Raw genomic sequence first — 576,716 nt, forward strand, 5'->3', positions numbered from 1 at the left:
CCTCACAGAAGTATTGCGAGCTCAGCTATTAAGCTAATGTAAAGCCATCAAAAACAAAGTGCTACAGAAGCATTAATGGCACTGACTCAGTGAGGAAAGGGAGCATATTGTACATTAAATCATCATCATTTCCTTCTTTCAGTCTTTTGAGGTCATTTCTAATGGAAAAGTGCTATTCTAGAACAGTGAGATCTCTGCCTACTCCTGGAAGGTAACCAGGGGGACTGATTTTAGAAACCAATAAAACTGTAAGCCATATTGAATTCTTAATTTGGGGAAATAGATTTTTTTTAATGAGTCAAAATTTTCAGGGAAGTTTTATGTTTACAGAAAAGTTATCAGAAATTAGAGGGTTCCTACATGAGTGTGCACTTGCATGCACGTGCGCGCGTGCACACACACACACACACACACAGAACTTCATCTATTATTTATATCTTGTGTTACTGTGGTACATTTGTTACACTTAATGAACCAATATTGATCCATTACTATTAACTAAAGTCCATAGTTCCCTCATGGCTCAGATGGTAAAGAATCTGCCTGCACTGTAGGAGACCTGGGTTGGATCCCTGGGTTGGGAAGATCCTCTGGATAAGGGAATGGCTACCCTCTCCAGTATTCTTGCCTGGAGAATTCCATGGACCGAGGAACCTGGTGGCCTACAATCCATGGGGTCACAAAGAGTCTAACATAACTGAGCAATTAACACTTTCACTGTCTTAGTTTAATTAGGATTCACTCTTTGTACGTCTGCTTCAAAATCATAGAATGGACTTGAAAAATAAATTTTTTCAATGAGTAAAAGAGTTGTAATTGAAAACACACACACATAATATATGAGGAAACAATGACAAAAGAGACCAGTTAGTTCTCAGAATATAGGATGCTTTACATCATTCACCTACACTGAACATCATTGAACATTGAACATTATGTTAGAGAAGAGGGGAAGAGGCTGGAGTAAGAATGAAGACCAATTACACAAATAAGAAAAAAAAAAAACACTGATAGAAATTTAAAGTGAAAGGATATTTTTTTGGGAAACCAGGAGTTATGCAAAGTTTATTTCAAGCAAATGAGATAGGGGAGGTCCTTAAAACTCTCACCTGCAAAAGGTGGGTAAAAACCTAAAATTACACTTTGAATGGGAATTGGAAAAGTGTTAGGATCACAGAAAAAGAAACTTAGAGACTGTATAGTAGGGGAATTTTGAGAGTATTTAGTATCTTTCAAAAGTGAGAACTTGAAAATGTTTAAACTCTGACTTCATGAAGTCAAAGGAAATTTTTGAGAAGAGAAAAGAAGCATTCAACCAGTATGCTGATCTTCTTATTTGGTTACCATTTTTCTCGTATAGATGAGCCTAAATTAGTCCAGAGAATACCCTTCACTTATTCCCCTCTTTGTAGTATCAGTTCATGATTTATTATAACTTCCAATGAAATATGGAGCATGGAGAATTAAAAGGTGATTTTGTGGGAGTTCTCATTCCTTATTAAAACCCAAGTAAGGAGCTTGCTTGCTATTAAATAAAAAACACTCTTGAAGGATATAATAATGAGGTCACACAGTAGAGAACAAACACAAAATACCAGGATCTAATGACTCTTAAGAAGTCACAAACTGTAAGTAGCTCTATTATCTTATATATCATGAAAGAAAACTTTTCCAATGATTATTTTAGTAAGGATCTTAATTTAGATGTTCAAATGTGGGGAAAAAATGTGCCTTAGAGTTGATGAAATACAGCTTATGGAGTAATCTAGAAGATGAAATACTTGATTCTTTCTGCCTCCATGTAGAAAGGTAGCCTATTAAAAAGATCCTTAAATTGTTTCACATTTAATCCTCCATTAGAGAGTTTCTTTCTTCTTCCTGCCATATTAGTTAATTGCCAAAAGCATTAATGAGTCGGCTCAATTTCAAAATTCTAAGTTTGAGATCCTTTTCTTATCAGAAAAAAAAATTATATTTTGAATCAGTACCAGTTTGATTTAATTCCAAGTGAGTTCTTATAACTCACTAAGCCTCAATTTTGCGAACTATAAAATGAGTATAATAATAATGCTGATTTTAAGGGTTATGAGCGACTTCCCTTTCACTTTTCACTTTCATGCATTGGAGAAGGAAATGGCAACCCACTCCAGTGTTCTTGCCTGGAGAATCCCAGGGACAGGGGAGCCTGGTGGGCTTCCGTCTATGGGGTCGCACAAAGTCGGACACAACTGAAGCGACTTAGCAGCAGCAGCATGAGAGATAAAGGAGAATCATACCTGGTGCATTGAATTAATATCAGCTACTCAGGGCTTCCCTGGTGGCTCAGATGGTAAAGAATCCACCTGTAATGCAGGAGACCTGGGGTCAATCCCTGAGTTAGGAAGATCCCCTGGAGAAGGATATGGCAACCCACTCCAGTATTCTTGCCTGGAGAATGCCCCTGGACAAAGGAGCCTGGTGGGCTATAGTCCATGGGCTCACAAAGAGTCAGACATGACTGAGCAACTAAGCACATTCAGCTATTATTATGATTTGGCATGCAGGAATTATACTGATTTAGGTTTACTTTCTTTTACTATAATTTTCTACTCATATTAACTTGAACAAATTGATTAGCCTCTGTGCCTCAATTTCTTCATTATAAATGAGGCTAGTGACACTGGTCTTTCAGGTTCTCAGGAGGATTCAATGAACTAACTGAAACATATCACCTTTCTTACAGCCAGTCACATTCTGCCAATTAACTGAAAATATACTAGTATATAAACAGTAGTATGTGTTTGCAGAGAAGGCAGTGGCACCCCACTCCAGTACTCTTGCCTGGAAAATCCCATGGACGGAGGAGCCTGGTAGGCTGCAGTCCATGGGGTCGAGAAGAGTCGGACACGATTGAGCGACTTCACTTTCACTTTTCACTTTCGTGCATTGGAGGAGGAAATGGCAACCCACTCCAGTGTTCTTGCCTGGAGAATCCCAGGGATGGTGGAGCCTGGTGGGCTGCCGTCTATGGGGTCACACAGAGTCGGACACGACTGAAGCGACTTAGCAGCAGCAGCAGCAGCAGTATGTGTTTGTGTTCACACACCTTATACTCATTGACCCATTTAATCCTCACAATAATCCTAGGAGGAAGCTAGAGTTATTATCCTCATTTTATGAACAAGAAAACAGGCACAGCTGAACACTGAGCCTGGGCAGCACGGCCCCACACCTTGCATACTGCTTAAGCTACTTCTTCACTTGCCCCAACATTAGCCTTAGAAACAACACAAGGCAGCCTTCCAGAATGGACATGGCCTTCTGCTAGACCACAACACCAGGGAAAGAGCAATCATCCAAGTGGTGCTCTTTGGTGGAAGGCAAAGGCAGGCCAAGGGACATGCCTTTAAAGAGAAGGATTGCTCACAGCTACAGTATTTGGCACACAGCTAGAGTTGAGTCATTGAGAAGTCTACATAGCCACATAAGCTGGGGAATAACATGGAAGGTATTTAACAATCTGTATGAACACGTAAACCCAGTGTAATAATGAGTAATCTGTCTCCCCAGTTAATGAAAAGAGAAACCGTTCTAGGCAAATTTAAACATTTATGAGGACAACCATATTTAAGGATGAAAGGAATGTAATACTTGTGCTTGGAAATATTTAATAGACAGGTCAAATGAAGTTCAAGGGGAAGGAGTCAGATTGACTAAAATGGTAGAGGGCAATGGAAAGATTTAACTACACAGGGCACAGAAAATGACGATAGAGCAGGTAAGGATGGAGGTGAGATGGAAACCAATTTGAAAAACAGCTCATGAACTCTGAGCTCCCATTGTACTGATAAGTAGTAGTGTAGAGTTTTAAGATTTAATTTTCCTTTGTTTCCTGTGTGTTTATGTGGGTTCCTAAGTAAGACCAGTTACTGCAATGATGCAGTGAAAAACACACTAAAATTGGGATCAGAGGAGAGTTGTCTAAGGCCTGGCCTGCCTCCTCAGCCAGATGTCTGCAGACAAATGTTTCTTCTATGTCCCAGTTTCCTCATCTGTGAAATAAAGATAAGAATATATACTTAAAGTAAGAATGCATGTGGAAGGATTTTACAAAATGTATACTGTTATATAAATGTGAGGTTTTCAGAAGAAAGGAAAAATCTTGAGATTAGAATACCTGAGATCAAGACTTTGTCACTTACTAGTTTTGTGACTGGCATAGAATAATTCACTGATGTCAGTTAACCTCTCTGAACTTTAGTTTCTTTTATCTGTGGAATAAACTGGTGGTAATCAACCATTTCACTGGGCCTCTGTGCAGGACACATCATCCCTGCAGGGTGGGTAGCATCACCCCCAATTTTATAGATAAGGAAACTGTGGAATGATGTTTTCTCCTGTCATTGTCATAAGGATTCTCTTAAGGTCTGCAACAGTTGTAGATATGAAATAAAAACAGATATTTATTGGTAGATGAATTCAAGTACATAGTTTCTTAATGGAGGAAAACCGTATGCCAAATAGAGGATCTCTTATCAATTCATGAAGGACACGGTATAAAATGCCTTCCTGGGATGGCTGGTCCAGATGATCTCCCAGTGGTCCTTTCAGTTATATCGTTCTGGGAAGTCAAGGAGAAACTGAACAAAGAACATAATTGGCAGAAATGAAATTACTGCTTTCCTGGAGACAGTGCTATTTGTCTGAAAATTGTAAAATGTAGATGGGAAGGAGGAAATAATAGGTCTGTGATTCATGATACTAGAAGCTAAGAAAAGGTGGGTTTTCTTTGTGGCTATAAAACAAACAGAAAAAGTACATAAACCCAGTATTTAAATGTTAATTTGCTACAGCCCATCATATGTTTATAGCAAGAATTTGATGGAAGCATCAGATTAAAAAAACCAAATCTTTCCCATTGCTTCATTCTTATAAGGAAGATACCCAACTGTCTTTAGCAATGCATATTTACATTTCTGCAGGGAATATCCTGACCTTCTTTGCTGCCATGACCATGAAACAATGCTTCTATGATGGGTAGTATGAGATATTTCAGAACACAGAAAACCTTGTGGTTTCTTAGATAAAGAAAAGGCTATCCCTATCTTGCATTTCTTGGAGTTACTGCTCTGTATTTGATTTATCTATCAGCCAGTGTGCCCTGAGTGCTTTGTAACTGCCCTTCAGATTTGCTCAACTCTCCACATTTTAAAGCAGACATTTGAAAATCTAAAATGGTTAACATGGTATCTAACATGTTACAGATTTTAGAGGCTTTTGGCAAACAAATGAACAAGGAATTGCTTATTCATCTGAAACAGTATCCAGGCACAGGACATGTTTCCCCCAACTTTCTTTGTTTAAACACACTTTTATCTACTTTGAGTTCATCTTATACTGAGGCTTAAATCAAAGAGGAAAAAAGAACTCATGAAATTCCATAGCATTCCATTTAACAAACTTTAATAAGTAGGCTGTTCTGTAAAATGTCTGGTCAGGGAAATGGCTGAGACTACTGACTAAAACGAGGTCTGAGTTTCTTCTGAGAATTAGAATTCCTTGTGCTCTTCCAAGTCCTAGATGACATAGATAATGGAAAATTAATTTTAATGCTAATGATATGCTTAAATTGGCAAAGATCAGTAGTCATTATAGACTGGTTTTTGTTCATGTCTTAATTTTGCCATTCTAAACCTTTGAGCAGGTTTTAAAAACTTACTACAGTACTCCTCAGACTCCAGTGTTTACCTTCCTCCCAAATCCATCTTTATTATTTTACTTTCCTTCCACATAGAGAATTATGAAGGTTTTGGAGCAAGACTGTGACTAGATTAAATCCAAAGGTTTCTGCTAAATTGTGTGACTGTGGGCAAAGTTTTTGATCCCTTTGTAAAATGAGGATAATATCCTAGAAGACACTCCTCTTAGAAGTGAGTGAGGATTAAATGAGATACTATGCAGAAAGTGCTCTGCACAATGACTGGATCAACTTAAGTCTTCTCATAAATGTTAGTTATCATTACTCCATCTAGTAAATCAAAGTATGTGAATATTTAAAATGTTTCCGACTCAATGTCCAAAGTGCTTTGGAATTTGGGATTATAATCAAAGTTGGCCCTTTACATCTCTGTGACATTGATAGACTCTACCCAAAGGAAATAGGTTACATATGCAAACTAAAAATTTTTAATGAAACACAAGTCTGAAAAATTTTAGTAAATTGTTGGGTTTTTAAATTCTTTTATATCTCTATAAAGCTCTTAGAGCTATATGACTTTAGAATTGAAACCTTGAGCAAGTTGCTTAATCCCTTTGTCTTTTGTTTTCTTAGTTGCAAAATGAGTATATTATAGTACCAATTTCACAGTGTTACTATGAAGATAAAGTGAGTCAATACATTTGAGAGTAAAATAGTGCCTGACATCTCCAGTGAATTCTCAGTTAAGTATTAGCTATTATCATTAATTTATTATCATTTTACAAATGAGGAAATCAAAGTCAAGAAAGGAAGTGAATTTCCCAATTTAAGTTAATGACAAGCAGTAAGGTCTAGTATTTCTGATTTTAAGTCTGCAGTTCTTTCCACTCTGACGCCAATTTACTCTTAATCTTGGCCTTGCCCCTAGATATGCTTCAATTCTTCCTCTGTGGACAAGAATTTTGCCTTGTTCATCTACAGCTTAGACAGTGAAGATGGGAATTCTGATCATTGATGTTTATTGCTGATATTGCAGAAAGATTGACCTCAGACAGTGAAAGAGTTAAGTTCTACACTTGGATGGCACTTGAAGTTTCTGCTCAGGTTCTATCTTTAGCTTTTCCCTTGATTAATCACGAAATATCCTACACCAACTAACACAACAACTACAACAGCAAAAAAAAAAAAAGAACTACAGTAAAGCAAAAGATAAAAAATTTCTAGAAGAAATAAAAATTGTAGCAACTCCTTAAAGAATCCATGATGTAATTTAGCAGATTACTTATCAGCTCTCCCAAACCTGCAAAGCATGGGCACACAGTAAGAGTATTTTTAGTGCATCTGAACTGGAGAAGAGGCCTTTTCACAGTGTCTCCCCTGAGGAATCTTTCCCTGCAGGAAGTAAGCAGCAAAGAGAAAAGGAGGCAGACTTGTGGGGGGAATAAGTTAAACCTCATTTTCTTTTTAGCTCTTTGCATATCCTGACTCCAATATCCATTGTAGCCCCTACCTCTTCATTCTCTTGTGTCATAATCCCAGGTGCACTCAGCAGCATGCAAAACAAACATATATGAAGGTGGATATATTTGCATGTCAAGATGGAATAACCAAATCTGGGCAAATGGATAAAAACAAGCACAAGTCATCAGTTTATGCTTGCAAACAACTTTTCAGTTATACCTTGGGAACAAGGAATATGAGAGTCTTTCTACAAACTAGTGTGCTTTCTTACTGGAAGTAAGTTTTTGGGGTTTGTTTGAAGGAAATGTTCTGAGTCCATTTTAAATGTTTGAAATTGGTTATCGGCTAATAGGGAGTTGCTAGAGCTTGGATGTTCATGCTTTGATGTCTTTAGGCATAATTTTTCCAATTTTTCTACCAAAGTAAATTAATCACAGTCAAGAGCAAAGACCAAAGGTTAGAGAAAACCTGAACAGGTTAGCCAGAGGTAACTTTTTCAAGTTTTCCATATGTGGGGCATAGAGGTTAATAATGTAGATTCTTAAAGTCAAATGGTCTAATCTTGAATCCCTGAGCCAACACTGACTAGCTGAGTGACATTGAACAAGCAACCTATCCTTCTTCTGCTGCAGTTACTTCAGTCTGTTCAGTGGGGATAATAATGGTGTCTCTTTCTGGAGCTGTTGTGAGGATGGAATGAGTTAATTCAAGTGAAGTACTCACAAGAAGGCCTGGCATACACTGAGGGCTCAGTAAATGAGTTTTGATTATTTTGAACATAATCCTTTGCATTCTATGCTATGATATACCCTTGTTTACTTAAAAATAATTGATCCCTACCCCCAAAAAAATTATCAGGGAATTTATCCATTTCTTTAGGAAGAATGTATTGAGGGCATATTGAAGACCTATGTTGAGCTTGCCTGCTAAGTCACTTCAGTTGTATCCAACTCTTTGCAATCCTATAGACTGTAGCTGTCCAGGCTCCACTCTCCATGGGATTCTCCAGGCAAAAATACTGGAGTGGGTGGTCATGCTCTTTTCCAGGGGATCTTCCAGACCCAGGGATCGAACCCATGTCCTGCACTGGCTGACGGGTTCTTTACTACTAGTGCCACCTGGGAGACATGGTGAAAGATACAAAGATAAAGCACACAGTTGGCTCTTAAGACACTTAGTCTTCTAGAGGAAATGAATGAAATAGAGACTGGCCCATTAATAAAAACAAGCATTTATTGACAAAGTACTATGTACCAAGTTTTATGTAAACTAGCTAGGTTCCACGGATAAGGCAATGGCACCCCACTCCAGTACTCTTGCCTGGAGAATCCCCTGGATGGGGGAGCCTGGTGGGCTGCTGTCTATGGGGTCTCACAGAGACAGACATGACTTAGCAGCAGCTAGATTCCAAACAATCCTGCAGGGTGGATACTAGTTTTACCATTTTATAGCTGTGGAAACAGAGGCTCAGGGAGGTCAGGTAACATGCCCAAATCATAGGGTTTGCATGTGATAGAGCAAGGACCTGAATCTATGTCTGTTTGAGTCCACAACCCATGACTTCTCTGCTCCACCTCCATCATTCTAGTTTGTTGACTCAGTGGTCTTGGTTTGGAAATTGGAAACCCCAGATAAGGACTGGTAACCAAAGAAGGGCAGAACCATCAAAAATTGTGTAAGGATGTTTAGAAAATGAGAGAAGAAAGAGATCTCAAAAAAACAACCCCACAAATAATTGGTTCCACATTGGAGAGCCTAAGTCTGGGCAAGGACAAAGGAGAGTAGTGGGTTTCATCTCTTGTGCTGGTTCTGCTTGGAGGGTGCTGTTGAGAACACCAGGTTGGGAAGCATTGTTGATCACCTGAACTTAGCGCTGAGAGCTCTTGTCCAATCAGCAATGTCTTCTGTGAGCAATAGGAGTGGGGGTGGAAGCGTGGTATCTGTAAGCCCCAGCCTGGGGTAAACAGAAAAGCAATGAAAGCAGAAACAGATGAGGATAATTAGTAGGGATCGCTCTGAAGGGTAGAAGGAGGCAGTGAAACTAAAACAGAGGATTGAGCTATTTCTGTTCAACCCTTGATGTCTGGAAAAACAATCTTTTGAGTTCAGACTATGGTACCACACCCTGAGAAAGACTTAAACTGTTCTAAGCTCTGTTCCCCTAATTTGGATTCCAGTGGCATCTCCTGAATTTTGCTACCAAATTGCCTTGGATAATACGAAGTCCTACTGAATATCTCCATTTGGATGTTCTGGAGGTGCCTAACTCCATTTCACCAAAAACAAACAAACAAACAAAAAACAAACTCATCTTCCTTCGAAAACCAATTCCTTTCACAGTGTTCAACGTTATAGTTTACCAGTATCAAATCTATCCACTCATGCCAAATTAGAAGCTAGTCCTAAATTTTAGTCTCTCAGTCCGACTCTTTGTGACCCCATGGACTGTAGCCTACCAGGCTCCTCTGTTCATGGACTTCTCCAGGAAACAATGCTGAAGTGGAGAGGTGTTCTCTTTTCTAGGGGACCTTTCCAAACCAGGGATTGAACCCAGGTCTCCTGCATTGCATGCAGATTCTTTATGATAAAATTCTTCCTTCAGAGTTTCTATTTCTACTTATGTACTACCACCTTTCTTCTCTATTCAAAGTGTCAAATGAATCAATTCTTTGAATAAAGACACATCATTGTCATTGTGGGAAGTGTGCTGTTATTGGCTTACAATTCCCAGAAAAGTCCTATTCAAAGCCAAAGTCATGGGATCACCAGGGCTAGTGTCCTATAACCTCATAAAACTCTAGGCAGAAACACTGAAAAGGGACACTTTTGTGAGAGAAAAGAGGGTGAGAAATATTGAGAACATATGAAACTTTCCAAAAGGAGGAATGGAAAACAAATAAGCAAATTAACATTCCCACTTCATTATTCTGCTCAGAGAAGTCAGTTGTAAGAAAATGGGTTTAGAGCTTTTCAGTATTGGTTGGGGAAAGGTGAAGAATGAAAAAGCAAATTGGATAGTCCAACTTCTTCTTTCATCTCCTATATCCACTACTCCTTTGGCCTCCTAGATGTGTATTTTCATCAGACATGACAGAGAGGTGGTGATTACATCATTTGACATTTCACTAAAGCCCTTATAAACGTAAACTTTTATTGAGGGAGCCCTAAGGTTTCGGTGCAGTAATTATATTTTGAAAATACTGACATCATTTCATATAATTTAGTGTTCTTAGCATACTCAATTCAGAAGAGCCTAAAACCTTGGGTGCTAAAGGTCAGGGCCTGAGGTACATTGGCAGGGCTGTCTATGGGAAACTTCTTGGGTGTCTGATCAAGTATTGACTAAAGGTACTGCTGCTGCTGCTGCTGCTGCGTTGCTTCAGTCGTGTCTGACTCTGTGCCACCCCAGAGATGGCAGCCCACCAGGCTCCCCCGTCCCTGGGATTCTCCAGGCAAGAACACTGGAGTGGGTTGCCATTTCCTTCTCCAATGCATGAAAGTGAAAAGTGAAAGTGAAGTCACTCAGTCGTGTCCAACTCCTAGAGACCCCATGGACTCCAGCCTACCAGGCTCCTCCATCCATGGGATTTTCCAGGCAAGAGTACTGGAGTGGGGTGCCATTGCCTTCTCCGGATTAAAGGTACAACAAATGTCTGAATTGCATTTACCTTAAGTTTGCTGGAGTTTCTGAAGGATAAATCCTATTCACAGGTCAGAAGGACACTTGTGATGTAAGTCAATTAGTGAGTTGCTCTTTTGAACTGTGTTGCTTTACAGAATTGATTTTCACTTGTTATGCTATCTTGAGCTAATTAAGTAAGTTGTCCCAAGCTTTAGATTCTCCGTCTGTGCCGTACGGGTAATAATACAACCTAATTCATTGGACCGTTGGAGTAATAAATTAAGCAATCCTGGCACACAGTGCATGCTCAAATAATGCTATTTGTCTAATAATAATAATAATTCTACCAAAGGACTATTAATTTTGAAAACTCTTTAAAGCCTTCTCCACTTCTACTATTACAGTCAGGGATAGGGAAAGAATACCTGCAAAGTACCCTTAATAGAACAAGTTTGGATTTAATTTTTGTCTTTCTTAGCCATCTCCTCTTCTATTGCTTTTAAATCAAAGTACTGTAGGAACATTACCTAAAAAGTGAAGCAGTGCTAGAGGAACAATGATGAAAAATAATGACTACTATACCATTTCCTCTCCAACTCAAATCCTGCCTTCTGGAAGTAATCCTTTAACTCTTCTAGCTACTTCTGGTATTTCTAAATAACATGCTTATGGTGATTTTTTTTTTCCTTTCCTTGTATTTCAATATTAGAATGTATTCACTGACTTCCAAATTTGGGAGGTAAGATTGCTGTTTTTCTATTTCATACACACACACATGCACATACACACACACATGCACATACACACACACACACTTCACCATTTTCTTCCTCTTCTTCCAGAAAAGTTCCTTTACATTCAGTGTCTAGCTTATCTATTTTGTTCACCAGCGAGTCATGATGGGTGTGATTACATTTCCTTTACTGCCTGACTTTTTGGTTTTCCTTAGAGTTGACGTATACCATGTTTCTTTGTTTGTCTCAGTTTCTTTGTTTTCTAGGTACCTGTTGTTAATGTACACTCAAATTTTCTACCCGATCTAACTGTAAAACTGTTGTGAATACAATCTCAGACAGATTAGGTAATTTATTGTTTAGTTTTTTTGCTTTGAATCATGTCTCTATCACTCTCTGCTCCAGTCTAAACAGGTTGCTCTTTGGGTGTACTATGTAGCTTCTCTCTTGGGATTTCCTTGGTCATTATCCTGGGAATTTCTGTCTTCTATTGGAGTTTCTTGTTGTGGACCCCACTTCTTCCTCTTTATGTATTTTTCTGTTTTAATGGCATATCTACTCCAGTAGCTGCCTGAAAAAGATGCAGGCAAGGTATACTGCGTGCTTGCCTGTTGGAAGCTGCTGGTTGTTACCAATACTTCTATTCCTCTTCTCTCACTGTTATAGATATTTTAGCTGAGCCCATAGCTACCTTCCAAGATTGAAGACCACATTTTCCATTGTCTTGAGCAGCTATATGAGGTTAGTATGTCTAAATTCTGGAGCAAAAGCATCAAATGTTAATCTTCCAGGGATCTTCCATGAGATAGAGATGAAACAAAACCTTTTTCATGCCTAGAATACAGATGCCAACTTGGACTATGAGAACCTGGGTCAAATCTAAGGATGATAGAGCAAAGGATTATAAGGGGTCTGGGTCCCTGAGGGCATCATGGAACAAATCCCACCCTGACTGCATAACCCTGTGCTTTTACTTAAGAGGGAAATGATGTCTATTCCAAGGACTACATAATCTCATCCTTCCTATTACACCTTTCATGTAAGAAAATTTCTTTACCTTCAGACTTGAGTGAAAATTTGGTTCAGTTTAGAAATCTAAGTTGGAAAGTATTTAGGCTCTCAGAAATATTGAAATCTAGCTGCCTTCTAGCTTCTAGTAATGTTGAGAAATCTGTTGCTATTTTGATTCCTAATACTTTAGATATGAGCTTCTTATTTTTAATGTCTCTCTCTGAAAGCTTTTATGGTTAGTCTGATTTTTAATGACCTGTTTTGATGTGGATCCTTTTTCATTCCTTGTGGAAACAATTTGAGGAGCCTCTTCAAAATGGAAATTTATATATTTCAGTACTAGGAAACATTCTTAATTTATTTCTTGAAGAATTTTGTCTCCTTTCTGTATCTATTTCTATCCTATTACCTGGATTTTTTAGATCATTATTTTAAGTTTATTCTATATTCTTTGATATTTTTCATATTTTTATCTATCTTTTGCAAATCTGTATTCTCACATGCAACTCCTATCAAAGTTTTATTTCTTCTATAACACTTTTCATCACAAGACATTTTTGTTATCTCTAAGTGTATCCTTTTAAAATAGCAAGCTATTTTGTCTCATATTTCTCTATTCATATTAATAATTTTAAGTGCATTTTTCCTTCTTTCTGAAATACTCATTCCCTCTGAATTTCTTTTTATTAAAATTATAATTTATTTACAACATTGTGTTAGTTTCAGGTATACAACAAAGTGATTCAGCTGTATATATATTTTTTTGAGATTGTTTTCTATCACAGGTTATTAGAGATGCCCGGTTGCTCAAACTGTAAAGAATCTGCCTACAGTGCAGGAGGCCCAGGTTTGATCCCTGGATCAGGAAGATTCCCTAGAGAAGGGAAGGCTACCCACTCCAGTATTCTTGCTTGGAGAATTCTATAACAGAGGAGTCTGGCAGGCTACAGTCCATGGGGTCACAAAGAGTCGGACACGACTGAGCATGCACACACACCTATAGGGAGAGCCCTCCTGTTCAATATGCACACTTGGTCCCACGCTCAGAGCCCAGGATACTTTGGGGCTTCCCTTGTAGCTCAGCTGGTAAAGAATCCGTCTGCAACGCAGGAGACCTGGGTTCTATACCTGGGTTGGGAAGATCCCATGGAGAAGGGAAATGCTACCCACTCCAGTATTCTGGTGTGGAGAATTCCATGGACTGTATAGTCCACAGGGTCACAAACAGTTGGACCCGACTGAGCAACTTTCACTTTCACAGCTTAGGATATTAGGTACAATTCCTTGTGCTATACAGGGTTGCAAAGAGTCAGACACCACTGATGCGACTTAGCACAAACACATACAGTAAGTCCTTGCAGCTTGTCTATTTTATATATAGTAGTTTGTATCTGCTGTTGGGGACTTGTGTTGTTTCCATGTCTTGGCTACTGTAAATAGTGCTATTATGAACATTGGGATGCACATATCTTTTCTAGCTAGAGTTTTCATTTTTTCTGGATATTTTCCCAGAAGTGGGATTGCAGAGTCATGTGTGCATGCTAAGTCGCTTAGTCATATCTGACTCTGAAATCCTATAGACTGTAGACTGCCAGTCTCCTCTGTCCATGGGATTCTCCAGGCATGAATACTGGAGTGGGTTGCCATGCCCTCTTCCAGGGGATCTTCCTGACCCAGGGATCAAACTCACTTCTTTTATGTCTCCTGCATTGGCAGGCTAGTTCTTTATGACTAGTGAAACAGGGGTAGATCTGCAGAGTTATCTGGTTTTTTAAGGAACTTTTATACTGTCTTGATATCCTGGAGGAGGAAATGGCAACCCACTCCATTATTCTTACCTGGAAAATCCCACTGACAGAGGAGTGCTACACTTCATGGGGTTGCAGAAAAGTTGGAGGTGACTTAGCTACTGAACATGCATAGTGTCTCCCATAGTGGCTGCACCAAATTACATTCGTACCAATAAGGTAGGAGGGTTCCCTTTTCTTCACACGCTCTCTGGCATTAATTATCTGTAAACTTTTTGATGACCAATGTGAAGTGATATCTCATTGCAGTTTTGATTTGCATTTCTCTGATAATTAATAATGTCGAGCATCTCTTCATGTGCCTGTTGGCCATCTATATGTCTTCTTTGGAGAAACGTCTATTTAGGTTTCCTGCCTATTTTTTAATTGGGTTTTTTTTTCTTTTGGTATTGAGTTATATGAGCTGTCTCTATATTTTGGATATTTACTTCTTTTTGGTCACATTGTTTGGAAATATTTTCTCTCTTTCTGTAGGTTTTTTCATTGTATTGATGGTTTCCTTTGTTATGTGAAAAGCTTTTCAGTTTGATTAGCTCTCACCTCCTGAAATTCTTTTTATTTTTGTTTTGGTCTTTCATGCTGGAACTTTCTTCCAATATATATTGTATTTTGCCATATGTTCATATTTAAGAATGATGTACAAAAAGTCAGATTGGAAAGCCTGCATGTGTGTAAGAGGGAGAAGGGGTTCTCGTACTCGTAATGTGGATCTGTGCTTACATCTCCTACTTTAGGTGGGATGCCTCATCCCTGACCACCACCTGGCCTCATCTCATCCCGAGCTTCTGTTCAGTTTCTAGTCTTTTGTCAGTCTTGAAGAGAGCATATTGCCTGGTTATATGAAGTTGGAAAGTGGACCAGGGATCTAATTTCTTTTATAAGAATTTCACCTCATCATCTTATTTTTTCAAATCTACTATACAGTCTCTTCTTCTGGGCTCTCTGGTGCCTCCAATTTCTGAGACTTTTCAAGGCTCTCCAGTATGACTTTTTCTATTCCTGCAGCTGTTCTATCTATGGATACTTAGGTTTCAGCTTGATTGTGTCAGTTATGTCTCATCTATGTGTTTTCCATTTTTGAAAAAAAAATTTTTTGGTGTTCCTCGACCCACCAATTGATAGTTCATTGACATCATTTTGCCCCTGCCCTTCTAGAGCTTATGTTTTAGGGGAAGATACAGATAATAAGCAAAACCTAAAAGGTACAATGGCAATAAATGACAATAAATGCTGTAAAGAAAAGTAAATTAGGATGAGAGCGATCAGAGCGACAGGAGTGCTAGTCCACAGGCCTCTTCCAAAAAGTAGCGTTTGGATAGAAGCCTGAAGAAAGTTAGAGAAGGAGACGTGCAGATATGGAGAAGTTCAAATGCAAAGGACTTGAAGCAGTAGAACCAGCTCATAAGGAACAGCAAGGAGGCCAGTGCGGGGAAAGGAGGAGGTGACGTCAGAGAATAGAGGTAGTGTAGTGTTTGTGCAGCGGCTTTGTAGCTTGGCAAGGACCATGGACTTTGAGCAAGATGGGAAGATGCCGATGAGTTTCGAGTTAGTAGTGATAGGATCAGGTTTGACTTTACACCTGGTGTTGTCCCCTCTCCGGTTTTAGTGGTCCTTGTGAGTTTTTTTTCATCTGTTTATTGTGTTTTGTGTAAGGTTTGGTTACAGTGTGTAAGAGTTCAATCCGTGTGTTGGACCAGAAGTCATAGCTTCCTTATTGTAAGAAATTTTCTAACAGTTGGAGTTGTCTCAAAAAATGGAACGACCTGCTGTGAAGGCAAGAAATACAGATGGATAATCACAGTCACTCTCAATCAAATAAAATTTTGCTTTCTCCCTGTGGATTTTCACAACTAAAATGAGCTTTAAGATTGGGATGAATCAGGAGACGGGGATTAAAATACATACATTATTGATACTATGTGTAAAATAGATAAGGCTTCCCTGGTGGCTCAGATGGTAAAGAATCTGCCCGCAATGTGAGAGACCCAGGTTCGATCCCCAGGTCAGGAAGATCCCCTGGAGAAGAGAATGGCTACCCACTCCAATATTCTTGCCTGGCAAATTCCATGGACAGAGGAGCCTGGCAGGTTATATTCCACAGAGTCGCAACAAGTCATGCATGACTGAGCTACTAACTTTCAGTTTCATCTTTATTTTCATTAAATAGGTAATTAATGAGAACTTATTGTGCTCTACTCAATTCTCTGTGGTGACATAAAAGGGAAGGAAATCCAAAAAAGAAAGACTATATGTATGCAAACATCTGATTCACTTTGCTATACAGTAGAAACTAACACAGCATTGTAAAAAATTGATTTAAAAATTACTTTAAAGTAAAATGAGCTAATGAGACAAGGTACACTCTTGGAATATCCCACAGTCCAGCAGTTCTCACCTAGGGTGGAACTCACCCCTAAAGGGGGAATTTGGAAATGTACCCACTCAGCCCAAAGGGGCATTGAGAAGGTATGGGGATGCTATAGTTTCATGCTGAGGATTCCCCCTTCTCTCTGCTACTGTTGTGCCATAAAGAATTATCCTATCCAGTAATCCAATAGCATGCCCATTGAGAAACAGCTTTAAGTCTCTCCTGAAAAGGGAATCCAAGAATCCCGTCTCTCCATCATGTGAGGATGAGAGTGAGTCTGGGATGCCTGAGTTTGGCTCTAAGTATCAGGTTCCTCAGGCCTACTGATTTACACATGAGGGTACCCACAACACTTGAGGTGTACTGGGTAGTTAAATTATACCTGTCTATGAGTATTATCTTTACCCTGAATCAGATTACAAGCTTCTTAAGGAAAAACATGTGGCTCTTACTTTCCTCACAGTTGTGGACACATAGTAATTTCCAAATAAATACTTGTAGGTAAATCTGTGTCCTGATATTGATTTTGTCATATGAGGTGGTGCTTGTGGAGCATACATCTTTACTTTGATCAAATCAATCTTCTGTGAATTAGCTTTTTAAATAAAATATTAGTATGGCACATATTACTGTAACTCACATATAGTAGTGGGACTTGCCTTCTTCCTTGAAACTCTGTGATGAATAATTGCCATATGATTACAAAGCCCCATGAGAGTATGAAATATTATGCAAGAAGGAGGTGAGGTAAGTCATTATTACATAAAATGCAATTCTTCCTATCATGGCTTGTCTGTGGTGTGGAGGGCCTTGGAGGCGAGCCACAGAGGGCAGACCTTGTCATCAACACACATCAACTCTGAAGAATGAACACTCACTGCTTGTGATCACAGATACAGCTGAGCCCACAGGAAATACCTAACTCACAATCAATCTCCTCTTCACTGTGGTCTGGCAGGACAGGTGATACCTGTCTTCATGAATTTTTGTGTGGGGAATTCATTTTTATTTCAGAATGAAAATCACAAACTCTTATTGACCAGTGGGAAACATGCTGATAGTCTATGATGCTTTTATTTGTTTTTATAGCAACAACAGGCCATCCATGGCCATTCCTATTTGTTTATATGACAGCATTTTTTCATGTGAAAGTTTTCTTTCAAAACATTTTCAGAATTATATCTTTTTATTCTTCCAACAATCTTGTGAAGAAATGAGTAAAAATGACTTCCACGACAAATGGAGATCAGAAAGTCCACGATGTTAAATAAATTGCTTATCAATATTGATTTCTTTATTCAACAATGTGAATAAATGAACAGTTAAAAAAGCTTGTGCTGAACATCAGTACAAATATCACATTATTTGTGAGATTTTAGTGCCATTTATTGACTATGATTAAATATTTTGTTTGATTTGTAAATCTAGCCTTTCCAAAACCCTTGTCAAAAATCTGCAATGTGTCACAGTATGGGAAACCAAGAGGTGGCTCATGCCATGTATTAAATCACTTTTGAAAAAACCATTAACCCCTACATTTCATATGTGGAATACAGGGAAACAGAATAATTTAATAACTGTATTTTTAAAAAATACTTTAAAAAATAACTGTATGTATAATTAATAGAACTTACTTAAAACTGACAAGAAGAAGAAAAGGAAAGGAGTGTGAGAAAGAATGAGGTAGAAAACTATATTTTAATAGCATTAAACAAATAAGAATAAATGCAAAACAGCTTATTACAGTATTAATGTAATGCCATTTGGACTTTGTTGAATACTCAGATATTAAGGTCAAACTATTGCAGAATAATGTTTGCCTTAAATGGGAGCAAGAAAATCTAAATATAGTCCAGATAGGTTAAAGATTTCAATGTATATAAGAAATCATAATACTAATAAAAATAAATTGTCTTATAATTTTACATACAGAAAGGCAAACATAAAGGAAAGAGTAAATAAATGGATAAGCATTATAAATTTGTATAATCAAAATAAAATATATACAAACTATGGCAAACTGCACACAAGTTTCATGTTGGCATAATATATGGCAATTATTAATATATGGAAGACATGAGAAGCATTTGTTGTTATTTAGTTGCTAAGTTATGTCTGACCATCTGCAACCCCATGGACTGTAGCCCATCAGGCTCCACTGTCCATGGGATTTCCCGGACAAGAATAATGGAGTGAGTTTCTATTTTCTTCTCCAGGGGATCTTCTTGAGCCAGGGATCACACCTATGTCTCCTTCATTGGAGAGTAAATTCTTTACCACTGAGTCACCAGAGAAGACCCTGAGAAGTATTTACAAATTAATAAAAAAATAATATACACCAATAGCAAGGGGAGTAAAGACCCTAAACAGGCAACTTACCAAAGAAGAAATGTGTATGATCAATAAATGTATGAATGGATATTCTCCCTCATTTGTAATCAAATAAATGCAAACTCCAGTGACATTTTTTACACACATATTAGATTTCCAAAGATGAAAAGAATTGAAAATACCCAATATTGATAACATTACATAATTTACAAACAGCTATGAAAAGAAGAGAAGGGAAAGGCGAAAGAGAAAAAGAAAGATATGCCCATTTGAATGCCGAGTTCCAAAGAACAGCAAGGAGAGAGAAGAAAGCCTTCCTCAGCGATCAATGCAAAGAAATAGAGGAAAACAATAGAATGGGAAAGATTAGAGATCTCTTCAAGAAAATTAGAGATACCAAGGGAACTTTTCATGCAAAGATGGGCACAAGAAATTACAGAAATGGTATGGGCCTAACAGAAGCAGAAGATATTAAGAAGAGGTGGCAAGAATACACAGAAGAACTATACAAAAATGATCTACACAACCCAGTTAATCATGATGGTGTGATCACTCACCTAGAGCCCAACATCCTTGAAGGCGAAGTCAAGTGGGCCTTAGGAAGCATCACTACAAACAAAGCTAGTGGAGGTGATGGAATTCCAGTTGAGCTATTTCAAATCCTAAAAGATGATGCTGTGAAAGTGCTGCATTCAATAAGCCAGCAAATTTGGAAAACTCAGCAGTGGCCACAGGACTAGGAAAAGTCAGTTTTCATTCCAATCCCAAAGAAAGGCAATGCCAAAGAACTCTCAAACTACCACACAATTGCACTCATCTCAGATGCTAGCAAAGGAATGCTCAAAATTAACCAAGCCAGGCTTCAGCAGTATTTGAACCGTGAACTTCCAGATGTCCAAGCTGGATTTAGAAGTGGCAGAGGAACCAGAGGTCAAATTGCCAACATCCTTTGGATAAATGAAAAAGCAAGACAGTTCCAGAAAAACATCTGCTTTATTGACTATGCCAAAGCTTTTGACTGTGTGGATCACAACTAACTGTGGAAAATTCTGAAAAAGATGGGAATACCAGACCACCTGACCTGCCTCTTGAGAAATCTGTATGCAGGACAAGAAGCAACAGTGAGAACTGGACATGGAAGAAGAGACTAGTTCCAAATTGAGGAAGGAGTATGTCAAGGCTGTATGTTGTCACCCTGCTTATTTAACTTATATGCAGAATACACCATGAGAGATGCTGGGCTGGATGAAGCACAAGCCGGAATCAAGATTGCTGGGAGAATTATCAATAACCTCAGATATGCAGATTGCACCACCTTTGTGGCAGAAAGGGAAGAAATAAAGAGCCTCTTGATGAAAGTGAAAGAGGAGAGTGAAAAGTTGGCTTAAAACTCAACACTCAGCAAACTAAGATTATGGCATCTGGTCCCATCACTTCATGGGAAATAGATGGGGAAACAGTGGAAACAGTGGCTGACTTTATTTTGGGGGGCTCCAAAATCATTGCAGATGGTGACTGCAGCCATAAAGTTAAAAGATGCTTGCTCTTTGGAATAAAAATTATGACCAACCTAGACAGCATATTAAAAAGCAGAGACATTACTTTGTCAACAAAGATCTGTCTGGTCAAAGCTATGGTTTTTCCAGTGGTTATGTACGGATATGAGAGTTGGACTATAAGGAAAGCTGAGCAGTGAAGAATTGACGCTTTTGAAATGTGGTGTTGGAGAAGACTCTTGAGAGTCCCTTGGACTGCAAGGAGATCCAACCAGTCCATCCTAAAGGAAGTCAGTCCTGAATATTCATTTGAAGGAATGATGCTGCAGCTGAAACTCCAATAGTTTGGCCACCTGATGTGAAGAACTGACATATGGAAAAGACTCTGATGATGGGAAAGATTGAAGGTGGGAGGAGAAGGGGACGACAGAGGATGAGATGGTTGGATGGCATCACTGACTCAATGGACATGAGTTTGAGTAAACTCTGGGAGTTGGTGATGGACAGGGAGGCCTGCCATGCTGCAGTCCATTGTGTTGCAGAATCGGACATTACTAAGTGACTGAACTGAACTGATCTGAATCTTGATAAAGTTGTGAGAAAGTGGGCACATTTACCGAAGGAAACAAATTAGTGATTTTTTTCAGATAGTAATCTGAAATACAGTTTTCAACAGATTTCAAATATTCTACATACCGTACATTCCCCTATTCAGTTCAGTTCAGTCACTCAGTCATATCCAACTCTTTGTGACCCCATAGACTGCAGCACGCCAGGTTTCCCTCTCCATTACCAACTTCTGGAGCTTGCTGAAACTCATGTCCATTGAGTCGGTGATGCCTTCCAACCATCTAACCCTCTGTGGTCCCCTTCTCCTCCTGCCGTCAATCTTTCCCAGCATCAGGGTCTTTTCCAGTGAGTCAGTTCTTTGCATCAGGTGCCAAAGTATTGGAGCTTCAGCTTTAGCATCAGTCCATCCAATGAACAATCAGAACTTATTTCCTTTAGGATTGACTGGTTTGGTCTCTTTGCAGTCTAAGGGATTCTCAAGGGTCTTCTCTAACACCACTGTTCAAAAGCATTAATAGGGTTCTGTTTAAGAACAAAGATGTGTACTGAGATAGATACATCAATATTCAAATCAGCATTATTTACAATGTTTAATATTTTTCAAAGAGCAAAATGAGACTACTTTAAAAATTATAGTTGATCCATATAGTATTAAGTAGACATTAAAACGATTTCTGTATCTACATTCATCTTGTCCAAAATAGCGTATTTTTTGCTGCTCCACATTCTCAAATAACACAAGAGTAAAATTCTACCAACACTCCAGTACTTCAAAGATCCAGGGATAAATCATGTTAACAGACAGACACACACTCCTTCAAAAGGTTTTGTGTATATATAGGTATAGCATGAACGTTAATGATAACATATTGAACACAGAACTCTGTTCTGTAATTTCTTTTAAAAGATTTTTACTTAAGTACAGTTAATTTACAGTTTTGTGCCGAACTCTAGTTCCTTTTCTTTTTTAATTTAAAATATGTTATAGATATCTTTCTTTGGCTGAGTAGTTGATACTTGGCCATTGGTACAGAAAAATGTTTACGACATAGAGTAAATGAGCAAAATAAATAAATGGCATTAAAACAATGATTCTCAAATGGAGAGGTGGGAAAAAAGGAGACTGAATCATTCGCTCTTCTCTCCTCTCTCTCATTTTGTCTTTGCAGGAGCCGTGTTTGAGTAAGGTGGCAAACCACGCATACACTTAGAAAGAGCCCCGCATGGTTCCAAATCACCAGCCACACCGTCTTTTTCCTCCCATACTTTTCCCAAGTCAAGAATCATGGCTGTTGTTTTTTCTTTTAGGAAAATAATATATATGAATATGAGTAGAGAAAAAGTATCTGGAAGTATGTTAACTGCAATGATCTTTGTAAGGAAGATAGGTAATTCTTATTTTCATTTTTATATTTTTTTGGAATTTTTCATTTGTTGAATTTTAAATAGTATTAACATTACTTGCATTAAAAAATAAAATAAGAAACTTGAAATCCTTGAAAACCACTGCTGGAGAAATCAAGTGATAGCAGCGCAACACGTAACCGCAATCATAACAAGCTGAAAAGTACATAACAATAGATAGCTTTTGTACTAAACCATAGTTACGTGTTTTAACCCAAGAAGCTAGATAAAGTCAAGTGTACAACATAAATGACTTGGAGAGCAACAAAAGTTTAAGAATTTGCAACTTTGGGAAAGGATGGTGTCAAAAAAAAAAAAGACCATCTAAGTTTCTAAAATTGTGAAGTACACTGATAATCCTATTAAAGTGAGGAAAGTCCCCATAAACTTTGTTAAACACAAATTTAGAAGAAAATGTACATTTTATATAATGGACAGAAAACTTGAAATGTATTACCTCTAGAAATGAATGAGAACAACATACATAAATGGGCTGAAGAGATAATTACTGAATAATAAAATTAACATTAGTTTAAGGAAAGAAAACAGAGAATTGGGGAGTGTAATTATAAACACTCTAGTTTGACATTAGAAAAGCCCACTAGTTTCCCCACAAATCATCTCTGTAATCAGAGACAGAGACCAGAATTGCATGAATCTGGGTCTGAGCGCAACAATTTTTTTTTCCATTATAAATTCCAATTAATGGAATAAAAACAATGATAAGCTTACCATCTATCACTTGTGTTCAGAATTGGCAGTTTAAAGATTTAAGTGAAAGTATTAATGAAATGGATTTTTATAGCTTCACTGAGAAGATTCAAAACAACAGAGGGGATGCTGCTCTGCTTTTTGTTTTCTATGCACTTGTCAGTTCATGGTGGACTCGTGGTCAAGCAGAATTTGTCTATGCTTGTCCTGAGACTTCTGGGTTCTAGAAGTAGTAAATTCATCCCTTATCCAAATTAAAAGAGAAAAAGCAATTAGTACAGATGTAGACAGGGAAAGATATAGGTTTTGCCAAGGTGTGCCAAAGCAGGAAGAGGAAACAGTGCAAAAATTGAGATAAAGATTCCAGCCAGGTGTGTGGTTCATGGAAGTTCCTTTATTTCTATTTCCTATTCAGAGAAATATGCTTTTGGCTTATCACTGTGTTTTTAATCTGACATCACCTACCAACCAAAGAAAGCAATTTCTTAATTTAAATGGAAAAGTCTTTTGCAAACTAATCTTAATCTATACTCTTGATTGCTATTCTTCGCCCTCTCCTCACCCAAGAGTTAGTAGAAATCTTCTTCCTGAAAAGCTCTGTTCGTCATTACAATTATCCAAGTATTGGGTTAAGTTTGTAATTCTTTACTCCAATAGTTCCCAGAATTACCACAAGTCATTCTTTTGTTATCATTCTTCTTTCCTTGTTTCCTTTTCACATGAATACACAAATACCTTTTCTGTTTCAAAGTTCACCTGATCTAGACTCTGTCCAGAGAAGGCAATGGCAACCCACTCCAGTACTCTTGCCTGGAAAATCCCATGGATGGAGGAGCCTGGTAGGCTGCAGTCCATGGGGTCACTAAGGGTCGGACATGACTGAGCGACTTCACTTTCACTTTTCACTTTCAGGCATTGGAGAAGGAAATGGCAACCCACTCCAGTGTTCTTGCCTGGAGAATCCCAGGGACGGGGGAGCCTGGTGGGCTGCCATCTATGGGGTCGCACAGAGTCAGACATGACTGAAGTGACTTAGCAGCAGCATACTCTGTCCCCCACAATCTCCACCCCTGTTGAAGTCATAAGTTTCTGTATATGATCATGTAGTCTAGACACACTGTTGATGTGCTAATTGTCACGTACAAAATCTTATAAAATCAGAGACGTGCATGTAGGTGCAGGTCTGTGAGAGGATTTTGCAAGGTAGATGGTGACGCACTTGTCCAGGTTTTGTTCCCTGGGTGGAATTGACCCCACAGGCTGTAAGATTGGTTTTTCTTCTTCAAATATTTCTGTTAGAAGTATTAACAGTGAGAAATAATGAGACCTCATTTCTTTTATCTTATCAGTTAGTAACAATAGGCAGAAGTCCCTCCCTTCAATTCAGTTCAGTCACTCAGTCGTGTCCGACTCTTTGTGACCCCATGAATCGCAGCACGCCAGGCCTCCCTGTCCATCACCAACTCCCGGAGTTTACCCAACTCAGGTCCTTCGAGTTGGTGATGCCATCCAGCCATCTCATCCTCTGTCGTCCCCTTCTCCTCCTGCCTCCAATCCCTCCCAGCGTCAGAGTCTTTTCCAATGAGTCAACTCTTCACATGAGGTGGCCAAAATATTGGAGTTTCAGCTTTAGCATCAGTCCCTCCCTTAAATTAGTCCAGATACTTTGCTTTAAGAAAGTACTTCTTTTGTTACAAAGGAGCTTCATTTTCAAACTTTTGCTTTATTTTGCAGTTCTCTGCTTCTCTGAAACTTAGATTTTAAGAGATTTAAGACAATTTTTGCTTAGCATTATATATAGTCCAAATACATACAGGAAAGGAATGCCAAACACCTTCAACAAGTTACTCTCTCTCAGGTTTTTTTTTTTTTTTTTTATATTTAGCGCCTTGTCATTCATTCAACCAACATACATTGAGCACATATTTTGCACCAAGCATCCTTAAAACACTGAAATAAAGATGACTAAGACATCTCTCAGAGAACCAGAGGATTGATGGGGCCCCCTTGTTGCAAACTACTGCACGAAGAGGAAAAGGTTAAGGCAGGCATGTATGGTACCTCTGTTCTTTGGGTGGGAATGGCTGTAGGAAGATACATATGGAGGGTGATGTTTATGGAATTTTCAGATACTGAGCAGAAATTTGTTAGGGGCCTAAGAATGAAAGACAATTCCAGGGAAATGCACCAATCTGTCCAAAAACTTGGAGATGTGAAATAGATGGGCATGTCTGTGAAGTTTTGAGACAGTTAAGGCTGAACCATAAGGAGTGAATAGAGGAAAGCAGGGAGATACAACAACAAGGAGGAAGGAGTCAGATCATGAAGGGCCCTTAATGTTCATCAAGGAAAGGAGATGATTTTTTAAAAATAGGTGATGAAAATTCATTGAAAGGTATTAAGCTGAGAAGTGTCATGACTAGTTTTGTGCTTTAGATACCAGCAGCAACAATGTAGAACCCAGATTCAGGAGCAAGGAAGCATAGGAAAGCCTTCAGGCAAGGAGATCTGGTCAGAGGCTGCTGCAGCAGAACAGGCAAGAAGTGCTGAGTCTGAAGTCAGACAGAAGCGGTGGGCATGGAGTGGATCCCAGAAATGTCCTTAGACTCAAGCAGACGTAATGAACTTTTATACACAGGAGTAATGAGGAGGAAGTGATTCTGAAGTTTCTGACTTGGATACTAAGATCTAATGAAATGAAGTGGAGCAAAATCAGAAAGAGGAAGTAAGACGGTTTAATTTTGGATTTGCTAAGTTTAAGATGTGTGTGATATATCTAGTAGAGAGGTCTATTGCTGAGTTGCTTCGGCCTTTGTGACCGAAGAGTCACAAAGAGTCTGGCTCTTTGTGACCCTATGGACTGTAGCCCGCCAAGCTCACCTGTCCAAGGGATTTCTCAGGCAAGAATACTGGAGTGGGTTGCCATGTCCTCCTCCAGGGGATCTTCATGACCCAGGAATCGAACCCACTGTCTCTTATGTCTCCTGCATTGGCAGGCGTGTTCTTTACCACTAGTGACAACTGGGAAGCACACAAGCCTAGAAATACAAAACTGAGGTTCAACAGAAGGGTCTGTACTAAAGATAAAAATCAAGAGTCATAAATATCTGGCACCTGAGAGTACAGGATTGGCCAAGACTGTCATGGAGAGTGTGTAGAGAATAGACAAATGCAAGGACAGAATCTTGGAAGTAAACCAGAGTGTAAACAGGGCCAATTGTACAAAAAAGAAACCAAGGAAGAAGGAGATAGAACAAATAGAGGTAGAAGAGGATCAAGTAATTGCCACATAAAGTAAGAAAGGCAAACATTTCAAAGGGAGTTGGTAAATATTTTAAACTCTGTTAAAAATCTATTGCAATAATAATTAAGTTCCCATCAAATTTTGCAACTATAAGGCTTTTGGAGACTATCACTAAAATAATTTTCTGAGTGTGAAGGAGGAAAAAGCCAGATTGCAAGAGATTCAAGAGAGAAGAGGAGGGGAAGCAGCAAAAATATCAGAAGGATGACTCTTGCCAGCGGTCTGAGTGTGAACAGAGGTGGAAGAAAGCCAGCTTTCTCTCTCTCCTCCTCTCTTTCTCTTCTCTTTTTCTTTCTTTCTCTTCTGGTCTCTTTTTTCTTCTTTGTTCTCTCCCTCTCCTCCTCTTTCTCCTCTTTGTTCTTCTCTTTCTCTCTCTAAGAAAAGAAAGATTTTTTTTATGCTAAAATAAAGAGGCACTATTTCAAAGAGATGCCCTGATTTTGGAGGGTACTATTAATACAAACATCTGCTTTTGGGGACAAGTCTTCATATCCTTTAATTTTATTCTTCTATAGTTAGGTTTCTAGGAACACCATCCGATCTGTGACTGACCAACTTTTACATTTATAGCCCTTTGTCCTGAAGCAAGATTCAACTGCACTCACACGGAAGAGCACGTGGAGTGAAGCCACCAGCCAGAAATTCCAAGAACACTGAGAATCACTCAGCAAAATGAAGTCCTTTCAGCCCAGTGTGTAAGGGTGTAATACCATGCACAGTATTTTGAATTATTTCCTCTTTATTAAGTCCATTAGATAGATCAATTTAAAAAGCTACTCAGTAAGCATTTATTTTGTACAAAATTAAAAGTATTATAGATCATCTTATGACCATTGTGTACTAATATTCTTGAATTTCTCTCCTTGGGTTCCTTCAGTTCAGTTCAGACACTCAGTTGTCTCCAACTCTTTGCAACCCCATAGACTGCAGCACGTCAGGCTTCCCTGTCCATCACCAACTCCAGGAGTTTGCTCAAACTCATGTCCATCGAGTCGGTGATGCCAACCAGCCATCTTATCCTCAGTTATCACCTTCTCCTCCTGCCTTCAATCTTTCCTAGTATTAGAGTCTTTTCCAATGAGTTAGTTCTTCGCATCAGGTTGCCAAATTATTGGAGCTTCAGCATCAGTCCTTCCAGTGAATATTCAGGGTTGATTTCCTTTAAGATTCACTGTTTTGATGTCCTCACAGTCCAAAGGACTCTCAAGAGTCTTCTCCAACACCACAGTTCAAAAGCATCAATTCTTCAGCATTCAGCTTTCTTTACACATATAAAAAGAAATAAAGTTCTTAGAATCCATATGGTTCTTATATTTGGGAAACTTAAAACCCCTTTCAGATATTACCTTAGTAATCCTCACAGCTTTTTATGCTATGTTTTCCCTAAACTCCACATAATTGCCTTGGGTAGAAAGTAAGAGATGTGTCATTATGACAAACTCTGTCTTCTATCCCAGGAAATACAGCTTGTACAGACAGTTTTGGCTGACTAAAAGGCTTTTGAGTCTCAATAAAATGAACTATCCTGTTAACTGTTTTTCCACTCATAGCCTCTATTTTACAGATGAGAAAACTTAAATGTATAGAATTAAAGGGTAGAGAGGGATCTCTAGACTGTTGGTTGTTAATAACCACAAACAGGATGACTGGAACAGGTAACAGGAAGGATGTCTCGAACCCAGGCAGATTCTATCACTTACCTCTTGTCTCTGCCTTTTGTTTCTGTATTTCTCGGTCTTCTAGTTGGTTAGGTAGAAAATGGCTCAAGTTTATACACCTCAACATGAAATACGCTCAGCAATATTAAATACTGAATCTCCTTCTCTCCACCACAGTTCCATACCCTGAGGGAGAAACACTGATTGGTGCTATCATGGTCCAATCAACTGTGGTTGTACCTCATCAAGCTATAGTAATATATCCCTGAGTTTGGGGTGGAGAAAGGAGGTAGTTAAGGGGATCATTGTAGGCTAAACAGATATTCCAAAATTTGTCCCTCAGAAAGGTTACTCCCACCTTGCACCCACTATCCCTACCCCAAACCCATCATTTTAATGGAAGGAAACATTCCCTCAAATAGTGAATTACTTGGCCAAGGTCATAAAGTAAAAGTCTCCCATCTAGTTGTAATTTTTACATATGCTTTAGCTTTCCAGTTGGCATTTGTGGTAAAGAATCCACCCGCCAATGTAGGAGAGGTAAAAGATGGGAGTTTGACCTCTGGGTGGGGAAGATCCCCTGGAGGAGGGCATGGCAACTCACTTCAGAATTCTTGCCTGGAGAATCCCATGGACAGAGAAGCCTGGCAGCACAGGACTGAAACAACTTAGCACGCTCAAACTGCTTTAAAACACTGGTTTGCTTCTCTTTATTTAACTCTGAATCCCACAGTCCTTTCCCCCTACTTTTCTATTTGTTTCTTTTTAAGAAGTTAGAGAAAATGCTGTTAGATGATTTTTTTCAGAAACTCTTACCCTGGTAATATATTGACTTGTCAGTTATTCTTTATGCTCAATGAGCATGTTTTATGCTTATAAGTTGAGGGAAGTTAACTCTAGGGTATGAGAACAAAAGAATCAAAACTCAAGACCTCTTTTTTTTCCCCAAGTAACTTTCCTAAATAATTGAGAGAATAATGTAGCCATAAATGATAGCAAAAGTAAATGTATAGCAATGTAAGCCAAAGTACCTAGAAATCACTGAAGGAATAGAAAATAAAGACTACAAATGGAAATATGCAGAGAAACTTTTAAGGAAATTTGTAATACCTCTTAGAGAATATAATGGTAATTATACCTCTGCTGCTGCTGCTGCTAAGTCGCTTCAGTCATGTCCGACTCTGTGCAACCCCAGAGACGGCAGCCCACCAGGCTCCCCCGTCCCTGGGATTCTCCAGGCAAGAACACTGGAGTGGGTTGCCATTTTCTTCTCCAACGCATGAAAGTGAAAAGTGAAAGTGAAGTTGCTCAGTCGTGTCCGACTCTTAGTGACTCCATGGATGGCAGCCCACCAGGCTCCTCCGTCCATGGGATTTTCCAGGCAAGAGTACTGGAGTGGGGTGCCATTGCCTTCTCCGAATTATACCTCAGAGGTTGCAAATTTGTGGCCCTCAGACGAATTAGCTTTCCTTGTGTTTTGTTGGGACAGCGTGGTGTTTTGAAAACCAACGTAAATTTGAATGTTTTTACATGAGACCTGCTCCTTCCAATTTAGCCATACTCTGAACTACCCCTTCATGTTTTGTTCCGTCATTTACTGTATCATGACTATGCTGCCTGCCCTGGCTCTGACGACATGTGAGTCTGTACTCCCTAGATGCTGACTGTCATGATGAAAGAAGGGGGCACTCATTCATTCTTGGCAGATCAGCTCATACAAAGGCCAAGAGCTGTGAACTATGGATGTGTGTAAGTGAAACAGGGATGCCATAGAATCTGGTCTGAATGAAATTAGGAGACTCTATTGGTAGAATTCTAATAGATGAAAAGGGAGAGTTTCAGAAGGCATTGGTGACAGAGGCCATAAGTAATGAGCTCAAAAATTTTAGATTTTCTCCATTAAGCAGTTGTCTGTCACTTAAATTCTTGTTTGAGAGTTTTTGGAGTTACTTGAGACCAGGCACTTAACTTCTGTATAATGGTTAAAGTTTCATGAAAAGAAAGATATGAGCTCAAAACTTTTTCATTTATCCAAGTAGGAGATTACAGTTTTAATAAGGTGGTGGTGCTGATGATGAAAAGACATAGAAAAGAGGGTAACAGAAAATGGGATTAGACAAGAATGACAAAAGAATTTATGAGACTGCTCTTTGCACAGAGACAAAGAGAAGCAGAGAGAAATGGCAGAATGTGGCATTCTGTTACAAAGGTGATGAAATCAGACAATGCTGGTTTTCATGTGAGCACAGAGCAGCTCTCCATCCTGCTGGTCGGTGTATTTTCTGCCCACATAGTTACTCATGGCTCTAGCTACTTAACCATGCAGCTTGTCAAGAAAAGAACAGGCAGCTTCAAGGGGTCTTCTGTATTTTATTCATTACAGCTCCTTTTATTTGTTGTTTTAATGTATTTAATTTACTAAATTATTACAGATGTTTTGTATTACAATTCTAACAAGAAAAATGTGAAAAGATGCCCAACTTCTTTTAAGTCTGGTAGAAGTGGAAACATTTTTCCTTCTGCCCGTTCAAATTTCAGTTGATTCTTTTTGAAAATGCTGACTTAAAATGGATGGGTCCTACTCATTTTAAATAGAGAGAAGGGGGAACAAATTTTAAGTGACATTTTGAAGAAAGCATTATATCTTCTGCTTTGAGAATGTTTGTGACATTGAGAATTTGGAAGTCTAATAAAGATCATTACAAAGTACACTGCTACTCTTTTCTAGTACCTTTATTATTATTTGAAAATATTATATACATACATGTATTTGTATAGGAAATGCTGATAGCATGCCAGCATATTTGGTGTTAGTATTTGTTGGGGTGTGTGACAACCTTAGATCCAGATTTTGTGGATGGCTTTTGTGGGAAATATACTTCATGTGGAACAAAGGAAAACCATCTCCCAAGAACTGTATTTATGTGTGATTCATATATGTGGATTAGACCACTTAGGAAAAAACTCAACAAAGAAAAGGAACTTTCCCTCCGGGCTTCATGATTTATCCAAGTTAAATTTGTCACTGTTCAGACAGTTATAGAAGGCTCACCTAAGGTTGTATTCTCCAAACCCTGGACTGCATTAAAGCTTAGGATACAGCCACAGGTAACTAACTTTCTTTGAACTCTCCCCTAATTGGTGCCTTGTCACTGCAGAAAGAAGTTGAAATTTAATTAAGGGGCAGGAAACTCCCATCTAATTTTGTCCCCAAGCTCTCTGTGGGTTGTCTCGCAGAACTTCAACAGCTGGTGAGTGAAGGTTTTTGGCGCAGATGCTAAATAATGCCTACCTTGGTGAGGCACTTCTCAATCACGATACAGCACAATGGCTTCTTTTAGGCAGCTAACTCTCCATCTATGGGACACATTGTGTTTGGCTGTCAGACTCCTATTTGCATTGATGCAATTTTTTTTTAATTTTTGAAAAAATTTTATGAAAGGATAGTTGACTTGCAATGTTGTATTAATTTCTTCTATACAGCAAAGTGACATACATACACACATATATTCTTTTTCATATTCTTTTCCATTCTGGTTTATTACAGGGCATTGAATACAGTTTCCTGTGTTGTACAGTAAGACTTTGTTGTTTATCCATCCTATATACACTATTTTGTTGATGCAGTTTTTAAGGGCACCTTCAAATAAGGGCCAAATGTAATCATGATAAAAGTATTTCAACAAAAAACTCAATTTTTCTTTCTTCTATTCCAGTTATAAATTTCCTGTTGTTTTTGATACAAAATACCCCCCAAATAATCAGCTCATCTGAATCTAGTGGGGAAAACCAAAAGGCAATTAAGCAAATACATGTAAAAGAAGATCTCTACAAAGAAGAAAAATTAAGATATTATCAAATGCTGTTTCAACAAAAACAACCTTCCCAAAGACACAGTATAAATTTCTGTAAGATTCATGCCAAGAGCACAGCAGAGCTCTGCTTCCTACATTAGCTCCTTGGAGTAGGCCCAAGGAGCCTACTCAGGCTCCTTGAGTAGTAGGCTGTCTTAGACAGGAGCATATCCTTCCCACCAGAGTGGATTTCTTCAACCACTTTCCAGTGCGTGACAAGGATTCTTAACTACCTGATTGGCTTACATTATATAGAACATACTGGATATTTAGCAATCCAATATGTGCATCTGCTGAGCAATTTAAACATAACTACTGTGTAATGCCTCTAGTAATAATAAAAATATGGTGTTCATCTTTTCATTATGTGAGTAACTTAATTACCAATGAGTAATTTCTACTTTATGGTGCAAAGACTTGACTCATTTGGAAAAGACTCTGATGCTGGGAAAGATTGAGGGCAGGAGCAAAGTGGGGGACAGAGGATAAGATGGTTGGATGGCATCATTGACTCAATGGACATGAGTTTGAGCCAACTCCAAAAGGTAGCAATGGACAGGGAAACCTGGTATTCTGCAGTCCATGGGGTCGCAAAGAGTTGGACATGACTGAGCAACTGGATAACAATAATTTCTACTTTTGGGCTTCCCTGGTGGGTCAGTGATAAAGAATCTGTCTGCCAGTGCAGGAGATGCAAGTTAAGTCCCTAGGATGGGAAGATCCCCTAGAGAAGGACATGGCTACCCACTTTAGTATTCTTGCCTGGAAAATCCCATGAACAGAGGAGCCTGGCGGGCTACAATCCATGGGGTTGCAAAAGAGGCAAACAAGACCTGGTGACTAAACAACAATGAATTTCTACTTTATCATATGGTCTAATATATATAATATATTATATATTTAATATCTATATCTAATTTAATTCTATATCTAATGTAATTCTATATCTTATATATATATATATATATATATATATATATATATACATACACATATAGAACTATCTACAAGTTCAACTAGACTAAATTTTTGGAATGGCTAGAATCCCAAAGGTTCAATTTGAAGTGATAAAGTCATACAGTGGGCAAAGCCTAGGTCTCAGACCAAGCAATGTCAGGATGAACCTTTAGGGATAAAGCAAAGATTCTGAGTATTGCACTTATTTGCTTGCTTTCATTCGTATACAGGCTTATGGATATCAAACGAAGCAGAGGGTAAATGTGGTATATTACCTCTAACATTCAAAGAGAAGTCAGACTACTGAAAGGCATTTGGGTACTAATGCTGAATTCCTTTACCTGCTTCAATCTTTGGGGAATACAGGGCTAGGAGAGTTGGACTGAGAATCATTTTGACCGGATTGCCCATGGAGACTCGAGTTTCATGGTCTGCTGACATGGGTGACTTGTACTACCCATGAATGTTCAGCTGTTTTACTGGAAATTATATTTGCATATGGGGAAAACATAAGTAGTAAACATTCCCAAATCATCAGTTTTGATCTTTCCAATACAATCGATACTTATAAAAACTAGAAGTTTTACTTTAAGTGTATAAATATTGGAATAATTCAGTGAATTTTTCATTCTTCTTATAAATATGTTGTTTTGAGTAAATACAGCTTATGAATCTTTTTGACATATTGTTGCCATGTTACCACGTGCTGTAAATTCAACAGACCAGTTAAAGACCAAGTACTAACCACAGTCATGTATTTCCTTTGTTTTATATATTTAGGTCAGACGCTAAACATGGGTTTAACATATTTTCTTTGTGGTTTAATTTCCTTTGTGATTATTTCTTTTATTTAATGGGAGTGTAAAAATGTCCCAAGGACTAAAAACAAATTGCAGCTTATTTTTAACACAGGCATTAAGAAGTTCTCTGTTATTTTGCCTATGGGTCAAGATTAAACTTTCAGGATCATTTCGGGTTAAAAACGCAACAGTGAGACATTTACATTTTCTTAACAAAACATAGGGGACTATATTCACGTGGCATTCTTGCACACCCCCTTGGGCCCAAGTCTTACAACAAACAAGGAATGAGAAAACGTGGGCTCCACAGTGACTTTCACTGTATCTCTGGTCTGCGCCTCCCTAGAGATGCCCGGAAGGCGCCTGCTTGCAGTACCACCCCGCAGCTCATAATGACTCCCGGGAGATGGGGAGGGATTCCTGGACATACAAGAAGGAAAGGCAAACGAAGTCATCAGGGCAGCACCCCAGGACCACCGTGAACTTCACAGCAGTGCACAGAGTGATGTGTATTCATCTCCTAAGTGTTAAAGCTGCAAATGGGTTTTTTCATTTCAAATTTACTATCCAGCCTATTAATGTATGTTTGCTTCTGGCACTTCATCCAGTTTATACCCTGGTAGTGAACAGGTCTGTTTTAATGGTATGTGTAATTCTCCTTTCTCAGTAATTTGTTGAAATGTTTTCTTCTTAAACAAGACAGGAGCTTTTTCTGTTGTTGTTGTTGTTTTTGTTTTTGACATTCACTTACCTGCCTGTTTAGTAAGTAGCAGAAATGTATTTTGTTTTACTTTGGCCTTTCTAGACACAATGTATTCATCAAATCTTGAAATGCATGCCTAATAGAATGTCCTTTGATTTTATCCAGGACTTACTGTATTTAACACCTGGATAAATTTAGAGGTCTTTTGAACTAAATGAAATCACTGAGAATCTAACAGTTACCAGACAGCTGTTAATAGTTTTAACAACTTCTTGCAGTTGCCCAGAGGGAGGAAAATGTGCTCTATTTCAGATCTTTATATAAAATAGTGAATTACTATGGGAACAATAATTTAGCTTTAATAAAGGGGAGACCTGTTGATTTTAATAGGACTAGTATTTCAGTTAAAACATTAAATATCTTTACTTTCTTTGCATTAAAAATGAGAATCCTCTAATAAATATACCCATAAAAATTAGTAATGATTTTCTATTCTTATTCTCATTATGGGTGGAAAATATATCTTGAAATGACACAGAAAAGTTTTTCTAAGAATATATATTATTTGAATAGCAAAGCCCAATTTTCCTAAAATGCACTGAAAGTTAATATTATCTTAAATTAGTGGCAAAAGTAAACAAAACACAGAAAAATTTAAGCAGTCTCTATCTTTTTCTAGGAAGGCATAGGATATTTAAGAAAAGGAGGGCAATTATTAAATGGATAGTGTTCTAAAAATACAAAAATATTAAAATCAGACATAAATTTATGATTTTTATTTAAATATTAATGAAATTTTCCTAAATTCTTTTTGCTTTGCCAAAGGACAATATAATCCACTAACCACGTACCTAATTTGTAAAGGTATGTTTTATTATGTAAACAAATAATTGGATACACACATGGTTATGCAGATTCAATTCAGAGTGTTTCAGACTAACCATGCTGATTTTAATGAAAATATTTCCCTAAAAAATTGTTATTGGTTAACTTTGTTTTTTCATGAAACGTGTTCTACTGCTTCCAAAGATCTGGTAACCGTTCATACAAATGAAAAAAAAAGTGTATGTTTTCCATACATGCATAAGTTGTTCCACAAACATCTGGTAATGAAATTTTGAAAGTTGCTAGATTCTGAGCCAGCCCAGGTGTTCTCTACAGCATCTCTAGAACTCAGCAATTGCCTGCGGTAATTTGTTGCAACTCGTATTGGCATTTTTACGGTTATGATGAGGCAAAAGGTGATGACATCATGTACTAATGTTTCGAAGGTGCTGTGAATTCAGTGTGAAAATTCCATCAATGAGTGATTGTTCCTGAAGTTGACTACATTGGTGGCCATCACATTTTGCCAACTGAAACATCTGGGCACAAGTTAGTCGTGGCACACCTTGTAAATAACTTAATTGAAATTAATTGCCAGGAGTTTGCAGTACCCTAGGTAGTTTATAAGTACCACTTCTGATTCTACTGCAATGTTTTCGGGCTTAAGGATCTTGTGTTGTCAGATTCCGTGGCAGCAGCTTGTGATAAAATTGAAAAGTGTAGAAAACTTATAAGTAAATTACCGGACCGCAAGGAAATGAAAATGCTATTTATATATAAAGAAGAAAACATTATATCTCGTATATCTACTTTAATGTATAAAATATTTATCTCACAGAAATAATTTTTAAATTATTGTATCTAAAGCAGTTTAACAAAAGAAGATAGTTGAATAATTAGAGTTGGGTCTCTATTTCTCCAAAAAGAAATATTTAGTATTCAGTTCATGTTATAAATATCAAATGCTTACTGTGTTGATAAAAATACTTGAATTTATTGTAGACTAGGAAACCACGTATTTGAAAAGATTAAGGGGTTGTTCTATGTAAAAACGGGGAGACCGAATAGAAAATCTGGGTCTTATTTTTGCTGTATAGATTCTAAAGCACAAGTTCAAATAATTTTCTGATCTAGTCACAGTTTCATGCACAGTTGAGTTCAGTCACTCATCATGTCCAACTCTTTGCAACCCCGTGGACTGCAACACACCAGGCTTCCCAATCCATCATCAACTCCAAGAGCTTGCTCAGCCCCTTCCCATCGAGTCAGTGATGCCATCCAACCATCTCATCCTCTGTCATTCCCTTCTTCTCCTGCCTTCAATCTTTCTCAGCATCAGGGTCTTTTCAAATGAGTCAGTTCTTCGCATCAGGTAGCCAAAGTATTGCAACTTCAGCTTCAACATCAGTCCTTCCAATGAATATTCAGGACTGATTTCCTTTAGGATTGACTGGTTGGATCTCCTCGGAGTCCAAGGGGTTCTCAAGAGTCTTATCCAACACCGCAGTTCAAAAGCATCAATTCTTTGGAACTCAGCTATCTTTATAGTCCAACTCTCATATCCATACATGACTACTGGAAAACCATAGCTTTGAATAGATGGACCTTTGTTGGCAAAGTAATGTCTCTGCTTTTTAATATGTTGTCTAGGTTGGTCACAGCTTCATGCATCATAATTAGGTAAACGTAGAGCCAGACATCCTAGAATGTGAAGTCAAGTGGACTTTAGGAAGCATCACTACAAACAAAGCTAGTTAGTGGAGGTGATGGAATTCCAGTTGAGCTGTTACAAATCCTGAAAGATGATGCTGTGAAAGTGCTGCATTCAATATGCCAGCAAATTTGGAAAACTCAGAAGTGGCCAGGGGACTGGAAAAGGTCTGTTTTCATTCCAATCCCAAAGAAAGGCAATGTCAAAGAATGCTCAAACTATCACACAATTGCACTCATCTCACATGTTAGTGAAGTAATGCTCAAAATTCTCCAAGCCAGGCTTCAATGATATGTGAACCATGAACTTCCAGATGTTCAAGCTGGATTTAGAAAAGGCAGAGGAACCAGAGATCAGATTGCCAACATCCACTGGATCATTGAAAAAGCAAGGGTTCCAGAAAAACATCATTTTCTGCGTTATTGACTATGCGAAGCCTTTGACTGTGTGGATCACAACAAACTGTGGAAAATTCTTCAAGAGATGGGAATACCAGACCACCTGACCTGCCTCTTGAGAAATCTACATGCAGGTCAGGAAGCAACAGTTAGAACTGGACATGGAACAGTAGACTGGTTCCAAATTGGGGAAGGACCTGCTTATTTAATTTATATGCAGAGTACATCATGAGAAACTCTGGGCTGGATGAACCACAAGCTGGAATCAAGATTGCTGGAGGAAATATCAATAACCTCAGACAAGCAGATGACACCTCATTTATGGCAGAAAGTGAAGAAGAACTAAAGAGCCTCTTGGTGAAAATGAAAGAGGAGAGTGAAAAAGTTGGCTTAAAACTCAACATTCAGAAAACAAAGATCATGGCATCTGGTCCCACCACTTCATGGCAAATAGATGGGGAAACAGTGGAAATAGTGACTGGTTTTATTTTTGGGGGCTCCAAAATCACTGCAGATGGTGACTGCAGCCATGAAATTAAAAGATGCTTACTCCTTGGAAGGAAAGTTATGACCAACCTAGACGGCATATTAGAAAGTAGAGTCATTACTTTGCCAACAAAGGTCCATCTATTCAAGGCAAATAGGCGGGGAAACAATGTAAACAGTGGTTGACTTTATTTTTCTGGGCTCCAAAATCACTGCAGATGGTGACTGCAGCCATGAAATTAAAAGACGCTTTCTTCTTGGAAGGAAAGTTATGACCAACCTAGACAGCATATTAAAAAGCAGAGACATTATTTTGCCAACAAAGGCCCATCTAGTCAAGGCTATGGTTTTTCCAGGAGTCACGTATGGATGTGAGAGTTGGACTATAAAGAAAGCCGAGCACAGAAGAATTGATGCTTTTGAACTGTGGTGTCGGAGAAGACTGTTGAGAGTCCCTTGGACTCTGAGGAGATCCGACCAGTCCAACCTAAAGGAGATCAGTCCTAGATGTTCATTGGAGGAACTGATATTGAAGCTGAAACTGCAATACTTTGGCCACCTGATGTGAAGAGCTGACTCATTGGAAAAGACTCTGATGCTAGGTAAGATTGATGGGCCGGAGGAGAAGGGGACGACAGAGGATGAGATGGTTGGATAGCATCACCGACTCAGTGGACATGGGTTTGGGTGGACAGTGGGAGTTGGTGATAGACAGGGAGGCCTGGCATGCTGTGCTTCATGGGGTCGCAAAGAGTTGGACATGACTGAGAGACTGGACTGAACTGATTCAAGGATATGATTTTTCCAGTAGTCATGTATGGATGTGAGAGTTGGACTATACGAAAGCTGAGCGCTGAAGAATTGATGCTTTTGAACTGTGGTGTTGGAGAAGACTCTTGAGAGTCCCTTGGACTGCAAGGAGATCCAACCAGTCCATCCTAAAGGAGATCAGTCCTGAGTGCTCATTGGAAGAACTGATGTTGAAGCTGAAACTCCAATACCTTGGCCACCTGATGCGAAGAACTGACTCATTGGAAGAAACCCTGATGCTGGCAAAGATTGAAGGCAGGAGAAGAAGGGGACCACAGAGGATGAGATGGTTGGATGGCATCACAGACTCAGTGGACATGAGTTTGGGTAAACTCTTGGAGTTGGTAATACACATAGAGGCCTGGCACGCTACAGTCCATAGGGTTGCAAAAAATTGGACATGACTGACCGACTGAACTGAACTCAACTGAACCAAAAAATTACAAGGATGTTTTAGTCAACAAATTTTAATGTCAACTCTTGGCTTCTTTCCTTCTTGAATACCCTTACCTTTGAATTTTTCTCTTTTAAGAAAGGTTTTGCAAATATAGCAGTTTAAAAATATTCTGTTGATTGTTTAAAACTAACTGGAAAATCCAGTTAATAAACTAAAGTTTATACTTTCCTTGAATGTGTCACAACTTGTTTTTACACAGTGCAATATAAACTTCTATAATGAACTCAATATTTCAAAACTTTTGTGAAATGTCTATTTAAAAAATAACTGTGTTGTGACTTCCCTGGCTGTCCAGTGGTTAAAACTTTGCCTTCTAATGCAGGGGGTGTGGGTTCAATCCCTGTTTAGGGAACTAAGATCCCACATGCTTTGTGGCCAAAAAAAAAACAAACAAAAAAAAATACAGAAACAGAAAACAGAAGCAATACTGTTACAAATTCAGGAAAGATTTTTAAAATGGTTCATATCAAAAAATCTTAAAAATATAACTGTGAAGTATGAAGATTTATCCGTATACCAGGTTTTTTTAAAGTTTAATGCAGGGAAGAAGTTTTTCTGACTAGTATAATTCTTTTTAGTATATTCAGAAACCTGTGCAATATATATATATATATATATATATATATATATGTATATATATGTATATGGCTTGACTATCAAGGAGGTTAAAGATAATTTTTTGGTTGAATCAGTAGTTATCCTGAGTTCAGGCTTTCTGGTACAACCAAATTGCTTCTCCTCTCTTTCCCCTTTTACATTTCTTGGATTCTGTGCTTTTATACTTGCTTCAATAATCAATTGTATCTGTGTTTTCTGTGCAGACTAGAGTAGGTGGGATTTAAATAACAAATGCTTTAGAATATCTACAGCCATCATTTGGTATTCTTTCATATAAAATATTTGCAAGTCTATTATTCTTCCTAGAGCTATGGGTATCTTATATCTGAATTTTTTTTCTCCTTATAGCCCATTATAGTTAGATAATACTTTATAACAATAGTGTTCTGCATCGTTTTTGAGAACAGAAGCCCTTATGTCCACAAATGAGCTTTTGATATAGCAATACAACCTAGCTATTACAATAAAGGATTTGAATTCTTTTCCTGAACTGAAAAAAAAAAAAAAGAATGTATCTCTATACTCATTCATAAAAGTAATCCTGGTGCTTTGTATAACAGACATATAGTTCAGGCAAAGTGAGTTAAATGTACTACCCAAATGTAGGAAAGGAATCCATTTAATCTTTGCTTTTGTTAGAAACAAGCGTGGAGAGTTTGGGCAAAGAAGCAGCTTTAACTTATGGTTTTAATCTTATATGTTTGAATCCCTGTAAGTTTCCCTGAGGTTAATATTTTAATGGTATCAGATCAAATTAAGTAAAAAATACATAAAAGGAATGGCAGGCAATTAACAGAGCCATACAAAATCAATGATAGTTGCTTTTTAATCAGATTTCCACTCAGCTGTTTTTCACTACAAATAAATGTATTTTATAATACAAATACATAAGTGTTTGGAGTTATAGGTAGAGCTATATGATTTTAGGATATAGCTTTATAATTTAAGGAATTTTAAAAGTTTTTTTCTCTTAAGGGTCTTGCTCTTAATAACAGCTACATTTAGTAAAGCTATAAAAGAGTCAGAAGTAGAAAAATGAGCCTGGGGTTTTGCTAAGGTGTTGCAGAATTGAGAGACATTGAAAGGTTGTTAGAATGCAGTACTGAACAGCACAAGAAATACAGCAAGTCTCCTACATGAGAACCTTTTATTTGCCAACTTTTGAAGATGTGAACGTACATGTGAATGTCCAATCAGGTAAGTTAGTTCACATGTCTGGCCTACATTGTCACATATGTGCAAGTGGTTGTTCTTTTGCATACTTTACTATACAGTACTGTAGAGAGTACCTTAGTATCGTATCTTTATTTCAAGCCCAGGATGTCTGAAAGCAAGCTTACAGCAGCAGTGATGTAGCTGGTACTGCTAAGAAGCACCCAGCGATAATGATGGAAACAAAAGTGAAAATAAGTGGGAATGTGGAGCAAAGTGAAAAGATGGTAAACATCACTCAGTCTTATAACATTGAACTCCTTGCTGTGCAACAAGAGGAGCTTTATAATGAAGACCTGTTAGAATTGGAGGCTCACAGAAAGGATGAAGAGACACTAGAGGAAGAAGAAGTAATTGAAGGACCAAGAGATTCATGACACAGGAAATGGCAAGGGGATTTTCTTTATTTGAGGGGGCACTGTTAACTTTTGAGACAAAGGACCCAAACATAGAACTGTACATGAAGGTTACAGCAGCCATTCAGAATGCAATCTAGTTGGAAGAATCAATATTGTGAAAAAGACTATATTACCAAAAGTAATCTATAGATTCAAAGCAATCCTTATCAAATTACCAATGGCATTTTCCACAGAACTAGAACAAAAATTTTCACAATTCGGATGGGACCACAAAAAAACCTGAATGGCCAAAGCAATCTTGGCTGAAGGAATCAACTTTCTTGACTTCATTCTATATTACAATGATATAGTCATTAAGACAGTATGCCACTGGCCAAACACAGAAATATAGGCCAATGGAATAAGCTAGAAAGCCCAGAGATAAAACCATAAGCCCATCAGCACCTTATCTTTGACAGAGGAGTCAAGAATATACAATGGAGAAAAGATAGTCTCTTCAATAAGTGGTGCTGGGGAAACTGGACAGCTATGTATAAAAGAATGAAATTAGAACACTTACTAACACCATACAAAAAGATAAACTCTCAAAATGGATTAAAGACCTAAATATAAGACCAGAAACTATAAAATTCTTAGAGAAAAACATAGGCAGAACACTCTTTGACATAAATCACAGCAAAGTCCTCTATGATCTACCTTCTAGAGTAACAGAAATAAAAACAAAAACAAACAAGTGGCATCTCATTAAACTTAAAAGCTTTCGCATAACAAAGGAAACCATAAATAAGGTGAAAAGACAACCCGCAGAATGGGAGAAAATAATAGCAAATGAAAAACTGGCAAAGATTAATCTCCAAAATATACAAGCAGCTTAATCAACTCAATACCAGAAAAACAACCTAGTCAAAAAGTGAGCAGAAGACCTAAACAGACATTTCTCCAAAGAGGACATACAGATGGCTAATAAACACATGGAAATATATTCAACATTGCTTATTATTAGAGAAATGCAAATTATAACTACAATCATATCATCTCATACCAGTTAAACGGCCATGATCAAAAAAAATCTACAAACGATAAATGCTGGAGAGAGTGTGGAGAAAAAGGAAATCGTCTTTCACTACTGGAGAGAGTGTAAACTGATACAGCCACTATGGAGAACAGTATGGAGAGTCTTTAAAAAATTGTGAACAAAACTATAATATGACTCAGCAGTCCCATTTCTGGGCAGATACTAGAGAAAACCATTATTGAAAAAGAAACAGGTAACCCAGTGTTCACTGCAACACTATAATAGCTAGGACATGGAAGCAACCTAGATATCCATCAACAGATGAAAGGATAAAGATGTGGTACATATATACAATGAAATATTACTTTGCCATATAAAGAAATGCATTTGAGACCGTTCTAATGAGGTGAATGAACCTAGAACCTATTATACAGAGTGAAATAAGTCAGAAAAACAAATATACTATATTAATGCATATATGAAATCTAGAAAGGTGGTATGATGAACCTACTTGCAGGGCAGCAATAGAGACACAGACATAAAGAACAGACTTGTGGACACAGTCGGGGAAGAAGAGGGTGGGACGAATTGAGAGAGTAGTATGGAATTAATTATATTACTGTGTGTAAAATAGGTAGCCAGTGGTAATTTGCTGTATGACTCAAGGACCTCAAACTAGTACTCTGTGACAACCTAGAGGGGTGGGATGGGGTGGGAGGTGGGACGACAATTCAGGAGAGAAGGGAAATATGTATACCTATGGCTGATTCATGTTGATGTATGGCAGAAACCAACACAATAGTGTAAAGCAATTATTCTCCAATTAAAAGTAAATATGTTTAAAAAAAAAAAAAGAATGCAATCCAGGCTACTATGTCATTTATGATGAGAAGGAAAAGAGCTACTAACCAGACATCACTGGTTTGTTTTTTCAAGAGTGTACAAAGATTTTAATCCAACCAGGAATGAGAACCTGTGCCATTAACGTCAGGCATAGGCGAAATTGCAGTTTGCCCTCCATCTCCTATTGCTGACAACCTTTCAGTTCTACCATTTCTCACCTTCTTCCCCTGCTCCAGTCAGTAACTCTTCTTACCTGTTGCCTGGATGTCAGCCCCTGTATGCTATCTGTTGGATTGTGCTACTGTCCTTTTCAAGGTACTGTGCTGTAAGATTATATATGTTTTCTTTATTTTTTTTGTGTTTGTATTTTATGTATCATTTGTGTGAAAAGCATAATAAACCAATTATAGTGCAGTACTATATAGCCAGCCTTGTTAGTTTGGTATCTAGGCTAACTTTGTTGGATTTAAGGACACATCAGACTTAAGAACGCACTCTCAGAATGGTACTTGTTCATATGCAGGGGACTTATTGTAATGAACATGATGTGATACAGATACTGAAAGAAGGGACAAGCTAAAAATATCTGTCAACTCCATTCTAAAGGAGATTGGTCCTGGGTGTTCTTTGGAAGGAATGATGCTAAAGCTGAAACTCCAGTACTTTGGCCACCTCATGCGATGAGTTGACTCATTGGAAAAGACTCTGAAGCTGGGAGGGGTTGGGGGCAAGAGGAGAAAGGGACAACAGAGGATGAGATGGCTGGATGGCATCACCGACTCGATGGATGTGAGTTTGAGTGAACTCCGGGAGTTGGTGATGGACAGGGAGGCCTGGCGTGCTGCAATTCATGGGGTCACAAAGAGTCGGACACGATTGAGCGACTGAACTGAACTGAACTGAGACATTACTTTTTACTTTACATAAAGTCACATTTTACTTTAAAAGACAGGGAAGCACAGAGACAACATATCTGAATTATGATGTGTTAGAGATCAAGATAACGCTAAGCTTGGAAATGAAGGATGGGTGGAAAAAAGGAGGGAACACAAAAGACACCTTGAGCTTCTGCTAGGTTGTTTCTTGGTCTGCATGTTGCTTACATGCATGTATTCACTTTGTGAATATTCACTGAGCTATACTCATGATTTGTGCACTGTCCTGAATTTAAAACTTAGTAAAAATTTACATAAAATTGAAGAGAAAAAAAGATAGGGAACTGTTGAATAAATACTTAAAAGCTACGTCTTCCTTTGCTTTTTCAAAAAAGCTGCCTCAGCTTTTTGTTACTACTCAATCTGTTACAACATCTAGTACCCTTCACACAACATTTCCAAGGTTCAGCTCTGTAAAATTGTCAAAGACAGGATCACCGTCTTTCAGGTCCTTTTTCAATCTTTATCTCCTATAGTGGCTCTGGCCCCTTGATTCTTTGACTGTTTTTTACCTTAAATTCTTTCTGTAAATTAGGATATCTTGAAAATTTTTCCCCCTAATTTGTCTTTTGTGACACCACTCTCTCCTGGTTTGTATTCAATTATTGACTTTTTTTTTCTCAGCCCATTTCACTAGATTTTCTTCTAACAGTTCCTTAAATATTTATGCTCCTCTATTTTCTATTTTCAATGTTTTCTCTTTGCTATACTTTTTTTTTGGGGGGGGGTGTTAGTTCTAGAAGGTCTTGTAGGTCTTCATTAGAACCATTCAGCTTCAGCTTCTTCAGCATTACTGGTGGGGCATAGGCTTGGATTACTGTGATATTGAATGGTTTGCCTTGGAAATGAACAGAGATCATTCTGTGGTTTTTGACATTGCATCCAAGTACTGCATTTCAGACTCTTTTGTTGACCATGATGGCTATTCCATTTCTTCTAAGGGATTCTTGCCCACAGTAGTAGATATAATGGTCATCTGAGTTAAATTCACCCATTCCAGTCTATTTTAGTTTGCTGATTCCTAAAATGTTGATGTTCACTCTTGCCATCTCCTGTTTGACCACTTTCAATTTGCCTTGATTCATGGACCTAACATTCCAGGTTCCTATGCAATATTGCTCTTTATAGCATCGGACTTTACTTCCATCACCAGTCACATCCACAACTGGGTGTTGTTTTTGCTTTGGCTCCATCCCTTCATTCTTTCTGGAGTTATTTCTCCATTGATCTCCCATAGCACATTGGGCACCTACTGACTTGGGGAGTTCATCTTTCAGTGTCTTATTTTTTTGCCTTTTCATACTGTTCATGCAGTTCTCAAGGCAAGAATAGTAAAGTGGTTTGACATTCCCCTCTCCAGTGGACCATATTTTGTCAGAACTCTCCATCATGACCTGTCTGTCTTAGGTGACCCTACACAGCATGGCTCATAGTTTCATTGAGTTAGACAAGGCTATGGCCCATTTGATCAGATTGGTTAGTTTCCCATGATTGTGGTTTTCAGTCTGTCTTCCCTGTGATGAAGAAGGATAAGAGGCTTATGGAAGCTTCCTGATGGGAGAGACTGACTGAGGGGGAAACAGGGTCTTGTTCTGATGAACGGGGGGCCATGCTCAGTAAATCTTTGATCCAGTTTTCTGTTAATGAGTGGTGCTGTGTTCCCTCCCTGTCATTTCCTTGGGGCCAAACTATGGTGCAGGTAATTAAGATAATGGTGACTTCCTTCAAAAGGTCCCATGCATGCCCTGCTACACTCAATGCCTCCAGCACTGCAGCAGGCCACCACCAACCCATGCCTCTGCCGCAGTCTCCTGGACACTTACTGGCAAGTCTGGGTCAGTTTCTTGTGGAGTCACTGCTCCTTTCTGCTGGGTCCTGGTGCACACAAGGTTCTGTTTGTGCCCACCAAGAGTCTGTTTCTCCAGTCCTGTGTAAGTTCTGGTGGCTCTATGGTGGGGTTAATGGTGACCTCCTCCAAGAGGGCTTATGCCATGCCCAAGTCTGCTGTACCCAGAGCCCCTGCCCCTGCAGCAGGCCACTGCTGACCCATACCTCCACAGGAGACATGGAAACACAGTTCTATCTCAGTCTCTTTGGGGTCCCTGGGTCCTGGTGTGCACAAGGTTTGTTTGAGCCCTCTGAGCGTTTCTGGCAGGTATGGGGTTTGATTCTAAACATGATTTCACCCCTCCTACCATCTTGCTGGGGCTTCTTCTTTGCTCTGGGACGCAGGTTATCTCCTCACAGTCTCTCCAGCACCGTGCAGCCACCACTTCAGCACCTAATGTCTGGCTGGGGCTTCTCTGCCCTTGAATGTATGTTATCTCCTTCGAGCCCCTCCAGTGCTGCGCAGCTGTCACTGTAGTGTCTACCATCTTGTACTGAACATTAGCACAGAAAACAAGGCTCAAAATTGTCATTTCAAAAGCCCACTCACAATGCAAAAATGGCAAAACCAAAAAAAAAGATAACCTTTTAATTATAGGGGACTGGAATACAAAAGTAGAAAGTCAAGAAATACCTGGAGTAACAGGCAAATTTGGCCTTGGAGTACAGAGTGAAGCAGGGCAAAGGCTAATAGAATTTGCCAAGAGAATGCACTGTTCATAGCAAACACACTCTTCCAACAATACAAGAAAAGACTCTACACATGGATATCACCAGATGGTCAATACTGAAATCAGATTGATTATATTCTTTGCAGCCAAAGATGGAGAAGCACTCACTACACAGTCAGAAAAAAACAAGACTGGGAGCTGACTGTGGCTTAGAGCATGAACTCCTTATTGTCAAATTCAGAAATTTGAATTTGGATTCAAATTCAATTCTTAAATTGAAGAAAGTAGGGAAAACCATTAGACCATACAGATATGATCTAAATTAAATCCCTTTATGATTATACAGTGGAAGTGACAAATAGATACGAGGGATTAGATCTGATAGACCGAGTGCCTGAAGAACTATGGACGGAGGTTCATGACATTGTATAGGAGACAGTGATCAAGACCATCCCCAAGAAAAACAAATGCAAGAAGGCAAAATGGTTGTCTGAGGAGGCCTTACAAATAGCTGTGAAAAGAAGACAAGTGAAAGGCAAAGGAGAAAAGTAAAGATATATCCATTTGAATGCAGAGTTCCAAAGAATAGCAAGGAGAGATAAGAAAGCCTTCCTAAGTGATCAGTGCAATGAAATAGAGGAAAACAATAGAATGGGAAAGACTAGAGATCTCTTCAAGAAAATTAGAGATACCAAGGGAACATTTCATGCAAAGATGGGCTCAATAAAGGACAGAAATGGTACGGACCTAATAGAAGCAGAAGATATTAAGAAGAGGTGCCAAGAATACACAGAAGAACTGTACAAAAAAGATCTTCATGACTCAGATAATCATGATGGTGTGATCACTCACCTAGAGCCAGACAACCTGGAAGGCAAAGTCAAGTGGGCCTTAGGAAGCATTGCTACGAACAACGCTAGAGGAGGTGACGGATTTCTAGTTGAGCTATTTCAAATTCTAAAAGATGATGCTGTGAAAGTGCTGAACTCAATAAGCCAGCAAATTTGGAAAACTCAGAAGTGGCCACAGGACTGAAAAGGTCCATTTTCATTCTAATCCCAAAGAAAGGCAATGCCAAAGAATGCTCAAACTACCACACAATTGCACTCATCTCACATGCTAGCAAAGGAATGCTCAAAATTCTCCAAGCCAGGCTTAAGCAATATGTGAACCATGAACTTCCAGATGTTCAAACTAGATTTAGAAAAGGCAGAGGAACCAGAGATCAAATTGCCAACATTTGTTGGATCATTGAAAAAGCAAGCGTGTTCCAGAAAAAATTCTACTTCTGCTTTATTGACTATATATTTATTGTCATTTATTGACAAATGCCAAAGCCTTTGACTGTGTGGACCACAACAAACTCTGGAAAATTCTGAAAGAGATGGGATACCAGACCACCTGACCTGCCTCTTGAGAAATCTGTATGCAGGTCAGGAAGCAACAGTCAGAACTGGACATGGAACAAAAGACTGGTTCCAAATAGGAAAAGGAATATGTCAAGGCTGTATATTGTCACCCTGCTTATTTAACTTATATGCAGGATACATCATGAGAAATGCTGGGCTGGATGAAGCACAAGCTGGAATCAAGATTGCCGGGAGAAATATCAATAACCTCAGATATACAGATGACACTACCCTTATGGCAGAAAGTGAAGAAGAACTAAAGAGCCACCTGGTCTGGTCCCATGATCAGGGACCAGATTATTAAAAAGCAGAGACATTCCTTTGCTAACAAAAGTCCATCTAGTCAAAGCCAAGTGTTTTATTTAATTCAATTTTGAACTGCCTTTGATGCTTCTCTTGATTCTTCTATATTATCATTTTTCCTCTCTTTTGTGATGTTATCTCTCTTATTGTTTATTTGAGACATTTCCCATTGGCTAGAGACTTATATTTGAAAACATTTTAATTAAGACTATTTGGGTCATATACCTTCTGACTGGAGAAGGAAATGACAACCCACTCCAGTGTTCTTGCCTGGAGAATCCCAGGGATGGGGGAGCCTTGTGGGCTGCCGTCTCTGGGGTCGCACAGAATCGGACACGACTGAAGCGACTTGGCAGCAGCAGCAGCAGCATACCTTCTGAGTCTCTGCACATATAAGAATGTCTTTCTGTTGATTTCTTATGTAAAGAACAATTTAGTTGCACTTTTGGGGGTTAAAAAACTTTATTTCAAAAGGATACAGTCTTTTCTTTCCTTTAAATTTATATTCAGGCCCAAGGCTGATCTGAGTTTTACCGCTTTAAAGGCAATCTGTGTTAACTGGCTGCCATGGTGTAGAATATTCTTTTCCTTTGAAATTAAAAATTTCATCCTAATGTATCTAAGTATTAGTACTTTTATATTAATTTAGCCCAATTCGGTTATTGAACTATTTTCATTACAAGTGAACATGTTTCTTCAGCTTTAGAAAGCTTATTTTTCCTATTATAATATTGTTTAAATTGAAAAGAGCACAGATCTATATTTACTCATAAAATTAGGGGAAAATGGGGAGAGGTAAAAAGGGTATTGGATCCAGAACTGTTTGTAGGTTATTTCTAATTATCTAGTAACAGATAATTACAAATGATAAATTTAAATTCTTTTAGAATACAGAAAAAGATGACAGCCTTCATTTTATAAAGCAAGTATAATCTTTGTTCAGTAGCAAAATTGGATAAAGATACCACAGTACAGCTGCAGAACTCTTTCATAAATACAATGCAAAAAAAAAAAAAACAGCTAAATAAAATAGAGTTTTAAACTAAATTTGATGATATATTAAAAAAAATAGGTACGTTTTATTTCAAACCAATGAGTTGGACACAATTTAGTGATAACAAGTGATACAATTCATCACATTAAAAGAAACTTATATGCTCTTTGTAGTAATGATCATCTTCATAAATTGGAGTGGATAGTCATTCACTTGGCATCACTTCTTCACCCTTTCATTGTAGAGAAGAAGTCACAGGCTGCAACTCCTAGTCAGAAGTTGCCAATAAGATGCACTGACATGAGATTTTTAGGATTCAAGAGAAGGAGAGACCATTATCTCTGAGGTGGTTGCAAATATGGGATTTGTGAACCACCTACTCTGAGTTCAGACTGAGATCTTCAGGTTTTAACTCCCTGACCTTTGTTTCTGTAGTTCTTCCACAAGATATGTAATTCCATAATTTCCACATTAAACTTAGTACATGGATTACTTGAAATGCCAAGCTCAGACTGATACAATACAGAAATTATATTCGATAAGCTTCAAAATCCAATCCTTAATAAAAAATAAATCCATACCTTTAAATCATGATAATTTCTTGTGTTCTAGAATGTTTAATGGTAAAACATTAGAGGTATTCTAGTAAAAATGAAAAACAGTGCATGATGCATGCTTACACCACTCTTCTTTACTGACATATGTCCATGTACAGCCAAGTGCAATTACAGATAGGAGAACAAAATATTCATTATTGCTGAATGTGACTCTCTTTACTCTGCAAAACTCAGATGAATTAATGCTAAAATCATAGAAATTTGTGGGTTTATTTTCCATGCCAGCAATAACAATTATTATTCACTTAGGAAAGATGGTGATGAAATTTTACAATCATTATATATATCAAACTTAACAATAGTAGAAAATGCTTAAAGAAGTCAATAGGACTTTTCTTAAACAAATTTTGAATAAATGAAAAGACATACCTCATTCTTGGATGTTGAAGTTTCAATATTATGAAAATATCCAGTCCCTTCAAATTAATTTATACACTTACTGTGATTTAAATAGGATTTTAATGAAAATGTTTTTAAAATTTGGTAAAATTCTTATGAAGTTTTCTCAAAAAGAATCATGAGCAAGATTAATTTATTAATGAGAGAACAATATACAGATATTCCACCCACTAAACATTAGAGCAAATTATAAAATTATAATAATTAAAACTGTGATATGGTGACATATCACCATAGATATAGATCAGTAAGAATATAATAAAAATATATAAACAAAGTCTAATATACATGGGAATAACAACAAAGCTGTGTTTTTAAATTTTTCTGCTGCCTCCTCCTCTGGTTGTGTTTTAATTTTTTATTAGATAACTCCAATCCTCAATCTCTTACCAACTGCTTGGAATTTGACATCATGAGAGCCTTGAATAAAATGTTTCAAGTGCTTTTCATCCAATAAATGGTCTTTTTAAAATAGCGCTTGTTTTCAGCCTTATAGAAATATTGGAGATTGGAAGACTTATCTTCCAATATGTTATTGGACTTATCTTCCAACATATGTTACCAGGACTTCCCTGGTGGCTGAGACGGTAAAGCGTCTGTCTACGATGCGGGAGACCCGGGTTCAATCCCTGGGTCGTGAAGATTCTCTGGAGAAGGAAATGACAATCCATTCCAGTACTATTGCCTGGAAAATCCCATGGACAGAGGAGCCTGGTAGGCTACAGTCCATGGGGTCACAAAGAGTCGGACACGACTGAGTGACTTCACCTCACTTCCAACTTAAGTTAAGATATCAATGCTACACAAAGGGATCAATAATTGATCCAAAGCAATCAAGATCCTATCAAAAAATCCCAAAGACTTTTTCTGGTAGAATTAGAAAAACCCATCTTGAAATTCATATAAAATCTCAAGGGACCCTGAGTATCCAAAACAATTTTGAAAAAGAAGATCAAAGTTAAATGTCTCATACTTCTCGATTCCAAAGCTTACTATAAAGTTATAGTAATTAAAACTGCATGGTGCTTCCTCAAAAAATTAAAAATAGAATTGTCATATGATCCAGTAATTCTGCTTCTGAATATACACCCAAAAGAATGAAAAGAGCTACCTGAAGAGAGATTTATACATCCATGTTCACGGCAGCTTATTCACAATAGCTAAATTATGGAAACAACCCAAAAGCCAAAGACAGATCGCGCATGCGAGCGCGCACACACACACACACACACACACACACACACACACACAGGTATTTTTCAGACTTAAAAAAGAAGAAAATTCTGACACATGCTAAGGCATGTAAGTGAAGTAGAACCAGTCACAAAGAAACAAATAGCTAATTTCACACATGAGTTACCTTAAGTAATCGAATTCATAGAGAGAGAAAGTAGAGTGGTGGTTTCTAGGTGCTGTGGGGAGGAGGGAATGAAGATTTTATGGCACCCGACTCCAGTACTCTTGCCTGGAAAATCCCATGGATGGAGGAGCCTAGTAGGCTGCAGTCCATGGGGTCGCTAGAGTCGGACAGGAGTGAGCGACTTCACTTTCACTTTTCACTTTCATGCACTGGAGAAGGAAATGGCAACCCTCTCCAGTGTTCTTGCCTGGAGAATCCCAGGGACGGGGGAACCTGGTGGGCTGCCGTCTATGGGGTCACACAAAGTCAGACACGACTGAAGTGACTTAGCATGGGGTAGCAAGATGAAGGGTTCTGGAGACAGGTGGTGCTGATGGGCGCACAACAACGTGAGTGTATATAATGTCACTGAATACACTTGGAAGTGGGTAAGACGGTAAATCTTATGTGTATTTTACTGTAAATAATTAACTGATTACTTACACAAATAAAGGTATATTGGAGACATTATCTCTGAAAGGGAAGAACAGAGATTTTTTTTCTGTTTTCTGATCTTTGGATAATAATTATAATCTCATTTTCTGGTACCACCTTTTTTTCCTTTAGTGGAATACCAGCCAAAATCACAACCTTCTCCACTTCCAGAAATCTTGTCACTATTTGACATCTCCACTCCTTTCTTGCTTTCTAGCAAGTTGAACTCAGAGAACTTCTTAAATTAGAAACCATCCTTCCCCTTAGAGGGTTCACATTCCTGTATTGATACATAAACAAGAGAAGGGGTGATCACAGAACAATGTGGTGGTGTCAGTTTCTGAAGTTCACCTAAAGTCCTGATGGTGTTGACTCAAGAGGGCTTCCTATAGTACTTCAGACCATCTTGGGGACCAAGAGGAGTGGTATTAATAGTAGCATAAAGCATAAAAGTTCTAATTTGATAAGACATTCACTAAGAAATATCACTCATAATAGCCTACTAAGATGAAAGGCTTATTTTGTTCTAAATAAATTATATGAGTATGAGGGCAGAGTGGAGAGAAAATGATTAAAATGTGGAAGACTAAGTGGTTTACACATAAAAAAATTCAAGCTCTAAGTCCACAGGGATGGACAAAAGTTATCTGATAAACAAGTATTTAAAGGGTCGAGATGAAAGGTAGGATGATAAAAATTCAGTTTAGTGAGAAAATTTAGTAATGGATTCTTTTTTTTTTTTTAGTGGCCAAGAAAAGAGTCTATTTTACTTATGATGTCATTTATTTAATTTGAGTAGAAAAACTAACAGATGAACTCAAGGCAACTCCAAAACTTCCTATATGATTGATTGAAAAACTTGCCACAAAAGCAGATGCTTTAACTGGAAAAGTTTCTTTCATAGCTTTGTCTCTGGGTTTTGTAACTGTCAACCAAATTAGGGAAAAATATTACAATGTGTTTGAGCAACTGTGCCTCCATCACAGCCTTTTAGGTTAATATAAGAAACATGTTTGAAAATATTAAAGGAAGTTATATATGTTTTTGTTTTTTTCAATAATATCATTATTGATTCATTTAAATGTTCTATCATATATTTTTTTATTAGAAAAGAAAAAAATACAGAGTATGGTTCTTGCATGGGTGAAAAATTCCAGCTCTTTTCTTTTCATTAAGCAGAAATTCACTACCTGGTAAAATTAGGATATTTTTAATTTTTTAAATAATAATAAATTTTTATGAATCTTATTTTCCTTAGTGGTGAGAGAACACCTTGCATTTCCTTCCATTTGACATGATGATATAATTCAAGCCTGTTAACCAGAGTGTAAAATAAACTCCTCTTAGACTTTCACATTTTAAAATTTCAAAACATTTCAATAAACAAGTTTGTTGTTGGAGAAGACTTTTGAGGGTATCAAAAATAATGAGTTCTTCATCTGAATTAATTTGGAAAAAAAGAGAAAGATTTCACTTCATAGAGATTTGACGAAGATTTTCTATTGAAGATTTTTGGTGGATGTATCCATTTCTTCCCCAAACCTACCTCTTCTGGGACCTATCTTTCAATGTCATCATCCTTCTGCTTGGGCTCACAACCTCAAACTATGCTCTCTTTTCACTTCACCCACATCCACTTAGTTTTGACTTTTATGTACCTTTGTTGGCCTTCTTTTCAATCTCAAAATCCACATGATACTGAAATAACCTTTTGACTCAACTCCCAACCTTTCAGTTCAGTTCAGTTCAGTCACTCAGTTGTGTCTGACTCTTTATGACCCCATGGACAGCAGCACACCAGGCCTCCTTGTCCATCACCAGCTCCCAGAGTTTACTCAAACTCACGTGCATTGAGTTAATGATGCCATCCAACCAGCTCATCCACTGTTGTCCCCTTCTCCTCCTGCCTTCAATCTTTCCCAGCATCAGGGTCTCTTCCAATGAGGTGGTTCTTGGCATCAGGTGGCCAAAGTATTGGAGTTTCAGCTTCAGCATCAGTCTTTCCAATGAATATTTCAGGACTAATTTCCTATAGAATGGACTGGTTGGATCTCCTTGCAGTCCAAGGGACTCTCAAGAGTCTTCTCCAACATGATAGTTCAAAAGCATCAATTCTTTGGCACTCAGCTTTCTTTATAGTCGAAGTCTCACATCCATACAAGACTACTGGAAAAACCATAGCTTTGACTAAATGGCCATTTGTTGGGAAAGTAATGTCTCTGCTTTTTAATATGCTGTCTAGGTTGGTCATAACCTTCCTTCTAAGGAATAAGTGTCTTTTAATTTCATGGCTGCAGTCACCATCTGCAGTGATTTTGGACCCCCCCCCCCCAAAATAAAGTCTGTCACTGTTTCCATTGCTTTCCTATCTATTTGCCATGAAGTGATGGGACGATCTAAGATGCCATGATCTTCGTTTTCTGAATGTTGAGTTTTAAGCCAACTTTTTCATTCTCGTCTTTCACTTTCATCAGGAGGCTCTTTAGTTCTTCTTTGCTTTCTGGCATAAGAGTGGTGTCATCTGCATACCTGAGGTTATTGATATTTCTCCTGGCAATCTTGATTCCAGCTTGTGCTTCATCCAGCCCAGCATTTCTCATGATTTACTCTGCATAGAAGTTAAGTAAGCAGGGTGACAATATATAGCCTTGATGTACTCCTTTCCCTATTTGGAACCACTTTGATGTTTCATGTCCAGTTCTAACTGTTGCTTCCTGACCTGCATGTAGATTTCTCAAGAGGCAGGTCAGGTGGTCTGGTATTCCCATCTTTTTAAGAATTTCCCACAGTTTGTTGTGATCCACACAGTCAAAGGCTTTGGCATAGTCAATAAAGCAGAAGTAGATGTTTTTTCTGGAATATTCTTGTTTTTTCAATGATCCAATGGATGTTGGCAATGTGATCTCTGGCTCTGCTGCCTTTTCTAAATCTAGCTTTAACATCTGGAAGTTCACAGTTCACGTACTGTTGAAGCCTGGCTTGGAGAATTTTGAGCATTCCTTTGCTAGCATGTGAGATGAGTGCAACTGTGTGGTAGTTTGAGTATTCTTTGGCATTGCCTTTCTTTGGGATTGGAATGAAAACGGACCTTTTCCAGTCCTGTGGCCACTTCTGAGTTTTCCAAATTTGCTGGCTTATTGAGTTCAGCACTTTCACAGCATCATCTTTTAGGATTTGAAATAGCTCAACTGGAATTCCATCACCTCCACTAGCTTTGTTTGTAGTGATGCTTCCTAAGGCCCACTTAACTTCGCCTTCAAGGATGTTGGGCTCTAGGTGAGTGATCACACCATTGTGGTTATCTGGGTTCCCTTGGTATCTCTAATTTTCTTGAAGAGATCTCTAGTCTTTCCCATTCTATTGTTTTCCTCTGTTTCATTGCATTGATCACTTAGGAAGACTTTCTTATATCTCCTTGCTATTCTTTGGAACTCTGCATTCAAATGGATATATCTTTCCTTTTCTCCTTTGCCTTTCACTTGTCTTCTTTTCACAGCTATTTGTAAGGCCTCTGCAGACAACCATTTTGCCTTTTTGCATTTGTTTTTCTTGGGTATGGTCTTGATCACTGCCTCCTGTACAATGTCATGAACCTATGTCCATAGTTCTTCAGGTACTTGGTCTATCAGATCTAATCCCTTGAATTTATTTGTCACTTCCACTGTATAATCATAAGGGATTTGATTTAGGTCATACCTGAATGGTTTAGTGGTTTTCCCTACTTTCTTCAGTTTAAGTCTGAATTTGGCAATAAGGAGTTCATGATCTGAGCCACAGTCAGCTTCTGGTCTTGTTTTTTCTGACCTGTATAGTGCTTCTCTATCTTTGGCTGCAAAGAATATAATCAATCTGATTTCAGTATTGACCATCTGGTGATGTTCATGTGTTAGATTCTCACTTATCCAGTCCACTCCTGCACCATACTACACAATTTTCTTGGTAAACAATACTAATGCTGACTTTATGCTCCTATAAATTTCCATTGTCAGTTCAGTTTTGGGAACATGGCTGATATGCAATGCTCTCAAGGACCTATTTACAATGCAGCCCTCTAGCATTATTTCCCACAACTACCTTTTATATACCCTAAAATCCTAGTATCCATGATGTTACTTTCATAGAAGATGTGTTTTTATCACTCTCAATACATCTAAATGAATTTTGACTCATTTCTAAGACTAAATTTTGACTCTGAACTCTCCCCCAAAGCCTTGATCTTTCCATTCTCCAAAGTCTCATAGAAGTTTATATAAATCACCTACTTTGTATAATTTTGATCATGTATTCAAATTTTCATTTGCACTTTAATGCATTGATATATTTCAAGTTCCTTTTGAGCAAGGTTAATAGGTGCTTTATCTTGTTATACCCTACATTCCAATGTTCAATTAATATTCTCTTAATTATTTAATCTGTGTGTAGAATTAAAAACCCTTGAGAATTCAAGTGTGAGATAGATAAAGGAAGGGAATTTACTTACCTCTGGATAGTATTATGCATCTGTAAATCTAAAGAGGAGAATTGAGTTTAGTGATCCCAAAGCTTTTGTCATAAATTTGAAACTGTTACACAGAATTTATGAAAAACTCATAAAAATTCATCACACCTAGTATGATTGGTTAATTTCTAAGCATTAAAAATTCCTTGTAGGGGGAATGGAAACATAACAAAACAACTTCCATATGCTATTGTCTTTCCTGTTGTCTGGCTCTGATGATTTGACCTTGGCTTTTTCACAGGAGACATCCATTGCAGGACACAGTAGAACTGATTACTGCACACTGCCCTCTGGTGAGCCACAAGGGGAAAATTTGTGGTTGAGAGTATGTTACTCTCCATGCACAAGATGCCAGCTGGTGCCAAAGAATGATGTCACATTTTATGATGTGATCACTTCTCTCAATTGTGCTCTCTTGAGTCTACCAATTCTTTCCATGCAGGTCATCAAACGGCCATCAGTTGGTAAAACTTTCCTCTTCACTAAGCCAAAAATGGATCCAGAATAGATGTAATGAGTTTTACTAACCCAAGCTTTAAAATAAATATTACTATTACTCCCACCACGACATTTCCCTGTATCTTCCAATATCCCCAAAGCATTGCCTGAAAATAATGATAAAAAATATTCTCAGTTTGCAAGGAAAATAGACTCTTAGTAAATGACACATGGAACGTTCATATCCACATAAATAAATTGTATTTCATATATAAAAATATAGCGCTTTCTCATTCTTCAAGAGAAGGCCAAAGCCCAAATAACCAAACCAATAACATTAGAAGCAGTGTTTGACTTGGAAAGACCACAAGTATATCTGGCTTTTGACCATATTAAAACAGTCGTATTTCTGGGTGATGTTATTCATCTACTCATTTACCACCTGACCAAATACCATCCATGACTAAATCAATAATTAAAAGTTTCAGAATAGACATGGAACTACTCAAAACTATTCTTCTAGGAAGGATACATATAACCCCACATCCAAAGAGGTGTTTCATTGGCTTCTGTAGTAGCAGTGTAGCACTGTTAGTCACTCAGTTCTGTCCAACTGTTTGGGACCCCACAACTGTAGCCCACCAGGCTCCTCTGTCCATAGGATTCTCCAGGAAAGAATGCTGGAGTGGATTGCCATTCCCTCTCCAGAGGATCTTCCTGACCCAGGGATCGAACCTAGGTCTCCTGCATTGCAGGCAGATTCTTTACCATCTGAGCTACAGGGAAGATACATTTACTGTTCATACACAAGGACATTTGTTGTTTTCTTATTCTATTCCCAACTTTGGGAAACTACATGCTATGAGCGATACCAATAATGCTGCTGCTGCTGCTAAATCGCATCAGTCATGTCTGACTCTGTGCGACCCCATAGACGGCAGCCCACCAGGCTTCCCCATCCCCGGGATTCTCCAGGCAAGAACACTGGAGTGGGTTGCCATTTCCTTCTCCATTGCATGAAAGTGAAAAGTGAAAGTGAAGTTGCTCAGTCGTGTCCGACTCTAGCGACCCCATGGACTGCAGCCTACCAGGCTCCTCCGTCCATGGGATTCTCCAGGCAAGAGTACTGGAGTGGGGTGCCACTGCCTTCGCCATATCAATAATGGATGACCAATAATGGATGACCTTCAAATAAGGTCATTTGGAAATTTCCTTTCCAAAGTAAAGAAAGATTTGTAGAAGTATCAGAGAAGTGTCTTCTTATTATTTAATGGAGTGCTAATTTTTTTAAGTTCTCTTTTATCAACACTTTGACTTTCCTCAAACTCTAAGGAACTGATACTGCTTTAAAAGGTTCTAACCTTCTAATACAGAAATGTAAATTTTCATTATGTAGTAGCTGCAAATGTTTTCTTGGCTCTCAATCTCAGAAAACTAGTTTTTACTTATGGTTAATTTATTTTACTTTCAAGTAAGAAAACGTTCTGCGGAAGATTTAATACTGATTTCTGTTGAATTGTTACTTAAATGTGGGTATTTTTCAAATTATTGAAAAAATAGTTTCTCCTTATATAGTGAAATCTTTGGTGTGTCCATCTGAATTAATCATCCCAGGGTCTTCCTACTCTGCCATCTTGGCCACACCTCTAAATAGCTTGTTTAAAAATGACTCTGGGAGCTTTCCTACCTGAGAGAGTCTCATTAGTGGAAGTCTAGCTGACAGTGCAGGGGACACATGTTTGATTCCTTGTCTGGGAGGATGCTACATGCAGCAGGGCAGCTGGGCCTGTTCACCACAACTACTAAGCTTTGCTCTAGAGCCCAAGAACTGCAGCTAGTGAGCCCATGTGCCACAACTACTGAAGACCAAACACTCTAGAGCACGTGCTTCAAAAGAGAGAGGCCACTGCGATAAGAAGCTTGTGTAGTACAACTAGAGAGTAGCCTCTATTTTTCACAACTAGAGAAAAGCCTAGTGAATTTGCCAAAGAATTCAGATATTTGAGATATATGGAGAATATAGTAGCTCTAAAGATAGTGGTAAGAGGTGGCAAGAATATGCAGAAGAACTGTACAAAAAAGATCTTCATGACCCAGATAATCAAGATGGTGTGATCACTCACCTAGAGCTAGACATCCTGGAATGTGAAGTCAAGTGGGCCTTAGAAAGCATCACTATGATCAAAGCTAGTGGAGGTGATGGAACTCCAGTTGAGCTATTTCAAATCTTAAAAGATGATACTGTGAAAGTGATGCACTCAATATTCCAGCAAATTTGGAAAACTCAGCAGTGGCCACAGAACTGGAAAAGTTCTGTTTTCATTCCAATCCCAAAGAAAAGCAATGCCAAAGAATGCTCAAACCACTGCACAATTGCACTCATCTCACACGCTAGCAAAGTAATGTTCAAAATCCTTCAAGCCAGGCTTCAGCAATACGTAATCCATGAACTTTCAGATGTTCAAGCTGGATTCAGAAAGGCAGAGGAACCAGACATCTAATTACCAACATCCATTGGATCATCCAAAAAGCAAGAGAGTTCCAAAAAAACATCTATTTCTGCTTTATTGACTATGCCAAAGCCTTTGACTATGTGGATCACAATAAACTGTGGAAAATTCTTAAAGAGTTGGGAATACCAGACCACCTGACCTGCCTCTTGAGAAATCTGTATGCAGGTCAGGAAGCAACAGTTAGAACTGGACATGGAACAACAGACTGGTTCCAAATAGGAAAAGGAGTACATCAAAGCTTTAGACTGTCACCCTGCTTATTTAACTTATATGCAGAGTACATCATGAGAAACGCTGGGTTGGAGGAAGCACAAACTGCAATCAAGATTTCTGGGAGAAACATCAATAACCTCAGATATGCAGATGATACCATTCTTATGGCAGAAGAACTAAAGAGTCTCTTGATGAAAGTGAAAGAGGAGAGTGAAAAAGTTGGCTTAAAGCTCAGCATTCAGAAAACTAAGATCATGGCAGCCAGACCCATCACTTCATGGCAAATAGATGGGGAAACAGTGAACACAGGGGCTGACTTTAGTTTTTTGGGCTCCAAAATCACTTCAGATGGTGATTGTAGCCATGAAATTAAAAAATGCTTACTCTTAGAAGGAAAATTATGACAACCTAGACAGCATATTCAAAAGCAGAGACATTACTTTGCCAACAGAGGTCCATCTAGTCCAGGCTATGGTTTTTCCAGTAGTCATGTATGGATGTGAGAGTTGGACTGTAAAGAAAGCTGAGCACTGAAGAATTGATGCTTTTGAACTGTGGTGTTGGAGAAGACTCTTGAGAGTCCCTTGGACTGCAAGGAGATCCAACCAGTCCATTCTAAAGGAGATCAGTCCTGGGTGTTCATTGGAAGGACTGATGTTGAAGCTGAAACTTCAATACTTTGCCCACCTGATACGAAGAACTGACTCTTTGGAAAAGACCCCAATGCTGGGAAAGATTGAAGGCAGGAGGAGAAGGGGACGAGAGAGGATGAGATGGTTGGATGGCATCACTGACTCAATGGACATGAGTTTGAGTCAACCCTGGGAGTTGGTGATGGACAGGGAGGCCTGGTGTGCTGCAGTCCATGGGGTCGCAAAGAGTTGGACATGACTGAGCAACTGAACTGAACTGAACTGAACTGAAAGATAGTGGGACAGGATTGTTGTTGCTAAGTAGCACGGATGTTCTACAGTAGGATAATGAACGACTGAGAGAGAATAACAGGAAACTGAAAGTCACGTGGGAAGTTGAATGGACGTCTTTTTTGCATACAAGCATGGTCTCATTTCCTGCAAGGGGAGACTAGAGAAAGCTGAGGGCCAAGACAAGACTTTATGGTCAGAAAGGCTGAATTTTAAAGACGACTAAATTTCAACCAAGATACATGGTCAATGGTATGTAAAGGTGATATGGTAGGATTGCCATGGTAAAATGTTGGCGTGCGTGTGTGCCTGCGTGCTCAGTTGCTCAGTCATGTTTGGGTCTTTGTGAGCCCATGGACTGTAGCCTGCCAGGTTCCTCTGTCCATGGGACTTCCCAGGCAGGAATACTGGAGTGAGTTGTCATTTCCTCCTCCAGGGGATCTTTCCTATTAAGGGGCCAAACACACAAAAGTTCAGGGAAGGGAGTAAAAGCTTAAGAAAATAGGCATGCTACACACACACACACACACACACACAAGTATGGCTGCCAGACGGTGAGATCAATATGTTCCATGGGCAGGCCAAGAGGATTCACAGTTTACCAAGACCATAAGGAAGTGCTGGTGAAATAAGCACAGCCACTGGACAGTAGCTTGGTAGTGCTCCTCTTTAGGGTGAAATTATAGTAAGAGAGATCTTTATAGGCCTCATCTCATTGTTAGCAAAGGAGATGATAGGACCCTGAAACACTAGTGGTTGGGTGGAGGCACTTAATTACCAGAAGACAAGGGTTCATTTTTATATAGTTCACAATTATTATAATGACTGACAAGTTTGGTATGAATGCCAAGACTTACTGTGTTACCAAAATAAGTTAGGAGAATGTGATAGCCTTATGGGCAAAATCAATGGGCAGTGATAAATGTAATCACTCAGCATCTACCAGCAGAAAATGCAAGGATGGATAACTGGGAGGCTGAGTGTGGCTGCCATAATAAATGTGCCATTATCTTTGTCCAATTTATAGATCTAAGCCAATTTTCAGACCACAGAACCCATTCATTGTAGTTGTAGGTCCCCATGGGGATTGACCCTGTTATGACCATGGCATGCATATGTGTGTGACTCCCACAGTCTTTCTCAAAAGAGACCAAAGGCCATGCACATTTTAAAAACAGTTGGCACTAAGCTTTAGTTAACATTGAAACCAGGAAACCTAACATATATATCATTAGGACCTCAGTTAGAGTGAGAGAATATTTAGGGTAGTTGAAAAATGGAGTTCTGTCCAAGGTTTACAATGGGTCCACTGATTGGAACAGAAACTACCTGGCCTGCACAGCCAGAAATATTATCTAGCCCTTTATAAAGTTTGCTGGCTTCAGATCTAAAGGACGCCAGAGTAGTTATCCCTATCATACTATCATATCTCCATTTGATTCACTCATCTGGCTCCTGAAGAAACTGGATGGATCCTGGGAGACGACTATAGACTGTCTCAAGCTCAACCAAGGTATCCCTGATCATAGCTACTGTGCCAGATGTGATATCTTTGTTAATTTAAGTTTGTTGTTGCTGTTCAGTCGCTAAGTCATGTCCAACTCTTACAGTGAATTAATTTAGCCTTAAGAACAAGATATGTAGCAACTGGTTTGATGAATGCATTCTTTTCCATCCAACTCAGATAATGGGATCAAAAACCTTTCAGTGTACATCCACATGAAAAGAATATATATTTAACAAGGCAGTAACAGGAGTGAAATATCAGATAGTGGATGTGAGAGGGACAACACTTGTTCTCCAGTGTATATCATCTCCTTCCTTCTTTGTGGTGGAATCTCTGAGTCTCAGCGGCCTCAGAACTGCAGCTGAAGAGGCCATTTCCCAGCTTCTCTTGTAGCTAGGCACGGCTGGCCAGTGGGATGTGAAATGAAATGATATATGTACCTTCTGTGCCCTAACCTTAAAAAGAGGCATTTCCTTTCCTTCCCCCTTTCCCTTGTTCTGCCAGTTAGAATGTGGATGTGATGGCTGGAGTTGGAGCAGGTATCTTGTTGTTGTTCAGTCACCCAGTTGTGTCTGCCTCTTTGCGACCCCATGGACTGCAGCATGTCAGGCCTCCCTGTTCCTCACCACCTCCCAGAGTTTGCCCAAGTTCGTGTCCATTGCATCGGTGATGCCATCCAGCCATCTCATTGTCTGACACCCTTTTCTCCTCCTTCATGGGGTTCTCATGGCTGGCCACTCCCTCCTCCTGTGGATCATGTTTTGTCAGAACTCTCCACTGTGACCTGTCCATCTTGGGTGGCCCTACACAGCATGGCTCATAGCTTCACTGAGTTACACGAGCAACTTCACCACAACAAGACTGTGGTTCCACGAAGGGGCCATGTATCTTAATGTGGGTTAAGAGAGAAGATTTTGTATGGAAGACTCCTGTAGGTTCCAGAGTCATCTGTAGAAAGGGGATAAATTTCTCCTGTGGCAAGAAGAAAAAAGTACCCACAGAGAATGGCTAAACCTGAGCAAGAAGAAAACAAAGAATGAACATTCACAGATCAGCTACATTGAAGTAGAGGGACTTTTTGAATTGGATGAAGAATAATCTGGAAAGTCAGAGAGTTGAGATAGAATTTTGTTAAGGCTGATGGGGGAGTGAATTTCTGTAAAGAGACAGACTCAGTCTCAGATGTTTGTATATTTTAGGGAGTAAATCTAATTGGGAGATAATAAACATACACACATATGTCTTAGATACAGTGATTGTAAAACATATTCAGGTCACTACAGAGTGTTAACAAAGAGATTTTATGCTATTATTATAAAGTTGGGCGAAATGTTGCCTATGCACCTCAGTCACGTGGTGATCAAGGATTCATAGCAAAGTACCAGAAAACAAAGAGCACAGAATTATTCATACTCCTCACAACAGGACTCATATAATCCATTTTTAATTCAGAAGTCTTGCTATCAAATATTTCTATAAAATCCTACATTTGGGGTATCTCATAAATCTATATAGATACGCTATATATAACTCTAACTTTACTTAAAAGTAACTTCCTTAATGTAAAAGCTAATTTCATTGTCACTTAATCTCTAATTATTATCTAAAGGTATGATTGGCATTTGTTAAATTGGTAGAGAAATTAGGTGAAGTAGTATATGATGTTGGGGTTTAAGATACACATCCAGCAAAGATTCTGATAAGTGTATTAAAATAATGTAAAAACTTATAACATGAATAATAGTTAAAACAATGCTTTAGCTGTTTGTTAGTATACTCCCCCATCCTCCCCAAAAAGCTTTTTTTTTTGTTTGTCGCTTATTGCCAGAAATAGACTTAGACACTGCAGGTTTGATACACTTTGTGCCTTTATATCCTTGTAACTATGCTTTCAAACTTAGAAATTGTCATCAAATAAAAAAATTAATTAGTGTTTTATTTATAATTTAAATTGTAAGCCAGGTATTCCTGGATAACAGCTTAACAAATATGCAGGTAGAATTGTCTCTAACAGTAGTAATTCTCAGATATTTGGGTGATTTTTTCCTATGTGAGGTGTCTTTTGACATAAAGACAAAGAATTCTTTTTATCATTAGAATCACTTAATATCCAAACTGAAAGAAATAAATGGAAGGCCCTTCCACCGTTCATATGTCATACTTTGCTTTTTCTGGTCAACTTAAAAAAGTGATCAGACTCTCAGGAGAATGCTGCTTGGGGTTCCACCATGATCTTTCAAATCCCATTTTTCAAACTTCAGAGTTTTCTCATGATATGTTAATTCTGTGGTGGACCAAAATTTTTGAAAAAGTTTAATTCAACTCAATTTATCTTAGTTGTAGCAGCTCTGGCATGGCTTTCTTCCCAGAGTATTGCCTGTTCCATATGCAAAAGTGGTAGAGTAAGTTCTAAGGAAGCAATGTGATAGTTTAATATAGATGTAAAACCTAGGTCATGTTTGGATTTTTCAATATGCATCACATAAAGTAGTGTTAGCAGCCACAGATACAACATTTAATTAAGGATTTGGAATTATGTGAATAATTTTGGAGTTATAATTAACTCAGAATATTACAAAATTCAACATTTTTAACATTTTTATAAAGTTTAATGACCTAATCCTGAGATTTCAGTTTAAAGACCACTGCATTATTGAGGATATTTCGAAGATGAACAGGGGGAGAGAAGGGCAAGGCCTGATTATTTATTCTTTGTCTCCATAATAAGTATCATGTATGCAGTCATCTCTGTAATGAGAATGATTCTTCCTTTAGTTAAATTGAAATTAAACTGTTCCACCTTTGACATGCTTAAGATTGTTAGGATTTCAGACATTTAAGTTGGAGGTCTGAAGGCTGTTTTTCCTACAGAGCTGTGACTACCGTGTTTCTTATTGTCTTGGTCATGAAAGGTATGGACTCTCTCTGAAATATTTTAACCAATCTACATATTATAAACCCAACTGGCTCATCTATGAGAGTCAGTTTATAATATCCATCATACTAATCAAAAAAATTAATTTTAGACATGAAAACCCACTTATAGCATTCATTTTATTGATTAGCGAAGTCTGAAGTGTTAATGGAAGACAGTGATAGCTGAAGCACTTATTCTTGCTGTGTTTGGAAAACAGTCTTTCTGATTAAACACCATCTGAATACTTCTAGTGTGAACTGTAGATTATGGCAACTGATGATCATTAGATGATAAAGTAAATTAAGTAACATATATGAATGCATATCATATGATCTACACTAAAGTATTTTGAGGTAAGGTATAACAAACTAGTGGTAAAGAGCCTGCTTGCCAATGTAGGAGACACAAGAGCCGCAGGTTCGATCCCTGGATCGGGAAGATCCCCTGGAGGAGGGTATGGCAACCCATTCCAGTATTCTTGTCTGGAGAACTCCATGGATAGAGGAGCCTGGCACACTACAGTCCATAACATGCATGCACACACATAACAAGCAAATTCAAACTGACTTAACATTCCACACAATATTCAACACTGAAAATTGAGGATGAGTAGCAGAAAAGTCAAACTATGTTGATTTGATTTGAAGGCTCATATAAATGAACAATGAATATGGGAAAAGCAAGGGGCCAGAAGAGTGCCTGTTTGAAACTTTTACAGCTTGTACTTTTGCAGCTTGTTCCTTATATTTTTTTGTCTATTTGCAATGCTACAGATCTTTGTTTATTTGATCAGCGTTCCAGCTCCATGTCTCCTTCAATTTTTGGTCACAAGATGACTACCTTCAACAACAAGGACCACATGCTTTCTCATTCAAATCGAGGGTGGAGTAGGAGGGGAGAGGGTGCCACGTCTCACAGCCTTGGGCAAGTCCTGTATTTGGTGCCCACTCTCAAACCATTTGTTATGGCCAAGGGAACACCATAGGTCAGGACTGATCCAAATTGGATTTATTTTTTGGGATAAGGGTTAGGGTTAGGGTTAGGGTTAGTTCCATCTAAATTTCTGAGGTATGTGCTACACAATGTAGGAAGAGTAAAATAAATGTCAGGCAAGCGTTCACTACACTTTTAAAGCATGTAAATATATAACAATGATATAATTTTCTCTGTTGAAATGAAAAAAAAAAAAAACAAAAAACACCTTACTCTAAGCATATGTAATAAAGATCCTGACTCTATTTTTGATGTTTGACCACTGACAACTTTCAAGCCTCACCAGTTCTCTCTTGATCCGCATCTGGGAAGGTTGATATGAAAGCCCCGATGCTCCTTCTCTGGTGCCATAGAGAAATTCAAGCTGTAGAAGCCCTGGTGGCCAATGAGAATTTTCATCTTAGAGCTACAGCCTAGCCACCATAAAATGCCCAAGGCTAGTCTTCTCCAACTCCACTACAAAGACATTTTGGATTTGCTCAGAAGGCTTGCCCTGCTCTTTCTAGAAAGTCTCATTGTGTGAGCAATAACTTTCATATACCCCTTGATATATGTGTGGTTGAAATCTGAACCAAATTTCAGGTGTGTGTCCATTTCACTTCTGTGGGTGATTGCAATAGCATATAAGCTATAAGAGCAATAAGTTGTAGTGTTTCATTATTCTTATCAACAAGGGTATCATCTTCTTTCTGAATCCCCTACTTCTTTGAAAATTACCAGAAACTTGGGATATATCTTTTGTTCTTTCTTAATTTTTCTTTTTTCTTTATTTTTTTGCTGCCCACCATGCCTTTAAAATCCTGCCAGCCCGAGCGAGCGGCCCGGGGCGCCGAGGGGGCCCGTGCCCCACCGGGCGTGAATAAAAAAAAAAAAATCCTTTTTGCCAACTTCATGGCTACTACCTCAACTCAGACTTTCAAAATTTCTCATTCTTATTATTTCATCAGTCTTCTATTATAATAATTGGTTTGTTTTCCCAGTCTTGGCCATTTATTCTCTAATGCCTCCACCTTACACATTGCTCCTGAAGTAATTCTCCCCCAAACTTGCCTAAACAATCCATTAGATTTCCATTAGATTTCAAACTCCTTCAGTTCAGTTCAGTTCAGTTCAGTCACTCAGTCGTGTCTGACTCTTTGCGACCCCATGAATCGCAGCACGCCAGGCCTCCCTGTCCATCACCAAATCCTGGAGTTCACTCAAACTCACGTCCGTCGACTCGGTGATGCCATCCAGACATCTTATCCTCTGTCGTCCCCTTCTCCTCCTGCCCCCAAACCCTCCCAGCATCAGAGTCTTTTCCAATGAGTCAACTCTTCGCATCAGGTAGCCAAAGTACTGGAGTTTCAGCTTTAGCATCATTCCTTCCAAAGAAATCCCAGGGCTGATCTCCTTCAGAATGGACTGGTTGGATCTCCTTGCAGTCCAAGGGACTCTCAAGAGTCTTCTCCAACACCACCGTTCAAAAGCATCAGTTCTTCGGCTTTCAGCTTTCTTCACAGTCCAACTCTCACATCCATACACGACCACTGGAAAAACCATAGCCTTGACTAGATGAACCTTTGTTGGCAAAGTAATGTCTCTGCTTTTCAATATGCTATCTAGGTTGGTCATAACTTTCCTTCCAAGGAGTAAGTGTCTTTTAATTTCATGGCTGCAATCACCATCTGCAGTGATTTTGGAGCTCCCAAAAATAAAGTCTGACACTGTTTGCACTGTTTCCCTATCTATTTGCCATGAAGCGATGGGACCAGATGCCATAATCTTCGTCTTCTGAATGTTGAGCTTTAAGCCAACTTTTGACTCTCCTCTTTCACTTTCATCAAGAGGCTTTTGAGTTCCTCTTCACTTTCTGCCATAAGGGTGCTGTCATCTGCATATCCGAGGTTACTGATATTTCTCCCAGCAATCTTGATGCCAGCTTGTGCTTCCTGCAGCCCAGCGTTTCTCATGATGTACTCTGCATACAAGTTAAATAAGCAGGGTGACAATATACAGCCTTGATATACTACTTTTCCTATTTGGAACCAGTTTGTTGTTCCATGTCCAGTTCTAACTGTTGTTTCATGACCTGCATATAGGTTTCTCAAGAGGCAGGTCAGGTGGTCTGGTATTCCCATCTCTTTCATAATTTCCCACAGTTTATTGTGATCCACACAGTCAAAGGTTTTGGCATAGTCAATAAAGCAGAAGTAGATGTTTTTCTGGACCTCTCTTTCTTCCTCAGTGATCTAGTGGATGTTGGCGATTTGATCTTTGGTTGCCCTGCCTTTTCTAAATTCACCTTGAACATTTGGAAGTTCACCAATCATGTACCGTTGAAGCCTGCCTTGGAGAATTTTGAGTATTATTTTACTAGTGTGTGAGATGAGTGCAATTGTGTGGTAGTTTGAGCATTATTTGGCATTGCCTTTTTGGGGAATTGGAATGAAAGCTGACCTTTTCCAGTCCTGTGGCCACTGCTGAGTTTTCCAAATTTGCTGGCATATTGAGTGCAGCACTTTCACAGCATCATCTTTCAGGATCTGAAATAGCTCAACTGGAATTTCATTACCTCCATTAACTTTGTTCATACTGATGCTTTCTAAGGCCCACTTGACTTCACATTCCAGGATGTCTGGCTCTAGGTGAGTAATCACACCATTGTGGTTATCTGGGTTGGGGAAGCAAAACTATTCATCTTGCCCTATTTACATTTTTCCATTTCCTCTGCCACATTTCCCCTCATCATCACCTTCGCTTCCATGATATCTACATACACACTGCTGCTGCTGCTAAGTCGCTTCAGTCGTGTCCAACTCTGTGCGACCCCACAGACGACATACACACTACACAACACTTAAGTCAACAGTTCATATGCAAGGAAATACATATAAAGGTGCATGCTTCTTTGTCTGGAGCACATTTTCATCTCTTCTTAGCTTGGCCAATTCTAATTGATTCTTCAAAATTCATCTTGTGCTTTACATTTTATGAGAAGTACTTCCTGTTTAATGCAGAGTGAGTGAGATGCTCCTCCACATTTCAACAACAAACTTGATTTCAGTGCTTACTATCATCATAGTTGATTTGATCCTCTACATCTTTCTCCAAATTTAATCTTCTTGAGGGCAGGAACTATGTTTCTCGTCTCAGAATGTCACAATCTATTAGGGTGGTAAGTCTGTAGATACATAAATAACAAAGGTAACTAACAATAAAAAAGATGACTTATGGAAAGTCAGCAATAGAGTCATAAGTTCTAGAGGAGATAAAAAGGCTCACTGTGGAGATATTAGGGCCTTGCTGCTGCTAAGTCACTTCAGTTGTGTCCAACTCTACGTGATCCCATGGACGGCAGCCCACCAGGCTCCCCCGTCCCTGGGATTCTCCAGGCAAGAACACTGGAGTGGGTTGCCATTTCCTTCTCCAATGCATGAACGTGAAAAGTGAAAGTGAAGTCGCTCGGTTGTGTCCAACTCTTAGTGACCCCATGGACTGCAGCCCACCAGGCTCCTCTGTCCATGCGATTTTCCAGGCAAGAGTACTGGAGTGGGGTGCCATTGCCTTCTCCAGATTAGGGCCTTAGTACATTGCAAATGGGAATGAAAAAATAGTAGCCACTTTGGAAAACAGTTCAACTGTTCCTCAAAAGATTAAACATAGAGTTACCACATGACCCAGCAATTCCACTGCTATATATATATATATATACACTCAAGAGAAATGAAAACATATGTTGATACAAAAACTTGTATATCAATGTTTATAGAAGCATTACTCATAATAGCCTAAAAGTGGAAACAATCCAAATGTCTACCAATTGAAGAATGGATAAACAAAGTTTGTCAACATGGCTTGAAGTGAAAGAAGCCAGTCACAAAAAACCACATATTGCATGATTCTGTTCACAGGCCATGTCCTGAATAGACAAACCTAAAGAGACAAAAAAAGTAGATTAGTGCCTGTCTAGGGCATCAGGGAGAAGGGAACAAGAGGAATAGGAAGTGACTATGAAGTTTCTTTTGGGGGGTGATGAAAATGTTCTGAAGTTGATTGTTGTGATCGTTGCACAACTTTGTGATTATACCAACAACCACTGAACTATACTTAATAAAAGGAGAGAAAGACTTCCTGGTGCTGGAGAAATCTGGATACATAAATGAATGATGTGAAAAGCAGAGATAGCACATTGTAGTGAATTAACAAATCTTTCTGTTCAGCAGACTTGATCTGAATCTGCTCTGCCACTTGGTCAAGTTACCTTTCCTAAGCCTGTATCCTCATCTAAAAAGTGAATATATCAGTATAATTATTTCAGAGGATTAGTGTGATGACAAATTATATAACAGATGAAAATATTTAGCCGGGAACAAAGTGAATGTTCAATAAATATTAGTTTCTATTATTATTATAAATCAGCTCAATATTGAATATTGAATTAGGTGGGACAGAAGGAGCATGTTATATCAGTGAAAACTCTCAGAAACTTATTTGATGTTTGTAGCAGAAAGAAATTTGAGGCACAAAATAATACAAAGATAATTGTATATATTCAGCTTAAGAAACATATATTAAATTCTTTCTTCTAATCACTAGACACTGTGCTAGATTGCAGAATATAAAGATAAAGGAGAAGTAGACTAAAAGATGTGCAAATGAGAAGTGGTCCTTGACTTGGTGGTCCAGTACACAGGTAAACAAATAATGTGTAGGAAAGTATCCTATAATACAAATGTTGGCTTTGCACACACCTAAGATGGTGGACAGGAAAAAAAGGGTACATAAGAGGTGATATCCATGCTCAATATTGAAACTGTTTGTTAATCCCTTGAGCCTGCAATTACTGGAAAACTTGTTAGGATTCTTTGCTGACATTTTCCACCTCCAATACAGAGCAGAGATGATTACAGGCTTGATCCACTTTTGTTCAATGGAAAGATGAGAAAAATAATGTCCAAAATGTTAAAGTTCAAAATGTTAAAGAATGCCTGTTCTACAATGATCATCAATATTCCAGAGACTAATGATTAAATTCCCAGGCTACTTGTCTTTCTTATTTGGCTGTTGACTCCTTGAAGGTAAAATCTTGAGTGTATCTTGTGCTCTTTTTGGATTGTCCCAACTTGGCTTAGTAGTTACATTAACAAATTGGTAAATGTTCCCAAATCCCTCTTTGCTTTCCCCGTGGCTCGGTGGTAAAGAATTCACCTGCCAATGCAAGAGTCACAGGTTTGATCTCTGGGTGGGGAAGATCCACTGGAGAAAGTAATGGAGCCTGGGAAATCCCATGGACAGAGGTACCTGGTGGGCTACAGTCCATGGGGTTGCAAAGAGTCAAACATGACTCAGTGACTAAACAACAACAAATCCCTATTATGTCAAAATTGGAAGAATCTTTATTTTAAAAAAATCTATATATGGGTGTCTTCTCTAGCGGCTCAGATGGTAAAGAATCTGTTGGCAATATGGGAGACCTAGGTTAGATCTGAAATGGAACAATAGCAACAAAACAACTTTATATAACCATGCTTGTTTTCAAATAAAATAGTCATTTTATCATTCTCTCTTTTCTTTAGGCAGAGAAGGCAATGGCACCCCACTCCAATACTTTTGCCTGGAAAATCCCATGGATGGAGGAGCCTGGTAGGCTGCAGTCCATGGGGTCGCGAAGAGTCGGACACGATTGAGCGACTCCACTTTCACTTTTCACGTTCATGCATTGGAGAAGGAAATGGCAACCCACTCCAGTGTTCTTGCCTGGAGAATCCCAGGGACGGGGGAGCCTGGTGGGTTGCCGTCTATGGGGTCGCACAGAGTTGGACACGATTGAAGTGACTTAGCAGCTTTTCTTTAGGAGAAACTATTTGAAGGTTTGGTAAACAGGGAGTACCTTGGCAGCTGAAAACAGATTTTCCTTTGAACAGAGATGGCATGTACAGATCACTGTGATGTGGAGATAAAGCCAAGAACAAACGTAATTCTAGAGCAGAGCTCTTTGGCTGGAGTCATGCATCAGTGGTCTGGAGAGGCTCTGAACTTGACCCGGTGCTGTGAGAGTTCTGATGGTCAAGAGGAGACGTTGTCTAGTCCACTCTTTTCTTAAGCACTTAACTCAGTTACAGTATTTAGGGTAGTCTGTTTGGAAGTGGTTAAGAAATCAGGGCCCGTTCTTCTCAGGACCAGTCCTACCAAGTCCTAGACAGGAGTGCCATTATGGGGATGGTTTGACTTGAATGGGTTAGTCACATAAACAGGGTCTGTCATTCAAGTGAACAAGAAGCTGTAACCAACAGGAGGTAGCGCCCGAGTCAACCTGTTTCACAGGGAAGCGCTCTGAAGACCACAGGAGCCAAAACTGGCGGGTCTCAGAAGATTGGGCCTGGGGCTCGCGCTTGGCCTGGGCATACGTGACGCGCCTGTGGGCGTTGAGTGACAGGCGCGGTGTTGGGCGGGCCTTGGCGGAAATCAACTTCCGGGGGCAGAGGCTCTGGAAGCCGGGTGGTGAGTGCGCTGTCCCAACGCCTGTTCCTGGGCCGCATTCCCCTAGGTCTGGGTCGCGCCCGGGGGTGCGCGCGTGCCTGTGTGCTGGGGGTGGCTCACCTGGCGCTGTGGGGGAGCAGCGCAGCTGTGGTGGCAGTGACGGCAGGCGGCAGCGGCGAGAGCCGGGGCGCAGGTAAACGGACGCTCGCCTTCTGGGCCTGGGTCTGGGGCCCGGGCCGCACGAGGCCGGCGGCGCGCCGTGAGGCGGCCTGGGCACGGGCTGGGAGCGCGGACGGGCTTCTGCCACCGGCAGGTACGACCCCGGCCCAGGGAGGTCTCGGGCCGGGGAGTCACGGGGCGTGACCCGCCGCGGGCGGGAGCCGAGCCTCGCTCCCCAGCGGGCGGTGTCTACCCGTGCTTTCCCTCGCCGGCACATTTCTGCCCCTGCATGTTCCAGAACCGAATGTTTTCGAAAGTCTACGCACAAGTACACGTGATTACTGTGTCACCAAAGCTCCCATGAACGGTGACTTTGATCCTTGCCGAGTTTTCACCGATCGCGTCTTGTTTAAGTTTTCCCTTTGACTTAAGTACAACAGGGTCCGTCAGACAGTCATATTTCCTTGTCTTTACTTTGGGCCACAGACTGCAATAAAAGTAGCATTTCAGAGTGAAGGCAGTGGCCGGTAACTTTCCAAGTGGTGAGGCATCTTTCATCCCCTTAAGTGCGCCCCCTCTCCTACAATAAAGATGATTCTTCCATCTGCCCTTGTTGCATACTGCGGAGCAAAGCTTTGGACGTAAAACCTATGTTTGGCTTCACTTGAAGGAGTGGGAACCCTATTAAAAGCAGCTCTGAGTGGGGTTTGTTTTTTTTTGGTAGGATGATGTTGCTGCTGCTACTCTCACTTGCTTCCCTGATGAGAGTTGGGGCACAGCCTGATTACCTGGAGGGTCAAGTTCTGACCACAGCTGTAGGTGATTTAGAGGCGCCTTAGGAATTAGGACTCTCTTTCTCCTATCTCCCCTTCTGAACTGTACAGGAACTGATGCCCACCTTACTCGTTAAATATTTATCTGGGTGGTAGTTGGACGAAGGCTTTTGGACGGCATTTTGAATGTTGCATTAGTGCTGGTGATGGGGGTGGGCTGATTTTTCATCTTGTCACGGGGGGATGGGCTAACATTTCACCCTACAGTTTAAGACCGAGTTCCCAGAATATTTAGCTGGATGGGATGACAGGGACTGGCAATAAATTCACGTTGTTCTCTGCCATCGGAGACCTGTATCCTTTATCTCATTTGCTTTCTGCTGCAGTTTCTGTTCCATTGAGGGGATTAGCGCTACTGTACCTGTAAGGTTGATGGAGCTGGAGGACGCCAGAGAGAGTGCACCTGTGTGGTGCTGGCTACTGGGTAAATTGTGTGGTAGAGAATTGCCCTGGTTACGAAGTTTGGTAGACTGTAGGCTGGCTAGGAAGTTGTTCTGTGAGTTGGGAAATCTTATTATTAACTGGTTTCCCAGCAACAGTACACGCCAAATGGAATAAACATAAAACAAAGTGGTGAAAGTTACAATTTACCTAACTTTTATTAAATGGAAAAATGTATCTTCTTATTGGAGTGATCAGCTCAAAGCTCCTATTTTATTTTAATCATCTTGATATCAAACAGAAACTGCAGAAAGTCATCATAGAGAGACAGCATTTTTTTTTTTTTTTGGAGTGGCAGTGGGGAAAAAAAAGAAGATAGATGGTTACCAAGTAGCTAGTCTGAAGCTTAAATGGACAAATAGGAATTTGCCTAGTTAGAGGCACTTTATCTTATATTCCTAGCTATATATATATATGGTTGTAAAGTATATAGGATTGTTATGAATAAAGAAAACTATGTTTATTGTCTTGTATTTCATAGCAGAAATTGGGGTGGAAGTGCATTTAGTTGGCTGAGGTCATTTTTATTAGTAACTTGGAAAGGGCATGTTTAGGTGAGTGTTTCCAAATTTTAGCTTGTAATCACTGTGCCTCCTTTATCAATCTGTTACTTGTGACTTTTGGTCTTTCTTGAAACTCATCAAATTTTGTTATTTTCTGTCTAAACAATGAGAACAATAAAAAGGACACACTGGAGTAACTTTTTATATCAGTGTGTTTCTTCTTACTAATGATAAATCAGTATTTTGATTTGTAATATTTCTAAAAAATTTTTGTTTCCCCCACTGTTTCTCTTCCACCCCAATACCCATTTATTGGGTTGTCATTTAATTTGAAACATATTTTTCAAAGCTTCCCTGGTGGCTCAGTGGTAAAGAACCCACCTGCTAATGTAGGAGACTGGGACTTGATCCCTGGGTGGGGAATATTCCCTGGAGAAGTAAATGGCATCCCATCCCTGTATTCTTGCCTAAAAAATTCCTTGGACAGAGGAGTCCAGTTGGCTACAGTCCACAGTGTTGCAGAGAGTCAGACATGACTGAAAAATTAAATAACAACAACATATTTTTCAAAAGAGCATGTCTTGTGTCTTTTAAAATGTGGGCTTATTGAGGTATAGTTTATAAGTAAAAACACTCTAGTATCTTGTTCTTTAAACTGACACATGCACAATATTCGTATAACTACCACCACAATCCAGACACAGAACATTTCAATCATTCCAAAAAGTTCCCTCATGCGACTTTGTAGTTGGTTTCCTCCCCTCAGTGGTTGATCAGGCAACCACTGATCTGTTCCCTATCCATATAGCTTTGTCTTTTCTGGAATGTCATATAAACAGACTCCTACAACAAATAGAATTTTTTTCTGGTTTCTTTCACTTAATGCTTTTGTGATTCACCCATTTTGGTGCATGTATCAGTGCTTTGTCCTTTTTTGCTTTATTGCCAAGTACTATTTCATTTCTTTGCATTAATCACTGAGGAAGGCTTTCTTACCTCTCCTTGCTATTCTTTGGAACTCTGCATTCAAATGGGTATATCTTTCCTTTTCTCCTTTGCTTTTAGCTTCTCTTCTTTTCTCAGCTATTTGTAAGGCCTCCTCAGACAACCATTTTGTCTTTTTGCATTTGTTTTTCTTGGGGATGGTTTTGATCACTGCTGCTGTACAATGTCACGAACCTTCGTCCATAGTTCTTTGGGCACTGTGTCTATCAGATCTAATCCCTTGAATCTATTGGTCACTTCCACTATATGATCATAAGGGATTTAAGTCAAACCTGAATGGTCTAGTGGCTTTCCCTACTTTCTTCAATCTAAGTCTGAATTTGGCAATAAGAAGTTCATGATCTGAGCCACAGTCAGCTCCCGGTCTTGTTTTTGCTGACTGTATAGAGCTTCTCCAGCTTTGGCTGCAAAGAATATAATCAGTGTGATTTTGGTATTGACCATCTGGTGATATCCAGTGTAGAGTCTTCTCTTGTGTTGTTGGAAGAGTGTGTTTCCTATGACCAGTGCATTCTCTTGGCAAAACTGTTAGCCTTTGGCTTGCTTCATTTTGTACTCCAAGGCCAAATTTGCCTGTTATTCCAGGTATCTCTTGACTTCCTACTTTTGCTTTCCAGTCACCTATGATGAAAGGGATATATGTTTTGGCTGTTAGTGCTAGAAGGTCTTACAGGTCTTCATAGAACTGTTTAACTTCAGCTTCTTCAGCATAACTAGTTGGGGCATAAACTTGGATTATTGTGATATTGAATGGTAGAATAGGAAAGACTAGAGATCTCCTCAAGAAAATTAGTGATACCAAGGGAACATTTCATGCAAAGATGGGCACAATAAAGGACAAAAATGGTATGGAACTAATAGAAGCAGAAGATACAAAGAAGAGGTGGCAAGAATACAAAGAAGAACTGTACAAAAAAGATCTTCATGACCCAGATAACCATGATGTGTGATCACTCATTTAGAGCCAGACATCCTGGGATGCGAAGTCAAGTGGGCCTTAGGAAACATCCCTACAAACAAAGCTAGTGGAGGTGATGGAGTTCCAGTTGAACTATTTCAAATCCTAAAAGATTTGAAAGTGTGAAATCCTAGAAGCTGTGAAAGTGCTGCACTCAATATGCCAGCAAGTTTGGTCAGCAGTGGCCACAGGACTGGAAAAGGTCAGTTTTCATTCCAATCCCAAAGAAAGGCAATGCCAAAGAATACTCAAAACTACTGCACAATTGCACTCATCTCACATGCTAGTAAAGTAATGCTCAAAATTCTCCAAGCCAGGCTTCAACAGTACGTGAACCGTGAACTTCCAGATGTTCAAGCTGGTTTTAGAAAAGGCAGAGGAACCAGAGATCTAACTGCCAACATCCATTGAATCATCAAAAAAGCAAGAGAGTTTCACAAAAACATATACTTGTGCTTTATTGATTATGCCAAAGCCTTTGACTGTGTGGATCACAACAAACTGGAAAAATTTTCAGGAGATGGGAGTATCAGACCACCTGACCTACCTCCCGAGAAATCTGTATGCAGGTCAAGAAGCAACAGTTAGAACCAGACATGGAACAATGGACTGGTTCCAAATCAGGAAAGGAGTACTTCAAGGCTGTATATTGTCACCCTGATTATTTAACTTATATGCAGAGTATATCATGAGAAACGCTGGGCTGGATGAAGCACAAGCTGGAATCAAGATCGCAGGGAGAAATATCAATAACCTCAGATATGCAGATGATACTCCTATTTTGGCAGAAAGTGAAGGAGAACTGAAGAGCCTCTTGAAGAAAGTGAAAGAGGAGAATGAAAAAGCGGGTTTAAAACTCAACATTCAGAAAACGAAGTTTGTGGCATCTCGTCCCATCACTTCATGGCACATAGATGGGGAAACAATGGAAACAGTGACAGACTTTATTTTCCTGAGCTCCAAAATCACTGCAGATGGTGACTGCAGCCATGTATTTAAAAGATACTCCTTGGAAGAAAAGCTATGACTTAGCATATTAAAAAACAGAGACATTACTTTGCTGACAAAGGTCTGTCTAGTCAAAGCTGTGGTCTTTCCAATAGTCATGTGTGGATGTGAGAGTTGGACTGTAAAGAAGGCTGAGCACAGAAGAATTGATGCTTTTGAACTGTGGTGTTGGAGAAGACTCTTGAGAATCCCTTGGACTGCAAGGAGATCCAGTCAATCCTAAAGGAAATCTGGCCTGAATATTCATTGGAAGGACTGATGCTGAACTTGAAACTCCAGTACTTTGGCCACTGAAGTGAAAGAACTGACTCATTTAAAAAAACCCTGATGCTGGGAAAGATTGAAGGCAGGAGGAGAAGGAGATGACAGAGGATGAGATGGTTGGGTGGCATCACCTACTTTATGGACATAAGCTTGAGCAAGCTCTGGGAGTTGGTGATGGACAGGGAAGCCTGGCATGTTGTAGTCCTTAGGATCGCAAAGTGTTAGACATGACTGACAGATCTGACTGCCTATTTCATTTTATGGCTATATCACAGTCTTATTTATTCACCAGTTGATGGACATTTAGGTTGTTTCCAGTGTTTCTCATTTAGGAATGAAGGTGCTGTAAACATTCACATACATTTCTTTGTACATTCTTCTGTGGGTCTTTGTGTAGATAAATGCTTTCATATCTTTTGGTTAAATTTCTAGGAGTATGAATCTCTGATCATGTGGCAAATGTTCACTTAACTTTATAACATTACCGAAGATAAGAAATTACCAGCATTGTTTGATGGTTCCATTTTCTCCACATGCTGGTCAGCATTTGTCATTTTGCTTTTAATTTCAGCTATTCTAATAGATATTTAGGGCTATCTCAACGATGTTTTAGTTTGAATTTTCCTATCAGCTAATATGTTGAGCTTCCCTGGTGGCTCAGATGGTAAAGAATCTGCCTACAACGTGGGAGACCTGGGTTTGATCTCTGAGTTGGGAAGATCCCCTGGAGGAGGGCATGATAACCCACTCCAATATGCTTACCTGGAGAATCCCCATGGACAGAGGAGCCTGGTGGGCTACAGTCCATGGGGTCACAAACAGTTGGAAACGACTGAGTGACTAAGCACAGCAATACTTTGAGCATCTTTTCATGTGCTCATTTGCTGTCATTTGCTATCTTGTGTGTTTTCTTTTGTGAAGTATCTGTTAAAACCTTTGGTCTGTTTTATTACTGAGTTGTAAGAAGTCTGGATACAATTACTTTATCATATATAGGTTGACAGATATTTTCTTTCAGTCTGTGGTTTGTCTTTTTATTTTCTTAATTGTATCTTTCAAAGAGTTGAAGTTGTACATTTTGAAGAAGTCCACATTATCATTTTTTTTTCTTTTGTAATTTGTGCTTTTGTGACCTATCTAGAAAATTTTGACTAACCCAGAGATACAATGATTTTTTTTTTCTGTGTTTTCTGTTAGAACTTTTATAGTTTTAGATTTTACCTTTAGTTCTGTGATCTGTTTTGATCAGCCTTTTATTCATTTCTGTTTGTAGTACAAGATATGTGTCAAAGTTCTTTTTCTCTCTTTCTTTCTTTTTTTTGGTATATGGACACCTAATTTGTCCAGTAACACTTGTTGAAGAGACTATCCTTACTATCCTTTCTTCAGTAAAATTTCTTAGCATTTTTGTCAGAAATCAATTGACTCTATGTGTAGATACGTTCCTGGACTCTCAGTTCGGTTCTGTCATTCCATGTGTCTTTCTTTTGGCCAAAACTACACTGTCTTCATTAATGTAACTTCGTAGTTTTGTTTTGAAATTAGGAAGTCTGAGTCTTCCAATTTTTTTTTTTTCTTTTTAATTGTTTTAGTTATCCTAGCTCTTTCTTTCCATATATGTTTGTAGAATCAGCCTATTTCTATAGAAAAGCATCCTGGAATTTTGATTCTGGATGCATTGAAGTTATAATTTTGCTTGAAGAGAATTAACATCTGAATGGTTTCTAATCCATTTTAATAAAGCCTTGATTTTCCTCATTAGCATTTTAAGCTTTTAGCAAAGAACTTTAACACACATTTAAAAAGTGTCTGTTTTATGTTATTTGGTGCTATTGTAAATGGTATTCTTTTTAAAAATTTCAATTTACAATTATTTATATAAATAAATTGATACTTTATTTTGACCCTGAATTCTCAGTCTTGTTAATAAATTCACTTACACTAATAGGTTTTCTAGACTGTTTGGAATTTTCTATGTAAACAATCTTGTCTGCCAGTAGAGACAGTTTTAGTTAGTTCATATTTTCCTATTTGCCTTTTATTTATTTTATTTTATTTTCTCATTATACTGGCTAGGACCTTCATGATGAGGTTAAACAGAACAAGTAAGAGCTGACATCCTTGTCTTAATTCTCATCTTAGTGGGGAGAGTATGTTATCTTTTACCACAAAGTAGTTAGCTATTGGTTTTTTGTAAATACAATTCTCATCAAATTGAGGAAATTTTCTTTAACTTCTAGTGAAATTTTTTTAAAAATCAAAATGAATTTTGTATTTTTTTGATTGTGGAAATTGTAGTTGATTAGAATGGAAAGTTGAAAAATAAACCAGTAAAGAAAAGAATTAATCCATTTCTATTAGTATGAAATAATTCCTGCATTATTATTCCTGCATAAAAATTCCGGCATTTTTTTGTTTGTTTTTATTTTGAAAACATTTAAAAAACAAAGTTGTAAATATTGTCATATTTTTTCCTTTTCACTAAACATTACACACATTGCTTACTGCATCATGAATTTCTTGAAAATTTGACTTGTATGTTCTTGATTTGTCATTCGGATGGTTGTTTTCCCCATTAGAATTAATATTAAGTCTATGTGCATAATTCTGATAAAATTCTTTTAGTTGATTTTTTAAAAAGTGATTATTACTCAAAATGCATGAACTTTTTCCAAATTCTTAATATACACTGCTGCCTTGTTTAATTTAATATTCCTAGAATTTATCTGCCTGGGCCTTTATTTGCAACAAATTTTGGAGCAAAAGGTGGCAGTTAATATCATTGATTTTTTTGGAGCAGTGTTGCAAGATAGACTCCTAGGATTTCAGAAACTCAGTTTATTAGATTTATCTAGTTTATATCATTTATTTTATAGGTTTAGCATGTGCAATAAGTAAATGACTTTTCCTTCCACATTATTATTTTTCTGCCAGTGATCTAGATAAAATTCCTGATGCATTTTGTGTAATGTAAAATGCTCAAGTTCTTTTTATAAGGATTGTAGAAATCTTTGTGTTCAGTATCATGCAGAAACCCTTTATGCATGTTATTTTATTGAATTCCAACCAGACTCTTTGGTTGTAGCCAAGTAGTATTTTCCCCATTTAATAGGTGAGGAAACTGAGTCTCAGACAAGTGAACAATGTTATTCAAGGTTGTATCAACAGTGAGTGGTACAGTTGGATTGATCACAAGTGTTTTTTTTTTATACTGCTTTTATTTGTAGACTACAATACCAATATTTGTATTTGTAAGGCCTCCTCAGACAGCCATTGCTTTTTTGCATTTCTTTTTCTTGGAGATAGTCTTGATTCCTGTCTCCTGTACAATGTCACAAACCTCCGTCCATAGTTCATCAGGCACTCTATCAGATCTAGTTCCTTAAATCTATTTCTCACTTCCAGTGTATAGTCATAAGGGATTTGACTTAGGTCGTACCTGAATGGTCTAGTGGGTTTCTCCACTTTCTTCAATTTCAGTCTGAATTTGGCAATAAGGAGTTCATGATCTGAGCCACAGTCAGCTCCCGGTCTTGTTTTTGCTGACTGTATAGAGTGTCTCCATCTTTGGCTGCAAAGAATATAAGCAATCTGATTTCAGTGTTGACCATCCGGTGATGTCCATGTGTAGAGTCTTCTCTTGTGTTGTTGGAAGAGGGTGTTTGCTATGCCCAGTGCGTTCCCTTGGCAGAACTCTATTAGTCTTTGCCCTACTTCATTCTGTACTCCAAGGCCAAATTTGCCTGTTTTTTTTTTTTTTTCATTCAAATTTGCCTGTTATTCCAGGTGTTTTTTGACTTCCTACTCAGGCCGTCTGAGGAAGCCTTACAAATAGCTGTGAAAAGAAGGGAAGTGAAAAGCAAAGGAGAAAAGGAAAGATATATCATTTGAATGCAGAGGTCCAAAGAATAGCAAGGAGAGATAAGAAAGCCTTCCTCAGTGATCAGTGCAAAGAAATAGAGGAAAGCAATAGAATGGGAAAGACTAGAGATCTCTTCAAGAAAATTAGAGATACAAAGGGAACATTTCATGCAAAGATGGGCACAATAAAAGACAGAAATGGTATGGACCTAACAGAAGCAGAAGATATTAAGAAGAGGTGGCAAGAATACACAGAAGAACTGGACAAAAAAGATCTTCACCACCCAGATAATCACGATGGTGTGATCACTCACCTAGAGCCGAACATCCTGGAATGTGAAGTCAAGTGGGCCTTAGGAAGCATCCCTACAAACAAAGGTAGTGGAGGTGATGGAATCCCAGTTGAGCTATTCCAAATCCTGAAAGATGATGCTGTGCAAGTGCTGCACTCAACATGTCAGCAAATTTGGAAAACTCAGAAGTGGCCACAGGACTGGAAAAGGCCCATTTTCATTCCAATCCCAAAGAAAGGCAATGCCAAAGAATACTCTAAATACCATACAATTGCACTCATCTCACATGCTAGCAAAGGAATGCTCAAAATTCTCCAAGCCAGGCTTCAACAGTACGTGAACTGTGAACTTCCAGATGTTCAAGCTGGTTTTAGAAAAGGTAGAGGAACAGAGATCAAATTGCCAACATCCGCTGGATCATCGAAAAAGCAAGAGAGTTCCAGAAAAACATCTATTTCTGCTTTATTGATTATGCCAAAGCCTTTGACTGTGTAGATCACAATAAACTGTGGAAAATTCTGAAAGAGATGGGAATACCAGACCACCTGACCTGCCTCTTGAGACACCTGTATGCAGGTCAGGAAGCAACAGTTAGAACTGGATATGGAACAACAGACTGGTTCCAAATAGGAAAACGAGTACGTCAAGGCTCTATACTGTCACCCTGCTTATGTAACATCTATGCCAAGTACATCATGAGAAATGCTGGGCTGGAAGAAGCACAAGCTGGAGTCAATAATGCCGGGAGAAATATCAGTAACCTCAGATATGCAGATGATACCACCCTTATGGCAGAAAGTAACGAAGAACTAAAGAGCGTCTTGATGAAAGTGAAAGAGGAGAGTGAAGAAGCTGGCTTAAAGCTCAACATTCAGAAAACGATGGTGGCATCTGGTCCCATCACATCATGGCAAGTAGATGGGGAAACAGTGGCTGACTTTATTTTTTTGAGCTCCAAAATCACTGCAGATGGTGATTGTAGCCATGCAATTAAAAGACGCTTACTCTTTTGAAGGAAAGTTATGACCAACCTAGACAGCATATTAAAAAGCAGAGATGATACTTTGCCAACAAAGGTCCGTCTAGTCAAGGCTATGGTTTTTCCAGTGGTCATGTATGGATGTGAGAGTTGGAGTATAAAGAAAGCTGAGCAGTGAAGAATTGATGCTTTTGAACTGTGGTGTTGGAGAAGACTCTTGAGAGTCCCTTGGACTGCAAGGAGATGCAGCCAGTCCATTCTAAAGGAGATCAGTCCTGGGTGTTCATTGGAAGGACTGATGTTGAAGCTGAAACTCCAATACTTTGGCCACCTCATGCAAAGAGTTGACTCATTGGAAAAGACTCTGATGCTGGGAAGGATTGGGGGCAGGAGGAGAAGGGGACAACAGTGGATTAGATGGTTGGGTGGCATCACTGACTCAATGGACATGGGTTTGGGTGGACTCCAGGAGTTGGTGATGGACAGAGAGGCCTGGTGTCCTGTGGTTAATGGGGTTGCAAATAATTGGACATGACTGAGCGACTGAACTGAACTGACAATACCAATATGGAGTTCATGTAAGCATTTTATATATATTCTGCTTGTTCTGGATTGGTCTTCTTATTTTAATTTTTAAAATAAGCTCATTAAGCTATTTAATAAATCAAAACGAGTCAGTTTCAGTTAAATATAAAATGCCCAAATAGAAATTTATATTTTATTTATATTTTTTTATATTGTCTAATTTTAAATTATTTTAGATATTTCTTGCCCTGTATCCTCTTCCCTTCCCTGTCAAGTCTCAAATAAGGAGTAGAAAGACTGTTATTAGCTATTGCTGTAGTTTTACTTAAAGAATTAGGGATATATTTATTGTCACTAGTAGAGAAGACAATAATTTTAAAATTTTGAAATGAGAAGATTATTTTTAAGTTACAGGTTTATTAGATGAAGATTAGAAGTAATGTTAGGTGCTTTAAAATGCAGCATGTTATAATTCTAGTAAACCTTTTATCTTTAGACGAGTATGAACATTTTGGCATTTACATAATGCTATTGAACACATATATTCATATAGACTAATTATATCAATGAAAAAAACACTGTTTTGTAAAGTGTGAAATCACTTTTTCCATTAAGTGGTATTCAGGAAAGATTGTCTTTATCTCCTTTTGCCAGCCTTGCTAACATAGACCATGTGCATCTCCTACCAAAAGCAGGCATAGATAGTGAAGAAGCCAGCCAAATTGCCTTTTATGTTGTGTCCAATTTTGTGGTAAAAGAGGGTCTACATGAACATTTCAAGATGTTTTACTTTTGTATTATAATAATTCAAAACTTCTGCAATTGTAGTAAAGATAATGCTATATTATGCAAGATCCATTAATATGTGTGTGCTTCTCTGATAGACTTAGGAGTTTACATGAATATTACTAAAAAACTACATGTTGGATGAATGAAAATCAGATTTTTGGTTGACTTACAGACTTTTAAGAAATGGATGCTCCAAACCTTGGGTTGTTTATAGTATACCATCTGCATATTGATTATGAAGTATTCAGTTATACTTCATGTGTTACTGGTGTATAATATTGTACTTGTGTCTTTGAATCTAAGGTGTTGTAGTCAGTATGTAGTTGGATCATGCTTTTTCTTCATTCTGTAAATTTCTGCCTTTTGATCAGGTTGTTTAACACACGTGTATTTAAGATAATTACTGATAAGATAGGGATTATACTTGCCATTTTACTGTTAAGTTGGTGCATACGTAATTGCAGTTTCGAATCATGATTTTTAAATCATTATAACTAGGCTTAGTTACATCTGTATTAATCAAAATAGGAACCATTACAACAAACACATTTTTGCCAGTGAGAAATAGGTTTGTTTATTCCTGTAGCATAAAAATCTGTACTTTGGGATTTGATGAACTCTTGGAAAGAATTTTCTGCCTCCTGCTGGTCGTGGAAGCATTTTCCCTGCAAAAAGTTGTTCAGATGCTTGAAGAAGTGGTAGTTGGTTAATGACAGGTCAGGTGAATATGGTGGATGAGGCAAAATTTTGTAGCCCAGTTCATTCAACTTGTGAATCGTTGGTTGTGTGATGTGTGGTCAGGTGTTGTCATGGATAAGAATTGGGCCCTTTTTGTTGACCATTGTGTGCTGCAGACATTGCAGTTTTTGGTGCATCTCATCGATTTGCTGAGCATACTTTTCATATGTAATGGTTTCTCTGGGATTCAAAAAGCTATAGTTGTTCAGATCACCGAAGAGTGACCATGACCTTTTTTTTTTGGTGCAAGTTTGGCTTTGGGAAGTGCTTTGGAGCTTCTTCTCAGTCCAGCCACTGAGCTAATTGTTGCTGGTTGTCATATAAAATCCACTTTTCTTTGCATGCCACAGTCCAGTCGAGGAATGGTTAATTGGTGTTGCATGGAATAAGAGAAGAAGACTCTTCAGAACAATGATTTTTTTGATTTGCAGTCAGTTCACAAGGCACCCATTTACCGAGCCTTTTCACCTTTCAAATTTGCTTCAAATTCCAAAGAACTCAACTCCGTGGCTGACATTGTGTTCTTGGGCAACTTCTCCTGTAGTTGTAAGAGAATTAGCTTCAATGATGTCTCTAAATTGGTCGTTGTCAACTTCTAGTGGCTGGCCACTATACTCTTCATCTTCAAGGCTGTCATCTCCTCTGCAAAACTCCTTGAACCAACACTGCACCGTATGTTTGTTAGAAGTTCCTGGGCCAAATGTGTTGTTGATGTTGTGAGTTGTCTCTGCTGTTTTACCTCCCATTTTGAACTCAGATAAGAAAATTGCTTGAATTTACTTTTTGTCTAACATCAGTTCCCTAGTCTAAAGTAAATATAAAATAAACTGCAAGTAATAAGTCAGTAGAAAAAAAATAAATGCACATTAAAATGATGTTTAACATAACCACATTTATTTAAGAATGTATTCCAATATCAAATGGCAAATTTCTACAAGCAAAAACTGCAGTTACATTTGCATCAACCTACTATTTGTTTTCTGTATCTTTTTAAGTGTTTTTGTTGTTGCTGTTCCTTAATCCCATTACTGCTTTGTGTTGTATTAAGTAGATATTTTCTAGTGTTCCATTTTAATTCTTTTATTGTTTCTTTCACTATGTTTAAGTTACTTTTTTAGTGATTGCCCTGGGGATTACAACTACTGACTTTATAACAGTCTGTTTGGTGTCTATTGTGAATTAGCACCAACAATCTCACATTTATAAAAAGTTTGCCCCTATGTAGTTCCATTTCTTCTCCTTTGTTGTGCAGCTATCGCATAAATTACATCTTTCTATGTTGATGCCCATCAACACAGATTTGCAGTCTTTCTTTGTGCAGTTGTGTTGTAAATTGTATAGGTGAAAAAAGAATTACGAATATACCTTTTGTGAAAGTCAGGTGTCTCTGACTCTTTGTGACCCCATGGACTGTAGCCTGCCAGGCTCCTCTGCCCTTGGAATTCTCTAGGTCAGAATACTGGAGTGAGTAGCCATTCTCTTCTCCAGGGGATCTTCCCAACCCAGGGATCGAACCCAGGTCTTCCACATTGCAGGCGGATTCTTTACTGTCTGAGCCACCAGGAAAGCCCAAAATATATCTATATTTATATCAGATCAGATCAGTCGCTCAGTCGTGTCCGACTCTTTGCGACCCCATGAATCGCAGCACGCCAGGCCTCCCTGTCCATCACCAACTCCCGGAGTTCACTGAGACTCACGTCCATCGAGTCAGTGATGCCATCCAGCCATCTCATCCTCTGTCGTCCCCTTCTCCTCTTGCCCCCAATCCCTCCCAGCATCAGAGTCTTTTCCAGTGAGTCAACTCTTTGCATGAGGTGGCCAAAGTACAGGAGCTTCAGCTTTAGCATCATTCCTTCCAAAGAAATCCCAGGGCTGATCTCCTTCAGAACGGACTGGTTGGATCTCCTTGCAGTCCAAGGGACTCTCAAGAGTCTTGTCCAACACCACAGTTCAAAAGCATCAATTCTCTGGCGCTCAGCCTTCTTCACAGTCGAACTCTCACAGTTGTACATGACCAGAGGAAAAACCATAGCCTTGACTAGACGAACCTTTGTTGGCAAAGTAATGTCTCTGCTTTTGAATATGCTATCTAGGTTGGTCATAACTTTCCTTCCAAGGAGTAAGCGTCTTTTAATTTCATGGCTGCAGTCACCATCTGTAGTGATTTTGGAGCCCAGAAAAATAGTCTGACACTGTTTCTACTGTTTGCCCATCTGTTTCCCATGAAGTGGTAGGACCATATGCCATGATCTTCGTTTTCTGAATGTTGAGCTTTAAGCCAACTTTTTCACTCTCCACTTTCACTTTCATCAAGAGGCTTTTGAGTTCCTCTTCACTTTCTGCCATAAGGGTGGTGTCATCTGCATATCTGAGGTGATTGATATTTCTCCTGGCAATCTTGATTCCAGCTTGTGCTTCTTCCAGTCCAGCGTTTCTCATGATGTACTCTGCATCTAAGTTAAATAAGCAGGGTGACAATATACAGCCTTGACGAACTCCTTTTCCTATTTGGAACCAGTCTGTTGTTCCATGTCCAGTTCTAACTGTTGCTTCCTGACCTGCATACAAATTTCTCAAGAGGCAGATCAGGTGGTCTGGTATTCCCATCTCTTTCAGAATTTTCCACAGTTTATTGTGATCCACACAGTCCAAGGCTTTGGCATAGTCAGTAAAGCAGAAATAGATGTTTTTTTGGAACTCTCTTGCTTTTTCGATGATCCAGTGGATGTTGGCAATTTGATCTCTGGTTCCTCTGCCTTTTCTAAAACCAGCTCGAACATCAGGAAGTTCACGGTTCACATATTGCTGAAGCCTGGCTTGGAGAATTTTGAGCATTACTTTACACTAGCATGTGAGATGAGTGCAATTGTGCTGTAGTTTGAGCATTCTTTAGCATTGCCTTTCTTTGGGATTGGAATGAAAACGGACCTTTTCCAGTCCTGTGGCCACTGCTGAGTTTTCCAAATTTGCTGGCATATTGAGTGCAGCACTTTCACAGCATCATCTTTCAGAATTTGAAATAGCACAACTGGAATTTCACCACCTCCACTAGCCTTGTTCATAGTGATGCTTTCTAAGGCCCCCTTGACTTCACATTCCAGGATGTCTGGCTCTAGGTCAGTGATCACACTCATGATTATAAAAGACAATTTTTATATTTACCTGTGTCTTTTATATTTGCCTGTGTAGTTATCTTTACTGGTGCTCTTTATTTCTTTGTGAGAATTCAGTTGCTTTGTGTGGTTCTTTCATTTCAGCCTGATTGCTCCTTTTAGAATTCCTCATAGATAAGACTTCCTGGTGATAAATTCTCTTTGTTTTTGCTTCGAGTAAGTCTTAATTTCACCTTCATTTTTTTTTTTTTTTAGTATTAGTTTTGTTGGGTATAGAATTCTTGGTTGAAAGTCTCTCTTTCAGCACTTTGGGCCATTCCATTGCCTTCTGCCTCCATGGTTGTTTATGAAAAGTCAGATTAAAAATCTTATCACTGATTGCTTGTACCTGATGAGTTGCTTCTGTTTTGCTGATTACAAGATTCTCTCTTTGTCCTTGGCATTTGAAAGTTTGATTATGACACCTTAAAGTGGGGTCTCTTAATTTTATCCTACTTGGAATTTGTTGAACTTCTTGGATGTGTAGGTTAATGTTTTTCATCAAATTTGTGAAATTTTCTAGCATTATTTCCTTAAGTAGTTTTTCTGCCCCTTTCTTTGTCTCCTTGTTTTCTGGAACTCTGATTATGCTTATGCATATGTTAGTATTCTTGGTGGTTATCCACAGGTCTTTGATACTTTGTTAATTTTTTTTTTTTAATCCTTTTTCCTTTTGCTCAGACTGGTTAATCTCAATTGACCTATCTTCACATTCACTGATTCTTCCTTCTATCATTTCATAAATTTGGTGTTGAGGTCTTCTAGTGGATGTTTTAAAATTTCAGTCAATGTACTTTCAACTCTAGATTTTTTTTTTAATTAATTTTTTTTTTTTGGAGGATAATTGCTTTACAGAATTTTGTTGTTTTCTGTCAAACCTCATTATGAATCAGTCATAGATATACATATATCCCCTCCCTTTTGAACCTCCCTCCCATCTCCTGCCCCATCTCACCCCTCTAGATTGATACAGAGCCCCTGTTTGAGTTTCCTGAGCCATCCAGCAAATTCCCCTTTGCAGTCTATTTTACATATGGTATTGTAAGTTTCCATGTTACTCTTCCCATACTCCCCTCTCCCATGTCCATAAGTCTGTTCTCTATGTCTGTTTCTCCATTGCTGACCTGTAAATAAACTCCATATTTTATGTTTTATTTTTATAACTCCTGTCTTTTCATTAATATTCTTTATTTTGTGAGACTTTGTTATTATTTTTCCTTTATTTAGGCACAGTTTCCTTTAGTAATTTGAGACATGATATTTGAACATGTTAGAGTTGTGAATTTTAATATCTTTGTCTAATAAGTCTAATGTCTGAGTTTCCTCACAAGTAAATTTCTGTTGACTGTATTTTTTTCCTTTGTGTAGGGGCTCTATGTTTTTGTTTCTTGGCATGTATCAATTTTTGTTGAAACTAGATATTTATAAATATATGTTTGTTGTGTATATATACTTTAAAATACATTATATATATATATATGTAATGTGGCAACTTGGGATATCAAATTTTTTTCTCTCCTCTCCAGGTTTTTAATATTTTTATTGTTACTATTTTTCTTGCTATTTTTCTGTCTTGGTGAACTCTTTATGTAAACTCTGTGTTCTTTGTCTTGTGTGGCCACTTGGAATTATGCCATTCTGTCTTATATTTTTGAGTCAATTTAAATAGGGGAAATATTTAGTTAGGGCTTGTGAATTATGCTTAAACATTAATAGAAATATTAAAATGATTATAAAAAGAAAACATTATTGAATGCTTATAGTATGCTATGCCTGAACATAGTACTTGGTTAATGGGATTTTCTAGTAAAGAAAGGTAAGTAGAAGCTCAGTTTTTTTTTTGTTTTTTGTTTTTTTCAATTTGGTGAAAAATCTCTAGACTTGTACTTGTGGAGTTTTAATGCCTTAGTAATTAAAGGTAACTGAACTTATTATTTTTTCCCTAGCATTTAACTCACTGACTTAGCATCTTGTCATCTTGTATTACCCGAGAGTCATAATTGAGAATGTTATTTTCACTACTTCAGAAGAGATTTGGATGATTGTTGCTTTCAAACAGTTGATAAGAACATGGGGTTAAAGTGTAGAAATACTTATACACAATGAATGGAACTTAAGTGAATAAAACTTACTGTTGTCAGTGCCATCACCCAATAGCTAGCATTTTTTGGATTTGGTTATATATTTACTCAGTAGAGAGAGAGTGTCAGTTGACATTTCTGTTGGATCTTGACACTATTGCATATAAAAAAAGAACCATTGGGATTGCCTAGATTGCCTTGTGAGAAAACTTTGGATTTTTAGCTAATGGCTCAGTTAATCTTCATAATGGTACAGAGGAAAAGTTGTTCAAACATTGCTCAGAAGATGTCAGATTTGTCAGGAATATACCCAATTATAGAGGCTTTGTGTGTTTCAGACATTTTTGTTTCCACATGCATATTTAATTCTGTTTTTGATGAGCTAGAGTATATATATTTTAGAAGTCTTTAAGATACATTTGGTACTCAATTACTTATTATATATGAAAGTGAAAAACATAAATTACAAGTTGAAATCAGATGAAAAAAATGATCCTGCCAAAGATACTGGTACCTTGATTCAGGAAGAAATGAAAATCCGTGATTAGGACAGTTTTATATTATCTTAGAAAAATGTGAGCAAGCAAGTCCTTTATGTGTTTTTTTTTGGTAAACAGCTCTGTTTTCTGTTAAAGGACACTACTAGCAGATGAGACCTTTGATAGGTTCATGAACAAGGATTTAATGACTGTCAAACTGAGTTTATGAAAGTGAAATAATGGACTACTGAGCTATGGTGAGAAGCAAAATTCAACTCAACAGAAGTCTTTATTGAGCCCTGACTATAATTTCAGGGTTCTGTACTAGGCAGTGGAAGATACAGAAATAAATGTCACTTGATTTTCAAGGACCTCCCAGTCAAGTAGATGAGAGTAATGTAAATGATACATTATAGGGAGAGCATTGATTGAAAAGTAATGGGGTCCTGAAAGTTAGACTAGGAATGCAAGGGAAGACCCTGATGAAGCTGGACACATTGAGCCCCTCAATGCTGATGAGTATTTTTGCCAGTGGAAGCATCCTTCCCATGCTCAGTGATGGTGGCTTTCTCATCCTCACTGGGGGCTCTGCCTCACTCCTGTGGTAGTAGCTCTCCACAACTGTCTGAGATCTGAGGGGATTAATTTTGCATTAATGGCTACTCCAGAGGCAGTTGCCAAAAAAGGCAGTGCTGATCTCCTTAAGACCTGCCCCTACACTCTTCTAGATCTATGACTAGACTCAAATCCCAGCAGGTTTCTAAAGATGAGGTACAAAGTGTGACTTATGGGGAAATATTCTACACTCCAAAAGAACTACTTGAGCTTTCTAATTTATACAGACAGAAATCCAGGGAACATGTGTGAGAATGATACTAGAGGTACGGCATAATCATGAAAAGAACATAAAACCGAACCAGACAGAATTTATGTATATGGGCTCACTAAGCAGAGCTTCTGCATTTAGTGTGGCTGTTTGACTGAAATATGCACCAAAAGGTGGCACACAGTGAGTGAGTTGGAAATGCAGTTCAGTTCAGTTCAGTTCAGTCGTTCAGTCGTGTCCGACTCTTTGCGACCCCATGAATTGCAGCTCGCCAGGCCTCCCTGTCCATCACCAACTCCCGGAGTTCACCCAGACTCACGTCCATTGAGTCAGTGATGCCATCCAGCCATCTCATCCTCTGTCGTCCCCTTCTCCTCCTGCCCCCAATTCGCCCCAGCATCAGAGTCTTTTTCCAATGAGTCAACTCTTCACATGAGGTGGCCAGAGTACTGGAGTTTCAGCTTTAGCATCATTCCTTCCAAACACAGGACCTACCTATTTTGGTTCAGGGATTTAAAGGCTTTGAAGGGATTCAGAGGCTTAGGGAGATAGGCATATTAGAGTGGATTTGTCATTTAAGAAGTGCTCACCCCAACTGGGAGGGTCCAGAGGACATACCTTTTACTAATATTATGAGAGATAAATTGTGAGGTGAGTCCTGGCATCCTTGAAGAGTTCTGTGATTGATTCAGTGGGAATGCAGTCACTGAATCGGGAAAACTAAATGTAAATGAGAGGAAATGAATTCCAGGGTGACAGGACCCAGTCGTGACATCTGAATGTCAAAGGCAAGGTGAACCAGGTTTGGACAGCAGAATCAAAGTGTCAGTTATAATAGTCTGACTCATGCAGAACAGTGGTGTTGGCTAGTTGATTATGGTGGTTCTAGAAGTGAAAAGACAGGAAGCCTACTAAATTCTTACTTGATCTGTATAAGAAGAAAAGTTCTAGGTCAGGTGAACAGAAGTCTAGCCTGAATCATAAAAACAGAGTCATGACCCATCAGTCAATTCTAAGACTTGAATTTTTGCTGACTTAGAATCTTTTGAGTGAAGACGAGGCAAGGTCCCCTTGCAGAAGGACTCTGGTACACTGCCAAAGGGTATACCGGTAATCTTTCTCCCAGCCCTCCCCAAAGGGATCTACAGCCTTTTACTAGGGTAATTGTGCATTGGGGAAAAGGAAATAATCAGACCTTCCAAAGACTACTGGATATTGGCTTTGGACTGATGCTAATTCCAAGAGATCCAAATTGTCCCTTTGGTCTATCAGTCAGCATAGTGGCCTATGGAGATCAAGTAATCACTGAAGTTTTAGTTCAAGTCTGTCTCACAGTGGGCTCAGTGGGTCCCCAAGTCCATCCTGTGGTGTTTTGTCCAGTTCCAGAATGCATAATTGGAATAGATATATTCAGCAGCTGTTGCAGTCTCCACATTGGTTCCCTGACCAGTGGAATGAAGGTGATTATGGTGAGAAAGGCTAAATGGAAGACAGTATAATTGCCTCATCTAACAACATAGTAAACCGAAAGCAGTTTCTCATTTCTGGAAGAATTGCAGATATTAGTGCCATCATCAAGGACATGAAACATGCAGGGATGGTGATTCCCACCACTTCCCCATTCATCTGATCTGTTTGGCCTGTGCATAAACAGATGGATCTTGGAGAATGACAGTGAATTATTATAAGCTTAGCTGTGTGGTGATTGCAGTTGCAGCTGCTATACCAGATATGGTTTTATTGCTGGAGCAGTTTACTACATCCCCAGGTGACTGTGTACAGCTCTTGATCTGGTAAATATCTTTTCTCCATCTCTGTCAATAAGGTCTAACTGAAAAAGTTTGCTGCCAGCTGGCAAGGCCAGCAATACACCTTCACTGTCCTACCTCAGGGGTATATCGGCTCTCCTGCCCTACATCATAATTTAGTTTGTGTGGCTCTGAATCACCTGGTTCACACTAGTCCATTAAATTGAGGACATTATGTTGACTGGACCTCGTGAATAAGAAGCACCAACTACATTAGACTTGTTAGTAAAACATTTTAGTGTCAGAGTGTAAGAAACAAATCTGATAAAAGTTCGGGGACCTCCTACCTCAGAGAAATTTCTAGGGGTCCAGTGGTGTGACGTATCTTGAGATATCACATCTAAGGTTAAGACAAGGATAAGTTTTTGCATCTGGGCCCTCCTACAATCAAGAAAGAGGCACAACATTCAGTGGCTCTCTGGACGTTAAAGACAACATAGTCCTCATTTGGGGTATTTTGCTCTGGCCTGTTTCCTGACTCAAAATGCTGCTAATTTTGAGTGGGACCCAGAACAAGACCAAGATTTTGCCAAAGGTCCAGGATGCTGTGCAAGCTGCTCTGTCACCTGGGCCATGGGATCCAGGAGATCTGGTGGTCCTTCAAGTGTAAATGGCAGATAGTGATACTGTTTGGTACTGCCAGGGAATCACAGGGCAGGCCCTTCGGATTTTGGACCAACGCCTTGCCATCCTCTATGGGTAACTGTGCTTCTTGAGAAATAGCTGTTGTTCTACATTTGGGCCTTAGACACTGATTGCATAACCATGGGACACCAAGTTACCATGTCACCTTAGCTGCTTATCATAAAATGAGTGCTATCTGACCTGCCAACCCATAAAATTGGGCATGTACAGCAGTACTTCATTATCAAATGGAAGCGGTATATATCTGATCAGGCCTGAGCAGGCCTTCAAGGCACAGACAAGTGGAAGAAGTGGCCCAAATGTCCTGGTCCCTACTCTGCTACAGTGTCTTCTTTTTCCAGAGTACACCTGTGGCCTTGTGAAAAGTTTGCTAAGATCAGACCACAGAAGAGAAGACTAAAGCCTGGTGTATAGATGGTTTTGCATAATACACAGGCAGCCCAGAAAAGTGGTTGACTGCAGTAGTGCAGCCCATTTCTGGGACACCCCTGTAGGATAGTAGTGGAGGGAAATCCTCCCTGTGGGCAGAACTTCAGGCATTGCACCTGGTTATTCACTTTGCTTGAAAGGATAAATGACCAGACGTGCAGATGTGCACTGATTCATGGCCTCTGGCCAGTGGTTTGGCTGGAGGTCAGGATCTTGGGAGAAACATGATTGGAATGTTGGTGACAAGGAAATTTGGGTGACAAGGAAATTTGGATAGACTTCTTTGAATGGGGGAAAAAAAGTGAAGATATTTGAATTTCATGTGAATACTGACCAAAGAGTGATCTCAGCAGAGGAGGATTTTAATAATCAGGTGGATAGGATGACTCTCTCATTCTCTGGATACCAGTCAGCCTCTTTTCCCTGTCATCTGTGTCATTGTTTAGTGGGCTTATAAGCAAAGTGGCCATGCTGGCAGGGGTGGAGGTTACATATAGACATAGCAACATAGACTTCCCCTCATCAAGGCCAACCTGGCTATGGCAACTGCTGAATGGCCCAATCTGTCATCAGCAGAGACTAACCCTAAATCCTTGATATAGCACCATTCTTAGTGGGTGATTAGCCAGCCAAATGGAGGCAGGTTGGTTATACTGAACTGCTCCCATCATGGAAGTGGCAGTGATTTGTTCTTACTGGAATAGATGCTTAGTTTGTATATGGATTTGCCTTCCCTGCATGCAGTGCTTCTGGCAAAACTGTCATCTCTAGAATTATAGAATGCTTCATTCACTACATGGTATTCCACACAGCATTTCTTCTGTTAAGGAACTCACTTCACAGCAAAAGAAGTGTAGCAGTGGGCCCATGGTCATGGAATTCACTGGTCTTACCTTATTTCCTGGGCTTTCCAGGTAGTACTAGTGGGAAAGAACTTGCCTGCCAGTGCAGGAGACATAAGAGACACTGGTTTGATCCCTGGGTCAGGAAGATCCTTTGGAGGAGGGCACGGCAACCCACTCCAGTATTCTTGCCTGGAGAATCCCCTGGACAGAGGAGCCCTGTGGGCTGTGGTCATAGGGTCGCAAAGAGTCTGACGCAACTGAAGTGACTTGGCACAGCACACAGCACAGCGCAGCACACCTTGTGCTGCCATTCTGAAGCAGCTGGCTTGACAAAATGGTGGAACGGTCTTCTGAAGACCAAGTTACAGTGCCAGAAGGCTTATTATTAATTTATTATGGTGTCAGTACTCTGTAGGACTGGGACAAGGTTCTCCAGAAGTTGTATATACTTTGAATTAGCATACAGTATATGTTGCTGTTTTTCCCATAGCCAGGGTCACAGGTCCAGGAATCAAGGGGTGGAAATGGGAGCAGTACTATCCTCTATTACACCTAGTGACCCTTTAGCAAAATTTTTGGTTTCTGTTTCTATGACTTTATGCTCTGCCAGTTTATAGGTCCTAGTTCCAAAAGGAGGAGTGCTTTCACTTGAAGTGATTCCATTGAATTGGAAATTAAGACTACTGCCTAGCTACTTTGGGTTTCTCATGCCTCTGAATCAACAGGCAAAGAAGGAGTTATTGTGTTGGCTAGGGTGATTGATCCTGACTACCAACGGGATATTAGACTTATATTCCACAGTGGAGGGAAGGACGTCTATGGCTGAAATACAGGAGATTTTTTAAGGCATCTCTTAGTATTATCATGCCTTGTGATTAAAGTCAATGGAAAACTAAAACAACCCAATTTAAGGAGGTCTTCTAATGGCCCAGACCTCTCAGGAATGAGGGTTTGGATCACCCCACCATGTAAAGAACCATGAGCAGCTGAGTGCTTGCTGAAGATATTTGATCAAACTTTATTCTGAGTGTGTTTGTGAGATTAGCATTAGAATTACTAGACAGAATAAAGCCGACTGCCCAATAGAACAAAAAGCTGAGTAAGATAAAACTTCTGCCTAGTTGCCTGAACTGGGAAATTGGTCTTCTCTTACTCTTGGACACTTTGGATGCAGACTGGAACTGCACCATCCATTCTCCTGGGTTTCCAGCTTGTCACCTGTGGATCTTGGGACTTCTTAGCTTCCGTAATCTTATGAGCCAGTTCCTCTTAATCTAGTTCTCTCTCTGTGTCTCTTTTATGTGTGTGTGTGTACATGTATAAAATGTATATATAAAATATAAAATTATATTAAAATTATATATTATTATAAAAATAATAATTACAAAGCTGCAGTAACCAAATAGTATGGTACTGGCATAAAGACAGAAATATAAATCAGTGGAATAGGATAGAAAGTCCAGAAATAAACTCATGTACCAGTGGTCAGTTAATCTGTGACAAAGGAGGCAAGAATATACAATGGAGAAAAGACAGTCTCTTTGACAAATGGTGCTGGCAAAATTATACAAGTGCATGGAAAAGAATGAAATTAGAACATTCTCTAACACCATATACAAAGATAAACTCAAATTGGATTAAAGACCTAAATGTAAGACTGGATACTATAAAAGTCTTAGAGGAAAACATAGGCAGAACACTCTTTGTCATAAATCTCAGTAATGTCTTTTTGGATTCGCCTCTCAAAGTAATGAAAATAAACAAACTTACTTAAAAGCTTTTGCATAATAAAGCAAACCATAAACAAAAAGACAACCCATATCATGGGAAAAAACTGTTGTAAACCATGTGACCAACAAGGGATTAATCTTCAAAATATACAAACAGCTTATGTAGCTTAATATCAAAAAAATAAACAACCCAATCTAAAAGTGGGCAGAAGATCTGAATAAACATTTCTCTGAAGTAGACATACAGGTGGCCAAAAAACACATGAAAAGATGCTCAATTTCACTAGTTGAGAAGTTGAAATCAAAACTACAATGAAGTATTATCTCACATGGTTCAGAATGGCCATCATCAAGAAGTCTACAAATGGTAAATTCTGGAGAGAGTGTGGAGAAAGAGAACCCTCCTACACTGTTGGTGGGAATGTATATTGGTACAACCACTATGGAGAATGGTATGGAGATTCCTTAAAAAACTAAAAATAGAACTACCATATGATCTAGCAATCCTATTCCTGGGCACATATCTGGAGAAAACCATAATTTGAAAAGATACATGCACCCCAGTGTACATTGCAGCACTATTTACAATAGCTAGGACATGGAAGCAACCTCAATGCCCATCAATAGTGGAATTGATACAGGTGTGGTACACACACACAATGGAATATTACTCAGCCTTACAGAAGAATGAAATAATGTCGTTTGCAGCAACATGGATGGCCTAGAGATTATCATACTAAGTGAAGTACGTCAAAGACAAATATCATATGATAATCACTTATATGTGGAATCTAAAAAATATGATACAAATGAATTTATTTATAAAACAGAAACAGACTCATAGATGTTGAAAACAAACTTATGGTTAACAAAGGGGAAAGGTGGTAGGAGGAGGGAAAAATTACAAGTTTGGGATTAACATATGCACATTACTAATATAAAATAGATAATCAATAAGGAGCTACTGTGTAGCACAGGAAACTACTCAATCTTCTATAATACTTATATGGGAAAAGAATCTGCAAATAATGTATGGATGTATATGTGTAACTGAATCATTTTGCCATACATCTGAAACTAACACCACATTGTATATTAACTATAGTTCAATATAAAATAAAATTAAAAATAAATATCTAAATATTACAAATAAAATTATATATTATTATATACAAATAACATTTTTTTGTTGTTGTTTTTGCTAAGTCATGTCTGACTCTTTGGTACCCCTTGGACTGTAGCCTGCAGGGCTCCTCTGTCCATGAAATTTCCCAGCAAGAATACTGGAGTGGGCTGCCATAACAGTTATATATAGTTATTTTTTGTACAGCTGATCCTGAACAATGTAAGGGTTGGATGCTGAACCTCATGTAGTCTAATATCTGAGTATAACTTTCTAATTGGCTTGCTGTATCTGTGATTCTGCATCCATTGCTTCTACCAACCATAAATCATGTCGTATTGCAGTATGTATTTATTTGAAAAAAATTTGCATATAAGTGGGCCCATGCAGTTCAGTCCCATTGTTGTTCAAGGGTCAGCTGCAATAATCTGGAGGATCCTGACTAATACACTTACCATGGACAGAAAATAATTGACTATTTTGGCAAAGTGGAATGTCAAATATGGAGCTAATAAAAGTTTTAAAAGAGTGACCTTGCAGTTTACTTTATAAATTGCTTTCATTCCTTCAGTTCAGTTCATTTGCTCAGTTGTGTCCAACTGTATGACCCCGTGGACTGTAGCATGCCAGGCTTCCCTGTCCATCACCCAACTCCTGGAGCTTGTTCAGACTCATGTCCATCAAGTCGATAATGGCATCCAGCCATCTCATCCTCTGTCATCCCCTTCTCCTCCTGCCTTCAATCTTTCCCAGCATCAGGGTGTCTTCCAGTGAGGCAGTTCTTCACATCAGGCGGCCAAAGTACTGGAGCTTCAGCTTCAGCATCACTCCTTCCAATGAATATTCAGGACTGATTTCCTTTAGGATAGACTAGTTTGATCTTGCAGTCCAACAGACTCTTAAGAGTCTTCTCCGACACCGCAGTTCAAGAACATCAGGTCTTTGGTGCTAAGCTTTCTTTATAGTCCAACTCTTACATCCATACATGACTACTGGAAAAACATAGCTTTGACTAGACAGGCCTTTGTTGGCAAAGTGATGTCTCTGCTTTTTAATATGCTGTCTAGATTGGTCACAGCTTTTCTTCCAATGAGCAAGCATCTTTTAATTTCATGGCTGTAGTCACCATCTGCAGTGATTTTGGAGCCCAAGAAAAACAGTCCCTCACTGTTTCTACTGTCTCCCCATCTATTTGCCATGAAGTGATGGGACCGGATGCCATGATCTTAGTTTTTTGAATGTTGAGTTTTATGCCAGCTTTTTCACTCTCCTCTTTCACTTTCATCAAGAGTTTTCTTCATTTCCTCTTTGCTTTCTGTCGTAAGGCATATGTAGATATGCTATCTGCATGTCTGAGGTTATTGGTATTTCTCCCAGCAATCTTGATTCCATCTTGTGCTTCATCCAGCCTGGCATTTTGCATGATGTACTCTGCACATAAGTAAGTAAGCAGGGTGACAATATGCAGCCTTGATGTACTCCTTTCCCAATTCATTCCTTTCTGTATTCCAAATCTCACATGATAAATTACTATAAGATGCTGAGTCCTACTACTATAAGGATAATTTATAATAAAACTCTTAGAAACCATGACTAAGTTCTCAGAATTAAGTAGCTTCAGACACAGTCAGTGTATTGACATTTAACAGCTGTCTGTAATGATTACTGACAGATGTCTACTTTTGTTTTAAATGTATCTAGTAAAACTCAGTTACTGTTACTGCTATTGTTCTTTGAGCTTTTATTTTTATCATAGTCTCATTAGATTATGGAAACTAGTCATTATGCTAAGAAGTTAATCACATATACTGTAGAGAGATTTAGTGAATATAAAAAAAAGAAATCGTATCTCTGATAAGATACTACTTAAAAAGAGAGAAAAAAATCCATGAATAGCAGTACTCAGTACTTAGTTTGTTTTCATTTTTCAAAAGTAAATGAAAGAGCAGTCATGAAGTCTATAGGATTTTCCCCTTTCAGAAAAGTTTTTAGGGAAAAAATATTTGGATATTTTCAGCATTTCAGTTCAGTTCAGTTCAGTCGCTCAGTCGTGTCCGACTCTTTGCGACCCCATGAATCGCAGCATGCCAAGCCTCCCTGTCCATCACCAACTCCCAGAGTTCACCCAAACCCATGTTCATGGAGTCGGTGATGCCATCCAGCCATCTCATCCTCTGTCGTCCCCTTCTCCTCCTGCCCCCAGTCCCTCCCAGCATCAGGGTCTTTTCTTTCTTTCTTTCTTTTTTTTTTAATTTAAATTTACTTATTTTAAATAGAGGCTGATTACTTTACAATATTGTATTGGTTTTGCCATACATCAACAACACAATAGAGTAACTCAGCCATTAAAAAGAATATATTTGAATCAGTTCTAATGAGGTGGATGAAACTGGAGCCGATTATACAGAGTGAAGTAAACCAGAAAGAAAAACACCAATACAGTATACTAACACATATATATGGAATTTAGAAAGATGGTAATGATAACCCTGTATGTGAGACAGCAAAAGGGTCTTTTCCAGTGAGTCAACTCTTTGCATGAGGTGGCCAAAGCATTGGAGTTTCAACTTCAACATCAGTCCTTCCAATGAACACCCAGGACTGATCTTTAGGATGGACTGGTTGGATCTCCTTGCAGTCCAAGGGGCTCTCAAGAGCCTTCTCCAACACCACAGTTTAAAAGCGTCAATTCTTGGACGCTCAGTTTTCTTTACCGTCCAACTCTCACATCCATACATGACCACTGGAAAAACCATAGCCTTGACTAGACGGACCTTAGTTGGCAAAGTAATGTCTCTGCTTTTGAATATGCTATCTAGGTTGGTCATAACTTTCCTTCCAAGGAGTAAGTGTCTCTTAATTTCATTGCTGTAGTCACCATCTACAGTGATTTTGGAGCCCCCAAAAATAAAAGTCTGAAACTGTTTCCACTGTTTCCCCATCTATTTGCCATGAAGTGATAGGACCAGATGCCATGGTCTTAGTTTTCTGAATGCTGAGCTTTAAGCCAACTTTTTCACTCTCTTCCCTCACATTCATCAAGAGGCATTGAAAGCTGATTAATTACCACACATTCTTTCCATTGTGATTATGTAGCGGAGCTGAGGTCCAGAAGCAGGCAAAAAACATGTTTGTTTTTTCTTTTTTAATTTGACTCTCAGTAGACTTGTTCTCGGAGAAGGCAGTGGCACCCCACTCCAGTACTCTTGCCTGGAAAATCCCATGGACGGAGGAGCCTGGTAGGCCACAGACCATGGGGTTGCTAAGAGTCGGACACGACTGAGCGACTTCACTTTCACTTTTCTCTTTCATGCATCGGAGAGGGAAATGGCAACCCACTCCAGTGTTCTTGCCCGGAGAATCCCGGGGAGGGGGTAGCCTGGTGGGCTTCCGTCTGTGGGCTTCCGTCTATGGGATCTCACAGAGTCGGACATGACTGGAGCGACGTAGCAGCAGCAGCAGCAGCAGCAGCAGCAGCAGACTCATTCTCTTGTGTCTCTGATGTTGGATTTCATAGCAAACTTTTGTTGGTTCTCAGGCTTGGAAAATGTATAGTGATTTTCTAGGCAAATCTTCAGTCACTTTGTGTCATTACTTTGTGCAATTCAGTTACTTTGTGTCATTAATTAAAAGAAAAAATATATATTGTGCCTCAAAAATATTCTAATCGAGAAATGAGTACATCTTTTTGGGAGTTTCTGTGTAATGATTTATGGACATTGTCAACCTTCGGGGAGGAAGGAAACCATAATGATTGAATAAAACACCACTAATTGGTTTTATATGTGAAAGCTGGGGCATATGTTTCTATGTGTAGGAACTGTAACATTCTTTCATGTAATTATCTGCTCTTATCTATTCTTAAAATAACATTATAAGAATTGTTCAGAGTAATCTTGTTAAAATAAGCAGGATTCGGGATGGGGAGCACATGTATACCTGTGGTGGATTCATTTCGATATTTGGCAAAACTAATACAATTATGTAAAGTTTGGAAATAAAATAAAAAAAAACAAACAGGAAATGCTGTTTCTTCATCTTTGAAATTGAAACTGAAATTTGTTGATGATGAAGTTGTATGTGTCTATGTTGAGAAAGAAAGTTATTGTGAGGCATATAAATAATATTGCTTTCATTTTAAGATATTCTTTGTTTTGGCCTTTCAGAATATCATAAAGATATCAGGGAATACCATAAGCATCAGGGAGTCAGTTGTAATGACAGTGAAGGAGTCAGGGCTTAGGAAAATTGCACTTCTGTTCACATCACTGCCATTGCTTTTATGTTACCATAGTGCATGTGTACGTGTCTCCCATAAGAAAATTTTGGCCTAGTGTAAGCTCTTAGCTTATTTTCAGGGACTATGGAAAAATGAACTAGATGGTTGTATTATGGTGCTGACAACAGAGATGCTAGCACAGACTAGGACACATAATTGAATATATGTGTATATTAACACACATGTATATGTTTCACCTTAAGTTGCCTGGGAATATTGAAATCCCTCAACTCATTGTATTCTTTAAATATTCCAGTAGAGTTGTTTACACATATGTCAAGTTTGTGCATGTTTGAGTTGTATAGAGCTCTTGGACAATTTTTAAGGAAATTTCTGAAATAACAATTTTGAATTGACTACTTAGTTTTATATTAATAGCTACAGACATGCTTTGGATTTTTTCTCATTTGAGAAGTAGAAGTCAGTAAAGTCAATTAAAAATAATGTGTTAATGAACTGTTGTTCTGTGCAGGAAAAAAAAAATTGCAAACTTCAGAATGGCTGAAAGAGGCAGAAGATGAGACTAGAAGTGTAAATTTGAGCCAGATCATTAAGGGACTCTAGGATCTATAAGGATAGATTACCAGTAGCAGTATAGTGGAATGTATAAGCTTCATCATGGGCATGATGAAGTCCAACCTGGGCAGGCTGGGATAATGCTCTCACTTGTTGATTGCTTGGGGGAAAAAACAAACAAACAAACATGTAATCACTGTTATTTAGCAATCTTAAAAAATAAGGCTTTTCTGGGGACAAAGGGTGGTGATATGACAGAAAGTTTAAAAGCAAGACAGAGTATCAGAAAACTGATTACAATTTGAGTATGCCTGGTAGCTTCTCCAGTCTCAGGCAGGCTAGCTTACAGTTGTTTAGTCGCTAAGTCATGTCTGACTCTTTTGTAATCCCATGAACTATAGGACCTAGCCCACCGAGGACCTCTGTCCATGAGACTTTCTAGCAAGGAATACTGGAATGGGTATCATTTCCTTCTCCAGGATATCTTCCCAAGCTAGGGATTGTATCTGTGTCTCCTGCTTTGGCAGGTGGATTTCTTACCGCTGAGCCACCAGGGAAGCCTAGCTTACTGTAGAAAGATTTAAAAACACCCCATATTTCACTTAACATCTGAGGCTATCTTCCTGTGTTCCTAATACATCTATCCCCTTCTACTCTAGTCTCCTTGGTTTTCTAGTTTGGTGACCCCATGATCTGTTCTCACTTTCTCTGTCCTTGGATACTCTATTTCAAGCTTACCCATATTACACACCCTGAGGTACTTTACACACTGCATATCTTTTTTCTCTAAGTGTCACTCCCTCCTCTCTTTGAGTTTGCTAGCAACTATAGTTCTGCCTAAGAGATAATCTTTTCTCTGACCTTAATTTCAAGAAATGACCATTAGCTGGACTGTTTCCATTGTGCTCTTTCTATTCCTACCCCTGCTTTAGGAAGGGACTTAGCAATAGTGATAAGCAGTGGGATTGTGATAAAAGTCTCAGAGTATTCTTTTCCACTATTCTATATTCTGTGGTGATTTAAAAACTCAGTTTTACTGAGATGTAACATTTATACAATTAAAATAACCAATAATATAATAATGTTAAAATCTTAAAAAATAAACTAAAATGACACAGTGGTGGCGGTGGTTTAGTCACTAAGCTGTGTCCCACTCTTGCGACCCCATGGACTGTAGCCCACCAGGCTCCTCTGTCCATGGGATTTCTCAGGCAAGAATACTGGAATGGGTTGCCATTTCTTTCTCCAGGGGATATTCCTGACCCAGGGATTGAACCTGGTCTCTTGCATTGCAGGCAGTTTCTTTACCACCTGAGCCACCAGCGAAACACCAAATCACATGACTTCTGACAAATATTCCTGTATTTGTGAATATTACATTCATGATCCAGAACATTCCATCACTCTGAAATACTCCGTGAGTCTCTTTACAGTTGATCCTGTGTTACCACTCTTGGTCCCTGACAACTATTGACTTGCTTTTGGTTACTAAGGTTTTGTCTTCTTAGGAATTTAATATAAAAGGAACATTATAAATGTCTTTTTTTTTTTGGATTTGTGTGTGATCAGCTTCTTTCACTTGATATAATAAAGATTCATCCGTGTTGTACATATGTTACTCATTTTTATTGCTGAGTAGTAGCCCACTGTATGGATGCACCACAATTCTTTTATCCATTTACTAGCTGATAGGCATTTTAGTTGTGTCTGTTTTAAGTCTTTTTAATTTTAGCCACTTTAGTAGATGTGATCAGTACCTGCATTTTGGATTTAATTTTCATTTTCCTGAAGGCTAATGATGGTTAAACATCTTTTCATGTGCTATTCTTATACTTTATGAAATGTGTATTCATTTTTTTTGTCATTTAAAACATAGAATTGTTCATCTTATTTAGTTGTAAGGGTTATGTTTATATTCTGGATCTAAGACCTTTACCAGATGTATTTTTCAAATATTTTGTCCCAATCAGTGGCTTGCCTTTTCATATTCATAACAATACATACATTTAAAAACATTTAAAATTGTGGTAAAATATGTATAACATAAAGTTTATCATTCTCATGTTCAGTGGTATTAAGTACATTGATATTGTTATGTAACCATCACCACTGTCTATCACCACTTTTTTGTCATCCTTAATTGCAACTCTGTACCTATTAAACAGTAATTCCCCACAATCTCCCATCCTGGTCCTTGGTAACCACCATTCTACTTTCTCTAAGAATTTGATATATCAGTGCCTTATATAAGTGGAATCGTATAATATTTGCTCTTTTGTTTTTGTCTTATATCACTTGATATAATGTCTTTTGGTTCATCTATATTGTGTCATGTATCAGAATTTCATTCCTTTTTAAGGCTGAGTTGTATTTTATTCTATGTATATACTACATTTTGTTTATCTGTTCATCTACAGATAGACATTTGGGTTGTTTTCACTTTTTGGGTATTGTGAATAATACTGCTATAAAGTTGGGCATATGATTATCTGCTTTCAGATAATTGTGAGTATATTAGTGTGTGAGGAGTCTCTGCTTTAAGTTCTTTTGTGTATATACACACAAATGGCATGCTGGATCATATGGTAATTCAATGCTTAATCTTTTGAGGAACTACCATTCTCGTTTCCGAGACACGCTGCATTTTTAAAGTCTATTTCCTTTCTGCCTTGGTTCAGTGAGTGTGCTTCGTCATTATAGACAATGAACCATTGGGAAACAGCCACTAGTACAGGAAGAATAGTAGCCAAAAAAGCTGCAGGTTTGCGTGCTTTCTCCCTTATTTCCATAAAAGCCGTTACTTGTGTCAATGGATTGATCTGAAAGTTAAATGTTTCTCTGAAGGTGGTTCAGCAACCACTGGCATCAAAAATAACTTTTTATATATTCAGATTCTTGAATGTCACTCTGATTCAGACTCTCTGGAAGTAAGAGCAGACAAACATGTGTTTTGAACAGACGTGTTTAATTTTGATAGTCTCTTTTGTTTCTTCTGTGGTTTGTACTTTTTGTTTTATTTAAGAAATCTCTACCTAACCTGTGGTTTGAAAGATTCTCTTCAGTGTTTTCCTGTAGAAGTTACATAGTTTCAGGTTTACGTTTATTATCAGTTTCAAGTTAGTATTTTCTTTGCATGATACACTGTAAATGTCAAGGTTCATTATTTTGCATATGGATATCCACCTTGTCAAAAGACTGTTCTTTCCCTATTGTATTACCGTGGGAACTTTGTGGCATACATGTGTATCTGTTTCTGAACTCTATGCTTATCACACTATGTTGACTTACTGTAGCTTTCAGGTAAAAATCATAATCTTGAGTCTTTCACATTTGTTCTTCATTTTCAAACTATTGGTTATTTAGGTTCTTTACATTTTCATGCATATCTTGGAAATAGCTTGACAGTTTTTAAAGTAAAGCCTACTGGGCTTTTGATTAGGAAAATATTAAATTTATATCTCAATTTGAAGAGAAGTAGTAGCAATGCTGAATTAATCTGGTTCATATATATGTTTTGTACACATTTTGTTAAATTTATCATTGTTTCAGATGTTTGATGATACTGTTGGTATTGTTTATTTAATTTTCAATTATTAGTTTCTAGACTATAAAATTGGAGAAGGAAATGGCAACGCACTCCAGTGTTCTTGCCTGGGGAATCCCAGGGACGGGGGAGCCTGGTGGGCTGCCGTCTATGGGGTTGCACAGAGTCGGACATGACTGAAGTGACTTAGCAGCAGCAGCAGCAGCAGCAGCAGCAGCAGACTATAAAATACAGTTGATTTTTTTATATTGACTTTGTGTTTTCCAGTTTTTGACCTTTAACACAAAGTCAATATAAAATTTTTAGTAAATTCCTTAGGATTTTCTTTATAGACAAGAGTGTTTTCCTGTGAATGAAGATAGTTTTACATCTTTTCCAGTCTATATGTTTTTAATTTCAGTTTATTGTCTTATTATACTAGCTACGACCTCCAGTGAGATCATGCATCTTTGAGCTCTTTGGGATCTTAAGATGAAGGCATTCAATCTTTGACCTTTATGTTAGCTGTGAGTTTCTTGTTTTTGTAAATAGCCTTCATCAAGCTGAATACATTTTCTTCTGTTTTTTGTATATTGAATGGGTTTTGAGTTCTGTCAAAATGTTTTCTGCATTTATTGACATGATCATATGATTTGCCTTCATGTGAATTAAGTTTATTTAGTTCTGGATATTCAAACTAACTTGTATTCCTGCTGCTGCTGTTCAGTTGCTCAGTCATGTCCAAGTCTTTGCGACCCCGTGGACTGCAGCATGCCAGGCTTCCCTGTCCTTCACTGTCTTCTGGAGCTTGCTTAGATTCATGCCCATTGAGTCAGTGATGCTATCTAACCATCTTATTTGCCTTATTTTTCATGTTATATTATCTTCATATATTGCTAGAAAGTTGTTTAAACTTTCTTAAAGTTTTTTTATTCATCTATATTGATATTGGATGTTATATAATCTTTTATTCTCTGATCTTTGTCTGGTTTTGGTATTGGAGTGATACCAAATACAGTTTACTTCTGTATTTTGTTAGAGTTTGTGAAAAATTTGATTTGTTTCTTGAATTTCATAGACTTCTCCAGTAAAGCCGCCTGCACCTAAAAGTTTCTTTGTGGAAGGATTTTAACTATGAAATCAACTTCTTTAATAGATCCAGCTGTAGTAAGTTTAATCTATTTATCTGGAGTGACTTTTGGAAGTTTTTCATATTTTAATGAATTTGTCCATTTTATGTAAATATTTGAAATTATTGGCAAGAAATGCTTTTTTTAAAAAATATAACTTCCCCATGTTATTCTTTTAATATCTGTATGTTTCTACAGATGTCCTAATATTGAAATTCTTTCATTCCTGATATTGGTAATTTGTGTCATTTCTTTGTTTTTATTATCAATTTTATGATATTTGGGAAGAATGATCTTTTGTTTTTTGTAATTTTGTCTGTTTTTATATTTTGTTTTATTAATTGCTGTTCTTTCTTTTGCATTTAATATATTTTAATACATTTTGAGATGCTTAAGGAGATAGCCTTAGATCAATTATTTGACTGCTTTTTTGTTCTGTAAATATAAGTATATAATGTTTATAAATTTCCCTTAAAGCACTGTTCTAACTGTATCCCACAAACTTTGATATGTATTATTTTTGATTATATTTACTTCAAAATATTCCTCATGGATTATTTAGAATTGTGTTGTTTAATTTTCAGTTATTTGGGAGAATTTCCAGATTTCTTTCATACATTGGTTTTTAATATATTTCTTCTGCACCTAGAGAAGATACTTTGAATGATTTCTCTATTTTTGAATCAGTTGAGACTTATCTTGATATTGTTTTCTATAACGTTTAATCTGTTGTTAATCTCATCCTCTGTATTTTTTTTGTTTTAGAAGTTCTCTGGAAGGTCCATTTGAGTCTTTTTTACATCTTCCATGTTTCTTATCACCATGATTGTTTTTTCTTCTACTTTCTTAAACATGAAACGTTTATAGTAGCTGTTTTCATGCCTTTGCTTATTCTCTCATCTTGCTAATTTCTGTCGGGTGATTTTTCTCCTAGTTATAAGTCATATTTTTCTGATTTTTTTATATTCCTGTTAATTTTTTATTGGATTAAGACATTTTGAATTTTATCTCATTTACTGCTGAATTTTGTTGTATTTCAAATAGTGCTGCATTTTGTTCTGGCTCTAAGTTATATTATGTGAATTCAGTTGAATTATTTTGAGGGACATTTCAAGATTTTTAGTTATTGTCCAGAAAATCTTTTTGTTGTGGGTCTAATTTAACCTCACTGCTAAGGAGATGCCCTTTTGAGGATTTGCTGAATACTCTATGCATTAAGAGGTTTATCTAATCTGATAGGAATACAAACTATTGCCAGCTTGTAGAAGCTTCAGATGTTGTTCTGCTTACTTTTATTTTACTTTTCCTATTCTTGTGGAGTTTTCTCATGTGTATAGAGGTTATTACTTAGCCCAAGATTTGAACAGATCTTTCTAACTCTTAGGGTTCTTATCTGGTGTAGTTCTGTCTTCTCAAGTACCTGGCCCTGGAAATTCTACCTATCTTGTAAACTTTTAACTCTGTCCCCTTAATTCAGTGAGAGGCTTGGGTTTCCCTACCATTTAACCAGCCTTTAAACTGACTTCAGGTTGCAAACCTTGTTTGTTTCCTTTCTCTCAGGAGTTATAATTCGATGTTGTCTGTTGTCTCTTATACAATTGTTTCATGTATCTTGTTCAGTTTTCTAGTTCTTTTAGTTGGGACATGGTCTGTGTGTCTCCATTTTGATTTGAAGTAGAATGCTGTCTGTATATTGTAGTTTAAACTTTTCTCCAACCTTTATCATCGTTTTATTTTGAAGCATCCGTAGTACAGAAATAATAGACACTCCGGTGGTGTGTAGTAGTAAAGATGTTTACGAATTAGCTACTGGTAATATTTAGAAAATATGTTTTAAAAAATTTATTTCTATTATCTTATACTCTGTGTTATATTTTATGAAGTATACTTTGTAAATTACTGAGAAAAGTAAAATTTCTCCTCTTAACATGTTACTAAGTCTTTGTATAAAATTTATCCACTAGGAAAGTATACTATATTTTTTGGTACTTTGCTGTATCTTAAAACATCACTTTCCACTTTTAGTAAACCTTAAGGAACCAGACATTTTCTCATTCCTGCGTCCATAAAAGATCATTTTACTCAGCAGCTATTTAGAAAATATCAAGTTACTTTACTACAATGTGAAGAATTTTGGTGTATAAATTTTATTTTGTTTATGTAGAGATCCTCAATATAGTTATAGGAGTTCCCTGTTTATTTTCTGAAATGAGTCTAATCTAATCTCTCTTCCAATCTGTATTCTTTCTGACTAGGTGACAATCCCAGGGCTTTCCATCTTTGACATTATTATATTTTCATTATTTTCAAACTATATTAAGATACCTACAGTTGCACTTGAACGGATTCAGTGCTTTGGATTTTTTTAGGACTCATGCATGTGGTAACAAATACTACCAGTGACATCTTTCCCAAGGCATAAAGACTATAGATATATGCAATTTAAAATTATTTCTTTTGGAAACTCATCTATTTTTCCATTCTTTCTTTGTTTCTTCTGGGAATTATATTTGTACTTCAAGGTTATGCAAGCTTTGACAAACTGAGTTTTGCCAGCCTATCCAAGGGAAAAGTCAGCAACTTACATAGTGCCAAAGTAGCGGGAAAAAAATCCCCAATTTTTATGGCATTGTATCAGGAAATTGAAAACTTGGTGAAAAGTATATGTGCATATGTATGTAAACTTGTAGCTCTTGCATTGCTTCTTGCTTTTTGTTGTGTTCTTTTTATGTTCTATGCAGGCTATATAATAGAGCCCTGAAAACGCCCCCACCCCCTTTTTTTTCCTACTTATTTAAAGGGATGTGTGAATTTTTAGTGATGTTGAGGGTCAAGGTTAACTTTCTGCTTTCTGTTGATGTATCTAGTACTTATCTGATACTTCTGTACATAAGTGGAATTTTTTGTATTCTTTGCATTTTACCCCAGGCAGTGCTGTGTGCTAGACTGTGTTTGACTCTGGTTTCATTTGGCTTCATTTTCTGTACTTTTACCCATTGAATGTACCCAACCTAGCTTCTAGTGTCCAGTGCAACTATATGCCACCCCTATAGTTTGCCTGTATCCTGAGCAACATCCCTTCCTTTATATTTATTCCTTCTGCTTTTGAAACTTATCTTTCTAGTATACTGTTTAACTAGGATATTACATAATTGATAAATTGAGTAATTATCACATATTAATGATATTTTTACTGATAGAGAATGGTAATTCCAGGAGATTTTTAATTAATGTGTCTTTAATATTATAATTAAGTACTCTGAGATTTATTTTATTTTGAGGTATTTTTAAGCTTTGTATAAATTCTTAACGTGGAAAAAAAAATGTCTTCTTAAAAAAGGAAGTGGTCTTTGAAAACTGTTATGCTCTCGTTGGGGAAAGTTTTTCCTCTTGAAACTCAGGCTGGTGCAGGTATGTTTGCACTGTTTTCTTGTTAGGTCCAGTCAGGTATTTTCATGGATGATCTGCTTGTCCCAGAAAGAAAAACAAAAGTGAATCTTTCATTTGGGGAGTGCTTAAGTGCTCTTCTACAAATCAGTGACCAGAATCATTTCATTTTGTGCCCATGTGGTTTCTGTGGGTGGTTTGTTGTTTTAAAAACTGTTTCAAAGAAGTATATTTTTTTTCCCTTGGCAAACATGTATATCCTGTGTAAGTATTTTTCATTATTAACAATTTTGAGAAGAACCATCTCCAAGTCATAATGCAGTTGGCTTAAATCATGAGGTTTTATTGAGTCATCCCATATGATTTTTATCTGGTTTGCCAAGATTGGTTAATTTGAAGTTCCCAAAGGATAAGATAATGGTTTCCTTTCCTGTGTCTCACTGTCACCAACCTGTTTTTGGAAATTACTTCTATCAATTTTATGTAAATAATAATCTTTAAGAGAAATTCATGAGAATTAAGTTTCTTCCATATTTTTATATTGGTTTACTTTTGGAGGTTCAGTTCAGTTCAGTTCAGTCGCTCAGTTGTGTCCAGCTCTTTGCGACCCCATGGAGTGCCTCATGCCAGTTTCCCTGTTCATCACCAACTCCCGAGGTTTGCTCAAACTTGTCCATTGGGTCGGTGATGCCATCCAACCATCTCATCCTCTATCATCCCCTTGTCCTCCTGCCTTCAATCTTTCCCAGCATCAGGGTCTTATCTAATGAATCAGTTCTTCACATCAGGTAGCCAGAGTATTGGAGCTTCAGCTTCAGCATCAGTATTTCCAATGAATGTTCAGGACTGATTTGCTTTATCATTGACTGGGTGGATCTCCTTGCAGTCCCAGGGACTCTCCAGAGTCTTTTCCAGTACCATGGTTCCAAACCATCAATTCTTTGGTGCTCAGCTTTCTTAATGGTCCAACTCTCACATCCATACGTGACTTCTAGAAAAAGCTTTGACTAGATGGACCTTTGTTGGCAAAGTAACGTCTCTGCTTTTTAATATGCTGTTTAGATTTGTCATAGCTTTTCTTCCAAGGAGCAAGGGTCTTTCAGTTTCATGGCTACTGTCACCATCTGCAATGATTTTGGAGTCCAAGAAAATAAATCTGTCACTGTTTCCATTGTTTCTCCATTTATTTGCCATGAAGTGATGGGACTGGATGCCATAATCTTAGTTTTCTGAATATTGAGTTTTAAGCCTGTTTTTTCCACTCTCCTCTTTCACTTTCATCAAGAGGCTCTTTAGTTCTTCACTTTCTGCCATAAGGGTGGTGTCATCTGCATATTTCAGGTTATTGATATTTCTCCCAGCAATGTTGATGCCAGCTTGTGCTTCATCCAGCCCAGCATTTTGCATGATGTACTCTGCATATAAGTTAAATAAGCAGGGTGACAATATATAGTTTTGATGTACTCCTTTCCCTATTTGGAGCCAGTCTGTTGTTCCATGTCCAGTTCTAACTGCTGCTTTTGACCTGCATACAATTTCTCAAGAGGTAGGTCAGGAAGTCTGGTATTCCCATCTCTTGAAGAATTTTCCACAGTTTGTTGTGATCCACACAGTGAAAGGCTTTGGTGCAGTCAATAAAGTAGAGGTAGATTTTTTTTCTCGAACTCTCTTGCTTTTTCGATGATCCAGTGGATGTTGGCCGTTTTGTCCCTGGTCCCTCTACCTTTTCTAAATCCAGCTTGAACATCTGGAAATTCTCGATTCACATACTGTTGAAGCCTTGCCTGGTTAATTTTGAGCATTACTTTGCTAGCATGTGAGATGAGTGCAATTGTGCGGTAGTTTGAACATTCTTTGGCATTGCCTTTCTTTGTGATTGTAATGAAAAATGACCTTTTCCTGTCCTGTGGCCACTTCTGAGTTTTCCAAATTTTCTGACATATTGAGTGTAGCACTTTCACAGCATCAGCTTTTAAGATTTGAAATAGCTCAACTGGAATTCCACCACCTCCACTAGCTTTGTTTATAGTGATGCTTCCTAAGGCCCACTTGACTTCGCATTCCAGAATGTCTGGCTCTAGGTGATTGATTATACCATCGTGGTTATCTGGGTCATGAAGATCTTTTTTGTATAGTTCTTCTGTGTATTCTTGCCACCTTTTCTTAATATTTTCTGCTTCTCTTAGGTCTGTACCATTTCTGTCCTGTATTGAGCCACTCTTTGCTTGAAATATTCCTTTATGTCTCTAATTTTCTTAAAGATATCACTAGTCTTTTCCATTCTGTTCTTTTCCTATATTTCTTTGCATTGATCACTGAGGAAGACTTTCTTATCTCTCCTTGCTCTTCTCTAGAATTCTGTATTATGATGGGTATGTCTTTCCTTATCTCCTTTGTCTTTAGCTTCTCTTCTTTTCTTGGGGATGGTTTTGATCACTGCCTCCTGGACAACGTCAGGAACCTCTGGCCATAGTTCTTCAGGCACTCTATCAGATCTAATCCCTTGAATCTATTTCTCACTTCCACTGTATAATCGTAAGGGATTTTATTTAGGTTGTACCTGAATGGTCTAGTGGTTTTCCCTACTTTCTTCAAGCCCAGCAAGAAGATGGCAGAGTAGCAGGACATGCACTCATCTTCTCCTGTGAGAACTCCAAAATTGCATCTTGCTGCTGAACAACCATCAACAGGAGAAAGTTCAGTTCAGTTGCTAAGTCGTGTCTGACTCTTTGCGACCCCATGGACTGCAGCATGCCAGGCCTCCCTATATATCACCAACTCCTGGAGATTACTCAAACTCATGTCCATTGAGTCGGTGATGCCATCCAACCATCTCATCCTCTGTCTTCCCCTTCTCCTTTCGCCTTCAGTGTTTGAGTGTCTCCTGCAGAAGCACAGGTCAGCAGTGGGCTGCCACAGCATCAGGGTCTTTTCCAATGAGTCAGTTCTTCTCATCAGGTGGCCAAAGTATTGGAGCTTCAGCTTCAGCATCAGTCCTTCCAATGAATATTCAGGACTGATTTCTTTTAGGATTGACTGGTTGGATCTCCTTGCAGTCCAAGGGACTCTCAAGAGTCTTCTCCAACACCACAGCTCAAAAGCATCAATTCTTTGGCACTCAGCTTTCTTAATGGTCCAACTGTCACATCTATATGTGACTACTGGAAAAACCATAGCCTTGACTTGACAGACTTTTGTTGGCAAAATAATGTGTCTACTTTTTAATATGCTGTCTAGGTTCGTCATAACCTAGAGGAATGTTGGATCGCACCAAAAAAAATACCTTATGTCCAAGGGCAAAGAAGAAGCCCCAGCAAGACGTCAGGAGGGGCAAATTGAGTTTAGAGTCCAACCGCATACTTGCCAGAGATGCTCGGAGGGCTGAAACAAAACCTTTTGTGCATCAAGACCCAGTGGCCCCACAGAGATTGAGCCTGACGTGCCTTTGAGTGTTTGAGTGTCTCCTGAAGAAGCACAGGTCAGCAGTGGGCTGCCACAGTGACAGCGCCTCTGACTTCAGCAGCCCTGGATCACGTAGTATTACCCACCATAGAGCCACTAAGCAGACGACCCACAAACTGCAGAAGTATTATACCAAAGAAGTTTGTGCACTGCTAAGAAAGTTCTAGGACACACAACAGATTTTCTAACCTGGAGATCTGGCGAAGGGACTGAGAACCCCCAGGGAATTTGACTTTGGAGGCCAGTGGGATTTGCTTACAGAACTTCCACAGGACTGGGGAAACAGACTCTTGGAGGGCATAGACAAAACCTTGTGCACACCAGGAGCCAGGAGAAAGGAGCCATGTCCCCACAGGAGACCGAGTTAGACTTGCTTATGAGCGTCCAGGACTTTCTGGTGGAGATGTGGGTGGACAGTTTGGCCTCAGTCCAAACAACAGGGAGGGAACACAGTCCCACCCATCAACAGAAAATCAGATTAAAGATTCACTGAGCATGGCCCTGACTATCAAAACAAGAACCTGTTTCCTCCACAGTCTGTCTGTCCCGTCAGGAAGCTTCCATAAGCCTCTTATCCTTATTCCTCAGAGGGCAGACAGAATGAACACCACAGTCACAGAAAACTAAAGCAAACTGATCAGGTGAACCATAGCCTTGCTCAACTCAGTGAAACTGTGAGCCATGCCATGTAGGGCCACCTTAGATGGACAGGTCATGATGGAGAGTTCTGACAAAATATGGTCCACTGGAGAAGGGAATGGCAAACCACTTCAGTATTCTTGCCTTGAGAACCCCATGAACAATGTGAAAAGGCAAAAAGATATGACACTGAAAGATGACGCCCCAGGTCGATAGGTGCCCATTATGCTACTGGCGAAGAGTGGAGAAATAACTCCAGAAAGAATGAAAATATGGAGCCAAAGCGAAAACATCACCCAGTTGTGGATGTGACTGGTGATAAAAGTAAAATCCGATGCTATAAAGAACAATATTACATAGGAACTTGGAATGTTAGGTCCATGAATCAAGGTAAATTGGAAGTGGTCAAACAGGAGATGGCAAGAGTGAACATCAACATTTTAGGAATCAGTGAATTAAAATGGACTAGAATGGGTGAGTTTAATTCAGATGACCATTATATCTAATACTGTGGGCAAGAATCCTTTAGAAGAAATGGAATAGCCATCATAGTCAACAGAAGAGTCCAAAATGCAGTACTTGGATGCAGCCTCAAAAACAACAGAATGATCTCTGTTCATTTCCAAGGCAAACCATTCAGTATCACAGTAATCCAAGTCTATGCCCCAGCCACTAATGCCAAAGAATCTGAAGTTGAATGTTTGTATGAAAACCTACAAGATCTTCTGTAACTAACGCCCAAAAAAGATGTCTTTTTCAGCGTAGGAGACTGGAATGCAAAAGTAGGAAGTCAAGAGATACTTCGAGTAACAGGCAGTTTTGGCCTTGGAGTTCAAAATGAAGCAGGACAAAGGCTAACAAGAGTTTTGCCAAGAGAATGCCATGGTCAAATTAAAACCCTCTTCCAACAACACAAGAGACCCTACAGATGGACATCACTAGATACATCATCAGTACTGAAATCAGATTAATTATATTCTTTGCAGTCGAAGATGGAGATGCTCTATACAGTCAGGTAAAACAAGACTGGGAGCTGACTGTGGCTCAGATCATGAACTCTTTATTGTAAAATTCAGACTTAAATTGAAGAAAGTAGGGAAAACAACTGGACTATTGAGTTCAGTTCAGTTCAGTCTCTCAGTCGTGTCCGACTCTTTGTGACCCCATGAATTGCAGCTCGCCAGGCTTGCCTGTCCATCACCAACTCCCAGAGTTCACTCAGACTCACGTCCATCGACTCGGTGATGCCATCCAGACTAACTGTTTATGCATATTTAGCCTTATTATTCTCCTATTTGCTTTTCTAACAACCTGTTTGTTCAAGTATCTAACCCTCCTTCACCTGACTTAGAGAGAGGAGTCCTCATTCCTAGTTCCAGGATTGGTTTTAGTAAGTCTAAGTGAAACATGGTAATTCCCTTTCTTTGTTAATAACAGGTTCAAAGATGAGCAGATTGTAGTCTCAGACTAGTTTGCTCTTATCTCCAGCCTATGGATGAAGTTATACATAGGAAATCAGATCCAAGGGAGTTACAGAGAATATTTGAAGCTCTGATACGTAGTGCTTAGAGCCTGCTCTGCTTATGGACTTGTTATACGAGATCATGGTTATACATTTGCTTATTGTTTGAGACAGTTTGCTTTTGGAATTTTTTGTTACTCCCAGAGTAAAGTATGGTATCTAATGCATCTCGTAATACTTTTCACTGTGAATAAAGATTTCATATGAATTAAGTTTTGGTGATTAAACTGATCTGAATTCAAGGAAGAGCTTCAATTCCTGGTCAGGGAACTAAGATCTCACTTCAAGTCACCACTCACTGCTGTCTCCTCTAGGTCAATACCATATTACATTTTTTTAAAATTTATTTTTTAATCAAAGGATAATTACTTTACAGATTTTTTTTTTTTTGCCCGTTATCAGCATGAATTAGCCATTGGTATACACACTCTTATCAAGGTTTGACTTGATCTTCCTCATGCTGGACCCCCAGGACGAGGCGTATGACTGGCACCTGGCTCACCACCTGTACTACCAGAGCGAGAAGCAGGCATAAGAGGAGGGCATGGACATGGCAGTGCTCAGGGACTACATCACCTATGCACACAGCACTGTGATGCCGAGGCTCAGTCAGGACGCCAGCCAGGCCCTCATCGAGGTACCTTTCGGCCGAAGTGCTGCTGGGCCCTGCTCAGCTCTGAAATGGTCTTTAGTCAAGAACAACACTGTCTTCTACAACTGTTTTCCTTCCTGTGTTGCAAAATTGACTTTTCCAAGTGTGGAAGAGGAAAAAGGATTCATTTCTACAAGTTGTGTGCTCTTTTTATATTTAAGTTCTTGTAAGCACAGTGTCTTGAGAATCCCAGGGACGGGGAGCCTGGTGGGCTGCCGTCTGTGGGGTCACACAGAGTTGGACATGACTGAAGTGACTTAGCAGTAGCAGCATACATGTATCTCCTCCCTCTGGAACCTCCCTCCCATCTCTCTCCTCATCCCACCCTTCTAGGTTGATACAGAGCTCTGGTTTTAGTTCCCTGAGTCATACAGCAAATGCCCATTGGCTGTCTATTTTATGTATGATGATTAAGTTTCCATGTTACTCTCTCCATATATCCCAACCATATTACATTTAACAGTCATGGTCCCTCTTGGCTGATGGTTTTTTTTTTTTTAACTTGTTTTTGATGACCTTGACAATTTATTTTGAGGTGCAATAGTCACGTATTTTGTAGATTGTCCCAGAGTTGGTTTTGGTCTGATGCTTTTCTCATGTTTAAGAATAGAGTTACGGGTTTTGGAGAGAAAGACTACAGAAGTAGAGTGCCATTTTCATCACATCATATCAAGGGTACAAACTGTCATCATGACTTATTGTTGATACTGACTTGGGTCATCTGGCTGAAGTGGATTTTATCAGGGTTCTATGTTCTAAAGTTATTCTTCTTCACCCCCCCTTTCCATATTGTAGTCTCCAGAAGGAAGTCACTATCTGCAGCCCACACTTAAGGGGTGAGGAGTTCCACCTCTGTGAGGATACAGTATCTGTATAAATTGTTTGGAGTTCTTCTGCATGGAAAATTGATCAATTTCCCGTACTTACTTATTTGGGGCTTCCTAGGCGGAGAAGGCAATGGCACCCCACTCCAGTACTCTTGCCTGGAAAATCCCATGGACGGAGGAGCCTGGTAGGCTGCAGTGGGGGAAGACCCCAGGCTTCCATGGGGTCGGGAAGAGTCGGACACAACTGAGCGACTTCACTTTCACTTTTCACTTTCATGCATTGGAGAAGGAAATGGCAGCCCACTCCAGTGTTCTTGCCTGGAGAATCCCAGGGACGGGGGAGCCTGGTGGGCTGCCATCTATGGGGTCACACGCAGTCGGACACGACTGAAGTGATTTAGCAGCAGCAGGTGGCGCTAGTGGTAAAAAAAAAATCCACCTGCCAATACCAGAGATGCACGAGTTGTGGGTTTGATCCCTTGGTCGGGAGGATTTCTGGAAAAGGGAATGGCAACCCACTCCAGTATTCTTGTCTGGAGAATTCCATGGACAGAGGAGCTGGCGGGCTGTAGTCCATGGGGTTGCAAAGAGTCAGACACAACTGAGCATTCACTACTGACATTTATTTATTTAATAACACTATGGAATTGTGGATATTTTCTACCTTGCTTGGCCTAATTTTTTAATTGCTCTTTGTATATTGATAATTTATAAATATGTTTGTCTTAACCAGTCTTCCCACCTTTATTTTAGAAAGAACTCTTTCTTGTTAACTTCCTATTGGACCTTTTTCTTTTTTTTTACTGAAATCTCAAATAAACATGTCCATATTGCCTAGGCTCAGCCTACTCATTTTGTTCCTCATCTCTTCATTTTCTGCTTCATTACTTCCACCCAAACTTACTTTTCCACCTGCTTGCTCAAGCTAGATATAAGTGAAATCACACAGTATTTTCCCCTTATCCCCACTCCCTCCCTTATCCCAAATATTTGGATTGTATTTGTCTGTTGCAGGTGTGTGCTACTTCTATAGAATTTTCCTCATTGATTCTTAGCTGTTTTCCTAAAATGCATATCATTCATTCAAAATACTGCACATTACACATCCTTTCTCATAATTCTTAAATAAATTCTATTTCTGACACTAATTTAATTGTGATATTAGTCAAATTACTTGGTCTGCCTCTAGCCTAAGTTTCCTTATTTAAACAGTGTAGATAATGATAGGGATCTTCTGAAGACTAAAACTGCTAGAGTGTCTAAAGAGTTTAGACATCTGTCTGGAACAAAATCATACAAGTCTGACAGTCATTTTTATTATTCTGTGATCCCTTCCAAATTCCTTATCATGACCTTTCATGTTTTGTTTCCTAGCCACTTCTCTGGCAGCTTCATTTGTGGATACTCTCTAACCATAGGGTGCTTATCATTAAGTGGCCACATTGTCATTAAGCACCCTTTACTAGTGGTTATCTGGCTTCCACTTGAAGCTGTCTAGTAGGAAAAATTTTATAATCAGAGAGTTATTAATTACTTTTGGACAGGTCTAAGTTTTAGAAATTTTTTTTAAAATGTATATTTGAAATCTGTTTACCATTAGTTTTTATTTGTTCTCTGGAGTGATAAACAATGTGAGCATTCAGCATTTTACAAGCATTTTACCATTAAATATGTGTCAAGTACATTTCAGAAGTCTCTTGGTTAGAAATGAGAGTAATCTGAAACACTCTAGCTTAAGAAAAACATGCTCATTGACAGTAATAGTCTCCTGACTTTTTCAGTTGTTTCCCTCTATTAAGTAGTAGATGTACATCCAGTATGGGGATATCTATCTGTACATTGTGTACAATGACTATAATAATTTATTTTGTACAATATAAAACAAAGGATCATAGAAAATCCATTTAGGATGTAGTATTTGTTTTCACATTCTGATGGATCATCTTATGTATCCCTTAGTTCTCCTCAGGTTGGTATATGCATACCACTTTAAAGTCCTCTGCTGCTGCTAAGTCGCTTCAGTTGTGTCTGACTCTGTGCGACCCCATAGATGGCAGCCCACCAGGCTTTCCCTTCCCTGGGATTCTCCAGGCAAGAACACTGGAGTGGGTTGCCATTTTCTTCTCCAATGCATGAAAGTGAAAAGTGAAAGTGAAGTCGCTCAGTCGTGTCTGATTTTTAGTGACCCCATGGACTGCAGCCCACCAGGCTCCTCAGTCCATGGGATTTTCCAGGCAAGAGTACTGGAGTGGGGTGCCATTGCCTTCTTCATTAAAGTCCTCTAATATTATATATATATATATATTAAAGTCCTCTTATATATATATATATAATCAAACTGTAGTATGGGTAGGATTAGAGCTGGCCTTTGGGATGACTGAAGAGACTCAATGCCTCAGGAAATTCTGCTTTTTCTTTTTGAATCTTTCCTTAATGGCATCACTCTTTCAGACTGACTTCTTCTTGGAGCTAAGACCATGGCTGTTGGCTTTGGACTCATTTCTTCACTTATTCAACGAATTATGAATGGAGTATATAGTTTGTGCCAGGTACTATTTTAGGTGTTAGAGATACAGCAGAGAGTATTAAAAAGAAAGATACTAAGTGGTAAATGCTATTGCAGAGAATTAAAGTGATAGGACAGTGATTAAATGTCTGCTTACAAAGGCCTTTGTCCACAGGGGCCATTAAAGCTGAGATATGAATCAGAAGAAATAGCCAGCCATGCAAATATCAGAAGGAAGAGTACTCTGGGGAATAGTTCAGGCAAAATTCAGTGGGACTGAACTTGCATGCTGAGGAGTAAGTTAAGGCATTGGATTTAGAACTTAGAAGATGAAGAAAGTTTTGTGATATATGGGATTTTCCCTTCTATCTCTAGCTGGAAATATCACTAGGAAAGACTGATCCAGCTGGAGTCAATTTTTTATCCTTCAGTTCAGTTCAGTTCAGTTGCTCAGTCGTGTCTGACTCTTTGTGACCCCATGGACTGCAGCATGCCAGGCCTCCCTGTCCATCACCAGCTCCTGGAGTCTACTCAAACTCATGTCCATTGAGTCAGTGATGCCATCCAACCATCTCATCCTCTGTCGTCCCCTTCTCCTCCCTCCTTTATTCTTTCCCAGCATCAGGGTCTTTTCCAGTGAGTCAGTTCTTTGCACCAGGTGGCCAGAGTATTGGAGTTTCAGCTTCAGCCTCAGTCCTTCCAATGAATATTCAGGACTGATCTCCTTTAGAATGGACTGGTTGGATCTCCTTGCAGTTCAGGGGACTCTCCATAGAGCTGCCAGAACTTACACAGGACTGGGGAAACAGACTCTTGGAGGGCACAAAGAGAACCTTGTGTGCCCCAGGAGAAAGGAGCAGTGACCCCACAAGAGACTGACCCAGACTTGCCCATGAGTGTCCAGGAGCCTCCGGCAGAGGTGTGGGTCAGTGGCCTGCTGCAGGGTTGGGAGCACTGAGTGTAGCAGTGTGTGCATGGGATGTTTTGAAGGAAGTTGCCATTATCTTCATTACCTCCACCATAGTTTTTATCCTTGGGGACTAATTTTTATGGCTGAGATGTGTAGCTTGGTGTTGGTTAATTGTCTACCTTTATGGCTAGAAGAAGCATGGAAGGAAGGGGTGTGGGTTGGTAAAATGACTGTGGACCTTGTGGGTCAAGAGCATTTCATTTTGTTAGCTAAGAGTTTTGTCGTAACATATTTGAAGATACCTGTTGTTATCTTTGTTGACTTTTTATCAAGGCTAAGTGTTTATAGTATTCTTAATATATCTTCATTCCCTGAATAGTTCGTATGTAAAGGATATACATACTTTATTTCCTAAGGCAGGGAAATTGGCCAGTGTATTTTATAAAGTATTTAAGAAGTTGAAAGGGTTTCCCATGTGGTGCAGGGGGTAAACACTCCATCTGTCAATGCAAGAGACATAAGAGACTCAGGTTCAATCCCTGAGTCGAGATGATCCGCTGGAGAAGGAAATGGCAATCCACTCCAGTATTCTTGCCTGGAAAGTCCCATGGACAGAGGGGCCTGGCTGTCTACGGTCCATGGTGTCGCAAAGAGTCAGACGCAGCTGAGTGACAGAGCACATAAATTGAAAACAAAAGGAGTTTCCAAATGTGTCTTCCTAACTAAGAAAACTTTTAACATTCATATTGTTTCATCTTCCAAATATCCCAAGTGTTTTTTGATTAATATTTTTGCTTATTGGTTTTGGTTATATTGAAGACTGATCAATATGGCAGTGAGGGTTGAATGGTTTGAATTCTGTATAGCAGTGAGGGGCCATAATACCGACTCATTGTGGTATTCACGATTACGGGGAAAGATCGGTACTAGAGTCTGATATTTTTGAAGTGATACAGCTGCAACATGTCAGCTCTCTGATGCTGCACAACAGTCTTAATTCTCGAACTCACATGGAGTAGGTGCCTATAAAGAAGCATGAGACTAATTTCCATTTAGGATTGCGTATGAAATATAGTGTTAATAAATGATGAAATAATTATAGACTTTGATATCATGTCCTTTTTAAGCAATCATACCATTATTTATTCAATTTTCAGTGTTTGAGCTAAGTTAGGTTTGATTCATAATCTAAAACAACTCTAACTTAGGTTAGAGTTCCAGTGTGAACCTTGTGTGTTTGAATGCTTAATTTAGATGTTGAAATGTTGTGTATTATGCATACAGAGACTTTAAAAATTCACAAGAGAAGAACTCTGTGGTGAATTATTTTGCTTTATTGTTATTACAGAGTTTTAGCAATGCTTTTCTATATTGTGATTTCGGGTTTTGTACATGCAGGTTGTGAGAAATAAACTGGAAATCCTGTCTCTGTGGTTGGAATCTAGTGTAGCCTCAAGCAGCAAACAAAATATTTTGTTTAGTAGCCTGTATGTGCCAGGTAAAATTTTAAATGGATTTTCCATAGGGTACAAACTTTTGAAGCCAGCGATTTTATAGTTGTAGACAGACTCCTGTTGACTTACATTTGATTTTTTTACCTTATAGTGGGGAATCAGTAGCTGATTACACAAACAAATAAATATATCTGTACATCCTTAGTACAACTTATTCCTGTGCACTTGAGACAAATTGTTTGGGAAAGAGTTCTGAGGTGACATGGCAAGGCTTACTATCCTAAAAGTCTAGTAAGGCTTTTTTTCTTTATATTTAAAAAATGACAGGTGTATTTCAAGATGCAGAATTTCTTGATTTGTTTAAAAGAATCTGAAAGAGTTGAAATGAGTAATTGTAGGGTTTTGGAGAAGGCAATGGCACCCCACTCCAGTACTCTTGCCTGGAAAATCCCATGGACGGAGGAGCCTGGTAGGCTGCAGTCCGTGGGGTCGCTAAGAATCAGACACGACCGAGCGACTTCACTTTCACTTTTCACTTTCACGCATTGGAGAAGGAAATGGCAACCCACTCCAGTGTTCTTGCCTGGAGAATCCCAGGGACGGGGGAGCCTGGTGGGCTGCCGTCTATGGGGTCGCACAGAGTCGGACACGACTGAAGTGACTTAGCAGCAGCAGCAGGGTTTAGGACTTCACTTTCACTTTTCACTTTCATGCAGTGGAGAAGGAAATGGCAACCCACTCCATTGTTCTTGCCTGGAGAATCCCAGGGACGGGGGAACCTGGTGGGCTACCGTCTATTGGGTCACACAGAGTCAGACACGACTGAAGTGACTTAGTAGCTTAGCAGCAATTGTACTTGAAGAAGATACACGTTTTCTTTTTTCCTTTCTCCTTATATGAGAAAGGAAAACATTTCTTTAGGAAAACATATTATTAGGGTGGCCAAATTTAGAAATGACTCTTGCCTGGAAAATCCCATGGACAGAGGAGCCTGGTAGGCTGCAGACCATGGGGTCGCAAATAGTCGGACACGACTGAGCGACTTCACTTTCAGTTTTCCCTTTCATGCATTGGAGAAGGAAATGGCAACCCACTCCAGTGTTCTTGCCTGGAGAATCCCAGGGACAGGGGAGCCTGGTGGGCCACCGTCTATGGGGTCGCACAGAGTCGGACACTACTGAAGCAACTTAGCAGCAGCAGCAGCAGCAGCAGCAGCAGGTGAATTTATTGTCTTTCAGCTTGTATCATTCTTAATTATATGATTGGCTAGAGATGTCATATGTAGTTTGAGGTCTCTGCATCTGGTTTTATATTAAGTGAAACTGATCTAAGCTCAGCTATCTTCAATGGTGTCTTTCCCAGCTGTAAATTAGGACTTTAGCATTGAAAACTGTGTGATTTTGTATAAGTAGAACTCAGATTGTGATGTTGTCTGTCACTTCATAATTCTAATTTTGGAGTTTTAGTTTTTAAAGCAGAATACTTTGCCAACAAAGGTTCGTCTAGTCAAGGCTATGGTTTTTCCTCTGGTCAGGTATGGATGTGAGAGTTGGACTGTGAAGAAGGCTGAGCGCTGAAGAATTGATGCTTTTGAACTGTGGTGTTGAAGAAGACTCTTGAGAGTCTTGAAGTCCTTGGGCTGCAAGGAGATCCAACCAGTCCATTCTGAAGGAGATCAGCCCTGGGTGTTCTTTGGAAGGAATGATGCTAAAGCTGAAACTGCAGTACTTTAGCCACCTCATGCGAAGAGTTGACTCATTGGAAAAGACTCTGATGCTGGGAGAGATTTGGGGGCAGGAGGAGAAGGGGATGGCAGAGGATGAGATGGCTGGATGGCATCACTGACTCGATGGACATGAGTCTCAATGAACTCCGGGAGCTGGTGATGGACAGGGAGGCCTGGCGTGCTGCGATTCATGGGGTCGCAAAGAGTCGGACACGACTGAGTGACTGATCTGATCTGAAGAAAGCTGAGTCTTAAAAGTCTTTCTAGATATCTTATTGTTTTAGTTTAAGGAATCAAAGATGATGATATTATACTTACATTTAAAAACCTTTATGATGGACTAGTCAGAAGTTGTAGGAGAAGGCAATGGCACCCCACTCCAGTACTCTTGCCTGGAAAATCCCATGGATGGAGGAGCCTGGAAGGCTGCAGTCCATGGGGTTGCTGAGGGTCGGACACGACTGAGCGACTTCACTTTCACTTTTCACTTTCATGTATTGGAGAAGGAAATGGCAACCCACTCCAGTGTTCTTGCCAGGAGAATCCCAGGGACGGGGGAGCCTGGTGGGCTGCCGTCTATGGGGTCGCACAGAGTCGGACACGAGTTATGCGACTTAGCAGCAGCAGCAGCAGTCAGAAGTTGTAGCATGTCTTTGTTCTGTATCAGCTAGAGATTTACTTTTCATTAAGCTGCTCTGTGTAATAATTTTGGTGGTTTAAAAAATACCATTGTTTTGTTTCAGGATATAGCTCTTATGAATTAATTTCTAGATTTAATTTCTTTAGTCTTTCTGCATCTTTCATAGCTCCATTTTAAAAAAGTGTTAGTTCAGGTTCGATGCACGATACTGGATGCTTGGGGCTGGTGCACTGGGACGACCCAGAGGGATGGTAATGGGAGGGAGGAGGGAAGAGGGTTCAGGATGGGGAACACATGTATACCTGTGGCAGATTCATTTTGATATATGGAAAACCAGTACAATATTATAAAGTTAAATAAAATAAAATTTAAAAAAATCTTATAAAAAAATAAAAATAAAAAAAAGTGTACTTTGCATATATTGTGAAAGGTAGAGATCAGAAGTGTTTTTGCCTTGTTGTGTTCTGACAAATACACAACTGTGTAACTATACGCTGATGAAGATACAACACATTTTCATTTCTCTAGAAAATTCTTTAATACTCCATGTAGTCTCTTTTACACCACTCTATTCCCATGCCCTGTTTCACTCTTCTGATTTCTGTTTACATAGATTAGTCTTACTTTTTTCTAACTTCATGTAAATGGAATTATGTAATATGTACTGTTTGTTACTGGCTTAATTTGCCCAATGTAATACTTTTGATTTCTTTGATTATTATTATGACATCTATTCACTTAAGTCTTTTTGATGCAAAACATAAAATTTACCATCTTTATCATTTCGAAGTGTATAATTTAGTGGCATTAAGTGCAATCATATTGTTGTGCTGCCATCACCATTACAATTCATCCTCTTAATCGTAAAACTGAAACTTCATCCTTAAGAACTTACAGTACAAGCTTTTGTAATCCAACTCACTTGGCCTGGTAATTGTTAAGTTTATAAAATTTTTTTTGGCCAGAGTGAGTAGTCATAAAGATTATCTGTATATACTTTAGAACATAATATATATTTATAGTTCAGTCTTTTGATGTTGGGTCCACATCTATTCTATGAGCATAGATCTGATTGGAGTTCATCATGGACTTCCTTAAATCAAACTTTTATCTATTATCTTCAATTTCTAGTTTCAGTTTTCTTTTAAGTGTCCTGAGACAGTTAAAAATTGTCTCAATGGTTATTGTACTAAGTGTTTATAAATAGTCTTGCCACTTGACAGTATTTTTTTTTTTTTTTAATTTATTCAGGATGGGGAACACGTGTATACCTGTGGTGGATTCATGCTGATGAATGGCAAAACCAATACAGTATTGTAAAGTAATTAACCTCCAATTAAGATAAATTTATATAAAAAAAGACAGTATTTTTAAAGCAATTAGCCCTTATCAATTTGTTATAAAGTATCCAGTTTATTCATGGAAACAAGTACTTCTAGTTCTCATAATTTTTTTAAAATAGTTACGCAAATTATATTATTATATTAATAGATACAACTCATAAAAATTTTTAGTACAAAAACAACTCATTCTTGATAGTGTACAGTTCAGCTGATGGGAGTCATGTACAAGTTCAGGGTCATGTCCTTGTAACCTTGACACTTTCCTTCACACTGTGAGAATCAAAAGTAGTTAGGAATATTGGTTTATCTCTTAATTTACTCATGAGTTAGTTAATGGAAGACAAGAGAACTTCTGCAGATAGTAAGTTGATAATTTAAAAGTTTATAAAAATTTCATTGCCTTAACCATATAACAGAGAAGGCAATTGCACCCCACTCCAGTACTCTTGCCTGGAAAATCCCATGGATGGAGGAACCTGGTCGGCTGCAGTCCCTGGGGTGGCTGAGGGCCGGACACGACTGAGTGACTTCACTTTCACTTTTCACTTTCGTGCATTGGAGAAGGAAATGGCAACCCCCTCCAGTGTTCTTGGCTGGAGAATCCCAGGGATGGGGTAGCCTGGTGGGCTGCCGTCTATGGGGTCACATGGAGTCGGACACGACTGAAGTGATTTAACAGCAGCAGCAACTCTATAAATTGGCAGTGTAAGGAAAAGACTCTCTGCTTTCTTTTCTGTTGCTATAGTGAGTGTTTACATGCCGTATGATGAAATTATAGTTTTTGTTTTTCTGTTGTGCAGCAAACATCACAATTTAATTAATTTTGCTCACTATTTTGCAGGTCAGGGAATTTGGGTAGGGTTTTGCTGGTCTTACATTGTTCTACTCAGGTGGTGGCTAAGTGCTGGGGACATCTCAAGGCCTCTTCATTTACATATCCAGCATGGAAGCGACCTTTACTTGAAGAGTGAGAGATTGAGTAGATGTTTTTCTCTTCATGTGGGCTCTCCACATGTCTGTTTTGGGTTACCTTTCAGTGTAGTGGTCTCAGAATAGTCAAATTTCTTCTGTGGAGGGTGATTTCCTCCAGAACAAGTGTTCCAAAAGATAGGAGGTGGAAGCTATTACTTTCATAAAGTATAGGCCCAGAAAATAATACAACATCATTTCTACCACATACTGCTGGCCAAAGCAATCAATCACAGAGCCCATTCATATTTAAGAGGAGGAGACAGAGACTCTTCTCTCTGTAGGAGGCATGTCAAAGAATTTGTGGTTGTTTTTAATCTGCCATGGGTTTAAATGTTGTATATAATTAATAACATTTTTACTTTAAAAAGCTTGAGTATATTTCTGTTGGATGTCAACATTGAGGTCTATGGAAGAAAACATGGGTTTATATTTAACTGATTTGAATTATAAATGAAATATTTGAAAAGAGTAAAATTGATGGCGACTAGAATGCTGGTGGCAACTTCATTATAACAATGGTTATTGTAAGGTTTTTATTTATCAATCCAGTTCCTGTTCTACCATTAGGTTTGAGTTAAAGTGCCACATCACATTTAAAAAGGGTAAGGAAACAACGCTTAATAAAATATATAAATGAATTTAAGTTTTAATTTCTTGGCAGGCTGTAAATCCCATTTGGTATCCTCACAACAGACATTTTAGACAACATTGTGAGTTGGTTTTAAGTGGACCAGCTCTGACTTTCATGTTTTAGAAGTCAGCATTTTAAAATGAATTTAACATTTATAAATATTGTTTTTCTTCTTTGTTACATAAACTGGATGCAGTGTCATTTTTGTATATAACTTGGTAAAATTTATCTTTGTTTTTAAATGTAATGATCTTTTATCACCTGCTAACAATAAAGGACAATCAGATTTTATGAGTAATGTATATTTCAGTGACACACTTAATGTGATCTTTTTTGATGACCCATTGGTCATCACAGTGAAGAAACAGTAAAGAATTTCTAAAATGGTCTTTAGAAATAATTTATTTTACTAGGTTTTGCTATGCTTTGCTGTTGGAAGTAATATCACTTTATGATCAGCCAGCATTTGAGTGTGTGTTATATTTAGTTGGGCGCTGAGAAAACATAGATCAAGGAAATTGGATCTATATATTCTTATATAATTGGTATCAAATTGATGTAATTAATACCGGTGTTGAAATATTTTTTGAATAAAGCAAGAATGGAAATGTTCTCTCTCTTTCCTTGTGACTGTGGCACCTATTTCCATGATGGTGCCACGAAGAATTACTTTCAGATTTTAATTAAGTCATTTCTTCTCTTTAGACAAAGACTGGTTATTTCCAGTGACTTGTAAAGCAGTGTTATTAGTAATGACTCATTAAATTTCTTACATACTTTGGTTCTGTTGCATAATTTAAAGTAATAAATTAATTTTTATAGCCATTAACTTTGTTTCCTTATTTTATATAAATATTATGTATTAGAAGGTAGAGGCAGTTTTCTATGGAAGAATATTTCTGTTTGGCTTTATGATACTTTATATATAATATATATATTCTGAATAGCAGTATAAAATTATGTTTTTAAGTTTAATGTCACTGTTTTATTATAATATGCCTTTCTCACTTCCATTCGGTCTTTTTGTGCCCTGAACTGTTTTATTCAAATAAATTATTTTATTTCTAAAATTAAAAAAAATTTGTTCATTTATTTTTTACCTATGTATAATTGACCTACAGTATTGTATTAGTTTCAGGTGTACAGCACCTGATATATCTGATATTTTTATGCATTACAAAGTGATCACTGTGATATGTCTAGTTATAATTTGTCACCATGCAAATTATAACAGTACTTCTGACTCTGTTCCATGTTGTACATTGTATTTGTCTTATAAATGGAAATTTGTACCTCTTAATCTCTCTCACCTATTTTACTTGTCCCCTGATTCGCTTCCCTTCTGACAAATACCGTTTTCTCTGTCTATGACTCTGTTTCTGTTTTGTTGTGTTTGTTCATTTAGTTTTTTAGATACCGCATATGATATTTGTCTTTCATGGTGTGACTTATTTTACTTAGCATAATACTTACTCTCTAGGTCTTTTTTATGGCTGAATAATAATACACCATTGACTGACTATACCACATCTTCTTTATCTGTTCATCTATTGATGGTCACTTAGGTTGCTTCTGTATCTTGGCTATTGTAAATAATGTTGCAGTGAACATAAGGGTGCCACAAATACCTTTTTGAATTAGTGTTTTTATTTTATTTGGAAAAATAAACAGAAGTAGAATTGCTGGGCCCTATTATAGTTCTATATTTAATTTTTTGAGGAAACTTCACATTGTTTTCTATAGCAGATGCATCAGTTTCCACTGTGAAAATTATACAAGAGTTCCCTTTTCTTTTCGTTGTCAACACTTTTAATTTTTGTTTTTTTGGTAATAGTCACCATGGCAGGTGTGAGGTCATACCTCATTATAGTTATGATCTGCATATTCCTGATGATTCGTGATGTGAGCATCTTTTCATGTGTCTGATGGCCATCTGTATATCTTCTTTGGAAACATGTTCAGGTCCTCTACCCATTTTTTAATCAGATTACTTATTTTTTGATGTTGAGTTGTATGAGTTCTTTGTATATTTTGGATATTAAGCATTGCCAGATATATTGTTTGCAAATGTCTTATCCCTTTCAGTAGGCTGCCTTTACATTTTGTTGATAGTTTCTTTTATGGTATAAAAGCTTTTACTTGATGTAGTCCTGTTTGTTTGTTTTTGCTTTTGTTGCTTGCCTGATGAGACATATCTAAAAACAGTGCTAAAACTAATGTCTAAGTGGTTAACTACATGTATTTTGTTCTAGGAGTTTATGGTTTAAGGTCTTACATTTAGATATTTAATCCATTTTGAGTTTGTTTTTGTGTATAAGAAAGTAATCCAGTTGATTCTTTTTCATGTAGCTGTCCAGTTTTCCCAACACCATTTATTGAAGAGACTGTCTCATTGTATATTTTGGCCTACTTTGAGTAGATTGAGTAGATTAGTTGACAGTTTAAGCATGGTTTTATTTCTGGGATCTCAATTCTGTTCCATTGATCTATGTGTCTGCTTTTATGCTTATATTGTACTGTTTTGATTACTGTAGTTTTGTAGTATAGTTTGAAATCAGGTAATGTGATGCCTCCAGCTTATTTCTTCTTTTCTTTTTTTAGTTACCTACCATCTTTTATGTTTCCACAGAAATTTTTGTTTTAGTTCTGAGAAAAGTGCTATTGATATGTTGGTAGGGATTGTGTTGATTCCATAGATTTCTTTGGCTCGTATGGTCATTTTACAACATTAATTCTTCCAACCCATGAATATGGTATATCTTTTCCTTTGTTTGTGTCATCTTTTAATTTCTTTTCAGTATCTTTTAATTCTCTGAGTCTAGGTCTTTTACCTCTTGTTAGATTTATTCATAGGTATTTTATCTTTTATGATGTAATTATAAATGGAATTCTTTTCTTAATTTCTCTCTTTGATAGTTCATTGTTATTGTATAGATGTGCAACAAATTTCCATCTAATAGTTTTCTGTCCTACAATTTTACCAAATTCATTGGTCAGTTCTAGTAGTTTACTTAGTGGCATCTTTAGGATCTTCTACATATGCTATCATGTCATCTGCAAACAATGACAGTTTTGCTTCTTCCTTTGTAATTTAGATTCCCTTTATTTCTTTTTTTGCCTGATTGTTGTGTCTAGGACTTTCAGTACTATGTAGAATAAAAGTTGGGAGAGTGGACATCCTTGTCTTGTACCTGACCTAAGAAGAAATACTTTCTTCTTTTCTTGTTTGAGTTTCATGTTGGCTGTGAGTTTGTTATATATGGCCTTTATTATGTGGGGTGTGATCCCTCTATACCTACTTTGTTCAGAGTTCTTATCCTAAATGTATATTGATTTGTCAAATGTATATTGATTTGTCTTTTGTGTGTCTGTTGAGATGTTTATATGATTTTAATTCATTCTGTAGGTTGTTAATGAAGTTTACCACATTCATTGATTTCTGGATTGAACTCTCGCATCCATGGGATAAATTTAACTTGATCATGGTGCATGGTCCTTTTAATGTATTGTTGAATTAGGTTTGCTTATATTTGTCCATTTTATTGTTACTATGTAAAAGCAGATAACAATAATCAACTGTTAGTTTCATTGATCTTTTTCATTGTGTTAGTCTCTAGTTCTTTTATTTCTACTCTGATCTTTATATCTATTTTCCTCTTCTAACTTTGAATCTTGTTTATTCTTCTTTTTGTAGTTTCCTTTGGTGTAAGTTTAGGTTAGTTGCAGTTTTTCATGTTTTCTGTGGTAGGTTTGCACTGCTATAAACTTCTCTCTTAGAACTGCTTTTGCTGTGTCTCAATGGTTTTGTATCATTATGTTTCCATTTTCATTTGTGTCCAGATGTTTTTTGATTTCCTCTGTGATTTATTTAGTGACCAGTTGGTTGGTTAGTAGCCTCTACTTGTCTGTGTGTTTTGCCATTTTTTTCTTGTAGTTGATTCCTAGTCTCATGGTATTACAGTCAGAAAAGATGCTTGATATGATTTCAGTCCTTTTATTTTGTGGCCTTGCATATGGTTTGTCCCAGAGAATGTTCCACGTGCAGTTAAAAGAATGTGTATTCTGCTGCTTTTGGATGGAATGTTATCTCTATTCAGTCTGTATGGTCTAATGTCTTATTTAATGCCTGTGTTTCCTCATTTCCTGTTTGTATAATCTACTTCGACTACTATGTTACTATCAGTTTCTTCCTTTATGTTTGTAATATTTGCTATCTTTAATTAGGTGCTTCTGTGTTAGGTACATGTATATTTATATATTTTCAGTTGTTATATATTATTGTTGGATTGATCCTTTTGTGACGTGAAAGTGAAAATTGCTTAGTTGTGTCTGACTCTTTGTGACCCCCTGGACTACACAGTCCGTGGAATTCTGCGGGCCAGAATACTGGAGTGGGTAGCCGTTCCCTTCTTCAGGGTATCTTCCCAACTGAGGGATTGAACCCAGGTCTTCTGCATTGCAGGCAGATTCTTTACCATCTGAGCCACCAGGTAAGCCCAAGAGTACTGGACTGGATAGCCTATCCTTTCTCCAGCAGATCTTCCCGACCCAGGAGTCAAACTGGGTTCTCCTGCTTTGCAGGTGGATTCTTTACCAGCTGAGCTATCAGAGAAGCCACTTCATCCTTTTATCATTATATAATGTCCTTCTTTGTCTCTTGTTACAGTCTTTATTTTGAGATCTATTTGCCTGATATAAGCATTGCTACTCCAGTTCTCTTTTTTACATTTGCATGTAAACCTTTTTCCATCTCCTCACTTTCAGCCTGTATGTGTTTGAAGTGAATCTCTTGTTGGTAGCATACATATGGGTCTTGTTTTTGTACCAGTTCAGCCGGTCTGTGTCTTTTGACTGGATCATTAAATTCATTTACATTTAGAGTAATTATTGATAGGTATGTACTTACTGTTGTTGTGTTGGTTGTTTTCTGGTTGTTTTTGTAGTTTTTTCTGTTCCCTTCTTTGCTCTATTCCTTAATGATTTAATGAGTATCTTTAGTGTTATGTTTGAATTCATTTCTCTTTTTTTAGCACGTATCTTTTTTAGATTTTTGGTTTGTGATTACTGTGAGTTTTATATACAACAATATGTATACACATACATCATGCATATGATTTTTTAAAGTTGATAATTTCTTAAGTTCAAATGCATTCTAATAACACCACATTTTTACTCCCTCACTCCCACACATTTAATTTTTTGACATCATGTTTTACATCTTTATGTGTGTGTGTGTCCTTTAACTACTTACTGGCCTCTTAAACTATCCTCTTTAAAAAAAACCCAAAAAACAATGTTCTGTCTCTCTCTCCATTTTAGTTCAATTTGAGTGACTTCCTCTACTCTGTTTTCCAGTTTTCTGGTCTATTCCTCTGTATGATCCAACCTATTGTTGATGCCTTCTATTGTATTTAAAAATTCTGTTATTGTGTTCTTCAATTCCATTTGATTCTTGTTTATATTTTCTCTCTGTCAGACTACTTGCAGAGCAATGTATTCTGTTATATGAGGATATATAATGATAGGGTTGAAGGATAGGCTCTATCCTCATGGGAGCTATATAGTCCATTAGGGAAAGTTAGACAAGTATATTACATTTTAAGGGATTTTAATGTTAAAGTTATATTACTTCAGAGAAGTCAACTCTGGTAGCTATGCTTAGCACTAGTGGTAAATAACCCGCCTGTCAATGCAGGAGACATAAGGGAGGCAGATTCGATCCTTGGGTTGGGAATATCCCTTGGAGGAGAGTATGGCAACCAACTCCAGTATTCTTGCCTGGAGAATCCCATGTACAGAGGAGCCTGGCAGGCTACAGTCTAAGGGGTCGCAAAGAGTTAAACACGACTGAAGCAACTTCACACACATGCAAGAGCCTCTTGATGAAAGTGAAAGAGGAGAGTGAAAAAGCTGGCTTAAAGCTCAACATTCAGAAAACTAAGATCATGGCATCTGGTCCCATCACTTCATGGGAAATAGATGGGGAAACAGTGGAAACAGTGGCTGACTTTATTTTTCTGGGCTCCAAAATCACTGCAGATGGTGATTGCAGCAGTGAAATTAAAAGATGCTTACTCCTTGGAAGGAAAGTTATGACCAACCTAAACAGCATATTAAAAAGCAGAGACATTACTTTGCCAACAAAGGGCCGTCTAGTCAAGGCTATGGTTTTTCTAGTAGTCATGTATGGATGTGAGAGTTGGACTATAAAGAAATTGGAGCACCAAAGAATTGATGCTTTTGAACTGTGGTGTTGGAGAAGACTCCTGAGAGTCCGTTGGACTGCAGGGAGATCTAGCCAGTCCATCCTAAAGGAGATCAGTCCTGGGTGTTCATTGGAAGGACTGATGTTGAAGTTGAAACTCTAATAGTTTGGCCACCTGATGCAAAGAGCTGACTCATTTGAAAAGACCCTCATGCTGGGAAGGATTGAGGGCAGGAGGAGAAGGGGATGACAGAGGATGAGATGGTTGGATGGTATCACCAACTCGGTGGACATGGGTTTGAGTGGACTTCAGGAGTTGGTGATGGATAGGGAGGCCTGGGGTGCTGTGGCTCATGGGGTCACAGAGAGTTGGACATGACTGAGTGACTGAACTGAACTGAACTAAACTGAAGTATATAGTATATAGCTTTTTTAGACTGGTTTCTTTCACTTAGTTCTCTTCATTAAAGATTCATCTATTTTTTTTTTTTTTGTGGCTTGATGGCTCATTTCTTGTTACCTCTGCAAAGTATTTCATTGTGTGGATGTATCTTAGTTTGTTTATTCTTTTTCATATTGAAGGGCTTTCTGGTTGCTTCCAATTTTTAGTGATTGTGAATAAAGCTATGAACATTGTCCTGCAGGTTTTTGTGTATATATCTAGTTATTGTTTTTTAAAGACTTAGAGTCCATGTTAATTTTACTGTACATCAATAATATATTAAGTTTTTACTTAGACATGATCCTATACTGAAGATATAATTTTGAAAAATAATTTGGTTTTAGTTTTAATGTTTGTAATAGATCCATTCACATACTGTAAATAGACAGGCTTCTATAATATTTGGTTATTCATAATTAAATGTTAATTGATAACTTTGGTATTATGAATAAATATAATTTGTATGATGAGAGCTTCCCTGGTGGTCCAGAGGTTAAAGCGTCTGCAGTGCAGGAGACCTGGGTTCGATCCCTGGGTTGGGAAGATCCCCTGGAGAAGGAAATGGCAACCCACTGCAGTATTCTTGCCTGGAGAATCCCATGGATGGAGGAGCCTGATAGGCTACAGTCCACGGGATCGCAAAGAGTCGGACACGACTGAGCGACTTAACTTATAATTTGTAGACGAAATTTATAGTAATATGGTAGTAAGACTCCATTAACCCTAAGCTGAGTACCCATTGGACTCTAGCAATTCAATAGGGTTAATGAACTTTAGGACAAAGCAGTTTCCTACTGGGGTCCAGTCAGAATCAACTTTATTATTATTTGTTTAATTTGAAATATTTATATTCTGCTGTATGTGGGGACTAGAAATGGGAGCAAGATATAAACTTAGGCAGAAAATAGAGTAGGTGACGTTGATAAGTGGCTGCATTAAAACATTTAGTTGTAAAGTTTATGCATTCAGCAACTAACAATTGAACAGTTAATAGCATGTCAGCCATTGTTGATGGGGATATGATAAAGACAAACAGAAGGATATTTGATGAATAGTATTGAAAAGCTTTGAAGTAAAATAATATATTTGAACAGAATAGAGAATCTGGAAGTAGATCTCTATACATATACCAGTGTTAATTATGAAAATTCAGTTTAGAAGAATGAGGATAGGTTATTTAATAACTAGTTCTGGCACATCTGGCTATCCACTTTGTGGAAAATAAATTGGATCTCTATCTAATACATTATATAAAAATAAATTCCATGTGGAAAGAATAATAAAAATTCTGCACTAAATTTGGGAGATTGCATGTGCATTCTTGTGATGAGGGTGACATGAGACATCATTATAAGTCTATAAACTATAAGGAGAGAAGACTGAATTTATGAAACAGCTTTGGATGAGAAAAGATAGCATATGAACAGTGTAACTGATAAAAATATTTACATTGCAAAGAAGGGACAAATGGATATCTCTTACATGAAACAACTACTTAGTTATTGACAAAAAGGGAGCAGCAATACAGGAAAATTAGTGCAAGATATGAAGAAGCAAATCCAAAGCAAATATATAAAATCCAAGCAAATATATAAAAAGATGTTCATACTTAATAGGAGAGTAATGCAAATTAAGGTAACAATGTATTTTAACTTTGTATCTATGAGACTGCCTTCTCAGCCCCTGCTGCTGCTGCTAAGTCACTTCAGTCGTGTCCAACTCTGTGCAACCCCATAGATGGCAGCCCACCAGGCTACCCCATCCCTGGGATTCTCCAGGCAAGAATACTGGAGTGGGTTGCCATTTCCTTCTCCCATGCATGAAAGTGAAAAGTGAAAGTGAAGTTGCTCAGTCGTGTCCAACTCTTAGCGATGCCATGGACTGCAGCCTACCAGGCTCCTCCGTCCATGGGATTTTCCAGGCAAGAGTACTGGAGTGGGGTGCCATGGCCTTCTCCGCCCCTACCCTTCTTGAAAAAGAAAAAAGGGGCAACAATAATCTTTTGCTGGCAGTAGACTAAGGGAAAAAGCTATTTTTATATTTTGCTGGTAGACGAATTAATGGAGTCTTTTAGGAAGATGATCCGATGACATCTATTAAAGTAAAAAATATTCTATGTATACTAGTTGACCTAGCAAACCCATTCTTTGGAATCTAGCCCTTGAAACATACTTCTGCATATAAAGGTTTCTGTACAAACATTTGTTTCAGTTCAGTTTAGTTGCTCAGTTTTGTCTGATTCTTTGCAACCCCGTGGACTGCAGTATGCCAGGCTTCCCTGTCCATCACCAACTCCCGGAGCTTACTTAAACTCATGTCCATCAAGTTGGTGATGCCATCCAACCATCTCATCCTCTGTTATCCCCTTCTCCTTCCTCCTTCAATCAAAAAGACCAGTGTCAAGGTGTTTTTCAATGAGTCAGTTCTTTGCATCAGGTGGCCTAAGTATTGGAGTTTCTGCTTCAGCATCAGTCCTTCCATTGAATATTCAGGACTGATTTCTGTTTATTCATTTATTAAACAATAGTGGCAAAAAGACGGAAACAAAGTGTACAAGACAGAAACAAAATATAGGTTTATTGGTAGAGGAATGACTGAATAAATATGTATTGAATATATATCTACAGTATGGAATATTCAGATCAGATCAGATCAGATCAGTTGCTCAGTCGTGTCCGACTCTTTGCGACCCCATGAATCGCAGCACGCCAGGCCTCCCTGTCCATCACCAACTCCTGGAGTTCACTGAGACTCACGTCCATCGAGTCAGTGATGCCATCCAGCCATCTCATCTTCTGTCGTCCCCTTCTCCTCTTGCCCCCAATCCCTCACAGCATCAGAGTCTTTTCCAATGAGTCAACTCTTCGCATGAGGTGGCCAAAGGATTGGAGTTTCAGCTTTAGCATCATTCCTGCCAAAGAAATCCCAGGGCTGATCTCCTTTAGAATGGACTGGTTGGATCTCCTTGCAGTCCAAGGGACTCTCAAGAGTCTTCTCCAACACCACCGTTCAAAAGCATCAATTCTTCGGTACTCAGCCTTCTTCACAGTCCAACTCTCATATCCATACATGACCACAGGAAAAACTATAGCCTTGACTAGATGAACCTTTGTTGGCAAAGTAATGTCTCTGCTTTTGAATATGCTATCTAGTTTGGTCATAACTTTCCTTCCAAGGAGTAATTTTTTAATTTCATGGCTGCAGTCACCATCTGCAGTGATTTTGGAGCCCAGAAAAATAAAGTCTGACACTGTTTCCACTGTTTCCCCATCTATTTCCCATTAAGTGGTGGGACCGGATGCCATCATCTTTGTTTTCTGAATGTTGAGCTTTAAGCCAACTTTTTCACTCTCCATTTTCACCTTCATCAAGAGGCTTTTGAGTTCCTCTTCACTTTCTGCCATAAGGGTGGTGTCATCTGCATATCTGAGGTTATTGATATTTCTCCGGGCAGTCTTGATTCCAGCTTGTGTTTCTTCCAGTCCAGCGTTTCTCATGATGTACTCTGCATATAAGTTAAATAAACAGGGTGACATTATACAGCCTTGATGAACTCCTTTTCTTATTTGGAACCAGTCTGTTGTTCCATGTCCAGTTCTAACTGTTGCTTCCTGACCTGCATCCAAATTTCTCAAGAGGCAGATCAGGTGGTCTGGTATTCCCATCTCTTGAAGAATTTTCCACAGTTTATTGTGATCCACACAGTCAAAGGCTTTGGCCTAGTCAATAAAACAGAAATAGATGTTTTTCTGAAACTCTCTTGCTTTTTCCATGATCCAGCGGATGTTGGCAATTAGATCTCTGGTTCCTCTGCCTTTTCTAAAACCAGCTTGAACATCAGGAAGTTTACAGTTCACATATTGCTGGAGCCTGGCTTAGAGAATTTTGAGCATTACTTCACTAGCGTGTGAGATGAGTGCAATTGTGCAGTAGTTTGAGCATTCTTTGGCATTACCTTTCTTTGTAATTGGAATGAAACCTGACCTTTTCCAGTCCTGTGGCCACTGCTGAGTTTTGATGGGCAAATGGGTGGTGCCTTTATGTGGTGCAAGAAAGGAAGGTATACTGTGAGACAAGAAATGATGTCCACAAAGGAGAAGAAGGATTGCATTAAAAATAATACTTTAATGATAGCAAAATCATACTTATGCTTTAAAGTTATATATTTTTATATCTATATTTAAATAATTAAAAAGATTGCATGTATGTTATTAATCAGTATAGTTCCTTTGGAAAGTGATTTAACAAACTTCATCAAGCAGTGTTCATAGTCTTTGACCTTATCAATCTGTATCTGGAAGTTTATACTATGACCTAAAATAATTTTAAAAAGTTAATGTATAATGAAGTCATTGTGATGTTGGTTCTGTAGTAGAGAATATATTGGATAAACTGTAGTGTTTAGAAGTAGGATAATGATTAGATTGTCATGCTGATGGTATATTATGCAGATGTAAATAATACAGTAATGAAGAGTACAGTTACAAAGCCCGTAATGACTTAGAAGTATATTAATGGTGTAATATATGAAAAAGGAATTTATAATTTCATGTGCAATTGAAACATATATGTATACATTTGAATACTAGAAATGAATAGGCTAGGATAACATCATAGCAAATTGTTTTTATGTTTTGACAATAAAATTCTCAAGAAAAGTACAGTTCAAGTATTGTAAAACAAAATTTAGAAGAAATACTTATTAAAAATTAATATCTAGACTTATAATATAGGATTTTCTTTGTGGTGAAATAATTTTAAAGTATGCTTTAGGCATTTGCAGACTGTAAATTTGGAGTCAACTGAGCATCTTTATCAGTATCTTATCCTAAAAATTTCAGTCTCTTCATGATTTATTAATGAGAAATCTTTAGTTTCGTATGCCATATTTCTTACTATGAGAAAATTGTTGAGTGTCTGGAAATAATTAGCATGATTTCATGCTTTTATAGTTACAGTGTTGGTACAGATTCAGATAGCCAGTTCTGTAACAGCTTAGCTGTTGTATGTTATTCAATTATTTAATGATTAACAACTTAGCTATTTTCAGAATTGAACAGTTATGTAGCTGATTTGTTCATTACATATTAGAGGAGAAAGAGAATTTGATTTTAATTGCCTATTCTATTTTTGATGGATCTTTCCAAATCTCTTATATACTTTACGTTTTGTATACTTGTGTGCATCTTACCTCACATTAGATTTTATAAGAGTTTGTGTACTTTGTATTTATCTGGTGTGGGTTCTTTTAATTTTCTTGGTTTGTGTTTGTTGTCTTTAATTGATTTGAAAAACTTTCAGCCAGTATCTCTTTAAATAATCTCTCTTCTCTCTCTCTTTTTTGATGATTTTAATTTTACATATGATAGACCTTCCGAGACTGTCCTGCAATTTATGGATGGATTCTTTTCTCTCTCTCTCTCTCTTTTTTTAGCCAAAGTGTGTTTGTGTGTGTTCCAGTTTGAATAATTTCTGTTGATGTATTTTCAAGGTCACTGGTTTTTTTTTTTTTCCTATTCTGTACATTTTGATGATAAACCTATAAAAGATATTTTCCTCCCTGATACATTACCAGCATTTCCATTTTACTCTTTTTAATGGTTTCCATCTATCTGTTGATAGCCATGTATGCATATTTTCCACCTTTCCATTGTATTCGTCTATCACAGCTGCTTTTTTCTTTTTTAATTCCTGTCATCTGGATCATCACCTAGCCTGGTTTTGATTTCTTTGTCTCTTGACAGTTTTCTTTCTCTTTTACTTATCTCATAATTTTTGTTGCTGTTTGTAGAAGATGGAGTTGAATTGTATTTATGACTAAACAGGGGCACCTCTCTTTTAAGTCATTGGTGTTGAAACACGAACATGCTAATATCTAGTCTTATAATAAGTTTTCTTTGTGGTAAAATAATTTTAAAGTATCCTTTAGGCATTTGCAGACGGTGTAAATTTAGAGGCAATTGAGCATCTTTATCAGTATCTTATCCTAAAAATTTCATTCTCTTCATGATTTATTAATGAGAAATCTTTAGCACCATGATGAAGTTGATGCATTATGAAGCTAAGTCAATTATGTGATAAATTGGTTAGCCAATTTAAAGGAAAATGCTGTGTAAGTCAAAATTTTTAAAGAGACATTTAAATTTTGTTTTAATGAAGTACGTAATTTAACTTTTTCAAGATACATGGCTTAAAAAAACTTCATTTTCAAATGTTTGTAGATTCATAAGAAGTTGCAAAGATAGTACAGAGAAGTCCTGTTTTGTTCAGTTTCCCAAATGGTTATATTTCATGTAACTGTGGTACAGTGATCTCCTCCCAGGTGGCACTAGTGGAAACGAACCCACCTGCAGGAGATATAAGAGATGCGGGTTTGATCCCTGGGTCAGGAAGATCCCCAAGAGGAGGACATGACAGCCCACTCCAGTATTCTTGCCTGGAAAATCCCATGAACAGAGGAGCCTGGTGAGCTACAGTCCATAGGGTGGCAGAGTCAGACACAATTGAAGCGATTTTGTATGCATAATACAATGTCAAAACTAGGAAATTGATGTTGGTACAGTGTGTGTGTGCAGTTCTGTCATTTTACCACATCTATAGATTTGTGTAACCAATATCACATCAAAACACACAACTATTCTGTCACCAGTAAGATCTCCTTGTGCTACCTTTATATAGTCAGCCTTATTCCTTCCCTTCCTACCATCCCCAACCCCTAGCAACTGCTAATTTGTTCTCCATATTTACAGTTTTATCATTCTGACAGTGTTATATAAATGGAATCATACAGTATTTGACCTTTTGAGAGTAGATTTTTTTTATCACTCAGTTAATGCCCTTGAGATTCATCTAAACTTGTTGCATGTGTCAGTAATTCTTTTCTTTGTAATACTGACTAATACTATAGTATAGTAGCATGGATGTGGCACAGTTTAACTGTTCACTTATTTTAGAACTTTTTGGTTGTTTCTGTTTTTTGACTGATAAAAACAAAGGTATGAACAATCATGTACAGATTTTTGTGTGGACATAAGTTTTCATTTCTTTGGGAGAAATACCCAAGAGTACAATTCTAGATATTTTGGTAAGTGTATATTTAACTTTTAAAGACACTGGCAAATTATTTTCCAGAGTAACGGAAATGACTGTGCCATTTTACATCTCCAGTAGTGGTGTTTAAAAGATCTAGCTTCTCCACAGAATGGAAGAAAATATTTGCAAACCATATATCTGATAAGGAATTAATATTCCAGAGTATACAGAGAGCTCCTAAAACTCATCAGGGCTTTTCTGGTGGTTCAGGGGTAAAGAATCTGCCTGCCAGTGCAGAGACGTGAGTTCGATCCCTGGGTCGGAAAGATCCCTCAGAGGAGGAAATGGCAATATACTCCAGTGTTCTTGTTTGGGAAATTTCATGGACAGAGGAGACAGGCAGTCTATAGCCCATAGGGTCACAAAAGAGTTGGACACGACTTAGGAACTAAACAATAACAGCAACAACAAAACTCAACACTAAAAAACAAACAAGTAGATTAAAAAATGGCTAACGGACTTGACTGACATCAGTTTGAGCAAGCTTCAGGAATTGGTGATGGACAGGAAAGCCTGGATGCTGCAGTCCACGGACTCACAAAGGGTCAGATGTGACTGAATGACTGAACTAAACTGAAAGGTTTTGAATAGACATTTCTCTAAAGACGTGCAGAATGCTAATAAACTCATTAAAAGATGCTCAGCATCATTAATCGTTTGGGAAATGCAAAGTCAGTTGTAATGAGATACCGCCTCATACTCATTAGGATGCCTACTATTACCAAAAAACCCCCCAAATAAACAAAAAATCCAGAAAATAATAAGTTTCGATGAAGATATAGAGAAATTGGAACACTTGAGCACTGTTGGTGGCAATGCAAAGTGGTACTGCTGTTGTGGGAAACAGCTGTATGGTAGTTCCTCCAGAAATTAAAACTAGAATTACTATATACTCTAACAATTCCACATCAGGATATATACTCAAAATATATATAAAAGCAGGGTACAAGATACTGATTCACAGCAGTATTCTTCACAAAAGCTAAGACATATGAAACAACCCAAGTATCTTGACATATATGGGTAAACAAAATGTGGCATAATGGAATATTATTCAGTTAGAAAGGAAGGGACTTCTGATATATGCTACAGCATGGAAGAACTTTGAGGACATTATGCTATGTGAGGTAAACCACTCACAAAGAGACAATTACTGTATTATTCCACTTACGTAAGGTACTTAATGTAGTCAAAATAGAACATAGAATGATGGTTGTCAGGGACTAGGGAAATGAGAATGGGGAATTACCATTTAATGGGGACAGAGTTTTAGTTTTGCAAAGAAAAATGAAAAGACGGATGATGGTGACTTCATAGTAATATGAATATGCTTAATACCACTGAACTGTACACTTAAACGTGGTTAAGATAGTAAATTTTATGTGGTATTTATTTTACCACAATAAAAAAATCAACCATGATGATATTAACAACTTTATGCCAGCTGTTTTTTAAAAACTTAGAAGAAATAGACACATTTCTAGAAAAATATTACTTACAAAAAATGAGGGAGAAATTAAAAGTCTGAATCATCCTATAATTACAAGAAATTGAATCTTACCACAAAGAAAGCAACAAGTCCAGATGATTTGCTGAGCAAGTTTCTACCAAAATTTTTTAAAAAAGCTTATTCCAATCTGATGCAATCTCTTTTAATTAATAGAAAAAGAGAATGTTGCCCCACCTAGTTCTGAAAGCCCTGTGTAACCCTGATATCTAAACCAGATGAAGGCATTAGAAGAAATGAAAATTACAGGTTATTTCACTCTTGAGTGTAGATGTAGAAATCTCAAACAAGATACTAACATTTTGAAATGTACATTGTAAAAGAAGAAAAATGCTCTTTCCAAGTTCTGTTTGTTTCAGGTATGCAAGGATAGATAATTATTATATGATCTATAAATGTAAATGATGATATTAATAGATTAAAAGAGAAAAATCATATGGTAATGTCAGTAAGGTGGAAAAAAGCATCTAATTATCAATGTAAATTCATGATTAAAATGCTTAGTAAATTAGGAAAGTTGGAAATTGTTTAACCTGTTGGGACTATTAAAAACCCAACAATAATCAACAGACATGTTTTTAAATGGGAAAATATTAAAAACATTCCCTTTAAAAACAGGAATGTTACAGACATGGATGTTATCACCCATTCTAGTGGTTTTATTGCTACATAAGAAATCATCCTAAACTTAAGGGCATTAAACAACTATTTTATTATTCCTATGGATTCTGAGGGTCAGGAACTTGAACAGTGCAAAATAAGATTTGTTACTGCTCCCCCCTTTCTAATGCATCAGTGGGATGACTTAAATACTGGAAGTAGCTGGATAGCTGGAAGCTGGAATCATCTGAAAGTATTTTTATATATCTGGTGATTTGATTCCAGTTGCTGGCTGGGGGCTCAGGTAATCAGTTGAAAAACTTGCAGGTGACTTCTCCACGTCATCTCTCCATGTGGCCTGGCTTGGCTTTTCTCACAACATGGTAGCTAGGTTACTAGCCAGGCAATATAAGGACACAATCAGAAATTACAGTTTTATGACCTAACTGGGAAAGTCACAGATGTTAATTCTACTGTACTATATCGGTTTTGGAAGTTTAATGATTAATATCCCATAGTTTCAAAAGGAGAAAACAGAGCTATTATGACTCTTTGGAATGAGTATCAGTGTTTCATTCTTAGGAGAATATGTGAGTTAGGAGATATTTTTGATAATGTCTTTGAAGACTACAGTCACCACATTACCTCTTGTACTTAGCACTTTATTGAAGGACATAGCCTGTGCTTGAAGATAAGAAAAATAAACTAGATAGAATTGGAAAGAAGTAAAATTGTTATCTGGAGATAATATGATCATTTACCTATAAAATCAAAAGATATAAATTACTAGATGTCAGTTTGGCAAAGCTGAATGGATATAAGATTAATATAAAAAAGTTAAAAGTTAATTGTATTGTTACACAACAGCATTAGACAACTAGAAAATACAATTTAAAAGAAGATATTAATGTATCAGAATGTTAGTATCTAGGGATAAATCTAGTAGGAGATATAAAAGACTTCTTCAGTGAAAATTATAAGATTTTATTAATAGGCGTTAAGAAAAATTAATTATGGTACATCTTTTCAGTAACAAAATATTGTAAGCCACACAAATGTTTGTTGAAAAGAAAGTGGCTGAATAAACTATGGTATATTAAAGTAGTAAAAAAGAATGAACGGTAGCTAAAATAATATTATCAACATAACATGAAAAAATTAAATCCCCTAAATTTATGTCATAGGATGCCCTATAAAATATACCTTTTGGTGGTAGAAATAAAATGGAACTTCATTAACTTGAAAACAAAGGAATGATGAAAAATAAACTTAGGATTGTGAGTCCAGAGAGATCCAAGGAGGGGTTATATGTAATTTGTTATGATCTTCAGTTTTATGCCTGGTGGTAGGTTTCCATATCTTAATTTTATTAAAAAAAATGGAATAAACAATTAAAAAAAAAGACCAAACTCCTTGAGGCAGGAGTATGATTGTTAGGGAGGCTATGTAGCTAGAACAGAGTGAGTCAGAGGGAGTTACAGTTTAGATCAGAGGGGCACTGGACGCTCTAATTATGTCTAGGAGAAGAGTAAACAAATTCTTAACAAAGGTTTAAAGTTGTCTGTGGTTAAATACCGAACACTGAGACATTGTGTTTTGATTTTACTCTTACCCAACAACAACAACAACAACAACAACAATCTGCCTAAGAGTTTTATGCTTCTTATAGCAGAACAGCCATGTTCCAGATAGGTGAGGTTATTAAATATATCTGTCCAGATAAATGAAAATTCACTATAAAGAGAAAAAGATAAAAAAGCACATATAACACTATGAAAGATATGAAGCACTTTATAAAGTTGTCAACACTGTACTGTGTTGTTCACTAACACTTTTCTCTATTGTGTGTTATATAGAGTACCTTCATAATACTGCCTTAATATTGTGATGTAATTGTAGGCTTTTTGCAGAATATACTTTTACTTCTAATCATTAGTCTCAGTTTACAACTTTGTCTTCATGTTTGCTTTGCTTAGTGGTGAGACTCCAGAGTTTGTGTTCTACAGAGGCGTGAGTCTTTAGAAGAAATCACCTGTGTAAGTAGAGTCGAGGATGGAATAGAAAGGCGCAAACTGGAAGCAGAAAACTATTTTGAAGGCTGATGCTATGAACCAGATAAAACATAAAGGTGCTTTAACTAGGGTAAAAATATTAGCAATTGAGTAGATAAATTCTAGAAGTATTTAAGACACAGAATTTGGTGAGAGAAGGAGGAGGCAAGGATGACTCCAGCTTTTGTTCTTGGCCAACTGTGAAAGAATCCTAGAGGAAGAGTCAATTTGAGGTTGGTGGGAGAGATCTGAGGTTCAGGTTTGATTGTATTGAAGTACCTGTTAGATGAAAAAGAAACTAGTCAGTTGTCTGTTGAGTTTATGGATCTGAAGCTCAGGAGGTGGATCCGAACTGGAGATCCCTTAGATTGTTTGTAAACAATCTGAAAATGAATTGTTTAAAATGAATCTGAAGGAATGAATAACTTAGAGAGTTTATTTGAAGTGAGATAAAAATGCCAGCATTTAAAGGGTAGGTAGAAGAAGGACCTGTAAGGGAGACTGGGAAGAAGCAGTCGGAGAAACAGGAAGAAAGAGGGAACAAGTATGGTTGTTTTGCAAGCCGGAGATTGAGAGTGTTTTGAGAAGGAAAGACTGGTCAAATGCTGTTAGTGTTCAAATATGACAAGGAATTGAAAGTGTCTTTTTGCATTTAGTGAAAAGGAGGTAATTGGTTGCAGGCATGGTCTGTAGGTCTTTAAGAATAGAGCATCTATGATGTTGAGTTGTGAAAAGGAGAGGGCTGTGGTTGGAGAAGAATGTGCAGTTAAGGATGGTTTTGCTTTTGTTTTTGTTTTGTTTCATTTTTAAAGATGTAGGACGTGGAACATGTTTCACTGTTAATAGGAAGGAGCCAAATAAAAGGGGGAAGTTGAATATTTAATAAAGAGAAGAATAATTGAGAGAGTCAGGTCTCAGAGCACAGATGGAGGAATTAGTCTTAAGTGGGTGGAGGAATTCTTTTTCCTTATGAGCAGAATGAAGTGGAGTAGTTGGGCTTCCCTGGTGGCTCATACAGTAAAGAATCTGTGGGAGACCTGGGTTTGATCCCTGGATTGGGAAGATCCCCAGGGGGAGGGCATGGGAACCCACTCCAGTATTCTTGCCTGGAGAATCCCTATGGACAGAGGAGCCTGGCAGGCTACAGTCCATGGGGTCACAAAGAGTCGGACGCGACTGAAGCGACTAAGCACATCACAGTTGGGTACACATGCTAGTAACTATAGTTTTGGTAGAAAAAAGTAAACGGCCTTCCCTTAAAATGCCTTCTTTGTTTAGCAGGAAGCTTGATCATGTACTTCGATTACTGAAAGTAATTTGTTGGAAAGTTTGAGGAGAGCTGAGAAATCTTTGAAATAGCTTCTGGAGAAGGGGAGCAAGAGGCTTAATTAAAGAAAAAAAATGTATGTGGTTGGCAGCGCTGTGGACCCAATTGAAGATGGGAAACATGAATTTTATGATCCTTCTAAGCAGAAGACAGGCAGTTGGATATTGTTTGTTGGTGGTTCTGTATGAGAGCTATTATCTCCTGCCTTGTAAGAACTCCAGGTTCTGAAGCTATTGAGAAATAGAACCAAGAGTTATAAGAACCAGAAAAGTGTCTCTAGTCTTAAAAGTTTAATGTAAATGTGGCTTGGATTGAGGCTGAAATGAGGTCTCCCGCAATTTCTCTCCTGAATTAAATTTATCCATTGGCTAAAAAACATGAATCCAGACTAAGAAAATAAAGTTTTTCTCTAGTGAATTTCCCTCATGAGAGCTAGATCAGAGAAAGATTATATTGTTTATGGGCATAAAGTTCCCAGTGAGGAACCCAAAGAACTTTCTCTGTGCATGCATGCTGACCTCTACACAGTTAGCAGAAGAAGATGGCAGAGGATGAGATGGTTAGATAGCACCACCCACTCAATGAACATGAATTTGAGCAAACTCCGGGAGATAGTGAAGGACAGGGAAGCCTGATGTGCTGCAGTCCATGGGGTCGCAAAGAGTAGGACACAACTTAGTGACTGAAAAACAACAATAACGACAGGAAGTTTCAAAGTTACCATTACCCACAATAATAATTGAATAAGAGAGTGAGTGTGGCACTGTAATTTCTTCTAAGATGTAGACTTTTTGTGCTCAAACTCCAATGTATTTTTCTTGGAGAAATAAGAGGAAAAGCAGAGTAATGGAGGAACTATGAGTAACTCATTTGCTTTCATTCAGTCATTTATTCCAAAAGCATTGATTCAAAAATACTTTTTGGAGTTCCTACTGTGTGCTAGGAACTGCATAGTTCAAGGTTCTAGGGAGTAAAAAAAGTTTAAGAAATGGTCCATAAATTACTTTGGAAGACCTTATGGAAATTCAGGTAAATGATTTCCTTGACAAGATAAGCTTGAAATTCTGATTTTGTGTTTTGATTAGGCTCTTCCATTTAGTTCAGTCTTAACGGCTGTTCACTTTTACCTTAGCGAAGGGGGTGTGTGTCTGTGTGTGTTTATGTGTATTTCCTTTGTTATGTTTCCTCTTACCAATTTATATTTGCTCTGGATTGTCTGAAAAAAAATCACCTGTCTGTTACTTTTAGGAAACATGGCATGAAATAGTCTCAAACAGAAAAAATTTTGGATGTTGGTTAGCCAGTAATTTTCCAGATGGGATAGAGATTGACTTAAATGCTGAGTGGACAGTGTAAGGCACTTTGGGATGACTGAATACTCTGGATAATCTCTGGAGATGGTAATTTTTGAAGTCAGTTACTTAAATTGTCTACTTTTCTATTTGATGTTTTTTTGCATTTTATTTTGAGCAACTTTGGTGTCTGAGATACACTTTTACATTTTGTATAAATATTTATAATATGGGAACATGTCATAAAGAAGACTAACATGAAACATTTTCCATTTATTCACTGATTAAAGGCTAATTTAAAATATTTAAGCCTTCTCTTACAGTTTGTTTTGAAAAATAAAACTTGCCTTGAGTTTTCTTTTCAGAGTAGTATTTTGACGCAAATAAAGGGTACTTGATTAGTTGTGCCATGATTTTTTTTTATGCTGTCATTAAAAAAGTCAATTATGAGAGCCCGCAGTTTAAAGTTTAAAGTTTAAAGTTGTAAAAGGCTTGTTATGGCCGAAGTCCATCTTATGATGCCCTCTCTTCCAGTTTCTCCATTTCTTGCTTTCTAGAAGCAAGATATTTAACAGCATATATAGCTGAATCTTTTAGTGTTTACCAGTTAATCACAAAATAACATTTATTATTGCTATGTCTTGATTTTTAAATTTCATACCCATTGTCTTTCCAATATGGAAGATCAGACCTAAACTGTCTTTTACCTCTGGCTCATACCACATCCTTCATCGTCTTTCTCTTACCTTCCCAATATGGTTATATTATAATTTTGGTACAGGTAGTTATTCACTGTTAACATGATTATGACCATGTACATACTACTCACAGCTGAAAAAGGTAGTATATTATGTTTGCTTTTCCTGTCTAACACATTGTTTTCTCGCTGTTTTCATTTAGCTAATTTTCTAATCACTCAATCAAGCCTACATTTTTCTCCAGTTGTTTAAAATTACTCTTATTAGGGTAAAACAGAGACAGTCTATTAACTTCATTTCCTCAAATACATCTCCCAGGAGCTTTCCTCTCTACTCCAATTTAGACTTGTTGCTGTCTCTTCTTGCTACTCACTTCATTTTTCTGGGACAGTTCCTTTTGTTTCTCACTTTATTTGGATCTCCTTTTTCTTAATCCTGTATCTCTCTCATGTCTTATTTCTTTACTCCATAGAATTTTTGGGAAATAACTTTTTTTTTGAGACTGTCAGGTGTGAATATGACTTATTTTCCCTCTACTTGGTTATTTGTTGGATTGGCTGATTATAAAGTTCTATGTTGTAAAATTTTCCCTCAAAATCTTAACATCATCGCTTCATTGTTTTTCACTTTTCAGTGATGCTTTTGTAAAGTCTAATACCATTACATATATATCTCTTTATACGCTTGTAGGATCTTCTCTTTTTTTGTAGGATGTAAGACACTGCACTCTTAGTGTGGCTTTTTACTTCTATTTTCTTAGATACCTGAGGAACCATTAAATCTGCAAATTATATCCTTTAGTTTTAAAAAGTTTCTTTTGTTATTTGGCTTATGATATATCTTTTGTTTTCTCTATTCTTTCTAGAATTCCTAAAATTAAATATTGCATATTCTAGACTGGATCTTACACTTTTCTTACATTTTTACTCTGATTTCTCATTTCTTTTTCTTTTATACTCTGCTTCTTAAAGGAGATTTTCTTAGCTTTATTATCCAGCCTGAAGTGTTTCATTTCTGTAATCATTTATATTTTCAAGACCATAGTCTTGTTATATACCACCCAACTTCCCTCCCAAATTAAATCTTCTTATTATTTCATGAATGCACTGTCTTCTGATCCCAACTCTCTGAAGGTATTCATTATAGTTTTTATTTTTTAGCAAACATTTCTCTCATATGTAATCTCTGTTTCTTCCATCTTTTTTCCTTTTTGGGGGAGTTCATTTCTGTTTTTCATACTGTTGCTTTTGTTCAGTCTCTTAAGTTGTGTCTGACTCTATACAGCCTCATGAACTGCAGCATATCAGGCTTCCCATCATTCACTGTCTCCTGGAATTTGCTCAAATTGAGTCAGTGATGCTATCTAACCATCTCATCCTTTGCTACTGTCTTCCCCTTTTGCCTTCAGTCTTCCCCAGCTTCAGGGTGTTTTTCAGGGAATCAGCTCTTTGCATCAGGTGGCCAAAGTATTGGAGCTTTAGCTTCCTCATAAGTCCTTCCAATGACTATTCAGGGTTTATTTTTTTTACGATTGACTAGTTTAATTTCCTTGCAGTCCAAGGTACCCTCAATAGTCATCTCCAGCATCACAATTCAAAATCATCAATTCTTCAGCACTCAGCCTTCTTTATGGTCCAACTTTCACATTCATACATGACTACTGGAAAAACAATGGCTTTGGTTATACAGACCATTGTTCACAAAATGATGTCTTTGCTTTTTAGTATGCTCTCTGGGTTTGTCATAGCTTTCCTTCCAAGCAGCAGGCATCTTAATTTCATGGCTGCAGTCACCATCTGCAATGAGTTTTGGAGCCCCAGGAAATAAAATCTGTCATTGCTTCTGCTTTTTCCCCTTCTATTTGCCATGAAGTGATGGGACTAGATGCCATGATCTTAGTTTTTGGAATGTTGAATTTTAAGCCAGCATTTTCACTCTCCTCTTAAAAGCAAGAGAGTTCCAGAAAAACATCTATTTCTGCTTTATTGACTATGCCAAAGCCTTTGACTGTGTGAATCACAATAAACTGTGGAAAATTCTTCAAGAGATGGGAATACCAGACCACATGACCTGCCTCTTGAGAAACCTATATGCAGGTCAGGAAGCAACAGTTAGAACTGGACATGGAACAACAGACTGGTTCCAAATAGGAAAAGGAGTGTGTCAAGGCTGTATATTGTCACCCTGCTTAAATTATATGCAGAGTACATCATGAGAAATGCTGGGCTGGAAGAAGCACAAGCTGGAATCAAGATTGCTGGGAGAAATATCAATAACCTCAGATATGCAGATGACACCACCCTTATGGCAGAAAGTGAAGAGGAACTAAAAAAAGCCTCTTGATGAAAGTGAAAGAGGAGAGTGAAAAGATTGTCTTAAAGCTCAACATTCAGAAAACAAAGATCATGGCATCGGGTCCCATCACTTCATTGGAAATAGATGGGGAAACAGTGGAAACTGTCAGACTTTATTTTTTGGGGCTGCAAAATCACTGCAGATGGTGACTACAGCCATGAAATTAAAAGACACTTACTCCTTGGAAGGAAAGTTATGACCAACCTAGATAGCATATTGAAAAGCAGAACATTATTTTGCCAGCAAAGGTCTGTCTAGTCAAGGCTATGGTTTTTCCAGTGGTCGTGTATGGATGTGAGAGTTGGACTGTGAGGGAAGCTGAGCGCTGAAGAATTGACGCTTTTGAACTGTGATATTGGAGAAGACTCTTGAGAGTCCCTTGGACTGCAAGGAGATCCAACCAGTCCATTCTGAAAGAGATCAGCCCTGGGTGTTCTTTGGAAGGACTGATGCTAAAGCTGAAACTCCAATCCTTTGGCCACCTCATGCGAAGAGTTGACTCATTGGAAAAGACTCTGATGTTGGGAGGGATTGGGGGCAGGAGGAGAAGGGGTCGACAGAGGATGAGATGGCTGGATGGCATCACTGACTCGACGGACGTGAGTTTGAGTGAACTCCGAGAGTTGGTGATCGACAGGGAGGCCTAGCGTGCTGCAATTCATGGGGTCGCAAGGAGTCGGACATGACTGAGCGACTGAACTGAACTGAACTGAGGATCTGTAGTTCCTCTTCCCTTTCTGTCCTTCGAATGGTATTATATGCATATCTGAGGTTGTTGATATTTTTTCTGCAATCTTGAATCCAGCTTGTGAGTCATCTATCCTGGCATTTTGCATGATGTACCCTGTATATAAGTTAGGTAAGCAAGATGACACTATACACTTTGTCATACTCCTTTCCCAATTTTGAACCAGTCTGTTGTTCCATGTAAGGTTATAACTGTTGCTTCTTGATCCATATACAGGTTTCTTAGGAGACAGGTAAGGTGGTCTGATACTCTCATTTCCTTAAGAATTTTCTGTAGTTTGCTGTGATTTACATAGACAATGTAAATTGTCTTTGACAATGGCTTTCACATTGTCAGTGAAGCAGAAGTAGATGTTCTTCTGGAATTCCTTTCCTTGGTCTCTGTGATCCAATGAATGTTGGCAATTTGATCTCTGGTTCCTTTGCTTTTTCTAAATCCAGCTTGTACATCCTCAAGTTCTCAGTTCATGTACTGCTGAAGCCTAACTTGAAGGATTTTGAGTGTAATCTTAATGAGTATGCAAAATGAGCACAATTCTCCTGTGGACATTCTTTGGCATTGCCCTTCTTTGGGACTGGAATGAAAACTGACCTTTTCAGTCTCATGGCTACTTCTGAGTTTTCCAAATTTTCTGGCATAATGAGCACAGCACTTTAACAACATTAACTTTTAGTGTTTTAAATAGCTCAGCTGGAATTCTGTCACCTCCACTAGCTTTATTCCTAGTAATGCTTCCTAAGGCCCACTTGACTTCACACTCCAGAATGTCTGGCTCTAGGTAAGTTACGGCACCAATGTGGTTATCCTGGTCATTAAGACCCTTTTTTATATAGTTCTTCTGTGTGTTCTTGCCACCTCTTAATATCTTCTGCCTCTGTTAGGTCCTTGCCATTTCTGTCCTTTATTGTGCCTTTCCTTGCATGAAATGTTCCCTTGATGTCTCCAATTTTCTTGAAGAGATCTCTAGTCTTTCCCATTCTATTGTTTTCCTGTGCTTCATTGCATTGTTCATTGAAGAAGGCCTTCTTATCTCTCCTTGCTCTTCTCTGAAACTCTGCATTCAATTGGATATATCTATTCCTTTCTCTCTTGCTTTTCACTTCTCTTCTTTCTTCAGGTATTTGTAAAGCCTCCTCAGACTACCACTTTGACATCTTGTGTTTTTTTTTTTCCCCTGTCAGATGGTTTTTTTGTTCACTGACTCCTGAATAGTGTTATGAAACTGTCCATAGTTCCTCAGGCACTCCATCTACCAGATCTAATTTCTTGAATCTATTCATCACTTCACTGTGTAATCATAAGGGATTTGATTTAGGTCATACCTGAATGGCCTAGTGGTTTTCCCTATTTTCTTCAATTTAAGCCTGAAATTTTCAGTAAGGAGCTGATGATCTGAGCCACGGTCAGCTTCAGGTCTTGTTTTTGCTAACTTATAGAACTTCTCATCTTTGGCTGAAAATAATGTAATTGATCTGATTTTGATATTGACCATTTGGTGATGCCCATGTGTGGAGTCATCTCTTGTGTTCTTGGAAAAGGGTGTTTCCTATAACCAATGACCAAATGTGTTCTCCTGACAAAACTCTGTAAGCCTTTGCCCTGCCTCATTTTGTGCTTTAAGGCCAAACTTTCCTGTTACTCTAGGTATCTCTTGTTTCCTCCTTTTGCATTCCAATCCCCTGTGATGAAACAAATATCTCTTTTTGGTGTTAGTTTTAGAAGGTCTTGTAGGTCTTCATAGAACCGTTCAACATCAGCTTCTTTGGCATCAGTGGTTGGGGCATAGACTTGGGTTACTGTGATGTTGAATAGTTTGCCTTGGAAATGATCCGAGATCATTCTGTCATTTTTTGAGATTTTACTCAGATATTGCATTTCAGACTCATCTGTTGACTATGAAGTCTACTCCATTTTTTTTCCCCCCTAAGGGATTCTTGCCCACAATAGTAGATATAATAGTATTCTGAATTAACTTCACCCATTCCCGTCCATTTTAGTTCACTGATTCCTAAGATGTTAATGTTCACTCTTGTCATCTCCTGCTTGACCATGTCCACTTTATCTTGATTCATGGACGTAACATTCCAGGTTCCTATGCAGTATTGTTCTTTACAGCATCGAACTTTACTTTCACACCTGACACATCCACAAGTGAGCATCATTTCTGCTTTGGTCCTGTCACTTCATTCTTTCTGGAGCTATTAGTAATTGACCTCTGCTCTTTTCATATTAGCTATTTTCTTTTTTTGTCATTTGAATATTCTTATTTTTTCCCCCATATTTTAAACTTTTTATTTTTATTAGGGTGTAGCTGATTAGCAATGTTGTGGTAGTTTCAAGTAAACAGTAAATGGACTCAGCCATATATATACATGTATCCGTTCTTCCCCACTCCCCTCTTCCATCCAGGTTGGCACATAACATGGAGCAGAGTTCCATGTGCTATACAATAGGTCCTTATTGTTTATCTATTTTAAATATTGCAGTGTGTACATGGCCTTCTCAAAGGCAACCAAATTATCCCTCCCCCACCACCCGGCAACCATAATTTCATTTCTACATACCTGTGATTGTCCTTGGCTATCTGTTCAGATATGATTGAGACACTAATAATGTTAGCTTATGCTTATGTAATGATTAAATTGTGTCAGACATTGTTCTAAGTGCTTCGTCTTTTTTAACTTATTTAATCCTCACAAGGACTTTAGGAATTAGGTACCATTATTATTATTCCTATTTGACAGATGAGAAAACTGAGTCATAAAATGATAAATAAGTTGCCCAGTTTTACACAGTTTGTTAAGTGGCAGAGCTAGAATCTGAATCCAGGCAGCCAAAATCCATATTCCCTTCTTTTAACTGTTATACTTATTTTGTCTCTTAATGAAATAAGGAGCAAATTGGGAATTACATGTATGTGGGTTGCTGTTCAGTAGCCCAGTCATGTTCGACTCTTTGTGACCCCATGGACTGCAGTGCACCAGGCCTCCCTGTCCCTCACCATCTCCTGGAGTTTGCCCAAAGTTCATGTTCATTGCATCGATGATACTGTCCAGCCATTTCATCCTCTTGATGCCTTCTCCTTCTGTCTTCGGTCTTTCCCAGCATCAGGGACTTTTCCAATGAGTCATCTTTTCACATCAGATGACCAAAACACTGGAACTTCAGCGTTAGTATCAGTCTTTCCAGTGAATATTCATGGTTGATCTTGCTCAAGATTGACTGGTTTGATCTCCTTGCTGTCCAAGGGACTTTAAGGAGTCTTCTCCAGCACCAAATTTTGAAGACATCAATTCTTTGGCTTTCTGCCTTCTTTATGGTCCAACTTTCACAACCATGGGCTTCCCTGGTGGCTCAGATAGTGAGGAAGCCACCCGCAATGTGGGAGGACTGGGTCCTATCCCTGGGTTAGAAAGATCCCCTGGAGAAAGGAACAGCTACCCACTCCAGTGTTCTTCCTGGAGAATTCCATGGACAGAGGAGCCTGGCAGTCTACAGTACATGGGGTTGCAAAGAGTTGTACACAACTGAGTGACTTTCACTTTTCACTCTCAAAACCCTATGGGACCACTGTGAAGACTATAGCCTTGAATATATAGACCTTTGTCGGCAGAGTAGTGTCTCTGCTTTTCAACACACTGTCTAGGTTTGTCATCGCTATTCTGCCAAGAAGTAGTCCTTTTCTGATTTCATGGATGGCTGCAGTCACTATCTGCAGTGATTTTGGAGCCCAAGAAGAGGAAATCTGTCACTACTTCCACCTTTTCTCCTTCTATTTGCCATGAAGTTATGGGACCAGATGCCATGATCTTAGTTTTTTTTTTTTTCCCCCCAATATTTAGTCTTAAGCTGTCTCTTTCACTTTCCTCCTTCACCCGCATCAAGAGGCTCTTTAGTCCTCTTAGCTTTCTGCCATTAGAGTGGTATCATCTGCATATCTGAGGTTGTTGATGTTTCTCCCACTTATCTTGATTCCAGCTTGTAATTCATCCAGCCTGGCATTTCTTATGATGTGCTCAGCATGTAGGTTAAACGAACAGGATGACAGCCGACAGCCCTTTGAAACTCCTTTCTTGGTCTTGAACCAATCACTTGTTCCATACAGGGTTCTAACTGTTGCTTCTTGACCCGTATATGGGTAGGGTTGTCAAAGTAGTGTTACCTGAGTGAGCTGTATCTTTGTGGAATGTCTGGTGAGGTCCTTTGTCAGGGAGTGATTAGATTAGATCAGAGAAGAATCTTATAATCTACTGTTTAGAAGTTGAAGACCTGCAATTGGCAGTTTCGTTCCTGAGTGGTGAAAGAAGATGGGAGAATGGGTCTTAAAATTTAATACAATTTTGATTTAGTCACCTGTCTCTGATCTTCCAGTCTAGAGATTCTTGCTTTTACACTGTCCAAGGATTAAACCTTCAGTCTTCTTCTGTGATGAGGAATTATTAATTGCCCAGTTGTGCTGATTCTGGGAGGGGATCTTGGGATATATCTGTGATTCTTACGTTGAGTCTCATCTTTACTCGTCTTTCAGCACTGCCCATTCCTGAGCTTTTTGTGGTTTCCCTGATATAAATGTGATTGATTCTCATTTTCCATACTGATAGTGTAAGATTCATCTTCCTTGTATTTGCATTCTGTTTGTTTTTTTTTTTTTTGCAGTTTTTTTTCTTTTTACCTACTCTTTGACCTTTGTTTATATGGAAGCAAACAATCCAATCCTTGCTTGCTATCTTTTAGGAAAAGATTTTAAGAAAAGACTTGAGTATAATCTATGTTCTTAATGTGCCATTTTAAATTCTCTAAGTCTCTTGAAATAAATTTCAGATGTCTCCTTTTACCTGAAGGATTTCATGATGCTCCAACTGCTGAAAATTTTTTCCCACCTTGCATGTTCTTCTTTTGTAAGACCCTTTTATATTTTGTGTTTTTTGTATTTGCATGCTCTTCTTGCACACTACCCTCTGCTCTACAGCAGACTGTAACTTCTTGAGGACCTTGAGTGATCCCTTCTGTAGAGTTGCTCAGTAAAAATGTTACATTAAAGGTTGTGCATGGATAGAGGAGCCTGATGGGTTAGAGTCCATGGGGGTCACAAAGAATCGCACATGACTGAGCGACTAACCATTTTTCTTTTCTAAGTGTTGTGTATATGTTTTTCTTGTGAAATATCAGCAATATATTAAATACTGAGGGTAATTTAGGAGAGAATTAATATAGTAATGCAACAAAAGAGATTAAATTCTGAAATAAAGAAGTCTGAGAATTGTTGTTGTTCAGTCACTAAGTCATGTCCGAATTGTTAAAGCTGGATTTTATGGAATCTTTCAACATAGATAACTAATCATAACAAAGTGTTCATCTCTCCACTTGCCATGACACCAAAGAATGAACTGCATGGATATGCCAATTTTTTGGCCAGGCTCATGATTCTATAACTTTTATTACAGAACTATTTGGTGTTGCTTAATTTTATATGTACTTCAGGCAGATAATGTTAAGTGCTGGAAGTCTGCTAAAAGGTTAATAAATGCACCGTAGATGAAGCAGTATTCTAAATATATTGAACTAACTAAATACATAAAGAAGCCCACACTTGTAATATTTCCTTTAAAAACTAATTTTTAGTTTTTGTATTTTGTAAAGTTGATTTTGACAAATCAGTGCTGTTAATTTTGCTTCCTTCTGTTCTTTAAAATGTTCAGAAGGATACAGACTATTTCAGAATCTGAACTAAATTATTCAGAGAAAGGCTATTACTTTAAAATAATCTTTATTTCCCTAGTACTGTATTTTAAGAAACTCAGGACACGTTTGCCTGTTTAAAATATATTAATATTTCTTTGAAAATGCTGGATAACTTATCTGCATTTTAATATGTAATAGTTGCTGGGGTATGGAAAGCATCTGTGGTCACTAACATCTTCTTTTGTAGAGCTAAATAGTACTTAGGAAGCTGATGGTATTTGGTTGATTAACACAGGCAAACAAGCTGGAATGATTCTTAGGCATGGGTATTTGTTTTCAGATTTTCTGGTATCTTAACAAATAACTTATTGGTCTGTGTCATATGAAAACACATAGATGCATTACCCTAAAAATTCCATTCTTTTGAAACCAAATTATTTGGGTACAGTGTTTGCAGATGCTAAAAATAGCTTTTAATTGTCTCCTGAGATTCGTGGGACACATGGAAAAGACAAACTTGGTGTTTATAATTTGACTTGGTTAATTCTCAGTATCCATATCACTCTTCTTTCATAATTTCTTCATGAAAAATGTAATCACATACAGATTTCTACTCGCTTGCATCAGAATTAATGTGAATTCCATTTCAAACTAACCACCATCAAAAGTTTCTGAAAGTCTGGTTCATATTTTTTAAGTGTATGTGGATGATTTGCTTCGTTTTGATTTTTGGAGAAGTACATCTTTTGAAAATTTTTCATTAGATTGTTAAATTGTGGGTAATGGTGACAATACTGGTATTATATTCTGGTTAATTTAGTGTTGTCTATTTTTATAATGTATTGAATATTTCTATCTATATATTTCTTATAGTGTCATTGCCTACTGAGTTTCTGTGAAAATAAATTTTGTCTATTAAAATAAAACAATCCTGAGATTGCTTTTTACTGTTTACTTTTCTTTGACTATTTTTGAGTTTTAGTTTTCAAGGCATTAGTGTTAATTAATCCCATGGACAGTGGAGCCTGGCAGGCTGTGGTCCCTGGGGTTGCAAAGAGTTGAACATGACTGAGCACGCGCACACACAGTAGAAATTTTGGTGACAAGGTAAAGCATGACAACTGCTTTATCAGTCAGAGCAAAATGCCTTAGAAAATACCTTTAGACTTATTGCTTAGTATATACAGTTTAATTTGCTTAGCTGTTTTTGTTCTTTTTTTAGAAGTTGGAGATTTTCTGTAATGAAGTCCATCTTGTATTATTGAGTCAAGAAAGCTGTAATTAATATTTGAATGTGTCCACTTTTGAAAGATAGAAAAGGAAAACCAGTTATTGACCAGAGTGTGACTTCTGTCCACCAATTCACAATTCATTGTAAATTTAGTTTTGTTTTATATATATCACTCATTACTTGTTTTACCTTTCTAGATTTTTTAGATCTTTCATGGTTTGTTCGATGAAAGCATTTCCTTTTTCTTTTTTTTAAAGCTCCAGGCACTCATAGTTTTACCCTTTTATTTTTATAGTATGCATTTAGGACAAAATAAAGCATGCATTATCCCACTGCTTGTCTCGCTTACATATTTTAAGGGTAAAGAAGAGAGGTATTCTGGATATTTGCTTGTGTTTTTCTCTTCCCTGGTCTCCATGAATACATGACTTGATTTATCTTGATCAGCCTAGTAACTTGCTCCACATTTTTCCAAAAGTGCAAAGCAGTTTCAGCTAAAAATACACATATCAAAATGCTCCAGAAGTTGTGGCCACAGCTCAAAAATGCTGATCAATTTTGAAAATCTAAATCAACCTCGGCCATGAAACCAGGGGAAGAACCTTTGTGGTGTGGGACAGATTTCCAAAAATTCACCACAGTCCTGTTCTTAGCTGGAGTTTGTGCTGATGTTGCCAGACAACTGAGGAATAGATGCAAAAAGCAGGAAGCATTATTGAATTGAGCCCTAGTGCCAATTTGGGAAAAGCAAATTAAAATGTAAAAGAATATTTTTCCACTCCTGGCGTCTCAACACAAAATGGCAAAATACATGGTTGCTGAAAAAGTCACAGAAATTGTTAATATTGCCAGAATGGCTAATTTTGTCCAAAAAATCTCAGTCTTTTTGTGTTAAAAATGCATATGCATTTAGTTAAATCATTTTCTTAACCCAAATGAAATAGTTCTAATTTACAGATCAAAAAACCAAATCAAAATGTATATACCCTTAAGAGAGAGAAGTGTTCTGACATGAATGACTGTGTGTGGCCTGTTTCAATGTCTTTTGTTTTTCAGGTGCACTTAAAGAATGGATGATGATGATTTTGGTGGTTTTGAGGTATGTGCTATTTACCTTATTTTACTTACGTAATTAATTGTTTTAAATGTTTTATTAATCATTGATGTTCATGATCCTTTCTTGATCATTTTGAATGTAACTCTGGAATAAAAAAATGAAATACAGAAAAATTAAAATATATTCCCTCTGAAAGTTAAAATTGATTTATTATTATTGAACACTTGATCATACCCATAGGAATGTTTTAAATTGAGGTAATTAAGTGCTACTGGTGGAAGCACTAAAGAAGAGATTTGAGAAATTGTCAGCAGATGGTTCTGTTGGGATACATGTCTATTAGGAAATACTTGTGAGATGAGGGATGAGTGTTGAAGATCTGTGACATATTTTCATGTTTATACCTGTAATGAGTTGATTTAATGTATTAAGTACATCACCTTTTGGTGGCTTACAGAGCTAATTAGTGTGTTTGTGTTGTTAGATTATTCTCTCAGGTTTTAGTTGGATGCTTTGTAAGGAAATTGTTAACTGAAGAAGCCCTGTCTTTTCCCTAATCCTTTTCAGTGTGTGTTCATTTTATTGAAATATTTTGTAACCCAGTTATTTTTATGGAGCCAGTATAGTCTTGCAGGAAAATCTCTGGATTAGGAGTCAAGATGCCTGAGCTCAAGTCCTGGAACTACCATCAAGTGAGCTCTGTGATTTTTTTTTTAAGAAAGACTTTTATCTAGTTTGGAACTTGTGAAAAGGAGATTGTTAAAGATAGTGACTGTAATTGATGACATTACAATAGGAGAAATGAGACATTAGTATATATTCAGTGTTCTGAATGTCATGAAAGAATGGTATGAGTTTATTTTAGGTTAGGATCAGTTGCTCTCCTGTTGCTCTCTGTTAATATGGAAATAATCAGAATATGAATTTATCTATTTTCTGCATTTCATCTAAAACTTTTTGTTTAGCACATTGATATGCTTTCTGCATTTGCTTTAGTATTTTGGGTTGTTGGGTGACTGAATCTTATTATGTTTCTTGATTTATTTTATCAGAGAACTAAGAGTAGATAGTATTCTGTAGAGTAACAGTTATACTTCAGTGTATATTCAATGGATCTATTCCTTTGAATGTTACACAGGTACAATGCTAACCAACCATTCCAATTGAATTATGGTTGCTGGGATTCTTTCTACATTCTGTTGTAGAAATATGAAAGGTTTCTATCCTTGGGTATAGAAACCTTTCTGGGAGGAGACATTTGAAGATCAGTTAAATACATTATGTTTCTTTACTCCTAGATACTTTAGTGTGTGTTAGTATTTCCTAAGAATAAGGATATTCTTTTGCTTAACAACAGTACAGTTATCAATGTCAGTGAATTAAGCATTGATGGAATATTCTGAAATGATTTTTAATACAGTTAAAAAATAATTGTATTGTGATTTTAGAAGTATTTTTAGTGCAGAAAATTTGAAAAAGGACTAATAGCCAAATGCATAAAAATTGCCACTCGAAAACCTTGTTTTAATTTGTTTTTTGTCTTTCTTACCTTTTTTCTAGATAAATACATAGTTTTTTATAGACAAGTACTATCTGTATTTTTTATGTGAACATGTTTTAGATGTTATTAAGATTTCTTTTTTCTAAAACATTTTTAATGATTCTAGAGAATTCCCATATACGAGTAAAAGATGATTTATTTAATCAGGTTTCTGGTAAATGTTTAGATTGTATCCAGTGATTGTCTAAGTAACCTTTTGGTATACATCCTTTTGGGTAAAATTTTACAATTATATGTTTAGGATGAATTCTTAGAAATGGAATGTCTAGGTTAAGGAATATGCAGTATTTTTATTTTATTTTTTTGGCCTTCCCTCATGACTTGTGGGGCTTCCCAGGTGGTCAGATCAGATCAGATCAGATCAGTCCCTCAGTTGTGTGCGACTCTTTGAGACCCCATGAATCGCAGCATGCCAGGCCTTCCTGTCCATCACCAACTCCTGGAGTTCACTCAGACTCACGTCCATCTAGTCAGTGATGCCATATAGCCATCTTATCCTCTGTTGTTCCCTTCTCTTCTTGCCCCCAATCCCTCCCAGCATCAGAGTCTTTTCCAATGAGTCAACTCTTCGCTTGAGGTGGCCAAAGTACTGGAGTTTCAGCTTTAGCATCAGTCCTTCCAAAGAAATCCCAGGGCTGATCTCCTTCAGAATGGACTGGTTGGATCTCCTTGCAGTCCAAGGGACTGTCAAGAATCTTCTCCAACACCACAGTTCAGAAGCATCAATTCTTCGGTGCTCAGCCTTCTTCACAGTCCAACTCTCACAGCTGTACATGACCACAGGAAAAACCATAGCCTTGACTAGATGAACCTTTGTTGGCAAAGTAATGTCTCTGCTTTTCAATATGCTATCTAGGTTGGTCATAACTTTCCTTCCAAGGAGTAAGTGTCTTTTAATTTCATGGCTGCAGTCACCATCTACAGTGATTTTGGAGCCCAGACAAATAAAGTCTGACACTGTTTCCACTGTTTCCCCATCTATTTGCCATGAAGTGATGGGACCGGATGCCATCATCTTTGTTTTCTGAATGTTGAGCTTTAAGCCAACTTTTTCACTCTCCACTTTCACTTTCATCACTTTCATCAAGAGGCTTTGAGTTCCTCTTCACTTTCTGCCATAAGGGTGGTGTCATCTGCATATCTGAGGTTATTGATATTTCTCCCGGCAGTCTTGATTCCAGCTTGTGTTTCTTCCAGTCCAGCGTTTCTCATGATGTACTCTGCATATAAGGTAAATAAGCAGGGTGACAATATACAGCCTTGATGAACTCCTTTTCCTATTTGGAACCAGTCTGTTGTTCCATGTCCAGTTCTAACTGTTGCTTCCTGACCTGCATACAAATTTCTCAAGAGGCAGATCAGGTAGTTTGGTATTCCCATCTCTTTCAGAATTTTCCACAGTTTATTGTGATCCACACAGTCAAAGGCTTTGGCATAGTCAATAAAGCAGAAATAGATGCTTTTCTGAAATTCTCTTGCTTTTTCCATGATCCAGCGGATGTTGGCAATTAGATCTCTGGTTCCTCTGCCTTTTCTAAAACCAGGTTGAACATCAGGAAGTTCACGGTTCACATATTGCTGAAGCCTGGCTTGGAGAATTTTGAGCATTACTTTACTAGCGTGTGAGATGAGTGCAATTGTGCGGTAGTTTGAGCATTCTTTGGCATTGCTTTTCTTTGGGATTGGAATGAAAACGGACCTTTTCCAGTCCTGTGGGCACTGCTGAGTTTTCCAAATTTGCTGGCATATTGAGTGCAGCACTTGACAGCATCATCTTTCAGGATTTGGAATAGCTCAACTGGAATTCCATCACCTCCACTAGCTTTGTTCATAGTGATGCTTTCTAAGGCCTACTTGACTTCACATTCCAGGATGTCTGTCTCTAGGTCAGTGATCACACCATCGTGATTATCTGGGTCGTGAAGATCTTTTTTGTACAGTTCTTCTGTGTATTCTTGCCATCTCTTCTTAATATCTTCTGCTTCTGTTAGGTCCATACCGTTTCTGTCCTTTATCGAGCCCATCTTTGTATGAAATGTTCCTTTGGAATCTCTGATTTTCTTGAAGAGATCCCTAGTCTTTCCCATTCTGTTGTTTTCCTCTATTTCTTTGCATTGATCGCTGAAGAAGGCTTTCTTATCTCTTCTTGCTATTCTTTGGAACTCTGCATTCAGATGTTTATATCTTTCCTTTTCTCCTTTGCTTTTCACTTCTCTTCTTTTCACAGCTATTTGTAAGGCCTCCCCAGACAGCCATTTTGCTTTTTTGCATTTCTTTTCCATGACGATGGTCTTGATCCCTGTCTCCTGTATAATATCACGAACCTCAGTCCATAGTTCATCAGGCACTCTATCTATCAGATCTAGGCCCTTAAATCTATTTCTCACATCCACTGTATAATCATAAGGGATTTGATTTAGGTCATACTTGAATGGTCTAGTGGTTTTCCCTACTTTCTTCAGTTTAAGTCTGAATTTGGCAATAAGGAGTTCATGGTCTGAGCCACAGTCAGCTCCTGGTCTTGTTTTTGCTGACTGTATAGAGCTTCTCCATCTTTGGCTGCAAAGAATATAATCAATCTGATTTCGGTGTTGACCATCTGGTGATGTCCAGGAGTCTTCTCTTGTGTTGTTGGAAGAGGGTATTTGTTATGACCAGTGAATTTTCTTGGCAAAACTCTATTAGTCTTTGCCCTGCTTCATTCCGTATTCCAAGGCCAAATTTGCCTGTTACTCCAGGTGTTTCTTGACTTCCTACTTTTGCATTCCAGTCCCCTATAATGAAAAGGACATCTTTTTTGGGTGTTAGTTCTAAAAGGTCTTGTAGGTCTTCGTAGAACCGTTCAACTTCAGCTTCTTCACCGTTACTGGTTGGGGCATAGACTTGGATTACTGTGATATTGAATGGTTTGACTTGGAAATGAACACAGATCATTCTGTCGTTTTTGAGATTGCATCCAAATACTGCATTTCAGACTCCTGTTGACCATGACGGCCACTCCATTTCTTCTGAGGGATTCCTGCCCTCAGTAGTAGATATAATGGTCATCTGAGTTAAATTCACCCATTCCAGTCCATTTCAGTTCGCTGATTCCTAGAATGTCGACATTCACTCTTGCCATCTCTTGTTTGACCACTTCCAATTTGCCTTGATTCATGGACCTGACATTCCAAGTTCCTATGCAGTATTGCTCTTTACAGCATTGGACCTTGCTTCTATCACCAGTCAACATCCACAGCTGGGTATTGTTTTTGCTTTGGCTCCATCCCTTCATTCTTTCTGGAGTTATTTCTCCACTGATCTCCAGGAGCATATTGGGCACCTACTGACGTGGGGAGTTCCTCTTTCAGTATCCTATCATTTTGCCTTTTCATACTGTTCATGGGGTTCTCAAGGCAAGAATACTGAAGTGGTTTGCCATTCCCTTCTCTAGTGGACCACATTCTGTCAGATCTCTCTACCATGACCTGCCCGTCTTGGGTTGCCCCACGGGCATGGCTTAGTTTCATTGAGTTAGACAAGGCTGTGGTCCTAGTGTGATTAGATTGACTAGTTTTCTGTGAGTATGGTTTCAGTGTGTTTTCCCTCTGATGCCCTCTTGCAACACCTACCATCTTACTCGGGTTTCTCTTATCTTGGGCACGGGGTATCTCTTCACGGCTGCTCCAGCAAAGTGCAGCCATTGCTCCTTACCTTGGACGAGGGGTATCTCCTCACCGCCACCCTTCCTGACCTTCAACTTGGGATAGCTCCTCTAGGCCCTCCTGTGCCCGCGCAGCCATGGCTCCTTGGATGTGGAGTTGGTCCTCCCGGCCACTGCCCTTGGCCTCGGGAGTGGGGGCAGTATTGGTAAATAATCCACCTGCCATGGCAGAAGACTAAGAAAAGTGGGTTCGATCCCTGGGTTGGAAAGATTGCCTTGAGAAGGGCATGGCAACTCACTCTAGTAGTTTTGCCTGGAGAATCCCACGGACAGAGGAGCCTAGCAGGCTACAGTCCATTGGATCACAGAGTCGGACATGACTGAAGTGACTTAGCACAGTTTTCATAGTTTGTAGAGAGTAGCTTCTCTCACTTCAACATCACTTAACTCCTGTGGCAGATTCCCTCAATTGACTTGTCAATTGCCCAATTGACTGTCTTTTTGGCTGACAACTCAATGCAGAATCCAAGTTGAAATTCTGGCCCTTTTTTTCCAATAGCAATTTTCCTGTGACCTGAACACTTAAGAGAGAGAAAACTCTGCACTCTTACCCACAAACTCAAAATTCAGTAATTGGCTGTCTCATAGTTTAAAACTATTTAAAATGAGGGTTTAATTTAAATGTCAGGTTTAGGAATTTTCTAAATGTTGAATGCTGGTAAGTCCAGCTGGTATATTATTAAAGTGAAAGTGAAAGATGCTCAGTCGTGTCTGACTCTTTGTGACCCCATGGACTATACAGGGAATTCTCCAGGCCAGAATACTGGAGTGGGTAGCCTTTCCCTTCTCCAGGGGATCTTCCCAACCCAGAGATCCAACCCAGGTCTCCCGCATTGCAGGCGAATTCTTTACCAGCTGAGCCACAAGGGAAGCCTGGCATATTATTAAAGCTATGGGTAAATCTTGTTTCTTTAATCTCTTTTTGATCTTGTGATAATTAAATAACAAGATTTAGTGTCTATTTTTGAAGAAAAATAATGTATTTTTCTTATATACATTGGTAAATATTGCAGGTTCAGAAATGAAACTGTGAGGATATGTAAAATAAAATTTCATTGACAGGAAATATATCTGAGTAAGAAGGAAAATTTTACTCAAGGACAGAGCACAAGCACTGGGGGCAGTGACTAGTGGTTGGAGGTGGTAGCACTGAAGACTGAAAAACAATTTAGTATTCAGAGGAAATTTGAAAATGTGTAGTGTATTACAGCAGAGAAGGCAATGGCGACCCACTCCAGTGTTCTTGCCTGGAGAATCCCTGGTGGGCTGCCCTCTATGGGGTCGCACAGAGTCGGACACTACTGAAGCGACTCAGCAGCAGCAGCAGCAGCAGCAGCAGTGTATTACAGAGAATTACGCTTGTAGAATTGGGAGGCTTAATTGCTTAAATAACATTTCTACTTTTCAGATTTTCTAAAATAATTTTGCCTTCGTTTTACAGGCAGCAGAGATTTTTGATGGTGGAAATGGGGAAACCCAAACTACATCTCCTGCCATTCCTTGGGCTGCTTTTCCTGCAGGTAGTATAGAGTAACTTCGAATGTTTTTTCTTATTCAGTACTTTTGTCTTTCTTTTGAAAGCACCTTTCTACCTTTGCACTTTGCCTTCTTTGATCTGATAAATGGAATGACCCAAATTTAACCTAGTTTTTTGCATAACTAATTGTGAATTGCATAACAAATTCTGAAATGGTGGCTTGAGGCATGATTCCAAAAATGATACCATCAGCATTAAAATGAAATTAAAGTGCAATTTGAATTTCCAAATTTGTTTTAGTTTTAGAAAGGTGAGATGCCAAGTAATTTTTTTAGAGTGTTCATTAATTATAGACTTCTTAATATTCTAAAGATTATTTGTCATCCCCCACAGTATTTAAATTTAGAAGTATTTCTATAGGAAAATCATTCAAAAATATTAAGAATTAAGCCATCTAAGAAATGAAATACAAAAATAAATTCCATTATTGAGAAGTATTTTGTGGAAGACCTAATGTTCAGTATTAATATAATTCATGTCTAAATATTATTTTGTGTTTTCTTTTTTTCTGCCAAATTATTGTAAAGTCAGGAGTCAAAGATGAAAATATTCTTTAACAGGTCTGTCTCAGATTATTAGAATTATTCATTTTACAAATATTTCTGAGTACCTTTTATGTATGAGACACTATGCAGACATGTCCTTTACTTCAAGGAAAGACAAGGCAAGCATGTGTATATATGTAACATGAAGCAGATTTGTGATTTGGGAAGAATGATGATTTTGTTGTCCATTCCTTTAGCAAATGTTACTTCATGCCTCAAATGAGTCAAGTATGGTCCTTGAAACTGGTTATATATCGTCTATCTGGGCTTTGAAGGATGAATTTAATCTCAATAGGCAGAGATAAGAATGGAGACAGATTTTGAAGGGAGAAAAATGCATGGAATAAAGGTGTAAATGTGGAAAAGAGAATGGCACTGTTGGGATGCTCATTCTTGTTTGAGGGGTATAAGTATTGTTTCCTTTGCCTCAAATTGCTCATCTTTTTCCTACTGCTGCTCTCCCCCACATCCTTGCCATATAGACTCATGTATGTTTTATGTATTGTTTCTTACTTTATTCTTTCTTTTTCTGGGAAGTTTTCCCAGAGAACCTTCTCCCATCTACATGTACCTGTTTTCTGACTTTCATGTTAGACTGTAAGTTATGTAAGGCTACATCTGTTTGTTCTGTTGTTATGTTTTAAATGCTGAACATAGTACCTGGATTGTACTTGGTCCTATAATTAAAGAAAAAAATGAGTGAATGAATGAATAAGTAACTGAATAAATGCCTTGACTAGGGTGAGAGCAGGAGGCGGGTAGGAAGACTAGATAATATATTTACATAATGGTTGAGGATTTTCAGCATGCCATTATGTATTTGTTTATTGTGAATTAGGTAGGGCAGCTGCATTCTTCCCATTGTTCAGATAATGAAATGATAGCTTATGAAAGTTTTGGAGTCTGATACAGATAAATATTTTTAGGCATGAAATCTAGACTTTCAGGTTCTTGTTTCAGCATATTGTCAGGAACTCTGTCTTTTGAGAAAAGCATCAGCAGGACTGTCTGTCTGACTGATTGCATGTTTGGGTGAAGGAGGAGTCAGAGTTGATTTTTAAGGTTACAAGACTTGGTTCTAAAAAGGATAGTATTACCATGAAAGAAATAGAGAATTTAAAAGAGTTGGTTTGGGACAGTACGAGGCCTTAATTAATTTGTCTTAGACATGTTTATTTAAAGTACCTAGAGTTCAGGATAAAGATGGACTGGAGGTCTTGATTTGGGAGTTTTCCCGCTGATATGACAGTTGAAGTTGTAGGAGATCAGAGTGGGAAGCCGCATATAGAAAGAATGGAGTTAAGTAGAGAAATTTAGATGCCCATAGTTAGGGAACAGGAGGAAAAAAAGAGACTTGAGAAATAAGGAGAGTATGGAATAGTGCAACACAAATATCAGACATAGAACATTTCAAATGGTTTTGTAAATAGTGAGTGAGTTGGCCTAGTGTGCCTAGTGATTAGTCTGCTATAGGGCTGGCGGTCAGTTAGAGGATGATTTCCTTATAGCAACTGGGATAATTTGCCTCTGAGACTATCTGTTTTAGCCTTCAATACTGTCAATCAAAGGAGGTACCTAGGGACATGCATTTTTCTGTAATATTAGCATCATTTACTTAGTGGGATCTTTTAAAATACTGGATTATGTGCAGTGCTGATAATAAAATTTAAAAATTGCAGAGTAAATGAAATGCACATGTTGCTTCTTCACACAGATTATTATCTCTAGGCCCATCCCTCCTTATGCTGAGGCAGCTAATTAGTGATATATCTCTATGCACTGAAGAAGGCAATGGCACCCCACTCCAGTACTCTTGCCTGGAAAATCCCATGGACAGAGGAGCCTGGAAGACTGCAGTCCATGGGGTCGCTGAGGGTCAGACACCACTGAGCGGCTTCACTTTCACTTTTCACTTTCATGCATTGGAAAAGGAAATGGCAACCCACTCCAGTGTTCTTGCCTGGAGAATCCCAGGGACAGGGGAGCCTGGTGGGCTGCCATCTATGGGGTCGCACAGAGTCAGACACGACTGAAGTGACTTAGCAGCAGCAGCAGCAGTTCTATGCACTTCCTTAATCATAGGAGTTGGAGAATGTAGGATGTGAATGAATATGAAATTATGAATTTCCTTTTTTCTTCTTGCCTTTACTTTTAGTAAAACTGTGATGAATATTGCCTCATTTCAGTAAAAGTTATTCAGTGAGAATTGGTATAAAATTTAAAGACTCAAGAGAGTTTTCTGTAACAGGTTAACCTGGGGTATCCTCTAATGCACATTAATGAAGTCTCATTTATGTACAGTTGCAAAGGTCCCCTGGAGGAGGAAATGGCAACCCACTCCAGTATGCCTAGAGAATCCCATGGACAGAAGAGCCTGGCGGGCTACAGTCCATGGGGTCACAAAAAGTCAGACATGACCGAACGACTAGTGTTATACTGTTATTCAGTGAGAAGAATTGCCTCAAGCATTTTCCTCTCTCCTTCATAGCCTTACACTCTAGCTTGTCTCCCTGGCTGTTGTTTGAAGCCTATGAATCAAACTGTGCTCTACATTATGTTTCTAGATGATGTCTGCTACTGTTTGCCATTGCTTCTGGTTGTCATACCTGCCCTCATCCCCTGTCTGCTTACTTCTTATTTTTCTTGTAAAAAAAAAGTACAGTTCTCACTGAATTTGTTCCATTTCTCATAATTGCTTCTTGGTCTGAGCTACTGTATCATGTTTTTTCTGTCTCATTTCCTTGGCCCTTGTCATATACCTGTGCCTTTTAAAATTTATAAATAATAAAAATGGAATATTTTTCATTATATGTATTTAACCACAATTTTAAAAAAGAACTGACTCATTTGAAAAGACTCTGATGCTGGGAAAGATTGAAGGCAGGAGGAGAAGGGGATGACAGAGGATGAGATGGTTGGATGGCATCACCGACTCAATGGACATGAGTTCGAGTAAACTCCAGGAGTTGGTGATGGACAGGGAGGCCTGGCATGCTGCAGTCCATGGGGTCGCAAAGAGTCAGACACGACTGAGTGGCTGAACTGAACTGAATTAATGATTTATTGGAATATATTTGATCTACAGTGTTGTGTTAGTTTCTGCTGTATAGCAAAGCAGATCAATTATACATATACATATTGATATATCCACTCTTTTTTAGATTCTGTTCCCATATAAATCATTGCAGAGTAATGAATAGAGTTTCCTATGGTATACAGTAGGTTCTTATTACTCACCTATTTTATATATAGTAGTACATATATATCAATCCCAATTTCCCAATTTATCCCTTTCTCCACCATATTAATCAGTTTTGTGTCCAATTCAGTATTTTTAGTTATATTTATATTGTTGTGCAACTATCTCTAGAACTTTTTCATTTGTAAAACTGAAACTCTTTAGCCATTAAACAATAACTACCCAATTTCCCCTCCCCTCAGCCTCTGTCAACTCCCATTCTACTTTCTATTTCTATGGATTTGACTACTCTGGATATCTCATATAAATAGAATCATCTAGTATTTTCCTTTTTGTGACCAGTTTATGTTACTTTAGCATGATACATTCTCAAGTTTCATCCATGCAGTAGCATGCATCAGAATTTCCTGCCTTTCTAAGCCTAAATAATATTCCAGTGTATGTACCGACTACATTTTGTTTATGTGTTCATTTGTCCATGGACACTTAATTGCTTCCTTTGGCTATTGTAAATAATGCTGCCTTGGACATTGGTGTACTAATACTTTTAAAAATACCAGTTTTTCAATATGACATTCATCTCTGCATGTCTACTTTAGTCTAAGCCTTGGAGGGCAGGGACTATGTTTTAAGTTTTTTTGAATCCTAATTACCTAGTATAGCATTGTGCCTTGCTAATGAACAGTGCTTGGTAATTGTTTCTTGATAATGAGTAGAGCAGATTTACTTTCAAGTAACTCTTTTTGATTATTTTAATTCTTTGAGACTATTTAAATCGCCTGTCAATTGCAAGTTAAAGGAAGGCAAACTTAAGTTTTCCTTAAAAATTATAGTAATCTAGAAAAAAACACCTGGAAATCTTAGATAATTATTCAAGGATGGTTAACAAGTTGTTTCGTCTGGAGCTCGGCTAACTTTCCTGGTCATTCCCCATTTAGACAAATAACCTGGGGATAATGATTAACAAGAGTAGCCACAGATTCTCAGAAAGTGAACAGCTATTTAGGTATTTTTCTATTCTAATTTTCTCCCCTGGTCCTACAGTGTGTTGGCAGGTAACAGTAGAGGACAGCATCAGTTAGGCTAAATTTTAGTTCAAGATAGTAGGAGTATAGAAGCAATAATAATAGTATCCAGTGCTTTTACCTCCTTTTAAAAATATTATTTTTCTAATGTTTTCCCAAAGAAAAGTCATTCCAGATTTTGCATATCATATGATATCAGTAAGTTTTTGAATTGGCTTCTTTTAAGAACTATACTTTTTAGAAAAACAAATTTTTGGCTGAGGAATCTATTTTTTCAAAATCATTTTTGAGCAATTAACTGTCTTTTGTAAGTTTTTAGAAGACTGGTAATACTCTGCTTTTTAGTAAAGTAACTTTTTGAAATGAATGTCTATCTTCGAAATGAATGTCTAGCTTTTGATATATATATGTTTGTGTTCCTTTATACAAATGCAAATGTATACACACACACACACACACACACACACACGTGTAGACATATACTCCACTTTTACCTTCATTGCAGATTACCTTTCCTACCATACTCTTTTGAAGGAAGGATTTTATCTTTACTTGACCTTGCGAACTCTAAAAACATTAGACTGTTAGTCTTAGTTTGGCTTTTGTATATTTTTGATGATGCTTTCTGAATTCAGCAGACTCAAAGTTACAGAATCCATGATGTTTATTTAAATTATTTAACTTGTTTGTTCATTCATTCACTAATATACTCATTTATCACGTTTGAAAATATAGTGTATATCTGACACAAAGTGCCATGTGCCATGGACCAGCTTATGCCACTTTCAGTGATACCATATGAAACGAGTCATCTCAAAGGACGAGATGTTCTGTGAAATGTAATGTTAGTACTGGCAAGTGCTTTTATAAATAACTTTAGCTTCAAATCTATGATAGAGGTTGCATGAAAAGTATATTAGGTCAGAAAGTATCATCACGATGCCGTTGTATTCAATGTGGGTGGTGCTGTTTCAGAGGCAAATGACTGCACTTTTTTACTCTTAACCGTATAAATGCAAATTGCCTAGAAGGTGAGGTCCAAGGCAAAACCTTGAATACTGTTCTTTCCAATATGTTTCCAAGTTCCTTGCAGTGCTACACAGACCACATTAGAATGCATTGACCATCAAAGGTAAAAGCACATGGTCCAGATAGATACTTTAATCCAAATTAGCTCCTTCAAAACAGTGTATATAGGAAGCAACTAAACTCTCTTTCATAAGCTGACTCTTTAGAAGGAATAATGGGAGTTGGACCAGCAGATGTTGAACCGAATAACTTAGATGTGGTTCACTTTGCATCTGGAGCTATTTGCATACAAAGCCAACAGGAAAGTTCAAACATTTTTCTCAAGACATTGGCAGAAAGAAACCTGGAAGACAGATGCCTTTTTGATTTCATGGTTCAGTTTTTCCATTCTCCATTCTCCTGGCCAGGAAAACCTAGGACAACAAATCGGTTCTTTTATTAATATCCCATTACTCTCCTTGCTAACCCTGTTTTTCCAGTAGAATCTGTGTTACGCATCTATAAGAACTCAGAACCTGAGTCCACACATTTTTTGTTTGATAAAAAGTTGTGATATTTTCTTTCAGATTAATCTGTGGTTTACACACAGGGATAGTAAATATTAACTGAATTTATTGGTCTGATCTATCTTTGAGGTAAAATTTGAAGATGACTTATTACATGTTCACCTACTGTATTATAATAGGCAGTATTGGTGATGTTTGAGAACTTTCCATTGCTTCTACTTTATATCCAAATTGGATATTTTTTGCCAGGACATCGACTGGATTTCAATTGTAGTGTAGTAATTTTGTAATATTGTTACACTGGGTGTTTGAATGGAAGGTTGCCAGTTAGCTTCTTTTTGCTCTTGTATTTTTTTCTTACCTCCCTAGACTTTTAACTCACCTTTATTTTTTCTGAAGTCAACTTAATTAATGAGGACTAAAATGATTAGCTTCTATAGAGGTATGAATTATTCCTGTACATATATTAGGCCTTATGTGGATTTTCAGTAATTTGTACAACTTTTGTCTTCATTAATGCATATAATAAGAATATAATAGTGATATTTATTAGGACCTTGAAGATTAGGTTTGTAATGTGGTTTAGAATCCATTATCTCTGACACTGAATGAGGAGTCTGGTTTTTTACATTTAGCTAACTGTGTAACTTCTCTGAAACTCACTTACTTAATCTATAAATTGAAGGACTAGATGATATCTAAATGTTCTTCCAGAGTTTGAGCTCCACGTTTATTTCTAATTTTTTTCTGATTATAGTGTCTGTGATATGAGTAGCTTCCAGTAGGTGAATCATGATACCTCATTTTAACTGCATGGTCCCATTGACACAGTGCTGATCTCATTACACTTAATCTGAAAACATAGCTGTAAATCTAGAACACATATGTCACTATAAAGAATTATAATACTGAAGAGAAACTTTTCTATGTATTTTAATTATTATCAGTTATTGTTTAAACTGATTTATTTTCTGGTATTTTATGGTACAGTCTGTATCTCTTTTATCTGATTCTGAGCTTGCTTATTAAAAAGACAGTGGTTTCAGCAAAGGAAACTGTAAGGAAGATGAAAAGACAACTCTCAGAATGGGAGAAATTAATTGCAAATGAAGCAACTGAGAGAGGATTAATGGCCAAAATATAAAAGCAGCTCATACAGCTCAACATTAGAAAAACAAACAACCTAATCAAAAAATGGGCAGAAGATGTCAACAGACATTTCTCCAAAGAAGCTATGCAGGTGGTTAATAAACACATGAAAAAATGCTCAAAATTGCTTATTATTAGAGAAAAACAAATCAAAACTACAATGAGGTGTCACCTCTGGTCAGATTCTCCATCATCAAAAAATCTAAACAATAAATGCTGGTGTGAATGTGGAGAAAATGGTGTGTGGCAGGGGGCGGAAATCCTCTTGTACAGTTGATGGGAATGTAAATTGATATAACCACTATAGAGAGCAGTATGGAGATTTCTTAAAAAAACTAGCAATGTGATGTGGCAGTCCCACTACTGGGCATATACCCTGTTCAGTTCAGTTCAGTTACTCAGTCGTGTCCGACTCTTTGTGACCCCATGGACAGCAGTACCCTGAGAAAACCACAATTCTGAAAGACACGTGTACGCTGGTGTTCATTGCAACACTATTTACAATAGCCAGGACATGGAAGCAATCTAGATGTCCATTGGCAGATGAAAGGATAAAGACGTTGTGGTGCATATATACAGTGGAATATTATTCAGCCGTAAAAAAACAAATTTTAATCAGTTCCAATGAGGTAAATGAACCTCTAGTGTGTTATATCAGTTCAGTTCAGTTCAGTCGCTCAGTCGTGTCCAACTCTTTGCGACCCCATGCATTGCAGCATGCCAGGCCTACCTGTCCATCATCAACTCCTGGAGTTCACCCAAACTCATGTCCATCGAGTCGGTGATGCCATCCAGCCATCTCATCCTCTGTCCTCCCCTTCTCCTCTTGCCCACAATCCCTCCCAGCATCAGAGTCTTTTCCAATGAGTCAACTCTTCGCATGAGGTGTCCAAAGTATTGGAGTTTGAGCTTTAATATCAGTCCTTCCAAAGAACATTCGGGACTGATCTCCTTTAGAATGGACTGGTTGGATCTCCTTACAGTCCAAGGAACTCTCAAGAGTCTTCTCCAACACCACACTTCAAAAGCATCAATTCTTCGGTGCTCAGCTTTCTTCACAGTCCAACTCTCACATCCATGCATGACCACTGGAAAAACCATAGCCTTGACTAGACAGACCTTTGTTGGCAAAGTAATGTCTCTGCTTTTGAATATGCTATCTAGGTTGGTCATAACTTTCCTTCCAAGGAGTAAGCGTCTTTTAATTTCATGGCTGCAGTCACCATCAGCAGTGATTTTGGAGCCCCCCAAAATAAAGTCTGACACTGTTTCCACTGTTTCTCCATCTATTTCCCATGAAGTGATGGGACCAGATGCCATGATCTTCGTTTTCTGAATGTTGAGCTTTAAGCCAACTTTTCACTCTAGAGTGAAGTAAATCAGAAAATGAAGAACAAATATTGTATATTAACACACATATGTGGAATCTAAAAAATAGTACTAATTTTTGCAGGGCAGCAGTAAAGACATAAACACAGAGAACAGATTTGTGGACACAGTGGAGTATGGAAAGGTCAGAACGAATGAATGTCACATTGAAACATATACCTACCATCTGTAGAATTAGCCAGTGCATATTTGCTGTATGACATGCAGGGAGCTCAGTGTGGTGCTCTGTCATAACCTGGAAGGTTGGAATGGGGTGGGAGGAAGGTTCTAGTGGGAGGGGACATATGTATACCAATGGCTGATTCATATTGATGAATGGCAGAAACCATCACAATATTGCGAAGCAGTTCAGTTCAGTCGCTCAGTTGTGTCTGACTCTTTGCGACCCCATGGACTGCAGCATTCCAGGCCTCCCTGTCCATCACCAACTCCCAGAGTTTACTCAAACTGATTTCTTTTAGGATGGACTGGTTGGATCTTCTTGAAGTTCAAGGAACTCTCAAGAGTCTTCTCCATCACCACAGTTCAAAAGCCTCAATTCTTTGGCACTCAGCTTTCTTTATAGTCCAACTCTCATATCCATACATGACTACTGGAAAAATCATAGCCTTGACTAAATGGATCTTTGTTGGCAAAGTAATGTCTCTGCTTTTTAATATGCTGTGTATAAAGCAATTACCTCCAATTTAAAAAAAATGAAGAAAAAGAAGAAAAAATAATGGTTTGATTTAGAATATTATAGAATACATGTAAAAATGTTTGTAATAGAGCTTTGTAGAAATTTTTTCCACATTATTAAAAATGATGAAGGCTTGGCAGTGACTCTTTTCTCTGTAAGATAAAGGTAGTGTTCTGACTCTTAATGACAATGCTGAATTAGCCAACAGCAATAGCAACCAAAACTTAGGCTCTGTCTGGCTCAGTAACACTAGAAGTCCTTGTCAAATGTTCTTATACAAATATGTACATTTCCTTATAGGTCTCCTTCTACATTACACTAATTGACTCAGAAAGTAAACTTTTTATTGTTTGTGACAGGGAGACATACACATATGTGGTACAAAATGCGTGAAATAAAAGGGAAATAATATTAAACATATACAGTGAGCATTTCTTCTTTTTTGCTAGTCCTCTAGTTCCACTCCCTTGAGATGACTTATTTACACTTTCTGTTGAAAGCCTCCAGGTATCTGCCAGGCATATAAAATGTGAATGTATCCTCCTCCTCTCCTGAGATAGGCATGGCATACTGTACGTACTGTATGTACATGCTAACACCGCCTGCTTTTTTCCCACACCAGGAGATTTTGCCACAGGAGTACTTGCCGATCTTCCAAATTCCTGTTAGTAGTTGCATAACACACTTCTGCATGGATGTGCCATTATAGACGTAACCAGTTATTTTACTGTCAGTTTTTTCTGTTACAAATAGCCCTGGAGTGAATTTTCTTGTATGTATTTTCGCTGAAGCTGTTTTAATTTAGCTGATAATATTATATTGTTCATGTGTCTGAATGGAATATTAATTAAAATTAACATATTTAATTTATTAATTTTACTAGTATGAGCAGAAGGCAAACATTCTCTTACTCTAAATAATGTCAAATTTTATATTTATGTAGCCATATATAAGAAAATGTTGGTCACACTCGTGGTCATTTTATGAGTATGTGCTTAGTCGCTCAGTTGTCTCCAACTCTTTGCCACCCCATGGACTGTAGCCTGCCAGTCTCCTCTATCCATGGGATTCTCCAGGCAAGAATACTGGAATGGGTACCCATTGCTTTCTCCCAGGGAGCTTCCTGACCCAGAGATCAAACCCAGGTCTCCTGCACTACAGGTGGATTCTTTACCATCTGAGCCTCTTGGGAAGCCCAAAGAGTGGTTTTGCTCTCAACCCCATGGATGTATAGCCCACCAGGCTCCTCTGTCCTGGAATTCTCCTGACAAGAATACTGGAGTGGGAAGCCATTCCCTTTCCCTTAATGAGTATGTTGAAAATAAAATCTTTAGCTGGCAGTCTTCCCTAGTGGTTCAGTGGCTAAGAATCTGCCTGCCAATGCAGGGACGTGGGTTTGATCCCTGGTCTGGGAAGATTCCTCATGCCTCAGGGCAGCTAAACCTGTGCGCCGCAACTACTGAGCCCGTGTACTCTAGATCCTGTGCTCTCCAATAAGAGAAGCCACCACAATGAGAAGCTCTTGCACCACAGCTAGAGAAAGCCTGCATGCAGCAACAAAGACACAGTGCAGCCAAAAATAAATGAAATTAAAAATCTTTAGCTGTCTATGAGCAAAGTAGCATGGTAGGTTGAAATACTCTTCACTTGTTACACTGTATTTTTTAATGTGTCAAATAATGTTTATTGCAACACTGTTTATAATAACTTAAATTATTTTTGCCTGGAAAATTCCATGAAAAGTGGACCCTGGTGGACTACAGTGCATGGGGTCACAAAGAATCAGATACAACTTAGCGACTAAACAACAGCAAAGCCAGTTTTCTTTGGAATCCTAAGTCTGTAATTACAGTCACTAAAATTCCCCTGCAGTGCAGAAGTCACAGGTTGGATCCCTGATTTGGGTACATCTCTGGACAAGGAGATGGAACCTACCCTGGTATTCTTGCATGGGAAATTCTATGAATATTGGAGCCTGGTGGGCTAGAGTCCATGGGGTCTCAAAGAGTCAGACATGACTTAGTGACTAAACAAGAACAAGAGACAACCCAAATGTCAATCACAAGGAGAAAGCTTAATATTTGGGGATATATTTATTTGACAGACAACCATACACCTGGAAAGTTAGCAAACTACCATTGTACATAAAAACAGGAAAGAATATCCTAAACATAGGCACTATTTTCACAGTGTCTTTAAGGGATCAGTCAGAAGTCTCAATTGATAAACTGTTCTGTAATTCAGAGCCTAGTGCTAAAATCTGAAGTCTACAGTGTCAGCCTCCATTTGGAGTCCTGGAATTCTTGTTCTTCACGAAGTTGAGGGTTCTGTGTTTTGGCCAGAGAGCTAGGCTTGAGACCGGTTCATAGTGGGCCCCATGTCTGAATCTGCCAAAGGGCTGAAGACATCATCTTTTTACTTACTCAGGACAGCGTGGGGTAGGGAGTGGGGAGTAGATTTCAGATAAAAAGGAATGGTGGATGAATGGGGTAATATAAGACTAGGAAATACTTCTGGCTTAAATTCTCTGGAGGAAGGTCAGAGGCAAAGACCAGACGTGAAGGTAACAGAACTGCCTGTGTCTCTCATCCCTTCTATGCCTTTCCCCCTAGGATTCTTGTTTTAGATTCTAAGGCCTACCTCAAGCTGAAAACAATAAAATCTTCTACTGTGGGAAAATTCAAGTGGCCAAACTGAAGTTTGAGGGGCCCATGGAATCGTGGCACTTGACAGGATGATTGGACCAGCACAGCCAGAGGTTCTGCTGCTGTGCCTGCTCACACCTGACGTGATGTCTTTGGACTGATGTCTTCTCATGAACACTGTTGCTTCAGTGTGTTCTTTGTGCTCACTCAGGTTGCATTTTCAAGTACTTCTTCCTGTTTTTGAAGGTTGGGTATTTGATCTTCTCAAATAGAGTCTCCAACCCTCTGTGCTGTTCTATAGATGCTGCATTTCTGGGGATCCTCTTTGAGGAGTACCATGATTTCTTGAGATTTTTGAATCTTCTGATCTTGCTCTATTCCTGTTCCCTCCCTGTGATTTTATGATCTGCAACCCACCCATCATCAAATACTGTAGGTTCTATGTTTAATTAAATTTGGGTATCTTTTCACTTCTCTCTACTTCCCTAGTTGTGTGTGAAGTCGCTTGAGTTGTATCTGACTCTTTGTGACCCTGTAGACTGTAGCCCAAAAGGCTCATCTGTCCATGGGATTCTCCAGGCAAGAATGCTGGAAGGGGTTGGCATGCCCTTCTCCAGGGTCTCTTCTTGACCTAGGGATTGAACCTGGGTTTCCTGCATTTGCAGGCAGATTCTTTACCACTGAGCCACTGGGGAAGCCCATTTTCCTAGATACTGCCCCAGTAAAAGGTCCCATCATGTCTTTCTGGGATGATTTCAGGAGTTTTTATTCCCACTCTTAAATCTCTCACCACTTTTAAGTGGCACCCAGAGGTATGGGCCCCAGTGAATACTCATAAGTAAATCTTGGCTCTATGTGGAATTTGATTTTAAAGTTTAGAAATGTTTGGGTTTTTTTTTTTTTTTTTAATCTTTGTGGATTCCTGAATTATTGTTGTTGCTGTTCAGTTTCTAAGTCATGTCTGATCTTTGCAACCCCACAGACTGCAGCATGCCAGGTTTCCCTGTCCTTGACTGTCTCCCTAAGTTTGCTTAGATTCATGTCCATTGAGTTGGTGATGCTATCTAACCATCTCATCCTCTGCCACCCTCTTTCCCTTTTGCCCTCAATCTTTCTTAGTATCAGGGTCTTTTCCAGTGAGTTAGCTCTTCGCACTAGGTGGCCAGAGTATTGGAGTCTTAACTTCAGCAACAGTTCTTCCAATGAATATTCAGAGTTGCTTTCTATCAGGATTGACTTGTTTGATCTCCTGGCAGTCCAAGGGATTCTCAAATCTCCTCCAGCACCACAATTTGAAGGCATAAATTCTTTGGCACTTAGCTTTCTCTACAGTCCAACTGTCACATCCCTATATGATTACTGGAAAAACCATATCTTTTGACTATATGTTGTTGGCAAAGTGATGTCTTTGCTTTTTAATACACTGTCTAGGTTTGTCATAGCTTTCCTTCCAAGGAACAAGCATCTTTTAATTTCATGGCTGCACTCACTATTCACAGTGATTTTGGAGCCCAGGAAAAGAAAATCTGTCAGTGCTTTCACTTTTTCCCCTTCTATTTGCCATGAAGTGATGGAATTGGATACCATGATCTTCGTTTTTTGAATGTTGAGTTTTAAGCCAGCTTTTTCACTTTTTTTTTTCCCACCCTCATCAAAAGGCTCTTCAGTTCCTCTTCGCTTGCCCTTAGAGTAGTATTATCTGCATATCTGGGGTTGTTGATATTTCTCCTGGCAATCTTGATCCCAGCTTGTGAGTCATCCAGCCTGACATTTTTCATGATGTACTCTGCCTATACATTAAATAAACTGAGTGACAATATATAGTCTTGCTGTACTCTTTTCCCAGTTTTGAACTAGTCAGTTTTTCCATGTAAGGTTTTAACTGTTGCTTTTTGACCCACAAACAGGTTTTTCAGGAGACAGGTAAGGTGGTCTGGTATTCCTATCTCTAAGAATTTTCCAGTTCGTTGTGATCCACACAGTCAAAGACTTTCACATAGTCAGTAAAGCAGATATAGATGTTTTCCTGGAATTCCCTTGCTTTCTCTGTGATCCAACAAATTTTGTTGTCACTTTGATCTCTGGTTTCTCTGCCTTTTCTAAACCCAGTTTGTGCATCTGAAGTTCTCACTTCACATAGTGCTGAAGCCTAACTTAAAGGATTTTGAGTATAATCTTCAGTTCAGTTCACTTCAGTCACTCAGTCCTAGCCGACTCCTTGCAGCCCCATGGACTGCAGCACGCCAGGCCTCCCTGTCCATCACCAACTTCCGGAGTTTACTCAGATTCATGTCCATCGAATTAGTGATGCCATCCAACCATCTCATCCTCTGTTGTTCCCTTCTCCTTCTGCCTTCAATCCCTCCCAGCATCAGGGTCTCTTCAAATGAGTCATTTCTTTGCATGAGGTTGCCAAAGTATTGGAGTTTCAGCTTCAGCATCAGTCCTTACAATGAATATTCAGGACTGATTTCCTTTAAGATGGACTGGTTGGATCTCCTTGCAGTTCAAGGGACTCTCAAGAGTCTTCTCCAATACCACAGTTCAAAAACATCAATTCTTCGGCGCTCAGCTTTCTTTATAGTCCAACTCTCATATCCATACATGACTACTGGAAAAACCATAGCTTTGACTAGCTGAACCCTTGTTGGCAAAGTAATGTCTCTGATTTTTAATAAGTGTCTAGGTTGGTAATAACTTTTCTTCCAAGGAGCAAGCATCTTTTAATTTCATGGATGCAGTCACCATGTACAGTGATTTTGGAGCCCCCCAAAATAAAGTCTGACACTGTTTCCACTGTTTCCCCATCTATTTCCCATGAAGTGGTGGGACCAGGTGCCATGATCCTAGTTTTCTGAATGTTGAGCTTTAAGCCAACTTTTTCACTCTCCTCTTTCACTTTCATCAAGAGGCCATTTAGTTCCTCACTTTCTGCCATAAGGGTAGTGTCATCTGCATATCTGAGATTATTGATGTTTCTCCCGGCAATCTTGATTCCGGCTTGTGCTTCTTCCAGCCCAGAGTTTCTCATGATGTACTCTGCATATAAGTTAAATAAGCAAGGTGACAATATATAACCTTGACACACTCCTTTCACGGTTTGGAACCAGTCTGTTGTTCCATGTCCAGTTCTAATGATTGCTTCTTGACTTGCATACAGATTGCTCAGGAGGCAGGTCAGGTGTTCTGGTATTCCTGTCTCTTTAAGAATTTTCCACAGTATGTTGTGATCCACACAGTCAAAGGCTTTGGTATAGTCAATAAAGCAGAAGTTCATGTTTTTCTGGAACTCTCTTGCTTTTTCAATGATCCAGCGGCTGTTGGCAATTTGATCTATGGTTCCTCTGCCTTTTCTAAACCCAGCTTGAACATCTGGAAGTTCACGGTTCACGTACTGTTGAATCCTGGCTTGGAGAATTTGGAGCATTACTTTGCTAGCATGTGAGATGAGTGCAATTTTGCAGTAGTTTGAGCATTCTTTGGCATTACCTTTCTTTGGGATTGGAATGAAACTGACCATTTCCAGTCCTGTGGCCACTGCTGAGTTTTCCAAATTTGCTGGCATATTGAGTGCAGCTCTTTCACAGGATTATCTTTTTAGGAATACCTTTTAGTGATGTTTTTACCTAATCTTATTCCTTTAAAAAGTTTGTCTGCCTGACATGAAGGTTGTGATTATTTTTTATTTGTCAAGTTAAAGGTCATAATGAAGGAAAGTGGGTAAAAGGTGACTTAGCATTTGGATAGAAATTTTTAAATTTATTTTGGCAGATATCACAGAACTGTCACAATATCGTAATAAAATATTTCTTGCAGTTTGTTATTATGTAATGCTTTAGCCATCTAAATAAAACTGTTATTGTCTTCAATCATTCTCTTGACACTTAGGAATATACAGCAAGTAAAACAAAAGGAAAACTTTGCTGATAGAATTGCTCATTTAAGAGTGAACAGACATTTATGGATTTTATCAATCTATTAGATTCCTTAAGGAACATTCTCTAGTAATTTACTCTTTGGTCTTATGATCTGAACACTAATACTTTGTTTTTATGAAATATGTAATGAAATTTAAGAATTTCATTTCTAAATTTTTAAAGATAGGTTAGATTCTCATTTGATTACAATCCTGTTTGGAGTCAGGGCATAGAACTTCTACTTTCTACCTTCTTTTGTTTGTTCCCCCACCCCCACCCCCATACAGTAAGTATTTATTGTATATCAAGTACAGGGAGAACAACACAAAATAGCCACGATGAAATGCTATGGATTTGTTACCTAACATTTGTCAAGTGGAGCACAGGCTGCCTTATTGTGAGTTTAGTCCCACAGCAGACTACAGGAGAAGTTGAAATGAATAAATTTATTGCTCATAGGTCCTGGAGGAAGTACATGGCATGCCTATGGGGCCACTTGAGAAACCAAGCTAGAGTGTAGAGATAGAGTATGGAAGAACTCAGGGCATATGCCTTTATTTGTGTCCCTGGGTAGAGGTCTTAGGGGTTTCCGGGCTAAATTTGGATTGCTCAGTTTAAACCTGAAGAGCAGGCTATAGGATCCTCTCCAGGGGTCTTATCAAGGAGGTGCAGAATGTCTTGGGAGACATGGGGGGCTGCTGATCACAAGGGTTTTAGGGGAAGTCATACTAATAACTTTAAATTTGCTTGTGACCTGTGTGTGGGCTGTTAACATAGGGCGTGTGCTTGCCCAAGAAGACTATGGCAGTTTATTGTCCCCGCAGGCCACTTCGCCAAACAAGTGAATTTGGAGGCAGCTAGACTGTGGAGTCACTTAGCTAAACTCTTGACATAGAGGATATATACCTTCATGAGTCTTTCAACCTTGTAAGGTACACAAAAATTAAACAAACAGTTACATTTCATTATTTAATTATAACTAGGAAATCGTTTTTAAGGGTAGATACAGGATATCGGGATAGCAGGATCAGAGAGTGAAGTGAACACTCTCTGGGAAGGATATCAGACCACTGTCTCAGGCCAAATAGGGGTCAACATCAACAGGCCCCCCCAAAAAAGGGCCTCTTATGTTCAGGGAGACAGACTTATCTGAAAGACCTGAAAGCTTTGCAGTAGAGAAGGGGACACTGAGAGAACATTTCTAAAGATACTAAGTTTTGGTAGTGTCAACATTCTTAAATTTATTAAAATCCCTTTCATGATTGCTCTTCTCTTTCCTCTGTTTTGTTGGGCTTATTTTTGTATTTCTTCCTAATTTTAAAAATTTGATGCCTATCTTGTTAATTTTAACCTTTTCAAATATAAGGATTCAAGGATATAATTTTCCCATTGATTATTACTTTAGCTTTTTCTTGCTGTTTTTTTTATTTTAAATCCTCTAATTATATATATTTTCTAATTTGGAGTCTGAATTATTTCTTGAGTTATTTTAACAGTGCTTCTTAATTTCTAAGCATGGATTTTTTTTTCTAGTTACTGTTACTATTTTTTGATTGCTTTATTCCTAAAGAAAGTAGCCTTATATATATATATATATATATATATATATATATTTTTTTTTTGTAATTTGATGAAGTTTGCTCTGTGACATGCTATCTGAGAATTAATTATAGATGTATCTTCTATTTCACTATGCTTTTCTTCATCATTGTCAAAGCTGATACATAACCTATCCATTGTTTGTAATTTTCAACTTTCTTTCTTACTTTCTTTTCTCCCTCCGCACTCCCTCCCTCCTTCTCTTCCTTCCTTCTTCTCCTCCTATCCTCTGCAACATCCACCCCACCCTCTGCAACACCCCCTCCTGCAGCTTTCCTTTCTGCTTCCCTTCTCCTTTTCCTTTATCTTCCCTTTTGCTCTTTCTTTTTTTCTCCCTTCCCTTCTCTTCCCTTCCTTCCATTGCATTGTTTGATACAGGCTGTTTTCTTTGTTTTGTTCTAGGATGGGTACAATACTTTTAGTTTATTTTGACTTTGAGAATATATTCCTTTGGGAGTCAGATGTATGGGGGAGGGTCCTTGAGTGAGTCCTGAACTTCTTTCTTTGTCCCTTGTGTTTCTGAGGTTATAAAAACCAAAACTGAGCTTTACAAAGTTCGGCAAATGTCTTCAAGGCAAAAAGTTACTAATCTCTGTTACGTACTTATCTTTTACCTGAGTATTTCTTACTTTTAGCCAGATCCTCAGGTTGACTTTTCTTTTCTACTTTTTTTATATTATTCTATACATTTAATTGAAATAGAAATGGGTCTGTTAGCCAGATACCTACTTTCCCATAATTTTGGAAACAGTGGTTAGTTCTAGGACTTTTTTGATGAATTCTTTACCCATGTATTCTACTTGATGCCTGGTCTTTGCTAATTTCCCTGAAATTAAAAAAAAAAAAAATTGACATGAAAAATTAGGCAAATGGATTTTTGTTTGCTAGATTCTAGCAATTAGAGTATATAATTGTATATTTAATATATTTCAGAGTCCTGTATCATCATTGTAATATATTTACTGTGGCCTAATTAAATATGATAATGTCAAATGTGCTGGTATTGACTTTTTCTTAGACCCATATACTGTATAAATCATAGTTTATATCCCTTGATTATTTAAGAACATTTGGTATGTTTTTATTAACTGAATATTTTATATATACATATATATATACATGATATATACATATATATATATATATGATTCTTAAAATTTTTGAGTTACATTTCTTTAGAAAGAGAAGGTATTGTTATTGGTCAAGAAAGTACTGTTCAGAGTTGAAACCTGATGTCATTTTGGATTATTTGGGTGTAAACCAAAGAGATGTATGTTTCCTAGGTTTTCTTATGTTTAAAGTGAACTAAATATACAATCGTTTTTACCAAGTGTATAATGAAAATAGCTGGTAACTCCTTGTAAATCAAATGGTAAAGAATCTGCCTGCAGTGCAGGAGACCTGGGTTCAATCTATGGGTTGGGAAGATCCTCTGGAGAAGGGAATGGCAATCCACTCTAATATTCTTGCCTGGAGAATCCTATGGACAGAGGAGCCTGGCGAGCTACAGTCGTGGGATCACAAAGAGTTGGACACAACTGAGTGACTAACACGCACATACAATGAAAATAAATAGTGTGTTCTTTCTCTGGAGGAGATGGATATGAATCTATGAATTTTTTACTTCTGGAAAGTGATTCACATTTTCATGTTTCTGTTGTACCATTTGTATAAGTTTTTTATGTAGCTCATAAAATGTTAAACAGCTGGGCTGAGGGATAGATTGTGATTTTTGCTTTATTTGCTTTATTCTCTTAGGTTTCTGAGTCTGAATCAGTCTTCTTGGGGCAATTGGATTTTAAAGTTTTCATAGAAGGGCAGTGTTTTTAGACAGAAATACAGAAGTTTAACTGGTCAAATTTGGTTTAGAAAAGGTCTTCATTGTTTTGCTTATTGAAATTATTGGCCAAGACTTCTTTGTGGATTAAAACAAATCTGACATGACGGAGTCCATACTATAAACTTTTATCATTTGTCTGTTGAAATTTATATGTATATTTTTATAGGTTAATATATAGTTGCTGCGTGTATAATTTAGAGAAATTTCAGCCTTTTGTTTTTAGATTTTTAATTTTATAATTATGTTTTACTTACCTGCCAAGATTTACAGGAAATTGAATTTCAAAGATATGCTATTAGTTTTCCTAAAGGCTAATTGAAGCCATATTTCATAAGCTCATAACATATACTGATATATTTACAGATTTAGTAAGTAATATGAACCTTTCTATTTAAGACCATGTAAAGTGTACATTAAAATTAATAAATGTTTTAGAACTATAAAAGCTTTATGTTCAAATATATTTTTATAAGAAGATGCCACAAACTCACTTTCTTCATAGTAAGTGAAAATTTTAGAGATTTATAAGTGACTTACTGTAATAAAGGGAATTTCTAATATTCATCATGAGTGCTATAAATACTACTATGTCAGCTAAGTTGGACTTTTTTTTTTAATGGAGTAATCTGTTTCTGGTATGACAAATGCTGTTTATTTTAGCTTTGTCTTGAAATGACATTGCCTGTTGGTTAATCCAGTTACTTAACTTTATCAAAACCTGAACAGAGCTGCATCGCTAAGTGCTGTTGGCTAAGTTCCTCTGTTTTATGCATCAGCCCCGTTGTTGTTTTCACTTCTGTCACAATAGCCTGAATTTATACAGCATTTCATATGAACTGTTATAAATATTATCTTAAGTGGCCCCTTTGTCTTATAATTCATCTTATACAGGATTTCCAGAAGTTTTTATATAGTGGCATTCAGAACCCCTAAGTTCTTTTGTCTGACTTTCAAGGTCCACTGTTACCTGACTCTGCTGACTTTTCACTCAGTGTTACCCTTGACATACCAATGATTCAGTAAAATGGAAATTACTTGCTCTTTTCGGCACATTTTCCCAGTATATTCTTGCTTCAGTTCTGTGTTCTAGTTTTGCTTTCCAGCTGAAATATTCTTCTTCATCTCTGCATGTTCAAATCACATCCTACGTTCAAGGCCTGGTTTAAATATCTTTTTCTCCACTGAGTTTTCCTCATTCAGCGTTTTCAGCCCACCTCAATTCTTCCCAAATCTGAAAGTGACCTTTTTCTATTAATTACTGTTTTGTTTTATCTGTGCCATTTTTCTGTTAATAATTCCCTTTAAGGTCGATGGTTATTGTGCCATGTAACCCTGGTTCTGTCCTACTTCTCTAAACTTTCCTTTTGGGTTCTTCACTTTATTATTTTCTTTCTCCCTTCCTCTTAAAAATTGTTGTTTTGTAGGAACAACAATTTGATGGAACCTTTTAAATGGGAACTTCCCAGGTGGTGCTAGTGGTAAAGAGCCCACCTGCCAGTGCAGGAGACATAAGAGACGTGGCTTTGTTCCCTGGGTTGGGAAGATCCCCTGTTGAAGGGCATGGCAACCCATTCCAGTATTCTTGCCTGGAGAATCCCATGACAGAGGAGCCTGGTGGGCTATGGTCCATAGGGTTGCAAAGAGTTGAATACTACTGAAGTTACTTGGCATACAGAAATCCAAGTTTGTGCTTTTACTCTTTTGTTTTAAATTAAAATTTTTAAAAAATTTATTTAATTGGAGGCTAATTACAATATTGTGGTGGTTTTTGTCATACATCGACATGAATCAGCCATGGGTATACATGTATCCCACCATCCTGAACCCTCTTCCCACCTCTCTCCTCACTCCATCCCTCTGGGTTGTCCCAGAGCACCAGCTTTGGGTGCCCTGCTTCATGCATCGAATTTGCACTGGTCATCTATTTTACATATGGTAATATACATCTTTCAATGCTATTCTCTCATATTGTCCCACCCTCGCCTTCTCCCACAGAGTCCAAAAGTCTGTTCTTTACATCTGTGTCTCTTTTGCTGTCTTGCATATAGGGTCATCGTTACTGTCTTTCTAAACTCCATATATATGCCTTAATACACTGTGTTGGTGTTTCTCTTTCTGGCTTACTTCACTCTGTATGATAGGCTCCAGTTTCATCCACCTCATTAGAACTGACTCAAATGCATTCTTTCTTATAGCTGAGTAATATTCCATTGTGTATATGAACCACAACTTCCTTATCTATTCATTGCCGATGGACATCTAGGTTGCTTCTGTGTCCTAGCTGTTGTAAACAGTGCTGCAGTGACCATTGGGGTACATGTGTCTTTTCAGTTCTGGTTTCCTTGGTGTATATGCCCAGCAGTGGGATTGCTGGGTCGTATGGCAGTTCTATTTCCAGTTTTTTAAGGAATCTCCACACTGTTCTCCATAGTGGCTGTACTAGTTTGCATTCACACCAACAGCATTCACCTTCTCCAGCATTTATTGTTTGTAAACTTTGTGATGGCAGCCATTCTGACCGGCATGAGATGGGTACCTCATTGTGGTTTTGAGTTGCATTTCTCTGATAGTGAGTGATGTTGAGCATCTTTTCATGTGTTTGTTAGCCATCTGTATGTCTTCTTTGGACAAATGTCTCTTTAGTTCTTTGGCACATTTTTAAATTGGGTCGTTTATTTTTCTGGTATTGAGCTGCATGAGTTGCTTGTATATTTTGTAGTTTAATTCTTTGTCAGTTGCTTTGTTTGCTATTATTTTCTCCCGTTCTGAAGTCTGCCTTTTCAGCTTGCTTATAGTTTCCTTCGTTGTGCAAAAGCTTTTAAGTTTAATTAAATCCCATTTTTAAATTTTTGTTTTTATTTCCATTACTCTGGGAGGTGGATCATAGAGGATCTTGGTGTACTTTATATCAGAGAGTGTTCTGCCTTTGTTTTCCTCTAAGAGTTTTATAGTTTCTGGTCTTACATTTAGATCTTTAATCCATTTTGAGTTCATTTTTGTGATGGTGTTAGAAAGTGTTCTAGTTTCATTCTTTTACAGGTGGTTGACCAGCTTTCCCAGTACCACTTGTTAAAGAGATTGTGTTTTCTCCATTGTATATTTTTGCCTCCTTACTTAGCAGACAGCACATCCAAGTTTGTGCCTTTACTCTTTTGTTTTAAATTAAATTTTTTTTTTTTAGGTTGGAGGATAGCTGCTTTACAGTGTTGTGTTGATTTCTGCCATACAACATCCCCAGCAGTCATAATTATATATATATATATATAATTATATATATATATATATTATATATATAATATATATCCCCTCCATTTTGAGCGCCCCTGACTCCATCCTGCCCTTCTAGGTCATCACAGAGCACCAGGCTGGACTCCCTGTGTTATATAGCAGCTTCCTGCTGGCTGTCTGTTTTACATAGGACCATGTATATATGTCAAGGCTATGGTTTTTCCTGTGGTCATGTATGGATGTGAGAGCTGGACTGTGAAGAAGGCTGAGCGCCAAAGAATTGATGCTTTTGAACTATGGTGTTGGAGAAGACTCTTGAGAGTCCCTTGGACTGCAAGGAGATCCAACCAGTCCACTCTGAAGGAGATCAGCCCTGGGATTTCTTTGGAAGGAATGATGCTAAAGCTGAAACTCTAGGACTTTGACCACCTCATGCGAAGAGTTGACTCATTGGAAAAGACTCTGATGCTGGGAGGGATTGGGGGCAGGAGGAGAAGGGGACGACAGAGGATGAGATGGCTGGATGGCATCACTGATTCGAAGGACGTGAGTCTAGGTGAACTCTGGGAGTTAGTGATGGACAGGGAGGCCTGGCGTGCTGCGATTCATGGGGTCGCAAAGAGTCGGACACGACTGAGCGACTTAAGTGAACTGATGTATATATGTCAGTGTATATATTTATATATTTCTCAGTTCATCCTACCCTTTCCTTCCCCTCCTGTGTCTACAAGTCTGTTTTATATGTCTGCATCTCCATTTCTTCCCTGTAAAAGGTTCATCATTTTTCTAGATTGCATATATATGTATTAATATATGATTGATTAAAAATACTTACTTAAAAAAATACTTACTTTTTAAAACTTAATTTTAATACATAAAAATTTAAAAATAATTTTTAATTAATTTTTTTCTTACTTCATTTTGTGTAAAAGGCTCTAGGTTCGTCATACCTTTACTCATGCCCTTCTTTAGAGCTCCAGGTTGGTCTTTCTGATCTAGCTGGCTCCATATGTACCATAAAGTCTACATGTTTGTAACATAACCTGTCTCTCCTATTACTGCTTCAGGTCTGTACTCTTCATATATTTTTTTTCCACTTAATGGAATCACCATTCATTCATGTATATAGGTCAGGTAATTATGCTATTCCCATGTCATTTTAAAAAATTTGTTACAGTTAGTTGATTGGGACCTCTGTAATTTCCATATTTCTTTTGAGCTTTTTTCTTCTCAATTATGCTGAAAAACTTGCTGTACCCTAAACACATTATGTGAATTCATGATTCTATACATTTTTGGGGTACCTTTTTATATGCCGTTCCATTTGCCTAGAAAGTCCTAAAGTAAGAATTATACAGACGTAGGTGTGAGTCTCAGCTTCACAATTAAAAGCCTTGTGACCTTTCTAAGTATACTTTCAAGTACCCGTTTACTTATCTATAGAATTTTAATAATGTATGCTCAGAAGAGATATTATGAAGATCAAGTGATAGTGCATACACATACTTACACATATACAGGCATATGTTGTTTTTATTGCGTTTGGTAGATACTCTGTCTTTCACGGGAACCCTGCATCATGCAAGTCTGTCAGCACAGTTTTTTTCAGCAGCATTTGTTCACTTTCTGTCTTTCTGTCACAGTTTGGTAACTCTTGTAGTATTTCAGATGTTTTCATTATTATCATATTTGTCATGGTGAGTTGTGAACAGTGATCTTTGTTATTATTGTAATTGTTTTGGGGCACCTTGAACCATACCCATATCAGATGGCAAACAATTCATAAATATGGTGTATGTTCTGACAGCACCACCAACTGGCCATTCCCCCATCTCTCTCCCTCTCCTCTGGCCTCCCTAACCCCTGAGACAAACAGTATTGAAGACAATATTGAAATTAGGCCAGTTAATAACCCTACAACTGCCTCTATATCTTCAAGTGAAAGGAAGAGTCACATTTCTCTCACTTTAAATCAAAGGCTAGAAATAATTAAACTTAGTGAGGAAGACATGTTGAAAGCCTCTTGAATGAGTTAACCAAGCTGTTAATACAAAGGAAAAGTTCTTGAAGGAAGTGAAAAGCGCTACTCCAGTGAACACAGACATGGTAAAGAAAGTGAAAGAGCCTTACTGCCGATATGGAGAAAGTTATAATAGTCTCAATAGAAGATCAGATTAGCTACAGCATTCCTCCAAGCCAAGTCCTAGTCCACAGCATGACCTTAACTCTCTTCAGTTCCTATATAGGCAGAGAGAGGTGAGGATACTGCTGAAGAAATATTTGAAGATAGCAGAGGTTGGTTCATGAGGTTTAAAGAAAGAAGCCTTTTTAATAACATAAATAAGTACATAAATAAGGTAAAGCAGCAAGTACTGATGTAGAAGCTTCAGCAAGTTATTCAGAAGGTCTAGCTCAGATAATTAATAAAGGTGGCTGCACTAAGAAACAGATTTTTGCGATAAACAAAACAGCTTTCTATTGGAAGAGATGCCATGTAGGACTTTCATTGCTAAAGAGGAGAAACTTCAGAGCTTCAAAGGACAGGCTGACTTTTCTTGTTAAGGGGCTAATGTGGCTGGTGGCTAAAAGTAGAAGCTGGTGACTTTAAGTACAAGCTAATGTTCATTTTCCATTCTGAAAATTTTGGAGTCCTTCAAAATAATGCCCATATTTTATAAATAGAACAACACAACCTGGATGACACACATTTGTTTACAACACAGTTTACATGGGAAGAGATCAGAATATCAGCATTCATAGGAATTTGGAAGAAGTTGATTCCAACCCTCATGGATGACTTTGAGGGTTTAAAACTTCAGTGGAGGAAATCACTGCAAATGTGGTGGAAATAGCAAGAGAAGTAGAATTCAAATAGAGCCCGAGGATGTGACTGAATTGTTGCAGTCTCATGATAAAACTTGAAGGAATGAGGAATAACTTATGAATAAGCAGAGAAAATGGTTTCTGTAGATGGAGTCTGCTCCTGGTGAAGAAGATCCTGTGAAGATTATTGAAATGACAGCAGAGGAATTAGAATTACATAAACTGAGTTGATAAAGCAGCAACAGTGTTTCAGAGGATGGGGTCTACTTTTGAAAGAAGTTCTTCTATGGGTAGAATGCTATCAAAAGGCATGGCGTGCTACAGAGAAACTGTTAAAGGAAGAGTCAAGTGATGTGTCAAAGTTCATTGTTGTCTTATTTTAAGATATTGCTACAGTCACTCCAACCTTTACCAACTACCACTCTGATGTTTCATCAGCCATCAAAATTGAGGCAAGCTCTGCCACCAGCAAAAGACTCATAAAAATGAGTGAAAGATCGCCATTTGCAACAATATGGATGGTTCGAGAGCCTATCATACAAAATGACGTTAAGACAGAGGAAAAACAAATATATGATATCACTTATATGTGGAACCTCTAAAAGAATACAAATGAGCTCATTTACAAACAGAAACATACTCACAGACATAGAAGGCAAATCTATGGATACCAAAGGGGAAAGGGGGGATAACCTAGGAGTATGGGATTAGCATGTTGTTGTTATAGTTGCTAAGTCATGTCTGACTCTTTGTGACCCCATGGACTGTAGCCTGCCAGGCTCCTGTGTCCATTGGGGTCTCCAGGCAAGAATGCTGGAATGGGTTGTAATTTCCTCCTCCAGGAAATCTTCGTGACCCAGGGATCGAACCCAAGTCTTTTGCATTGGTAGGCAAATTCTTACTGCTGAGCCACCAGGGAGGCCCTTATATGGTAAATACTAGTTGTTTATATATTTTATATAGAAAAGACAGAGAAACCAGAGATCAAATTGCCAACATCCTTTGGATCATAGATAAACTAAGAGAATTCCAGAAAACATCTGCTTTATTGACTACACTAAAGCCTTTGACTGTGGATCACAGCAAACTGTGGAAAATTCAAGAGATGGGAATACCAGACCACTTTATCTGCCTCCTGAGAAATCTCTATGCAGGTCAAGAAGCAATAGTTAGGACCGGATGTGGAACAACCGACTGGTTCCATTGGAAAAGGAGTATGATAAGTCTGTATATTGTCACTTTGCTTATTTAACATGAGGCACATGTGCAGAGTATATTATGTGGGCTGGATGAAACAAGCTGGAATTAAGCTTCAAAATCACTGCAGATGGTGACTGCAGCCATGAAATTAAAAGACGCTTGCTCCTTGAAAGAAAAGCTATGACAAATCTAGACAGCATATTAAAAAGCAGAGACATTACTTTGCCAACAAAGGTCTGTCTAGTCAAGGCTATGGTTTTTCCAGTAGTCATATATGGATATGAGAGTTGGACCGTAAAGAAAGCTGAGCGCTGAAAAATTGATGGTTTTGAACTGTGGTATTGGAGAAGACTCTTGAGAGTCCTTTGAACTGCAAGGAGATCAAACCAGTTAATCTTAAAGGAAATCAGTCCTGAATATTCATTGGAAGGACTGATGCTAAAGCTGAACCTCCAGCACATTGGCCATCTGATGTGAAGATCTGACTCATTGGAAAAGACCCTGATGCTGGGAAATGTTGAAGGCAGGAGGAGAAAGGGACGACAGAGGATGAGATGGTTGGATGGCATCACTGACTCGATGGACATGAGTTTGAGCAAACTCCAGGAGTTGGTGATGGACAGGGAAACCCTGATGGGCAGGGAAGCCTGGTGTGCAGAAGTTCATGAGGTCGCAAAGGGTTGGACATGATTAAGTGACTGAACTGTAACTGTACTGTAGTGTGTATGTTAATCCTATGGGCTTCCCAGGTGACAATTCTGTGCAATATGAGGATTTGTACTGTTCATTCTTCTGTGTGAATTTTTTTTTTCATTTTTTCTTATCTACTTTGTTCTAGAAAGGGCTTCATGCATTTGATAGGTTTGTTGGCAATGTTTATTAGATCTAAAAAAATGGGAAGATTTTTATCCATTAAGCATTTGTGGGAAATATTTGAGTATCGTTTGTTATGTGGACATGTCATTTGTATCATCCATAGTTCTACCAGAGAAGCAGAACTAGTAGGAAATATGTGTCTGGGTGTGGGTTTGGGTGTGGCTGTGGGTGTATGTATAAAGAGACATATTGAAAGTAATTGGTTTGCATGGTTTAAGGAGCTGGCTTAGGCAAGTCTGAAATCCACAAGACAGATCATCAGGGAGGGCAGGTTTGAATTATTAGGCACAGTTTGAAGCTGCAGATCACAAGCAGAATACCGCAGCTCTCCTTTTAGGATATCTCAAGTGATTGCATCAAGTCTATATGAATTATTTAGAATAGTCTCCCTTGCTTAAGTCATTTGATTTTGAGTTTTAATCAGAATATCTTCACAGCAATACCTAGATTACTGTTGCGTTTAAAAACTGGTGATGATAGCATATCCAAATTGACATATTAAAAGACTGTCACAGTATTCTTACTTTCTCTTGTGTATGCCTGTCAGCTCAGTTCAGTCACTTAGTCGTGTTCAACCCTTTGTGATCCCATGAACTGTAGCATCCCAGACTTCCTGTCCATCACCAACTCCCGAGCTTGCTCAAACTCATGTCCATCAAGTCAGTGATGCCATCCAATCTTCTTATACTCTGTTGTCGCCTTCTCCTCCTGCCTTCAGTGTTTTCCAGCATCAAGGTCTTTTTCCAGTGAGTCAGTTTTTTGCATCATGTGGCCAAGGTATTGGAGTTTCAGCTTCAGCAGCAGTCCTTCCAATGAATATTCAGGACTGATTTCCTTTAGGACTGACTGGTTTGATCTCCTTGCAGTCCAAGGGATTTTCAAGAGTCTTCTCCAACACCACAGTTCAAAAGAATTAATTCTTCGGTACTCAGCTTCCTTTATAGTTCAACTCTCATACCCATATGTGACTACTGGAAAAACCATAGCTTTGATTAGATGGACCTTTGTTGGCAAAGTAATTTCTCTATTTTTTAATATGCTATCTAGGTTGGTCATAGTTTTTCTTCCAAGGAGCAAGTGTCTTTTAATTTCATGGCTGTAGACCCATCTGCAGTGATTTTGGAACCCCCCAAGATAAAGTTTCTTACTGTTCCCATTGTTTCCCTGTCTATTTGCCATGAAGTGATGGGACTGGTTCCATGATCTTAGTTTTTTGAATGTTGAATTTCAGGACAACTTTTTCACCCTCCTGTTTCACTTTCATCAAGAGGCTCTTTAGTTCTTTGCTTTCTGCCATAAGGGTGGTATCATCTGTGTATCTGAGGTTATTGATCTTTTCCCCAGCAATCTTGATTCCAGGCTGTACTTCATCTAGCCTGGCATTACGCACCGTTTATGACTGTGTATCTATTTAAATGTAAATTTTAGCATGATTATATTATTTCTATTTTGTTTTGCCATTACAGGCAGCAGTCAGTCACAATAGTATTTAGGAAGTATTCAGTAGTTGAAGTTGTAAAATTTATCTTAATCTATTCATCTTATTTCTGTTACTGTACTTTTATAAATTTCTCAAAGCTGCTGATTATTACTGCAGAAAGGTTATACTTTGGTTTGACTTATCCCATAGAATCCTAGATTTAATGAAAAAAATGGGATAATGTATTTAAATTATTTCTTCTGTTCTTTAGTTTATGCACCATGTATGGAAAAGAGTTGTAAATGTTTCAATTGAAAGATATATTTTATGAGATAGCAGGAATCTTTTAAATATCATAATTTAAAGGTCAAAATGTATATGTAGCACCAACAAGAGAAAACTAAACAAAGAAAATAACTGTATTCAGAATATTTATAATGAATAAAATAAAACCTTTGTACTCTATTATTTGGTTGGTAATTTTTTCTTACCTTTGATATTTTTCATCATCCTGTCAATACAAACAGGTTTTAAAATTCCAAATTAAATCTAATTATGTGATTTAAGGAGTTCTATAGGATAATGATACTATTTACCATAGAAGCTGAAAGAATGAAAATTATGAAATCATTGATAATTTTACCAATCATATTAAGATTATTCTAAGTTGTTTATAACTCTAAAGCTTGATTTTAATTTCAGAATATCATGTATTTTATTGCCATTTTTGCCCTATATTTTAAATCTAGAATTAATTTGTATGGAACATTTTTTCATTTCATGAAAATTACTATTTATTTATTGTAAAGGTATGTCTCTGTAGAGTAAAATTAACTTTTTATTGTATACAAGGTGGGGACACTTTAGAGGTGCATTTTGATAATTTCTTTTTTGGAAGTAGTCAAGCTGCATGTTATTATTTCAATTTTTTCTTTGTTTCTAGAATTACTATTGTAAGTAGATTTCAGTCTCTAATCTCTTTTTAGATTCATATGATCTATTGATAGTTTACTTAGATGTCTATTAGACATTGTAAGTCAATATGTTCTTTTCTAAATACATAGTTTATGTTGAGTTAACTTTCTGGCTCTCTTCCTCTGAAAACATGATGAAGTAGAAGGTCATACTTGTTACCAGGCAGAGTGTTCATGGATGAAAAATGAACTTGGTAAGTAAATTCTGTGTTTTGTAAATAAGCAGTATACACCTGGTTGGAAGCCATAGTTTTGGACTGAATGTTAATTCTTGTAACCGAACAGGTCTTTTCTAAGACCTTGATAGCTGTGCCTACAAAGTTGTTTCAAAAGGTATTGACTCTTGGGGAGCATATGGATGGCTTCTCAGCCGAGATGAGTCTCACTCTCACCCTACTTACTTGATTATGAGCTTTGGCTTGGTTTGAGGGCCTATGTTGTTTCTATCCTAAATCTTGTAAGTGAATCTGATGCCCCTTATGATCTGGTAGTTTTGAATCCAGCTATCTAGTTGGAAATAAAAGACTCACTTTAGGGGTATTGTGAAGTCCAGATTTGAACTCCTTTTCTGTCCCTAACCTAAACCCCAACAACTTTCCCCAGCTTAGCTGTTGCCAATTCCATCCTTTCATTCACTTAAAATGCTTGAGTTATCTTTACTCTTTTTTTTTTCCTCTTACACCCTCCATCTAATTCACCAGGGAATCTTATTGCCTGTACTCTCAAGAATATATGCAGTATTTTTTCACTCTTATCTACTATTAATAGTTTGAGTCACCATCATCTCTTGACTAGGTTATTGAAGAGATCTACTAAATAGATCTGGTTTCTTCTAACCCACAACAATCTGTTCCCAGAACAGCCACCACAGTGATGCCTTTAATACATAGGTCATCTCTGCTCAGAATTCTAAATTGGATAACAGGATTGTCTGAAACTGTTGTTGTTTTTTTTTTGGTGGCCAAAAATCTGAGATAGGCATTTCTCCAAAATTTGTAGTGATTTCAAAATATTTTCTAGGTACATGTTTGTTGTCATATGTGTAATACTAATAAACTTTGCCTTCTTGATAAAAATTTAGTGCACAGAGGTTAATAGCTGATGCAAATTAAATTTTCTGGACTTTCTAACATTCCCTGCTTTCACCCTTTGTGATTATACCTTCTGTATTTAATGTCTGTCTATAGAAATGATGTTTGTCAACCAGTCCCTCATCATCTCCATGAACATGCCAGTATTTACTGAGTTTTTGTGAACTGTATATACGCTGAAATGAACGTAGCACAATTTGACCCATGGTCAGGCAATGAGGATTAAATAAAAGTAGAAGCAGGTTATGTACTCTGCAAATGAGGTGTTCTTCCTTCTTCTTTTTTGGTCTGGCCTTTGCACTACTCCCTGTGAATTTCTATATATTAATTGTCTCCTGCTATAAGTAGCCTCTAATGAAGCAAGGTTTTTTGTCTTTGAAACATAACTTTGTTTTCATGAACTTTAAAAGTTTCATGAAATATTCTTCCAAATGTTACTATATTATGGAGAATGGGTGGAAGGAACTGCCATTAGAAATTAGGAAAGTCCAGGTGGAGCTAGTGCTAAAGAGCCCACCTGCCGGTGCAGGAGACACAAGAGGCATGGGTTGAAGATCTCCTAGAGGAGGGCCTAACAGCCCACTCTGGTATTCTTGCCTGGAGAATCCCATGGACAGAGGAGCCTGGCGGGCTATTGTCCATGGGGTTGCATAGAATTGGACAGAACTGAGCGACTTAGCATGTATGCATGCGTTATAGTCTGAATCTTTTACTGTTCAGCACTATAATTTAGATGAGACACTTGAACTTTTTAGACTTAATTGCCTATGATATGGAAATTTTTTTCTATATGTTGTCTTGCTTACAGACACTGTGACATTGTACCCACATGAAAAGCTTGGCACACTTTAGCCTAAGAGGCTCTAGAGATGGACGGTTATTTTCCTGTTGAATGTGCCCCTACTCAGGGTTGGAAACTGGCCCTTGTGGACTCAGTTATCTAATTTTGTCAGTATATTGAGAGTTGATTTACCTCAGAGACAAACTAAACTCATGAAACTTAAATATAAAACCAGATTGCAGTTTTATTAATTTACAGTGTAAAACTTCTCTGTTAGAGGATGGAATGCTCAGAGTCTGTTGTCTTCCTCAAGCAGAACAAACGGTAAATCACATTATGATCACACAGTGTGTGGTGAACACGGAACTAGAATAAAAGGAGTTACATAAATTGAGTTAAATGATATTATGGTAAGGTAGCATGTTTCTTTTACTTTATAGAAATGGTTTTGGCAAGAGGAGTGGAATAGTTTAAAATGTTGATTTAAGTGTCCTTTTCTCTGGATAATACATGAATTCTGCTAATATTTCTCTTTCCTTTTAAGTTTCTGACTAAAACCTATCTTCTTTCTGATTGTTTTATTTTTTAAATATATTAACTAGATAAATTAATATTTTGTATTTCACTCTTTCTGGCTTGGGAATAGTTCTCTCTTATTTAGAAGATTGTGCATATTTGTGTGTTTTGATCACTTAGGTGATGATTCTTCTGGTAACTTGAGTTTTTAAAGCAGTTCCCCAGTCATTATATTATTTGATTATCATAAATTTTTTTTGTTTTGTTTTTTGAAAAAGAGGCTGGTTTTGTTTTTTACCTTTTATAAAATGAAGAAATCAAGGCCCACTGTCTGCCTTGGGGTACTGAGTTCTACCCCCTACATCCCACTGTAGAACTGGGGTATAAATCTAATTCTTAAGGTTCATTTTTCCTTCTCTGTTCTGTTTCTCTTGAGAAAGGAAAATCTAAATGGAGTTGGTATTGCTAAGATTGCTCTCTAAACTGGAGTGGGGAGGCCACTGAAGAAGTGTGGCTTATGCATATTTCAGCCTAGGTAAAATCTAGAACATCTGCCAGAAACCCAAGATATGTATTGGAGTTTTACCCTAAAACAACTGGTAACAGCTTACTCATTAAGGACAAATGTTTCTTTTCTTGTGTCAAGAGTGTGGCCTTTTGCCTTTATAAGACCTTGACTCTTTTCTTCCTTAGAACACTCTTTTGGTTTTACTTGAATCTGTGCCTTGTGAGTTGTAGTTCATCAGACCCCAAATAAAGGCCTTTGTTCTTTGCAGCCTAGATGTTGTTTATTCTTGGATACTCTGGAGGAGTGGCTTGAGTTCCATTAAGAACACTGAGGCTAGGAAATATGCATTAAAAGCATTGATGTGCTTCTGATCTCAGATTTTGTTTTCTTTTTCCAAATTATTCATTCATAGATAGTAAAGTGAACTTTCATCAAGGAAGTACAAGCCAATTGTATTTTATTTTTATGAATTCTAGATGTAAGTTCTTGTTGCAGTTAATTAATTAATTTATTTTTTAGTGAGTTAAATACTGAATATTCTAAACCTTAGATTGTTGTTTCTCTTAAATGAACAATTGTTAAGGGTTCACATCCATTCTATGTGGGTTTTTTTTTTTAAAGTATAAGATTTTTCAGCACTAGTGTTTCTTATTAAAAATTTCATTTTTTGTTTTGTCTTTTATGCTTACTAAGAAGTATTAGTTAGATGATTCATTGCACTCTTGTGACAGACATTACTTCGATGAAGTTGTATTCCTTTTCTTTTAATTTTTGTTTTGAGAACTACTGCAAGATGTACACTATTTTCAATTTATTTTAACCACATGGTTCATTAATTTTAATGGGTAAACTGAGAAGAGAATTTTATTTAAGCCACATAGTTCATCTAGATTTGGGCATATAAAATTTCTTGAAGGTAATTCTAAGAGTTTAGGTGTCTAATAGCTCCTATTGTATTTAAATTACTGATAAAGAAGATATAATGACCTCCACTTTGGGTTGAGGACATATAGCTTTAGATATCTTTCTGTAAAGAATATGTTGGTGTGGTAAATTTTTTTTTTTTTTCTTAATAGTGTATTCATCATATTGATAAAAAGTAGACTAGTCTGCTGCTGTTAAAAATTTTGGTGTTTATAAAGTTTATGAAAGTCGCATACATGTATGTATTACACACATAATCATGTAGATACTACATTACTTTAATGGGAATATTTAAATATACTATACTGCTTAGAATAATATAGATGCTTCAGACTTGAATACAGGAAAAGTGAACAGTTCCATTTGTATACAATGATGATTCATTTTGCACAAACTCTGAGAATTATTATGGGGCCATTTATTTCATCTTAGGAGGCTGAGCTAGCTTCTTGCAAGTAGGAATCATGCTGTAATCTACTGAAACCAGTCAGTATGTTGCTATGGAAAATTTTAAATTGATATTTCTATTTTATGATTTAGATAACCAAGAAAAGAAAAACTATTTTGACTTCAAGAAACAATGATTAAACCAAAAGTATTAACATATGTTTTAAAAAGTTTTGTGGCAGAAGTGGTATATAGGAAGAGAATAGTAAAGGCTCTTTCAGAGAATAAAAGAAATTTGCTATTGATGAGAGAATAGTACACATCAGAAACAAAAAGAATAGCATATAATCTCCACACTGTATAGAGAAAGGAAATTGTGGCAGAGTTTATAGTGAAGGTTTAAAGAAAGAGGAAAGAAAGAAAGAATTGTGAATTGCATTTTTCTGACATTCACATTTTGTAACTAGATTAGCTTGGCCATTTGATTAACTCAGAGGGCAGAAGTGAGCTTTAGTTTTACTTCATTAGTTTTGCTTTTCATTGTCAATAGTATATAGTTAAGAGTTTATTTGAGGACTGCTGTTTTGTCTTTATTCTTTTAATTGACATTGTTAAATTATTGTACATATGATAGCCAGATTTTTAATAACAGAATAGTAGCTTCTGTTGTTGGTGTCATGTAAATATATACTTTATTGAGGATAATAAGAATTTTATTAAATTCTTAAGTTTTCATCTCTTTTTTACTTTATACTTGTACTGTTAGATGGTGTATGTTTCATTTCCTTGTACTGTATCTTTCATTGTTTACATACACATAAACCTCAAATCCTACATGATTTTAACTTGTATTTTTGATCATTTTAGCATACAGACTGAGCCTTTGAAGCAAATAGACATTCTGATCTTGACAGTCTTTTGGCCATGAGGTCAGGGACATAATAGTTAAAACTGAAACCTTAGGTTCTTCATTTATAAAATGATTATTATTATTAAGTATCTAATCATCTGGCTTCCAAGTAGTTCAGATGGTAAAGTATCCGCCTGCAATGCCGGAAACCCAGGTTTAATCCCTGGGTTGGCAAGATCCCCTGGAGAATGAAATGGCAACCCACTCCAGTATTCTTGGCTGGAGAATTCCATGGACAGAGGAGTCTGGCGGGCTACAGTCCATGAGGTCGGAAAGAGTCGGACATGACTAAGTGACTAACACAGACACAATCAGCTAACAAACAGAATATTTTGCACAATGCCTGGCATTAACTATATACTCAGTCAATGACAGTTCTCTCCCCTTTCTTGATTTCACTAAACAGAAATTTGAGCTACTGTTTTTGGTCATGTAGACAAAAATGGTTTTTAGTGGAACTATGCATTGTGTACATTCAGCATAAATTTAAGGATTATCTGATTCTAGCCCTGTTCCTTGTCTTTGGACTATTTTATATTTTACAGCTATTTATATGTCATGGGTAACTGTTACACAGGTAAATTCTGTCATGTTGGGTAAAATTCCAGTTGTCTTCCTTCTCCTTTTTGGTTGCAGTTCATTTTAGCATTCTTTTACTCCCTATCAATTTGTGCTAGTTTAACTTTTCCTTTGAGCTTTGCCTGGTTCCTTCATTGTATGAGCAGAATAAAATCTTTCACATGTGTTCATTTTGTATCTCTACGAGAGTCAAATTTTACTCTTTGTCTTGGAATGATTATCTTTCTTTACTATATTTAAATATTGATATACACTACTTCCAAAGAATGTCTAAATAAGTCCTCCTGAGTAGATTAGTTTGTTAAACAGCTACCTTGAGCAGCATGTGTGTGCCTGTGCTCAGTTGCTCAGTCACGTCCGACTCATTGCGGCCTGATGGACTGTAGCCCGCCAAACTCCTCTGTCCATGGAGTTTTCCCAGGCAAGGATACTCAAGTGAGTTGCCATTTCCTACTGCAGGGGATCTTCCTGACCCAGGGATCCAACTCCTGTCTCTTGGATTTCCTTTGGCTCTCAGCCTTCTTTATGGTCCAGCTCTCACATCCATATATAACTACGGGAAAAACCACAGCTTTGACTATATGGATCTTTGTCAGCAAAGTAGTGTCTCTGCTTCTTAATACCCTGTCTAGGTTTGTCGTAACTTGGTATACTAATATTTTATTTTAATCATTTATTATTTGAGATGTTCCAACAGTGATATCAACTTTACAAACAATGGCAAGTCTCACTCACTATAAATATTTAACCACTAAGGTTTAATATTTATTATTTTAATACTAGTGTGATATTCTTAAGGTGAATATAATATTTTTATTATAATTATTATTTGTGTATTAGTACCGATGTGATTGTCTTAGGGTGCAATTTCTAATTTAAAGGATTTGTGTTGTATCTTTCATTGCATAGTGTCTTGAATATAGTGATACTCTATAATTGTGTTTTCAATGAGTGAATTGATAAAGGAGTCCCTGAAAGACCACCACTTTTTTCCCTTAAGTTTCTTATCATATTGTAATGAGATTTAAATTTTCTTTTTTATTTAGGTATAATTGACATGTAACATTATATCAGTTTTATACTTATAATGATGTAATGCGTATATATATTGCAAAAATGATCACAATAAAATCAAGCTAACATTTATGCTCATACATACCTATAGATTTTTTTTCTTGTGGTAAGGAACTTGTAAAACTTCATGTCTTAGCAACTTTCAAATATACCATACAGTATTATTAACTATGGTCATCGTATATATATTTGTATATATTTAATATATATATTAAATTATACCTGTGAATATTTATTTTATAGCTTGAAATTTGAACCTTTATACCCAGTCGCCCATTTTGTCTTCCCCTACTCTCTGCTTCTGTAAACCACTGGTTTACTCTATCTATGTGCTCCTTGGTTTGTTTTTAGATTCCTTATATAGTGATAGCATAAGGTATCTGTCTTTGTTTGACTTAGTTCACATAGTATAATGCCCTCAAGATCTATCCATGTTGTTGCAAATGGCAAGCTTTTCTTCTTTTTTATGATCAAATAATATTCCTGTGTGTGTGTGTGTGTGTGTGTGTATTACATTTTCTTTATCCATTCATCCATTGATGGACACTGAGGTTGATTTCATATTTTCAATATTATAAACGATGCTGCCCTGAACATGGGTGCACATGTCCTTTTGAGTTATTATTTTTGTTTTCTTTGGATAAAATCCAGAAGTGGAATTGCTGCATCATACAATAATTCATTTCTTAATTTTTTGAGAAGCTTCCATATGGTATTCCATAGCATCTTCATCAATTTACATTCCACCAGTAGTTCACAAGGGGCTGCTTTTCTCCATTTCCTTACCAACTCTTGTTATTTCTTCCATTTTTGATAATAGCTCTTCTAACAGATGGTATCTCATTTGTGATTTTGGTTTCCATTACCTTGATGATTAATGATGCTAAACACCTTTTCATGTACTTATTGGCCATCTGTATGTCTTCTTTGGAATAGAACTGCCTTATGACCCAGCAATCCCACTGCTGGCCGTACACACTGAGGAAACCAGAATTGAAAGAGACACGTGTACCCCAATGTTTATCTCAGCACTGTTTATAATAGCCAGGTCATGGAAGCAACCTAGATGTCCATCAGCAGATGAATGGATAAGAAAGCTGTGGTACATATACACAATGAAGTATTACTCAGGCATTAAAAAGAATACATTTGAATCAGTTCTAATGAGGTGGATGAAACTGGAGCCTATTATACAGAGTGAAGTAAGCCAGAAAGAAAAACACCAATATAGTATACTAACGCATATATATGGAATTTAGAAAGATGGTAACAATAACCCTGTGTACGAGACAGCAAAAGAGACACTGATGTATAGATCAGTCCTTTGGACTCTGTGGGAGAGGGAGAGGGTGGGATGATTTGGGAGAATGACATTGAAATATGTATAATATCATGTATGAAACAAGTCGCCAGTCCAGGTTCGATGCACGATACTGGATGCTTGGGGCTGGTGCACTGGGGCGACCCAGAGGGATGGTATGGGGAGGGAGGAGAGAGGAGGGTTCAGGATGGGGAACACATGTATACCTGTGGCGGATTCATTTTGATATATGGCAAAACCAATAAAATATTGTAAAGTTAAATAAAATAAAATTAAAAAAAAGATTTAACTAAAAAAAAGAGAAAAATATCTATTGAGAACTTATACTTACTTTTTAATCAAAATTTTTTTGCTATTGAGTTCTTTATATATTTTGAATATAACCCCTTTTGAGATATATGGTTTGGAAATATTTTCTATTTAATAGTTTTTAGTTTGTTGCAGTTCAGTTTGCTTGGCCATTTTGCTTTTGGTCCCTTTACTTTTGGTATCTAAAAGAAAGTCTTAAGTAGCCAGTTTCCATAGACTGAGGAAGGAAAAAGTATCTTAGCATAACACCTTAATATATTGCTTTAAGTTGCAATAGCAGTCTTTTTCTTTCTTTTGGGAAATTGCTTAGAATTTGAATATGTTTGCCTATGACCAAGAGATAAAATAAAAAGAAATCTCAGATTTTGGAATGTAACTTGGTCTAAAGATGTGTGATTTTGAAATATTTCTTACATATTCTTCCAACTTAAAAGACTCAGACAATGCCCTCTTGTTAGTTGAGGGCATTGTTAATGTATCTTGTTAGTTTCCGTTTTTATTTCTTTTGTAGTTGCTGCGGGGTTTTCTTCCTGCTGTGATAATAAAGAATCAGTGGTGATGTAAGTAGCAGTTTTTCATTTGCATGTTCAAAAGTTGTATTTATAAGATACGAATTTTTGTTGACCATGCTAGCTATGGATTATAGAGACTTTACCTCTCTCTTTCTATTTTAGAAATTACAACATACTTTCTTTATCTATTAGTGTCCTCTTTGATTTCTTTCACCAGTGTTTTATAGTTTTCTATATATAGGTCTTTAGTTTCTTTAGGTAGATATATTCCTAAGTATTTTATTCTTTCCGTTGCAATGGTGAATGGAATTGTTTCCTTAATTTCTCTTTCTGTTTTCTCATTATTAGTGTATAGGAATGCAAGGGATTTCTGTGTGTTGATTTTATATCCTGCAACTTTACTATAGTCATTGATTATTTCTAGTAGTTTTCTGGTGGAATCTTTAGGGTTTTCTATGTAGAGGATCATGTCATCTGCAAATAGTGAGAGTTTTACTTCTTCTTTTCCAATTTGGATTCCTTTTATTTCTTTTTCTGCTCTGATTGCTGTGGCCAAAACTTCCAAAACTATGTTGAATAGTAATGGTGAAAGTGGGCACCCTTGTCTTGTTCCTGACTTTAGAGGAAATGCTTTCAATTTTTCACCATTGAGGATAATGTTTGCTGTGGGTTTGTCATATATAGCTTTTATTATGTTGAGGTATGTTCCTTCTATTCCTGCTTTCTGGAGAGTTTTTATCATAAATGGATGTTGAATTTTGTCAAAGGCTTTCTCTGCATCTATTGAGATAATCATATGGTTTTTATTTTTCAATTTGTTAATGTGGTGTATTACATTGATTGATTTGCAGATATTGAAGAATCCTTGCATCCCTGGGATAAAGCCCACTTGATCATGGTGTATGATCTTTTTAATGTGTTGCTGGATTCTGATTGCTAGAATTTTGTTAATGATTTTTGCATCTATGTTCATCAGTGATATTGGCCTGTAGTTTTCTTTTTTTGTGGCATCTTTGTCAGGTTTTGGTATTAGGGTGATGGTGGCCTCATAGAATGAGTTTGGAAGTTTACCTTCCTCTGCAATTTTCTGGAAGAGTTTTTTCTTTAGTCATCTGTGTAATTCTAAAAAGTACTCACTGAAATTTTTGGTATGTATTAGTGTTTGCTAAACAGCCCTTAGAGAAACACTATTATTCCTCAATTAATCAAGTAGAGATGGAGCATTTATTTATAGAACACTTTGAAGTGTAATAGAAAATAACTAAAATGATGAAAATTTAATCATGTATGTGCTGCCCCTTTTATTAAGAAAGTAACATGTCTGTTTCTTATGATTCAACCTCAAGTTTTTAAAGGTATTATATATTTCTCTCTTCTTGGGCTCCAAAATCACTGCATATGGTGACTGCAGCAATGAAATTAGAAGTTGCTTACTCCTTGGAATAAAAGTTATGACCAACCTAGACAGCGTATTAAAAAGCAGAGACAGTACTTTGCCAACAAAGGTCTTGTCTAGTCAAAGCTATGGTTTTTCTGTAGTCATGTATGGATGCGAAAGTTGGACTAAAAAGAAAGCTCAGCACTGAAGAATTGATGCTTTTGAACTGTGATGCTGGAGAGGACTCTTGAGAGTCCCCTGGACTGCAAGGAGATCAAACCAGTCAATCCTAAAGGAAATCAGTCCTGAATACATATTGGAAGGACTGATGCTGAAGTTGAAGCTTCAGTACTTTGGCTACCTGAGGCGAAGAACTGACTCTTTGGAAAAGACCCTGATGCTGGGAAAGATTGAATGCAGGAGGAGAAGGGGACATCAGAGGATGAGATGCTTGGATTGTGTCACTGACTCGATGGATGTGAGTTTTAAGTTCTCAGAGTTAGTGATGAATAGGGAAGCCTGGTGACCTATAGTCCATGGGGTTGCAAAGAGTCAGACACGGCTGAGTGACTGAACTGAACTGATATTTCTCTTTAAATCTCTATCAGGTATCTTAGATACATCTTGAATCCATTAAATTATGTTTACCAATTAGATTTTTAATCAAGAGGTATTTCCTATAGGGAACCTTTCTTATAGAGAGAAAATACTTTTCTAACCAGCAAATTTTACCCTTTTTTTTTTTTTTGTCAGTTAAAAAAGTTTATCCACTTATTTGTACTTGTTACCATCTTCATATTTAGATACGCTGTTTAGATTTTCTTCAATTCACATTTTTTGTTGTTCTGTTGCTAAGTTGTCTCCAATGCTTAGTAACTCCATCAACTGCAACATGCCAGGCTTCCCTGTCCTTTACTATCCTCTAGAGTTTGCTCAAACTCATGTTCATTGAGTCAGTGATGCCATCCAACTGTCTCATCTTCTGTTGCCCCCTTCTCCTCCTGACCTCAATATTTCCCATATTTCCTCACTTTTTACATATCCTTTGTTTTTCATATAAATGAAAGAATGTTGAAAAATGGGCCCTTGATTGGGTAAGAACATCTTTAATTGGAAATTAAAGATCAAAAATCATTTCTATGTTAAAAGTTGTAAAAATTATTATCATTATATTAGTATTCTACTCTTCAATTAACTATTAACAGATATAAACAGATTTTTTTGAGTATAGTTAAAAGTGCATAGATAATTCCACCTATTTCTTGTTGAGACTTTGCAAGAGTTATTATGCTTGTGTAAACAAAATATAGTTGACCACAGGCAGAATTACTGGGAAAAAATGCATACTATTTGGAAACTTAGTGCTTCTTTGCTTGTGTGGTGTTATGACTTAATGTGCTTTATTTTTGTGTTTTAGAAGAGGTCTGCCAATGACAAATGATATGCTCAATGACTATGCTAATTACCATTACAAAGTTAAAGATGAGGAACTGTCATTCATTGCAATTTTAATTAACTTTATTGCTTTAAAGGAATATATGATGACCTTGTATCCTTTAATTCTTAGAAAAACAAGAAGTTCTCATTTGAAATGAAGCAATTTGTGTCTGTAGTCTTGCTTACTTTGGCCACCTGATGCGAAGAAATGACTCATTGGAAAAGACCCTGATGCTAGGAAAGCTTGAAGGTGGGAGGAGAAGGGGATGGCAGAGGATGAGATGGTTGGATGGCATCACCAACTCGATGGACAGGAGTTTGAGTAAGCTCCGGGAGTTGGTGATGGACAGGGAAGCCTGGCGTGCTGCAGTCCATGGAGTCTCAAATAGTTGGGCACGGCTGAGCGACTGAACTGAAGTGGACTGAACTGAGTCTTGCTTAAGACTTAAAAGCAAGCGAACAGACAAAATACCTGGAGAAAATATTGTAGATTTCTACTTCTTGAAAAGTGTTGGCTGAATTTTTATGGAAATTGTTGCTGTTGGGTACACTTGATGTGAATTTAAAGATTCTGGGCATAGACTTACAGCAGTCAACTTTCAATAGACCAAAGAAGCCTACAGCAGTTTGAAACATTAAAAATTGTAACTTCTCAGCTAAATGAGAAGATAATTATATTTCACATATTGAAATTCATATTTTTTCATTATTATGTTTAAAAATTCTCATTGAACAAACATATAAATATGTATATCATCTATATTATTGCATTACGTTTAGAGTATGTTTATGTGTACAGTATTTATAAATGTAGATTTTTTTTTTTTTTTAAGGATGAATTGCTGTTTTTGCATAGTCATCTAAAATTCAGTGAGAATATATGAGTTGTAGCATAGTAGGCCTAACTGAAAAATCTAGTTTCTGGTTAAAGGGTAACATTTTTATATTCTCTTTTCTTTTGCAGCACTACTCATTTGTTTTCTCATTTAATTTTTAAACTAGGATATGAATTATGTTCAGCAAACATTTATATTATCAAATTAAAAATATTCCTGAAAATTTTCCTAATCTTTCATAAGTTGAATGCACATGTAAATTCTAGGCATTTTAGGTTCAACTTTACTGATGTCTGCAATAAGTTTTGATGTGATTAGTAGGATGCTAGAAGGATTTTCACCTCCAGATCTAATATTTATTGATCTTTTACTGATCCTTGATATCTTTTCACTAAAGCATCATTTCTTTGAGTACACTGTGTGCTGTGCTCAGTTGCTCAGTCGTGTCTGAATCGGTGTGACCCCATGGACTGTAGCTCACCAGACTCCTCTGTCTCTGGGATTTTTCAGGAGAAGGTAGACATTTCCTTCTCCAGGGGTTCTTCCAGACCCAGAGATTGAACCTGCATCTCCTGCAACTGTGGGCAGATGTTTTACCGCTGAGCCATTGGGGGAGCCTAATTGGTCACTATCAGTCTTTAATTTGGATTAGAGTTTTTTCTTCTCTTACTTACCCAGAGCAAATTTTGGTCAATGAGAGGGTACAGCTCATGCACTTTGAGTACTGTAACAAGGAAGGACAATGAAACAAGAGATCTTCAGAATTATATTTTAAAGCATATGTAATTATTTTTTTTGTTATATTTAAAATTTTGCCTCATGAATCTAGCTATTTAACTTAAGAATTAGAACATGACTAACTGTAACAACCCTGTCCTGTCCCTGTACTTTTCCCCAGAGGGAAACTCTGGCTTAAATTTTTGTTATAATTTACTTGCTTTTGTAAAAAAAAAAAAGTTTTTTATATGTATTACATATATATGACATTTATATATATGTGTGTGTGTATATATATCTATATATATATAGTTTTACTTGTTATGTGCCTTGAAATGGGTTGTTGGTGGTGGTTTAGTTGCTAAATCGTGTCTGACTCTTGCAATCCCATGTACTGTAGCCCACCAGGCTTCTCTGTCCATGGGATTCTCCAGGCAAGAATACTGGAGTGGTTTGCCATTTCCTTCTCCAGGGGGTCTTCCCGACCCAGGGATCTAACCTGGATCTCCTGCCCTGTAGGCAGATTCTTTTCCAGTTGAGCTACCAGTAGAAATGGGTTAATACTGTGCAAATTTTCTTGCAGTTTTTTTTTTTTTAATCCAAAGTTATGTTTCAAGCCTTACCCATGTTGTTGTATATACTTATGTTTATTTTCACTTGTATAAAATATTCTAATTTATGATTATCCCACAGCTCATTTAATCATTTGACCGTCAGCAGATACGCAGGTGTCAGTATTGCTAGGAGTATTCTTATACATGTTTTCAGTGATACCAAGTCTGTATTCAGCAGTTTTGCATAGGGGAGACTTTTGTCGGAGACAAACTATTTTCCTCTTCATGACTAATTTCTTTCCTATTATATATTTTTCATTTTTGCTCATTCCTCTTGACTTTTTATTTTTAATTACAGAAAAAGCTGCAAGAAATAGACAAATAATTCCTCCATACTCTTCATTCACTTTCTTCAAATATTAACATTTTGTCATGTTTATCTTTATTCTTTTCCCTCCTCTTCATTCTCTTCTTTTTTCTTCCCTTTTCTCTTTTTCTCCTGATAATTTATTTAGTGTTTTCGTTGTTGTTGTTCTTTTACTGAGGCAATATAGGCAAAGTACTGTGTTCTAAAGTAACATTTGATTCTCACCTTCTACCCTCCAATCCCTTTCCTTAGTAATGCTGTTTTATTATTTATTTGAAATACGGTTTGATTGTTGTTCTTTGTATTCCATTTTAGGATTCAGTTTCCCTATTCCTCTGCCTGTTGATTCTAGTTTTATTTTATTGAGTATGTGAAACATTAATATGGTTGCAGAACTCAGAAACATATTATGAAATTACCTTTAGGGAAGAGGTACTTCCTACTGTTTAATTCTGTGTCTTTCCACTTCATTCCACCTCTCTTGCACCTACCAGTCTCTTTATTTTTGCTTTATCCTTTCTATGTTTCCTTTATGACAAATGAGTAGATGCGTGCATCTATATCTTTTCATGTATTTAAGGACTGTTTGTATTCTGTAAGTTATCTTTAAATTTTATTTAAGTTGATTTTTGATAGACAAAATATTTCTGTGTATTCTATAGTCACTGTCAATCTTTTCTTTTGTTGTGTCTGGAATTGAGTCCTAGTTAGCCATTTCTTACATGCTCTTATATTTTCTTTTAGTACGTATATGATCTTATTTTTATTTAGAACCCCAATCAATTTGTTGCTTTTGTTTTTGTTTTTTTTTTTGGTTTGTTTATAATGGGAGATATGAGTTTAATTTCACTGTTTTCCAAATGGCTAATCAGTTCTTCAGGCATTGTTTATTAGTAAGCCCATGTTTGCCCCAGTAATTTGAAATGCCACTTGGTCATATATTTATATTTCACATACATGACTCTATTTCTGCACTCTCTGGTATATTTTTCATTCTGTTCATGGCGTTCTCAAGGCAAGAATACTGGAGTGGTTTGCCATTCCCTTCTCCTGTAGACCATGTTTTGTATTTTGTGTAAATACACTGTCTTAATTATAAAGGATTTATTATTTATTTTAACATAATTTATTATAGAATATCTTAACAAGGTCAGTAGTATGTTTTATTACAATTTAGTTTATTTTAGTAATGGGCAAGTATCCTCCTAATACTTTTTCTTTTTTTACCTTTTGCATTTTTACTTTTTCCATGTAATATTTAAAGTCAATTTGTCTAGCTTCATTATAAAAAAATATCTACTTTTACTGGAGTTATATTGATCTATACATTAACTAAGAGAAGACTGACATCTTTATGATGATTAGTTGCCCTATCTAATCAGAAGAATCTCTATTGTTCAGATCTAGCATTGAGTCTTTCAGAAATGCTTTAAAGTTTCCCTCATGTTTTTTGCTAAATGTATTCCTAAGTATTTTATCTTCTTTGTTGGTATGGAAAATAATATTTTCACTACCACCATATCCTCTGGATAGTTATTGTTTTTACATATGAATACTATTGGCTTCTGTTCATTAAGTTAATATCTTACTACTTTACTGAATGTGTTTATTGTTTGAGTTAGTAGGAGCATGAGGTAGTTTTCCTCCTTTTCTTATTTTTATGCTTCTATTTAATTTCTCTTGTCTAATTGCATTGCTTTAGTGCAGTATTAAGTGGTATTGAGATAGTAGGCATCCTTGTCTTAATCCTGATCTTGGGAGAAATACCTATAGGTTTTTTCCTTTAATTAGCATGATTACCTTAGGACTGAGGTCTGTATGTTTTACCATAAGAAATTATGCACTGATTTTTATTTCTTCAGTGTTTTTTTTTTCCAGTGTTAGTTTTGCCATTTTTCTCTATAGGTCTATTAATATATAGAGTGTTATATTAATGAATTCTCTGTCCTTGCATTCCTGAACAAATCAAACTCATTCATTGCATATCATTTTCTCAATATGGTGTTAGATTATGTTTAGTAATATTTTATTTAAAACTTTTACCTAATTATTTTTAGTTAAATACTCTAAAGATCTTTATTGTTCTGTTTTTTTTTTTAATTATTATTATCAGGCTTGGCTATCAATGTTATGTTAATATTATATAACTCTAGTGAAGTTTTCCTTCATTTTCAATGCTCTGTAATAATTTTAGAGTATTGGGATAATTCATTTTTTGAATTTTTGTTAGAAATTCTCTTGAAATACTTTACAGGGTCTGCTTAGTCACTCAGTCATGTCCAACTCTTTGCAATCCCACTGACTGTAGCCCACCAGGCTTCTCTGTCCATGGGATTTCTCCAGGCAAGAATACTGGAGTGTGTTGATAAGCCATCCTTCAGGGGATCTTCCCAACCCAGGGATTGAACCCAGGTCTCCTACATTGCGGGTGGATTCTTACTAGTCTGAGCCAGCAGGGAAGCCCTTATCTATAAGGTAGTTGGCTTATAATTTTATTTTTTCCCCAAGAAAATATATGTTTTTAAATTATTTTTTGGCTTTAATCCAGTCATCTTTTATAGACTATATTTCTATGGAGACTTGCCCATTATATCCAGATTTTTCAAATTTATTTACCTAGAAGTCTTAGAGGATTTTAGGATTAAAAAAAAACCTCTTGTTTTAATTATTATGTTACCTTTGTGACTTAATTTTTATATTTGTACTTTTCTCCTTTTATAAGTTAATATGTTAATTACTGTTTACTTAATTTTCTTAGAATGTCAGGATTTTGATTAATTCGATCTGCTTTTTTAACCTTTGACATCTGCATTGTCTTTATTATTTTTTACATGCTTTTAAGGTTTTCTGTGTTGTTTCTATTTTAGTTTATGATATAGAAATTTAATTCATTTTAAAATTGACTGAAGTGTTCAAGGCTCTACATGTTTTTTCTAAACACTGCTTTAAATGTATACCATAGATATGTAATGTTTTCTTTATTTCTGAGAAATGTGTAATGTCTTTACAGTGGAAAATTAAAATTGTACTATGACTGGATGGATAATGGAGTAGGTAAAAAGATTCCTGGAAAAGCTTGTTGATATTATTTTAACATTTTTAGAAGAGGAAACTGTGACTTATAGAGGTTTTTGTAATTTGCCCAAGGCTGCATAACAATAAGTTGTTATGGTTCAAATTTGAACCCATTCTGATTCCACAGCTGTGGCTTTTACTTAAGCAACAATATTGTGAGGTCACAGAGGTACTGAACAGTGTGGGTTAATCAGGGAACAGTAAGTAGCACAGTGTGACTGGAGTGAAATTGGCACTTAGTGGTATCATTTCTGTGTTGGGCAAATATTTCTTTGGGATACTATTAACATGAAATAAAGCAGGCTTATGTAAGATAATGGGTAAGTGTGATGCATGTACCAGACAGCTCAATGCAATGGTCTGGTGGTTAGGTGAGCCTCTGGATCAGGAGGTCTGTAGAATGGTTTGTGCTGGAGATGTGAATCATTTGTCGTTAGCTTATAGATGATTATTTAAATAAGAACTTCTGAACCTGGTAAGAATATTGTGAATACTGAGAAGATTAGAGGGTGTAAAAAACAGTGAAATTAAGATTGACTGGAAAAGAGTCTGAAAAACAAGAAAAAAAGTCAAAATACTAGAAGGAATTTAGGATGTGTGTGTGTGTGTGCGCTAAGTCACTTCAGTCATGTCCCACTCTGTAGCCTGTCAGGCTCCTCTGTCCATGGGATTCTCCAGACAAGAATACTGCAGTGGGTTGCCATGCCTTCCTCCAGGAATTTAGGATATAGGTGCCAAAGGAAAAGTTTCAAGGAAAAGGGAAAGTCATTAGTGTTATGTGCTCTGGAGTAAATGAAGGATAAAATAAGAAATGTTCATTTAACTTAATAATAGCTGAAAGGAAAATTAATATCATAAATTATGAGTCTAGTGGAGTGACGGGGATTTGAAAGAAAAAGGAAATTTGGTTGTGAAGGGACAGTGTGAGAAGGTGGTGGTAACTATTGGAGTGTGAATGTGAGGGTGCTTCCTCGCCCTCCGTACTTTCCTCCCTCAAACTCCCTTTTCCTTTCCTTTATTTATCTCATTCCTTTCTCTTACTTCCTTTATTCTACCCTCTTTCCCTCTTTCTTTTCTTAACATGGCATACTTGAACATATAAAGTTACAGAGTGAGAATTTAACTCATGACAATGTGACATTTTGTCTTACGTTATTGATATATATATGAATAACATGCATGGTGGTATCGGTCGCTAAGTTGTGTCTGACTTTTGCGACCCCATGGACTGTAGTCTGCCAGCCTCTGTCCATGGGATTTTCCAGGCAAGTTATACTGGAGTTAGTTGCCATTTCCTTCTCTGGGGGATCTTCCCTACATAGAGATCAAACCCAAGTCTCTTGATTGCAGTCAGTCTCCGGACACCAAGGTGGCGTAATGGTAAAGAATCTGCCTGCCAGTCCAGGAGATGCAGGAGCCTCAGGTTCCTCGGATACTTTACTGCTGAGCCACTGGGGAAACCTATCCATACACTTTGAACCTTTTATACCCAGAAGTAAACATACTTGTCCAACAGATTTTAACAATATTTGAAGTAATGATGAAGGTAATTTCAGCACAGTGCTAAGAGCTTTACATATTTTAGTCAATTAAAACCTCATCATCACCTCTATGTCAGTTTTACAAATGAGCAAACTGAAGGAAGTTAAGCAAATTTGCCAATTGTTTTGTACTTATTTTGGCAATATAATTTCAAAGTTTATGCTCTTAATCATAAGGCTGTATTCCTTTTTACTATACTTCACTACCTATTGTCATTCCTTTAAAAAGTTAGTAATATTTTTAGTATAATTTTTTTTTCTGTTAATAACTCAGCAACTAGAAGAGGGCATGGTAGGTTTTCAACAATTATTTATTTATTTATTTTTAAAATTTTATTTTATTTTTTAACTTTACAATATTGTATTGGTTTTGCCATATATCAAAATGAATCCGCCACAGGTAAACATGTGTTCCCCATCCTGAACCCTCCTCCCTCCTCCCTCCCCATACCATCCCTCTGGGTTGTCCCAGTGCACCAGCCCCAAGCATCCAGTATCGTGCATCGAACCTGGACTGGCAACTCGTTTCGTATATGATATTATACATGTTTCAATGCCATTCTCCCAAATCATCCCACCCTCTCCCTGTCCCACAGAGTCCAAAAGACTGTTCTATACATCAGTGTCTCTTTTGCTGTCTCGTATATAGGGTTATTGTTACCATCTTTCTAAATTCCATATATATGCGTTAGTATACTATATTGGTGTTTTTCTTTCTGGCTTACTTCACTCTGTATAGTAGGCTCCAGTTTCATCCACCTCATTAGAACTGATTCAGATGTATTCTTTTTAATGGCTGAGTAATACTCCATTGTGTATATGTACCATAGCTTTCTTATGCATTCATCTGCTGATGGACATCTAGGTTGCTTCCATGTCCTGGCTATTATAAACAGTGCTGCGATTTTAATTTAAAATTAGAAGTTAGAATATTTTGACATTTTAGGGAAATCTGTTAGCATATAGAATAATGAAGGATAGAAAAAATAATTTCTGAAAAAGATACATCAAGTAGAAATGTGAATTAAAATTACAGGTTTTTTTTGTGTGTGTTTTAGTTAAAATAGTGAAATGCTTGTTGGAGAAACAAGAATACCTTACCTAGTATGGCACACAGTATTTGAAAAATACAATATAGATATACAGTAAAAGCATATATAAGATAGTTAAGTAGTTCTGTATGGTACCAATAAAAAATTGATACAGTCTTTAGTTTTTTAATACCTAATGACCTTAAAAATGTCTTTCTTCAGGGAAAAATGCAATTGCCATTGTGAGCTGCCTTCCAGAATTTATGCTAGAGCTTCGCTGACGTTGCTACTGATGCCAATGTGGAATAAAGGTCTTTATAATTTAGACAGTCAAAACAGATAAATGAATTACTCTTAAAAGTGATTTAATTTCTCTTCTTAAACATTAAAACACATATACAAATGTATTTGAATTCTGAGAAGGGACATTAGAAAATAATCTGTTTATTTTGCTGTCATCAATATTTTTGTCTCATTTCATGTTTGGAATTGGCTTTCCTTTTGTGACCTTTGTGCTTGAACTCTAATTACAATCTAATAATGTTTTGTTGTGAAACTAACTACAGAGTTGCATTTCACCGTTATTTGTCTGTGGAAACAAACAAAAATTGACCTTAATATGAAAAAAATCTTATGTTGTTGTAAAAGAAGAAATTAACCCAGAGACAGTAGATTAACTATTGTAATGTCATTCTTTTTCCCCTTAGCTCTGGTAATAACTAATTCATCTGATTTGCCTCTTGGGTCATAAAGTCACAATACGTGGATGCATGTCCTGCTCATTGCTGTCTTCTAGGTGCCTAGTGCCTGTGTCTGGCACTGGTAGGCATTCTAGTGCTTTTCGTAACTAACTGAATAGGTAAATAATAAAGTTAAATAATTTCTGAGTTGCAGATGGACCCCTGTGGTAATGTATTAGTATGTAAACATTAAGATTCTATTAAATTGTTTTGTTTGCCTGGGTCTCACATGGAAATGTCATGTTAAATTTAGAAACACTAGTTTTAGATCTTAGATAACAATCCCTGAAAAGTTATCATAGAATCCTCATTTTCTATCCTTTGCTTTTACTTTCCTTGTCCTGTTTCCTTTCCTTCCCTCTACTCTCTTTCTTCCCCTTAATTGCTCTTTATTTTCCCTTTACTAATACGTTTTTTTGGTTTATTTGTTTTCCTTCAGTGTCTGGAGTCCATCTTTCTCCAGCTTCTCCTGAGATTGTATTGGACCATGACCACACTTCCCCTTCAGTTGGCTGCCTCTCTTCTGAGCCCATCATTGCATCACCAGAGAATACACATGCAGATAACAGCATTGGCAGTCAGACTATTCCTAAAGCACAGGTAAAGACAAGCAAATTTTTATAGGAAGTTTTCCTACTTAAAAAATTGCATACTAATTTAATTGAAGTTTTCCTGATTTCCCTTTTTTTTTCCCCTGTAGATACTCTTTGTGTCCAAATAGCTTTAGTTACTAAAATATGATTTGAATATCTTATTTATTAAAATAGACTTACTTTTGCATTGGACATCGTGAATTTCAAAAAGGAAAATAATTACAAAAAACTTTTTCTTGGGGCTTCCCTTGTTGTCTAGTGGTTAAGAATCCACCTGCTGCTGCAGGGGATACTGGTTTGATCCCTAGTCTGGAAAGAGCCCACATGCCTCGGAGCAACTAAGCCCATGCACCACAACTACCAAGTGCTCTGGAGATCAGGAGTCACAGCTTCTGACGCCTGCATCTCTAGAGCCATGCTCTGCAACAAGAGCAGCTACTGCAATAGGAAGCCCGCACATCACAACGGAAAGTAGCCCCATTCACGACAACTAGAGAAAGCCCACATGTAGCAATGAAGACCCAGTGCAGCCAAAAATAAAATAAAATAAATACATACATAAGTTAATAAATCTTAAAAAATAAAAAAAAAATATTTCTCTTTCAGGGGAACTTAAAATATGTTTTCAAGTATTAGAGTATTCATTTCAATTTTAGATTAAAAACAAAAATATAGCAGTCATAATGTTTATTCTTTCAACTACTTATTGATCCAGGCCTTGTGCTAGATGCTGGACTTAGTCCAGATTTCCAAAGTGCTATATACAATCTTGAGTCACCTGTTATCTTTACTAGAAAGTGATGATCAATTAAAGATTATTGATTAATTTCAAATTCTAATGTATAATATAATAGATAAGCAAATTCTGAATGTGTGTGTAAATTCAAGAACTTGTGAGTGTCAGAATTTTCTATACTTAATTATACACCCTCAACATAAGAAAAAAGTTTTAAGTTTTTTAGTGCTTTGTTTGGAAAATAATAAAAACCTTAAACTTTTAAGTTTAGAGAAAATTTTCTTTCTTAGATCAGATTGTTGTAACAGTTTGAGGTCTTCTGTTGATTTACTTAAAGGGTGAAATAATTTCAGAACCTTTGCTACAGCTTAATTTCCAATGTGGTTTCTAGTGCTCTTTGGGTTATTTCTTTCTTGGTACAGTGTAAACTTTCCTCTCTTGTGTGTGTATGTGTGTTTTTTTTTTTTTTTTTTTTTAATGTGGTTTAGATTCAGCAATCAACACACACTCATCTGGATATCTCACTTTTTCCATTGGGTTTAACTGATGAGAAAAGTAATGGAACAATTGCTCTTGTGGATGATTCTGAGGATCCTGGAGCCAATGTATCAAACATACAGCTTCAGCAGAAAATTTCAACTCTGGAGATGAAACTCAAAGTTTCTGAGGAAGAAAAACAAAGAATTAAAAAGGTATATTTACATTTACCTAAAAAATAAATGTTTGAATTACATATTCTGAAATACAATATAGTCCCAACCTCTGATTGCAAATTCATCAGTGGAAAAGCTGTTATGGACTTTGTGATATGCTTAAATCGGTTAGATGAGTCTATCATTTACAAAAGCCTTTGATAAGAAATTTCTAGCCATAAATATATACTTTTAAAGATATGAATGACTTTTACTAGATTTTTTTGTTTTCCTAATGAATGCTTTCCTTTGGGTTTCTTTATTTTGAAAGTACATAGTGTTGCAATTGTATGTGGATTAGAAGATTTGTACTATACTATTCATTTGTCTTTAGAGAAGTCACGCATCATGCAATATTTGACAGAATACTTAGAAATACAGCTGTTCTAGTAAGTTATTTATGTGTGTTCTTATTTCTCTTTTCTACAAATGTCTCTATAAAAAGACTTGAGCAAGTTTATGGAAAGTATGTGTTGAGGTCAGTTCAGTTCAGAGGATCGGTCATGTCCGACTCTTTGCGACCTCATGGACTACTGCATGCCAGGCCTCTCTCTCCATTGCCAACTACCGGAGTTTACTTAAACTCAAGTCCATTGAGTTAGGGATGCCATCCAACCATCTCATCCTCTGTTGTCCCCTTTTCCTCCTGCCTTCAATCTTTCCCAGTATCAGAGTCTTTTCCAGTGAGTCAGTTCTTCACATCAGGTGGCCAAAGTATTGGAGTTTCAGCTTCAGTATCAGTCGTTCCAATGAATATTCAGGGCTAATTTCCTTTAGGATTGACTGGTTGGATCTTCTTGCAGTCCAATGGACTCTCAAGAGTCTTCTCCAACACCACAGTTCAAAAGAATCAATTCTTCGCCACTCAGCTTTCTTTATACTCCAATTCTCACATCCATACATGACTACTGGAAAAACCGTAGCTTTAAATAGATGGCATTTGTTGGCAAAGCAATGTTTCTTCTTTTTAATATGCTGTTTTGGTTGGTCGTAACTTTTCTTCCAAGGAGCAAGCGTCTTTTAATTTTATGGTTGCGGTCACCATCGGTGGTGATTTTGGAGCCCCAAAAATAAAGTCTGTCACTATTCCCAAAGTTTCCCCATCTATTTCCCATGAAGTAGTGGGACCGGGTGCCATGATCTTAGTTTTCTGAATGTTGAGTTTTAAGCCAACTTTTTCACTCTCCTCTTCCACTTTCATCAAGAGGCTTTTTAGGTCCTCTTCACTTTCTGCCGTAAGGGTGGTGTCATCTGCATATCTGAGGTTATTGATAATTTTCCCGGCAATCTTGATTCCAGCTTGTGCTTCATCCAGCCCAGTGTTTTGCATGATGTACTCTGCATATAAATTAAATAAACAGGGTGACAACATACAGCCTTGACGTACTCCTTTTCCTATTTGGAACCAGTCCGCTGTTTCATGTCCAGTTCTTCCTGTTCCTTCCAGACCTTTCTCAAGATGCAGGTCAGGTGTTTTGGTATTCCTGTCTCTTTAAAGAATTTTTTAGAGTTTGTTGTGGTCCACACAGTCATAGCTTTGGCATAATCAAAAAAGCTGAAGTGCATGTTTTTCTGGAACTCTCTTGCTCTTTCTATGATGATCTCTTGTTCCTCTGTCTTTTCTAAATCCAGCTTGAACATCTAGAAGTTCATGGTTCATGTACTATTGAAGCCTGGCTTGGAGAATTTTGATCATTACTTTACTAGTGTGTGAGATGAGTGCAATTGTGATTGTTTGAGCATTTGGCATTGCTTTTCTTTGGGATTGGAATGAATACTGACTTTTTCCAGTCCTGTGGCCACTGCTGAGTTTCCAAATTTGCTGGCATATTGTGTGCAGCACTTTCACGGCATCATCTTTTAGGATTTGAAATTGCTCAACTGGAATTCTGTCACCTCTACTAGCTTTGTCCCTAGTGATGCTTCCTAAGGCCCACTTCACTTCGCATTCCAGAATGTCTGGCTCTAGATGAGTAATCACACCATCATCATTATTTGGGTCGTGAAGATCTTTTTTGTATAGTTCTTCTGTGTATTCTTGCCACCTCTTCTTAATATCTTCTTCTGTTAGGTCCATATCATTTCTGTCCTTTATTGTACCCATCTTTGCATGAAATGTTCCTTTGGTATCTTTTATTTTCTTGAAGAGATTTCTAGTGGTTCCCATTCTATTGTTTTCCTCTATTTCTATGCATCAATTGCTGAGGAAGGCTTTCTTATCTCTCCTTGCTGTTCTTTGTAACTCTGCATTCAAATGGATAGATCTTTCCTTTTCGCCTTTGCCTTTAGCTTCTCTTCTTTTCACAGCTATTTGTAAGGCCTCCTCGACAACCATTTTGCCTTTTTGCTTTTCTTTTCCTTCGGGATGGTCTTGATTCCTGTCTCCTGTACAATATGTTGAAGTAGCATGTTGTTTATAGTTAGCTTAAATGCTTTTGTGTATTTATTTAGCATGAATGCTTTTAGTATTATATCAAGGTTAGTGTTAATGTTAGTGTTTGGTATTGGTCTGGAAATGGGAGTTAAGCGTACATTTTATATTGTTGAAATTTAAAGACCATACTTCCTGTGGGTTCTTTCCTTTCCAAATATTTTCTATTGTGTCATTGAAAAATCAGAGTCTATTTTTTGCCATAAATATTACACAATTTATGCTTGTTTTTTTCTTTTAGGATGTGGAATCATTGATGGAGAAACATAGTATCTTAGAAAAAGATTTCCTTAAAGAAAAAGAGCAAGAGGCCATTTCTTTTCAAGATAGATACAAAGAACTTCAGGTAAACAGTGAATTAAAAATTTAATATGTAGGCCTTTTGATGAAGCATGTCATATGTAATTTCAGAAAGTGCTCAATAAATGCTTTATGAGTGAGGGATCAGATAGTTGCTTAAATATGTAAAATACTGACTAATATTGATGAAATCAATGATAAATGCCATTTTGAAAAGTAGATGTCTCTGAGAAGCTGTGAAGGTTAGTTGCTTGAGTTTCAATCTGGCCTAAAATATTCTGTTTCTGATGATTTTCTCAATTTGGAAATTGCACATTGCAGTTTTTCATATTGTGATTACATTTGAAAAGAACTGATATATTTAATCTTTTTCATAAATGTAATCAGTCTCCTCTTCTCACATTTCCTTAACAAATTTGTTTCTTCTGTAGTCTTACTCGTCTCAGTAAATAGCGATTCTGTCTTTCCAGTTGCTAAAGCTGAAACCCAGATTTACTCCTTTTGTACTTACTCCAAGTCTGTTCCTTTAGCTATTGGCTCTACCTTCACAATATCCAGGTTTCGACTGTTTATCATTATGGTCACTGCTGCCAACCTGTTCTAAGCCTCCCTTATTTCTTCCTTGGAATACTGAAGTATCTTCTGTTCTAACTTATCTTTCTGCTTCTGTCATTGCCCACTTACAGATCATTCTCTACATGGCAGCCACTGTGATCTGTTTAATAGTTAAAGCTGTTCATGTCATTTCTCTGCTTTGAAACCTTCGGTGGCTTCTCATCTCACCCAAACTAAAAGTCAAGTAAGTCCTTAAAACGGTTTGCAAGGCCCTTCATTTTCTTGCGTCCCTTCTCCCTTCTTTTCCCTGACTCTTTCTCCTCAATTGTTTTACTTTATCCCTATGTCTAGAATACATGGTTTACTTTTTGATATCTGCATGGTTTACTTTTTGATATCATCCTGGTCTCCATGCCAGTCTCACCTTATCAAGGGAAACCTTTTAGACAGTGCTGACATCCCCTACCAGCCTTCCCATATTCTCCTTTATTTTTCTCCACTGCACTTTTTACATCTGACAAACTGTGTATTTACTTGTTTATTTGCATAGATCATTTTAATAGTCTTCTAAGTGGTCTTCTAGCTTCTACCCTTGCTCTTCACTCCTAATGAGTCTTTGTTTCAGCAGGTGAAATAATGTTTTTAAAAATGTGAATCACTTCATAACCCAACGTCAATTATCATTCTCCTCCTTTCAGTGTAAATCTTCTGACTTCTCTCCAACTCACTGCCAACAACCGCGCCCCCCCACACATACACCGCCCCAGCTGACCCTTGCTGGCCTCACCTCAGCTGCTAACTTACACTGGGTTCCTAGTGAGGTCCAGGTGAAAGTGTGAGTCTGTGTTACTGAGAGCATTCCCTGCCTGTTGGGGTGGTGAATGGAGGGAAACAATTTGTGATTTTTCACATTGTCTCTGACTGGAATGCTCTTCCTTTCAGATATCTGCATGGTTTTGTTTTAAAAAGGGCAAAACTTGAAAATAAGGAAAAGCATTAGCAGTGTGTTCTTTCAGTGCCCTAGGAGGACATTACTTACTCGACCTACTCACAGATTATTTAGGAGAGATGTAGCAGTGCTATTAAACAGTGCTCACTGTTTACTGTTGATTAAAAGTCTCAGTTGTATTGACATTACATGTCAATTTGTTTTTGACAGAAAAGATACAAACAATCCTGGTCTGTTAGAATTTCAAAAAATACTGTTGATATTACCTTATAGGATATTCATCATTTTTGTTTCTAACTAGCACTCTTGCTTAGTCTAATACTCTGTTATTTAAATTTTCTATCCATGTGTGCTAAGTTGCTTCAGTTGTCTGACTCTTTTTGACACGATGGACTGTAGCCTGCTAGGCTCCCCTATCCATGGGATTCTCCAGGTAAGAATATTGGAGTGGGTTGCCATCCCCTCCTCCAGGGGATCTTCCCACCCAGGCATCGAACCTGTGTCTCGTACGTCTCCTGTGTTGACAGGCAGGTTCTTTACCACTAGCACTGCCTGGGATGCCCTTTTTATAGGTGTGCCAATTGAAATGCTCTTTGCAATGGTCTTAACATCTGATTCATTCTGTTAACATAAATGATCATTAATAAAGAGTAGATTAAGTCTGTGATGTATTTCCTTTATATTTATGTGAATCACATTTCAACTGTTTGAAAATTGTACTCTTTAACAATTCTCATGAACCCTTGCTGCCTTTAGAAACTTGCTCAAATGCTACCTTCTTCTGGTAGCTTTCTTTGACTATTCTGTAGAAAATAAGAACCTGTGTACATGGTCAGCGTTTCCTATCCCCATTTCTTTGCTTTTTTTTCCCCCTCTTGTCATAAAACCTGTTATTTCATTTTGATTTGTTTATTTTTTGTTTTCCCCCACCAGAGTGTAAGCTCCATGAGATTAGGAACTTTCCTTTCCAATGCCTGGAGCAATACTGGCTTATAATATGGCTCAGTCAATACTCTTGAATGCAAGAATTCATTAATATAATGCACCCTGCTCCCCAAGGGCTAATTTCAGTGTGTATGTCCACATTTATAGTCACATACTTAGAATTATAGTGCTTATAAGTAGGTTCAGTACTGAATACTGAATACTTTGTGTTTTCTTTTCTCTACATTGAGTGACTTATTCTGGGCCTGCTAGTGGGGCAGATACCTTTGAAATTCAGTTTCTCAGTCTGTTAATGGGAACAGTAACGTACCTGAGAGACCAACACCTGACATCATAACGCTTTGAGCTTTCCATAGTGAAGGCCAATAGTGACAACATAATTGCTGAAGTACTGCTTTTACTGTCAGTAGTGACAGTCTAAGAGTAACAACTTCAGTTTTCAAAATGGATATTCAGTATTAAAAGTTTTCAAAACTAATATTCAATATTAAAACTAATATTCAATATTAAAAATACTTTCCTTTTACTAGAAACAATACTTCCCAAGAAAACATTTTTTAGGTGATTTTCATTCAGTACCAAAAAGGACCTCTCTCCTTTTCTCACTATGTGTAAAAAAGAGTAAACTAACTTAGGGAGTATTTTATCACCTTGGCTAAATAAGTGATAGAAAAGTGTACTAGGAAGTCTAATAGTCAAATTGAACTCAAAGACAGGTATTCTGTTTAGTTTCTGTATCACTACTGGGCTTATCATTTTGGTCTTTGCTCATAGAGCTGGAGAAGGGATCATGTTTTTTTCCAAGAGGTTTGACTCTCATAGGGTGTTTACTTACCCACTCCAGTGTTCTTGCCTGGAGAATCCCAGGGACGGGGGAGCCTGGTGGGCTGCTGTCTATGGGGTCACACAGAGTTGGACACGACTGAAGTGACTTAGCGGCAGTAGCAGCAGCAGGGCGTTTACTATCTAGAAGTTACCTGTTCTGCTAGGTTGCCCCTTTCGTGAACCTTTGGGTAGAGAAGGAGAGCTTTTCTTTGGGCTTGTTTAGTTTGTGCTCATTGGCACGTCCTCATTGCTGGTCATTCCATTATCCAGTTTGGAATTTATGAGGGAGACTAAAAGCAAACTTAAAAAATTTGATACTGTGTCATTCCTGAGTCCTCAGATTCCCAGGTGGTCTGTTTTCTTGTCTCCCTCTGTAGTCTTCTTAGAGTTGTTTTAAAGATAATGTCCCAGCCTTTCAGCTGTACTTACTGAGAAATCTAGGGAGAGGTGCATCTACCTCATCTTAGTCTAGAAGTGAAATAAGAAGGAATGTTTTAAAGTTTAAATATTATGTGTTGTAGCTACTACAGGAAATCAATTCCACCTTAAAATACATTAATTTAAAGTAAGTATTTTGAGTAAATTTTTTTTAACGAAATTAGTGTTAAGTAATCAACTCATAGAGTCATTGTAGATAGAGGAGGGGCAAATAAAAATATGTGTAGCTCAATTTGTGAGATAATTCATAAATCTCTATATCTGTATTATACTTATAAGTTTATGCATAAATAGGTTATGTGTTAGACTTTTTGGAAGTATATTTTTAATAAATATTTTTAAATTAATTGTACCTGATTATTAAGAATTGAGAAAATCTTGGGCTTTACTCTTTAACCTACTTTGTGTAATTCATTTTTTTCTGGGAATATAGCCCTTTTAAAAAACTGGTACAAAGTTTGTTCTATCTAGTACTTTTTAAGAAATAGAAGATGTGATTAAATTTGTGAATATCAAAGGAGAATACTGTATGCTAAATATAAGTAAGATGAAATTTTAGCAAAAGTGAGTTTTGGAATCATGAATATAAAGTTTTTTGCTTGAATTTTTGGCCTGTCAGTCATCTCTCAGATATTTGAAAGTTAATGTATTTATTGTGTATTTTCTTCGGACTATGGTAATCCATATAATTTTTATATTAAGCCATATATTACATACAAGTTTTCTAAATGTGTGTGGAGCTCAATGAAATAGAAAACATTTTCTTTTCTGCTATTTTTGATGATAGGGATAATATATTGGTGCTTGCTTCTCTGGACATCCTAAATGAAGCAAAATATCCAGGAGTACACAAAGATAACCTGGCAAGAGTGGATTAAATTGACTGAAAAGTTTATGTGTGGAGGTGTACAATACAGAAAAAGAAAAAAAAAAATTCACACCTTCTCATCACCATGAAAAATCTAGGTATTTTCAAGTGATCTGAAAATGTAGTACTTCAATTTTCAATCTTGTAAAGAAATCTGCCTCCACTTAGACTAGTGTTGGGTGAGCCTTTGTCATGATTTTAATCTAACCAGAGATGGAATAATTAATAAGTGGAATGTTTGTAAGACCCTTAAACTTTGGGGGAAAAAAAAAGAAACCCAAAACAAAAACATTAACTGTTACAGAGAATTCTGCCAGTGTTGATTTTTGTGACATGATCTAATTGCTAGGCTAGCTGGAGGGGTGTGAATGTGCCGATAACAGAAGGAAATAATAAAGAACATGAAGCCTGCAGTACAATGGGGGTGTGCACTACCTCTCCTTTCCTGTTCTGTCCAGGGTGTGTAGCCCAAGCAGAGGAAGAAAAGTGAGTCATGCTGCGTTTGAGGTAGCTATTTAAAGGACTTCTCATGAAACATGAATAGAGAACTTATCTTAGTATAATTTGGATTCCAGTGTCTTCTGTTTTCTTTCTTTGACTCTCATAGCAAGTACATCACACCTGTGACAGGCAGTGAGGAAATTTAGAAGTTTATCAAACTGTGTGTCTCATAGTGTGACCACATTTTAACAGGTTTAACTAATAGATCTTAGCTGATTGTTAAATTATCTCTGATAGTTGTCAGTATTGGTACCTATGGCTAGATTTGGGAATTTTCTATACAAACTCTTTAAAGATTGAGTCTGTTCCTCCAAATGCTATTCCCCATTGATGTTGCTTAGTTATATAGTATGTTGAGTATTCTGTTTGAGAATTTAATTTAAAAAAATATTGTGAAAATCCAGTGTTTCAGAGGACTTTCAGTTGATCTCATAAATGGGTTTTTACCTGTGTTCTGTTGCTGATTTCAAAGGTTACATTACTTCAATAAGAATAGATATTATTCTTAGTATTTTTGTATAGTTTTAAACTGAATACTAGTCAGCTGTTGGGAAGTTGGGTGCTTAGCCAGAGACCACTGTAATATTATTAGTTATGCTTTATGGCATTAAAGCAATGGCTTTGATATCCTTGAGCATTTAACTTGATAACTTGTGAGGAATTAATCAGTTCTGCATAAGTAAACCAAAATGTAGTTGATGGTAGAAATAGCAAGAGAAGTAGAATTGAAAATAGAGCCTAGAGACGTCACTGAAATTTATGAGTTGCTTCTTTTGGTTTAGCAGGGAGAGTGGTTTCTTGAGATGAAATCTGTGAAATCTGCTTTAGGTGAAAATGCTGTGAAAGTGGTCAAATGACAACCAGGGTTTAGAATATTATGTAAGTTTAGGTGGTAAACGGCAGGGTTTGGAAGGATTGACTCTAGTTTTGGAAAAGTTCTACTGTGGGTCCAATATATCAAGCAGCACTGCATGCTACCGAGAGTGTTTGTGAAAGGAAGAGTCAGTCGTTGTGGCCAACTTCATTGCTAGCCTTATTTCAAGAAATTGCCATACTACCACAGCCATCAGCAACCACCATCTTGATCAGTCAGAAGCCATCAACACTGAGGCAAAACCCTCCACCAGCAAAATGAGTAGAATTCACTGAAGACTCAAATGATGACTGGTATTTTTTAGCAGTAAAGTATTTTTTGACTAAGGTCACTACATTTTTTTTTACACATAATGCTATTTGCACACTTAATAGATGAAAGCATGCTGTAAACATAACTTTTATGTCACACTTGCCAAAATATTTGTGTGACTTGCTTTATTTCAGTATCACTTATTGTGGTGGTTTGGAATCAAACCCACAATATCTGTGAGGCATGTCTATATACAGATGGTAGTGTACTAAATAAATACACTTTTATTTGAGGAAATATTCTCCTTTTCCTTTTTTAAGGATATTTCTTGGATGCCCGTGCATAGTGGCTCATTAAGAGATTCCTTATTATTTTCATTTCATGGGTATCTGAATATATTATTCTGTTTCCTTTTATTATAAAGTATTGCTTCTTTTCAGTCTATTCTTTCAATTTCTTACTTTTTAAAGTCAAATAATTTTACTATAATATGTCTTGGTATTGGTCATTTTGGGTTGATTTTCGTAGATTTCCAGTGTGTCCTTTAATATACATATATAGTTTCAATTCCTCTTTCTAAATGTCAAGTAGTTTTTATTAATTATAAACTTAATACCTGTATTATTTTCTGTGTGTTTTATTCATTCTGGTGACTAATTGTGTGTGTATTGGTTACTCTTTGTCTTCCTTATTGCCCTTTATTCTTGAATGCTTTTCATCTCTTTTTTCATTTACTTTTGACGTAAAATGTGTTTCCTCTTATTCTCTTAAGGTGTTAAGAAAATAAATGTTCTTAAATGTGTTCTTAAATGTGTTCTCTTAAGGTATTATCCATTCATCTCATTTCATATTATGTTCTTTTTAATTTAGTCATCATTTCTGAATTAATTTATTCTGTTACAATTTTTAAAAATTTCTTACATCATTCCTGAATTTTTCTAATAATAATTCATATTATTCTATAATCTACTTTATTACTTTCATAATATCTTTTAACTTACCTTGATGTACAAGGATAGAATTTAAAATTTCTTTTTGAAATATATATTTCTGCTGTGCCTTTATATTCTGTAGGGCTGTCATGCTGTTCCATAAATATATAAATAAAACATTGTCTAGCATTTGACTTAATAATTTTGTTATTTTGTTTTTATGCAAAATTAGTTTTCTTGATCTTTTTAACTGGAGGAGTGATTTAAGGCTTTTTTTACCCTCGTGATTGTATAGTGCTCTTGTATTTTTGTCAGATTAAAAGGATGTGGCAAAATTTGTAGATTTTTCTGATGCTGTTCCTTTCTTTCACTTTGACTTGATATTCTTTTCCTTCCTTTTTCTTTTTGTTGTTGTTGTCTCTGACTTGGTCTGTGTGGATTCCGTTCTTAGCTCTTTCTGCTGAATATGGGGCTGGCTTTCTCTTGACGTAGAGTTTACTGGATCTGGTTTATCCAGACCATTAACACTAGGGACACTCATACTTACGGGAATGGTAGGCCCCTCCGTCTTACCTGCTATCCTCACACTGGCCTGCTGACCTCTCTGGTGAGTTGTTGTTGTTGTTCACTCCCTCAGTTGTGTCCAACTCTTTGCAACCCGTGGACTGTAGCATGCCAGGCTTCCCTGTCCTTCACCATCACCCAGAGCTTGCTGAGAGTCATGTCCATCTAGTCGGTCATGCCATCCAACCATCTCATCCTCTGTCATCCCCTTCTCCTCCCGCTTTCAATCTTTTCCAGCATCAGGGTTTTTTCTAAGGAATCAGTTCTTTGCATCACGTGGCCGAAGTATTGCAGTTTCAGCTTCAGCATCAGTCCTTCCAATGCATATTTGGGATTGATGTCCTTTGGGATTCACTGATTTGATGTTGCAGTCCAATGAACTCTCAAGAGTCTTCTCCAACACCGTAGTTCAAAAGCATCAATCCTTTGGTGCTCAGCCTTCTTTATGATCCAGATTCCATATATTAGCTATTTTGGAGTTCTCATGTTTCATGTGGCTAAAAAACATCTTTTGTTTATTTTTATATACTATTGCTTGGTCCTTGTAGGTGTCTGTGAGAATTATTGAAATAAAAAAGAAATGTCAAGAGAATAAAGAAAAACTACTTGGGAAGACTACTACTTTATACGTTGTTTCATCTTCAGTTTTATAGAAAGTCAATTATATTACATTTTCCTGATAGTTACTGAATTTCATGTGCTTCATTCCATTTTTTAAAAAATTTTTTTAATTAAAAAAATTTTTTTTAATTTTATTTTTTAACTTTACAATATTGTATTGGTTTTGCCATATATCAAAATGAATCCGCCACAGGTATACATGTGTTCCCCATCCTGAACCCTCCTCCTTCTTCCCTCCCCATACCATCCCTCTGGGTCGTCCCAGTGCACCAGCCCCAAGCATCCAATATCGTGCATCGAACCTGGACTGGCAACTCATTTCATATATGATATTATACATGTTTCAGTGCCATTCTCCCAAATCATCCCACCCTCTCGCTCTCCCACAGAGTCCAAAAGACTGTTCTATATATACATCAGTGTCTCTTTTGCTGTCTCGTATACAGGGTTATTGTTACCATCTTTCTACAAGTATATCTAAATGGCTACTACTCATTTGATTTTTTGTCCTGTAAATTATAACTTGTGTTTCTACCTTTTTACCTGTATCTTTAGAATCCAGATCACTAAGATCATGATTGGTGTTCCTAATAAGGATGTTGTTAAGTCACCTCCCACTCCTGCAAAGTGTTAAGTATCTTGAGAATAAACACAGATCAGATCAGATCAGATCAGTCGCTCAGTCGTGTCCGACTCTTTGCGACCCCATGAATCGCAGCACGCCAGGCCTCCCTGTCCATCACCAACTCCCGGAGTTCACTCAGACTCACGTCCATCAAGTCAGTGATGCCATCCAGCCATCTCATCCTCTGTTGTCCCTTTCTCCTCTTGCCCCCAATCCCTCCCAGCATCAGAGTCTTTTCCAGTGAGTCAACTCTTCGCATGAGGTGGCCAAAGTACTGGAGTTTCAGCTTTAGCATCAGTCCTTCCAAAGAAATCCCAGGGCTAATCTTCAGAATGGACTGGTTGGATCTCCTTGCAGTCCAAGGGAGACTCTCAAGAGTCTTCTCCAACACCACAGTTCAAAAGCATCAATTCTTCAGCACTCAGCCTTCCTTACAGTCCAACTCTCACATCCATACATGACCACAGGAAAAACCATAGCCTTGACTAGACGAACCTTTGTTGGCAAAGTAATGTCTCTGCTTTTGAATATGCTGTCTAGGTTGGCCATAGCTTTCCTTCCAAGGAGTAAGCGTCTTTTAATTTCATGGCTGCAGTCACCATCTGTAGTGATTTTGGAGCCCAGAAAAATAAAGTCTGACACTGTTTCCACTGTTTCCCCATCTATTTGCCATGAAGTGGTGGGACCGGATGCCATGATCTTCGTTTTCTGAATGTTGAGCTTTAAGCCAACTTTTTCACTCTCCGCTTTCACTTTCATCAAGAGGCTTTTTAGTTCCTCTTCACTTTCTGCCATAAGGGTGGTGTCATCTGCATATCTGAGGTTATTGAGATTTCTCCTGGCAGTCTTGATTCCAGCTTGTGTTTCTTCCAGTCCAGCGTTTCTCCTGATGTTCTCTGCATATAAGTTAAATAAACAGGGTGACAATATACAGCCTTGACGTACTCCTTTTCCTATTTGGAACCAGTCTGTTGTTCCATGTCCAGTTCTAACTGTTGCTTCCTGACCTGCATCCAAATTTCTCAAGAGGCAGATCAGGTGGTCTGGTATTCCCATCTCTTTCAGAATTTTCCACAGTTTATTGTGATCCACACAGTCAAAGGCTTTGGCATAGTTAATAAAGCAGAAATAGATGTTTTTCTGAAACTCTCTTGCTTTTTCCATGATCCAGTGGATGTTGGCAATTTGATCTCTGGTTCCTCTGCCTTTTCTAAAACCAGCTTGAACATCTGAAAGTTCATGGTTCATGTATTGCTGAAGCCTTGCTTGGAGAATTTTGAGCATTACTTTACTAGTGTGTGAGATGAGTGCAATTGTGCGGTAGTTTGAGCATTCTTTGGCATTGCCTTTCTTTGGGATTGGAATGAAAACTGACCTTTTCCAGTCCTGTGGCCGCTGCTGAGTTTTCCAAATTTGCTGGCATATTGAGTGAAGCATCATCTTTCAGGATTTGGAATAATACTATTTCTTCTCATTCATTATTCCCTAACTTAGGTGTTAACCTTTCCCTAACTTAGGAGTTAGCAACTTTTTCTTTTAAATAAGGATCATTTTTTAGCACATACAAATGATATACTTTTTCAAAATGAAAACAATAAACTCTTAAAAAAAGACTAGATTTTTCAAAAGAGTTTAAACAATAACAAAATTATAAATACTTTAGGAAAGCACCCTTCCCCCTTTTATCATCCAAATATGCAGTTTTTAGAAAAGCAAAAATAATATTTTTAGTTCTGCTGCTGCTGTGTCTGACTCTGTGCCACCCCATAGACGGCAGCCCACCAGGCTCCCCCATCCCTGGGATTCTCCAGGCAAGAACACTGGAGTGGGTTGTCATTTTCTTCTCCAGTGCATGAAAGTGAAAAGTGAAAGTGAAGTCGCTCAGTCGTGTCCGACTCTTAGCGACCCCATGGACTGCAGCCTACCAGGCTCCTCTGTCCATAGGATTTTCCAGGCAAGAGTACTACCAATGGTAAAAATGTATAATTGACCAGATAGATTGTTAGTAAATAGCAGTAATGAGAGAATTGACCTTTTAATTTCATAGAGTTCCAAGATTGGAAACATTTTTGAGAACTGACATTATAGGTATACATTTTTGAAATTTTATACCAGTTAATATTTAAAGGTATCATGTGAATTTTCTCCTTCCTATTGTAATAATTTTGAAAATCAAGTTGTCCCTTTATCAAAACTTAATTGTGTAATTTTGAATTCATTAGAGGAATACCATCTTCAATTCTATAGACTAATTGACCATTGTGAAAATGTTTTTTCTCACTTACACAACAATAGAAATTTAAAATGTTTGCTACCACTTCACAAATCTGAGATAACATAGATTACATAGATTATTTAAGATAACATGGACAGAGCATGAATTTGATAATAGATTTTGAGGGGACAGAAAAAGTAACATTTCCTAACTTCAGAACTCAGAAAATAAAGATTTTTTAAACCATAATTCAAAAAGACATATGGACCCCAGTATTCATTACAGCAGTATTTACAGTAGCTATTTACAGGACATGGAAGCACTGTTTACAGGACATAAAGGCAACGTAGATGTCCATTAGTAGATGAATAGATAAAGAAGCTGTGGTGTATCTGTGCAATGGACTATTACTCAGCCATAATAAAGAATGAATTTGAGTCAGTTGTAGTGAAGTGGATGAACCTAGAGCCTATTAAAAAGAGTCAAGTAAGAAAGAAAAACGAATATTGTATATTACTGCATATATATGGAATCTAGAGAAATAGAACTAATGAACCTCCTTTCAGGGAAGGAATGGGGACACAGACGTAGAGAATGGACTTGTGAACAGAGTGGGGGAAGGAGAGGGTGTACAAATTAAGAAAGTAATATTGATGTATATACACTATCATGTGTGAAATAGATGGCTGGTGGGAGGTTGCTATATAGGCAAGGAGCCCAGCCTGGTGTTCTGTGACAACCTAGAAGGGAAGGATGATAGCAGGGAGGGAGGCTCCGGCAGGGAGGGCATATATGTGTAATTAAGGCTGATTCTTGCTATTGTAAGGTGGAGGTTGGTACAGCATTGTAAAGCAGTTATCCTTCAATTAAAAGGGAAATTAAAAACTAATTTTAAGACAAAGTTTTTTAACCTGCTTTTAATTTAAAACTAGTTATCTCAGTTTTAATGAATTGCCTTCATTAAAGAGAAGATTTTCTGCAAAAAGTTTTTAATACCAAAAACTGGATTAAGAATCTACCATAAATTTAATTACTTATATTCTCATAGTATGATTCTGTGTAAAATTTTAGCAGAAAGCGTATATTACTTTTATATGTTTATTTGGTCTTAGAAGTTTTGCTTATTTTTAATTGAGTGATTCAAGGCTGGATGCTAATTTCATAGTCATGATTTATTTTCAAGTTAGATAGTACATGACCCCTTGTGAGCTATACTAATGCCAGGGTTTATATTAACACATGTCAGAGATGGTATAGAATCATCATTATCATTCTTATTCTGTGACACTGAATTTTTTTTTTTTTTTTTTTTTTGAGCAAGCAGTAGGAACTTTATTTGGAAAGTCAGCAAATGGAGAAGATGATTGGATAGTATCCCAAAAAATCATCTACCCTGAGTTAGGATTCAGGCTTTTTTAATACTGAAAGGGGTGAGGTGTGGTTGATTGCTGCAGACTTCTTAGTGCCTGAATCTTTTGTTCTTGCAGCTGTCTACATAGGCAGGTCACCATATTCATGTAAACCTCCAACAGACAGGGACTTCCCAGCTGACAACAGTGTTAAAGCATCCATCTGCCAATGCAGAAGATGCAAGAGACTTGGGTTCAATCTGTGGGTTGGAATGATACCCTGAAGGAAACAGCAACCCACTCCAGTATTCTTGCCTAGAAAATTCCATGGACAGGGGAGCCTGGTGGGCTACAGCCCATGGGGTCACAAAGAGTCAGACACAACCCAGCATAGCACACAGCCTAACAGCCAGCAAGAGAAATGTTATTTTCTATTATGCAGCGTTTTATCTCTGTGAATGGAAAACTGTTATAACTCTAAAGGTTACAGCCTTCAGAAAGGGCTATCCAGTAACTTATCTCAGGCTATAGGCAGCATTCTTAACTTGTAGCAAAAGCAATAGAATACAAAGGTTAAAGTAAAAGATTCAATATGGAGTCACATTTGTTCTTCTCTTTTACAGAGTGTCCACAATTTCGTTTGTTCATTCATCACACCTAGAAATGTTTCCTGGAAACGACCTATCACCTTTCACATAAATACTTCAATATGTATCTCTAACACATAAACACTTCATAAAATGAGCACTAACTCTTTAAGATCCCCTACACTCAGCCCAGGTTTGATTGCTCCTTACTGTCTAAACAGTGTTACTTTCTCCAGTGAGATAAATCCTCCCATTTTGACTCTATCTTGGAAAAAACATGGGGCTCCTCTCTCCGCTAGATGCCAATTATAAGACTAACATTCTGCTCTCTCCCTTTTTTTATGATATTGAATTAGATCTTTAACTTGTCTTATAAATTTAAATAACTTAAAATTTTCATTTCAGGATCACATAAATTGGTAAAATATAATTTAAATGTTTATTTACAGTAATCCTATTTACAATTAGGATGTTTATAAGTACCTTTGTCACTTTAAGAGTTCATGGTTTACCTTCTTTATGAGATTGTTAATCACCCAAGGAAAATTCTTAGAGTGCAGGTGGATTTTTTTGTACCCAGTGTTTTTGAGCAGTGCTTAGTGATAGATTTCTGTGTGTATGTGTAATGGTATTGCCAAAAAGTAGGAAAACATGGACTTACAATGTGGCCAAGCCTTATTCTCATCCAGTGGTGAGGCAAACCTGTTATTTTTGAATACTCTAGTTTACAATCTCAAGGGATATATTTACTGTATTTTCCTACTTATCTGAGGTCACACTCTGACCTCAACCATTCTAGAACAAAGCCACAGACCTCACCAGTAAATGAAGAGAATGGTTTGAGCAAATTCTTTAAAAATCCATGTACTTTATTTGGTAGGTAAGTCATGGAGTCTTTTTCTGTCTCAACCAGATGGTGGACTACAAAGTAATGGAGAAAAGATGTTTATACTCACAGCAGCCAAAAATGAATGTTGAAGGAGAAAACACACCCAAAGCTTGAAAAATCTGAGAAATTTTGAGGCAGGGTGAGGTGGCTTCCAGGGTCTATATGTTTTCTCTATATTTTTTTGATGGACTTAAAATTTTAGACTTTACTCAGGTAAAAACATTTAGGAAAGTGGTATCGTAAGGCACATTTACTACATATCAATAGATTTGATTTCAAGTGTACTATATCCTTTTCTCTTTGAATGTTTACTTGCTTTACATATTGTTTCTGAATATTGTGATTCTGAAGGGAAGAGTCAGGAATTTACTATTTAAAACCTTTTCACAGTACAGAGAATCGTGGCCAAAATTTGTTAGCTTTGGAAGGATACTTATGTAGAATAAATGCTTTCTGAGAATTTTGTGATTGGCTTAACTAGGTCATTGTTACTTCATGATTTACCTCTTAACTAAAAGGCCATGTCTTGAAATAACCTTCTTCAGATACATCTGGCTAAAGTAGTTTCTGCTCCCTCTAACCTCACTCTTGCTGTGTTTTCCTCAGAGTACTTAGAAGAATGTTGCTTATGTATGTATTGTTTGACTGTTCCTCCCTTTTCTCAGAATATGAGTTCCAGGAAGGTGAGGCATTTTCTGTCCTTTTTAATCATTGTATTATCAACTCCCAAAATAGTGCTTGACACATAAAAAAATGTATGTTGGTTGGTTGGTTGATTGAAATTGTTAATAGCTTATGAAGTTCTCTGAATTTAGTGTCTCTCCCTACTTCCCCCTTGCTCAAATTCATATGCTGAAGCCCTAACCCCCATTGTGATCCTATCTAGAGATGGTGCCTTTGGGAGATCCTTACATTTCAGTAAGGTCAGAAGGAAAGGAAAGGATGAGTGCTCTTTTAAGAGAAACCAGAGATCTTGGTCACTCTCTCCCCCTAGGGATGTGAAGACACAGCTTGAAGGTAGCTTTCTCTAAGCTATAAGCTAGAAAGAAAGTCCTCTCTAGAAATCATTCATCCTAAGTTTCTTCAGTCATGTCTGACTTTTTGAGACCCATGGACTGTAGCCCTCCAGGCTCATGGGCCCATGGGATTCTTTAGGCAAAAATACTGAAGTGGGTTGCCATGCCTTCCATCAGGGGATCTTCCTAACCTAAGGATCGACCTTGCATCACTAAGATCTCCTGTACTGGCAGGCAGGTCCTTTATCACTAGCACCACTTGGAAAGCCCCAGAAATCATTCATCCTGGCACTTTGATCTTGGATTTCTAGCCTTCAGAGCTGTGGGAAAACAAATGTCTGTTGTTTATCACCTAATATATGATATTTTGTCAAAGTATCCTGAGTACACTAAGACACGGAGTATAAGTGTTTTTGATGCTTTTGAATTGAGTTGCTGGAGAAGACTCTTGAAAGTCCCTTGGACAGCAAGGAGATCAAACCAGTCAATCCTAAAAGAAATCAGTCCTGAATATTCATTGGAAGGACTGAGGTGGCAACTGAATCTCCAACACTTTGGCCACTTGATGTGAAGAGCCTTCTTGTTGGAAAGACCCTGATGTAGGGAAAGATTGAAGACAAAAAGAAAAGAGGGCCGCAAAGGATGAAATGATTAGATAATGTCACTGACTCACTGGAAATGAATTTGAGCAAACTCCAGGAGATAGTGAAGGACAGGGAAGCCTGGTGCACTGCAGTCCATGGGGTTGCAAAGAGTCAGACATGACTTAGAGACTGAACAACAACAACAAATAGGTGTTTTATATTTAAGGCTGTAGTGTACTTCATCATCCATTTAATGTTTCCTTTTGTGAGCCATCTCTATGCTAAAACGTAGTTGGATTCAATTATTTAAAAGATAAAAGTAAAATATTTTAATAATTTTAAAAAACTGCCTAAGGAATTTATGGTATTTAAAGAAAGATTTTTTGATAAAAATATTAGGAAATGTGTATTTTCTTTTGACCTAATACATATATTACCCTTGTATTTTGTTAAATAGCATCTTATAAGAAAATATTTGGTTTCAGCTGTAGATACAGAGTGGAGGGCATTTTAGTAATGAAAAATAGATATAAATATGCTACTTTCTCCTTCTGCTTCTGAAATTACAGACTAACAGCCAGGGAGTGTCACAAGTTACGACAGTGTCTGAAATCACAGAACAGCCCAAAACCTCTAGAATCTGAAAAAGGTAGCCTTCATAGCAAACACTTAACTTGCTCTTTTTGCTATTGCTATTGCTAAGTCACTTCAGTCGTGTCCGACTCTGTGCGACCCCATAGATGGCAGCCCACCAGGCTCCCCCGTCCCTGGGATTCTCCAGGCAAGAACACTGGAGTGGGTTGCCATTTCCTTCCCCAATGCATGAAAGTGAAAAGTGAAAGTGAAGTTGCTCAGTAGTGTCCAACCCTCAGCGACCCCATGGACCGCAGCCTTCCAGGCTCCTCCATCCATGGGATTTTCCAGGCAAGAGTACTGGAGTGGGGTGCCATTGCCGTCTCCGAACTTGCTCTTTACCGCATCAGATCAGATCAGATCAGTCGCTTAGTCATGTCCGACTCTTTGCAACCCCATGAATCGCAGCACGCCAGGCCTCCCTGTCCATCACCAACTCCTGGAGTTCACTGAGACTCACGTCCATCGAGTCAGTGATGCCATCCAGCCATCTCATCCTCTGTCGTCCCCTTCTCCTCCTGCCCCCAATCCCTCCCAGCATCAGAGTCTTTTCCAATGAGTCAACTCTTCGCATAAGGTGGCCAAAGTATTGGAGGTTCAGCTTTAGCATCATTCCTTCCAAAGAAATCCCAGGGCTGATCTCCTTCAGAATGGACTGGTTGGATCTCCTTGCAGTCCAAGGGAGACTCTCAAGAGTCTTCTCCAACACCACAGTTCAAAAGCATCAATTCTTCGGCGCTCAGCCTTCTTCACAGTCCAACTCTCACATCCATACATGACCACAGGAAAAACCATAGCCTTGACTAGACGAACCTTTGTTGGCAAAGTAATGTCTCTGCTTTTGAATATGCTGTCTAGGTTGGCCATAGCTTTCCTTCCAAGGAGTAAGCGTCTTTTAATTTCATGGCTGCAGTCACCATCTGCAATGATTTTGGAGCCCAGAAAAATAAAGTCTGACAGTGTTTCCACTGTTTCCTCATCTATTTCCCATGAAGTGATGGGACCGGATACCATGATCTTCGTTTTCTGAATGTTGAGCTTTAAGCCAACTTTTTCACTCTCCACTTTCACTTTCATCAAGAGGCTTTTGAGGTCCTCTTCACCTTCTGCCATAAGGGTGGTGTCATCTGCATATCTGAGGTTGTTGAGATTTCTCCTGGCAGTCTGATTCCAGCTTGTGTTTCTTCCAGTCCAGCGTTTCTCCTGATGTTCTCTGCATATAAGTTAAATAAACAGGGTGACAATATACAGCCTTGACGTACTCCTTTTCCTATTTGGAACCAGTCTGTTGTTCCATGTCCAGTTCTAACTGTTGCTTCCTGACCTGCATCCAAATTTCTTAAGAGGCAGATCAGGTGGTCTGGTATTCCCATCTCTTTCAGAATTTTCCACAGTTTATTGTGATCCACACAGTCAGAGGCTTTGGCATAGTCAATAAAGCAGAAATAGATGTTTTTCTGAAACTCTCTTGCTTTCTCCATGATCCAGTGGATGTTGGCAATTTGATCTCTGGTTCCTCTGCCTTTTCTAAAATCAGCTTGAACATCAGGAAGTTCACGCTTCACATATTGCTGAAGCCTTGCTTGGAGAATTTTGAGCATTACTTTACTAGCATGTGTAGGAATTTATAAATGTGGCAACAGCTCAGGTCCTGCTTCTGCTTTAAGACTTAATCAAGGACCTCACACAGTTTAAAATCATTGAGCCCTCTTTTGCTTTCAGTTTCATGAGGCTTTTTCCTCCTCTGTTATTTCAGACTTGTTCCCCATGTGGCCTTGGAACTCTCCCCCATTTTGTCATAGTTTCTTTTGTACAGGTAGTATGCTTCCTGGAAAGTTTCTTTTTCTTATTTTTCGGTTGTGTACATTTTATATATGTCTATACTTTCTCTGCCTTCCATATTATTGCTTCTGTCTTATAAATTTTCTTTAGTTCTTTTTCTTAAAACATAATCTTTCTAGCAACATGGTCTATAAGAATTCTAATATAGAAACCTGTAACTGTGAAAGTTGCTTATAATTTCATACCTTACAGATAACATTAAGATAGATACTATCAATTTCTCCCCTAGAATATTGTATAAATTTATACCTTTACCAAGAAATAAATGAATGTGCCTATTTTGCCACATTCTTGTCTGTACTATGTATTACCAGTCTTTTTGCTAATTATAAAAGTAAAATATATCTCTTGTTTTTTAATTTTTATTTTCTTATTGGTATGTATGAATTTTCCTTGTGCTGTTAACCATTTTCATTTCATCCCTGAATTTTATTTCTTTTTTGTCCATTAAAAAAATATATTCATCAAATTTTTAATGATTTATAGAAAACATTTATACATGAGTTATTTACACTTTGCCAAATATTATGAGGATTATTTTGTATTTAATTGACCATTTAGTTATCTATATGGTTATACTTCTTTTTCTTAGCTAATCTTAACTATTAGTCTTCCAGTTAGATTTTAAAATCATTCAACATGTTAAATTTAAAAAGAACACTCAAGATTCTGATAGAAATTTCATTAAGTTTTTAGATTTACGTGTAGAAAATTGACATTATTCCGTGTATTCAGTTCAGTTCAGTTGCTCAGTCATGTGCCAGCCTTTGCAACCCCAAGGACTGCAGCATGCCAGGCCTCCCTGTCCATCACCAACTCCTGGTCCTTGGTCAAACTCATGTTCATTGTGTTAGTGATGCCATACAACCATCTCATCCTCTGTCATCCCCTTCTCCTCCTGCCTTCAATCTTTCCCAGCATCAGGGTCTTTTACAGTGAGTCAGTTTGCATCAGGTGGCTAAAGTATTGGAGCTTCAGCTTCAGCATCAGTCCTTCCAGTGAATATTCATGACTGATTTCCTTTAGGATTGACTGGTTGGGTCTCCTTGCAGTCCAAGGGACTCTCAATAGTCTTATCCAATACTACATTTCAAAAGCATCAATTCTTTGGTGCTCAGCTTTCCTCATAGTCCAACTCTGACAACCATACATGACTACTGGAAAAACCGTAGCTTTGAGTAGACAGAGCTTTTTTGGTAAAGTAATGTCTTTTCTTTTTAATATGCTTTTCTTGGTCATAGCTTTTCTTCCAAGGAGCAAGTATCTTTTAATTTCAAAGCTGCAGTCACCATCTGAAGTGATTTTGGAGCCCAGAAAAATAAAGTCTGTCACTGTTTCCACTGTTTCCCCATCTGTTTGCCATGAAGTGGTGGGACTGGATGCCATGATCTTAGTTTTCTGAATGTTGAGTGTTAAGCCAACTTTTTCAGTCTCCTCTAACTTCCATCGAGAAGCCATTTAGTTCTTTGCTTTGTGCTATAAGGATGGTATCATCTGCACATCTGAGGTTATTGATATTTCTCCTGGCAATCTTGATTCCAGCTTGTGCTTCATCCAGCCTGGCATTTTGCATGATGTACTCTGCATATAAGTTAAATAGGCAGGGTGACAATATACAGCCTTGATGTGCTCCTTCCTGATTTGGAACCAGTCTGTTGTTCCATGTCCAGTTCTAACTTTTGCTTCTTGACCTCCATACAGATTTCTCAGGAGACAGATCAGGGGGTCTGGTATTCCCATTTCTTTCAGAATTTTCCACAGTTTATTGTGATGTATACAGTCAAAGGCTTTGGTGTGGTCAATAGAGCAGAAGTAGATTTTTTTCTGGAACTCTCTTGCCTTTAAGATGATCCAGTGGATGTTGGCAATTTGATCCCTGGTTCCTCTGCCTTTTCTAAAACCAGCTTGAACATCTGCAAGCTCACGGTTCACGTACTGTTGAAACCTGGCTTGGAGAATTTTGGGCATTACTTTTCTAGCGTGTAAGATGAGTGCAGTTGTGCGGTAGTTTGAACATTCATTGGTATTCCCTTTCTTTGGCATTAGAATGAAAGCTGACCCTTTCCTGTCCTGTGATCACTGCTGAGTTTCCCACATTTTGAAGGCATATTGAGTGCTGCACTTTCATAGCATCATCTTTTAGGATTTGAAATAGCTCAACTGGAATTCTATCACCCCCACTAGCTTTGTTTGTAGTGATGCTTCCTAAGGCCCACTTGATTTCACGTTCCAGGATGTCTGGCTCTAGGTGAGTGATCACACCATTGTGGTTATGTGTGTCATAAATTCCATGATTCTATGTATTAAATTGTTCTTTAGGGGACGTGTTTCTCAGTTTATTCCAGACTTTTAGAATTATCTCTCAGTTGAGTTTTATAGTTTTCTTCTTATAACTCCTGGACATTTACTGTTAAGTTTTTCCTAAACATGTTAAGAGTTTTTGTTTCACAATAAATTTATAATTATACTTGTATTGTGAATTTATACTTTATAATTCTAAATAACAGATATATCAATATACTTGTTATTTAGAATCAGGTTTCTTATAATCTCACCTTGGCTTTCAGTCTTGATAGTTAAAAGCCCTTTAGCACCTACTGTTGCTATAGATTTTACTCCTGAATTCAGTGCAACAAACTAGAGTACATATACTCTCCCAGGATCTGTGTTACACCAAGAAGGTAGAAATGTTTTTGATTGGGTGAATGAATAAAAGAATAAATGCAAGCATTGTCATGTAGTCTGATAGTATGCTAAGTATGCAAGATCATGAAGGAGGAAAAGTCATTAGAATTTCAACTCAGAAGATTGACTGGACTTTGTGGTCATCAGTGGGGAGGGGATGGATTGTAGAGGGAAGAACATGTGCAAAAGTCCTGCAGGTACAAAATAGTGTGACTGGTTTGAAAGACAGCTAGTACTGGAAATTCAGTAGTGAGTGTGTCTGATTTGGATTATTAGCACAAGACATGAAAGTTACAGAATCTGAAAAGGTTGCTGTGGTCTGTCAAAAGCTTTTGGTAGTTGTGTGACACTGAGTTTTTGGTGTTTTAGAAAGATGTTCTTGTAGTTGATAGGTATGATTTGGAGGAAGATGAGATGCAGTTAGGAAGGAAGACCTCTAGTATTCTTGCTTGGGAAATCTCATGGACAGAGGAACCTGGCGGGCTATAGTCCATGGAGTCACAAAAAAGTCAGGTATGATTGAGTGACTAGGTATTGTTTTGCTAGGTATAAGTTGGGTGCTTGATATATTAGTGGGAAAAAACTAACAGCAGCAAATTCCTGTTCATGGAACCTCTGTTTTAGTATATGAAAGAGAATAATAACTTTACAATAAGCTAAATAGAAGCTTATCTAACTTAGATGAAAAAAACAGAGCAGGATAAGGGAATTGGGAGTACTAGGGGAGGGAAGAGTAGATCAAAATTTTAAGTGAAATGATGGTTTCAGTTAAAACATGGCTTTTGAGCAGAGATTTAAAGATGGTGAGAAGTGAAGATTTTAAGTCTAGAGAGAAGCCAAATGAAAATACTCTGAAGTCGGAACCTACAAGTGCAGTGTGGCTGGAGCAGAATGAATGAGGGAATGTAGGAAATGAAGTCACCTCACAGTGGAGGTGGAGCAAGGGATGGGAAGGGCATAAAACTGAATTTTATTTAGGAAAAAATATTTTTATGAAAGTGTTCAATTTTACACTTTAAAAATGTATGAATATCATCACATTTTGTTGGAAGAGTATGCCACAGTAAGCAGTACTGTAGGCAGTAATAGACTATATGTTCTGCAAAGCAGGCTGTCTATTGTCATTCCAGAGCATATATATTTTTCTTTGCAAGTAAAGCCTGGTCAGCAGCCAGCTTTCTTCCTTTATTGGGGACTCAGACATGGCTCAGCACACTCTTTGTTTCAACTTTTTTTGTCTAAAATATTTTTGTGGCGCTCCACATTTTTTCCTCCAGTGGATCTCTCTCTCTCTTTTTTTTTTTTTTTCCTGTGTCATTGCAAACATATGATCTGCTTTAGAATTAAAATATAAATCCATCTTTGTTTCTCTGCAGTTGTGAGATTTGGCTGGGACTTCAAATAGGATTAGTTTTTAAGCAAGATTGAACTTGATGGACCATTTGGCATATTTCTTGTATGTCTTTGGTAGACTCTCAGCAGCTTTAGTATTTTAATGATTTTTAAAACTATTTAAGACAATTTTAAATCTCCACTGTACTCATAGAAAACTTGACAGCTAATTTTTTTAAATTCTATTTTATTTTTAAACTTTACAATATTGTATTAGTTTTGCCAAATATCGAAATGAATCCACCGCAGGTATACCTGTGTTCCCCATCCTGAACCCTCCTCCCTCCTCCCTCCCCATACCCTCCCTCTGGGTCGTCCCAGTGCACCAGCCCCAAGCATCCAGCATCGTGCATTGAACCTGGACTGGTGACTCGTTTCATACATGATATTATACATGTTTCAATGCCATTCTCCCAAATCTCCCCACCCTCTCCCTCTCCCACAGAGTCCATAAAACTGATCTATGCATCAGTGTCTCTTTTGCTGTCTCGTACACAGGGTTATTGTTACCATCTTTCTAAATTCCATATATATGCGTTAGTATACTATATTGGTGTTTTTCTTTCTGGCTTGCTTCACTCTGTATAATAGGCTCCAGTTTCATCCATCTCATTAGAACTGATTCAAATGTATTCTTTTTAATGGCTGAGTAATACTCCATTGTGTATATGTACCACAGCTTTCTTATCCATTCATCTGCTGATGGGCATCTAGGTTGCTTCCATGTCCTGGCTATTATAAACAGTGCTGCGATGAACATTGGGGTACACGTGTCTCTTTCCCTTCTGGTTTCCTCAGTGTGTATGCCCAGCAGTGGGATTGCTGGATCATAAGGCAGTTCTATTTCTAGTTTTTTAAGGAATCTCCACACTGTTCTCCATAGTGGCTGTACTAGTTTGCATTCCCACCAACAGTGTAAGAGATATCTAGCCTTGGAAAATTCAAAAAAATAGAAATCATTCCAAGCATCTTTTCTGACCACAATGCAGTAAGATTAGGTCTCAATTACAGGAGAAAAACTATTAAAAATTCCAACATATGGAGGCTGAACAACACGCTGCTGAATAACCAACAAATCACAGAAGAAATCAAAAAAGAAATCAAAATTTGCATAGAAACTAATGAAAATGAAAACACAACAACCCAAAACCTGTGGGACACTTTAAAAGCAGTCCTAAGGGGGAAGTTCCTAGCAATACAGGCATACCTCAAGAAACAAGAAAAAAGTCAAATAAATAACCTAACCCTACACCTAAAGCAACTAGAAAAGGAAGAAATGAAGAACCCCAGGGTTAGTAGAAGGAAAGAAATCTTAAAAATTAGGGCAGAAATAAATGCAAAAGAAACAAAAGAGACCATAGCAAAAATCAACAAAGCCAAAAGCTGGTTCTTTGAAAGGATAAATAAAATTGACAAACCATTAGCCAGACTCATCAAGAAACAAAGGGAGAAAAATCAAATCAATAAAATTAGAAATGAAAATGGAGAGATCACAACAGACAACACAGAAATACAAAGGATCATAAGAGACTACTATGAACAATTATATGCCAATAAAATGGACAACGTGGAAGAAATGGACAAATTCTTAGAAAAGTACAACTTTCCAAAACTGGACCAGGAAGAAATAGAAAATCTTAACAGACCCATCACAAGCATGGAAATTGAAACTGTAATCAAAAATCTTCCAGCAAATAAAAGCCCAGGTCCAGACGGCTTCACAGCTGAATTCTATCAAAAATTTAGAGAAGAGCTAACACCTATCCTGCTCAAACTCTTCCAGAAAAATGACACTAATTTTTTAAAGAAACTAATGAAGCAGATTTTATTGTATATGGAATTCAAAGGATTCCCTTGTATCATATATTCTTGATAATATACTTTGACAAATTAATACTTTACTAATTTGCATTTTGTAGATTTTTAAACTTCTGCGCCTTTCAGAAGTATCACAAATGTAATTGATGTCTTGCATTGCTGTCACCTTTCAAAACTACAGGAAAATTGAATCATAGATACTTCCATCTACCTTACATCATTATCTAGAGAAAGATATCTAGAGGATACTTCAACCCAAATTTCCACTTTGGGTATTTTTAGCTTTGGTTGTTTTTTGTAAGCAAAAAAACAAAACAAAACAAAACAAACCAAAAACTGTAGATTTATATTTATGGATTTCTCATTTCTTTTCACAAAAGTTTCCTTTTTAAAAAAAATTTATTTAGTGTTGGCTGCACTGGGTCTTCATTGCTATATGCAAGTTTTCTCTAGTAGTGGAGAGGGGGCTGCTCTCTAGCTGTGGTACGCAGGCTTGTCATTGTGTGGCTTCTCTTGTTGAACGTGGGCTCTAGTTACGCAGCAGCACGGCAGTTCAGTAGCTGTGGCTCACAGGATTTAAAGCACAAGCTCAGGCGTTGTGGTGTACAGGCTTACTTGCCCTGCAGCATGTGGAATCTTCCCAGACCAGGGATCAAGCACATGTCTCCTGCATGGGCAGGGGATTCATGATCACTGGACAACCAGGGAAGCCCTTCTACAAAAGTTTTGAGTGTCTTTTTTGATTTGAAACATCAAAGTAGATGTTTGAAGAACATCAGAGTCATGTTCTGGTGATTCTGAAGAAACTCAGAATCAGGGAATAGACCGAGTGGAATATTAAGGCCAAGAGAAAAGCAGGGCATGCATAATTATTTCTAAACTTTTTTGTTTAGCACTGAGCTACAGGTTTTACTCTCAGATGACTAATTTTGCTAAACAGGCCGGCATTGTAACTTGTAAAGAAAAACTTAAGTGAAAGTTGCATAGACGTTTAGTAGAATTTGTGGTAATAAGGCCTAAAAATTTGGATGAAGGACTTGCACTTCAAAGCAGTATAGTTGCAGAAAATAAAAAGGGAAGAGAGATGACAAAACATTTCCATCTACCCACAATCATGTTCTGTTGTCCATCTTCTTGAAGAGGCATCACAGTTGCCGTATACCAATAATACCAAGAATTATTATTTCTGTTTTCTGTGAAGGTTTTAGATATGAAGTAGAGGTCAATTTTTAACCTCCTTGTTGTTTATAAACAAGGTAATGGAATTTCATATGTGAATATCAGAAAAACATATTCTTAATTTTCATTTTTAGGCCACTTAGCTGTTGGACAATTTTATTGAAAATAGATACTTCAAATAGGAAATTTTCCTTCAGATGATAGCTGGATAGTAGAGACAAATGATAGACTTTCGACAATGGAAAAGAGAAATGATGATGTTTGGGGAAAACTATTGTAATCCATTTATTTTCTACTAAGCTCATAAAATTGGTCTTTTTGAAAATAGAGATGCATTTTCATACCTGGACTCTTCATATGGTATTAAATAGAAAATAAAGGAGTCTTTCTGAAATAATACTGAAGAAAGAAAATTAAAATGTGACTCAGTTCCCTGTTATGCAAATAATGATTCAGTTCAATGTTGGACTTCAGGGGCCAATAATTTTTATGAAAGTATTACTAAAGCAAGGTGTTTGGGTTGGATTTTAGAATCAATGTCCTTTGGTTGACTTCCTTTCAGTTTTTTTTTTTTTTTTTTTTCATCTCAGAGTACTTGTTTATCGTATTGTGGCATTTATTTTGTTCCCTCTAAATTATTCCTTTCGTATCCCTAGCACAAATGTGGACATAAATCTAAATCTAATCCATATGCTAAATAAATTGTTTTTCCGTATGCTGTAAATAAACCCTCTTATGTATTCCTAAATGTATTATATTTTATATCATTTGAGTTCTCATATGCTTGGCACACTTTTTAATTTTATGGGAGCTGAATCAGTAATTGTGACCAAATGACAGTTATAGACTCTGTATGTGTATATGTGTGTATATATATATATGTATATATGTGTGGTATATATATATATACACACACACACATATATATACACATATACATAGTGTAAATTATTAGACATTTTAAAGAACATTTTGGCCAATACTGAGATAATTGCTGACATGATTTAATATAACACTTAATGGGCACTCTGATTGTTGTTGCAGCCAGATTGGAAGATAGCCAAGGTTATTGCTCTTTATGTTGAGCTTATTGCAATCTGCAGGGTTATACATATTTAGCTACTACCATTTCTTAATGCTTCCAAGTGTTGCCGTCTTTTTTTTTTTTAAGAAAACAACTTAGTCATGCAAGAAAGCCTTGAGAAGAGAATATTAGTCATCACTAACTAGTAGGCATCATAAAATTGACTTTAGCCTGTTCTTTTTGATTATGTTTTTAGTTTCAGCAATAAAAGCTCATGTTCCCGGATTAGAATTTATTTTTGAGCTTTCAATTACGTGTCAAAGTCATCTGTCAAAGCTGTGATCTGGTAGTTTTAAACTTATTAAAAAATCAGGAAATATTCTGAGGCAAAGAGAATCATTCGTAGATTTCTCCTTTTATTTATTTCACCTTGGTCATATAAAAACTGATGAACTGCAAGCTAAATACTACTTTCTAACCCCAAAGGCATGCTTAAATGCTATCTTAACTCAATGCTTGTGGTTTTTGAGTTGTCAGTAATCTCCAGGATGAATATTGTGGATTGGTTATTTGCTGCCAACATAGCATCCTCCTGACAGAGGTTCATGTGAGGAAAGAAAGTCAGACTGGGGTAAAATTACAGGACAAAAGAGAAGCAAAAGTATTGTATTCTATGAAAATGGTGATGGTGTTGTAGTTTTTGCCACAAGCCCTTTTGGAAAATCATTTTTAAAATACTGTGGAAATGCCACAGATTTTGAAATACAATTTTTCCCCTTGTTTTGAAGCCTAGGATTTAGGGATGATAGTCATAACAAGTTAGTCTATTTTTGGAAAGATTACTTTGTATGCCACAGTTCTTCACCCTGACTTAGGAGACAGTTCACTGTTTTTATGCAATTATATTTGCCCTCATCCATTTATTTAATAAGTACAAGAGAGGTAAAAATAGAATCAAATGTTCATTTTACTAAATCAGAAGTTAAATATTTTTCATTTGTGTAATGCCTTAAAGATCATTGTTAGAAATTATAACTTTTGAAATATGTCTCTTTGGAAACAGATATTTTAGTACTTGAAAAAAATTCTTACCAACTAACTCCTTTTTTGTTCTAGGAATGGGTTTTTAAGGATTACTAAAATATATAAGAAATGATACCTATTCTTAAAATCTAATATTGGAGATTATATATACACATATAAGACAGTCAATATGTGATAAGTTTATAAGATAGTTGTCGAATTTAGTAAATATTTTAGATAAGGGTTGCATTTTTAAGTCCCAGTGCTTACTTAAAGGATTTATTTCTTTGATAATTAAAAGTAGTGTAATTGAATGTTTTATTAAAATTTGAAAAATATATAGATTTATTGATATCCTTTATTCAGAAAGAATTCAGGGTAGTTAATATACTTATTAGGAAATTATAAATACAAGGTGTATAACTAGTATAGATATTCTAAGTAAAATATTATTGACAGAGGTATAGTCACATCAGATAAGACTTACTCTTTCAGTAATTGCCTCCCAGTTGACTCAGTGGTAAAGAATCCTCCTGCCAATGCAGGAGACGCAGGAGATGCAAGAGATGTGGGTTTGATCCCTGTGTCAGGAAGATCCCTGGAGGAGGAAATGGCAGCCCACTCCAGTATTCTTGCCTAAAAAATCCCGTGGACAGTGGGGCCTGGCTGGCTATAGTTCATGGGGTTGCACAGAGTCAGACAGGACTGAGCAACTGAGCATGCAAAGCAGTGACAAAACTAATTGGTAAATAAAAATTCCAAATTGTAAGATGGTGATACATACTCTTGGGTTCAGGTAAATTTGGCACCTGTTGGAGCATTTTAAGATGACTTTTCTAGTTTTTGCAGTTTATATTTTAAGGAAGCAATTAAAAAACTTGGAAGTGATTCAGAAAAGAGCCTCCTTAGTAATTAAACGGAAAATATGACCTAAAAGTATGGTGGACTTTAACTTGAATTTTTATTTATAAATATGTGTGCTTAGTCTCTCAGTTGTGTAGTCTCTCAGTTGTGTCTGATCCTTTGCCACCCCGTGTACTACAGCCCACCATGCTCCTCTGTCCATGGGGATTCTCCACGCAAGAATACTGGAGTTGGTTGCCATGCCCTCCTCCAGGGGATCTTCCCAATTCAGGGATCGAACCAGGGATCGAACCTAGGTCTTCTGCATTGCAGGTGGATTCTTTACCAACTGAGCCACCAGGGAAGCCCAAGAATACTGGAGTGGGTAACCTATCCCTTCTCTAGAGGATCTCCTGACTCAGGAATCAAATTGGAGTCTCCTACATTGCAGGTGGATTCTTTACCAGTTGAACTACCAGGGAAGCCTTTACTTTTGTATACCAGTATATTATCTTTCAAAGAAATAGATTAAGAAATGAGGGGAACAATCTTTGTTCAAACTATTTATCTTGATTTTTCATTTGGAAAATGTGTTCTGTCATTTGTGATAGTTAATAAAGATTAGGAGTATTAATGTTTTTGATTAGTATATAGTACACCAGTCCAGATTGATGTCTGCTCTTCCCCTCTGACTTTCTAGTCTGTAGCTCTCCTAGTGAGTTGGGAGGAAGTGGAGGAATGGGTAAGCACCTTAATACTTAATTATTGGTGATGTGAGGCATACGTGTTCTTCTTCTGGGTGAGATCTGATTTCACTGACTGATGGTGCTCCTAATAATTTCTTGGTCCCCACATGGATTATGCATGGTTTTCATTGGGCAGTGCTGAGATTTACCTCAGCAGTACTATTTGCTGAGGACTTCTTCAGTGTGGCTACCTGCTGGCTGTGTCAGTTGTCTAGGACAAGGTCATTCTCTTGGTGGTGTGACTTCTCATCTAGTTCAGTAGCTGCTGATGCAAGTCAAGAGAGTCAAGAGTAAGGAGGACCTTCTAAGATGTTACGAGAGACTGACTCTATTTTATTACCCAAAGAAAATAGAAAGAAGTGAAAGTGTTAGTTGCTCAGTTGTGTCCAACTTTTTTTCAGTCCCATGCACTATAGCCTGCTGTGGGCTCCTCTGTCCATGGACTTCTCCAGGCAAGAACACTTGAGTGGGTAGCCACTCCCTTTTCCAGGGGATCTTCCCGACCCAGGGATTGAACCCAGATCTCCTGCACTGCAGGTAGATTCTTTACTGTCTGATCAGACATGAGTAAATACATTCCTCTGGGAGGGGAAAGAGAAGCTTTTCTCCAGGAACAGTGTCAATTCCATGAAAATGAAGACTTCTTTCCTGATTCCTTCTTTTCTTCCCTTGCTGCTCTTTGTGTACCCCAGTGGTACACTGGTGGGTACACCAGTTCCCATTTGGAACTGGTAAGGGCCAGTTCTGCTACCGTTCAGTTAACTCTGGGAGCAAGAGGGCACATTGTATCTCTCGACTGGAGTTTTGAAGCTTAACTGCACTTCCAAGATAACGGAAAAAAACCTTATCAACATCCTCTCACAAACTCGTTCGTTTCTATTCTTTCTATATGTGTGCATAGTAGAGGGAGGAGTGTTTGTGTGTTGGCATGGTTACCATGTTTCTTTTTTTAATGCCCATGTTTGGGTGGCTTTATCCAGAAATTGAATTTGCTGTGATATAAAAATTTGTGGGTAATACAGACTTTATTTTTTTGTGCTCCAAAATCACTGCAGATGGTGACTGCAGCCATGAAATTAAAAGAGGCTTACTCCTTGGAAGGAAAGTTATGACCAACCTAGATAGCATATTCAAAAGCAGAGACATTACTTTGCCAACAAAGGTCCATCTAGTCAAGGCTAAAGTTTTTCCAGTGGTCATGTATGGATGTGAGAGTTGGACTGTGAAGAAAGCTGAGCACCGAAGAATTGATGCCTTTGAACTGTGGTGTTGGAGAAGACTTTTGAGAGTCCCTTGGACTGCAAGGAGACCCAACCAATCCATTCTAAAGGAAATCAGTCCTGGGTATTCTTTGGACGCACTGATGCTAAAGCTGAAACTCCAATACGTTGGCCACCTCATGCGAAGAGTTGACTCATTGGAAAAGACCCTTATGCTGGGAAGGATTGGGGGCAGGAGGAGAAGGGGATGACAGAGGATGAGATGGCTGGATGGCATCACCGACTCGATGGACGTGAGTTTGAGTGAACTCCGGAAGTTGGTGATGGACAGGGAGGCTTGGCATGCTGCAATTCATGGGGTCGCAAAGAGTCGGACACGACTGAGCAACTGAACTGAACTGAACTGAACCTTGATTCTGTTCCCCTTTTATGTGAGATCAGCTGCCTTTTTTCTGTGCAGAACAGTTTGAAGCCTGTTCACAGTTCTGTGACATGAGGCAGTAGTTTAAGTCCTAGAGTGTTCAGTTGAGGAACTGATTAGATTTGTTAGAGTATCTGGGCCCTAATTGCTTCACAGGTTTATGTCAGGATGCAGTGTACCTGTTTTTCTTTTCTCTACATTTAATACTTTTGAGCTTTGGATCTTTTCCTCACTTGTAGTCAGTAGTTCTGAAGACATTACTTCCATCTACCTCTTATAGCAGCCGTATACTCACCATTCAGAAGCAAGAAGAATACTGACTCCAGGGAAAAACACTCTTTGAGATATTGGACAGCTGGAAGCAGAGACACCACTAGTATGTCCCTCTCCCTGAGCTCCACCACCTCATTTGTGGCCTAGAAGATGCTGAGTTTGGTTTAGGAATTAGGAAACTCCAGTGTGTATAAGCATTCTTTTAGATGGAAGCTCATGGATTATTGATGTAAATGCTTCCAGAATGGTTGATATAAGCCTTGAAAATAAGAATTGTAGTCAGATGTTTTCATAGATCTGGTAGGACAGTGTGTATCTTAGCATGGAACCAAAGAATGAGGGAAACAGTATGCTTTAACTGCTCCTCCTGTAAATGGCCATCTCAGTTTAAATAAGTTATCTCTTCTTAGGTTATTGGATCAAGAAATTAAAAGGGGTCTTTTCTTCTGGCCAATCCATATTCTACCTGAAAAACTGTGGATAGCGTCTCAACTTGTTTCTCTTGAGAATGTTAGAAGTCTCCAGAATTCCCTAGTGGGGCCTAGGTGATGAAGGGTGGAGCCGTGCCATGGTATGACTGTCTATTCCTCCAGAGTTTCTCATGTGCTAATTTTCTAGGTTAAGTTATACTGTTTGAAAACTTATCTTGTTATACATTAGAAGAAAAAGATAATGTGCTGTAGTTTGTTCTTCCATATTAAAATTTGTTAGTTTTAAAATTTTATTTATTGTTGTTCAGTCGATAAGTCATGTCTGACTCTGCGACCACATGGAGTACAGCACGCCAGACTTCGCTGTCCTTCACTATCTCACAGAGTCTGCTCAAACTCATGTCCATTGAATTGGTGATGCCATCCAACCATCTCATCCTCTGTCACCCTCTTCTCCTTCTGTCCTCAATCTTTCCCCGTGTCAGGCTCTTTTCCAGTGAATCAGCTCTTTGCATCAAGTGGGCAAAATATTGGAGCTTCAGCTTTAGCATCATCAGTCCTTCCAGTGAATATTCAGGATTGATTTCCTTTAGGATTGACTGGTTTGGTCTTCTTGCTGTCCAAGGGACTCTCAAGAGTCTTCTCCAGTACCACAGTTTGAAAAATTGAAAACCTCTATTTTTCATCACTCAGTCTTCTTTATGGTCCAAATCTGACATCCTCACATGACTACTGAAAAAACCATAGCTTTGCCTATACAGACCTTTGTCAGCAAAGTGATGTCTCTGCTTTTTAATATGCTGTCTAGGTTTGTCATAGCTTTTCTCCGTATATGTATCAATTTGGTGTAGCTGAATAGGAAGTTACTTCAAAACTCCTACATTAAACCAGTAGTCATCTATTATTACTGTTCCTGAGCATTTGGATCAGCTGGTTCTGCTGATGTAGTCCAGATTCAGCTGACTTCTGTCGAGCTCTCTCAGAAATCTGCAGTCATCTGATGGGTAGGCCTGGGGCAGGCACATCTGGATAGACCTCATTTACATGTGTGGTGGTTGACTGGCTGTTGGCTATGGTGACCAAGTAAATGGGCCGCATATCTCATCATCTAGTAAGCTAGTTTTGTCTTCTTACGGTGGCTGAAAAGAGTTTCAAAAATATCAAGAGGGCAAGTTCCAATATGCAAGCACTTTTTCAGTTTCTGCTTTCATGATGTTTGCTAACACCTGATTGATCCCAGTAGATCTCATGACCGTGACCAGAGCCAGCGTGGGAAGGCCTTACCAAATAGCCTGGCTTCTGGTAGAGGTGAATAGTTGAGACTGTGACTGCAAAAGTACATACTTTATATTGTTTATATTGTCAGACTTATTTCCCCTTTATTATTTTTTAATGTTTGAAAAAGGTCTCCCTTTGATGGTCCCATTAAGGTGTTTTTTCAGTACAGGAGAATTTTTACATTTCTTTATCTTCCCTGCTCTGGATTCTTATTCTAATACAGTTGATTCCCATTGTTCAATAAAATAGTTGTGTCCAATAAAGTCACTGAAAACACTGAATTCTCAAATGCTGAACCACTGCTCTTAAGGGAGATATAGGGTTAGGCTCCTGAGATCCTCTGATCACAGTACTTTTATCAGCTGAGCTATATTTAACCTTGTTTTATGTGTGTTTTTATGAAAATTGCCATTTAGTAGACATGTTGATGTCATGGCCAGCTACACTGTAACTTATGGTTGAACAAAGTGTATCTAACACAACTATTTTCTCCATAAGTCACATCACAGCCTTCTTGCTTTTAGAGACACTAGTCAGCACTTCAACAGTATGCCTGAGGAGCATTTTAAAAAATGAAATCACCAGCAATAAGCACAAAAATGCAAAAAATATGGTAGTGAATAGATTGACAAAGTTATTTGTTTAGAGAAGGACAGCTGAATCAAGAAGGCAGAGAGAATTGCCCTATTTGACCTGACCTGGGAATGTGTATGTTGGGTAGGTCAAATTCTTCAATGTTCTATGTCCATCCTTAGGTGTCTCCAGAAGTACTTAGAGTATTGATTTGGGTTACAAGTAAATTTTAGCTACTTGTAACTAAAGACAAGCAAAGAGGAACTACAGAACCTCTGAAATAAACATGAAAGAGCAGAGTGAAAAAGCTGGCTTAAAACTCAAGATTCAAAAAACAAAGATCATAGTATCCGGTCCTATCACTTCATGGCAAATAGATGGGGGATTAATGGAAACAGTGACAGACTTTATTTTCTTGGGTTCCAAAATTACTGTGAATGGTGACTGCAGCTATGAGATTAAAAGATGCTTGCTCCTTGGAAGAAAAGCTATGATAAATATAGATAGTGTATTAAAAAGCAGAGGCATTATTTTGCCTCCAAGTCTATATAGTCAAAGCGGTTATTTTTCCAATAGTCATGTATGGATTTGAAGCTGGGCCATTAAGAATGCTGAGTGCCAAAGAATTGATGTCCTGTGGCTACTGCTGAGTTTTCCAAATTTGCTGACATATTGATTGCAGCACCTTAACAGCATCATCTTTTAGGATTTGAAATAGCTCTACTTGAATTCTGTCACCTCCACTAACTTTGTAGTAATGCTTCATAAGTCCCATTTGACTTTGTACCCCAGAATGTGTGGCTCTAGCTGAGTGACCACACCATCGTGGTGATCCAAGTGATGAAGACCTTTTTTTGTATAGTCTGTCTATTCTTGAAAACTTTTTAAAATCTCTTCTGCCTTTCTTAGGTCCTTACTATTTCTCTGCTTTACATGCCCATCTTTGCATGAAATATTCTCTTGGTATCTCCAATTTTCTTGAAGAGATCTCTAGTCTTTCCATTCTGTTGTTTCCCTCTACTTCTTTGCATTGTTCATGGAAGAAGACCTTCTTAATTTTCTTTCCTTTTCTCTGGAACTCTGCATTCAGTTGGATATATCTGTCTGGTTCTCCCTTGCTTTTTGCCTCTCTTCTTTCCTCAGCTGTTAGTAAAGCTTGCTCAGACAATCACTTTGCCTTCTTGCATTTCTTTTTCTTTGGGGTGGTTTTGGTCACTGCCTCGTCTACAGTATTATGAACTTCCATCTGTACTTCTTGAGGCACTATGTCTACCAGGTCTAATCCCTGAATCTTATTTGTCATTTCCACTGTATAATCATAAGGGATTTGATTTAGGTTATACCTGAATAGCCTAGTGATTTTCCCTACTTTCTTTAATTTAAGCCTAAACTTTGCAATAAGGAACTCATTGTCTGAGACACAGTTGCCTCCTAGTCTTGTTTTTGCTGACTGTATACAGGTTCTCCATCTTCGGCTGCAAAGAATATAATCAATCTGATTTTATCACATTGGTGATGTTCATGTGTAGAGTCATCTCTTGTGTTGTTGGAAGAGGGTGTTTCCTATGACCAATGTGTTCTCTCGACAAACTCTGTAAGCTTTGCCAAGCTTCATTTTGCACTTTAAGGCCAAACTTTGCTGTTACTCCAGGTATCTCTTGACTTCCTACTTCTGCATTCCAATCCCCTGTGATGAAAAGGACATTTTTTTTTTTTTCTGGTGTTAGTTCTAGAAGGTGTTGTAGTCTTCATAGAACTATTCAACTTTAGCTCTTTGGCATCAGTGGTTGGACATAGACTTAGATTATAGACATCACATAGATTACTGTGATGTTGAATTGTTTGCTTTGGAAAGGAATTAATATCCTTCTGTCATTTTTGAGATTGCACCCAAATATTACATTTCAGATTCTCTTGTTGACAGTGAGGGCTACTCCATTTCTTCTAAGGGAATCTTGCTCACAGTAGTAGATATAGTGGTCATCTGAATTAAATTCGCCCATCCTCATCCATTTTAGTTCACTGATTCCTAAGATGTCTATGTTCTCTCTTGCCATCTCCTGTTTGACCACATCCAATTTACCTTGATTCATGGAACCAGCATTCCAGGTTCCTATGCAATATATTCTTTACAGCTTTGGACTTTAATATCAACACCAGACACATCCATAGCTGCACGTCCTTTTCTCTTTGGTCCAGCAGCTTCATTCTTTCCGGAGCTATTAGTAATTGCCCTCCATTTGTTCCCAGCATAGTGGACTACCTGGCAGGCTTGTCTTCTGGTCTCATATCTTTTTGCCTTTTCATACTGTTCATGATCTTCTCGCAGCAGTAATACTGGAGTGGTTTGCCATTCCCTCTTGCAGTGGACCACCTTTTGTCAGAATTCTCGTCTGTGACCCATTCATCTTGGATTGCCCTGCATGGCATGGCTCATAGCTTCACTGAGTTATGGAAGCCCCTTTGCCTTGACAAGGTTGTGATCCATGAAGGGGTTTAAAAATATAGCTGATGTTTAAGTTTGTTTCAATACCCATTTTAAGATGGACATATATACTTGTCCTTTATTTGCAGTTGAAATAGTTTCTGGAAACATTTGTGTATATGCGCATGTCTTTCAGTTACAGTCTCAAATAGGAGTGTTTCAGTTCAGTTTTGTTCAGCCACTCAGTCATGTCTGACTCTTTGCAACCCAATGGACTGCAGCATGCCAGGCTTCCCTGTCCATCACCAACTTGAGTTTGAGCTTGCTTAGACTCATGTCCATTGAGTTGATGATGCCATCCAACCATCTCATCCTCTCGTCCTCTTCTTTTCCTGCCTTCAATCTTTCTCAGCATCAGGTGACAAAAGTATTGGAGTTTCAGCTTTAGCATCAGTCCTTCCTTGAGTGTTTAAAGGTTTATTTTCTCAGGAATCTAATAGCCTAAGGAATATGAGGTACTGAAAGCAACAGGTAAATTTTCTTCTGTATGAACAGTTGCTTTTCCACACTTAGTGTGGGAGTCAGTTTGTTGGCATATTTCTGTTGTTCTTTACTAAGATTGATTGCTTTAAGGAATTTAAAAGAATGGTCTTTGAAGAGGAAAGCAGGTTTTACTAAAGCGATTTTTAAAATGCACCTAGTAAGAGCTCATCATTTTCTTGGTATTATTAAAAAAAAAAAAAAAAAAAAGTTCATTTTCTCTAAAGAAACCAGTTTCCTTGGGGCTTCTCCAATGGCTCAGTGGGAAAAAAAATCCACTGGCAATTTTAGGAGTCACAAGATACATGAGTTTGATCGCTGGGTTGGGAGTACCCCATGGAGGAGGAAATGGCAACCCACTCCAGTATTCTTGCTTGAAAAATGCCATGGATAGAGGAGCTTGGCGTGCTCCAGTCCATGGGGTCACCAAGAGTCGGACACGACTGTGACTGAGCACACACAGTGCACACATCCCTGCACGCGGTGTTTCCTTCCCTGCTCCTCTGATCTGCTGAAAGCTTAGAACCTGGATACTAGGTGGAATAGTTTGAAGACGGATTAGTAGCCACTGTATTAGACTTTGGGGCAATTCTTCTTTATATAGAGCAGAGAAATTCTGGAGCACAAATTTTTGTGAACTATTTTTACTTTTTAGCATGCATTGATTTTTTACTTTAAAAAGGTTTTTTTGTTTGTTTGTTTGTTTATTTAATAAGATAAGAAAATTCAGTGATCAGCTTTATATACTCTTAGCTTATAGGAAATTTATGTACTTGCAAAAGCGAAAACATTGTGCCCTAAGTCAAGCAAGCAGATGTAAAAACTCTTCTCTCCAAATGGACAAACAAAATTGACTTATGCCCTAAAATGTGTAATTGTAGGGTGAGTTGTGCTATGCACTCAGTCAGGATATTCCAAGTATCCCTCTTTTACTGTTAACATTTCACTGTAATATATATAACTCAAATGTTTAAAATCCATCCACCCCCTCTCTTGCCCTTACCCACAAAATTACCCCTTAATAGAAATCAATTAGTGTATCTGATGATTAACCAGAGAGAGTGATCGATTCATTGTTATAGAAACTATATTGGATAAATAGAGAAGATACAGTATGTTGGATTCCTGGGTGTCTGTTTTCAGGAAATTGTCAGGAGCAATTTTGACTTTCCCATGTGTTCTTACTACAACCCAGTTTCCATATGATGTACCTCTTCTTTTCAGTGTTTGGTTGTCTACAGTATATTAATTACCATGCTAATAAACCCTTGGCATACTTACTTTCACTTAATTCCCACTTTGAGATGGTCTGATTGGAATTATTAGTCCCATTTACAGTGGAAGAAAGTGATAATTGTGAATTGCTTATCAGGGTTCACATTGCTAGTAAACTCATTCCCTAGGTTTAAAATTGGATAGACCTGAACATACCAGAATGGTATTGGAGGTGATATTTTGTTGTAATTGATTCCTTAGAGGAGATAAAGAATGTTAGCTTTTATTCTGTTCAGAGTTTAATTTTGAAACTATTTTAATTACTTTAATTATTTTGAATAGAACTCTGACATATAGCAAACGTCTCCCTGTCTCTCTTTATTCTTTTTGTTTTTAGAGATTATATTAAATATCTGTTGCTATTTGTTTGGTAGAGGGACAGCTTTGTGAGCACTGATTCTTACACTGACACGTTAACTCTTGTTGCTCTCATGGTCTGTAGAGCAGTCAAGACTGTATGTCCCTGCAAGAAAACCAAGAGAAAAATATTGTATTTTTTTCTCTTCATCTCATATATAGCAGAAATATTTACCACAAATTTTTATTTTCTCAGAAGTGATGATTGTGTTTTATTATTAGAGGGAAGTGTTTGAGATACCCTGAGGGGTAGATTAAAAAAGCAAACAGCAGCCCTTCTTGCTTTTTTCTAACCCCAAACCCCTTTCCTAAAGAAATACAAATAGATCATTTTATCTAATTTCTTAGTAATAAGTGGAAAAAATAAACAGGCAATTCCCAATCACTGGGGCCCTCATTCAAAAGAATAGGATACTCCCAGAAGGGAATTGGTTGGAATATTTTATTCTTGTCTAGCTTGGTTAGCTGTTAGCAGAAATAATTAGTAATTTATGGCAGGACAGGAAGAGACTCTGATTCATAGATACACTAATCAGAATAATAATCATTGGAAAATTGGGACATATCCATATTGTATTGCTCAATGTGATTTTTGAAAGTGTTCCTTAAGTTCTGTTGGAACATACAAGATTTATACTGTATATTATTACACGTATTAGACATAGTGGCAGTGGTAACAGTGTGGTGATTTTTGTAGTTGTGTTACATTATCTTTTAAAGAAAACTTGTAAAGGGCTTAATAATTCAACTTCAGTTTGTTTTAGGCTAAGATTTGGCAGAGTTAGGCTTAGTTCATTGGTGACTAATTTATTTTCTGAAGTTTGAAGAGTTTTGTTCAAATCCTAGTGAATTGTTATTTCTAGCATGCAGGATATATATTTTTTTTTTCTAGAAAATTAAGACACATTTTGGGAATGATTACAAACATAAAAGTAGACAGGAGAATAGGAAGATCTGTCATTTCTTAGGCTTTTGTGGCTACATTGTTGAATCACCTTAAAGAAGAAGATAATGAAAAATAGTCCTTGCCAGAATGCCCTGTGTGAAAAACTTTTTTCTAAAGTAAAATTTGGTAACTATTCTAACTTTGGATATTTATATGGATTCCTACATGTAATTTTCCATCTTTTTAAAACAGTTGCTACTAACTGAAGAAGATATTTTCCATTTTTCAACATATTTATTCAAATTAATTCCTTCTGTAAGAAGATCTTTGTCTTAATAGTGCTGTGTTTTATCTGGATGATATGCAGAGTACTTTCCCATCATCATTTTTGGTTCAAGTTACTGAGTACTTGTTAAAGCCCCACTGTCAAGTAGGCTTTCCAGGTCAGTTGTCACCGATTTGAAATGGTTAGTTCTACCTAGTTTTCTTTCAGTTTACGGCATAATTTTGAAGTTAATCATTGTTCCTTGGAGATAAGTGTCTTTCATGCCAAGAATTATAAAATTATCTATAATACTTCCACCGAATAACATCATGCATTTGATGTTTTTCTTTTTAATGATATTCTGAATGTGTCAAATGCAAACTATTTGTATGCCATTATCTGTCTAACATAGCTTACACATTTCTTATACTCCTATAAATTCTTTACAAATATTACTGTATAGTATTATGCATTGGAATGAACCATAATTTTCAGAATCTTCTCTTTTTGTTGTTTTACATATTGATTATTATTATTTAAAAATATTTTGTCTTTTAAAATCACGTTGTCCCCAAAAATTTTAATGTAGAAAAACCTATCTTGATTTATGATTTTCTTTTTAATGTAAATTGTTAGAAGAGGAATTGGCATGTCTGATTCTTTGTGACCCCCATGGACTATAGAGTCCATGGAATTCTCTAGGCCAGAATACTGGAGTGGGTAGCCTTTCCCTTCTCTAGGGGATCTTCCCAACCCAGGGATTGAACCCAGGTCTCCCGTACTGTAGGCGGATTATTTTCCAGCTGAGACACAAGGGAAGCCCAAAAATACTGGAGTGGGTAGCCTATCCCTTCTCCAGCACATCTTCCTGACCCAGGAATTGAACTGAGGTTTTTTGCATTGCAGCCAGATTCTTTATCAACTAAGCTGTCAGGAAAGCCCATCTTGATTTATGATTTTCTTTTTAATGTAAATTGTTAGAAGAGGAATTACTGGATCGCAGGGTGAAAATATTAACATTAAGTTAGTTTCATGAAAGGTTGAACCAAGTTATGTTGCCAGTGCTTGTTTCTTAAAAGAAAGTGAAGTTGCTCAGTCATTTCTGACTCTCTGACCGCATGGACTGTAGCCTACCAGGCTTCTCCATCCATGGGATTTTCCAGGCAAGAGTACCGGAGTGGGTTGCCATCTCCTTCTCCAGGGATCTTCCTGACCCAGGGACTGAACCTGGGTCTCCCGCATTACAGGCAGACACTTTACCCTCTGAGCCACCAGGGAAGCCCTGTGCTTGTCTCATACTTGCCTTATAATATATATTACATTTAAGGAAAGTTTTGTTAATTGGAAACCATAAAACGGTATCACCTCTAAATTTAATTTTTTTTAAATTATATTTTGTGTTGGACTTAAAAATATTTCCATCAGATATTTCTTTTTTTCCATAGGAAGTATCTATCCCATATTTTGAACATTTTCCTTTTATGATTGCAACATTTCTTCTTTTTGGCTGTGGCATGCAGGGTCTTAGTTCCCCAACCAGGGGTCAAACCCACACCACCTTTAGTGGAAGGATGGGGTCTTAACCACTGGACCACCAGGGGAAGTCCCTGCAATAATTCTTATACAGTTTATGATACTTTTTCTGTTGTGGGTATTAAATATTTTTCTTGTGTGTGAATATTTTTCCTAGAATAATCATTTAATGATTATGGTTAATAAATAGTGAACAGCAACTTACCAGACATCATTAGAGACAAAGTCCTGAATTTAGACTCCAAATTTTGATGAGGTATAGATAGTATATAAACAGATAAATCTGTAGTTTGTCATGCCATGATAAATACTTAAAAATAACAGAATAAAGGATCTGGAAAGTGTTAGGATATGATAAGGTGGTAGTGGAAAGCCTCTCTTGACAAGAGAACTTTTGGAAAGACAGGTATAGGTAGGCCTTTTGGACCCTGGGTATGTGTGAGAGAAGTGGGTCAGACAGAGTAAACACATGAAAGAGGTAAAGTTGTATTTAATATATTTTTAGAGAGCAAGAAAGTTGGGTTTCTGAGAGGGATGTACATCCATCTGCTTTCCATCTTTTGTCTTCTCAATTCTTTGACTGTTTGCTTTTTAGTTTTGTATTATTACAAGCACACACAAAAAAAGAGGAAAAAAAAATTAGAGGCTAAAAATCTTTTCAGAGATTTTTGTTGCATTTGGAGTGGCAGAAGCAGTAAATATTCATGTATAATCTGCCATTTCTTTTAAAAATCCTCTGTTGTTATGATGAGGATTTAAATATGTATTATATAGTCAATATTCTAAAATAATAGTTATTATTTTAAACAATTCAATTCAGTTCAGTTCAGTTGCTCAGTTGTGTCTGACCCCTTACAACCCCATGGACTGCAGCAGCCAGGCCTCTCTCTCCATCGCCAACTCCTGGAATTTACTCAAGCTCACGTCCATTGAGTTGGTGATGCCATTCAAAAATCTTATACTCTGTCATCACCTTCTCCTCCTGCCTTCAATCTTTCCCAGCATCAGGGTCTTTTCACATGAGTCAGTTCTTCACATTAGGTGGCCAAAGTATTGGAGTTTCAGCTTCAACATCAGTCCTTCCAATGAACACCCAGGACTGAACTCCTTTAGGATGGACTGGTTGGATCTCCTTGCAGTCCAAGGGACTCTTCAAGAGTCTTCTCCAACACCACAGTTCAAAAGCAGCAATTCTTTGGTGTCCAGCTTTTTTAATAGTCCAACTCTCATGTCCATATATGACTATTGGAAAAACCATAGCTTTGACTAGACAGACCTTTGTTGGCAAAGTAATGTCTCTGCTTTTTAATATGCTGTCTAGATTGGTCATAACTTTTCTTCCAAGGAGCAAGCATATTTTAATTTCATGGCTGCAATCACCATCTGCAGTGATTTGGAGCCCAAAGAAGTAAAGTCTGTCAATGTTTCCACGTTTCCCCATCTATTTACTATGAAGTGATAGGACAGGATGCCATCATCTTAGTTTTCTAAATGTTAAGTTTTATGCCAACTTTTTCACTCTCCCCTTTCACCTTCATCAGGAGGCTCTTTATTTCTTCTTTGCTTTCTGCCATAAGGGTGGTGTCATCTGCATATCTGAGGTGATTGATATTTCTCCCGGTAATCTTGATTCCAACTTGTGCTTCATCCAGCCCAACGTATCTCTTGATGTACTCTGCATATAAGTTAAATGAGCAGGGTGACAATATACAGTCTTAATGTACTCCTTTTCCTATTTGTTGCATATCCAGTTCTAACTGTTGCCTCTTGAGCTGCATACAGATTTCTCAGGAGGCAGGTCTCATGGTTCTGGTATTCCCATCACTTTAAGAATCTCCCATAATTTGTTGTGGTCCACACAGTCAAAGGCTTTGGCATAGTCAATAAAGCAGAAATAGATGTTTTTCTGGAATTTCGATGATCCAACAGATGTTGGCAATTTGATCTCTGGTCCCTCTGCCATTTCTAAATATAGCTTGAACATCTGGAAGTTCACAGTTCATGTACTCTTGAAGCCTGGCTTGGGGAATTTTGAGCATTACTTTGCTAGTGTGTGAGATGCGTGCAATTGTGTGGTAGTTTGAGCATTCTTTGGCATTGCCTTTCTTTGGGATTGGAATGAAAACTGACCTTTTCCAGTCCTGTGGCCACTGCTGAGTTTTCCCAAATTTGCTGGCATATTGAGTGCAGCACTTTCACAGCATCATCTTTTTAGATTTGAGATAGCTTAACTGCAATTCTATCACCTCCACTAGCTTTGTTCGTAGTGATGCTTCCTAAGGCCCACTTGACTTCACATTCCAGGATGTCTGGCTCTAGGTGAGTGATCACACCATTGTGATTATCTGGGTCATGAAGATCTTTTTTGTATATTTCTTCTGTTTTTTCTTGCCACCTCTTAATATCTTCTGCTTCTGTTAGGTCCATACCATTTCTGTCCTTTTTTGTGTCCATCTTTGCATGAAATATTCCCTTGGTATCTCTAATTTTCTTGAAGAGATCTCTAGACTTTCACATTCTATTGTTTTCCTCTATTTTAAACACAATTGGGTAAGAAGAAATCCAGAGAAAGGCTGTGTGATTGCATCATTAGGAGAAATATCTTATTGTATCAATATACTGAGCTGGCTTAAAATCAGCATTAAAAAAACTAAGATCATGGCATCTGGTCCCATCACCTCATGGCAAATAGAACGGTAAAAAGTGGAAGCAGTGACTGACTTTTATTTTCTTGGGCTCCAAAATCACTGTGGATGGTGACTGCAGCCATGAAGTTAAAAGACACTTGCTCCTTGGAGAGAAAGCTATGGAGACCTAGACAGTGTTTTAAAAAGCAGAGACATCACTGCTGACAAAGGTCCATATAGTCAAAGCTGTGGTTTTTCCAGTAGTCATGTATGGGTGTGAGAGATGAACCATAAAGAAGGCTGAGTATTGAAGAATTGATGCTTTTGAATTGTGGTGCTGGAGAAGCCTCCTGAGAGTCCTTTGGCCAGCAGGGAGATCAAACCAGTCAATCCTAAAGGAGTCAACCCTGAGTATTCATTGGATAGACTGATGCTGAAGCTGAAGGTCCAATGCTTTGGCTATATGATGCAATAAGCTGGCTCATTGCAGAAGACCCTGATGCCGGGAAAGATTGAAGTCAAAAGGAGAAGGAGGTGGCAAGAGGATGAGATGGTTAGATAGCATCATTGACTTAATGGACATGAATCTGAGCGAACTCTGGGAGATTGTGAAGGACAGGGAAGTTTGGCATGCTACAGTCCATAGGATCACAAGGAGTGGGACACGACTTAGCAACAGAGCAACAACAACAAATACTGAGTCTCCTGAGACAAATACTGAGGTACTTGAGGTTTGTTGGTGAGTAAAGGAAGAAATTCTTTCAAAAAGGGACATTAGAAGTATTGTAATAGATTTCTTATGGTTGCCATAACATATTGTTATGAACTAGGTGGGTTAAAATGACAGAAATTATTCTCTCAAAGTTCTAGAAGTCAGAAGTCTGAAATTAACGTCTGCAGGCCCACTCTCCCCCTCAAGGTTCTAGTGGAGTGTCTTTCCTCCTCCAGCTTTTGATGGCCCCTGACTTCCCTTGATTTTGGGAGCAAAACTTCATTATCTTCTTTTGTCACATGACCTTTTCCCTGTATCTCAAATCTTCTTCTCCTTTCTATAATAAGGAAACCAGTCAGTACTAAATGGTGAAAAACTGAAAGCTTTTCATTGAAAACCAGAAATAAGGATGCCCACTCTTGCCACTTTTATTCAACATAGTACTGGAAGCCCTAGACAGAGACATAGGCAAGAAAAAGAAATGAAAGGATTGCACTTTGGAAGGGAACAAGTAAAGCTGTTAGAATCTGCAGAAGACAGGATATAATATAAAGAAAAGTAAAAAAAACTGTTAGAACTAATAAACTCACTGAATTTATAGAATATGAGATCAATATACAAAAATCTGTTTCATTCTTATACACTAATACAATTAACAGAAAGAGAAATTAAGACAATAATCTCATTTACAGTTGAATCAAAAAGAATAAAATGGGTAGGATAAAGTTAACCAAGGAGGTGATTGACCTTTACAATGAAAACTATAAGAAATTAATGGAAAAAATTGAAGAAGACACAAATAAATGGAAAAATATTCTATGTTCATGGATTGGAACAATTAATATTGTTAAATGTCTACACTACCCAAAGCAATCTGTAGATTCAGTGCAATCCTTATCAATATTCCAATGGCTTTTTTTCACAGAAATAGAACAAACTATCCTAAAATTTGTATGGAGCCACAGAAGACCCTGAATAGCTTAAGCAGTTTTAAGAAAGAAGAAGAAAGCTGGATGCATCACACCCCTGATTTCAACTTTTATTACAAAGCTATAATATTGAAACAGCATGTTATTAGTATAAAAACAGACAGATCACTGGGGCAGCATAGGGAGTCCAGAACTCAACATGTATGGCCAATTAATTTATGACAAAGGAGTCATATATATACCCTGAAGAATGGATTCTCTCTTCAGTAAATTGTGTAGAGAAAACTGGATAGCCACATGCAAGAGTGAAACTGCACCGCTGTCTTACATCATACAGAGAAATTAACCCCAAATGTATTAAACACTGAAATCAGAAAACTTCTAGAATACAACATAGGCAATAAGCTCCTTGACATTGGGCTTGGTAATGATTTTTTAGGATCTGACACCAAAAACAAAGGCAACAAAAGCAAAAATACACAAATAGAACTATATAAAAAGAAAACCAAACCAAGGTTAGAAATAAAACAGATTGGCGGTTGCCAGAGGCAGGGAGTGGGAAGTGGGAAAAAATGGGTGAAGTGGGTCAAAGGGCAAAAGCTTCCAGTTATTAAATGACTCCTGGGGGTGTAACGTGAAGCATAGTAACTATCGGTACAAATACTGTGTTGCATATTTGAAAGTTCCTAAGAGAACAGATCTTAAAAATTCTCATTATAGGAAAGAAACTCTCTGGCTATATATATGGTAGCCAGTGTTGACTAGACTTCTTATTGTGATCATTTTGCAGTATATACAAATATTGAATCATTGTGTTGTATACCTGACATTAACATAACTTTGTTATATGTCAGTTATTCAGCTTCCTGGGTGGCTCAGGTGGTAAAGAATCTTTCTGCTTTGCAGGAGACCTGGGTTTGATCCCTTGGTCTGGAAGATCCCCTGGAGAATGGATTGGCTACCCCTGCCAGTATTCTTACCTGGAGGATTCCAGGGACAGAGGAGTGTGGCAGGATACAGTCCAAGGGATTGCAAAGAGGCAGACATGACTGTGTGAATAACATTATATGTCAGTTATATGTTAAAAAAGAGAGAGAGGAAACCAATCGTTGGATTTAGAGTAAATCCAAGATGATATCATGTCACAATTGTTAACTTAATTAAAAACTGTTTTATAAAAATTTTTAAATTGATAGGTACTAGAAAGTAGGAACTTGATATATCTTTTAAGGACACAGTTTAATCCATTAGAGCCTGCTCCCTAGAACTCCACAAATTTCTGCCCTTCCAAAGTACAAAATACATTTACCATATTGTAACATCCCCAGAAACTTCAGTTCATATCAGTAACAGCTCTGAGTCTAAAATACCATCTAAGTGTCATTAGCTAGAAAATCCCAAATGTTGTTACTAATTATCTAAACCAGATACAGGTGAGACTGGATATGATCCATCCTGGGGCAGAATTCTTCACTGGTACATCTGTCAAACTATATAACAAATCATCAATTTCTAGAATATAGTGGTTGAACACATATGGGATAGGCATTCCCATTTCAAAAAATAGGAATTGGAAGTAAAAAATGGGGACCACCAGATCTAAGCAAGTTTGAAACACAGAAGCACAAGGTCTTTTAGCTTTTAAGGCTTGAGAATAGTCTTGTCCGGCTTGATGCTCCACCCTGGGGGCTGAAAGCTGCAGTTGAGTGAGCCTCTGTAACTGTGACTTTGGCTTAGTCTGTATCTGGGTGCATGGCTGCAGCTGCTTTGCCCACTGTACTCATGGTTCTGGCCTGTTCATCCTCTACATCAGTGGCTTTGTCACCCTCTTCATGATTCTGCAGACTGTACACATAGCTTGAGCTTCTGCATCTAGGTCCATGGTCCTAGCCTCTCAACCCATGGCTCTGTTCTCAGAATCTTCCTGCTTTTACTTGAAGTTTATTGTATGTTTATAGCTATATAGCACTATCAGCCTGTGTATTCCTTGCTCAGTTCAGTTCAGTCGCTCAGTTGTGTCCAACTCTTTGCGACCACATTACCGCAGTATGCCAGGCCTTCCTGTCCATCACCAACTCCTGGAGTTTACCCAAACTCATGTCCATTGAGTTGGTATGCCATCTAACTATCTCATCCTCTGTCGTCCCCTTCTCCTCCTGCCTTCAATCTTTCCCAACATCAGGGTCTTTTCAGATGAGTCAGCTCTTCGCATCAGGTGGCCAAAATATTGGAGTTTGAGTTTCAACATCAGTCCTTCCAATGAACACCCAGGACTGATTTTCTTTAGAATGGACTGGTTGGGTCTTCTTGCACTCCAAGGGATTCTCAGGACTCTCCTCCAACACCACAGTTCAAAACCATCAATTCTTGTGCGTTCAGCTTTCTTTATAGTCCAACTCTCACATCCATATATGACTACTGGAAAAACTATAGCCTTGACTAGACGAACCGTTGCTGACAAAGTAGTCTCTGCTTTTAAATATGCTGTCTAGGTTGGTCATAACTTTCCTTCCAAGGAATAAGGGTCTTTTAATTTCATGGCTGCAATCACCATCTGCAGTGATTTTGGAGCCCAGAAAAATAAAGTCAGCCACTGTTTACTCTGTTTCCCCATCTATTTGCCATGAAGTGATGGGACCGGATGCCATGATCTTAGTTTTCTGAATGTTGAGCTTTAAGCCAACTTTTTAACTCTTCTCTTTCACTTTCAACAAACGGCTCTTTAGTTCTTCTTTACTTTCTGCCATAAGGATGGTGTCATCTGCATATCTGAGGTTATTGATTTTTTCCCCAGCAATCTTGATTCCAGCTTGTGCTTCCTCCAGCCCAGCGTTTCTCATGATGTTCTCTGCATATAAGTTAAATAAGCAGGGTGACAATATACAGCCTTGACCTACTCCTTTTCCTGTTTGGAACCGGTCTGTTGTTGCATGTCTAGTTCTAACCATTGCTTCCTGACCTGCATACGGGTTTTTCAAGAGGCAGGTCAGGTGGTCTGGTATTCCCATCTCTTTCAGAATTTTCCACAGTTTATTGTGATCCACACAGTCAAAGGCTTTGGCATAGTCAATAAAGCCGAAATAGCTGTTTTTCTGGAACTCTCTTGCTCTTTCGATGATCCAGCAGATATTGGCAATTAGATCTCTGGTTCCTCTGCCTTTTCTAAAACCAGCTTGAACATCTGGAAGTTCACAGATCATGTATTGCTGAAGCCTGGCTTGGAGATTTTTGAGCATTACTTTACTAGCGTGTGAGATGAGTGCAGTTGTGCGGTAGTTTGAGCATTCTTTGGTATTGCCTTTCTTTGGGATTGGAATGAAAACTGACCTTCTCCAGTCCTGTGGCCATTGCTGAGTTTTCCAAATTTGCTGACATATTGAGTGCTGCACTTTCACAGCATCATCTTTTAGGATTTGAAATACATCAACTGGAATTCCATCACCTCCACTAGCTTTGTTCGTAGTGATGCTTCTTAAGGCCCACTTGACTTCGCATTCCAGGATGTCTGGCTCTAGGTGAGTGATCACACCATCGTGATTATCTGGGTCATGAGGATCTTTTTTGTATAGTTTTTCTGTGTTCTTGCACCTCTTCTTAATATCTTCTGCTTCTGTTAGGTCCCTACCATTTCTGTCCTTTATTGAGCCCATCTTTGCATGAAATGTTCCCTTGGTATCTCTAATTTTCTTGAAGGGATCTTAGTCTTTCCTATTCTATTGTTTTCCTCTATTTCTTTGTATTGATTGCTGAGGAAGGCTTTCTTATCACACCTTGCTATTCTTTGGAACTCTGCATTTAAATGGGTATATCTTTCCTTTTCTTTTTGCTTTTCGCTTTTCTTCTTTTCACAGCTATTTGCAAGGCCTCCTCAGACAGCCATTTACTCTTTTTGTTGTGTTTTTGTTGTTGTTGTTGTTGTTCTTTGTAGAATCCCAGAAATCCAGTACCCTTCTCTCATTTCCTTCCATTTTTGTCTCTTTCTCTCCATCCAGGTTTGCTGGTATAACATTCTTAAAAACCTTGTGCATCTCCTGTGTAATCTGAAAGGATTAATGCCAATAAACAGGTGGTGGTTATTCAGTCACTCAGTTGTGTCTAACTCTTTTTAACCTCAGGGACTGTAGTATGACAGGCTTCCCTGTTCTTCACCATCTCCTTGAGTTTGGTCAAACTTATGTCCATTTAGTCAGTGAGGCCATCCAACCATTTCATCTTCTGTTGTCTCCTTCTCCTCCTACCTTCACTCTTTCCCAGCATAAGGATCTTATCCATTGAGTTGGGTCTTTTCCATTAAGTCGGCTCTTTGCACCAGGTAGCCAAAGTATTGGAGCTTCAGCTTCAGCATCAGCCCTTCCAATGAGTATTCAGTGTTGATTTATTTTAGAATTGACTAGTTTGATCTTCTTGAATTCCAAAGGACTCTCAAGAGTCTTCTCCAGCACCAGTTTGAAGGCATCATTTCTTCAGCACTCAGCCTATTTTATTGTCCAGTTCTCACATCCATCTGTGACTACTGAAAAAACTATAGCTTTGACTATATGGACCTTTGTTGGCAATGTAATGTCTCTGCTTTTTAATACGCTGCCTAAGTTTGTCATAGCTTTTCTTCCAAGGAGCAAGCATCTTTTAATTTCGTGGCTGCAATCACCATCTGCCGTGATTTTGGAGCTCAAATAAAGTCAGCCACTGTTTCCACTGTTTCCCTGCCTTTTTGCCATGAAGTAATGGGACTGGATGCCAGGATCTTTGTTTTTTGAATGTTGAGTTTTAAGCCATTTGTTTTATTCTCCTCTTTTACCTTCATCAGGAGGCTCTTTAGTTCTTCTTGGCATTCTGCCATAGGGTGTTGTCATCAGCATATCTGAGGTTATTGATATTTCTCCCAGCAATCTTGATTCCAGCTTATGCTTCATCAAGCCTGACATTTCACATGAAACCTGTATTTCCTAAAGCTGTAACTAGGTTCAACAAACTTGATGACTGATAATAGCAGAAATTTTTTCTCTCACAGATACAGGAAATAAAGTCTAAAATGAACATGTTGGCAGTGATGTTCTTGGAGTTGGCATTCTGTGCCTTGAAGTAGCTGAAGTCAGTTTCTGCCTCCTTCTTCACTAGTCTCACTCCCCTTTCTTATAGGGAAACTAATCTTAGAACTTAGGGTTCACTCTGTGTCCAAGGTAATCTTATCTTGGGATATCAAAGACCCTAGTTCCAAATTACATACACAGATACTAGCAATTAGGAGATTATCTCTTTTGAGGATGTCACAGTTCAATCCACTGCAGGGCACCAAAGGTGAATCTCAGTGTATTTTAAAATGTGAATGCAAATCATAATATGTGGATAGAAACACTCAGAATATGAAGACAAATGATGAAAACATGAAAAAATGACTTTTATTATTAAGCCATTTTTCTTTTCTCCATCAAGATATTAACTATTTTGAGAGATAGTGTTGTTAGAAAGTCCCTTTCTGTTATAAGAATTTAAAATATAGCCAAACTTTGGAGAGCAGGCTTAAAATGAGAAAAGTTGTAAGAAATTAGAATTTGATGATGTTGATATCCTTACTGAATGGTGGGGTAATGTTTGTAGATGTATACGTAAGGCATAAGTCTTTCCCATTAACTGTTGCAAGCTGTCTGCTCTTCCTTCTTTCCCAGTCTTTATCCTCCTTTCTTCCTTCCTTCCTCCTTTTCCTTCATCATCTTTTCCTCTCCCTTTCTCCTTTCCATTCCTTTCTTTTCTTTCTGTTTGGCTTGAATTAGCTTTGAGCATCTGCTTCTCAAGGCACTTTGCCTTTGAAGACTTTAACAAAGTTGAAAATAAATAGTAATTTGTTTTAAATGTGGCACAGAGTGGAGTTTCTGCCTTTCCCTTTGGAGCAAATAATAAGGTGACATTGAAGTAGCAATAGGAGCAATGCCAATCCAATCAACAAATTAGCTAAGAATTTAGCCAGGGTTATGCAAGGGGCCAAATTCTCAGGCTTTGAAGGATTTGGCCTTTATTCTTTAATGGGTTATATTTGGTGGAGAAATTGTTTTGTTAACAGAGCAATGATAGTGACAACAATAATGGCACTGCTATAAACATACCATCTTCTGTTACGGATTGCACTTGAGTAGTTGTTTTCATCTTTAAACTAAATCGGCTATGGCCTGCTTACTCATTTCTCATTTGAAGGTATTAATTCTTTCCTAAAAGTTTGCTTTAGACATGGATGTGACGTTGTCACATTTGCGTTTTGTAAGGTGGCATGTAGGAAAGTCAGTTACCTCAGTGCTGGTGTGAAGACATCATGGGACTTTTTTTGCATACCATCATCCATTGTATCTGTTAGAAAAGTTCGAGAAGAAGCTTGTTTCATTATGTTTTTTTGACTGAGAGGGGGACACAGAGCCAATAGTTTGGGTTCTGTGTGCTGATGAAATCCATACAGGTGGGCTAAGTTGGCCATTAGTGGGTCAGGGCCAGACATGAAAATTAACTCTTTGAAAAATTTTGGAAATCTTAAGCTAATGGGACATACATATTAAGGGTGTCTGTTTCAGTACTGGATACAGTTGATTATGGCACTAAGGCTTTATTTCCATATGTAAGATTACTTTACCTTTAGGCTGATTCTTCCATGCTTGTGTTATTTTTTTTCTCCCTTTTTATATTTGGCTAAGAATTTGAGTTAGCCTGTGAAACTGACTTGGTAATACTTTGAAGGATCCTGTCATGTATTGTTTTTACTGGTTGTGTAGGGAAACTAAGAAATGAGGGGGCAAGGAGGCAAAGATTAAACGTACATTCAATGGGAAAGACTTTGCTGCATCATGCCAGTGAAACCTACTTTTCTTTATTATAGAACACAACTAGGCTTGTTGCAGCTATTGAATGTGGGGTCAGTAAGAGATGGAGAGGTGGTGTTTTATTGTTTTTGTTCTGTTTTGACAAAGTGGATTCCTATGGGATAATTTCATCTTTGTGCTTTTCTGACATTTATAATTGGGCCATATGTTGGATTCTTCAGATTTTGGTGGGAGCAGTTTATACCATTTCTCACTCCAAATCTTTCAGTGCATTGGTTAGATGTTATCCCACTATTTTTATTTTGATTTCTTGCCCTGCAAATTTCCTTTTGGAATATCTGGAGATGGTTATGACTGCCTTACCCAATATAGTGGATTTGTAAGGGATATAATCTTGTGGCTTCAGAGAGAGAGTGGTGATGACACCTGAATTAGAAAACTTTTCTCAATCAGGCTATATTAGCTAATTATATTCTACTAATTATGCTCAGCCTAATTATAGACTTGTTCTTGGCCAAAGAATTTGGAAAGTGAAAAGCAACTGCTTTCTAATAGGTGAAGTAGAATGGTGGATTGGACTTGTGAATTTTCCTTTCTCCCTCTGTCCCTCCCTCCCTCCCTCCATTCCTTGCTTCCTACCTTCTGTCCTTCTCAAGTTTTTTTTTAAACTACTGTAATAATTCATTCCAAATACATCAGTCAAATGTTGCCTTTTACCATCTTTACTGGAGAGGATCCTGCTACTATGCATCAATCAATTTATTAGAGATGATTAGTATGGGCTTCCCAGGTGGCACTAGTAATAAAGAACCTGCTTGCCAATGCAGGAGACATAAGAGACATGGCCTTGACCCCTGAGTTGGGAAGAGCCCCTGGAGGAGGACATGGCAACCCACTCTAGTATTCTTCCCTGGAGAATCCCATGGACAGTGGAGCTTGGCAGGCCGTAGTCTATAGGGTCGCACAGAGTTGGACACGACTGAAGCGACTGTGCACACAGCACACAGTATGGGTTCTACTGGATTTTTTAATGGCCAATAATAATGTGAATTGTTAAGTGTTTATCAGCTTTTCCCATAAGCTTTGGCTTAAAAATATTTTTCTGCATGAATTGTGATTCAAATATTTGAATAGAGTTTTGCCATCAATATAGCAATGAGATTTTAAAGTTTTTTTAAAGTTGCCAGTTTCTCATTTTCCCATGAAACATCTATATTTGTTAATTTTGTGGTTCCTATTTACCCGTGTATTCAATCAAAGATAATTTTTCAGCAACAAACGTGCAGGCATATTAAAATACTAGACTTAATGTATGTTTAATAATTTTGACAAAGGATTGATATTGGGTGATTGTGGGTAGCAGAGAATTGGTTAATGTGCTTCTGGTAACATTTGAAAAGCACCTTTCACATTTTTGTCAGACCAGAATTTCTGGTTGACAGTAATGAATTGATGAATGACCATTTCATTTTTACCAAGAGTGATCAGTTTGTGTGTTATTTTCATCAGATATTGTTCATTGTTGTTCAGCTGCTAAGTTGTGTCCGACTCTGCAATTCCATGGACTGTAGTATGTCAGGCTTCCCTGTCCTTCACTATCTTCTGGAGTTTACTCAAACTCATGTCCTTCAGAAGGAGTGACTTATGACAGATTAGTCTATTTATTAATGAGTTTTTATAGAAAGCAAATCTATTAAAAAGCAGTTTGGAATGTACTCAGATATCAGATAGTTCAGTCTTTGTCATGATATTTTTTAGTAAACATCAGGCTGGCAGATCAGAAGATGTGATTTAGCCTTTGCCCTGCCCTCTCTGATAACTCAGTGATCTTGAACAAATTTCTTGGTCTCTCAGCCTTAGTTTCCTCATTTGTAAAATAAATGCATTGAAAAAACTTACCTTTGAAGTCCTGTTTAGAAACTCTGTAGCTTTATTTAAGGTGAGGGCATTTTCCTGAATTTTCCCATTCTAATGATGGTTTGGGGTTTGACATTTTGAAAGAAAGCTATCATTGTGGTCAGATTTGGTTTTGACTGCTTTGAACATAGGTTGTAAATTTTTGGCTCTATTTTCTTGAAATAAGAATTTCAGGCCATGTATGACTATTTGGTTATTCCTGTGTTTTTCTTTTGGTAACTGGGAAGCCTGGTCTGTTACAATGTAGTTGTATGATTACCATCAGTAACTTTGAAGTAAGCAAAGTGGGTTGATTTATCTAGCTAGTTTTAACATACAGTATCATACAATGATATCATAGAATGTTATTCATTGTTGTTCAATTGCTAAGTTGTGTCTGACTCTTTGCGACCCCATGGACTGTAGCACACCAGACTTCCCTGTCCTTCACTATCTTCTGGACTTTTCTCAAACACATGTCTGTCAGGAGTTGGTAGTATATTTTTGAAATGATTTCATCCAACTCTCTTATTTAATAGGTAAAGAAACCTGCTCAAAGATGTTTCTTAATTTACATGCTGGGCTTATATCAGAAAAAGAACATTGATCATAATCTCATTCATTCATTCACTCAACAAACAGATATGTGAATCTATCAAATAGCCTTCTTTTTGAAGACCAAATTTTAAATACATTTTTAACAATTCTTATTATGATTTTAAATAACTCTCTCTGTTGAGCACCATTCTTACTTACCTAATGTATTTGGCCTTCAGATCCTGTCCATTCAATCTCATCTTTATTCAGTCCTTATTTAGTGAACTGACATTATATACAAGGTGCCGTTTGAGATATGTATGTTCAATGGCAAGTGAAATTTCGCCTTCCTAAATTGAACTTAATGTCAGATTTTGAAATCTCCTTACTGTCAGTCTTTTCTTCACTTTCCAAAGTGCCATAGGGTTAAGAGTATCATCATTATCTTCCGCAGTATGTGAGAAAGATGGGCAATGAAGAGTACAAAACAGTAAGTAGTGATAAGTGCAATGAATAAAAATAAAGCATGATTAGTGGACAATGATGAGTGTGTGCTGTTTTATATAGGGTGGTCATCGAGCATCCCTCTGGTACAATGGTTTTTGAGTAGTATTCAGAGGAAATGAGTGTGTGATATCTGGGGTGAAGAGTATATCAAACACAGCAAATAACTTCAATAGCCTTATGGTAATAATGTGCTTATAATGGTTTGAGGAAGGCCAGTGACAACAGATGGAAGATTTAGGGAGAGAGGGGTATAACTTTGGGCTATGAGAGGGATTATAGAGTTTATTTGCAGTAATGTGGAAGCTTAGAAATTGTAGTCAGATGTGTGATATTTTTTTATTTAACAGATATTTATTGAGTACCCACACTATGCCTGGTAATATTTTACATGTTACGGATACTGTGGTGAACAATTTATGCCATCATAGAAATTACATTCTTTGTGATTGCCCTCAAGTTTTAGGGTGAAGTGTCTGCCTAAAATGTGGGAGACATAGCTTCAATCCCTGGGTTGGGAAGATCCCCTGGAGAAGGAAATGGCAACCCACTCCAGTACTCTTGCCTGGAAAATCCCATGGACTGAGAAGCCTGGTAGGCTACAGTCCATGGGGTTGCAAAGAGTCGGACACGACTGAGCGACTTCACTTTCACTTTCAAGTTTTGAAGGACTATTTTTGCTGCAGTCTTGGAAGAAGGGTAGAATCAAAGAGGCAGGGATGTTGAGAAATGATCGTAGTGTGGACTAGAGAAGTAGCAGTGGAGATGTTGACAACTGTCCAGATTGTAGATCATGAGATGGAGACATTAGGAGGTTTAAATAAGTAAATAAATGACCCAATATTTGCAAAGGGTTTGGAACAGTGCCTGGCACACAGTTGTATTGCTAGAGACTTTGTTAAAGAAATTTTAATCAGGTGTTTTAGCCTTTGTTGACATTAACAAAGTTAAAGACTTTGTTAAAGAAATAAAAATGAACATCAAGCCAGTAGGGTTTTGTGACATATTACTTGTGGATTGTGATGGGAAAAAAGGAGAGAAACTAAAAATGATTTCAGAATTTTTTTGAGGGAAGGGAAGATTAGTAAAGGAAAATAAAAGGTTTGACATTGGACATGTTAATTTTGAGATTTCTTTTAGATATACATGTAAAGAGCTTAAGAGGCAGCTAGATAAAGAAATCTGAGGATTAGCTATGGCAGAATTGGGGATAAAATTTAAGAAGTAGTACAAAGATGATATTTAAGTTTATTTATCAGTTGAACAAGTTAAAGAAGAGGTCTCATTCTCAGGAACTCCTGCAGTTTGAGATTGGGGCAGTGAAGAATAGCAAACAGGATGGACTGAGAAGGAGAAGAAACGAATGAAGAAAATATTTCAAGAAGGAAGAGGGGTGGATTGGGCTTGGTGATTGGCAGCAATAGAGGCTACATGATTTTTGAATCTTTTTATATTTTCTTAAAAAAAAAAAAAAAAAACTAGTCTAAGGTAGTTAAGGGGGAAAAGTCCATAAGTAACATCTTGAATAGGAAAATAGATGTCAGTTATGCTTATATGACTTATGGTGCAGAAGCTAGTAGAGCTGAACCATTGATGGCAACAAGATAGGCATGTCTCTCACATCCCTGCTTGAGTGATGGAGGGGAACATAAAGGGGATTTAGGGTGGTTCTGGGGGCCTAGAGACCCAAGTATTGCCATGCCAAAAGAAGCAGTTCCCACTCAGAGTAGAGGATCTGGAAGGACTGAGGACAGCAGCTAAAGCTGGCTGAGTCTCTGAGCCCTCATTTCTTTTGGAAATACACAGAGAAAGTACCCATCTTAAAGTCATCCATGCTAAGGAGGATGGTAAAGCATCGGACAGACACTGAAGGGGGAGAATGTTCAGATACTGGTAGGGAGGGTATCAGAGAAAGCATTTATCAGAAAGTACTCAAGAAGTCGCTGCATTGGAAAAACACTTTTTTCTTTTTAAAACCTTATAATAGCAACAGAAGAGGAAGCCCTAGAATCATGAGGAAGTTCTTCAGGCTAACTTCAACTCAGAGTAAACTACTACATGGTTAAGAGAAAAGGATTGCTGCGGAACTGAGTACAGTGATGGAAGCATTTGAACAGCAGGAAAAATCAGAAATAGAACAACAGTTCAGAAATGAGAAAAGAACAAATAAGATATAGCTGATAGAAAAAAGACATAAAAGAAAAAAAATCCCAAAATGAAGATTAAGCCTGAAGGAATAAAAGAGGGAATGCAATAGTATAGAAAGAAAAAAATAATAAAGCATGACAAAATGAAAACTAACATAAATGAAGAAGAATTTGAGAGAAAGGAATAATTATAGAAAACAAACAGTATGTTCGTTTTTACCCGATCCAGTATGTGTGTAATTGGATTCCCCGAAGAGGAAGACTAAAGAGGTGAAACAGAACTGTATGAAAAATGTAATTCAACCACCTTACATGATATGAAAGAAGACTGGGACCTATTTTGAAAATGTACATGTATACCTGAAAAAATAGACCCCTAACAGTCAATTATGGGAGAAGGCAATGGCACCCCACTCCAGTACTCTTGCCTGGAAAATCCCATGGACGGAGGAGCCTGGTAGGCTGCAGTCCATGGGGTCCTTAAGAGTCAGACACGACTAAGCGACTTCACTTTCACTTTTCACTTTCATGCATTGGAGAGGGACATGGCAACCCACTCCAGTGTTCTTGCCTGGAGAATCCCAGGGACGGAGGAGCCTGGTGGGCTGCCGTCTGTGGGGTCGAGCAGAGTCGGACACGACTGAAGTGACTTAGCAGCAGTAACAGTCAATTATGAGACATCTTCTAGTGACTTTAAACAAAGTGTTTTTCAAAATAATACCTTGGAAATCTGTAACTCCAGTGACTCTGCTTTTTTGGTTTTCCCAGGATAGTCTATATTTATACTGTTATCCTAGTGCAGTTATTAGGGAGAAGGCAATGGCACCCCACTCCAGTACTCTTGCCTGGAAAAACCCCATGGACGGAGGAGCCTGGTAGGCTGCAGTGCATGGGGTCGCTAAGAGTCGGACACAACTGAGCGACTTCACTTTCACTTTTCACTTTCATGCATTGGAGGGGGAAATGGCAACCCACTCCAGTGTTCTTGACTGGAGAATCCCAGGGATGGTGGGGCCTGGTGGGCTGCCGTCTATGGGGTCGCACAGAGTTGGACAGGACTGAAGTGACTTAGCAGCAGCAGCAGCAGTGCAGTTATTAACAGAAACTCCTTTTATTCTCAAAAGTGACCCAATTTGGAAAATAAATTGTATAGTCAATCTAAATATAAAATAAAATTAGATCCATGACAGACGTTTTAAAAAACACACTATATGCCAACAAAATAATGTAAGATAATTAGAATACTAAAATAAAGTATGAATCAGCACAGCTAACTGGTTTTCTATTTTAAAAGCTGCAAATGGTTCTCAGCAATCAGAAACGTAAAGATTATTATTCTCTTGGTTGTTTATGAGAAATATTTCACCTCAGTGAATTCCAAGAAGTAAAATTTTAAAACCAGCATTCTCTGATCAGAGTAAAACAAAATTAGAAATGAAATAGCAAAATCAAAGAAAATTAAATTGACACAAACATACTATTTTTTTCTTCCACCAGTGTAGTTTTTTGGCGTTCATGTAACATTTGCAGAACGTATAATTCATCATTTAAAATGATATAAAATATAGTTCAGTGTTTTTTTTAAGTATATTCACAATATTGTTGTACTGTCACTAGTATCTAACTGGCCAGATAGTATCATCACCTGAAGCAGCCTTGAATGCATTAAGCAGTTGCTCCCTAGGTCTCTTCTCCCCCAGCGCCTGACAGTTGCCAATCTACTTTCTGTTTCTGGATTTACCTATTTTACCTATTTACCTACTTTGGACATTTCCTCATAAAATGAAACCATGGAATATGCAGCCTCTCGTGTCTAGCTACTTCGGCATAGCATAATGGTTTCAAGGTTCTTTCATATTAAAACATGTATCATTTCATTCCTTTTATGGGTGAAGAATATTCACTTGTATGGATAATACTTCATTTAAAAAAGCTATTAGTTGATGAAAATTTACATTGTTTTTACTTTTTTGCTATTATTAAATAATGCTCATGTGGACGTTTGTGTCCAAGTTTTTGTGTAAATGTATATTTTCAATGCCCTTGGGTGTATAATTAAGAGTGAAATTTCTGGGACATTTGGTAAGTCTATGTTTAATTAAATCTACCTTTAATTTTTTGAGAAGCTACCAAACCTTTTCAGTGTTGAAGAACCATTTTACATTTCAACCAGCAAAGTGGAAGGGTTTCAGTTTCTCCACCTCCTTACTAATACTTACTTTATGAATTTTAATTATAGCCATGCTGGTGGATGCCAGTGGTTTTGACTTGAATTTCTATAATGGCTAATGATGTTGAACATTTGTTTCTTTGGAGAAATAGCTACGCAAGTTCTTTGCCCATTTTCAAAGTTTGGTTATCTTTTTGTTGCTGATTTACAAGAGTTGCTTATATATCCTGGATAATAGATCTTAGATCTGTTGATATTTTTACAGATATTCAGTGGGTTTCTTTTCTGCTTTCTTAGTAGTATCCTTTAATGCACAAAGTTTTAAGTTAGGTATTTAGGTTCTTTGCTTGTGCTTATATTTTAGTGTCATAGTTTTAGAAACTGTTACCTAATCCAAGGTGATAAAGGTGTGTACCTATCTTTTCCTACAAGAATTTAGTAGTTTTATCTTTTCGATTCAGGAATTTGATTCATTTGGTTTTAATATTTATACATCATGTGAGTTGGGGTTCCAGGTTTAGCCTTTTGCATGTGTGTCCAGTTTCCCACCATCATTTGTTGATAGAATTATTCTCTCCCTATTGAACTGACATGTTTACTCTTGTCAAAAATCAGTTGCTTATAGATACATAAACTTATTTTGAAGCACTCATTTTTATTTTCCACTGGAACCTCTATCCTTAAGCAAATATTACATTGTTTTGGCTACTGCAGCCCTTTGCTCAGTTTTGGAATTAGGACGTGTAAGTCCTCTGACGTTGCTTTATTTTTTGAAATTATTTTAGCGACTTATAATCACTTGCAATTCTATATGAATTTTAGGATGAGCTTGTCTGATTCTTCAAAATAAAGTCACTGGAATTTTGATAGGGATTGCATTGAATCTATAGATAAAATTTGGGAGTGGTGACACTTAACATATTAAATCTGCAAATCCAGGAATACAGGATGTCCTTCCTATTTTTTAAGACTCTACAATGTTTTATAGTTAGTAGTGTAAAAATTTCACACTTCTTTGGTAAAAAAGTATTTCTAAGTATTTTAACCTTTTTTATGCTATTGTAAATGGAATTGTTTTCTTTATTTCATATTTGGATTGTTCATGAAAGTGTGTAGAAATACAACTGATTTTGTGTGTTAATTTTGTTTCTTATAATGTTGTTGAACTTGTTTATTTAATAGTATTTAATAATATTTTGTTTATTAGACCTAATAGTTTTTCAGTTTCCCATATGTAAAATCATGTCTTCTGAAAATCAGGATAGTTTTACTTCTTCATTTCTAATCTAATAATTTCTAAGAACTCTTTTTATTTATTTTTCTTGCCTGATGCCCTTGCTAGAATTTCAGTATACTGTTTAATGGAGTTGGAAAGAGTAGGCATTCTTGTCTTGTTCCTGATGTTAGGGGAAAGTCTTCAGTCTTTCATCAATAATATGATTTCAGCTGTTTGAGAAACTGAGTAGCTATTTCTCCAAAGAAACAAATGTTCAACATCATTAGCCATTATAGAAATTCAAGTCAAAACCACTGGCATCCACCAGCATGGCTGTAATTAAAATTCAGAAAATAAGTATTGGTAAGGAGGTGGAGAAACTGAAACCCTTCCACTTTGCTGGTTGAAATGTAAAATGGTGCTTCCACAGTGAAAAAGGGATTTTCACAATGTCTTTTATCAGGTTGAAGATATTGCTTTTTGTTCTTAATTTTCTGAATATTTTCATCATGAAAGTTAGCTTGATCTTGTCACTGTTTTTCTAGGTACTGAGATAATCTTGCAGGCTTTTATTTCCTTCATTGTTTTAATGTGGTATATTAAATGGATTGATTTTTATATGTTGAACCACCTATACATTCCTGAGATAACTTACACTTGGTCCTAGGCTATAGACTTTTAAATATGCTGTTGGATTCTGCTTACTGCTTTGTCTTTTTCTTGTGTTGTCTTTGTGTGGCTTTGCATTAGTGTAATACTGGCCTTATAGAATTAGTTAGGGCATGTTTTCTCATCTATATGAGAAAGGTTGGTGTTAATCCTTTTGTAAACATTTGTTAGAATTCACCACTAAAGTCATTTGAAAGAAAGGATTTTCTTTTGTGTGAAGTGTTTTTGATTACTGGATTCAGTCTCCTTACTTGTTATAGGTCTGTTTGGTTTTCTGTTTCTTCTTGAGTCAATTTTGGTAGTTTGCATATTTCTAGGAATTTGTGCCTTACAACTTTGTTATCTAATTTGTTGGCATGTTGTTTTTGTTCAGTCACTAAGTCATATCTGACTCTTTGCAGCCCCATGAACTGTAGTGTGCCAGGATTTCCTGTCCTTCACTTTCTCCCAAACTTTGCAAAAATTCATGTCCATTGAGTTGGAGATGCTATCTAACCATCTCATCCTCTGCTACCCTCTTCTCCTTTTACCTTCAATCTTTCCCAGCATCAGGGTCTTTTAGTGGTTCATAATATTTTTGTATGTTCTTTTTGTTTCTTTAAGTTCAGTAGTAAGCCCTTTCCTTGTTATTAATTTTACTAATTTGACTTATCCCTTATCTCTTTTTTTTTTTTTTTTCCTGCCTTGGTCAATGAATGTTTGTCGTATTGCTGATTTTTTATAAAGAACCAACTTTGGTCCAGTTGATTTTCTCTATTGATTTCTATTCTTTTCTTTATTTTCTTTTAGTTTCCTTCATTATGCTTGCTTTGGTTTATTCTTCTTTTTCTAGTTCCTTAAGGTGAAAGGTTAGGTTATTGGTTTGATGTTTTCTTTTTTTAATATAGATTTTTAATTTCCCTTGTGATTTCCTCTTTGACTAATGGGTTACATAGGAATATGTTGTTTGATTTCTACAAATTTGTGAATTTTCTCATTTTTTTACTGTTATCTCAAATTTCATTCCCTTGTAGTTGAAGAGAATGCTTTGTATAACTTCAGTATTTTAAAATTTATTAAGACTTGTTTTGTGGTTTACCATGTAGTCTATCCTGGAGATTGTTTCATGTCTACTTGAGTATAATGTGTATTCTGTTGTTGGGTGATGTATTCTATAGTTTCATTTCTTATAGTTGGTGTATGTGTTGTTCAGTCTTCTATCATTTATTTTTTTGGGGGCTCCAAAATCATTGCCAATGGTGATTGCAGCCATGAAATTAAAAGACACTTACTCTTTGGAAGGAAAGTTATGATCAACCTAGACAGCATATTTAAAAGCAGAGACATTACTTGGTCACCAAAGGTCCATCTAGTCAAGGGTATGGTTTTTCCAGTAGTCATGTATGTATGTGAGGGTTGGACTGTAAAGATAGCTGAGCACCGAAGAATTGATGCTTTTGAACTGTGGTGTTGGAGAAGACTCTTGAGAGTCCCTTGGACTGCAAGGAGGTCCAACCAGTCCATCCTAAAGGAAATCAGTCCTGAATATTCATTGGAAGGACTGATGCTGAAACTGAAACTCCAATACTTTGGCTATCTCATGCGAAGAGCTGACTCATTGGAAAAGACCCTGATGCTGGAAAGGACTGAAGGCAGGAGAAGAAGGGGATCATAGAGGATGAGATGGTTGGATGGCATCACCAACTTAATGGACATGAGTTTGCGTAAACTCTGGGAGTTGGTAATGGACAGGAATGCCTGGTGTGCTGCGGTTAATGGGTTCGTAAAGAGTCGGACACGACTGAGCGACTAAACTGAACTGATATCAATAATGAGAATTTCAGCATAATCCAACAAGCATTTGTCAATAGCTACTGTATTCTAAGGGGCTTCCCAGGTGGCGCTAGTTGTAAAGAACCCACCTGCCAGTGCAGAAGATTAAGAAACTCGGGTTCAGTCCTGGGATGGGAATATCCCCTGGAGAAGGACATGGCAACTCACTCCAGTATTCTTGCCTGGAGAATCCCATGGACAAAGGAGCCTGGCAGGCTACAGTCCATGGGGTTGCACAGAGTTAGACACAACTGAAGCAACTTAGCACATGCTGTATTCTAAGGCATGTGCAAAGCAATAGATTGCTGTTCCTTTGATGTAAGAAGATGTAGCCATGGGTTAAGTGTTTATTTTCAACTGCAATAAAATATGTCATAGAACATTTTTATCATTTATAAAATGTCTATTTGAAAGACCTGTTATATGAATTGCTTAATATATTGTACTCTGTGTGTTCCTTTAATAGCACTCCAATACTTTTTAATGGTTCATGTCATTATTCAGAACCATAGTTGCTGAATGGTCAAACTTTGTTATTGAAATGGTGCATATTCATCTTCAATTTCTAAATAATGATGTAAAAGTAGAATATATTCTGTTTCATTTAGCAGATCTAAATGAATTTGCTTTGCTTTAGATTGTAAAACACTAAAAAGCTTTTGGACCTTTTTGGTTCTAAATTTCAATTCTGAATTAAAGAGATTAGTTGGTAATAGGTATTGTCAATGAGAGAAAAAAGTAAATTAACATTTAATTAGTTAAGTCTGAAAAATCTTGGTTTTAGTAAAATTAAATTGTTTCTTTGCTTCTCGGTTTGTAGGAGGTTTAATATTGTAATACATATTGTTAATTTCCAGAATTTGTTTGCCCATGTAACCTATTTTATATGCTGCTACTGCTGCTGCTAAGTCGCTTCAGTCGTGTCCGACTCTGTGCGACCCCATAGACGGCAGCCCATCAGGCTCCACCATCCCTGGGATTCTCCAGGCAAGAACACTGGAGCGGGTTGCCATTTCCTTCTCCAATGCATGAAAGTGAAAAGTGAAAGTCAAGTCGCTTAGTCATGTCTGACTCTTAGCGACCCCATGGACTGCAGCCTACCAGGCTCCTCCGTCCATGGGATTTTCCAGGCAAGAGTACTGGAGTGGGGTGCCATTGCCTTCTCCGTAGTTTGTTATTAATCAATGGCATTAAGGTAGAGTATATGCTTCTCAAGAACTGCTTAAGATGTTCGAATGTGATGTGAAAAGAAAATGTCATAATACCTGTTTCTCTTTATTTTTTTAAATCTTGAAAACTAAGAAAAACAAAATCTATGTTATTATTCATCATAGAAATTGATACCTTTGCCCTCCTAGGTGCCTTTATGAAAGTCACATACCATTAGTGAGATAACCTGACCTGAATGGGAGTTCGAAAGTGATGAGTTGGTGGTGCTGTCCACATGCGTTTGCTTGTTTTTAGTATAATAGAATGTATGAGCTTGCTTTACTAGGTGATTGGATTTTGCTGCTTTGTTATTTAGTTTTGACTAAAACAACTCTTTAGTCCATCTTAAAGGAGATCAGTCCTGGGTGTTCATTGGAAGGACTGATGTTGAAGCTGAAACTCTAATACTTTGGCACCTGATGCAAAGAGCTGACTCATTGGAAAAGACCCTGATGCTGGGAAAGATCGAGGGCAGGAGGAAAAGGGGATGACAGAAGATGAGATGGTTGGATGGCATCACTGGCTCAATGGACATGAGTTTGTGTAAACTCTGGGAGTTGGTGATGGACAGGGAGGCCTGGAGTGCTGCGATTCATGGGGTTGCAAAGAGTCGGACATGACTGAGCAACTGAAATGAAAACAACTCTCACAGAAATGGGAAAATGACTTTAAAAAAAGATTGCTGCCATGAGCCATAGATTGATAATCATACCAAGAAAAATCAGTGTCTATATCAAGGGCCCTTATTGGTCCTTTATGTTTAGGCTTTTTGGTAAAGAGTGATTTAGCTAGAGAAAGATACATAAAGCTATATACTGGAAAAGGCAATTAGAATTTGATAATGAAATAACAATTCTTGAATAAGTTAAGTATAAGCAGTTTATAAATGAGGAATTGGTAACATTCCCAGGTGGCACTAGTGGTAAAGAACCGGCCTGCCAATGCAGAAGACATAAGAGATGCAGGTTCGATCCCAGGGTCAGGAAGATCCCCTGGAGGAGGGCATGGCAACCCACTCCAGTATTCTTGCCTAGAGAATCCCATGGACAGGGAAGCCTGGAGGGTTACAGAGCATATGGTCGCATAGAATTGGCCATGACCAAGCCAAGTTGGCACATACTCTCACAAGAATACATGAACAAGAACTGTTTTTCTTGTCTTTTTTCCTAAATATCATTAATTTGCTCACCAAGTCCACTGAGGTGATGATGTAGTCATTCAGAGTCCCTGGCTGACAGAGGCCCTCCTGCTGTTTACAGCACATGGCTTTAATTGTCATCCAGGGCAATGACATCAGCAAGCAAATAGTGGGGGACAAAGGAAGTGTGTGGAGGATTTGTTGGAGGTTTTGTGGTTCAGGTCTGAAATGGTGTGCATCACTTCTACCTACCTGACATTCCTAAAATAAATCATACTTGGTTGAGATGTATTATTTATTTATTGCTAGATTCCATTTACTAATATTTTATGTAGAATTTTAGTTTTTGTTTTCATAAAAGAGATTGGTTCATAATTTTATCTTTGCAGATTGAAGTATAAGGGATATGCTTTCTTAGTAAAATATGTGGGGAAATATTCCCTCTTTTTCCATTCTCTGGAAGATTTTGTGTAAGAGTTCTGTTATTTATTAATTGTTTATTAAAAGTAACCTTTTTAATAATCTGCACTTATATGTTTCTAGGTCAGAAGTTTTATTTTGTTCTTAATATAAGATAGGTACTTTTTTTTTTAAACACATACAAAATTTTTCAGAATTTTTATTTCATCTTCTTTCAGTTTTGTTTTTTTTTTCCCTAGGAGTTTTTTCATTTTACCTAAAATTTCATATTTATTGCTGTAATATTTAACAATATCTTACTATTTGTTTAGAAAAATCTATTGGTTGTATAATATCCTGAATTCATGAGTAATATTAGAAATTTTTGTTTTTTATTTTCTTCATCACTTTATTGTTCCTGTCTTGCTAGATTTTATTTTTTCTTCTTTCTTTGGATTATTTTTTTAACAATTGTTTTACATAAATATTTGTCTTTTTATTTTGTCTCTTGTCTTTTTAAAGGTTTTTTTTTTTTTAATATACTTTCAATCATTTATTTCTCTTTTGCTGTAGGTTTTCCCTATCTTTTGGTCCTCTAATCCTGCTTTCTGCTGTTTTACCTATTATTTACCTCATTTATCACATTGAGTTGTAGAATTTGTTTTATGAATTCCAATTCTTTGAAGAAATTCTCTGTACTATCCACTTTCCCCACTTCTCTATTTTCTTGTGTGTATTTATTCATAAATATTGTAAACTTTTTGATAACTAATATCTGAATCACCCATGGGTCTATTTCTTTTGTCTTTTCTATTTTATGTTTCTTTGGTCTCATCTGTTATCATTTCTGATAATTTGCATTAAAAGCTTTACATTGTGTTTGAAAAATTGGAAAGGTTCTGTAGGATGTTAACATTCTCCAAAGAGAGTTCAGCTTCTCCTTTCCTTGGAAGGTAGAATGAGGGTTTGTTCTCCTTAATCTAGTAGTTCTCAAATTTTGTCACATATTGAACTGTTGACATGTGTGTATTACTGGAGAAGTAACGAAAAAAAAAAGGTTCTGGCTTTTTGGATGACACAGGGCCTCCTGTCTCTAGATCCAGGTCCACAGTTGCCAGATGTCTCAAGAGATAACACCATTGCCTTGGGTTATCTTACCTGTGAGCATGGTTTTCCTTTCTCAATTATGGTTTCCCTTTAATCTCACATTGCTATCTTCAGAATGCTTTTAAACAAAGTTTTTTTGAATGGGTTTCTCTTTGTTTTCAGCTTCAACATTGGTGTGCCACAAATCACTCACATCACTTATAAATGCAAAAGTCAATGGTGTGTTATTTTGTAAACAACAGCAACAACAACAAAAAAAAACAAAAACAAATCATAGCTTAGTTTCTTATTTTCTTTCAGGAAAAGCATAAACAAGAATTGGAAGATATGAGGAAAGCGGGTCATGAAGCCCTCAGCATTATTGTGGATGAATATAAGGTAGTTATTTGAGAATCTGTTTCCTTTATTCTTTTAAAGTTTGGCAGATTTTAGTAAAAACATTATGTATATGCAAATAATCACAAATTATAGAATTGTTATTATATTTTCATATGGAATTCCTTTCTGTTGATCAATAGTGCTCATTGAAAGTGTACTTGGTAAATTACAAAGGTAATGTTAGATGTTGCTCTGCATTTGAGAACTTATGGAATATTTGAGTACACAGATTGAAGTTTTAAAGCAAAATGCTATAGAATTAATTGCTGGATTAGCTTTTTTGGTCTTTACTGTGATTCTACTTTTATAGGAAAAAAAGATATATAAATCTGAAAATTATTGTCATACTTTTTTTCTTTAAACAAGTTAAATAGATTTGACATTAAGTAAGTATCAATATCAATGATATACTCAGTATTATTCTGAGTAAGCTAAGCCCTAGTGGGCTGCAGTCCATGGGGTCACTAAGAGTCGGACACGACTGAGCGACTTCACTTTCACTTTTCACTTTCATGCATTGGAGAAGGAAATGGCAACCCACTCCAGTGTTCTTGCCTGGAGAATCCCAGGGACAGCGGAGCCTGGTGGGCTGCCGTCTATGGGGTCGCACAGAGTCAGACGTGACTGAAGCGACTTAGCAGCAGCAGTAGCAGCATAAACTTAAACATTTAAAGCAAATTCAGAGTTTAATGACAAAATCTTTTCCTTCCTAAATTTCATTTTAGATCATTTTTTCCCATAAAGTAATTAAGGAATGCTTTCTTGTTGAAATCAAATTACAACAGTTCTCCCCAGTAATCACATGTGAATGGTTTGATATTCATCCTTCTAGAGATTTCTCTTTAAATACATACACACACATATTTACTCATATCATGCTATATAATTTTGATTTGCTTTTAGAAATATGTTCTACTCAATCTATTCTTTTGTTTCTTGCTATACTTACTTGTCAATATATATTTTCATGTCAGTATATATAAACTTATCCTATTTTTGTCATTGTTCTAGACTGTTACATTCTATATTTATACACATGCACATGCACACACACATATATGTATATATACATGCACCATAATTGGCTTAATTCTACCTGTATAATTAGGCATTAGTTTATTTTTTATTGTTAATTATTATAATAACTGTTTAAAAAAATCCTTCTATTATATGTGGAGTGTAGACATTATTTGTTGATTCAACTTCATCCCTAGACAAGATAGAAGTTCATTTCATTTTAATTAGCTGACAGTTTAATGTCAAAAAGCTTCCCATAACAAGCATTTGAATAAAAGTAATAAAATAAATAGATCTAGATTTTAAGTGAAAGACACTTTAAAAAAATTGAAGGTATTAAAATAGTCTGGTAGATGATAGGTCTTGGGACCTGGAAGGTCATTTTTATGACCACACCCAATACAGAAACTTGTGCCATTCTTGAGAAGGCTGTTTTAAAACGTCTGCTTTTTATAGCTGTGATTATTGGCTCTTTTCTTTATAATGTTGGGAATTTTTCATTCTACTAATATAAACCAGCTTTATAGTTATTGAGTTGGAGGAAAGTGTATAGGATCTATTTTGAACCATCTTCTCTTTTGTCCTAAGGCTAAGGGTGGGAAGAATTAAAATAATGGAATTTACATAATTCTCCTGGCGTATTATATGATGTATTTTTGGATGAATTTATGTTTTACTTATTTATATTTATGAATTCTAAATTAAATGTTGTGAAAGTACTTACATTGTTGTGTTGTTCTGAAAAACTTAGTATTTTATATTTAAAATTTTTTTGGTTCTGGCTCTACATATTTCCTTTGCTAAAAACATGTTTATAGTGTATTACTTTCAACACTGGCAAATAATGAGTTTAAAAGCATATGTGACAACTTTGCAAATATATTTTGTAAATTATATTTTAAAGAAAATTAGTTGAGAGCTACTCATTTCACCTCTTTGTCTCATATCATTATGGGATGCTTATTTAAAAAAAGAATTTAGAAGTTTCAGGCATTATGTATTTATTTCAATTTGCTTAAAAGGATTAGGTATCAAATCAAGTATTTTACAAAGTTATATTTATCATATTATACTTAAGTCAGTTAATACGTAAACTATATAAATTCTCTTATAGCATGGAACTTCAGTGTAAATACTTTTTATATAACCTTCTGTATTGATTTATTGGTGAGCTTCACATTTTGCACAAAGATACTATAGTATTTTTACAAAGGATATATCTGATAATTATTATATAAAATTTTAGAAACCAAAGTGTCTTAGAATGATACTGACAACTTCATAGTACTATGGAAAAACTAAAGTAATTTAGATAGGAAAAATGTCAATGTTTTCTTGGTTGGTTAGTTGTCTTTGTAATGTAAATGTTGATGATTTGTGGCCTGTTATGGAACAAGAAAAGAAACAATTTTGTTTTTTTCCATCATGAATTCATGCATGAGAAGTTCATGTGCTAATTATTATATTTTGCTTCTCTTTTTGCCTCATTTGCCCCATACAAGGTACTGGAGAAGTAATCAACCCAGAAGTATCAATGAGGTCAGACAGTAGACCCCAAGAAAAACCTACTCTTTCTATCCAGAAGATCAGGAAAGCTTCCACTTGCTTTAGATAATAAACATTCTAATTCCACCAAATACCAGAGAGCAAACGGTAGCCCAACTCCAAGCCCTGCCCACAAAGGCTAGTTAAGGGGGCCTAGATTTGACCTTTTACCAGTTCGTAATGAGGTGCCCTTTGTCATCCTCATCGGAGCGGTGTGTGTGTTAGTTGCTCAGTCATGTCAGACTCTTTGTGAACCCATGGACTGTAGCCTGCCAGACTCCTCTGTCCATGGGATTTACCAGGGAAGGATACTGGAGTGGGTTGCCATTTTCCTTTTCCAGGGGATCTTCCTAACCCAAGGATCGAATCTGGATCTCCTGCATTGCAAGCAGGTGCTTTACCATCTGGACTACTAGGGAACCCCGTTGGGGTGGGGTCACTTTCATTTTTATATTGATTTTAGAATCAGTGTGTAAATTTAAAAAGTCCGAGTTGGATTTTAATTGTGTTTTCATTGAATATGTAGATCAATTTAGGGAGTATTGCCATTTTAACTGTATTAAGTTTTCTGATCCATAGTCCTGAAATGGCTTTATGTTTATCTTCTTTAATTGCTTTCAACAGTATTTTATAGTTTTCAATATTCTTTTATTCTTTTTGACAGTGTTCTAAATTGAATTGTTTTTCCTAATTTCATGTTTAGATTGTTCAGTGCTGCCATGTTTTTGTGTGTTGTTCTTATACATGGTCATTAGTTCTAATAGTTGTTTAGATTTTGTAAGATTTTCTATATATAAGACCATGCCATCTGCAGCTAGAGATTGCTTCCTCTTTTTCAATCTGGATGCTTTTCATTTCTTTTTTCTTACCTAATTTCCCAGGTAGACTTCCAATATAATATTAATAAGAGCTGCAAAATATATATGTATATATTGATTAACAATTAAGTATGATGTTATCAGTGGGATTTTTATAGATGGCCTTTATTAGGTTGAGGAAATTTCATTTTTATTTGTAGTTTGTTGTTTTTTTTAAATCATGAAAGGCCACAGGATATTATCCAATGCTACATCTCTGTTGAAAAAAAATTTTTTTTTTTCCTTTATGTGATGTGTTCCACTTGTCTCCTGCATTGCAGGCAGATTCTTTACTGTTGAGCTTCAGGGGAAGCCTCTATTATTATGTATTGTGTACTAATATCCTTATCTTTTGCTACTTTTGGGGGCAAGAGGAGAAGGGGACGACAGAGGATGAGATGGCTGGATGGCATCACTGACTCGATGGACGTGAGTCTCAGTGAACTCCGGGAGTTGATGTTGGACAGGGAGGCCTAGCGTGCTGCACTTCATGGGGTCGCAAAGAGTTAGACACGACTGAGCGACTGATCTGATCTGATCTGAATAATGCTATATCATAATTCATACATTTTTATTCTCTAAATTCCTGAAGAAATTTGCATCTCTGCAAAAATTTCCTCTTTAGGAGTCCTAAGAATTTCTACTAGTAGAGCTGTTTGATTGAGTCATATAAACCTGATCTAAGCCCTAGCTCTGGTACTTACTAACAGTGTCACCTCCGGCAATTTATTATATATGAATTTTAATTTCCCTATAAGTATATGAGGGAATAAAACATAGAACTTATTCAGAGAAGTATTGTGAGGACCCAGTGAGATAATGAATTTGATCATGGCTAATAATAATAGTATCACTGATTCGGTGGACATGAATTTGAGCAAATTCCGGGAGATGGTGGAGGGCAGAGGATCCTGGTATGCTGTAGTCCATGGGGTCCCAAAGAGTTGAATGTGACTTAGCCACTGAGCAACAAAAACAACAATGATGATGCTGTCAATAAATTTTTGTAATTTAGTTATTATAACATTCAATATATCAGTTTTCTAGTATAGCAATTTTAATGGCTTATCATTGTCTTACAGCTGACTATTAATTAGCTTACTTCTCATAATTATACGGTGTGGATGCTTGTTTCAGTCTGTTTTAGAAATGTCTATTTAAGAGAAAGCGATCATGGTCTAGCCCTTCATATTCCTGGGCTTCTGCTAAAAAGTCATTGTTCTTTTATTCATTTAGAAAGTAATTATTCTCCAAATAAAATAATTAATTAAAAAGAAGAAAGTAAATAGGTTGCTTCAGACTGAGAATGAAAGAAAGAAAGTAAAGTCACTCAGTCATGTCTGACTCTTTGCAACCCCATGGACTGCAGCCTACTACTAGGCTCTTCCATCCATGGGATTTTCCAGGCAAGAGTACTGGAGTGGATTGCCATTTCCTTCTCCAGAGGATCTTTCCAACCCAGGGATCAAACCTCGGTCTCCTGCATTATTGGCAGACACTTGACTATCTGAGCCTCCAGGGAAGTCCATGATGAATGAAAGGCCATGTGAAATTCTGCTAAAGTGCAGAAGAAAACAACGCTAACACTAGCTTAATGTGCTACATATGCCAACTTTTCCTATAATATTTACTTCATTGTATTTATTTTTTTCTTTCATGTCATGATTTAAGAAATCCTTTATCCTGATAATTAACAACAGTAAAATAAATGGAGATCTTGGGATACTTGCCATAGGAACATGCCATATCTAAGATTGTTTACTACAAGGAACAAGAATTTTCTTTTACTTGTTTAACTGGGCTTTTTTCTTCAAACTGTCATTTGCTATTATATACACTAGTTCAGACTTCACAGTTCTTTATATCTGTAGTTTTCTCTATCAAGTATTACTATCCATGATATGTGTGTGTGCCAAATCACTTCAGTTGTGTCTGACTCTTTGTTATCCCATGGACTATAGCCCACTAGACTTCTTTGTCCATGGGGTTCTCCAAGCAAAATTACTGGAGTGGGTTTCTGTGGCCTCCTCCAGGGGATCTTTCTGACCCAGATCAAAGCTGTGTCTCTGAAGTCTCCTGCATGGGCAGGGGAGTTCTTTACCACTAGTGCCACCTGGGACACATCCATGATGTAGAGCACCTTTTTTATTAAGGTAATGTATAGTTGTATTACTGGGCTGCTATTTGGCTTACGATGCACTTATCAGTTGTCATCGATTAGGGTATCTTAACCTGCACTTTTTGCAGGACATAATAAATTACCTTGGTTCCTTTTAAGAAATCATACTAATTTTCTTCTCTAGAAATTTAAAATCAGTTCACATAGGTGGGATTTAGGCATCTGTATTTTCTTTGAAGTTTTAGAAGTCATTCTGCTACCCCGAGGAGGTTGTTAACCATCAGCTTATCCCTTCATGTTTATTTGCCTATCATTATATCCTATCTGTTGCTATTTTCCCCATTCTAATTATCTAAATTGAACCTGTCAAGATTGTGTGTGGGTGGGTATGTGTGTCTGTGTGCATGTTTAGATTGAAATCACTATGAAATTTTTCCTTATGAGAAAATGAGAGATATTCTGACAGATTTAAATGACAGTTGAATGCACCACTTTCTGTTTTTAAAAGTTACAAAAGAAGCAAAAGTTTTAGCTGTAACTAAGGAACTAGATTTATCCCACATTAAGATTTTTTTAAGTGAAAAGTTAAAGTGAAGTCGTTCAGTCGTGTCTGACTCTTTGTGACCCCATGGACTCTAGCTACCAGGCTCCTCTGTCTAGGGATTTTCCAGGCAAGAGTTCTGGAGTGGGTTGCCATTTCCTTCTCCAAAGATTTTTTTAAACTTACGTCTTATTTTCCTTTATGTAGGATAAGTGATCAGAGCAAGAAAAAATTTCTTTACAGTGGAGTATTGGTATAATAGCACAGAGGGACTGTCAAAGAAAATCATATATAGAAAAAATACAGGCATATTTGCTAAAATAAATGTAGTTCTTTAACTTAAGGCATGTGATGCCCTGAATTTTAAAGAGAAAGTATCTTGCGATCTCCATTTCTCGCACAGATATGTTTGGTTCTTTTTTTTTTTTTTTCCAGAACTATTTCTTTATACATTTATTCAGTTAATATACTATATGTAAGTGCTTGAGGCAAAACTATTTTAGATGTTAATACATTCTTAAAATTAATTTTATTTTTTACCCAAAATGGCTTTTGGAAAGAATTTTCCAAAGAAAGTTCTAGTTGACTCAATGTGTTAAACTTCAAAGCTAGAACTTTTGCTCACATGCTCTAACAGTGAGTGGAAAGTACTCAAAAAATTAAGTTTAGCTTGTTGTTTCTGTTTTATTTTATTTTACTTTGAGTCCGGTTCATTGATGATCCCAAATTGACATGTATAAGATAACATAGGTTTTTTTGGTTAATAGTTTTCTTTTACTACTATATATTGAATCTTCTTTTTCAAGAATCTTCTTTTTCAAGGCAATGACAAAAGACTGCCTCCTTTCTTTCTTTCTTTTTAATGTGGTGTTTGCTTTAAGATAGATCAGTTAGAAAAAAGTGCTTTTCCTTTTGAAACTCTAGTATTCAGAATTTATTTCATCCTGAAGTTGTTTTTGCAAGTTAGTTATTTTTTTTTGTTCAGACTCAACTTGTTTATTTTTCAAATTGATTTACACTCAGCTGCTTTGTTGTTTAAACTAAAGGGATTTAGACATTTTTCAAATCATAGGAGATAGAAGTGTTGAAACATTGAATTTGATATAGTTGATAGATGAGTCAAAATGGTGACTGGAAAGTTAGCCCAAAAAAGGCAAAAAAGAAAATGCATTTTGGTTTAATATTTATTGCAAACACCAATAAATTATAACTCTAGTGATTTAAAGTCTATTACATATTTCTTGGCCCCCTCGTGGGTGCCTAACCTAAACATTTTCTGTATCAGTTTTTTGATGATATGAAAATTAGTTCCTGGTCATCACATTCGTTTTCAAACTAGAAGTTCTTATACCCTCTTCTGAAACTTTAGAGCTTTCTATTCTAACCCTTGTGTTTTGTGTGCATACTTCTGGCCAAATTGAGTACCTTTAAAAAATTCAGGTTTACATATCTCAAGATATTTCCACCAGAGTAGACGTATAGACATATACTCATTTTTCAGTCTTTGTTTCTGAAAGCTTGTCTGAATTGATGATCTTTAACTTGGTATATTACATCCCAGATGCCAAAAGCTACTGAGCGCTAGACACATGATTCAGTGAGTACAGTTCAGTCGCTCAGTTGTGTCTGACTGTTTGCGACCCCATGAATTGCAGCACGCCAGGCCTCCCTGTCCATCACCAACTCCGGGAGTTCACTCAGACTCACGTTCATCGAGTCAGTGATGCCATCCAGTCATCTCATCCTCTGTCATCCCCTTCTCCTCCTGCCCACAATCCCTCCCAGCATCAGAGTCTTTTCCAATGAGTCAACTCTTCGTATGAGGTGGCCAAAGTACTGGAGTTTCAGCTTTAGCATCATTCCTTCCAAAGAAATCCCAGGGCTGATCTCCTTCAGAATGGACTGGTTGGATCTCCTTGCAGTCCAAGGGACTCTCAAGAGTCTTCTCCAACACTACAGTTCAAAAGCATCAATTCTTCGATGCTCAGCTTTCTTCACAGTCCAGCTCTCACATCCATACATGACCACTGGAAAAACCATAGCCTTGAGTAGACGGACCTTTGTTGGCAAAGTAATGTCTCTGCTTTTGAATATGCTATCTAGGTTGGTCATAACTTTTCTTCCAAGGAGTAAGCGTCTTTTAATTTCATGGCTGCTGTCACCATCTGCAGTGATTTTGGAGCCCCAAAAAATAAAGTCTGACACTGTTTCCACTATTTCCCCATCTATTTCCCATGAAGGGATGGTGCCATCTATTTCCATGAAGGGACCAGATGCCATGATCTTCGTTTTCTGAATGTTGAGTTTTAAGCCAACTTTTCACTCTCCTCTTTCACCTTCACCAAGAGGCTTTTTAGTTCCTCTTCACTTTCTGCCATAAGGGTGGTGTCATCTGCGTATTTCAGGTTATTGATATTTCTCCTGGCAATCTTGATTCCAGCTTGTGCTGGACACATGATTAGTGCTTATAAATATTTTACTCATTTAAATAAGCAGGCAAGGTATTAGCTGATTCTTTTCTAAAGTCTCAGAACATTTTATGAAGAGAATTTCCTGATTTTTTTTTCTTATGTTTAAGTACCAGAGTATTGAACTATATACACTAGAGTTTTAGCTTATCAGACACATACATTCTCTGCTATTCAGAGTGAAAGATGGTGCAGAATTGCTACATAAACTTAAATTGTTCTTAAATTATCTTGAGTAAAATTCTTTATTTCCCATTTGATCAACCTTGGTTTTATTGAGAGTATTGGTTCATTGTGCATTTCTCAAAGGTTGGTATGCCTTAAGTCTCTTGTGCTATGGACTGCTGCCTGGAAAATCCCATGGACGGAGGAGCCTGGTAGGCTGCAGACCATGGGGTCTCGAAGAGTTGGACACGACTGAGCGACTTTACTTTCACTTTTTCCTTTCATGCATTGGAGAAGGACATGGCAACCCACTCCAGTGTTCTTGCCTGGAGAATCCCAGGGACGGGGAAGCCTGGTGGGCTGCTGTCTATGGGGTGGCACAGAGTTGGACATGACTGAAGCGACTTAGCAGCTGCAGCAGCAGCAGCTTTGAATTTCAGCAGTGTAACATATGCAAATGCCAGCTTAGAATATCACATGCCTGCTATATTCCATTTTTCAAAAGCATCTACTTGCTAGTATTTTATTTGAACTCTTGAGTTGTTTGTACTGTTTTATAAGGGAGAACATAATACATTTTGGAGACCAATTTTTCCCAGGGTGTAGAATTACTTTTATTGTATAAAGTTCTGCTCCAAGGAGGAGGAAATGACATTTTCTCTTCTTTTGATGTTTTCCCTTGATTAGAGATTGCTAACTTTTTGTGTAAAGAGGGGATAAGTAAAAATGAAGATATGTGAGATATGTTATATATCTTTTAAAAAAAAAAATTACACCTTTTTGTTAACCCAAAGATATGAAATAAATTTATAGTTTTAGTTATTTGATTGAACAAGGATCCTCATAAATTCCAGCTTTTATCATATGATCAGATTTTTCCTGGACAAATAAAGATGTTTGCTGTTGCCAATAGCGTTTGGCCTAACAGCGTGCTAGATACTAGTGATTGGTTTGGAACTCACAACTTGGCTTGTACATTCTTATCCCTCCCATCAAACTTAACCTCAGCAGAGGATTGAGAAAGGTTTGGTAGTTGAGAACTGTTCTTATGTGCCTCTGAGTTTTCTGGGCTAAGCCAGAATCTTGCATGCAAGGCTATTCTTGTGGTTTTCCAGCCAGGCCAAAACCAAAAGGCATTGGAAACATTGCAAGAAAACTTGTTCTAATATAGATTTAAGGCTTTCCTTTATATTGTGACTGGATTTTCAGCCTGATAGTCAAAGGAATGAAGGAGAAGACTCCATTCTGCATTGAGGCTATAAATTTCAAATTTTTGCTGCAGAGAAGACTTTGAAAAATAACTCCAAAGATTAACAAAAAAATTAATGAATAGGTTTTATTTAGTTGTTTCTTAAGACATGTAAGACCTGCCTTTTTCCATTAGTTATTTTTGGCTTACCTTCCAAAATGAAATTTAAATATCATTTTTTTTTTTTATATCACATCAGGTTAATATTTGTGAGTAATGTTAATGAGACTTGAAAACTGTATCAGTGTGATTCTTGTCCATTGTTAATTAATTACAGACTTCTGCTTATTATCATGAAATAATACTTATGGTCTATCATAAGTACCTTTTATCCATAATAATATTATCTTTCTGTGTTGAATGAGGCTGGGTCTGTTTTGTTCTTATAGGGTTGAAATAAACCCCTTTAACAATGTTATTTAGGAAGTTTCTAAATCTAGTAGGAGTGCTTAAAGAGTGAGTTTATAGTAGTATCTAAAGAATATAATTTCTGTAACTATTCTAGTCAATGTGATGTATCAGTTATGTGATTTTTAATCTTCCATTATTGTAGTGAACTGAATTATCAGTAAGGTCTGTCTGTAATCAGTCTTTTTCAATTTTTGATAGTATTGAAGTCTTACATGTTTATTAGACTTTAGAAGAGATGTAATTGATGTGTTACAGATTTATTTTTATTGGAAACTAATAATCCAGTTAGTGGACAATTACATACCATAGTTCTTAAAGGCAGAAAAGATAAACTGGTTAAAATTATTCTTATAAGTCCAAATGAAGATATGTATATAAAAAACTACTTTAAAGATTTTTTTCTAATTTCTTGCCTGCTTGAAAAGTAATAAAAGGGGAATGGTTAACTTTATGCTTTAATCTGAACTATAAACCATTAGTGTACAACCCAGTATCAGAATACACATCTGGTTTTGATTTTATCTGCTAAGTTTTAGTTAATTAGCTTTTGGGAAATTTTATATATACATATATATACATATATATGTATGTTTTGTGTAATTTTATATATACATATATATGTATATATATAATATATATATATGGATATAGATATATAAGTGTATATAAATGGATAAATTTATATAAATGTATATAAACATATTTAAAAGTATATTTATGTATATATATACATATATAGAGAGACTTCCCTGGTGGCTCAGATGGTAAAGCGTCTGTCTACAATGCGGGAGACCCGGGTTTGATCCCTGGGTTGGGAAGATCCCCTGGAGAAGGAAATGGCAATCCACTCCAGGACTATTGCCTGAAAAATCCCATAGACAGAGGAGCCTGGTAGGCAACAGTCCATGGAGTCACAAAGAGTCGGACACGACTGAGGCACTTCACTATATCACTATATACATATATATACACACATAGGTAGTGCTAGTGGTAAAGAACCTGCCTGCCAGTGCAGGAGAATGAGAGACACAGGTTCAATCCCTGGGTCAAACAACAGACTTCATCCATCATGTGAAATGAGTACAACATATGCTGGGATGGATGAAGCCAAGCTGCAATCAGGATTATCGGAAGAAATATCAATAACGTCAGATATGCAGATAATACCACCCTTATGCCAAAAGCCAAGAGAAACTAAATAGCCTCTTGATGAAGGTGAAAGGAGAATGAAAGAGCTGGCTTTAAATTCAACATTCAAAAACTAAGATAGTGCTTGCTTTGGCAGCACATATACTAAAATTGGAATGATACAGAGATTAGCATGGCCCCTGCACAAGGATGACACAAATTCGTGAAGCATGCCATATTTTTATAAAGTAATTAGCCTCCAATTAAAATAAATAAATTTATATTTAAAAAATAATAAAATTTAAATATGAAATAAAATGATTATAGAAAAGAAAAAAAAAGAATAAAGATTCTCTAACTGTATAGCATAGGGTTCTATATTCAATATCCTGTGATGAACTATAATGGAAAAAATATGAGAAAGAATATATGCATCTATGTAACTGAATCACTTTGCTGCACAGCAGAAATTAACACAACATTGTAAATCAACTATATTTCAATAAAAATCAATTAAAAAAAATAAAAGTAAACGATTTAACTACGAAAAAAAAAAAACTAAAAACCCTAAGATAATGGCATCCAGTTCCATCTCGTCATGGCAAATACATGGGGGAACAATGGAAATGGTGACAGACTTTTATTTTCTTGGGCTCCAAAATCAATGCAGATGGTGACTGCAGCCATGAAATTAAAAGACACTTGCTCCTTGGAAGAAACTCTATGACAAACCTAGGTTGTGTATTAAAAAGCAGAGACATCTCTTTGCCTGTTGACAAATTCCATAGAGTCAAAGCTATGGGTTTTTCCAGTAGTCTTGAATGGATGTGAGAGTTGGATCATAAAGAAAGCTGTGTGCCAAAAAATTGATACTTTTGAACTGTGGTGTTCAAAACTCAGTTTTGGAGAAACTTTTGAACTGTGGTGTTCAAAACTCAGTTTTGGAGAAAACTCTTGAGAGTCCCTTGGACTGCAAGGAGATCCAACCAGTCAATCCTAAAGGAAATCAACCCTGAATATTCATTGGAAGGACTGATGCTGAAGCTTGAAGCTCTGATATTTTGGCCACCTGATGTGAAGAGCAAACTTATTAGAAAAGACTCTGATTCTGGGAAAGATTGAAGGCAGGAGGAGAGGAGGACAACGAGGATGAGTTGGTTGGATGGACATGAGTTTGAGCAAACTCCAGGAGGTGGTGAAGGACAGGGAAGCCTGGCATGCTGCAGTCCATGGGGTCACAAAGAGTCAGACCTGAGTGAGCGATGGAACAACAATCAAGAATAAATTATTAGGGAGTAAATGATTTGCCCTATTGTCTTCAAAGTATATTATTTCTTTGCCAAGGAAACATGCATACAATACAAAATTTAAAAGATATGAAAGTATGCATGTGTGTGTGTGTGCTAAGTTACCGCATTTGGTCTGACTCTTTTTGTGACCCTGTGGACTGTAGCTGCCTGACTCCTCTGTCCATGGGTTTCTCCAGGCAAGAGTACTGGAGTGGATTTCCATACCCTCCTCCAGGGATTGAACCCTTATCTCTATGTCTCCTGCGTGGGCAGGCAGATTCTTTACCACTAGCGCCACCTGGGAAGCCCAGAAGTATGCATAGTAAAAATTAAATTTTGCTCCCATTGCTGTTAGAGTATCAATTCCCATCTATTCTTTAGGCTTTATTGCTTCCAGAAGTGAGATAATTTGCTAAAGATTGTCATGTCTCTGATTTGCAATAAATTGATTGTCAAATTGTTTTATAGCAGTGAGAAAGGAATTCCATTTGAAGAATAAAACTTGTAGAGTCTGATTTTATCCATGTGGTTAGAAGCACCAAGTTCAAAAGTTATCCTGTTTTGGTAGTTTAGCAGAATATTCATGTAATCAAGTTTCTTGGTAGTTAATTCATTGTAACAAGTTAATTTGGGTGCCAGCAAGGTCTTCCCTTGTGGCTCAGGTGGTAAAGAATCCTCCTGCAATGTGGGAGACCTGGGTTTTATCTCTGGATGGGGAAGACCCCCTGGAGAAGGGAAAGGCTTCCCACTCCAGTATTCTGGCCTGGAGAATTCCGTGGACTGTATAGTCCATGGGATTGCAAAGAATCAGACATGACTGATAACTTTCGATAAATCGATAATCAGTAAATCACTACTTTGTATTTTAATGGTGAAATACTTCCATACTAGTTAGTATATTAACAATTTCTCTGAGACACTTAGATGACTTTGTCCCTTCCCTGAGGCTTCATCCTAACCCCTCACAGTCAAGCTAGAGATCAGCACTGCAGGGACCTCTGACACCTGCTCCAGTGCTGAGGATGACACTTCTGATGTTTTGGTGCCCAATCTTATGGATTTTAAATAGTTTACACATCTCCCCATGCAATATCACTTCTGTTATATATGGTTTTGGAGTTGAAACTCCAATACTTCGGCCACCTGATGTGAAGAACCGACTCATTGGAAAAGACCGTGATGCTGGAAAATATTGAAGGCAGGAGGAAAAGGGGGTGATCAGAGGATGAGATGGTTGGATGGCATCACTGACTCGATGGATATGAGTTTCAACAGGCTCCGGGAGTTTGGTGTTGGACAGGGAAGGCTGGTGTGTTGCAGTCCATGGGTGTCACAAAGAATCAGACATGACTGAGTGACTGAACTGAACTGAATATATGGTTAACACTTAGCTGGAAAAGAACCAGCTTGAAGTACCTTAAATTGTCATCTAAGTTTACAACATTCTTCTCTTTGTGATCAAAAAGAAGACATAAAGGAGAATTTCATCTTTGTCAGTGTGAAAGTGAAAGTGAAGTCGCTCAGTCATATCTGACTCTTTGAGACCCTATGGACTGTAGCTTACTAGACTTCTCTGTCCATGGGATTTTCCTGGCAAGAGTACTGGAGTGGGCTGCCATTTCCTTCTCCAAGATACACTTTGTCAGTGTATCTTCTGATATATTGATTTTGATGAAACCTCTAATCTCACTCAACTTTTCAATGTGAATAAAAGTTCTTTTCTAATTTTTGAGATCTATGTTTGGTAAATGGATGTCTATTAATTTGGAGGGAAATTATTTTAACTATCTTAAATCTGGTAACTTAAAAAATATTCTTGATACAATTTGAATCCAAATAGCTTGAGTTTCCTTTTCATGCAAATAAGGAGTTTAGTTTTCAAAAATCAGCAGAAGGTTGAACAATTCTCTTTTGAAAGTTTATCAATGTAAAGAATTAACTTAGCGATCAGAATTTTACAGAATTCCTTTATTACTGGCAGAGACGAAACTCTATTACTCCTCCTATTTATTAGATAACACATCTGAGACATGGAGAAGCACAGTGCCCTGATCAAACACGTACAACCAGAGAAGGAGTTGTGAATATAGTCAGATCATTCAAAGCTTGATCCAGAACTTTATTTAGCAAGTTATGCTGCCTCCTTGGAAGGTTATTGATTGTGTATTTAAGTCAAATATTCCTGACATGTACATGGGTTTCTTTTTTTCGTGGTTTCTGATATTTCAGAAAACGGAATGTTATGTCTTTAGTGTTTAATAATTAGGTGCTGCATTGAGTCCTATGAAAGATTCTGGAGAGATTTTAGTCAGAGTTCTTTTTTTTTTTTTTGCCTTTTCTTTCATTCCTTCCTTTCTTTCTTCTTTAACTGAAACTGTAGCTCTTATGCAAGTCACAAGAAATAATATTGTGGCATCTGAGGGAGAGGCATGTCCATATGGCAGCTTTTCAGAAGTTTAAAGTATCTGGAAGGCAGACATGCAGCGTCTCTCTGCTGAACTTAATTTTAGAAACTTCTTAATTTTAATGTGTTGTCCATGGCACAAAAGAAATTTTCACTGGGAGACTTTTGTGGTGTTTGAGGTAACAACTCTGATGTTACTAGAATCCCTTAACAACAGGGCCAACAGGAATGATTTCTTCTGTCCTAAAGATTTTTTTTCTTTGGCTTTCACAGCCCGCAGAGCATTTTATAGCATGGCCAGACTGTATTGAATTTCCATGTTTAGATCTACACCCATCATGTAACATTTTTCTTTTTGAATTAGTGTAGTGCCACTGCACAGCACTTCAAATACTAGAAAAATTTAGGATCTCTACAATTCCAAATGCTTGAGATCTGTGACAAGATAAATTTTCACCAGCTTCTCCATGACCTTGACACTGCTGTTGTTTAAGTTAAGGAAAAGGAAGGGTGGGGTCGTTTGTTTTTTAATCCATTTATCCATAATTTTAGGAACTGGTGTTTGTCCTGCTTTCTAAAAATAAATTTGACCAAATCCATTACTATAACTCTGCAGACATCTGGAGTTTACACTCTTGAGAAGCATGCACCTTCATTTTCCCCAAGGGTTAAACTTAAAGATTCTAGATGTTGCTTAACTTCTGCCTGCCTGGGTAGTCAGGCCATGAACCTGAGCTCGGATTTAGATCCAGGTTTTTAAAGTAAACCCAAGCCTTAATTTCAGATAGAAGTTTTTCTTTAAGAGAGTTATATTCCCTAGTCCTTTTTACCTTGTATGTTTAAATCACTTACCAGTGATAGATTTTGATCACGTTAATTCTTTTTGTATTCCAACAAAATTTTCTAAAATGTCTAAATATTGTTTTCAGAGATAACCTAATGTTTCTCTTCTAATGCAACTACATCTGTACCACAGTTGAATTACTAACTCACTGAGGTCTTAAAATATGTGTGTCTGTATCAGTTTCTCTTCCCAAACTACAAGCCAACAAAGCTATAGATTGACATTTTGGATCCCAACATTGGCAGAAGATATCTGATTAGCCAAGAGTCATTGAACTTTAAGACATGTTAGTGAGCTGCCATCATTTGGACACTATATATTAATTTTCATCATCTTATCTTGTCACTCTAATTCACTATAAAATGGAGAATGTAATTCAGTATAAAATGGAGAATGTAAGTATTATAGAAGAACTTCATGCTAATAGCGGGTCCAGATGAAGTTCAGGTAGATGTTAATTGGCATATATACGTGTAGCATATCTATGGCACTTTTCTGTGAGACCATGAAAATCATTCAACTGTTCTTTTTAGGATTAACCCCTTCATTACCAGAGAGGATAATTTTATTACTCTTAATTATACTGAATAAAAAGTGGTATATACATGGTGCATTTATGTGTGTGTGTGTGTGTTTAGCTGACAAATATCAGTGCTACATATTTCATTCTCACAAATTGTCTATTGATGAAGAATTTGTTTTATACCACTTGACTGTTTTTGGTACTTTGAAACACTGAAGAAAATGAAAGTAGGTCAGATTATAGAAACTTTCTTGTTTGAGTTAAAAATAAAATGCATTTCCATGGTTCTATGTGATTGCCTTTGTCTGGAAGTCTGGTGCTGCTATAGCATCTGGTTGGATTCCCTGTTTTGTATGATCAACAGTGGCCTTTTTACTAGTTTTACAATTCATCAGCCTTTATTCCCATGATAAAACTTCAGACATTTTTCTTTGTTGGAAATGTTCTTCCCTCAGATTCAAAATAAAACTGAGTTCTTTTCTTCCTCATTTGTGACTTCCTAAGAGAGCTCTTGACTTCCCCCTCTGAAAAGTTTCTCCCCCATTATTCTGTTCCTTTTGCCCTTTTTAATTTTCTTTACAGCATGTAACACCATCAGAAATGTTTGTTTATTGTCTACCTTGCAATCTTCTTTGTCTTCCCCATTTTCCTTATCTACAATGTGAACTGAGGAGAGTCAGGCTCTTATCTCTCTTGTTGGGTGTGCATCCCCAGTGCCTAGAACAATGTTGGGAATAAAGCATGCATTCAGTAAATATTAGTTGAATAAATAAAGCTTTAATGAATAATTATTGTTGTTCAGTTGTTAGTTCAGTTCAGTTCAGTCGCTCAGTCATGTCCGACTCTTTGCGACCCCATGAATCGAAGTACGCTGGGCCTCCCTGTCCATCACCATCCCCCGAGTTCACTCAAACTCACGTCCATGGAGTCGGTGATGCCATCCAGCCATCTCATCCTTTGTCGTCCCCTTTTCCTCCTGCCCAATCCCTCCCAGCATCAGAGTCTTTCTTTTCCAATGAGTCAACTCTTCGCATGAGGTGGCCAAAGTACTGGAGTTTCAGCTTCAGCATCGTTCCTTCCAAAGAACACCCAGGGCTTATCTCCTTTAGAATGGACTGGTTGGATCTCCTTGCACTCCAAGGGACTCGCAAGAGCCTTCTCCAATACCACAGTTCAAAAGCATCAATTCTTCGGCGCTCAGCTTTCTTCACAGTCCAAATCTCACATCCATACATGACCACTGGAAAAACCATAGCCTTGACTAGATGGACCTTTGTTGGCAAAGTGATGTCTCTGCTTTTGAATATGCTATCTAGGTTGGTCATAACTTTCCTTCCAAAGTGTAAGCGTCTTTTAATTTCATGGTTGCAGTCACCATCTGCAGTGATTTTGAAGCCCCCCAAAATAAAGTCTGACACTGTTTCCACTGTTTCCCCATATATTTCCCATGAAGGGATGGGACCAGATGCCATGATCTTCGTTTTCAGAATGTTGAGCTTTAGCCAACTTTTTCACTCTCCTCCTCCACTTTCATCAAGAGGCTCTTCAGTTCTTCGCTTTCTGCCATAAGGGTGGTGTCATCTGCATATCTGAGGTTATTGATATTTGTCCTGGCAGTCTTGATTCCAGCTTGTGCTTCTTCCAGCCCACCATTTCTCATGATGTACTCTGCATCTAAGTTAAATAAGCAGGGTGACAATATACAGCCTTGACATACTCCTTTTCTTACTTGGAACCACTCTGTTGCTCCATGTCCAGTTCTAACTGTTGCTTCCTGACCTACATAATATTTTCTCAAGAGGCAGGTCAGGTGGTCTGGTATTCCCATCTCTTTCAGAATTTTCCACAGTTTATTGTGATCCACACAGTCAAAGGCTTTGGCATAGTCAATAAAGCAAAAATAGTTGTTTTTCTGGACTCTCTTGCTTTTTCAATGATCCAGCAGATGTTGGCAATTTGATCACTTCAGTTATATCCAATTCTTTGTAACCCTGTAGACTGCACCAGCCAGATTCCGCTGTCTTGCAGGGGGTTGCCATTTTCTATTCCAGGGGACCTTCCTGACTCAACAGTCTAATCCCCGCCTCTTATGTCTCCTGCATTGGCAGGCGAGTTCTTTATCGCTCACCCCACCTGTGAAGCCCACTGTGAACAACAGCTATGTGCTATATGTGCTAAGTCGTTTCAGTTATGTCCAGCTCTGTGCAACCCTGTGCACAGTATCCCACCAGGCTCCTTTGTCCATGGGATTCTCCAGGCACGAAATACTGGAGTGGGTTTCCATGTTAATTTTCTTATTTTATTTTTAGTTAAATTGGAAAAGATCTGAAATAGATTTTAAAAAGGCAAACTCTCTGGCTAAGTCCCTTCACTGTTCACCTGAAACTGCCACAACATTAATTGGCTATACTCCAATACAAAATGTTTATGGTGTTAAAAAATAAAAAGCAAACTGTGATAGTTTCCTAAGAAAAGTAAAATTGTATTTGATTTCAAATGACCCTTTATAGCAGTTTATTTATGTGTACTACTTCAGTCCAAAAATTAAACTAAGACAATAGATACAGACCTAGTTATCATCAGTGTTTTAATAGTTTTTCTATGAATTGGCAATTAATACAAATTGGATATACTAAAATCATGATTCATTTCTTCAGTTCCTTCAATAGTTATTTGTCTTCTATTAGGAGAAGGCAATGGCACCCCACTCCAGTACTCTTGCCTGGAAAATCCCAGGGGCAGAGGAGCCTGATAGGCTGCAGTCCATGGGGTTTCGAAGAGTCGGACACGACTGAGCAACTTCATTCTCACTCTTCACTTTCATATTGGAGAAGGAAATGGCAACCCACTCCAGTGTTCTTGCCTGGAGAATCCCAGGGATGGGGGAGCCTGGTGGGCTGACGTCTATGGGGTGTCACAGAGTCGGACACGACTGAAGTGACTTAGCATAGCATAGCATAGGTACTATTGTAGGTAAAATGGATCCATCAGTGAATTAATCACAGATTCCTATTTCCTAGGGCTTAATTTTTACTGGGGATATTTATTTTGTGTTTTGTCTCTAGCTTATTCCTATTTGTAAATTATGACTTAGGGGATTGACTTTTAAAGTAATTTTAATTAATTAACTATTGACTAAAATTAGCTATGAAGTGTTCTTTTAAGGTTATGTGCTAAATGCCAACATGATATTAATGTTTCAGAGACCATCTGGTTCTTTAGACACATCTGCTCTGAAAATCTGGACAAGTAATTAAATTTGATGAGGCTGGAATGAGATCTGTAGAAATTGGGCTGTTTCAAGGGAAAAGAGAAATTCTGTGGATTTGTTGGTACAGTGGATTGTAGTTTGGTTTGCAGTAGTCCACTTGAGCTGTAACTTCTCCACTCACTTAGATTCCAGTGTATACTCAGTTCCATTAAAAACAGTCTGTCTACTGCTTATGGGTATTGGTTGGTGTAGCAAGTTTTTTGACTTAATATCATTATTTTCTAGTCTAATCATTAAAGAATTTATAACATACATTTTTTTCAAGGAGTTTATCATCCTTCACATGCCCTATTTTGTTTATTCAAAATTTATGCTTGTGGAGTAGAAAGAATAAATGTTTCTAGTCTAAAATAATAAAAAAAAATTCAGATCTCTCTTAGGAATTAAATGTATTCAGCAACAAAGTTGGTAACTGAACTTGGTAGTTATAATTTGAAACTTAGTGAACTTTCTAATGAATATTGATATAATTAAAACTATGATTTTTAAAACATTAATCTCAGTATAAGGAATGCCACTCCCCAAATAGCTATTGCATGTGTATGCTATGTACAAATAACTGTAAAAACCTCTGTGTAATATATAAAGCTGAATATAAACGTGACATAGTTCCTGTTCTAATGAAATCTATGATCTTGTTCACACCTTTAAAATTATTCTTGAAGAAGTGTGGTCAGTAGTTTTCCTGTCCGCTAGGATGATACAGTGGAGAAGGAAATGGCACCCCACTCTAGTGCTCTTGCCTGGAAAATCCCAGGATGGAGGAGCCTGGTAGGCTGCAGTCCATGGGGTTGCTAGGAGTCGGACACGACTGAGCGCCTTCTCTTTCACTTTCACTTTCATGCATTGGAGAAGGAAATTACAACCCACTCCAGTGTTCTTGCCTGGAGAATCCCAGGGATGGGGGAGCCTGGTGGGCTGCCGTCTCTGGGGTCGCACAGAGTCGGACACGACTGAAGTGACTTAGCAGCAGCAGCAGCAGCAGCACGATGATAACAGAGGATCTCGTAAGACTGAAGCTAAAACCTAAACATGTTGAAAATTAGCAAAATATTCCCTGCTTTTGGTATCATTTTTTTCTTTATAGAATGCTTGTGTGCATCTTTGTTTTTCTGCCTCTAGATATAATGAAAATCGTAGTGCTTTGTGTTGAGCAGTTTAAAATAGCTGATAAAGGAACTAATTCTTTCATGAATAATTTTTGTCGTGTTATTTAAACACAAGGGAAGGATTACTTGTGTCTTTGATATCTCTAGAGCCGATTACAAAGGAAAAAAACAATTAAAGGAAAATGTTAAGATTAATGTGCATTTTTGAACATAAGTCACAGGAAGTGCTAAGGCAGTTATTATAGTATATTACACAGGAGAATAAATATCCAGTTATATAATGATAGAATTAGCTATAAAACCTTGTAGATAGTACCATTGTTTATTACTATGTATGTCCACAATGATTAATATTCTACTTAGAAGGATTGTTTTCGGACAGCACATCCTTTGTTTGGACAGTGACAATAGTAATTCCTCTGTTCCGCATTATCAGTCAGTCAGTTCAGTCGCTCAGCCATGTCCAACTCTTTTTGACCCAATGGACCGCAGCATGCCAGGCCTCTCTGTCCATCACCAACTCCCAGAGTTTACCCAAACTCGTGACCATTGAGTTGGTGATGCCATCCAACCATCTCATCCTCTGTCGTCCCCTTCTCCTCCTGCTCTCAATCTTTTCCAGCATCAGGGTCTTTTCCAATGAGTCAGCTCTACACATCAGGTGGCCAAAGTATTGGAACTTCAGCTTCAACATCAGTCCTTCCAATGAACACCCAGGACTGATCTCCTTTAGAATGGACTGGTTGGATCTCCTTGCATTCCAAGGGACTCTAAAGAGTCTTTTCCAACACCACACTTCAGAAGCATCAATTCTTCTGCGCTCAGCTTTCTTTATAGTACAACTCTCACATCCATATATGACTCTGGAAAAACCATAGCCTTGACTAGATGGACCTTTGCTCGCAAAGTAATGTCTCTGCTTTTGAATATGCTGTCTACGTTGGTCATAACTTTCCTTCCATTGCACACCATCTGCAGTGATTTTGGAGCCCCCCAAAATAAAGTCTGACACTGTTTCCCCGTCTATTTCCCATGAAGTTATGGGACCAGATGCCATGATCTTCGTTTTCTGAATGTTGAGCTTTAAGCCAACTTTTTGACTTTCCTCTTTCACTTTCATCAAGAGGCTCTTTAGTTCTTCACTCTCTGCCACAAGGGTGGTATCATCTGCATATCTGAGGTTATTGGTATTTGTCCTGGCAGTCTTGATTCCAGCTTGTGCTTCTTCCAGCCCAGTGTTTCTCATAATGTACTCTGCATCTAAGTTATATAAGCAGGGTGACAATATACAGCCTTGACGTACTCCTTTTCCTATTTGGAACCAGTCTGTTGCTCCATGTCCAGTTCTAACTGTTGCTTCTTGACCTGCATATAGGTTTCTCAAGAGGCAGGTCAGGTGGTCTGGTATTCCCATCTCTTTCAGAATTTCCCACAGTTTCTTGTGATCCACACAGTCAAAGGCTTTGGCATAGTCAATAAAGCAGAAATAGATGTTTTTTCTGGAACTCTGGTGCTTTTTCTATGATCCAGTGGATGTTGGCAATTTGATCTCTGGTTCCTCTGCCTTTTCTAAAACCAGCTTGAACATCTGCAAGTTCACAGTTCACGTATTGCTGAAGCCTGGCTTATAGAATTTTGAGCATTACTTCACTAGCATGTGAGATGAGTGCAGTTGTACAGTAGTTTGATCATTCTTTGTCATTGCCTTTCTTAGGGATTGGAATGAAAGCTGACCTTTTCCAGTCCTGTAGCCACTGCTGAGTTTTCCAAATTTGCTGACATATTGAGTCTAGCACTTTCACAACTTCATCTTTTAGGATTTGAAATAGCTCAACTGGATTCCATCTCCTCCACTAGCTTTGTTTGTAGTGATACTTCTAAGGCCCACTTGACTTCACATTCCAGGATGTCTGGCTCTAAGTGAGTGATCACACCATTGTGATTATCCGGGTCATGAAGATCTTTTTCATACAGTTCTTCTGTGTATTCTTGTCACCTCTTCTTAATATCTTCTGCTTCTGTTAGGTGCATACCATTTCCGTCCTTTATTGAGCCAATCTTTGCATGAAATGTTCCCTTGGTATCTCTAATTTTCTTGAAGAGATCTCCAGTCTTTCCCATTCTATTGTTTTCCTCTAGTTCTTTGCACTGATCACTGAGGAAGGCTTTCTTATCTCTCCTTGATATTCAAATGGGTTTATCTTTCCTTTTCTCCTTTGCTTTTCACATCTATTGTAAGGCTTCCTCAGGCAGCCAGTTTGCTTTTTTGCCTTTCCTTTTCTTGGTAATGGTCTTGATCCATGTCTCCTGTACAATGTCAAGAACCTCTGTCCGTAGTTCATCAGGCACTCTATCAGATCTAATCCCTTAAATCTGTTTGTCACATCCACTGTATAATCACAAGGGATTTGATTAGGTCATACCTGAATGGTCTAGTGGTTTTCTCTACTTTCTTCAATTTAAGTCTAAATCAGGCAATAAGGAGTTCATGATCTGAGCCACAGTCAGCTCCTGGTTTTGTTTTTGCTGACTGTATAGAGCTTCTCCATCTTTGGCTGCAAATAATATAATCAGTCTGATTTCAGTGTTGACCATTTGGTGATGTCCATGTGTAGAGTCTTCTCTTGTGTTGTTGCAAGAGAGTGTTGCTATGACCAGTGCGCTCTCTTGGCAAAACTCTGTTCGCCTTTGCCCTGCTTCATTCTGTACTCCAAGGCCAAAGTTGCCTGTTACTCCAGGTGTTTCTTGACCTCCAACTTTTGCATTAGCCATGCTGTGTGGGGCCACCCAAGACAGACGGGTCATGGTGGAGAGGTCTGACAGAATGCGGTCCACTGGAGAATGGAATGGCAAAATACCTTCAGTATTCTTTCCTTGAGAACCCCATAAACAGTATGAAAAAGCAAAAAGATAGGACACTGAAAGATGAACTCCCCAGGTCAGTAGGTGCCCAATATCCTACTGGAGATCAGTGGAGAAATAACTCCAGAAAGAATGAAGGGATGGAGCCAAAGCAAAAACAACACCCAGTTGTGGATGGGACTGGTGATAGAAGCAAGATCTGATGCTGTAAAGAGCGATACTGCATAGGAACCTGGAATGTTAAATCCATGAAACAAGGCACATTGGAAATGGTCAAACAGGAGATGGCAAGAGTGAACATCTGCCTTCTAGGAGTCAGCAAACTAAGATGGACTGGAATGGATGAATTTAACTCAGATGACCATTATATCTACTACTGTGGGCAGGAATCCCTTAGAAGAAATGGAGTAGCCATCATAGTCAACAAAAGAGTCTGAAATACAGTACTTGGATGCAATCTCAAAAATGACAGAATGATCTCTGTTCATTTCCAAGGCAAATCATTCAATATCACGGTAGTCCAAGTCTATGCTCTGACCAGTTAACAGTGAAGAAGCTGAAGTTGAATGGTTCTATGAGGACCCACAAGACCTTTTAGAACTAAGACCCAAAAAAGATGTCCTTTTCATTATAGGGGACTGGAATGCACAACTAGGAAGTTCAGTATTATCAGTGCAGTTCAATTCAGTCGCTCAGTCGTGTCCGACTCTGCGTTCAGTGTTATAGTCCCACTTAAAAAAAAAAGTCTTGTTGTGGCAATACAAAGATTTTTAGTATATGGCACCTGCCTACTTTTGTACATTTTCTGCCATTCTGTCTGCCTCCACTCTTTAAGTGCAGCTAGTCTTCTTTATTTAATGTTCTCTGTGAATAGCAATCAGCCTTACAGGCAGGCCTTGGGCATCTTTTCTATCTCTGATAATCACTGTGCACCTTCTGTTTTCTAGAGAATGTTTCTGTTCAACAATAGAATGAACTCAATGAGGACTGACTTTTTAAATCTTTCTGTTCCTGTTATCTGCCTTGGTGTCCTTTTATAGATGGATACATTTAAGTAACTGAATGGGGCTAAGATGAGAGGCTTGAACTATGTGAAAAGCTGGTCATTTGTGCAAAGCTTTTTTCCATGTCCCATAATTACAGTTTAGCCTTTACATGATTCATTATCCTATGGTGCTTACTTCCTTGAAGTTTGGTAGAAAATGAGTATGTAGTTTACAAATTAATCACCAAAGGAGGAAGTACTGTTCATTTGTGTTTCTTAATTATGATAAGGAAGTATTACTTTATTTCATTAATTTACCTGTCTCTCTAAAGGATATAATTTACTAAAAAATAACAACTTGGTATTAAAACTGGGGTTATTTGGTATCATAGCAAATATGGAAGTGAAAACAATCCTTTCCATTAAGCAAAACAGTTCTGCCATAACCCGAGTCCCCCTAGAGAATGACATTTTTCTTTCTACAAAAGATGCCATGAATGTAACCCAAGAGAACTGGCCATAAATCTACCAACCTTTAAATTTTCTGAATTCCAAAAATAGTATTATATTGTACCAAAGGTAAATAGGAGCTTTACATTATCTAGCGAGTTTAAATTTTAATTTTTTTAATAAATTATCATTATGGATTCTTTAGAAGACATAATATATAAATGAAAACCTTAAGGAGTGCTGTTAAGCCGTTTTTTTCATGTTGGTGAAACTGCAGTCAGAGCTTTATTTTCCTTTACCAACTCACTCGTAATTCTGCAGCTTCAGAGTGATGACTGTTGAATTATAGGAGTAGAAGCATCATGAGACAGTTTAACATTTGCAAGAGAAAGTTAATTATTTGAAGATTTGAGACTTATCCAGAGGTTTCAAAAATATTTTTGTCTCAGTTTTTAAAAATACATGCATATTTATTTAGCCTCTTAATGCATGTTGTTTCCAACCAAGTAAGTCTATTTCAAAACAGAGATTATTTAAGAGATTTGGCATATTTTTCTTTTCTTGGTAAATGTGCCAAAGGTCTGTTTTCTATAAGACATGTGTCTGTTTCAACTTACTATTTTGATTATGAGTAGTTTATTATCCAGATAGGCCTTCAAAAATAGAATATTTGCTGAAGAGTTCTTATGCATATGGTGAAGTGAATATTTTAGAATGATTCAGGATTTATAAATAGCATGTAAGATAATATCGGGAGCACATTAACTATAATGTATAATGCCTTAAAAAAAAGGAAAGATGATAATATTCTAAGCGTCGCCAATAAGGAAATAAGTGGGCGGAACGTCTTCCATTGCTGATTTGGCTTCCCTTAGAACAGTGTTAACATCTTTATATTTAAGTGACTGAGGTTCCAGTGTTTACACTGTCCACTTGCGTTTGTCTAGTCTCCCACGTTTTATTACTTCTTATGAATACTGCCTTGAGATTTTGCCATCCACACTTTGCCTTACACCTTTTCACATTAGGGGCGTGCACTTCCTAGGGGGCAGTTTTTTTCATGATTGAAACTGCTCAGAGTTTCCATCTGCTTTTACTTGACTTGTGGTCTTGAAGATCATGCTTGGCCCCTGGGATATTACAGTGTGCCGAGAGGATGTGGAGTTTTGTCAGCCAGTGAAATATGTCTGGTTTTTTTTCCTCTTTTCTTTTTTTCTTCAGCAGCTTTCATATGCTTCTCATCCTGTGTGGTCTTTGCTAAACTGAATTTATATTTAACAGAACTGCTCACTCTCTTTATCATCTTCTATGACTTGGCCTTTTTAACAAGAAGGTGTGTGGAAGGAAAATCTGAGCCAAAAAACTGTAGTTTGGGCAATAGGAAAACCTAAAACCAAAAGCTTAAAGTAGTGTTATATATGAATGTACTTTAATATTCGCAAATGTGTATTTTGTAATGCAGAAGATCATATTTCAGGCATGTACATCTGTCAAAAAAAATTTATCATGCCAATAGTAGATTTCAAGTTTTGTCTGTGATCCAAATAACATTTTTGCTTGTTTTTAGGCGCTACTACAGTCTTCAGTTAAGCAACAAGTAGAAGCTATTGAAAAGCAGTACATTTCTGCAATTGAAAAACAAGCACACAAGTGTGAAGAGTTGTTAAATACTCAGGTAATAAGATTGCACATCCATTATATATTCATACTTTTCTTCTGACTCTCTTCCCCTGAGAGCTCTAGAACTGTTTATTCACTTTCATGCCATTTACTTTCCTTGATGTATTTTGGAGAAAAAAAAAAATCTGCTGATGTAAAATCAATGTTAAAATTTGCGAATTTTATTATAGACTAAAAACAGGACTAAAGGCCTAAATTATGTGAATATTCCCCAAATTAATGATAATTCTTATGCTGATTTCTGGAGTATCATATTATTTATCAAATAGCAAAAGCAAAAGAGATGACTGTAAATGTATTATGGCATGTGAAATAATTTGTGGTATAAGATTTATAAATAATATTTGAATTTAAGTACTTGTGTTCGATTTACCTTTCATTGCTTATATGAATTTATTTCTATTTTGATATTTTCTCGTGATTTTTTTTTTGTTTCTTCTTGATTAATGTCTTAGAAAGCATTGCAGACATGATAAGTACATTTACATGAAATAGTCAATTGAAAAGCCTGTATGTATGTATCGTAGTATAAATAATATGTGCAAGAAGTTCCCAGCTACACTTTTGAATAACTTGAGGCTTGATAGGTGAAAATAAAATCAACCTTATGTAAAAGATTTATTTCATATTATAGGAAAAAAAATACTAATAGAAAATTTAGATCTAGAATTTAAATAAAGATTTATAAACATGCCACTTAGTCCCCAAGATTGGGGTCAGTTTGGTTCAGTACTTTCAGAGTCATTTTAATAAGTGGTTTAGAATAGGAAATGCATGGCAAATTTTATAAATTTAATAAAAAATAATTGCACTCTCTTGGCTGGTAGAATACCAGGTTATCAGAGATAAGAAGGGTATGTCTGTATAAATGTACAGAAAAATCACAGAGAAGAGGAGGTTACAGAACTGTAAAACAGCATAAGGCATGTATTAGCCAGGCCAGGCCGTGTTATGCCTTAAACTCCCTGACTTCAGACAGTGAAGATTTATGTCTTAGCCAATTCTCTGTATACACTGAGGCTGCTTTGAGGGCTCAGTGTCATGATGTCCTCATGATGGAAACTAGTCTGATAAAACAGTTCAGTTGTGGAATGTTACCTGGTAGAGTTAAAAAAAAAAAAAGAAAAAGTCAGATTTCCTTCTGGTATTTCAACATTCTGGACTGGAAATGACACTTCTACTCCCAACTTGTATCTGCAGTGCCCACAGTCATCTTGGGGTCAGGGAGTGAAACCCTACTCTGAATCTCGAGTAGGGAGAGGGAGAGGGCAGAAAATCTTTGATAAGCAGCACTGGTATACCATGGTCTGCTCTTTGGGTTGCCAGATATTTCCAGCCTTCATCTCTCAGGTAAAATTTCTTAACCTGCCCATATGGGAGAAAATCTGAAGGTTCTATCCAGATATTGTTGTTGTTGTTCAGTTGCTCAGTTGTGTCTGACTCCTTGTGATCCCATGGACTGCAGCATGCCAGACTTCCTTACCTGTCCATCACTATCTCCCCGAGTTTGCTCAAACTCATGTCCATTGAGTCGATGATGACATCCAACCATCTCGTCCTCTGTCACCCACTTCTCTTATTCTCAATATTTCCCAGCATCAGGGTTTTTTCCAGTGAGGCAGATCTTCCTATCAGGTAGCCAAAGTATTGGAGCTTCAGCTTCAGCATCAATTAGTCCTTCCACTGAATATGCAGGACTAATTTCCTTTAGGATTGACTGGTTTGATCTCCTTGCTGTCCAAGGGACTCTCAAGAGAATTCTCCAGGATTACAATTTGAAAGCATCAATTCTTTGGTGCTCGACCTTCTTTATGGTCCATCTCTCACATCTGTACATGACTACTGGAAAAACTATAGTTTTGACTATATGGACCTTTGTTGGCAAAGTGATATCTCTGCTTTTTGATATGCTGTCTAGGATGGTCATAGCTTTTCTTCTAAGGATCAATCATCTTTTAATATCATGGCTGCAGTCACCATCTGCTTTGATTTTAGAGCCCAAGAAAATAAAGTTTGTCACTATTTCCCTTAATTTCTCATCTGTTTGCCATGAAGTGATGGGACCAGATGCCATGATCTTTGTTTTTTGAATGGTGAGTTTTAAGCCAGCTTTTCCACTTTCTTCTTTCACTTTCATCAAAAGGCTCTTTAGTTTCTCTTCACTTTCTGCCATTAAAGTAGTATCATCTGCATATCTGAGGTCATTGATATTTCTCCCAGCAATCTTTATTCCACCTTGTGCTTCATCCAGCTCAGCATTTTCCATGATGTACTCCACATATAAATTAAATAAGCAGGGAGACAGTATACAGACTTGATGTCGCCCTTTCCCGATTTTGAACCCATCTGTTGTTCCATGTCCAGTTCTAACTGTTGCTGCATGATCTGCATACATGTTTCTTAGGAGGCGGGTAAGGTGATCTGATATTTCCATCTCTTTAAGAATTTTTCAGTTTGTTGTGATCCACACAGTCAAAGACTTTAGTGTAGTCAATGAAGCAGAAGTAGATGTTTTTCTAGAATTCCCTTACTTTTTCTATGATCCAACAGATGTTGGCAATTTAATTTCTGGTTCTTCTGCCTTTTCTAAATCAAGCTTGTATATCTGAAAGTTCTTGGTTCATATATTGTTGAAGCCTAGCTTGAAGTATTTTGAGTTATTATCTTGCTAGCATGTGAAATGACAGCAATTGTATGGTAATTTGAACACTGTTTGGCATTGCCCATCCCATTGAATGCCCATTCAATCTTTGGGATTGAAATGAAAACTTACCTTTTACCAGTCCTGTGGCCACTGCTGAGTCTTCCATATTTGCTGGCATATTGAGTGCATCACTCTAATAGCATCATCTCTTAGGATTTGTATTAGCTTAAGCTGGAATTCCATCAGCTCCACTAGCTTTGTTTGCAGTGATGCCTCCTAAGGCACACTTGACATCACAGTCCCAGATATCTGGCTGTTGGTAAGTGATAGTCTCATGCCAAAAGTCCAGGATATTTGAGTGATAGGTGGGAAATGATGTGCTGTAGTCTCTACATCATCAGGTCTAGATATATAGTCCCTTTTGACCTGAAGAACGAGAAAGTAAAATATATGTTGTTTACCACCAACAGATCTGGTATACAGTAGTGAGATAAATGGCAGGGTGTATACTGTGAATGCTCTCAGAAGGAAAGATGAATCAGAGATGCATAGCTAGCATTACTGTGTAGCAATTCTAAAATCTCAATGAATAGATTCAGTAAGTATCTCTGCTGTGGAGATTGGATTTGCTTTTTAATTTACCGTGATTTACTTTTCAGGGTTTAGGGCCAGGGTTTCTTGTCTATTGTTCTTTATGAATCCTATAGGGTCTAAATTTTTAGTATTTTTTTTTTTTTTGGCTATACCTAATGTGAGTGTTGGAGATTATATAATTTCTCACCCTGCTCCCTCTCTATAAAAATTTGGGAGTCCTGGGTCATTTAGGGTAGGAAACAGTCACAGTTCAGGATGACAGTTCTTTGGACATTTTATCTGGTTACAGTTGGCTCCATTTGTTAGATGCAAATCCCTAGTTATTTAGAGACCCATGTTCTAGATTTAATATGTTAAATATGTTTAAGCTTTCCTGTCTGTCTATGTCTCTCTCATCTTCTGATTAAAGATAGCTTCGTTTATGAAACCCAGTTTGAAGAAATCCCAGTGTTCTCTTTTTCTCAAACCTTTTGGTCCTAAATGAAAGCATATACAGGACCATCACAGACTTACTGAGTCTTTTCCTGGGGATCCTTTATTCCATTGAATCTTTAACAGTGGGTTCCCCTATTTACTGTTTGCAAGAGCAGTTTAAAGAATAAACTGTCTTGGAGGCATTTAATTTTTTTTTTAATGTAATTAACCAAGGAGAAGAAAGACTTGTAAGCTAAAAACTGCAAAACATTGCTGAAAGAAATTGAAAATAACCTAAATACATGGAAACACATTGCATGTTCATCAGTGGAATATCACCAGAAATATTTCCATGAGAAATATTTAGTGAAGAGCACTCAAGACTACCATGGGACATTTAGAGGATCATAAACAATTCAGTGTAATGAAATAGTACTTAATAGTGATATGATCTGGAGAAGGCAGTGGCAGCCCACTCCAGTACTCTTGCCTGGAAAATCCCATGGACGGAGGAGCCTGGTCGGCTGCAGTCCATGGGGTCACTAAGAGTTGGACATGACTGAGCGACTTCACTTTCACTTTTCACTTTCATGCATTGGAGAAGGAAATGGCAACCCACTCCAGTGTTCTTGCCTGGAGAATCCCAGGGACGGGGGAGCCTGGTGGGCTGCCATCTCTGGGGTCGCACAGAGTCGGACACGACTGAAGCGACTTAGCAGCAGCAGCAGCGATATGATCATTAGGTAAGAGTCATATAAAGTGTTTAAATGGCATTTCACACATATTTTCCAAATCATATTTCTTGAGATGTCTTTTGAAATTTGAAATAAGTAACTTTAATAAAAATAACACCTGAATTGTTCTTTAAGAATAATTTGGCTCAACCTTTCATGTGTATATGAGTCTTTTTTTTTCCTATTTTATTCAAATTTAGAATTTAAGGGAAAAGCAAGTTAACTCTCATAAGAGTAGTTACAAGCATGTGCTCCAGAATCAAAGAGGTTCCATTATGCCTGGCTTTGTCACTTAGCTGTGTTACTGTGGAATGTCCTTTAACCTCTCTGTGGTTTATTTTTCTCATCTTCTAAATGTATTAGGTTGGTGCAAATGTAATTGTGGTTATGGGCCATGAGTTTTAATCATTATAACTAGGCTCAAGCACATCTTTATTAATCAAAATAGGAACCATTATGCAGTCAACACATTTTTGCCAGTGCAAAATAAGTTGGTTTATTTCTGTAGTGTAAAAATCCATGTTTCAGGATTCGACAAACTCTTGGAAAGCATTTTCTGCCTCCTGCTGGTTCTGGAAGTATTTTCCCTGCAAAAAGTTTTCTAGATGCTTGAAGAAGTAGTAGTCAGTTGATGGGAAATCAGGTATGGAGGAGGCAAAACTTCAAAGCCCGATTAGTTCAACTTTTGAAGTGTTGGTTGTGTGATGTGCAGTCAGGTGTTGTCATGGAGAAAAATTTGCCCTTTCTGTTGACTAATGCTGGCTGCAGCAGTTGCAGATTTGGGTGTGTCTCATTGATTTGCTGTGGAGAAGGCAATGGCAACCCACTCCAGTACTCTTGCCTGGAAAAAACTATGGACGGAGGAGCCTGGTGGGCTGCAGTCCATGGGGTCGCTAAGAGTCGACACGATTGAGCGACTTCACTTTCACTTTTCACTGTCATGCATCGGAGAAGGAAATGGCAACCCACTCCAGTGTTCCTGCCTGGAGAATTCCAGGGACAGGGGAGCCTGGTAGGCTGTCTATGGGTTGCACAGAGTCCGACACGACTGACATGACTTAGCAGTAGCAGCATGGATTTGTTGAGGATTTCTCAGATGTAATTGTTTCTCCAGGATTCGGAAAGCTATGGTGGATCAGACCAGCAGCAGACCACCAAACAGTGACCATGACTTTTTTTTAGTACAAGTTTGGCTTTGGAAAGTGCTTTGGAGCTTCTTCTCTGTCCGGCCACTAAACTGGTTATCATCAGTTGTCATATAAAATCTACTTTTTGTTGCATGTCACAATCTGATCAAGAAATGGTTTGTTGTTGTTGAATAGAATGACCTTGTCTGCCACATTGTCTGACCTGAAATTGGGTGCTATTAAAAGATATTAACTAGGAAAGTGACATTTGTCCCTAATTGTTGTTACTGTTTTCTCATAAGTGAATTTTCAGAGTTTTTTTTTTTTTTAATATTCTAGATATAAATCTTTCTTCAGATATGTGCTCAAATACTTTATCATAGTCTATGGCTTTTCTTTTCTTCTAATGTATTTCCAAAAGCAGAAATTTTAAATGACATACAAATCCAATTCATCATTTTTTTTTCCTATGGGTAATTCTTTTGATGTTACTTACATCTAAGAAGTCTTAACCTAACCCAAAATCAAAAATATTTTCTTCCGCATTTAATTTTAAAGGTATTAGTTCATAATTTCAGGTTTACAAATGATCCAGGTAATTCATTTGATTTTTGCATATGGTTCTAGATATGGATTGAAGTTTCTTCTTTTTTTTTGTATGGATGTCTAAGCATTACAGTCTTAATGGCTAAGAAGACTTTTCTTTCACCAGTGAATTTCCTTTGTACCTTCTTCAAAAATTAATCATATTATGTGTGGGTTTGCTACTTAATTCTCTACCAGTTCAATTTATCTATTTGTCTGTTTCAACTCAAGTCTTGTACTATTTATTTACCATAGACATTCAATAAGTCTTGAATTCAGGTAGTGTAAATCTTCCAATATTGTGCTTATATTTCAGAGTCATTTGGGCTATTCTAGGTCATTCATCAGAGAAGGCAGTGGCACCCCACTCCAGTACTTTTGCCTGGAAAATCCCATGCACAGAGGGGCCTGGTAGGCTGCAGTCCATGGGGTCGCAAAGAGTCAGACACGACTGAGCGACTTCACTTTCACTTTTCACTTTCATGCACTGGAGAAGGAAATAGCAACCCACTCCAGTGTTCTTGCCTGGAGAATCCCAGGGACAGGAGAGCCTGATAGGCTGCTGTCTATGGGGTCGCACAGAGTCAGACACAACTGAAGCGACTTAGCAGCAGCAGCAGGTCATTCATATTTCCATGTAATCTTTATAATCAGCCTGTTGATTTCTATAGCAAAGCATGCTGGGATGTTTTGAACTGTGTTTGCTCACAGCCAAATACTCTTGAACTGAATATGTGGGTTTTAACATCAGAGATTTCTCTAGTTCTCTGTGCACACCAACTGAATGTCCTGAAGTGAATTTAATCCACACACTGCCCAGAGTTAGTGCAGACCCCACTGGTTAAGGGATCAGTTCCACAAGGCTACACCAACTTCAAAGGCCAGTCCCAATTCCTGGGCCTCCTCTATTTCTGACCAACTGGGTATAAAGCAAGGGTTCCCACAAATTCCTTTTGAGACTTTGATAGTTTTATTATAAATGATGCAATGTAGGGCAAGATAATGGTGGAAGAGATGCATAGGGCAAGATAAGGGTGAGAAGGTACTCTCTGGGTATGTATCTCTTCCAGCAACTTGATGTGTTCACTAACCTGGAAGCTCTCAGAAAACTTTTGTTTAGGGGTTTTTATAGAGGTTTCATCACATGGGTATGACTGATTAAATCTATGGCCATTGTTGGTTAACTGTCTTCAGCACCGCTCCCTTCTGTCCATGTTGAGGAAGAGGATAATGTTGAATGTTCCAGCTCTTTCTTTGTGATATGGTTTGTTACTCTGACAGTCTCCTGAAGATATCTTGAGACCTACGAAGAGTCTCCTCATTAGCATAAACTCAAGTATTGTTGTAAGAGTCTTCTTGTGAATAATAAAAGGTACTCCTTTCACTCCTAAATACCCTGGATTAAAAGGGTTTTAGGTCTCTGCTAGGAAGTGGAGATAAAGACCTAATACATATTTCTTATTGTATCATAGATACTGATTGGATTAAGTTGATTCTATTTAGATGCAGTTGACCACTTTACAGTATTCAGTCTTCTTACCTAATAAAACAGTTTATTGCTGTATTTATTTGGGTCTTTATAAAATTTTCCAGTTTAAAATTTTTCACTGTTCAAGTCGAACACAGTTTTGGGGTCAAATTTATCCTGATATATTTTATATTTATTTAGTGCTAATTTGACATATATTTTTAAGACTTTTAATTACCCAGTTCATGTTGCTGGTACATAACAGTCAATACAATTGATTGTTGTGTATTGGTCTTTTATTCTGTAATGATGCTAAAATCCCTTACTAGTTTCAGCACCTCTTTTTGTAAAGTCTGTAGGGTTTTCTGTATAGATGATCATGTTGTCTGAGAGCAGAGACATCATTTCATTTTCCATTTAACCTCGATGCCTTTTATTTATTTTTCTTAACTTAATGAACTAACTGAACCTCTGCTGCTGCTAAGTCACTTCAGTCGTGTCCGACTCTGTGTGACCCCATAGACGGCAGCCCACCAGGCTCCCGCATTCCTGGGATTCTCCAAGCAAGAACACTGGAGTGGGTTGCCATTTCTTTCTCCAATGCATGAAAGTGAAAAGTGAAAGTGAAGTCGCTCAGTTGTGTCTGACCCTCAGCGACCCATGGATTGCAGCCTACCAGGCTCCTCTGTCCATGGGATTTTCCAGGCAGGAGTGCTGGAGTGGGGTGCCATTGCTTTCTCCGACTGAACCTCTAGTAAATGTTAAAATAGAAGGATATCTTTGCCTTTTTTGACCTAAGAAGAAAACATTCAGTTTTTCATCATTAGATACAAACTTAGCTATAGATACCCTAAAAGGCATTTATTAGGTTAAGTATTTTCTTTCTACTTCCAAGTTTTTATTCCAGGAATAGATGTTGGATTTTATTGTCATTTTATCTCTGTATATGTTTGTGGTGTAATTTTTTTCATAAATCTTTGGTGACATCTCTTATTTTATTCCGGTTATTAGTGATCCGTATCCTCTTTTTTCCTCATTAATTCTGTAGCAAAAGTGTTAGTTGCTCAGTCATGTCCAACTCTTTGTGACCCCATGGACAGTAGCCCACCAGGCTCCTCTGTCCATGGAATTCTACAGGCAAGAATACCAGAGTGAGTTGCAGTTCCCTTCTTCAGGGGATCTTCAGACCCAGGGATCAAACTCCTACACTGCAGGGAGATCCTTTACCATCTGAGCTACCAGGGAATTGACTATTTTGTAGAGGTTTATTATTTTTTTTTATCCTTTCAAAGAGTCAGCGTATTGCATTGATTTTCTTTGTTTTTTTCTTATTTCTGCATCACTGATTACTACTCTGACCTTTATTATTTTATTTCTTTAGCTTAATTTTAATTTGAGATTTAATTTGTACTTATTCTAGTGTCTTGAAGTAGACACTTAGGTCATTGATTGAAGTCTTGCTTTATAAATAACCTATTTAGTAATGTAAATTTCTTTCTAGGTACTACTTTAGATATGTGTTTCACAGTTTCAAATGTCATATTTTCATTTCCAGTGAGAAAAAATACTTTTAAGTTTTTTTATTGATTTCTTTTTTTAACCTTGGATTATTTACAAATGTGTCATTTGTTTTTAAATATTCTGTGGTTTTCCAAATGTACTACTTTTAGTGATTTCTGATCTCATTGTAATATAGACAGAGGATATACCTCATATGATTTAAGTACTTTTTTGAGATTTCTCTGTCTACTTGAAAAGAGTGTTCATTCTTCTGTTGGTGCAGTTTTTGTTTTTTTTTTATAGGTGTTAATTGGATCAAGTTTTTGTCATGTTATTTAAGTCTTCCATGTTGTTACAGATTTTTGTTCTATTGTCTACCAATTATTGAGAGGCAGGTGTTAAGATATCTGACTATACTTATGCATTTGACTGGTTCCCCATCTATCTGACATACTTGTATTTGGTGCATAAATGTTTAGGATTATTATGTCTTCACATAATTTTATGGCCTCTGTTGGTTTATCGTTTGCAAATCTTTGTTGTGCTATTTATATTGCTTTAAGGGAAGTTTGGCAAATCTTTCCCCAAAAGCATAGGTATTAATAGTAAATATTTTAGGCTCTCTGTTGCAACTGTTTAACTCTGCTGGTATAGTGAGAAAGTGCCTATAAACATTGTGTAGTGAATGGGCACAGCTGTGTTTCAGTAAATTTAGGCTCCAGATTAGATTTGAAATGAGATTTGCCAGCCTTACAGATCTAGAACAGGAACTAGTATAACTTGGGGAATTTTAATTTTCTGGCCTCTTAATTTCCTCTTGGTGATAATTGTTTTTTTCTGAGATTTTCTTTATCATGAAAATTTCTTGGACTGCTTTATTTGTTAACAACATTCTCTTTCCTACAGAGTTTGATGCAGTAAATCCAAAGGGACAAAGAAATATATGAAGCTGAACCTTATGAAGTTGGCAATACTTAGCTGGTTTTTTGTCTACAAAAGCAGCATTTTAATGTGCTTCAGTCTTTTGTAGTTTTAACAGGAAACCAGGAAAGTGTTTGTTTCCACATTATTGGGAAATATCATTTTGGTTAGTGTTTTCCAATGAGACTTCTGGAGATATTTGTTCAGATTAACAGGCTTCTTGACCATTAGTTTTGATTCTTAATAGTTTAGTTGGAGCCCAAGTATATGTATTTCTAGTAGACTGATCAGGTAATACTTATTGAAGAACTTAGTATTGCCTCTGTATTGCTCATCTTCAGCACTTACTATGCTTAATTCTTGCCATTTCCTGTTTGACCGCTTCTAATTTGCCTTGTTTCGTGGATCTAACATTCCAGGTTCCTATGCAATATTGCACTTTACAGCATCAGACCTTGCTTCTATCACCAGTCACATCCACAACTGGGTGTTGTTTTTGCTTTGGCTCCTTCTCTTCATTCTTTCTGGAGTTATTTCTCCACTGATCACCAGTAGCATGTTGGTCACCACCAACCTGGGGAGTTCATCTTTCAGTGTCCTGTCTTTTTGCTCAGATCATAAACTCCTTATTGCCAAATTCAGACTGAAATTGAAGAAAGTAGGGAAAACCACTAGATGGTTCAGGTATGACCTAAATCAAATCCCTTATGATTATACAAATGAGAAAAAGATTTAAAGGACTAGATCTGATAGACAGAGTGCCTGATAAACTATGCACAGAGGTCCGTGACATTGTGCAGGAGACAGTGATCAAGACCATCTCTAAAAAAAAGAAATGCAAAAAAGCAAAATGGCTGTCAGGGAAAACCTTACAAATAGCTGTGAAAAGAAGGGCTGCAAAAAACAAAGGAGAAAAGGAAAGATATACCCATTTGAATGCAGAGTTCCAAAGATCTGCAAGAAGAGATAAGAAAGCCTTCCTCAGTAATCAGTGCAGAGAAATAGAGGAAAACAATAGAATGGGAAAGACTAGAGATCGCTTCAAGAAAATTAGAGATACCAAGGGAACATTTCATGCAAAGGTGGGCTCCATAAAGGACAGAAATGGTATGGACCTAACAGAAGCAGATGATATTAAGAAGAGGTGACAGGAATACACAGAAGAACTGTACAAAAAAGATCTTCATGACTCAGACAATCACGATGGTGTGATCACTCACCTAGAGCCAGACATCCTGGAATGTGAAGTCAAGTGGGCCTTAGGAAGCATCACTACAAACAAAGCTAGTGGAGGTGATGGAATTCCAGTTCAGCGATTTCAAATCCTAAAAGATGATGCTGTGAAAATGCTGTACTCAATATGCCAGCAAATTTGGAAAACTCAGCGGTGGCCACAGGACTGGAAAAGGTCAGTTTTTATTCCAGTCCCAAAGAAAGACAATGCCAAAGAATGCTGAAACTACCACACAATTGTACTCATCTCATGCACTAGTAAAGTGAAAGAAAATGAAAGTGAAGTTACTCAGTTGTGTCCAACTCTGCAATGCATGGACTGTAGCCTACCAAGCTTTTCCATCCATGGGATTTTCCAGGTAAGAGTACTGGAGTGGCTTGCCGTTTCCTTCTCCAGGGGATCTTCCCAACCCAGGATCAAACCCGGGTCTCCTTCATTGCAGGCAGACGCTTTACTCTCTGAGCCACCAGGGAAACCCCATGCTAGTAAAGGAATGCTCAAAATTCTCCAAGCCAAGCTTCAGCAATATGTGAACTGTGAACTTCCAGTTGTTCAAGCTGGTTTTAGAAAAGCCAGAGGAACCAGTGATCAAATTACCAACATCTGCTGGATCGTTGAAAAAGCAAGAGAGTTCCAGAAAAACATCTATTTTTCCTTTATTGACTATGCCAAAGCCTTTGACTGGATCACAGTAAACTGTGGAAATTTCTGAAGGAGATGGGAATACCAGACCTCCTGACCTGCCTCTTGAGAAACCTATATGCAGGTCAGGAAACAACAGTTAGAACTGGACATGGAACAACAGACTGGTTCCAAATAGGAAAAGGAGTATGTCAAGGCTGTATATTGTCACCCTGCTTATTTAACTTAAATGCAGAGTACATCATGAGAAATGCTGGGCTGGAAGAAGCACAAGCTGGCATCAAGATTGCTGGGAGAAATATCAATAACCACAGATGACACCACCCTTATGGCAGAAAGTGAAGAAGAACTAAAGAGCCTCTTGATGAAAGTAAAAGAAGAGTGAACAAGTTGCCTTAAAGCTTAACATTTAGAAAATGAAGATCATGGCATCCGGTCCCATCATGTCATGGCAAACAGATGGGGAAACAGTGGCTGACTTTATTTTGGGGGTCTCCAAAATCACTGCAGATGGTGACTGCAGTCATGAAATTAAAAGACGCTTGCTCCTTGGAAGGAAAGTGATGACCAACCTAGACAGCATATTAAAAAGCAGAGACATTACTTTGCCAACAAAGGTCCGTCTAGTCAAGGCTATGGTTTTCCCAGTGGTCGTGTATGGATGTGAGAGTTGGACTAGAAAGAAAGCTGTGTGCCAAAGAATTGATGCTTTTGAACTATGTTGTTGGACAAGACTCTTGAGAGTCCCTTGGAGTGCAAGGAGATCCAACCAGTCCATCCTAAAGGAGATCAGTCCTGAGTGTTCATTGGGGGACTGATGTTGAAGCTGAAAGTTCAATACTTTGGCCACCTGATGCGAAGAGCTGACTTATTCGAAAAGACGCTGATGCTTGGAAAGATTGAGGGCAGGAGGATAAGGGGACAACAGAGGATGGGATGGTTGGATGGCATCACTGACTCAATGCACATGAGTTTGAGTAATCTCCCAGAGTTGGTGATGGACAAGAAGACCTATCCTGTTGCAGTCCATGGGGTCACAAAGAGTCGAAAACAATTGAGTGACTGAACTGAACTGTTGTTCCATGTCCAGTTCTAACTGTTGCTTCCTGACCTGCATACAGGTTTCTCAAGAGGCAGGTCAGGTGGTCTGGTATTCCCATCTCTTTCAGAATTTTCCACAGTTTATTGTGATCCATACAGCCAAAGGCTTTGTCATAGTCAATAAAGCAGAAATAGATGTTTTTCTGGAACTCTTTTGCTTTTTTGATGATCCAGTGGATGTTGGCAATTTGATCTCTGGTTCCTCTGGCTTTTCTAAAACCAGCTTGAACATGTGGAAGCCTACGGTTCATGTATTGCTGAAGCCTGCCTTGGAGAATTTTGAGCATTACTTTACTAGTGTATGAGATGAGTTCAGTTGTGTGGTAGTTTGACCATTCTTTGGCATTGCCTTTCTTTGGGATTGGAATAAAAACTGACCTTTTCCAGGCCACTGCTGCGTTTTCCAAATTTCTGGCATATTGAGTGCAGCAGTTTCACAGCATCATCTTCCAGGATTTAAATAGCTCAACTGGAATTCCATTACCTCCACTAGCTTTGTTTGAAGTGATGCTTTCTAAGCCCCACTTGACTTCACATTCCTAGATGTCTGGCTGTAGGTGAGTGATCCCACCATCTTGATTATCCTATGGCTAATTCATGTTAATATATGATAGAAATCACAGCAATATTATAAAGCAATTTTTTGCAATTAAAAATAAATAAATGTAAAAAAGGATACGGTGGAAGAAAGGACATGTAAATTTTTACTGTCTTTGTGACCTTAGAAGCCACTTATGTTGTTTTTTATTCTTTATTTGTAGTTTGAATTGAAGCAACTGTGTAATTTCTTTGTGCCTCTTTTTAAAATCTCTAAATTAGAGTTAATTATACTGTTTCAACGGAAAAGGCAATGGCACCCCACTCCAGTACTCTTGCCTGGAAAATCCCATGGATGGAGGAGCCTGGTAGGCTGCAGTCCACGGGATCACTAAGAGTTGGACACGACTGAGCGACTTCACTTTCACTTTTAACTTTCCTGCATTGGAGAAGGAAATGGCAGCCCACTCCAGTGTTCTTGCCTGGAGAATCCCAGGGACGGGAGACCCTGGTGGGCTGCCGTCTATGGGGTCACACAGAGTCGGACACGACTGAAGTGACTTAGCATACGGTTTCAACAGGGCTATGTAAAGATAAATGAAGCACAGTGCGTAGAATATAGTACTACTCAATCACCAGTAGCTGTTGTTACATGGAGAAATATCTTGATCTGATATGTTGCGATTACTTTTATGTAAAGGAAGTTCATTCTTCTGAAACAAGGAATAGTTCACTCATCCATTGTTGTGTCTTTTTTATTTTTGGTTTCCTTTTTGAAAGAATATTTAGATTTTAAGTCTAGCTATAATTTCTATTTGCATTTGGCAGGTTTATTTTTTAAAACGCATTATTTTTGCATAGTTCAGTTCAGTTCAGATGCTCAGTTGTGTTCAACTCTTTCCTACCCCATGTACTATACAGTTCACGGAATTCTCCAGGCCAGAATAATGAAATGAGTAGCTTTCCCCTTCTCCAGGGATCTTCCCAACCCAGGGATTGAACCCATGTCTCCCGGATGGCAGGTAGATTCTTAACTAGCTGAGGCACAAAATTGGTGGATGGAAAATTTTATGGCCCTATAGTATTGCCTTTTCTACACAATATCATGTAAATGGAACCTGGTAGTATGTTGACTTTTGAGACTGATTTCTTTCACTTGCTGTATTTCAGATGCCTCTATGTTGTATATTTACCATTAGTGTATTCTTTCCATTGCTACGTAGTATTCCATTGTATGATGTGCCACAGTTTATTTCTCCATTTACCATTTACCAGTTAAAGAAAATTTGGGTCGTTTTCAGTTCTCAGTGATTATGAATAAAGCTGCTGAAAATATTTATGTGCAATTTTGTAATAAACATATGTTTTAATTTAAAAACTTTTAGTATCTGGATTATTAGGTAGTATCTGCTTAACTTGATGTCAGCTGTCTAACTGTTTTTCAAAAGTGGTTGTACTGTTTGTACACCTACCAGCAATGTAAGAATGTTTCATATTATTTTATCAGCTCTTGGCACAATGTTTGTTTAAGTTAAGCCATCCCAGTAGTTGTGTAGTGGTGGCTTATGTTTTTAAATTAATTTATACTGGAGTATAGTTGCTGCACAGCACAGTGAATCAGTTATACATATTATATGTTAATATATCCACTCTTTAAGATTCTATTCCCATATAGGTCATTATGATGTATTGTGTAGAGTTTCTTGTGCTATACCGTAGATTCTTTTTAGTTATCTATTTATATATATAATAGTATATATGCCAATTCCAATCTCCCAATTTATGCCTTGTCCTCCTTTCCCCTTAGTAACCTTTAGTGTGTTTTCTATATCTATGACTCTGTTTCTGGCCCATAAATAGGTTCATTTATACTACTTTTTAGGATTCCATATGTGGTTTTAATTTGCATTGACTTGCATTTAATATGCATATAAATTATATTCAGTTTGCATTTGACTAATAATTTTAAGTATCTTCCTGTTCTTATTTACCACCAGTACATTTTATTTAGTGAAATATCTGGTTTTATGCTTATTTTTTATTTTGGATTATTAATTTCCTTGTTTTGTTTTGAAGACATTTTATATACTTAAGTCTTTTGTCAGATTTGTCATTTGTAAATATTTACTTTATATTCTTTTAACAGTGTCTTTAGGAAGAGCAGGAGTTTGTATTACTGATGAAGTTCACTTCATCAGTTTTCTTTCTCATGAATTATACTCTCCATGTTACACAGAAGAACTTGTTACCTATCCCAAGTCAAAAGGTTATATTTTCATCTAGAAGTTGTCGGCTTTACATTTGAGTCATTTTTGTGTATGGCATGAGGTATAGATCAAATTGAATATATTTTTATGTGAGTGTCCAATTGTTCTACACCATCTATGAAAAGCCTTTTCTCCATTGAATTTCCTTTGCACTTTTGCTGAAAATTAATTGCACATATGTGTGTTGGTCCTTTTATGGACTAAGGCAGTAGGTACTTTGTATTTATTTGCCTGTCTTTGAGATTGCCATGACTTTGTAAAGATACTTAAGTACTCTGTCATGCTCTTCTGTACATACTGTGTTCTATTTGTCTATTGGAGTTTTGTTTAGCTATGTATATAATCAGTGAAAGTGCTGGAAAGCCTTCATTTCCATCTGTCACTCTTAGTACCTCTATCATTTTAGGGCGTGTCAAATGCTTATTGTAAATCATGATTACTTAGGAGGTTATTGAAGATTTTTGGTTGTCACCTTTATTGTGTAAGAGTGCTATAATTACATTGAAATAATCAAAGTTTAACTTTCTCATAAATTCAAATTCATTTAGTTATGCTAATTGATCAATTTTTTGGTAGTTATTTTTTCATACTGCTGTTTGTATGAATAAAATTGTAAGTATCAAATTTCAAATTTTAGAAGAATTCATTAGTTGCAGATATTACTTATTTTTAAACTTAATTTCATATATTAAACATTATAAAACAACATTAACTTTTAATACTTTTATATGAGCTATGGTGTTACTATTCTAATCCATTCTTAGGATGTCATCAGGATCACTTGAATCTCATTATCATAAAATAGGCAGAAAAAGTGTGCCTTGAGACCATTTATCTGCCAGGAAAAACACATTTTATTACCTGCTAATTATTGTCCCAAATGTATATAAGTGATATGATCAGGTTGTGGCTAGCCATAAAATTGTTTTTCTCTCTTACCACATACTTCACTTGTCTTTATTCTCTATGAGTAGTAAATTTAAGAGAGTGAATAAAGAGGTGAAATTTTAAATTGAAATCTACTACACAGAAAATAAGAAGCTTACTTCCTCTTTTTCCTGAATATATTGAGAGAATAGGCCAGTCATCATCAATATTTAAAATACTGTGAGTAATGTTTGGGCTTTCCAGGTGGCTCAGTGGTAAAGATGGAGAAGGCAGTGGCACCCCACTCCAGTACTCTTGCCTGGAAAATCCCATGGATGGAGGAGCCTGGTGGGCTGCAGACCATGGGGTCACTAAGAGTCGATCATGACTGAGTGACTTCACTTTCACTTTTCACTGTCATGCATTGGAAAAGGAAATGGCAACCCACTCCAGGGACGGGGGGGCCTGGTAGGCTACCATCTATGGGGTCACATAGAGTTGGACACGACTGAAGTGACTTAGCAGCAGCAGCAGTGGTAAAGAATCCATCTGCCAGTGCAGTGCAGGAGACACAGGAGTCTCAGATTGGATCCCTGGGTCCGGAAGATCTCCTGGGGAAGAAAATAACAACTTACTTATGTATTATTACGTGGGAAATCCTATGGACAGAGGAGCCTAAAGGGCTATAGTCCATGGGGTCACAGAGAGTCAGACAGGACTGAGCATGCATGCACATACAAGTAATGTTTACATAAGAAGAAAGCCGTGGAAAGAATAGTCCTTTTCATTACTTGGGGGGAAATTTGTAGTGATCAAAAGAAGGGAGAACTTCTTAATTCCTGGTTAATTTTCTGAAGTCCTGTGTTGTATTTTGTTTTTACTTTCATTACTCTCTCTTGGTACAAAGTCACTTTTCACAGAGGACATTGGTAAAGGAGAACAGAAGCCCTAGATCAGTGAAAAGATTGCTATTGTGCACCAATCTGCTGCTGATATGTCCATAATTGCCTGTCCAGGTGAATTGTAATCAAGGAACTTGGTAAATGAAAGGGGTGAAACATTGCCTGTAATCTTTTGAATTTTAAAAGAATGTGCTAAATACTCTAGATCAGATGTTCCTAACCCCTGGGCCACAGACTGGAAGTGATCTGTGGTCTGTTAGGAACCTGACCACCCAGCTGGAGGTGAATGGCAGGTGAGTGAATGAAACTTAACCTGTGTTTAACAGCTGCTCTCTATTGCTCACATTACTGCCTGAGCTCAGGAAAACAAGCTCTGGGCTCCCACTGATTGTTCATTATGGTGGGCTGTATAATTCGTTCATCATATATCACAGTGTAATAATAATAAAAAAATAAAGTGCACAATAAATGTAATCATCTAGAAATGACCCTTCACCCTGCAGTCTGTGGAAAAATTGTCTTCCATGAAACTGGTCCCTGGTGCCCAAAAGATTGAGGGCAGCTACTCTAGATTACAAATGCAAAAGTATTTGTAGTAACTTTCAAAAGTTACTTTTTTGTAGTGACTTTCAAAAAGATTATTTCACAAACTGGTGATTGTTGAGATGTTTCCTAGCATGATTGTATAATGGATTGTTACAGAAGATTGGTAACTTCTGGAACCAAGATTGATTTCCTAATGAAATAAAGTCTGGCTAAACTTATCCTTTTGGAGGTCACATTTACTAGACTAGACAGGAAAATGGGATAGAACAGATTATCTCAAATTTAACAAATTACGTCTCTCACAAACTCATTGTGAACAAAAGTATGAAATACATGAGAGCAAGGGCAATAGATAAAAATCGGCTAAATGGCCTTGCCAAATATATAAGTATTTAGGTTAATATCTACTCAGAAGAATGATCTATAGTGGGATGCCACAGTGTTGCCCTAATGGGTCACCATTTCTTGAAAGAGGCCTTGCAAGGAATTCAAATTTGAGTTTAAATTCAGAATGTTACTTCTAGAAGCTAGATTCAGACAGTCCTTATGGTGAAACAATGCTTTGAGTATGCAGGTAATATAACTATATTTCATCTTACATCAAATTTCTGATTCATGAGTTTTAATCGTAAGGTATCAAAAATAATGATTAGCTCTGCAGTCTGAATTATTAAATTGTTTATATGATAGAGAATCCATTGAATATAAAGATCTTTCTTATGTCTCCATTTTTTGTCAAAATTGTTACATAGAACACTTTTTTAAAATCTCTGAGCAAATAAAATAAGTTTAATGGGTAGAAACTAGTTTTCAGAATAACTTTTCTAGATTAAAGTTATTTATTATTATTTCTACTTTCAGTACTTTGTTTTCTAAAAGTTAATAAAAGTATTTCATAAGAAATTATTTCTAGTCAAAGAATTAATTTTATCCAGAGTGGATATTTTAAAGAAAGTATTAATATTTCTAAAGGAAAATACCCAAGATATTAGTTTACAAAAATAAAATATTTTTCAAAAAGGTTATAAATGTGAAGTGGTTTTTAAAATATCCACATTAAGGGTTGGAGTAAACAGCCTACTGATATATAAAATATTCTCATATCATATCCTTAAATTTAGCAAAAGATATTTGTGAATCTCGACAAATGAGAATATTCTAAATCAACAAAGCTAATGACAGATCTTCTCATTCCCCTGTGTATCTGGATTTCCATTGAGCAAATGCACAGTGAATCAAAATTAAATTCAGTTTCTTGAATCGCAGAATCTTTGGATCAGAAATTAACTTAAGAGAAATATTCTAACTACTCATCCAGTGCTTGAAACCCCTCTGTAAATTACTCATTAAATGATCGTCCATATTATGAGGAGGTTACTTGAGTAAAAAGAAATTTGCTACCTGAAGGAACACTTGTTGTTTAGTCTCTGAGTTGTGTCTCTTTTGCAACCCTAGGGACTGTAGCCCTGCCAGGCTACTCTCTGTTCATGGGTTTTTCCAGGCAAGAGTATTACAGTGGGTTGCCATTTCCTACTCTAGTGTATCTTCCCAACACAGGGATCAAACCCACATCTCCTGCATTAGCAGGCAGATTGTTTACCACTGAGCCACCTGGGAAGCCCATGAAGGGAACAGTGTTCACTCACTATCCCTTTGTATTGGGTTGAAGTATATGAAATAGTTATTTTTATAGGTAAAAATGGTCTAATATAGCTGATTTCATATCAACACAATATAGTTAGATGAAACCTAATACCTTTGTATTTTCATCAGCTAAACTGTTTCTTTCTAGTTTTAATACATTACCCTAGTTCTGTAAGGATCCAGAATAAGTCTATTCTTTCTTCATATAACAATCTTCCAAATAGGAAACTTATTTCAAGTACCTTCAGTTGTTCTTCATACTGTATGTCTTTGTGTCCCTTCAATCCTGTATCCACTGGCCATTAAATATTTTCCTATTTGAATACAACCTTTTAAAAGTATGATACTCAGTACTAAAGGGAATTATGTGATATAAGTTGAAAAAGAGTGGGACTTCCCTCTTCCCATTGTTTTTTTGAAAGTTAATTTCAATTACATCAGACTAAAATGATACTCATTTTTAAAACTAGCATTTAAAACTTAGTGTTAAATAAAAGGCTTCCCAGGTGGCTCAGTGGTAAGAATCCATCTGCTGACACAGGAGATGTGGGTTTGATCCCTGGGTTGGAAGATCACCTAGAGAAGGAAATGGCAACCCATTCCAGTATTCTTGCCTGGGAAATCTCATGGACAGAGGAGCCTGGTGCACTACAGTCCATGGCATCACAGAGTCAGACACGACTTACTTACCAAGCATGCACACACATGTTAAATACATGTTGTGTGGCTGAAGTTGGTTCCTAATCATCTACTAATGCTGAAGTTTAAAGTAAAAGACATTATTCCTTTTGAATTTCAATTTTAGATATAGCCCCACTACTCCACCATTAAAAAAAAAAATTAAATACTACTTCATGTCACATACAAATGTGTAAAAATTTGTATAAGTAAGAAAATTCCAGGGCCCCCCTACCCATTTCAAAAGCCGGCACAAGTCACACCTTGTCCTTGGAAATTAAGATACAAAGGAATGGGTGTAAGAGAAGCAATCTATCAAAACTCCCAGCTGCACACCTGGTCATTAGTGGATCAAGCTTCGTGTTCTCTGTGTCATGGGTAGAAGAAGGCAGCAAGAACTTGTGACCCAGTAGAGTATCTCAAAAATATCTTTCATAGATACTTAAGAGTTTTCCATTTATCCCTATCATGTTCTAACCACTGTAAAGCTTTTAACACTTTGGTAGTATGAGCAGCAATGAAAGAAGAAATAAATAGGTAAAATGAGGATTGAAGTTCAGATTATACAACTATCAGATTTACTGTAACTAGCATGTCCAAAAAAGCATGTACAATTACACTAAATATATACTAAATTATATGCTAAATATATACAATTACACTAAATATATGCTCTAAACATTTTACTCTATTAACTAAATTTGGTATGTTTCATTTATGTTAAAATGAGTGGAACAAATAATTAGACAACCTGGCAGAGAACTTACATGAAGTTTTTGCCGTTATGCCCAAAATAGTGATCCTATAGGCTCTCCTCAGAATAGAAGGACCTGAAATAAATGGAAGGCTCTATAGTGCAGCAGCTACCAGCCAACAGCTACCAGCTGTTTGAGATTAGTCAATTCTGTTTACCCTATTGTGCCTTCCTACTAAAAGCCATGAACCAAAGGCTGCTGGGAACTTACCTTCAGTCTGAATGTGGTTTAAAGCTTGCTGCAGCAAGGCATGATACATACAAACCATGTATGTCTTGGGATTAGGGACAAATAATGATAGAATGGGAGGGTTATAATTGGTCATTGAATGGTCTTGCAAAGATTTGTCAGAATGTATTTTAAAAGTTGGTCGTTACATAGAAAAAAATGAAAATGAAAACACAACAACAAACACAACAACCCAAAACCTGTGGGATTCAGTAAAAGCAGTGCTAAGAGGGAGATTCATAGCAAAACAAGCCTACCTCAAGAAACAAGAGAAACATCAAATCAACAACCTAACTTTACATCTAAAGCAACTAGAAAAAGAAGAATCCCAAAGTTAGAAGGAAAGAAATCATAAAAATCAAAACAGAAATAAATGAAAAGTAAATGAAGGAGACTATAGCAAAAAAAATCAAGACTAAAACCTGATTCTTTGAGAAGATAAATAAAATAGAGAAACTATTAGCCAACTCATCAAGAGAAAAAGAGAGAAGAATCAAATCAATAAAATTAGAAGTGAAAATGGAGAACTCACAACAGACAACAAAGAAATACAAAAGATCCTAAGTTGAATTATATGCCAATAAAATGGACAACTTGAAAAAAATGGACAAATTCCTAGAAAAGTAAAACCCTCCAAAACTGAACCAGGAAGAAATAGAAAATCTTAACAGATCCATCACAAGCATGGGAATCAAAGCTGTAATCAAAAGTCTTCCAAGGAGCAAAAGCCCAGGACCAGATGGCTTCACAGGTGAATTCTACCAAAAATTTAGGGAAGAGCTAACACCTGTTGTACTCACACTCTTCCAGAAAATTGCAGAGGAAGGCAAACTCCTAAACTCATTCTGTGAGGCCACCATCACCCTAATACCAAAACCAGATGAAGATGCCACAAAAAAAGAAAACTACAGGTCAGTATCACTGATGAACATAGTTGCAAAATTCTCAACAAAAGTCTAGCAAACAGAAAGATCATAAATCATTACTAAGTGCTTTATCCCAGGGATTACAAGGATTCTTCAATTTTCACAAATTAATCAATGTGATACACCATATTAATAAATTGAAAGATTAAAACCATATGATTATCTCAATAGATGAAGAGAAAGCATTGAGAAAATTCAACACCCATTTATGATAAAAACTCTCCAGAAAGCAGGCATAGAAGGAACATACCTCAACATAATAAAAGCCATGTACGACAAACCCATCGCGAACATTATCCTCAGTGGCAAATAATTGAAAGCATTTCCTCTAAAATCAGGAACAAGACAAGGATGCCAACTCTCACCACTATTTTCAACATAGTTTGGGAAGTCCTAGCCACAGCAATCAGAGAAGAAAAAGAAATGAGAAGAATCAGATTGGAAAAGAAATAAAACTCTCACTGTCTGCAGATGACATGATCCTCTACATGGAAAGCCCTAAAGACACCACCAGAAAATTAGTAGAGCTAATCAATGAATATAGTAAAGTTACAGGATATAAAATTAATACACAGAAATCCCTTGCATTCCCATACACTAACAATGAGAAGACAGAAAGAGAAATTAAGGAAACAATCACATTCTCCATTGCAATGAAAATAATAAAATACTTTGGAATAAATTTACCCAAAGAAACAAAAGACCTATGTATAGAAAACCATAAAACACTGATGAAAGAAATCAAAGATGATACAAATAGATGGAGAAATATACCATGTTCATGGACTGGAAGAATCAATATAGTGAAAACGAGTATACTGCCCAAATCAATCTATAAATTCGGTGCAATCCCTAAAGCTACCAACGGTATTTTTCACAAAAATAGAACAAATAATCTCATAATTTGTATGGAAATACAAAAAACCTCACATAGCCAAAGCAATTTTGTGAAAGAAGAACGGAACTGGAGGAATCAACCTGCCTGACTTCAGACTATACTACAAAGCTCCAGTCAAGACAGTGTGGTACTGGCACAAAGACAGAAATATAGGTCAATGGAACAAAATAGAAAGCCCAGAGATAAATCCACGCACCTATGGACACCTTATCTTTGACAAAGGAGGCAAAAATACACAACGGAGAAAAAGACAATCTCTTTAACAAGCGTTGCTGGGAAAACTGGTCAACTACCTGTAAAAGAATGAAACTAGACCACTTTCTAACACCATACACAAAAATAAACTCAAAATGGATTAAAGATATAAACGTAAGACCAGAAACTATAAAACTCTTAGAGGAAAACATAGGCGGAACACCCTCTAACATAAATCACAGTGAGATCCTCTGATCCACCTCCCAGAGTAATGGAAATAAAGGCAAAAATAAATGGGACCTAATTAAACTTAAAAGCTTTTGCACAATGAAGGAAACTATAAGGTGAAAAGACAGCCTTTAGAATGGGAGAAAGTAATAGCAAACAAAGCAACTGACAAAAAACTAATTTCCAAAATATACAAGCAACTCATACAGTTCATAGCAGAAAAATAAATGACCCAATCAAAAAATGGGCCAAAGAACTAAACAGACATTTCTCCAAAGAAGACACACAGATGGCTAACAAACGCATGAAAAGATGCTCAACATCACTCATTATCAGAGAAATGGAAATCAAAACTGCAATGACGTACCATCTTATGCTGGTCGGAATGGTTGCCATCATAAAGTCCACAAACAATAAATGCTAGAGAGGGTGTGGAGAAAAGGGAACCCTCTTGCACTGTTGGTGGGAATGCAAACTAGTACAGCTGCCATGGAGAACAGTGTGGAGATTCCTTAAAAAACTGGAAATAGAGGGGTGGGGAGGGAGGTAGGAGGGGAGTTCAGGATGGGGGACACATGTACACCCATGGCTGATTCATGTCAATGTATGGCAAAAATCACTACAATATTGTAAAGTAATTAGCCTCCAATTAAAATAAATTAATTAAAAAGAAAAAAAAAAACAACAACAACTGGAAATAGAACGGCCATACAACCCAGGAATCCCATTGCTGGGCATACACACCAAGGAAATCAGAATTGAAAGAGACACATGTACCCCAAAGTTCACAGAAACACTCTTTACAATAGCTAGGATGTGGAAGCAACCTAGATGTCCAGTCCATCAGCAGATGAATGAGTAAGAAAGTTGTGGGTACATATACAGGATGGAATATTACTCAGCATATTTGAGTCAGTTCTAATGAGGTGGATGAAACTGGAGCCTATTATACAGAGTGAATTAAGCCAGAAAGAGAAACACCAGTACCGTATATTAATGCATATATGTGGAATTTAGAAAGATGGTAATGACAACCCTATATGCAAGACAGCAAAAGAGACACAGATGTAAATAACAGACTTTTGGACTTAGGGGGAGAAGGCAAGGGTGGGACAGTATGAGAGAAGAGCATTGAAACATGTATATTGCCATATGTATAGTAGATGAACAGTGCAAATTCGATGCATAGAGCAGGGCACCCAAAGCTGGTGCTCTGGGACAACGCAGAGGGACGGGGTGGGGAGGGTGTTGGGAGGGGGGGTCAGGATCCTGGGACACATGTACACCCACGGCACATTCCTTTCGATGTATGGCAAAAACCACCACAATATTGTAAAGTAATTGGCCTCCAATTAAAATATATAAATTATTTTTAAAAAACAGAAAAACTTGCTCATCACCTCTTGGCCGTTGGCTAATATCAAATGTATTTTAAAAGTTGCTGTAACAGTCTGTGATCTTTAGAATACATGAGTCTTTCTAGAGTTACTTTTAGGTTAGTTTTTCTGTGCTCTTGGGAAGAATGGGTATGAGTGAAATGTCATTAAAAGATTTGAGCTTAGATAGTCTGTTATGTGCATCATGGTTAGGTCTGGCACAGTTTATTTTGTGACGTAAGTATGTTTTGAAAAATATGGTTTTGTTTCCATTCATAATTCTCCCTCTTGGGCTAGCTGTCAGTAATACTATTTTCTGCTTTATCGGTATAATTGTAATATTTTCATTAAACTTAGGTGAAGAGAGTTAATCATACTCCTCAATTCTTGGCTTATTATCCTGTTGTATCTTATAAGGCCCCTCCCTATGTGTGTGTCTGTGCATGTGTAAGTGTACATTTATACAATTATACAATTTTTATCCTTCCTACTTCCCTACTTTTATCCTTCTTCCTTACTCCCAGTGTCTTCCCTCCATTTTAATATATGTCCTTATTTGAATGTGCTCTTGCAAACTCTGTGTTATTTGATGTGCATACTTTTTTTGTTTTACAAAAATGTTATTATGTATAGAATGCATTCTGTTTCCTAGGCTTCTAAGAGAAATCCACTGAACATTTTGCTTTTAAAATCTGAAACTGATGTTATGTGTGCATGTAAATCTTGTGTTTTAATATAAATCCATCCATGCTGTGTGGCTTTCAGGGTCTTAGTCTCCCGACCAGGGCTGAACCTGTGACCACAGTGGAAGCACTGAGTCCAGGGAATTCCCAAAATTTTACTTTTTATAATAAACTATAGAAACCTCATTCTTAACTTAAATTTCTTGTAAGTTTATTTACTTTGGAGATTAACTTTTCAGTAAGTTGCCTATTCATTAACCTTTTTTTAAATTGAAGTTGATATATTTTTCTTGTCAGTTTGCAGGGGTTCTTTGTAAATTGAAATATTAATCCCTAAAGGCTTTTAGATAAAACAGATTTCTTTCATCTGTAATTGGAATACTAACTTTGTTCTTAGTATCTATTGCTAGAAGCAAATCCCTTATTTTGATGTAATCCAATGAATGTTTTTTGCCTTGTGGTTTGTATTAATGTTCTTTAAGAATCTCTTTATTGTCCTTATAGCCAAAGGCATATTGGTACATGTTTTTCTTATTAACTTTATTATTTTACCTTTCACATTTTGGTATTGTATCCCTATAGTCTTGCTTTGTTTATCATCTTAGATAAAGATTCAGTATCCATTTTTAGGTTTCTCCCTGAAATGAGCCACTTTTCCTAGTAGCATATATTTGAGGAGTCTGATTCCTGGTTAAAAATCTGCATGTGATTTTTTTTTTTCCAGGTCTGACTCTAGGCTATTACAAAGGCTTTACCTGGCAGGCCTCAGAGAGAAAACAATTCCCCTTAGTAGACTTACTACAAAGCCAGGGCCTTGCAGCCTTGGCATTCAAGTCCTCAGGCCCCACTGCTGGTCATGCTCTTTACACAGTTGCATTGGGCTTCCCTGGTGACTCAGACAGTAAAAGAATCCACCTACAGTGCAAGAGACCCAGGTTAGATTTCTGGGTCAGAAAGGGAATGGCCACGCACTCTAGTATTGTTGCCTGTAGAATTCCATGGACAGAGGAGCCTGGTGGGCTACAGTCCATGGGGGTGGCAAAGAGCCAGACATGACTGACCAGCTAACACTTTCACTATTCATTTCTGCCTCAGGTGCCTTCATTCCTAGGGCTCTTTATATGTGCCCTGGGCAGAAGTCTTCCTCGGGTGATTCTGCCAAGACCTCCTCATTGGGAGGAGGAAAAAGAAACTTAAAGACACTTCCCTACTCTGACTCAGTCTTCATAACTTTTCCTCTCCTTCCCTGCCTGGTTTTTCCCTCCCTTCCACCTGAGGGTTCATAAAACACCCAGAGATTTTTGTTGGGAGAACCTGCAGCAGTGAGATGACTCCCCTTTCTGTGCTGATTCACACGACCTTCACCTGTGCTGTTCCATGGTGCGGGGTGGGGTAGAGGGAGGCAGGGGTTTTAGCCGCTTGCTTGTACTACACCAGTGATTAAAGGCTTCTTCATTACTGTCATTTTGGCTCATTGTTGGTTGCTTAATCAGCAAGTCTGACACTTGAGAGTTTGCTCTCTTCAGCTCACCTGAGCTCTCGGGATCACTGTGATCAAGGATCTCAAACTGTAGTTCTTCAATCAGCAGCTTCACTGTCAGCATCACTTGGGAACAGTTGGAAATGCAAGTTCCCTAGTGCTACAGCAGACTGCTGAATCCAAAACTCTGCTCTTGGGCTGATCAAGCTCATAACAAAGGCTTCACATGATTCTGATAACATGCATAAGTTTGAGAACCACTGACAAAACCTGTTACCCTTTATACATTGGTTTTTGTGGTACTCCTTTAGGTCCTGCTACCACTATCCTAGTAGTGCTCAGTCTCGTCCGACTCTTTTCTGACCCCATGGACCGTAACCTGCCAGGCTCCTCTGTCCATGGAATTTTCCAGACAAGAATACCAGAGTTGGTTGCCATTTCCTACTCCAGGAAGTCTTCCCAACCTCAGGGATTGAACTTGCGTCTCTTGTTTCTTCTGTATTGGCAGGCAAATTCTTTACCACTAGTGCCACCTGGGATCAAGTTCCCAGGGATACATGGTCTGTCTCTGAGCTTTTTATTCTGTTGCATTAATCTGTTTTTTTTTTTTTTTTTTACATAAATATCATGATATTTTATTACTGCACAGTGTGGTATTTCCCAGGGTGTGGTATGGCAAATCTCTGCTCTTTCCTTTTGATGATTTTTGTTTCAACATTTTAAATATTTAACTCCTCTCTTGTAGCTGCATGGTTTCTGAAATCTACTGTCATTCTTAGCCTTTTCCTCTTGTAAGTAAAGTATTCCCCGCTTTCCTCTCTTCCTATCCTGGCTTCTTCCATGATTTCTCTCTCTCTCTCTCTCTCTTTTTTTTTTCTTGCCATCTGAATATAATACACATAAGTGTAGGGGTTTTGTGGAATTTTTGGGGTACTTATCTTGCTTGGTGTCCTCTATGCTTCCTGGATCCATGGTTTGGAATTTGTCATTAATTTTAGAAAAATTTTGGCTATTATTTCTTCAAATATTCTGCTTTATTCTTCTCCTTTTGGTATTGCAGTTACACATATGTTATGTCGTTTAAAATTGTCTCATAATTCTCGACTGTTCTGCTCTGTGTTTTTGTTTTCCTTTTTTTTTTTTTTTTCCTCCCTCTTTGTACTTAAGTCTAGGAAGTTTTCATTGGCCTATCTTCTTTTTTGGTTAGGTTGACTCTGCTGATGAACCCATCAAAGGCATTCTTTCTTTCTGTTTTTACTTCTAGTATTTTCCTTTGTTTCTTCCTTGGAGTTTCCATCTGTACTTTATTCACCTGATCCTGCATGTCATTTTCTTTTTCCATTAGCTTCCTCAACATATTTAATCATTTTTATTTTAAATTTCCAGTCTGATAATTCATAAACCTCTGACATATCTGAAACTGGTTCTGATGCTTTTTTTTTTTTGTTCCTTCAGACTTTTTAGCCTTTCAGTATGCCTTAATTTTTTTGTTAAAAGATTATTTTTTATCTATGTATGGTGACTGATGTTAGATTTATTATAGTGAAAATTTCCGAGTATATACAGGTATCAAATCAATATATTGAATACCTGAAATTAATATATAGTGTTATATGTCACTTATACTTCAATTAAAAAAAATGAACATGTTGTATCATGTAATCAGAATTGAAGTAGACTCTTAAGGGGCTTCATCGGTGTCTCAGATGGTAAAGAATCTGCCTGCAATGCGGGAGTCCTGGGTTTGATCCCTGGGTCAGGAAGATCCCCTGGAGAAGGGATTGGCTACCCACTCCAGTATACTTGCCTGGAGAATTCCTTGGACCGAGGAGCCTGATGGAATACAGTACATAGGGTTGCAAAGAGTAGGACACAACTGAGCAGCTAACACATTTAAAGGGAGGTTTTCTTAATTTGTCTAGGAATGAGTAGCTGTGTTTAATGTTTTCTGTTGCTGTAGATTTTTTGCTAGAGGGTTCAGATTCCTCAGAGTTTTTGTTTGTTTGTCTCCCCTCTTATGTTTTGCTTCTCCAAGAACTCCTCCTTAAGAAGAGTTTGTGTCTTACTGCTCTTTCAACTGTTATCCACTATGGTTTTCTAGAACCTTGTTGGTTTTGGAGAAAGAAATGGCAACCTACTCCAGTATTCTTGCCTGGAAAATTCCATGAACAGAGGAGCCTGGCTGGCTACAGTCCATGGGGTCGCAAAGAGTCAGACACAACTGGGCGACTCTAACTCACTCACTTGTTGGTTTGGTGATACAAGGCATTGGAGAGGGGAATTATTCTGTAATTGATTAAATTTTCATCTTTTAGTGAGCCTGTGACCTTCACAAGTGTTTGTTGGCTTTTCCCCCTCTTTTATGTGAGTCAAGAAGGGTTGAGGGAGCTGGAATCTTGGTAAGGCCCTTTGCCCAGGTTTAAGGTTTCATAAGGTTTTGATAAAGTCTTTTCAAGTAAAGCATAGACTTTTGTTATAGAGAATGAAGGGAATGGCTACCCACTCCAGTATCCTTGCCTGGAGAATTCCATGGACAGAGGAGACTGGCAGTACAGTCCATGGGGTTGCAAAGAGTCAAATACAACTCAGCAACTTTCATTTCACTTCATGCTCTCAGAATAATTCACAGTGGGTACTTTTTCTACTCCCTTCAACAGAACATGAGGGGAAATTTCTTGGCTTTTCATACTGAGATTCTGATGCAGTTTCTGGGGGGAGAACCCATTAAACTGTGTGGAACCCCCTAAACCATCAGCTGGCAGAGTTGTCACTCTCATACTCATCCTCACTCAGCCTCAAGCAGTTCCTCAAATTTACCATCTAAGTGCCTACCAGTTTATATATCCAGTAGCTTCTGCTCTTGGGAAGATGATCTTGGTTGTGACTCTGGATTTGCCTAGTTGTAAATTGATCATGATGGTGGGGATGGGAGAGTTTGCTATATTCTGGTTCTCTGATAGATCTAAGCATGTAATCTTTAGTTTGTTTCAGCTTTTTTCTTGTTCAAGGATCACGTTGATCTTCCAGGCTCTTTACATGTCAAAGCTGAAACCAAATGTGTGAATATACAATTTCATTCTCTATTTTAGCAAGTGTCTTATCCATTATACCTTTTCTTAGATTTAAGCTTCTACTGAAGCTTATTCCTACAAATAAGACCAATAAAGGCATAGTTGACTCTAGTTGAAATAGAGATGGGGATGTCTAGTGCTCTGTTGGGCAGAATTTGAAAACCACTGGTCCTTACTATAAACGAATCAAGACCAAGGCTGAACCCTTCTGAATATTCTATTGATTTTTGTCAATCATTCTGTCTTTAATTGATGTTAGGAGTTAATGGTGTGTTTTTTATAATATGCTGATTCATTATCATTCACAGTGCTTACTGTGTATCCTCATATACTTCATAGGTACACAGTTTATTTGGGGGGGAAAATGGAGTATGCTTTATTTTAAAATATGTATTTTATAAAGCTGTAAAAATAAAATATTCTGCTTGAAAAATGTCCCCATTGTCTGGAGAATTTGTTTTTCTTTCATATGGAAGAGAAAGAGGCACTGTCTTTTTATTTTCTATATTCTTTCCCTATGTATAATCTTTTAAAAAATATGTCAAAGGTATTTGATGTGATTATTTCATTTCCCATCTAAAAGATACTAAATATGTGATAATATTTCCCAAGGTGTTGTCATCAAATCTGCATTTCATAATAGTTATAAAGTTTGTGTAAGAAAATTGCCAGACCTTTTTCAAGTCTTCCAACTTCAGAGTCTTTAAACTTTCAGCTAAATTTTGAGGAGTGGGGCTGGGAGTCTGATATATAATTCTTTTTATTGGCTTTCCAATTTCTGTCATGTTATATATGCTTCTGACCTGTTTTTCATCTGAACTAGTAATTTAGTCCATTACTGGTCTGTGTAAATCTTAGCCACAGCTATTTCCCAAGGTGGTTTGGGGTCTAATGAGTGGTTGGTGTTGATGTCCAGCAGGAAATCTTGCAAACCAGATGATTGGTGTGGTTCAAACTGTAACCTTGTTAAAGCATTGGTCAGGTTGCACTTAGAGCTATTTAATTAGTTTGCCAATAATATTTGTGTACAATTTTTAGGTGACCACTATTTTTTTTTCCTTTCATCATAGGAAAAACTTAGTTGCTTGTTGTTATCAGAGTCGTATATTAATCCAGTACATTTTTTTCCATTAGTTTATCTTTAGGCAGGCATTATAATAACTGTTAGATAGTCCCTTGAACACTAGTATCTATAATAGTGTTGTCAACTTGAATTGAAAGTTTTTAATATATCAGCCACTGTACTAGAAAGGCTTTTTAAAAGTATAAGAACATTCTTTGCCTTCCAGAAAGTAATAGCCTTAATATGAGAGACAGCTGTAAAATAAATTACAATAAAATAAACAATGCATTAGTTATAGAAACAAAATGCTCTAAGATTGTAGATAAAAGAGTAGGAAATTCTGAGTCTTCAAGAAATAATTTAAAAGAGGTAACATTTTAATGGGGAAAAGATTTGCTTTTGACTGGAATAGGAAAGTCAAGCTATCTCAAGGGGACAAAACTAGTATGAGTTAAAAATTAATTTAAAATGTATATATACTTTTTTCTTCAAATTTATTGAAAATAATTCACATAAATAAAATACGTACCCTTTTAGATGTACCATTCTTTGCATTTTGACAAACAAGAACATTTTTACAACTAGCACTTAAAACAAGAATAAAATAAAACATTTCCATTACCCTTCCAAAATTCTCTCATGTTCATTTATAGTCAGTATATACATGTAGTTTTAGTAGAATTTTTATATGGAAAGTCAACTTATACATTAGTTCTTTCATGGATTGTCCTTATAATGTTATATCAAAAAAGTCATTGCCTTATCCAAGGCCATCTAGGTTTTTTCCTAAGTTATCATTTGGAGTTTTAAAAATTCTGTGTTTTAAATTTAGGTCTGTGATCCACTTTGAGTTAATTTTTGTGAAGAGAGTGAGATCTGTATCTAGATTCATATTTTTGCATGCAGATGTCCAGTCATTCTAGCAACACTTGTAAAGACTGTAACACTGTATTGATTTTGCATCTTTGTCAAAGATCAGTTGACTGGATTCATAGGGGTCTATTTCTGAACTATTATATTCCATTTATCTCTTTGTCTATTTTGCCATTACCACACTATCTTGATTACGGTGGCTTTATAGTACACCTTGAAGTCAGAGAGTATGAGCCCTCCAACTTTGTTCTTGTTTAATACTGTATTGGTCATTCTGGTTTGTTTGTTTGTTTGTTTTTTTCTTTCTCTCCATATCTTTAAAATCTGTTTGTCCATATCCACAAAATACCTTGCTGGGATGTTGACTGAGATTACATTGTGTTTATACATCAAGTTGGAAAGAACTGACATATTGACAGCGTTCAGTCTCCCTTTCATGAACATGGAAAATATATTTTTATTAATTGTTCTTTGATATCTTTCATCAGAATTTGTAGTCTTTCTCATATAGCTCTTATACAGATTATCGTGGATTTATACCTAACATTTTCATTTTGTGGGTGATAATGTAAAATGTAATGTGACTCTGCCTTTTCATTCTGTTCACGGGGTTCTCAAGGCAAGAATACTGAAGTGGTTTGCCATTTCCTTCTCTGGTGAACTGCGTTTTGTCAGAACTCTCTACCATGACCTGTCCATTTTGGGTGGCCCTGTTGGTTTTCCAGTACTCATGTATGGGTGTGAGAGTTGAACCATAGATAAAGCTGAGCAGCGAAGAATTGATGCTTTTGAATTGTGGTGTTAGAAAAGACTCGAGAGTCCCTTGAACAGCAAGGAGATCCAATCAGTCAATCCTAAAGGAAATCAGTCCTGAATATTCACTGAAAGGAGTGATACTGAAGCTGAAACTCCAATGCTTTGGCCACGTGATGTGAAGGACTGACTCATTGGAAAAGACTCTGTTGTTGGGAAAGATTGAAGGCAGGAGGAGAAGGGGATGACAGAGGATGAGATGGCTGGATGGCATCACTGACTTGATGGACATGAGTTTGAGCAAGCTGTGGAAGTTGGTGATGGACAGGGAGGCCTGGCATGCTGCAGTCCATGGGGTCGCAAAGAGTGGAACACAACTGAGCAACTGAACTGAACTGATTGTGACTTTGATTTCAAAGTTGTTTGCTGTATAGGAAAGGGATTGGCTTTTGTGTATTAGTATTATATACTACAATGTTATTATAATTGCTTATCAATTCCAGGAATTTTTAAGTTAATTCTTCCAGATTTTCTACAAAGATAATCATGCTATCTGTGAAGAAAGACAGCCTAATTTCTTCTCCCTTTTTATCTCCGATTTTTACTGTGTTGCATTAGCTAAGACATCTAGTTCAGTGATGAAAAGCAGAGGTGAGAGGCATCATCCTTGCCTTCTTCCTCAGTTTTGGCTTCATCCGTTCATATTACTCCCTCAGATCAAACACCTGTTTAAGTTGGGGGAATAACCTGATTGCTTCCATTCTTTATGCATATTAAAAATTATGTCTATTTGGTGAAATAAATTAAGTATAATCTATCTTTAGTCTTGGGCTTCCCTGGCGGCTCAGATGGTAAAGAACCTGCCTGCAGTGCAGGAGACTTTGGTTCAGTCCCTTTGTTGGGAAGATACCCTGGAGAAGGGAATGGCTACCCACTTCAGTATTCTTGCCTGAAAAGTTCCATGGACAGAGGAACCTGGCAATCTATAGTCCATTGAGTCGCAAAGAATCAGACACGACTGAGGAACTTAACACACATACGTCTTTAGTCTTATTTTATTCATTTTAAGAAGTTTATTGATATTATGGAGTTTGTGGTAAAAATGTTTTAAGTAGATCTATAGTTCATCTTATTTATGTTTATATTTAATGTATTAGCCCATGAAGAGATGAAGCAGCTGTAACTCAACATTATATTAAGACATTTATTGCATTTATTTAGTATCCATCAAATCATGTTCATATGAACGTGTGATTTAAGACCACCTTTCAGGCTTCCCTTGTGGCTCAGCTGGTAAAGAATCCTCCTACAATGCGGGATATCTGGGTTCAGTTCCTGGGTTGGAAAGATCCCCTGGATAAAGGAAAGGCTACCCATTCCAGCATTCTGACCTGGAGAATTCCATGGATTGTATAGCCCGTGGCGTCACAAAGTGTCAGACACGACCGAGCAACTTTCACTTTCACCAGACCTCTTTATCTTTTTTCAATGTTTATGCTATTGGAATGTGCAGAATATATGCTGTACGTATAAGATAATGTGAAGTTTGTGGACTTGTGATAAATTGATAACTGTATACCTGAACATGAGCTTCTCGGATTCCTCAGTCAAAAATCTGATGTTCAAAAACTATCTACGTATGATTGTGATTAAATCTGTTTACAGTATCTTCTATGAGTCACATTACAGGAAAGAGGATTTTTTTTCTTTTCTTTTTTTGCAAAAATCATGTGAAAACCACATAACCTCTATATTTATATTTGAGTCTATATCAAAAATTTTTCTCTTGGAAAAATTTCTTCCATAATATGGGAAAAGAATAACCCACTTCTGAATGCCTTTTGTTTTAGGCTGAATTTCAAAGGGCTGTTCTTGGTATTGTTACACTAAGCACCTACTCCGTAAGATTAACGGGACTCTGTAGTTTGTCTTTATTTCTTTAAATTGCTTTAAAAATTACTAAAATTTCAGTATAGTTTTAAGAAGCAATCAATAGGATATTTTAGATAATCAGAGTATAGTAAGCTCTTCAGTGTTTCTAAATGAGATTTACTGGTTTAGATTTCAACTCATTTTCATAATGCCTTTCAAAGTTTTATAAGGCTGTGTCTTGCAAATTCTGTAGAAAGGACTTCTTTGTTTCAAAATTGTAAATATTTAAAGAGTCATATGATTAAATATTTTCATTGATTGAATTCCGGCTCTGAGGTATGTAACAAAAGGTGTTCAGAACATCCTCACCTTGGAATGGTCTGCTAGTAAGGTACAAAGACTGTACTGATTATCCCTTATATCACAAAACTTTCATGGTGCTAAATTTTAATTTAGACAAGTAGGGAATTCTCTATTGAGGCAGGCAACAGAAGTAATACAGGCAATCTCCAGATATGCTTTATATTTTATTTTAGATTTAATAAAGAGAGTCTGAAACCTTTTTGGCCAAGTTATCTCTCAATACTTTTTAATTTCTACCTTAATGTGATTAAATAATGAAAATAGTCAGTGAACAAACCTCAAATCCAAGTTGAAAAAAGAGCTCCAATAATTTTCCTTCTTCTACAGATAGTACTATGAATAGTAATATTTGAAAAGGAGTAGTTAAAATATACTATCAGAAGTAGAAGTAGCATTTTTAAAGATGTTCAAATGCTTGGTTATTAGGAAAATGAAAGTAAAGGCCACAATGAGATTGCTAAAATGACTATCAGTTCAGTTCAATTGCTCAGTCCAACTCTATGCAATCCCATGAACTGTAGCACACCAGGCTTCCCTGTCCAGCACCAATTCCTGGAGCTTGCTCAAACTCATGTGCATTGGGTCGGTGATGCCATCCAACTGTCTCATCCTCTGTCATCCCCTTCTCCTGCCTTCAGTCTGTCCCAGCATCAGGGTCTTTTCCAATGAGTCAGTTCTTCCCATCAGGTGGCCAAAGTATTGGAGCTTCGGCTTTAGCATCAGTCCTTCCAAAGAATATTCAGGACTTATTTTCTTTAGGATTGACTGGTTGGATCCCCTTGCAGTCCAAGGTACTCTCAAGAGTCTTCTCCAACACCACAGTTCCAAAGCATCAATTCTTCATTGCTCAGCTTTATGGTCCAACTCTCACATCCATACATGACTACTGGAAAAAACATAGCTTCAACTAGATGAACCTTTGTCAGCAAAGCAATGTCTCTGCTTTCTAATATGCTATCTAGGTTGGTCATCACTTTCCTTCCAAGAAGTAAGCGTCTTTTAATTTCATGGCTGCAATCACAATCTGCAGTAATTTTCAAGCCCCCCAAAATAAAGTCTGCCACTGTTTCCACTGTTTCCCCATCTATATGCAGTGAAGTGATGGGACCGGATGTCATAATTTTAGTTTCCTGAATGTTGAGCTATAAGCCAACTTTTACTCTCCTCCTTCACTTTCATCAAGAGACTCTTCAGTTCTTCTTCACTTTCTGCCATAAGGGTGGTGTCATCTGCATATCTGAGGTTATTGATATTTCTCCCAGCAATCTTGATTCCAGCTTGTGCTTCTTCCAGCCCAGTGTTTTTCATGATGTACTCTGCATATAAGTAAATAAGTAGGGTGACAATATACAGCCTTGACTTACTCCTTTCCTATTTGGAACCAGTCTGCTGTTCCATGTCCAGTTCTAACTGTTGCTTCCTGACCTGCATACAGGTTTCTCAAGAGGCAGGTCAGGTGGTCTGGTATTCCCATTCTTTCAGAATTTTCTACAGTTTATTGTGATCCACACAGTTAAAGGCTTTGGCATAGTCAGTAAAGCAGAAATAGATGTTTTTATGGAACTCTCTTGCCTTTTTGATAATCCAGGGGATGTTGGCAATTTGATCTCTGGTTCCTCTGCCTTTTCTAATCCAGCTTGAACATCTGGAAGTTCACAGTTCATGTATTGTTGAAGCCTGGTTTTGAGAATTTTGAGCATTACTTTACTAGCGTGGGAGATGAGTGCAATTGTGCAGTAGTTTGAGCATTTTTTGGCATTGCCTTTCTTTGGGATTGGAATGGAAACTGACGTTTTCCAGTCCTGTGGTCACTGATGAATTTTCCAAATTTGTTGACATGTTGAGTGCAGCACTTTCACAGCATCATCTTTTAGGATTTGAAATAGCTCAACTGGAATTCCATCACCTCCACTAGCTTTGTTTGTGGTGATGCTTCCCAAGGCCCACTTGACTTCACATTCCAGGATGTCTGGCTCTAGATGAGTGATCACACCATCGTGATTATCAAAGTCATGAAGGTCTTTTTTGTACAGATCTTCTGTGTATTCTTGTGACCTCTTAATATCTTCTGTTTCTGATAGGTCCATACCATTTCTGTCCTTTATTGAGCCATCTTTAGTTGTATGTTAATTCTCAGGAATCTAGAGTAAAACCCTTGGGTTTTGTATCCAAAAAACAAAGGGCTTTTGTATACAAAGCCCTTTGGTTTTGTATCTCTTGAGTTCTAATCTCAGCCTAACCATTTATTAGTCAGGTGAGACCTCAGCAGTTTACATAACCTCTCTGAACTCAGTTTTAATACCTGTCAAATGTAATAACACATTTCTGAACTATTGTGCAGATCGTTAATATTTACAAAGTTCCTAATATGGTGCCTGGACATGGTCTCTCAAAAAATGACCAATATAATTAAAATATTTTAAATGATTCTAAATCTAGATACATAAGGTGAATTTAATGTGGTCATTTCCTCTATCCCTGTTATACACACCCAAACAAATCACTAAAATGGCAATTTTCAATTCAGTTCAGTCACTCAGTTGACTCCTACTCTTTGTGACCCCATGGAGTGCAGCACGCCAGGCTTCCCTGTCCATCACCAAATCTAGGAGTTTGCTCAAACTCATGTCCATCAAGTCAATGATGCCTTCCAACCATCTTATCCTCTGTCATCCTCTTCTTCTCTGCCTTCAATATATCCCAGCATCAGGGTCTTTTCAATCAGTCGTTTCTTTGCATCACGTGGCCAAAGTAGTGGAGTTTCAGCTTCAACATCAGTCCTTCCAATGAACACCCAGGACTGATTTCCTTTAGGATTGACTGGTTTGATCTCCCTGCAGTGCAAGCAACTCTCAAGAGTCTTCTCCAACACCGCAGTTCAAGCATCAGTTCTTCAGTGCTCAGCTTTCTTTATACTCCAACTCTCACATCCATACACAACTACTGGGAAAACCATAGCATGACTAGATGGACCTTTGTTGGCAATGTAATGTCTCTGCTTTTTGATATGCTGTCTAGGTTTCTCATATCTTTTCTTCCAAGGAGCAAGCGTCTTTTAATTCCATGGCTTTGGTCACCGTATGCAGTGATTTTGGAGCCCAAGAAAATAGTCTCACTGTTTCCCTTATTTCTTCATTTATTTGCAATGGATTGATGGGACTGAATGTCATGATCTGTTTTTTTGAATGTTCAGTTTTAAGCCAGCTTTTCCACACTCTACTTTTACTTTCATCAAGAGATTCTTTAGTTCTTCTTCACTTTCTGCCATAAGGGTGGTGTCATCTACATATCTGAGATTATTGATATTTCTCCTCACAATCTTGATTCCAGTTTGTACTTCATCCGGCCTGGCATTTCACATGATGTACTCTGCATAGAATTTAAATAAGCACAGTGACAATAATACAGCCTTGACATAGTACTTTCCCATTTGGGGACCAGTCTGTTGTTCCATGTCCAGTTCTAACTGTTGCTTCTTGACCTGCATATAGATTTCTCAGGAGGCAGGTAAGGTGGTCTAGTATTCCCCTCTCTTGGACAGTTTTCCACAGTTTGTTGTGATCTACATAGTCAAAGTCTTTGGCATAATCAGTACAGCATAAGTAGATGTTTTTCTGCAAATCTCTTGCTTTTTCTATTATCCAGCGGATGGTGGCGATTTGATCTCTGGTTCCTTTGCCTTTTCTAAATCCAGTTTCAAATCTGGAGGTTTACCTGTTGAAGCCTGGCTTGGAGGATTTTGAGCATTACTTTGCTAATGTGTGAGATGAGTGCAATTGCACCATAGTTTGAACAGTCTTTAGCATTGCCCTTTGTTGGGATTGGAATGAAAACTGACTTTTTCCAGTCCTGTGACCACTGCTGTGTTTTCCAAATTTCCTGGCCTATTGAGTGCAGCACTTTAACAGCATCATCTTTTAGGATTTGAAATAGCTCAACTGGAATTCCATCACCTCGACTAGCTCTGTTCATAGTGATGTTTCCTAAGGGCCACTGGACTTCATTTTCCAGAATGTCTGTCTCTAGGTGAGTGATCACACCATTGAGGTTATCTGGGTCTTGAAGATCTTTTTTGTATAGTTCTGTGTATTTTTGCTAGCTGTTCTTAATATCTTCTTCTTCTGTTAGGTCCATACCGTTTCTGTCCTTTATTGAGCCCATCTTTGCATGAAATGTTCCTTTTATTGTCTTTAATTTTCTTGAGATCCTAGTGTTTCCCATTCTATTGTTTTCCTCTATTTCTTTGCATTGATCACTGAGGAAGGCTTCCTTATCTCTCCTTGCTATTCTTTGGAACTCTGCATTCAAATGGGTATATTTTTCCTTTTCTCCTTTGTTTTTTGCGTCCCTTCTTTTCACAGCTATTTCTAAGACCTCCTCTGACAGCCATTTTGCTTCTTTGCGTTTCTTTTTCTTGGGGATGTTCTTGATCTCTGTCTCCTGTACAGTGTCCCGAATCTCCATCCATAGTTCATCAGGCACTCTGTCTATCAGATCTAGTCCCTTAAATCTATTTCTCACTTCCACTGTATAATCGTAAGGGATTTGATTTAGGTCATACCTGAACCATCTAGTGGTTTTCCCTACTTTCTTCAATTTTAGTCTGAATTTGGCAATAAGGAGTTCATGATCTGAGCCACATTCAGTTCCCGGTCTTGTTTTTGTTGACTGTATAGAACTTCTCCACCTTTGGCTGCAAAAATATATTCAGATTATAATATAATCTGATTTCAGTGTTGACCATGGGGTGATTTCTATGTGTAGAGTGTTCTCTTGATCTTAGTTTTTTGAATGTTGACTTTTACCCAATGTTTTCACTCTCCTCTTTCACCTTCAACAAGAGGCTCTTCAGTTCCTCTTCACTTTCTACGATAAGGGTGGTGTCATCTGCATACCTGAGGTTATTAACATTTCTCCTGGCAATCTTGATTCTAGCTTGTGCTTCATCCACCCCACCATTTCGCATGATGTTTTCTCTATAGAAGTTAAATAAGCAGGGTGACAATATACAGGCTGGACGTACTACTTTCCAAAATTGGAACCAGTTCGTAGTTCCATGTCCAGCTTCTTGACCTACATACAGATTTCTCAGGAGGCAGCTAAGGTAGTCTAGTATTCCTGTCTCTTAAAGAATTTTCCAGAGTTTATTGTGATTTACAGAGTCAAAGGCTTTGGAAGAGTAATTAATAAAGCAGCTGTAGATGTTTTTCTGGAATTGTCTTGCTTTTTCTATGATCCAACGGATGTTGGCAATTTGATCGCTGGTTCCTCTGCCTTTTCTAAATCCAGGTTGAACATCTAGAAGTTCACAGTTCACATACTGTTGAAGACTGGCTTGGAGAATTTTGAGCCTTTCTTTGCTAGCATGTGAGTTAAGTGCAGTTGTCCTGTAGTTTGAACATTGTTTGGCATTGCCTTTCTTTGGGATTGGAATGAAAACTGACCTTCTCCCATACCATTAAATATATTTTTCAATCATATTTCCTAATATCAAGGGATATTTATTCAAAGAATCGTTTTAATATTATTCTGAAAAAAACAAAATCAAAAGCAGATTACTCAAATCCTTTTAACGCCAAATGTTATAATACTTACATCATGTAGCTTTAGTAACTAGGTAACACTGCCACTGCTTTTAGCTATTAAATGATTATTACTGCTGAAAATGAGTGTATAGATATAATTATTGCTGAAGCTCTTCCTTCAAGACCTGAAAATTTCTTAGCCTCTCTGTGTCTCACATAACTTAGTCTGAAAATGAGGAAGACTGTCATTCAGTTTAGCAGTTTCTTATGTTTATTATGGTACTGCTGCTGCTAAGTCACTTCAGTCGTGTCCGACTCTATGCGACCCCATAGACGGCAGCCCACCAGGCTCCCCCATCCCTGGGATTCTCCAGGCAAGAACACTGGAGTGTGTTGCCATTTCCTTCTCCAGTGCATGAAAGTGAAAAGGGAAAGTGAAGTCACTCAGTCGTGTCCGACTCTTAGCGAACCCCTGGACTGCAGCCGGTACAATTACATGTAAAATACTTTTAACAACGTCTGAAACTTTAAAATGCTCAAAAATGTTAGCTATTATTTTATATGTATGTGTATATGTATATGCACACACACACACACACACACACACACACACACACACACACACACACACATATATATGGTAGTTACTTTGTATTTTCTCCAGTAGATCTATAATTTTACTTAAGGTATATTTTATGTAGGGTGCTTCTTTCAAATTATTATCCTGAGTTTATTTTGGCTCAAACAAGCTCAAAAATAGTGTTTTGTTATAGTGTACTATAGAGTTAAGAAATGAAGTTCAGAAATGAATTTTCTAACCTTGCATTGTCATTTTTAGCTACTGTATCGCCTTTTACTAGTTCTTTTTGGACCCTTGGAGAAATGTGGCTTCTTTGTTGTTTAGTCACTAAGTCTTGTCCAATTCTTTGTGACCCCATGGACTGTAGCCCACCAGGCTCCCATGTTCATGGAGTTTCTCAGGCAGGAGTACTAGAGAGCACTGTCATCTCCTTCTCCTGGGAATCTTCCCGACTCAGGGATTAAACCCACATCTCCTGTATTGCCAGGTGGATTACTTATGACTGTGCCACAAGAGAAGCATCAGAAAAAGGTGGCCTACTTATAGTTAATTACTTACTGATCTCCATTAGTCTGATTTATTAACTGTTCATTTTAAGGAGAAATCACTTTCAATATTATTGAAAACTCTTAAAAATTTCTTCTGTAGTTTAATTCTGGAAATTTTTACTTGTTCCATTTTTGCTATGTTTACCCTCATTTCAAAGCCTAAATTGAATATTTTCAGTCTCAAGTGAGAATTGTACTTATCATTTTTGTGTCTAATTATTTGCCTGGTTAAACATTTTATCGTGTGTTTTATAAAGAGTATTAGGTGTTGTTTCTGACTTCATGAAATTCTGTGTGCATTTAGACTTCCAAAGAATATAACGTTAAAGTCTTTGTTATTATATATCATATGGTAGGCCTACTGATTTGTTATTCAAATGATTTCCACAAATTCATAGGATACCAACAATTTTTTTTTCATGGTGTCATAATTTATATTGCAGTTTAGATTTGTTTTTAAAGAAAAATCACATTTTTTGGTAATTTTTCTTATTGTCTTGAAAAATTAAGATAAAAGCATTAAGATTAAAAATAGAAATCAGAGACTATCTTAACTTTCTGTTTGGTCACTTACTCTAAACTTAGATTTTCTGCCTAAAAGCCATTTAAATCAGAACAACTTTGAATGACATAGATCTGTTTTAAAATGCTGAGTATCAGAAATTGGTTCATATTTAAAGGAGGCTCTTATGTAAATACCAGAGATCAAAATGCCAATATCCGCTGGATCATTGAAAAAGCAAGAGTTCCAGAAAAACACCTATTTCTGCTTTATTGACTGTGTGGGTCACAATAAACTGGAAAATTCTAAAAGAGATGGGAATACCAGACCACCTGATCTGCCTCTTGAGAAACCTATATGCAGGTCAGGAAGCAACAGTTAGACCTGGACATGGAACAACAGACTGGTTTCAAATAGGAAAAGGCATATGTCAAGGCTGTATATTGTCTCCCTGCTTATTTAACTTCTATGCAGAGTACATCATGAGAAACGCTGGGCTGGAAGAAGCACAAGCTGGAATCAAGATTGCTGGGAGAAATATCAATAACCTCAGATATGCAGATGATACCACCCTTATGGCAGAAAGTAAAGAGGAACTAAAAAGCCTCTTGATGAAAGTGAAAGAGGAGAGTGAAAAAGTTGGCTTAAAACTCTCAACATTCAGAAAACGAAGATCATGGCATCTGGTCCCATCCCTTCATGGCAAATAGATGGGGAAACAGTGGAAACAGTGTCAGACTTTATTTTGGGGGGCTCCAAAATCACTACGGATGGTGATTGCAGCCATGAAATTAAAAGACGCTTACTCCTTGGAAGGAAAGTTATGACCAACCTAGATAGCATATTGAAAAGCAGAGACATTACTTTGCCAGCAAAGGTCTGTCTAGTCAAGGCTATGGTATTTCCAGTGGTCATGTATGGATGTGAGAGTTGGACTTTGAAGAAAGCTCAGCGCCAAAAAATTGATGCCTTTGAACTGTGGTGTTGGAGAAAACTCTTGAGAGTTCCTTGGACTGCAAGGAGATCCAACCAGTCCATTCTAAAGGAGATCAGCCCTGGGATTTCTTTGGAAGGAGTGATGCTAAAGCTGAAACTCCAGTACTTTGGCCACCTTATGCGAAGAGTTGACTCATTGGAAAAGACTCTGATGCTGGGAGGGATTGGGGGCAGGAGGAGAAGGGGACGACAGACAATGAGATTGGTGGATGGCATCACCAACTCGATGGACATGAGTCTGAGTGAACTCCGGGAGTTGGTGATGGACAGGGAGGCCTGGTGTGCTGCGATTCATGGGGTCGCAAAGAGTCAGACACGACTAAGCGACTGACCTGAACTGAACTGAACTTATGTAAATAGTTATAAATCTGAGAAAATATCTTATTTGCCTTTAATAACTGAGGTGAAATCTGTGTGAATGGGAATACATATATTTTGCTTTCCCTGAGAGCACTGTTCAGAGCAAGTATCTGGCTTATCTATATTGAAGGTGTTGAGGCCATAGAGGTCAAATTTTCTCAACAAAACTTCATTCAAACTCCAAGTTTGAATTATGATAATTTGATAATGACTCTGTGTGCTTTTTTACTACTACAGTTGAATAAAAATGAATACATGAACTCTGTATTCTTTAACATTAGCTATCACAATACTATTCCTTTGACTACTTTCATAGATTTATTTATTTATTTTTTTGAATCTCTAGCAAAATCTTAGGATGAGACTAATGATCTTTCAATTTCTTTAGCAGTACTTTACTAGAAACACAAATATTCTGTTAGGATAATATTTCATCAGGCAGACATCAGTTATAATCTGATTGCTCTCACTGTAAGCTACTAATAATAATTTTAATGAGTATATTTGCCAAGTTTAATTTTGGAAAAGGACATTTTATCATTTTCTGATTCACTTCATATTTGGAATATCTTTCAAATTAAATTTCATGTCATCTACTATACTGAATTTGGGGATTAAAAAAGTATGTCTTGACTGATGAAAGAAATGGGAATTCAGATTTTTTGGCTCCTAAGCCCTCATTTTAGCCAACTTTCTTATTTCCCCTGGTAACTACTTCAAATGAATTCTACCAGCTGTTCTCCGTGTTGATAGGTTATCTATCTCAGAGCCATAATCGTAATGCAGTTAACTTTCCTTGTAGCATCAGAGGCTCCTTGAAATGCTTGACACAGAGAAGGAACTGTTAAAAGAAAAAATAAAGGAAGCTTTGACTCAGCAATCTCAAGAACAGAAGGTAATATTTTAATTTTGCTTAGAGTGTGGAAAGAATGTTCTGTTGTCCCAAATAATACTGTAATGTCTAACTGTCTTATCATTTACAGGAAATATTGGAAAAATGTTTGGAGGAAGAAAGGCAAAAAAATAAAGAAGCATTAATATCTGCTGCAAAGGTATTTCTATCTGCAAAGTTTATTGTGAGGTTTAATTCTAATACTTTTTATTAGTCCAATTGTTTTTATGTTTACCCCCTCCTCAAAGCCTAAAGTGAATGTTGTTGGTCTCATGTAAGAATTGTTTTTGTTATATTTATGCATAAGTATTTACCTGGTATAGACCCATCAGTAATAAATTTCTTTGTAAGTAAGTGGAATTAATAAACTGAGTTCATTAATGGTATACTCAGTATACTTGTAAAATATTTCATCCAGAAAATTTAAGAATTTTTTTCCTCTTCTGCTGTTTGTATTCTTATTAAACATACATTACACACGGTAATGATATTGAAATGCTTTACATTTAGATTATCAATCATATGTTAAAAACAATATATCTACATAGGTGCAACAATATCCACTTGGTATTTGACAGGTATCACACAAGTATTGAGTATATGTGTTTATTTGTATGTACATATGCGTTTATCAAGGTGTATGATTTTTAAAGCCAACTTTGAAATAAATCATCTGTGTAGTATATGCATAGATTTTAAATATATGTATGCTAATGTATACATATGCTGACCTGAAATACACCATCAGATATTTGTCCAACAAAAGTACGTTTTTTCAGTATTATGAGAGAATTTCAATTTGGGGTCTGCTAGCGTCCAAGCCACATACAAATTCCCATGTGGCAATAAGAACACTTTAATAGAGAGGAAAGGAAGTTGTAAGGGTTGCAGGAAATACAGAGTTCATGGCTTGTCGTTGGCTGAGTCCCTGGCAGGAAAGAAGAGGGGTCTTTCTTCTTCCTCTTGGGCTCTACTATAGTTGCAGGGTGTGACAGCTCCCCCTTAAAGGGGTCTCCTGACACTATTTAATTGAGGTTTCTGTTTCTGAATTTTTTTACATTTTCCCCTTTGATCAAGAGCTTTCTCTGAAAACATCACAGATTAAGAACCATGGTTTCTGGTTACAGCAATTTTTGTCCATCATTGTCAGAAGGAAAGTGGTGCAGGTTGGAGAACTGTTGCAGTTGCATTCAAGTAAGAAGGAGGGGTAGGAGGGAGACATCTTAGGCAGTTTTTATCTAAAGTCCACATGTTATCAAAATTGTAGACATCAGAGATCATCTGAAGTGTTATATCATCATCATCAAAGGTTTGGTGGCAAACTTCTAACAAGCCTGGTCTAGGTATCTGGGGAAAACTATCTCATCAGATGTCATCGACTTCATTTCTAGGAAGTCTTTACTTTCAGGTCACCAGATGACGTGCATGACCAGTTGGGGTTCCATGCTTTCTTAAGCTATGTACTGTGAATCCAAGAGTCTGTTCCTTGGAGTTTGATAGTGCAGGGGCTAGTTATCAGTGCCTGATAGGGGCGTCTTCAGTGAGGTGGAAGAGCATTCTTCTGGAAGTATGTCTTCCAGTAGGCACATTCCAGGTTCAAGGTATGATGCTTAAGGTCGTCACCTCTCAAGGGTATGTTGTGAAAAGGCTTCCTCTACCAAGGCACAGTTGTTCTTCATGGAAACATGTTCTTCATGGTTGTTCTTAATGGGAACAACTAGGCCTTTGCAATATTGGAGTATCGCTCCTTTTGTTAGTTGTGGGTCCAAAAAGGCAGGAGCCAAGTGCATTGGATGTCTTGTGACTGTCTTGGAGGGTGAGAGTTTAGTTGTGACATTTGGAATGATTTAATTGTGTCATGCGAACTCTTTGGTCCTGCATGCCATAACTGAAGATCCCGTATGCCACAACAAGATCAAAGGCCCCGCATGCTGTAACTTAGATCAGGTACAGCAAAGTAAATAAATATTTTTTAAGAGGGGTGAGCATTATATGAGTTCCAAAAGGGGTGGACCTGGGATTTGGAAAGAAATTTTGCTAACTGAATCTCAGTATGCTATGAGTGTATTCAGCTAAGCCAGAGGGATTAAGGGTGGTAAGCACAGTGAATGGCCTACTTTCTCTACCTTGCTTAGATTGAAGAAAGCAGGAAAACCTGAATTTTGCAATAAGGAGCTCATGGTCTGAGCCACAGTAAGCCCCAGGTGTTAATTTTGCTGACTGTATAGAGCTTCTCCATCTTTGGCTGCAAAGAATATAATGTCTGATTTTGGCATTGATCATCTGGTGATGTCCATGTGTAGGGATTTCCCTGGTGGCTCAGACAGTAAAGAATACATCTGTAATCAGGAGACCTGACTTTGATCCCTGGGTCAGGAAGATTCCCTGGAGAAAGGAATGGCTCCCTACTCCAGTATTCTTGCCTGGAGAATTCCGTGGACAGAGGAGCCTGGTGGGCTAGAGTCCAAGGGGTTGCAAAGAGTTGTAGATGACTGAGGGACTAACACTTTGGTGTCCATGTGTCGAGTTGTCTCTTCTGTTGTTGCAAAAGGCTGTTTGCTATGATCAGTGTGTTCTCTTGACAAACTCTTAGTTAGCCTTTGCCCTGCTTCATTTTGTACTCCAAGGCCACATTTACCTGTTACTCCAAGTATCTCTTGAGTTCTTACTTTTATATTTCAGTCCCCTATGATGAAAAGGATATATTGTTTTGGTGTTAGTTCTAGAACGTCTTGTAGATCTTCATAAAACTGGCCAACTTCAGCTTCTTCAGCATTAGTGGTCAGGGCATAGACTTGGATTACTATGATGTTGAATGGCTTGCCTTGGAAATGAACCAAGATCATTCTGTCATTTTTGAGATTGCACCCAAGTACTGCATTTTGGACTTTTTGTTGACTATGACAGCTACTCCATTTCTTCTAAAGGATTCTTACCCACAGTAGTAGATATAATGGTGCTCTGAATTAAATTCACCATTCTCATCCAATTTAGTTCACTGATTCCTAATACATCGATGTTTACTCTTGCCATCTCCTGCTTGACCATATCTAATTTACCTTGATTCACAGACCTGACATTCCAGGTTCCTATGTGATATTCTTTTTTTTTTAACAGCTTCAGATTTACTTTCACCACCAGGAACATCCACAGCTGAGTATCATTCCTCTTTTGGCCCAACCTCTGAATTATTTCTGGAACTATTAATAATTGCCCTTCACTCTCCCCTAGTAGCATATTGGACACCTTCCAACCTGGAGGATTTATCTTCTGGTGTCACACCTTTTTGCCTTTTCATACTGTTCATGGGGTTCTCACAGCAAGAATATTGGAGTGGTTTGCCATTCCCTCCTCCAGTGGACCACATTTTTTCAAAACTCTTCACTATAACCCATCCATCTTTGGTGGTCATGAACTTCATTGAGTTACACAAGCCCCTTCACCATGACAAGGCTGTGATCCATTTGTTGGATGATATAGAAAGCAAATGAATTCCAGAAAAACAACTACTTCTTTTCACTGACTACACTAAAGTGTTTGTATGGATCACAACAAACTAGAAAATTCTTAAAGAGATGAGAGTAGCAGACCACTTTACCTGTCTCCTGAGAAACCCGTATGCAGGTCAAGAAGCAGTGGACCTGGACATGGTACAACTGACTGGTTCATGGAAAAGGAGAAGACAAGGCTATATATCGTCATCTTGCTTATTTAACTTACATGCATAGTACATCATGCAAAATGCCAGGGTAGAGGAAGCACAAGCTGGATTCAAGATTGCTGGGAGAAATAGCAGCAACCTCCAGTTATGCAGAAGATGCTACTCTAATGGGAGAGACGTGAGGAGGAACTAAAGAGCCTCTTGATGAGGTGGAAACAGAAGAGTTACAAAGCTGGCTTGAAACTCAACATGAAAAAACTAAGATCATGGCATCCAGTCCCATCACTTCATGGCAAATAGAAGGGGAAAAAGTGGAAACAGTGACAGATTTTTTTTTTATTGGGCTCTAAAATCACTGCATACAGTGACTGCAGCCATGAAATTAAGACACTTGCTCCTTGGAAGAAAGCTATGACAAACCTAGACAGCGTATTAAAAAGCAAGGACATCAGTTTACGGACAAAGTCCGTATAATCAAAGCTATGGTTTTTCTAGTAGTCATATGTGGATGTAAGAGGCGGACCATACTTAAAGAAGGATGAGGGTTGAAGAATTGATGCTTTTGATTATGGTGCTGGAGAAGACTCTTGAGAGTCCCTTGGACTGCAAGGAGATCAAACCAGTCAATCCTAAAGGAAATGAATTCTAAATATTCACTGGAAGAACTGATTCTGAAGCTGAAGCTCCAGTACTTTGGCCACCTGATATAAAGAGCTAACTCATTGGAAAATACCCTGATGCTGGGAAAGATTGAAGGCAAAAGCAGAAGGTGGCAGCAGAGAATGAGATGATGGACTCAATGGGCATGAGTTTGGGCAAACTCCAGCATATAGTGAAGGGCAGAGAAGCCTGGCATGCTGCAGTCCATGGAGTTGCAAAGGGTTGGACATGGCTTAGTGACTAAGTAGCAACAAACAACAAGCACAGTGAAAATGTTTTAAAACCAGCCAAACAACACAAACTTGTTGAAGTGCATAGCCAGTAAAATGGATTTCTAGATCACTATGATGTTTGAAATGAGCTCCTCAGGTAGGGACAAACTTTTTTAAAAGTACCTTAGCCACAGAAGAGAGAATATCCTGTCTGTGAGGGGAGGCTTCTTTCAGTCCACTCTGAAATCTATAGACCATGAATAAAAGAAGTTCATTAGATATTTGAACTGCAGCAGGAGCTGCATTATAGTAATGAGATGGAACCCTGAGACTATGCCTTTGTTGTTGGTTAAGACAGGAAGAGATTCATCCTCAATCACGAAAAATATTTCCCCAAGCCAACTGAGAGGGAGGACTGGGAAGAGACCCTGTAGTTCCTCAAAACCCTGCAACTGAGAATTGAAAGGACAAGAGAAAGGCTGGTTAGAGGATCGAAAACACTGAAAGTACCTAAATTTGTAAGTCTTTTCCAGTGGCCTGGCTCTTTGCAATTATAGCAGAAACTGGGAAGGTTTTGGTTTCATTTAGAAGTCTTCATTTGCTGGATTTGAAGATTAGGAAACCTGGTATTCTTCTTTTCCAGTGACTCATCTAGAGTGTGAGAGAGCTGGTTTGCTAGATTAATTAAGTCTGAAGTAGACATAGTTTTCCATTCCATCCTCATCCTTTTTACCAGATGGAAAGAAAGAGGTCCCAGTTCAGCCTATTAATAATACAGAATTCAAAGCTGCCTGGGTGGAATCAACATCTGAAGGAAGACCAGAATTTTCTTAAAAGCATTCTGAAGTTGATTATAGTAGTCATAAAAAGGGTCATCCAATTTTTGTGTGCAATCCTGAATTCTGTTTCAATCTACAGGTTTTGAAAAAGCCCCAGGAATTGCTCGATGAAGTCATCTAATGATTGCCTGACCTTTCAGGATTTTCCCAGTTAGCGGTTTTCATCCTATGCTGGGCCTGGCCTTAACCGACAAGCATATGAACTAGCTGACATGAGTCAGAGGAACACTGTTGATAAGTTTGAATGACTGTATTAAATTCCTCAGCAAATGTATGAGGATCTTCAGTTTACTTTGAGAAAATATTTTATTATGACTTGCAGTTCCATTTTAGTTCAGAGAATATAAGAAATTAAAACTTTAACTTCTGGATCCTCAGAAGGCTTAGTTTTACAAGAAAAGTTCTGAATATTTCAGAGGAAAATGGAGTGGGAAGAGTTTTAGAAAAAAGGGTAAGTTTGATAGGATAATTACTATGGGATATAGAGGTGGCATCAAGAGCACAGAAAGGTGGGAGGAACATGGTGCCAGAGGCAGAGTCCGGCCAAGAAGATCCAAGGATGAGAAAGATAGTGCTGGGGAAACCAAGGAAGAAGAGCCTGAGGCTTTTGGAACCATTTCATCTTTCTTTAATTGTTTGTTTGCCTCAGTTAACCTTAAAATCTTATTTTGTAGAGAGACTATTTTCAGCTTTAGATAATGGTGAGAAGTCTTAAGATACCAATCAAAACAGGCACACCACTCTGTTCTGAAAGGTTTTGAACTGTTGTGATCTAATTCAGTTTTAAGGAAATTAAGTTTAGAAATTTCAAAAGTTTCCCATAATGGCCACTGATATTCTAACTTGTCTTTAGTCACATCAGTTTTCTTTTTTTCTTTTCTTTTTTCCAAAAATGAGCATGAGGAGGATTAGCACTATCCTTTTTAAAGATCAGTTTAGCTGGAGTCCCTGTAGGGGGAGTGACCTCAAAATACTTAGATAAGTGGGATCTCATTTCTCAGAGGTTTTTCTCTAGATTAAAAGGACAATTTCAAACAGTTTAACAGCTTACAGCTCAAACAGCTTATAAGCTATCACCAGTCAGTTCTAAGGAGACAGCGTGGCCCTGGAAAAGCCAGGCCAAAGACCTTTTCAGTCAATTTCCAGAGAATAGTCCCTTCCAAAGAATTGGCCTAAGGATGAAAAACAGATACAGTTTCAGTGAAGAAGTCACTGTTCCCAAAGGAATGGACTGAAGGCATTTCCAGCCAGCTTCAATGGAAACAGTCTGAACTCAAAATCAGACCGAAGCACCAAATGCATGCAGAACAACGCCTTTAGCAGAAATGCAAAACCTTTAAACAGAGTCTGAATAAAACCTGGAGAGCCTCAAACACAAAGAGGGCATGAACTTGGGATCTAGGAGAAAGGTGTACCTGCAAAACTCCAGTCAACAAGAAAGCAGTGAGTAACACTGGGTTCCATATCTGTTCAGTAGCCCCAGAGCCTTCAGGCGTCTTCTCTGATCCCTATGCAGGCCACCAAAGTGTTGACCTAAAATAAATAGAATGCCAGATATTTCTCCAGCAATGATGCATCTGTTCAGGATTGTCAGGGAATTGCAGTTAGGGTCTGCAACCATATTGTGAGCCATGTGCAAGTCCCCATACGGGGAGGGAGGAAGAAGAAAGGGAAGTTGGGAGGGCCATGGTGAACAGAGTCCATGGCATTTCATTGGCTGAATTCTCACTGGGAAAGTAGAGGAGTCTTGCTTCTTCCCGCTGGGCTCTGCCATGTCACAGCATGTTCTATCTTATGGTCTCCTGGCACTATTTAATTGAAGTTTCTGTTTACTAAATTTTTTAACACAAATAGAGCACTGAGTGTTTCGTTTTGGATTTATATTTAAATTTAGCAAACACATGTTGGAAGTCTCCTATGTACAAATCACTATGCTGGGGTGGAAGTTCAAGAATGACTATGATTTTGTCTTTTTCTTAAAGAATTTACAATCAGATTAAAAAACCTCCCTTATGTACTAATAAGGTAAAAAGGAACACATTAAAGTATTACGAGTGCATAGATTGTGTTTCCATGTCGTAGTAGTTTTTAATAGTAAATTTCTTTTGAACTGAGCCTTGAAGGATGACTAACATTCTGAATAGTGAGTTGGAATTCTGTTCCATAAATAAGTAGCTGCTGCTGCTGCTGCGAAGTCACTTCAGTCATGTCTGACTCTGTGTGACCCCATAGATGGCAGCCCACCAGGCTCTGCTGTCCCTGGGATTCTCCAGGCAAGAACACTGGAGTGGGTTGCCATTTCCTTCTCCAATGCACGAAAGAGAAAAGTGAAAGTGAAGTCACTCAGTCGTGTCTGACTCTTCGCGACCCCATGGACTGAAGCCTACCAGGCTTCTCCTTAGAGAAGTAGAGACACATTGAAATTTCCAAGTATAGGTGGGTCATAATGGTAACTTATATTAATTTGGGGAAAACTGTAGCAAGAAAGGCCAAAGCCTGAGAAGGAATTAACAGAATGTATCTCAATTCTGGGTAAGAGATAGTGAATGGCAGAAAGAACTCAAGTAGCAGTAGTAACTTGGAAAATAATGAAAATAGCCAAATTCTGGAAATAGAAGATGGAATCAACATGTTTGATATAGATGATACAGGAGATGGCCAAGTTATGAACTCCCAGAGTATTCCTTCAGATCCAGAGAAAGGAAGACGTTCCAAAGAATTGAAAACACTCAGCGGGATGCATAGAAGGATATATGCAGCATGCTGTCATGCAAACCAGGAAAAGAGAGGGCTTTACAAAATCAGAAATAATCAGCTATGTAGAACATTGCTTGAGGTCATGAAAATAAGGATTAAACAAAGAACAAAAAGTACCATTTGGTATAAACAACATGGAAGGCATTGGTGTACACAGTAAGGGAGTGATTCAAAAGAATTGTGAAATAAAACAAGAGTTAAAAAAAAGATGACTGTCAGCTTTAATGGCTTTTGTCAAACTTGCTTGTGAGCTGAAAACAAGATAAAAAGTGGTAACTCTCTCAGGAGTGGGAGGCCCATGGACTTTACTGTGTACCAAAGTATGATGATTTTCTTGAGGAAAATTCTTAGGCAGCTGTTTGAGTTCCATCCAAAATGGACTCTTTTTTCATGGAATGCCATTTTACTGAATTACTAGGGTTATACAGACTTTAGTATGAGGCAGACACTTTCTCCAAAATACTCAGAATGAGCCCAACACCTTAAGGGGAAAAAAAAAACCTGACAGTTTTTGTTGCCAATGATAAAATTAGAGATTTAAAACAAAAATTAGAAATTTGGAAGATTTATTTCTACTTTTTAATACTTAAAGACTGTTCTAATGAGATTGATGGTGGTATGAACAAATATGACTGTTTTGGTTATAATATTGAGAAATGTGTCAACATCTGAAAGAGATGCATAACTCATTGAATCAATGTTTTCCAAATAAAAAATGTTCAAAAAATCATCTGTAAAGAATTCATTCAGAAGGTAAGAAAAGATTGTAATGTAACAGTACAAGAAGTTCATTGACATGATTTTATTTTCCTTATTGCAACTTACCTTTAAGAACTACTCCTTGTTAAGTTTTGCTGTGAAATCAGAAAGAATATCCACAGTGATCTCAACTGGATACATTTAGTATGTATAAAATACATTTTATTTTCTACTTCATATCTTTGTGAGGCTGGGTTGTTCTTATACACTTCAGCCAAAAAAAAATCATGGCAGATTTAATACAGAACTCAGATGTGAGAATCTAAGCTTTCTTCTATTAAGTCAGATAGTAACTAGGTTTGCAGATATTCTTATAACTTTTTAACTTTGGAAAATTAGTTATTTTCATAAAATTCATTATTAATATATATTTAATGTTATTAATTTTTAATTAGTTAATATGTTTATCTTCTCCTGGTTTGAGTATCTAAGGTGGAAAATCTTAATATGTATAACCCATGTAAACAAAAGCTCTTAGAAATCCTCTATAATTTTTAAGAGTGTAAAGAGGTCCTAAGGCAAAATAATTTGAAAACTGCTACTTTAAGGCTTTCTCTGAAGTTTAGAAATACCATGAAAATAAGTTGGTTATTTGTGTAAAACCAAATAATTGTTTTTATTTTATAGCAGTTATTACATAAGAGTAAAAAAAAAAAAAAAAACAATGTCAGAAATAAACCCAGTAAGATCAAAGTGTTGTGTTTTTTAGGTTAACTCCAGTGTGTCTTATTCAAGGAATTACTGTGGTCATTCACTCAGATATTTTTGTTGTGGTCATTATTTGTTTTGAAGCTTGAGAAAGAAGTGGTGAAGGATGCAGTTTTAAAAGCTATAGAAGAAGAAAGAAAACATTTGGAAAATATCCATGCTGAAGAAAGGGAGTTGTGGAAGACTGAGCATGCAAAAGATCAAGAGGAAGTATCTCAGGCAATTCAAAAAGCTATACAAGAGCAGAGAAAAATTAGTCAGGTTAGTAAAATTAGCTCTTTATGAATATTTTCTTTCTTCTAAATTTTCTCAAAATAAAGTAACTTTACTATTATTTTATCTTACTTAAAATCACCTTATTGGGCATAATTATTTTACTTTTGAGTTTAATATTTTAACTGAATAATTTTTAATATATCTGTACTTTTCACTTTTTAATGCTGATAATTTTGCCTTTTTAGTCTATTTTCAAAGAAGTCAGAATCCAAATTTATGTTTAATCATTATAACTACATTGTCTCCTCTTTGATATGCTTGTTTTCCTTTTTCACAAACACACACATGCACATAAAATCAAAGAAAATAATATATATGTGTTGAAAACAGTTTAACTAGATTCATCTGTGTCTAATTTGTGTGGCTATATACCTGTAGTTGGTAGTAAAAGTAGAACCTCACAAATAACCCCTGTAGTCTCATGAAATATACACATATCAACAAATATGGCCTACATTCAAAATATCTTTTGATTACATTAATGAACAGTTAAAAATCCATTAGTTTAATTTTCTATAATTGAATTCGCATGGTTCTATTAATACCTGCATTTAGGCATCGCAGGTATGAGATAACTGAATAAATCTTCCCTCCAACAAGCATAAAAAGCAAAAAATAACATTCGTAGAAGTCTTTGTTTTACATGATTGTTCATTTGACCATGCTTTATAAATGTAACTGAAATGACTTTTCTTTTCAGCTTTTGAGAACAAAAACCCAGATTTTCTTATGACTTATTAATTTTAATGAAGCCCTAGGAAACCGAGTGCTTCTAGTATCTGGGATCAATGTTATAGTTTTTTTTTAATGTCACTTAAATTTGTTCTCAAAAACACACAATTACCCGTTTATTATGAAAATTAAACAGATCTGTCAGTAATATCTACCTATGATAAGAAAACAGTATAACAGTAATGTGATAAATTTTATCTTTTTTTCTTTTCTTTTTTCCACTAGCATAATGATTATTTTCTAATTCTTTCTGTAACCTATGTTAGTGTCACAAATTTATATTGTATATATGTTTAATTGTCTGTCAGTTCAGTTGGTTGGAATTCCATGCCACTAATGTCAAGATCATTGGTTAAATCCTAATTTGGGAGAGTTTACTTAAAACTTCTTTGTGACCACAGACCACTCCTTTAACCTCACAAAGATGTGGGCTGTTAGTCACCATGAAATTGGGAAAGAGGGCATGAATAAATCAGCACATGTTTATTACCCAAACTAAAAAACATAGAAGAGTACCCTCCTCTGTGAATTTGTAAGTATTCTTGTCCATAAGAAACATTATAGTATATGACATGTTGAAATTTATTCTCTATAGGCTCAGGGTACCATGAGGACAATCCAGTCATGTCAGGAATAAATATATTGTGTTTCTTTTCTTACAAATGGATACATATTTTGATAAAGAGAAAAAAAAAGCGTGAGTGTGTATGTGTGTGTGTGTACAGTTGACTAGAGAAGATCTACAACAGAAAGAACAAACAATGTTGCCAGGTAACTCTGATTTTCAGAAGTGAGGTAGTCCTACCAAATGTATTCCAAGTCTTCCTTAAACAGCTCACTACGTTTATTCTCACATGGTTGCAGTAAAAACTACAGTGAAACAACTAGCATTCTCTTAGCCTCTTAAAGCCTCACAGTCCTATTCTAGAAAGTTGACAAATTACTTTTCTTGGGAAGCAGATGGAGCTTATATATCTGTTATGTACTTTACTTACTTAGACCAGCAGGATAAGCCAGTAAGTTGCCATGTTCAAACTTTGGTGTTTTACATTAATAATTGAAAAGACCGCCTGAAATATTCCAGGGACTTTACTTATTTCTGAGGATACAGTAGTGAAAAAAAAAAAAAAAATACCCTTCCTTCTTGTAAAGAAAACTCACAGGAAACTATTAAAGTTGTAATAAAATATGAAGTAGTGATCAGGGTCATGAAGAAAAGTGAAGCTGTCTAAGCAGCTAAAAGTGAGGGGACCGATGTATAAATAGTGTAATCAGGTAAGGACTTAAGGAGATAGCATTTGAGCTGAGACCTGCATTGAAGTGAGGAGTTTACTTTGAGACTAGCTAGGGGAAAAGAGTCGGAGAAGGCAATGGCATCCCACTCCAGTACTCTTGCCTGGAAAATCCCAGGGACGGAGGAGCCTGGTAGGCTGCAGTCCATGGGATTGGTAAGAGTTGGACATGACTAAGCGACTTCACTTTCACTTTTCACTTTCATGCATTGGAAAAGGAAAATGGCAACCCAATCCAGTGTTCTTGCCTAGAGAATCCCAGGGACAGGGGAGCCTGGTGGGCTGCCGTCTGTGGGGTCACACAGAGTTGGACACGACTGAAGCGACTTAGCAGCAGCAGCAGCAGGGGAAAAGAGTATTTCAGGTATGGAGAATAGCAAGTGTAAAGGCTTTGAAGCAGAAAGATGCTTGTGAAAGTGAAAGTCGCTTAGTCATGCCTGACTCTTTGTGACCCCATGGACTATACATACAGTCCATGAAATTCTTGAGGCCAGAATACTGGAGTGGAGATCCTCCTCCCCCCTCTCCAGGGGATCTCCTCAGCTCAGGGATCGAACCCAGGTCTCCCACATTGCAGGCAGATTCTTTACCAGCTGAGCCACGAGGGAAGCCCAGGATTACTGGAGTGGGTAGCCTTTCCCTTCTCTAGCAGATCTTCCCGACCTGGGAATGGAACCAGGGTGTCCTGCATTACAAGTGGACTCTTTACCAACTGAGCTACCAAGGAAAGATGCTTGGTGTAATTAAAACTGTATGGCACTGCTAAGGATATAGATAGATACAATGACCAATAGAATAAGAATACAGAAAGAGACACAAATTTTTTCTATAATTTACAAATTTTTAATCTGGGTTCCATAGAAAGGGGCCCTAGACAGTCTGTGATTTTACTGAAATTATGCAAGATTTGTGTATATGTGCAGATTTTTCTGCAGTGATACTCTGTAGCATTTATTAGATTCTCAAAAGTATTTAACTAATTAACCCAGACAAGATTAAAAATATAGTCCTCTTTTAGTATCTGTGAGGTAGTGATGCCAGGGCCCATCATTAATACCAAAATCTGCCAACTCTCAAGTTCTAAAATCAGACCTCACTACCACAGTTCTGCATCTGCAGATTCAAGCAGTCATGATCATGTAGTGCTGTATGTGTTTACTGAAAAAAGTAATACACATTTAAATGGACTCGCAGTTTAAGGCTGGGTTAGTCAGGAACAATTGTAATTGCATCTGGCTGTAATTTTTTTCCTGGATTTTGTCTACTAATATGAATTTCAGATTAATTAAATATTTAAATCTAGAAATTTAATATGTTAAAAAGAAATTGGGCAGATATCGATACTCTTTGAAATGGAGAGTTCAAGCAGGACTTGAGATCCTTAGTCTCTGCCAAGTATTTTATCCAGAAAGGCAATGAGAATACTAGCAAAAATTGTCATAAAAGTTACAAAATGAAAGTTCCTAAACAGACAAGAAGCACAAAAATTAATTCTAGAGGATGGAGGAGATCTATTTTGATTCTCCAGTTTTTATCAACACAACATTGTGAGATATGCAAAGAAACAGAAAGGTGTGCTTATAAACAGGAACTACAGTCCTGCTAACAGTCTACAGAAACTGCATTAATGTTGGACTTAATAGACAAAGACTTTAATCTGCTATTTTAATTCACTAGTATTAGGAGATCCATTGTTAATCATATAAGGCAGAATTGAAATCCCATATTTATCATAATGCAAAGGAAAAAGAAGTTAAAAATGAGAAATATAGTGCTTTGAATTATTTGTTAGTTTAAAAACTGAATGGTGATATTTCTTGGTGAAAACTGTACATGGTTTGGTCTTCAACTTTGAAAAGGCATGCTAATTTAATGACATGCTTGAGCATGTCTAAATGAAATTGTCATATGTGGCCGTGGTCTTTGAAGCCCATTAGAAAACTTGGTTTTGTTCTCATTCTTGGATCCATGAAAGCTGGAACTTGGTATGCTTTTCACATACCAAATTCTTTTTGGATAAGAGGTTTGCCGTTGTAAACTAGCCAAAATTTCATGCCCACCAGCCCTGAAGTCTTTCATCATTAATGAAGTTTGCTTCTTTTCTCTTCCCCTCACACATACCCTAGCCTTCCTTCTTGTGACTAACATGCCTAAAATATGGTCAGGGCCTCTGGGCATATAGGTATGTAAAGTGTAGTCAAGCTTGTTCTGATTTTGTTCTTTTACTGAAGGCTTTTGCTAATAGTATCCAAATGGAAAATAAAATTGATCCTAGAGCACAAAATTTTATGAATCTTCCATTTTAGGAAACCACTAATTTCCTCTTCCTCACACTTATTGAAAATAATCCTCAATTTTAGTGTTGATAAATTTCTACCTGATAATCTCTATATGGATTATCAGAAAAATTAATATTATAATAGATATATAGGTAAGTGAGAGGTAGGTAGGTTAACTGTCATAAAGTGAAAGTCACTCAGTTGTGTCTGACTCTTTGTGACCCCTTGGAATAGTCCATGGTTTTTTCCAGGCCAGAATACTGGAGAGCGTAGCCTTTCCCTTCTCCAGGGGATCTTCCCAACCCAGGGATTGAACCCAGGTCTCCCACATTGCAGAAGGATTCTTTACCAGCTGAGCCACAGGGAAGCCCACCTGTCATAAAAGAGTATCCTAATTACAGAATAAACCACAGTACATACGTTCTTGGATTTGGTCTATGTACATTTTTTTCCTGCTTTTGACAGGATGAAAATTCACATCAACCTCCAAGTTTGGGAAACATTGCATTGACACTTTAATACTGGCCTTTTAGAAGTTCACTGAACACAAGCACAAAAGAATTATGTAAATTTTTATTCTATCTTGAGAGAATGCTTCAGACTCTCAGTGATCAGAACTCCAGTTGGGATAACATTGGTTTTCACTATATTTCAAAATAAAGTTAATTATCCTCTAAAAAAGAATAGAATTTGGATTGGTGTTCATATTGCCTTGCCTTTTTCATAATAAGTTCACCACTAGTGAGTTTATCAACATGTAAAGTTTTTCTCAACTAATGTGGCAAATAGGTGACAGTGTGATTCATATGAGTATCATTGTAAGACTTTGATGTTCTTTATCTGTCTTCTGTCCATTTGTTTGTTGCTATTTATTTTAGGTCATTAGCTTAAAAACTATTCTTATGGAACTGTTTCTTCATCTTTGCACAAAATAGTAAGATAATGGTGTTGATGATGGTAGAGATGGCGATAATTCTAACGATATTGGCTATCTTTCATTCAGTTCTAGGTATGAGGTACTTTTTAAATTGTTTTACATGTTTAATCTCATTTAAGCCTTAAAACCAACTTATGAGACAAAAACTATCACTCCCATTTTCACTGATGCAGAAATTAAACCTCAAGAAGATTATTTAACTTGCTCAGTTCAGTTCAGTTTAGTTCAGTCGCTAAGTCGTGTCCGACTCTTTGCGACCCCATGAATTGCAGCACACCAGGCCTCCCTGTCCATCACCAACTCCCGGAGTTAACTCAGACTCACGTCCATTGAGTCGGTAATGCCATCCAGCCATCTCATCTTCTGTCGTCCCCTTCTCCTCCTGCCCCCAATCCCTCCCAGCATCAGAGTCTTTTCCAATGAGTCAACTCTTCCCATGAGGTGGCCAAAGTACTGGAGTTCCAGCTTTAGCATCATTCCTTCCAAAGAAATCCCAGGGCTGATCTCCTTTAGAATGGACTGGTTGGATCTCCTTGCAGTCCAAGGGACTCTCAAGAGTCTTCTCCAACACCACAGTTCAAAGGCATCAATTCTTCTGCACTTAGCTTTCTTCACAGTCCAACTCTCACATCCATACATGACCACTGGAAAAACCATAGCCTTGACTAGACGGACCTTTGTTGACAAAGTAATGTCTCTGCTTTTGAATATGCTATCTAGGTTGGTCATAACTTTCTTTCCAAGGAGTAAGCGTCTTTTAATTTCATGGCTGCAGTTACCATCTGCAGTGATTTTGGAGCCCCCAAAAATAAAGTCTGACACTGTTTCCACTGTTTCCCCATTTATTTCCCATGAAGTGATGGGACCAGATGCCATGATCTTGCTCAAGGCCATAGTAACTCAGGTGAGGCAATAGGCCACGTTGAAAATCAGGCAGCCTTACTCTAGAGGCCTTGTGACTTACTACTATTCTCTCTCTCAGTGTGAGAGAACAAATTTATCCTAGAACAAATACAAATACATCTTATTTGTAATTAACTGTATTGGTAATTTTAGTAGGAAAACGTGAGGGAAATTTTTTTTATGTTTTTATTCATTCAGTAATATTTATTGACCATCTGCCATATACTGGCACTTTTGGAAGCTGTGAGCATATAGCTGTGAATAAGATACCCAAGGTCCCTAGGCACTCATAGAGTGTATATTCAAGTTGAGAATGACCCATGATAATTAAAGTAATTCATTATAGTGATATGGACTTTGAAGAAAAAAATCAAGGTTTTGTGTTTGGGTAAGGATAGGTGGTAGGGGAACTTTTAGATATGTAAGTTAGGAAAGAAGCCAGAATCAAAAAAACTTGCATGCTGCATGATTCTACTTACAGGCACACTTTGTTTTATTGTGCTTCACTTTACTTAAGCTTTGTGAATGCTGCATTTTTTACAAACTAAAAGTTTGTAGTTCAAGAAGTCTATTGGCACTATTTTTCCAGCAACATTTGTTCACTTAATGTCTCTGAGTCACATTTGGTAATTCTTATAATATTTCAGAGTTTTTCATTATGTTTCTATTTGTCGGGATCTGTGAACAGTGATCTGTGCTGTTACTGTCATTGTTGAGTTGAGGGCACCACAAACTGCACCTATGTAAGTCAGCGAACTTAGTCTGTAAATTTTGTATGTATTCTGACTGCTCCATCAATGAACCGTTTCCCTATTCTTCTTCCTCTTCTTGGGCATCCCTAATTCCCTGAGACAAAACTATTGAAATCAGGCCAATTAATAATTCTTAAATAGTCTCTTACTGTTTAAGTGAAGGGAAGAGTCACACTTCTCTTACTTTAAATCAAAAGCTAAAAATGATTAAGCTTAGTGAGGGACGTTCTTGCTGAGTTGCTTCAGTGGTGTCCAGCTCTTTGCAACCCTATGGACTATAGCCAGCCAGGCTCCTCTATCCATGGGATTCTCCAGGCAAGAATACTGGGGTGGGTTGCCATTCCTTCCCCCAGGGGATCTTCCCAGCCCAGGGATCGAAGGCATGTCAAAAGCTGAGACAAGGTGAAAGCTAGGCCTCTAACACCAAAGAGTTAACCAGATTGTGAATGCAAAGGAAAAGTTCTTCAGGGAAATGAAAAATGCTACACCAGTGAACCCACAAATAAGAAGAAAGCAAAATAGCTTCATTGCTGATATGGAGAACGTTTTTCTGGATAAAATATAAAACCAGCCACAACATTCCTTCACAACAAATCCTAATCCAAAGCACGGCCCTGACTCTGTTCAGTTCTGTGAAGGCCAAAGGAGGCAAGGAAGCTGCAGAAGAAAAGTTGGGAGCTAGCAGAGTTTGGTTCATGAGGTTTAAGGAAAGAAGCCTTTTTCATAACATAAAAGTGCAAGCTGAAGCAGCAAGTGCTGATGTAGAAGCTGAAGTGAGTTATCCAGAAGATCTAGCTCAGATAATTAATGAAGGTGACTGCACCAAATAACAGATTTTTAGTGTAGATGAAACAGCCTTGTATTAGAAGAAGATATCATTTAGGACTTTCACAGCTATAGAGAAGAAGTCAGTGCTTGGCTTCAAAGCGTCAAAGTACAGGTGACTCTTATTAGAGGCTAATGCAGCTGGTTAAGTTTAAGCCAGTGCTCCTTTGGCCCTGAAAGTCCTCAGGCCCTTCAGAATTATTCCCAATTTACTCTGCCTATGCTTCTTATAAATGGAACAACAAAGCCGGGATTACAGCACATCTGCCGACAACATGGTTTACCGAATATTTTCAGTTCTCTGTTTCTACTACTCAAAAAAAAATTTTTTTTTCAAAATATTACTGCTCTTTGACAGTACACCTGACCACCCAAGAGCTCTGACGTACAAAAAGATTAATGGTGTTTTCATGCCTGCTTAACAGACTATCCATTCTGCAGCCTATGGGTCAAGGAGTAATTTCAACTTTCAACTCTTATTATTTGAGAAATAGAGTCTGTAAGGCTACTGACAGACTGATTTTTTGATGGATCTGAGCAAAGTAAATGGAAAACTTCTGGGAAAATGTCACCGTTCTAGATGCCATTAAGAACATTCACATTCACGGAAGGAGGTCAAAATATTGACATGTAGGAGTTTGAAAGAAGTTGATTCCAACCTTCCTGGATAACTTTGAGGTATTCAAGACTTCAGTGGAGGAAGTAACTGCACATTTGGCTAAATCAGCGGCAAGGGTTTTTGAAGATTGACTCCAAATTTGTTAGTTCTACTCCAGGTAAAATGTTATCAAACAGTATTCCAAATTACAGAGACTGTGAAAGGAAGTCAGTCAGTGCAGCACACTTCATTGTTCTGTCTTACTTTAAGAAACTACCGCAGCCACCCCAGCCTTCAGCAGCCACCCTTCTGATTAGTCAGAAGTCATCAGCCTTGAGGCGAGACCCTCCACCAGCAAAAAGGTTAAGACTCTCTGAAAGCTCAGAGAATGTTTAACATTTTTTAGCAATAAAGCTTTAAACGAAGGCATGTATTACTTTAGACATAATGCTGTTGCACACTTAATAGACTGTAGCAAAGTGTAAACCTAATAACTTTTATATGCCCTGAGAAACCAAAAGATTTTGTGACTTGTTTTATTCCAATATTCATTTTATTGCTGTGATCTGGACCCAAACCCACAATATCTCCAAGATATGCCTGTATTTAAAATCCTAGAGAAGGCAAAATTAGCTTGAGAGGAAAGAAATCAGTAGTTGATAGGGAAGAGACTTACATAGCAGGGGGACATTTGAAGATGATGAAAATGTTTTAATCATAATTGTAGTGGTGCTTACATTTGATTTGATAGAACCATATCAAATTATATATTTCATACTGATCATTTTACTATATGTAAATAATATTTTAATGAAGCTAATTTTTAAAAACAAACGACTACCAAGAATAAATTATTGGATAGATAGCAACTTCAGATGGTGACTTCATTTATCAGTACTATGGTGAGAAAAAATTTAGTTTTATGGAGATAACATCTAATTTGTGCACACTAAATTTGAGGTATGTATTCATAATCCAAGAGGAAATATTGAGTAGGCAGTTATAAATATGAGCCTGGAGTTCAGGTGAGATGTCAGGGCTGGAGACCAAAATTTGAGATTAACAAGTATATAAATGATATTTAAAAGCAAATAAAATCTGGACAAGACTTTACATGACATTCTTTTATGGAACTTGGCCATTTTCTAACTAGAAAGAACTATATCCACTTTAAATTAACTGTGTAATAGTAGAAACAGACTGATTACTGTATCTCAGATGAAATTTGGAAGGTATTAAAGTTATTGATGCTTTCTGTATCACACTATTACCAGGGTTGATCAACCACCCCTTCATCTACATTTTCTGGGAAGCTCAGAGCCAGCAGCACAATAGCAGCTCCTGCCACCCTCTGCCCAGCTCCTGTCTAGTTTCAGAGGCCACCGCTCATTCTGTCTGCTAGTTCTTTGGCAGCTGGTTGAGAAACATCAAGCCTGAAGAACTACTGTCCTGGGAACTATAAACTGCTTGAGTACTGACTGAAGGGCCTGGCTTTGTGAAGCCTGGAATGTTTTCATTAATTCCAAGATTTAGGTCACTCCACAGCACTCAGATATATCTTTAATGGAAAGAATTCTGAAAATAAAATTTGTAATTAGCAGCACTTAACATCTTGGCCACTAAGTCTTACTCAAATGTGGAGAGGATAGCATGTGGCAAAGCAAAAAGCAATCAGGCTTAACTTAAGCAACATCATTTACTTCTGAGAAATTCAAGGGGAAAAACAGCTTTTGCTTCCCAATTTACTTCTAGATTTTCTCTGTATTAATACTGACTTTAACTGAGGAGAGAAATGTTAAACTATGACCCAAAACACACTACCTAAGGATTGTGGCACACATTTATCCAAATGTACTTGAGAGATGACTTGATTTGATTTGGCCTTGTTCGTAAAGTAAGACCAACTCACTGTTGATTGTAGACTTGCACTTTTTTTTTCTGGTATACTAAGGAGAAAGCGTATGACTCTGGCTTATTTGATGTTCATATTAAATTAATTCTGTGTTTCTTAAAAATCTTTGTTAAAGCACATTTGTTATTGACACCAAAGTGGGCAAAAAGAAGAGAGTCATTAATTTTGCTGTTCTAGCAAAGTCCTGTAAAAAGACTCCAGTGCATACAGACACTTAAACTATGTCTGACGTTGAAAGCTCTTCATAATAGTTTATAACCACAGCCACAGTAATTTGGGGTTATGTTTTCCCCAGAAGCCACAGACATTACAATCAGTGGTTAAATTTTCTTTAAAAAATTTAGCATTGCCACCTGACCCTTCTTTTTAAAAAGGAAATAACGTTTCTATTTTAACTTAGCAGGCCAGATAGTTTCACAACACTGAAATAATTTTTCAGTATTGACTTTTTTTTTTTGGATTCATTAGTTTTAAATTTTTTTATGTACTGAATTTTGATGGTAACCTAGTTAGGTATAGGTAAAATCTTAATTAGATTTTTAATTGTCAACAGTATTGTATCTAGAGACAGGTGAACAATAGTACATCAGCTTACCTTCTCATCTCTCAAGACTTTTTCCTCCTGTTACATTTCCTTTTTATTCAAGTAGTGAAATAGCCATCTACCAAGTTAGCCAGTGCAGAGAAGGAACTCCTCCTAAACTTTTCCTCTCTTGTCTCCGTTTCACTACCTTTAAATCATTAAAGTTTTCCCAATTTACCTGTTAAATAATCCTTAAACCTATACACTTCTTTCCTACCCGCTATCATTGTCTTACTTAGGGTTCTTATTGCTTACCTTGACCTCTTATATACATTTCTTTGTTTCCAGTTTTGTCCCTTTTCAAATTGGAATAATGTCAGTGCCTCCCATAGTCTGTAGAATATACGTAGAATGATCGACAGATCTTTCAGAACATAAAATATAAGTCTTTTAGTGACCTGGTCTCCACATTTCCAGCTCATATTCTGCCTCTCTGCTTCACACTTCATGCTTTTTGTACCATCCTACTGGTACACTTACTAGCCTGTTTATGATGTGTGTTAGGTGCTCAGTCGTGTCTGACTCTTTGCGACCCCCTGGACTGTAGCCCATCAGACTCTTATCTCCATGGAATTCTCCAGGCAGGAATACTGGAATGGGCAGCCATTCCCATCTCCAGGATATCAAAACTGGGTCTTTTGCATTGCAGACAGATTTTTACCATCTCAGCCACCAGGGAAGCCCCATTTATGGTACTGGGCCTTTAGCAATACTGTGCCTTCAGCCTAGAATGCTATGGCTTTCCTAACTTTCAAAACCCTCTCTTGTTAATAACTTAGTTTTTTTTTTTTAATTCAGTAAATTTCTTTGTCCATTTCTCAGATTAAATCAAAGTTCTTTCCTCTTCATTGGCAGTATTTAACTCTATAGTGCCTAACCATATTAGGATCTGGATCATCATATTATTTAATAATATTAAATTATTATTATTATAATTAAAAAATATATTTTTTTAATTATTATTATTTTTTTTTACTTTACAATATTGAATTGGTTTTGCCACACATCAACATGCATCTGCCATGGGTGTACACGTGTTCCCTATCCTGAACCCCCCTCCCACCTCCCTCCCCATACCATCCCTCTGAGTCAGCCCAGTGCACCAGCCCCAAGCTACCTGTATCCTGCATCGAACCTGGACTGGCGATTTGTTTCTTATATGATAGTATACATGTTTTAATGCCATTCTCCCAAATCATCCCCCCCTCCACAGAGTCCAAAAGACTGTTCTATACATCTGTGTCTTTTTTGCTGTCTCACATACAGGGTTGTCGTTACCATCTTTCTAAATTCCATATATATATGCGTTAGTATACTGTATTGGTGTTTTTCTTTCTGGCTTACTTCACTCTGTATAATAGGCTCCAGTTGCATCCACCTCATTAGAACTGATTTAAATGTATTCTTTTTAATGGCTGAGTAATACTCCATTGTATATATGTACCACAGCTTTCTTATCCGTTCATCTGCTGATGGACATCTTTACTATATTATCAGCACTTTAAAAATAGGAACTGCGTCTTGAACAAGCTGCAAGAGACTGTGAAATGGTTCTGGACCGGCACTGTTTTAGGAGAATCGTTAATCTTTCAAAAATGAACTTGATCTCTGATAACACAGTTTGGCTCTCTTAAGAGTTTTGCTTGCTTTTAAATGGACTGTATTACTAAAAGTAGGATCACCTAAATTAATGCTTTGGCTATTATGATCCCTTTTTAAAAAGTATGCATTAGATTGTCTGTTGGTTGCCAAACTGAGATGATTGTTACTACTATTGAAGTTTAATAAAGTACTCAGAAAGAAATCTGGGCAAAAAAAAAGGATAATGAATTTCAGCTTCAGAAAAGTGTTTACTTTGAACAACTAGTTTGAATTTGTTGTAAGGTAGTGATGAATTTCTGCATGAGTAGTAATAGGAATTTTTTAGTCACAGTACAGCACACACTCTCACTGGTCAGATGGAAACAGCACATTCAGTTCCATATACCATGTTTTAAGAAAGACATTTCCAAATCAGAATGGGACTAACTTAAGACATTTATTAGTGCTTCCTCAGCATCTATTCCTCTCTTCCCAAAGTGATACTTTTTATTTCTTAGCCATGTGGTTTAGGTGAGATTTAACCTACTTTCTAATCTAGGCATAAGTCCTTATTTACTTAGGCTAATGATTATATTCCATCCCCATGTTAGAAGGTTCCAAGAATTCACACAAATTCTGAGTCAAGCCTATAAGACTACATTTGGGACTTGGATCCTCAAGTACGTAAACACTCTCATTCACAGAAAAAAATGAGAAAATCTTTGGAACTATAGGTGACCATCTTGGGACCATATGTGTAGAACTTTTTCTGCAAATGGAGCCAACACCAAAGGCAGAGCTAGGGAGAGAGATCCCCATCACATTGCTGGAACCTGTATTTCTTTTATGTTTTTCTGTGTGAGACTGAATTATTTTTAGACAGTTTGTGCTGAATTTTCTGTTACCTGTGATTGAAATAACTAACTGATTGCCAAATAAATGTGCTAAGTAGCAAATGGGGTTAGATTTGAGTCCTAGCTTGTGACTGTGTTACCTTGACCAATTTTTTAAAAATGTATGAGGCCCCACTTCCCACTTTACACTAATAATAATACCTGCTTTGTAGAGTTGCTGTGAGACCTTTAAAAACATGTTTTTCAAAAAGAATAAAAACATACGTCGATTGTCGAATAAAAACATTGATAGATTATAAAACAGCTTTAGACACCATAAAATATCATGTAGATATTATGTGGTATTGTGGTCAAGTCAGTGACAGAGCAGGAAACTTTGCCATATAGTTTTGAAGGAATTGGAGTACATAGCTCAGAGAAGAGGAGAATAAAGATATGAGAACATTGTTCACATATTTGAAGGGCTGCAGTGAAGGGGTATTGTTGTTTGTTTATTTGAAGAGAGACAGATTAGAAGAAATAGGTGAATAATTTTAAATTGCCCAGGATGATAAAAAATCATTAGATCACAGGTTATCTAGCAACAGGTGTATAATTTTTATCCAGGACTCTGAAGAAAGGATTAAGTAGGAGACCAAAGAATATATATATATTGAGAATATCATTTCTACTGTCCTTTTTTTGTTATAGAATATCTCTGTTCCTGTGTCAATAGGAATTACCAACCCTGCAAATTTGTACCCAGTTACTAACGCGCCCTAAATCTACCATTGTGTTAACATAATCATTGGAAATTCTTCCAGAAATAATTACTATAAAATCTCTTTAAAATATGTTTGAAATTTTTACATTGCCACTTTTTAAACATAATTAAGTAGTTTTACTGCTTTAAATCTCAGGGTATACCTGCCTCTCAAAATGGTTCTGAAGATTAAGTGAAAAATGCACGTTAGTTTTCTTACTTTAAATACCAAATATCATTGCTTTTTTAGTTTTTAATACTGTTTACAGTATGTTTTGCTTAACTCTGCTCTTCACACAGACCTCTATTAGGTCACCGAATCTTTAAGTACTGTTAATAAGTTTATAGCCCAGCATAAATTCACTTAGCTTACTTAGCATGTTGCCTGAAACATAAGATTTGTTGTAACTGAGATGACCACTGCTGTTGTTGATGCTGTTTATTTTACCATTATTACCACCACCTTTGTAGTTTTAACACCTAGAATATTACCATGTATGATAAACAGTGAGTGAGTGGCTAATTGCTGTGATTACTTCAGGCTATAGTTTCTAAACTGAATCAGGGTGCCCTGCACTGCAGGGACTTCACAAGGATGCTGCCTGGTATTTTAAATATTAAAGGACAACACAGAGAAGACACTTGAGATCTCTTGACTAGCTTGTCAATACTAATGACAGTCTTACATTTCTTTCTATTATTATCATATCTTAGTGAACGTGGGTTTTAGACGTTGCTATGATAAAAAACAATTACCATGCAAATATCATTGTGGAATAGGAAATGAAGTCCAGTCTTAAGTCAAGATTTAAGAAGTTGTACAATGCCTGACATGTACAAATTCCCATTAATAACTATGGTTAATAATAAATTAAAAGTATTTTTCTTTCCATTTTTTGTATCTTTTCAAATGGCTACTAAGGTATGTTCCATTAATAAATGGGACAATTAGGTGTTTCTTCTGGCCTAGAGGGCACCATGAACAAAATTACTGAGACAGCCAAACAAATCATGAACTGAAAAAGCCAGGGAAGCTTTAACCTAGGTATATCCACAAGACATACACTTCTTGTGGGGTCCACAAGAGGTGTAAGTTATAGTCCCTACCCTTAAGTAGGTTTCTTTGAATTGAGGAAACAAATTCACTCATTTGTTGAAGATTAATTAGGCATTTCTGCTGTGTACCAGGTACTCATTTTGCCAACAGAGTTTCGTACAGTCAAAGCTGTGGTTTTTCCAGTAGTCATGTACAGATGTGACAGTTGGACCATAAAGAAAGCTGAGTACCAAAGAACTGATGCTTTTGAACTGCGGTGCTGGAGAACACTCTTGAGAGTCTCTTGGACAGTGAGGAGATCAAACCAATCAAACGTAAAGGAAATCAACCCTGAATATTCATTGACAGGTTGGAAGCTGAAGCGCCAATATTTTGGCCACCTGATGTGAAGAGCTGACTCATTGGAAAAGACCCTGATGCTGGGAAAGATAGAAGGCAAAAGGAGAAGAGGGTGTCAGAGGATGAGATGATGCTGAGGCTGAAGCCCTAATAATTTGGCCACCTCATGGGAAGAGCCGACTCATTGGCAAAGACCCTAATGCTGCAAAAGAGTGACAGCAGGAGAAGAAGGGGGCGACAGAGGATGAGAATATGAACTGTAATAATTAGAATCACTGATTTCAGTGAAAAGCATTATTCACTTCTGTGGCATTCTCAAAAATTAATAACCCTGTCTAAATGTAAGAGAAAAAAAACACCAATCCAAATTTCTTCAAAATGAAAAGTACTTTTCAACAGTGTCAATATAATAAGGAAAGACTGAGAAACTGCCACAAATTGGAGGAGATTAATGAGACATGATGTCTGAATGCAATATCTTACCCTAGTTTAATCCTGGAACAGAAAAAAGGCATTATTAGAAAAGGTGATGTATATGCTCAACAGAATAATCTATTGAGTGTAATCTATTTAATATTACCATATGATATTAATTTGTTAGCTTGATAAATGTACCATAGTTATGTAAGATGTTAATATTAGAAGAAGCTGTGTTAAGGGCATATGAGAACCCTTGTACTGTCTTTGTAAGTTTTCTGTACCTCTAAAATTACTTCAAAATAAAAAGTTTCATACATTTTTTTCTAACACATATCCAGATAAAAGACCAGTTTTATTAACTCCCTTGTAAAACCTCACTGAAATGAAAACTCGGAAATGGAGCCCTAAATTAGAAGTGGAGATGACTGAGAAGACAAATATACAACTTGCAGTGTACTCTGGGGAAACTCCCAAAGGCTTCCCAGTTGGTGGAACCAGGTATCTCTAGAAGTGAAAATGAAGATGAAGCTTCACTTTGAAGGGGAGTTTGGAAGTTTGTGTAATAAACAGATCCCCACTCATCCTCTGCAAATTCTGTCAGAAACCTGGGATTAGTTCTCTGGGGGAAAAAGAAAAAGAAAGTGGAAGGTGTCTGGACCAGGGATCACCAAGCATACTTGAAGGTATAAATGCTATAATGAAATGGGATGGGAAGGGCAGCAAGGTGAAAAGTTTTCAGCTGCTTATTGAGAACCTTACCCATTTTTCCCATCACAGTTCTCAGAATGCTGAAAACCAAACAGGAAATTGGAATATTCTTTAACTGAGGCATCTAGGCAGCCCAGGATAAAAGACTTAACTGTATTGGTATCAGAAATCTCCCCAAGGAAACAACTCAGCCAGATTACTCTGCTCTTAAGATCACAGTCCATAAACCACAACTGCAAGCAAAGATATGTTACTCAGCGTTTTAGTGCTCTACTCTTTAAACATGAGCAAATAGTCAAGTATAAATAGAATACTCCTCATGAAAAGCAGAGATTAAAAACATTCTATGGAGACATGAAAAATTAAAAAGAAAAACACTATCATTAATTTCCTTAAAAGTAAGAGATTTTGCACCTATGAAACAGGAAGAGGGTGCCTTTTTAAAAGTCAAATGAAAGGATTAGAAATTTACAATACAATAGAAAGTTTAAAAAACAGCATCAAGAGTCAGAAGATGAAGTGTTAGGAGTCTTCCAGAGAACATTGTATAAAAATATGAAGAAATGGAAAATAGAAGTGAAAAGACAAGGAAATTAAGCAATTGGTTCAGGAGATTCTTTTGCTGAATCACAGGATCTTGAAGGGAAATAAAAAGCAGTAAAATGCAGTAAATATATTAATAATAGTATGAAAGTAAATCTTGCAAAATTGAAAGACATGCGTTTCTAAATTTTAAGATACAAGTTTCTAGGTAGGGCTGTTACTAAGTTTATCATTAAATTTTTGAGCAGCAAAGGCAAAGAAAATACATAAATGTTCTCATAAGAGGGACACATTTATGCAAATGATAATGAATCAGAATGTGTAAGCAGACTCCTCAATAACATTGAAAACTGCACAAATTTTCCCTAGAAAGCTACACTCAGCCAAACTATAATTTAAGTGTGAGGGTAGAATGAAAGCATTTTCAAGACAAAGGAAATACCAAAACTTACACTTCTCACCTACCTTTTTCTGAAGAATCTCCTGAAAGAGGTACTCTATCAAAACAAAGAAAGACGTGTCTTTTCTGAGGAGTCTCCTGGAGGAAGTACTCTATCAAAACAAAGAAGTAAAGAAAGAAAAAAGAATCCAGTGGTATCTAGAAAGCTGATAAGCTCCAGAGAGATGTAGCCAAACCCCTAGAAAAATCATGGAAATCCCACAATAACTGACCTAGAGAATGACCAATCCTGGTTGGAGATACGTCCTGGAGATATGTCTCTAAGAAGGTAAACAGACTGCTTGATAGCTTTGAATGTATTGAAAAGACATATAGACAATTAGATAAGAATTTTGGAATTAGTGTTTAATACATATTTGCTTAAGCCAGTATAATGTGGCTGCAGTAACACTGTATCATTTCTGAGCCCGTATCTTAAGAGACATTCCACCCTTTCTTTTACAATTCTGTCCAGCTGCTATGTGAAAAATCCCGAACTAGTCTGCAGGAGATAGGAGCCCATAGGAAGGAGAAACAAGCCAGCCTACTGTAGGCCATCATTGTAGCAGCAGCCAGATTGGGACCCACCAGTTGATGGCAGATACATGGGAGAACCCAGCCAAGACCAAAAGAACTGTCCAGCTGAGCCCAGCTCAGGTTGCCAGCTTACAGAATTATGAGCTAAATCGGGGATTGGCAAGCTTTTTCTGTAAAGAGCCAGTTAGTAAATATTTTAGAAACTTACGGGCCAAGAGGCTTAATTGAAAATATTATGTAGGAGCTTATGTTTACACAAGAAACAGCAAATATTCACAAATTTTTGTTGATGAAATTCAAAATATAATAATATTAATTTTTCATAATGTGCATCTACTTGTGTTCTTCGCTAAATTGTGTCTGACTCTTTGCAACCCCTTGGACTGCAGCACACCAGGCTTCCCTGTCCTTCACTACTAGTGAGAAGAATAGAATTTTCTTTGGAAAGAATAATATTTTGCTTAATTGTGGTTCCATTAAGTATTCCTATCATCAAAAATGATTACAAATACTTATTAATGCTGGTATCTAATGAAACTCTACATATTTCATCTTTAAGAATGTCTTTCACACAAATAAGTACTGGAAAATATTGGTATCAGTCAGTGAGTATGTAATTTTAATTGAGTGTATTCATTACTTGAGAAGCATTTGTAGAATTAAATTCTTCTCATTTTGCATATCATTACATTGCAGATTGATTATTTCCAACTGAAAATTAGATGGAAGCTCCTCAGTTACCTGGCAGATGAATTTTGAAATATGGAAATTTCATCTGCAGTTAGATCAATATGTGAAAAGCACTGATGGAGCTGTAATGTGAGCTCATAAATTTATCTAGGAATTGAAGTCCTACTTCCTTAACTGTTGATACTAAGGAACTGCATAAAGTAGGCTGACTTATGATTCAGATATTCATTTACTGAGGTGCAATTCCACAACCACATGCAACTTTTAAAGTAATACTAATTAAATAATTATGACGAGTAGAGACACTACTCTGCGGACAAAAGTCTGTGTAGTCAAGACTATGGTTTTCCCATTGGTCACGCACAGTTTTAAGAGCTGCACCGTAAAGAAGGCAGAGTGCCATAGAATTGATGCCTTCAAACTATAGTGCTGGAGAGCACTCATGAGAGTTCCTCAAACAGCAAGATCAAACCAGTCAATCTTAGGGAAATCAACCCCAAATATTCATTGGAAGGACTGATGCTAAAGATGAAACTCCAGTATTTTGGTCATCTGATGTGAACAGCTGACTCATTGGAAAAGTCATTGATGCTATGAAAGATTGAGGCAGGAGGAGAAGAGGGCATCAGATGAGATGGCAGGATGGCATCACTGATGTAAAGGAAATGGGCAAACTTCGGGAGATGGTGAGGGACAGAGAGGCCTGACGGGCTGCAGTCCACGGAGTCACAAAGAGTCAGACCTGACTGGGTGACAGAACAACAACAGCAATGTATATCATGTATAGAATCAAAGTAAAGCACATTGTTGCTCTAGAAAATATTTGATCAGTTTAGTTCAGTTCATTTCAGTCACTCAGTCATGTCCGACTCTTTGCGACCCCATGAATCGCAGCATGCCAGGCCTCCCTGTCCATCACCAACTCCCGGAGTTTACTTAAACTCATGTCCATTGAGTTGGTGATGCCATCTCATCCTCTGCCATCCCCTTCTCCTCCTGCCCCCAATCCCTCCCAGCATCAGAGTCTTTTCCAATGAGTCAGCTCTTCACATGAGGTGGCCAACGTATTGGAGTTTCAGCTTTAGCATCAGTCCCTCCAGTGAACACCCAGAACTGATCTCCTTCAGGATGGACTGGTTGGATCTCTTTGCAGTCCAAGGGACTCTCAAGAGTCTTCTCCAACACCACAGTTCAAAAGCATCAATTTTTCAGCGCTCAGCTTTCTTCACAGTCCAACTCTCACAACCGTACATGACTACTAGAAAAACCATACCCTTGACTAGATGGACCTTTGTTGGCAAAGTAATGTCTCTGCTTTTGAATATGCTATCTAGATTGGTCATAACTTTCCTTCCAAGGCATAAGCGTCTTTTAATTTCATGGCTGCAATCACCACCTGCAGTGATTTTGGAGCCCAGAAAAATAAAGTCTGACACTGTTTCCCTAACTATTTGCCATGAAGTGATGAGACCGGATGCCATGATCTTAGTTTTCTGAATGTTGAGCTTTAAGCCAACTTTTTTACTCTCCTTTTTCACTTTCATCAAGGGGCTCTTTAGTTCTTCAGTTCCTGCCATAAGGGTAGTGTCATCTGCATATCTGAGGTTATTGATATTTCTCCCGGCAATCTTGATTCCAGCTTGTGTTTCATCCAGCTAAGCATTTCTCATGATGTACTCTGCATCTGAGTTAAATAAGCAGGGTGACAGTGTACAGCCTTGATGTACTTCTTTCCCTATTTGGAACCAGTCTGTTGTTCCATGTCCAGTTCTAACTGTTGCTTCCTGACCTGCATACAGGTTTCTCAAGAGGCAGGTCAGGTGGTCTGGTATTCCCATCTCTTTCAGAATTTTCCACAGTTTATTGTGATCCACACAGTCAAAGGCTTTGGCATAGTCAATAAAGCAGAAATAGATGTTTTTCTGGAATTCTCTTGCATTTTTGATAATCCAGCAGATGTTGGCAATTTAATCTCTTGTTCCTCTGCCTTTTCTAAAACATTGTACAGGAGACAAGGATCAAGAGCATCCCCAAGAAAAAGAAATGCAAAGAAGCAAAATGGCTGTCTGTGAGGCCTTACAAAAAGCTATGAAAAGAAAAGCAGCTAAAAGCAAAGGAGAAAAGGAAAGATATAAGCATCTGAATGCAGATTTCCAAAGAATAGCAAGGAGAGATAAGAAAGCCTTCCTCGGTGATCAATGCAAAGAAATAGAGGAAAACAACAGAATGGGAAAGACTAGAAATCTCTTGAAGAAAATTAGAGATACCAAGGGAACATTTCATGCAAAGATGGGCTCAATAAAGGACAGAAATGGTATGGACCTAACAGAAACAGAAGATATTAAGAAGAGGTAGCAAGAATACCCAGAAGAACTGTACAAAAAAGATCTTCACAACCCAGATAACCTCAATGGTGTGATCACTCACCTAGAGCCAGACATCCTGGAATGTGAAGTCAAGTGGGCCTTAGGAAACATCACTGCGAACACACCTAGGGGAGGTGATGGAATTCCAGTTGAGTTATTTCCAATCCTGAAAGATGATGCTGTGAAAGTGCTGCACTCAATATGCTAGCAAATTTGGAAAACTCAGCAGTGGCCACAGGACTGGGAAAAGTCAGTTTTCATTCCAGTCCTGAAGAAAGGGAATGCCAAAGAATCCTCAAACTACCGCACAATTGCATCTTCTCACTTGCTTGTAAAGGACATGACCTTCATCATGACCTATTTAATTGTAACATTATAGAAGGTGATTCTAGTAAGGAGTAGTGGAAAAATTAGTAAGTAGCACTCTTTCTTCCACACTTAAAAAACTAGTTATATAATAAAGTGGATGTGATTTTTTACACATATTTTATTTTTAACAAAATATATTTAGGATGAGAAGTGTCAATATATTTTAACAAACTTACCAAAATACATATGCAAATGGATGTTTTTCCCTCCAAACTGTTAGTTTTAGAGCAGTGCTTCTCAACTGAAGATGATCTAGTAAGCAAATACCAAGTATACTGCTTACAACAATACTCCCATCTCCACCCCCAGCAAGGAATTGTCAGTAGTGCCAAGGTTAGGGTATGAATCATGCCTTAGAAAATATATCATGTTTCAGGATGTGCACATTACTAAAATATTCTGGAAAGTATTCTTTCAGAATTGCCTTCTTTGAGTGTATTCATTAGTGGCAAATCATCATCCCTCGTGAAGTATATTTTATTTTAGACTAAGTCTCATGATTCACAGGGACAATATAGTTCATTCATGGAATTCAAGAAAACATGCAGGCAGATATTCACAGACACGTGAACATGCATACAAAATTCACTGATTGTTTCTTGTTCAGAATTTAGTTAGAAAATGAAAGGTTTAATCTTTTTAATGTCATATTCAAAGATATTTATTTATTGAAATAAATGAAATAATAAAGTTTTTTTTCCTTTTTTCATTTATATTTTATATTGAAGCATAGATGATTAACAATATTGTGTTATTTCAGATATACAGCAAAGTGATTCAGTTATACACATACATGTATCTATTCTTTTTCACATCCTTTCCCATTTAGGGTGTTACATAATATGGACCTGAGTTGCACATGCTATTCAGTAGGTATTTGTTGGTTGTTGTTATTAAGTTGCTCAGTTGTTTCCAGTTCTTTGCAGCCCCATGGACTGCAGCATGCCAGGCTTCCCTGTCCTTCACAGTCTCCCAGAGCTTGATCAAACTCAAGTTCAGTGATCGGTGATGCCATCCAACCATCTTATCCTCTCTCATCCCTTTCTTCTCCTGCCTTCAACCTTTCCAGCATCAAGGTCTTTTCTAATGAATCACTTCTTTGCATCAGGTGACCAAAGTACTGGAGCTTCAGCTTCAGCATCAGTCCTTCTAATGAATATTCACGATTGACTTCCTTTAGGATTGACTGTTTTGATCTCCTTGCTGTCCAAGGGACTCTCAAGAGCCTTCTCCAACACCATAGTTCAAAAGCATCAATTGGTCAGTGCGCATTCTGCTTTATGGTCCAACTCTCACATCCATACATGACTACTGGAAAAACCATAGCTTTGACTAGATGGCCTTTGTCAGCAAAGGAATGTCTCTGCTTTTTAAGTATGCTGTCTAGGTTGGTCATAAATTTTCTTCCAGGAAGCAAGCATCTTTTTAATTTCATGATTGTAGTCACGATCTTCAGTGATTTTGGAGCTCCCCAAAATAAAGTCTGTCACTGTTCCTATTGTTTCCCCATCTATTTGCCATGAAGTGATGGTACCAGATGCCATGATCTTTGTTTTTTGAATACTAAGTTCTGAGCCAACTTTTTCATTCTCCTCTTCCACTTTCATCAAGAGGCTCTTGGATCCTCTTCACTTTCTGACATGAGGGTGATGTCATCTGCATATCTCAGGTTACTAATGTTTCTCCCGGCAATCTTGATTCCAGCTTGTGCTTCATCCAGCCCAGTATTTTGCATGATGTGCTCTGCATAGAAGTTAAATAAGCAGGGTGACAATATACAGCCTTGAAGTACTCCTTTCCCGATGGAACCAGTGCATTGTTCCATGTCCAGTTCTAACTGTTGCTCCTTGACCTGCATATGGATTTCTCAGGAGGCAGGTAAAGTTGTCTGGTATTCCCATCTCTTGAAGAATTTTCCAAAGTTTGTTGTGATCCACACAGTGAAAGGCTTTAGCACAGTCAATGAAGCAGAAGTAGATGTTTTTCCGGCACTCTCTTGCTTTTTCTGTGATCCAGCGTATATTGGCAGTTTGATCTCTGGTTCCTCTGCCTTTTCTAAATCCAGCTTGTACATCTGGAAGTTCTTGGTTCCTGTACTATTAAAGCCTCGCTTCGAGAATTTTGAGCATTATTTGCTTGTGTGTGAGATAAGTGCAACTGTACAGTAGTGTGAGCATTCTTTGGCATTGCCTTTCTTTGGGACTGGAATGAAAGCTGACCTTTTTCCAGTCCTGTAGCCAATGCTGAGTTTTCCAAATTTGCTGGCATATTGAGTGCAGCATGTTAACAGTATCATCTTTCAGGATTTGAAATAGCTCAACTGGAATTCCATCACCTACACTAGCTTTGTTTATTGTGATGCTTCCTAAGGGATACTAACCATTTGTTGGTTATCTGTTTTAAATATAGCTATGTATATATAGATTTCACAACCTTGACTGTCACCTAACTGCCAGCTGGGGAGGAGAGAATCAAGGGAGACTTTCTTTGTAAATATTCTTCTTCAACTCAAAATTTAAGAAAGAAGGAGCCTCAAAAGTATGGACTGAGCAGACTGTATAAACTCTTAGGCCCGTCCACCCTAAAGAAAAAAAATTTTTTTTAACTGAAGAACATAGTAGCTAACTCTCTTCATCTTTTTCCTGGATATTTTCCTTTTATTTAAATTGATGGTTTTGTCTTCAAACATTTCTAGTCAAATTTGACCCTTACTAGATAGAAATTGTGTTTGATATTCAATATGATATGGATTTATCTTCTATATTCAACTAGTCTAGGTCTACAATAGTTTTAAAATTATAAAACCCTTGAAAAACAAGGCTTTTTGCAAATGCTGTCCTGAAATAATGTGAAACTATTTATACTTTTAATTTACCCACGTAGTGTGAATATTCACACCCTTCATCACAGAACTATTTATTGTGTTTTATTTCAGGGGGCTTAGTAACATATGTATTAACTTTTTGACTTTATAAAATCTGAAAAGTTTCAAGTTCCAAATTAGTATGTGTGTAACCAACAGGAATTGTAATAGTAGGTGCTTTTATTTGAAATAATCTTTTTGTCTTTTTTTTTTTTTTTTTCAAAAATTACTATAGCTTTTCATAATGAGGTGTCACCTCATACTGGTTAGAATGGCCATGATTTAAGAGTCTACAAATAATAAATGCTGGAGAGCATATGAAGAAAAGGAACCGTCTTACACTGTTGGGGAAATGTAAATTGGTGCATCTGCTATGGATAACAATATACAGGTTCCTGAAAAAACTAAGAGTTATCGTATGACCCAGAAATCACACTCCTGGGCATATATACAGAGAAAACTCTAGTTTGAAAAGATGCATGCACCCCAGTGTTCATAGCAGCACAGCCGAAACATGGAAGCAACCTAAATGTCTGTTGACATGAATGAATAAATGTGCTGTGTTCACACATACACACAAACACACAATATGGAATGCTATTCAGCCATAAAAAACAAATTAATGCCATTTGCAGCAACATGGATGGACCTAGAGATTGCCAGTGAGTGAAGTAAGTCAGAGAAAAACAAATATCACATGATATCGCTTACATGTGGAATCTGTTCATGATACAGATGAACTTATTTATGAAACAGAAACTCACAGATATAGAAATTAAACTTATAGTTACTGCAGGGGACAGGAGGAGGCATACATTTAGAATTTGGGATTAACAGGGCTTCTCAGGTGGCTCAGTGGTAGAGACTCTGCCTGCCAATTCAGGAGACATGGGTTCAATCCCTGGGTCAGGAAGATCCCCTGCAGAAGGAGATGGCAACCCACTCCAGTATTCTTGCCTGGGAAATCCCATGGACAGAGGAGCCTGGTAGGCTACAATCCAGGCGGTCACAAAAGAGTCAGACCCAACTTAAGTATGTATGTGTGTGTGTGTATAAAATTGGGAAAAACTAAACCAAAACATGTATACACAACAACGTGAAGGGTCCTCAAGAATAGCAAAATGAGGGAAATACTATTGACAAATATCAAGGCATTTTCTGATTGCCTGTTCAAAGAAAGATACTACCTGTATAGACAAAAGGAAGTTAGATTTTGTAGCATTCTTCCAATCTATGAAATGATATATTTTAGCACAAAATATTTCTTAGTTTTTGAGAAGTGTTAATATTTCTTCTTTAGAATTTTAGCCGTCTTTCTCTTTACCTGAAAATTTGAAATCTCTCAGGGTCCTTGATTACTATTTCAGCAAAATGAGTAGTACCACTTTTCTTCCTAGATTTCTCATTTCAGATATTAGGACACAGAGTGAAGTTTTTACCTCTCATTCATGGTGTCCAGCTCTAAACGTCTTAACCTGGCAGGAGGACTAAACTATCTGTAAATCTTACCACCCAGACCACACTTGATATTGTGTGATGGAAAAGCTTAAATGTGAATAAAACAGCCTAGAACATCAGGGTGTTCTTGGAAGAATAAATACAAGTTGGAAGTCTTATGTGAATAGTGCAAAGTACAGGAAGGCAATCAATCATGTAAACATCAAATGAAAGGTTGGTAAGGAAGCCACTGGAGTATTTTAGGCTCTCCCTGCAATAAATGGCTTACTCCATTTTTTTCCCCTTTCACTCAGTTTGAAAAAGTGAATTCTGTGAAATCTGTTCACAGAACCCAAAAGATGCTGTAAGTTCTTATTCCTGTTTAAAGACATGCTTTGAACAGAATAAGTTCAACCCATTGAATGTTTTTAGTTTATATAAAATGGGCCCAAACATGTCATAGCACATACCTCCCTGAGTTTTTCTCATCCTTCCACAAACAGGAAACAGTTAAGGCAGCAATAATAGAAGAGCAAAAACGAAGTGAAAAGGCTGTGGAAGAGGCAGTGAAGAGAACAAGAGATGAACTGATAGAGTATGTAAAGGAACAGAAAAGGGTAAGTATCCCCTGAAGGGTTTTAATTTGTTCTTCCATAAACTGAAGCATTGGCTTCCATACAATAACATTAAATTTTAAAATATTTAAAACATCCTTTTTCATCTAATTTAGGAATCTTCATCTAATATTTTTTCTGGTATAAGTATATATTCTAATAGTTATATCTGTAAACATAAATTCCATTTGTTAACAAAAAAAGCACTGAATAATTTCCTGCTGGATTCCCAGAAATGACCTATTTTCAATTTGACTTTACACTTAAAAAGAAAGTAGACAGGTTTTTGCTGTTATAGATTTTTTAAGTTTTTGCCATAAGTTTGTTATTTCTTATGTAATGGTTGTCAAAATTTGTATGCACTCTTTAGGCCTTCGGACTAGGTTAACAACATTGTGGTTCTAATAGATAATACAGTTATCAAATTAGGACTCTTCTGCCATAGTTCCATTTTGAGAACAAAATTCAGAATATGCTAGTCAGAATTTATAATGCATATTGAAGCTTTACAAAATGAATGTCATTTTGGTACAATGTGATTTTATTAATTTGTAAGTCTGAGCAGTAGCTGAAAATAATGTATTTAATAGCTTAATTTTTAGACTTTTCAACAAATCTTTATTTTTTTTTAGTATCCAGGATGAGAATCACTTAGGATGAGATGTTTAATGGTAATCTCTGTAATAAGCATGTTAAATTACAGTATATTATACAATAAGTTATATGGTGAATTCTCACATACTATTTTATGTCTTATTTATATGTTTAGTATAACATAAATATTAAAGGACTATGTATTACACAATATATGGTATTATATAACATAATAAAATTATAAATAAAGCTTAAAACATAGTGTATATGAGGATATTTGGCACAGGTAATGGTTGTCAGAGTAAGAAATCAAAGATTACTCTTCAGTTGGCAGTTAAGTAGAAGAGTAATGACACTCCTAGGAATGTCATAAGAACTCATGATACCACTTTAGTTCCATACTCTTAATTTAAAATCAATTTTGGTATAATATAAAGAAAATTCTTACCCCTCAGTAGCTACCATTAGGTTTCAACAAAGAGTTTTGTCAGCAGAGCGAAAAAAAAAAAAAATTCTAAGTAAGCTTTCCAGATTAATTGACCACTCACAGAAACATTTCATGTGGGATTAAATATCTGTGCAACTTATCTGAAGATGTTTTTAAAAGTAATTTAACCCCCCTGAAATTTCTAATAGATACATAACCCTCAGAGGAGTGACTTAGCTGCTAAAGAATCCGCCTGCAATGTGGGAGACCTAAATTCGATTCCTGGGTTGGGTAGATCCCCTAGAGAAGGGAAAAGCTACCCACTCCAGTATTCTGGCCTGGGGAATTCCGTGGATTGTATAGTCCATGGGATCGCGAAGAGTTGGACACAACTGAGCAACTTTCACTTTCAGAAGAGAAAATTCTGAGCCAGATGTCATCAGCTGACCTTTCAGGAAGTGATATTTTCCCAGAAAACTCCTATTTACATGTGTATTCTCAAGGAGTTTATGTTAAATAACCTACTTCAGAAGCAGTCATACAAGAAAATAATTATAGATGCTTTCCACATACACACAGGAGTTGTGATAGTGAAAGAACACAGACTTGAAATAAATTCAGGGTATTGTGGATGTATCCTTTAAAAAAAAAAACTGAAATATAGTTCATTTATAATGTTGTGTTAGTTTCATGTGTACAGTAATGTGATTCAGTTTATATATATGTGTGTATATGTATATATATATATATTTCAGATTCTTTTCCCTTAAAGATTATAACAAAATATTGAGTATAGTTCTTTGTGCTATACACTAGGTCCTTATTGGTTATCTGTTTTATATATAGTAGTTTGTATATGTTAATCCCAAACTCTTACAGATGTATTCTTTTTAATCATCTTTTCTTAATAATATATGGCCAGTTCTTATTTGAACATTTAATTTGGATAAGAAATTATGTAAAATAGCAAACTTATTCATAAGGGTGTCTTAGGTGAATATTTCTTTGATCAAAATTGAAATTTTCTCTTAAAAAACTTAAAAATTGAATATTACTTTCTGCTCAAAAGAAATCTTGTGGCTACCATTAGAAACATTTAAAATGAGAACAGGAAATGCCTTTACAGGAGTCATCTGGTTCCTTTGTGAGATAATTAACCCTTGACGAGAACTGACAATGATCTCTGCCATTTAATGTGTGATCTTGCAAATTATATTAAAGGATTGTGCTTACATACTCAGTCATGTCCAACATTTTGCAACCCTATGGACTATAGCCCCCAGGTTCCTCTGTCGGTGGGGTTTCTCAGGCAAGAATACTGGAGTGGGTTGCTGTTTCCTCCTCCAGGGGATCTTCCTGACCCAGAGATCAAACCCACATCTTTTGCATTGGCAGGTGGATTCTTCACCACGGAGCCACCTGGTAAATCCATATTAAAAGATTCAGTTCAATATCAGTTCAGTCACTCAGTCACGTCCGACTCTTTGTGACCCCATGGATGCAGCCTGCCAGGCTTCCCTGTCCATTACCAACTCCCAGGGCTTGCTCAAACTCATGTCCATTGATTTGGTGATGCCATCCAACCATCTTATCCTCTATCATCCCCTTCTTCTTCTGCCTTCAATCTTTCCCAGCATCAGGATCTTTTCCAGTGAGTCAGTTCTTTGCATCAGGTGACCAAAGTATTGGAGCTTCAGCTTTAGCATCCATCCTTCCAATGAATATTCTGGACTGATTTCCTTTAGGATTAACTGTTTTGATCTCCTTGCTATCCAAGGAACTCTGAAGGGTCTTTTCCATCCCCATAGTTCAAAAGCATCAGTTCTTAGTGCTCAACTTTCTTTATAGTCCAACTCTCACATCCAGACCTAGCTTTGACTAGATGTACCTTTGTCAGTAAAGTAATGTCTCTGCTTTTTACTATGCTGTCTAGGTTGGTCATAGCTTTTCTTCCAAAGAGCAAGCATCTTTTAATTTCATGGCTGCAGTCACTGCCTCATGGCTACAGTGATTTTGAAGCTGAAGAAAATAAAGTCTGTCACTGTTTCCATTGTTTCCCATCTATTTGCCATGAAGTGATGGTACCAGATGCCATGATCTTCGTTTTTTTGAATGTTGAGTTTTAAGCCAGCTTTTTCACTCTACTCTTTCACTTTCATCAAGAGGCTCTTAGATCCTCTTCGCTTTCTGCCATGAGGGTGATGTCATCTGCGTATCTGAAGTTACTTATATTTCTCCTGGAAATCTTGATTCCACCTTGTACTTCATCCAGCCCGGCATTTCACATGATGTATTGTGCATATAAGTTAAATAAGCAGGATGACAGTATACAGCCTTAACATACTCCTTCCCCAATTTGGAACCAGTCCATTTTTCCATGTCCGGTTCTAACTGTTGCTTCTTGACCTGCATACAGGTTTCTCAGGAGGCAGAAAAGGTGGTCTGGTATTCCCATCTCTTGAAGAATTTTCCAGTTTTATGTGATCCACACAGTCAAAGGCTTTTGCATAGTCAGTGAAGCAAAAGTAGATATTTTTCTGGAGCTCTCTTGCTTTTTCTATGATCCAGCAAATGTTAGCAATTTGATCCCTAGTTCCTCTGATTCTAAATCCAACTTGAACATGTGAAAGTTCTCAGTTCACATACTGCTGAAGCCTAGCTTGGGGAATTTTGAGTATCACTTTGCTTGCATGTGAGATGAATGCAATTGTGTGGTAGTTGAACATTGTTTGGAATTGCCTTTCTTTGGGATTGGAATGAAAACTGACCTTTTTCCAGTCCTATAGCCATTGCTCGGTTTTCCAAATTTGCTGGCATATTGAGTGCAGCACTTTCAAACATCATCCTTGATATTTTTGAAATAGCTCAGCTGGAATGCCATCACCTCCACTAGCTGTGTTCGTAGTGATGCTTCCTAAGACCCACTTGACTTCGCATTCCAGGATGTCTGGCTATAGGTGAGTGATCACCTATCGTGATTATCTGAGTCATAAAGATCTTTTTTGTATAGTTCTTCTTCATATTATTGCCAGTTCAGTTCAGTTCAGTCGCTCAGTCATGTCTGACCATTTGCAACCCCATGAACCACAGCATGCCAGGCCTCCCTGTCCATCAATAACTCCTGGAATCCACTCAAACCCATGTCCATTGAGTCGGTGATGCCATCCAACTATCTCATCCTCTGTCGTCCTCATCTTCTCCTGCCCTCAATCTTTCCCAGCATCAGGGTCTTTTCCAATGATTCAGTTCTTTGCATCAGGTGGCCAAAGTATTGGAGTTTCAGCTTCAACATCAGTCCTCTCAATGAACACCCAGGACTAATCTCCTTTAGGATGGACTGGTTGGATCTCCTTGCAGTCCAAGGGACTCTCAAGAGTCTTCTCCAACACCACAGTTCAAAAGCATCAATTCTTCTGCACTCAGCTTTCATTATAGTCCAACTCTTTCATCCTTACATGACCACTGGAAAAAACTATAGCCTTGACTAGACTGACCTTTGTTGGCAAAGTAATGTCTCTGCTTTTTAATATGCTGTCTAGGTTGGTCATAACTTTCCTTCCAAGGAGTAAGCGTCTTTTAATTTCGTGGCTGCATTCACCATCTGCAGTGATTTTGGAGCCCAGAAAAATAAAGTCAGCCACTGTTTCCCCATCTATTTGCCATGAAGTGATGGGACTGGATGCCATGATCTTAGTTTTCTGAATGTTGAGCTTGCCACCTCTTCTTAATATCTTCAGCTTCTGTTAGACCCATACCATTTATGTCCTTTATTATGCCCATCTTTGCATGAAAAGTTCCCTCAGTATCTCTGATTTTCTTGAAGAGATCTCTAGTCTTTCCCATTCTATTGTTTTCCTCCTTTTCTTTGCACTGATCACTGAGGAAGGCTTTTTTATCAATCCTTGCTATTTTTTTGAACTCTGCATTCAGGTAGGTATATCTTTCCTTTTCTCCTTTGCCTTGAGCCTAAAATATTAGTATCTCTTTATGTTAGATAAACTAGTTATCACCTTTAGAAGTGTTCATTAAATCACAACAGTTATTGCAATATTAGATTCTATTTGCACCAAAGTTCCACTTCTCTATCCTTCTTCACTTATATAGTAAGAACAATAAATTTAATTTATTAAATAAATTAACATGATTTAGAATAAACATGATTGTAATAGTTTATTCGACTCATGTTACTAGATTCATAGATGATCAAAACTAATTTAATTAATATATTAACAGAAGGTTTATTACTTTCACTTCGGGACTTGAGAATTTTTTAAATAACACACATTGTGGAATACTTTTAACATTTGAATGTTTCCACCTCTCCAAATAGAAAAGCTATAAAAAAGGAAAGTGGCTAGAATATCTAAAATGAAAACACCCACTATGAGATTTTTTTTTTAATTGTATTTTATTTTTAAACTTTACAATATTGTATTGGTTTTGCCAAACATCAAAATGAATCCTTATATATATAACTTTTTAAAAATTAAGATTCTCTATACTCTTATTTTTTTTGAAATGGATTTCAGTGTTTCAAGTTAATTTTTATGAATTTTGGAGGCTTGCAAAGTTTTCACATGCACACAAAAAAGACGTCTCATAGCTTAAAAAGTAATACTTAGAAGAAACAAAAGGTTTTTTTAGCAAATTCGTAATCTTTTTGTCTGTTTCCAAAAGACTAAATTAGAGCAGCTCATCTCTCCTTCTTCCTTTGTAAGATGAATTTCTTTTTGCATCAGAGAAGAACACTTTTCCAGAACAAAAATTTTCCTTTCTCCTCTCCAGCTTTTTTAACTAGAGTTAACTTGAGATTTTCAACATTAGACACCTCAAAAGCCCTGTAGACCTTGATTCCAACTGGGCTTACATTCCAGTCTGTGAAGTAATTGTCCCCCCTTGTAGTTTTCCAAAATCGTTGAAAGAAGAAGTCTAACCCCATGTTAGTTTCTGTCTTTATATATCTTTCATCCAAACCAGTCTTTAACTTTTTTTAAAACTGTAGTATAACAATCTTCAATATACGTTGTTAAGCAAAAGCCACAGTGTGAATCATTGTGTATTGGAGTGGCCTTAAGAAATGCAGTTTACATTGTGACCCAATTCTCAATGAATCTATAAACAAAAATAAAATTAGAAAAAAAAAATTTACAAGACAGTACCTACCCTTACTGTGAACAGTGTACTCTGGCATTTTCTATTCTTTTTTTTTTTGTTTTTTATAATTATTTTTAAGTAGATAAATTAAGATTTTTAGTTGGAATTTCAAAGTCTCAAAAATTAATAGAGTGAATAGACAGAAAAGTAGGAGGATATAGTAGACCCGAAAAGCACTGTGAACCAATTCAACATAATTAAGATTTATAGAATTTTCACACAATAGCAGGATACAAATTCTATTCAAGTTCTGTAGAGTATAAACCAGGAGACAGTGGAACATATCCAGGGGCTTTAAAACAAGGTACAAAAATTTCATGGTCTAAAGGTATTGAAGTCATGCACAGTCTGTTCTCTTATCACTGTGGAATTATGTTAGAAATCAATATCAAAATGTAGTTAAAAGTAACTACATATTTTCACATGCAATGTGACATTTACCAAGAGAGATCTTTGACTTAGCCTTCAAGTCTCAAGAAAGTCAAAAGTTCAGTGTTTTAAAAGAAAAACAGAATGAAATATCCGAAATGATTATCTTTTCAAATAGCTTATAATTTATCCTACAATATTAAGTGCAGTAGAATTGCAAATCACTATAGGGGATAATATTCCTTTTTCTGGGTATCTGGACTCAACAAGTTTTTAATCAGTGATCCAACCCTTTTGAGTATTACAGTTATATTCAGAATTAGAATTAGAATTATGCTAGGATTAAATTAAAATTATATTGAGAAAATGTTTTAAATGTCATTTACCAGGGTTTTTTGTTATCAATAGAGATGTCACTAAACTTTATAAATACTCACCTTCATCCATCTAAACATCTTAGATCAGATGAAGGGATTACCTATACCTATACTACCTATATACTAATTATGTGAATCGAAATTTATACTGAAATTACATCCTAAATTATTTACTAAGTTGAATACATAATACTGATACTGTTAGTCCAATTCATAATAATAATCAAAAGTTTGTGTGTAATCAAACTATTCAAAGAAAGCTTTTAAAATGATCAACCAGAAAAATAATTCAAATTAATAATGAATCTGTTTCAGTGACTATCTTGTAAGTGCTTTTTTGTAGGTATTCTAAATGATAGTATTAAAAAATCCTCTATAAACTCTTATCTTGTTAAACTGAGAAAATTATTATATTGAGTTCACTAATATAGTATGAAATTGAAAAGCCAAAGTTTTGCAATCTCACTTCTTATAATTTTTTCATATTAATTGATAGAAGTTGTCCACATTTTTAATGAATTTAGAAATTTTTGTTATAATTCATATAATAGAGAGGAAAAGGTAAGCAAGAAAACCTGAAAAGATTTTAACATTGACTCAGTTTATCTGGGAATCAGCTAGGTATCCCTAAGTGTAGTGATTTATAACAGCCATAGTATACTTTATTAAAATTATTTTTTTTATTTTAAACTCTCTTGAATCATTACAAATTGTGGATTAAGGGATAGCAGACTACAGCCCATGGGTCAAATTTGATTTTCTGCGTGTTTTTATAAAGTTTTATTGAAACACACAACCACATCCATTCATTTATGTGTTCATGCTGCAACCACAGAGTTGAGTAGTTCATAGAGATCATGGGGCCCACATAACCTAAAAAATTTACTGTCTGGCCCTTTACAGAAAAACATTTGTCAACTCCTGTTCTAGGCTATCAAAATAATCTTGATGAGAAAATTTCTTCCTGTCAGCCCTTCAAGATATTTATTCTTTCATTATGCCTCATTAAAACTAGACAATTGAAATTCCTAAGGTGCTGGAAAAGATTTCTCTCTTGATATTAATTACCAGATAATGCATTATAGTATTTCAGACATGGTCATTAGTGACATAAACTTTATTTTAGACTAAAGGAGATTGTAGAAAAATGAGATGGGAAAGACCACATCCCTTGACACTTCCCTAGGGAGGAAGAATTTGTGGTTGAAAATGACCTATGGCCTTTGGATTAGAATGAAGTGTTCTAACTCATCCCACAAGTTAAGACTGTTACACATGAGCTTGCTATGAGGGAGGAAGTGTGAATAATATTCAGCAAGCAACAACTACTCACAGCCAAGCAGTGATTCCTAAAAAATAAAATCCCATCCAAATGTAATAAAAGATTATTTTTTTTTCCTCTTAAGAACCAGAATTATGGCCTGTATTTTCTAAATCACCTCCAGGAAAATAATCTGCACTTTAGAGGATTCTTTTAATTTAGATCTTCAGAGAGGAGTAAGGAGCAATTACCTTTACTTCAAAGTTTCTGTGGTCAAAGCATTGTTATAATTTTTTAATTATAAAAGGACTCATTGATCCAGGTTTTCTACAGTATTCTTGAGTGTTTGCATCTCAAACTGTTTAATAAAAGGCACTATTTGGCCAAAATGAACTCTCTTTAGTTTCTGATCTTTTATATAGTTACTTGAATTAAACATGATTTCAAGACAAGTTCTTTAATAACTTGTGTAGCCTTACTTTTCTCCTCTTAATAATTTGGGAGTCAGACCATCTGGTCTCTAGTGTGAGTCTTCAAGTTCTGAAATTAGTTAAGACTATGAGTAACATTTTCCTTGACAACTGATGAATCTCTCCACGGGTTTTTAATTCTTGGTATAAATCACTTGCATCATTTATATTTATCTGGTGTATTATTTATACATCGCTGTAGGGAAATGACACTTTGCTGACATTGCCCAGCCTCTTGCCCCTTCTCATCCTAATCAGTTGGCCTTGCTTCTCCTATCTTGGGGCAGGCTATATTGTTACCTGCACAACAAGCAACTCAGTAGGAATTCAACATCTGCCCTTGTAACTTTTGCTTTGGGTCTCATATTAGAAAAGGCTTTTATCTGACCAGGTCATATTAAAATGAATAATATACCCTCACATTCAACCGTTGTCTATACTTTCAGCTGTACCTCATTTTTTATGTCAAAGGGAATTTAAAGATTTGTATAGGTATGATCTAAAAGGTTACTATTTTTCTATCTTATACTCTGAAAGCTTATTTCATACAGTACACCTTAAAATCAAATTTATTGCTGTTTTTCACTTCATATTTTAACAGTCTTCTTGATCCTCTTTCTTATTCTCCTGGACTCACTTACATGAGAATAATCTTGAAAGAACTTACTGATAGGTTAACAATCATGGACTTCGGTAAGGCAAATCTATTGACCGTTTCCATTTCAACAGTGGGGTCATTAAGAAGATACTATAGACATAACAATGCTTAGATTAAGTACTATAATTCCTGTTTCAGGGAAAAGACATAAATATGTTCTAACTTAAAATTAAAATTTATTTTAATTTTGCACTTAATTGGTTTGGCCCAGCAATTAATTTAGTACTCTTCTTTGTTCTTTGTCATAACATTTTTGTTTAAGACAAAGCAAAACTTCTAAATCAGAGTACAGTAAGTATAAATATTTTAGTTAGAGTCAGTATCTAAAAATGCCTATTCTGTTTTTGTGTAACTTAAATGTTCATCTAAATAATTCAATCACTTCTTGAATCATTATAGTGATAGTGACAATTAGCTTTATTCTTCATTAAAAGGTTTTAGCTTTTTCTTAAATATTCAGTTGATTTTTCCATTATTGTACAACATTAAAGTTCTTAAAATTCAGATGGTGATAAGAATTGATTCTAATCATAGTCTAATCAACAAAATCGAAGTGTCAGCTTTGAGTCAAAGGCCATGGAAGTGAAGAGTTGACACACCTGATGGGTATGCTATCACTAAAGGCCTACAGTTGGGTATAGCTTCTTGAGATGAAGAATAGCTGAATAATGTGTGATGCAAACAGTGAGCAGCTGATACAGAAGGAAAGGCAGAGGTCAGATCTAGAGGAAGTGGTGGCTACCAAAGGCCCCCAAATTGAAATAACAATGATGACAACAACAGTAGAAGCTAATACTTACATAGCATTTACTAGGTTCCAGGCACTAGTCCAAGGATATTATTACATGTGTGAGTGTGTATATATTAATTACTCACAATAATGTTATTAGCCACCAGATCACAAAGCTAGAAAGTGACAGTCTGGCTCTGGAGCTTGAGCTGTTAACCGCTGGGCAAACCATTTCTGTGGGCAAGATGCAGCAATGAAGAACAGGGAAGAATTTTGTGAATAGGTCAGAGTGAAAGTTTCAAATTAAAAGCCAAGAAGACTAAGAGGATAACAGAGATTCATATTTATGTTTTATTAGTTGCATGGCACTACATGGTATCTACCAGATCAAAGCTCCTGTGAAGGACCAGAACCACCGTATCTTTAAAAAGCTATAACTTTTGTTTTAGAAGGAAAGTATAAGAGCATATTATCTTAAGTAATTATGTAAGTTCAAAAAATGGCTTGAAGCAATAGTAAATACCATAACATAATGTAGTGCTTGAAAAAAGATCAAAAACATTATGTTGATAATAATTAGCGATAGAATTCCAGAAGATCACTTAAGACTACAATGATAAGAGTGGGCCTTTTCATTTCAGTCAAATAGAAACTAAAATATGGACTAGCTGATACTGCTGCTGCTGCTAAGCCGCTTCAGTCGTGTCTGACTCTGTGCGACCCCATAGACGGCAGCCCGCCAGGCTCCTCTGTACCTGGGATTCTCCAGGCAAGAATACTGGAGTGGGTTGCCATTTCCTTCTCCAATGCATGCATGCAGGCTAAGTCACTTCAGTCGTGTCTGACTCTGTGTGACCCCATTGACAGCAGCCCACCAGGCTCCTCTGTCCATGGGATTCTCCAGGCAAGAATACTGGAGTGGGTTGCCATTTCCTTCTCCAAATATGGACTAGACTACATAGTAAATGGAAGATAGACAATGTTACATGAGAAACCAAAGGGTTTGGTTTCCTATAGGAATAGGCAAATTAATTTGTAAACATTTTTATTAAAAAGCCTATTTCTAGATTCGTGATATACCTTTTGGTTGCAGTTCTATAATGTACTAGTTCATGAAGCTGTTGTTATTGAGGATAGTGGAGATGGAGATTTTGGTTTTTTTTTCAGATGTTGTTTTACTTACCCTTTAGCCAACCTTGGAAGTTAAAAAGCTTGTGTATATAACTTCATTTATTCATGAAGTATTTATTAAGAGTCACAGTTGCCTTTACCATGCTGCTATTAAGCTGGTTAGAAAGAAATGAATAAGAAGTGGTATTTAAGATTGCCAGCATCTTGATCTATACAACATAGATCCTTATATCTATACAACGTACATCTTTATATACCCTTTCATCCTCCAACCTGAGCTGTGTACTGAGAAGTTTCAGTTTTAATTTTTTTCCCATCCTGTAAAGAAATGTTAAGCATCTTTAATGATGTTCTGCTGTGCTCAGGACATGAGGATAAATGAGATAATCAAGAAAGAGAGCTTTTACCTTGGTATCCATAATAGCAATACGTATTTGTTTAACAACTAAAATATATAAAGGTTTTTACTTATGTTATTTGATTCTTATAATCAGTTCAGTTCAGTTCAGTCGCTCAGTCATCTACGACTCTTTGCGACCCCATGAACTGCAGAACACCAGGCCTCCCTGTCCGTCACCAACTCCCCGGAGTTTACCCAAACTCATGTCCATTGAGTCGGTGATGCCATCTAACCATCTCATCCTCTGTCATCCCCTTCTCCTCCTGCCTTCAATCTTTCCAACATCAGGGTCTGTTCAAATGAGTCAGCTCTTTGTATCAGGTGCCCCAAATATTGGAGTTTCAGCTTCAACATCAAAGCAGCAGCCATTTCTGAGTGCCAGGTTTGTCCAGGACACCATAGTGGCTGCTTTGTTTACATTGTTTCACTTACTCTTAAAACTTTTCTAAAATGGTATCTGGATTTTACAGACAAGGAAAACTAAGTCAGTGATGTAAGCTAACTGCCTGAGATCAATAAAAAGAGGCAAGATTTTAACTTGGTTCTGTCTGACTGCAAACTGTGTACGGTGATTCCTGAGTAACTCTTTAAATCTGATTGGATAATTTACTTTACACGTCATTTTTCATGTGGTATTTTAGGATTGTCAGTTTCTTCTCTAACAAACTTGTAATTATATGTTTTGTTTTCATAGGCTCCATCTAAATAAACTGGATAAATTTTATAGGCTCTGTCTAGATATTAATATTAATCAAATTGGGTCCATCCAGATAAATTAGGTAAAAAAGTAGATTGACACAGACAGTGCAGACATACACACACATACGAACACACAATTCATTTGGGAAATAGCTTGAAATTAAGTATTACATAAAATTTGTAAATTATTTTTAAATACATTTTTCACCTATGGTGAACTTTTGAGTATCCTAGCAAAGACTGTTCGTTTAGATACTTGAAATATTATTTTATTCCTGCATGGTCTTAATGTTTTAATTTATATAAAATTCAATCCCTAATTAGTTTTCCTAATTGTCATGACAACATTAGGTGGTTTAGAACTAAACCCTTAGCCTATTCTCTTTAGTTGTCTTAAAGTCCCCATCAGTTCAGTCGCTCAGTCATGTCTGACTATTTGTGACCCCATGGACTGCAGCACGCCAGGCTTCCCTGTCCGTTACTAACTCCCGGAGCTTATTCAAATCATGTCCATCAAGTCAGTGATGCCAGCCATCCAACCATCTCATCCTCTATTGTCCCCTTCTCCTCCTGCCTTCAATCTTTCCCAGCATCAGGGTCTTTTCCAGTGAGTCACTTCTTCCCGTCAGGTGGCCAAAGTATTGGAGTTTCAGCTTCAGCATCGGTCCTTCCAATTAATATTTAGAAATGATTTCCTTTAGGATTGACTGGTTTGATCTTCTTGCAGTCCAAGAGACTCTCAAGAGTCTTCTCCAGTACCACAGTTCAAAAGCATCAGTTCTTCAGCACCCAGCTTTCTTTATAGTCCCAACTCTCACATCCATACATGACTACTGGAAAACCATGGATTTGACTAGACAGACCTTTGTTGGCAAAGTAATGTCTCTGCTTTTTAACATGTGATCTTGATTCGTCATAGCTTTTCTTCCAAAGGGCAAGGGTCTTTTAATTCCATGGCTGCAGTCAGCATCTGCAATGATTTTGGAGCCCAAAAAAATAAAGTCTGTCACTGTTTCCATTGTTTTCCCATCTATTTGCCATGATGTGATGAGACCAGATGCCATGATCTTCATTTTTTGAATATTGAGTTTCAAGCCAGCTTTTTCACTCTCCTTTTTCACTTTCATCAAGAGGCTCTTTAGTTCCTTTTCACTTTCTGCCATAAGGGACATCATTGGAATTAATGCTCGTTTCTAGGGACATATAGGCTAATGCCAAATTCCCTTAAAATTATACTTCCTCTAGGAATTTAAAAAAAAATGCAAAACAGAACTAACATGTCAAAGTTACTTCAGCCCTTTAAAATATATTAAAATATACAAGTAAGTATTGCAAACATTTTTTTTTTTATGGAGCAAATCAAGAAAATGAGCCATGAACTCAACATATTCTATTTGAAAACTGCTCATTTTTTTAAATTCTAAAGTTCAGTTAGCTTGGAGAATATATGTATTTTATTTTGTTCAATTTTAGCCTGGAGCTAAACCACATTGTTGTTCAATCACTAAGTCGTGTCCAACTCTTTGGGACCCCATGGACTGCAGCACTCCAGGCTTCCCTATCTTTCATTATTTCCCGGAGTTTGTTCAGACTCATGTCCATTGAGTCGATGATGCCATCCAACCATCTCATTCTGTCACCCTCTTCTACTCCTGCCCTCAGTCTTTTCCAGCATCACGGTCTTTTCCAGTGAACAGCTCTTTGCATCAGGTGGGCAAACTATTGGAACTACAGCTTCAGCATTAATCCTTCCAATGAATATTCAGGGTTGATTTCCTTGGCTCAGAGGTTAAAGTGTCTGCCTGCAATGCGGGAGACCTGGATTCAATCCCTGGGTTGGGAAGATCCCCTGGAGAAGGAAATGGCAACCCACTCCAGTATTCTTGCCTGGAGAATCCCATGGATGGAGGAGCCTGGTGGGCTACAGTCCATGGGGTCGCAAAGAGTTGGACACGACTGAGTGACTTCACTTTCACTTCCAATTTCTCCTCCAGTCTGACACTTCTCTTCAGTGGCTCTCAGTTTTTCATTCTTTCTGCATGACTTGCAGGAGCTTAGTTCCCTAACCAGAGATTGAACCTGTACCACAGCAGTGAAAGAGCTGAGTCCTAACCACTGGACAGCCAGGAAATTCTCTCAGTTCCTAATTCTGTTTTGTGATGTAGAAAGAAGAAATCGTTGTTATTACAAAAAGGTACAATGATTGAGCAATATCAATTCAAGCCTTGCACTAATATCTGCAAAATTTCTTGTAAAACATTTAAAAATACACTACCTTCTTCTTGTATACTTTAAACAATTGCACTATAGAAATTATATCTCTTGGATTGTAGACTTCATAATAGGCTAATAGTCTTTTAACTATCCTGAATATTTATGAATACCTGCTAGTTCTGATTCTTTGATTTCTTTTTCAAATATATAAAGAAAGTTATAGTTAAGAAATGAATTATTTTTTATGTGCTGCTTTTTAAAAGAAATTCCTGAAGTGACTGTTTTCTTATTTCCTTCCACTATCAAAATCCCCAACTTCCAGTAGAAAGGAGATGGTATTATTACTAAAGAATATTTGGTAGTTTTAAAATTTACTCTATTTGATTTATTGTATAGTTATTTTCCATCATATGTATCTTTTCAGCCATCAGTTCTTTCCTTTAAAAAAAAAAACCAGCAAAAATAACAATTTGGTTTGTAACTAATAGTGCCTTGGAAACAGCATGAAAAAACCATTTTCTAAGAGATGCGGTATTTTTCTTCTCATATGAAAACAGAGAAAACCTCCTTGATGTTCTGTTCCTTGCTGATTCATATGCACTGACATGACCTCTCTGTGCTCCTGTCTTTCTCTGAAAGCTTCGTGCTCACTCTGTAAAGGGAGCCCAATTATTTAATATATGTGAACTCCAGTCTGTAACAGAGAAGTAAAAGATATGTCATTTATGATCATCACATTATTTTTTTATGAAACCATTAGATTATAGGTGAATCATGTCTGACTAAAATGTCGGACTGTTTTTGTTATTTTTTAAAAATGGTAATACTCAATGGAATAATACTAAATGGAATACTAAATGAATAGTCAAGACAGTAATTTTATTAGCACTTCTTTTCCTTCTCTGAGATTGATGTACCAGTGTATATCTCTTCTTGTTCTTTCTCCTTTAAAGATATTCACTGCCCTATATTTTTTTCTAGTAATTTTTCATTTGTTCCCTCATCATTGATTAGTTCAACTGAGATTCTGTACTTGAGATTTCAAAATCCTCAGTTTTATATGTAAAGCTCCAACATTCAGATTGGTTTACCACTTAAGAACTACTTTTTATCTTTGTATCCCTTGATCAGAGAATTTGAGAGTAACATAATATTAATATTAATATCAATAAAATAGATTGTTGGTCTGTTTGAAAATTATGTTTTTATATTAAGATTGAACTCCTAATTTTAAGCAACAGTTTTCTGTGATTCAGCAAAAAAAAAGAAAAGGACTTTGTTTATTAAGAGGTTATTTGGATGAGAGAAACAGTTCCGTTTCCAAAATTAAAGCCTAAAACCATGACATAGAACTGGTCTGGTGAGGGAATTCTGGTGCTGCTGTTCCCCCACCGAATAGGAAAGAAGACTGCGGTTGCTTCTGCTTTCCTGTCATGCCATTTGTGTACGACTAAACCTGTTTCACAACCTCCACTTTGAAAACGCAGTCTGCCACCACTTCCACCAGCAGGGAGGATTCCACATCAAGTTTCACTGTTCCAGGTGCTTACTTCCTATTTCTGATTCCTCTATCAGAACTCCCCACAGGCTCTTAACAAACTGTTGACAGTTCTAACATCTGTTGAGTCTATTGGTCATTAAGTCCAAGTAGATGTACTGCAGCCTGGACTAACTAGGAAGCCTCCTTTTTCCTCCAGGGTCCCCTCACAAGTAGAGGCTTTCAGGTCACTTCATAAATAGATCAAAACAAGATGTATTACCTTCAAGAGTCGTATCTAGCTCTGTGCTGCTCTTTTAGTGGCAGAAGGCACAGTAAGTTATCTTTAACTTTGAAGAAGCTGTCCTGATATGCTGAAGATCACTGGACTCTCAGAAACTTCACTAAGATGTAGCTCTTATATTTTTGTTTGATGTATCTCTCACCATACTGCACTCGTATTAGACTCACAGGTATTTTTTACATACCTGTTCTTTATGAAGAATATTGAGTAGTATTACTGTAGTTCCTAGAGACATATATCATCAGTGCAGTTGTCCTGTGTAATAGTGAGACAGTAATGGTCTTAGTGAGGTAAGTATACTGTGGTTCAGAGCCAAATAATGTATATAAGCCTAAGATAAAATGAATTATTGCCCTACCTGTCATATGAAAAATAGCTATGGTAGGTGTTTCTATGTCTATTGTAATAGAGGGAGAAAAGCATTTTCCAGGTTATACTTGTATACATGGTACTGAGTTCTGGTAAAGAATGCATGTCTGCTACAACAGCTTTGTAGAAATGACTATCTGATTAGGCTTTAGTCATTTATATCTTCCACCAGTTCTAACTGTATACTCTGTATGTGTTAAGGGCCCAGCTGGCCTAGATAGGAGGCAGATTCAGATTAAAATTCCACTCATCAGGAGCCTGGTGGGCTGCCGTCCAATGGGTCGCACAGACACGACTGAAGCGACTTAGCAGCAGCAGCAGCAGCATCATTTAATTCCCACTAGCATCCTTTTTCACCACTAGTCCACAATGGTATTCTAGGCCCCCAGTTTTAGTTCTCATTCAGAGCAATTAGATAGATTAGATAGTAGATAGATTAGATAGTAGTACCCAAGTGAAAGTGAAAGTGAAGTCGCTCAGTCCTGTCCTACTCTTTGCCACCCTGTGGACTGTAGCCTACCAGGCTCCTCCGTCCATGGGATTCTCCAGGCAAGAATACTGGAGTGGGTTGCCATTTCCTTCTCCAGGGGATCTTCCCAACCCAGGGATTGAACCCGGGTCTCCCGCATTGGAGGCAGACGCTTTAACCTCTGAGCCACCAGAGAAGCATTTCCTTTTCTTCAGTGCAGTTGCCTTTATGAGGAAGGCCAAGCCGAAAGTTTACAGTGTACACCTGCAATATATGTCTTCAAGGACTTACATTCTCTCCTTCACTCAAAAAACTCTGGGTCTGTGAATTGACTTAGGACTAGAAATTGGAAAAGACATTACAAGTTTTTGTTGCAGTGGCTCAAGTCAGACCTCTCTCACTAAATATAGATACCTTAATTATTTTATTAAGTTGGAAAAATTTTTTTTTTTTGTATCCCTATCTGTTTGATCCATACAGATCATCTGATCAGGTAGCCAGAGCTAGTGGTCACTGCAGGTCAAAGCATTTTAATTTAGCCCTTCTAATAATCATAGTAACCATTTCCTCCTGCCCCTTCTAGTTTATGTGCTTCTGCCGAGGTCTTCCACCTCCACATCCCATGGTCTAGGTTGAAAGCAGTGGTACCAGTCACCTCTCTTGGGTCATAGAAGACAATGCTCGTCACTAATGCTGGCTCTTCCCTCCCAGGGAACAGGGTTAAGGAGTAGCTCATGGCTGTGGTGGCTGTGATCCTTGCCTTGAACTGAGAATTGTAGCATCATTAAGATTGTGAGCACTTCCATATCTTTTTACAAAGCTGACCTGTGGAATGAGAAGCAACTAACTTTTTGCTTGAATTTTTCATACTCTGTATTATTCAGTGTTACAAGCCACTGGATCTCCCAAAGTTTTGCCTTCATTTGTCACTTCATTTCAAGTGACTGTAATTAATAGTTTGTTTCCTTGCTACTGTGGGCTATGGGCTGCGAGACTTTTTTTATTTTTTCTTCTTCAGAAAATTAGCTGGATTTTTGGAGCCATCAACCCTTATAGCGTCAGATAACCATTCATAGATCTTTTTGATTTTCCTAGGGATGTATTGCCTTCAACTGCTTCTAGTAGCCATTTAATAACAACCAGAGTTCTTATTTTAAGTAGAAGAAAACTGCCTCCAGCCTGTTAAGCAGCAGAAGTTTTATTAAAAGGATATTGAGTAGTTGACCAAGTTGTTGAGAGCTGGAGAACCAGGGTCAAGGTAAAGCTTCCAGAAACAATACCAAAAACTACACCACAAAACTTGCTTAAAGATGAGTCCCTTTTTGTCGCCACATTCTCATCAGGCACTGTGGGAACCCATTGCTTAATTTAGTCATTGCAGTACTCGGCAGTTGCTGCTGTGGGCTGTGGGCTGTCACACGTTTTTTTCTTCAGAAAATTAGCTGGATTTTTGGAGCCATCAACCCTTATAGCGTCAGATAACCATTCATAGATCTTTTTGATTTTCCTAGGGATGTATTGCCTTCAACTGCTTCTAGTAGCCACTTAATAACAACCAGGGTTTTTGTTTTAAGTAGGAAAAAACTGCCTCCAGCCTGTTAAGCAGCAGAAGTTTTAATAAAAGGATATTGAGAATGAATGATTCTTATCCTTATGAGCAAATGGGTGCTATACAGAGCCTCCTTCCCCTAATTGCTCACTTCTGAATCGAAGTCTTTCACAGTTGACTGATTATCAGAGCCTCCGGGGTAGGGCAGGCTAGATAACTAAATTTTCTGGGTTTTACCTAAGGGAGTCATACTTCCTAGACTAGAAATTCATCAAACATAGGAAGGGTATCAAAAACCAGAGAACATTACAAATGGTCACTACATATTTGGGGAGTTTTTTCCAAGTTGCTATGGTTATAGTAGAAATATTTTTTCCAGCTTTTTAGTCTCTTGGCTAATTCTAAAACTAATCCTTTGAAGTCAAACTAGATGGGTTTCATTCTTACTAAAACAGAATATTAGCAGTTGCCAGGTTCATCAGATATCCTGTAGGAAGTTTGTCACCTGGCCACTCCCACTTCATTCTTTTTCTGTAGTCTGAGGTTTCTACACTTATGTATGTGACACTGTTCAGAAGATATGCAGTACTTTGGATAGATAAAGTTTTTGTTTCCATGTACTTATGCTTAATATCAATAACTTTAGAAGGTATAAAGAGATATTTTTTTAATTGTTTAAGTTTTAGTGATTAAACTTGTCTTTGAATTAACCAACAGTTTCACTCCCTGGTAATTCTGGGACATTTTTGTTTGCATTAGTTATAGAACTTCTTTTCGTAGAGTGATGGCCACAAAGGTTACTAAAGAGACCTTGACTGACTTGTCTTTCTACTGAATTTGCCTGGATTGAGTTAATTGCCTCTGTGTCCTTGGCACCATCTTTGTTCTCTGTATTTACTTCACACTCTGACAAGTGGGTCTCTTTCTTCTATCCTCCTTTCCATTGTCTTGCAATCAAACCAGTTATCCATGGCTTCTGATATTTTTTTCAACTCTGATTAAAGTGTAAAACTGAAGAAAATGGTGAGAAACTGAGCAGCGAAGTAGAGTTTATCAAATTAAGTAACATATTCTAAGCCTGAAAAAGGAGAGCCTTCAGTTCTATATGTAATAAATATATAGGTTTTGTTGTGTCTCTTTTGACTGGCCGTTGTTTCTTCTATCATTGTTTGAGCTTCTGGGTTGTTACAGAAGATTATGTTCAAAACCTGGCTGCCAGTCAGAACATTCTTCCACTAGTAAGTCTGAAAGTTAGATCGCTCCAATTTGAGTATTTTCCAAGTGTTGTTTTCCAGTATAGATGACTTTCTGAACATTTGATTTGAAGTACAGTATTTTAGGATAAATCCTATATCTGGCATTCAGTGTACATTGGAATTGATTCATTAAGTAATCCCAATATTCCTGTCCTGTCACCATGGTTTTTCCTATTTTTTGCATGTATAATGTGATTATTACCTTGTACCAGGAACATATTAATCATAGTTTCTTTGCCACTTTACAAGAATTTTAATGTCTGCTTTTTATTCATCTGTGGGGACATTTGGCATATGAAATAACTTTGTTGCTTCGTTTTTCCTTTATAGTGTAGAGTGCTTATTCATGTAAGATTTGGTGTGACTATAATATATTCAACACTTTGCTTTTGTCCTCGATATTTATTCCATTCCTGTGGTTCACATTTTCCTTTTCTTATGTATAATGTGTTGAAAATGAAAATATCTTGTCTAGGGTGGAGCTTAGCCATGGGACTAAACAAACATGCTCTCCTTCTGCACTTTGTTGATTTTAGTGGTTAAATTACTAAAAATCCTGTAAAAAAAAAAAAAAAAAAAGCTTTATATCTACCTTTTTTCATTGAGTGCTTTCACAGTACAGATCCCTTCCTTTCACAGCTCTTACCCCAAATACAACTTGTTTGCTCATACTTCTTTTATATTTAGGACTCCCACATCAGTAGTCAAGAGATTAGTGAAAGTAGCATCAATAGGCAAGATACTAATTCACTAAATTTAGTGAAATAAACTAAACCACTTGAACTGAGTTTCCAAAACTTAGAAGAAATCTATGATGGGCAAGGTCTTCTCATGTCAGAGGTTAGAAGTACTGAAAACCCAAAACATGTAAACACTGGAAGTTTCTGATTTTATCATATCTCTGACATCTTTTTGGCTGAAGCAAGTCATATGGCCAAGCCCATAGTCAAAACACTATAAAGTACATTTCACCCATCATGAGGCCAAGCATGTTGCACAGTCAAATTCAACACTGATGGCTTAGAAAAATTCTTTTTCTCATGGAGGTGGAGGGAAATAGTAGATGAACATTTGCCAAACAATAATTCGATGTACCACACTACCCAATCTAGGTTAGCTGCTACTGCTGCTGCTAAGTCACTTCAGTCATGTCTGACTCTGTGCGACCTCATGGACGGCAGCCTACCAGGCTCCCCCGTCCCTGGGATTCTCCAGGCAAGAACACCAGAGTGGGTTGCCATTTCCTTCTCCAATGCATGAAAGTGAAAAGTGAAAGTGAAGTCGCTCAGGCATGTCTGACTCTTAGCGACCCCATGGACTGCAGGCTACCAGGCTTCTCCATCCATGGGATTTTCCAGGCAAGAGTACTGGAGTGGGGTGCCATTGCCTTCTCCGCTAGGTTAGATACACTCTTTCAAAGTATATTCCATCATATCACCATGCTGTTTTATTTTCTTCTTAGTGTACATTATCTGAAATTATCTTATTAATGTTCATTCAATCAAGCAATATTATCAAATACTTAATAGGTACCAGGCAGTACTCAAGTACTAAGGATATATCAGTAAACAAAACATAAAAATTCATGTTAATTATCTATCTCCCCTGGTAAAGTATAAGCTCTGAGAAAGAAAAGACTTTGTCTATTTCATGTTCTCAGTGTCTAGAATAAGCCTAACACATAGCAGATGTTCAATAAAATTTCATTTCATGCATGTATATTATCACATGTGAAACAGATCGCCAGTTCAGGTTCAATGCATGAGACAGGGTGCTCAGGGCTGGTGCACTGGAATGACCCTGAGGGATGGGATGGGGAGGGAGGTGGGAGGGGGGATCAGGATGGGGAACACATGTACACTCATGGCCGATTCATGTATGGCAGAACCACTACAATATTGTAAAGTAATTAGCTTCTGCTGCTGCTACTGCTAAGTTGCTTCAGTCATGTTCGACTCTGTGCGACCCCATAGACGGCAGCCCACCAGGCTCCTCTGTCCCTGGGATTCTCCAAGCAAGAATACTGGAGTGGGGATTGCCATTTCTTTCTCCAGTGCATGAAAGTGAAAAGTGAAAGTGAAGTCACTCAGTCATGTCCAACTTTTAGTGACCCCATGGACTGCAGCCTACCAAGCTCCTCCGTCCATGGGATTTTCCAGGCAAGAGTACTGGAGTGGGTTGCCATTGCCTTCTCCGTAATTAGCCTCTAATTAAAATAATTAAAAATTTTTGTTTCATGAATGCCATTAAACATATATGTAATCCAACTTCATTTGCTCAGATTTCATGCATATAAGACAATCTTGGAGATGTTTTTATAGTTAGCCTTGTGAATTTAAGATACTCCAATTCTTCTGCTGAGAAAAGGATCTGTGCTTAGTATATTTGTAAGTCCAGAGTTTATACCTCAAAGCAGCTGAAAACCAATCCTTGAATGTAGTAGTCTCACCAGGGTAAAACCACCTTGATAGACTTCTTGAGGGATGGACCCCGTTAGCTAAGTATATATTTAATTCCCTTCCAAACAGGAACAGCATTAAAGATAATACAAAGGTATTTTTTACATAGAGTATGTTATACTCAATATCTCATGAGAATTCTGTTCACTGTAGATACTTTATCATCTTTGCTTCAGGGCCCTACTGAAAATAGTTTTAATGATAAAGAATTTGCCCCTTCTTGTTAGGCTCATATATGGCAAGCACACAGCATGTGTTGAAGGGCGAAATTAGTTGATACTGATACCAAGTTTTGAGTCAGGCTGCTCATTTACTTTCGGAGAAGGCAATGGAACCCCACTCCAGTACTTTTGCCTAGAAAATCCCATGGACCAAGGAGCCTGGTAGGCTGCAGTCCATGGGGTCACTACAGTCGGACACGACTGAGCGACTTCGCTTTCACTTTTCACTTTCATGCATTGGAGAAGGAAATGGCAACCCACTCCAGTGTTCTTGCCTGGAGAATCGCAGGGACGGGGAAGCCTGGTGGGCTGCCATCTATGGGGTCGCACAGAGTCAGACATTACTGAAGCAACTTAGCAAGCAAGCAAACAAGCTCATTTACTTTGGGCTTTTAAAGTTCTATTTCAGGAGCTTTGTCTCAGTGTATGTACATTCGGTACCAAACCAAGCAAAAACTTAACAAGAGAATATCAGACTAGATCTATTTATAGAAGTCTGAACTGCATAATTCAACAGTTATCACAGGAATGTTTCCAACCCCCATCTCTGAAGCTTTAGTTGTTTTATTTTTACAGTCAACCTATTAATGTCTTATAGTATATATGGTGTGGCCAATCTCACATTCAAATGAAACCAGTCATAGCAATTCTCATTTATACTTTAGGTCTTTAAACATTTTCATGTACTCAGATTTGAAATAGTATTAAATGCCCTTGATATAATCATTCAAGAGCTACCACCATTTGCTAAAGAATATACTATTATCTAATTACAGTAGTTCATAGTAAAGTCTAAGTGATCATTAACTATTTATATAGAATTAGTGATATAGCACTGTTGAAAAATGAGAAGGTTTTATACAATTGTATACCAAGAAAATTTTACCTTTATACTACAAACAAGATAAATTGCCACACATGTGACAGTGCTGTAAGGGAAATGAAACAGGTGGAGCTGTAGAAGCCCATGATATAGGGAGTAAAGGAAATCCTCATGGATCAGAGAAGCCTTCCTAGTTTGATTGTCTAAGCTTAAACTTCAAGAATTACTTGTCTCTCCATATGTCCAAGACTATCCCGGGAGTGTATCCAGATTCTGACCATCATGACTATGGTCACCACTGTCTAAGCCACTAAGTCTTCTGCCTGGAATTCTACAAAAGCCTCGTAATTGGTATCTTTACTTCTACTGTTGCCCTCCAAAGTCTTCTCTTAACACAGTAGGCAGAGTCATTTTTTGAAACTTAAGTCATATTAGTCACTTCTCTGCACAAAACCTTGAAACAGCTTCAATTCAGTTCAGTTCAGTTGCTCAGTCATGTCCGACTCTTTGCGACCCAATGGACTGCATTACACCAGGCTTCCCAGACCATCACCAACTCCCAGAGCTTGCTCAAACTCATCTCCATCTAGTCAGTGATGCCATCAAAGCATCCAGTGCTGCCATCTCATTCTCTATTGTCCCTTTCTCCTGCCGTCGAACTTTATTGGCATTAGGGTCTTTTCCAATGAGTCAATTCTTCACGTCAGGTGGCCAAAATATTGGAGTTTCAGCTTCAGCATCAGTCCTTCCAATGAATATTCAGAACTGATTTCCTTTAGGATTGACTGGTTTGATAACCTTGCAGTCCAAGGGACTCATGAGTTTTCTCCAGCACCACAGTTCAAAAGCATCAGTTCTTCTGCACTTAGTTTTCTTTACAGTCTAACTCTCATCCATACATGACTACTGGAAAAACCATAGCTTTGACTCGATGGACCATTGTTGGCAAAGTAATGTCTCTGCTTTTTAATATGCTGTCTAGATTTGTCATAGCTGTTCTTCCAAGGAACAAGTGTCTTTTAATTTCATGGCTGCAGTCACCATCTGCAGTGAATTTGGAGCCCAAAAGATAACGTCTGTCACTGTTTCCATTGTTTCCCCATTTATATGCCCTGAGGTGATGGGACCAGATGCCATTATCTTAATTTTCTGAATGTTGAGTTTTATGCCACTTTTTCACTCTCTGTTCTTTCATTTTCATCAGAGGCTTTTTATTTCCTTTCTGCTTTCTGCCATAAGGGTGGTGTCATCTGTGTATCTGAGGTTATTGATATTTCTCCTGGCAATCTTGATTCCAGCTTGTGCTTCTTTCAGCCTGGCATTTCGCATAACATACTCTGCATATACTCTGCATATAAGTTAAATAAGCAGGGTGACAATATACAGCCTTGGCGTACTGTTTTCCCAGTTGGAACCAGTCTGTTGTTCCATGTCCAGTTCTAACTGTTACTTCTTGACCTGCATGCAGATTTCTCAGGAGGCAGGTCAGGTGGTCTGGTATTCCCAGCTCATTTTGAGGCATCTTTTCCAGCTATGACAGCCATTAAAACCAAGTGCAAAAATATATGATATCTAGAGCCAAATTGCTGTATTGCAGTGTACTAAACCAAGATTTTCAAGTATAGTGAAACATTGTTCAATTGCATTAGTCTCACTTTTTAAAAAAATTGTGTATTTCATATTATGCATAATATGTTAGTTTTTTGATTGGGTTATTTTTATTATTATTATTATATATTAAGCTATATGAGCTGTTTGTATATTTTGAAGATTAAACCCTTGTGGTTGCTCATTTTTTACAAATATTTTCTCCTATACTAAGGGGTGTCTTTTTGTTTATAGTTTTGTTGTGCAAGAACTTTTAAATTTAAATAGATCCCACTTGTTTACTTTTGTTTTTATTGTCATTACTCTAGAAGGTGGGTCAAAAAAAGGTCATGTTGCTATCAAAGAGTTGTTTATATCAGAGTGTTCTGCCTATGTTTTCCTCTAAGAGTTTTATTGTGTCCAGCCTTACAATTAATACTTAATCCATTTTTAATTTATTTTTGTATATGTTGTTAGGAAGTGTTGTAATTTCATTCCATTACACGTAGCCATGTGGTTTTCCCAGCACCACTTATTGAAGAGACTGTCTTTTCTCCATTGTATATTCTTGCCATCTTTGTCATAGATTCGGTGACCTTAGGTGTATGGTTTTATCTCTGGGCCTTCTATTCTGTTCCATTGATCTATATTTCTGTTTTTGTGCCAGGATACTGTCTTGATTATTGTAGCTTTATCATATAGTCTTATGTCAGGGAGCCTGATTACTCCAGCTCTTGTTTTCTTTTTCAAGGTTGCTTTGACTATTTGGGGTCTTTTCTGTTTCTGTACAAATGTCTTTCTTTGTCTGAGTTATTTCACTTAGCATAATGTTTTCCAAGTCCATCCATGCTATTGCAAATGAAATAACTTCTAGCAACAGTGATAAACTATAATTTCCTTTTCTAGAAAACAGGATTGAGGTAGAACTCATGAGTAAATTCATCAATAAATTAAATACCATATTTATATGATGCACAAGTAATATAAAATTTATCCTTATTTTCAAGGGCTTATGAGGTGATCAGTCAAAAGATATATTTAAAAATTAATGCATTATATGAGGCAGTACAGGATTGTTGTAATACTTAACTCTGCCTGTCATTGCTCTGAGCCTTCAGATAAAGGACCATCAGGAAAGACTGAAATGTAACAGAAAAGACTATGAGAGACTCTAGTTCTTCGTTTAACCTTGAAGAACTGTGACCAACAGTACCAATTCCCCATATAATATAAAATCTCCCCTTCTGCCTACTAATAGAATGCCAAGGTTATTTAAGGTAGCACTTTAATAATTTGTGACAAACACACAACTCCTCAAATTCCTCTCTAAGCCTTGAATGGCCATTTAACCTAATTCTAGGCTCTGTGGTGCCAAAGGGAGTCTATTGTGTGAGAGTTTTAAGAGAGCTATTGTTTTCCTGGTAAAAAGGGACAGACCTCTTTGGCAAGTGTGTGTTTTGCATGTCCTTCCTCTTTTTTTTTTTTTTTTTCCCACATAGAGCATAGGCTAATACCTGAAGGTGCAATAGCCATCTTATAACAAAAGGAAAAAATATATATGCTGAAGATAGACAGCGTAATAAAAAGCAGAGATATTACTTTACCAAAAAGGTCCCTATAGTCAAAGCTATGATTTTTCCAATAGTCACGTATGGATGTGAGAGTTGGACTAGAAAGAAAGCTGAGCACTGAAGAATTGATGCTTTTGAACTGTGGTGTTGGAGAAGACCCTTGAGAGTCCCTTGAACTGCAAGGAGATCCAGCCAGTCCATCCTAAAGGAAATCAGTCCTGAGTATTCATTGGAAGGACTGATGCTGAAGCTGAAGCTGCAATACTTTGGCCACCTGATATGAAGAACTGACTCATTGGGAAAAAAACCCTGATGCTGAGAAAGAGTGAAGGCAAGAGGAGAAGGGGACGAAAGAAGATGAGATGGTTGAATGGCACCACCGACTCAATGGATATGAGTTTGAGCAAGCTCCGGGAATTGGTGATAGACAGGGAAACCTGGTGTGCTGCAGTCCATGGGGTTGCAGAGAGTCGGACATGATTGAGTGACTGAACTGAACTGAAGATAGCTGTGGAGAAAAATAGTCTGGTTTCTGGACTCTTTACCAGGTCTGCCCTGTATACCCCCAGGCCTTGGTGCATTAAATAATAAATTCTTGTTTAAGCCACCATTTTTCAGATGTCTGTTGTACACAGTCTGAAGGATGAAAAAGAATGTTTGAGGTTGGAGTAAGTAAAAAAGTGAAGGGAAAAAAGCATCAAGTCACAGTTAAATTACTAATATGAGAGTACAGTGAAGAGACTGAATGCCACTAGAATGAAGTCTATATTGACTCACTATATCTAAATATACAAATTGCCTTAACTATTTTAGGAAAATTTTTAAAATTATGTTCTTTGTTATCATTTATGAATTATCAGAAAAAACTTGGCATTCTTCTGTCCATTTTTCTTAAATGAAGGCAGAATTCCATAGGTCCCTGTATTTAAAAGTATTCAATAGTCCATCAGTCAGTTGTAGACTTCTTCGAGCTTTCCCCATTAAAGACCTTAAACTATCATGAAGGATAAGCTATTTCAGTAATTTTTCATGTTTTTCCAACAAGTTTACACCACAGAAATGCTCTACTCAGATGACAATTTGTCACCTGAACTGGACATCGTTTGTCAGAAGCGTTGTGACAAAGGGCCACTTCCTGTAAAGGACTAACACATCCAACATTATTTCAAAGAAATCATATTGCTTGTTTTCTGAGCTGCAATCCAGTAATCTCTGATTTAAACTAAGGACAAGGAAAATTCTCAAAAGTTGCAAAGTGTATAAGGCAGTGAGTATAGCTTTGGAGAAGGCAATGGCACCACACTCCAGTACTCTTGCCTGGAAAATCCATGGACGGAGGAGCCTGGTGGGCTGCCATCTACAGGGTCGCACAGAGTTGAACACAACTGAGCGACTTCACTTTCATTTTTCACTTTCATGCATTGGAGAAGGAAATGGCAACCCACTCCAGTGTTCTTGCCTGGAGAATCCCAGGGACAGAGGAGCCTGGTGGGCTGCCATCTAATGGGGTCGCACAGAGTCGGACACTACTGAAGTGACTTAACAGAGCAGAGTATAGCTTAATTGTATTCAAACTGAAAAATGTCAATCTCTTTAAGAAGAAAGGCTTAAAATCATGTAGTTTAATAAAAGTAGTTAGCATTCAGTACATCTCTGGTGAGAAGGAACTAGTAGAGTTTCGTGTAGAGAAAAGTGGAAGTCACTGAAATCCCTCTTTTTCTGATCCCCTTGGGAGGAGGGAAAGAATGAATAGGTGCAGCCATACACTGAAGAACATTTCCTCTGCTTTCATGGCTGAAATTCATGTATTCTAAATCTCGTAGCATGATTTGAACTAGGGTATAAATTGCAAAATTTGATTGTGATTTAAAAGTAGCTGCTGAAATAATTGATGACACCTGAATTCTTATTATGAGTAAGGTTGTTATGAAAAGAATTGGTGTTGAAAATGTCACTTTAGGAATTGAAAAGATTATTGATTGATGAGTTCTATTACATATATACATTCAGTATAAACCATAATATGATGAAATCTCTTACGACTATGGTCCTTATACTTCTCTCAGAACTTGGAATTGCCAGCTAGTAGGTTGAGGAAGGAAAGGTATACAACTGAGAAGAAAGAATAATCAAAAAACCACCCTGAATCAATTGCTTCCTTACTACAAGAGGATAAAATATTTTCTAGGAAAAGAGATAAATTATATAATCATGAAATATTTCCATGCCTTCTATAAGGTTTTTCCCCACAGGAAAGTTTTGATGCAGTGATTAAACTGTATGTGATGAATTGCTTATGTCACTTAAAAAATTCCTATGCATAGCTTTCATTCATCATTTATAGGTCAAGAAAAATTACTGTCTGGCCAGCAACTGACAAATGAAGTTTGCCAGAAAAACAGCTTCTCTGTAGCTATAAGTTAATCTGCAGAGATCATTTTGGAGTTGCCATTTCTGTTTTAGAAACTTGCAAGATGACAGATGGGTAATAGTACCGTGTGTGTGTGTTAGGTGCTCAGTCATGTCCTGTTCTTTGCAACCCCATGGAGTGTAGCCCACCAGGCTCCTCTATCCATGGAACTTTTCAGGCAAGAATACACAGCGGGTTGCCATTTCCTACTCCAGGAGATCTTCCTAGACCAGGGATCGAACCCACATCTCCTGCTTTGGCAGGTGAGTTCTTTACCACTGTGCCATAGGATAACCTAAATTATAGGCATCATAACTGGTAAAAGCTGCTTCAGTGATACTGAAAATAAGAAGTGTTACCCATTGCAACATTTGTTAATGGGCTTCTTTCCTCATTTTATCTTTAAACAAAAAAGAAGACATTTGGCTTAATTATTCAGCAAGGATCAAAGAGTCTTTGATTTTCTTATGCATGTATTTAGTTTTTCTAGATTTCTTTGCTTAAAGAGTTGTTACTGAATCAGATGATCTGGGATGTGGGAAATGCTAATGGAGCACTGAACTTTATATACCAGATTATGGAAAAGAATTTATTTTTGTGCCCTGCACTGAAGTGCCATTTTATTGGCTTCTTCATATAGCAACACAGCTGATGGAAGCATGGCCTTGAAAGAGTTATTCTGGGAAGCAAACATGATAGCAACTCAGAGAATTGCCATTCTATCTTCCCACAGTGAAAAATGAAATGAATCAAAGCATCTGTAAAGCATAAACCAAAGTGATTATTCATTTCTTTCCTTGTTTAAGAAACATGCTGTACACTCCTACTGCAGTCCTCGCCTCCAACCCCAATGCCAGTAATTGCAGATTCAGATTTACCACAACAGAGTCTGACCCAGAGCTATACCCAAAGAGCAACCACATCCAAGACACAGAAGGAAAGCCAAAAATAATGAAAGGCTCTATATCTGAAAAGATTCTTATTTAAGATCTCAGGTGAGCCTATAGAATTCTGGACCCAGGCAATCAGACATCAATCAGACATGCAGTTTCTTTTCATTTGCCTTGTATTTCTTGAAGTCCTACCAAGAAGTGCTCCAACGGAGAGCAAACAGAGGTGACTGCTTAAACAGCACCTTTGCTCCACAGGAAAATTTTCTTTAGGTAAATAGTCTTCAAGACTTACATAGATTTCCCTGTGCATAAATATGTAGTAAGGCTAAAACCAAAAGGCAAATCAATGATTAAACATTTCTGAAGGCAGAGAAAATTCACTAAATCATATTTGTATCTAGTAATCACATATTAATTAAATTATCTGTTTAGTGTTTGGTGCTGGTGTGATATATAGCATCTACATATCTGCACAGTTCTTTGGTTACAAGCAATACAACTGAATCAGGCTAGGAATAAGGGATTTTGTTGAAAGGATATCCAAAGCTTGGAGAATTGTTGAAAGGCTGTACCTTAGACTTAGAAATGGGCAGAAGAAACAAGTCATCTTTGCAAATTCAGAGACAACAACATTAACAGTGGTGTCACAACGTAAGAAAAGCAAACTAGGTAGTGTACCATTATTAGATGAGGACAGAACTAACCATATTCTGTGTGTGTGTGTGTGTGCGTGCGCGAATTCCACGGAGGAGGCATCTGACTGGATTAGTTTGGCTTACATGCCAGCCCTCTGGCTAGGGAAGGGCAAGATTCCTCATTACAGCCCGTCAGACTGTACCCCATGGGGAAGAATGAATACTCAAATGAAATCTCTCAGAGGTAAAAGACCACCAAAAAAGACTTTTTAACAAATGGTATACATAAGTATAATAAATCCACCAGTAGCCTTGTACAGTGTAGACGTGCTTTATTAGAATCTAATTTGGGCAATAAAATGTTATGTAAAGGCACAATGCATACATTTACAAGTGACTTTTTTCCTATGATGGAAATTCGAGGTTTAGCTTCTTGATATAGTGAAGGATTTGAATCTATTAGTGAATAAAAGTCTTGAGCCTACAGATCGAACTTTATAAATAGGCTTGGTTTGTAGGGAAGAGATTGAGGGGAGTAAAAAGTTTCCAGTGTTCTCCAGTTAGTGACAGCCATCTGGACCAGAAAAATATTGCATTAAGTGGGATGAATTACTAGATCCATTTTTTACTGGTAGCTTTCTTTTTGACCTTCGTAAAGTCACTTTCCTTCACTGAGCTCAGGAGGAGGGCATGACTTTGAGGCAGCAATTCTTGGAGAGGAATTCAGCTGAGCCCCACAGCAACTTTAGAATTAGTTCTGAGGTTGTATACTAGTTCATTCCGTTTACTGCTACTTCCTTTGTATGTGTTCTTGTAACAGCTCCTCTAGGATTCTGTTTGGTCTTCTGGTTTTCTTTTGTAGGGAAAGAAAAGAGGAAAGTTGAGGGGCTGAGCTGTAATTTCTACTGCCTTACCTGGTCTCAAGACTACAAGTAATTCTCTTCTCCCTCTCCACTCCTTTTTTTACCTTGGCTGAACTCTACTATTCTAGGGGCTTACCTGATGAGATAACCCAGATCCACTCTCATAAGACCTCTAAAGCTCTGTTGCCTTGTGTTTCTCAGGCCATGGCTGCTGATCTTCAGTTCAGTCCAGTCAGTCATGTGTGACTCTGCGACCCATGGACTGCAGCATGCCAGGCTTCCCTGTCCATCACCAGCTCCCAAAGCCTGCTGAAACTCATGTCCATCCAACCATCAATCAACCTCATAATCAACCAACAGTCAAACTCATGATGCCACCCAACCATCTCGTCCTCTGTCATCACCTTCTCCTCATGCCTTCAGTCTTTCCCATCATCAGGGTCTTTTCCAGTGAGTCAGTTCTTCACATCAGATGGCCAAAGTATTGGAGCGTCAGCTTCAGCATCAGTCCTTCCAATGAATATTCAGGACTGATTTCCTTTACAATGGACTGGTTTAATCTCCTTGCTGTCCAAGGGACTCTCAAAAGTCTTCTCCAACACCACAGTTCAAAAGCATTAAGAGCATTCAAGGGCATCTTCATCACTCAGCTTTCTTTATAGTCCAACTCTCACATCCATACACGACTCCTAGAAAAACCATAGGTTTGACTAGATGGACCTTTGCTGGCAAAGTAATGTCTCTGCTTTTTAATATGCTGTCTAGGTTTATCATAGCTTTTCTTCCAGGGAAAAAGCATTTTTTAATTTCATGGCTGCAATCACCATCTTCAGTGATTTTGGAGCCCAAGAAAATAAAGTCTGTCACTGTTTTCATTGTTTCCCCATCTATTTGCCATGAAGTGATGAGACCGGATGCTGATCTTATCTATTTAACAATTAAAAGAGTTCTAAGAGATGTCCTGTGCATCACCTGAATGTCAGACATAGCCTTACCCCATTGTGTAACAACCCTATCTCTTCTTGATGATCAGGATCACTTAGCCCTGCCTTCTTTTCCTTGCCTACAGTTGTTGGTGTGCAGTGACCAAGTGACAGTAGTAAAGTTCAGTGGGGCTTCTACTGTGTCCTATGACAGGATATAATTTAAAAAATCAGTATCTCTAAAGTCTATAGTTTGCTCATACAGTCTTCTAGTCGATGATAAGTAGCGATGCTCTTATTGCCACCTCTTTATTTTCTGGACCTATGAATTCTGCTTCTTGGGAACACAGCTCCTTATAATTGTTGTTGATCTATGGTGTATTCTGCCATCTTGTGAGTGTATTATAGGATAGCATCTTGAAGGTAGGGTCTCAACTATGCCTTCTATAGATTATTCCATCTGTATTAGACCAGCAGCTTCTGGGTGGTATAAATAGTGATTAAGATTTCTACCATCATTGCTTTCTGTATGCTTGCAGGAAACATCATAGCATTGTCTTAGCATCATCGTATGCAATCTAGCTAGGGTATTAAATCCTGTGAGAGAATGCTCGCATGTCAGTAAACTCTCCCTCATCCAAACTTATATTCTGTCTCTTCTTGATCCACCACTCCCTTGTGCACAGTCTCCCACATACAGCCTCCTGTTGGCTAGGTCCTAAAGGCCCATTGAAATACAGTCCCTTTCTTTCCTTAGCAGGCACAGCACTTCCCAGGCTGGTTTATGATGTAGCTCAAATAGTGGCTTTGGTCTGGGAGCCAGGTCTTAAAGACAAGAGGTGTAAATCTTAGTGGAAGGGTGGCAGGGGAGTAGGGATGGAGGTGTGTGTCATCTTACAAGATGGAGGGTTATTTATTGTCTTCAAGCAATAAGAGAGTGGAAAAAACCCCGATGCTGGGAGGGATTGGGGGCAGGAGGAGAAGGGGAGGACAGAGGATGCAATGGCTGGATGCCATCACCGACTCGATGGACGTGAGTTTGAGTGAACTCCAGGAGTTAGTGATGGACAGGGAGGCCTGGCGTGCTGCGATTCATTGGGTCAAAAAGAGTCGGACACGACTGAGCGACTGAACTGAACTGAGTCTCTAGGTAGAAGTATAATACATGTCACAGTTTAATGGAGCTTAGTTCTGGATGATGACATGAGTGACTTAATGTGTTCTTTTGTATCATTTTATCTTATTAAGTTCTTTTTGAAAATAAAACTTTATGATCACCATTTACTTAAACATACATGACATTTAAAGAGCTAATTATAGGCTCTGTTGCTGTTTCTGTTTAGTCACTAAGTTGTGTCGAATCTGCAACCCCATGGACTATAACCTGTCAGACTTTTCTGTCCGTGGGAGTTTCTCAGCAAGAATACTGGAGTGGGTTGCCATTTCTTCCTTCAGGGATTCTTCCCGACCCAGAGATTGAGCTCACGTCTCCTGCTTGTCAGGTGGATTCTTCACCACTGAGTAACCTGGGAAGCCCATTTAAAGGCTGTCAGTTCAGTTCAGTTCAGTTCAGCCGCTCAGTCGTGTCTGACTTTGCGACCCCATGGACTGCAGCATGCCAGACTTCTCTGTCCATCACCAACTCCCAGAGCTTGCTCAAAGTCATGTCCATCGAGTCAGTGATGCCATCCATATAAATGTAAGTAACTTACTTATACAAAAGAATAAGTAGCTACGTATTATCCAAGTGAAAATATTTGGATTGCTTTTCAAAAGTGATAATTATGGGAACAAGAAAGAAAAAAAAGGAAGGCTTCAAAGCACCTGGTTACAGAATTTCTGTTATCTTTTTATCGTTCAGTCACTAAGTTATTGCACACTCTTTGCAACTGCCACAGACCAGGCTTCCCTGTCCTTCACTGTCTCCCAGAGTTTGCTCAAACTCATGTCTGTTGAGTCAGTGATGCCATCTAGCCATCTCATCCTCTGTCATCCCCTTCTCCTCCTGCCCTCCATCTTTCCCAGCATCAGGGTCTTTTCCAGTGAGTTACCTCTTTGCATTAGGTGGCCAAAGTATTTCTTATAAGTAGACATTAATATAGTATTCTCTTGTTTCAGACTACTTCTAGTCTAAAATGTTTTGTGAAAATGTATTATTTTCACTTAGTTGTAAAATCTTTATGTCTTGATAAAAGAAGTCTTCTATTTCTGGACCAGTATAGTTTTGCAAACTCTTGCAGTGCATCAGTCCTCATTCTTGCAGTCTTATTCCTTGATAATACAGGTGTACCAGCAGGGGGCATACCAGAGAAGAAGGGAGTATAGCCACCATGGGTTGAATCTTGAAATCTAAGAGGATGAAGTTGGTGTTTAGATAGGAAACAGAAATAAATGGTTTCTGTGAAAGCTTGTCATGCTTCTTAACAAATTTTCTAATTCCATTCACAAAGTTAGACTTTGATAACTAGTTGGATAATGACTTGTTTCATAAGTTTATTGAACCTGTATTATGTGCATAATTCTTTGGATAATGTAAAGAAAGATGAAATAATTATTTTTCACCCCAGAGGAACACAACATGCAGACGGCCCGTCTTGTGAAGTCTACCTTAGAACATGGGCTGGGAAGAAAACCTCAATATGTCTAAAAGGGAAGGGATTCTCGATTTCTGCCACATGTCCTCTACCAGGTTTTCTCCTTCCGAGGCCTTTCTTATCTTAGTAAATGACACAGTCACTCAAACCAAAATCCTGGACATCATCCCCTTTCCCCAATTCACATAGATTTCCAAGACTTCAAAATAATGCTGATTTCATCAACTTTTCACCTCCTCTCCATCTCATCCTCTCTAACCCAAGCTGATAGCATCTTTCAGCAGGTCAGATATGCTGCAGAGCATCTCCTCCATCTCCACAACTGTGTTGTAAGACCAAGCCTGCTTCTGTTCCTCTGCCCCCTTCCTCTCTGCACTGTATTGTCCATCCAGCATCCCACGATCTCTCTTCTCAAAGCGTAAATCTGATCATCACATTGTAACACTTGAAATCTTCCCAAGTTCTCCTAAATGTTACCTCTTCAGAAAGGCCATCCCTTAGCCATTTAGCTAAAATCACTCCATACATTCTTCTCCACACCTGCCATGCCTTATCCCCTGCACCCCCACCCAGGACTTATTTTTTTCTCTTAGCACTTAAGAGTAACTGAAATGATCCTACTGTTTTAAATGGTCCTATTTCCCCTAAAGAATAATGATGCGCTTTAAAAGAAAAAAAGCCAAATGTTCCAGTAGATACCCTATTTTGTAGGCATTCAGTAAATATTTGCTGAATAAATGAGTGATGGTCACAGCAGGGACTGAGCCAGGGGTGGTTCCTCTTACTGAAGTAGTTGTTCTATTTAATAAGGTCCAAGAAAAACCCATACTTATTTTGCTAGCTTTGTTTTATGAAGGGCACCTTCAATGTGTCTGCATCTCATATGTCAATTTTATGTTGGGAAAAAAAAAGGGGGTGCTGTGGTCCCTTGCTGTCACTTTACGCTGCTATCAGTCTTCTGTCTCCACCTAGCCATGAGCATTTCTTGTTATTGGCAGATGAACATGCTTTTAGGCCATGAGAAAATAATAAAAGGGTCTTAGTTCTAGGGCATTCTAAGATTTTTCATAATGTTTTCAGTGCAGCTACCTTCATTCTTTCATTTTATGGAAATAGCTCTGATTGTCATTAAAAATACACGTGTTTGTGACTAGATGGATTTCAGTACTTAACATCTTGTGTCAATCTTGTTTTTTAAATCCCACTGCCAACCGCTGTGTCCCGGTTGGACCACCCATATTTGAGTTTCTGTGATGCATTCTTTTATGAATAGGGCCTTTTTTCCCTATTGGATTTTCCTACTGCTACTGCTACTGCTAAGTCGCTTCAGTCGTGTCTGACTCTGTGCGACCCCATAGACAGCAGCCCACCAGGCTCCCCTGTCCCTGGGATTCTCCAAGCAAGAATACTGGAGTGGGTTGCCACTTCCTTCTCCAATGCATGAAGGTGAAAAGTGAAAGTGAAGTCGCTCAGTCCTGTCTGACTCTGAGCGACCCCATGGACTGCAGCCTACCGGGCTCCTCCGTCCATGGGATTTTCCAGGCAAGAGTACTGGAGTGGGGTGCCATTGCCTTCTCCGATTGGATTTTCCTACCTATCGACAAATGACTGTTTTCTACTTGCAAGGGAAAAGATACTACACTGAGCGAATTTATTACTCCCAGATCAATTTGAATTTCTTCTCAAGATTTTTTTTCTTTTCCTAATGTGATTTCCTTACATCTGTAGAAATAATATTCTCTAAAGCTCTAGAATCTGATTTCAAAGAGGAAGTATAATCCAGAATAGCAGCAAAAGGAATGTGGATATAGAGAACTCAGAATTAATCCCAGTTCCCTCCCCATTTCCTGCTTTCCCTTTTTCAATGCCCTTGGCTCTGTCAAGCCAGATGTATTTACTGAGGCCAGCTAGCTGTCTAGCACTCGAAAAGATACTGTGGGATAAAGCAGGGGTTTGCCAAACATGATCAGCTTGCTGCCTATTTTTAAATAAAGTTTTATTGGAACATAGCTACATCCATTTGTTTGCATATTATCTATGGCTATTTGTGTGATACAAGAGCAGATTTGAATAATTACGACTGAGACATATGGCCTGAAAAGCCTGAAATATTTACTGTCTAGACTTCTGTAAAAAATATTTGCCAGCCCCTGGTATATAAAGAGGGAATTCCCTGGTGGTCCAGTTACCCCCATTCTCATAAGAGTTTATGAACTGATTGAATTGGTTGTTATCACATGGAGTAATTGACAAACAATAAATGACAAATTGAGTGATACTAAGGAGAATAGGTACCACAGAATGGTTATTGGTTGGCAGATAAATCTCATCTATAGTGAAGTGATTATTTAAGCATGCTGAAGTACGGAAAGCTTCCTTGTAATTACTTTCCTCTGTTACTCTGTGCTTTTCTTTGTTGAGTCCCAGATATGCTATAACATTCAAAGATATTCACAGCATCATTGTCAAAACTTCTCCCAGAAGTATGTCCTCCATCATTCCCCCAAAGAGGTGAGTTGGAGAAATAGGAATCTTAAAGCTGCAGCATTGTTTAGAACCTTGCTCGGCATATCATAGACCTCAGCTATGCTTGAAAAAGTGAAAGAACCTGCAAACGATAAAGGAAGGTAAATTCTGTGCAAGTAATAGCTAATCTTATTGACTATTCAGAATGTGCCACCTTAGAATGGTGTTTCTCAGCAAGAAAGCTCCTACTTTTTTAATAATTAAATGGTAGTGGGCATGTAACCCACTTAGCTCAGAGCCTGACACCTGGCACATTACAAGTGCTTAGTTAGTCTTTACTGTCAATATTTAGAGTAAATTGAATATTTTATTTCAGACAGTATTATGATAATTATGCTGATGAAAGTAAGAAAAGCATATGTTAGCCATTGATTGCATCACCCTCTCAGTTAAGAAAATATTTGTACTTAGCAAGTGCATAACAAAGTGATTCACAGTAGGAAGACTGTCTTTTGATTTGGTTGTGCTGGTTATCAATAATAGCCCATTAATATTTTTTAAATATCAAGAGAAATTAACTAGAGTAGATGAAGCTGTATCTACTCAGCTGCTTCTCTTTATAAAACCTTTTATTTTAGTTTAATGTAAATTCTAAGGCTACCACTCAGTGAATTTTCACAAAGGAAGCACACTTGTGTAACCAGAACGTTAGTCAAGCAGAAAACTGCCAGCATCTCAGACACCCGGGCACTGCTACTCCCCCAAAGGGAAATTTCTTCCTTAGGAACTTACATTGTAAAGACAAACAGAGGAGATGTTAGTTAGCACATTCTTTTAATAAGTCCACAGACTCATCTAGGCCATTTGAGAATAATCTGACATTTTAAGAAGAGAATAGTCTTCAGACACTGAAGTATTTCATGCTAAACATGTCAAAGTCCTTTTTACACCATCAGCAATGTGCTTTGGCACGTTTCATATGAAAGCCTTCAGGGGCAGACAATTATTTTCCCTTCTTAAAATAGAGAAGGAGGAAGGGTTTAATTATATAAAAAAGTTCATGATTAAAAAAATAATAGCAATAATCAGTCTCTTGTGGCTTCACTAGAATAGCTATTAGTCAGTCATGCAAACTTCACCAGACATGGAGATATGGAAAGTGAATTGGAAAGAGTCTGTGTTCTGCTCTTATCTCATGCATTCAGGTAATTTTAACTTTTTGTATTTTTCACTAATGTCTGAATAGAATTCATATATCCCCCTCCTCTTTCTCTGTTTCAGAGGCCATGCTGATCAACACTGACAATTAATTAGGTGCTCTGAATAATATATGAATATCCTATCCAAGAAAATGCTTTGAAAGATATCCAGTTTCCTATTTCTTAGAGTTATTTCCCCATCCTAATTTTTCTGTGTTTTGCTTCATGTTATATGTTTTTAAATTACTTAGAACAAACAAATATAAACAGAAGGTCATTACAATTCTTGTTCCCAAATGTTTAGTTTGGCATCTGATGCAAGGCCTCAATTGCAGGCTGGAGCGCCAGAAGCTTGAGCTGAAGACACGAATGTGGTGCACAGACATGATTCGACTTCGGCAGAGTGTTTATATTTTCCCAAGGGCCTCATTAACAAGAGTTAAGCCCTAAGCCCTGTTACTACCAACATATCTTAACAGGTTAACTTTTCTGATTTGTGAAGTAGAGTATCATCTTACATGTATACATCTTTAAGCAAGCTTTTCCCTTTCAACTGCCCTGTAAGCTACTACAGAAAGTTTGACACTCAGTCCCTACCACCTTTGAAAATGTGTTTTGTTAAATATCCCTTGGCACATAGTCACCCAAGTAGAGTTCTATTTTTCAGTAGTTTCAAAGTTAGAATCAACCTAAATGTCCATCCACAGGGGACTGATTAAATGAATTATATTATAATAGAATATCATGTGTCTGCTAAAGCAAATCTAGATTTGTTGATATGGTTGTAAAACCTCCTAGATTATATGATTCTGTATATATGAACATATTTTGCTGTATGCCTCTGTGTGAGTATTGTACTAGAAAATATATTTTAATAAACAAAAAGGAAAAAGTGATCGATGATCTTCTCTGGGAGTTGTGTTAGGAGAGATTTTGCTTCCTGCTATATCCTGCTTTGTTTAAATATATGATATATTGATTATATCTTAGTTTTAAAAAGAGAAAACAAGTTTAAGTAGACTGTTGTCTGTTTTTTATATGTCCATTATTTCAACCCTTGTTCTTTACATTTTAAAAGTATATTCAGAATCCTCTTTAGCTAAAACAGGTTTGACTTGAGTGTCCAGCAGGAGAAGGCTGGAGTTTTGGCTTCCCATTTGATCCACATCATGTTTAGAGAAAGATGCTGACCAATGAAGTTGGTTTAGCTCAGTTTCCTGCCCATTATCTGGGTGTGTTTTGGGGTTTTTATAGGATTAGAAACAATTTACATTGAGGCTTCAGGAGCATTTTCATGCTGCTCAACTCACAGAGCAATGTAAACCCACAGGACTAAGAATGGGCTTTCTGTGAAGTTAATAGGGTAAGATGAGTACAAGCACCTGGTTCCCTTCTTGTTTTCTATTTGCTAAGGAAGGCAAGTAGATAGTGGGGACAGAAACATATGTCTAGGCAAGGGCATAGTTTTCAAGGAGATATGGTATGATATGTTTTTGAGGATGTTGTTAAAATTTTTTAAGAAGAAAGGCAAGTTCAGTTGCAAGTGATTTGTGGAAATAAACCAATGAGGAAAATAATTTGTCTCTTGAATATATTATCCCATCACTATTTGCCTAATCCTCCATATTTATTTCTTGACCTTGATTTTTCCTGTGTTTTAAGTCCGATAAAGATTAAAGTTATTCTTCCTGAACACAATTCAGAGACCTGTTACCTCTTGTAATTTAGGTAAATGTTTACTTCCTTCAACAGTCACCTGAACTGGAGGTAGAAGTAACACCCTCAAGAAATTGAGCATGATAAATAGCATCCAGGTAGGACCTGTGTTGGGTTATATTCTTCAAAAAAGCCCACAGTAGTGTTTCCAGGCCGGCATTCTCCTGTCACTCCCCTCAGTCTGGGGCTGAACTTTGCGAATGCCTCAGCAAATAGAATGTGGTCGATATGCATCTGTGCATGCTAAATCGCTTCCGTAGTGTCTGACTCCTTGTGATCCTATGGACTGTGTAGCTTGCCATGCTCCTCTGTCCATGGGATTTCCCAGTCAAGAATACTGGAGTGGGTTGCCATGCCTGCCCCCAGGGGATCTTCCTGACCCAGGGATCAAACCCGCATCTCTTATATCTCCTGCATTTGGTAGGTGGATTCTTTACCACCGGTGCCACCTGGGAAGCCCGTGACGATATGACACTATGTAATTTCAAGGCTAGATAAGGCAATAAGGCTACCACCTATATCTTTTTCTTTCTTGAAACACTAACTTGTGATATCTGGCCACCTAGCAGTGACAAAATTGAAAGTAGCCTATGTGGGGGGACCAGCATCAACCATCAGATATGAGAGTGATTGAGTCCTCAGATGTGCTAGCTCCTGGCCTTCAAGTTTTCCAGCTGAGGTCCCAAACATGAAGATAAAATAAGCTGTCCAGCTGCACCATATTCCAGTTCCTAACTCACAGAATTTATAAGCATGATCAATGGTTGTTTTATACCACTAAGTTTTATGATAATTTGTTTTATAGTGATGATATTAATAACTGGTGCTGGGCCACTTCTCCACGCAGAAATGGATAAGGCAGTATCTGTAGACAAGGACAGAATTCTTTTTGAGTGATACTTTGTATCTCTACTGTGTGGCCTGGATTCAAATAGTAATTTTTATTTTTTATTTTATTTTTTTTTTAAATAGTAATTTTTAAAAGGTGTATGTAGCCAATATTACATTTGACCCTCACACAGATAGTGACAAGAGGATTGGATTTTGAAGTCAGCTGAAGCAAGCAGAGCTTGTGTATCCAGAGACCACTGAAAGGAGTTTCCTTTAGGTCCAGCTAAGCACTCCTTGAGATTCCAGGATGTTTGAGGACTCACAGTGTTATATCGACTCATGGAGCATTTCAGAATGCTACTTTTTCAGAGAGACTTCAACATCATTAGTTCTTCTAGTTTTAAAAGCCTAAAATTGTCAATGTCAAAGAAATTAGGTTGGAACCCTCCCTGTAGTAATAGATCTAACAAAGTTTAGAAAATGAGAGTTTCCAATAACAATTTTCAGTGACAGAAATGAAGAAACTTGACAATTTGCTCATTTTATTGATTTGTTATAAATTTCAAAATATATATGATTTTCAAATAGTTTTATAAATTACTGTTACTAATTCTTTTATTCTCCCATTCATCCTGAGTATATCTACACACAGAGGAGCATGGCGGGCTGCAGTCCATGGGGTCACAAAGAGTCAGATGCAACTGAGCACACACACACACACACACACACAGCATACAAATAAAAACCATTATCCATTATTTAGAATGCAAACCTTTATCACATGTGATATTGTACTTTATTAATTAGATTATGTAATTTTAAAGAATAGCCATCACAGTGTGGTGGTTTAGTCACTAAATTGTGTCTGACTCTTGTGACCCCATCGATTCTAGGTTCCTCTGCCCATGGGATTCTCCAGGCAAGAATACTGGAGTGGGTTGCCATTTCCTTCTCCAGGGAATCTTCCCAACCCAGGAATCGAACATGGGTCTCCTGCCTTGCAGGCAGATTCTTTACCGACTAAGCTATGAGGGAAGCCCTATCACTAGTGTACTATTTTTTAAAATGATTTGCAAGCTTTTAAAATCATTTTAAATAATTTATACATCTATTTGAAGGTAAAAATATTAAAATCTTGAAAATTTTGAAAATGTATGACAGTATTTTTTTCTAAAGTGTAACTGCTAAAATAGTTATTTTTTTCTCTTTTTGTTCTTTATTCAATAAATTCATCAAACATTTAGTCAACACCCCATATGCCAGGTACTATTTTAAACATTGTAGATATAAAAGTAAATATATCAGAATCCCTATTTTCCTTAGGATTTTCTAGGGAGCTTACATTTTAATAGGCTGTGAGACTGACAATAAGTACATGTATATTTTGGTGGAATCAAGCTGGAATCAAGATTGCTGGGAGAAATATCAATAACCCCAGATACACAGATGATACCAGCCTTATGGCAGAAAGCAAAGAAGAACTAAAGAGCCTCTTAATGAAAGTGAAAGAGCAGAGTGGGCTTAAAACTCAACATTCAAAAAACTAAGATCATGGCATCTGGTCCCAATCACTTCATGACAAATAGATGGGGAAGTAATGGAAACAGTGAGAGACTATTTTTGAGGGCTCCAAAATCACTGCAGGTGGTGACCGCAGCCATGAAATTAAAAGACACTTGCTCCTTGGAAGAAAAACTATGACCAACCTAGACAGCATATTAAAAAGCAGAGACATTATTTTGCTGACAAAGGTCCATCTAGTCAAAGCTATGATTTTTCCAGCAGTCATGTGAGAGTGAGGATGTGAGAGTTGGACTATAAAGAAAGCTGAGCGCCGAAGAATTGATGCTTTTGAACTGTGGTGTTGGAGACAACTGTTGAGAGTCCCTTGGACACCAAGTAGATCAAACCAGTCAATACTAAAGGAAATCAGTCCTGAATATTCACTGGAAGGACTGATGCTGAAGCTGAAGCTACAATACTTTGGCCACTTGATGCAAAGAACTGACTCATTTGAAAAGACCCTGATGCTGGGAAAGATTGAAGACAGGAAGGAGAAGGGGATGACAGAGGATTAGATGGTTGGATGGCATCACTGACTTGATGGATATGAGTTTGAGCAGGCTCCGGCAGTTGATGATGGACAGGAAAGTCTGGCATGCTGCAGTCCACAGGGTCGCAAAGAGCTGGGCAGGACTTGAGCGGCTGAACTGATAATGTTTGGGGATAATAAATGTCATGAAGAAGGATCAGGAGTTACTGATGCAGATGAAGAGTAGGGATGCTCTTTTAAAGTGAGTGAACAAAAAAAGAAAGTGAGTGAGAGCAGGCCTCAGTGATGAACTGAGTTGGCATTGAAGAATAGACATGAATATAGACAGTGATCAAGTCATGCAACTGTCTAGGAGAAGAACATTCCAGATAAAACACCAAGAGCAGTGGGCTGATATAGAAGACTGCTTGGTTGTATTTGAGAAAATGTAAGAAAGACAGGATGCTTGAAGCAAAATGTGCAACAGGAAGATGGTTAGGAAGTGAAGTTTGAAGTGTTTGCCCAAAAGAAAACTGAAAAAGGGGATTTACATTGAGATGTGACTGATCTCTATCAAATGCTATCATGGACTTATAATTGAGCAGTCCTTAATTAGTGTTATCTCTGATGACTTAACAATGAAAGGACTTCAGAAATTATAATTTAAACTCTGAAAAGGCTCAATGAATTTTAATTTTTAAATGCATATTTTCAGAGAAGTAAAATGGAGTGATCACTGTTGAGCATAACATATATTGCTAGGATGAAAATGGTAGGGAACACTGAGTGAATATAAAAGTTTAAAGAAAGAGGAAGAACAATGTAAAATTTCCAGATTTTAGAGAAGAGTATGCTTATATACTTTTTAAATGAGCTTTTAATTATAGTAAAGTTCTGCTTTAAAATATTTTCATTGAGTCTCTTTTTCACATTTTAAGAGTTGTGAAATTGCACCTGGCTTATTCATACTCAAAATCAGGCACCTGCAATCTCTTAATTAGGAGCAAGTTTCCAAAACAAATAATCCTTATTTTTACATTAAATTTGTTCACTTCATTTTCTGTCAATAGTTTGCTTGCCTATAAAATATAAACTGAGTTTTAAATATTTTCTTCAAGATTAATTTTTGTGGTTTTATCCTTTAATCAAGTAATTTATGTCAATTTTCTAGTAAGTTACACTTTAAGTGGTTGTTATTGATAACTATCATTTTGGTATTTTGATTATCTGATAAACATACTTCTCAATTCTATTAAAGCTTCCATTTTTGCATTACCAAAGACTATTTTGAGATGGATGTAACTAAAAATTATGTGGTTCGCTTTGTAATGACTCAAGAATACAGAAAATTTAGCCACTGAAGTGATCCTTAATATTTATTTATTCATTCATTCATAGTGCTCCCTCTCCCCAGCACCCCCCCCCCCCACCGTTTACCTTTTTTGGATTAAATAGCCAAATAATGAGAACCAGATTTTGAAATGTTGCTTTGCTGTGATTTTTTTTTTTCAAACTTTATTTGAAATGTGTTTCATTAACCCTTCCAACAGCTTCACTATTTGATTTGGACAACAGAAGTACTTTGTAGTCTTTAGCATGTGTAGATACCTTGTAATAATTTTTTAATTAAATGTTTTCTTCATTTTTCCTGTACTTTCATGTATGTTAGCAACAATGCATCCCTGGTGGCTCAGATGGTAAAGAATCTGCCTGCAGTGCAGGAGACCTGGTTTGATCCTTGGGTTGGGAAGATTCCCTTAGAGAAGGAAATGGCAACCCACTCCAGTATCCTTGCCTGGAAAAATCCATGGATGGAGGAGCCTGGCAAGCTACAGTCCATGGGGTCTCAAAGAGTTGGACACGACTGAGCGACTTCACTTTCATGTATTCTAGAATCTGAATAGTCCTTTACACTATTATTTATTCTCCCTATACCATTTACTAAAGTTGATTTAAAAAGATATGCTATGCTATGCTATGCTAAGTCACTTCAGTCATGTCCGATTCTGTGTGACCCCATAGACGGCAGCCACCAGGCTCCCCCATCCCTGGGATTCTCCAGGCAAGAACCACTCCCCATAAATACTGTTTTCATTAAATATTCATCTTCTGTCACAAAGTATTGGACATTAATTCAGCACGACAGTATGAGTTTAGACTCTGGAGCCAAGAACTTGTATGTTCTGAATATAGTTTACTGCCAGTCCTCAGATACAGAACTCTTTGATGTTCTAATTTCCTCATCTGTAAAATAGGAGTGATGATCAGAATTGTCAGTACTTAGTTTCCATTCTACTTTTGAGACTTCTTTTGAAACTACTAAATTTACCTGATGAAATCAATATTTTGTACAACTTTGTACAATTCTTTTGCATAACAACAGTTTTAGTACAAGGAACCTTGTGGAGTGATCATCAAATAGTGGGATGAAGTCCCTCAAGGAAATGAAATGCCAGTCAGCTTTCTTTGCTTTCCAGGATTTCATCCCTCTTTTTGATGGGCCCAGATTCAATGCAATCAGTTGTGACTTTGTTTCCTATCTACAGGATACACGTAAAATCTATTTGTAACACTCCCCCAAAGAACTCAATTCTTCTGTTGACTTTAACTGAGCAAGACTCCAAACATGTCTTTTCTTAACTGTGGTTCAATATTCCTTAAAATATGAATACTAGTTTGGTAATTTTGGAAGTAATTTATGAACTAATGAACTCTTGGCAATCCCAGCTTTAATGCCACCTCTGAGGAAGAGTACTTCTGCAGAGGTCTCTAATATCTGCATTAGTGTAGTGGTCTTCCTCCCTAAACAGTGTCCCTATGTTTTCTCATTTCTCTCTCAGCTCACGACATAGGTAATGCTGGACACATGATTCATTTTTATGTAAAGCTCTCTGATCACTGAAAGGTCTACTTTTTGTTAAAAATTGTACTTATATATATATATATACTCAACATAAATTTTAAAATATACTTCAGTGTTTTCTTTGACTAAATGAAGAACTATATAGATTTATCTTTTTAGTAGTTTTAGGTTTATAACAAAATTGAGAGGAAGATACAGAGATTTACCATATACTCTCTGCCCCCAGAGATGCACCGTCTCCCTGTTATCAGCATCCCCCACAGGTTAGTACATTTGTTACAACTGGTGAACATACAGTAACACATCGCAGTCACTCAGAATCCACAGTTTAGACTGGGATTCATTCTTTGTATTGTAAATTTCATAAGTTTTGACAAATACATAATGATATGTGCATGCTAAGTCACTTCAGTCGTGTCCAACTCTTTGTGACCCTATGGACTGTAGCCTACCAGTCTCCTCTGTCTGTGATGATTCTCCAAGCAAGACTACTGAGTTGCCATGCCCTCCTCCAGGGGATCTTCCCGACCCAGGGATCAAACCCGCATCCCTGCATTGTAACATCATACAGGGATCAAACTCATGACTTGCCACCCTGTAACATCATACGGTTTATGTTTACTGTCCTAAAAATCCTCTGTGCTCTGCCTATTCAACACCTCCTACTCCACCCCAACAACCAGTGATCTTTTTACTGTCTGTGGGTTTTTTCTTTAACAAAATGTCATATAATTGGAATCATATGTAACCTCTTCAGATTGGCTTCTCTCTCTTATTATTAGGCATTTACGGCTTCCCAGGTGCCGCTAGTGGTAAAGAATGTTGCCTACCAATGCAAGAGACATGAGAGATGGCAGGTTCGATCCCTGGGTCAGGAAGAGCCCCTGCAGAAGGGAATGGCAAACCACTCCAGTATTCTTGCCTGTAGAACCCCATGGACAGAGGAACTTGGCAGACTACAGTCCATGGGGTTGCAAAGAGTCAGACATGACTGAAGCTACTTAGCACACAGCACAGGCATTTAACTTTCCTCCATGGCTTTTCATGGTTTGATCACTCATTTTTTTTTTTCGTGCCGAATAGTATTTCATTTTCTGGATATACTACAGTTTACCCATTCACCTGTTGGAGGACATCATTCGGTTCAGTTCGTGTCCAACTCTTTGCAACCCCATGAATCGCAGCACGCCAGGCCTCCCTGTGTATCACCAACTCCCGGAGTTCACTCAAACAAATTCAGGTCCGTCAAATCGGTGATGCCATCCAGCTATCTCATCCTCTGTCGTCCCCTTTTCCTCCTGCCCCCAATCCCTCCCAGCATCAGAGTCTTTTCCAATGAGTCAACTCTTTGCATGAGGTGGCCAAAGTACTGGAGTTTCAGCTTTAGCATCATTCCTTCCAAAGAACACCCACGACATCATATTTATTCCCAAATTTGGGCGGTTATGAAGAAAGCTGCTATAAACATTCACATTTAGGTTTTATGTATGAACATAAATTTTCAACTCCTTTGTTAAATACCAGGGAGCACAATTTCTGAACCATATAGTAAAAATACATTTAGTTTTATAAGAAACCACCAAATTGTTTTCCAAAGTGGCTGGACCATTTTGCATTCCCACCAGCAGTGAATGAGAGTTGCTCCATATCCTCGCTAGCATTTAGAGATGTAAATTTTCCAGATTTTGGTCATTCTAATAGGTGTGTAGGGGTATGTCATTTTAATATGTATTTCTCTGAAGGCATATGATGTTGAGCATCTTTTCATATGTATGTTTGCCATCTGTTTATCATTCCATCTTTATTATAAAACAAAGATTTTTACCTTCCTTTCAATCTGTATAGCTTTTATTTTGCTTTCTTGACTTATTGCATTAGAAAGGACTTCTGTTATGATGTTGAAAGGATGGTTAAGAGAGGACATCCTTGCCTTGCACCTGATCTTAGTAGGAAAGCTTTGAATTTATCACCTAAAGTATAATGTTAGCTCAAGGTTTTTTGTGAATAGTGTCTATGAAGTTAAGAAAGTTTCCCTCCTTCCTAGTTCGCTGAGGGATTTTATTGTGTGTGTTAGATTTTGTCAAATCATTGTCTGCATCTATTGATATGATCATGTGGTTTTTCTTATTTAGCTTGTTGATGTGATGATTAATTTTTGAATGTTGAACTAGCCTTGCATACTTGAGATAAAACCTACTTTGTCATTGTATATAATTCTTTTTATCCTTTTTTGGGTTGATTTGCTAGTATTTTATCAAGGATTTTTTCATCTGTGTTCATGAGAGATGTCTTGTTTTCTGTTTATGTCTTTGTTTGGTGTTGGTATTAGAGTCATGTTGGCCACAACATTACTAGAATGTTGGCGTAGAATGAATTAGGAAACATTCTCTCTGCTTCTTTCCTCTGATTCCATATAGCTTTTGACTGCTAGATTTTCATAGAAAAATTAGTAAGACCAACTTCTACTCAGAGCATATGATTTGATTTTTGGTTTAGCATACTTAACATTTAACATATATTTCATATATACGGTTATATTCAGAGTCACTATCTTGGCATTTCCTGAAGACTTTAAACTCCATAGTGTCTTTTACTTACAGAAATCTAGATATACATCAGCAAAACTATCATTTTTCATCCAAGCATAGTGATACCTATATAGTAAATGAGGTGGTAAGTCATTTGGATAGGTCATACCTATGGAATTTCTCTATGATAATAGTCTGCATTTGTTTTACCACACACCATTTAGATTACCTGATCCTGCTATTTCCTTGCATAATGTCATTTGTTTACATCAGAACACAAGAAGAAAGAGTTTCAGTGTATTGGCTGAATTTGTCCGCATTAAAATAAAAAGAGAAAAGTTTCACTGTATTGGCTGCATTGCCGTAATTAATGGCGGCCTCAGAAAGTACACTGTATGGAGAAAGAGCAGATGTCTTGGGACTGTGTGATACTTTATATGATATTTCAGGTGCATCTCAAACGCAGTATGCACTTATGGGTAACTTTTGTAAGAAATAAAATTTCCTCCCACCTTTGTTAATCTTACTTCCTAGTTGTGATGCATTTGTAAAGATGCTTGGGGAAGGTGGATTACACTTAAGACACTTTGCCAGGTTTTCTTCTGAACCTTTCTCCCTTGTCAATATAAATATAAAAATACAAGTATAGGTGAGAAATAAAAATTTTAAATGGGCATTTTTATTAATTGACATGGCTCTTTCTGTAAGAATTCTAGTTTCCAACCATTTGCTTCTTTTGGATGTATAAAAAGCAACTACAGATGATCATTATTATTTATTTGACAAGAAAAGTAAGTGGTTGAAATAGTAACAAGTCATATAATAGCTTTTATACCAGCCTCACAAATATCTCTGGGCTATGAACCATCAATTTATGAAATTTCTACCCAAAACGCCACCAATTCTGATTTGCAAATTCCCTACAGATATTTAAAGAAAGAAATAGAAGATTCTTGGTCTTTTCTTGTTTTGTTTACCATTACTGGATTGTCCCATTTTATTGGAAAGTCTTTTAACTTTAACATAGTAGCATGGCGTAGGTCTACTTTTCATCTTAGTAAGAATAGTATACAAGTAGAAATGTGTGGTTTTGAATCAGATTTCCTGGATTAAAACTGACCTTTGTAATTTATTAGATGTGTAAATTTAGGCAAGTACTTTAACCTCTCTTGCCACATTTTGTTCATCTGTAAAATAGAGATTAAAATAGTTCCTACCTCACATAGGATTATTATGAGAATTTAATTAGTTAGCATGTGTAGTGTTTACATTACTTGGCACATAAAACATTCACTTTTGCTGTTAGCTGCTGGTGCTGTTATTTTATTGTTGAGATGAATCCCTTAACTGTATGGATGAGATCAGATTGTGTCTGGTTCTACTCATTCTGTCTTGATTTTTAAATATTTATTAAATATTTTTTGTTCCAGAAGTGCATAAAATATATGTTTTATATATTTCATGTTGAATGGAAAATGAACACCAAACAATGAGTGTGAAACTGATGGAAAGTCAATATAAATATATATTTATGCCACAATGTCCTGTCTACTTACCAAAGTTAATCTGCAAAATTACTTGGAATTTCCTAGGGACAAAACTATCATATTTTATCCATAAGTTTTAAATTGATTAAGAACTTTGTTTCTTTCCATATATTAACTTGTTTGCCTAGGCAAAATTTCACTGCTTTAATTTAAAATTCATCCCCTTTATTTATTTTTTAACATTTTTAGGTGTTTTCACTCTAAAGTTTGTAGATTAGATACTCTAGCAAAGAACAAGAAAAGAAAAGATACTTGTCAATGCAACTTGGAGGTGTATATGTTCAGGTGATTGGCATAACCTGATTACTATGATTTTGTGTTTTTAACCATGCATATACTCTTAAGCTATTAGAGGACATTATATTCCACTAGTTGTTTTTCAGCCCCCAAATGAAAATTTCTGACTCAGTGGAATTTTCAGTCTCACTTCCAACATTTTGAGCTTACCCTCAAGTACATTTTTGTTTCTGTTTTAGTAGTAGACACACACCGTGTAGTCTTGGTACCCTTGTCGCTGGAACTTATACTTTCCTCCTAGTAACAGAAGCTAGAAATAGCAGCAAGTCAGAGGTGAGTAGTTTAAAGGTACAAAAGCTTAGCAAAGTCATAAAACATTCAGGATCCTTCTGACTTTGTAGGGCTTCCCTGATAGCTCAGTTGGTAAAGAATCCACTTGCAATGCAGGAGACCCTGGTTCGATTCCTTGGGTTGGGAAGATCTGCTGAAGAAGGGATAGGCTACCCACTCCAGTATTCTTGGGCATCCCTTGTGGCTCAGCTGGTAAAGAATCCGCCTGCAATGTGGGAGATCTGGGTTCAGTCCCTGGGTTGGGTAGATCCCCTGGAGAAGGGAAAGGCTACCCACTCCAGTATTCTGGCCTGAAGAATTTCATGCACTGTATATATAGTCCAAGGGGTTGTAAAGAGTCAGACATGACTAAGTGACTTTCACACACACACACTCTCACTCTGACTTTGTACCTTTTAACTCCTTAGCACTGGCTTACATGATTAAGGCTATAAAATGGCAGCTGGAGCTCCAGTAAATACATTTGAGGTAGAGGAAAAGGGAAGGATGCAAGAATCAAAAAGGGAAAAGAAAATCGAGACAGGTGTCTGTCCACTTTTAAGGAGCTCTTCTGGAGATCCTCCCCAATAACTTGCACTAACATCTCTTTAGTTACCCCTTGCAGCCAGCTGGAAGGAAATCTTGGGAATGATACCTTGAGGAAGTTCACATTTTTCCTAGGACTAAAGTGGAATTTTATTGGTAAGAAAGATGAGTGGATGTTGGAGAGAGAACTCTCAAGCTTTGCCGTAATCCCTGACTTCTTGTATCTTCTGTTTGGTAGGTTCCAGTGTTGAGTATTTTCAGCATCTCTTTGAGCAGGTGCTATTGCTATTGCCAGTTTTAGACAATAATATCCAAATTTAGCTTTCTTAATTGAAACCAAACCTCCTTTACTTGTTTACAAGGAGGGAGGTTATGGTTTTTTTACTTTTCTCAAGCCAGCTGGGATTTTAGGGTGTTTTCCTACTTGATTCCTTTAGGTGGATAAATGTGTTTTAAAATGTGCCAGACGTACGGCATCATGTTTTTTCAAGGCTTTAGCAGTCAAGTACACGCTGTAAAATCCTGAATGGAAAAGAAGAGCAGCCCTATTTATTTAAAATAAGAGGAAAAACATCTATTCTCACTGACTTCCATCTGATTAAATGTTTCTTTGTTCCATTGGTTCTATTTTGGATACTGAGGATTTCCTAATGGGAATCAGATATGTGTCGCAGGTGTGGGGTAGCTCACCCTGCGCACGTAGCCCCTTCTATCACTAGTGGAAAAGAAGATAAGCAAGCAAAGATTGTCGAAACCTCAGAGGTACCCCCAAGGTGAGGTCCACCCCACACAGTGCCTTTTTGAGTATTTCCCCTTTCTTTCATTATGGATCTGGAAAGAAGTAATCTATTGTTTTTATATACAGGCACTGAGGTTTACAGATCCTTTAAGGCATATGTGATGTATTTAACATGCCAGTTATTCTTCAGATGCTTCTGTTGCATTTTAAGGGAAACATTTATATGTTAATATAACAGAAAGCTTCCTGAACCTGCTGTTTAGGAAGAAAAGAAAATTACATGTTTTAATAACTGTATCTATAGGGCTTTTGGCATCTTGACAAGTTTTTGCACAAGTGTACACAGTGCAAGAAACCCCTAAATATTTATAGCAAAACAGATACTGTGCCAAGGCCCCCGGCCATAACTGAAGTTCTTATCTGAAAAGGCACTGGAGTATTGTGGTTGAGAGAATAGCTTGGTATCATACACACCTGTATTTGAATCCTGTCCCCACCACTCGGGCAAGTCATAACAGTCCTAAGCCTCAATGGCCTCATTCAGTTTCAGTAGAATAAAACTGAGATAATACACAGTAGATAGTTTCCAGTGAAGCCCTGTACTTATGTAATTACCTCCCCTTGAGCCTGGGCTGGATGAAGTGAAGTTGACTTTTAGGAAGATTGTGGCCTCTGGCTTGGGTGTTATCTTGCTCTCTCGGTGTGCTCCTGCTGTGTCTAATTCTCCCTTGGGTTCCTTGCTTTGGGAGAAGTCAGCTGTTATGTTATTAAGCAGCCTTGTGGAGAAGCTCACATGAGCTCTGTTGAAAGTGGATGTTTTGAGGCCTATCATCAACCACTCAGTGAGCTTGGAATCAGCATCTTTCCCAGCTGAACTTTGAGTTGACTGCAGCCCCAGTGACGCCTTGATTGTAACGCCTTGGCAGAGACCATGCATGAGAGGCACTCAGTTAATCTGCACCCAGTTTCCTGACCCACAAAAACAGGGAGATGATTAATATCACAGTTTTTTGTTTTGATTTAAGCCATGATTAGGGTGATTTGTTACACAGTAATCGATAACCAAGGGCTTCCCAGGTGGTTCAGTGGTAAGAATCCACCTGCCAGTGCAGGTGACAGGTTCTATCCCTGAGTTGGGAATATTCTCTGGAGAAGGAAATGGCAACTGACTCTAGTATTCTTGCCTGGGAAATCCCATGGACAGAGGAGCCTGGCTAGCTACAGTCTAGAGTAGCTATAGTCCAGATCGCAGAGTCAGACACTACTTGGTGACTAAACAACAACAAATAGATAACAAATACAACACAGAGGCCAGTTCACCTGTGCATAGCAAGTAGTGATAGTAACACTGTGCTCAGAACAAGAAAAGATTAGACTTGATATGTGTGGAGAGAGCTTGCAATAAAGCCTTTTGGGGAATTTCCTGGCAGTCCAGTGGTTAGGACTATGTGCATTCACTGCCAAGGGCCCGGGTTCATTCCCTGGTCAGCGAACTAAGATCCCACAAGTTGTGCGGTGTGGCCAAAAAAAAGAAGTAGGTTTGTGGACAGTCCTTTGCCTGCTTTTGTAAATTGAAACATAAAAGACAAAATGTATCAGTCATTTGAGAATTTTAAGATAGCACAGGAAGACAAGAACCCCCAGAAGTAGTCATGTAATTCTTCCTCCTATTTGAAAATAAGATGAAATTTAAATTGCCAAAAAATCAAAACAAAAAAAGGATATAGAAAGTAATTTGCAAATATTGTTCCTTAGATTGGCACAAAAGAATTGCTAAAATATTAACTTAAATTGATGAAAATATAAGAGTTTATTTTTGTTGTGCTTGATCAATTTGTTACTTAACAATGTTTGTTCAGGATTTTTGTGTTGTTTAATTTACAAAAGACCAGTGATCTTTGCAATGCTTTTGCACTAACCAAGATTTGAAAATATGTAGAAAAAGGTTGTTCATGGCTTGGGAACATGTAATAAATTGTATTTAACACTTTATGTGGAAATGTCATATTAAAATCGGTTAGTCTGTCTTGCCAGAATCAATCCATTTTTCATTTGAGATAAATTCTTACCATTGAACCCTGGAAAGTAGAATATGGAACTTAATAGGTAAATACAACCTTATGGGTCAGAGCCCTAAGATAGAATTTCTATGCAATTACTACTTTACTATACAATTTCCCACATGGTACTAGTGGTAAAGAACCCACCTGCCAATGCAGGAGACATAAGAGTCCCAGGTTTGATCCCTGGGTCAGGAGGATCTCCTGGAAAAAAAGCCTGGCAACCCATTCCAGTATTCTTGCTTGGAAAATTCCATGGACAGAGGAGCCTGGCAGGTTACAGTCCATAGGGTCGCAAAAACTTGGACACAACTGAAGCAACTTAGGGTACTTAACACATACAATTTTAATTACCTTTACTTTTGTTGTAAAATTTTCCTAAATCTGTGGCTTTTTTCAGATGTTTTGGAAATTGTCTGAATTAGGAGAAAAGCAGTTGTTACCAGAATTATTTTGTTTTCAAGTTTATTAAGCTTCACACATGGAACCTTCTACTAGAAAGTCTAGTGCCTGTTATCAGGAAGCGAAGGTAAAACATTCACTCCCTCCCCCGTGCATCCTTTTCTGGCCTACTGCTCTTACGCTAACTTACAAGACTGAATAGTGTGCCTGCACATTAAAGTTTGGAATAGATGCTGGTTTATGCTGCCCAGATGATTTAGTGAAGAACAAAAATGAGTGTTCCCATTCCCTGTGGATTCTGTGGTAGTTTGGGATAAAAAGGCAGAACTGCCCAAATATGTAGAGCTATAGATGACTCAAAAAAAGAGAATTTACTTACCCTAAGACATCTTAAAAACAAAAACAAAACAAATCAAAACTCACAGTTCTTTAGTTGTGGCCAATAGGATTTAAGACTCTTTATACCCATTTTTCATTTACTCTTAAAAGAGCATCTGTAATTCATCTTGTGCTTGCTGGCAAGTTACACAACTTCTTTATATGTTGATAGATTTTTACTAAATAGATTATATTTGAAATATACTTGAAAGTTGAAAAGTTTCTCAAAGAGGAAAGGAGATGTGAACTCTGGATTGAGTATTCAATAGACATTAAAGCTCTTTGAATGTTCTGATAAAGATCAGACCGACATTTCAGAAGTTCAGGTCAAAGCACCTGGCACTGCCTTAGATCAAATCACTCTCCTGATCATATTGAAATCTTTTAGAGTCAGAGTCATTCTAAACGTATATTACTGTATCAGTGTTATCCTGAAGTTGGTTCAGAATCTCTTTCAACGTGATTTATAATAACAACATAAAGCTAAATTTTAGCTCAATACTTTGGCCACCTGATGCAAAGAGCTGACTCATTGGAAAAGATCCTGATGCTGGGAAAGACTGAGGGCATGAGGAAAAGGGAGTGACAGAGGATGAGCTGGTTGGATGGCATCACCAACTCAATGGACGTGAGTTTGAGCAAGCTCCAGAAGATGGTGAAGGACAGGGAAGCCTGGTGTGCTGCAGTCCGTTGGGTTGCAAAGAGTCAGACACGACTTAGCAACTGAACAACAACAATAGTTGTGTTCCCAGAGAGGGAGTTTTCTATGTCAACTTCAGGTTTATATACAGGCTATATTTCTTGCAGTCTAATTTATTTATCTGAAAATATAAAGAAAAGATTATTTTATTACTTGTCTAAAATATGTAGATGATTTAAAAAGAGAAACTCTTTATGGTTATAATATCAGTAATAAGACATTTACTATTGAGACTCCATTAATGCTACAATAATATTACAGATAAGTCTAAATTTTCTTAGGCTGAAATGCAGAAATTGAGGATATAGGATATAGGTGGTATTTAAAGCAAAAATGTTTAAATGTCACAATAAAAATAATTATCACTAAAGAGTGAAAATCATCTTCAAGTCTATCAGCCCCTAATGGGATAATTTCATGAAACCAACTAGCCTATTATGAGTGTGCATATTAAGTTTTAAAACTGATACATAATCCACTTCTTTTATGGCTACATTAAAAGACAGGATATTTATATCATTCCCCCCCAAATGATTGTCAGCACCTTTCTGGTCCTAATGTTGGTATTCAAGTCCATTGTCAAAATGTAGTGAGGCCATAGTCGTCTTGATATACAGTTTCTCAAGCAAAGATAAACTCAAGCTAATACGTGTAAATATATTTTGAAGAAGTGTATTTTTTAAGTGTAAGATGACGTATTGTAGTTCAGTCACTAAGTTGTGTCTGACTCTTCAACACCATTGACTACAGCTCACCAGGCTTCCCTGTCTTTGACTATCTCCTGGAGTTTGCTCAGACTCATGTTAATTGTGTTGGTCATGCTATCCAACCATCTCATCCTCTGTTGCCCTCTTCTTCTCCTGCCCTCAGTCTTACCCAGCATCAGGGCCTTTTCCAATGAATCAGCTCTTCACACCAAGTGACCAAAGTATCAGAGCTTCAGCTTCAGCATCAGACTTTCCAATGAATATTCAGGGTTGATTTCCTTTAGTATTGACTGATTTGATCTCCTTGCAGTCCAAGGGACTCTCAAGAGTTGTGCTGTGATTCCCAGCACCAGTTTGAAGGCATCAATTCTTTAGCAATCACCCTTCTTTATGATCCACCTCTCACATCCATATGTGACTACTAGAAAAAACATAGCTTTGACTATATGGACCTTTGTCAGCAAAATGATACTAGGTTTGTGAAACTGGTCTATTAACAATTCAACGGAGAAGGCAATGGCATCCCACTCCAGTACTCTTGCCTGGAAAATCCCATGGACGGAGGAGCCTGGTAGGCTGCAGTCCATGGGGTCGCTAAGAGTCAGACACGACTGAGCGACTTGACTTTCACTTTTCACTTTCATGCATTGGAGGAGGAAATGGCAACCCACTCCAGTGTTCTTGCCTGGAGAATCCCAGGGACGGGGGAGCCTGGTGGGCTGTCATCTCTGGGGTCGCACAGAGTCGGACATGACTGAAGCGACTTAGCAGCAACAATTCAACATGTCAGTTTTCCAAAATTATAAAATGTAGATGTTAGACTAAGCAGCCTCAAAGTTTCTTAACATTAAAATTCCAAGATGACAGGGGACTAAGGGGAAACTGAATCAGTGCAACCTACTCTCTATATACACATTTCGTTTTGAGTCTAGGGGATTTCTCAAGAAAAATGGATTTGTGGGGCATTTTCCAAAGTATGCTTTATACACACACACGATTCCAAGGTCTAAAAGTTTGAGAAACATTAGTTATGCCCTAGCCATATTGGCAGCTCACAATGCTTCTTCTTAGCACTAAGGCTCTGAGAATTCCTATATAAAAGGAACGCTTTTTTATCTTTCATTTCCCCAGTTTTCTCCAGTTCATCATATCTTAGAAATGCCACCACCGTTCTAAGAATCACCTTTTATTTCTCTTTTCCTTTCATCCATGCACTTCCTATCCATCAGTAACTCCAGTTGGTCTTGTCTAAAAATAGGACCAGCTGTTAAGCCTCTACTGCCAGTAGTCTGATTAACTTTATATTTTTTCCCAGGCCAAAAATTCTCTTAATTGGATTTTCTTCTTCCACTCTTGCCCCCTCTACAATCTGTTGTTCCCAGTAATGAGGTGTGATTTTGTTGTTGTTGTTGTTTGACAATGACACATGGCTTCAGTTCAGTTTAGTCGCTCAGTCGTGTCCGACTCTTTGCAACCCCATGAATCGCAGCACACGAGGCCTCCCTGTCCATCACCAACTCCCGGAGTTCACTCAGACTCATGTCCATTGAATCAGTGATGCCATCTAGCCATCTCATCCTCTCTCGTTCCCTTCCTCTCCTGCCCTCAATCCCTCCCAGCATCAGAGTCTTTTCCAATGAGTCAACTCTTCGCATCAGGTGGCCAAAGTACTGGAGTTTCAGCTTTAGCATCATTCCTTCCAAAGAAATCCCAGGGCTGATCTCCTTCAGAATGGACTGGTTGGATCTCCTTGCAGTCCAAGGGACTCTCAAGAGTCTTCTCCAACACCACAGTTCAAAAGCAGCAATTCTTCGTTGCTCAGCTTTCTTTACAGTCCAACTCTCACATCCAAACATGTCTACTGGAAAAACCATAGCTTTGATTAGACGAACCTTTGTTGACAAAGTAATGTCTCTGCTTTTCAATATGCTATCTAGGTTGGTCATAACTTTCCTTCCAAGGAGTAATCGTCTTTTAATTTTATGGCTGCAGTCACCATCTGCAGTGATTTTGGAGCCCCAAAAACTAAAGTCTGACACTATGGCTTATGGAATCTCAATTCTCTGATAAGGGATTGAACCAGGGCCGGAGCAGTGAAAGCTCGGAACCAGGGAACTCCCTACAAGTGTGACATTCTTCAAACATAGAGTATGGCCACACTTCTGCTCAAAGCTCTCCAGATTTTTCCCATGCCCTGTTACACCTTCCTGCTCTAATCACTGTCTACTTCTCTGATGCTCTCCTACCCTACCAGGCCCCCCTTGCTCATTGTGCACCTATCTTATACTTATTGCCAGTCTTCACTGAAACCAAGTCTGAACACACATTTTGGACTTTTCTATTGTGTTTTCATCTGCTTTTGACATACTTTCCTGATGTTTTTGTATGATTCCTTTCCTCCCTCACTTGTCTTTTGTTAACATTTTTTTTAATTAATTTATTTATTTGGCTGAGCCAAGCCTTAAGTGTGGCACGAGGGATCTTTTCATTGTATCAGGTGAACTCTTTGTTGCAGCATGTGAGATCTAGTTTCCTGACCAAGGATTGAACCCGTGACCCCTGCATTGGGAGCATAGAGTCTTAGCCACTGGACCACCACTTATTTTAAGTCTCTTAATTACTGCCTTTTCCAAGTGGTATGCTCTAACCATCCCTCCAAAAAGATCTCCTCTCTGCCTCTGTCAAATCCTCTGCTCTTTGCTATGTTTTATAGTGTTGATCTTCACCTGAAGAATATTAATTTGTTGTCTCCTCAACCTAAAATATAAAGTATACAGTAGCAGAGAATAGTCTTCTTTACCACTGTTCTCTAGTGCCTGAAGCAGTGCTTGGCACATAGTAGGTACAGAATAAATATTGAATAAATGAGTGAATGAAAAACTATATGACTACTCCTAAGCTCCACTAAACTCAAGTGTCACTTCCTTCCTTGGTGTCACTAAACAGTCTGTCTTTGTTCCTGCTCATCTGCTTTCCTAGATTTTTTGTCCACATCTTGTTTCTCTTTAAGAAAACACTCTTGATATTCTCTTTCAGTCTCTTCAAATCCTCCTCAACCTCTATGAAGCTGTCTCTGCTACACTCTCCCACCATGATCTCTCCCCAGTTCTGACCTTCCACTGGACTCATCTTTACCTAATTGTCATCACTTAGTTGTTCTTTAATGGTTGTGTGTGACTCTTCAAAAACATTATAAACTTAAGGACAAGGCCACTATTTGTATACTTTTGGGGGGTTCAGGGTAATAATGCACAAATAATAGCAGTCTTAACTTTTTTATTTATTAGCTGATTGACCAATTAATTAATGGATTAGCTCGATCTCAAGCGTGTATATAAATGAAACAACAGCTTGAAGGTGTGTGTGTATGATGTGTGAGTGTATGTGGTGGATGTATATTAAGTCAAAAAAAGAGAGGCATTCATATCCAACTAACATTGTTAAAAGGGTAGCATTGTAATAAAAACTGAAGAACTGTTTCATTTATCAGAAGGTAAACAGTCCTTCTTACTGGATATGATGTTATCAACTGGAAAACCTGCCTGAGTAATTACAGTTCCAGATCATCATACTTGATCTTTCTTCAGTGCCTATGAAAGAGCTTGTTAGTGACTGTGAAAACAGAATCCATTCAACAAATTACTAAACATAAAAACATATGTTTATGAGTAATTTTCTATCAGTAGATTTGCTGAATATTGCTTTTTAAAAGCATAAGTTTAAAATATGCAGGAGGGAAGGTAACTTTAAGTTACCTTAAGTTGGAAAAGTAACTTTGATAAAAGTAGACCTGTTTTCACGTCTTATGATTTATCTTGTTGTTGGTGAAACCCCAGAAAATACTGAAATCACAATTAATACTCTGTATTTTAAAATTCATATATATTAATTATATACATTCATATATTTTGTATATATATATTCAAAAACAAGTATCAGATTTTCTAGGATGTAAACAGTGTTCTTAATAGTCCCATTAAAATAAGCTATGTTGTTTTTAACCAAATTTGAATTTTGCTCTTTTGACCAGAATAAGTTGACCATGTATCCTATTATGCTTTGGTGATAGGAAATAAAAGCTAAAGTCTAGAGTTGTTTTGTTTGTCTTTTTCTTTTGCTATGGCATGAAATACTAATAACAAGTGAATCTAATATAGGGAGTTATTGAAAAATCATGTCTTTTTACCCCCTAACCTTAATATTAACTTTTAACAAGCCGTATGTATGCTTCTAAATGGGTTTCAGCAGTATGCTAGCAAACTGAAGAGATGACAAAGGGAAGAAAAGATTTTTAAAGTCTCACTGTCCATTTCAGATATCTCAGAATTTCCAGGGTTTTTTTTTTTTTTCAGGTATCCGAAAGAGCTGAACAATAGCTGAAGCAGCAGTAAATAGAAGGGAAAAGAGTACAGTTAAAGCTACAATATTATAAGGAGATTGTAAGCCCCAGAGCCAAATATGTTTGCCACCACTACTCTGGACATAATATTGTCAGCATGAAGTCACAGAACACAGATCTTTGATTCACTTTGAGATGAAAGTCGCAAAAACAGAACTAAGCCTCACTCTTCAACGGGGCAAAAATAACTCAATATTTTGCCAAAATTCTCCTTGTTTCAATAAAGGATAATAAGGTCATGCCTAATAAAATAGAAACTGTTGAAATTCAGGAATTTTCAGTTTGATGTACTTGTTTTAGAGAAAGGAATTGTCCCTGAACTATAAGAGAAAGACCTCAAGTATCCCTCCCATGGACATGGTCTTAAGTACCAAACACAGAAAGCACCGCCAAATTGGAATCTTAGATTTGAGATGACCCAATTCATCTTCTTCCTCAGAGTATCTTTGTTACCTTGTTTGCTCCTTAAAGAGCTGAACTCTTATTAATTGAATGGCTTCTTGCCTTCAGACAGTTCTGTGGAGACTCAGGAAGGATGTGAAGTTCAGCTACCTAAACCCAAAGTTAGTACATCAGTCATTTTACGGTGACGACTTCCAGGGTGACTTTCAACACAGGCAAGAGAAAGGAGTGCTTGGAGTCTCTCAAACATTTTTGTCCTTGTGCATATCCCTGCTTTTTACAAAATTACAGGATATCCATTCTGATGCATAATCTAGAGGATTGTTACAGTCGTAGGTTGATTGCTAGTTTGTGCAATTATGAGTTTATGCTGTATGGTCTCAAAAGGAGAAATTTCTCCTCTTACCTAACATTCATAGATTCTAAGATATTAAATCAGTTTTGCTTTTAATAGAACTCCTGATGTTTTGGGGACATGGGGGGCTTATAAAAGATTTTGAATTTATTAAATCTAACATTATATGTAATGAACCATAGTAATAAAAGCCACCTTCAAAATAAATCTACGTATTTCATTCTGACCCTTCCTTCTGAATACAAGTGTCAGCAGTTTTGGTTGCGTAAGTTACTTGTCCTGAAATGTTGACAACTCCATGAAGCCAAGGAGATCAAGAAGCAAAGAGCTCCCAACCTCCAGCAGCAGCAACATTCACAGCCGCCTGTGCTAAACTGTCTCTGATTATGACCCGGAGAAGATTACGGGATCCCCATTCATCCCAAGAGACAAACCACCTTCACAAATTGTTTAAAGCCAAACCATTTCAAAGAAAGTATCAGGAGAACACAAAAGACTACCGTCATGAATGAGGATCCAGTAATCAGCCTGTGTAAACCCCTCTAAGAATCTTAATATCTGATTCAGCATATAAAACAAATGGAGACACTAAAATGAGTGAATTAGAAGTCACCAGTGGATCATCAAAAAAGCAAGAGAGTTCCAGAAGAACATCTACTTCTGCTTTATCGACTATGCCAAAACCTTTGACTGTGTGGATCACAATAAATGGTGTTAAATTCTGAAAGAGATGGGAATACCAGACCACCTGACCTGCCTCTTGAGAAACCTGTATGCAGGTCAGGAAGCAACAGTTAGAACTGGACATGGAACAATAGACTGGTTCCAAATAGGAAAAGGAGTACATCAAGGCTGTATATCGTCACCCTGCTTATTTAACTTAGATGCAGAGTATATCATGAGAAACGCTGGGCTGAGGAAGCACAAGCTGGAATCAAGATTGCCGGGAGAAATATCAATAACCTTAGATATGCAGTTGCTATGCTATGCTATGCTAAGTCACTTCAGTCGTGTCCAACTCTGTGCAACCCCATAGATGGCAGCCCACCAGGCTCCCCCATCCCTGGGATTCTCCAGGCAAGAATACTGGAGTGGGTTGCCATTTCCTTGTCCAGTGCATGAAAGTGAAAAGTGAAAGTGAAGTCGCTCTGTTGTGCCTGACTCTTAGCGACCCCATGGACTGCAGCCTACCAGGCTCCTCCATCCATGGGATTTTCCAGGCAAGAGTACTGGAGTGGGGTGCTATTGCCTTCTCTGATATGCAGATGACACCACCCTTATGGCAGAAAGTAAGGAAGAACTAAAGAGCCTCTTGATGAAAATGAAAGAGGAGAGTCAAAAAGTTGGCTTAAAGCTCAACATTCAGAAAACTAAGAACATGACATCTGGTCCCATCACTTCATGACCAATAAATGGAGAAACAGTGGAAACAGTGTCAGACTTTACACTTTTGGGCTCCAAAATCACTCCAGATGATGATTGTAGGCATGAAATTAAAAGACGCTTACTCCTTGGAAGGAAAGGTATGACAACATAGACAGCATATTAAAAAGCAGAGACATTTCTTTGTCAACAAAGGTCTGACTAGTCAAGGCTATGGTTTTTCCATTAGTCATGTATGGATGTGAGAGTTGGACTATAAAGAAGGCTGAGCGCTGAAGAATTAATGCTTTTGAACTGTGGTGTTGGAGAAGACTCTTGAGAGTCCCTTGGACAGCAAGGAGATCCAACCAGTCCATTCTATAATTAATTTTATTTTATTTTTAAACTTTACATAATTGTATTAGTTTTGCCAAATATCAAAATGAATCCACCACAGGTATACATGTGTTCCCCATCCTGAACCCTCCTCCCTCCTCCCTCCCCATACCATCCCTCTGGGTCGTCCCAGTGCACCAGCCCCAAGCATCCAGTATCGTGCATTGAACCTGGACTGGCATCTCGTTTCATACATGATATTTTACATGTTTCAATGCCATTCTCCCAAATCTTCCCACCCTCTCCCTCTCCCACAGAGTCCATAAGACTGTTCTATACATCAGTGTCTCTTTTGCTGTCTCGCATACAGGGTTATCATTACCATCTTTCTAAATTCCATATATATGCGTTAGTATACTGTATTGGTGTTTTCCCTTCTGGCTTACTTCACTCTGTATAATAGGCTCCAGTTTCATCCACCTCATTAGAACTGATTCAAATGTATTCTTTTTAATGGCTGAGTAATACTCCATTGTGTATATGTACCATAGCTTTCTTATCCATTCATCTGCTGATGGACATCTAGGTTGCTTCCATGTCCTGGCTATTATAAACAGTGCTGCGATGAACATTGGGGTACACGTGTCTCTTTCCCTTCTGGTTTCCTCAGTGTGTATGCCCAGCAGTGGGATTGCTGGATCATAAGGCAGTTCTATTTCCAGTTTTTTAAGGAATCTCCACACTGTTCTCCACAGTGGCTGTACCAGTCTGCATTCCCACCAACAGTGTAAGAGGGTTCCCTTTTCTCCACACCCTCTCCAGCATTTATTATTTGTAGACTTTTGGATCGCAGCCATTCTGACTCAACCAGTCCATTCTAAAGGAGATCAGTCCTGGGTGTTCATTGGAAGGACTGATGCTGAAGCTGAAACTCCAATACTTTGGCCACCTGATGCGAAGAGATAACTCATTTGAAAAGACTGTGATGCTAGGAAAGATTGAGGGTGCGAGGAAAAGGGGACAACAGAGGATAAGATGGTTGGATGGCATCACCAACTCTTTGGACACGGGTTTGGGTAGACTCTGGGAGTTGGTGATGGACAAGGAGGCCTGGCATGCTGTGGTTCATGGGGTCACAGAGTCAGACACAACTGAGCGACTGAACTGAACTTAACTGAAGTAATTTATATTCTTCTAAAGTATTAGATGGTATGGTTGGTTGAATGGTAGGTATATGTGATATGCTGAAATTTATTTACACAGTTGTAGTATTTAAAAGAGCATATTTCCATGGGCTTCCCCAATGGTAAGGAAAGTGAAAGTCTTAGTTTCAGTCATGTCTGACCTTGTGAACCTATGGACTGTAGCCCACCAGGCTCTTCCGTCCATGAAATTTTCAAGGCAAGAATACAGAGTGGGTTGCCATTCCTTTCTGCAGGGGATCTTCCTGACCCAGGAATTGAACCCAGGTCCCATGCATGGCAGGCAGATTCTTTACCATCTGTGCAACCAAGAAGTCCATGAGTCGTAAAGACTCTGCCTGCAATGCAGGAGATATGGGAGACTTGTGTTCAATCCTTGGGGCAGGAAAATACCCTGGAGGAGGGCATGGGAACACACTCCAGTATTCTTGCCTGGAGAATCCCATGGACAGAGGAGCCTTTAGGGCTATAACAGTTCATGGGGTCACAAAGAGTCTCACCATACTTAAGTGACATATTTACATAGGAATAGGGTGAACTGTCTGTGGAAGCAGAATAGGGAGGCTGAAGAAAGATTCAGGCATATATGGAAACCTGATTTACGATAGAAGTAGCATTGCAGATGACATGTTTTTTGGCTCAAGCAATTTCTATAAGATATTGTAGCATACAGAGGTCTGTGTGATAGGTGTTCACTACAGCATTTTGCTAGTATAAAAGCGAAAGATTAGGAACAATCCAAATGTCTGTCGATAGTATAATTTTTAAATAAGTAATAAAATAATTCATTATATTAAATTATAAATAGAAAATAGAAAATTATACAGTGGTTTAGACAAAACAGGGAAAAACCAGTGCTTTTGTACACTACATCTGGGACTAATAGGTGGCTCAGACGGTAAAGAATCCGCCTGCACTGCGGGAGACCTGGGTTCAATCCCTGGGTTAGGAACATTCCCTGGAGAAGGGAATGGCTACCAACTCCAGTATTCTGGTCCCAAAGAGTCAGACACAACTGAGGAACTCTCACTGTCACTTGCTCTGGAAAGCAATTTGGTAATAACTATCACAATTTAAAATATGCAGATCCTATCAAACAACCTGATTAAAAATGGGTGGAAGAACTGAATAAACTTTTTTTTCAAAGGAAATGCAGACAGCAGACAAACACAGGAAAAGATGATCAACATCACTAATCATCTGGGAAATGCAAATCAAAACCATGATGAGATACCACCTCACACCTGCCAGAATGACTATCATTGAAAAGAATAGAAATTACAAATATTGGTGAGGATGTGGAGAAAACTGAACTCTCATATGCTGTTGGTGGGAATGTAAATTGGTGCAGCCACTGGTGAAAACAATATGGAGATTTCTCAAAAAACTAAAAATGGAACCACCATATCACCCAGCAATTCCACTCCTGGGTATATAGTTAAAAACAAAAATACTAATTTGAAAAGATACATGTACCCAAATGTTCATTCCAGCATTATTTATAGTAGCCAAAGTATAGAAGCAACCTCAATGTCCAACAGATGAATAGTAAAGACGATGTATATATAGACACACACAATGGAATATTGCTCAGCAATAAAAAAAGAATGAAATTTTGCCATCTGCAGCAGCATGGATGGACTTGGCATATTAAGTGAAGTAAGTCAGAAAGAGAAAGACAAATACTATATGGTATTTGTGAAATCTATTTCACTATATGTGAAATCTAAAAAGTACAACAAACTTGTGAATAAAACAAAAAAGATGCAGACTCACATATATAACACACTACTGGTTACCTCTGGGGAGAGGGAAGGGAAAAGAGGCAACATAGGGGTAGAAGAAAAAAACGGGGTTATTATGAGATTATATGAAATCATCCTTGTAAAACTTTTGAAAATTACAAAGCATTACAGAATTTAAAGAATCTTCCATTCAGTAAAAAATAAATAATTTTTTAAAAGGACAGGATATGAATGGATGAACAGAGGTGACTGGCTAGGTGTCTAATCAGAACACTGGCATTCCCTATGAAGAATCCTGCTGGCTACTCTGGATTGTGGAACAATGAAAACAGCAACTGCACTGACAGTAGGAAAAAAATGAATTATAAGTACTTTGGCATCTAAGAGAGAAGTGTGTGTCGGATCACCATTGGCTGTAATATTTTTGGTCAGTTACCTAGAAGTATCAGCAACATGTGAACTGTGAACTTCTAGATGTTCAAGCTGGTTTTAGAAAAGGCAGAAGAACCAGAGATCAAATTGCCAACATCCTCTGGATCATTGAAAAAGCAAGAGAGTTCCAGAAAAACATCTATTTCTGCTTTATTGACTATGCCAAATCCTTTGACTGTGCGGATCACAATAAACTGTGGAAAATTCTTCAAGAGATGGGAATACCAGACCACCTGACCTGCCTCTTGAGAAACCTGTATGCAGGTCAGGAAGCAACAGTTAGAACTGGACATGGAACAACAGACTGGTTCCAAATAGGAAAAGGAGTACGTCAAGGCTGTGTATTGTCACCCTGCTTATTTAACTTAGATGCAGAGTACATCATGAGAAACCACTGGGCTGGAAGAAGCACAAGCTGGAATCAAGATTGCGGGGAGAAATATCAATAACCTCAGATATGCAGATGACACCACCCTTATGGTAGAAAGTGAAGAGAAATTAAAGAGCCTCTTGATGAAAGTGAAAGAGGAGAGTGAAAAAGTTGGCTTAAATCTCAACATTCCGAAAACTAAGATCATGGCATCCAGTCCCATCACTTCATTGGAAATAGATGAGGAAACAGTGGAAACAGTGGCTGACTTTATTTGTCTGGGCTCCAAAATCACTGCAGATGGTGACTGCAGCCATGAAATTAAAAGACGCTTGCTCCTTGGAAGGAAAGTTATGACCAACCTAGACAGCATATTCAAAAGCAGAGACATTACTTTGTCAACAAAGGTCCGTCTAGTCAAGGCTACGGTTTTTCCAGTAGTCATGTATGGATGTGAGAGTTGGACTGTAAAGAAAGCTGAGCACTGAAGAATTGATGCTTTTGAACTGTGGTGTTGGAGAAGACTCTTGAGAGTCCCTTGGACGGCAAGGAGATCCAACAAGTCCATCCTAAAGGAGATCAGTCCTGGGTATTCATGGAGGTACTGATGTTGAAGCTGAAACTCCAATACTTTGGCCACCTCGTGTGGAGAGCTGACTCATTTGAAAAGACCCTGACGCTGGGAAAGAATGAGGGCAGGAGGAGAAGGGGACGACAGAGGATGAGATGGCTGGATGGCATCACTGACTCAATGGACATGGGTTTGGGTGGACTCTGGGAGTTGGTGATGGACAGGGAGGCCTGCGTACTGCGGTTCATGAGGTCGCAAAGAGTCGGACACGACTGAGCGACTGAACTGAACTGATCAGAAGTATTACACTTTTCTCTATTAATGAGATTTTTTTGTTAATTGTGTTTATTTTTCACACATTTACTGACTCCCTTGTATATTGTATCTCTTGTTTTTTTTGTCTTGCTCCTCTCATAGCCTGTTCTTCACACAGTGCCCATGTGAACATACTAACATGTTCAACCACAATTATATGATATTATATCGTATATCATCACATTATTTTGCATCTAAAAATAAACTATCCAAATCTTACAATGTAGAAAATCCATATATTAGAATCCCTTTATAAACCTTTGAACATCTGAAGGGAATGCACCCAGGTTGAAATTTCTTTTTTGCTGCAAAATAAGGCAAAATTGAAATAAACTTACATGTCTATCAGTGGGAGAGTTGCTAAATAAATCATGGAATACAGTCAAGCAATTTCTTTAAAAAAAAGATAGGAAAAATTTCCAGTAATGGCAGTGGAACAAAGTGATTATGTAAACCCTCCTATGGTTAACATTTACAGCCTCTGGACCAAATATTTTTTAAAACCCATCTTCAAGTGCTTGGAAACATCCAAAGTAGGTAGAAACCACTAGGAATATACTAGACCTGGGTGTTGGTATACCCTTCTCTGCTATTTGAATTTAGACCAAGTGCAAAATAATTTTTTAAAACTTCCAATACAATATTGTAAAGTTAAAAAAAAAAACTTCAAATAGTTAACTTTCAGTATGCTTTATGTGTATTAAAATGAAACTTTAAAAATTTCAAATGTCTACTACATAGCTTTTTAGATTATTAGGCATGTTTTTACTTTTAGAATTAAAAGTATACCTATCATTTCCTAGTAGATTGTTTTGCTCTATTTGGGTTAAGTATTTAATGATTCATTCAATCTCAGAAAATATTTATGGGTTGTCTAACATGTGACCAAACCTTCTTCTAATGCTGGTACAATAGTCATCAAGACAGAGAAGCTCTCTGCTCACTTGGGGTTTACCTTGTAAAGAACTGTCTTACTTAATAGAAACTTGTAAGCATAAAGTATATATTTATCTAAAGTTATCATTTGAGAGAAGAACGAAAAAAAAAAAAAAAATGAGGAAAAGGATAAGCAAGAATCCTGTTTCTGTATATACATTAAAATCCCTAATATTAGAGGGAGTCTTAGTAGTTTTCAATCTTTTTACATGAGGATTTTGATAAATATACTGTATTCTTTTTGATTAATTTTTAGGATATATCAACATTTTAATCTTCCATTTTTTTCAGTCATTTTAAAAATTAGTGGATTATAGATGTGTAATTTACTAGAGAATTTTTGTTTGGATTTGTCCTTTATGTTGAGAGAGCTTGTGGAGGAATATGTCAACTTTTACATAAATATGACAGGTGTGTATTGTGAAATGGAATTTATTTGGCTTTCTTTTGCGTTCATCCATTCTTCTATAACCTGTAGGTAATATGTTGGTTATTTTTATACCATGAACAATTTTTTAAGGCAGGAGAATTAGAAACTTTTTCTGATGTAGTTAATAATCCTTAACATCATGAAAGTTTTTATATGATTTTTATTACTAAACCTCTATGATTTTGTTCATTGCATTTATTATTAATACACTAAAATTATCCTAATAAAAAAATCTCTGACTCAGCAGATAGACCAAGTCAAATTTAAGTTTCAACAGTATCAAATATTCCTTAAAATACCCCTTTCCCAGGAACGTTCTCTTAATTTTAGGATATTGTGTATGTCCTCACTTATTTCTTGTCCCAGGTAAACTTAGGCCTGGTGTAATTATGCTGTTTTTCCCTACTATGTTTTTCTGTTGTTTTTTGCATCTGTTATGTTTTATGATATTTGTGGATGTCTTGTCTGTATATTCATTAAGAAATGATATTTTAAATACTATTTATATTTTCTGAAATCACTCTGATCAAGTTTACGGTATTTTCCAGTAGCTGAATATCAACATCAATTATAAAATTGTAACAATTGTCATTTCATCTTAGATGATAGACTAAAAATAGTGACTGCACTATATCTGAGTTTAAAGCACTGTTTGATTTTCTGAATCAGCATCTGAAAAGTTTTGTCTAGTGGGCTTCAGTGGCATACTATTCTTTATCCCTCAACTAAGTATATTCTTTTTTCTTTCTCTCTCTTTCTTTAAAAAAATATCAACAGCTTGACCAAGTCATCCGCCAAAGAAGCCTGTCCAGTTTGGAACTGTTCCTGTCCTGTGCTCAGAAACAGTTAAGTGCTTTAATAGCTACAGAACCAGTTGACATTGAATAAAGAAAACGTGACAAGCTAACCCACACTGGCAATGGATAAATCATTAGACCTCTAAAATACATGCTCTGAATTATAAAGATGTTTTTGTTTTCTTTCCAAACCTTGGAAAATCGGTTTCCACTTCAAGGATAAACTAAAACAATATTTAGAAGAACAAGAGATCTAATTTATTTTCTTTTATTTTCTCCTTTATGTTTAATGTTATTTTATTAGTAGCAATAGTAGCAGCAGCATACAGTATGATGTGCCCTCAAAACCATTGAAAATTACCAAATTTAATTAAATAAACTTTACAGCTTCTGGCGGCCGGTCACACTGTATTTGGCAAAAATAGTAAATATCTTTACTTAGCATTTCACAGTGACTCCAGATGAGATTCTAGAATGTCATCATACATTTATTTGATTTTGAGGATATAAATAGCATGGTTTTCAATGTCACCTTTTTATCTGTGTAACTTCGCTATAAAGCATGGATATGCCAGAGAATCATTCTGATATTACCAACCTCTTCTATAGTGGGATCCACATATTGTCATTGGTAGCAATTAAAAACACTGAAGATTATTAAATTAATTCAACTTTGATCTTATGTACCACCTAAAAGAATATATATGTATAATATGCTTATCTCCTATTTCTGTTCTTCACAGTCACTATGAATCAATAAAATCTTTTTTCTTAAAAATCACACCATGAACTTAATCTCTAGAAAGAGAATATAACTCAGGGAATGTATATTCCCTCTTATATATAAATATAATGGAATCAGGTTCAAATATGAGATGTGAAATCGTTTCCCAGTACTTCAGGATGTACTTAATTCATGAGCAGTGTGCTTCAGTGCAAAATCATGAGGTTTTTGTTTTCTCTTTTGACATCAAAACTAAAATATCATTGAAAATGTTTGCAAACATTTTTGTTTTGTTTCCTGAAATGCTCCTACTTTCATTGGCTTTGTACTTTTCTGGGATTTCTTGGTGTAATAAAGAGAGCTTCAAATATTATTTGGTTATTGTTGTTTTTAATACTTTAAAGTTTTTTCTTTAATTTTTTTTCTAAGTCTAACTTCTACATCTATGGATGATGATGTTTTTACCTTATACCTACACACCAAGAATCTTTAACAAGGGCTTATTTTACCAAGGGCTTCCCTGGTGGCTCAATAATACTTACCAAGGGCTTCTCTTGGCTCAGATGGTAAAGAATCCACCTACAATGTGGGAGACCTGGGTTTGATCCCTGGGTTGGGAAGATCCCCCGGAGGAGGGCATGGCAACCCAACCCAGTATTCTTGCCTGGAGAATCCCAGTAGACAGAGGAGCCTGGAGGACTGCAGTACATGGGGATGCCAACGGTCGGACAGTACTGAGTGACTTTTACTTCACTTCAAGAATCTTTAAATTGTTCATGACTATTTAGTTGTTTTATCTTACAAATTTAAATAAGAAACTAAGGCAAGCAGGCCACTGATTTGAAATGAAGCACAGTTAAAAAGGGGAGAAAGGGCTTTTAATCTAAAAACAAGTCAATAAAACAATGTTATGGTCATGTTTAAAATCAGTTTACTCTGTCATCAAATTTAAAAGGATAGGATATTTTATGAGTTACTCAGATACGAGTTCAATGAAAATGAAGCATAGAAGGTCGTTGAAACTAAGATCCAGAGATAGAGGGTGTAGCAAGAGAATATAATCATCTCCACCTCTCTTTCTATCCCAACCAGCACAGAATGATTTTTTTGTTCTTCCATTTGGAGTTCTAGTTTTGCTCTTGATGTAGACTAATTATTGTCTGAAGTAATTTGGAACAAATTGATACTGATCAGTCTCTGAATATTTTCAGAACACGCACCATGCACAATAATAAATTCTTAGATTGCTGCAATATTTTTATCCCATGAAGTTGTCCTTAAAGATAACTGAGAATAATCATCTGGACATAGTTCTATTTAATACATTTATCCTTCCAAACTGAATTAGCTAATAATCTGTTTCAGTGATATTCAATTACAGGTTTCCACATTTAGAACTGTATTCTCTTTTTGTTCTGGTTATCAGAAGGGCATAAACCATGTCAGGTAGCATTCACTAAGAGAATTAGACTTAAACATTTAAATCTAATGCTTACAGTTTAATTTCTCACAATTTAAGCATTGTGCTGTTGTTAGGGGAAGCACACTGACTGAAACCGCCCACCCTGGCCAGGCACCAGAGTAACCATTTGCATGAGTTGTTTTGACAGGAGGTCCTGGTAAGGAACATGGAACTAATAAACCATCAACCAGAAGAGCTTGGGAAAGGTCAAAAGGAGACACCACATGTCAGACCACCTCCCAGAATCCTTCTCCCTGGCATCCATGTAGACTGAACAAGGCATGCACCATCAGGGAGGACTCTGAGTCAGAATGACTGGCTGAAGACAACCCAGAAACTAATCCCATCACCACAAAGCACAAGACTGCTATGTGGCGGAGCAGTTCTCCTACGTTCCCTTACCCTACTGCTCTCCGCCCGGGCCCCCAGTAAAATTGGGGATTTTATTCCCAACGAAATCTCTTGCTTTTATATATGTCAGCACATATATCTCCCCAGAAAATTCATTTCTGAGTGTTAGACAAGAGCCCAGTTTCAGGCCCTTGAAGGGGGTCCCCCTCCCTGCAACACTGTGACCAAAGATAAGAGATTCTCCCTGATACGTGAGCTGAAAGTCTCAAAGTAGTCAAATGTTTTGTATCTAAAACTCTCCCCTCCTATTATATAATTTCCTAACCACTTTTTGTAGCATTTCCTACCTTTATGTCTAGGTGAATAAAGCACCATCTTGAAAGACTATGGGTAAGAGAGTAATTAGATTTTTTGAGTGACATAGCACTGTCAAATTGTGACTCCATTTTTAGTAACATGCTTGAGGGTTCATTATTAGAAGAGTTATTTCCTCAAAAAACAAATGAGTATCTGCTTTGAACCAAGTATTTTCACATTATTATCTCAATACCCCTGTGAAGTTGAAATAACCCTGTGTAGGAGATGATATATCCATGTTGATTAGTGTAGAAGATTAGGTATTTAATTGCCCATGAGGACCAGGTAGAGTTGGGGGGGATTCAACCCCAGATCTTTCAACAGGTAGTTTTATTCTTTCTAGTATAAAATTGCAGATGCCTAACATCTCTTAGAACTGGACATGGAACAACAGACTGGTTCAAAATAGGAAAAGGAGTACGTCAAGGCTGTATATTGTCACCCTGCTTATTTAACTTCGATGCAGAGTACATCATGAGAAACGCTGGGCTGGAAGAAGCACAAGCTGGAATCAAGATTGCAGGGAGAAATATCAAGAACCTCAGATATGCAGATGACACCACCCTTATGGCAGAAAGTGAAGAGGAATTAAAGAGCCTTCTGATGAAAGTGAAAGAGGAGAGTGAAAAAGTTGGCTTAAAGCTCAACATTCAGAAAACAAAGATCATGGCACCTGGTCCCATCTGCTGCTGCTAAGTCACTTCAGTCGTGTCCGACTCTGTGCGACCCCACAGACGGCAGCCCACCAGGCTCCACCATCCCTGGGATTCTCCAGGCAAGAACACTGGAGTGGGTTGCCATTTCCTTCTCCAGTGAATGAAAGTGAAAGTGAAGTCACTCAGTCGTGTCCGACTCTTAGCGACCCCATGGACTGCAGCCTACCAGGCTCCTCTGTCCATGGGATTTTCCAGGCAAGAGTGCTGGAGTGGGGTGCCATCGCCTTCTCCACTGGTCCCATCACTTCATGGGAAATAGATGGGGAAACAGTGGAAACAGTGGCTGACTTTATTTTGGGGGGCTCCAAGATCACTGCAGATGGTGATTGAAGGCATGAAATTAAAAGACGCTTACTCCTTGGAAGGAAAGTTAGGACCAACCTAGACAGCATATTCAAAAGCAGAGACATTACTTTGTCAACAAAGGTCTGTCTAGTCAAAACTATGGTTTTTGCAGTAGTCATGTATGGATGTGAGAGTTGGACTGTGAAGAAAGCTGGGCGCTGAAGAATTGATGCTTTTGAACTGTTGTGTTGGAGAAGACTCTTGAGAGTCCCTTGGACGGCAAGGAGATCCAACCAGTCCATCCTAAAGGAGATCAGTCCTGGGTGTTCATTGGAAGGACTGATGCTAAAGCTGAAACTACAGTACTTTGGCCACCTGATGTGAAGAGTTGACTCATTGGAAAAGACTCTGCTGCTGGGAGGGATTGGGGGCAGGAGGAGAAGGGGACAACAGAGGATGAGATGACTGGATGGCATCACCGACTCAATGGACGTGAAGTTTGAGTGAACTCCGGGGGTTGGTGATGGACAGGGAGGCCTGGCGTGCTGTGATTCATGGAGTTGCAAAGAGTCGGACATGACTGAGCGACTGAACTGAACTGAACATCTCTCCATGAGAAATTATCTGGAAATATTTATCCAAATAGTCATCACATGACTTTAATCTTTAAAGAAGGAGACTAACCCCCTTTTATAAGCCTAGTTAGAATTCAAGCCCTGCCACATTCTAACTGTGGAACATTGGACAAGTTGCCTAGCCAAATGGAGTCTGTGTTTTCTCATTTGTGAGGTGAAAATAGTGAGTTTAATAGACTTAAAAAAAAAAAAAAAATTAAGCTTGTAAAATGCCCCATAGAGTAGACCTCATTGGTATGGCCTCCAGTTCACAATAAGCCCCCTTTCTCTGGGAACTGCCCACAAAACACAGGTGCAGTTGCCCACAAGCAACTGGCTAAACAATATTATTCTGCCCCTCTGACACTGACTGGCTGGTCCGTAGTCGAAGACCAAAACTGGGCCTCTTGTGAAAAGTCATGTACTGAGGTATTTCAACTATTTTACCCTAGGGGGCAAGACAGGAACTCTACTTCTGAGGGCAGAAGTCCCCTGATCACTGTCTTTCCTGAGTCTTGGATTCTTTGAGCTACCCAAATATTCTTCCAATATGCCAGCACCACTTACTTTTTTCCCTTAAGCTAGCCAGAGCCAGTTTTTATTACATGCAACCAATAAAGTATTAACCAAAGCAGTTCAGCACAGAGCCCAGCTCATAATCCCTGGATACCTGGCACTTATAAATTCTTCATTTCCTCCACCATACTAATTCTCATCCAAAATGGGAACATTCTTTGATTTATTTTAAGGAATGTTAAAAATATAACTGAACCAAAGCCCCTATTGTCTAATAAAGCCAAGTAAATCACAGATACCTAAAACTGTGAACAAACAGTGCCCTATTTAGAAGTTCTCTGTCTCTCAGAATCTGGAATAGAGGTTTAAACTCAGCCTCGCTAAATGCTGATTCATGTTGCAGTTCAGTGAAGCCTTACTCAGTAATTGCTTTGAAATCAAAACCAGAACAGTGTCCGTATGATTGATATCATTCTGCACTGAGTCAGGTATCTACAATTATAACTTTTTTCTGACAGTTATACTGACTGGAATCAGAAAATGCTTAATATGCTTTAAAGAACGACAAAAGAATTACTCATTCGCTAAATTAAAATGTCTTTGCATAATAAATTCTGAATAAGAAAAAAGATATGTAAATACCTGGAAGACATTTATAAAACTATAAGAGAAAAACTGGAGTTATTGAATCTAAGCACTTAGCCCCTAGTCTTCTGTTTACATACCAGTAAACAACTCTGCTAAGTCTCCAGACTACTCAGAGGAGCAAGAAGCCAAAATAATAGTTCTTAGGATGGGAACTGGATTTATATGATCGCACTGAAAATATAATTTTGTCAAAACTTTATCTCTAGAGATTAAATTGTAATTTCCTATGGAGTACATATAGAATGAAATCATATTTTGTGTTTGTTGTTGTTTAGTCGCTAAGTCATGTCCGACTCTGTGACCCCATGGCCCCGCTGTCCATGTAATTTTCCAGGCAAGAATACCAGAGGAGATTGCAGTTTCCCTTTCCAGGTGATCTTCCCAACCCAGAGTTGAACTCGCATCTCCTGCATTGGCAGGTGGATTCTTAGACTGCTGAGCCATCAGGGAAGCCCATGGAGTACGTACAGAATTTAATAATATTTTGTGTTAGTTATCACTTATAATTAATAATATATGTTCTTATTTGTTTTATACATATCTTTCTGAAGGAAGAGCCCACATCTATCTTGTTTATTATATCCTGAAGGAATTTCCTGGTACTTAGCCTGTGTGTGAACTTGGTATATAGTAGTGAGTTCATAAATAATTGATCAGTTATTCCACTAGTAATAAATTAAACGAGCTAATAGAGTCTGAGTGTTAATTTAAAGGAATAACTAAAATTGCTGTGGTACAATAAGAAATGAGGTCCTATGAGAAAGTTAAAGAACTGTCATAAAACAGTAACCTGCCTTTTGAACACTTTAAAATGAACCTGCATTTCCAAGTGCTACATGGGATAACTAAATCACAGCTACTAGAATGCTACTAAATTGATGTGCTACCCAAATTTACAAGATCCCCTAAGAGTATAAGTAGGGACTGTGCTATGCTTAGTCGCTTAGTCGTGACTGACTCTTTGTGACGTCATGGACTGTAGCCTGCCAGGCTCCTCTGTCCATGGGGATTCTCCAGGCAAGAATACTGAACTGGGTTTCCATGCCCTCCTCCAAGGAATCTTTTCAACCCAGGGATGGAACTCAGATAACCCGCATTGTAGGTGGATTGTTTATGGTCTAAGCCACAGGGAAGCCCAAGAATATTGAAGTGGGTAGCCTATCCCTTCTCCAGGGGGTCTTCCCAATCCAGGAATTGAAACAGGATCTCCTATATTGCAGGCTGATTCTTTACCAGCTGAGCTACCAGGGAAGCCATATGAAAAATTATTTGTCAAATAATTTCTTAGAGTACCAAGCTATACCTGTCCTCCCAGTATTGGGAGTGAGCTATAAATACTAGATTCACTGGTCCTGGTCTATCAGGTTTCAGCTACAATAGGAGGGAGGAAGAAAAGTTAGAGAAGGGATTGTATGCACAGGATTTTAGAGTCAAGAATAGGAGATACTGAGGACCCAGCAGGAGCTGGGGACAGGTGAAGAGAGAGTTTAGGGATCAGGTCAGAAGTAGGAATATTCAGAACAATGTGTGAATCCTGGTGTTAATGAATGCTGAAGGATATCTAATAGGCTTTTAGACTCCCACTCTGACTCAACTGTGGTGCAAACTAGTCTTTTATTTTTGAGAAATACACAGAGATCAAGGAACAAAATCATTCAAAAGATAGGAAAATGACTCAGTCCTGGCAAAGATTCAGTTCTCAAAAGTCTGGAAGCTGATTTAAAAAGAAATAACTGAAGCTACAGAATGAACAAATCACTGGCTTAACAAGTTCATATACTGAAGCAGATTATAGAAAATGTCTTGTGGCAAGATGTAATAAATTTTGAGTTTTTGCTGTTTTGTGTAGGTATTCTTTTCTAAAAATGTTAGATCCACCAAATACTGTGAAACATACTACCTTTATGAAATATACTTTTCTGTAATTCTCTGTATCTTTCTTTTTGTTTGCTTTCCATAACTTCTAAAAATGTAAAGATTTATAGATTTATTAAAAAATATATAACGGATGCAAGTAGTACAATTTTAGTAATTATCTCAGTGAGCTGTTTTTCAGAATTAATTCTACATTATAATTTTACAGGCAAACTGTATGTTTTTTTGTTCATGGCTTTTTATGTAGCTAAGAATAATAACACACTTTATTTTTCTTATAATTTTTCTTTTTTCTCATAAAGCAAGTCATAGACTTTTACACTTTGTATCAAATCAAAACTGACATTGGCAGCAGTTTTATAAAATGACATAATAGGTAGAAATATCAAATCAGAATTTTTTAGAGAACTCCAGTCCTAGCTTCCAAGAAATCCAGATAACCAGCTACAGTTATTGATAAGAGACATGTTCTCTTTTATATGAATTAAATTCAGAGTGTCACAGAGATTCTACCTTGGTAACGCTGGCAGTTCCCCACATGAATTCTTGTGCTCAGAAATGTCTGTATTCCTTAGAAATTGAAAGGCACATTCTCTATTACACATGTTAAGTAATCTAAAGCCTGAAAATTCTATATAACCCATAATGCAGTGTTATATAGACCTTAATCTTAAATGTAATGGGGCTGATGCTCTCATTTCTTTATTCTCTCTCTGTTTCTCTTCTGATTCCACAGCTTTGCTACTTGCCATAGGCTAAAAGATCATTGACTTTTAAGTCCGATCTTATATCCATCTGCCTGATTAATGCGGTACCCAACATGCCAAACCAGTGCTCTTCATCACCACCTCACCCTGCCAACCGGAGATCTTTCTCTGTCTTCTGTAATATTTCCCATCTCAATAAGTGTACCATCCTTCCCCATTTCTCTCTTTTATCTCTTACTCCCTACTTCAAATTTAGTCCTGTCAGCTGTACTCCAAGACTTTTCCTGAATTCACCTACTTTTTTCCATTCATTCTCACAACTGCCTCGCAAACCAAAGCCTTTGTCATCTTAGTCGTGTCCCACTCTTGGCAACCCCATGGATTGCAGCACCCCAGGCTTCCCTGTCCTTCACACTGCTTTTGAAATAGTCTGCTCAGTGAGTCCTTATTTTCATTCTTGGTCTCAAATCATCAGTTCTCCACATTACAGTTAATGATTTCCTAAAGCCTAAATTTATGGAACCAGCTAATGTGTCTATGGGAAAATACATTCATAATTTTACTCTGGATGCTAGGAACATATACAAAAGTAGTAAATAGTTTCAAATCATCGGCAGTGGTTTCAATCACTGGGGCAGGGATACTAACATGATCAAGTGTAGGTGGTGAACGTATGATTGGGCTGAAGAAAAGGAGAAAGTGGTAAATGAATGGTTGAGACTTGTAAGTGTGCAATGAGTATGTATATACTTTGGGGATCCAACTCATTCTTTTTCACATCCTTTCCTTCTATATGGCTTCAGTTTGACCTGCTTCTCTACAATTATTAACTTTTCTATACCAAAATGTTTCTCCTTAAAGATTGACAATGGAATAGAACTCAACATTAAAATATCCGTGATCTCTTACAGTCTCCACCTGTCTGGCAGGGGAGGTGGTTGGGGGTGGTTCAAGCACATTGCATGCACTTTATCACTATTAACATCAGCTCCATCTCAGATCATCAGACATCAGATCCTGGAGGTTGGGGACCCCTGTCTTATATAATCCTTTTCAAGATTGGTTAGGGATTTTATCCACAGTGGTGGGAAAAGTGGAAGCAAAATATATTCCTTTCCCCCTACCCCCCAGTGGTGAATGTTTTCATCCAGTGCTGTGTGTACTACAAAGGAACATGCAGTTTCAGGCCATTCTGGGCATTTTCTATTTTAGCGCTGGCTTGCAGTATGAAGGACCAACATTTTCTCAACCTTCATTAGCTACCTTCTGGGGATAAGAGACAGAGGCTTCTCAGCCCTCATGAAAAGTTCACTGTCTCTTCTTGCCATGTGGCACCACCAATCCTGCCATTATGATGAACAAGTAACAAGGTCGGAAACTCAAGTAAGATGGGGGCCTGGGATTGTAAGAATGGAGGAAATAGCAAAATTCAAGAAATTCCAAACAGGAGCACCCTGTCCTTTTCTAATTACCTGTTCTAATTATTACCTATTCAATTGACTAACAGAAATACTTGAGAAGTAGAATGTATCAGGTACCCTCTGGGCAATTAAGCTTGCTTCAACATGCTGAGATCACTGTCAGGTGGCCATACTTCTTTCCTTTATGAAATAGAGGACATGGGACCACATAAGACCCCAAGGTTGGAGCAACTCCATGAAATAGTCAAAACAAGGAGTGGGAATAAAAGCATGAGATGGTCTTCAATTTTACATTTTGTGCTCTAAGTATTTTTGCATATTTCTTTCTCTTGAAAAATAAGAAAGTAAGAGGAAGATAATATCTTAGTATGCTCAATGTGAAAGAAAAATAATCTGGGGCTTTTACCATTAATCATGTAGCAGTGCCTCTGGATAGAACTTTCTGAGATGAGGGGAACTTTCTATATATGCCTTATGTCATATAGTAAACCACTAGCTGTAGGTGAGTACTGAACACTTAAAATGTAGTTTGTGTGACTGAGGAAATTAATTTTTAAATTTAATTTAGTTTAAATTTATACAGCCACATGTGACTAGTAGACACCATATTGTGCATTGTGAATCTAGAGATTTTCTTGCCAGGGAAGAGGCAGTGATGAGATTTGTTACCCTTGATCTTCAACACAGTCAAACTTGTTTGCTTCCACCCATCTTAAGATTAGTGTGGGGACTGAGCAGGTCAAGAGTTCAAATGCATGTGAAATTCTTTAAGGAAAGATATCTCACCAACAGAAGGCTGAGAAGGCAGTGCTGTTGATGTGTTTAATTTTATCATGACTAAAGAGTAAAAGACCTACTAAGTCAGAATAACCCTCTGACTTACTATGACTCTCAGAGCTAAGAGCATTTCTAGTTTAGTGCCTGCGAAGAAGAGCCATTTATCTTTGGCCAAAGTAATCCAAAAAATCAGAAACTCACCTCCTAGATTTGAGGAAATACTTTAAATTCAGTCTTGGTTTGCTTTTGAGAGGGACTTGGAGGATCAATATAACTTTAATTTTTTAAATTAAGCAGAAATTGAATAATGTCATTATTCAATCAATTTAGAATAATTCAATTTACTCATCGTTCATAATTTAATACTAAGGATTCAGACTTCCAAAAAGATTTTTAATTAATAAAAATAATGTCTAATTAGTTATGTCTTGCAAGAATATTTTATATACAGTTTTTCCCCAGTAATTGAATTTGTTGAGAAATAGCTTGTCATTTAAAAAATAAATGCACTGAGCTCCTACTATGCGTCATGCATTGTGCTTGGCAAATACAGCTAATTAATGGTCTTAACAGTGCTTTTTTAGGAGGGGAAAATAAGGCTGAGAATGGGTCAGTAACTCAGCAGTGATCATGGCTTGACAAGCACCACTTCATAAGGTGTAAAGCCAGATTCTAGCCCATGTCTACCTGATGACAAGTCCATGCTTATCAGAAGGCAAAACAGTTCCTTCTGCCAGTGACATGCACCTATTTTATTTAACCAAGCTACTCAGTCTGTTTAGGTTCACTTTTGTGATGTGTCTCCCACCAAAGGACGCTGATGATCTTGAAGAATTTACAAATTCCAGGCTTAGCTTCTTGGTAACCAGATTGCACTGACTGATGCGTGCATCATCACACCTGGCACTAAACCCTGTAGCTTACTGGAGTGCCAGGGTTTCTGCTAATGGGGCAAAGTTATGGGGAAATCATTTCCCTTCTAAGCCAAATTCCATTTAATTGCTTGTGTTTACCTGGTGGGAAAAGGTTTACATTCCACAGCTCAAGCAAATCAATACTGCAATTTAGCCTGGAGTTACATTAGCTAAATGACAAGAATATAAAGTCAAGAGATCAACTTCTACAGTATTGGCTAATATAATGTAACAATAAAGAGTCTGCCAAAAGATTAATCTTCTCCCAAGCTCTAATCAATTCTTAAGGGAAACTGTCAGTCCAAATCAATAAGAACTTGCTGGTATGATGAGCATTATAACCTTACATTTTCAGAGAAGGAAATAGAAAAGGTTTGAATAAAGTAATTTAATTCTCTTCTAAATCTTAGTCATAGAGCACAAAACAGAGCCAAGAACCACTAGCTCCTTTTCTCAAATTTTACCTATTATTTGAAATTGATACAGCTCTCCAGTGATATTAACATCAGAAATTACATCACATGTTAAGTAATTTGGGAATAGACGAGAGAGAATTGTTTCCATTGCAAACCTTTAATGAGAAGGTTTGTATTCTTCCCTTTCATAAATTAGCACAGGTTGTGCAGGATGGAGCCTGGATGTGTGGGTTCAATTCTCAGGTCCATCATTTACCAACTTAGTATTGAACCTGTTTTCTGCCTCAGTTTCCTCAGTTTTAGACTAGAAGTCACTTCGTAAGCCTGTTAGGTTAATGTGTAAAGCCATTAAAATATTGTGTGGCCCATATTTCAGAGTTTATCTTCTGTATTCATAAAGAATAAAATTGCTATTTTTATTATCTTTAAAACTTTTTGTTATTATTTTTGTTAATGTTTTTCATATTGATTGAATGTCATTTTTTTAGCTTTTAAAAATACTTGCTTTATTTTGACCCATTTGTTCTGATTCATGGTTTTTCTCTTCTGTCAAACCATGTCTTCATTTATTTGAAACAGATTTATGATCTGTCATCTTTCAGCCACATGTCCCAGTAGTTTCCAAGTAAGAAGCTTAGAATCCTGTAAATGTCTTCAGAGAGGGTGAAGATAATGCTTTCCCAAATGATTTTTTTCCCAGGGGCAGCAAAAATTTTGAGAATTCTAAAACACTCTTTCCTTCAACAGTTATCTAAAATTAAGCCATGTACATCTGACTGCCATGCAACCTCCAAATGTCAATGTTGTGATTGTCTCAGGTATGTTTACCTTCAACAGACTTAGCCCCTCCTCCTCCTTCTCCTCCTCCTCCCCTAGTCTGCTGAATTCCTGTTTGCTGTGAAGAGTGGTGACAAACACTAATCTGAACTAGACCACATTCAGATGAAGTCAGATGGAGGACTTGGCCTCACACCAAACCTTAAAGCAGAGGGGAAGGGTGGAAACTGCTGTCTTGTAAATAGCGAGCCACCCAGTGCGTAAGCCCTGAAAACATGTAAATAACACTACGTCTCATATGCTTTAATTCTCAGTTTTGTTATGCTACCTTTGCCAGCTAGTTTAACTGAGTATGATTTGCAATGTTATTTTATTGAACATTTTCTGACAATTTGAATACAGCTTTGAATGCAGTGTTAAATCCTCTTCTGGCTCAGCAGACTGCAAAATTGCACGCTCTGTCTACGCATCAAATCCCAGGTCTGGAGGGGATTTCAGACTTGACCTAGTTCAGCACATCCAGAAAACACTGCATTTGAACTTTCTTATAACAGATGGTATCTCAAACTATGCTAAATGACATCCATATAAGAAGATTAATTATATTAAAGACTTTCTCACAAAGGTTAACATTAAGCTTGGCTTCTGTTTCTGATAAATTCATACAATTTTGTATTCTTGTTTAAGGATCGCTAGCCAATTCCAGTGTCTGGACCAGTAAGTTTAATCACCATTTTGTGACTAAGGAGGAAACTAAATATCATAAATTATGTTAACAATTTAGTTCTAAATTTTTTGTGTCAGCTTTATGTGTCAGGTTTGGGACTGGTCAATTTTTGTTAATCCATCAGGGATCCAGTGTTGGAAAAGTCCCAGAGAAAAGCTACTCTGAAGAGTTCTCAGAGAATCAACTCAATCCTGGCAGTCCTTTTATAGAGATTTTGAGATGACCAGAAACTACACTGGCATAATACCTAAAGCTTTGGCCTAACAGGAATTTAAATTATAACTACATTACATTATAATGTTTTTGTGAGAATTACATAAGAAAAAAAAATTGTATATGGTCAAAGGAAGGAAAATTTGCTTTAATCAATGCCCCAATGATTGAATAGCATATATTCAGTAACACAGTGAAGATTTACCTCAAAACCATTGGGCCTTCTATCCTCCTAGTTTCTATTATTATTTAAAATTATTTTTCAGTTATAAGTTGACAATGCTTTAAAATATTAAATATATGGCATTTTAAAATAAATTCACATTGATTTTAAACTTAGCTTTAGTTACATTTTTAATGTATTCAAATTGTAGAATACTTCATAATCAGCATCTAAGAGCTGTTCATTTCATTTATGATTCAATAGTCTCTTCATCAATCTATTTATTTTTTTAAGTTATTTTCCCCTTAAAAGAACCGAATTGCTGTGTTGTGTGTTTTCTTGGAAACCATTCAGGCTGTATGTGGAAACTTCTGTTCTTATTCTCTCCAGTTGTTCTCTGTTTCTGAGACAGAGGATGGGTTGTATTTCTCTAAGCCATGGCAGTTCAGTGAGGCACTGCTGAGATACTAATGAACGATGAGCAGAACTGAAGTGTATCATGTCCAAGCCAAAACATTCAATTACCGCTGCCAGACCCACCAGCCCAAAGCTTTCTTCCCCTGCTGAGTGACAGCGGAAGAGACCTTGTGTTGAAATGGTAGAGACACGAGATCAAAACAGCCTACATTGCTGAGTTGCCACAAGAAGGACAGTTGTTGGAGGAAACCTAAGCCCACACATGGTTTTAATTGAATGAGAAATTAACGTTTTTTTTATATGTTAAGTTGGAGATCTGGGAATTTTCTATTATCGCAGGAGAACTTGATCTATCTTAATACAACTAGAAAGAGATGAAACAAATCTCAGGATAAACTAACTTCCTTGGGATTCTTACTAATACCCATTTAGACCTTGTCTCAAAGAGATCAGTCAACTTCCACAACGACTGTTGGTTCAGTGTCTAATATTTCTAGTCACTACACAAGATACCTGTGAGAGAAAGATTGTGAGGATACAACCCCTTGACTTTAGATAATATAGAAGTACTTCCTAGGGTTTTGTTGAGCCATTCAATGTTGGGCAACTTTACTGGAAACATTTTTTTATTACCAAAAGAAATTTGTTAATCTGAAAATGGTGCATACATGCATTGTGTGTACACATCATACGTGCTTAACGCACTCAGTCTGCATGAATGTTTTAAACATAGGTGTATGTATATATTTGAAGGGGTAGCGGGGAGAGAGAAAAAGATATAAGGTGCCACATTCTTCAGTTGGTCTTTCACTAAATTCCAAAAGCCAGACGGAATAAATTTGTAATCAGTGTAATTGTGGTCTGCCTGACACGGTCTTGCACAGAATAAAAATGGTTCCCTGATAATATGGAAATCACATATTTCATTTCCAGCCAGTGTCTAACTGGTCATTTTGTTTGTTTTTTCTTTCTTTTGTAGAACAGATTGAAATTGTCTGAAATGAATTAGTGCAATAAAAAAAATAAACACATATATTTTACTATTACATTGTATGTGCTTATTCACTCGGTCGTGTCCAATTCTTTGCAACTCCACAGACTGTAGCCCACCAGGCTCCTCTGTGCATGGGATTCTCCAGGCATGAATACTGGAGTGGAGAACTTCCCAACCCAGGGATAAAATCCAGGTCTCCCTCATTGCAGGCAGATGCTTTACCATCTTGAGCCACCCGGGAAGCCAGTGTACATATTATGTACATACTATTATATTGTATGTACACTTAGTTGCAGTTTTTTGTCCTAAATTAAATGTAGATTTTATTGAATTACTATTAATGCCAAAGAACTGCTATTCAGTCACATAACTGTTTCATAGTTGCACCTTACCTTGCCTCTGACCTATTACCTATGCTACTGAGCAGTGACATACCCATCATATTCAGTTCAGTTCAGTTCAGTTCACAGAGTCATGTCTGACTCTGTGACCCCATGAATGACAGCACGCTAGGCCTCCCTGTCCATCACCAACTCCTGGAGTTCACTCAAACTCACGTCCATCGAGTCAGTGATGCCATCCAGCCATCTCATCCTCTATCGTCCCCTTCTCCCCCTTCCCCCAATCCCTCCCAGCATCAGGGTCTTTTCCAATGAGTCAACTCTTCACATGAGGTGGCCAAAATATTGGAGTTTCAGCTTCAGCATCATTCCTTCCAAAGAACACCCAGGACTGATCTCCTTTAGGATGGATTGGTTGAATCTCCTTGCAGTCCAAGGGACTCTCAAGAGTCTTCTCCAACACCACAGTTCAAAAGCATCAATTCTTCGGCACTCAGCTTTCTTCACAGTCCAACTCTCACATGACCACTGGAAAAACCATATCCTTGACTAGATGGACCTTTGTTGGCAAAGTAATGTCTCTGCTTTTCAATATACTATCTAGATTGGTCATAATTTTCCTTCCAAAGAGTAAGCATGTTTAAATTTCATGGCTGCAATCACCGTCTGCAGTGATTCACATAAGTAAAAATACTGGTTTGTGGGAAAGAAACTTACAGAAAATCTGACCTTAGCTTTTCTTTATTTAGTTGAATAATCTAGTTCTTGAAGTGATAATTAATGAAGAGATTATTATTAACATTTCTATTATCCTTTTCATGACTGTTTCTAAAAAACATGTATTTCAACCCTACAGTACCTCCTTCAAGTGGCTAATGGTGTTCTCATGTCACATATTAGAAAAGTAAGACTAACTAACTTATCTAAAACACACAGGTATCAAGTGAACAAACTATCATCCAAACTTGGATCAGTGCTCTGATAACATATGTCATCACATTTTTTAATATTAAAAAATCCTATTTGCAAATGTGCAGGCATGCTCAAGTCATGTCTGACTCATTGTAACCCCATGGTCTGTAGCCCACTAGGCTTCTCTTCCATGGGATTCTCCAGGCAAGAATACTGGAGTGGACTGCCATGCCCTCCTCCAGGGGATTTTCCCCACCCAGGGATTGAACCCAGGTCTCCTACATTGCAGGTGGACCCTTTACCATCTAAGCCACAAGGGTAGATTCCAGTTTGCTCTAGAAGTGCCTAAATAATCTCTAACAGCGCTTCTAGAACACTAATGATGGGTCACCTGCATCAGAGTCAGCTGGGGTACTTGCTAAAAATGCAGATTCCTGGTCCCCTACCTAAACTTTGAGTCAAAATTTTCTAAAGAAGGTTTCAGAAATTTTCATTTTTTACTTGTTTTCCAGATGACTCTAATACACAGTAAAGTTTGAGAATTGCTGAGACATACTTAGTCATTCCCAAACAACTGGGAGACTCTCTCAACCCTTACAGAAGTGACTGATTTTATCATAACACCTCAATAAGCTGCCTTATGTTTGACTACTTCACCTGTGTCAAGAATCAGAAAGTGAATGGTTTAGCTAGTAGGAGGGGACAAAGAGATGCAGTGGTAACCAAAAAGCAAGGGGTAACAAGAGGAATGTGTGTTAGTTGCTCAGTAGTGTCTGACTCTTGCAACCCTATGGACTGTAGCCCACCAGGCTCCTCTGTCCATGGGGGTTCTCCAGGCAAGAATACTGGAGTGGGTTGCCATCCCCTTCTCCAGTACTTTTTCTTAATTTGCAGAGTAATTTGAAGAAATGCTTAACATAAGTATACTAGTGGGTTAATTTTAAATATGACATTGAATGCTATCTTTAGGAAATATTAAGAAAGCCAAAATCTATAAATTTGGAGACTTATGCTAAGGAAAAATTTGAATATAAAAAATGAAACAGGTGGCTTGGAGTGGTGTAGTGTAGTTAGGCAAGCAGTTGTATACTGCTGGATGGAGAGAAGAGAAACAGACAAGTAGAGGGTGTGGAGAGTAGCATTTTAAGACAAAACACCGTCTTTACACACATTCTTTTAACCCAGGGTTAAGTGGTGGTATCCTGTTTTGCAGTTTCAAAGTTTGAGTCACAGAGAAGTTCCATGAATTGCCAAAGTTCAATCGGTTAGTCAATGGCAGAACCAACCATACTCCAGTAACTCCAAACCCACTGCTTTTCCACCCAATTATGTCGCATTTTCTTTTGTTTTAAGCCTTCCAAATAATTTTCAGTTCATCTGGAGATATTGTAACTGTCCAAGTCAATTTGAACTAATATGGCAAAGCACTGGTAAGCACTTGGCATTTTTGACCGTTTCTTGCAATTTTTCTCCCTTTGGAATAATTAAAAATTGTGTTTTAATTACAGTGATTTTTAAGATGCTCCAGATTTCTTCCAAACAGCTTTTGTATTTTCTTCCCGTACCTTTCATCATAAGATTTCTAAACTCTTCTGTATCCCAGTGGAATTTTTCCTTAAGAAGAAACAATAAACCGATATAGTCCACTTGGGTAACAGGGTGGAGGAGGACACAAAATAAGCTCCACTGAATAGTCGGTGGAAATGATTTCAGGTGGCTCTTCCTGGTTGAAAACAGTGTAAAGGAATACTCTTGCTCCGAGTCATTTGGAGACAATTTACAGGCAACAAACAACATGGTCTTCATAAAAGTAATACTTCTATTTCCATGTGTCATCTGCACATTGCACAACTCTGTAAATTGTTCATAGAAACAGAAATTAGGGGAAAGAAGTAACTCTGCAATTGCTGTGATTAAAGAGTCACCAAGCACTTCTTACTTGGCTGCTAGTTAAGACATATGTTTGTTCATTAAAAAAAACCACAAATCAAATGGAATGTCTCCAACTATAATGGGCAAAGAAAATAGGTTATTATATTTTTAAGGCAGCAGTGCCCTTTCCACAAATAATCAGATTTTTCTACCCATTAAGAATCACCTTCCTGTGCTATATTTAAGAAAGAAAAGAAATGACTTAGTCTATGTTTATTTCTGGATCATCACTGATTGGTACTCCCTTGAGGTATACGGTTCTCACCTCTCCTTCTTGATGCGTCACTGCCAGCTCTTCAAAGGCTTCCACAGAACAGGGGATGCTCAAGCAGGTGGTGGCCGAACTTGAGATAGCCCTGACTTCTATTGACAGTTTTGTCATTTCAGTCTTTTTTTAAAAAATCACTTTGTTGTGGTATGATTGATGTGTAAAAGCTACACATATTCAGTAATATGCAACTTTCTGAGTTTGAGGATAAGTATTCACCATGAAACCAGCACTATCACCAATAGACACATATCCATAACCTCCCAAAGTTTTCTCCCATTCCCTTTTCATAATAATAATAACTTATTATTATTATTTTGTTATAGAACACTTAACGTAAGTTCTACCCTCTTAGAGAATTTTAAGTATAAGTACAGTATTGCTATCTGTAGGCACTATGCTGTGTGGCAGGCCTACTGAACTGATTTATGGTATATAACTGCAACTTTGTACACTTTGTAATATTCCCCGTATCCCCATAGTGACAACACCTGGCAATCACCAGTGTGCCCTGTGCTTCTATGAGTTTGACTGTTTTAGATTATATTGGGTTAACCAAAAAGTTCTTTCAGACTTTTCTGTAAGATGTTACAGAAAAACCTGGTAAATTTTTTGGCCAAACCCATACATATAGTAGCTCAGCTGGTAAAGAATCTGCCTGCAATGCAGAAGACCCCAGTCTGATTCCTGGGTCGGGAAGATCCACTGAAGAAGGGATAGGCTACCCACTCCAGTATACTTGGAATTCCCTGGTGGCTCAGCTGATAAAGAATCCACCTGCAATGCGGGAGATCTGGGTTCCATCCCTGGATTGGGAAGAGCCCCTGGAAAAGGGAAAGGCTACCCACTCCAGTATTCTGGCCTGAAGAACTCCATGGACTCTATAGTCCATGGGGTCACAAAGAGTTGGACACAACTAAGTGACTTACCTGTCCATATAAGTGAGATCATACAGTATTTGTCTTTCTGTGTTAGACTTACTTCACTTAGTATAGTCTCCTCCAGATCTATCCGTCTTGCTGTAAATGGTAAGATATCCTTCTTTTACAATTCTGAATATTCTTATTTATTTTATCACATTTTCTTTAACCATCCATTTGTCAATGGACATTTAGGTTGTCACAATATCTTGGTTACTGTGAATAATACTGCAATGAACATGGGAATACAAATACCTCTTTGAGATCCTTATTTCAGTTCTTTTGGATAAATACCCCAAGTGGGGTTTTTGGACTATCATATGCTAGTTCTATTTTTAATTGTGTCATGTCCTTCATTACTGCCATCTCACAATTATAGACATGTCACTGGCTGTTCTTAAGCACTAGAAAAACAAAAAAGAATTGTGATTCTTGCAGAAAAAAAATTTGACCAAGCACTTAGTATTTCCATAATCTAAAATAAAACCCCCAAATTTAATTCCTTATACCCAATATCATATAGCCACCAATGCCTTGTGCTGTGCTTAGTCACTCAGTTGTGTCCGACTCTTTGCAACCCCATGGGCTGTAGCCTACCAGGCTCCTCTGTCCATGGGATTCTCCAGACAAGAATACGGGAGTGGGTTGCCATGTCCTCCTCCAGAGGATCTTTCCAAACCAGGGATTGAACTGGGGTCTCCTGCATTGCAGCCAGATTCTGCCAGATTCTTTACCAGTATAGCCACTTATAGGAGTTCCTAACCTCCTCACTTCTTGTCCCAAGTCTCATTTTTCTCTCCAAGCTATAACACCATTTTTTTTATTCCTCTACCATTGAATACAAAACCTACTTTTTGGAAAGATTCAGTCATTATCCAAAAGGTTTATCATCCCAGGACTCAACTCCTCAGCAGTACATTTCCTGAAGTCTAAGGTTTCCTCAGGACTACTAAGAAAAAAAAAAAAAGAAGAAGAAACTAAACACAGCAAAATTTATGGGTTTCAGCAAAAGCTGAAGTGCTTAGAGGGAAGTTCATAGAACTGATGTCCAACTCTTTTGTGACCCCAAGGGCTATAGCCTACCAGGCTCCCCTGTCCATGGGATATCACAGGCAAGAATACTAGAGTAAGTTGCCATTTCCTTCTCCAGGGTATCTTCCTGACCCAGGGATTGAACCTGCATCTCCTGCTTGGCAAGTGGGTTCTCTACCACTGAGCCACTTGGGAAGCCGAAGTTCTCACGTTTGTTGCTGTTGTTGTTCAGTTGCTCAGTTGTGTCCAACTCTTTGTGATACTATGGATTTTGAAGGATTTTCTGTCCTTCACCATCTCCCGGAATCTACTCAAACGCACGTCCATTGAGTCAGTGATGCCATCCAACCATCTTGCCCTCTGCCATCCCCTTCTCCTCCTGCCTTCAATCTTTCCCAGCATCAGGGTCTTTTCTAATGAGTCAGCCCTTCGCATCAGGTGGCCAAAGCATTGGAGCTTAAGCTCCAGCATCAGTCCTTCCAATGAATATTCAAGGCTGATCTCCTTTAGGATTGATTGGTTTGATGTCCTTGCAGTCCAAGGGACTCTAAAGCGTCTTCTCCAACACCACAGTTCAAAAGCATCAGTTCTTTGGCACTCAGCCTTCTTTATGGTCCAACTTTCACATCCATACATGACTACTAGAAAAACCATAGATTTTACTATATGGACCTTCATTGGCAAAGTAATGCCTCTGCTTTTTAATACTCTAAGTTGGTCATAGCTTTTTTCCCAAGGAGCAAGTATCTTTTAATTTCATGGCACCAGTCACCATCTGCAGTGGTTTTGTAGCTCCCCAAAATAAAAGTATGTAACTGTCTCCATTTGTTTATCCATCTATTTGCCATGAAGTGATGGGACTGGATGCCATGATCTTCATTTTTTGAATGTCGAGTTTTAAGCCAGTTGTTTTCACTCTCCTCTTTCACTTTCATCAAGAGGCTCTTTAGTTGTTCTTCTCTTTCTGCCATAAGGGAAGTGTCATCTGAGTATCTGAAGTTATTGATAGTTCCTCCTGGCAATTTTGATTCCAGCTTGTGCTTCATCCAGCCCAGCATTTTGCATGATGTACTTTGCATATAAGTTAAATAAGCAGGATGACAATATACAGCTTTGATGCACTCCTGTCCCAATTTGGAACCAGTCCATTGTTCATGTCCAGTTCTAACTGTTGCTTCTTAAGCTGCATACAGGTTTTGCAGGACACAGGTAAGGTGGTCTGATATCCCCATCTCTTGAAGAATTTTCCACTGTTTGTTGTGATTCACACAGTTAAAGGATTTTGCAGAAGTAGATGTTTTTCTGGAATTGTTTTGCTTTTTTCTATGATCCAGTGGATGTTGGCAAGTAGATCTCTGGTTCTCTGCCTTTTCTAAATCCAGCTTATACATCTGGAAGTTCTTGGTTCATGTACTGTTTGAATCCTAGATTGGAGGATTTTGAGCATTACTTTGCTAGCACATGAAATGAGTGCAATTGTGCAGTAGTTTGAACATTGTTTGGCATTGCCCTTCTTTGGGATTGGAATGAAATCTGAAAGAGTGAAGGGATATATGTATTCTTAGAGCTGATTCACATTGTTGTATGATAGAAACCAACACAACATTGTAAAACAGTTATTCTCTAATAAAAATAAAATAATGAAGTCCAAGATAACCAAAGGTAAAGAACTAATAAGAATTATGGCAGAAATCAATTAAAATGAAAAAGAGAACCAATAGAGAATAAAATTAAATAATATGGTTCTTTGATAAGATCAATGAAATCAATTTTTCTAGTCAGGATTTGAAAAAAGGAGGATACAACCTACTCTTATCTGAAATTAAAATAGGGATATCCTTACCAATCCTGTGGCTATTAAAAGGACAATAAAAGAATACTATTAACATGAACAATTCTATATCCACAAGTATGATAGCATATATGAAATGGACCAATTCCCTGAAAGACACAATTTGCCAAAACTAACACAAAAAGAAATAGACAATTTGAATAGTCCACTCTTTATTTGAGAAATTGAATCAATAACTAATGATTTTTTCAAAACAAAAGCACCAGGCCCAGATGGGTTCACTAGTAAATCCTACCAAATATTCAAGGAAGAAATAATGCCAGTTGTATACTATCTCTTTCAGAGAAAGAAATAGAAGGAATGCTTCCTAATTCATTCATGATGCCAACATTACCCTGATACCAAAACCAAAGACAATAAGAGAAATCTACATACATCTTTCATGGCATAGATGAAAAAATCCTCAAAAATTTAGCAAATCAAATACAAAAAGGTGTGAAGAGAATTAAACACAACAACTAAGTGGGATTTACCCCAAGTATGTAAACAGGTTTAATATTTTAAAAATTAATAGGTTGTTGATATCAACATTAATCATATCAATAGCATAAGCCTTTGATAAAATCCAACACCCGTTTTTAATGAAAACTCTTAGCAACATTCAGAAAATGAAGATCATGGCATCTGGTCCCACCACTTCATGGGAAATAGATGGGGAAACAGTGGAAACAGTGTCAGACTTTATTTTTGGGGGCTCCAAAATCACTGCAGTTGGTGACTGCAGCCATGAAATTAAAAGACGCTTACTCCTTGGAAAGAAAGTTATGACCAACCTAGATAGCATATTCAAAAGCAGAGACATTCCTTTGCCAACAAAGGTCTGTCTAGTCAAGGCTATGGTTTTTCTAGTGGTCATGTATGGATGTGAGAGTTGGACTGTGAAGAAAGCTGAGTGATGAAGAATTGATGCTTTTGAACTGTGGTGCTGGAGAAGACTCTTGAGAGTCCCTTGGACTGCAAGGAGATCCAACCAGTCCATTCTAAAGGAGATCAGTCCTGGGTGTTCTTTGGAAGGAATGATGCTGAAGCTGAAACTCCAGGACTTTGGCCACCTCTTGCGAAGAGTTAACTCATTGGAAAAGACTCTGATGCTGGGAGGGATTGGGGGCAGGAGGAGAAGGGGACGACAGAGGATGAGATGGCTGGATGGCATCACTGACTCAATGGACGTGAGTTTAAGTGAACTCTGGGAGTTGGTGATGGACAGAGAGGCCTGGCATGCTGTGATTCATGGGGTCACAAAGAGTCGGACATGACTGAATGACTGAACTAACTGAACTGACTTAGCAAACTTGGAGTAGAGAGGATATTCAACTTGATAATGAATATGTATAATAAACACAAAGTTAACATCACACTTAGTAGCAAGAAACTCAAATCTTTTTGACTAGGATAAGGCAAGATGTCTCCTCTTTCAACATCACCTTTTCAACATCATACTGGAAGTTCCTGCTAATGCAATAAGACAAGAAAAGGGAATAAAATGTATACTTATTGGTAACAAAAACAAAAGCATCCTCATTCACAGATGATATGATATTTTATGTAGGTAATCTGAAATAATCAACAAAGAAATCTTGAAACTAATAACCAATCATAGCAAAGTTGAAAGATGCAAAGTTAATATACAAAAGTCAAATGCTTTCCTATATAACAGCAATGAACAAATGGAATTTGAAATTAAAAGCTCAATACCATCTACATTAGCAGCCCCCCAAATGAAATATTCAGGTGTAAATATAACAAATATACACAAGACCCAGATGAGCAAACTATAAAACTCTGATAAAATAAAGTACTAAATAAATACAGATATTTCATGCCCATGAATAGCAATACTCAATATTGTCAAGATATAAGTTCTCCCCAGCTTGATCTATAGGTTCAATGTAATTCCAATCAAAATTATGTCAAGAAAATGAGAAGACAAGCCACGGACTTACAAAAGAAACATCTGATAAAGGACTTTTATCCAAAATATAAAAAGAATTCTTAAAACTTAACCAGAAGCAAACTACCCAATGTAAAAAAAAATAGTCTAAATACCTTAACATATATAGATAGCAAATAAGCATATGAAAAGGTGCTTCACTGTATATGTCATTAGAAAAATGCGTATCAAAGTAAGAAGATACCACTACACCCTTATTAGAATAGCCAAAGTATAGAACATAGACAATACCAAATGCTGGTGAAGATGTGGAACAATAGGAATTCTCAGTTATTCCTGGTGGAAATATTAAATAATGGAAATTCAAAATGACAATTTAGTGGAAGGCAATTTAGTGGTTTTTTACAAAACTAGACAAACCCTTATTATATGGTTCATTGAATCCACTGCTTAGTATTTACCCAAAGAAGCTGAAAACTTATTCACACAAAAATTTGCACATGGATGTTTATAGTAGCTTTATTTATAATTGCCCAAACTTAGAAGCAACCTAGATATCCTCCAATAGATGAATGGATAGATAAACTGTGGTACATCCAGACAATGGAATATTATTTAATACTAAAAGGAGATAAACTATCTGACCATGAAAAGACAGGAAGGAAACTTAAAAGCATATTAATAAGTGAAAAAAAAGCCAAGCTAAAGTGGCTACATATAGTTTGATTCCAACTATGTCACATTCTGGAAAAGGCGAAACTATGAATATGGTAAAAATAAAAGTGGTTACCAGGACCTAGGGTGGGAGGAGGGGTAAATGAGTGGAGCATAGAGGATTTTTAGGGCAGTAGAAATACTCTGAATGATACTACTGTGGTGGATACCTTTGTCCAAATTTGTAGAATGTACAACATAAAGAGTGAAACTTGGTGTCAACCCTGGACTTGGGTGTTGATGTTGTGTCGATATAGGTTCATCAGTTGTAACAAGTGGAGCACTCTGGTGGGGAATATTGATAACAGGGGGGCCATGTGTGTGTGGATGCAGGCAGTATATGGGAAACTGTACCTTTCTCTCAATTTTGCTGTGTACTTAGAACTGTCTTTAAAAAAAAGAAATCTTTTATTAAAAGAAAAAAACAGTGAGAGCTAACTCAGCTGCAAACTTTCTAATGCTGCTCCCTTAGTGGTAAGTAACTGGAAACTCTATCATTACACTAAAAACTTAAAACCCAGCGGAGCAGCAGCTGCCACCCCAGCATGTTCTGACTCACTCACACAGACAGCACAACCAAGAGCCATATTCAATAATCATATTCACAGTGGTCTTGGGAGATATTTTAGCCCTAAATAAGCACAATATGTAAGGAGGGAAAGAACTCTGAATGTTGATGAACAAACCTGGGCCTCTCTCCCATGGAATCACAATGAGCGTGCTCAGCAAAGATGGAACAGATGCTAAGAACTTAGAGCTGGACCACAGTTGGCTTGGCCAGCATCAAAGCAGAAGGGGTGGTCGGACCCTGACCTGGCGTGAGACGGGAGATTCAGCTGTGGGACAGAAGGGCATATTCTGCACTGGAGCAAAGTCTCACAGTCACAAAACCCTGGTGTCCTATTGTGAGAGGTGGAGGCTTAGATAAGCAGGAGAGGGGAAAGGCGCCAGCAGGAGATGGTAAAGTAAGGGAACAAGGTCTCAGACAGGAAAGCAGGCAGTGGTTTGGAGAAGGCCTGGGAAGGGCTTTTAGTGTCTGAACCAGGGTTGATCATGGAGAGTTCTCTTCTAATGCCATTAGCTCCCATTAATAAGTTACATCAACTTACCTGCATTTTCCATCCTAAGGGCGCAGCAAAACCACTGCCTCTTGGCACCACACTCGTGGTGCTGATCCGTTTCTGTATGGTTTTTCTAGGAAGGGTAGAGTGTCATGATGGGTTGAGGCTGCACTGGGACAACCATCAGGCGCTCGACTTGCTGGTGGCCAGAGAGATGCCTGCGGTCACACATCAGAGACAAGTTAATACTGGCACCAGTCTTACATTTATTTGAGAGACAGGGTAACCATTTACAGGCTCCCAAGCACTTTCATATCCCCTCTCCCTGAATCCTCGGATCACATCTGGTGTTGCTCAGGCACATCTGGAAGGCCAGGCGCGGGTAGACCACATCTGTAAGAGTGGGGGTAGAGAGACACATCTGCGCTCTCCTCTCCCCACCTTCCTCCCTATCACTTTCTTCAGAAAGCTCGGGGAAGGGTGTCAGGACAGCTGGCTTTAAGCCCCATTCCCCACCACTGGTTAACCATGAGTTCAAAGGCAAAATCACACCACTTCTCTGGGTCTGACTGCTCAGCAGGTGTTTTCTAAAGTTCCTTCCAGCTCCAGGGTCCTAGGATACTGTGACAACCGGGAGAGGCAGTCACCTGGGACACCCTGCTATTCAAGGAATTTCATGATCCCTGCACCAGGTTCACAGGTGGTGCACGTCTCTGGATAATTTCACTTAGTGTTTTTGCCACAGTATCACGCACACGTGTGTGTGAGCACATATGTGGATTAACACTGACCTGCTCAACTCTGGCTCAAATAACCAGATACAGATGAAAGAATCCATGCTTTCAGCTAAGCTGTTCTAATTACTTGGACAGTAGGTGGCCAAATGAGATTTCACAAATTGACAGCCTGCAGACAGGATTTGTCCTGAAGGCCTATTTTATGTGGCTGCCTGAGTGTTTCAGAAAAAAAAAAAAAAATTACATGTTGTTATATTTTAAATTCAGGGTATTTTAAATAAAGAATTAAATGTTCAGATTCACTTTAAAAGTCAAAAGTTCTGGCATCATGACATTAAGTGGCTGAAACAAGTTTATCATTATATTGTCCTCTCAGTTCATGTTTTCCAGCCCTGGCACTGTTGAGATAGGGGCTGCATAACTCTTGCTTGTGGGGCTCTGTCCTTTGGAGTTTAGCTGTCCAGTCCTGTGCCCACCAGGGGCCCGTAGTGGTAGCACATTTGCTTCTGTGTGACAACCAGTGGTGATATTGCCAATATTCCCCAGGGGGCCACATTGCCTCTGGTTGGGAACCATGACTGTCAGTGTTTGAGCAGGACCCCTGGACAACAGAATTTTAAGTGTCCCAAAAGGTGTTGTGCTACCCTCTCCTTTTACAGAGAAGGAAGCTGAAACTCATCTCTTAGGTGGAGTAAGTAGCTCAAAGTGACATGACAGGGACGGCCAGGGGCAAAGCTAGGGATGGAACCCAAGACTTCTGAATCCTTGTGCAATGCACTTCTCACCTCAACTTGTTGCCTCCCAGGCTCCCACGTGCCTGCCAGCGCCTACAGCTTTAGTTACTGACCTGAAAAGTCCTGACAGCTCCTTCCCGCCCTCCCCTATGGACACTGATCCCTGCTCAGGTCTCCCTGATGAACGAGGAGTAGCCCTTCACTCATGGGAGCATCCTCCCAGTGAAGGCTGCCTGTCCTATCTCACTCAATGGGAAGGGCTCTTTCATAAACATTGACCTGGTTCTCTGCTCTTTCAACAAGGATGGTCCTCATTCCCAGCTGATTGAGATCACCAGCCTCTTCAGTGCTCTTGAAGCAATATTTCCTCTAAAGCCATTACACACTGTGCAGCCAGAACCAAATGTTTATTTGAAGTCGTTGGTCATTCTGCAAACTCTTCAGGAATGTGGTCAACCTACAACAGTCAGATGACGTTATTTATACACTTAGAACTTGTTTCACCATCGCAGGTCTTATCCTTTTGATACAAATGTTTTTAAGGACAATTTCATGATTTCTTATAAGAGATATTTTCTTTCCAGAATAAGAGATTCCTCTGATGTCAGGAAGTATATGATGAGGCTTGTTGGGTCAGGAGACCCCGATACTTAGGTTTTACTTTTGACTCTGTCAGTTGGTATGGTCTGGGCAGGTACATAGCCATGTCAGCTATAAAATGCTGTGTGTGAGTGGTCACGAGATCTTTGAAGCTCTTACGTGGAATTACTTATATTCTTGTTTCACCTGTTAGTCAAAGAGTCCATGTGAGGTCTCTCCCCCATCAAGTCTTGCTCTAATTGATCTGTTGTATTTTTGACAGAGAAAGCCCCAAAGACACCTGTTGTAAAATGTAATTCTTTAACAAACCTACAAGGTGCCATGGCTTCTCAAGTGACACTAGCAGTAAAGAACCTGACTGTCATGCAGGAGACATAAGAAACGTGGGTTTGATCCCTGGGTCAGGAAGGTCTGCTGGAGAAGGGCATGGCAACCCACTCTAGTAATAGTTCTTCCTTCAGTTTGTGACTGCATCCTCCTTGGACGTCCCACTGAACTGAGGGTCATTTGAGCGTGGAATGATGCATGAGTCACTCTCTGCCCCTTCTCACCAGCCTCAATCCTCCTGTCCAGTGTAGTGGGACTTGTCAGATGTTCTTCCGTATTGTGATTTGGAGTTTATGGAGGACTGCCATGTGACCACTCTCCACCACATGTGTATTTTTATCATCTGAGTTTCTATTCTGGCTACATCTGTCTCTGGTATAGTTTCCTGACATCGGTGCTTCTGATCATCTCATCCCTTTTCTTTTCTTGGAACTTGGGGAAGAAAGAATCTCTGCATGAAAGGTAATGATCATAGCAGAAGAGTGTATATAAGCATTGTTGGTAACATTCCTTTGTGTCATATTTTGGATCAATCTTATCATGAGTGTGTCTGGACAAGTGGAGATGTCCCCCCACAAGAGCTGAGATGCAGGAAATAACAAGACAAATCAGGCATTAAGGGTGGGCTGCAATTTGGATTCACCCAGAACACACCTGATTCTGAACCTAGCTCTAGCTGTAAAACTGACTAGATAACCTGATCAGGATTGGTTGAGGAACTGGGCAAGGATGGGCCCATAGGTAAAGCCTTCCCTACCTAAAACAGAGCAGGGCTAGTAATTCAGTGCAGCACAAGTCATTTTATATCCAAAGCTCAGTCGTGCTTAATCTGACCCACATTATGTGCCTCTGTGTGGAGGTACATATACCTTATCTCTTTGTTAAGAATGAAATCAATTTGATTTAAGTTTTTACTTAAAACTTAAAATAGTTTAGAAGAACTATACAAAAAAGATCTTCATAACCCAGAAAACTGCAATGGTGTGATCACTCACCTAGAGCCAGACATCCTGGAATGTGAAGCCAAGTGGGCCTTAGGAAGCATCACTACGAACAAAGCTAGTGGAGGTGATGAAATTCCAGTTGAGCTATTTCAAACCCTAAAAGATGCTATAAAAGTGCTGCATTCAGTATGCCAGCAAATTTGGAAAACTCAGCAGTGGACACAGGACTGGAAAATGTCAGTTTACATTCTAATCCCAAAAAAGGCAATGGCCAAAAAATGTACAAATTACCACACAATTGCACTCATCTCACACGCTAGCAAAGAATGCTCAAAATTCTCCAAGTGAGGCTTCAACAGTATGTGAACCATGAACTTCCAGATATTCAAGCTGGATTTAGAAAGGGCAGAGGAACCAGAGATCAAATTGCCAACAGCTGCTGGATCATTTGAAAAGCAAGAACATTCCAGAAAAACATCTACTTCTACTTTATTGACTATGCCAAAGCCTTTGACTGTGTGGATCACAATAAACTGTGGAAAATTCTGAAAGAGATAGGAATACAAGACCACCTGATCTGCCTCTTGAGAAACCTATATTCAGGTCAGGAAGCAACAGTCAGAACTGGACATGGAACAACAGACTGGTCCCAATAGAAAAAGGAGTACATCAAGGCTGTATATTGCCACCCTGCTTATTTAACTTAGATACAGAGTACATCATGAGAAATGCTGGGCTGGAAGAAGCACAAGCTAGAATCAAGATTGCTGGGAGAAGTATCAATAACCTCAGATATGCAGATGACACCACCCTTATGGCAGAAGTGAAGAGGAACTAAAAAGCCTCTTGATGAAACTGAAAATGGAAAGTGAAAAAGTTGGCTTAAAGTTCAACATTCAGAAAACAAAAATCATGGCTTCTGGTCCCATCACTTCATGGGAAATAGATGGGGAAACAGTGTCAGACTTTATTTTTGTAGTCAAAATCACTGCAGGTGGTGACTGCAGCCATGAAATTAAAACACGCTTACTCTTTGGAAGGAAAGTTAAGACCAACCTAGACAGCATATTCAAAAGCAGAGACATTACTTTGCCAACAAAGGTCCGTCTAGTCAAGGCTATGGTTTTTCCAGCAGTCATGTATGGATGTGAGAGTTGGACTGTGAAGAAAGCTGAGCGCAGAAGAATTGATGCTTTTGAACTGTGGTGTTGGAGAAGACTCTTGAGAGTCCCTTGGACTGCAAAGAGATCCAACCAGTCCATTCTGAAGGAGATCAGTCCTGAGTGTTCTTTGGAAGGAATGATGCTGAAGCTGAAACTCCAGTACTTTGGCCACCTCATGTGAAGAGTTGACTCATTGGAAAAGACTCTGATGCTGGGAGGGATTGGGGGCAGGAGGAGAAGAGGACAACAGAGGATGAGATGACTGAATGGCATCACTGACTCGATGGACGTGAGTTTGAGTGAACTCCAGGAGTTGGTGATGGATAGGGAGGCCTGGCATGCTGCGATTCATGGGGTCGCAAAAGTCAGACACAACTGAGTGACTGAACTGAACTGATGATTATATTTGGAATTTATTAGACATAACCTAAGTTAAGCTGTGCTTATGTTCATAAAACATAAAGCTAGATTTAATTTTGCTTACATAACTTAAATGTTTGTTTTGTTGATTTGGGAGATTTTCAAGGCTTTTCTCCATTTTATTTTATTTTAAGAAAGGGAAATAAAAATTTGGGATGTTAACTATCTGTCAGATGTGGTATATTACCTAGTCAAATTCTCACACAAATTCTTTAGAAGGTATAATTATCAACATTTCAGAGCTAAGGAACATGCTCTAGAAAAGGTGTCACAAAATTGATGAGGAGTACTTCCGGGTTTTAAAGTGATTTCATTCTGAAGCCTGTGTTCTTTCTGTTAATAGCAATGACTTCAGAGCAAGGGGTCAGCCAAGACAGGGCAGGCTGTAATGAACTGGATTGAAGTAATTTTAGGGAGTCAGACCTGGGCTTTATGCAATCACATGGGGACAGGGTAACATCTGGCACAAGACTTTTAGGGAGAAGGCTCTTTTTGGAAAAACATATTGATAAACTGACCTGGGTGTGGGATAGGAGGTCTCAAGAGTAAGGTCTAGAAGAAGAACAAAAGCAACATCAGGTTTCTCTACAGAGGAAGTTAACTGGAATCTGAGATATAAGCAAAATGTTAGAAAAGAGGAAGAGTTAAGAGAAGGGACCAAGCATGGTGGGAGGTGGAAGTTACGGATAAAGGTGACCAGGGAACAAGGTCCCTGGTGATAAGCTTGCTGAAAAGTTTGGAAGCCCAGGAGTATAACTTAATCATAAATTGGCTGCTGCTCTATAAACCTAAACAGTTGCCCCTATTCTCCTATAACAGTGTGATGCACACACTTAACACAACTTTGTGTTTAAGATGAAACAGGAAATGTCAAAACAGGAACAAGGAGGCTGCTTGGTGTGGAGGCACAGGGAAATAGAAAGGAAAACAGAGGGAAAACAGAAGGGAGACCAGGCATAGACAAGCAAGGAGCCATACATGGAGTTGTCTGGCTTTAGCCAGAGGCAGCCAGGACAATTGCAAACAACCTCTTGCCCACATGCCAAAGATTAACAGAGTTTGAAAGAGTTGCTAAATGGCTTACCTCATAAGGCATGAGAATTCAAAACAATTTCATTTAAATCTAAAAGGGCAAGTTGACTTTAGCTGACATCTGGTTTATGAAGGGAAGATATTTCTAAAACAGCTACTCAGGATTAAGTGGGTGACCTCAAGCAGCAGTTAATTTTCCATGCTTGGAAGTGTTTAGGGAAAGGTAATACACACCCTGAGTATGGCAATGGTAGGGCAGGTTCAAGTGTTAGGTGAGTATAGACTATAGAACCTTTTGAACTCCCTCCTGACCTTGGAGTTCAAATTCTAAGTCTAGAAAAGCAACTTCCAAGGCTTTTAAACAAATCAACTGTCCAAGGAAACAGGGCTCAGATTGGGAATGCATGGTGTCAGTGACAAAACTGAGAGTAAAGAACTGAAAAGTCCACCCCAACAGGATCAAATTAAAACCATTCACATCCAAGTCATTTTATTGAGATAAGTTTCTGGTTCAATGCAGACTTGCACATGTATTCTCTGCCACTCCATAACTAGTGGCTTGGTTTAGGCAGCCAGGATTTGGTCTCAGAGCAGGTAGCAGATACACCTGCCTGATGATGAATCTAACCTGGTGATGTCTTTGTCTTTTGAGATATAGGCCCAGACCCATTTGACCCAGCTCATCTGTGATGTCCACAGAGCTGAGGCACGTTGAGGGATGGAAGCCCATCAGCTTCAAGAGATGAAACAGTGGTAAAAAGAGAAAGACTGAGAAACTACACAACCAACTCTTTTTCTTTATGGCTCAGCCAGAAAAATCCCACCAGATGCTCCTTAAATCCTAGACTGTTTCCAAGGACAAAGTGTATATCAGTCACTAAAAGATATCTAAAATAATTGTATTAAAAACAAACAAAAAAAGCTTCTTGAATTACCTTTCAAAACATGCCTAGAAGAGTATATATATATATATATATATATATATATATATATATATACACAAGTCAGAGAAAAATACCTAAGTAAGTATGATATCCTGCCAACACTCAAATATTACGTGTAGCTAGGAATGAAGACCTGGGGTACGTGAAACTGGTAGATAAACATACATTTACAAAAATCAGACTTTATTGGTTGAATTTCAGTGTGTAAGGTTTTTATCCACCCACTCAAGCTAGAGCAACAGTGAATAGTCAGAAGTCACGAAGGAGGAAGAGAGGCAAATGACTTATCAACCACAGACCAGATCATCAGCCCTGGAAAACTGAATGTAGGCCTCAGATAAGTGCTGACATTTGAATTAAAACTAAAAGTTCCCACATGAAATCAGTCTAGGAAAGGCATTCTTGATGATTCTCATAGACTCTCTCATGTGTTAGATTCCTCCACTGAGCAAGACTGAACACAGATTTGGGGGCCACACCCACATAGACTAGGCTTGAGAGACTAAGGAGTTTAATTCTTGCCCCAGACTGTCCTACTTTTGTGGTAACCAGCAGCAGATTGACAAGCTCATCTACTAGTTCCAGAAGGCTGAGTCACATTTAAGCTGCCACTCAGCTTCAGAAATATTTTTCTTCCAAGAAACTATTTTTTAATTAGTGAAAAATGTTAGAATGTGTGATCACCTATCCTTTCATTTAAAAACATTTTTGAGTCCCTCTCAAAATCGAGGTATTGTATTAGATTTTTAAGGTACAAAGAGGAAGGCATTGTTGAAATTGCCTAGAGTCTAGTGAATAAGATATTCATGTGAACATGATCAAAACCCAGTGAACCCACCTCTCAAGTCAAGCCTGCTCCAAGTGCCCAGTGTGTCCTGAGCACTGGGAGAAGCCTCCCAGTCCAGGAGCAGCCTGAGCTGAGCAGCTGATATGTGAGTGGGAATTATCAGATGAGAAGCAGGTGAATGGCATTGCTGGATGAGGAACTAGTACCAAATATACCAAAAAGGGGAAGACCATAACAGTGTATAAGGAGAGTCAGTGGTGCCATGATCAAAGTAAGGGGTTGTACTCCCTGACTTCACGTTTTCCTAGAAAATGAAAAAATGCTTGGCAATGCTTATTAGCTTTCTTACATTCGAAGTTCAAGTCTAAAGATACTAATTCAGAGCAAAAGGAAATAAAAACTTTTCACTCTTTGTGATGCCTCAACACATGTGCCCAGGGACTTAAGGATTATGTCTCTAGAGTAGTCAGGGATGCTTCATGGGTGTGTGACTTGCAGTCCACAGGACCCCATGTTCAGACTTCTACACTTGAACAAAAGCTCTGTTGTTCCTGCCTTGAAAGTCTTTAATGCTTTTTGTTCAAAGTGTCTTGCATTTTCATATTTCACTGGGGCCTGGAAATTATGTAGCTGATCCTGAGAATAGGACATTTTCACAGGATTTGAAACAGTGCAATTTTGTTTTATACAAAGTAGAAGGAGGGAGAAGTGGTTGATGAAGTTGAACAGGCAGGTAATGGCATATATTGGAAGGCCTGGGAGGAGAAAAGGACAAGATGATACAGTAGAAGTGCTTAAGCTCATATCCTTTTATGAAGACACCAAAATCACAGCTAAACAACCATTGACGAAAAAGACTGCTGCTGCTGCTAAGTCGCTTCAGTCGTGTCCAATTCTGTGCGACCCCAGAGACGGCAGCCCACCAGGCTTCCCCATCCCTGGGATTCTCCAGGCAAGAACACTGGAGTGGGTTGCCATTTCCTTCTCCAATGCATGAAAGTGAAAAGTGAAAGTGAAGTCGCTCAGTCGTGTCCGACTCTAGTGACCCCATGGACTGCAGCCCACCAGGCTCCTCTGTCCACAGGATTTTCCAGGCAAAAGTACTGGAGTGGGGTGCCATTGCCTTCTCCAACAAAAAAGACTGGGACCTACCAAATATGTTATCCTACATCCAAAGACAAAAAAGAAGCCACAGTGAGATGGTAGGAGGGGTGCTTTCACAATATAATCAAATCTCATAACCACTGGGTGGGTGACCCACAAACCGGAAAATAATTCTATCACAGAGGTTCTCCAACAGGAGTGAGAGTTCTGATCCCCATATCAGGCTCCGCAGCCTGGAGCTCTGGCATCAGGAGGAGGAGCCCCCAGAGTATTCGGTTTGGGGAGCCAGCGGGGCTTGAGTGCAGGAGGTATACAAGGCTGGGGGAAACAGTGACTCCACTCTTGGAGGGCTCACCCAAGGTGTCATGTGCACTGGAGCCCAGGGCAGAGCAGTGACTTTATAGGAGCCTGGGCAGGACCCATCTTCAGATCTTGGAGGGTCTCCTGGGAGGCAAGGATTGGCTGTGGCTGGCTGTGGGGACAAGGACATCAATGGCAGAAATCCCCAGGGATATTTATCATTTTGAACTCTCTTAGAGGCCACCATTTTGGCACTGAATCCTGGCCCAACTCAATAGCCTGTAGGCTCCAATGCTGGGACGTGTCAGACCAAACAACCCACAGGGCAGGAACACAGCCTCACTCATCAACAGACAGACTGCCTAAAGTCATCCTGAGCTCACAGTCACCTCTAGACACGCCTCTTGACACAGTCCTGCCCACCAGATGGGTAAGACCTAGCTCCCCTCACCAGTGGGCAGGCACCAGTCCATACACCAAGAAGCCTACACAACTTTTTGGACCAACCTCACTAACCAGGAGGCAGACACCAGAAGCAAGAGGAACTACAATCCTGCAGCCTGTGGAATGGAAACCACCAATGCAGAAAGTTATACAAAATGAGGGGGTTTCCCAGATGGCACTAGTGGTAAAGAACTGACCTGCCAAGAGACATAAGAGACATGGGTTCGATCTCTGGGTAGGGAAGATCCTCTGCAGAAGGCATGGCAGCCCACTGTAGTATTCTTGCCTGTAGAATCCCATGGACAGAGGAGACTGGCAGGCTATAGTCCATAGGATCTCACAGAGTCAGACATGACTGAAGCGATTTAGCATGCATGCATACAAAATGAGACAGCAGATAAATATGTACTGTAGAAAGGAACAAAACAAAATCCAAGAAGAACAACTAAGTGAAGTGGAGATAGTAAAGAGAATTCAGAGTAATGATAATGAAGATCAAAGATCTCAGAAAAAGAATGGAGGATAAGATCTCAGAAAAAGACTGAGAGAATACAATGAATGTATACCAAAGAGCTAGAAAATTTAAAGAAAATTTAAAGAGTTAAATAATACAGTAACTGAAATGAAAGGCCTGGAAGTCTAGCTAAGCATTTAATATTTGCCTGTAGAAGGACAGTTACTGAAGACTTTGAATAAGAAATTACCATGAAGAGATTTGACTTTTAGGTCACTGGTGTAATGAAGGCAAGAGAGTGAAGGAAAAAAATTTTAATGCCTTTTCATTGTTCAAATTTCATTTATTGGTGTTACAGTTTTGATTCAAAATGGAAAGCTCTCTGAGAGGAATATCTACTGTGATTAATTTACATTTTAGGGTAAATTAAGAAAGCAAGATCTACAAGCACTTTTGAGAACTGGAGGTAAAAAAAAGAGAATTGGAAAAACAGGAGGCAGAGGGCTCTGGTGGAGATCAGAGGCCACAGGGAAGCTGGGTCTTTAGGGGAAAGTTTAGATTTCATCTCATTTTGCACAATATCAACCTGATCCACATGTATTTTTTTTCTTCAAATTGCTTTTAGCCCCGGATACCCAAATTTCTGTACAATGTCACAAACCTCCGTCCATAGTTCATCAGGCACTCTGTCTATCAGATCTAGTCCCTTAAATCTATTTCTCACTTCCACTGTATAATTATAAGGGATTTGATCTAGGTTATCCCTGAATGGTCTAGTGGTTTTCTCCACTTTCTTCAACTTCAGTCTGAATTTGGCAATAAGGAGTTCATGATCTGAGCCACAGTCAGCTCCCAGTCTTGTTTTTGCTGACTGTATAGAGCTTCTCCATCTTTGGCTGCAAAGAATATAATCAATCTGATTTCGATGTTGACCATCTGGTAATATCCAGTGTAGAGTCTTCTCTTGTGTTGTTGGAAGAGCTGTATATTGTCACCCTGCTTATTTAACTTACATGCAGAGTACATCATGAGAAATGCTGGTCTGGAAGAAGCACAAGCTGGAATCAAGATTGCCAAAGAATACTCAAACTACCGCACAATTGCACTCATCTCACATACTAGTAAAGTAATGCTCCAAATTGCTGAAGCCAGGCTTCAGCAATATGTGAACCTGAACTTCCAGATGTTCAAGCTGGATTTAGAAAAGGCAGAGGAACCAGAGATCAAATTGCCAACATCCACTGGATCATGGAAAAAGCAAGAGAGTTCCAGAAAAACATCTATTTCTGCTTTGTTGACTATGCCAAAGCCTTTGACTGTGTGGATCACAATAAACTGTGGAAAATTCTGAAAGAGATGGGAATACCAGACCATCTGACCTGCCTCTAGATAAACCTATATGCAGGTCAGGAAGCAACAGTTAGAACTGGACATGGAACAACAAACTGGTTCCAAATAGGAAAAGAAGTATGTCAAGGCTGTATATTGTCACCCTGCTTATTTAACTTCTATGCAGAGTACATCATGAGAAATGCTGGGCTGGAAGAAGCACAAGCTGGAATCAAGATTTCCAGGAGAAATATCAATAACTTCAATAACCTCAGATATGCAGATGACACCATCCTTATGGTAGAAAGTGAAAAGGAACTAAAAAGCCTCTTGATGAAAGTGAAAGAGGAGAGTGAAAAAGTTGGCTTAAAGCTCAACATTCAGAAAATGAAGATCATGGCATCCGGTCCCATCACTTCATGGGAAATAGATGGGGAAACATTGAAACAGTGGCTGACTTTTTTTTTGGTGGCGGGGGGGGGGCCTCCAAAATCACTGCAGATGGTGATTGCAGCCATGAAATTAAAAGACGCTTACTCCTTGGAAGGAAAGTTATGACCAACCTAGATAGCATATTGAAAAGCAAAGACATTACTTTGCCAACAAAGGTCCATCTAGTCAAGACTATGGTTTTTCCAGTAGTCATGTATGGATGGGAGAGTTGGACTATAAAGAAAGCTGAGCACCAAAGAATTGCTGCTTTTGAACTGTGGTGTTGGAGAAGACTCTTGAGAATCCCTTGGACTGCAAGGAGATCCAACCAGCCCATCCTAAAAGAGATCAGTCCTGGGTGTTCATTGGAAGGGCTGATATTGAAGGTGAAACTCCAATACTTTGGCCACCTGATGCGAAGAGCTGACTCATTGGAAAAGACCCTGATGCTGGAAAGATTGAAGGCAGGAGAAGGAGACGACAGAGGATGAGATGGTTGGATGGTATCATGGACTCAGTGGACATGAATTTGGGTGAACTCTTGGAACTGGTGATGGACAGGGAGGCCTGGCGTGCTGCAGCTCAGGGGTCGCAGAGAGTCAGACTTTTTCGACTTTTTGACTGAACTGAACTGAACCCAGATTCCTTTATTGCTGTAGTTCTCAAAGTGTGGTTTCCAGGAATGCCACATCATTGTCATGTGGAGTTTGTTAAAAGCACATTCTCTGCCCCACCTCAACTTTACTGACTCAGAAATATTGTACGACATCCCTTATATGTGGAATCTAAAAAGAAATGATACAAATGAACTTACTTACAAAACTGAAAGAGACTCACAGACTTAGAGAATGAACTTATGGTTGCCCAGGGGAAGAATGGGGAGAAGGGATAGTTATGGAGTTTGGGATTGATGTGTCTACACTGCTATATTTAAAATTGATAACCAGCAAGGACATACTGTATAGCACATGGAATTCTGCTCAGTGTTATGTGGCAGCCTAGATGGGGCGAGGGGGAGTTTAGGGGAGAATGGATACATGTATATGTGTGGACGAGTCCCTTTACTGTTCCCTGGAAATTGTTGCAATATTGTTAATTGACTATACCTCAGTGGAAAACAAAAAGTTTAAATTAAAAAAATATATGTTATCTATGTCTCTCTAAGTCAGATATAAAAGAAGGTGGAAATGCCTGTTTGGTATTATAATAATAATCAAAAGTGATTTTAATACCAAGAGAAGTTTGGCATTGTTCTAAATATGCTTTTACATGGATGTATGTTCAGTGAATGATCTAGAATATATATGACTACAATACTTTCTTAGACGATAACTCTATAATTCTAGAGCTGGTTTAAAAGGATATATATATTTGCACCAGTTATGAATCATAGCTGCTGGAGTTAATGGTATTTAGCAAAACAAGATAAAGATGATCCTTCTTTTCCTATGCAAGCATGGTCATTATACACATGAGAAGAATGTTTAATTTGTCCCATCATCTTCCAAATAATCATTCCTGCTGATAATGCTGTAATTTTTCATTTCTTTGTGCCTACATAGCACCCAAATAGTATTGCAGCTATGTTAATATATGTTGAAAAGTCGCGTTCATTTACACAGTTTGTAATAGTTCTGAAATGCAGTCTGAGTTGCTGCTAAAACTAGAATTTCTCAGATTCTTTCGATTGTCTTCCATGAGTAATTCAATACACATGGAAGGGTAAAAAAGTAAACACTTTTATAATAATCCAAATTTTTCCAATGGAATTTTAAACAATTTGACAGTTCAGTCTTGTTAAAAAGTGATATAAAATATATGCTTCTTAGCAAACAATTGTCCAGTAAATATTATAATTCTGTCTCATATTCTTGTACTGGATTGTTTTCTGAGCTTTTCAATAGAATTCTTTCAAATTAGAGCTCAATGATCTTCTTTATATTTTATCCAAGGTTCGAAATACATGAACCTGTCTGTACTTATTTGAACAATGGCCTCTATTATGGTGTCTTTTTCTTTAAATCCAAATATTATGCTCAGCATTTTAGGAATTCTCTATTCCAAATACAGGCAATTAAACTGTCTGTAAGTTACTCAGAGCCTTAGAAAATGAAATGAAACAAGAGTTCGTACTTTGAAATGAGTTCAAAAATGTATACCATTTGTCAATGCTAGTTCGTTTCAAATAGTCCTCATTATCTTCTGATTCTGCTGTTAACAGATGAAATAATCTGACACAGACTTCTCTAACAAAGATGTTTCCTTCCTAGGAGAAGTTTGGCCTTTCTCAACAATCAGGAATCAAATTCTTGACCTTGAAAATGGGAAAGAGAACAGAATGCTTCCTGATGCCATAATAAGCTGAATCAAACTTGAAATAGCCCCCAGGATAATAGGGGGACACATATAGGCATTTGTATTGTTTCTGCCAACTTCTAGGACTAACTTGGAGCTGATAGCCAGGGAGCCTCTACAGTAAGAGATCACAAATCTGGAACTTGGGAAACCCTGGAGGTAATGCCCGAAGACAGGGCTCAGATGCAAGTTCACATCAGCATCTTGGCCTTCATTTGGTGTCATGGCTCTGGATTGATACTAGAAAAAAGTTATCAGCATCTTTTCTGTTCAGTGTTTGTTCACTCCACCATTTTTGCATTGGTCTTATAATCTAGTTATAGTTTCATAATCTAGTTATGAAATCAATTTACAGGAAGAGATGAAAGAATGACGGTCTCATTTTGAGATATTTAAATATTAACCAAATGAATCTAATTGGTAGACTTTTAAGCAGTATAGAGAAAGTTTTTGGGAGCAAGGATTTCTTCTTAAAACAAAGAGGATAGGGTCACATTTTTATTGTTTCCTTATTATCATTTTCTCCCTTTTCTCCCTGAACCACCCCTCCTCCTTCCACATCTCCTTCTTGGCTGGGGATAAGGGATGCCCACTGCTGCTGCTGTATTCCTCTTCCATCACATCCTTGTCTAGTGTCTGAAGTTCAGACTGTTCTGTCTTAACTTCATCTTTCAGTAATGGGCTGTAACAGGAGAGCAGTTCTTCTTAAATGTCTCAGAGGAACTATAAATTACACATCTGAAAAATTCACTCCCTACACCCAGTATCTTTTCCTTACCTGGAAAGTGAAAGTTGCTCAGTCGTGTCTGACTATTCCCAATCCCATGGACATATACAGTCCATGGAATTCTCTAGGCCAGACTACTGGAGTGGGTAGCCTTTCCCTTCTCCAGGGGATCTTCCCAACCCAGGGATCAAACACAGGTCTCCCACATTGCAGGCAGATTCTTTACCAGCTGAGCCACCAGGGAAGCCCTTACCTGGAAGGACCTCTGATAGTGGTCCTAGCTGGCCAAGTGAAAAATTTGGAGATACTTGATTCTCGAGGAGGTATTTAAAAATATTATAAGGGCATGGGAGCTTTTATGGAACACAGATAGTGGGAGATATTTTGAAAGTCAGAGATTGATTATAGCCTGCAGCATGCAAAGGAAGACAGGAGACAGGGACTAAAGTGTGGGCTTTGTGCAGGCAGAGTCAACTGTAACTTCTGAAAACCTCAGCTAGTGTGGAGGCTACAGGTCTAGTGAAGGGCAGTGGAAAGAGGAAAAGGAGCACCAATTCTAATGAGTGGGAGGAAGGAAGGTGCACACTCCTTCCCTTGATAGCTCCTCTAACCCTCCAGACTCAAAGAAAGTTCCCATTTCCTTTCCTCCTCAGTTTCCATCTCACACGTGGAATCATTTCAGAGACAGAACAAGGTTGTACCAGACACACATGAGTCTGGGAAATTAGCCTGATTCCCACCTCACATAGAACCCAATCTGACAAGCAACAGACGTATAATCTGAACAAATTCATATTTTTACTCAGTCTCTCAAGACACAGCCAAAGGTGGGACTGAGGTAGGGGAAGGACATTTTTATGCCATAGAAAAATAGCAAAACATGAAAATCCATTCTTCCCTACTTTCACTGCTTTGCATAGTCATCACTCTCTAATATTTAAAAAAACTCTCCCCTACTCTTAATTCCCAACCTCAATTCCCATTCTTCTTCCAATATAAATTTTCTAGTTTGTCCAGATTGCTCCCAGCTCTTTACTTACATCAAACTGTATAACATGGTTCAGGTGAGTGTGTGAGTCTGCAGAGGGGAGGGGGGCAGGTAGAGAGGGGTGGGGGAAGGGCTTCCCTTGGCTGTAGGAAGAATGAAGAATGAGTGGAGGGAAATGGGCTGATTCCTTTACATGTCTCTCTGCCTAGAATGTTCTTTGCCCAGTCATCTCGCCATGGCTCTTTTAAGAAGAAAAAAGAAAAGCAAAACTTGAAAATAGAGGAAAAGGTGATCAGCGTGGCCTTTCAGTGTCCTATGGGTACACTGTCTAATAGTCTCAAGATAGAATTCATTATTTAGGGGATGTACTTTTGTACTTTATTTGACTTACTGTTTACTATTAATTCAAAGCTCCAGATGTAGCAAAGTTACTAAAATTTTTTTTACGAAGTCTTTTTTTTTTTTTTTTTTATGAGAGATCCAAACAAATTTTGTCCACTAGAAAAAATGACCCCAAAGAACATACATAGTTTATTATCCTGTGGGACATTTACCAGTTTGGTCTTTCTTAGTTAACATTCTGTTATTAAATTTTGTTTAAATATCAGATACTTGAATGCCTTTTGAACCACTTTTTTTTTTTTTGGTGGCATCCGTGGCATGAAGGATCTTAGTTCCCTGACCAGGGATTGAACTTTCACCCCCTGCAGTGGAAGCGCAGAGTCCTAACCACTGGGCTGCTGAGGAAATACCTGAACCACTCCTAGTATCTTGTTGTTTCCTTATTTCTTAGTGAATAGAATAAATCCTTGACATATGCTCAGTTTCTAATCATGTGAGAGTCACTTTTTGACTATTTGAAAATTTTACTTTTAATAACTCTCACTGAATCCCAATTTCCTCCTAATCCTTGCTCAAAATGCTACTTTCTTATGAAAGCTTCCTTTGACTACACTGTATAAAATAACACCACGAGAGAAGCTCAGCATTCCCTAGCCCCCTTCCTTTGTTTTATTTTTTCCACAGCACTTACCTTCACCTGGTATTTTATTTTGATTTATTATCAGCCTCGCCTCAGCAGAATATAAACTCTGTGAGATTAAGGACTCTACTTGCTACTACCTGGAGCAGTACCTAACATGTAATGAATAATCACTGATGTCAAAATAATGCATTAATATACTAACATCATGTATCTCTGCCTCACTAATCAACCCTATACTTGGAATTATAGTGTATATTAGGAGGTGCAGTACTACATACTGAGAGAAATTTGTGTTTCCTTCTGTCTCCACTGAATAATTTATTCTGAGCCCTTGAATGAGACAGACACCTTTACAATTTCAGTTTTTACATCTGTTAATAATGGGAGCAATAACACACCTGCGAGTACATCTACAACCTAACATACTCTTGAACTTTTCATGAAAAGTGAAAGTGAATGGCGCTCAGTCGTCCAACTCTTTGCGACTGCATAGTCCATGGAGTAAGTAGTCTTTCCCTTCTCCAGGGGATCTTCCCAACCAGGAATCAAAAGCAGGTTTCCCACATTGCAGGCAGATTCTTTACCAGCTGAGCTACCAGGGAAGCCCAAGAATACTGGAGTGGGTAACCTATCCCTTCTCCAATGGATCTTCCTGACCCAGGAATCAAACCGGGGTCTCCTGCATTGCAGGTGGATTCTTTACCAACTGTGCTATTAGGGAAACACCAATATAAAAATAAATGCCAAGTGGAATTGTCATTGTTGTCTTACTGCTTGTACTATTAATAGTGATTATCTAGGAGTGATAACTTTCAGGCAGTATGAAGTCTTTGAGAATCTTCAAGACTAATATTAAACCTGAAAATGTCCTCCTCTTGCTTATTAGCATGTCCAGGGAAAACATTTTTTCAGGTGATTTTACTTTAGTGTAAATGGGCCTCTTTCCTTCTTATATAGCATGTGAATAAAGATTAAACTAACCTATTAGGTATTTTATCATCTTGCCTAAATAAGGGAGAAAAATATTCTAAGAAATGTCATGGCCAAACCGAACTTAAAGGAAAGTGTACATCTTGGCAATTTCTCTGAAAAAAAAAAAAAAAAAAAACACCTCTTTTATATACATATTTTTGTACTTCAATATCAGAAAAACAGTCATTTCCAATAGTTATTTTTCCTGCCCAATAGCTAGAAAACGTCTAAGGAGTGAGTGCCTTCCCTAAAACAACAAACTATCTCTGCCTTCAGACAAAATAAAATGGCCTCAGAGACTTGTGTTTCCACAGCTTCAGCAGTTATAGACACGAAGCAGAATAGCAGGAGACTTCTCACCAGCGGTAATGATCTAGTGATAAATGTTTCATTGCCCCATTTTAGAAGCTAAAATCAATGGGAGATCCTTGACTTGATAAGACTCTGAGGTTTAGCAGCTTAGCTAGCAGAGCTGTAAAATGCTAACAGAGAGTGGAGAAAACCAGGCAGATGGTAACTAGACAGCATGGTGATCATTTAGAAATGTATAGATATATTGAATCACTATGTCGTGCATCAGGAACTAACATAGTGTTGTAGGTCAGTTATACTTCAAAAACAAACAAATACACTTATAGAAAAAGAGATCAGATTTGGGGTTACCAGAGGCGTAGCTTGGGAAGAGGGAGTATTGGATACAGGTAGTCAAAAGCACAAACTTCTAGTTATAAGATAAACAAGTATTAGGGATGCAGTGTACCAGACAATAAATATAATTAATACTTCTGTGTTATATATGAAAGTTGTTAAAGTGAATCCTGAATTCTCATGACAAGGAAAAACACACTTTTCTTTTTCTTTATTTTTATCTATATAAAATGAAGGATATTCACCAAACTTATTGTGGTTATCATTTCATGATGTATGTAAGTCAAGTGATTATGTTGTACACCTTGAACTTATATGCTGCTCTGTGTCAATTATTTGAAAAGACCCTGATGCTGGGAAAGATTGTGGGCAGGAGGATAAGGGGACGGCAGAGGATGAGATGGTTGGATGGCATCACCGACTCAATGGACATGAGTTTGGGTAAACTCCGGGAGTTGGTGATGGACAGGGAGGCCTGGCATGCTGCAGTCTGTGGGGTCATAAAGAGTTGGACATGACTGGGCAACTGAACTGACTGAACTGATGTCAATTATACATAATAAAAAAGGAGAAGAAAAGGGAGTGGAAGAGGGAAAAGGAGAAGAAGGAGAATGGAGAGGGCAGGGAGAAGGAGGAGGGGAAACCCATCACCACATTAGAAACACTCTAATAATTGTAAGCATAGAATATCTTTATACAAGTTCAACAGAAGTTATGAAAATTCTCAAGCCACTTCTCAGGGGAACAAGAGCATCCTCCATGCTAGAAATTTCTGAGCAGAAAGTAGAGTGGCCTGGAACCTTTTTGAGACAAAAGCCAGAAGTTACCAGGGTGCCTGACTCCGCTCACCTTAGTAGAAAGGCTCTCTAAGAACACTTTCCTGCTTTCCTCTGGGTATTCCCTCTTTAAATTCCTTATCAACTGTCTCACCTCTTCCAGATTGACTTGAAGATTTTAGTAAGAGGAAAATAACCTCTTGCTATAAAACAAAAAAGGTAAAGATTTCTGCATTATGCCACCATAAGACTAGTTGACGGGTGGTAGCATATTTAGTGGAGAAGGAAATGGCAACCCACTCCAGTACTTTTGCCTGAAAAGTCCCGTGGACAGAGGAGACTGGTGGGCTGCTGTCCATAGGGTCACACAGAGTCGGACACGACTGAAGCGACTTAGCAGCAGCAGCATTTTTAGTGTCTTAATGTAAGCAGGTTCATGCTGCAGGGTGTATACTTCATGGGCTGATGGATTAGAAACTCCTCTTCACTAAAAAAAAAAAAAACCAAAAGCAAAAAAAAAAAAAAAATGTATTTCTCCTGTCAAAATAATACTGAGAGCAATGCTTACTATACACAGAGAGAGCATCATGGCCAAGAGCATGGACCATAGAGGCAGGCAAGTTTCTGACTCCACTGCTCACTATCTGTTTCCTAAGCAAGTTACTTAACTCTATGTGTTTAGTTTGCTCCACTAAAACGGAGATATTAATAAGGAAAACAACATCAGCAAACAATTTCAAGTATTTACTACAGGCTAAACTTTATTTCCCAGGTGTCACTAGTGGTAAAGAACCCTCCTGTCAATTCAGGAGATGTAAGAAACATGGGTGTGATCCCTGGGTTGGGAAGATCCCTGGAGAAGAAGACCTGTTCCAGTATTCTTGTCTGGCAAACTCCATGGACAGGAGCCTGGCATGCTACAAAGTCCATGGGGTCCCAAAGAGTTGGGCAAAATGGAGCACACACATATACACACTCAGACACTAGCATTGTTTCAGGCTTTCGACTTCATTAACCATATTTAACACCTTCAGCCACCCTATGAGGTGGCTGTGCTTTTGTTATGTGGTCCCTGAGTCTCCTCTACTCTCCTGCCCTGAGCACCTAGACACACTGGATACAGGTAAAGGGTGATGACTGCTTTATAAGCGTTATTTCATTTAATTTTCATATCAATCAAAAGGGGGAACACTCTTACGTGACTGGTTTAATACTTGAGGAAGCTGAAGCACAGAGAAGTTAAGCAGCTAACCCAGAGACAGTTAAGAAGTGGTGCTGGGAATTACAGTCAGATGCTAACCGCCATGCTTTTGAATATTATACATGGTGCCAGAGGTCCCCATTTGTTAAAGGGGGATAAAAACCAACTCAAATCACATGTTTGTGAAAGGGAAACATTTGAAAAGAATGGCTGAAAAGCTGCCTTCAATGCTTGCATCAAAATAAACAGAACTGATAGACACAATCAAAATCTCTGGCTTTAATTTTGTTGTTGTTGGTTTTTTTCTCCCCCCTTTGGTACTGGATTTTATGATGAAGTTTCCATGAGAAAAGGGATCCTGTGGTCATGTAAAATAATCAACAAAAAGAATGCAGGAAAGGGTACTGGTAAGCCGTATGAGGAAATAGCTAACAAGATGTTTGCCTCTATACTGACCTGAAAGCCCCCAAGCTTACTATTTCACAATCCCAAGATGGCAAAAAGTTGCCCCTAGAGGGCGCCAGAGTGATCGTCACGCTTTTGTTTTGTTTTGTTATTGTCCTTTTTTAAAGAGTATTATTTCTGTAGATTGGGATCTGGCATGGAACCCCTGCATCTCTGAGGGTTTCTAGATGGTCCTTAAAAAGCTCCTCAGGGCCTTCCTCTGGTTTGGGGCGTGGGCCAGGGTCACCCAGAAAGCTTACATGCAGTCGCTGGGTGATAAAAGCCCTGCGGTAACTTGACTTCCCTTAACCGCAGGGCGGCGGAGAGCGTCTAATGTAACCACAAAGTGGTTTCCTGGCACAGAACTTTCCCAACCTTTGGAACGAGATCCTAGGGGATGTTGTTTAGTCTCCATCTTGGAAGTCTTTCTCTTGGCGAGAGGAAAATTCTGATACCCCTCCGGCTGAAAGCAGTTGGACACAACCTGCGGTGGAGGGAGGGGACAAAATACTGCCTGGGGGGGTCTCACAACCCCCAAATCTAGGAACTGAAAGGAGATGCTTACCCACTTAGTCCTGAAACAAGCAGGCACACAAATACTGGTGGGATTGACAAACTAGAATATCCGAGTTCTTTGCCATAGGGCAGACTGGTTTTTCTAAAAATGTTAAGAAAAATTAAATTTCAACACAGAATTCTCAGTCCTCTGTAAACCTCCAGAGGCTTCAGGTACTCTGGCAACCCCTAGCATTCTGCTGTCAGCTTGACATGCACTCATTCTAACAGATGCCCTCTGTCAAGGTCACTGTGTAGGGCTTAAACAGAAGAACAAGCCTCTTGCCATCTTGTGCAAGGTGGCCACTTCGGGAACCCTGTTCTGAAGAAACTGAGATGGACAGTCTTAAGACCTTGAGTTTTTTATTTAACCTATTGCCACTGCTTATTTTTCAGCACTGCCTTTGAGCTAGAAATTGATGTACTTAATGGTTGGTATTGGCTGATGAGACTAAATTACCTGAAAGAATGGCTTTCATCTTATTGCTCAATTTAGGGATTTCTTTAATTTCAAAGGCAAGGTTAATTACCTCTAGGAAATGTTAAGCAATTATCCACTAATAATAGCAGGGAAGATGCTCTTGGAGGAGTCAATTCAAGGAGGGAATGACTTTTACATTTGAATGAATGCTGAAAAAAATGAGAACTCTGTTAAGTTTTTAAAGGCTTTAATGGGGAGGGACAAAGTTGCTACTTTTGTCCTTCTGTGGCCTTGGCCATCTGTTCACTCCATTGTTATTTTTTGAGGAATTGGAGAAAAGACGTACTTGATACACATTTCATGGAATGCTGGGAAAGATTTAGGGCAGGAAAAGAAGGGGGCAGCAGAGGATGAGATGGTTAGATAGCGTCACTGACTCAATGGACGTGACTTTGAGCAAACTCCAGGAGACAGTGAAGGACAGGGAAGCCTGATATGCTGCAGTCCATGGGGTCGCAAAGAGTTAGACATGACTTAATAACTGAACAACAGCAGCGCGCACATTCCGTATGATTTTTGACATTCCCTCCTCCTCTGACCACTTAAAACCTAGAGTGAATGTGGCTCAAGTCTCTGATGATCAGTGGGCAGTCACAGAGGTGGGAGCTCCACATTTAAGGTTACTCTGTAGTAAAAGTGCTTACAGTTTTCTGTCATGTTCTTGGAGTTTGAGCCTAAGCAGAGATGTTCAAAAGCCTGGGCCCTGCACCAGAACAACACGTGCACACACACACACACACACACACACACACACACAGAGTACTGAGGTATCTCTCAAGTCACTAAAGGTGGATCAAGCTCTCAAATAGAATTCTCTGCCATTTGCTCATGTCAAGATTCTATGGCAGGTGGATATAGAGAGCTAAACAATCAATACCTCCTGGTCTTCCTTTGATTCCTTCAGCACAAGGAGTAAGGTTGTACTGCATGTAGAGTCCATTCATTCATGCTCAGCTTTCCTCCCTGCTATGGACCCACAGTTCTCATTCCACTCCCATGCTCCTTAGCCTTGGGGGAAAGCTGATCAGCAGATACCTGGAGATGCTTCGGAGAATGGGCCCAGCCTGGTGCCTAAGGAGGGGCCACTGAGATGCTTCTGTATCAGTGGAGCTGGACAGGTGACACGTGTACACCACTTAATTCTTTCCCTCCAGAAAAAAACAATTCCCTGATTTCATGGGCTAATCCTAAGATGATCTTAGAACCTCCAAATGAAAGTTCTTTAAAATTACATCATTAATTTTGAATGTGCTTAGGCCTAAATATGATAGAGTTTGATCTTTAAGTTGAAGCTCAGAGTTTTGAGGATCCTGCAAGGAAGAGAATCAACAGTATTACTAGCTGCCGACATAATGTGGGGTCTGTTTTGGACAGCTTACCACCTACTGCTGAGACCTCTTTGAACACTAAAAGTAAAGAAAAATAAGAATACATCATGTAGCAGGTTTGCCAGCTAATGCAGAAGGAAATATAAATCCTTTTTAGACGGAGAGTGAAATTAGTTAAGTTCACTTTACAGAAACTGCAGTCTAAACAGACTTATTTTCCTTCTCGTTCTGTGAAGTTCCCAGGGTATTTTGTCACTTAACTAAGCAAAGCTGTTTCCAACCTTTGCCTTTTTCATAAGCCGTGTTCTAACTTTTCCGCAACTTTGGGTCTACCTGTTTATTTCCAGTTGCGAAATATCAATGGAATGTCAAATATTAAAGCTGAAAGGTTCAGTGTCATCCTTTCATTTTATGAACAAGGAAACAGAGACTTAGAGAAGGGAAGTGACTTTCCTAAGTCACACAGCTGGCTAATGGCAAGATTGGCATGGAAAGTCGGCCTTCCCGACTCCCAGTCCAACAAAGGTGGGCTTGTCTAATAAAAAAGACACACAACTTGAGAGTTGCCAGTGGAGTTTTACTGGGGGCAAAATGAGGACTGCAGCCCGGGAGGCAGCACCTCAGATAGCTCTGAGAGACTTAAAGAGTCAGTGGGGGAAGGGCAATATATAAGATTTTGGTGAAGGGAGAGTTCAGTGCAATCAAGTTCTTACTTTACAAAAGGTTTTCTCCCAGTCATGAGGAGCTAATATCACCATGAAGGGATTTATTGCTTTATTAGATATGAAGAGACGCAAGGATTAGGATCATGAAATCAGTTCCTGAAAATATCTATCTAAAGACCTGTTCCACCAGTTTCCCTGGAGCACAGAGTGCCTCACTCTCTACCCTGCATTCCCCTCAGGGGGTATTGAAGGTTAGCAGCTGCAGCAGCACAGGGTTCAGTCTCTGCAGAGGCAGATGGCAAATGCACTTGTGGCTGTTGTTCAGTCACTGGCAATGCTTTGGCAGTGCCAATTTGTAGTTGAGAGGCCTCACATGTTACCCATGACATGAGGCCTTCCCTGAAATATGAGCAGTGACTGCAGGCCTCCTGCAGTGAGGAGCTGAGGGCACTAAATGCAGCCACAAAGAAAAGGAACACTTGGGACCAGACGAAGGTTTTGGATCTCCCAGGCCACGCTTCTTTACTTCCTCTCAGTATTGACTCTCTGGAACAAAGAGAAATTGTTCTGACTCAAGAAATCATCCTGACCCTCTTCGGATATTGACTGTTCTTTCTTTCTTTTTTTAACGAAGTATAGTTGATTTACAATATTGTGTTGATTACTGCTCTATAGCAAAGTGATTCATTTATATATTCTATTTTTCTATTCTTTTCCATTATGGTTTTTAACAGGATATTACGTATAGTTCTCCATGCTAGATAGTAGGACCTTGATGTTTATCTATCTTACATACAAAAGCTTATATCTGCTAACCCCAACCTCCCACTCCATGCCTCCATTAACCCCTAGCTCCTTGGCAGCTGCCAGTCTGTTCTCCATGTCTGTGATTCTGTTTTGGTTTCATAGGTAGGTTCATTCATAGTTTAGATTCCAGATATAAGTGATATCATATGGTATTTGTCTTTTTCTTTTTGACCTCATTTAGTATGATAATATCCAGTTGCAGAGCTAGGAATGTTCTCATAAGGATGCCATGGGAGATACTACATTTAAATCTAATGTAAGTAAATACTAAGCCTAAAATTAAATCTTTAAAGGAAAATTTAAGCATTGCAATATAGACTTAGCCCATGCTTATATATTATGCAAGTTTGATGATTATATGGTGCCCATGCATTTATTCATTTCCCCATTGATTCATTCAACCAATATTATTGAGCGTCTAGACCATGTCAGGCTATTCAGTGGTGATCAAGACAGGCATATCCCCGGCTCCCTCTGAACTTATAATTTAGTAGGTATGACAGATATTCAACAAGCATTAACAGTAAATTATGGGGGACACACCAAAAATCTGCACCAAGCCCCTAGATTGATATTCTGGCTCATGGTTCTTAAGAGGGGTAAGTGGTGAGGATATTATGGGGTGTTACAGTGCTGAGAAGGGGGGAAGCTACTGGCCTCTGGGAATCAGGATGCAAGGTCTCTGGATGTCTTGTACTGCAATCCTCAGCCCCATAATGCAGAAAATTGCCCCACACCCTTCATGATCTTTGAGTCCTCACCGGACAATCACAAAGGTGAAAAATCTATTTGTGATTGCTCAAGTCTAAACTCTAACTCTGTGTTTTAGATCTATATGAAGTATGTTTTGCTCAGGTTGAGGATATATTGAATCTTCAAGGAGTGCATCTAATATGGGAAGACTACATTTTGTTTGGCTCAGAACTTATAAGCACTGTCCACAATTTCATTAAAGAAGTACCCCCTGTCGCCCCCAGTATGGACACTGCCAATAAAGCACACCTCAGTCAGGTCACACTTCCAGCTACCTCCGTCATGAAGGTGGAGCACAGAGGTGTATTGAAATGTATGCTTAATTGTAAATTACTTTCTTTTTAATACTCCATTACATTAGGATCATATATTGACCTTTTGCATCCACAAATAACCATAAGTCATTTTGCTTGTGAATTTCATTTCTGGTTGGTTTGTGAAAGTGAACAAGGTCTTAAGGACCAGATAGAGAACTGTACTGTTCCTGCTCTCTGGTGTCTAATGATGTCTTTGATGCTCTGCCCACCAAATAATACTTTTTGAGAAAGGGTAGAGGTGCTTCTGGATTGTCTCTCTTCATGTTTCAATGGCTCTTTCTCAAGAAGATGACAGATTGAAAAGAAACCCAGAGACTTGAAGAGGTGTGGACTGCATGACTGCCCACCTCTGTATAATTTTCAGGCGGCACAAATCTGAAAGCATGCGTCAATCTAGATTTTGGTTTACTGGAACACTGCACTCAGAGAAAGTTTATGTTACTAGTATATATTCTGTGGGGTTAGAACCACAAAAAGGGTCCCAGATGCCAAACAGTGGCAATGAAGGTAGGGACATCCAGGAAGGTGGGACAGGGACAGGGACAAGCTTTAGGAACATCAATCTTTTCTCCAGCTTTATCTGCAACTCTATTTTTCTGGCCGAGACACAGCAAGATCTCTCTTGCCTTGCCTTGTCTGCATCAATGAAACAGTAGCAAGTTCTGGATTGTATACTTAACAGTGATGCTTAGAGGGCCTCAGTGTCCTTCAGAAGATCCCCAAACCTCCGCCCCAGGAGTTCAGCCTCCTCAGGCACCATGAAGTTCATAGGCACTTTTCTGATAACCTCTTATTTCCTAACCTTCTGTGAAACAAGGGTGTGGCAGAACAGAGTGTAGCTGTCAGAAATGGAGACAGCAAGACTTTGCTTACCTAACTTAATTCTTGTTTCTGTGCAAACAAAACCATTTGATAGGTAGCAGCTGGATAAGCAAGGACAGAGCAAGATCCAGCCAGATTGGACATTCATGAAAGCCCTGGAAGATGCCTTCCTTGGAATCCTCAAGAGCAGGGTGGACTCGGCCCCTGAGAAACAACCCCTTGATGGCTGCAGTAGCTGACTACCATCGAGCCACCATTCTCTTTCTTGAAGGAAGAATTAACCTTGCCATAGAAAAGTTCCTTTAAAAAAATTTATTTATCTATTTTCACTGTGCTGGGTCTTCATTACTTTGCATGGGCTTTCTCTAGTTATGGCAAGTGGGGGCTACATTTTTACTGCGGAGGCTTCTCTTGTTGTGGCTGACTTTTTAGTTGTGGTGCACAGGCTTAGTTGTTCTGTGGCAAGTGGAATCTTCCCAGACCAGGGATTGAATCCGTGTCCCCTGAGTTGGCAGGCAGATTCTTATCCACCTCACCACCAGGGAAGTCCTGGAAGAATTCTTTAAAAAAATTTCTTTTTTAAACAAACAAAAGGAAAAACCTTTGCAATCTAGACTCTCGGAACCTGGCCCTTCTGGTCACAGAGCTGGAGTTGTGATCAGAGCATCTGTAAAATAATGTTAGTGGATGCGTATCTCTGCTGTGAAAGGGAATCTATGGCCTGACAATGGGCAGTGTCGATGGATTCTTGACTTTGGGGAGATCAGCTCTCCTGGTCACTAGGATGAGATGACCACTTTGTTTTGCCAAGACCTCCAAATTGTCTCAAATGGCAACTAATTTGAGTTGAAATGGACCCCTGTCCAAATCTGACCCAGGGGCTGAGAAGAGTGAGGCTCTGTATCTCATTACAAGAGCTCTCCAGAATCTCCATAATATTGTATATTAAATCCTTAAAATAAGCTGCTTTGTGAGTCTTGGTGCCGGTTCAGTGTTTTCCTTGCAGTGATTATCCGATGCTCTGCTGGCCAGCTGAAGTTGGAGTCTGCTTTCCCTTGATATGTTTCCATAACATCTCTCATCGGCCCAGTGAAACTTGTTGTTAAGGGCAGAGCTAATCTATTGCAGCCTGCCTTGCTGCGTCATGCCAAGAAACTTGGTGTGTTTCTTTCCGCTATTTCCGGAAGGACAGTGCATTTCTTTGGGAGAGTTTTAGCCCCATTGAGCTAGTGAACAATCCAGCTGCAAAGAAAGCTCTTAAAAACAACCTCCTCAACCCATTCTAAAGGCGGGGCCCCTCACCTCCAACAACATCAAAATGATTATTTTCACATACATGAGCTTTAATATATGTGCAAATGTGAATGTTGTGCTGAAAGGAATCTGTGAGGAATATTTGTTAAAGTCCTGGGATTTACGAATCCTGGAGTGATATTGTTTCCTAATTCTAATTCCACATCCACCGCCCACCATTCTGTAGCTGGTAGCTTGCTGGGCGCTGGTGATAGAGTGATAAGGTGTTTCCAGTCTAGTAGGGTAGAGAAACAAACAAATAAGTTAGACTTTTGTGTGAGAAATGTGGAAGAGGCAAAAGAACCCAACAATACCAACTAATCTGAAGAAAGAGCAGCAGAGTATGCTTTGAACACGAGGGCCGAGAAGTAAACACACGTGTCAGCAGCTGGGCAGCAGAGGTCCCAGACGAGGGATGTGCAGTGAAACCATCTGCACTGGCAGGAATGACGTGGACCATGGGAGGACACCCCGGACCACACCCCTCCCTTGTGTTTTCCCCAGAAGCTTGTTTATGAGACTTTCTCTGTTGTGATTGGTCCGGGCCTCTATTGTGATTCCCAGCACCAGCGGCTTTTGGCTCCATCTCCTCTCTTGGACCGGTCCCAGGAACAGCATTGCTCCCCTAGCTGAGCATCCTCCCTACCAATCCTCAAGGCCTTCACCCCGGGCTGCCCTCGACCTGATCCCTTGTTTCCAGGTGCCAGGGCAGCCCCAGCCACACCCTACATCACCCCAGTTCTCTGCAGGGCCAGGGAGCTTGGTTTGGTTTGGTTTTGCTTCCTCTTCAGATCTCACCCTCTTCCTGCCATTTGGAAAGAAAATCCAGGGCTCTAGGCATCAATAAAACAAACAAACTGGCAGATACATTAAAGAGCCAAAGTCTGTGTCAAGAATCAAAACAAATCAAAACTAAATCCTAACACTTTTTTTTCTTTTCTTATAGGACCTGTGCCCTTAAAAAAAAAAAAATGGGGGAGTATAGTTGGTTTACAGTGTTGTGTTAGTTTCAGGTGTACAGGAAAGTGAGTCAGTTATTCACACACACACATCCACTCTTTTTTAGATCCTTTTCCCATGCAGGCCATTACAGAGTATTGAGTTCTATGTGCTGTATAGTAGGTCATTATTACTTATCTGTTTTATACATAGCAGTATGTATATGCCAATCCCAATCTCCCAATTTATTCCTCTCCCACATTCCCTGGTAACCATAATTTTGTTTTCTTCAACTGTGACTCTATTTCTGTTCTGTAGATAAATTCATTTGTACTCTTTATTTTTTAGATTCCACACATAGGCAATATTATATGGTATTTGTCTTTTTACGTCTGACTTACTTTACTCAGGATGAAAATCTCTAAATCTGTCCATGTAGCTGCAAATGGCATTACTTCATCTTTTGATGACTGAGTAATATTTCATTGTGTATATGTAACACTTCTTCTTTATCCATTTGTCTATGGATGGACATTTAGGTTGCTTCCGTGTCCTGGCTATTCTAAACAGTGCTGCTATGAACATAGGGGCACAGATATCTTTTTGAATTATGGTTTTCTCTGGATATATGCCTAAGAGTGGGATAGCTGGATTATATAGTATAGCCACTATGCAGAACAGTATGAAGATTTCTTAAAAAACTAAAACTAAGACCTGTGCCTTTTATTCCCAGGTGCCAAAGTATTAAGAAGCAATTAGTATAGCAGGTACTTGAGAAGCATCAGGTCAAAAGAGAGTCTGTAGAGGGCACCCCAGCTGTCATCCTTGTACCCAGAAAATGCTGCCATTCACCAGAGGTCTTGTGTTTTATACTTTTAGGACAGTTTATACCAGTACTGTCAATAGCTTTATGATGTTAGCCACACATACAATTTTATTTTTAATAGCCTCATTTAAAAAAGCAAAAAGATATTTTTAAAAATGAATATATTTTAATTCAACATATCCATACCATTCTCACTGTAAAATGCTACATGAGAATTAGCAAGAAGAATTAGCTCTAGGAATCTGCTACAGTCAACAATAAATACCATAAAACAAAACTTTAAGATGGTAGGTCTCATGGTAAGGGCAAACACAGAAAAGGATGAACACCAGGAAACTTCTGGAGGTGATGGCTATGTCTATTCCCCCTGATTATGGTGATATTTTCTTGGGTGTATCAGTTCAGTTCAGTTCAGTTCAGTCGCTCAGTCATGTCCGACTCTTTGTGACCCCATTAATCACAGCACTGCAGGCCTCCCTGTCCACCACCAACTCCCGGAGTTCACACAGACTCACGTCCATCGAGTCAATGATGCCATCCAGCCACCTCATCCTCTGTCATCCCCTTCTCCTCCTGCCCCCAATCCCTTCCAGCATCAGAGTCTTTTCCAATGAGTCAACTCTTCACATCAGGTGGCCAAAGTACTGGAGTTTCAGCTTTAGCATCAGTCCTTCCAAAGAAATCCCAGGGCTGATCTCCTTCAGAATGGACTGGTTGGATCTCCTTGCAGTCCAAGGGACTCTCAAGAGTCTTCTCCAACACCACAGTTCAAAAGCATCAGTTCTTCAGTGTTCAGCCTTCTTCACAGTCCAACTCTCACATCCATACATGACCACTGGAAAAACCATAGACTTGACTAGACAGACCTTTGCTGGCAAAGGAATGTCTCTGCTTTTCAATAAGCTATCTAGGTTGGTCATAGCTTTCCTTCCAAGGAGAAAGTGTCTTTTAATTTCATGGCTGCAATCACCATCTGCAGTGATTTTAGAGCCCCCAAAAATAAAGTCTGACACTGTTTGCACTGTTTCCCCATCTATTTCCCATGAAGCGATGGGGCCAGATGCCATGATCTTCATTTTCTGACTGTTGAACTTTAAGCCAACTTTTTCACTCTCCTCTTTCACTTTCCTCAAGAGGCTTTTTAGTTTCTCTTCACTTTCTGCCATAAGGGTGGTGTCATCTGCATATCTGGGGTTACTGATATTTTTCCCAGCAATCTTGATTCTAGCTTGTGCTTCTTCCAGCCCAGCATTTCTCATGATGTACTCTGCATAGAAGTTAAATAAGCAGGGTGACAATATACAGCCTTGACGTACTCCTTTTCCTATTTGGAACCAGTCTGTTGTTCCATGTCCAGTTCTAACTGTTGCTTCCTGACCTGCATATAGGTTTCTCAAGAGGCACATCAGGTGGTCTGGTATTCCCATCTCTTTCAGAATTTTCCACAGTTTATTGTGATCCACACAGTCAAAGGCTTTGGCATAGTCAATAAAGCAGAAATAGATGTTTTTCTGGAACTCTCTTGCTTTTTTGATGATCCAGCGGATATTGGCAAGTTGATCTCTGGTTCCTCTGCCTTTTCTAAATCCAGCTTGAACATCTGAAAGTTCAGGTTCACATATTGCTGAAGCTTGGCTTGGAGAATTTTGAGCATTACTTTACTAACATGTGAGATGAGTGGAATTGTGTGGTAGTTTGAGCATTCTTTGGCATTGCCTTTCTTTGGGATTGGAATGAAAACTGACCTTTTCCAGTTCTGTGGCCACTGCTGAGTTTTCCAAATTTGCTGCCATATTGAGTGCAGCACTTTCACAGCATCATCTTTCAGGATTTGAAATAGCTCAACTGGAATTCCATCACCTCCACTAGCTTTGTTCATAGTGATGCTTCCTAAGGCCCACTTGACTTCACATTCCAGGATGTCTGGCTCTAGGTTAGTGATCACACCATCATGATTATCTTGGTTGTGAAGATCTTTTTTGTATGGTTCTTCTGTGTATTCCAGCCATCTCTTCTTAATATCTTCTGCTTCTGTTAGGTCCATACCATTTCTGTCCTTTATCGAGCCCATCTTTGCATGAAATGTTCCCTTGGTATCTCTGATTTTCTTGAAGAGATCTCTAGTCTTTCCATTTTGTTGTTTTCCTCTATTTCTTTGCATTGATCACTGAGGAAGGTTTTCTTTTCTTTTTTTTTTTTTTTTTGAGGAAGGCTTTCTTATCTCTTCTTGCTATTCTTTGGAACTCTGCATTCAGATGCTTATATCTTTGCTTTTCTCCTTTGCTTTTCACTTCTCTTCTTTTCACAACTGTTTGTAAGTCCTCCTCAGACAGCCATTTTGCTTTTTTGCATTTCTTTTCCATGGAGATGGCTTGATCCCTGTCTCCTGTACAATGTCACGAACCTCCATCCATAGTTCATCAGGTACTCTATCAGATCTAGTCCCTTAAATCTATTTCTCACTTCCACTGTATAATCATAAGGGATTTGATTTAGGTCATACCTGAATGGTCTAGTGGTTTTCCCTACTTTCTTCAATTTCAGTCTGAATTTGGCAATAAAGAGTTCATAATCTGAGCCACAGTCAGATCCTGGTCTTGTTTTTGTTGACTGTATAGAGCTTCTCCATCTTTGGCTGCAAAGAATATAATCAGTCTAATTTCGGTGTTGACCATCTGGTGATGTCCATGTGTAGAGTCTTCTCTTGTGTTGTTGGAAGAGGGTGTTTGCTATTACCAGTGCATTTTCTTGGCAAAACTCTATTAGTCTTTGCCCTGCTTCATTCTATATTCTAAGGCCAAATTTGCCTGTTACTCCAGGTGTTTCTTGACTTCCTACTTTTGCATTCCAGTCCCCTATAATGAAAAGGACATCTTTTTAGGGTGTTAATTCTAAAGGTCTTGTAGGTCTTCATAGAACCGTTCAACTTCAGCTTCTTCAGCATTATTGGTTGGGGCATAGACTTGGATTACTGTGATATTGAATGGTTTGCCTTAGAAACGAACAGAGATCATTCTGTGGTTTTTGAGATTGCATCCAAGTAGTGCATTTTGGACTCTTTTGTTGACCATGATGGCTACTCCATTTCTTTTAAGGGATTCCTGCCCTCAGTAGTAGATATAATGGTCATCTGTGTTAAATTCACCCATTCTAGTCCATTAGTTCGCTGATCCTAGAATGTCGACGTTCACTCTTGCCATCTCCTGTTTGACCACTTCCAATTTGCTGTGATTCATGGACCTGACATTCCAGGTCCCTCTGCAATATTGCTGTTTACAGCATCAGACCTTGCTTCTATCACCAGTCACATCCCCAGCTGGGTATTGTTGTTGCTTTGGCTCCATCCCTTCATTCTTTCTTGAGTTATGTCTTCACTGATCTCCAGTAGCATATTGGGCACCTACTGACTTGGGGAGTTCCTCTTTCAGTATCCTATCATTTTGCCTTTTCATACTGTTCATGGGGTTCTCAAGGCAAGAATACTGAAGTGGTTTGCCATTCCCTTCTCCAGGGGACCACATTCTGTCAGCCCTTTCCACCATGACCTGGGTGGAGTGGGCCCCAGTGTATGCATATACCCAAACTCAGCAGACTGTGTACATTAACTATGTGCAGGCTTATCTATGATATTTATACCTCAACAAAGTAGTTAAACATTATTAATGAGACAAAAATATCATACTGTGTGTATGCTTAGTCACTCAGTCCTGTTCGACTCTTTGCAACCCCATGGGCTGTAGCCCTCCAGGCTCCTCTGTCCATGGGAGCCTCTGTCCATGAGAATCCATGGGGATTCTCCAGGCAAGAATACTGGAGTAAGTTGCCTCTTCCAGGGACTTTTCCCAATCCCAGAATCAAACCCAGGTCTCCCACATTGCAGGCAGATTCCTTACTGTCTGAGCCACAGGGAAGCCCAAGTTAAACATTATTAATGAGACAAAATATCATACTAGGTCTAAGAAATAGACATTCAGATGAAAAATTTTCAACTAAGTGTATTATAGTTCTACCAAAACTAAGTTGTATTTCATAGAAAAATAGTTTACAATACTTAAGCTTCTTTATTTAAATTAATTAAAATATAGTAAGAAGCTTCGGGCTTCCCATGTTGCACTATGTAGGAGATGTAAGAGACTCAGGTCATCCCTGGGTCCAGAAGATCCTCTGGAGGAGGGCATGGCAACCCACTCCAGTATATTTGCCTGGAGAATCCCCATGGACAGAGGAGCCTGGTAGGCTACAGTTCACGGGGTTGCAAAGAGTTTGACATGGCTCAAGTGTCTTAACACCCACGCATGGTGAAACTTCTCAGTTACACTAGCCACCATTTCCAGTCCCCAATAGGCACATGTAGCTAGTAGCTAATGTATTTGACAGCACAACTTTATAAACAAAGTGCTTACTCGTCAGCTGCTCTTCACATCAGCTTCACAAAATACAGAAACTACTTTGCCCAAGTACCAGTGAAAGTCACTGAACAGGAGGAAGGGAAGCTGATCCTACCACCATGCCCTTGGTCTCCCAAAATCTCCACCAATGCCATCAAAATCTGCAAATTATTTCCTGTAAAATTTAGCTTTTTTCTTTAATGTAACGTTCTTCAAAGCAAAAAAAAAAGCAGCTCAAATAAAACACAGATGATACTGTCTAGTAAAATATAATTTCTTTTTCTCCATTAATTTGCATCTTGGTAACCTCATTAATTTACCAAACGGTGTGCAGAGTGTGCAGGGCATCAGGCTCCAAAAACCTGTCTTGGAGTTTAGGTTCATGCCTTTGGTGTTTTTTTAAAGCATGAATTGACTTTTGCCATAAGATTTCATCTGCTTCCAGATTTCAACTACTACCCGTTCATCACATAAGAGAAAAAAAGCAACTCAAATACAACACAGATGACACTGACTTGTAAAATATAATTTCTTTTTATCCATTAACTTGCCATCTTGGCATGACTGGCAGCCTCCACTTGCTGTTCTCGTTCTTTAATGCTTGGAATCCCCACAGGAACTTCACATTTCCTGTTTCCCAAATTGACCACTTGACCACTTTATTTTCCCTCCTACAGTCTCCAGTCCTAGCTTTCTCTGTTTAAAGGCTTTAGATAATTGTTTATTTCTGGCTGTGCGAGGTCTTTGTTGCTGTGCCCTGGCTTTCTTTAGTTGTGGGTAGCAGGGGCTTCTCTCTAGTTGTGATGCGTGGGCTTCTCAGTGTGGCGGCTTCTCTTGTTGCAGAACACAGGTTTTAGGTGCGTGGGCTCCCGTTTGTGGACTCTAGAGTCGGGGCTCAAAGATTGTCATGCATGGGCTTAGTTGCCTCATGGCACGTGGAATCTTCCTGGACCAGGGAATGAACCCATGTGCCCTGCATTGGCAGGCTGATTCTCAACCGTGGAGGTCCTTAGCCTTCTCCTGAAGTCTCCATCCCTTTCAAATACAGGCATTTTCATCAGTCTTTATGGATAACCCCAAAGTGAGCGTGAAACAAGGACTAAGATGCAGGTGGCTTATCTGAGGGATCATTCCAGAAGTAAGAGTGAGGAGTTCAGAAAAGCCCGGAAAGGAGGAGGGGCTGAGGAAGTGTGCTTCTGGTCTGATTACTACCATGGTGGCTGAGGTTCAGTTTCACTGGGGACCCTCAGGAACCATGTAGAATGTGCCTCAGATTTTTCCTTTTGGAGGACAGGAGGCTGGGACATTTATTCACCAATTTGCTTTCCTTCTGGGAAAAGCATCTCTAACATCATAAATGTCTCACCATTTCTGGGCTATTTCTGTGCTAGGAAGTTCCACAGTCATGAGGCAGAAAAACAGAGGCATTTAGCAGGTCCTTGAAGGAGGAGGCTGACAGCATGGACAGGAAGTGTTCACCACAGCTGCAGCCCAAGTCGCAGGTGGGCAGGGGGGATGTGGAACTAGGCACCACCCACTCATCTCCCGGTTGTCCAGTCATAAAGCCTCCTAAATAGAGCTGTCCGTGATTTTCCCTCGGTTTCCACCCTCTTCTCTCCTCCTCCTCTTAGTGCCAAATCTGGATTGAACCCACCTACTGAATTTGTTCTCAAATTTATTATGACTACTTCTACTTTATATCGGTTACTCTCTTTGATTGCACTTCGTCCTCTCTGGTCTTCAGTCACTTCCTCCTCCATCTTTTGTGTTAATCTCTTCACCAAAACTGTCCTTCTAAAGTCTGAATCAGGTATTTGAGGCTTTTCATGGTTAACAGACTACTGACTAGGAGATTTTTGCGGAAACTCACACCTGTGGTGTTAATGTGTCTCCAGTTAGTAATGTGTTAATATCGGTGATGACAAATAGAGATGCCAACTCTTTTTAATCGAAACTTTTTCTTGAGAGTGTCCTGCTGAAAGGGTTTCTAAGGCCCCACTTAGGCTCAGTGGGGAAAAGAAAGTGCAAGTGTTAGTCACGCAATCATATCTGACTCTTTGTGACCCCATGAACTGTAGCCCACCAGGCTCCTCTCTGTGGAATTCTCCAGGCAAGAACACTGGACTGGGTTGCCATTCCCTTCTCCAGAGGATCTTTCCAACCCAGGGATCGAACTCAGGTCTCCTGCATTGTGGGCAGATTCTTTACATCTGAGCCACTAGGGAAGCAACTAGAAGACTAATTCAGTGTGGCCAAGGATGAGAAGGGAGATGAGTCAATGTGCTAGGTACCATAAAGTAGCATAGGAGGATAGTCAGTACCTGACTCCGGCCCACTGCCCTCACTTCTCCCATCTTTCCTTCTATACTTCTCCTCATATCATTCTCCCCAGTCGTGCAGAGCTTTGTGGCATTTTCTGAATGGGCCCTACTCTTTGACTTTGAATTTACATCATTCTTCAGTGCCTGACCTGGTTCATGGTCCATCATTCCTCAAGGGCTGAATTGAAATCTATCTCACTGGAAGATGTCTGTGACTCCCCAAGAAAAAGAAATCTCTGTTATTCCAGTTCCTCTGATCATCTCCTGCTTTCTGTTTAACTTTAATTCATATAGAATTCTTTGTATAACCATATTTTCAATAGAGCCTCTGCCCCTGCCTCTGTCCACTATCCATTAAATAAACAAACCAATACTGATTTGATTAATTCAGGTTGTGTGTGTGTTCGGTCGCTCAGTCTTATTTGACACTTTCTGACCTTTTGGACTGTAGCCCACCAGGCTCCTCTGTCCATGGGGATTCTCCAGACAAACATACTGGAATGAGTTGCCATTTACTCCTCTAGGGGATCTTCCTGACCCAGGGATCAAAGCTGCATCTTCCTGCATTGATTGCAGGTAGAATTTTTTACTGACTGAGCCATGGGGGAAGCCCTAATTCCGGTTAGTACTGCGTAATCCCAGCATGGAATTCTCTGTAGAAATACAGTAGAATTGAGCTGAAACATGAAGACAAATATGTGCTTGTATTATTAATACAAACCCTAGAATGGAAATATCTGACTCCACAGTCCAGTTTTCATAGGTAAACTGGTCACTGCTGGGCCAGCAAGAAGGTGGTAGCCCTATGTGGACACACACAATGAGAAGACATGATCTGTTCCCTGACCCTGACCACAAAGCAGCAGGCAAAAAGAAGTATTGGCCATGAAAGTAGTTAGACAGCAACAACCCCAATATTTCTTTTATATTTTTGATAATACTAACACTTCAGCAGCAAAGCAGATGTAGAAAGGGAGTGCAGAGGGCAATCAAAGCAGGTCTTAAGTAGGTAGGAGACAGGTACAGTGGTAAATATGAGACTGTTAAGAAAACATTATAATACCTGTTCAGTGTTTAGGGTAATCACTGAATAAAAGAAATAGTTATAAGTTCAGATCCCGCAAATGGGAAAACAGGTCCAAGAAAACATGATCATTTAACTGGAAGAGAGAAGGAGGAAGATTTAAAGTAGAGGAAACAAAGAGAAAGCATGGTAAATAAAAACCAAAAGTGAGGGGGAAAATCACAATAAATTCAAATGAGATAAGTTTATCTATTTAGAGAGGCAAACTCTTGGGACTCTCCTGGTGATCCAATAGCTAAGACTCTGCACTCCCAGTGCAGGGGGCCCGGGTTCTATCCCTGGTCAGGGAACTAGATCTCACATGCTGCAACTAAAAATACCACATGCTGCAACTAACACCAGGCACAGCCAAATCAATAAACAAATATACAAAGAAAGAAAGAAAAAAGTAAAGGACCCGGTTCTCTTTTTGACCCGGGAGAGTACCAAAAAAAAAAAAAAAAAATCTAGCTCTATGCTATTGATAAGAGACACTTATCTATGCTTATTGATAAGATTATTAAAGGGAAATAAAAAGATGGACAAGGATATAGCAGATGTATTCACCCCTACTCTCTAATATGATGTTAGTAATATCTATACCTATCAAGACAGCATTTAATGTTGGGCTGTAATAAAGCTATTTAAACAAGTGAATTACAGCTATGTTAGCAATAAAGATAGATCCCCAAAACATAATATTTAGTAAATAATACAAGTTGCCTAACAAATAAACAGCATGATATAATTTATGCATAATTTAAAAATGTGTACAAAGCAACGTCATAGTTATTCTATGAGTATGTACATATATATGTTAATTTTAAAAACTTTAAAGGCTATACACCAACTTATAATAATGATTGCCTCCTAGAAATGGGGACTGTTTTGAAGAAGGGGAAGAGTTTAAAGAGCACTTCTATTTTAATTTTTAAGTTTCATTTTTTTTTCTTTTGAGAAGACAATGTAGTCATATAGTAGTGTAATTTCTTTGAACATGTATTCATAGGAATAAAACTGAGATAAAATAAAGCAAAATATCAATAGCATTTAATTGTCAATGGTGAGAGTAAGAATGTGTACCTTTTAATTCTTTGTATCTTTCAAGTTTCTGAAAGAGAAAATAAGAGAAAAATGCAAGAGGGGTAAATGGAGGGGAAACATGGCAAGAGGAGAAGATATTTCCAGCTACTATATTTTATGGTTACACAGCTGACAAAGGCATACAAACCTAAGCCCAGAATGTCAAGGAGACCTTGGAAGATTCACAAGTGGTCACAGAAGTGACAATTTCTAACCTTCTGTCACATAGCTTGTCTAAAGTAACCATTGCTTTAATAAAACAATGCAAAAAGTTATGATTGTTTAAATGTTTTCTTAATGTTTTTCCATTCAAAGCCATGTATGTGCTTAATTAAAAGAATCTTCAGTACTATAAGTTGCCAACATGCTGCTGCTTTCAGATTTTAAAAATGCAGGGGAATAATATTTCATAAGCCCATAAAAAATGTGAAAAGTTTGTTATTATTTTCATTACATTACACAAAGTCATAGCTGCTGTATAAGAAAAAGAGCATTTTGGTAAATTCCAGAGTGTCCTAGTAAAGCAGGGACTACTACATTTTACTGCTTCATGTTACTTCATTTACAAGGTATATTTGCAATAAAACTTGAAAAACTTTTCATGACCATGTGTATAGGATAAACGTACAAAGTGGTTATAGGTGTTCCATTTTAAGTATCAGAAGCACATTGCTATGTTCTAACTTATCACTTGGCATATTCTGCTGCTTTTGAAACCACTAGTCAGCACTACTGAAATGCCTTAGATAATCTGTTTCCAACTGGGTAATAGCTTCCCAGGTTGCTCTTTTCGTATACTATTATAAAAACTATTGCATTCTATTGGACAAGGTTTTGTAATCAATCAGTCAAGCATTTATTGACTGATTTTTTTGAAGATTTTCCCCTTTCTCCTGCCTTACAGAATCATTTTATTCCAATCTTTTATATGCAATGTATGTGTGTGTATGTGTGTGTGTGTGTGTGTGTGTGTACTCGGATCTAGATTCTTTTAAAGGAAAGCTCTGTGTTTTAAGATTAAAGCTGAAGTAGACAAAATGGGCCTTTCAAGGCAGATTTTGCTTGATTCTATTAACATCATTGAAATGATACTTAAGTACAAAATAGTACAAAATGACACTGAAGACATACAAAATGAAGCAAGTTGTTAACTATTTGGGAGGGAATGGATCAGCAGACAGGACATGTTGGTGAATTTCTGGAATATAGAAAACTGGTGGATTGTGGGTAAACTTCAGTCACAAGAAGAAATTGGTGAAGGCCAAATCCAGCTCCCTAGTTGAACCTCAAATAAACTCCAAGCTTGATATTAGAGAGGAAAAAGGCAGGAGTATAGAGTGGGGCTACCTCTGGATATTAATGGCAGCTCAACTATAGAAGACCTGACCCTCCTGCCCCCTCAGTCTCCCTTATCTTTCCCCACCTCTGCATGTATAGAGCAGCTGACAGCAACAACCATCCACAAGCCACAACCAAAGAGATGCTCTTAAAAAGGTAAACAAGCTGCCTGGAAATAAGCAGGCTTTGGGTGTGAATGTACATGCTCCATAGCTGATCCTTCCTCATCTTAGTCAATAATGGCCAGTTATCCAGTGGCTATCTTCCAGTTATCCCTGGTGACAGAAGACTTACTCTGATCAGTGCACACAAGAACAGCCCTCCACTAAGCTGGTAGGTCTGCTGAAAAAACACTATGCTTTAAAGGAGGAAATCTGCACAAGTTACTAATATCAGTCAAGTAAATTCCTTTATTTCCAACATGAATGGAAAATCAAGACAGTTGAGAAAAGCAAACAGCACACACAGAAGGCCTGATAAGAGATGTCTTAACCCTAAAGAAAATAGAGACAATTCAGAAAACTGAAGAGAAGTTTATAATAAATTGTGAAATTTATTAAATCCAAGGACAAGAAAGATTTATTTGTAAAACTCTAATGGCCAAATTTTCCAATAGAAGTCTGGAAAGAAACTCATGGAAATTATCCAGAATTCAGAGCAAAAGACAAGAGAAGAAAATGTAATATAAACATTTAGAGACATACAAGATTAATTCAGGAGATTAAATATCTAAGAGAAATTCCAGAATCAAAGAACAGAGAAAATAGAGGAGAGGAAATAATTTTTTTAACTTTTCTGAAGGAAATTCTCCTAAGCTGGAGAAAGACATTAATTTTTTTAATTGAAAGGTAGGATAGATCAAACTGAAATGAAAGAAAAAACACTCATACTTGTGCATAGAGTACTGAAGTTTTTAAACACTGATGATAGAAATAAGTTATAGAAAAAAATCTATAGAGTGGGGAAAAATGAAGCAGGCAATATAGAAAAGAATAAGAATCTGATTTGCATCAGAATTTTTTCAGAAGTACTGGATGCTAGAATTAGTGATGCAATGCCTTTACATTCTCTCTTTTTTTTAAATACCTTTACATTCTGAGGGAAAAAGTGTTGAAATTAAGAATCCATACACTTAAATTAAAACTAATTTATACCGTTTTTCCAGTAGTCATGTATGGATGTGAGAGTTGGACCATAAAGAAGGCTGAGCACCAAAGAATTCATACTTTCAAACTGTGGTACTGGAGAAGACTTTTGGAAGCCCCTTGGACTGCAGGGAAATCAAACAAGTCAATGCTAAAGGTAATCAGCCCTGAATATTCACTGGAAGGACTGATGCTGAAGATGAAGTTCCAATATTTTGGCCACCTGATGCGAAGAGCTGACTCATTGGAAAAGACCTTGATGCTAAGAAAGATTGAGGGCAGGAGGAGAAGGGGACAACAGAGGATGAGATGGTTGGATGGCGTCACCGACTCAATGGACTTGAATTTAAGCAAACTCTGGGAGATAGTAAAGGATAAGGAAGCCTGATGTGCTGCAGTCCATGGGGTTGTAAAGAGTTGGACATGACTAAGCAACTGAACAACAACAACAGTGAAATTGTCAATCAAGACTGAAGACAAAGTAATGACATATTTAGACATGTAAGTCCTTAGACAATGTTCCTCCCTTTTTTCTAAAAATGGTTCTTTATGTATGTATAACTGCAAAACCAAAAATGGATCCAAAAAAGAGTAAGACATGAGAGTCAAGGACCAGTTGCTCCAAACAGAAATATTATGAAAACAATTCTTAGCATGACTACTGTGCAGCAGAGTTAGGAAGCAATCACTCAAAATGAGAATAGGAAACCAAAGTTAGGTAGCATGACTTTAAGAAGGAAACACGTTTTCTGTAATAGATAGCAGCTTCAAAGAGCTGAGTGTGGTTAGTAGTCACTAGAATCACATTAATATATACTATCTTGAGAACAGTAAAAAAAGAAAAGAAAAAGAAAGAAAAATGTAAGACAATTAGAAACACTAAGAAAAAATCTGTTTAAGAAAGTTATGGTATAAATATAAAGGAAACTAAAAATCACAAAATCTTGATCAAATAATAAAATGCAATCAAAGAGAACTTATTTGAACTTTACCTTTGAGACTGTTTCCTTTAAAAGTCCAGATTTTGTGTCATGGGATTGCATTTTCTCTTCCAAGTTCTAATCATACTATGTATTTCTGCAGTTATTCATATTTGCATGATCATAATGTTATCAATGATATTTGGGGGGGCGGGGGTTAGCACAGAGTCGGACACGACTGAAGCGACTTAGCAGCAGCAACAGCAGCCACCTTTAAAATCATTTTGTTGACATAGTACAAAACACTGAATTATGGAAACTGAGCAATATATATGTATATTTTGTTAAACTGGTATTTTTGGAGTATTGGTATAGCTTACAGAAATTCAGAGATAGCAGAGGTTGGACAGAGAGAAAAGAGAAAGAGAAGTGTAGGAAAATTCATTTCCTAATCTTTTATTTAACTTTTCTTGAAGAAGTAGAAATAGGTTTCAGTATATTAACTGAAATATACTGAAACCTAAAGATAAAAACATCTCCAAAGAACTAAAAATACAGCTAGACATAGAGGAGAGATGGTAAAGAATCTGCCTGCAATGCCGGAGACCCAGGTTCAATCCCTGGGTCAGGAAGATCCCCTGGAGAAGGGAATGGCTACCCACTCTAGTATTCTTGCCTGGGAAATACCATGGACAGAAGAGCATGTCCTCTGTCGGGCTACAGTCTTGGGATCACAAACAGATGGACATGACTGAGCAACTAACACACACATGGAGGAGAGAGGGAGGGCGAGGTTGTCTTGGGTGAGCTGAGTCTGCACCTTCTGGAGTGGGTAGAGGTTACCTGGAGTTATTGAGATAACCAAGGGCAGATTAAGCATGAAACTAATAAAACTCAAATGTCAGAACTCCTTATCCTCCAGGCCCCTCCCAAAGCCTGGAAATGTACACACACTATAAACTGAATTATTTTCCTTTAAAAGAGCCCCATAGACTGAGTACCTTTCAGGCCCCACAAAACCAAAATAAGGCCCTGGAGAGGACAAGCTGAAAAGTGGAACACTTCACTTCTGGGGAAAGATATGGGGAGAGGGAGAAGCGAGAAATTTTGCTCTTTAATATGACTCAATATTACTGTTTAAACTCTTGTTCATATATTTGTTGGTATTTAAACAAACTGCTTATTTGGCAGTCTAATTTATGTTGATGTAATGATCTGAATGCTTTCACTCTTTCTGTGCCCCTTGTAATTCTCCTTAATACCCCAACATCCATCACTTCCCCATTTGCCCTCCAAATTGCCTTCCCTGAAATTTGACATCCACCATCCTAAACAACTAGACTTAAAGTCACTTACTTGGGACACAGAAAACAAAGGCTGCAAATACTGTTTTGTTAATTTCAATAGGCACTTTTCTAAATGTAAGACAACTAAGGTGATATTTTTCAGAACAAGATTTTTTATTGGTTTTAAATCTCTAGCGAGCAGATTGAAAAACACACAGGTACTGATGAGGAGGATGAGGGACAGAGACCCTGGTACATGAAATGAGGATGAGACACTGACAGGCATGCTTTGTTGATGGTACAAATTCAGGTTGAATTAATGCCTCTTTGTCTTGTCAACAGCTAAGGACAGTTGTAGACTCCTGGTAGAGAGAGAGTTGCTTGAACACTCAGGATAGTGAGAGCACAAAGAACCCTCATCCTGACCAAAGTGAGTGTAGACAGAGGCAGGGGAGTGGTGACAACTACTGCCCCAGCCATCAACAGTCCATTTATTACTATTTGTGTGTTGTATTTGATGCTGTGAGCTTTGGAAGGGGAAAAGACTGAACCTTAGCACGAATACTCTCCACCCTCCCCCCAAAATGTTATATATATTCAATATGTATATTGCAGAAAGATATATAACTTTGTGCAAAACTATTTAGCCACCTCTGGTTGTTTCCAAAGCTAGTCTGCTGAAACTGAAATGATGGGGTCAAATGGTGTGACCACTTAAAAATGCCTAATGTATTGTGCCTGATAGCTTTCAATAAGCCTTTGTGCCAGTTTATGCTTCCACTGGCAGCATATGAGCTTACTTCCTCCAGGCAATGCTATTTTTATTGTCAGTTATTTTCAGATGCCACATAATGAGGGGGAAAGAATTTATATTCTATTATTTGTATTATATTCTATTCTGCCTCTGTCTTCTTTGTTGTCAAGAGTCTTTGGAAGAACCCTTCGTCTCCCCAGACCTCTATTTCCTCACCTGAAGATTAATTGAGGTTGTATTAAATCAGTGATCCTCAAAGTGTGGTCGCCAGACCAGCAACAGAATCTGGAACTTGAGAGACTTGTGAATTAGGGTTCCGCAAATGAACTACTGAATCAGAAACCCTGGAACTGTGTAGGGCTCATCAATTTTGTGTGATCAAACCCTCATGATGATTCTGATGCAGCTAAAATTTGAGAAATGGATGGTCTCTAAGCTCTCTTTATGTTAGTAGCCTTGATTCATCATTTTGAATCAGATAAGAAGAGTAGAGGAATTTTCAGTGCGGGTTTGTTGGCATGGCTCACTGGCATACACAGAGAATCAAACCTAGCATAGATGCTTTTGCATCTGACTTCCCAAACATGTTCAACAGCATCATGTGTGTCTGATTTTACTGCAGAAAGACAAGATCTCTAATGATGAACAATAATGACCAAAAGCAATATGGCACGGTAGGGAAAAGACCGTTGTGACATCGAATAAACCTGGGCTTGAATTGCGACAATGATGCCTACTAGCTGTAATCTTGAAACCTAGTGTTTTCATCTGCAAATTAAAGATAATTAAAGAGTATGGTTAAATTAATTAAATAAGGGGCCATTTGAGGTGTTTCTAATGCCTTAGCAGTCTATTTAAGCAAACCAGTACTTAAGCCTGTAATGCCTTCAAGTTTAAGAAATCAAAACCTAAGGACCAACTATCACAAACAGCTAACTCAGTTTTTCCCAAAGAGGCAACTTCTTTAGCTATAGCCAATTTCTTTGCTTTGCTTCCATATATAAATGTCTCACCCTGGTTTCTGTAGGTGTAGCACTGTTCACCACTTCTAATAGAGTTTTGTTCAAATAAACTCTTAAAAATTTTAATATGCCTCATTTTATCTTTTAACAGCTCATACCTCATAGAATTATTGTAAACATGAAATAAGATACTACGTGAAGTGAAAGTGTTAGTCACTCAGTCTATCTGACTCTTTCCCACACCCACCAGGCTCCTCTGTCCATGGAATTCTCCAGGCAAGAATATTGGAGTGGGTAGTCATTTCCTTCTCCAGGGAATCTTCCTGACACAGGGATCAAACCTGGGTCTCCCGCATTGCAGGCAGATTCTTTATCATCTGAGCCACTAGGGAAGGTGAACAAGATACTACATGTAAAGCATTAAGCCCAGTTTGGCACATAGTAATTGTTCAATAAATGTAACCTATTATCTGTTGTTAATAGGTTACTAAAGCCCACCAGTACTTTGGCCACCTCATGAGAAGAGTTGACTCATTGGAAAAGACTCTGATGCTGGGAGGGATTGGGGGCAGGAGGAGAAGGGGACGACAGAGGATGAGGTGGCTGGATGGCATCACTGACTCGATGCACATGAGTTTGGGTGAACTCCGGGAATTGGTGATGGACAGGGAGGCCTGGCATGCTGCGATTCATGGGGTCGCAAAGAGTCGGACACGACTGAGCAACTGAACTGAACTGAACTGAACTGAAAGCCCATCTATGTTCATCTATATTAAAGCACAAGACCTTGCTACACCACAAGGCCACTAAAAAATAAGTAATACTAGCAGCTTGAAAACCACTGATTTTTGAATTAACAATTTCACAAGAGAGGGACCAAAACAACACAGTCAAGCTGTAGAATGTTCAGTTCAGTTCAGTCGATCAGTTGTGTCCAAATTTTTGTGACCCCATGAACCGCAGCACGCCAGGCCTCCCTGTCCATCACCAACTCCTGGAGTTCACCCAAACTCATGTCTATCGAGTCAGTGATGCCATCCAGCCATCTCATCCTCTGCTGTCCACTTCTCCTCCTGCCCCCAATCCCTCCCAGCATCAGGGTCTTTTCCAATGAGTCAACTCATCGCATGAGGTGGCCAAAGTATAGGAGTTTCAGCTTCAGCATCAGTCCTTCCAATGAACACCCAGGACTGATCTTTAGGATGGACTGGTTGGATCTCCTTGCAGTAGAATGTTGGGATGTTGGAAAAGCACAGTTGTAGGTACTGTGATATATTGATATGAAGCAGGTTATTCTTTTTAGTAAAAGTATCTTGCAGCCATTTACAGCCTATCTTTGCTAAAATAACTATGGGATGGAAAAGAATAAGAGTTTTCTCTTCAAAGCCCTATACTTTTCTCATTCTCATTGGCAATTTTGTGTTCCATTCCTTTTATTTATTTTTGTATGAGACCTAACACTCTAGAAAAGGGTATATTCTTGATCAAATGACCTCTTTATCAGGCCTCTTCAGGGCAGCTATTGGGATCTTGGAGCACTATCTACCATCACAGAACAAAGCAGGGTATTTCCTCAAGTGACAGCACACTTTTTAATTCCAAGAGTTCCTCTCAGGCTCAATCTATCTTCTCTCAATCTTACACACCACTATTCCAGTCTGCTAGACATGACTGCCCTTTTCACTCTGGTCTTTGAGTTGACATAAGTGGATTCCCTCAAATAAGCCACTTCTCTATGTCATTTTAATTCTCAGAGGAGAAATAGGACACTTTTCTGCCTTTTCTCAATTTCTCCACTGATTCTGATGAGGATTGGGATTTGGAAAAATACATAAAATGTCCTGAGAAGTGCTGGGAAAGAATTTCTTCATGGAAACACTAATTCCTATAGTCTCAATCACATTTTGGAGAGAGAGTACTTGTTTTTAACAACCAGTGAAATATGCTCCTCCTGCCCTCAATCTTTCCAGAATCAGGGTCTTTTCCAGTGAGTTGGCTCTTTGCATCAGGTGGGCGGGAGGAGAAGGGGGTGACAGACGATGAGATAGTTGGATGAAATCGCTGACTCAGTGAATGTGAGTTTGATCAAACTCTGGGAGATTGTGAAGGATAGGGAAGCTTGGTGTGCTACAGTTCATGGGGTTGTAAAGAGCTGGACATGACTGAGAAACTGAAAAACAGCAACAAAATATACTCACTCGGTTTTGTAAAACGATTTGTCATATCGCTATTTTTGTTGTCACACAAGCCTATCTATGTGACTAACCTTACCCTCAAAAACCTAGTCTCTGATGTCCTAAAGGCGTACTGCAAGTGTTATCTATTGAATTGGCCAAAAATTTCATTTAGGATTTTCCCTAAGAGGTATCATAAAAATCAGAGTGAAATTTTGGCTAACCCAGTACATCCCATGTCACCAAAACTGGCTTAGTGAGAGGGTTTCTCTACCAGGGATCCCGAAAATACTCCAAGCTCATGTGAGCCCTTTCTCCCACCACAATATATTATTAATCCCCAAAGCTTAATTGCCTACTAATTTCAGAAAAAAGTAGTTGTAGAAAGAACATTAATTTGAAAAAATAGGAACCCCCCAACATCAAATCATTATATAAAAATGTATTGACCACATAATAAAAGCCACGTGTCATGATAATATTGGGGTCATAAAAAAAATAAGATGCAGTGTCTGCCTTTGATTAATTATATACATGAACTATTGAAATATGTGTTATTGTAGAGGTATGTACCCCCTCAAAAGGGGGAGGAGATTTGGGAAAACTCCACAAAGTATGGTCTTACTGATGAGTGGGTGTTTATGTATAAGAAAAGTGAGAAATACTAGTTTCAAGGATTTGCACATAGAAAGGCATTCCCTTTGAAAATCCTAATGAAACTGGGAGGATGGAGAAAGGCTTGATGTGTTTGCAGATTAGCAACAAGTTTAATCAGCTAGAGCAAAGTGCATTGGGCAGAGTTGGCAGTGTTGAAATGAAGATGGAGAGAATTTTTACCCAAAAAGGACGGCTATAGAGCTGCATGGGCCCCACATGTCATGCTAAATTTAGACTATCTGTGAAGCAGTGGAAAGTTCATGGAGGTTACAGAAATTATTAAATTAGCTATGCCTCATTGCATTCTCCAATCCAGCAATTAATTGATAGAAGAAGCTTCTGAAGCTTATCTGTGATTCTGTTAGTTAGAAAACTGTCAATTCAAGAAATTTACTTTGACTCAAATTTTCCTGAATAAACCAGCTTACCCACTCCAATTTCAGTTTTGCTCAACAGATATTTACTTAACAGTGTCCATACACCAAGCATTATGCTAGATATTGTGTGTGTAGAGATCGATAAGGGAGTCTTCCCCCTGGATTATTTTATAACCTACCGGAGCAACAGACATATCAGAAAGAATGTTCAGAACACGATGGGCTTATCCTAGTGGGCTTTTATGGGGTATCATAAACCATTTCCTAGGTTCTTTTCTATTTGACTATTTACTGTGGGTCATTAATAAGTCCTTGAGAAGGAAATTGCAACCCACTCCAGCATTTGTGCCTGGAGAATCTCATGGACAGAGGAACCTGGCAGGCTACAGTCTATGTGACTCAAAGAGTCAGACATGACTGAGTGACTAAACCTTGCCTCACTTCAATTAATAAGTCAGAGTCAGAATTCTGAAGATTAATAAGATTTGCTAGAAGTAGACGAGGGCACAGATACTAAAGTAATTTCTTTCTCATCCTGCTTCCTGAAAAACATATTTTTTAGAAATAGGTGATCTTCTTTAAGAAACTATGCAAAAAGGTATGTAGTTTCAATATCAAAAATAAATTATGAATTTTCTAGGGTACTTTTAGAAATGTGGCTTTCAGAATAATTGTTTTTTTTTAAATTGGAATTTATTTCAAAAATTAACAAGTGGGACAGCTTTATTTACCTAATGAGGGAACTGTTCCCAACTACTTTAAAATGTGTGTTTCAGGTTAGACATAGCGCTTCTTTGTTCATATTTGAACGATTCATTCTAGTCACTAATTCATTGGTGAGCACAATACCTCTTCTATGCAGTCAGTCAATGTAATCCTCACTTTAAAAAAATAAGGAAACACAGAGAGGGTAAGTAATTTATTCAAGGCCACACAGCCAGGCAGTGTTTGAGAAAGAGCAGAATTTGAAATTTCTGACTCCCAATCCAAGATGCAGTTCATTAGGCCATGCAACTTCCTTTAGAAAATAGTTATAAACATGTTAAGGCAATTTTTTCTTGTCTTAACAAAACATGTAGTCACTGTTTTTTATACTAACCTCTTGGAAACTCTGGGAATGAATTAATTTCCTTGCAAATAATTTTTTTTTTTTTTAATTTGCCCACACTGGTTTGTTGTTGTAGGGCTGTTCCTGAATGCTAGGGTACTGGCATTGTTTATTTATTTATTTGTTTTAAGGGAGCCATGAGTCATTTGTGTTTTAAAATGCATATTTAGAATAAGATCTCTTTACTCTCCTATTTTAAAACATGAGCTGTATTGGACAAAGTATAATGCTAAGAAAGGCTCTTTTCTAGATTTGCTGGGTGCATAGCTGCATGTGTGTTCAGTCGTGTCCAACTCTTTGTGACCCCATGGACTGTAGCCAGCAAAGCTTCTCTGTTCGTAGGATTTTTCCAGGAGAGAATACTGGAGTGGTTGCCTTTTCCTTCTACAGGGGATCTTTCCCACCCAGAGGTCGAACCCAAGTCTTCTGTGTCTCCTGCACTGGCAGGCGGATTCTTTGCCACTAGCACTGGGAAGCCCATTTGCTGGGTCTGAGTCACTTAGCCATGTACAACTTTTTGATATCCCATGGATTGCAGCACGCCAGGCTTCCCTATCCATCACCAACTCCCGGAGCTTGCTCAAACTCACGTCCATTGAGTCAGTGATGCCATCCAACCATCTCATCCTCTGTCATCCCCTTCTCCTCCTGACTTCAATCTTTCTTGGCATCAGGGTCTTTTCCAATGAGTCAGTTCTTCACGTCAGGTGGCCAAAGTATTGGGGCTTCAGCTTCAGCATCAGTCCTTCCAATGAATATTTAAGACTGATTTCCATTAGGATTGACTAGTTGGATCTCTTTGCAGTCCAAGGGACTCTCAAGAGTCTTCTACAACACCATAGTTCAAAAATATCAATTCTTCAGCTCTCAGCTTTCTTTGTAGTCGAACTCTCACATCCATATATGACTACTGGAAAAACCAAAGCTTTGACTAGGCAGACCTTTGTTGGCAAAGTAATGTCTCTGCTTTTGCTGTTTAGGTGGTCATAGCTTTTCTTCCGAGAAGGAAGTGTCTTTTAATTTCATGGCTGCAGTCACCGTCTGCAGTGATTTTGGAGCTACCCAAAATAAAGTCTGTCACTGTTTCCATTGTTTCCCCATCTATTTGCCGTGAAGTGATGGGACAGGATGTCATGATCTTAGTTTTCTGAATGCTGAGTTTTAAGCCAACTTTTTGACTCTCCTCTTTCACTTTCATCAAGAGGCTCTTTAGTTCTTGTGTGCTTTCTGCCATAGGGTGGTGTCATCTGTGTGTCTGTGGTTATTGATATTTCTCCCAGAAAAAGCAGTTTTCTGGGTAGTATTCAGTTGACTTTGTTCAAAAATATTCTGACTTCAAAGTATTAGAGTCTTATGGGATGACATATTCTTATCTTCTCATCTATTTTTATTTATGTGTATTAGAAAAAGAAAATGGAAAAGATATCTTGAGATATCTGAATGAAATGAAAGGCCCCAGGGCCCATGGCCAAATTGCTTCTAAGAACCAAGTACTTCCTTTTTTGAACAGAGATTGCCTATGTGGTCATTTTGTTGCAGATACCAGGTCAAAACAACAGTAGTTGTAATACATGGTGATTACTGTCTCATACTTTCCTTCTCTGCACTCTGCCCTTTTCCTGCTCCTCCCCTTCTCTTCTCTCACTACCCTTTCCAATTTTCCCTTCCTTTCTTAAGATTCCATTTTGTGCCAGGAACCCGATAAACACCAGGAGGTAGAGATTAAAGACATCTGCACTGTTCAGAAACATCTCATGATTTTCAAAAGTTGTTTCAATTTAACACACATACAAAAGTTAAAATGTTCACTGATCTTGTATTCTAATTGTTATTTTTCAGTTAAAAAGAAAAAAGAAAAGAAAATGATAACAAAAATTTTGAGGAAATAGTATAATTAAAATTTTGCTTCATTTTGCTTGATGATTAAGAAATCAAGTCCTGATCCCAACTGCCTGAGCTTGAATTCTAACTCTGGGTTATGAGTTATTTCACCTCTTGAAGTTTATTCACCTGAAAAATGAGAATGTAAATAATAACTACATCATTCATCTGCTGGGAAAATTGCAGTTTATAGAAAAGTATCTGGTGTTCAGTAGGCATCGCATCATGTCAGCTATTTTTGTGGTCACTATTATTATGAGCAACAGTCTAAGTCATTTCAGTGTGTTGAGAGGATTCACTATTCTCGTAGGAAGAAGTCCGTATTTGAGAACCATCTATTAATTTTTAAAAATCAGTGTTAGAGATACTATACTAGAAGCATGTTCAGGGCAAGTATCAATGGGTACGCAATGAAAAACAAAATAAAAAACTAGCTTTATATATGTATTAGTTGTTCTAATGAACAACTGGAACTGCTCTAAGAAAACACAGAAAGTGTTCACTAGCACAAAGCCAGCAGAGGTTTCCATATCAGAGGACCCTTAAATTCAGGGAATGGGCAGAGACTAGGGACAGGTTGTATGGTCTGCATAAGTCTTCTTGCTCTCCCTATGCTCTTGCCTTGATTCTGAATACCTGAAATGACATCCCTACCAGAGATACTGTTGGAGATGCTCTAGAGACTTGAAGTATGGTTGAACTCATCATAATGTGTAAACAAAACCTCTGGTATTCTTTGGTGCTAAGTTTTTCCCACCCTCTCCTTCCTCCCTCCTTCCCCCTTCCTTTATTTTAAATACCCATCTTCTTATAATATTGAGTTACAAGGAGAGCATTGCTGGTTGTCCTTTCATTTCCTTACCTGCTCTCCAACTAGAAAGTATTGGGAGAGGCAATCTTGCATCAGCCCTGACTTCCCTGAACATTCTCACCACTTATGCCAAGAATACAAAGAGTTGGCCATTCTTTCCTGGGGCCACTTTTTGACTTTCTCATAGTCTAGTGTTTTGTTTGCACTGAGAATAGTCTCAGGATTGTGTTTGCAGTGGTAACCTTGAAGGAGGAGATAACACCTCCCTTCAGGCAAAGAGTAGTTTCCCTGGTGGGTCAGACGGTAAAGCATCTGCCTGCAATGTGGGAGACCTGGGTTCGATTCCTGGGTCGGGAAGATCCCCTGGAGAAGGAAATGGCAATCCACTCCAGCACTCTTGCCTGGAAAATCCCATGGATGGAGGAGCCTCAAAGGCTACAGTCCATGGACTCACAAAGAGTCAGACACAACTGAGCGACTTCACTTTTCACTTTCTTTCAGGCAAAGAGTAGGCTTACTTACCTACAAAAGCAATAAATATCCCATGCTCATTTTTTCCTCTCCTAAAGCTCAACAATCACCTCTCCCCTAATTTCATGACAAATAGAAGGAAAAAAAGTGGAAGCAGTGACAGATTTATTTTCTTGGGCTCCAAAATCACAGCACACGGTGACAGAAGCCATGAAATTAAAAGATACTTGCTCCTTGGAAGGAAAACTATTACAAACTTGGACAACATATTAAAAAGCAAAGAAATCACTTTGCTGACAAAGGTCTGTATAGTCAAAGCTATGGTTTTTCCAGTAGTCATGTAGGGATGTGAGAGTTGGACCATAGCGAAGACTGAGTGCCAAAGAGTTGATGCTTTTGAATTGTGGTGCTGAAGACTCTTGAGGGTCCCTTGGATGTCAAGGAGATCAAACTAGTCAATCCTAAAAGAAATCAACCCTGAATCTTCATGAGAAGAACTGATGCTGAAACCGAAGCTCCAGTACTTTGGTTGCCCGATGTGAAGAGCTGACTCACCGGAAAAGACCCTGATGCTGAGAAAGACTGAAGGAAAAGGGAGAAGGAGGTAGACAGAGGGTGAGATGGTTAGATAGCATTACCGTCTCAATGGACATGAATCTGAGAAGCTCCAGAAGATAGTGGAGGACAGGGAAGCCTGGTGTCTTGTAGTCCATGGGGTTGCAAATAGTCAGACATGACTTAACAACGGAACAACAACAAAACTCAACAAAATGCATTTATAGAAATCCATCTAATCCCACTTGTACCACACATCAGGGAATCAATGTAAACCAATATAAAGCTTAAGATTCTTGCTGTGCAATAAGTACTAAAGTCCTTTATCTGTGATGTCTGAATTTCATGTCTTATGCCAGCATCTATGAAACAGTAATAAGCTAACTCAGCTTGCCAATAGAGCAAAATGTCAGACCCTTCAAAGACCATAACAGAAAGTATCTGGAACTTTACAGTTGAGACATTTTCAGTGTAAGGATTAAGGAAAAATTGTGTAAACTATCAGCAGGCATATGAAATTTTTCTTCTTTTAAGAAATACGCATTATGGCTTGAGAGATGCAACTAAGGTGAATTTAAAACAAGAGGGAATATGACAACTCAAAGAGCTATCATTTTGGATGCTTCATCTCTCAATTCTCCACTCATCCCTCTCCAAGGTGAATATACATACTTCACTTCTTAATACTTTTACTCTCTTTTCTTGGTTACAGTATCTCTATACTCATTGTGTTATCAGACAAAAGTAGTCTAATACAATTGCGTCTTGTTAATGGACCCAAGTGGCTCTAGTGGTAAAGACCCGCCTGCCAATGCAGGAGATATAAGAGAAGTGGGCTCGATTCCTAGGTCAGGAAGATCCCCTAGGGGAGGGCATGGCAGTATTCATGCCTGGAAAATCCCGTGGCTAAAGGAGCCTGGGCTACAATCCATAGAGTAGCAAAGAGTTGGACAGGACTGAAGCGACTTAGTACTCACACAATGGACCCAACTACTTGAAATCTATGAGCCATGGCACCAACTACATCACGTGTATGCAGATGACTTTGCCAGTGGGGTGGGGATATTTGAAGTCCACTGGTGAAGCTTCATTTCCTTTCGATTATTTTTGGATCTTGTAATTGTGTATCTCCTTGATACTTTGGTGAACTTCTTTGGCTGACTCTTCTCCTTCCTTTCCTGAGTGACAGACAGTCCTTTAGAAATGTTAATCCACTTAATCAGAGGAATACACTAGGAGGAATATGCACTGTTTTGCTTACATCTCTTAAGTATTGATTTTTATACTTTAATATTAAGGAATAATTTTTTAGTTACATAAATTTAAACTATAAAAGTAATATGTGCTCATGGCAAAAGATTATTTAAACACTATATTATTAAATGAAAAAGAGAAGTTCATCTCCTCCCCACTTTTGCCATACCTCATTCTGTCTTCCCAAATATAACAACTGTTAACTGTTTCTGTATAGTCTTCTAGACATTTTCTAAGCAAATGCAAGTAAATATATTTCTGCATAACTTCAAATCTTAACAGAAACAGGTGTAGCCTAAAAATGCAAATTTCATACTTCCCTTAATACATTGACTATTATTCCAAATAAGCTCAATCATATCAACTTCATTATTTTATCAGATGTATTTTACTCTAACATTTGAATATACACTGAAATATGTACTTAAACAAACATGCACGCCTACTTTGTAAGTAGATAAGAGTATGGAATCCCCAGAGAAAGGGAACTAGACATGGCTTTCTTGACATAAGAAAAACCATTTTTGGGCTAAGCCATTTTGTGATCTAAGCCTGACCACAGTGCTTGCTCTTGAACAGTTCTCAGTAACTAATGATCTTAAGGGAGCAAAAGAGTGCAGAGACAAATGACTGCCATCAGGCAGAAGAAGCAGTAGCAAAGATTCTGTGTCAAAGGTGAAGATTAGCCTGAAGCACTTAACTGCCAGGTCAACTGGAACCTAAGGGATGATGATATTGACCTTTTCTGACCCTCCTGACTTCAATCAACTAAATCTTGGTTTCTGTGGACTGCCCAAACCCCTTCATAAATATGCTACCCTTAACTTCCCCAGGTTTTGTTTGTTTGTTTGGGGAGACCCTGCTTTGGGAAACAGCCCCAGTGTTCTCCTTACTTACTGCAAGAATAAGTCCTTCCTTCTCCCAGTCTTTGGTTTGCAATCATTTTTTGGTTTGACATCCACCAAGAAGTGAGTCTAGTTTTTCAGTAATAGTGTGTACCTATGTGTATGAATTATGTATATTTTTAGCGTACCTATGTGAATATAATTGCTAGGTCAAAGGATTTATGCATTTTAGATTTTGATTAATATTGTCTGATTGTGTTAAAGAGTAATTTTATTTATCCCTATTCTGGGTTCAGGGAGGGATAGACATTTCACAACAACCCTTAAGAAATGACGATACAAGGCAAAGGTGAACATTGACAATTTGGATTTGAATACAGTCAGAGGAAGCCCCTAGCATGGTAGAGATTTTTATAACAGAAATCTTATAAGATTAGGAAGGAAATGGGAGTTTAGCTTAAGACAAGAAGGGTTGGAGAGAGAGAATGCAGAGAAGGGGGAGAGAAACAGCGATAAAGCTTTAAGAAAATTGCCACATACAAAGGAAGTGGACTCTGGGGATAAAAAGCATGTGGGGAAAAGAACCTCAATTGTAATGCTTGAAGTTTTTAAGAAAGGGAATGTATTTGCATGTTACTTATGCAGAAAATAAAATCAGTAAAAAGAAAATGAATCTGACTTTTCTACATAGAGAATGAGAGGATGGATGTGCAGAAGGCAGATTCCACCTCAGTTGGAGGAAGGAGTTTTTTAATAAGGATGACTGTCTACACTGGGAATGGGTTGCTTTGAGCCTATTGGGTGGTCTGACAGAGGCTGGGTGCCCAACCCTCAGCCAAAGCCCTTCCTGCAGTGGGCAGGAGGACAAGGCTCTGTGAAATGACCTCTAAGACTCTATTATACTACCCTTCCTTGAACTAACATTGATTGTTTACTTTGTTCCAGGTGTTCCACTGAAGGCATAAATGTGGGTTATCTCACTGAACCTCACTGAGAGTCTGTGAGGGAAAATGCTTATGTATAGTATTTTCATTTAACAGACAATAAAATCACAGTTGCGAGTCTTTTGTTTTGGTTGAGTTTTTTGTTTTAATCTGAACTTCCCCTCACCTCTGTGGCTTCCAGTCCAAGTTTTGGTTTGAATATGGTGACTCATAGACACCAGGAAGTCACAACATTCTTTAACTGGGAAGATATAATATAATTCACTGAGAAAATTGGCCTCATGATGTTGTTTGTATGAATGTTCTGAGGGGAGGAGGGAGAGAGTCTTCATTGAAACATAATAATTGGTACCTCCTGTTGCTAGATACTGGGCAGGGTACTAGGGATACCAAGGTGACCTGGACTCAGAACTTGTCTCTGAGGAGGTGTCAGGTTAGTGGGAGATGCAGGCAAGTGAACAGAAATACAAAGCACTGAGTGCTTGACTTGAAGTTAACACAGAACCTCCCTCTGAGTTCTGGGAGCTCAAGGAGGACATTTTAGAATGAAAGGGCCGTACAGCTGGAATTCTGGCTTCCAAAGAAGAGTAAGGATTACTTAGAGTGGGAGGGAGGTGGTGTGGGTCTTGAGATGAATGTTAGAGGGAAAAGGAAGGGCTACACTTTTGGCCAACTGTGAGTGGTCAGTGTGGTAGAAGAGCAGAGTGGGAGGGGCCAGAGAAGCCAGGTCTGAGCTGGAAAGACAGGTGAGGCCTTTCCATGGCTGAGTTTGGAGCTCTTCCTGAGGGCAAGCCTTATGTATAAAATGGTTTTGTTGTATATTTACAAAATCAGATTGTAGTGATACTCCTCTATTTCCAACAGTAACCCTCTCATATCTGAGGTGACTTTAGCAAGGCTTCCTTTTTTCCAGAGATTAAGAATCCAGCCATTTCCACACTTAGTATTAGGTGTGGTGAGGCACTGAAGTTCACGTTGACATTGACATGCAATTTCCTCAGACTCAGCACAACAGTCTTGACCAAACTGTAAGCACTGTCCCCACCAACCCTCCTGGATGAAGTGGGAGTTCAACAGAAAGGATCTGCCAGGAAGGAATGTTTTCACACCTGAGCTGTGGAATTCAGCGCTTGGATGGCTCCTCAGGGTCTTGTCATGGGAAGGCTTAGGGAAGCTGAGATGTTGGGGAAGATAAGAGACAGAGCAGAGAAGCATAGTCATTTGGAGGCAGGGCCTCCGAGGAACCTTTGGCCAGCTTCACTTTTATTTTGGAAGCCTAGGGCAAGAGGTACACCCAGTTTGTCTCCATGCTACCTTGTTAGTTACATCCTAAACTTCAGGCCTGGGAGCCCACTCATGTGTCAGTTGCTCTACTTGACAAAATAATACAATTCTTACTGGATTGTGTAAGTTCTGGAAATCCATCTCAGAATGGTTGTTTCTCTTTGGTGATTCTCCTGCTTTTAGAGTCTATGAAATAATGAAAAACAACAGATTGGTAGTCTGAGTTCTTAGAGATAGAAAGCACTTTTGTAAAACAACCTCTAAATAACTCTAAAATGCTCATACTGTCTCCCTTTCCGTGAAAGGTTCTACTGACAAGAAAGCCTATTGCTTATCCGTGAAGGGCTCCTAGTGAAGGATGTTAGATAATGCAAGTATTTTTTCCTTGTGCCAATCTTCCTATTTTACAATTTTAAGTTTTGCATAGAAAATATATAGCATCTGGTAAAATTATCTCACCCTATCTGAATTTAATTCCTCCCATCAGGAGATCCGTGTAGATTTCCACTGACTTCACTAAACATGCCACATATGTGTCTTAGATCAAACGGTACCCTATGGGGTTATATAGATCATAAAATAATGTTTCCACAAAGAAGCCTGCACATGAAATATTTATATGTTCCAGTTGTGAAAATCCTCTCCAATCCTATGTGTGCTGGAGGGAATAACTGTATGCTCTTTCCCCAACTCAAATCTCATGCATGTTGAATAAAACAGAGGATTTGGAGGTATCAATTTTATAGTGATCCAGGAATGGGGCACTTTTTGAACACTATGAGTGTTCAGTTAAAAGACTCCAAGAAGGAGCATGGGATGTTGGGCTGAGTTTAAACAAATTAAAAATTACATATTTGCAAATACATACGTGGGCTTCCCGGGTGGTGCCAGTGGTAGAGAACCTGCCTGCCAGTGCAGAAGATGTAAGGGATGTGGATTCAATCCCTGGGTCAGAAAGATCCCCTGGAAGAGGGCATGGCAATGCACTCCAGTATTTTTGCCTGGAGAATCCCATGGATAGAGGAGCCTGGAAGGCTCTAGTTCTTGGGGATACAAAGACTAGGACATGACTGAAGTGACTGAGCATGCACTTGGGAAAGAGAGATTGTAACAGCAAGGCAAATGGCAGGCAGTTAGAAGGCTAGCAGTATGGAAGATGACAGTGAGCATGGTTGGATGCAGCAAAGATGAGTTTTCTAGGAAGTGATCCAAGGTGTGAGATCTGACCAATGGATTTCCGTCCATGACGTGGTACCTAAGGAAAGAAATTTCACAGGGTTCTAAGCTCAGAATCTAGGTGACCTAGTGGGTGGGTCACACAGGTAGGGACTGGATGGTTCAGTCTAGAGTTGAATATGTGACTTTGAGCAAATAAAGAGGACTAGGCTCTTTCTAGGAGGAAACCATTGGCTTGGGAGATAAACTATAAAAGGTAATATTGAATATCAAGTTAGATTTATGACTAACTGAGAGCTTGTAGCTCATCTATTGGTTTATATTTTTAATCCTTAAACAATATCTTTATCCTTAGCCTGCAGGATCAATCAAGTCAATCCTAAAGGAAATCAACCCTGAATATTTATTGGAAGGATTGATGCTGAAGCTGAAACTTCAATACTTTGGCTACCTGATGCAAAGAGCTGACTCACTGAAAAATACCCTGATGCTGGGGAAGATTGAAGGCAAAAGCAGAAGGAGACAGCAGGGGATGAGATGGTTAGATAGCATTCTGGATTCAATGGACATGAATCTGAGCAAACTCCAGGAGATAATGACGGACAGGAAAGCCTGGCGTGCTGCAGTCCATGAGGTCGCAAAGAGTCAGATGTAACTTAGCGACTGAACAACTACCAGCACATAACTGCAGTAAAGTACAACACATATCCAAAATGTCTGGTTCTAGAGTACACTGATATGCATCTGTGAAGAGAAAGCCTGCAGAGGAGAAAGGAAGAACTGAACTTGGGCTCAGAATCTGAACACTAGGGAAAAGATAAAAATTGATACTCTTAAACAGGGTATGCTGCTAAGTCGCTTCAGTCGTGTCTGACTCTGTGCGACCCCATAGACAGCAGCCCATCAGGCTCCCCCATCCCTGGGATTCTCCAGGCAAGAACACTGGAGTGGGTTGCCATTTCCTTCTCCAGCGCATGAAAGTGAAAAGTGAAAGTGAAGTCGCTCAGTCGTGTCCGACTCTTAACCACCCCATGGACTGCAGCCTACCAGGGTCCTCCGTCCATGGGATTTTCCAGGCAAGAGTACTGGAGTGGGGTGCCATTGCCTTCTCCGAAACAGGGTATAGTTGTTGCCTAATAAAGATTGCCTTCACTTTCACTTTTCACTTTCATGCATTGGAGAAGGAAATGGCAACCCACTCCAGTCTTCTTGCCTGGAGAATCCCAGGGACGGGGGAGCCTCGTGGGCTGCCATCTATGAGGTCGCACAGAGTCAGACATGACTGAAGTGACTTAGCAGAAGCAGCAATCAAGATTGCCAGGAGAAATAAATAGTATCAGATATGCAGATGACGCCACCCTTATGGCAGAAAGTGAAGAGGAACTAAAAAGCCTATTGATGAAAATGAAAGAGGAGAGTGAAAAAGTTGGCTTAAAGCTCAACATTCAGAAAACGAAGATCATGGCATCTGGTCCCATCACTTCATGGCACATAGATGGGGAAACAGTGGAAACAGTGTCAGACTTTATTTTTTTGGGCTCCAAAATCACTGCAGATGGTGACTGCAGCCCTGAAATTAAAAGACGCTTACTCCTTGGAAGGAAAGTTATGACCAACCTAGATAGCATATTCAAAAGCAGAGATATTACTTTGCCAACAAAGGTCCGTCTAGTCAAGGCTATGGTTTTTCCAGTGGTCATGTATGGATGTGAGAGTTGGACTGTGAAGAAAGCTGAGCGCCAAAGAACTGATGCTTTTGAACTGTGGTGGTGGAGAAGACTCTTGAGAGTCCCTTGGACTGCAGGGAGATCCAACCAGTCCATCCTAAAGGAGATCAGTCCTGGGTGTTCATTGGAAGGACTGACGTTGAAGCTGAAAGTCCAATACTTTGGCCACTTCATGCAAAGAGTTGACTCATTAGAAAAGACCCTGATGCTGTGAGGGATTGGGGGCAAAAGGAGAAGGGGATGACAGAGGATGAGATGGCTGGATGGCATCACCGACTCGATGGAAATGAGTTTGAGTGAACTCCGGGAATTGGTGATGGACAGGGAGGCCTGGCATGCTGCGATTCATGGGATCGCAAAGAGTCAGACATGACTGAGCGACTGAACTGAACTGAATGTGCTATAATAAAATACCACACTCTGGTAGCTTAAAGCAATAGGAATTTATTCTTTCACATTTCTGGGTGCTAGAAGTTTAAAATCATGAGGTTGCTTTTGAGGACACTGAAGGAGATTATTCCATCCTTTCCTCTTAGTTTCTGATGATAGCTGTCAAACCTTGGCATACCTTGACTTGTAGAAGCGTCATTCCAGTTTCTGCCTCCATCTTCACAGTGTTTCTTCACATAGAGGTCTTCTTATAAGGATATCAGTCACACAGGATTAAGTCCACTCAACTCTAAGATGACCCCATCATAACTAGTTGCATCTGTAATTACCCTATTTCCAAATAATGTCACATTTTGAGGTATGTGACCTCATACTTCAACATGTCTTTGGAAGGGGGATTCAATTCAACTCATGAAAAAAGGTCAGTGGTAAACACAGAAACCTCTGGGAAGTTGTGTCATAGCCAACAGTTAAGAAAACTCACATTTCTATCCATGCAGCCATAATTTAAATCTGAAGTTGTTCTAGTCTCCAATGAGCTGAATCAATATACTGAATCAATATGTCTCCTACTATTTATACTTGAAAAATGAAGAAATGAGAAGAAACAAACAAAATAGAGAGAGAAAAGGAAAAAAAATGGATGGAAAGTAAAGAAAGATGAAAACTTCTAAAACAATTTCTTGCTATAGATATTGTATCAAGTCAATCAAATCTTAATATTCTATTTGGATTTACAGAGCTCCAAAAATACAGAAATAAATACACATTTGAAACAAAGAAGATGGAAAAGTCCTCAATAAAAATCATTGTAACCATTTCAAAAGTCCACTGTGCTATAATAGGAAATTCAAAGTACGTTTTAGAATTTTCACTTTCTCTGAAAGCCCAACAGTTAAAAGTATGACAATGATGAACGGGAATTGGTTCCATTCATGGCTGTTTCACCATTACTAATTTACCTGTTGGATCTTAACAAATTATGCCAATGCCTCTTCTTCTAAAATGAGTCTAGCCTTCCACTTCCTATACATGTGTGTGTGAGTGCTTAGTTGCTCAGTCTTGTTCAATTCTTTGCCACCCTTTGGACTGTAGCCCGCCAAGCTCCTCTGTCCGTGAGATTTTTCAGACAAGAATATTGGACTGGGCTGCCATTTTCTCCTCCAGGAAGTCTTCCCAACCCAAGGACTGAACCCACGTTTCCTGTGTCTCCTGCACTGCAGGTGGATTCTTTACCTGCTGAACTGAGGAAATCCTTCCTACACATGATTAGGCCCTAAATTTTGCCTGAAGGTCCATATGTGCAATGTGTTCTGTATTGCTGCTCCCAGAGGTTTAATATAAATGTAACACTGTGTTGTGCAAAAAGAATTTCACTGTGATTTAATAACTAACATGCTCGGAGGGAATCATTATTTAAAACAGCATAATAAGGCAAAAACCATTTGGATAAAGAGAGTGGAGCCAATTGGGATCAACTATCCTGTCATCATTCGTGCAGCAGAACATAAATCTGGATCAGATGAAAGGAAATGTGCAGGTCAAATGCTATGGGTTGTTCCAAACTGTCACAACAGAAAGATAATGCTTTGCTTGAGTAGAGAGGAAGAAATAAGTAGACATTTCTCCAAATGTTAAATGCCAGAATGAAACCAAAGTTTTTGAACTGAAGCAATTGCTTCAGTCTAATGACTTCATTTTGTCTTGTAACCTGGGGAAATAAGATGTCAAAAATAATCCATTAAAAAAGCCAATCAAAATGTACGAGACCTATAGGAAGGGAACTAAGAAGACTTGAGGTTAGTGGAGGGACGTGTTGTGTTCTTAGATGCAAACACTGTAAAGATGTTAAACGACTCCAAAGTAATCTGTAAATTATACACAATCTCAAAATTCTAACAAATAGTTTATGGAGCTTTATGAGTTGTTTCTCAGGTTTATCTGAAAGAGAATATGTGCAAGAATAATTAACAGAAAAAACTGAAAAGTAGAACAGTTATGGAGGTCTTCCTTAATTAAAATAGGGAGTACTGGGATATCAATAGGAAAATTGATCACTGAAACAAAACAATGTTCACAATCAATATTTTTATACATACTAATTTTGATTATGACAAAGGTAGTATTTTGGAACTGTAGGATTAACAATTCTATGGGAAAAACTGATAGTCTATTTGGAAAGCACTACATTAAGATGTCTTATCTAGCTCACATCATTCATTAAAAAACCCAAATGGATTATGAATGTGCACTGTGAAAAATGAAATTATAGAAGAATTAGAAGTAGATGGAAAAAATTTTTTAATCATGGTGGGGAAAGACATTCTTACCACACACAGAACTCAGAAGTTGTAAAATAAAATAACAGATTTAATTACAAAATATTTTAAGAGCACTGTACTTAACACTTAAAATACCAGATTAAGTTGAAAAAAAAATCTGCATCACATAATATAAAAATTAATATTTATACCACAGTAAAAGCTCCTCAAAATCAGGAAGAAAAAGATAAAGAATCCAAGAGGTAAAACATAAGGTCAAAGTAAGCACTTCTCAGTGAAACAAGTAATTCACAAAGAAGACATTCAATTGCCCAGCATATGAATATGCCCTATTTCATTATCAATCAGAGAAGCTTATTAAGCACAATAATATATTTTATCTATCAGATTAGCAAAAGTAAAGATAATAATACTATCTATTTATTATTGCTTTTATGGCTGGGATACAGGTGCTCTTTTCTTGTTGGAGAGAATATTCACAATCTTTCCTTGGAAGTAAGTTGTTGTTGTTCAGTTCCTGTGTCTGACTATTTGTGACCCCACGAACTGCAATATGCCAGGCTTCCTTGTCCTTCACTATCTCCCAATGTTTGCTCAAACTCATGTCCTTCGAGTCAGTGATGCCATCCAACCATTTCATCCTCTGTCAACCCATTCTCTTGCCCACAATCTTTCCCAGCATCACAGTCTTTTCCAGTGAGTCAGCTCTTTACATCAAATGGCCAAAGTATTAGAGCTTCAGCTTCAGCACCAGTCCTTCCAATGAATATTCAGGGTTGATTTCCTTTAGGATTGACAAATTTGATCTCCTTGACATCCAAGGGACTCTCAAGAGTCTTCTCCAGCACTACAGTTCAAAAGCATGAATTCTTCAGCAGTTGGCCTTCTTTATAGTCCAAATCTCACATACATACATGACTACTGGAAAAACCTTTGACTTTATGGACCTTTGTCAGCAAAGTGATGTCTCTGCTTTTTAATACACTGTCTAGATTTGTCATAACTTTCTTCTGAGGAACAAGTGTCTTCTTTTTCCCTAAGAAGCAAGTAGATAATATCTATTAGGATATAAAATGTGTGTCCATTAATTTTGAAATTCTATCTCTAATACTATTCTAAAAAATATTGAAATATGCATAAATATAAATATATCAGAATATTAATTTTAGTCTGAAAAAGATGGGAATACCAGACCACCTGACCTGCCTCTTGAGAAATTTGTATGCAGATCAGGAAGCAACAGTTAGAACTGGACATGGAATAACAGACTGGTTCCAAATAGGAAAAGGAGTACGTCAAGGCTGTATATTGTCACCCTGCTTATTTAACTTCTATGCAGAGTACATCATGAGAAATGCTGGGCTGGAGGAAGCACAAGCTGGAATCAAGATTGCCAGGAGAAATATCAATAGCCTCAGATATGCAGATGACACCACCCTTATGGCAGAAAATGAAGAGGAACTAAAAAGCCTCTTGATGAAAGTGAAAGAGGAGAGTCAAAAAGTTGGCTTAAAGCTCAACATTCAGAAAACGAAGATCATGGCATCTGGTCCCATCACTTAATGGCACATAGATGGGGAAACAGTGGAAACAGTGTCAGTCTTTATTTTTTTGGGCTCCAAAATCACTGCAGATGATGACTGCAGCCATGAAATTAAAAGACGCTTACTCCTTGGAAGGAAAGTTATGACCAACCTAGATAGCATATTCAAAAGCAGAGACATTACTTTGCCAACAAAGGTCCGTCTAGTCAAGGCTATGGTTTTTCCAGTGGTCATGTATGGCTGTGAGAGTTGGACTGTGAAGAAGGCTGAGCACTGAAGAATTGATGCTTTTGAAGTGTGGTGTTGGAGAAGACTCTTGAGAGTCCCTTGGACTGCAAGGAGATCCAACCAGTCCATTCTGAAGGAGATCAGCCCTGGGATTTCTCTGGAAGGAATGATGCTAAAGCTGAAACTCCAGTACTTTGGCCACCTCATGCGAAGAGTTGACTCATTAGAAAAGACCCTGATGCTGGGAGGGATTGGGGGCAGGAGGAGAAGGGGACGACAGAGGATGAGATGGCTGGATGGCATCACTGACTCGATGGACGTGAGTCTGAGTGAACTCAGGGAGTTGGTGATGGACAGGGAGGCCTGGCGTGCTGCGATTCATGGGGTCGCAAAGAGTCGGACATGACTGAGCAACTGAACTGAACTGAACTGATGATAATAAAAACTAAAGCTAGACAAAGTGATAAACAACATGAATTTGATTGAATAAATGAAGATATAGCTGTAGTTTGTAATATCATTTCAGGCAGGATGGGCTAGGTTATGTTGCTATAAGAAAACAATCTTAAATTCTCAGTAAGCAAAAAATAAGCAAAGATTTATTTTTTACTCTTGGTACATATTCATCTTAGATCAGCTAGAATCTGTGCTCTGTCATCAGTCTGTGTCTCTGGGACCCAGACTGATTTATATACCACAGCTCTAGTCACCATAACAGAAGATAGAAAGTGCTGAACTACAGACATTGAATCTTTAAAGCATCACATGTGAAACAGATCGCCAGTCCAGGTTTGATGCATGAGACAGCGTGCTCAGAGCTGGTGCACTGGGATGACCCAGAGGGATGTGATAGGGAAGGAGGTGGGAGGGGGGCTCAGGATGGAGAATACATGTACACCCATGGCTGATTCATGACAATGTATGGCAGAACCACTGCAATATTGTAAAGTTATATTTAAAAATTTAATAAAAAAATAAAGTATCACTTTATCACTTATAATGACATTTTATTTCCATAGGTGGTGACACCTAACTTCATGGGACAGAGGAATTGTGTCCTGATGCTAAATTGAAATAATCAGTAGATAACACTGACTATCACACTGTGCAGTTATTTAACAAGAACATGTCAGAGCCATATGTACTATTTATAAAAGGATATGCAAGCTAAGTAAGAATCAAAACAAAAACAAGTAACACTTAAAATCTGCAAATTTTATGACATGCAAATCATCCTGATAAAGTTTTTTTATTTTTTTTAAGTTGCAGAACTTGTGAGTATTACTGCATTTGGCTTATGTGACAGAAACCCAACTATAATGGCTTAACCAAAAATGCTTTTGCTTTTCATACATGACAAAAGAAGTTTGGATATAGGCTGTTGAGGGCTGGTTTAACTGAGGCAGTGATCTAGGCTCATTCCAGTTTCCCAGTCAACCATCCACGTGCTGTGTGTGCTCAGTCACCCAGTCATGTCTGATTCTCTGATTCTTTGTGATCCTATGGACGGTAGCCTGCCAGGCTCCTCTGTCCATGGAATTTTCCAGGCAAGAATACTGGAATGGGTTACCATTTCCTACTCCAGGGTATCGTCCCAAACCAGGGATTGAACCTGTGTCTCCTGTATTGAAAGGCAAATTGTTTACCACTGTGCCAGCTGGGAAGCCCCAGCCACCCATAACATGTGGCTTTAATTCTCACTGTTTGAAAATGCCTAGTTTATCTCCAGACATTGAATCATCATCCCTACAGGCAGATTCAAGGGATAACGGCAAAGGTTATCTTTTAATTGGGCAAACTGCCATTCCTGATAAAGTCAAGGCTTTTTTAATACAAAAGAAGGGGGAATGTAAAGATAGATATTGGGTGGTTAGCTCTTTTATATCACACTCTTTTCATTGATGATGTAATATGAACATTGTCCCATTATTCATTCCTTGCAAATATGCACCATAATTTATCATACTATTCCCCAGTTGTTAGACAATTAGATTATTCCTTGTTTTCAGCATTTTACGTAATGTTGCAATTTACATTCTTCTATAAAAATTTGCCTAAACCTCTAATTTTTTCCTTACTATATTATGGTGCTGATGATATGAAATTTACAGTGTAGCTTTAAGGTTTCTTTTTTTTTTTCCTTCAGTTTCAAGTTATTAGGTAGCAAAGCATAAAAACCTTTTAGATACTTTCCAGTTACTTAGGATATGAACAAGTCTTCCCTAATTTAAGTTACCACAAGAACTTTTAGTCCAGGACTAGAGACCCTGTTTATTAAGAAGTATAAACACTGAGAGGCAACATTCAGGAAACAGAGTTTTGAGACACTGTCAATGTCTGTGTGGCTACATACGGTGGTGGAGGTGAAGGTGGCCGTGTAGTCTAACAGGAGTGGTGGAGCGCTGCTGGCGGAGGCAAAGGCGCTGACTGTGGTACTCGCCGGGGCTGTGGAGCTGGTGCTGGAAGGTGGTGGTAGCAGGGAGGTGGTGGTAGTGGTAAGGGAAGTGATGCACGTGGTGGTGAGAAAGATAGACGGTGGTGAAGGACTGGTAGGGCTGGCTGGTAGTGGTGGAGGCAGTGGCTAGGGAATGTGAAGATATTCTTGTTATAGGCTATTTCATATGCACCTTTTCAAATCCTCTCTCAGAATTAACTTCTTTACTGCAACCAGCCACTGTTGTAGCAACAAGTTCCCTGGAGGCTTTAACATCCTACAAGTATAACTTGATGTAATTCAAGAGTACACTGTATAGGATCTTCCTGCCTACTTTGACTTCCCGTCCTGGGGCTTCTCTGATGCCACATGGGATGCTTGTTGATCCAGGCTTGGTACTTCTGTGTGTAGACTTCAGAAACGCAAGGAAGTTAACATCTGTGGAGTGATCCTTGATCAAAACGGGATATAAACTGATGGGATAAATGCTTTCTAACTTTGCTTCTTGGGCAAACCACCCAGATATGTATTTCATGAAGCTCCTTCAGAGAATTCCACAGAATCAAGTTCCATTTTCCCACACTGGAGGCCAACTCAATAATATATCCTCCAGTTGATTTTTTTTCTCCTTTCTTGCTCTCCTTTATTCCTGCTTTTTATTGCTACGGTCTACGATCACATCCCATAATTTAATACCTGATCATAAGCCTTTGTTTTAGGTTCAGTTTTTAAGGGAACCTGGTTAAGGCCAGGAAAGCTGTTTAAAGAAGGGCTTTACAGAATGACACTACTTAGGTTGATCATGCATGGTTCAGAAATGTATTTTTATTTATTTAAGTATTGCAAATTTGATCCATGGGAATTTATTGCACTCGAGATAGTATATCTCCAGGACCTAACATATTATTTAACACAAAGCAGATGCTCAGTAAAAGCACCAGGAATGAATAAAAGAATGAATTAAAAGCAGCCAGTTTTAAAGCCCAAGGGCCAAGCTCACATCAATACATATATATCAATCAGAATTGGTATCTACTAGTGAAACCAAATAAAATTAGAAAATTATTTGGTGAATCCAGAATTAGAAGAGAGTTAGCTAATATAAGAAATAAGCCTGTGAAACAAAAGCGACCTAACAGACCAAGCAATCTGACATGCACAGTATGACTCATTCTGGACCTCTTCTCTGGAAAAAACTATATCAATCTAAAATTTTCTTACTCTCAAATGCTCTTTCTTTTGTTTTTTCTATTTTACAACTCCATCAACCAATCATGTGTTATTGCTACCCAGTGGTACTAATATCAAAAATTTCAAGCATAAATTGACCTTTCTTAACCTTGGCTACATTTTAAGGATGTCTCTGTTGGTCTCTATACAGTCTATGGGGTTGCAAAGAGTCAGACATGACTGAGCAACTAAGCACAGCACATTGTATCGTAAGGTGACTCCAAGCCACAGTACAAGATGGCCTGTGTGTGGTCCATTCCTGCAGAAAGCACATCCTATAGACCCTACTTGGGCTTTTGTATCTTGCCCCAAATTTTGACATAAAGCTCATTGTTGAGTCTTCTGTAACTGATAGTTTTAGTCTTATAGCCCTGGATCACCCTAAGCTGAAGAGGATAACTCTGTGCTTTCGATTTTTTCCAAGCATAGAGCATGAAGATTGGGCAAAGGCCCATTGGACCACCTACTCTACCACCACACACACACAAATCTTAAGAAATCTTTTCTCAAATTAATGATCATTGCTGAGGTTACAATTTAAAAATATTGATTCTTACATTTTGATTTAAAAGCAACAAGTAAACTAAAATAAATTTGAAACACAAGTTTAGGCTGATTTTTAGAATGTATTTGTAATTGGCCACAGGACCACCTAAGACATAGAGAACCACCAGTGGCCCTGAGATCACAATTTGAGAACCATTTATGTATACCACAGCAAACGTACATCCTGGCAGAAACTGAAATGAAATAAACATGTTTAATTTTTGCTAATTTCACTTTCATCTTTAGAAAAACAAGCTCTTTTTTATCCTTCTTGATTGGGTTTCAAGGAGTCAGACTTAACATTGTCACCTCTTTCAGTTCTGGGAAAACAGAATCTAGAAAAACAAGAAAAAGGTTAACAGCAGGCTTAAAGATCCAGTTTATAGCTGCCTGGTGAATCTGAGAGTAGTGACTAAACCATCTCAGGGAGCTGGCTGAGGCAATTTGCTGTATATGTTTCTGAAGGTGATAAGATTTTTTCCAGTAGGTGTGTTACTGCACTTCATGTATGCTTGCTCATTAAAATACTCTAAAAAGGGTTAAATGAGTTGTGGCCAGGAGTGGTATGTGCTATTCTAACATTCATTTTCCCATTCTTTTTGATCTTTTGCCCAGTTGAAAGCCTAGATTTCCCAGCATCGCTCTCACTATTTGGGGACCCAATAAGAAATACCAGGTCATGTTGTGTGGGGGTTCCAGGAAGGCTTCTTGAAAGGAAAAAGAGAGCATGAGAACTCCTTGATCACCTCCTTTCTCCTCCCTGAAATATGAATATAAAAATTAGAAGGTGAGGATCACAAGGATACATTCCTGCACCTTAAAAGCATGTCCAAGGATGCTAAGAACGATGGAGAAGCAAGTAAAAAGGAACAGCGTGCTAGTAACACCACCAGTAAATGGGAGGGAAACTTTATCTGGTTTCCCTATTTCGGTTTTGTTGACCTATGCAGTCAAACATAATCCTACAAAAGACAGTGAGTTTGAAAGCATACGACAGCATACCTACTGCTCCATCCTGGTTTCCTGACTATACCATCACCAAGTATCTGGGAGGGAGGGGTATCTTCTCAGATCGTGGTTTGGGCAATAAAATGCAATCTCTTCCTTCCTTTAGCTCATGTGTCACCTTTTATAGGAGCTATTAAAAAAATAACACATCCAGACTTTTCTTCTCCTTTCTTTTTCCCTTTCCTTTCCTTACTTTCCTTCCTCCTTCTCTATCTCCCTCCCCAAGACATTTTATGAACTACTTACCATATTTTGGAAATTTCTTCTCTATGAGATTTGGTGGGGTGCAAAGAAATCCCCAAACTTCAGTTTCTCATTTCCCCCTCTCCTATAAGCATCAGCTAATTAGATGTGCCCACCTAGGGTTTTGAACCTGGAACTAATGACACAAAGAAGTAGGGATGGGAAATTCTCTATGGAGACAGTTGGGATGGTAACATCCATCAAGGGCGGTAAGTGGCACAGAGCTAGCTATGACCTTTAGCCACCAATATCAAGTGTTTGTCACTCAGGCAAGTCTGACTCTTTGCAACCCCATGAACTGTAGTCTACCAGGCTTCTCTATCCACAGAATAATCCAGATAAGAATACTGGAATGGGTTGCCATTCCCTTCTCCAGGGGATCTTCCTGAACCAAGGATCAAACCCAAACCTCCTGCATTGCAGGCAGATTCTTTATTATCTGAGCCACCAAGGAAGCTTCAACATCAAGGGCCACATCTATAGTTGAACAGGTTGAGTTCATCACTTATTGCAGTGAGTGCTAAGTCACTTCAGTCGTGTCTGACTCTGTGCGACCCCATAGACAGCAGCCCACCAGGCTCCCCTGTCCCTGGGATTCTCCAGGCAAGAACACTGGAGTGGGTTGCCATTTCCTTCTCCAATGCATGAAAGTGAAAAGTGAAAGTGAAGTTGCTCAGTCGTGTCCGACTCTCAGCGACCCCATGGCCTGCAGCCTTCCTGGCTCCTCCATCCATGGGATTTTCCAGGCAAGAGTACTGGAGTGGGGTGCCATTGCCTTCTCCACATTGCAGTGAGGGAGTGTGTAAATCACAGAGAACCACAGGGTGTCTTAGTAAGAGGATTTTAGGGAAAAAAAAACCTGTTGTAGGATTTGGGCTTTGGTTGATAAGATAGAAGAAGGGAGGGCTCACTTTAGATAGGATACTATCAGAACCAGGGGGCAGTTCTGCAATGGTCTCAGTAAATCTACTCACAGAAAGGGCAGACCAGAGCAAGGATAACGCTGTAATCAGTAACAAAATAGTAGGTACTCATTCAGCCAAAGGGGAAATATTGAGTATTTTGTGCTGCATAGGGACCTTGTCTGAGAAGGCTTTACTGTGAGCAAACAATATGGTTTAATTGTGCACATCAGATCAGATCAGTTCTCAGATATCAGGGACAGCTTTGTTTCTTGTGAGCAGAATTGGTTGTCAGCAGTAGCAGTGGTAGAAACTGTAGCATCTGGTGTTCGGTGCAATGTACTAAACAGACAAATTCTATTTTCACCACGGTTTCTTCTTCTTGCCCACTTCATGAGGCCAGTTTTCTAATCTTGTGCATAATTATATGAACTACCCAATACCCTATCAATAACTTTTTTTTTTTCCTACTTAAATCAACCAAAGCCAACTATGACCCTTATCATTTACAAAACTCTTTCCTTGTGTGTAATAGCAGTTATTTTTGCAACAGAAAATGAAAGTAACATAGCTATAAATTGCTTTATAGCTATTCCCTAGGTAGGAATATATCTACATATTATTTTTATGCTAAAAGCATTTTGCCATTTTAAAACTACAGTTATATGATTCTGGAAAACGTCTATCTTCATATGAATGATGAGTCTTTCAAGACAATATGGGAGTGTATTTGGGACTATTAAACCCGAACTGATCCATCTGAGTTTGAGGAATGTCCCACTAAGGCCTGCATTAACAGCAGACACTATGCCTTAGACAGGAAATACCAGTGTAGAGTATCACCCTTAAAGGGGTGCAAGAATTTAAGTAAGAAAGATTTCAGATTTTATTCCAACTTTCCAAAGCAAGTTCAATGTTATAAAACTTGTATTTCCCTGTGTTGTACCTGCCGGCTTCCCTAGTGGCTCAGATGGTAAAGCGTCTGTCTGCACCGCAAGAGACCGGGGTTCAATCCCTGGGTTGAGAAGATCCCCTGGCGACGGAAATGGCAGCCCACTCCAATATTCTTGCCTGGAAAATCCCATGGACTGCGGAGCCAGGTAGGCTACCGTCCATGGGGTCACAATGCGGTCATGTTACTCCCACGTAAAGTGTGTTAGTTGCTCAGTCGTGTCCAACTCTGTGATCCTAGTGACTATAGCCCAGCCCAGGCTCCTTTGTCCATGGGCTTCTTCAGACAAGAATGCTGGAGTGGGTAGCCATTTCTTTCTCCAGGGGATCTTCCCCACCCAGGGACTGAACCTGGGTCTCCTGCATTGCAGGTAGATTTTTTTTATCATCTGAGCCACCAGGGAAGCCCACTCACATATAACCTTGCCCACTAATCATGACTACTGGTACCAGGATTCAGCACTGGTAATGGTCTCAGTCAGTCCACAGACTGGATGGAAATACCAGAGATATATAGGATTCCTGTTGTCGGAATCTCATGGGATTTGTTTTTCTTGTGTTGCCTTACCTGAAGCTGTGTAACTTCCCATACTTTATTTGATTTAGCTTAAGTGATTTATTCAGCCAAAGCAAGACGGGTAACTAGATCCCACTACTATTGGCCAGGAAGTGTTCTAGGAGTGAGGGGAGGGGAAGGCAATGTCCTTGCTTACCCCTGACCCCACCCCTACCTGCTCACAGGCCAGCGAATGAGGAGGCAGAGGACAGGTGACAAAGCCATAAATATAATGAAGTGACAGAAGTGTCAGGAGCTCTGTCATTCAGTTCCCCCACCTTCCCAAGTGTGAAGCTTCCCTGCCATGGGGGATTGCCCTCCCCTTAGGCGTATGGCTCTGGGACTGAGGTGAGAGTGGGAAGGCTGATAAAGGATGTATTGTCCGAGGAGGTCTGTGTGGATTTTGGAGCCTGTGCGACAGTAGTGGCCACCAACCTGGTGAGACAAGGGGATGTGGAGCCAGGCCCTCCTCTCTGCTGCTGGGGCAGGCTCATCTGGAGCAGAGCCAGAGCTCAGGATGGATTCCATCTCCTGCCAGTCCTTGCTGGGTGATATGGGGTCCTTTAGCCTCCTGGGTCCTCCAAGGATGCCTCCCACTTCCTTTCTTCTGGGCACAGCTCTCTTCCTTCTTGGGCAACCTCCTGGGCCCTGCTGGAATCCTCTGTCATCTCCTCAATTCTTTTCCTTTTCTCTGATATTAGGGAAAATTCCCCCAGTCTGCCCTGCTTCCTCCTTGGAAACCTTCCTGTATCTTCTGGATCTGTCACAAAAGATTTGAAGCCTGACCCAACCCTAAGCTCCATCTGGGGTCAATGGAAACCTGCTTCCCTTTACTCTAGGGCAAGGAGGGCTGGTTTTTTAAGTCTTTTCAGGAGGTCGGAAAATAGTTGTATTCCATCATTCAAATGTAGAAAAGAAATTCAAGAAAAGCAAAAGAGCTTCATATATATATGTATATGTATATATATAAATTGGAACATATAAATGGTAATCACAGGAACTACCATAATGGTAACTGCACTGAGGACCTAAATAGAGGACACCAGGCAAACTGACCCGTATAGAAAGTGATGATTGAATAGAAGAATGGCTAGGTGTTTACAGACAGAAAAACCGTCTGAGAAATTTCATTACAAGAACAGAAAGAGGAAACTGCATGTTTTTAAGCAGAGAGGCTTAATGGAATGGACATTATCTCATGAGAGCACAGTATAAACTATTTTGGTTGAAAACAAAGAAGTTAGAAAGTATGAGTTCTGTTGTTACCAACTGTGTAATCTGATTTGAGAATGCATAAGCACACAGACATAACAGCTAATATTTGTTAGGCATTTACTAAGCATTTTAAAATATTGTCCTTTCTCTTTTGCACAGTTGAATATATGTGTAGTTGTGTTTTATGTCAGGCACTCTGCTGCAAAACAGTAAAATCAGGACACAGACAAAAATATATATAGTCTTAAGTATAAAAGATGTTCTATCTTCTTTAATCCCCACAGCAACTGAGATGGATGCTGTTTATTATAGCTATTTTACAAATGAGAGAACTGAGGGTGGAGACATTGGGTCCTCGGACATTCTTATAAGGATGACCAATGTAGAAATTACCTCTAAATGATCCACATGTGGACAGGTGAATCAGGGCACGTTTGAAGAACATTCGTCTTTACTGAACTTTCAGATCATATTTCAAAGGATGCAGGCAGATGGAGAACTTTGGGGGTCCCTGAGGAGCTGGCTGGATACATCAGGGTAACTTGGCTGAGAAAATGTGTCCACATGGTATTTGCTAGTTCATTACACCCTGGCTGGCAAGGTTATGAGGAGATGTCACTGAGTGTGAAGGACACAGAACCTGGCATGGGAGCAAAGTTCCAACCATTAAAAACAGAAATGTGTTTCAGTCTTCTGGCTCAGATCACAAGCTGTTGCTGTTTTTCAGTCACTAAGTCATGTCCGACTCTTTGTGACCCCATGGACTGCAGCATGCCAGGCTTCCCTGTCCTTCACTATCTCCTGGAGTTTACTCAGATTCATGCCCATTGAGTTGGTGACACCATCCAACAAAGTCATCCTCTGTTGCCCCTTCTCCTCCTGCCTTCAGTCTTTTCCAGCATTAGAGTCTTTTTTATTGAGTTGGCTCTTCACATCATGTGGCCTAAGTATTGGAGCTTCAGCTTCAGCATCAGTGCTTCCAATGAATATTCAGGGTTGATCTCCTTTAGGATTGACTGGTTTGATCTCCTTGCAGTCCACAAGACTCTCAAGAGTCTTCTCCAACACCACAGTTCAAAAGCATCAATTCTTCAGTGCTCAGCCTTCTTTATGGTCCAACTCTCCCATCCATACATGACTACTGGAAAAACCATAGCTTTGACTAGATGGACCTTTGTTGGCAAAGTAATGTCTCTGCTTTTTATGATGTTGTCTAGGTTTGTCATAGCTTTTCTTCCAAGGAGCAAACGTCTTTTAATATCATGGCTGCAGTCACCATCCAGAGTGATTTTGGAGCTCAAGAAAATAAAATCTATCACAACCAATTGTAACATTAGGTTTTTCTCTTTAGCCCTGACCAAGGAGGAAACAGTTGTGGCCAAGAGTCATGGAAATTCCAGCTCTTTAGACTGGCCTTGTAGAAGGACAGCTAGACTCACTCTTTTTTTTTTTTTATATAAATTTATTTATTTTAATTGGAGGCTAATTACTTTACAGTATTGTATTGGTTTTGCCATACATCAACATGAAGCAGAGAGTGGTTGATACCAAAACTTTCCTTGAGCACACTTGAAAAGGGATACCCAGGAGCTGAGTATCTCAGGATAAAATTGAAGATGAGTTCCACCTGAAGCACACTCTTGCCCTTGAAGACCAGTCAGATACAGACAAGCAGAGGAGCTGAGTAGACTAAGTATCTAAGTATCTGCCTCATGGGAGCTTTCTCTGTTCAACATTGTTTTTTCCATTTAGTGTTTATACATTATAATGTTAGTATGATAATAATAAATAACAACAGCTACTACTATACTACACTTACTGCATAAGGAAGGTGGTGTTCTAAGCAGTTTTCACAAATTAACACAGTCTTCAAAATGAATTCTTGACATTATCATTATAATCCCCATTTTGCAAATGAGAAAACTGAAGCATAAAGCAGTTAAATACTCTCTTGTGTTCACTCATCTAATGTGAAGGCAGAATCTAACCCAGGCATCCAGGTTCCAAAGCTGTTGGCACTGCCTCTTCTTAGATACTTTTTAAGTATTACTTAAGTATACTTAAAATACTTAAATACTTTTTAAGTATTACTCCTGGGACTCCAGGAGTAAACACATAATGAAGACAGTTTCCTTTCTTATAATTCAGGTTTGACTCAGTTTCCCCTTCCTAAAATGGGTATATATTATATATAACATAATCACCCATGATGGTGATTATGTTATATATACACTATATAATAGTATATATAATCCATCATGGGAGTTTTGGAAACGTATTTAATGTTGGTATAGTACTTGGAGGCCCATTAAATGTGCTATAAAGTGTAGACAAAGAAACATTTTCAAATTGCTTATTGATGATGGCAGTGGAAGTTGAAGTTTCCTTTAAAGTTTCTTACTTTAAAGGTTCTCCAGTGGTTCCTTCTTTGTGGTATTTCCTATGGCCCCTTTTTCTAGCTCTCCCATGGAGAAGAAAATAGAATGGCAGATGGGGAACTGCCCACCCACATCAAGTCAGCCACTCATAATTAGCTTCCTTAATCAAAGGTAACCCTCCCTTTATGATTAATCATCATTTTACAGTACAATTAAGAGGAAAAAGAACCAAATGAAAATATTAAGTTGGAGGCAATGAAAACTCATTCGATAATATTGCCATTACATTGAGCAAAGAAATACACAGAGCTCCCCTGGAAATATTTTCCCTGTCAAAATTTATGTCTTTTCTAAAGGGTGTGTGTGAGGGGGGTGTTTTTCTTCACTCACTCTATGTGGATGTAATGAGTAAATGTTAGCTTTGTGTCTTAGTTTGGCCCATTAAGAGTTATGCACCATGGCGATTTACAAACAAGAGGGTGACCAGGTAAGCAGAGCCAACATAAGTTTGATGAATAAGGAGAAAATGACAAATTATTGACAAAACATAATCTGGGAGCTGAGATTGTCATATTGCACTTCAAGGAAAGGCAGTCAACCCCTAAGTAGCCACCACTTCGATCAGGTTAGGTTGGCTCTTATCTTTAATGACTGGGGGCCGAGGATTCACCCACCATTTGCAACAAAGCACTCCAATATTTTTCAGGAGCAAAAGCACTTTTCACTGGATGTTCCAGAGTAGCTCATTGAAGTAAGAGCCAGGCGTGTAAACGACCTCCTGAAAGAACTGGCAGGCTTGGAGAACACTGAGCCCCAAAGCGAGAGTTGTTTGTGAGGCGCTCCTCCAGCTTTAACTGGGGAGGGGAGGCCAGCAGGCAGGGAGGCAGGCAGAGGTGGGCGGCTGTCTGAGGGCGGAGGGGAAATGTTTATTCAGAGCAAGTTAAAAGGTGGAGAGCAGACAAATCGCTGTGTGGGGCTGCTGGAAGGGTGAATTCGGGAGATACCTACTGGGCTCCCAGGAGAAAAGGAGAGATGCTAATGCTAGCTGTGTTGCAACCTAAACCCATCTTTCCCATCTGGGGTTAAAATCTTTGATTTTTCGCAAAGAAGGCACAGGCTCTCCTGCCCCCAATCCCCCTGGGCACAGGGAGTGCAGAAAGTTTTCCTTGGTAGGTAAGTTGTTTTTATGTGAAACCATTTTGGCCAAGGTGGGGATTTTTCACTTGGGTGTCAGTGGTGCCCTTCTGATGTTTATAAAACGTAGCAAATGTACAGTTTGAACAGTTATTTTAGGTAAAAACGTCAATTTCTTCATAGAGTCAGGCACTCTAAGTTCTGTGTTTGAGACAAATTCTTAGATTTTCCAGTGTTGAGAAAACTTTCACCTTGCTTCACACGGTTCTCAAGTTGAGTTATGACCCCGACAGCCCTCGGCTCTCGAAAGTGCGCTGATGGGGGTCAATTAAAAACAACCAAAAAGAAGAAAATGTAATTTTCTATCTCATGAAGGAGGGGGAATGATATAGACCCGTTCAGGGTGGAATCAAGACTAGAGATGTCAATCTATTCATTTCTCTTTGAGACTTGGTCCCCTTGCTAGGAGCGTTGGTAGGGGTGGGGTGAGATGGTGGTTACTGCCTCAGTGCTGTGTCTTAAACCTAATTTTCAAATCTCTCTCCACCTCAACTTCTACCTACTGAAATGCATTTATGGTCACTAAAATGTCCAGATAAATTTGATATAAGGGGATATTTGTCTGAATCATGACCATTATCCCTCTGGGTTTGTGGTTTGTGACCTCTTTCCTTCCACTTTGAAAGCCTTCCTTGGTCTCCTGATTCTGACTTCCTTTCCTTTCTCTTTTCACTTCTTTCCAAAGCTGTTCAAAATCAACCTAATTCAATTGTATGATCATCTTGGGACTTGAACTGTTTTAGCATAGAACTCTGCAAACTCCATGCCATCAAGACTAGAGATGTCAATCTATTCAGTATTTCAAAAGTTCCCGAGAGAATGATTGCCAAGGCATCACTCATTCATATTACTGAGAGCTTCTCATATTCAGAAACTCAGGTGTTCTTCCTAAATGTAAATCTATTTTCTCATAAGGATTCATGGGATGGTTTTTCATTCCTTTTCCTATACTATTTATAAATTTTGAGAATGATTAGAGTTCTTAATTAGCCTTTTTCACATAGGATAATTCCATTTTCTTTTTTCCTTTTGCCACATAATTTATTTCCTGCTTCAAACTGTATAGTGTATTTTTAGAGAATCTAGACAGGTGTTGAATAAAGGGTTGTATCTCACTTGATCTTTTAAGTGTAATTTTTATTTTATATTACAGTATAGTTGATTTCCAGTGTCGGGTTGGTTTCAGGTGTACAGCAAAGTGATTCAGTTATATGACACATATATCCACTCTTTTTCAGATTCTTTTCCCATATAGGTTATTACAGAATATAAAGTATAGTTCCCTGTACTTACACAGTAGATCCTTATTGATTATTTTGTATAAAGTAGTGTATATCTGCTAATCCCAAACTCCTAATTTATCCCTCCCCTTACCTTTTCCCCTTTATAACCATAAATTTGTTTTTGAAGTCTGTTCTGCTTTGTAAATAAATTCATTTTATCTTTTTAAAAAAGATTCAACATATAAGTGATATCATATTTGTCTTTATTGGTCTGACTTACTTCCCTTAGTATGATAATCTCTAGGCCATCCACATTGCTGCAAATGGCATTATTTCATTCTTTTTTATGCTTTTTTATGGCTAATATTTGTTGCCATTTACTGATTATCTTCTCTGTTTTTATATTTAAGGGCTTCCCTGGTGGCTCAGAGGTTAAAGCATCTGCCTGCAATGTGGGAGACCTGGGTTCTATCCCTGGGTGGGGAATATCCCCTGGAGAAGGAAATGGCAACCCACTCCAGTATTCTTGCCTGGAGAAGTCCATGGACAGAGGAGCCTGGCAGGCTTGAGTTCATGGGATTGCAAAGAGTTGGATACGACTGAGTGAGTAGCACACACATCATTTACTGATGATCTTCTCTGTGTTTTATATTTACCACCATATTTGTTCCTCACAACGTTCCTCAAGATACATGTTAAATACAGCTATTTTTTAGGAGAATAAATGTGTTCAGAATGCTCAAAATACTTACCAAGATTCCTGGCTAGAATGCAGTGCAGTGGGGGTCACAGCCAGACCTGCCGACCCCCAGTCTCTGCTTCTGTGCACTTGTCACGGATAAGACTCATGTGTGACCAGAAATGTTTATAAGCAAGAACTCTTCCCCTGAAGTTCAGTGGTGACCCTCTGACCTTCCCCCTGACACTTGAGAGAATCCAAGTGTATTGTCTCTCCTATTGTGTAGGTTTTTACTTGGCTGCATTTTTCTCTTATTATCTTTCTTTGGTCCCCAATTGCTCACTTTACCAATCAGTCCAATTTGATGTCTCATCTTGTTCTCAGAAGTGAGGAGAAAAATCAAATACAGGGAGAAAAGTCTACTTTGTAGCCTTTTAAAGTTTTTAAAAATTAAAATTCCAAAGTAGTACATGAGTACATGCCCTTTGTACAAATTTCAAATAACATCGAGGCAAAAGGAAGGAAAACATGAAGTCCTTCTTTACCAACTTGGGTACCCATGTAGTTTCATAGGGATCATTTTCCTATGCCCTCAAATTATTTGTGGAAATGAGTAGGGAATAAACAAACAGCAAATACTCCATTTGAACTTTCCAATCAAAACTAACCACAAGAGATTTGAGGGGCCTCCAGAGCTGTTTTATTCACCTATTAAATGAGAAACCAGTAATGTCATCTTTGACCACTTGCTGAGCTTCTTTACTTTTGGTTTAAAAAAAAGTCTGCTTTTGCTGCTCCTTCTGGAAATTCTGGGACACACTTTTTCCAGACTCATCCTTGGTTATCTCGCTGATCCTGTCCCACCACAACTGATTACCAATGTCTGTGGGTTGGATGCTATAGTTGGAGACCTATGCCTTCCAGAAAATGGTGGGCAGACTTCTGAAGGGATGTTCTTCAGTTTTCAAATAGAATGAATAGTCTCTGTATTAGAAAATCATGATCAGCCTTCTCTCCACCTTTGCTGCTGCACTTTCTTGTTTATTCTTTACTCTGAGCCCTCCTCTGTTGATGTCCTCAGTCATGCACACCCTTGCTTGAATTGTATTTGAACTCATGTCTTGTTAGAGCTTTCCTGCTGGCTCATATGGTAAAGAATCTGCCTACTTTAAATGTGGGAGACCCGGGGTCAGTCCCTGGGTGGGGAAGATCCCCGGGAAAAGGAAATGGCTACCCACTCTGGTATTCATGTCTTGTACTTTGTGACCCTTCCTGTGCCTTTCTTAATAATTGCAGAGTCTAAGTTTTAATATGAGGCCAATAAACATTGCCATTTATACAGTGGTTAATTCCTCCCATTGCTTTGTCTCTTAAAAGCCGTACAATCTCCAGAGAAAATGAAACCAATTGTTCACTTTGTAGTGTAAACAGCATTTGGAAGTTGTGGCCGTATATTTTCTCTTCGCTATATAATTACTTCCTATGAGAACACTTCATAGGAAAGAGATTTATTCTTCACCCTTGTTGTATCAGTGAGGATAGGCCCAGTTTTGCTGCAGTGATGTGCAACCCCTATGTCTCAGGGGCTCAGAGAAACAAAGGTTTCTCTCTTGCTCATGCCGCATGTTTATGTAGGACCATCTAGGGGCTCTGCTCAACATTATCTGAGGAAATCTTCCTATTATCCACTAGCTCTCCAAACACCTGCTTTGGTTGTGATAATTTTATCTAAAAGGAGTAGAATGTGCACTGCTGTGGTGATTCTTGTTGGAGATCTTGTGTTAAAATTAGCAAATAGCTTATATAATCTTACTTTTGCAAAAGTTGTTTCCTACATCCTATTCCTTAGGATTCCCTCATTCAGCAGTCATTTTATCAACCTTTTCTCATAACGTAAATACAGCTATAAAAGAAAACAGAAACTCCAGTCTTGCTTTGTTAGAATCTTAAATGTTTCCTTGTCTCTTTTTTAAGGCCTTTCCGTATTCTTCTCTATCTGGTTTTTTAAAGTAATGAAATATTTTGACATTATCACAATTTTTGCTTTTCAATCTTTTTATGCATAAATACCTTCACATTATTTATACCCTTATGAGGATACATATTTTGTTTTATTTTTCCACATTCTTGTTCTAGCTGGAACAAGTTTTTCTTATGTCCTGAATATTGTGCCATTGAAGAATATTCAGCTAGTCTAAAATCTTTTTTGATACTTAGACTTTTTCCTCATGAAATGGCTTCTATTTCTTGGTATTATTGTTTGTTCCTAGTTCTTTCTTCATGATCATTAATTTTTCTTGTTTTAGAAATGATTCCTTCTTTGTAGCCAATGTTGTTTCTTTCCAATTATAGACTGTTGTAGTGTCATAAACAGAATGATGTATAATAAGTGCTATGTGTGCATAAATATGGGCTTCCCTGGTGGCTCATAGGGTAAGAAATTGCCTGCAATGCGAGAGACCTGGGTTTGATCCCTGCTTTGGGAAGATCTCCTGGAGGAGGTCATAGTATGCTGTGTGTGTGTGTATTCTTGCCTGGAGAATCCCATAGACAGAGAAGCCTGGTGGGCTACAGTCCATGGGATTGCAAAGAGTTGGGCATGACTGAACAACTAAGCACAGCACAGTGTGCATAAACACATAAATACTTATCTTGATATTCTCAAAGATATGCACATGTACCTGGCATGTTCCAAGAATGGTTCACTCAGATAAATATTTGGGGTGATATTTAAAATGTTTAAAAATATTCCTTCGCCTGGTCATTGTCTCTGCTTACACTTCCAGTTCTCAATGAAGTAGAACTTACAGTTTGATTACATGCATTTTTTTTTGTAAAAATGGCATCAAAGTATTAATTATATAGTCGTGAACCAAAGACAGAACATCCCTGCCTGCAAACTGAAACATTAGGCCAATGACAGGAAGATATGTTGCTGCTATAATTTGCTGATTAAAAAGTTCTATTAGAATAATATAGATCACTTGGCTATTTTCAGATATATATATATATACATATATATATAAATAGCTAATATTTATTTTTCATTTAATACATGCTTCATAATATGAATAAGATATTAAGACTGAACAACTGAAAGGTGTTTTAAATTCATTTCCAGTCCACTAGAAGGAGTTTAGGCCTTCTGCTGAGGAACACATGTGGGGTAATTTAATCAAACACAATTTATGCCCTTTATGTGCTTTATTGTATAATTCTATACATGTATAATATACACCAAGGCAGAGAGATAAGTAGGTGTGATTGCAAGAATGTTGAGCATGGGTTAATAGCTACATCATAGCATAATGTCCTCCTGCATAGTAATATACATAGTATGCTCTGTGTGTGTGAGTGAATTTGGAAATGCCTGAGGATGACAGATGGAGACCAGCTACAGAGCAGTAGTTATTGACCTCATGGCCAGAATGATTACTGAAGATGTTGCCTAGTGGGAAGTTGGTGGGCGGGGGTCATGAGAGGTAGGATCTTCAACCTGCATCTCATCTTTTATCATCATCATCCATCAAGACCACTGTGTCACATATGACATTTTCCATTCTTTTTGCCTCTGTGTTCTGGTTCTGCTCAACAGCAGCAACCTGTTGATTCTGGACTGCTAAGCACTCCTGGCTGGCATAGGAGGCTGCAGGGTGACTTAACTGTGGGAGACAGACAGAATTGTTTCCAATGTACACCTAAGGAGGCCCTCAGCAAAGCAAACATTGATTTTGGAGGAGCAGTTTTTTTTTCTGTATTTGCTTGCTGCCAGAAGCCTCTAAATAGGATCCCTATTTTTTTTCCTGTTAATATTAACCCATTTAAAGGCTGGACGATAAAGTTCAAGCCAATAAGTCTCACAGGATGTTGTAAGACACCATCAGCTCCCTAGACAGAGCACCTCCTGGTGAGGATTCAGTAGGTGATTGAACGTGAATTAAAACCTTGGAGGCCGCCCCGAGTGCCTGGGTGGCCTCTGGTTTACTGCTGGTTCACTGGGTTCCTTCTGCCTCAGTGGGCCAACTCCCAGTATTATAAATCATATAGATGTGAACTTCTTCCTGAAGTAACTTGTTTGCTTTATTTATTTGGAAAATTTCGGTAACTGCTCTCTGAACGGCCAGGCTGTTGAACTTGCCATAACTGAGGCTTACTCAAGAATGTTTAGTCTTAACACTGTGTGGTTTCCTTTAGTGACTCCCGGGCCACATTTTGAAGAGAGACGTGCTGGTACTAAAGTATGGTGAATTCACTTCCAGGTAACCCAGGGGCACCTCAAAATACCTTGGGTTTTGAGACAGAGTGGGTGGCAATGGTGAAGTGGAACCTCTCCCTAAACAAACCAGGCCCACGCAACCACAAACACACCCACACCCACATACACCTTGATGTTCGAGGGGTTGAAAATGCAACAAATGAATGCAGTTCTCAATGGGAGTTTTCGACAGAGTAATTTTTAATATTTTTCATGTCAAGGTTGTCATGTAAGTCTGCCTCCTGAAATTAAACCTCTTCCACTTCCTCTTGGGGCACTGCATGTCTTAAAAAGTGTATTTGAATAAAAAAAAGAAAAGAAGTACCTAAAAATGAATAAAATCATTCATTGGTAGCAGTGATGTGAGTTTACATTTGGGGCTCCCAAGCCAAACTGTCAGAAAAGACCACATTATTCTTTGTAATTTGCCAAACAACTTTCTGGTGGAGAGCAGAGTAAGATGC

At 38.0% G+C, this 576,716-nt stretch overlaps 1 protein-coding gene and 1 non-coding gene across 6 annotated transcripts; both read left to right on the forward strand.

The window, feature by feature from the left end:
• The first annotated feature begins 72,709 nt into the window (after nucleotides 1-72,709).
• CCDC91 (coiled-coil domain containing 91) lies at nucleotides 72,710-467,937 on the forward strand. 5 transcript variants are annotated; one of them, XM_027541619.1, is made up of 13 exons: nucleotides 72,710-72,909; nucleotides 160,599-160,641; nucleotides 167,305-167,383; nucleotides 218,471-218,631; nucleotides 219,849-220,052; nucleotides 222,725-222,829; nucleotides 289,210-289,287; nucleotides 316,092-316,199; nucleotides 360,687-360,779; nucleotides 360,868-360,936; nucleotides 370,457-370,633; nucleotides 396,910-397,023; nucleotides 466,821-467,937. In XM_027541619.1, exons 2-13 carry the CDS (start codon nucleotides 160,612-160,614, stop codon nucleotides 466,929-466,931), a joined length of 1,329 nt encoding a protein of 442 aa, XP_027397420.1. In that variant the 5' UTR covers nucleotides 72,710-72,909; nucleotides 160,599-160,611; the 3' UTR covers nucleotides 466,932-467,937. The 5 variants fall into 5 exon arrangements, with proteins under 5 accessions (XP_027397420.1, XP_027397423.1, XP_027397421.1 ...); XM_027541622.1 differs by lacking the exon at nucleotides 466,821-467,937 and adding an exon at nucleotides 457,541-457,857 and having other exon boundaries at nucleotides 72,722-72,909; XM_027541620.1 differs by lacking the exon at nucleotides 466,821-467,937 and adding an exon at nucleotides 437,325-437,381 and having other exon boundaries at nucleotides 72,722-72,909.
• LOC113893903 lies at nucleotides 300,929-301,030 on the forward strand. Its single transcript, XR_003511415.1, has one exon. It is a non-coding gene; the product is annotated as a U6 spliceosomal RNA (small nuclear RNA).
• Nucleotides 467,938-576,716: the final 108,779 nt, after the last annotated feature.

Source organism: Bos indicus x Bos taurus, chromosome 5, assembly GCF_003369695.1.
Source record: "Bos indicus x Bos taurus breed Angus x Brahman F1 hybrid chromosome 5, Bos_hybrid_MaternalHap_v2.0, whole genome shotgun sequence".
Taxonomy (NCBI): domain Eukaryota; kingdom Metazoa; phylum Chordata; class Mammalia; order Artiodactyla; family Bovidae; genus Bos; species Bos indicus x Bos taurus.

What these genes read in the sequence shown, in the direction of transcription:
- CCDC91 (XM_027541619.1), top strand. Translation starts at nt 160,612, where the DNA reads ATGGATGATGATGATTTTGGTGGTTTTGAG. An exon ending in AGCAATCTCAAGAACAGAAG is followed by an intron (nt 360,780 to 360,867) that starts GTAATATTTTAA and finishes TATCATTTACAG; the next exon opens with GAAATATTGGAAAAATGTTT. An exon ending in ATGTAAAGGAACAGAAAAGG is followed by an intron (nt 397,024 to 466,820) that starts GTAAGTATCCCC and finishes AAATATCAACAG; the next exon opens with CTTGACCAAGTCATCCGCCA.